Source organism: Aythya marila, assembly GCF_965140915.1.
Source record: "Aythya marila genome assembly, chromosome: 19".
NCBI classification, from domain to species: domain Eukaryota; kingdom Metazoa; phylum Chordata; class Aves; order Anseriformes; family Anatidae; genus Aythya; species Aythya marila.
In genome coordinates this window covers 6,573,564-7,133,909 of record NC_139060.1, presented here as the reverse complement: position 1 = coordinate 7,133,909, position 560,346 = coordinate 6,573,564, and the positions used below count along the sequence as shown (strand labels likewise).

The window sequence follows — 560,346 nt, the reverse complement described above, 5'->3', positions numbered from 1 at the left end:
ACTTCTGGTTAGAAAGAAAGTTCCCACCACCACCATCACAGACTAGATGCCTTGCTCAGAACTCATCTGCTTTGTATTAGCCACAAACTAGAAGGAGAAAAAAGTGAAAGGTTCTGGCACATCAAAATGTTCAGATTGTTTAGGGTGATCAGTGAAGTCCAATTTTATTCAATACAATAGTAGTACTGTGTTCAAATCCTTAAGGGGTACTTAAAAGTGGTGACTTCATATTAACACTAAGAGGAAAGGGTCAATGTCTATATAAAGACACAGTACAATTCATTCCTTTTTAAACATATACCTATTTGAAAAACAAATTAAAATCAACAACAGTATGTGTGCCAGTCATGTTCTGCAAGAGAAAACAGCTGCCTAGAGCAACACAGAAGTATTATACCTAATCAATTGTTCCAGTTTCTCCTTCTGGTTTTGTCTGTCTAACAGAGAAACAGATATTTTTTTTTAAATGAACCATACCCAAGGGCTCTTGTCTGTTTTGGCATTTTTCCTTAAATGCAACGATGATCTTTTTCATGAGTTCATCAACTGCAGCATTGGATGGTGCACAAACTAGAAAACGGTTTGGCTTGATCTTGGAACTTGTTTTTTGAGTTGTTTTCTCATTCCTAGTGTTCTGTAGATTAATTAACAATAAACCAGAATAGTCTCTTTAGATTGTATTCACTCCTATTTTAAAAGCCAGACTCTACACTCATCTTAATCAGCATGCAGGGAATAGGTACTATTGTAACTGAATGGCTCTTAAAGCATACCTGTTGTTATTCAGTGTAAGGCAAGTCAAACACATAAATACTATACGCACAAATTCCTTTCAACAATTATCTACTTGATGAATCCATTGAATGCTAATGTGAAAACAACTAAATTGGACAGGTCAAATAACACTCTTAAAAACACCTTAGTATTTTGATATAATAATGAGTAAATGTTTACTACCAATTTACATGTTCAGCAAGTATGTTTTCTTCTAATTTTACCTTCTAAGTTCCATAAAACAAGCATTTTCCAAAATGTCCAAAAGGTGTTATTTCCACCATTACAGCTTATTCAGTGCTGGTTTTCATTCAGCTTAATGAATTACATCACTAGCAATTACCAGTGTTACACTTCCATTCAGCTATCGCTGACTTCTGTTGGGAAACCAGACACCAGCACGACGACTGCATCATATTCACCTACCCCTCTCAAGACACGAGACAGAAGTCCAACTATGGTTTTTGATTTCCCGGTTCCAGGTGGTCCATGAATGAGGCAGATCTTGGGAAGCCCTGGATGTTGTTTTACCATGGCATACGCTGTCTCAATGGCTCTCTTTTGATCTTCATTGTATTCATTCATATAAAATGCCTGAAGGAACAGACAAGAAAGAAAAATAATGAATTACTTAATCATGACTAAACCCTCCACACTCATTTTATCTATCTTCAGAATGTTCCCCACCCCCTAGCTAAGACTCAAAAACGCAAAGGACAAAGCTTTTGATTCCACATTTCCTCTAGATGTATATCCGATTCTGACTCAAAAGCGGCAATGAAGATTTTGTCTCCTCTACAAGACTTAATTTGCATTACCTTCCCCATACGAAGCCTTATTTCCTGAACAGACACCACTACCTCTAGCAAGGGAGGGGGAAAAAAAAGAGAAAGCTGATTACAGTGCAACAGAAACACCAGAATAAGTTCAGCCTCCTTCTCTATCCAACCAATCAACCGACTCTGAAAACCAGACTGACTCAGTGCTTTTTTAAACTGGACTATTTGTACTTGGTTGTCTCCAAAAATAGCATGCAAAACCAGTTTTGCCGAACTCTCAGAAGCCAAGTGCCCACTTGCCATTTTTAACTACCGCTTCTCCTAGGTCCAGAACTAGAACTTACAGAACTTTCTGGAGCTACAGGCAAGTCTCTTGGACAGAAATCGTTGACTTCTGGCTCTATGATGGGTTTAGCCAAGGGACTCCTGCTCAATAGTAGTAGAGCTTTGAACATCCGTTGTGCAGTCACTAGGGAGCCAACCACTATGCACTTCACTTGTGTATTTATGAAGAACGACAAATTGCCTCGAGTTTGCACAGAAAGATGACAGACAGTATGCTGCTCCTTTTGTCCTATTAAAAGTGGGGAAAAATGACAACACGTTAATTCAACAAATATTCAGAATGTTAACTGGAAGATATTCAAACAGGTTATACAGAGAACCAGGTGCTGCTTTCTATTAGATAGAAACAACTAATTCTTGGGGGGAAAATACTACTCTCTAAAACGGCTCTGATCATATCAGTCATTTCATTAAGCCAGACCATCGCTGTTTTCATCAGGCAGCACTGATCATAATACTTAGGAAACTTGGTAGTTCATAATGCCAGTTAGAGAAGATTGTGAAGGTTTTACACAATTACGTCACAGCAATTCATGGCACTTTGTATCGTACAGTACTGCATTCCTGAAGATGCATGCACAGCACTTACTCATTAGTTTCTGCTGTAAAACAAAGAATGAACATGTGCATTGAAGTCCACACAAAATGCATGAAGACCTGGTCTGCAGCCTCAGTTGCCTTTTTTTTTCTTTTTAAAAAGCTTTTAGTACAAAACAGGCATGCTGCAGTGAAAAAAAAAAAAAAAAAAAACAATCCATTTCCCCCAATTATGTGCTATACTACAAGCCTCTTCAGCCAGATGTAACAAAAAAAAGAATTGTACCATGAAACACTAGCCTGTTTACTTACTAGTTAAACAGCCAGATGCACGGGAAAATCGCGTCACAAGACCAACGTGATTCACTAGATGGTCCTCCATCTCGCCGTCTTCCCCAAAGGCGTCTTTGGTCTTTCGGACCACCAAAAAGATTACGTCATCCTCCTTTGGATGAAGCTGCTTTGCCAAATCACTTTCTCGAAAATGAGCTACCCAAAACACATTTAAAAGTTAGAACAGTGCCCGTTTTCCTTTTAAAACTACTCCTTGACTAGTAAAAAGCTACAATTAACATGATATTATGTAATAATTATGTAATTATTATGTAATACCTACACCTGATAACTTCTAAAAGCTATAGGAAAACCCTTATTAACTTCATCCTGCACTCTTAAAGCTTGAACTGTGTAAAGACAGAGCAAGTCAAAGACTATTTTATTTACTAAAAGAAGTTACATGGTGAGGTGGGTATAAAACCAGGAGATAATATCACCCAGATTCCTACTACAATGCTGCTCCAATTCTATGACTCAAGACACCACTTTCAGAGCTGAAGAACTGTGGCAGCAAACAAAATGTATCAGGTTAGCCAGGTAATGCACCTTAAATTCATCCAGTGAATCTATACCTGTATTTTAAAAAGAAAAATTAAATAGCAGGGCAAAAAAGCTGTCACCCAATCCTCCTAAAATTCTTCCAAATTCACATAAGAAAATTGCAAAAGGCACTCATGCTTATGTCATGTACTTATTTCTACCTACGTGTTCTGGCTCATTAATAGGCACTGTCTACTTGAAAACAAAAACAAGGTCTTAATTAAAATAATAATTAAAAAATAAAGAAAAAGACACTCACCTATAAAATCCGCTGTATTCATGTCCGCAGAGAAGTTCTGTAAGTGGAAGTAGTAACTCCTCTCCCTTGTCTTCTGGTTTTCTACCCACTCTTGTGCCAGCTGCATATTAGAAAGTAAAAGGCCATAAAATATTTAGAAAGGTTTAGCAATTCAGAAGCACAGCTTATCATGACTCCAAGTAAAAATACTAGGAAGAAATAAATTAAAGCTAACATACTGTCAAAGACATAGAAAAGTCTTACTGTTTCTTTTTAGCATATGCATACACATTACATATGAACACATACACAGCAAGAAAAATGATTTTTGTTTTTCCTGTCATTTTGAATATACCTTTCTTACAAATCCCTTCAAAACAAACATGGGTTTTCCCTGCCTTGCATTTTCACCTTAAATACCAGCATCATCCTGATACTGACTTCATTTTTTAACATATTTCTACTGGAAAAGTAATACGATGACTGAGCTTAAGAGCATACAGCTTTTCATTGAAGAAACGGTGCTTTCTATTAAACTATAAAATTAAATTGTTTCGAAAAACAATATTACTTAGATTAACCTACCCTCCCACTTAAGTTCTCAACATGAATCCAAACGTTAAATTCTTACTCTTTTACAGAAGCTGTAATTGAAAAACCTCTGTTTCTAAAACAAAAATTGCTGTTTCAAGCTTTAAATGCTATGAAGAGGAACAACTTTCTTTTCTCCTCCTTTCACACATTACTGTGGATGAGTACAAAAAAAGCCCTTATTATTTGCCCTAAATCATTGCTCTATTCAGATCCGTATCTGAACCGACCAGGTGACATCATTTTCAGAACATTAAGAAATGTTTTACATTCTCTTGTTTATCTCTTTCCAAATTTTACTAGGTTTAATGAAAAGAAATTAAGAACTAGATAACTACTTACTGTTTCAAAGGCATTTAGCATCATCAAGGGGAAAAATGTATTAAAGTAGTCATTGTATCCCTGAAATCTGACAGGAACAGAGGCCACTATGGATTGCACGAGATTACTTGGAGGTCCAAACTGGCTGGAGTTCACAAACATTTCGTAGGTCCACTTCAAGACTTCTGTAACAAAAATACTGTGATCACGCTGCTGAGCGCCAAGAAAGGAAGCACGTTCTTCTCGGACAGACCTTCTAGGTATGTTTGAAGCATTGTTGATAAGCACATTTCGTGACTGGAGAACGTTTCTAGAAACACAGGGTTGAGGAGTATTACTAGAACTTGGAGTTTTGTACGTTTGATTTCCTGTTGGTAGAGTCTTTCCATTTGGTGGTCTTACCACAGGTTTTGCTGTGTTCACTTTGTTTTTTGGTGTTGGTGGCTGTTTTTTAACATCTTCAAGATCCTTACTGAAGGCCGCATTCCGCGAAGAACTTACTGAACTGAAAATTTTGGTAGTGGAAGGCTTTCTTGTTTTAGAAGGTGGCAGGGCAGAAGGCTTGGCAAACAAGTGATCTGATTCCGAATTGGTGGATGAATGTTTACCACAGTACTCTCCTGTTTTTTCCACTTTTTCCATACAGTCTTTGTATTTACATTTCACAATAGTCAAGGGTTCATTTTGATGAAGTTGTTCAGCAGTTTCTACTTCCATTTCCTCTGTATTTTTACTAGCAATAGAAGTATCTTTGAAATCTTCCTCCTGGGAACACAACTCCATATCCACAGGATCTAACTGAGTTAAAAATAAATCATCCTCCTCCTCCTCACTGTTTTCACTTGGTTTACATCCATTTTCATTTGATGTTACCATCTCCAACTCAGGCTGGACAATGCAACCTCTTTCTGAAGAGCTATCTTTATCTCCAACAGCTGCAGCAGAACACAGACTTGAAGCCACAGGTACCAGAGGAACCATCACATTGCTATCCTTTGTTTTTCTGTTTGAGTCTGAAGAACCAGGCATTTTAGAGCCATGCGTGGTTTGCACAGCCTCCTTCTTCCCAGAGACACTTTTGATTTGTTCTTTCTCACTGACAGAGGCACAACAGGTCTGCTCCATTTTTTTCTCTCTTTGCTTGTCAACAGCTCCTTCGATAGATGCCCCATCAAAAAAATTAGCCTTTTGCTTCACAGACTTTGTATCCATTGAGCTAACTTTTTTGCTTTTACTCTCAGAACTTCTGGCAAAATTTTTCACTCTAACACTTTTGTTTGGCCTCGTCTGCCTTAAAAACTGAAGATCTTGGCAGGCCAGCATTTTTTTGTTATTCTTTATAGACAAACTCTGAGGTGCAATTAGTTTAGCCTTCTGTTTCATTGTAATTCCAACTTTCCCCGCAGCTTTACCATAGCTACGCAATTGAGCTAGACTCTCTAAGGAGCGCTGGGATAACTCAAACGCTTTGCGTGGTGCCTTTTTCAGCCCAAGTTTTTCTACAGTTGACGTTGGTGCAGGACACTGACGAACTTTCTTCGGAGGAACCACAGCTGGTGACGTCCTGCCAGGCTGAGCACTTTTTGATGCAATTTGAAGCAGTTTTTTAGTTTGTGCTGCTTTAAGAAACGTTGTTTTAGGACTTCTTTGAATGGTTCTTGCCACCTTAGATTTTGCTGTATTCTTACGTGGGCTCAGAGTATTTTTCTTAAGTGCCAATTTCGAAGCTAAAGTGATGTTAGAAGTAGATGCTCTGGGTTCAGTCGATTCTGCATTCAGACCAAAGCCTTTATCAACAGTGCTTTTGTCTGTAGAATTCTCCAGTTGATCTTTTGCATCTTCTTTACTAGAAGATTCTTGCAATGTTGAATTAGCTACTTCTTCTGTATTATCAGCTTCTTTCTGACAAGAAATATTTATCTGCTTTTCTGTTGAGTCTGCTTTTTCCATATCATCATCACTTACGTAATCTGTATCATAACCCCATTCATTTGTGTGATCCTTCGGTGAGCTATCTGAATGATTATTATTAACCGATGTTGAAGCACAGTCCTGTTTATACTCTTGAGTTTCTTCCATGCTATACGCTTGAGTATCCTGCCAAACTGAAAAGACATCAGCTTCTGTTTCAAACTCGAAGTACTGAGAGTCACAGTCTTCAAGTGGCAAGGGAGAGCTTGGCATCTTTGATTCTAACGTAGTATCTTTAACATCACACTGCACTTCTGATAAAGGCTGTTTTTCAGGACACACATTTTCATTCTTTGTTTCCTCTTGGGCAGTGACACCTTTTTCTTCATCAGAAGAGTCTGAAATTATAATGACTTCATTGTCAAGGCACTCTGCATAGCAGGGAGACTTGTTACTCTGGGCATTGTTGGAAGATCTTACAGCACCTTTCACTTTCCTTTTAATTTCACATACATTGTGATGTATTGAGCTTTCCTGACTTGAATCTAAGGGAAAATTGATACTTTTTGCATATGCAGCTAAAGATAATTTACTAAGATCTGTATCAAGCTGTGAGTCTGTTAAAGTATCCTCAGAAACCATCCTCGCAAAATCCTTCTCTTTCTTCCCCGCTGAATCGCTGTCTCTCTTGAAATATTTTGAAAATACTAACTTGTCACTTGATTCACTCTTTATCGCTAGTGGACTGATTAGAGCAGCGTTGGATACATCCCCCTTATTTTCAGAGCTAGATGGAACATGACCACTTGCTGAATTTTTACCTATACAGCATGTCTTTGAAATTTGACCATTGCAGTCATAGTTAACTAAGTCACCTAAGTTAGCCTGCCCCTGGTCTGAAGCTTGCATGGTAGGGTCTTTCTTAAACACAGATGTCAAAAATGAACTTGATTTTTCTTGAGTGGATACTTTTTGCAGTAATTTGTCCCTAATCCCTGAAAGCAAAGCACTGACACTTTTGTTTTCTTGCAAGCCAGGCTCATTTTTAGAGGAGCTGAGGCAGTCTAATGGCATCTCTTTTGGTTCCTGTTTAACGGGAACCGTTCTGTATTGAAAAGCACTTTTCTCCTGCATACTTCCAAAACTCCTTGAATTATCTGCTGATTTTCCATCTCCATACATGGTATTCACTCCCTGATGTTTAAAACAGTCTTTTCCTGTGCAACATACACGTTGGTCTGCTTCTGCTGCACTTGTTGCTGAACTGCAGCTTTTCAAATCATGTGATGGCTCTGGTGGCGCCTGTCCTGAAGGCCATTCAATTTTCTCTACCTTTATTTTCAAACTCTTGAGTTTATGTGCATCTACTTTAAACTTTGATGAGGAACCAGGAGACACATTTTTCTCCTTTACATCTGAACTGTAAACACATTCCGGAGAACCAAAACTAGTTTGAGCAGACAGATGCATTGGTGTCACAGGTTCTGCTTCACATTTGTTTTCCAATTCTCCACGTCTTCTGAAATCCGAACACTGGGCATCTGGATTAAAACACTGAATATCCATACCACAGTTCCCTGACACAAGATCATTGTTCCTATTTTCCTTAACTTTCCCATACATTTCTGTTGTGAAAGAGTTCTGTTTGCATTCCTGAGGCGCCATGTCACTAGGTTCCTTTTTAATATTCACCGAGAGGCAGTTCACAGATGTCCAAGATCTTGAATTTTTAGGTGCATCTTTACATTCCTCTTCCCATGCACTAGTTCTTCTAGAGAAAGAGTTCTCTTGACAATCTGCATCCCCACCTTCCTTTGCCGTGAAGGCAAATGGTGAACAAAGGCCATCTCTGCCGTGTACACCCATCTTATATCCGTCACTGGGTACAGACTTCTCTTGCTTCACAGAAACAGTAGGCGAAGTTGTAGAGTTTATGTTGTTTTCCACAGGTACAGAGGCATTTAGTGCTCTGCCCTTCATGCTTCTTATAACCTGCTTTAAACACATTTGCAATTCCTGAGTTTCTTGGATGTTCAGCTGCCAACCTAAAGATAGATTTCCTCGCAGAAGGAGATTGAGTTTGTCTAGGTATTTCTTGCAGAGAGCATGCTGACCGATTTGATAGCCTTCTCTAAGAAGGCTGCGTATCAACTGGACGCAAGCGTGCTGCACAGAGTTAGAAGCCTGTAAAGATGGACTTCTCGTGTGGTTTCCAGATGTTTTTTCAGAGCACCGTGTGAATGCTATTGCTGGAAGCTTAGCACATCTCACCACTGCTTCCACCCATTCTTGTGAGCTAATCCACAGCAAATGCAGGCACTTCTTATTTCTGTGCAGTTCAATAATTGACACCAGGATCAAGAGAAAAAATTCAGAGACTTTGTCGCACTGCCGGATTCTTTCATTGAGAATATCTTTGATTTCCGAGCAGAGGTAGTGAATGACCTCTACTATATATGCTACACCCAAGTCCTTGAGATCCATAAGCGACTGCACAAATGGAATGAACCACAGAAACGTGCTGTGATGAACACGCATATCTCTGCCAATATCAGACTGAAGCACGCTAGCCAGTGTTTGCATATCTTCATACATATTAGGGCAGTAGTCCGGACAAATGGCAGTTTTCCATCCAGTATCCTGAAAAAAAAATTTACCATGCATCATTATTCATATCTGCACAGTTTGATCTGCCTTTCTGTTTCCTAACCATGTTACTTTCTCTCAAACATGTTAATTGATAGCAGATCTCATATCATAAATCAAAATTAAATGAAAGACAAGAAAATAAGATGGAACACACACAGATAACAGAAATCAGTTCTTACAGAGTAACCTATGAAGTAAGTGCAGTGTTGGATTTACTTTAAAAATAATTTAAAACCCTCCACAAAATCACACAATAATGATTTAATATTCTTGATTTGCAACATTATGAACATTACCAGTAGAAAGCGAACATTCTCCCTTCTATGTATTATAGATTAAATTGTCAGTGTCATTCAGTGATCAGAGTTAAAAGGAAGGCAATCAGATTTTTAATACCTTTTGAGGCTTTTCTGTGTTATAATTATATACGATCTGACTGCAAGTAACCATTTCATCATCATAGTCCGGCTCCGGTTCAGTTTTTGTCCTAAGAAGAAATACCAAAAAAAAATATAACTATATAATTTCACTGAAAATTCTGGAATTCTCATAATTCTGTCAAGAGTCTCATACATGGCCTCATACATGGCAGTCTTCTTTAAACTCACGTGCAAGTTGGTTATAACATTAAGCACTAAACAGTTAGCAGCCCTCCTGATTCAGGAAAAAATCCTGAAAAGTATACCAGGCATCAAGCAGTCGAAAGGAAGTAAGCGTACTTGTTGAAGTAATCTCAAGAGTTTTATTGGCCCTACCTCAACTTTTCACAGCTTTTAGTTGGCATGACCTGATTTTCCTCCTTGCCACTTCCCTCCCCCCAGCATAAATTAAGGCAGCACCGACAAGGAAACCAAGACCAAGCTGCTATGCTACCCAATATTAAAATCATAAATCAAAATCATAAAATCTGTCCTAGTATCTTAATAAAACTGACCTCTTAAAGCTATTGCGTATATTTTTTATTTCGTTGTTGTAGCTCACACTGTTGATAATGGTTTGAAAGGCTTGGACAGGATCAATAAGCTGACCCCATACTTTAGATCCGAGCTGATCCAAAATAACCATGAAACAATGCAGCGCTGGCCAGAAGGGGTCAGTAGAATCATCTGAAACATACAAATATTGGTAAGAATTGAAATACAAGAGGCCTGCCCATTCTTGGACTAAGCTCAAGGTGAAATTAGTGGTTTTTCATTGGTTAGGCGTGTTTTTTACTAAACACTAATATCTATATAAGTATGGAAGTTACAACTATGCTTTTTAACCCAGAGAAAGAAAAAGGAGGAAAAAAAATCACTTATCCATACAGACACTGGTGCTTACGTCATATTTAATCAACAGGAACCTGGATAGTTTATTAGGATTTCCCTACTCTATAAAACAGATTGTAAAACGGATTGTTCCACACTATTTTTTTGCAGTGTTATTCTAAGAAGTGAATACTACTTACATGCTGTGACGGTTTATGTTTCAAATTTAAGACAGAACCAATTCACTGTCCTTAATCTGTGTTATTCCTTCTTCATATAAGGTGAGATGATATCATACCCTCAGAGATACTAAGCTTTTAAAGACCTACTTATTTTCTCTGAGAGGCAAAGCCACTCTTGAGTTCACGTGCTGTTCTAAAGCTATGCTATGGCACACAGGCTACAAGGACAGCACAAGGGCTACCAGTCTGAATTCTGAAGTCTACATTCCCATCTGTAAAATTGGTTCCCTCAAACTCAGATGCCTATTCAACCTGGGCTTGCAGTAAAGCTCTGGAAGACTCATCATCATCTGCCAACAAACAACTCTCAGAACTTTCCTGACACGTAAGGTACGTGGTAAATGTCTTGCAGTTCTTGTCACTATTAACATTTGCTAGGCAACTTGTAGGATCATCCTCCTTTTGTTACCATCACTAATTATTTCTTAATTTAAAAGGCCTATGTTGCAAAAAAGATTATAAAAAATGCAAAAACAATCACAGCTTGAAATCAAGATATACATACAAAAAATAAAATCTCCAAGTTTCTGAATAAGCTGTTAAAAACAACAAATTTTCAGTTTTTCCATAATACATTGCAAACATTTGGGGAGGGGGACACAACAAAATGGAAGGACGAACAAGATGGACAGAAAAAAGTCAGTTCTTTAAGCCAGTTCAAACAAGTCAAAAGAAGGTGTTTCTCTACTTTAGGGCTCAAAATTTAAACTTCGCACCACAGTGAAATGTTTGCTCCCACACAACCTGTATATTACATGAAAATGACGTGGTAGAAATGATTGATTTGTCCTCTCAAATTACTACCATCCTCTCTCCAACAAGGAGTTTGTTTTGAATGTAGCTTTACAGTATTTTTAAGGATTGTCCAAATATTCCAAAATATTAACCATCTCCCAGAAGAGAAATAAGCCTCATGGCTGAGATTTTTATCACATCAGCACTACACTACTAAAAATGTCCTCAATTAAATGATAAAGATGAAAAATAGACCAGGAACTGCCTTAATCTCAGCAGCCAGAATTAGTTACCATCTGCTTCTTTCTCCATGGTGTGAAGTATTGACTGCATGAAATCATTCTGTTTGTCTGGGCCCAGCAACAAGGAGTCCATAGCTTGTTCTTCCAGCACTGTGAGCAACATACAAATCCCTGAAAAACAAACAAACAAACAACCTATTTCTGAAAATTTGTCCAACTTTCATCAAATCAAAGCACCACTACTTTCCAAACATCACTACCAGCGTAACACTTGATCGAAGAGATCAGCAGCAGTGTGAAACTAAGTATCATCTCACTACTGAAGTTGTGCAATGTTCGGTTTTGCCATTTGACACTCCCCAAAATAAACAGCATCTACTTGAAATAGTAGAGCTCTGAAGTGCTTACCAGATAAGAGCGATTACAGGTATGAGTTCATTTCTGATCAGAAATACTCACCTAGCCAATAGTTCTTGTAGTTGGTAGTATCATATAAATGAGCAGGCAGAAGGATGAGTTTGCCCTTTTCAATCATTGAAGAGCTGTAAATATCTGGACTTTCAAAAAGCCCCAACTCAATGACCTTAAACAAGCAAGCCAACACTTCCTGTAAGTCATAGTAGTCATCCCTGTCAACCTTCCCTAAATTCCTTGCTGTTAGAATGGCCCATCGACGAATCTAAGAATTAAAACAAAAAATATAAATCAAGTACAAATTAAGATCACAATGCTGCACAATTAACAGTCACTGCTACTACAAACAGGACACCATATTTTTTAAACCAATATTTATTATCTGCATAACCATATACTACAACAACAGTCAAGTTGCGCAGTCAGAAGAGGATGCTTGCCACTTCTTGCCTAGGTGGAATCATTCTTTGAGCTGAGAAGCTCTAAGAAAATACTTGCTGAAACTGAAGTACAATATTAATAAATCTTTTACCATTTCTCAGGGCAACCTGAAATTCTCTACTTCACATTGGTGTCCAAGATAATCTTATAAGCAGTACAAGAGTCTTCACTATTTCAGGAAGAGTAACTGCACTCCTACTGAAATCTCATTTTTGTTTATATTCTTAAAAAAAAAAAAAAAAAAAAAAAAGGCAGATCGAGCACTTAACATTCTGAATGCAAACACTTTCTCATCTTTTTGTTAAAAATAAGAATTTGTTCTGATGTTATTTAAAACTAACTTTTAGTGGAACAGAAAACGTAACTTACCACTTCATTCGGGTGTACCAAGAAGAGATAAATTCCTGGATATTTTTCAAAGACCTGAAACGAGTCGTGACTATGTTCCATTCTACAGAGCACTTCTACACACAGCTCACCTAAAAGGAGAAACACAGTTACAGTAAGAACTCATTTATAAGCTCACACAACAAAAAAGAAATTCAACTACTCGATTAAAAAAAAAAAAAAAAAAAAAAAAAAAAAAAAGGTACTTTGATTTAGCCAATATTTGTTATTTTTTATCTCCTACAATACAAACAGCACCATGCCTTTCAACTATATGCTACAAGATACATACTGACTTTCTCATGCAGCAGCAGATACGGGTATTTCAGTATTTCTAGAAGGGGCACTCGCAGGTTATTCTCAAAATCTGGACCTATGTAACCAGACAGCTGTGTCTCTCCATTCTCATCCACTATAAATAACTCATCATCTTCTCCAGCTTCTTCTTCCATGGATTTTCCTATGTGGGCTATGAGACGGGAGGTTTCCAATTCCCACAAAACCTATTCAGAAGGAATAAAAAAAGTGTAAAATTTTCTTTTTTAAGGAAAGCAATTAAGTACATTTATTATTATATGCAGAAACCCTGACTCAATTTTCAAAATGTACAATTTCATTTTGAAAAGTTTCTTTCCAAGCATGCTGTGAAAAAGTTTTGACACAGAATTCAGGTTGCATAAATCACAACATTCTCACGTCAAAAATAAGATTATAAAGTGATTAAAGAAAAAGAGAGTGGCAGTCAAACTTCAAGCTTTTTTGTATCTCTTAAACAGCTTTAATAAATATTTCAGGCCATAGATTACACAAAAAAGTTTTGTTCCATTGGCCAACATGAAGAAGCTCACAGTACAGAAAACAGTCATACTCCAAAACAGAGAAACGATGATTTTAAAATATTGTCTTCTTGTGTATTTTGCAATGTATCAGTGGAAAGGTGTAACCAACACAAGCAGACTGACTGACTTGCTGAATATTTGTACAGGATTCTTCTCGCACAGTATTAGCCATCTAAAGCAAGTGCTCCAATTGGAAATCAAGTTATTTCCTACAATCAATACAAACAAAAAGGCACCATCAGTGGTCCAGTTGCCCCATTTATTTCCAGTCTTTACTCAGGTGGGATTGCCCTTCAGAGATATGCATGATTGTGGACTTCAGAGAAATCTAGCTTAATCTGAAGAGCAATTGTTTAGACACCTGCACTATGATTACTTAGCTATGAGCATTCATTTTACAGACATACATATACACACACCATACATATGAAAATAAGCTTTCCAAAATATGTAACTTAATGCTAATGAACAGCTTATAATAAAATAAGAATTTTGGAACGTTTTTGGTTGCTTTTAAATTAAAGTCTCACATGCTTGTATGATCACAGCTCTGAAATTCATTGTTGTAACCATGAATGAGAAATGAAAACAAAACCAGAAAAGGAACAAATCTGAAACTGAACAGAAACTGAAAGCAGGAAGAAAGAGAACACCTCACAAGTAGAGCAGTTTGTTTGGCAGCTGGTCTCTTCTTTCAGACCTCAAATCACCACACCATGAAGTTCAAACTGTAATGTCTAGTCAGAAACTCGCCAATACTCTTTTAGTTATTGCTAATTTGAATATATGCAAAACAAGCAGGTCTTTTTTTGTACTGTGTTACAAGAGAAGCACGGTTAAAATGCAAGATACCGTATTCCCCCAAACTAGTAAGACAACCCCTGCACAAACCTTCTCCGTACACTAATGCAAGGCCACAGAAGCCCCTCCTAAAATTCTCCTTCACTTCCAAGTTCTCCTTGCTCAGTCAAGTGCAGTAGTGAAAACGCTTAATTACCTCATGCAAGCTTGGCAATTTCTCCCTTGCTTTGTGGTATTCAACCACACACTCCAAGCAGTAACAGAGGTCATCGTTGGATCCTTCAAGATCTTCCGGGGACAGCCGTCCAGAAGCATAGCTCCTCAGGTACTCAGTGGCGTCAGGACCACTCGGCGTACACCATCGACATGTGCTCATTCTTTAGATGAAAAGAAAAAGATCGACAGAAGACTTAAGACCGAGCAGCCAAGCATTTCCTTTCAGTCACAACAGAACCTCATTTCCAAACGTAATGAGTGATGGAGTGATTCATGCAACTCATTAGCTATGCACCTGCTTATGCTCTCAACTGCTTTTATATCACACAAGAAAATGCAATTAAACAAAGAAATAGAGACTAAAGCATTACACAAAAGTTGCCATCCTGCCGCATGGCAAACATTATCAACGCAGCACTGTGAAGAAGTTGCATTACATAACTTTCAAACTACTGAACAGCAACGCATGAAAATTTGCTTTACGTACCAGAAAGCCCTTGCTCAAGCTTGTGCACTTTCAAGAAGCACAACGCTAAATTTCCATCTGTCGCTTTGCTGATACATATGAAACCTAGGTCTAATAAGTACCACATTTAATTGGCTTTTTTCTTAGTCTCCTGCTAAAAATTATAGGTCAACAAATCCCTATTGTCAAAAAGGAAAGGATATTTATGGAGGACTTTCCTATCTTTATTATTATGGTGAGAAAGCATCATAAAATGCTCACAACCTGCATTCTTCAAAAACGAAGTTTCTTCACCAAGAAGCACTACGGAAATCCCAGGTCACACCAGTCTAAAAAACTCAATGGAATACTGTAAAAGTCTGACCGCTTGGAGTGACTGTAAAAACTGAACAGTGGCAACTCACTGGCACTTCACACAACAAGGAATGCAAAAGAGGAATCAAGATAAAGCTGAAAGACGCGTGTCCTCGTGTGGAACACACCCAAAGGAAAATAAAACAGCACAAAAAAGCCACGTGGTTGTTTACCTTTGGAAAATGATGGGACTTGCTGTGCAGGTGTTCTCCGGTCACATGATGGAAAAAAAACTACGCTGCCCTGCAGCTAGTGACGGGGGTTGACGCCTTCGGCCATCCGTGCCCCGGGTAACCGTAACAACTCTACTTCGGAGACCTCGAAGGGAACGGTAACCATCAGAAATCGGCTCAGCTCGTTGTGGTATAGATTTAATAGCTTTATCCTCGCGTTAAACCAACCTTTTGAGGCGCTGAGCGCCCTCCACGCCTCAGCCGCTCCCCCCCCCCCTCCCCGCTTTGTCCCAGCGGACCCGGGAAACAACAACCGCTGGGACACGGCCCGGAGGGGCAGCGGCGGCACCCGCGGGGCCGGGCAGAACCCCCGCCTCACGGACACGCCGTAACGGCCGCCCGCCGCAGCACCCGCCCGGCGCGGCCCTGACAGGAACAGGGGGCGGCCTCCCCCCGGCACGGCGCCGCCCGAAGCCCCTCACAGGCCTCAAGGGGGGTCCCCAGCGAGCGGTGCCTGAGGCCACGCCGGGCCCGGCTGCAGCTCCCCGGGAGCCGAGCGAGGCTCAGAGCCCAGCCCGCGGGGCCACCGAGGCCGGGCCCGGCCGCAGCTCCCCGCCCTCACCTCACCTCCGCTCCCCTCAGCCGCCGCCGCCCCCCGCCATCTGCCGCCCGCCGCCGCCACCCCCCGGCACTTCCGGGCCGCGGCCGGAAGTGGGCGCTGGGAAACCAGGGCGCGCGGAGTAGGAGCGGGCTTCCCGCGAGGCCCCGCCCCCTTTTCCCATAGGCCACGCCCCCTTCTCCCTCAGCCCCCAGCACCAGGGAGGGCCAGGGAAGGAGCTGCAGGGCCCCCAGCAGCTGCTCAGGGGCTATAGGATTTTTTTTCTTCAGCCTCCCCACGCCGCTTCTTTAGGTCTTGGCAGGTGGTTGGGTGAAGGCACGGCTCGCTTTGGTCTTCACCTGCGGCTGTGGTGATGCTTCTCAACGCCGAAATGCAGCTGTGCTGCAGCCACAAGGCTGGTAGCCCAACTGTCTCTATCACCCCCAGCATCAAGATGTTGTTGTTTTTTTTTACCCTACTCAGACCCTTATTACACAAGGAAAACACTGGCAGTGTTTTTAGAATCACCACTGTTTTTAGGGTGCTTTTTTGCAACCCATGGTGTTTTTTTGACTCAAAGGATGGGTCATGCTCCTGTAGCTCTGGGTCCTGGGCTGTTGTATAAGTGTCACTACTATTTTCCTTTTGCAGAGTTTTATTTTCTAAATCTCTCCCTGGAGTTACTCAGTTTTTAGTAATATTCAGATATGCACGTGAAGCCACTCCCTTTCCCTCCTGTACACCCATACTCCTTTGTAAGAGGAACACACACAGAAAAGATACTTCCCTTATGCTCTCACATGCCAGGACCCAGAGAATGTGAAATGACCTAGAAACCCTCTCCTCCTCCAATTGTTTGTCCCTGCACACAATGGTTATGACCAACAAATTACTGAAGACAACAGCGGTACGGAAGCGTTTCCTCTTTTCCCAATGCCCACAGGGAGGATGGACACAAGAGTCACCCCAGTGTGCTGTAGGGAGAGGTCTGGTCTTGTTTTTTCCCCCCAAAGCAGCCAGTGTAGCGAAGACCCCAAGTTTACAGTTTTTGCCCTGGCTTACTCCCTTGTTAAGTGCAGTTGCTATATGAAAGAATGTATCAGCAAAACCCTTCCTTTAGAAGCTTCCCTTTAAAAACACAGGTGACAAAATCAATCTTGTTATGGAGGTAGAAGTTTGTTTCTGTTGAGATCTACTCTGCAAAATCTGCAACTATACAGCATTTTGTGCTTTAACCTGCAGAAAAGTCAGAGGACCTCCAGCTTCCAGGATATTTTTAAAAATAAAGAAAAAAAAAAACTGTTTATATTTAAAAACTCGAGTTCTTCAACTTTTAACCTTCAAATGCGTAAGGCAAGCTTAGCAGGAAAACTTAACTTTATACAAGTGGCTGATCTCATGTGCTTCCTGCCTGTCCCACTCAATCACACCATTTTCTACCTTCAGAGAGACTACAGCCAACCCAGTACACAGAACGTTCTCATACAACATCCTTCGCTACATCACAGTCAAGAAGAACCTCAAACACGGCCTTTATTTCAAAAGCCTTTTGAAATTCTGCGTTTTCAGTAACAGTTACTAATGAAGGAAATTTTTATCAAAATGAACAACAAGAAGTACCGTCAAAACCAACTCTTTTCTATTACTTTCTAATGCAGCATATGTGAAATATAAACAAGCCATACAAATACTTTACACAGTAAGATTATTTTACATTCAAGTCAATTTATAAATAGTAATTTTAGGCAAATTAATAAAACATCATACAAAGACAGAAGTACAACCTCCATCTTACCCCTCTATTTTCATATTAAAATGTAAAAAATTCTCCTTGGCACAATAAAAAAATATTTATGTGCATATATATACAGTCTTTTCTCTCTGTACTCCAAATATTAACAAAAACATTTTAAACACATTGTTCTGGTTTGCATGAAATGATAGTACAACTTATGAATATAATTGAGAAAACTCCCTTTTCTCTGAAAGAGTTAAAAAATCTACAACAAAAATAAAAATTAATTGCTTTTAAGAATACTGGTCAAAAAACCCTCAAGGTTGTACTGCTTCAATCAATGCAGATGTCTGAAGTTTTGTTTATGTTAGTGATTTAACAGTGCATTGAAAGTCTTCTTTTAAGGGATTTAATTTTTAAGTACTGAAAATCAAATTCTCACACGAAGAGTAAACAGCAGTTTCCAACTCCACAGAAACTTAAGCAATGGGAAAAAAAAATAAATATTTTGAAGCTTTTAGAAAAACCTGGTTGCAATAAAAAAAGATTTATAAAATCAAAGCTAAGTTAAGGTAAGAAAAGGTGGCCCAAAAAAAAGTCTTTACCTCAGTCTTCAATATAAAACAGGGGAAGACATGCTTTTCTTTGCTTTTTCCATTATTTCATAGCTCATGTACCTGCAGTTGTTGATCTGCGCCCACTTTCAAACAGATCCCTTTCACAGTTAAATTTGCAGACTCTTAATTGTTTTTAAGGCTGTCATCACTCTCTTCACTGGAATCAAAAACATCACTGAATCGGAAAACCTTTTTCTGTTGATTGTCTGTTGAATCAGCAGAACTGAGCTGTCTTCCTTTTCTACTTTCTAACTTTTCTTCAAATTCAGGAAGCTTCTCTTCAAAAAGATAATCAATAATTTCTTTGAAAAAAAGAAAAAAAAAGTTGTCTTAACTGGACCTGTAGGGGAACTGGATGCCATGAGGAAACAGGATCTCACAGGCAGAAATTATTTCATCAATTCTAACTACAAAGATCTTACTATTCCATGGTAATCATACTGATTGCAGAGTAGACCACACACATAAAAGTACATAAAAAGATACAATGAAAAAGCACAGGCAAAGCTTTTAAAGCCAAGGTACTAAAGAAAAGGGGTTGATAAATATTGTACGAAGATACAATTGAAAGTAAAGTGTTACAAAAAAAAGCACTTAGGAAAATAAGTATAAAAGTATAAATAAGTATATACAAATATATACTTATATACAAAGTATAAAGTATGTATTTTAGGCAATTTACTTAGGGAGAAAAATTAAGAAAGAAAAGAAAACTCCAAAGTAGAATATGTGTCCTCTTAGATTCTAACAAAAACATTAAGGAGTAGATAAAAACAGCTGGAATACTGACCAGAAAACGTCTTTTTTTGCCATAGAGGGACATAGGAGACTTTCAGCTTGTAAAATCTGGCTCGAACATAGTCTTTAGGAACACCTCTGAAAACAGAATTCAAAAGATTAGTGATGCAACAAACTAGTACAGCCTACTTGTAGCTGAGTTACGCATTCCTGAAAATGACGCCAGTCAAACAATACCTTGGTTTCAGGTAGAAAAGACAGATTGTGCAACCTAATTAAAACAGCTTTTTCAACATAGTAATTCCCCTTAAGGTGAGCACCAAAACCATATCATTACATGCATGTATTATACATTTAGTAAAAAAAAAAAAAAAGAAACAGAGCTGAAGAAATGTGGAAAAAGAAAAAAGCATTACACAGAAAGTCTAGAATTGGTAATTTCACATTCAGCACTAACTGCCTGGAAGAAGACTATAATACTGTATCACACATTGCAATAATTATCCCTTCCACTATTCGTTCATTAGCATTTGGAAAAATCCTTTTTTAAAGACTATAGCACAGATTATGTAACAGTTTTAATACATAGACAACTTTGGGAATACAACTAGGGTTGCCTGAAATAGTTAAAATAAAGTTTTAGTGCTGCTAGGCATGGTTTATCATGCCTAGCAGCACCAGGATATACAGTCGTATGATATCACACTAAATAGTGGTTTTTATGGTTGCAGAGACCTAAGAACGCTGATTCCTTTGGGGACTTTAAGACAGTCTGCTTTAACTATCTTTTCTATCCATTTAAAATAAAAAAAGTTTTTACCCAACAATGTCACTGAGTTCTTCCCAGTTTACTTCATCAGCATCCTCCACTTTCATTTCATACAACCTGTGAATGTAACACAGAGGCAGTTTGCAGGCAAAATTCAAGACATAATTTAATAAAGTTCACAGCTTCCCTGGTCAAAAGTTACAGGATTTTTTCTCCAAAAAAATGCGATTGCAAACCTGTTCACAACCAGCACGCTTTTATAAACACAGCTTGGAACAGTAAGAGATACAAAAACATTCCAGCAACTCTGAACTGTACCTTTTAATAAGATTGATCTTGGCCTGTAGTCCTCTGGTCCCCCTATATAACTGCTGCCCTTTGGTTATCTTGTTTGTTACAATCGAAGTCCTTTGAAAACACACAAAAAAGGCTGCTGTCATTTCACGAAATCCCAAGCATCAAAAGGAAGCAACTTCAAGGTGCCTTTGTTACAGCAACGATGCAACAGCTATCAGGCTTCATGATCACAGCATACAGAAAACTCACCACAGCTGGCAAAGAGTTATTTGTTTCAGACATATTTGCAATACCTCTTTTGCAGCCTACAACCTATTACCTATCCTGCCAAACAAACATCAAGTTTGAAATCTGTTGGGGAGAGTACTTAACTATCTCTATTTAGTATAAAACCTTACCATTTCTGTTTACATTGTCTCCAATACCTAGTTCCCACTTTAGCTTCAATTTCATTCCATGGCAATTTCTGGAGAAGTTTCTCACGTTCTATCAAGAAATTTCTACGTGACTTTTCAGATGAAGAAACAGAATTTGCATCTTCCGACTCCATTCCTTTTAGAAACACCTCCTCCACTGCACGCATTAACTTCTGGGTCTCTTCCTTTGACCAGGGACCATAATTAATTGCTAAAATGGAAAAATATTCACAGTTAAGGTAAAATTCATCATAAATTACTAGGAAAAAAAGAAAGCAAAACCACAAATGCTTCACTTTGCCTTATTTTTATTTACAGGATCAGTTTCTTACATGCTCCCCGGAAACTCTTCTGCATACCAGATTTGAAAGGAAAATTCACTCTAATGATAGGAGTTCAGCCTAAATAATAGCACAAGCTCCTAGTTTCTTTCTTAAGACCTAGCTCTCAAATTCCTCTCACTCTCCCCACAAAAGCTTCTCTTTAGACAGCAGAAGTGTCAGTTCCATTTAAAAAAAGAATTGCATTAATCCCATGTCCTGTTCTCTAGACCCCACCCTGCTTTTTTTTTTTTTCCTAGTTGGAGACTGTTCTTATCCTTTGTCTGAAATCACAAACAACAGTTTACAAAAAAGGAACCACCACCACCACCAACCAGTTAAAGAATAAACAAACAAATAAACTCACTCCAGCGATTTTTCAAGAGTTTCTGTAATACACAGACTTAATTGCTTTTCTTAACAATTACGTACGGGACTTAATTTCAGAGTATTTCATAGCAACTGAAAGGTTAGAACGGGACATCATCTCAGAAATCTTCTTCCAATCATTGCCATGGAGAGCATGATACTTCTTTAGTTTTTCTTTTTCTTCTTTGGTATACCTAGTAGAAAAAATAGGCACTGCCTCAGACACAAATTCAAACCCCTGCAATGCCTTAAGAAAGCTGTACTCTTCACAGATGTTTCAATGTTACTCATGACTACAATTTCAATTTATATATCAGAGATTTACAAGAACTAGTCAGAAAAATAAACTGCCAATTAAGTTACAGGAACTAGCACAAACCCAAAAAATTATTTTCATTATTTGAACACTAAATACAGATACAAACACCAGAGAATTATATTAACCTTCTCTTAAACTCCTTCGAATTACTGGCTTACCTCCCTTTATAATTATTCGAGTCAAACATCTTCCTTGCTCGGTAATATATCAGCCGCCAGGCTCGTGGTATGCCCTCAGCTAGAAGGTAAATGATTCAATTTTAAGAGACATTTTTTACACTGGTGAGGCCACTTAAAAAATAATAATTTTTCATAATTGTGTTATAAATGATAAATTCTCTCCATTCAAGATAAAGCACTCTACAACTCAGGAACTGCACAGGAAAGTCTGGATAGGATCTCCTGAAGACTTGCAGAGAGATAATTCCTATGACCACGGTAAGATTGTGAACACTGACAGTTGGTAAATAATTCTGTGTACCTTTGTGCATGAATATCCAAAAGTGAACCTCTGAACTCTGAAGCACAAACCTACTACTCTATAGCTACAGTTTGCATGGACTGGGTGTAGGCTGTTTGTTTGGTGTTGTGTTTGTTTGTTTTTTTTAATAACATTTGGATTAAGTGCAAGTAATGTACCGAATGCTCTCAGCAATAAAGAGACATAAGACAGCCAGCAATTAGGAGGCTGACGACATATTGTGCTCTTGCATGCAGAGTATTTCAGTTAGGAAAAGCACAGAATGGAGGCATCCAGTGAAAAGAAAGCAAAGATCTTGGCTGAAGAAAAGATCCTTGAAGTGGGGGAGTTTCCAGAACAGAAGTGACCTCACCGATGGGAAGGGAACCGTGCAAACGTGACAATGCAAGTGGAATGACTGAGCATGTAAAACTCAAAGAGGATCAAGTCTGCAGCCTCTCTGGACGTTAGTTAAATACGTATCCAAACCCATTACAGGTTGTCATTCACTGTCTTGACTGTAATAACAGTAAAGAACCAACACCAATTGGAGAGCCACTAAGCAGCTTCATTGCAGATGTTACAAGATGAACGTATTTCTTGTATGAAGCAAGGAAGTCTTTTAACCAAGAGAGAAGTCTAACAAGTAAAATGAGGAAGGAGGAAAACTGTACCTCCTGCAAACAGGATCTTAGTAGCTGCAATTTTATTTGCTTCCCTAGCATTTTGGAAAACTTAACTACTTTGGTTCATGACCTAATTCCTTCCAGTTTATGCCATCACTTGGTCTTGAATCTGCCCTCTATGTGCTCGAGGAACAGTTAAAGACAATATTTAATCATGCCTGCCATTAATAAATCACTGAACTTAGTTACAACCTAGCAAATAATGTACCTTAAGCCATAAAATTCAAATGCAAGTATAAGATTTCATCGTGACCAGCAGCACTTACAGGCTTTTTAATCTCTAACATTTTCATGACCTAGAACAAAAAATAACAGTATACTGTAGAGATTATCAACTACATAACCTCAGCAGCATGTTCCTTTTTTCTGCCAGCTTTACCAACATTTGTGCTCTTCAATTAAAAAAGATTTGTGAATATAGTGGTATCAGCAGTTTGTGGAATGTAAGATTCATCTGTCTGAATAAGATTCATCTGTCTGAAACGGGACTTTATGCTTACCAAGTTTTTCACAGAAGAGATGCCGTGCTTTTAGGCGATTGATAGTGTGTTTCTCTTCTGGATACCTTGAAGTAAACAGGAGCTTTTCAGCACTGTCTATTCCAGTCATTGCCATGAACTCTTCAATGTTTTTCCTGATTTGTTCGTTTTCCTTCTGGGAAAATCTACCAAACTTGATAGGAATACCTAAAACATACAGAAAGTATTATTAAAAAATAGTCTTTTATCTTTCACACATTACACTTCAGGTTTACAGAGATGTTTTAGTAAATGTATAATGGAAGATCAACAGATGCAAAAGGTAAAAAGGCAAATGAAGAGAAACTAAACAAGAGCTGGGAGCAGGTAACCTACACATGTACTTTGGACTATAATTTGATGATGAGGTTGTAGATGCTACAAAACAGAAACCACATTAACTGCAATTAAATATATTATGAAAAAAGCCTACTAGAAAAATGCATGTTTTACGTATACAAGCCTGTCACTAAATAAATTCATGTATTGTTGCTGAATTGAAACTAATTGAGCTTGGATGTGACAAGACACAAAAGCAAGCTGTTTCCGCTCTGTCAAAATATTAGCACAGCTCCACACTTCCTCCTCCCTGCAGTATTCTTTGGGGGGTCTCACCTTGTTTTTTAAACTCTTTAAATCTCATTAGATCTCTTCCAGCCATCTTCTTGATTGAATCTTCTGATATTTGCCTCACGTGAGGAATAAACTCCTCCAATTCTCGTTTTGCAGCATCTAAATCGAATAATGAAAATGATACAGAGTCCAGAGACTCATCGCCATCCAGGCTGACATCGCCAGAAGTTACGGTTTCAGTACACGTACTACTCCGGGCCTCCTTTGACACTTTGGGTTTTGGTGTCCTGATTAAAAAATAATTTTAAAAAGTAAACTAAAATACAAAAATAGAGCTTTAAAAACAGGGGTTTTCATCGCATCTCTACATGTTGAGCATCTACATGAACATGTTCGCTAATTAAATAACAAGGAATACTTCCCACATCCATGCACCCCAGCCCAGCATAAGCCTTTAAACACATGTGAAATTTGGGATTTCAATATTCACAGTATTCAAAGTTTCTGAAGTCTAGAAAACCCCAGCTTTCCCAAGAACTCTCACACATGGATATGCAAAGAAACACTGTCCCTCACTACCCCAGTGGCAACACGGAACTTTTCCTTCTTTTTCTTATTAGTGAGAGCTAAAGGACACTTTTAACATCATTTTTTATTTTAACTGTCAGCTTCAGTCCATTAAGCTTGAAAATGGATTAACTTCACATTCTGGCTCTGATCCTACACCATATGATAGCATACCGACTAGTGGAGAGACTCATCTAGTTTTTACGTGGACAGAAACAATGCTTATAACTGAAATACTCAAGCATATTTAAAAAAAAAAAAAAACAACAACAACAACAAAAAAAACTTCTATTACTCACAGTACTTAAAAACGTGGGTTCTAGACACTGTAAAAGTACCAACTGCTATTTACACAAGCATTTGCACAGACCTTTAAATTCTTTAGTTGATCTCTGTGAGGTTTTTTTTGGTAAAAACGCACAATATAAAGACCAAACTTAACAACTGGAATCTATTCCCCCTTCCCTCCCGCCCCCCCCCCCTTTTTTTTTTTTGCACATAATTTATTTCCATACCTACATTTTTTAAACAGAAGGAATTTTATTTATTCTCACTCAATGCTAATAAACTTTCACTGTACATTCATAAAATAACTAAGCACTAAAAGTCGGTCTGTAATATCTTAACATTTAGGATATTTAAGCTGTTTTTAAAAGTACATATAAAACAAACTGAAAAAGGATCTGGGACTCAAATTATGTGATATGAACAGTGGGATAGAAAAAAAATCTAAACTTACATTGCGTCAGAGTCTGAAGAGCTTTCATCTGTGATATAAGCTTTGCTTTTAAACTTTATGGGCCTTGCTGGAGTTCTTGTGGAAGACTGATTAGTCTTTTCAGTAGGTTTTGAAAAATTAGCAGGTGCATTCACAGAAGCTTCACACGCAGCAGGAGAAGCATCACAGTCACCATCTTCATGGCATGGCTTGGACACTGCCACACCCCCCTCTCCTCTGGGCGATGGCAACACCGTGTCCTCCTCTTGCTTATTTTGTTCTGGAGATGGCAAAAGTGACTGGTCAACAGATACAGCTGCGTCCTCTTGTGTATCTTCGGTAATACTGGCTCTTCTTTTCTTCTTCTTTTTCTTCTTCTTCGCTGGTTTTTCATCATCACTCCAATCTTGTGTCTGTGAGGTAGGCTGCTCGCTTACTCCATCCTCTTCTGGATGTTTTTTTTTTCTTTTCTTCTTAGCAGACTTTTTTATATAAACGTAATCAGCTTCATCCTCCTGACAACTGCCAATGCAATGCTGATTTACTGAGATGCAAGTTACATCACTTTGGCCATCTGTGCTATCATCATGTTTATGCTTCTTTTTTTTCTTTTTCTTTTTGGGAACATCAATCACGGCTTCATCACTAACTTCAGGTTCCAGGACTACATGAGAATCATCTAATGAAAGCTGTTCCTCCTCCTCCTCTCTTTCTTTCTTTTTCTTTTTCTTCTTCTTTTTCTTTTTATAGACTTCACTGCTCTGTGCTGCTTCATCTTCAAAAAGCTCTGCATCTTGTATAGTTTCTTTTTCATCATCTTCCTGTCTCGTGTCGCGTTCTTTGCGTTTTTTCTTTTTCTTCTTGAGAGACTCCCGAACTTGAAAATCCTCTGCACTTGCTTCTTCTGTCATATTTTTTCTTACCTTAAAGAAAATATGAGTTTACTCAAGCACCGTAATATAAGTACCTTTATATACTATTGAACAGTAAAAAAAAAAAAGTTACTAGAAAACTACTGTAGAACAATTCAGTATTAACTTAGAAACATATAAAAAAGATACTTGCTTTTCAACACAGCAAATTGTGCGAAGTGACCGGACCAAAACGATGCCCTCTTCATCAAACAGATGTGCATCACAGCTGTATTCAGCTTTAAAAACGCCTTTCTGGAACGACAGAGACACACTTCAATAACTATTAGCATTACGTTGAGCTACAATAACTACACAGTAACAGACTGCAGTATTCAATTCTTCTTCCAGCCTTGAAATAGCGACAAGTTAAAAATAATAAAGCGTTAAACCCAGCAGTGCTGCAACCCAGCTCTGGTGGCAGAATCACAGCACCAGAAGCTTCTGACCGGGCTGTGACCCAGCGCCGGCTCTGCCTGTGCTCGAGCCGCTCCACGCCGAGCCCGCACCGACCCCTTGACGGGAACCAACCCCGAAAACTCCAATTACTCAACGCGGGCAGGCATGTTTTAGCACGTTTTAGGACATTTTTCGCCACCAGCACGCGCAGACCCCCCCACAAGGCCTCCTCCAGCCCCAGCACGGCCCCAGCACCTCCTCACTTCCCCCCCCCCCCCCCGTTCCCTCCTCAGCGGGGCCTCGCCCGGCTCCGCTACAACCCCACCACCGCCCTCAGCCTCCCGGGACGGTGCACCGGGATGGGGAAGACCCCCCAAAAAACACCCCCGAGACCCCCTGAGGACCCCCTCAGAGCCCCCTCAACCCCCCTCAACCCCTTAAATACCCCCGAAGGCCCCCAGGCCCCTCAGCGCCTCCCGCCGGGCCTCAGCGCCCCACGCGGCCCCACCGCGTCCTCCCCTCAGCGGCTCCCCCCCGGCCCCCGCTCCCCGCCCGCTTCGTTCCCGTTGCCGGAAGCGTCCCCGGCCGGAGCCGCCCCGGCGCGGACCGCGGCGGTTGCTAGGAGACGGGGCCGCCGCCGCTCCGGTTCCCCCCCCCCAAAAATCCGCCCCTCCCCGGTACCCGCAGGGCGGGTGGCGGCCTCTTTTTTTATTATTTTTATGACTCTTTTCCCCTTTTTTTGTTGCCTTTGGACGCGCCCTCGGTCCGCGAGAGTCTGGTTGACCGCGAACGGCGGCGGAATTCGTTCTCCGCTATGGCGGGAGGTGGAGGTGGAGGTGGAGGCGGAACGGGGGGGCCCCCGCGGAGGCCGCTGTGCTTGGCTGAGGTGGAGGCGGGCAGCGACAACGAGAGGCTGGGGGTGGCCCGGGACAGCATGCTGCGCAACCCCCGCATCCTCAAGGTGAGCCCCGGGACCCCCCCGCTACGGGCCCGGGCCCCCCAGGGGCTGATCCCGGGCCCGGGCCCTGCCCCCATCTCCTCCCTGCACCGGTACCCCCCCGGTCCCGGTCCTGATCCCGGCTCCCCCCTGCCCTGGTCCTGGTCCCGATCCCTACCCCGATCCGCCCCCCTCCCTGCTACCCCCCCGGTCTCGGCTCCCCTCTGCTCTCCTCCCGGTCCCGGTCCCTGCCCTGATCCCCTCCCTGCACCAGAACCCCCCCCCACTCCCGGTCCTGGTCCCGATCCCACCCCCGCCCTGATCCCGGTCCCGATTCCGCCTCCCCCCTACCCTGGTCCCGGTCCCGATCCCAGTCCCGGTCCCAATCTCTCCCCCCCCACACACTCCCTGCTTCTGGTCCCGATCCCACTCCCCCCGGTCCCAGCCCCGGGGATCGCAGCCCCAAGCCCGGAGCCGCCTCCCCGGGTCAGAGCCGGCTGCAGCTCAGCTCCCGGCCCCTGGGTGGCAGCAGCCGAAAAGCTTCCACCGCTCCCGGCAGCTGCTGCCCCCCCCTCGCCGGGCTGGGGCCGTGTTCTCAGGGCTGGGGGGCTCCGGGGTTGGGGAGGTCTAAGGGGGTCCCGGCCGCTGCCTCTTCTCCTTGGGAGGGCAGCCGCTTCTACTCAAAAACGCCTGGCTTGGGGGGTTTTGGGGGGTAAGAAACCCCCTCGTGGGACAGCGGTGACATTTAAGCTGCTGCTGCCCAGCCTGCGCTCTCTTGAGGTCTTGAGCTCCCATGGTTATCGCACACACACACACCCCCGGTACTGTCAGGCCTGGAAGTCAGCTGTAAAACTGTGGAATAGCACAGAAAACGGGAGTCCTGCAACACTTGCTATCTGCTCTTTCTCATGAAACTTAAGAATTTAATTTGGAAATGATGGTAGGAAGGTAAAGAAAACAAGTGAGTTCTGTGCTGTGACTCAAAAGGAAGCATCATGATTAATCCAAAGCTTCTACGTGGTTTATTCCCTCTGGATCCTGTAAATTTGACCGGGAGTGACTTTAACTTTGGTTAAAGTGAAATTAGGGCAGAATTTCCTCGCCTAGCTACCTGCCCCAGAAGGATGTGGCAGACCCAGGTGTGAGCAGGGCACCCAAACTCATTTTGTGCTTGCGGTGATGTCCCTGGGGATGGAAGCAGCTCCTCTGGTGGCTGGGGAAGGAGAGGAGGCAGCGCAGCACACTCCCAATCACTCCCAACCATCTCTGCCTTTCCTAGAAAAACAGGCTACTAAATACATTTTTAGATAATACATAAATATAAATCAGAAGCGGATATACTTATATGACAATTAAGGTAAGTTAAGGCATAATTGCAAGGGCTGATCCTGCTTGTCACAATGCATTCACATTCCTGAAGTTGAAATATGTATAACCACCAGTCAGCACCACAAAATTCTAGGTCTAAGAATTTATAACCGGGGTGATGCTGCTAAGAGTGACTCTTCTTCTGTAGGGCATATAGGGCAGGTAAATTGTATGCAGTCGTGAAGATTATGTCAGTTTGGGAGAGATTTGTCCACCTGGACTGGAGCACTCAGCCAAGCGCTGCCTGTCCGTAGGGTTCACTGTTGCCTCCTCCCCTTGTTTGCAGCACTTTGCCCAACCCTAGCTCTAGGGCTTGAGTTCTTGTCCTGCACAACTGTTGCAGAGCACCTTGGCAATGAGATTTCTCAGCAGTTATAAACCGTGGGATGTTTTAAAAAGATTCAAACAGGATTTCAGCTATCTAGCCAGGTGAAATTAAAACTGGACCTAGTTTTGAAGAAAAGTTGTAATAAATTTTAGCATTCTGGACAACTTCTCTCAGAGTTTCCTTGCAAGAGAGTTTCCTTCACAGTAAGCCGGCTGGTAAGGATGTACAGAGATCTGCAGGCACCTGATGCAATCCTCCCTCATGCATGAAGTAACTGGGCTGCTAACAGCGACACTCCTACACTTGGAATCTGCAGTAATTCCACATCACAGTAAATTACAAAAAGCGCAGGTAGCAAATTCTGCTGCGATGGGATGGCAGCTGTGGCAGATGCACTGGTGGTACATGCTTACAGCACCAGCCCTCTGCCTCTCCTCTTCGTGCTTCCAGCTGCAGGCCTGGATCCCTTCTTCCTCCAGGAGAGCCCTGCAGACTCAGCATTTTGGAAACAGCTGCCCAAAGGGTTGGCCAGCACGTCCCAACCCTCACGCTGTGTGCTGCCACCTGAAAACCAAAGACACAAAGATGGTGTAAAGGAAGGGACAAAAGCTTTTGAGACAACTGCTGCTTGGATGAGTGCTTCTAATAGCCATGGGAGGGCCCTGAAGAATGCCCAGCCAGCATTGAGGTTCACCAAGCAGCAAATACAGAAGAACCTGAGGCCCAGGAGTCATGGATAGGATGCTTGCTCCCCAGCCTTCTTCCAAATTCAGTCCCTGACATCCTCGGTGCTCCGAGCAGTGAGCACAGGCAGTGGAAATGTGACGGTCCTCCTACTTTGTAGCAGCTAACTACAGGATCCTCATCCTTCTCTCCAATTCTCTCACATATCCTCCAAATGAGGCTCCACGTACCCAAACAGAGGCCGTGGCACATCTGACTGGCCGTGTTTCTGGCTGACCCTCCTGCCCCAGCGCTGCACAGCCCATCCTCCACCAGGACGTGTCCACACACGGCAGCTATCTCAGCACAAACACAGCATCTTTTCACATACAGCCTTCTAAGGAATGGAGACCATATTATCCTCTCGTAGAATATAGAGTAGCTTTTAGTCGGTCAAGGAATTAGTTTAGTTTAGCAACGTGTGTTTTCTTGCAGCATAAAGCTGAGGGAAGTATTTCATCTAGTAGTGCCAGTAAAAATCTGAGCAAAGCACTTTTGGGTTCTTTGTTTTTACCGGTGAAAGCCTTAGCAAAGCACTTTTCTCAGTAAAAACTTACTGAAAACCACTCTGTGGTACAAAAATAATTCAGCTCTGGGCAGGAAACAAGACTTCACCACGCTTAACACCCAGCAGACCATAATTAACCTCGACAGGGCTGCCAAAGTCATTGCATCGCCAGCCTGTAACAGGCCATACCCCCGGTACGTGGAGGTAAATGTGAAATCACAGCTGTGGGACCAGCCATCAAAGCATGCTCTTACCTGCTCAGGTGTGTCCAGGGGGCATGCAGGGAGCAGGGGCTGGGAGCTGAAACAGCTTCAGAGCCGAGCAACACCCAGCTTGCATTCAGAAGCCCAAACTGAGTCTCAGAAGAAGAAAAAGAAGAGCTGCTTCAGAACCAGCAGTTCCAAAGAGGAAGAAAGGAGCTTTGGATGCTAAGAAAGGCTGGCACCTGTGAGAAGGGCCAGGCTGTGGCCAGGAGGGCTCAGTCCCACTCATCCGCGCGGCAAGAGAACCCGATTTAACAAACAGAACAAAATATTTGTTTTAAAAGCTTGTTATTTACATAACAACTGCTGCCAGGCTCATTTTATTTTTCTAAATGCCAGACCATTTAGAGTTCGTTTTCCTAAGCTTTTCTCTTCAGTCCTAAGGGCTGGAAATTGGGTACCAAGTAAAGGCAGAAATCACTCCCCACATTTTACCTTTTCCTTTAATGCCCGTTCAACCTTATCATGAAATATTTGTCAGCCATCAGACTTCTTACAGAGCAAGGCACTGCTGAGAGTTGTTGCAAACTCATTTTGTTTTCTGGAGACATTCATAGAAAGGACAGCTAAGAAAAGGAACTGGTGGCATTTTATCAAACTAAAATTGTGTCACGTCATGAAAAAAAAAAAAACTCTACTGATGTGAGAGACAACCACGGACAGGTGCGGGGTATGAAAAAGGATATTTACTTCAAGTTGCAAACCGCCACTATCAAAAACATCTCTTGCAACAGTAATTATTGAAAGGGCAGGTTTTCCATCACTCTGGAGCTGAAGCTTTTATTAATAGACCTGCATTGTGGCAGTAACAGGGCTTTTATGTGCCTGAATGTTGTGCTCAATCTTTGAGCCTTTAACCTTCACCTTACTCTTTTTTTTTTTTAAGCCTTCTCTCCCAGTCCATGCATCTTCTTAAGCTCTCCCCACACAGACGTACGATGAGGCAAGGTGAACCTGTGCTGCTGCTCCTAACTCATCAAACCCCGATGTGCCACTCACCTCTGTGATCCTCGTCCCCCTTTGCGCAAGGACAGCTAACCTGTGCAGGAAGAGGAGTTGATAAAATGAAGGCTTCCCTAAAAATACACCCACAGCTGGATGCTCAGAGCTGTACGAGCTGGCAGAAACCATGCAGGTGCACTGTCTGCAGGTGGGACTGACAGAAAACAAAATCATTCCCTCTCCCCAGAAACACGGAGATGGCACAGGTCCCCACAACCTCCTCTGTCCCCACGGTGTGCCCCTGCTCTGCCCAGCTGATCCAGGGCTTCAGACAGCAGCAGAGACCCCAAAGCTGCAGCAGGGCTGGTCGAGAGCAGCCAGGGAGAGCCTCAGACGTGGCAAACACTGACAGCATCACCACCCAGCAAAGCAGCTTCTGCAGGCATTCAGAGAACTTCTCTCAGGTGTTGGCTTTGTTGCTTTAAATAACCATTCTCTTTCCTAACGCTCTCAGCTGTTTGGACTCGATGCATCTATTTAAAACTTGGTCAGGAACCAAATTTTAATTTGCCTGTCTCAGGTGAATAACCCCTGCAACACGGAGGAGAGTAGCCACAAGTGCTGGGAGCTGTGTTTGGAATAGGGCTGCCTTTTATTCGCTGTTAATTATACTATTTACCTCAAATCACTACATGTGCTGAGCGTTCTGCCTTCTGTGCTTGCTGCTCAGGGACGCTGAGGATTAATTAGTGTTTATGCAGCATTTTGTGTGCTTATTATTATTATTATACCACTAGTACTATGATATTTCTGCAATCTAAGGCCAGTATTGTGCTTTTAAAATGTATTCTGAAACGTCTACCCAGTACAGCTCAATAATTCATTAGAGAAATAAACTAATGAAGGGCTGGTTAGTCAAATAATCATTAGATTTGGTTCTGAGCTTTGTTTTGCCAATGCTCCGACTTCTAAGGGTTTTCTTCTCAGCATGAACTCATTTAAGATTTTAAATGAATTATTTGGTACACTAAAAATTAAACTCCTCGTGAGCTTTAGTACCCTCCCACATCCTGCACAGAAACCGCTGGAATAAATAAGGCATTTCCAAGAGGCAAGTAAACATTCTGCACGAGTGAAAATAGTGGATTTTTTTTTTGCATGGTTATTTGAAGACAGGATTTAGGCTGCAAAGTGACGGCGGTGATTCAGCGGGCAGAGGGGCGGCAGCAGCAGCACCGGGCGTTCAGAGCTGCTCGCCCCAAAGACAGGCATGCAGGATGCAAAGCAAGCAAAAGGGCATTTTGATCCTTTATGTGAACAAAACAATGCAAATTGGTGAGATTAATAGGCCCCAAAAACATTACAAGGTGAATGCCTTTTATGTTCGTGAAAATCTTCTATGTTTATTTGTCTAATACAATGGAAATAAAGCTTCAAAGGGCCTTTGATTTAAAAGTGCATTATTGAAGTCAGCCAGCACGATAATAACCATTAGACCGAATTGTTCCATTATGACCCTAACAGCAGAGAATATCTGTACGGCCCCTCGTGTGAGTTGTTGGTGATATAAAATCAGAAATCAAGCTAAAGGAGGAAAGAATGTAGGCAGAAAAGGAAAAAAATAAAATGACAAAAAAGGTCACAAATGTGTCCACTCATAAAATGAGGCTGCTTTACTCGCAGAGCACCAAGAGCTGCGTCAGCTGTAATATTTTGTGATGAACCTAGAACTCAGACTTTACTGAGAGATTTAAGAAACTTTGGGGGAGAGCCAATGCCACTTTATGGTGCTGGCCCCAAACCATTAAGCCAAAAGATGATTTTCAGGCCAATTCAAATCCAAGACACCATGCAAAATGTCGGGGACATTTGAGTCCCTGTCAAACAGAGGGGAAACGTTTGTAATAATCCCCAAGGCTCAAACCACACGTATCTCTCCGTTCTTTTCAGAGGTTATTCCATTCTGCCATTTCAACCAAAAACCTGATAACGTGCCCTTCTTCACAAGCTGTACCCCAAAGCACTGAACCCACCGGGCTGAGAACAGCACCGCAGACCCCACTGAAACTTTTAAGAGCACAGGAACATCTCTGCCTTATTTCCTTCCCACCCACAATAAATACCCCTCCTTTTCTGGAAGGGGCACAAGCAAATGTCCCGAGCATACAGCAGAAGCTGGAAGAGGCTCAGTAAGGACCCTGCTGGGCAGGGGGGCATTGGGCAGGCAACTGCCCAAAGGAAAGGCAAAAGCTTCTTCATTTTTAAACCTTTACTAAAATCATTTTCCCCTCTTTTTAAGTGCTGCATAGCAGAACGTAGAGCAAACAAAGCACATTCCCAGTGATCACAGGGACCAAGGTTTTCCGTTCCACATGTTTGCAAGTTTTTAGCCACACTTTCCCCAAGGGCAGATTGCTTTCCACACAAATTCTTAGCAATGCTCTTATGCTTAATTATCGAATTGGAGAAGCCTTTGTCGTCTTGCAGGGATTGTTTTGTTCTTGCTTGTTGCTCACGTTGTGCAATTAGACAGAACCTGAATTTCTAAGGATATTTTCTTTTTTAACCATTTGTACTTAAAATAAATTAGAGTATAACTTTTCAACTTGCCTGCGTTTGAAGTGACACAGACAAGTGAAAGTGGGGCCCTATTACTAGGTTTCCTATAACAGAAAATCTCAGTATCAGGGAAATTGCTGCAGTTTGATTTTTTTTTAAGTAAATCTACGATATGATTTGTGCCTAAAAAACTTACAAGTCAAACCTGATTAAAAATGATAGTGTAATGGCCCAGCTAGGAGAAAAAGAAAAAAAAAAAAGAAAAAGAAAAAAAAAAAAAAGGAAAAGCAAACACAGTGAGCCTTGTACTACTTAGTGAAGAGCAAGCTAGCCAGAGAAATAAAGATCATTTTCATCACAGGCTTCGGGCTGCTTGCCCAGGTAGAGGAGACCCTTTGTGTGCAGCGTGCTTTTTTAACTTCACAACGCCCTTTGCATTTGCTCCCTCAGATCACCTTCGTGTCTGCCGCGTGTCCCCCGTGGTGGTTCCCAGGAGACACCAATCAGCTGGTCGGGAGGCGACTGTAACGACGATAATTACCATGTATTACGGTGTGTTAAAGCACTAATACATGCTGAAACGCAAGTTTTCCTACACACCCACACCGGCACCACCGCATCCATCGCCGGGCTCTGCCCCTCTCCTCTTCCCACTCCGCGCGGTGCCACCGCGAGGGGCTTCCTTGCTCCCTCTGCCTCCATAATCAGGGAGATAAAATTGTTATCAGATTAGCCCCAGCAATGAAAAGCACAGTCCCGGATCACACTCGCAGTTAGTTAGCATTTAGATAGGCTGGGACAGGGGTCCGTACAATAGGCATCAAAGCTGAACTCTTGGTGCAGCAAGAGGGATTAATTTCTTTAACCAACATGCCTGATCTGGCCTATCTCATTACCCTGCCTTGTCAGTGTCGATGTTAGATTTGATTGAAGATTATACCATTTAGGCCTTTCCCCTGTTTTCCACAGAAATCAGGCCTATTGAATTGCACATTCTTCCATGGGCCCCTGTCAATACTCAGTGGCCTGAGCCTCTAATTCTGCTTCATTTAAACTTCATCAACTTTTCCAATCAAGTGGAAGGATCTGAAATAGGCTCCGTAAGCAGAAAGGCCCTTTTTCCTTTTGTCAGATAATTTATTCTGTTTTCTCCTTCTCTCCCCCTCACTTCCCCACCTCTTTCTCTTTTTCTTCTTTTCGCTCCCTTTCCCTGATGCTGAAAATGAGATTACAGTATTTAAATGACTATGATAATCAATCGGGGGACCTTGAGCCGAGATTGAGGTTAATTTTTCTTAGCAGAACAAAGAAGCGTGATGCCATCGGGGATTTGAAGGTGCAATCTGTGTTTCATGCCTGTATTCCTCCCTCCCAGTCCGAAACTGCAGTTTTAGTAGTCTTTTCTTGTTCCTAACTAGGCGGTTGTTGTGATTTTTAACAGAGGCAACCCCTAGGAGAGGAGAAATGTAATTTTGGGCTGATAAATAGCTAACGGCCTTCAATCAACAATTTTAATAGGAAAAAAAAAATTCACTTACATGATGTGACTGCAGATCTAATGAAAGCGCTATCATTGCCTTCTTTATTTTTAAATATACTAGGAATAATTCTCAGCAATGTTAGAAGTAGCCCTCCCAGCCTGCAGAGCGGAGCTGTGAACTTTGCAGCGAACGCCCCTTTCATTCAGCCACCCTTTCTGCTTAGCAGCTCTCTTGGTTGCCTCGAAAAAGTTGAGGCTTTCGTCATGATTTTACTAATCAGAAACGGAATCGCTTATGTTCCTCTTAAAACTTGCATTGAAATGGCTTGTTAAGCCTTTAGACGGTGTATTTTCCCTTGTAGCACAGCAGTATTCACTCACCTGGATCTTTCCCTCACCCTTCTTAGGAAAAGAGAATGAAGAAAATATGTATTTCTTTGCTTCCATCCTAGCTGTCTTGTCAGTGCTGTTTTACATGCTGCCACCCAATGTTATCTTTTATTTGTGTCAGGAGAGAGGATATGACAAGTTCAGTATACAATGTTCATTTGGCAAGGCAAATTTTTCATACCAATTTTGAGTAGAAAATGAAACCATCTTTCAACAGAATGAGCAACATCATTTTTAGACAGACTTATTATGAGAAGAAGAATTGCAAAACTTTATTTCCCTGCATGATCCCCCGAAAAAAAAAGCCTGGAAATGAGACATTTAAACAAAAAAAAAATAAATACATGTATGAATGTTTGAGGCCATCAGTTTGTTTTAGAAATAAAAAATAACCACCAGCTGCTGTCAGGTAGCTGTGGCCTCCTTTTTGTTAATCAGATGCTGCTGAAATTGGTTGCATCATAATGTAGCTTTGTTTCAAATCTCTTAAGCTGTCAGAAGATTGGGAAAGGCAGACCGACTTTAGAAGTTTGTCAGCGTTCACCAAGCAAAACAGTCATTAGTCAACAGCAGCGTAGGCTGAGATTTTCAAAGACACCCAGGGCCGAAGCAGGGTAGGGGGCTACGTCTTGCTGAATTTCAAAGGGAGCTGGGTGCTTCGCCTCCCTCTAGAATCCCCGTTGTAACTTCTGGTCATACTAAAAACTCTGAACAATCCAATTAACGGAAAAAAATCTCATTAGAAATTCAGTTGTCTCCGTTTCCTGCTCTCTCTTGTCTGTGCATCCTGTGTTGCAAGGTACACAGGTACGGCAGCCTCCCTAGGAAGAGGCTCTTCTTTTTTTGTGGTTCTGTTCAGCCCCACCACAATGGGCTCCTGCTCCCTGGCAAGGACTCTCTGGTGCAACTGCACAGCGAGGACCCCCAAAGGTTAATTAAGTATTTATTAAGGAAGGCAATATGTTAAAAAAGGACTGTAAAACCTTCAGTAGGTGGTGGAGTTCATTTTAGCACCCAGGATCCCTGCAAGGTCAGGAGGTGCAGTATAAGCTGTGCAGGGTTGTATGTCTCCCGTGTTCTGCAAGTCCCCAGGAAATCACAGCCCACAATGGGGTCGGGATGCTCTCTCATGCCCCAGCTATGGCCTCCTGTGAATTTTACCAACAGCAAAAGCAGCAGCACCTCCAACGTGCCCGTTCAACCCCACAGACTTCAAGAAGCCATGCGTCTTGGGGCAGCGGTTTGCTGTGAGTCTCTCTTTAAGCAAATGTTGGCTCACCATGGGGAAATTAAAACTCCATTAGATGTTGCCACATTGTAGAGCAGACCCCATTACAGCAGTTGCGTTGCAATTAATTGGTTTCTTCTGATACCACTTAATTCTGGGAAGGCACAGATAGAAGGGAAGGACAAGGCTGATCTAAACAATAATTTCCTAAAAATGATACAATCTAAATAAACTAATGAAGTGATTACATAGTTATTAATCTAAATATAAAGAAAATATTGGGTATATAACAATTTAAAAAATATGATAGACTTAAAACCGCGCTGGTTAAAGTCATCATGAGGCAATCAATGTTTGTGCTTGGAGATGGAGGGTGGTTTAACAGATTAATTACATTTCTTGCAAAAAACTACCAAAGCATCCCATCTTCATCTTTTGTTTGCTCCATTGTTCATGCTGCTTTCTCAACATATAGACAGAAGGGGTTCTGCACGCATGGCACTGCAGGTTTATGGGGTGGGTTTTTAAGGTTACTGTTGGAGTAAGAAATGTAGAGCTAAGCAATCACAGAAAGTGACTCCCTTACGTGTAGACAGAATAATTAAATAATTAGTAATTTGGAGCTATTGTGGCCCAGGAAGGGCCCTCCATGCAGGCAGTCGCTCAGCAGAGAGGAAAAAGGGAACTGCACGCTTGGGCACCCACTGCACCAGCACCTTGGGTGCTGTGGGGCTCCTTAGAGCCATGCGATGTCCCCCGCCTGCTGCCCTGCTTCCATACAGCTCTTCTGTGCAAAGCTCATCTACTCACATTATGAGGGAGAAAAAGTATTTGGCTTCTGGAGAATAAATAACTAGGCCTTATAAGTCATTAAAAATGTATTATAAGAAAAATACAGTGAAGCTATAAATAGGAAACAAAGCAGCTTGTATATAAACTTTTACAAGGACTGTTACTCAGACTATCGTCACTGCCTGGTTTTAAGTGAGTTTAGCATCCGTGATCTCCAGACTGATATCCCTTGGAATTTCGGTTCTCCAGCTCGGGCACTGGCAGCACGTTGGCCTTGAGAAGCCTCCCCCAGTTCTGACAAGGAGCATTCAGTGACAGAAGCTCCGCTCTGCGACCTGCTCAGCCTTTCTCCAGAGCCCACCACAGTGAGCGGAGATGGGTTCAGCGGGGCTGAGCAGCCCCAAACTCAAACTTTTTTTTTTTTTTTTTCATTTTTAAAAGTAGAAAGGTTTTACTTATTTCAGATTCACTTACAAAACTGTATTGGTGACTCGGTGGCAGTCTGGCACATAGCAGTTACTTCCATAAGAGACATCACCTCTCCCTGCAAACCTCCACAGGTACAGATCTTGACTTAACATGAAATGAACTCCATGTAGCAGCACATTGATCATTCAGTGACCCATCAGTAGTCCTTTTCATTACTTAAACACTAGTCGCTGTAGGTAAAGTCAAGTTTACCTAGTCATTTTTAAACCTTTCTTGAGGAGCATGCCTACTTTTACAAACAGCATCTCCACATTCTTCTTAATGCTCCAACTGAAGTCAAGACAACCTTGATTTCAGGAGGAGACAAACTGCACTTTGTGTTTTCAGACTTGAAGGTTGAGAGTTTTTGTCCTTTGGTCTGGCGTACCTTGGCACCCAGCAGCAAAGAGCTCAGAGCAGCAGAAAGCTCAGACTTTCAGATATCTTCAGCTGTCGGCTGTTATAACCAAAAAATAAATAAATACTAGCTGTGGCCCCAACATATGGACATGGAAAACTCCACCGCAGAGTACCTGGAGTGCTTCAACTCCCACAAGTAGCTAATAGGTTGTTCTAAGGGAAAGACTGGGTTGACTTTGCTGAACAGTGATGAACAATTAGGGATCTCAGCACACAGGTGTGCTGAAGTGTCCCTATTTATACATTTAGGTCAGGAAAAGCAGGCCGCAGATCTAGATAGCAAATCCTAATAGTCTTAATTGTGGGGTCTTGGTAAGGAGGAGGTTTTGTGCAATTTATGTTTTAAGAAATGTGATGTTTCCATCACTACTCTGCTGAACACAAAAGAAAAGAAGCTGCTACAGTCTGGTTCGGAGGAAGAATGATTGGTTCGCAAGAGAAAGAAACAGCCAGGGGCTGGAGGGCAGTTTTCAGATCACCCAGAGGGTTGGGGTACTTAGGACCTGGGGTCATGCTGTCCTGGTCGTTTCCATTAATGTGGCCCTCAATACCCTACAAGAGTTTGGGAGATCTCCACTTGCCTATAATTCTCAAAGATGTAGTGACTCAAAGTAGTTTCAAAATCAGCCTCTGTGCTGCCACTGGGGTCATTCTGCCCAACTCCAGCAGCAGGGCACGTGCCGCAGGGCTGTGAGAGAGAGGAAATTTGCTCTTCTGCCCAGGCACGTGTTCTGCTCTACCCTGCCAGGTACGGAAACCCCTGGCTGTAAACTCTGGCTGGTGTGTTCCATTAGGAAAAAAAAAAAATGGGTCTTGCTTCTGCAAAAAACATGAAATTCAGCAAGCAATGGTTGGAAAAAGCAGTTCTCTTTTCATAAAAGATGGGTGCTCATTTTCTTTTTAACCTAAATTCACAGGAACCTCTTTCTAAAATCCTCCACCAGCCTCCTGCGGGAGGGGTCTGGTCCCTCACCTCCCTCCTGCGAGGCTGTCAGCGTGCAGCAGTCCCTTAATTTGAGAATTTAACAACTAATTCCAAATTGGGACATCGGAAAACCTGTGATCCTATCTACCGTGTCTATCCTGTCAGATGCGACTCTGCTTTCATTGCCCTGAAAACAAAGGGGGATAAAGTTGAACACATGGTATCCTCGACTAGAAAGGACCTTGCTGTAAGAGGATATTGAGTTGTTTCATAAAGCCCAATATTACGCTTGAATTATGCCTGAATAAGGAGAAAAGACATTGTTAAAGAGCCTTAAACATTGACCATAGTGGATCTTCTTTCTTCCAAACCTTTCGGTGGTGGTGGTTTGGGCTGTTAATGATTTGGTATTGTATTTATAAGCTGGCAGGGTAATCCAGAGAGCAGCAGGAGGGGCAGTTGTCTTAAATAAAGCTTTACAATGCTGCTAATTAAAATGATCCTTCCTCTCCCTGTGATGACTAATGAGACAGAAAGAAGAACTGGGGAGGGTTAATGAAAATGTTGCCATGAGATTCCCTATTTTTAATTGGTCTTTTTAATGTTTTAATCTCCTTTATGGTGCGGGGGTGGAAATGGAGAAATTCTCTTTCAACCTCTCTTGTACCAAGCCCGATGAGATTGTAATGCATGGCTTTTGAAATGTGCTTTTCTTGATATATTGAGAAGCTAAGTCTGAGCCTGAGTGTGTGAATGTCTTGAGATGGAAGAACCAATTTTGGACTTAACCGAGAACAGAAACAAGAAATGTGAAATCTGTTTTTAAGCTCTGCTTCCAAAACTCCAAGGGAGCATTCGTACCCTGAGGACTGAGGCTAAGATCTATTGTGAGGGATTGGCGCTGATGCTCAATAGTATTTAGAGCTTCGGGTCATGATGCTCTGTTAAATGCAATATTTATCCCATGAGCATGTCACAGTTCACCTCAGATGTCAAGAATTCAATTAATATTCTATTTAATAGAACACACCATGACCTAACCTTTTAATACTCTTAGTGAGTCTGAGCCCTCCTTATTAGTGTCACTCTCTAACTTTCCTTCTCAGCTGATGCATCAAACAACAACTGGGATGGGGAAATTGGGAGCAAAGAGAGAGGGGAAGAGATTTAAATTACTTTTGGACCTCACTGTGAGGATTCAGTAGCTTTATCCCTTGTAAAACTCAGTTCACAGGGGGTGAGCACACCCTGCTTTTCCCATTTTTATGGGGTTGACATCTTATGAGTTTCAACTTGCTATTGATGTAAAAACACAAAAGGCACCGCCAAATTTTTCATGGTTGGAGTTGGTCTGCTTTTTCATTGAAACAGCATTTGTCCTTCCTCACACCACGTTATCCAACTTAGGGTCAGGGGGAAACTGTTCATGTGAGTAACACCTGCAGGATTAAATCTCTGGCTTGAAGCTTCATCTGTTCTGGGGCGGTGGGTTCTCTGTACACAGATTTTGGAACCACCACTGCAGAAATTTCCCTGTATTGCATCTGAAAAGAGTCTCTGAAAGTGGGGTCCCATGAATGCACTGTTTTTTCAGAACAGACTAGAAAATCGTAGGACTCCTTCTGGCCTTAAGTCTATGAATAAACAGAACTGCCCTCTCTCACATGTCACTAGCAGCGATGCCACAGCAGCCCAGCTTGACAATTTTGTGCTGATTCAGATCAGAGATGTAGAACTGAACGTTTTGCCATCTTTTTGTCAGCTCTGAGGGCTATGGAGGACAAAACCACAAAAAAAAAAAAAAAAGCCCAAATTGTGTATTTCAGATCATGTGAAATAGAAGACAAGCTTAGCAAGCTGATGTTTTGTGTATAGCTCTTTTTTAAAGAACAGAAATCCTTTTAAAAAACTCCTAAACTGGATCTGCTTCAGCCCAATGCTCTTTTTGTGCAAGACTTCTGTGACACATCGGAAAGGGAAAGACAAAGCAAATAAGAATTTAAAATTCTTCTGTATCGTGTAGCCTTTACAGTTTGAGAAGCAGCTAAATAACACCGGATTTTTTTTTAAAGCAGCATCTCTGTGACTTCTGTGTGGTTAGAACAGCTGAGAACACCTGCCTGCAGGTGGGAGGGGGCCACAATATTCCCAACAAATCTTCCTGAAGTCACAGGTGTGGTAAGATCAACCAATAAATACAGCCTCTGTACCACAGCTCCTTAGAGTGGGAGGAAGAACAGACATTGTACCAGATATTTTCATGCAACTGTATTCATTACTTATGCAGAAGAAGAGATATTTCAGGGAAACAGAGCTGAACCATGAGTGACAAGGTATCTTTCCAGAGCGCAGGGTGCAGGAAAATTGCACTGAGGTTGACAGGTTTTTAATGTAGAGTCTCTATTTCACTGAATTACTGCATGTTGGCATTTCAAAAGTACAAGATGACCTATTTATTAGCTGTGAATCAAACAGAAATTACATGCTAGAAAATAAAAAAGTTGTATGTTTCTTCCAGCTGGTAAGATGCTTATCCTACGGAAATAACATATACATAAAAGAAAACCTGCAAACAAAGGATCATCAATCACAAGGCACTAAATTTAATGTTGTAGGACCTATATCCATCTTGTAACACTGCAATCATATGTGCTTGTTTCCTTACATGTGATGTACTATTAAATGTATGTATGTCATAATACTTTAAAATTCACTATCCTCGCTCCGCTTAGGCTCCTATCAGCTTCTTCCCTTTTGTAGAGGAAAACAGTGGCTTGGAAACTTGGTTTCAACAGTAATGAGCATCACAGAGCAACACAAAATGGCTTGCTGAGATGAAGCTTCCCTTATTCCTAGCTGACCTCTCCAAGCAAGTCCCCTCTCCGTGTACAGGCTGGGGTCAGACGTCCCCAGTCTGAGGATGCCAGATTGTCCAAGGCAGAGGCACTCCTGTCTCTCGGTACATGCAGCACACCTTTTAACTCTCAGAAATCCTAGCCAAGCTCAAACAAGAGCTGCCCAATATCACTGGTAGTGTGGAACACAGCAAATTAGGAAATAGGAATGTAATTGCTGTGACAAGCAGCAATGAGCTGTTTTATACTCTATGAAGCATCTGCCTTGCTGTAGCCCTTCATCTCCCAAATCCAGTCATCGTGGAAAACACAGCCACGATTCATTGATATAGAGGAGCCCCTACAGCACGTGGAAAAGGCAGGTGAATGTCACCCATCTAATGTCTCTCAGTCAAACATGGATATGATTTTACTGCCCAGGTAAATCTACACAACCCTCCTGGAAATGTAATCAGTTTTCATTTGATGATAATGCCGTATTTCACTATTTCAGCAGAGGTGGCATTATCCCATGGCTTCCAGTCAATCCTGTAGGTCAGCCATGACAAGTGGATCTCAGAGCCCCAGGGCAGCAAGTCTTTCACATTCCACCATCAGGAAAGCAGCTGTTGCTCAGAGAAAAGCGTTTGGTTTGCTGCTGTCTTAAAAATGTAACAGGCACAGCTGGTCCCAGGGCTTGTCTATGATCATGTAAAATAGTTGAAATTTACTCACAGCTTCCGATACAGGGAAACCACAGGTTTCTTTTATGAAAAAGCTGTAAATCAATATACCATAGGCACTAAGCACTGTATATTATGCCCAAGTCTGAGCTTGAAAAGTGGCGTCCTATCTTGGCCCCCCTTTTCCTTCCCACTTACAAGCACATAGTGCCAGAACTTCATGTAGAAGGTAACCGACTACTGAAATAAATGCTAGAAATTGCCCAGGCCACACAGAAGGAGCATTACCATGAGGCAGAGGCAAAAAGAAGAGGAAGAGGTGCCAAAAGAACCTAAGGAGCAACCATGCACTTGGCCAGAGAAGCAAACAGCCGATCTGAAGGAAAACCCTTACAAAGCACAGCTTATCATTTGAAAAGGAGTTCAGGTTTCACTGGGAGCTTCATGCATGATCTGAACAAACACCCGGGGAAAAAAGAAACAAGCTGCAGATCTTTGGATTTGGCAACTAACATTCAAGTGAAGGTGGGATGTGTTCCTGCCTTCTCTTCCCTCGTAGAGTGTTTATGTAAACACTCTAAGGAATAAGTTGCAGGAACATGCGTCCAAGCCCAAACCTGAAGCAATATTAAGTATCACTTTGTGAATGTATTTCTTAGCTCTTTTAGCTCAAAGTAAATAATTCTATTCACTCTATGTATTACAACCTTCAACACAAGAGCTAATCTCTACACAAAGGTGGCCAACACATGGAATATGAAAGGATGGAGAATCATTCGAGACATAGAAACGCATGCAATTACTACAAGTATGCAAGAGTATAGAAGTAACAGTCTGAAGTAGAGATCGGTGCACATCACCAGCTGTCTGTGAAGACAGAAATCTGCAGTGTCACAGCAAGAAAGTGGCCTCATTTCCTTCCTTAGACAATCCCTCTCATTCCCCCACTCTCTGTAGCAGCAGCACAAAGTCTTGGTGTCTGACTGTGTGGCCTGGATGTTGTTTTCCCGATCAGAGCAGCAGGCTTTGCAGGGAAGATGAAATGATTGCTGACTCTTTTCTTCTCATTAAGTTTGTTTATGTTGTGGACCATTGAGGTTTTTCTGGCTTTGTCTCCTGTACTCTTGCTTTGAGAATCCCCAGCATTCATAAAAGCGAAGCCAGCTAAACCTCCACAATTCTTACATTGCTTAGGAAATCCAGTGTGATTTGTTATCACGTATGCATCATTGTCTTTTTAAAAACAAACTGGAAAGCACAAATTGGCTGTGTAGAAAGGAGATTACTGCTAGGTCTCTCCTTAGACCTGGCATTTACCATACCCAAAGCCATTCTGGTCCAGCAGCCTCCTTTCAGCCAGAATCAGGGGTCCAGTACACTTGGCCCAGAGCACCAAACATCCCAACTTTATCATAACCTAATAAGCATTTGACTCCTGTCCTGAGAAGAGCAATGAGCAATAACCTCCCCATACAATTATTGTTTGTTATTCCATCCATCCAAGTAGCAAGGAAGGGGAGGATGCCGTTAAGAACTGCTGGTCCGGCTAAATACCCCAGGAGGAAATGAAGGGAAGGAAAAATATCACAAAATTCCAGCTGGCTTGTCTGAAACCCATTAGCAGAGGCACGTGGAGAACTTCATAACTGTATTTTTGGCTGCACCACTTTGCCCTTCTGGGACTGCAAAACAGCATCTTTCACCAACCTTAAATTCCCTTCAGCCCTGCAATTAACCATCACCACAAGGATAGATGTATTCTATCAATACAATTTTCACACTTGTCACTATAGTAGCTGCTTCCCCAGAATAGCTGGATAAAAAGTATTTAAAATGCACATTGGTTCAAGTATATTTAAAATAGAAGCAGGGCAGTTATTTCACATCTACACATTCATTTGTTCAGAGTTAACGTATAGGATCTTCTGGAAGAAAAAAATTCAATACATTTAAAATATTTAATTGACCACTTGGTATTATTCCAGTCCCTCTGTGTTGAATCCTGAATGGCAAAACTTAACATGATTCTTTTTTCCTTGAATTATCCTCCTGCTCTTGCATATATACAAGCTATGTGCTGTAATGCAAGACTCATACATTCGTCTTTGTAATTTATCTCATTTCCTTTGGAATGGTGTCCCTCAGTGGCTCAGAGAAAGTGGAGCGGTTGTTTTAATAGATTTGAGTTTTATCTGCCTCTCTATTTGCAGCAGGGCATAATAATAATAAATTATGATACTAATAAGTAGGTTGTGCAGAATGGACTACAGTGGTACCACTTCCCTCCCCCTCCAAAAAAGTAATTTATGGGTACATTCTTGTGACTTTAGGGGTGTAATAAATTATCAGGGTTCGTTTTTCCATCCAATTTGAGGCAGTGCAGCTGTGTTTTGCAAGCAATAAACTCTCTTGTTGTATTTCTTAGCTAAGCACTGAAAAACACAGTGTGATTTTTTTTCCCTCCCTTCCCAATTATGGTTGCAACGCCTGGTAGCTTCTCTGTAGTTAAGGGTTTGCCAGTGCTTCTCTATTATAAACCTCTATTTCCAAGAGCCTATAACTTTGCTCTTTTAAATCAGAGTGCTAGAACTTGGTGTACATCTCTGTCAATCTATACGATTTTTTTAACCAAAGAAAAAGAAGACAAGATCTTTAAGGAGCCCATACTGTAGCCATGTACAAAAGTCAGAGGCACACAAATATGAGCGGCTGGTAATGCTTGGATACCTCTTCAGCTCTTGAAAAGCCCATGAGTGCCTCTTATTTTGGACACATCTCAGGGTTGTATTTTTGTCTGTAATCAATTATATTTTTGACTTTGGACAAGAAGGGTAGCACTGCGTGCCACTTTGCTGCTGGAGGTGATCAGCCACTTGCAGAATTTCCCTCCTGAAAGGTGATGCCCTCCACGTGTGCTGACCCATAGGCTCAGCATGCTGAAAATAGGGAAAGTTTAAAGAAACAGCACAGGGGCCCCTTCCCAAGCACCAGCTTGCAGTCTTTGCAAGTAGCCAACCACGTTGACCAAAACACAGTCACAGGGTCTCTGAATTCAGGCAAGGGTTAAGAGCCTTTGTAGACCAGGTTCCCTTTCCCAGTCCCTACCCTGTCTGCATTCAGCCTGATGTGAGCAAGGGTCAAACAATGCAGGGAAAAAAAAAAAATAGTGAGAATATACAACACTAGAACTGCACCATCTCTTTACAGCAACCTTGGAGACCCAGGGCTGGAAAGTAAAGTACACATTCAGCTCTGCCAGAAAATAGGATTTTCATTCCCTTCTACAAAACTTTACTGAACAGAAAATTGATTTTCCAGTAAGACTTTTTAGAGGTACAGTTGCATCCTGTTTGCGTCGTGCAGGCACTGCTCTGCAATAGGGCACCAAATGCCTTCCAGCACAAGTGAGTGAACCAAGACTGGAGTAGATATCTGGAGCAGATATTCTGGGTTTCTAAGGTGCTCTCCAGAGGGCATCACACCAGGAAAAAAGCAGCTTGCAGCCCCTTTGTGCAGCCTGCTGTTCCAGCCTGCCACATCAGGCCTTACCGCACTGCTAGGCTAATGCTTCTGCTAAAGCAGCCTTCTACGTGATCAGCAATTAAGCTGTGAAGTCAGCCCCTTAATATTATGTTAACATAGTTCAGTATATTAAATGTAAAACAAGTCATAATTTTTAAAGGTACCTTGGCTTACTGAGTTTAAATGAAGGCAGCAGTAGGACTATCACAGCCATATGCAAATCATCTGCATTTTAAAGCTAACAATAGATTTTGCTTTATTGTTTTGGCATTTAACGAGTGGGAAAATAATAAATTAAGCCACATGGGGAATCCCTGGTGCTTTTACAAACTGAAGCAGTGCCCATTTGGAGAAAGAAATTTCCCCATTTTTCTCCCTAGCTGCATTTCTCTTAACCCACCACCTTATTAAAGCTTATAGGGCAAAATTCTCCTCTCATATTCCTCTGGCAGCTCTTAGTCCACATTCAGCTCTCCCTACCTTCCTGGCTGTCTTTCATCTTGCGAGCTCTCTCTGCAGACAGGGAACAGAAGAAGAGTAAAGACTGGCTAGGCCATAGGGAGTCAGAAGAAAGATGTTGGCAGAGTTTTAGGATGGTTACAATAGCTGTTAGAGCACGGACAGCTTTTTCTGCCTGTTGTAACTGGGAATGCAGTCTGCAGCTACCAATGCAAGGTCTAGGGAAGATGCAGCTGCATTATAGACTCTGGTCACAGAAAGACAGGATCCAGGCAGTGAAAAAAAGACTTCAGCATCTGCCTGGTGTGCCACTGTGCCAGGCACCAGCTACAACACAAGAATGGGCCTCACAGCTCAGTGAAGCATTTGCTTGCGGCTGCGTAGCCAAAAGGTGGAAGGGAACAAATGTCTTAATAAGATGACCTCTGGTTTGAAATATTTTTGAGGATGGTGTTAAATTGCATCACAGGGGGGTGTGAGCAAAAAAAATCAAGAGCAGTATTTTCATGTTAACTCACTCAGCTTTTACCAATCAGAGCCTTGAGCCAAAAGTCAGTCTCAGCTGTGTGGACGTTGGTCATCTCATGCTGATTTAATGGGCCAGTGCTGAACTTGCAAATAGCAGCATTTAGCTCACTTATCGGTAGTCATGAAGTGTAGCTGAAAGCAGATCACATCATGGATGTTCACTCCTAAACTCCATCCTAGGCATTTCTTTTCCAGGCCATGTTTTTGCAAGTCACTAAAAGGAAAATACACCACCTCATTGCCCGTGCCATTCCTGGGTGAACAAGTGCAGTTTCCCTGTGCAGAGCAGTCACACTAGCACATTTAATACGTGCTTGCTTCCTCTTATCTGAGAGAAGTATCAATTATACATGGCCATGAACTTATCCTTGCAGCTGCTTTCCCCCAGGAACAGTTTTACCAGCACCAAAGGATACAACAGAAATCAGGAACCAAGATAAACCAGCCAGCCTAAAGTTAACACGATGCTGCAGCATTAACTGGCAGCAGAAATTTGCCACAGAAGGTGAAAACAAAACAAACACTAGGAACATAGAGAAAATACTTTGAATGGAAACCTGCAAACCTCCTAAGTTTTGAGCATACCTAAGGACAATTCAGCAGCTTCCATCTCCTGGCTCTGTACAGCCTTTTACAAAAGCCTCTGCAGTCTTACCACACACGTCTGTTTTCCACCAAATCTGGTTTTTGGCTTATTCAGTGCATTTCATCTACTGTGTGTAACGTTTTCACATATACGCATCATGTGCAGAAATTGTAGGTATAAGGTTCGTGCAGCACTTCATATATTAAGTGCTGCACAAATACTAAGGATTATGGTTGTTTTCATAATAATTCTCCACCACTGCCTGTGTCTGAAGTCAGGGATGTCTGGTGGCTGAAGCAGACAAGCAGAACGCACGCAAAAGCCCAATTAGCCTCCTATCTCAAAAGCTCTTACAAACACTAATGCATTAATCATTGTAAAACTAGGATGAGCATGGGTCTGTACTCCTGGCTCAATTCAGACAGGATGCTACTTGACTGATACTGAGAATTACACTTGAAATCTCATCTGTTTATCCCCAGTGCGCAGCAGAGGAAACCAAAACAAAGGCTGAGCACCTTACTGGCTGCCCCAGTCCCAGCCCACGATGTCCCTTTGTAAAACCCAGCTCAGGATCAAGCGCATCCCAGGCTGAGGTCCAGCCAAACATCAATTCCCCAGGCGGTGCTTTCTAACCTCTTAGAAAATCCAGAGACTGATCAAAACATAGAAGGTCTAAAAATGACTAGACATGGAAGGGCTAAACAGCAAGACGTGCTTGGTTCTGTAAGAGACGCACAAATACACAAAAGTAAGCTGGCTCCAGGAAGACCTAGTCAGATTACTTGAATGGCTCTTAAAAAAATGGATTAAAATACAGATTCCCCTATTATTTTTCAATAATAGAAGCGCAGCACAGAACAACTCACTAGTGCCACAAACTAGTTTTTCATTTCTGTTTTTGTTTCATGCCTCAATATCTTCTTCCAGCTGCTCATGTCTCCTTTTCCTTCTCCTCACTTTGATCTATTAGTTTTCCACAGAAATGGGGTTTATAAATCATTGTAATGCAGCCCTGGGAAAGACGGTGCTTAGTGCAGGGAGAAATACATTGCAGCTAACAGCCACGGCAGGGAGGAAAACTCTCACCTCGTAGTGGGGCTTTGGCGACAGGTTACTGATGGCGCTGGGTTATTTTATGTCTGCATTCGTGCCATCAGGGGCAAGGCCGCAGGGAGCGCTGCCTGTACCCCCTCTGCAATATTTCAAGCTTCCTTCTGCAGGCAAAAACAAACTGCTCAGGGGCTCACAAGGGAAGGGGGGGGGGAGGAAAAATTGCCAGCAGAAGGGGAGGGAAGGCAGGACAGGTGGGATGGATCACTTATTTCCTGCTTTTGCACCACTGCATTTTTATTTTTTTTTTAAGACACTAACACTCCGCAAAGATGCAGATTTCATGGAAGTTTCACCTATTGGCAGCAGCAGCAAGATCCATCTCTCCCATGAACATTTCCACCCCTCGGTGCCAAAGCTTTTGTGTTTCCAGTTTGCACTGGACAACTTTGTTGCTGGAGGCCCATGCTCATGGCCAACCCCAGCATCACCATGCATTGAGGACGAGTAACACCACAGGATCCCTTTCTGGTGCTGCCCCAACTTGAACCCCATGAGAACCAGTACCGCCACACCATCTTATGGCAAAGTCATTTTGTATTTGAGCCTTAAGGATTGGGCTTCATTTTCTAGACAGGCTTTTAAATGTTGGCTGTATCAATTAAAAAAAATATATATATATCAAGTATAAAGCTGAGAGCAGTGCAAGGCTGGGCAGCAGGTCATCGAGCAATCTCAAAACAGCCCTACCAGGTCATGTTGGTCGAAGGGCTGCTGTAGTATTTGTGGCACGACACCAAAGCCAGCCTGGGGTGAAAGCCTGAGCATCCCCCCAGCAAGGGGAGGTGCCCTCCCAGGAACAAGCATTAGTCCTAAATGCAGAACATCCAACATTAACTATGGCCAGAGAGACTAACCTCTGCCAGCAGAGATTTAGGTACTTATCTCCTGCCCTGGGGTGCAGGATGGATTACAGGAACCTATTGCCAGCCCTGTTTGATTAGGGAGGAAATCTTCATAACCTCCTAAGAGCAGCACAATCACGCACAAGCTAGGAGCTCTTTTAAGCACTTGCTGTGTTTTTAGGATCACCAGCTCCTAATAAGACCACCCCAGGCAGACACACCATCCTTTAGTTTTGAAAGCACACAAAAGAGACACCATGCTGGAATCTTACCTATATCTTTAACAAAGCATTACCCCCTCCTCACCCTCTTCCCCATAATTGCCTTGTTATTGTCATTGGTGCCATTGTTCATTGGCTCGGCCGTAGAGAGGCCCGAGGGAGCAGTTCTGCCTTAGCTAAACCAATATCTCCTGCAATAACCCCCTGCAGTTTCCCCTTTGCTATCCCATGTTGAATAAATCCTCCATCTCTGTTTGCTGAATGATCATAAAGATATGATTGAAGTTTCAGATTTACGGTTTCCTCCGAATTGAGGAGCAACTCCAATAATGCCAGAGCCTGTTTGCTGACTGCTTCTGACAGGATATACGTAAAAGGAGATTTGTAAGAGCAGAAACACAAATGCAGATATTAAAGCGGGGCATTTTCTAGCCACACAGCAGACTCCTGCAGTCGCACGTGGGGGCTGAATTCTCACACACTTGCAGAGCATCCCCCCATGCAGGGACCTCGCCGCCACTCACAGGCACCCTGCAAGACAGGGTGTGCGCACAATATTTTACTCTAACAGCAAATCTGTCTCCAGTAGCCACTCAAGGGACCCACAAGAATCGGTTGCCTAGTAAAGGAGCATCCTAACTAAACATCTAACACAGTTGTACTGGAAACTACTCTAAAGTTGTTCTCTCCCACCCTTCAGCAACTGTATATTAAGACAGTCCTTACTGACAGCTTTCTAAATATCTCGAGTTCTCTCCTGACTGCGTTAGCACAATCATCTGGATGCTCTTTGGGGAGCACCAAAAAACCCTCTTGCTCCTCTGGGAGAACATCCCAGCCATTTCTTCCAATTAAAGCACCAGCAACCAAAACAGCAGCCAAAGCGACATTCTGCTTTCAGGGAAAGACAACTGCCTAGTGAGGACAGTGCTGTCAGTTACCCTTTTTGGCAAAAGCCTCAAAGAACCAGGGATTCTGGTGCACGGTTGTCAGCCTTGAGGCAGGAATGGTTACTGCCTTCATCTTCTTCAAGGTGCTGTTGCTTTGGCTTAGTGTTGAAACCCTCCTTCTTCCCCACCACCCCTTCCCAGCAGCATTTCATGAGCTCTCTCTGTCACACAGCTGTATGCCAAGAATTGCACATCGTGGGGCACAGCAGTACTCAAATTCAGGTTAGTAGTTGTATTTATGACTAAAACACCACTAAAAAAGAATTGAAGTTTGTGACTTTGGCACAGAAATCTGCACAGACCATCCCAAGTACATTCTCCACGGCCCTGTGGCCATAGCAGATTTTCTTTTCCCTGATTCACAGCCATTTATGCTCATTCTCATTTCAACACAAACCTATAAAGCTTCCAGTGTGACGCAGTCCTAAATTAAATGCATTTTAACATCCCTATATAACAAGGGAGTCTTTGCTCTTTTAAATTAACACGTGTAGCTGGGAAGGGACCTTCCTTAGGAAATTTATTCCACTTTATTTGGAGACAGACAACCCCACCTCATTCCACCTTCTCTGAGAGCAAAGATTATTTTGTGTTATAATGAGGAATTTGTAATAACGAGAGCATTGTGCGTTACACTAGCTACGAAGCTAACAACAGAAAAGAAGAGAAGACTTCTGTGAACGGCAGTGTTTGTGTGATGTATGGTAATATTTTTCCTCAGTGCATTACAAAAGAAAAGCAAGATAAAAATATCTTCCATTTTCTCCCTAATTTGTAGTTTTCTGGTGTTAGCAAGGCTTATAAGACACATGCTCCCAATTAGCTGCTCCTCTTAATTTAAATGCTTCATAAATTATCTCCTGCGCTTGTGGATTATCACTTCATAATGCGAGTTAGCATTTAAATAAATAGCTGCGATGTAGGAAATTAGAGAGGTTTACAGTCTGAGGCAGCAGCATAATGAAGGGAAATACCACAGCAGCTGAACAGGGGTTGGGAGAGATGTGATGAGACAGATTTTTGCCTTTACCTTTTAGCAGCCAAATTTGGACTGCAGCAGTGAAAATATGGGTCAGAACTCCAGCAGAGCAGGATCCTTTTGTAATGGCTGAGTAAGAAGGGAACATAGAGAATTCTTAAGCACATAAAACATCTGATTTAGCAAATACGGTGCAATTATGAAGTGAATTTTCAGAGCCAACTCTTTCTTGCCTCACAAGAGTAGCCCCTTTGAAAGTAATTGGGCTACTTGTGTACATTGCCTGAGCCACATCTGACCCCTTATGTTGCAGCCTTGCAAAAAAGTACGGGATTGAGAACAACAGAGCAGAGCTGAGATCGTGTTGAGAAGCTTTGGCGGGGAAAGCAGTCAAGGAATCAGATATAGAATTAAAGGGAATTTTGTGAAAATCCATATATATATATATACGTATGTATTTCGAAGATGAACACTAATTTGTAAACCAAACAACTCTTGCCACATTTTCAGTGCCATTGATAAGACCAGCCCATGGGCAACAATAACTCCTTAACCAGCAGCAAATTCCCAGTGCTGCCTGCTTCAGCCTAGTTTAACTATTATTGTCATAAATGGAGAAAATTAGGAATCTGGGCAAGAAAAAAAACTCATGACAACTCCTTAGGGCACTAAGGCTCTCACCAGCATTTGCTGGTCTTGCCTTTGGTGTCACTGCTTTTCCTGCCACAAGAGAAAACTCTGGCCAAGATCCTACCAGCAGCCGATCACACTTGACTGCCATTGACTTCATTGGGAGCTGAAGACCTTGAGGCGCTTGTGGGCTCAGGACCCTCTGGTATTCGTCATGCAGAGAGCCCAAGGTTGAACGCTGCAGCTCTTGGGGAAGTTGAGCTATTACAGCTCCCTGCCTGCTCACACGCAAGTCCCAATGTGTCAGAATCACGGGTATTTTTTCAAAAACATATGAAAATCATAGAAGCCTTGACAGCCTTGACCAAAGTCCAGCCTTAGGCAGGAGTAAAGTTATTAGCTACCTTATTTCCCAGAGAAAGAGTCTGACACATTAGAATTTCACAGTAACTGGCTGTAAGTGTAATGGGCAGGGTGTGATTTTGCTCACTAGGTTTTGCGGTTTAATTTCAGCATGTTGAATACATTTTGCTGTAGGACAGAGCAAATGACTTGGGCAGATTCTTGCAGTAGCACAAGACCCTCCGTGCTTAATAGGAGTTCTGTCTAACTGACAGCACAATTTGGGTCTTCATTGTATTTAATATACTTCAAGAGTGGGGGGTCAAATTGTCTCATCATCTACATCCGTACAACCCTGCTAATCCCAGGAGACCCGTGGAGCCGAAGCTCAGGACAACTTGTAACTGACTCAATTTTCTCTGCTTAGCACTTTTAAGCTAATTTTTTTCTAACAATGCGCCCAAAATGCTCTTGGTTACAATTCACATTCTTCCCAAGTCAACAGGACCGAACACGGGGAACTGAAAATTGTTTTAAGGAGATTTGTGCCAGGATCCCAGGGACATACTGGTCGAGTCTGCAGTCACCACTCTGACAAGACACAGTTCGCGCTGCAAAGAGTTTGGGTCAGCAGAACAACATCTGTTTGATCCTCTGATTTTCTATGTGAGCATGCAACGTTTAGAAAGCGAAGGGGCGCATCCCACTCCAACCAAAATCTGAAAGTTTACAGGAGCTCTTCTTGATTTAAAGTTTCCAGGCAATAAAAAGCAACGTGGGCCAAACTGTACCCATGCTCACAACGGCTCTGCCTTTGGGGCATATTTGCTTCTTTATTACCTTCACTGTCTTCTGCACTAAACAGTGGATGGGCACAAGTGCTACTGCTGTGCTTAGAGCCTGATAAGTCCCTATTTTGCTGCAGAACGAGGACACAAACCATCTCTTCACTCCCAGCTGCAAGTGCCTTTCAGGTCTCAGAAAAGCCAAGCAAATGTTTTGGGCACTGTAGACAGGAGATAGGGCTGGAAAAGCCAAGGACTCATCCCTTCAGTGAGATGGTGCCACTTTTTACTGAATCACCTTTTTTTCTAAAAGGCCATTTTAAATAATAAAATTGGAAGCTGCTGCATATATCTTTCCAACTGATCTACTAATCATATTTCTTCAAATTTTATATCCCTGACCCTTGTAAAGGGATTGCAAGGAAGGCGTTTTTTAAGCTGCATTTTAATAAGTCAATATGAAAGCTCAAAATTATTTAAAGCTTCTTAAATAGGATTATATTTGATTTCTTATGGGAATACTGGGGGATAGTCTAGTAAAGACATTCTGTCCTGCTGAGGTTTTATTACATTAAAGAAACAGCATCCTTTTTTTTTAAACAGCAAGAACTTTTACCTATTCTCTAATGAAAATGGAGATTATTCTGTACATGAGGTGACAAGGTGGGAAGTTCCTGCATCTATGATCAGAGATTAGAGTTTCTCCTTCAGTGAAAGCAGATTCCTAAAACCAAGGGTTTGCCCAAATTTTACAAGTTGTCTGTTAGTCTGAAATACTTCAATATTTTGTCCTGGGTGGAACCACAAGTACATTAACTTCAGACAAATTCTGCTGTGAAGTGAAAGGTAGCTCTCAAGGCAGCCAACATCTCATTTGCAGCCAGGGATTAAATTTGGTCCTAAGATCAGATATCTATGCCACAGAGGAACTATGCTGCTATACTTGGAATTTAGCCATGTTTGTTCTGCTACAGAAGGCCCAGAGTCAAACTCTCATTTGCATTCAACTCCTTTAATGTGGATGCTACTCTGGCAGCACTTTGCCTAATATGCTCAATAGAAACCAAAGAAATGCAGGAGAAAAAAAAAATTAAAGCTACCTGTATGGAGTTGAAGGAACAGCTTCACTAAGTTGAGTTGTGCTGGACAAACTCAAACATCTGGCCTTGAGAACATAAAGGGATTTTTTCTCAGAGTAGCAGATGGGGAGGCTTATGGAATAGATATTACTAAGGAGAAAGCAGAGAAAAGGTCGTAACTGATTGAAGGGGAAGGAAAGTTTTCATTTAACATGCCATCCCATCTCTTTAACATTTACAGGATGTTCTCTCAGCCAAATCACCCAAATGCTGTTCTCATCTAAACCCCAGTGCTCCCACTAAAGCCAACAGAACCTGAGCAAAAGCGTTCTCTGCCAGAATTTGATCTCAGTTACCATACAAAGATCTCCAAGGCTGTGGTCCTGCAGGAAGAGACAACCCAGCTACATCCTTTCCATCCACTGTCTGGAGGCCCCACATCTCTCTGGAAAGTCAAATGCAAAGAGGGTAAAATAGGTTAATAAGAAAAAAAAAAAAAAAAAAAAAAAAAAAAAGCTATGTGCCACTCACTGCTCTGCCCACATTCTCCCCAGAGCTCCCAGAACTGCTGCCATGCTGGAGACAAAATTACTCTGCTGGTTTTCCCACCCTGATCCATCTGTACACACCATCTTCATCATCTCAGACTTCTCTCACCATTCAGCTGCTGCAGGGCCAGCCCGTGCCAGGTGACAGAGCAAAACCTTTCCTGCACCAAACCTCTGTGCTGTGCTCCCCACACATGCTCACATCCATCTCAGGCTCATTCCTCCTCATAGAGAGGAGTGGTAGCTGTAGCTCAGGATATCAGGTACAGGTAAGATCTCAATCTAGCAATAACCAGGAGCTGCACCCATCTTCGCTTAGCCCAAATAATGCATCCTTCCTGCCAGCAGCTTTTGTCTTATGACTACAGAGCACGTTGCTTCTTTGGGGCTTGCAAGCAAGCAGAGGCTGATGTGAACTTCACAAGCGGTGACACCCACTGCAGAAACACGTATGCTTCTTTGACCTTCAGCGCTGGCGTGAAACCTTACACAGACACAAATTTGTCTTTAAGTCAGGAGCAGATTTAATAGAGCAGGAGAAGATCGTTTTCAATATTTCCATCTCAATTACAGTCAAACACCTCAGCAAGTCTCAGCCTTTGGGGCTGTACCTGGGCTGCCTGCTCCCAGCGTTGAGACTGTCAGCAGAATCAGCAGAAATAGCACAACTGGGCAAGGTGGCGGTGATTTATCAGTGCTGAAGTAATTCATACTGACACAGACGCACTGAGGAAGAGCTCAGGGTCCAGTAGGTGCCCCCAAAGACCCCAGAATTATATTGTGCCACACACCAAAAGTGGCAGACCTGGGATCTCACTCCCTAGCAAAGAGGATGCTTTTTTTCCAGAACCATTTTCAAGTAGCAGAAAGAAGCAACCCTGTTACAGAGAAAGAAAATTTTAGCATTTTTCATACCCTACTGTTAAAACTATCCCCCTAACAGCACCTTGTATTCTAACTCAAGCAGCGACTAGTGCTCAGAGTCCCAGAATTGGGGGGCAAACAGGATTTTTCAGGGGGAAACCTAGAAGGTGAATACGCCCATGGAGACAAGTGAAAGTATTGTGCACGCAAATACTTTTATATCTGTCTGGCCCTTTAAAACCAAAATGATAGAGTTCATTTGCATTTAGATCTCTTTGGCTCCCTCTTTTCATCTAAAGACAAATCCTCACAAAGGCTGCTTAATTAGACCAAATTAGATTTCCACCTAGTGGCTTGTCATTCATTAGGAAACGCTGTTCTTTTTTTCTATTTTGGTAATTATAGGCTGGTCTCACAGTGTTCACTTCAGGCTCAAAGTATGACTAGCATTCATGATTTTGTGCAGATGAGAGGAAAATTATTCAGTCGCATCAAGTCTGCCCATTTTACAAGTTGGATAAAGATCATCGCCGGAGTCTTTTATGTAATGGGGTATACTCTTCCTTAAGTCTTTAATGATTAATTGTAATAGCACATCTCATGGCAATTTTCAAGACAAAGCAAACTACAAACAGATCACATGTAAAGATACTGTACCAGAGAGCGGGTGTCTTTCCTCAGATCTGTTCTTCTGTATCAGGAACCCTCACGGACAACCCTTAGTTTTTGGTGATTCCACCCCACCGGGCTGGGTCCTGCCCTTGAGCAGGGGAGCAAAAGAAGAGGGGATGGGGCCGGCTGGTGTTGTGTGGGTAAAACCCTGGGGTGGCAGTACCCACTTCAGCCCCTTTGTGCCACTGGTGCCTAACCCAGCATGGGGACACCTGTGTCCCATCCGTCCTCGCAAGCTCCTGCTGCCAGCCTTGGGAAAAACAGTTTCTGGAGGGGAAAATCTTTCACATTTAGACCAGAGACAAGAAGGTTTCTGTCTAATAAGGCTGGTGCTCCCAGTGTGGATCGCTCAGGAGCACAGATTAATGCACACTGCATGTGTAGATGTATTCTGGATTAGCAGCATCTCTACCCTATCTGGAGTACTTGTAGTGAAAGGAGTCTTGATATCAGATCCCTGAGCTTCACCCCCAGATGATTCCAATTAAAGCATTTTGCCCAAGCATTGCCCTTTTCTCTGGAAGGCCCACACACCATTGTGGGAGACTAATAATTTGGTCTCCCCCTCTGAACACAAGGCACCAGCCACAGTCCTGTTCTCCCCAGTCCAAGCTCCATCCCCTCTGCTGTCAGGCATGGGCACATTAATCCCCTGCCTCAGTTTCCCCAGCTACTACGGCAGGATTATTGCTCAGTAGCACATTCTGGAGTTTAATAAATCAGGGCCAGATCTTGTGGTCCTTCATCAATCACAACTTCCTTTGACTTTGACCTTTAATGTTTATGAAAAGCTTCGAAGATAAGTGCCGACTTATTATTAATAATCTTCTTGGGAGTGGAAGTTACAGGCGGTTAGCGGCATGCCACCCAGCAGCCACCAGCCCCTGCTAGGATTTCTTCTGCACTAACAAATGCAGATTTTCACATGTTTTTAATATTCTTATTTTCCCAACCATTTCTGAGAGAGATGGAAAATAAGTTTTTTTTCCCCTCCACCTTTAAAAAACTGATCAAATTTGCCTTTCTCAAAACACTGAACATTCCCTTTCTCATCTACCTAAACCTGATGTTGAGTTACTGTCCCCCAGAGGCTTTCAGTAGCTCAGTTCTGATGTATCCCTGCACTTTGTAGCTCACTGCCTTCTTAGAGTGTAATCAAACATCAAGCTAAGTAGCAAATAAATCTCCCGATCTCATAAGCTGCACAGCAAGATCATGTAAATGCAAATGAAGGGCTTGATTTCAAGCTGTCGCGGGGGGAAGGAGGGAAAAATGCTGGGCCTTGTCACCGCAATCACTTCACTCTGCAAGTGCAGTAAATCTGCAATAATAATAGTAATGGCAGCGTGACGGGAGGCTTTACTGTACAAGGGGGTATAATGAAAAGTGGAACAGAAGGTAGGGAAGGAAGCAAGGCCTGGTGGGTTGAAAATGCACCGGTATAGGGTTTGCAGGCATCCGCAGGACAGAGCCATGGAGGAGGGACAGGGCAGCCCTGGATGAACTGGAGCAGAAGGGATTCATGGATCTGCCCAGCATCCCCTCCCAGCAAAGGGCTGGGTGAGATGCAGGGATTAAAAATCCACGTCTGCATCTCTTGCTGTACCCCTCTGTACGGAGACAGGTGTCTCACCCCTCTCAGAGTCTCAGTCATCTGTAGAAAATTAATGAAGTGTGTTGACGATCATAAATACCAGAGGACAAAACACGAGGCTTGCAACAAAACCTGTAATCCTTAAAATTGTTGTCCTTTGCTGCACCTTTGCAACTCACCTGCCTTTTGCAAAGGGACTCATTTTCAAGCCCTCCTTTTCCTCTGCAGAAATGTTTTCCAATACCATTAAACACTCAAATCTGAGACTGCATTAATCAAAGCCTACACAAGAAGGGCCAGAGAGCTTGATGCACCCAGCACTGCTCTTCAGCCAAGCAGGGCATCCCACTGCCCAAACACCAGCACCGCACTGCAGCCAGGCTGGGAGCAGCACTCTCCAAGCACAAGACACACACCTGGTTCAAAAATGAAAATTACCCGGCTCAAGGGGAAAGGATGCACTAGCTGAGTCCTTAAAGACAGTTTTAGAGAGCAAACAAAGCCTCAGCACACATCTCTTGCAGCCCTGGGAGGTGGCGATCTCTGCAGGATATGCTGGGAATGCTCCAGGAGAAAGCCTGGAGTTGTCTTTTCTGAATGAGCTAGATAAACAGTATTTAAGATGCCTGGTTTTCCTCACTGAGGTCGTAAAGGGAGAAGACTTGCAGAAGGTACCCAGAGAAAATTAGGACCGCCTGGGATGCAGAGAGAGACGGTTTTAATTAGAGCCAAGAGGTGGGAAATAAGGCAGAGAAATGACATCTTAATGAGGTTTAATGAAGTTGTCTGCTGATGGGCACAGCTGTCAGACAGATCTGTATTCCAGCCAAGCAGCTTTGTGACAGTCTAAACCTGAACACAGCAAACAGTGCTGGAGCTGGGGAAGGAAAAAGGACCTTCTGCACCAACTTTGGCTGTCTCCCACCACTGCTCTGTGGCACAGCACACCGACACTGCCTGAGGACAAACAAATGGAACCAGCCTGTGAGGCTGCAGCAGCATTTTGCTAATTTATGAATGAGAGAGTAAGCTTTGATTACACTCAACAAGATTCATTCCTGCTACATCCTTCCCATTCTTTGCCTTTGTAGGTTAAAAAAAAAAAAAATCTTGGCATCATCAGTCCTCTGAGCCTATTGGTTTGCTTCAGTCACAGGTTCCCTCCACATTCAACATATTGGACCAGATTTTTTTCTTCTTTAATTAATTACCCAGCACCTTTGGCATTATTTATTCAGCACCACCCAATCATAAAAAAGAAACAGCATGCCTTAATTTTGCAATGGAGTAAATACCCAACTGTGTTAACTTCAGGTGCTGTGCAAAAGAGAACCTTTAAATGCTGTAATTTCTTCCGTTCTACACAGTTCTACGTTCAAAGGTCTGGAAGCCACTTCCCACAGATTACAAACCTCTCCTTTCCTGCAGTTTCTTAGAGATTTTCTCCCACCCTCAGCATAGTAGCAGATTTCTGGCCTCGCTTAGCTGATCCAGTATCAGAACATGACACCTTGAAACAGCTTTTCCTCGTGCCTCTGAAGAACACTGTACGATTTCTCTGGTACATCAGCGACAACCCACCTAAAAATAGCTCCTGTACAAATGTCTGTAAAAACAGGAGAAATAGATCAACAGTGAAAGCTCCTTTATCATTTTTGGCACCAGTTTATGCATTTTGTGTGAGCTCCCTAACTCACACGCAGCATGCACATATGGTTTAGCGCTGCCGTGTGATATTTCAATTGCAGTAGCACTAAAAGCCCACTCATTCCCATTGTGCTCAGCGCTGGACACATCTGCAAGGGACGGTCCCCTTCCCCTGCTGGAGGTTTGCAGGAGGTAGCCGGGGAGAAGCAACCACTTTATGCAGATTCTTTCAGGTAGCTCATTTGATTGCTTTCAAAAAGCTCATTACTAGTCTCTGCTTACATCAAAAGATCTGTAGGCTCATGCAGGGCAAGGAAGCTGATGGAGTTTAAGTCTATGCAAGTCCAGAAAACTCATTTTCTGGTGAACTTATGCTCCTGAAGTCACAGGGACACCACACCTAGTGGCGTCCCACTGCCTAGTATCACAGGCAGGTGGGTTTAATGGGACCAAGGTGAAGCATCTCCCTCGCAGACCTGGGAAGCAAACACCCAGATTTACCTGAAAGCCCTGGTATATGGCCTTGCAGGCACAGAGGATTTCATCCCAGTGATCTGAAACTGGCAAAGATGAGAGCCAATTTGCCAGGATCTGCAGCAGCAGAGCTGTTGCTGCAGCCTGGACAAGTCCCTGAAGCAGGCACCAGCTCACCCCTGGATACGCTGGTGAGGAGCCCAGTGCCCACAGCACGTTGTCTGCAGCCCCTGTGTGCTTTTAAGTCTTTGTGTAGCTGCACATAGAGGTGGGAGCTGAGAAATACCAAACAGACAACATACAAAAAAATGGCTCCAGGCAAAAAGCTGGAGGAATTATGAGCAACTTCTGGAGACCTCAGCACAAAGCCCTCTGGACAGGTGCCTGTTTGGGCAGGCATTTAGCCCTTGCTATTCAGGCAAAACAAGCTCAGTGAGAGCTTCACCTGAGCTGAGGGTGATGCAGAAAGAGCTCAAGCTGCACTGCAGCATTGTGCACAGCCAGTGAGTGCCCTTTATGGGGCACTGCAAAGGGGCCACCAGGCTGGCAGCAGCCAGGCGAACTGGGGATGGTCCAAGGCCCCAGCCAGGGTTTGTGCAAGGCTGGCTGGAAGCAGAATATAAATTTGGGTTTGGACAAAGTTCCTGTACAAGGAGCTCCAGTAGGCAGCTGCATCCCTTACCAGCTGTTGTCCAGCCTTGGCCTGCCATAGCGACGAGTTTGAAGTGTTTGAAGTGGATAATTTTCAGTTAAAATCTGTCCCTGCAGGAAGCACTGCATTTGATTCAACACCTCCTGATTCAGTGTTCACTCTGGAGCGTAATAACAGTCACTTCAATGCCAGCGTTCAATGATGCACTGGTGTGCAGCACTAGAGTAGTATTTCAACATTTCCATTTTCCCCAAAAGATCTGCCAACCCTGCTTCTGCAACCCTCCATCCTCCCCAACAGGCTTCCCATGGAAAATAACCTGTCCGAAGCACCCACGCCATGCCACAGGGCTGCACAGAGCTTGTCATCTGACCCTGCTGCAGCCTCCCCAGCAGGAACACAGCCCCAAGCTGCCAGGCTCTCACCCCTTCCCTCCTCCACCACCTCCCTTTCAAGCAGCAATAAGGTTTCAAGACACACACATCCTGCAGTGACTTCACCATGGAGATGGGAGGGTAAAGACAAAGGGGTGAAGGGAGGTCAGTTAATCCCACAGACAACACCAGGCTGGGGTACACATGGGCTGGGGAAGAGTTCATTTTAAAACTAAATAGAAATGAGGTTATTGAGCTCAAGTTCTCTTTTCTGTGCTATAAACCCCGGGATCTGCTCCCCCTTCATCTTCCTTATCCCACCCACAATATGCCTTGCGTCTTGATTATTCCCAGGCAGAAGTGGTTGTGTGACTGCATTTGGGGGAGTTTGTGCCAGCTTTCTAAGAAGATGAACAAGTTGGAAATGAAGCAACTTAAAGGAAAGTCAAGTCTAGCTGCAGTTTCCCCCTGTAGACATCACAGCTGGGCACCCAAGCCAAGAGAGAAATCAGCCAAACAAGAAGACTTCAAGTCCATGTATATTAAATCAAGAGCCCTATTTCCAGTAGGGCTAGGTCACTTTCTAACAGTGGTATGAACCTGTGTGAACTTCAGCATCCCTCATGTTTCAGCTGTGGTGAAGCCTCATGGCTGTGAGTCCTCCTTGCACTGTGGCACTCCCTTGTGTCCAGGCAGTGAGATCCCAACCCGTGCCAAGTGGAGCCAGAACCACTGCTGACACTCATGGTCATATTCTGTTACATATTTTTATTTTCAGGAGGTTTAGCTCATCAAACAAGGTCTTTATACTTCTCCTTTAACTTCATTCTTCTGCAGGCAGAACTGGGAAAGCCCCAGAGAAACTGCTATACCCTGCCAGGCTTTGATTTTGCATACGGGCTGTACATCGAAAGGACAGATGGAGGAGTCCCTGAAGGTATGACAACGCCACTAAAACATAGACCTGCAACGATGTCCTAATGCTAATAGGGGCTCTCCTTCCCAGTGCTCCTCATTACTTCTCGCCAAGCTGGAGGTGAAGAAATCCAACATTCACCCACTTTCATTAATATCACAACAAATGCTTGGTGACCACTAACATTTCCCTAGCATCTTGGAAACTTTTATAGGATCACACAGAGCCCAAACAGAAAAGGGTACGGCATCTGCAAAGGGCAATACATGTGGCTACATAACTCAGAAGAGCTCTTACACTCTCAGATTATTTCCCCCATGAAATCAGACTTGCTGAGCAAGTCAGGGTGGAGAGTGAAAAGACAGCTAATTCAGATGGGGTTGGTCCCCAACTGAAAATAATTGGGGCAAGGTGTGTTGAAGGTCACAGCACAGTGAAGCTGTGGCAAAAATGCATACAAGCCACACAAGGCCCTCACGTGCAATGCATAAAGCTTGCATCAGCCTGCTTCCCCAAACAGAAGCTCACCCTAATCTTTTTCTTTGCTTCATGTCTTCTTCCATCTCCAGCAATAGGCCACTGGAACACAATAAAGCCCAGGACTGGTTTAACTCGGAATATGCCCCGGGACTTCATCACCATGAACCGCGGTGCTCTGAAGGCCGGTTATACCACAGCCCGTGAATTTAACTTGTACTACAAGGCCAAGGACATACAGCGCAAAGACGATGAATACAGTCGCTTCAAGAAATCTCCTCCCAAAGTACCTGCAGACATGACTTACGGCATGCCAGCACGGTAAGGGGCAAGAATTGGGGCCCTTCTCAGAACTATCCCTTTCTACTCTCTCATCTGCATCTTCCCCTGGCTCTCAGCCAGTACAGTCCACAAAAGAGAAGTGTCTTGAACCTGGACATGCAGCAAATGAATCATAGCATCACTTCTGTGTTTTGCCACCTGATTCCACCTACATGTCACAAACAGCTACCTGAATCTAGTCTGTATGCCACAGCACATCCGCATTTTACCTCTGGCACCGAGTGCTTGGAACCATTTAAAAATATTTTCAATGCCGGTCCTTTGACTTTAAAGGAGTGCAGAGATCTGCAAGCCAGAATAATTGCCTCCCCAGGTCAGAAAGTGATACTGAGTCAGAGAAAAAAGCATTTCTGTGTGTTCATACTCTGTTGCAATTAAGGATCAGTTCAAGTTCTTTATTCCACTCTCTCCCATGTGTTTGTTCACCACACCCTGCATCATCAGGCAGAAACTTCCAGTAAGTCAGAATGAACACAAAGCAGCTTTTCCCTCCTCTCCCTTCTGCTTCCAGGGGCTTTTTTTAGCACAGCCCAAGGGCTGCTCCCCCAGCAAGCCCTCTAGCAGGGCAGAAGCCTACCCATTCCTGCTTTGCAGCACAGTGGGATGTTTAAAGCTTCACACTGAGTTGGGTTGCAGTGCAGTGTCTTAAAAGATTTTTAAGAAGCACCTAGCATACACGAGCCCCACCTGAGGTTCAAAGAGAGAGTATTTAGAAGTGGTAAAAGTGACCCATTTATCATATCCCTCACATACCAGCTCCCAGCTATCTGCCATGCTGATTTCTCCTGAGTAGTTGTGAACAGGGCAGTCTGCAGGGGAGAACATCAGCACCTTGCTAAGGCTGCCTGCCCGTCCTCTACAGCAGCACAGGGGAGGCTGGAGGGCACATGGTGGTCTGGAAAAGCCAGCATAAGCCCAATGCAAACAAGCACTAAAACCTCTGAAAAGAACTCCAAAGCAGCCCTGATGCTGCTGGAGCACAGTTTTCTTGCTCTGTACAGGTCTGGACTAGACATTAGGTTTCATTTTAAGAGCTGGATAATAATCACTACCAGAAAAATAACAGCTACAAATTCTAGAGAAAAGACATGATGAACGGCACTGTGTATTTTACATGATAGTAAATGGGCTTTGCATATGCAAATTGAATGGATTTTAAAATGGTATTTAATGACAATTTTCGTAGCAGACATTAACATTAATTGCATCAAAATGAAAATGCAGCATTAGCTTGCTGTTAGCTGCAAATGCCCCAGCTATAAAGCTTTATCTTTATCAGTATCAGCCCTCACCAATGTGACAGGGCTGCTCTGTAAATTGCAGGCAAAAGGGCTTTTATGTTGGAAAAGTATCCCCCAACGTAGACCAAAATCAACATCAATTTTGCTTTATTTCTTCATAAACGGAGGTTAAATGGCTGCCTACAAGAAGTCTAGGCACGTTTCAAAAGTTTTAAGGAAAATCTGCAGACCCCACAACAGCAGAAGTAGTGGGAAAGGGCTTTTAATTTAAAGTTATTATTGTACAACTTGTCTTCTCCTTAATAGCTACCTTTTATGCAGACTGATTGTATTTATCCCTTTACTTTAAAAGCACGTTATAGACAAAATCAAATTACTAGGATTACCAAGGAGTTGTTACAGCCATTTGGGTAAAAGTGGGGAATTTAACTCAGTTTTCATGACTGGCAAGTTAAAGACAGCCGCATGGGTGAGTGCTCTCCAGCCCAGGTCTGTTCCTAGTCACAGCGGACCAGTTTTAACACGATGCTCCCTGTTAAAAATGACATGCTTGTCAATGGATTTAAGTTGTTTCTGCTTTTGGACTCTAAGCCCTGCATAACTGGGTTCTTAGTGCTCCTAATTAGGAACGCATTTGCTGTAAGCTAAGTGCTTGTCTGGGGGCAGAAGGGGAGAGAACAGTAGCAGGCAGTCCCTTTCCATGACTCCAAGAACTTACTTGCCTCTAAAAGCATCCACTTTGCTGCAACTGAGATCTTTATCAAAGTTTTTTCTCCGAGAACAGAGCCTGCATGGTGTTCCCCTGCTCAAGGCACAGCACAAATGGTACAGCCAAGGAGCTACAGTGCCTTCCCATTGCACTGAATTCATCTGTACTGATCACTGCAATGCTCTGGGACAATCCCCAGAGCTCTGTGAGCCTCCCAAAGTGCCGATGCAAACCCTCCCCATCTGCACCCAGAGCCTCGGTGCAGCTTCTTTGGGCAGCTGGCATCATTCCTCTGGTCCCTTCCCAGGCCCTAGGCTGCAGTGCTAAAGGCACCTGAAGTGTCCTAAAGACACCAAGGTCAGGAGTTGTCCCCAGGCTCACAAGTACAAGCTCTCCTGGATCATCCCAAATAGAAAAGAACACAGATAAATGCTGGGTTTGCTATTAGTGCCTTATTAATCACATCCTGGCCCTGCTGCTCCCTCTAGCACAGCAGATCACTTATGCCTTCATTTCTCGTTCATGGTGGATGTGTGCTGCACAGGGCATTTCACAAGGCAGCCTCACAGACACTGGTGTGAGTTTTCTGAAGCTCCAGGGCCTTTTTCCTTCCACAATATATTTACTTTCAAAGGTCACCCGTGCCCCCTCTCTATTAATTCCCCGGGGGCATCTTCCAGGGGAGAGAAGCAGCTCTGCTTTTTTGCTGATTCCCCCCATTCTCTCCCTCCCTCTTCCCAGAGAGGTGTTTGCTACGAATCATGTGGCCAGCTTTGTTGTGAGAGTCATAAAAAGGACATTTTTCATCTCTCCTTTTTCCTGCTCTCGCTTCCTCTCTCTCTCAGTATCAGACAAAGATTTATTCCCTCCCTGATGCCTGTGGCATGCGGAGCTGGGAGGGGTCAGGGGAGGCACTGATGGGACGATAATAGATAATACAGTGGTTCCCCAGGGTCTTGTCCAGCTCCGTAACCGATCCATCAGCAGGCAGCACTCGTGCCAAGGTCAACAGTAACGAGGATGTGGTAGGGTCCCAGCCTCCCCCATGGGGCACCCTCTGGTTGGGCTCCTCTGATTCATGCTCCAGCTTCTGATCTCTACAAGAGCTGCCTTGTGCAAGCCACAATTTGCAAGAGTGTGTGCCCACTGGGCCCAGGCACTGCAGTAATGACCACACTGCAGTGCGAGCACACTCAGCTTTACCTGCCTCAGTCCTCATCCCTGCTGCAAACAGGTCTACAGATTTTCTTTCAAGGAAAATACTCAGAGTTTGTAGTACCTCCCCCAGGCGGCCAACCCATCCCATCCCATCCACACAGGCTCTTTGTGCATGGCAAGTTACACAGCTGAAAGAAGCCTGCTATTTAGGGCTGCTGATCTCCGGGACCCAGTTCCTCTCTCCTTCCATTTAAAGTAACCCCACACAGTGCTACATGCAGGTGTGTTCAATCCCCATCCTCCTTGTGTAATGACCTTGTGTACAAAAGGGAGAATGCAAGGCACTGAGGGGCCTGAGTCTTGATGAGACTGGAACTAAGGACACAAAGGATCTGTGAAGACCTCCAGGATCATCGCTGGTGCCAATACAGCTTGGTATTCAGATGCATTTGGAAACTCCCAAAAGAGTCCCAAGCCCATATTTAGCCTCCTAACCACCTTCTGTCATTGAAGTTTACCATGCACTGAAATTAGCAGGTAGTAAATCATCATTCTTGGAACTAGAAACAAGCACAAATATATGGATGCTGTCTACAGCTAGATTTTGATTTACACAAGGTCACACTAGGAGTCTGAAGGCAAAACCCACTAGCACACAGTTGGTAGCCCAAGCACAAGTTTTATCCCCAGGAGCTAAAGACATTACAGCAGCACAGAGTACATCCTCAGTATGATCACAGACTAACATTTCCAGGGCTGATCTTAATGAAAAGTTTTCATTTGCTTCTCTTTCACTAATGCAAGTTTGCTAATTCTGCCTTCTACATCCCTGATCGTGTTCCTGGGCACAAGGACTGCACAGACGTGCCTTTCTCTGCCATCCCACACCTGTACCTCCTTCAAACCCTGCATGGCCATAACCCTGCCTCAGACATGCTGCCATCCACTTGGCAGTTGGCCTGTAGGTTGGGCTGACCTTGGGTGTGCTGGCAGGATTTCCCTGGCACTCTGTCATCCCCACGTCTCCTGCCGGGTCCCCCCTACTGCCTGCCTTCGCTTCAATCGTCCCTTTCCTGAATTTCACGTTCCGTTTTCCTTCTAACTTCATCTCCGCCCATCACTCTACCTCTCATTCTCTAACACTGGTCTTAGTCCTTGAGCAGCTGCTTTCACCATGCTTCTGCAGACTCACCTCTGAAGCATTTGTTCACTGCAGTCTCTCCTCTACAAACTGTTACAACTGGCCAAAGGCTTTGGTTTTCCAGCACCTCCTCTTTTCTTTGTATCGTTTGCAGTTGTCCTAATGCGCTGCTGACAATCGTCTCACTGGCCTTTAACAGCTCAGCTGTTACATTGGCTTCTCCTGCAGCTTCCTGGCTTAACTGATTGCTCTGTCCTTATCTTTCACCTTCCCCAAAAAGGGAGCTTTCAGTGTTCATACTTGTGCTTTGCAAATGGCTTTTCCACCCAAAGCATCCATGATGTTTGCACACAGCCAAAACAAAGTGCAAAAGGCTGCCCAAATGCTGTTTTGATATTTCCAGCAACTCTTTGGCACAGAGAGTGCTTTAGTAAATTTATTTTTGAAACACTTAAAGAACATTTCAGGCCATTAGTATACGGCCCAGGAAGAAGGGAGAAGTAAAAAAAAAAAAAAAAAAGTCCAGCTGTAAAGAAACTATGCTGAAGAGTAGAGGGCGTTCCATGAAAAAAAAAAAAAAGGGAAAGCTGGACAGGCAAGAAAGAAAGATTACAGGAAGCCCACACTTGATCCATGATCATTGGAAGCAGAACAAATGTGTGTAAAGCCACAAGGCCCCCAAAAGACTGGGGCAAACCAAAGTTTGAGAGAAAAAAATCAGACACAAGAGCTATAAAAATATTACATAGAGACTGGAACCACCATGAAGATAAAAACATACAGCCAAGTTAAAAAAAAAATAGGTCTCCCATCAGTTCAGATAATTGCACATCCTATCCAGCTCCACAGCAAAAGACACTTTGTGCCTCTGCCACCATCCTCGTGTTGCTAAGATAAGAATTTCTATTTCAAGAATCGTTCCCTTGTATTGGACACGCAGCAGGCTGGCTGTGTTCACATCGCTGCACGTGTATCGCTACTGCATAGCTCCCAACCATGTCTGCCTGGAGTGCACTGCCTTGTGCCAGGTGGGCAAAGCTCTGTTTGAAGGGGTAACAGGTCCGTACACAATCTCGAGTGCACTGTGAAGATGCTGGTTCTCCATCAGCATAGTTATTTCCTGCATTTGTAGCAGTCTGACTGCTTCAGGCTCTCACGAGAACAGAAAATAGACATGTTTTGGCATAAGGTTCAGGTCCTGAACATCAGCCACAAGATGGGGAAAAAAGGGATGATGATTTAGATCCTTTAGTACCCAATGCATTATACTGAATAGAAAGTGATTTCTGTGGATCAGAGCTGGCTGAAGAATTTCTACCAGAACTATTACCATTTAAAACTACTTCTTGCCACAAGTAGACTTTTCCCCCCTGCAAACTTCTGCTTTTGCAATTTGTACAATGAAAACCTAGTTCGGAGGGAAATAACCACAGAATCTTTTTTTTTTTTTTTTTGTGAAAGCAAAGCTTTCTACCCCTTACTGGCATCTTTTCCTTTTAAATGAAATAATATCCCCACCTAGCCAGAGATTTAAGCATGAACCGGAGGTCAAGGGGAAGACCTGACTCTTTGATTTGTTCTGTTCAGTGTTAGTTTTTTTTTTTTGTTTTTGTTTTTGTGTTTTTTTTTTTTGAGGGGGGAAGGGGGCTTTTCTTCCAAATGAAAGCAGAGCAGCACACTGATCAGGACAGTTTGCATTTGTAGGTGTTGGTGGCTGCAGACTGTGCAGTGTTCAGTCTCAGTCACAGTTTGAGGCTGCCAGGCTAGAATAGCTCTGTCCCCTAACCACATCCCACCTGAGATTCCTGAGTTTCTCAGAGGATAAGAGGATTTCCAGTCAGTAGAAATAAATTTGTTGAAGACAAATTTAAATAACCTTCAACTAAGTAAGCCACATGGCATCTCCAACCCAAAAGACCAGCGTTAACATGCAGATTCCAGCTTGTGAAGCCAGTTATTGAATAGGTAAGAGCTGTCTTGGTATCTTTGCTGCAAGATACGAGTTTCCATGTGTGCATTTAGGATTGTTACAAGTGTACATCTCACTCTTGGCCTGGAAGGGAATAGTAAAGCAAATTGGTGTTCTTGTAACCATGTGTGCTCCTAAGTACAGCTATGAGCATCTGATAAATCTTTTAAAGTACATGTTTACAATGGATTTTATTCTTTTTACTGTTCCATACATACGAGCCCTCTGAGCAAAATAACAGATCCTCTGACACTTAGGAGAAGCCACTGCCTCATTGGCTGCCCACAGTGAAATAACTTATATTGTTATTTCCTCATCCAAATTACAAGGACTGTAAAGAAGCTTCAGAAATTCAGAGTAATCAGTGCTTCGACAGCACAGATCCTGAAGCTGCCACACGGGTGAAAGACCCACTATTTCAACTGGGAGTTTTGCCAGTGGAAAGACTGCAAAAAAAATTGGTCCCCGAGTGTTTTCTACCAATTTTTCTCTTGTTATTTTCTTCAGTGGTTAATGGAAAGTGAGGACAAGTGGAGATCATTTAAAAATGATCTTTCAGGCCTCTCCATGGGTTTATTGCCAGGACCTATTTAGAGGACCATAAAGCTGTAAGGGGCCTATAACTTTGCTGTATAGTCCACAAGCTTCCTAGGAAAGCGAAGAGCCTTTACATCCACGCTCTGCATGTTTTTCCATCTCTCCCTCTTACAAACACATGCACATGTGTGCAGGGACTTCTGGAGCCGCTAATTGAATTCACTTTTGTGAAAGTGTTAACAAATTGTAAGTGACCTTTTATACAAATTTTAAAGTCAAGAATCCGCCGCTAACTGAACATCCCTCTTCTGCCATTCACTGTTATGCAAAACCCACAAACAATTAGAAGAAATAACGAAGAGCCCAGCGGCCCTCTTTCCTAATTAGCTGCAGGAGGCAATGCTGGGGAGGGTGGCTAAGTGCTTCAATTACCTCAGCCCTCCTCACTGCCCTTGTTAGAGCAGACAGGTCCACTGGCCAAAGGGGAACAATTAAGGCAAGGCAGAGCCAGGCAGTTTGCAAGGGGATGCCGGGGCCGTGCCGGCTCTCACACAAGGGCCAGAGCTGTAATCATGCCCCAGATTCCTGCTGGGCTACACAGAGACAAATTAATGGTAGATAGATTGCTAGCTCTAGCCCATCAGTAACAAGGGAGGAAGGGAGACAATATAGCAGTACAAGGGAACTGTAATCAGAGTTTTCCTGTACTATAAACACCCTTTCAGGGCAGAGGGACCACAGCATTAATGCCTCAGTGCTGTGTGCATTGGTGGTACCCCAAGGCCCCAAGCAGAATCACAGACCCCAGCTTGTGCTTTATTTGCTGAAGATAATCTATGCTGGCTGCACCGAGGAGCCCCACACTGGATACCAAACTGGTTCCCAGCAAGAAACTGATCTGTGCTGGTGAGAGTGCCAGCTTGGCCATCCAAGCCCCAGCCACAAGACAGGACAGAGAGCTCTGTATGGACAGTACCACCATGGGATAAATCCTTCACACTACAATGGACATGAGGAAGGGGTACAAAGGCTGTGCCTCTTACAGCTCTGTGGGCTGAAGACCCCAAATGTGGATCCTGGCTGTACACCAAGATGAAATGATCTCAGATTGAAAGACACTAGCAAGGGCTGACTCTAAGAAAATGAAGCCTCATTAACCTTTCAAGAAAGGGTTAAAGTTTCAGGATAGCTGTTGGTGTTGTAACACACCTTTGATATCACAACTGTAAAAATATCAGTGATATGATTTACCTACTGTATAGGCACCCATGCAGTGCCAGAGCCTGCTGCCACTAAGCTGCCCTTGAAATTAGAGGGTCACACGTGGGAGCAGGGCTTTTGGTGCAGCCCCAAAACCACGCAGCCACCAGAGAGTGGATGCCCATGCAAGTGTCCTCTGCTCCCCACCAGAGCCTGTCCTGACCATCAGTGGGCAGAGTAAGGCAGGAGCTGTGCTGCACTGGCTGGAGGGCTACCAGGAAAATCCAAGGGCTGTAGTTTGCGTTAAAATATTTATGAGCTCTTGTGCTTTTGAATAATACAAGAAAAAAAAAGCAATCTCAAGTCAAGTTTTTACCCTTTTACAATACAGCAATAAAATTGATTGCATCTTTTAAGCCAGTATAAAAACCCTTCCTGAGCACAAGTCCTTTGTATCCACTTTTGCCAAGTACCTTTTTTTCCCCCGCTGATGTATAAACCTTTGAAAATAAGTTTGAGGGGAGACTGACAACCTTGAAACCTCAAGAGCAGCATGGCATTGACGGGTGCCGCTCTCAGAGCTGAGCATTATAGATAGATTTTAATTTCATTTTAACAAAATAGCTGTCTCCAGTGGAAGAAGCATCAAGAGCTAAATGAGGACCCGTCTTGAGCTGAATCACGTTGAACAGACCTCGGCACTGTCATTGATTTTCTGGGAAGAAAAAAAATGCCTCTGGCTACTAAACCAAATTAGTAGTCACTGATGACCAATTATTTTGCCCCACTGTGAACGGAGAGGCGTACTAAAATTCCAGTTTGTCAGACCCAAGGCTCTCTTCTCAAACACCTTTCAACAAGCGTGTACCAAAAGTCCCTCAGATGGTTCTGACGCCTTCCTGTTTTTGGCAACTTCTCCTTCTCCAAAGTTTTAATGAGCTGCTGCTCTGAGGATGGCCTGCCAGAAAGGGAGCCCTTCCTGGCTTGGTGGTGCACTATTTGGCACGCCGCACAAATCACAGCTGTCAGAATTTATACACACATACACAAAAAAGTGTCAGCCTAATGTTTGCAAATTATAATTACCATTTCCCTTGCATGTCCCTGGTGCCTTCATTTTAGATAAATCCCAGCTCTGGGGTATCAGCTGCAAAGCACTGAAGGCTCATATTGAATAGAATAGATTTAACTAGTTTGTAGCTCATTTAAGGCCTACACTGTTTTATTTTAATATTGTTAATACTTTATTATACTTTTTAACATTGTTTTCACAGTAAAATAGCCTATTAGAACAGCTGCAGCTTCGTTTCCAGGAGATTTCTGGCAGACTAGCACACCACATTGTATAACCAAGTAAGCAGGCGCTTGTCATTTCAGTTGAAAATAGGTCTATAGCCTCACTCTTGAAAGTAAATTAGAGAGTCTATTAAAGAGACAGGGACTGTTTCAGGGATAATAGTTTTGAATATGTGCATAGATAAATTCTAAAATATTTAGGAAATGTCAACATTAGAAGTGGCTCCAACTATTTGACTATAAAAGGAAGCGGCTGATTATTTTTTCCGACAATTATAAATAATTTGTTACATCCTATCAGAACTTTCTTTCCCTTCCCTTTCTGTGGCAGGATGCTTGTGCCAAAACAAGGAGATCTGAGTTGCTCTGAATGAGACAGGTTTTAATCCACAATAAGCGCTTTCAGCAGATGGCTCTCTGCCTACACCCCCACCCCCAAAAACCAGCAGCCCCAGACAGTAACAGCAAAATCCTCCCAGCTCAGAGCAGCGACATCTGGGCAAGGTGACAGAGGGAAACGGAGCACACAAGCAGTTAATTCCTGTCCTCAAGTAACATTAAGGTGAGAGGACATTTTCCCCTAGGCCAGCTGCACTGAGCCACACCGCCAAACGACACCGATATCAGGGCCAGAACTCCCCGTCCACCCCAACGGTAGCAGCATTTGACCTACAAAGAAAAAGCTGCCTCGCTAAAATTTCTCCAGTAACCTTAGTCAAAGTGTTGCCTGATATCCCCTGCTCCCTGCCCCACTTTCTCAATGTTTCTCTCTAAGGAGGCAGGAAAAGCCAGATCAAGCACTGCATCTTACAGCCCACCAGAACCCGTACATATAACTAAGCACACGAGTCATCCCTACTAATTTCCCAGAGACAGTTCATGCATGTATTATTCCAGGCATGATTCTATACTTTGCTGGATCAGGATTTAAATGCGATTAATCACACGGCAGGGAAGAGTCTCTGAAGAGCATCAACCCAAATGTGTCCTTTCAAGCATTTACTTACAAGCCAGCTGTGGACTAATCAGTCACCAACTGGCTGGTCCACCAGAGATGGTAAAAGTCACCTCCATGGAGAGGTGAAAACACTCAGCCATCACAAAAATCAATAATCAAACACCACACACAAAGGCTCTGTGTTCTCCTGCATCCCTCCCTGCTATTCACACACACCAGGAAAGCTCCTGCCTTGGAAAGCGAAGGGTCAGACCAAGGAAACAAGCCCACAAGGCTCACCACAAGCATGTGCAAGGACTACCGAGTTTACACCATACAATGAGGTGCTCAACCACAGCTATGCCACATCTTTTAATCCTTTGTAGATATTTTAGCCCAGCTGTGATCAGCATGAAATACCAAACCATAAGGGAAGCCGAGGGTAAATGTCAGTGTCCCCTTTGGCACAAGGTGTCCCCAGATGATAGTCTGGAGCAATGCAGCTCTTTTGTAGGCAAAGCCTTGAAAAGCCCTGCAGCATGTGATCTATGAAACGGGCGGTCCGCAGAAGGATGTCTCCTCTGATATGAATGCCCCCTTGGGATGTATATTGCTGGATTGCACATCTAGTATCATTAGAAAACACGACCATAGATTAGGCTGTTTTGAAGCATGTGGTGTGCAATAATTAAGTAATAAAAGTCACCACAGGGGTGAAGGAACAAGAAGCAGAAGAGTTACTATTTGCATATGCCCTGCTGGCGCCTTCCGCTACTGTCAAGGATCCTCCAGACCGCTAAAAGCTGGCTGCTGATGATTTCAGGCCAATTGCTGACAAAAACATTGAAGCACCAGCTCACTTGTGGCCTGGTGCACGAGCTCTCTCCAGAAAGCCACTTTCTGGTGGCCCAGAACCACCCAGCATTTAGCCCAGCTCAGATCCCTGCTCAGGCAGGGAAAGCCCTGCTGCCTTGCTGCTCCAGGAACAGCAGCTGAAGGCACGGCAAGCTACAAGTGTGAGCAAAGCTGGTTGCTCCACAATGTTGTTGGCTGCTGCTGAGATAGAAAAAGTCCCTCCCCAGCAGGGTGTGCAAGGACAAAGACCGATAAAATTTCAGCTGCAGGTCCTCCATCACTTTCTCCCTTGGGATTTCTAATGTTTGCTTCTGGGGGAGAGGAACAGCACCACAACCGCAGTGATAAGCGATATGCTGTCCTCAAGGCAAGAGCCCTGCTGTTGCACTGCTGCCACTGCCAATTCTACCTCCCACGGTGGCTGATGAAGTTAAAGCATCCTCCCTTGGCAAAAGCAAGGCTCAGCAAATCTGGGTCACAGCTTTGCTGCAACTTGGTCAGGTTAATGCCAGCTTAGTGTAGGTAAACTGACCCAAAATAAATTGACTTCTTAATTTTACCATTTATCTAGAGTTGTAGTCATCTGCAGTCCCCCTGCTGCTGCCCCCACTGGCTGGGACACTTGCTGGTGCCCTGTTTCAAGAGGCAAATAAATCTGCTCTGTGCAACTGGGGCACCAGAGGGGCTCAGTCATTCAGCTCCCCTTTGTGCTGCAGACACCTGACAATGTCCCAGTCTGTTTTAATTCCAGACTCAGATTGTCAGTTGTCCTCTCACCCAGTGCATCTGTTTGGGCTTCTTTGTACACCACAGCAGTCACATTTTCACCACTCACATTTTTCAGGAGCAGGGAAGGGAATCAGCACAGGGAGGTAGAGAGAGGCATTAACCCTGGAGATTATATGATTGTACTTTGAACATTTTTTTCAGGCCTTCCACTCCCTTTTTTGACGTCCTCCAACACAAATACAAGGAGCTGTGGATGGAGCAGCAGAGAGCACTGACAGCAGCCCTGCGAGTGGAAAAGAAAAAGGTAATAATACTCCAACAGCTGCTTGCTACCAGCCATGAACTCCCCCTGTCCCATCCCACAGTAGATGGGCTTCTTTCTCCCCATCACAGTGAGCAGTCCCAGCTGAGAAACCATTTTCCCTGACTGCTAGAAGGCTGGCAAAGCCTAATAAAAATCAGCTGCTTCTGAGCAAAGATGGGCCTGGCTCCAGCCAGAGCACATCCTGCAGGGTAATGCTGTGGGAGTGAGCACCAGATGTGAAAATTGCAGTGTGCATGCCTGAAAGTGCACTGGAGACAAAAGGAAAGGTTTATTTTAAAGTATTATTGTATCTGAAGGTATACACAGGAGCTGAGCAAGCTCAGGACAGTGGTGCTTTGGTCAAAGCCTTCCAAAAGGCTTAGGCACCTGTCCCACAGAGACACCATTTTAGCTATCATTAAGCATCTGTCTGCATCAATATGTCCCTGGTCACAGGGTGCCCAGCTAAACTCCTGTTATCAATTAAAATGGAGGCTCTAGCTCTTTTTGCATCACAATACTAAAAGCTCTGCTGCAACAAAGCATTAGGTTTCAAGTTATCTTTGGTATTTAATGCCATCCTCTTGCCAGAAGCCTTGCAGATTGTCCTTGGACAGCATCAGCTCTGCTCAGGTTACCTGCAGCAGTGGACAAAAGGATGGAGCAGCCAAATGTTCGAAGGACCAGCACCAGCCTTGATCCTGGCATGTCACAGTGGATGCACACACCCTGAGCAGTTGTTAGAGCTGTTAAACATAGCAATATTGTAATAACATTTAAAAGCAGCCAATGACTGTTTTATTAGTTAATGACTCAAGGAAGAGTCGAGCTAATATGGTAATGACCAATTTCAATGGGCTTACTGCCATCACAAAGTATGCTTTATAGTGGAAGTGCAATACAGTGTTCTTAATTAGCAGCTATTTTATGAACGCACAAGCCCAGAATGTTGGAAAAATGCATCCCTAACTTATCTAGTAATGACTGATGTTTTAATCACTAAGTTCTCTCCATCAAGTTCCTGAAGCTTGCAGCCCCCAATTACTGGGTTAAGTAACACATACCTACAAACCAGAGCACAAAGCAAACAGACTCCCCAGGCTTTTGTGCAGTTGCACAGAATATTTTTTGCCAAGACATTCACCAGGTACCTGCACTGGCTTGTACTGGGACCATCAGGTACTGTACATTGCAATTAATCACGAGAGAAACATCAGTCAGGAAATCTTCCCTGTGGTTGCAGTGGTGGAAACAACTCTCCCAGCTAGTGATGAGCCAGGGCTGTAGCTCAGGGTTCCTAGCAGGCAGTGGTCACCTCACTGAGATGCCACATAAAGCTCAGAGTTGGCAGTTGCCTACATTTTCCTCAGTGTGCTGTAGATATCAGCATTAGCTGCATGGACACGAAAGACCACCCAGACCAGGAACTAGCAATCATCAGTCCAAAGTGACTTTTAGACTAGTTCATCCCAGCATGATTATGTTTCAAGACACCAACCTGATGTATATAGCTGCGCAGCCATTTCAGCCTGTTCTGGTGTATCTTTGATTCCAGAAAGACAAATTGCGTGAAACTCGTACCACAGTTCTCCGAAAACAGCCAGTACCTGTGAAGGAGGAGTCCTTCTGGCACCTGCCCCACCTGGAGAAGGTATGGAGTACTTGGTTGAACTCAGAGACACTTTCTAAACTTGCCTGTGTTCCCTGGTAATACCCTTATCACGTGAGGGTAGACATGAAGCTCTTACTGCAGAGCTCCCTGAAACTCAGACCCTAAAGTGTTCCCACACTGGATGTGCTTAAACTCCAGCCCCTATCAGACTTCAGGGTAGGATGCTTTCTGCAGACATCAGGCCTGGAAGAGAAGCAGCAGTTGACTAAGAAGGGCTTAATGACTGATTTTCTAAAATGTGTACTCTTCTGTGATCTTTACCAGATTAGAAGCATCTTGCTATACTTCCCCATTAGTGTTGGCATGACCTTTGTTCCCTCCTGGTATTTCTGCAACTGCCCTACCTGAGTGAAACAATCAAACCTACTTTTAGGTAGTCTGACATTTTATCAGCTCTCAGCATAACTAATTCAAGCCACACCAGATTAATGTGTCTCAAGAAGCATTTTCACCCGAAGAATTACAAGTTTCCTGATACCTGCTCTCGATACCTATCTAAACTACCTGATTGACAATATTCACCCTGTGACCAAGCGGAGGGCCTAGCCAGGCTACAGATGTGCATGACACTTCCTTTAATTGATCCAAATAAGAGCCAGGGTGAGGATTTCTTGTTTTAGCAATGGGATCTGAACGTCTCCCTGAACTCATCTCTGCATCTTGCTGTGCTCTGGGGTACTTGTTCAAATTCTGTTAGCTTTGTTTGTGGTGTAAATTACAGGGAAACTTCAAGTGAAGAGCTGGGGGGCATTTTACAAAGGAAGGGAGAAGAACTGGGCAGGGGAAATAGAAAGACACCAGAAAGTCTGAAAGCATCGAAGCCCTGGAGGGAGTTTACATGGCCAAAATCATATCTGGCATTGATAGATACCACTGCAAAGAGTCTCTCAGCCCTCTGCCCTAGCCCTTGTTCTGATAGTTCTGGGATTTTATTTTAATTTATTTTTTTGCTCTGCTGTTGATTTTTAACTGCAGTTTAAAACAATGAAGGAGCCTTGTGACTTCCTGAAGCTAATTTACTTGTACAAGTTGGAGAGTTTCAACCAAGAAATATGTTTTGCACCACCTTGATGTATTCCTTTTACATCCTGTCTAAGACTGTCCGATTAGCATATGTCAGTAATCATTTATCCCAGCTGCCTGTCAGCACAAAGCTGCTGCTGCGGCTAGTGTCAGGGAAAGAACATGACCGATCGCTGTTAAACAGATTGTGTAAGTCACACGAGATACTGGGGCAAGCCTCCTCTTTAGAGCTCCTCTCACCCCAGACCTTTCCATCACTATTCATTTTTCAGCTTCTGTTTTTCTTCATGCTTTCCCTTTTGTTTCATCCAGGACTGCGCTTGGGTTCTTCCCCCAGCCACAGGTCTCAGACACCACTTGAGTCTTTCTCCTCTCTCCTCTTCCTTTTCTTAGGAACAGCATCTAGGGGAGGAGGAGCAACTTGTTTTGCCTGGCATCTACAGATTTGCCTCATTCCTTTCTCATTGCATTAACCTGGATGGTTTACCTTTCCCCAGCTGCAGATCTAACATGCACTATTCATGTTAGAACTTGGATCAGGAAATTCATTGCTCAGTTGAGTTTCAGTACATGGTTTTCTCCATGGAAAAATGATCTCAAGGATCCATAAGAGTTTGCCCAGTTATGAGCAGCAACACCCCAAAGAAAGTTGATGGCTTCAAAAAGCATTTAATAGTCTCTAAACTGTGCCTTAACTATCTCTATCAGGTTTTTTACATGGGTGGTGGTACAATAGCCTTGAAAGACAAGCTGGCCCTTCATCCAAACTGAGCCAAACCCAGGGACTCCAGCAGTCACTCGCTACTATCCCCTCCACTACAGGGATGACAAAAAAGAGCAGTGCTCCAAAGAGGCAAGGAAGTTTGTTCCTATACCAGTTTTATTCTCATTAAATCTTTCTCAGGCCTTAACATGGTGGTGGATAACTAACTTATAGCTTTCCTAGAGCAACTCAGTGACCTGGGGAAGACAGTTGTCAGCATCGGCTACTGTAGGTAATTTACCAAAACACTGTATTTAGTCTACACCACTAAAAATAAACAACTCAATACAGTCAGCACAGGTCTCAGGTGCTCTTCCGTCCTCCAATTTACAGAGGCCAGAGAAGTTTCTGAATAGGGCAAAGTTGTACATGAAATGGCAGAAAGCTCACCACAGGTATTTAAGGCAACTGCTTTGAATTACAAGGCCTCTTAGAGCTGCTCCCCTTTCTCAGACTCCCCACCACCCCTACAAGGCCTCCTCAGGATCACCAAAAGCTGATAGCAATAAAGGCAAGGCTCCCATCTGACCAGGTGTCTTGCTTTCTCTACCAAGAAGCTGCACTGTGAAAGTCACTGATAGCTGAGGAGCTGCAGAACAAGTCAATTCACTGTCCAAGCAAAAACACCTGACTAAAACAGATCTTGTAGTTTTCAGAAGAACTAAGCTGAAGTCAAGCTCATTAGCAGACTCCATCTGCATATTTCCTACTGTCTGTCGGTGAGATTGTCCTGCTCTGGCCATTATACAAGGTGCTCATGGCCTGGGAAGAACTTAACTCTTGGCAAGAACATTGAAAGAATCCCTTGCCCCCATCCCCACAGCCATTATTTATGCTATTTTCCATGTGACCTGAGGCTGGTGCAAAGCACAGGGGTGCAACATGTCCTCAAGCTACTCATCCTTGTGCTCCCTCTAATATTGCCTATCAGCTACAAGATTCCTTTCACAGCCTGGCTTGCTCTGAGCCTGCAGAACAACCTGTTAGCGAGGTGGCTGTAATCCAAAGCAGGGTGCAACAGGAAAATGTTGTTCCTTCTAAACCCATAAAGATCATCAAGGAGGATTTTTCTGCTCCCATCGTCTCCTCTTGCAGATAGCCAAGTGCCTGTTAAGCTGGACTTACCACTAGGTCCACGCAAGACCTGGCACTGTGCTAGAGCTCAGAGCAAGCAGAAGAGAAAACAAAGGAGCTCTGCCCTCCCCGCTAATTGCCTCCGCCTGCTCCCTACATTGCCAGGGCTGCATGGCATTACCCAGCCATTCAGTCGCTAAAGTACAGACAAATTGACTATGTTTTCATTTGGATTTAGGTTTCAGCCCCACTGCTTTAGAATAATGGCCCAGGCTATTAAGCCAACCGTGTGGGTTACAGGCTCTCGCGCACCAGGGGCGCGCGCTCCTGCTCCGCGTCTCGCTCTGGAGGACTGACCTGCCGCCGGGTCTCCTGGGCCCCCAGCTCACTGAGACAAGCAGGTCATGGGGAGCCAGTCACGTCCTGGCGGGCACTTCATTAGGGAAAGGTTTTTTTTAATTTATTACAAATCCCAGCAGAAGTTAACTCCTTATTCACCTCAGCAAGATGTTTCTACTCCCCTTCCTCAGTCACTCCCCAAGGCAAAGGCCTCTGCCTTGCTCTGCCTGCAGTGACCAGATTCCTGGGCTCAGGTTTTGTGATCACAGCTAGAACTGTGCACCAAGACTATTTTTTGTCGATGTAGGACTACATTCTCGGGGGACTATAAGAGCTCAGATACCCATCACAGAGAAAACCTTCTGCCCCCAGCTCATGCCATGTGCCCTGTCCTCACATCACCCGTCGCTAGCATTGTGTTGGTCTGAGCAGAATGGCATCCTCAGCATCAAATTCTGGAAAATATGTTGCTGCCAAAATACAGCATCCCCACAGCCTTGCCGTCTGCAGAGAGGCAGTCCAGGGTGAGCTTCAGCTGCCTCCATCTGAATTTTTAATAGTCATAATCCAAACCAGTGCTCAGCACTGGCCACTCGACAATAGATTTTCAGGGCTCTGTGAAGTCAGCTCAGAAGGGCATTTATTTTGGTAGCAACACCTCACGCAGCAGTGATGTAAAAGGACAGAATCTGCCCGTGTGTCAAAGCAGCTCTGCACACCATGTGTCAGTGACACACATGAGGTTTATTTTTTCTTCGCTCATTAGAGAATTCCAACTTGCACAGACGTTCAAGGTGGCTTTCCAGGGAGAATATTCTTGTTTACTTGACCAGACAGAGGGAGGAAAGAAAAATGCAGCAACTTTGGACAACACTTTTGTCAACACGCATTGCCTTCCCCAGCAGATGAAACGAGCTGCGCTCGATGCGCGATATGAATAAGCGATAAGCAATTGACGAGCAAGTGTTCGGGTACCTTGGCAAAAGACTTAATTTGCAACCTGGCACAAAATCAAAGGCTCTGTCAACGGCTGAGCGGCTCTCCCGCGTATGCCTTGCATTACCTGGGAAAGCTCTGTCAGGTAAATTTCCAGTGAAAGTAATTAGAGGAATCCCCACTGTATAAACTTTGCAGCAAAATTCTGGGCTCCAGAATTTGATTCTCACCAGGGATCCGATATGTGCTCACAGCCTGATCCTTCATCAGGATTAACAGTTGAGGTTTAACACACACACAAAAAAATGTTGTGCATTTTTTTTTAATGCCTTACCTCTATTTTTGTCTGAAGAGCTGAACTGACAAGCACAGCTCATGTAATCCTGCAATTGTTGTCAGAAAAGCCACAGACTGTGCTACACTAACCTGTGCTTGATGCGCACAGCACACACTGGGCTGGCTTTTCCGAGGCACCATTTACCCTCCCAGGCTTGAGGAGGACAACAGGACTTCATGGAGTTGGAGTGTTAGAAAACTTGTCTCCTGTGGCCTTGATAGCACTTGAAGACCAGCGCAATGAGTTCAAGAGCTTGCTGTCACCATGGTACCAGATCAAGCCTCTCTTCAGCTGGGATTTTGGCTGACTAAAAATCAGTGGCACCAGATGGCTGATCAGTGGCCCAAGCGAAATGAATCAGTGGGTCCCAGTCCAACCCAGAGCAGCTCCAAGGGCCTTCAGGGCTGCCCTGCCTGCAACAGGCACAACTCAAATTAAATACAAAACCCTACAAGGTCCCAACTAGGTCGAAACCTTGCTACCCAGGTCCTGATCCCTGCGCTTCTCCACTGGGGCAACAATGTAGGTGTCACCTACCACATTGTGGCCATCTGTAACTAAATGCACACTCCAGGCCCTGATAACCAGCTCTAAATTATCTTGCTTTAAGGAGATTCTTTGGGTTTTCTTGTTTTGCCCAACAGCTAGAACTACAATATAATCACTCAAGTCACAGCAAGGCATTTCTGTTGTCCAGTCTCTGCCACTATCATTTCACACTCAACCACCTCACTGCACCCTGCACTCCCCTCTCCCATGCTCGGTCCTTCCTTCCCCTCACAGATGCAGTAGCCCATCATTCTCTGCTCTCCAACATCTCCTGGTTGGCACCAGTAAACAGAACATAAACAACCACAAAAGCCCTTTAAAAAAAATAAATAAATAAAAGGGGGGGGAGATATTTAGATCTGGCCTCTAACTGAAACCCCACTCCAGAAGCCCCAGGACCACGATGAACCAAGCATCTCCGGCTCTGCAGCACAAGGCACAGCTCACACCACCACTCCCTACACAGCCTTACAGCCTGGGCCACCTCCAGGACAGGCTCCACCTGCATCCAAGCCCCCGTGTCCAAAGGCAGCAACTGCTGGCAACCAGTGCCTGGTGCCAGTAGAGATATTCACTCATGAAGGAACAGATTTGGGGCACTTGCAGCCTCACATGCTGTGTTGTTTTCAGGTAAGCCCCTACCACTGCTACCACTCCATACAGATTCCCAGATTTGCTTTTTAAATGGCCTGGAGGTTTTTGTTCAGGGAATTCTGCCTTCTGTGGAGGCACCATTTGCCAACCAGCAACTTTGCTTGGAGTAAAACTCTTGCCTGGCACAAAAGGGGGCTGAGTTACAAATCTCAAAAACCCGCAGTTGGTGTGAAAGCTGCCTGCTCCACTCCAGCCCTGGGACATCTGCCGAGCAGGCGACACGCCAGGTTCCAGCTCGAGTGCCTGAATTCTCCTTTACTTGCACTATCACCCAGACCGACTGACCAGTGTGGTCCAGCAAACACACATGGCCTCCATTTTCAGGAAGCAGGGAAAAAAAAAAAAAAAGGAAAGTCTCAGTGGGGCATTAAACACAGCAGCCAAAAATTACTGCGCACAGTCTGAATCCTTCCCATTTTTGCTACACAAGGACCATTTAGCCCAGATCCCTTTGTCCTGGATTTCCTCGCTTTCTTGAAATTAGAAAGGTGGAGAGAAGCCATCCAGCCCGTTCATTAAGCAGGTTAGGCACGCTACTGCCAGGAGAAGCCGCGGTATTTGTAACCCTAATAATCCAGCAGCCACCTCCCAGCGCAGCTCAGCTTGGACAGAATAACGTCTGTTTTAAAAATACCTGCCTCTCCCTAACTTGTCATGGCATTTGTTGACAACCCTATTGAAAGCCACTCTCGGTGCAGCTGTGAAGGATCTTTCAGCACCTCTTTCTCTTTCCTAGACAGTTTTTGAAAGGGAGGGGAAAAAAAAGCCATCAATACAGGGGGAAAAAGGCATCAGCAGCCAACATCAGCTGATGAAGCGCCTCACCTGGGCCCCCAGCGCACCGCCTCCAATTAAATCAAAATGGTTTGTTTTTAATGGTCTTTTACACTGACAAGTGGGCTATCATTCCAGGCCTAGAGAGCTGTCAGGGAGCCGAGGCAAATCCTCCGTTGATAATGCCCAATGCTTCCAATTAGGAGCCGAGGCCGCTCCTGGCGCACTAACGATTCCCCAGCCTCCCCCAAGGCCCCTTCGGCGCTGGCTGTTTCGTCTTCCCTCTTCCTCCGCCGCAAATTACTGACACAAAACGGAGGCGCCCCGGTGCCTCCTCACCACGCCGGGCCCCGGCCCTGTTGGATTTAATGAGGCGATGGAAGTTTTTGCGGATCTTTCGCTAAATTCTTTTCTTGTTTGACAGCTGCTTGAGTGTTGACCTTATAAAAGATTTAGTGTTTCTCATTATTTTCTGTCAAGCTTTACAAGTGATAGCTTCACGGAAATCATTTGCATCTCGATGCGCGCGCGCGTTTGTCTGCACGGGGATGCTCGGTGCAGTGCATGTACAGCACCCATCTCCCGTATTGTGTATTTTATTCCCTCCTCCCCACCGAAAAATCTACAAACGTGACGCTGTTGTTTTGTGTTGTTTTGGGAAAAAAACGGGAAAGGACTTAAAAGGCCCGGGATTTGTTAGACTCCTGTAAATGAGGGAGGTTTTGAAAAAGGAAGAGAGATTGGTTTCCTGTAAAGAGAGCTCAAGAAAGTGTTTTGTCACCCACTAAAAGGATTCAATCAAATGGATGATGGAAAAACCAGGCTGAGTCTAGGGGCGGCTTTGTTGTTAAAGTGAAAAATCGTACGAGGCTGGGAGGCTGCCTTTGAGCACGCAGAGCCAGGCAGGTGCCGGGAGAGGAGCGGGTGCTGCCGCACACAGATCCTTCTCCAGCAGGAGGAGAGCCCAGCGCTGCTCCGGTCCTGTCCACGGGCTCCTTCTCAACACCTCCCACAAGTCACCTCAAACCACTTAATCCAGCTATCTCAATTAATCCCCCCAACCCCTTGCAAAGCCCATTTACTCCCCCCCAGAAGCTAACCTGGCCGAGTTCCCAAGGGTGCTCACAGTGCAGAGCTGCTGCCACGCACCCCAGCACCCACCTCAAGGTCCACAGGCCCCACTCCAACAGCACCCAAAAAAAAAAACAGTCTCTGGGGCATGTACTGTGCTGCCTCAGGGGAGTTCTGCCTTCCCTGTACCAGCTGAGCTGCTTTTGTATCTCACCCAGAATTTATTAGCCCTCCTTTAACAGACTGATCTCTGCTTGTAGCATGCAAATGGTCGCACTAATGCTTGGCAAGTGGTCACCTGCAGTCCTCCAATTTAGAACATTAACTGAGAAACCCAAGTGAAAATGGTCCCCCAAACACATATTGAAGTTTTAGGAGGGATAAGTTCATTGTCCCTCTAATTCTTTGAAGCAAGGTGTTACAATATCCTAGCTGCAAGTGCCCTGCATGTTTTAATTTGTCAATAAAATACACAATGAAGGAGCAAAACATTGCTTCTAACGAGCAGAGGAAAACAGTTGCAGCTCTATCATCCTGCAGAGAATGCTGCCAAGCTGGTGCCCACAAACTACATTCCTATTCTTCTACAGCCTATGCTCCAAATCTGTGATTCAGACAAAATCCTGGTGTAGCAGCCCATAACCACATCAGAGTAATGGTAAAGATCATCAGCTGTCTCTAGAGAAAGTACCTTTGGGTTCATCATTTAAAATATGAATTAGAAGAATCAGATATGGGGATTCATCACTGACACTGACTTCTCACACCGGTCTGTCATAATAAGACCTTTGACCCAAGGACACCCTTATCTTGTCCCTAATTATTGGCCTGGGACTAATCCATACTTCTCAGGTATCCCTCATTACGAGGGGGTTTCTCATTTTTTAGAAACACTTGTCCCCTGTCTTACACCTGGTGCTTCCCACTTACTCATGCTGAGGGCAGAAGCTGGCATCACTCAACTTTGTCAAGGACTCTGCTAATTTTAATTACAGTCGGTAGTGGCTCAGCGTGACACTTCTCACCCAGGAGCTTTGTACCAAGACTGGAACAAACCGACTGCTTTTTCCTCCCCCATGGCTTCAACCCAATCCCATGCAGAAATTTCACCCTGCCCCATTCCTGGTGGCACTGGGCAGGGAGCACAGCTGGAAACACAGAGGCACCTTCAAGAGAAGCAGCTCAGCTTGTCCTCGCAGTGGATTTTCCTAACAATCCCAGCTGTCTCCATGCAGGTCAGAGGAAAATCTCCTGCATCTTTAATGGGAGGTTGGACTCAGCCTGGCTGGGGACCGTCCCTGCCAGCTCCGGAGGGCTCCCAGGGGCCACCCGCCCCTTTCAGCAGCCTTGGTTCTGCCTCCCCACCCCGACAGGGGTTATGTCTCCACTGCTACTTGTGGGAAAGCAAGAACATCCAGAGCAACTGTCTGAAGTTAGGCACTCAAATGCATATTTAAGCACCTGAACACCTTCCTCCAGTGAGGGGGAATAGCTAAATATGCTTTGTTTGTCTTGATTAATGAGATCACTAGCAAGCTTTTCAGGGCAGAGACTGCTGTGCATTATTACATATGCAAAACCTGACATCCATCCAGCCTGAGCAGGGTGGGGGAGGCAGGAGGAAGCTCTGCACATCCACACAAGGCAGATATATGGCACAAGGAACTGGGTCAGGGCAGGTGAAGCCCGTGGCCTTGCACAGTAAATCCACCCTGTATACAAAGACACGCTCACATCACAGTAAACCTGGTATCTGCTGCACACAACTGTGTAAACCACACCTCTGGTGCAGCTCAACCAGAAAGGGCCCTGGAACTTTACTCCACCAAGCGTCTTCCCCCTTGTCGTGGTCATTTGTTCACCACATCCCCACCTCAGATGGGATTCCCAGGAGAAAACTGCTCATGTGTTTTGTTGGGCAGGTCACACACAGGTCCCTGACCCCATTGGGAGCTCTGAACCCATCCCACCCCCCCTCAACGAGGCACCTACGCCCTGTGTTACGGAAAATAAGTCGTGCTTATTTCAGAGTCCATCTTAAGTCATCTGACATTTTCAGATGCTGGCATAACTGACAGTGGTAAGACTACAGGATTTTGTTACTGGAGCAGAGTAAAAATATCCTGAAGTTAAATCAGAAAATCAGCCCCCATTTCAAACATGTTAAGTGGTTAACTGCAGCTGAAGCGATGTTTTCCCAAGCAGTCAAAAACCCTTGCACTGATCTGCAGTCTCTTCCCTGCTTGTGCTACACCCTGTTCTCCTCGGCCAGCTGCTCCCTGTAACCAATCCCCTATCTGCTCCTTTCCTTATAGGTTGGGCCTCATCTCAGTACTTTTCCAGACCGTGATGCTCGTGAAAAGGCGTTCAGTGCCGCCCATCGAGAAGTGCCAGCGAGATGCCGTCCCCTTCCCCAGGACGTCCAAGCCGTGAGCTGAAGCCCAGAGCAGAGCCCTGTGCTGGGCACTGCAGCCCCCAGACTCCTGGCCACAATGGCTTTCTCTCAGGTTGTTAGAAGTTAAGATAATGCAGATATAGCCAAATAAACCATTAACATGTAAGGAAAATCCTGTCTCAGCCTGTTCATTGCTTCACATCAGATGCGCAACACTTTGCCCAGTCCGACCACCACCAATCTCATGCTCCAGTCTGCACCAGTACAACCCCACAGAGGAAGCAGAGGGGTCTATACATTAAACTCAACCATATCCTCACCAATATCAAGTCTACAATAGCTCCATAACGCATCCGCCCTTCTCATCAGCCTTTCTCAAGCCAATCAATCTGCCCACAACTGTCCATTTCACAAAGTGCTTGTCTGCCTGCATGAAGGCATCCCAAAACCTGCCTTAAGCCCTCTGCCAAACTGAGGCCTTGCTGCATGAAGGCAGCTTCTGCCAGTCCCACGCTCACACCTGAATGCTGCTGCTGCTCCTCTCCAAGCAGTTGCAGAACAGACCCAAACCTCCCAGCACCAGCACAGCTCCCAAACCCCAGCGTGGGCACCCATAGGCGATGGTAGAGGCCCAGCCCCACACGGCTCAGGCAGGTATTAGCGTGTTTAAAAGTGGTCTGCTCCCAAAAGGTCAGTACATCTTAAGAAAATACCAGCTGATATTAACCACAATTACTTCAAATGTGCATCTCCAAGATGGCTAGAGGAATAATTAGCTATCCCTATGCTTCTCACATCTGTTATCATGTTCCAGATTATACCAGGAGACATTTAAGTCTAACATTAGCTTTCAGCATTTGCATTCAGCACCCTGTTCTCACTCAGAGAGCTCAGCCATGGTCACCCCAGACCAGGCTGAGCACCTCAGGGCCATGCCACAAGGTGAGATCCACTGTCCCAGACCACCCCAAGCACAGCACCAAGCACTGCAGGAGGAGGTGGACGTGACCTTGTGCTGCACACCTCACCCCAGCCTCCTACATGCTCCTACACAGACCCACAGCAGCCAGGGGGGCACAAAAGGCTCCAGAAACTTTCCTGAGCCCAGGGCTCTCCCCACACCCAATCTCCAGCCAAACTTTCAGAGCCAGACCTCAAGGAGCAGAACCCTTCATGACGTTAAATGGTGTTGCTTGAAACACAAGAACAAAGCAAGCTGCAGGAGCAGCTTTTCTTACCTTTCCCAGGACAAGCAGGGCTCCACACCAGCTGCTCAGGCATCCCCAGCACCCTCCTTAGGGCAGTTTGAGGCTCACCCTGCCCTTTTTAAGGGAGAGCAGCTGCAGCAAACTCCTCCCTGCCTGCACCTGAGCTGAGGGAGGACAGAAGTCACCTGCTCCACACAGGGAAACCCTGCTATGTGGTTCCCTCTTTTTAGCACAGGCATCTAAATAAAGCCCGTGTGAAATAACTAGGAGGGTAACAGCAGGGTTTGCCATGCTGGCAGAAGTGGATTATAACAGGAGACCTTTCTGTCCTCCCCAGGGAGAGAGAGACGGGCTTTAAACGCCGTGTCCTGCTAAAAATGGCACTGGTTAGGAGTGGGCGAGCAACCCAGGCACGAGGTCTCCCTTGCTGCCAGCTCAGCACCAGCAGCAGCCGAGCCCTCCTGCGGCAGCCCTGCGGGTCTCTGGGGCTGTGCGCAGGGCAGGGAGCATCGCAGCGAGATGGGCTTTGGTTTTTTTTTTTTTTATTTTTGCCACTTGCGTGGCTGCCAAACGAGCACGCTGCAACCAAGCCCACGCAGAGCTGCTGCTTCTCCAGGACGGGTCCAAAAAAGCAGCAGAGACCACAAAGCCAGACTGCAACAGGGGCTGGCGAGCGGCCTCGCAGCGCCCCAAAACCCGGTGCTGGGGCCCCAGAAGGGCCGAACCTCGCAGCCTCGGGCCTGGGCGGCCTCGGTGAGGGCCGGTCCCGGTCCCTGTCCTCATCCCGGGGCCGCCGGGACTCGGCCCCAGCACGGCCCCGCCGCCCCCGGGTCCGGACGCTGCTTGTCCTGCAGTGACACCCACTGGTAACGGGCTTTTAGCGCTGCTGCAGCCTCCCCGCCGCCCGGCCCCGCTCGCCGCAGCCTCAGGCCGCCGGTCCTCCCCTTTTATGCCCCCTTTTCCCCCCTATCCTCCCCCCGGGGACGCTCACTCGCTCCCCGCAGCATCCCACCGGGGCCGGGCGCTGCCGAGCATCCCTCCCTGCGCCCTCCTTCGCCGTGCGCCCAGGCTGGGCTGGGACGGGAATTCGGAACAGAGCCCAGCACAGCCCCAAAGCATTTTCCTTCCTCCACCAGACCCTCTCAGGGTACTGCTTTGCCCCCCACCAGATATTTCCAGGCTCACCCTTGCCACAGCCAGGGCCGCAGCTCAGCAACTCCTTCCCTCCGACCCCTGGAGGTCCTGGTCCTATTGGGGCTCTGCCTGCACCCTGAGCCCTCAAAATCAAACCCAGGGATGTGTCAGGTGCAGGCAGAGCCTCACCCCACTGCCAGCAGCGCCCCACAAGCTGGGGTGTCCAGCTGACTCCAAAGGCACTAGTGCCCCTGAGTCAACCTGGTGAGATGACCATGGCATCAGGGAGCTCTGCCCTGGTGCCTTCATGTGTTTGTGAACAAAAGCAGTCTAGGACATGGGTTTAAGGGCAGCTACATTTGTTTTGTATCAAAACGAGACGTTGTTGGGGCTGGAAGAGCCAAATCCTGCAAACACACGAGTGGAGCACCACACCTCTGGTTCCCTGCTCCATTTCGGTGGGGTGTGCCCTGCCCACAGCACCAAGGCACCACCGTGGCCAGCAGGCCCCATCCCTCCTGGGATATCCCCCCACAGAACGAGGTGCAGCGGGGCCATGTGTGCAGGGCAGCGTGGAGCCCACCCTGTTCACGCTGCGGGCTCTGTTCCCTCCCAGGAACACGCAGCCCCTCCTCCAGGATGGAGCCGGCTCAGAAACTGGGAAGCCCTCATGGACACGGCTCTGGAGGAGCTGGGGTGGGAGGAAAGGGCTTGGGGTGGAGTGGGAGCAGCAGGCATCACCTGGGGCACACGGCCAGTGGGAGACAGAGGCAGCCTGCCCCAGTGCTCCATCAGCCCAGCTCTTGTGCACAAGGCTGCTCCTAAGTTGGGGCTGCCAGGATGAAGCTGTGTGGTGTAGCACAGGATTTAAGCCCTTCGAGGCCCAACACTTCCTCACGTACCCCAGGGTTTGTGCAGAGTTCAGATGGACCAAGGGAGGAAACGTGCGCCCAGTGTAGACACCAGAACTGTGTGACCAAAGTCACCCAAAGTGACAACCGGAATTAATGAGTTTTGAACTGATAGAGGGGGGCTCTGCATATGGGTAAAATGGGGCATGCTTCTGCCTTGAGGAGTTCAGTTCTAAAATGATTTAATAATAATATTAATAATATTAATTAATAATATTAAGTGATACATTAAAATATTATTAATAATAATATAAAATAATATTTAGAAATCATATTGATTAATGTCATCCACACTAGCATGGGGACAAGAGGTGTGGGTGCCCCTGTAGCTGCTGGGACCCCACACATGGCCCTGCAGTGAGTCCCTGTCCCCAGGGCCTTGGCTAGGGACAGCACAACGCAGGGTCTGCTCAGCGTGAGGATTGGGCCCCTCCCTGCACCCCAAAACCTTGCACAGCATCAGAGTGAGTCTGATCAGTAACATTTCTCGTGATTGCTTGAAGGCAGTTGCATGGTTCAAGGGGAGGAAGCGGAGCAGCAGAGCCACCAGCCCAACCTGGTCCTTCGGCATGGCTCATCCAAATCCTGAATCCAACCCCACTCCCAACTCCATCCTGGTCCCATTCCTGGCCGCAAACCGGTGCCGGTCCTGATCCCAGAGCCGCTCTCCATCCCGTGCTGCTCGGATGGGGTGGGGGGAGCACCAGACCCCGGCAGCCAGCCCAGTCCCACTGCGGAGCTGGGACCCCAGCGGGTCCCTGCCCCATTTCCCACTGGGACCAGTTCCTGCATCTGTTGCTCTGCTCCAGCCCCACCGGGAGAGACGGATGCTGCAAAACCTGCCCGAAACAGCCCCCAGAGCCCCCAGCAGACAGGACAGGGAGGGACGAGCAGCCCCCCCGTGTCCCCCCAGCCCCACCATTCCCCCCCCACACCGGCTGCGCTGCGCCTCCGGGCTGGGGGCAGGCAAGGGCAGGGGCCGAGGCTGATTTTGTCCCGGGGTTTGTCCCCCCGGAGGCTCCTTTTGTTCCCTGCCCCGAGCCCGGAGAGCCCCGAGCCCTTCGGGGCCGAGGTGCTGGGGCCCTGCCTGCGCCGCTGCCCGACAGCTGGCAGCCGGGCGGCCGGGGGGGGCTCTCCCCGCTCCCACCGCCTCCAAGCTGCCGGCCGAGGGCGGCTTTGGAAGGGGGACAAGATGCAGCTGCCTGGCCCGCGAGGGGGGAAAAAAAAAAAAAGAAAGGAAGAAATCGAGGATTTGAGAAAGAACCAGGCACGGCGCGGCCGCACGCCCACGGCTTGGGGACGGGATTTTTTTTTTTTTTTTTTTTTTTCTCTCCCCAGCTCCACGGCGAGGGCTCGGCCCCCAGGAAAAGCCCCCGAGGGAGCCCCGGAGGAGCAGGATCCGGCCCCCCAAGGAGGAAGGTGGGAGCCGGGCGTGAGCCCTCCCCCGGCACCGAAACGCCCCGACGGGGCGGGAGGGGAGGGCAGGGAAAGGAAGGGAATGGAAGGGAGGCTGCGGGGGGAACGGGCCGGCGGCGGGCAGGGCGCGCAGGTCGGCGTTATTTCAAATAAAAATCGGGATCGAGGGCAGGAAAAATCCCCCCCCGAGCTCGGTCCCTTCCCAGCAGATCGCGGAGGCGATGCCCGGGCAGTTTCCCGGTGCTTTCCCCCTGCTTTTTTGCCGAAGGAGCGCTGCAAAAAGCGCTGCGCCCCCCCACCCCACCCCGCAGCCCATTGCCAGAGGATGCAACGAAATTCGCAGCCCCGAGGCTCGGCTCGGGCTCGGAGCCGCCGGCTCGGCGGAGGGTGCCGGTGCTCTGCCTTTTTTCCTTTTCTTTCCCTTCCTTTTTTTTTTTTTTTTTTTTTTTTTTAATTCCCAACGCCCAGCAAAACTTTCCCCACTCGGATCGGCTAATTGGGGGGGGAGGCGAGCAGAGAGCAGCAGCCCCCCCCGCCCCCCCGCGGCTAATCACCCCATTACGAGCCCCATCAGCGGGATGATGACAGCAGAGAGGGGCGGAAACCGCCCGGCAAGCGCGGGGCTGCGGGCGGCAATTAATTCCCGGTAATCAAGCTGCAAGGTGTCGCCGCCGGGGAGTGACATCCCCCAAAACGCCTGGCGGCCAATGGGCGCGTTCACACGGCTGGGGTGCGGGGGGGGGGGGGCCGAGCCGGAGTGGCACAAGTTCTTCTCCCCCCTCCTTTTTTTTTTTTTTTTTAATTTTATTTTGTAATTTCCCCCCCCCCTCGGGGAAGCGCGGGGCTCCCGCCGCTGTCCGAGGTGCTGAAAGCGGCGCCGGCTCCGGAGTGACTCCGGCGCCCGGCAGCTGTTCGAGGTGCTGACTCGCCGGCTCCGGTTTGACTCCGGTTTTCCCCCTCCTCCCGCCGCCACCGTCGCCTCCCCCGGCGTTGTCCGAGGTGCTGGCGGGGAAAGGGGGGCGCCGCGGCGGCCCGACGGCTGCCCACCCCCTCCGCCCTCCCCTCGCCCTCCCCGCTGAGTTGATTTGGGGATCATTAAGCGCTTAGGGCGCTGCGAAGCCTCACTATCGATCGCTGCCTCCCCTCCTCCGGCTGGCAGCCCCCGGGCTGCCCCCAGCCCCGCGGCTCCGCGCAGCGCTGGGGTGGCCGGGCAGGGGCCGGGACCCCCGGCTGAGGTTGGGGTCCGTCCCCCCCTCCACCTCCACCACCCCCTCGGCGGCCAAAGTTTGACTCTGCCTCCCTCTCCCCCTCCTGTCTGTCTGTCTGAGTGCAGCTGGGCGCGATGCTGAAGACGGAGCAGCCCTGGATGTAACGCGCGGCGCCTCGGAGAGCCCGGATCCCAGGCTGAACTTTGCTCTTTTTTTTTTTTTTTTTCCTTTCACCTTTTTATTTTTCCTTTTTTTTTCTTCCTTTTTTTTTTTTTTTTTTTCCCCTTTTGTTGTTGTTGTTGCTCTCACCGTTAATTATCGTTACCAACCCTCTTCCGCCGCGCCCTCCCCGCCGATGCCCGTGTGAGCGCCAGCACCTGCGGGGGCCATGGAGGGCTCCACCGGCTTCGGGATCGACTCCATCCTCTCGCACCGAGCCGGGAGCCCGGCAGGGCCCAAGGGGGACCCTCTGGGGGGCGACGGGAGGTCCCCGCTGGAGCTGAGCCCCCGCTCGGAGGGCAGCAGCGGGTGCCCCTCGCCCCGCTCGCCCGGCCGCGAGTGCCTGGAGGCGGCGGGGCCGCATCTGCAGCCCGGCCAGGGCTCGGCTCCTTCCCAGTCCCGGACCGTCACCTCGTCCTTCCTCATCAGAGACATCCTGGCCGACTGCAAGCCCCTGGCAGCCTGCGCCCCTTACTCCAGTACCAATGGACCTCACGGCGGGCAGGAGCCGGCGGGCAGGATCCCCACCAAACCCGGCGAGGACTTTAGGGAGAAAATGGAAAAAACCACCAGCAGCTCCTCCTCGGATTCCGAGTACAAAGGTAAGAAAGAGCCGCTGGCCCTAGGGGGGGGTGTTTCAGGGCAGCCTGGCCCCGAAACCTCAAAACGCGCCGGGAGCGCCCCGGGGCCGGAGGGGTGGCGGCACCGGTGGCTCCCGAAATGACCGCGGGGTCGGCACCAAGTCGGGAAAACTTTGGAGAGGAAAAGATCGGAGGGGCTGGGTGCGGTGGCAGGGGCCGGGGCGCTTCGTGCTTTCTCCAAAAAAAACGCCCGGGGGATGCTCCGGGTGCTCGCCGCGGGTCCTCCGCGCCTGCCCGCGGGGAAAGCGGAGCCGAGAGCCGGGGGCGGATTTCTGCCTGGGCAAAACACAAGGAAAAAAAAAAATAGAAACGATAATAAAATCAACACGGATTTTACCCGGTATTTCCCCTGCTCCGGTAACAAACGAAAGAGAAAAGTCGGCGGGAATTGATCGGGTTCGTATCAGCGTTATTAGCCCGGTTATTATTTCGGATTATTTCGAGCCCCGGGCTGAAGCCGCGGCGGGGAACGGGGCTGAAAGGGCTGCGGCTCGCCCCGGGCCGGGGCTTCGGCCTCCCCGGCCCCTCGCAGCCTCTGCCCGGCCTCCCCTCGGGCAGCCGGGCCGGGAGGAGGCAGGGGAGCAGCACGGGAGGTTTGGGGTTTGGGGGTCTTCCCCCAGCCCGGAGCAGATTATCCCGGCAGCTTTCGTCCATCCTGCTTTCAACATGCCCGAAAAAAAAAAAAATATAATGATAACTTTCACCCGGGAAAAAATAACAGTTTGCAGGGGAAGACGAGGTTGCTGAGGCTGGGGGAGAAAGGGGAGGCCGTGGGGGGCCGCTGGATTTTGGGGTGCTGGCAGGAACTGGGGAACGGGATAGGGCAAATGTCCCCGTCCCTTCCCCCCCCAGGACCTCTCGGAGCAGCCTCTGAACGGGCTGAAGAGGGAGGAAAACTGCCCCAAAAAAAGCCTCCGCGCCCTGCGGGAGGCCCCGGCCTCTGCGGGAGGATGCGGGGAGAGAACCGCGGGGCTCGGCTCCGCCGTTTGGAAGGGCCGGGATCGAAAACAGCCGCGCTTCCTCTCTATGGGTTTTATTTTCGGTTCCTGAACATCCTCCCCTAATTCTCTCGCCTTTGTCCCCTTCCCAAAACCGCCCGGAGCTGGGAGAAAGGAGGCAGGGACGGAGCGGGAGCGCTCAGCTCAGTTCGGGGCACCGCAGCCAGCGCCGAAATTCCTCCTAAAACGGGAGAAAACGCTGCTTAAAGAGGGGGAAAACATTGCTTAGAGGAGGTAAAAACACCGCTTAAGGGAGGCAAAAAACACCGCCTGAAAGGAGGGAAAAATCACTGCGTAAATAGGGGGAAAAACACAGCCTGAAAAAGGGGGAAAAATCACAGCGCAAACGGGCTTTAAAATCCCCGCGTACCGGGGGGGCAGAAGCGGGTCCCCGCGCCCAGCAGCGCCTTTTTTTTGCTGCTTTGGGAAGAGCCTTTTTGGGGGCGAAATGCCCCCAATTTACACTGCCTGGGGGCTGCGCGGCAGGGCCTAACCGGCGGGATTCGGCCCGAGCCGAAATGCCGAAACCCCGCAATATCGATTTTTGATTTTTGACTTTTTTGTTTGTTTGTTTGTTTGCTTTGTTTTGTTTTCTCGTTTTACGCCAGGACTGGCCGGGGCACAGCTGCGGAGCAGGACGGGGAAGCCGCATCCGCACCGAGCGCAGCCCCGCGGCCACCGGGACCCCTCTGGGGGAGCCGAGGCTGAGCCTCCGGGGGGGGGAGAGAGAGGCCGGAGGAGGGAATTTTCTTCTTCCCGGGGTGCGAAACCCGGCTTTGCCTCTGCCCCGGGAGCAGAAAGCTCCCCAAAACTTTCGGGCATCTCCCGGGGCCGGCCGGACACCCCCCGTCCTCCCAGGCCGGGGTCGCTGCTGCCCCCCCCGGGCGGAGCCGTCCCGGTGCTGGCGGCCTCCCCCCGGCCCCGGCTCTGCCTCCTCGGCCGGAGCTTTCCGGTTGAAGGGTTTCTCTCCCCGGTGGCTCAATTAACCGGATTATTGTCTTCCTACAGAGAGAAATCAGCTCGCGTTCAACGCGGCCCCGGCCCCGCTAACACCCGGCCCCGGGAAATTTAGCATAAAGCCCGCAAAGCCCCAGCGCCGAAAATGGCTCGAGCCGGAGCCTTCCTGCCTCCTCCTCTCCTCCACGAGGGTGGGGAAGGCGAGCACCGCCGGGCTCCTTTTCCTTTTGATTTTTGCGCTTTTGTTTTGGTTTGTTTTGATTTGTTTGGGTTTGTTTTGGGTTGGTTTTTTTTTCATTTTTTTTTTCTATAATTTTCTTTTTTTTTTTCCCTATATTTTTATTTTTAAATATATATACATTTATTTTTCTTTTTTTTTTTTTTTCTATATATTCCTTTTTTTTTTTCCTCCTCTCGGCTCTTTACCCCTCCGATGTTTCGCGGTGTAAATCCCGGTGTCGCTCCGCCGGTGCATGGGTACGGAGGGCGCAGGCAGGCTCCGCACCGCCGCCCCCAGCCTCCGCCGCCGGCTTTGAAGCCCAAACCCGGCCCGGTCGGGGCCGCTTCCCCAGGATTTCGTTGAGAACCTCGGGAGAGGGAGGCTGAGTCCCGGCCCCGGCAGCAGCCCGGGAGGACGGAGACTTTTCCGCACGGGGAAAGAAGAGGCACCAAGCCCGGCGGCTTTCCTCTCCAAAAACTCGGCCTCCCCGTCTTTATTTGGGGTTGGTTTTGTTTTGGGTTTAAAAAATAAAAGAAAAAAAAAAATGAAAAAAAAATAGGGTGGGGGGGAGAAAATAAAAAGAGGGAAAAACAAGTCCTAAACTAAACGAAACGCCCGGGCACCAAGAAAGCTGTGGGGTGTCGGGGGTGCAAAGCCAGGCAGAAGGCTCAGGGAAAGAGCAGGGGGGACGCACAGGGGCCGGATCCTGCCCCCCTGCAGCCGTCGGGGTGAAAAGGGCCGGGTCCGAGCGGGGGTCCCTGCGAGCCCCCCCCGAGTTAAACCACATCGGGGTGCGGAGCAACCGCGCCGTGAATCCGATTTGGTGCCCGTGCCCCTCTCCTCCGGCTTATTGCGGCGGGGGCTCGGCCCCTTTTTGAGCCTTTCCCTTTCCCTGCCTGCCCTGACCTGGCCTCTCTTCCTCCCTGTCGGCCCAGTGAAAGAAGAAGGGGACCGGGAGATCTCCAGCTCCCGGGACAGCCCCCCGGTGCGGCTGAAAAAGCCGCGCAAAGCCCGCACCGCCTTCACCGACCATCAGCTGGCCCAGCTGGAGCGCAGCTTCGAGAGGCAAAAATACCTGAGCGTGCAGGACAGGATGGAGCTGGCGGCCTCCCTCAACCTCACCGACACGCAGGTGAAAACCTGGTACCAGAACAGAAGGTAAAAATTCCCCCTGCCCTCCTGCCCGCAGCGCCCGGTCCCATCCTGTCCCCGCAGCCCCGCTCCGGGCCCCCCCGATCCCCTCCGTTTCCCCCGTTCCCAGCTTCCTGCAGCCCCCCCGGGGCTTTTTTCCCCCATCCCAAATTCCGGGGGGGGGGACACGGGGCCGGGCCAGGGGACGATCGGTGCCCCCCAGCCCCAGCGAGTGAGGGGAGCACGGGGCATCCAGCTAAACACAGCAGCATAACACATCGGGCCATTAATAATAGATACCAATTACTGCGTTGGGCATCAATAATTAACGGCCTTTACAGTAATTACACAATTATTATTATGATGAATAATTTACTGGGGGAAATAGGTTTAGCGCTTCAGCGACAAAACTGCAAAAGGGCCGGAGCCGTTTGGTGGCTTCGATTGATTTAGCCGGGGGTGCCCACAGCCGACCATTGCCCCCCCCTGCGGACCGGGGGCAGCGGATGGCAGCACCCCCCCGGTCCTCTCCTCTCCTTCCCCCCCCGGTTTGAGCCCTCGCCCCCCTCCCCGATTTCCAGCCCCGTTCCCGGGCTGCAAAACCCGGCCGCTCCGCGGGGCGGTTTGGGGGTGGCAGGGGCTCTGTGTGTGTGTGTGCACACAAACAGGTACAGGGAAATATAGACACAGAAATAGATATAAATATAGACACGGAGAAATATAGGTAGAAGTATAGATATAGAGAAATATAGACACGGAGAAATATAGATACAGAGAAATAGAGATAGACAAAAATATATAGAGAGAAATATAGAGAGAAATACAAATACAGAGAAATATAGATACAAGGAAATAGAGATACCAAGGAATATAGATACAGAAGAATATAGATACAGGGAAATACAGATATGGAGTAATATGGATAGAGGGAAATACAGATACAGGGAAATAGAGATAGATACAGAGGAATACGGACACAGACCCCCCCACCCCATAAACCTCAAACGAAAGCCCCCCAGCACTGCCCCCCGCGGCAGCCCCGGTCCGGGAGGGGGTCCCGGAGCAGGACCAGCACGGGCTGGGGGGGGCTGCCCGGCGGAGCTGTGTGTCCGCGAGGGAGCGTTTGGGGTTTGGGGTTTGCAACCTGCAGCTCCCAGCCCGGGAAGGGGCTCGGAAGGTGCCCAAGGGTCGGGCTCCAGTCAGTGGCCGCCGGGCAAACCCAAACCCGGGGCTGCGTGGGGACACCGGGGAGCCAAGTCCTGCTGCCCCGCTAATGGGGGCGACGGCCCTGTCCCATCCCATCCCATCCTACCCCATTCCATCTCATCCCAGTCCATCCCATCCCATCCCATCCCCGAGATCCAGCAGCGCGCACCGGGACTGCGCAAGGGGGACGGGAGGAGGGGGGGCTCACCAAAACCCCGTGCGCGTCCTTTGGAGCATCCCCCACCACCCTCGCCCCCCTGTCTCGGCTTGTCCCCCCCCAGGACCAAGTGGAAAAGGCAGACGGCGGTGGGCCTGGAGCTGCTGGCCGAGGCCGGCAACTACTCAGCCCTGCAGAGGATGTTCCCCTCGCCCTACTTCTACCCGCAGAGCTTGGTCTCCAACCTGGACCCCGGCGCTGCCCTCTACCTGTACCGCGGACCCAGCGCGCCGCCCCCGGCCCTCCAGAGACCCCTGGTGCCCCGCATCCTCATCCACGGACTGCAGGGCGGCAGCGAGCCCCCCCCTCCCCTGCCCCCCCTGCCCGGCGTCCTGCCCCGGGCCGCGCAGCCCCGGTGAGCCCCGGCCTCTCGGGAACCCCCCCCCCCCGCCACAAACCCCGGTCCGGGGGGGGACCGGAGGGGGCCAGCCCACCCCTGGGGCCACGAGCAAGCGACAAATATAAATATATATATATATAAAGGAGACTCCCTCCCTCCCTCCCCCTCGCCCCCCCCCCCCCCACTTTTTTAATACGCGATGAATGCAAGGAGCAGGGCTGGGGGCTGCCAGAGCTGCCCCCGCCCCGCTTTGCCCCCTTGGGCCCCCCCCAAGGGCAGGGGGGGCTCTGCTGTGTGTGTCCCCCCCGACCCGCACCGGGAACACGGGCAGGGGGTGCCCGGGGGGGGCTTCCCGGACTCGGGGGGGGGGGGGCTTTGCCTTTCCCCTGAGCCCCCCCCACCCCGGCTCCGGGGAGCCCCCTCCTCGCCTCCCCCGGCCCCACAGCCGGGAATGGACCCTTGGGCGGGGCGGGGCGGGGTGTGTGGGGGGGGGCAGCGGGTTTTGGGCCGTCCGCACCCGCAAAAAAGCGGCGAACTGTAAATACCGTGCGCAAAATGTATATGAATTATTTATTTGTGAACCCTGAGGGCGTATTTGTGTAAGTGATGCTTGTCAGTCTGTATCCCGGGGCCGGCCCGGCCGGGGTAGGGAGGGGGGGGTCCGGTGGTGGGGTGTGTGGGGGGAGGGGGGGGGGCGGCTCTCGGGCTCCCCGCTCCCCCTTTTTTAAATGTGGAAATAAACTTCTTTACAAACTGAACGCCTCCGCCGGCCCTTTCTTCCCCTCCGAGGGCAGGGGGAGGAGGCGGAGGGGGGGGGGCCCTATGGGGAGACCCCAGGGCTGGGGCTCGGTTCCCCCCCCTACACACACCCCGTACCCCCCCACACTCAGGGCCCCGGCCCCACCGCCGGCATCCGCGGGGCGGGCGGGAGTGGAGGGGGGGGTGTGGGGGGGGAGTCCAGCCGCCGGGCTGGTGAATTATTAACGCTAATCTTAAGTGTATAATTGCCTAAGTGCTTTAAATGAGCGCTTGGCAAAATGGATTGTTCCCCCCCCCCCCCCTCCGGCCTTGAAAAGTGGCGCTGGGGCTCGGCCGAAGCCCGGCAGCTGCTCCCCGGGACAGCCGGGCAGCGGCTCTCCGGCTCGGGGAGCCGACAGATGGGCTGCGGGCTGAGCCCCCGGCCCCCCCCCGTCCCTCCTGGTCCCCCCCGGTCTCCCTCAAGCCTCCCCCCGGCTGCCCAAAGGCCTCCTCCCCTTCCCCCGGCACCCCCGTGCCGCCCAAGGGCCTCCCCCCCCACCCCCAGCTCTCCCCTTCCTTCGGGCCGCCCCCCACTCTCCCCCGGCCCTTTAGACACCCCCAAAAAAATAAAAATGAAATAAAATAAAAAAGGGAGGCTGCGCACCGAAGCCCAGCCCGATGTCCCCAGCCCTGCCCCGATGGCGAGGCCTGGTCGGGGGGGCCCTGCTCCGAGGAGAGCCCCCGGCCTTTGTGGGGCCGCCGCGGGGTCCTTTGCATGTGAATGGGGAATTGGGTAAATCCTCGGTCGGGGCGAGGAGGAGGAGGAGGAGGAGGAAGGGGGGGGGTCGCTCCCAGCTCGGGTTAATGAAGTGGGAAAGGAGTCTTTCAGAGAGGCCTGCAAACAACCCCCCTCCCCGGGCAACAAACCCCGTCCCAAATCCTACATGGATTGACTTAAACCCAGGGGATAAGTGCTTTAATTTAATCTCATTGAATAAGAATGAGGCCAAACAAAACTCTTTAAAATCATATTAAAAATCTATCAAAGGACAACTTGCAGTGGGTGTGCTTTTCATTTCGCGAGCGCCCAGGCAAGGAGCAGACAGCAACCTTCCTCCCATTTACACAGCAGGAACGGGAATCAAAGACATTCTCTAATATTTAATTGTCCTTGTAGCCGTAGCAGATTCCTCCTCTTACATTAATGAAGTACAAGGCTTCGTTACACGTCGGTAATTGCAATATTTAAATTTGCCATTCCACATCTGGCAGAAGCTGGCACTCCGCTCTATGAGCGGGGCCGAGGCAGTGTGGCAATATGGGGCTGGTTTGTCCCCAAAAACACAGGGGGCAGCGGGGTAGGGCCCGAGGAACCCCCCCAGGCCTGCTGCAAGGGGCTGGGAGCAGAGGGGAGAAGAAAACCAGCAGAACGGTTTTGAAGCTCTTTTACCTTTCTGTCTCAACACCACACAAAGTTAGGCCGAATCGGAGAGCTCAGAGCTTCTCCTGTCCTCTCTTATTTTATGGGGAAAATAAACCCACGTGAACAGGGTTGGTTTCTCTCCTGATCGGTTCTCAGTGCAGCTCAGCACCCGGGGCTCTAGGGTTGAGGTGTCGGGTGTGTGACCACGATGCTCTGAAAGGGGGTGCCCAGCTGCGACCATGGTACCAAGGTTACCTCCTTGCTTTTTCCTCCCCTAAAGCCCTAAAAGCACGAGCTCAGAAGTTCCAGCTGGAGGCAGAGAGGGATGCGCAGAGGCTCAGTGTGGCCTTTCAGCCCTTCCCGGCCACCCAAAGGATGCGGGCTCCTCATACAGGGAAGGAGACGGAGCCAGGAGAGAGCAGAGCAAAGAGCAAGAGAAAATACGGGAGAGCCACGACTCCCAGCTTTGAGAACAAGGAGCAGAGGAGCAGCAAAGAAGGCAAACCCGAGCCTGGATGGGAACTTTGTACAGGAGCTCCTTGCAGAGCTGCCTTCAAGCTGCAGGGCAACGATGCCCCCACCACTCACCCCAACCAAAATAAAAAGCCAAACCTGGCCAAAGGCAACACCAGCACAGCAAAACGAGGCTACAGCATCACCCAGCTCCGCAGAGCCCAGCTCTCTGCCCCTCTGAGCTGCTCCCACCCAGCCAGGACCCCCACCCCACAGCGCTCACCACCTACCTTGGGGGAACAAACTCGGGAGCAGCTCAGCACCACATCCACCTGCTCCATGCCAGGGCTGGGCCAGGGGAGCCCACAGCCATGCTAAATACTTGGGTGCCCTGCCTCGTTACAGGGGTGCTTCTAATTGAGACCCAATTAACTCCAAACCTATTAAGTGCTTCCTGAGCCAGGTGAGGAGCAAGGATGAAGCCAGCTCCTAGCCCCTCTAGAGGTGTCAATAAGGGCAGAATTTGCCTCCTGCTGAGCCAGCTACAACTTAAATACCTTTTGCACTTCGAAGTTTATTAAAGAAAACTCTTAGCTTCAGGTGTGTGAGCACTTCCTTTAACACTTTCATTTTCCTGTTTAACCATTTCCTCCTCTCCCTAATCACTCAATGATCTATCTGCTGAAAGATAGCTCTGAAAGTTTTTTTTTGTTTTTTTTAATAATCACATTGTCCACCATAAGGCCTGTAACTTTCCATGCCCAATTAATACAGACAGCAACGAGATTTCCCGATGCCTCGCTGATGTGCCGTTGGCCCTTTATTCCTGTTATTGAGAATTTACCACTAGTCCCTATTAATTCCTATGTGACAGTCAGCCAAGAGAAGGTCAATTTTTTTCCCCTCATGCACAAAATCATTCTTCCAAACTTACCCTCCCTGCATCGCTCTCTCTGAGTCATTTTCATCCTCAGGGGTTTCAATTTTTTTTTTTAAAGTTGACATTTTGCCTTAAACCTGATTGCTCTTCCAAACAGTAATCATCAAATCAGGTGGGCTTTGCTTTTGTTTTTAAATCTTAATCTAATAAATTTTATTAACTCCACTCTCTCTGCAAAAACATGGTTAATTTTATACTGGATCCCTTTAAACTTCTTTCTTTCTGAATCAGTTAAAAAAGTACTGCAGGAAAATCAGCATTCTGCTTGGTAATTGCTTGGGAGGAAAAAAAAAAATCATTTTGGTTCTCAAGAGCTGCATTCACTCGAGAAATTAAATACTTTTGGACTGATTGCTTCCCTCCTACAGCCCTTGGCATGACTCACTACAACCCATTACTCGGTGCCCCCAGTTCTGTACTCACAAAGTGATTTTGTTTTCACCTCCACTTCTTTTTTATTTTTATTTTTTACACTCCACTTTTCCCCCTTCCACCACCTCACGATTCTACGGGATTTGAGCCCTTTCTGCTGTTGTGTTAAGTAACGTGCCCGAGCTGGGCTGCAGGCGGGCTGCTCTTTGTGCCTTCCCTGGAGGAAGACCCAGAGCTTTTCGGGGGCTGGAGGAGGCACGGGGAGGTGGGTGCCCACCTGTAGGTCCTGGGGGGCCCTGTAGGTCACCCACAGGCCTTCAGGGCACCCGCTCTCCCCCCCAGGCTCCACGTGCTGCTAACTCAGCTCTGCCACCGACCCCGCTCGAGTTCAGCTTTCACTTCACGTGCTGGGCAGTGGTGAGCGAGTGCCCAGCTCGGCACACGGGGCATCACGCTGCCTCCTTTTCTCAGCGGTGGAAATTCTCTGATGAGAAGGAAGAAGGGGGAAAAGCACGAAGTGAAAGCCATTAGCTCACGACGTGCTGAAAAAAGCACAGCGCGAGGCCGAGCTAACGCAGGGAGAACCTTGAAAGCCTGGGTGACTACCGGCAAACGGTAGCAAGGCTCTGCAAAGGCTTTAATGTTCAGAGAGGTGAGACATTTCATACATATTCTGCATTTCATAATTAGGTATGACAATACGCTGCGGGCAAGGAGAAGTTTGGAGATTGCTGGATTCCACTCTGGCTCCTTCCCCCAGTGACAACGTTTGTTCCCAAACTCGGAGGAGTTTTGACATGAAGTTTTGTGCCCATGAGCTCTGTCCCAAAGGGACCATGTGTCACTACAGCGAGGAGTTCTCCAGAGCCCTACCGATTTCACGGAAATCAGGGAGACTCCTTACAGCTGGCAACATTTGACTAACAATCAGTGTCCGGGGACAGATCCTGCCCCACCGCACAAAGGACAGGGGAGAGGGTGGCAGCAGCTTGGCTGTTACCTGCAGCAGGAGCAGAAGTGCCTCCCTGAATAGCGACACGGGAAGCAGCAGCCTCCTCTGAAACCTGCACCTGGAACACCTCTGCCACTGCTCTGCTGATTAAAAATAAGTAAGCAAACACAGCGTAGAGTGTTTCTGCAGGTCTTTCAGACAGCAAAGCATCCACGTCTCACTTCAAGGTTACACAGACATAACATTTTTCTGAAAACCGTATTTAACCTCTTTTATTTTTCTTGCAAAATACACTTTAGAAACACAATGCATCGTCAGGAAGCTACATTTAATTGCAGCAGTGCGACAGGACACGCCTGGATTCCGTTCCATTTGGGCGAATGGAGTGAGAGGGAGGAGGCCAGGATCCCCAAGATCCCTCCCATATTTGCCTGATAAATTGAAACGCTCGTCAGTCGGTTTGGCAGGTCACCCTGACCCCCGGCTGAGGCACTCAAGCAGGTTTTGCAGCAAATGAGTGGAAGGTCCCGGCTTATGTTGGAATCTGCTGGTTGCCAGGTTTCCTCTGTTTTTTCTTCCTCTTCTTGACCTTGGATACACCAGTGTCCATCCCACTGGAATATTCAGATCGCAAGATCTCAGCAAGGCGATGTTTGCCGTGGGTCTTCTTGAGAAGGTCAGACCTGGGCAGGGGGAAGAGAACAGGCATTAGATTTCCTCCTCTCTGAACCGCTGCTAGGTGGGTTACTTATTTTACAGCTGCGGAAAGTGACATTTGCGCATTAGCAGGAGAACAGCTTCCTTTTCTTGAGGCTTGATTTGAAATTCTGTCTCATGCAAAATTAGATATTGTTGTGACAGGTTTTCGCAAAGGTGGCAAAATATCATGCCGTTTTTAAAAGCAAGCCTTTGTTCTGTACAAATGCTCTTGCAGAGGTGGTGGGGAGAATGAGGAAAGGTTGTGCGCTGAAGGCTGATGAATTAGGTGACACAGCAGTTTGAAAATTATAATAATAATAGAAAAAAAGCCTAAGAGCCCTAAGACATTGAACAATGGAAACGTTTTATAAACAGAGCTTAAATCCAGACCTTGAAAACACAAAAACCCCAAACAAGCGATCAACAAAAAAATATTTCACGAGCGTAAAACCAGCAGACTCGTTTCTTGCACTGTCCTGCAGACATCCCATGCACCTTGCAGCCCCTCTCCAGAGACCAGGACCAGCTTTTGCAAAGCTGCATTCTGCCCAGCCACGGAACTCCAACATGGATCTCCCTGCAGCCCGAAACTGCCAGCTATAAATACAAAAACCCACTCAGCAGTTTTCCACCCCAGGTTTTGCCACTGTCCTGCTCTGTGACCTTGGGCAAATCTCGTCCTTGTTGCTGCTGTCACCCTCTCTTAACTGCTTGACCTGCAGTCTCCTGAGCGCAGGACCCGTTGTTCCCTACAATGTCCCTGTAGCCCTGGGAGCATCCACAGCTACTGGTGTCTGCACGCCCCACTCACCAGTTTATTGCAAACACCAGTAACAGACATCAAGATTTTCCACAGACGTGACCAGAAATCTATCTGACCCTCTGAATACAATGAAGGAGTCCACCAGAAGCCCCATATCCATTCCAGCATGCAGTTCTGGTAATTTATGGGCCTCGGGAGTCCTAAAGGTTGCAGCCTCACAGCACAGCCTTTCACGGCTCCTTCAGGTGCCCAGGACCATGCTGGGGACCACAGAAGAAAGCACTCTTGGCTGCAGCAACAGATGAAGTCATTCCTTAGGCCAAATGTGCAAAGAAGGAAGGGAAGCAAACTCTTGGCTCCCTGGCATATTTGCTTGCCCCCTTTCCCATAGTTTGCTTTCCATCCCCGTGTAGGTCTCACAGCTGCAGTGGGTTTGGAAGGAAGGCTCAGAAGGATGGGAAGAATGGTGTAATGATCACCTCTGTACGATGGTTTCCCTGGAAGATTAAGCCTTCAAGACAAGCAGAAGAAAACTCTGCTTCCTTTGGTGTGGTCTCCATTCCCTCACTAATTTAGGATCCAGGCTCTTTGTGGTGTAGATCTTCAGCAGTATTCTCTGCTCAGTCCCCTCCATCACTCGGCCAAGTTTCTATTTGACACTTTCCTTGTGTCTCCAAGCATTTACTACAGTAATTCGAGGGTTACCAAGCAACAGATCAGTTTATTAACAACAGGGAAAGGACCCGTAATCCACCCGTAGCTGCCAGGCTGAGCTTGGGCTCAGCAGGGAGGTTGTCCGATGCTTTATTATCAATCAGGTGAAATCATTGCCCAATTAGTAAATCAATACCCCCTGGCGTGGTGATCGGCTGTACGTGGGAAAAGAAGGATGGAGGGAAAGGAGAGGTTTCTCCCTCTAACAAGGGCCACAAAAATCAATGGAGCTGTGCTGCGAAACCTGTGCTGATCACAGCTGTCGAGGCCCTGCTTAACCACGAGGTGCAAGAGCCACAGGCAACAGCGACAGCCTGTAGTGACAGCACGCCAGGTCAGGATCCCTGCCCAGATTCTTCTTGCTGTGCTGCTGTAAAGCTGTAAATTCCCCTCTTTGCTCAACTGGGGAGAGTCTCTAGGGCCCTGCCAGAGGAACCAAGCTAACGATGACAAGGGAAGGCGCCCTGGGGTTATGAGACAAAGCCCAGGAGAGCTGAGACCTCGCTACTCACACTGTGAGCATCCTTGGGCAAAGTGTTTAACCTCTTTGTCCTCCGTGTCCATCCTCCCACCTCCTGACCCCCGATGACTGTATTTCCCTGCTGCCCAAGGCTGCTGCGATGCTAATTGAGGAGAGCTGAGTGGCAATACCAGGTACCGTGGCAAAAACCTTCAGAGGAAGGCTGTAAACATAAGACATCTGCAGCCTAGACAGAACCCATGTTCCCATCAGTGGATAAACACCCGGATTGTCAGCATCTCGTTCTGTGATCTCATGTCTAGGTATCACGCTGCATTGAGCCCTAATGAGAACACATCATGTTGATACCGGGCAGAGAAATCCACAGCCCTTTAAATCCCTCCTTCCAAACACAACAGGCGGCGGTTTGGTGGGGAACTACAAAACACTGCAGCGAAGGGGAACTCGCGGGGAAAAAAAAAAAAGATTCATTAATGATTGACCATCCCGATGTGCTACAGCGCCAAGGCTTCAGCGGGGCCTCAAGGAGAAAGGAAATGTTCAAATGGAGGAGAAAATGGCCAGTTTTATTGGCCAGGGGAAAACGAGACAGGAATAGAGGAATCATAACTCAGAAAATGAAACAGCCCCACTGCACGTCAGGAGGAAGCTGACCCCGAACACAAGTTATTTCACTTCTCTGTGTTACTGGCCAGCACACTGGGCATTTGGAGCTGTCACATACTGGATGCCAGGCAGAGGTACCAATGAATACTCTTTTACACTAGGTATGGGGTACCTGCGCTCCCATAAAAGCCAGGCAGAATTGATAAGCAGTCAGAGGAGCTGACTGAGATGATTTATCGAGTGGGGGACACATCAGCCCTTCATTCGCAAGGCCAATGCTTAGCCCTAGACCCAACTGCTGCTTCGGACTTTCTGCCCCAGGTACAGGATGACAGCAGGTCACCCCAAGGCCTCTCGGATCACCTCATCACCTAGGTAAGAAAGGTGAACTGTACAGTGACAGAGGGAAGGCAGAGCACCCAGCAATTGCTCGGTATGGTCTGAGGAAGCTCCCCTCCTCCTCATGGAGGCACAGGAAGGAAGGAAAGACCCAAGCTTACAGCTGCCTGCGCACACCTGTAATTAAGTCACAACCTCAGAAAAGCTGGTACCGAGAGCCTCAGCACAGAGACACGGAACAAGGAAACAGAGGAACTGTCCTCAGATGACTTTGTTATATCCTCAAAGACTGGGAAAGACCAGCCCAGAGCCAAACTTTCAAAGACGTAAAACCTCTGCCCTTCTCAAAAAAGAAAAGGAATGATTTTATTCACTCTTCCAAGCACAACCAGAAACTCGTCAATTTTGCTAAATACAGCACTGGAAGATGAAAAGGCAGGAGAGAAGCCTCTTGAACAAATAAGGGAGAGAAAAAGTGTCCAGCAAAGGAAAGGAATAACATTGTTTTTCCCTGTTTTATCTGCTTCAGCTTCCTTCTCCCTCCCTCTGCAGAGCCACTCCCAGAGCACCGCTCCCCGTCCCTCCTCCCACGCAGCGATCAGCAGGGGTGCCGGTGCTGCCCAAACCTTCACCTCACAAGGAAACCCAAATGCTTCTGGACTGGTCTTTACTGATCCCTTAACTCCCAACTCACTGCTTTGCTCAAGAATATCATAAAAATCCAGACAATCTTGGTTTGCATCATAAAAAAGAAAAGTGAATGCAATGCAGATGATGAGAGTGAAATCCCCTCTGTTCTTTCCGTATTTGTCTTCTGCTCTGCCACGTGAAACTAACCCACTGCAGAAGCCCCCAGCTCACACACAACGTGCCTTCAACACACGCAGGCTGTGACTTTCGTGCACTTTGGGTGATCGATGGCTTCGCACCATCCGCTGCACCCCACAATCACTAGCAACAAAATGGTGGAGTAATGATAACACAGCCAAAGAAAAACAAGGCAAGTGAACTAAAATAAGACTAGAGGAAGTTCAACATAGAACCTGTGGAAGCTCCACGGCATGAGCAGATGAGGAAGAAAAGCATCCATGAGCTGTTCTGTTTCTATACAGCATCCCAGTCGTCCCCCAAGCATTACTGATAAGATTGTAAGAACGATCACTATCACCAGCTAATTTTCAGACTGATTTCAGACTGAGTTTTGTTACAGTAGGAAGCCGTGACACTGGGCATGAAGACTCTCTCAGGCGTGCAAGGACCAAGTGACAAAGAAAAGGCATGAGTATCTGAAGCCATTTTTAATTTTCATTCCCAAATTCCAGCATGTGTGTCAATGTAACTGTGAGCTGCCCTCCGAGCTCAAAGCTCCTGCATCCCAGAGGAGTGTACACACACGCGTGGTTTCTCAGATGTCATACGATGGCTCAGAAGATCTCTGCTACTCTTTTTCCCTAAACGGTCAGCACGGTTTTTCCTAAAGACTTCTCCTTGGCTGTTCCTTTGTCTTGAGCTGTGTGAAATGCTGCTGCGATGCAGCGCAGCAAGCGTGATAACCTTTAACCAACGTGCAGCAGCTGCAGCAACCAAAGGTTCTCAAATTGCTCCAGCTGCGGAAGGCAGCAGAAAGTTCTGCTGCACGCTCCCAGAACTCACGGTGTGTCTTTGGAGGAGACTGAGGTAGGTTGCTCCATTTATCAGAAAGCATTTCATCATGGATCTCGCTATCAATCTGCCTGACAGCATCTCCAACAGCTTTGAAATTGTGCCAGCACCAGAGCTGGGTTACCTCTGGGCCAAGGCTGCTGCAACACCTGCTTTGTCTACTTACAGCGTCAGATGAACCATCTGCAGCCAACGCAACCCTATTTGGGCTGGTTTTTCCGTTGCTGTTTTTTGTGGAGTGGAGGCAAGAAATTCATCAGCAATCCTATACTTCACTCGACAAGTCAACAGATGGCCTAGGTACTCTTATCAGCTGATGTAAACACTAGTTGAGAAGAACGAGGATAATTATTTCCCAGTCATATTGAGCATCAAGTGCTATTCCAGTAGTCAGAGCAAAGCATTCATGCCAGGACAAGCTAAACAGTAATGCTCATCGTACACCTCCTGAAGTCAGCTGTATTTCAGCTATACAGAGAGACAAAACCCCACAGCCTCACTTCCACTGTAATACTTTGGTCTTCACCCCATGGAATAAGGATCAAAGCACCACTGGGAGCCTCCCAGGACTCTTGCTCAGGCTCTTTCCCAGCCAAAAGGCCAGAATATATTTCACTTAGGGAAAGCTGCTCATTTCTTGGTGTGTACTAAAGGACACTGAGGTTTTCCAGCTCCATGTGTAAGCTCTATTTGCTCACTGTAAGATGGAGCAAAGGCTCCGTGCTGTAGCCGTGGTAGGATAGAACAGTAACAAAGGGCATTGCTGTGTGCAGATAACAATGATGTGGATTTTACAACTATAAAACTTTAACTTCATAAGAGGACTTTCTGTAACATTGGGATGTGTTAAGCAGGACTCAGCAGTGTCCTTGAACTGCCTTCATGCCGAGTGAGGACAAGCTCTCCTTTCGGAGCAGCCTTACTTCTTTCTCTAATTTCTGGTCTGTTTGCATTCCAGTGCAGGAATCCATGCTCTTACCTGAGCTCCAGCCTGGCTTTCCAGAGCAGGCTGCCCAAAACCAAGTGAAATTCCTATTGGGCAGAATTCCAAAACTGTATTTTGACTAATTAAGTGATATTAGGAAAGCTGTAAACAGCACGCAAAAACTGGCAGGCAAACTACTTCTAATGATTAGACAATTGCTGTGCAGGGAGACCCAGCTGCAGCCTTGGTTCACGAGCCCTGTCAGCAGAAGCATCAGTCTTTTCGAGATTGTCAACGCCAGGAAGTTCAGAAATGTCATCAGGCATGTGGGCTAGGGGGACAAAGTGAAGGGCTACTTGCTTTCACCCAAAGCAGGCTGCTGACCCAGCCACACAGAGGATGAGCCTGGTTTACAAGGTAAATTTCTCAGCGACCCGTCTGATTACTAATGCTGAAGAATGCAACAGTACAATAATCTTGCAGCCAAAGCCTTAAAGGCATAATAATATTCATATTCAGAGCAATGCCGGGTTAATAATGATGTAAATCAAGCCCCTCAAACAGAAGCACCCTGTACACCTTACCTTGATCCTGTATCAGTTAAAGTTTGACTTCACCTCTGAAGGCTGAGGGGCTTTTCACCTTAATTTTTATTCCTATTTTTTGCACATGCTGTAGCAGCAAGGACTATATTTGATACCCCTACGTAAACGCCATCTTTCTGAGCCTTCCTGGCTTCAGAGACATCCTGCAGCAATGAGTTCCACAGGATCCACTGAACTTCAGGATTTCTCTCCTTTGTAACAGCATGAGTTCACAAACAAGGAAAATTAAGTTGTGACTCCCCATTACGGTGAAACCCTTCAGGGACACACACCAGCCTTCCAGAGAGATCAATAAGGAAAAACCAGACCATTAGCACCCCACAGAATCCCATAAAACCCTGCTGATCCACAGTGCGAAAGGCTGAGTAGCACGGGGAGGCTGGGTGGAACAGCAATAGGTTTTTGGCGTCTGCATTGTGAAAGAGTCAAAAGAAATGTCTGTCTGGCGTGCCAGCGACTTCCTGGGCATGCTGCTTCTCTGCAGCAACCCAAAGACAGTTAATCCCTCAGTGGAAGTGGGATCAGCTTCCTTACATCTACCCGGCTGTAAAAGCATGAGCCCAGGCACTTACTAAGCTAACGTAGTGTAATTTAATATCCAGGATCTGGTTGATGTGCCCCTGTTATATAAATATGGCATTTCAACTTTCAAGAAAGTCATGAGCAGAGGATTTTGCCATCTTCTGATCGGGTTTTGCAGTAACTGCTACAGCTGGGGGGGCAGTTGGTTTGCACAAAGAGGTTTAAAAAATCCGTGAAAGTTTTACGTGTGCATTCAGGAGAGGGCTGCGTCCACGTCTCAGGGCTCGTCACCACGCACCTGGCTGCTACATCTTCCTGCCTCACCTTCCCCAGGCAGGCTCTCTGAGGAAGCACTAAGCGCAAAAGGAGACTTCAAAAGAAATGAAAAGTTTTCTTTGTCCTCTTAAGGAAACATTTAATGATCACCTTTACCCCTGCTTTCAACCTGGATGGCCTGCTCTTTATTCTCTGGGCAGGTGCTGAGAGATGAGGCTTTAGTGAGCAGCCTGATTAAAAACAAGTATCAGATGTTTGGAGACAATGTGTAATACGACAACCAACACTCATGGTATCACGTGAGAAATATAATTAAAAAGATTGCTCTGTGACTTTGCTCCTATCATTTCAAGCCTCACATTTTACAATTAAAGGCCATTTGTCTTTTAGTAGCAAGCTAAATTCTGCTCTCTGCCTCGTCATTGTGAAATCACGAGCAATTCTCTGTAAATTAACAGCACTATCTTGAATTTATGCTAGCAGATACTGAATTTGAATCTATATTCACTTTTCTCTAAGCTAGCACATGAATACTACTATATCCTCTCTCTCTTTTTTTTTTTTTTAAGCACACGCAGATGAAATAAATTAGAAACAAGTGTCACAGGCAGGAACAATTGTCACAGAACACAACTTTGGCTATTTCTGCTGGGTCTTAACTTTCCAGATGCTCTCGGATTTGAAACCTGGAGCTTGAGCCGTGACAAACCTGTGCAAAGTCTGCCCACTTTCCCTGAGCTGCGACTCTGTGATCCACGTGCAAATGAGCTTTGAAATCGCTCTCTGGCCATTTGTTCTAACACCTCCACATCCCCCAACCCCACGCGTCCTGTGCATAAACGCCCTACTGTATCTTGAGCTTGTCGGTACTATAATAGGATGAAGACTTGGGGAGGAGGAACGCTGTCTAAAAGAGGTGCATAACAAGGGAAAAAGTAGCTCTAACAGAGTAGCAACATCATAGGAACAGAGAGAGGCATTGTTGCAGGCCAAGTAATCCTGTGACACGCTACTGTCAGTCATAGCTTGACACCCTGCTGGGCCAGCAAGACATCAAAGCTCACCCCATACCATCTTACATGCTCTTTATCGGCTAATCAGGCTATTCTTCCTGAAATAAAGCTCCGTTAAATCCCCCGCTCACAGGGGCATTCCCATCCTGTTGCCCATCTGCTGGTGAGGGTCAGCTGAAGCAGGAGGCAGATCAGTGCTCTGTCCCTGGTGGCTTCGCAGAGCAGGACAATGCTGTCTCCAACTTCTTATTTTAAAGCCCCTTCCCCTTGCCTATTTTTTTTTCCCCTCCCCAAATACATACATGTGCAAGAGATGTCACCAGCCTGGAACAATTACGTGGATTAGTGCTTTAATTGCATGGTTAACATTTGCTAATGGAGTTTGCGGCAACAATTACATGGAAAGAATCACAACTGCTACCAGAACAGAAGAAAGATCTTTCCTTCTTTGAATTATTGCAGTGATTTTACAGGCAAGCCAGAAGTTTGTAGTCTGCCGTTGTGCTATAGAAGATATAATCTCAAAAGGGAGGACTATCTGTCTGGTGGAAGCAACTCCAAGCACCTAGGATCAGAGGTACTGAGCATCTTCAGCTCCATTTCAAGCAGAGGAGAGCATTTGGAGCTCTACTCCTCCAGATTTGTCAGGGAATTTCAGTTTCCTGATGCAGGAAAGGAGCACCCAGGAGACTGGAACAGATGTAAGAAAGAGGGGAGAAGAACTGGTATTTGTCAAGGCCCGGAGGGAAGGAAGAAACTACATTGTGAGATAAAATAACAGCCACGGTACCTCGTTCATAATAGGTAGGAATAGGTAGGATGGTCAAATTCAAATTTGAGGAGTGAAAATATTCATTTCTCTTCTATTTTCTTGATGCTTTTATCGCCCCATGCCATAAACCAACAGCAAGCAATTACGCACACAGCCCTATCTGAGAGCCTTTTTCCCCTCAGCGGGGTTGAGGGTGAAGAGTTGCTGCTGCAGTTGTTCCTGAGACAGGGATCACAGTGCTGTGTAGGTCTGTGCAATTGGGAATGGAAAAACCTGGCAGCTTCTACTGTGGAAGTGCTTGGCCACAAGTCTGCTGTTGAAACTCTACAGCAACCAAGACCTGTGCAAGACAGAGAACCACTCCAATATAGAGGAAGTCTCATGCTTCACTCTGGAACACTGCCTGTGCCCTTTTATATCCTTCAAGGTAGCTCTGAAGTACAAATAAATAAGAATTAGGCTGTTTCTGCTTGTAGGAACTGGTGTGTTTCAAGTACACAGAAATTGGTAAAGGTGCAGTAAAACCCAGGCTAGTGTATGTAGGTGCTTCTCCACGCTTAACAGCTTACTTCAAAAACAGAGCATCTTATCAGAAGTCAAACTACAAAGTGAGCTGCTTGTTTCTTCTTTTTCTTCCTTTTTTTTTTTTTTTTTAAACTGAATTCCCACTCAAATCTTCAACCAAGTTGGTTTAATAAATGTAATTTTTAGGCTCTCTAAAGCCGTTCAGGAAAAAAAAGGAAGAATTAAACAACAGCTCAGAGCACAATGCGAACTAAGCCTTACTCAACATGATTTAGGCTCTCAGGAACAATCACACGGAGCAACTACAAGAACACTGGGGAGCAAAGCGTACCACGGATTGACACGTGGCATCCCTTGGCTTGAGAATGTCAAGCTGGCCTACCTTTTTGGTCTCAGTTTGGTTTTCTTCTTTGAGCCAGTGCTTGGAAGAGCAGTCAGGTTCTGGGGGGCGTCCCTCAGGCCAAAGCTCTTGGCCATATGACCCAGGTGGATAGATTTGATGTGGAAGATATGCTTGAGGTTTCTGGGATAGGCAGCATAGGCACAAACGAAAGACTGCAGTGCTGGGAAAAAAAAAAAAAAAAAGAAACAAAAGTGAATTCTGTTTGCTACTGCATCTTTATATATATACACTTAAAGATTCAGCTGTTCCAGCTGAAAGGACATCGGTCTTGTCCTCTGGGACACCTTCTGGTCAGCAGCTGGTGGATAAGGTTGGCATGTTAAAAACCTGTGAAGGTTGTACACTGTACTGGTACAAGTCCGTAAGGAGAAGAAAGGTGGTGGAGAAGGGTTAGGAACTGAAACAATGCTACATGAAGTTGCTTTAGGTCTGCCTCTTGTAAGGATGCCCCTTCTGCCAGAAAGGGTGATGCTTGCAGCACATCTCACGAGAAGAGTTGCTGACATCAAATGGCAGCAAAAAAGGGGAGAGAGGGAATAGCAGGATACAGGGGTGAAGAGAAGGAAATAGAAGCATGGAAGTGGCATAGGAAGGCTCCTCTGATATTACAATCCCAGTAGTCCATGCATTTTTCACCAGTTACTAGATAGTCCCTTATAAATATCTGAGAGCCAGATGGATTTCCTGACTCATCATCACACTGAGAACAGAGCTCACCTTCTCAGAAGGGAAAAATAATAGAATAGCGTGCAAATTTCCTTTCACATCTTTATATTCCTGTAATGCCCTTCCCTCAGGGCTCATTGCTCTAAAGACAATCATCCACTAATACGAACGCTACCACTGCTCCTCCACGCACCCGTCACGTTAACTACACCCAGGTTGTCCTCCCTGCTACAGGGAATAGGGGGGGACTCTCAGCAAGGAAACCTGACAGCTCAGAAAATGCCTCCCTTCAATCCCCCGACTGCTCCTCTGCTCGCTAAACCTCCCGTGCCCCCCCAGCCCTCACTCCAACCACCACCTTCATCTCTCTCTCCCTCTCAGCTCCTGGCAGCAGCAAGCTCTAAACTCTAACCTCTCCTGCCCTTGCCTGTTGAGCCACCGGACCAGCAAGTTTGCCCACAGCTTATGTCTAATCTCTTGGCAGCAGCAGGAGATTGGAGTTTATGAACAGTAATAAAAATGTCATTTTAGCAGATCAGCTCCTGGAAGGACCCAGGGAATCCATCAAAGCTCTGTTTACTGAGTAAAGCGAACTCCTTTTCCCAATCGATGAGAAGAAAAGATTGAGTTTTTTGCACCTTCTTCCCAATTTCACAACGTTACTCTTTTAGAGGCATCTGAACATCAAGAGACCTGTGTTTTCCCAAAAAGAGAATGCTAAATTCCAAACACCTAGTCTCACTGTCTCAGCCGAAGGCCATCCCTCTGAGGGCTTATAAACCAGCTCAAATGCACTCAGCAACCTCCTCCTGTTGCCTGTTTTTTTTGCATAAAGTTATTGGTCAAATTCACCTGCTATGAAAAGGTGTAACTCTTCAAAAGGAACAATATGAACCTGCTCTCGCTCCAAATCTGGTCCCATCGGAGCTAATATAGCTGTCTTTCTTGCAGCATTTGAAATGTTTGATACTAAAGATCCTGTTATTATGAAGGCTGAGCTCACCTCCCACGGTTCTTCAGATAGCAAAGGCTGCTGGAACTAACTCCCCAGATCAGAGTTAGAGAATCAAAGCGTCAGAGGGCCCCCTTCCCAAAGTCCTGACAGAAAGCTGCCAGATCCAGGCCTGAGTCAGAGCTCGCAAAACCAGGGAGAGCTGCAAGAGACTATTCCAAAACTGAGCTAACAGCCCTGCTGTACCAGCAGGTCGAAACCTCAGCTCCTGTAACTGTCTCAACTCTGAGGAGCTCAGAGCTGCTGACGTTCATCACAGCACTCAGGAAATCTAAATTAAGACCTTTGGGGTGGCATTCTTTTTTTTTTTTTAAATCCTTACTCTCAGGTCTTTAGACCTTTCAGTGCTGCCAGCGCCATGTTTTCCAGCTTTTATGTGCAATTAGAGTGGCCAGATATTAAAAGTTCTTTTTTTAAAAATAAAAATTGAAGTTGCCGTCCTCTATAATTTTGTGATCAAAGACATAGAGCTTTAAGAAAACAACTCAAAAAGACTGGTAACAGTGCTGGTTGGGCCAAAGTTCACATGAAGGGACATCACCTTAAAGCCACAAGGGAAGCTGCTTGAGCTGTTCCAGCTTTTGCACACCAACACGAATCTAATCCACGCTGTCCTGGGGAGATTCAAATCTGCACTGATCTAAGAGTGGATTCAGAGCGATCCACTGCCCACATGCAGCCCCACTTTTCTAGGGGAATTGTGGAAAAACAAAGGAAAAAAAGAAAAACAAAAAACAAAGAGATGCATCTGATGAGGGTTAGATATGTTGATTTGGGGGGGACAAAAGGGTACTGAGGTATGAGACAGGTGCCATAACCTGTTCTCCACGCTGGCAGCCAGCTCTCAGTGCAGGTCCCCCAACACAGCCCCAGACGCACGGCCATATAAGCTGCTGGGGGCTTTCTGCCAGCGTTCAGAGCTTGGGGGAATGGCAAGAAGAATGCACCGAAACGCCCCCCAACACAAGCATCCTGCTGCAGCAGTGGGCTCCTGTAACTCTGCTGTCCCTTTCCACACTAGGGGTGAGGCAAATTGCTCAACTACTGGCCATAAGGTAGTGAAACGCAGAGGACAAACACAGGGTTTCTGTAACCACAATGGCACGAAGGATCAGAAGACACCTGCCTGAGCTCCGCGTGTCACTGCAGCTCCAAAACAAGAGTCCTCGTACGCAAACCTTCAGCTGCGAGGGCCTCTGTTTCCCAAAAGGGGCTCCCCTCTTCGTGAGATTTGTCCTTCAGGCAGCAGGGCTCAGCCACAGCCCTCCTCCTCCTCCCACACTCTCTCACCACTGGTCAGTCAATCAAGTTTGAAGGGCAGCACCTTCCCTGAACTATTTGATTGGAGTTTGAAAAATACAGGGCCGAGAGGCAGAAGGGATGAGTGGGCAGAGAGCCACTCGCCTTCTCAAAGCGGGCTGCAATCAAAACATTGCTTATTAACATTGACTAGGTCAGAAAATGGGGAAAAAGAGAAAAAGAGAGAGAAACAAATGCATCGCTGGCACGGTTTCCAATTGATTGTCTGCCATGAAAGCAAAAGCCAGCTGCCATGTTAATTATTCATGATGCCTGGCGCAGAGGGGAGGAAGAGGGGGTTTATGGAAGCCACTCAGCAGTGGAAAATTTGCATATGTAGATAGTGGAATAGGAGAAAGAGGTGGAGTACTCCTGTACAAGATAAATGGGATGCACAAAGTGGCAAATTTCCTGACAAATGTTCTGTACTTCTTGTTTGCAGCTAAAAAAGTTATTGGTGCTGAAGTCAGCAACAAGTGTGTATGGAGCTCGCGTACAGTGAGCTGCATAAAGAGACCACTGAGGTTTTCTGAGTGTGACCCAAGCCATTCAGTTGTTCCTCCTCCCCGTCACAGTCATTTCAGGTTAGAAGTTCGCATGGGGATGAGGAATCGCAGTGGAGTATCAGGAAGGTCATCCATGCAGGAGCAAGGATTTGACCATATTAGGAAGGTGTTTTAAGATCATGGACTTACAAGAGCACCTAGTAAAAGTAATACACCAGTCAAGTAGCACAACGCACCTGAAAATGGGTGCAAGCAAGCTGCTTAAGTGGCAAGTCTCTAACACTTTCATTGTAGGAGAAAAGTATTTCAAAACTCCAATCAACACTGCAACCTTTGTGGGGTGGTGGTGGTAAGAAACAGTGCAGTGACACGTACACAATATACGACAGCAGGATTTGAGACAGATCAAAGTCACAAAAGAGGTGAAAAAGAGAACAATCAGGACAAGAGACACATGACTAGTGGAAACTTGGAAAAAAGGAAAGGCTCTAGTTGTGTATGTTCTGAGCAAGAGTGGTTCAGCCTCTTGCGTGAAGAGTTTGCTTGTTGTGGACTTGTCTCACTATTTAATGAACCAATTCCAACTAATTGTCAAGGATCTTTGGGGCCTGACTTCCAGCACTAGATTTACAACAGCTATTCAGGTAGAGGCACGCCCAGATCAGCCCCACTGGACAGCAGAATCACACTTTGCAGAGGGGTGCCTACACTGCAGCATCACCTAGGTTCCTCTCAGGAGACTGCTTAGTGTTTATTTTCCTACCACATCCCTGTCAAGTTCTCCATCTTTTCCTCAAATCCACCTTTCTGGCTTTTTCCAACTGAGAAGCAGAAGGGAAAAGCTTTTTGACTGCTCAGTGACAATGGCGGCGTGTCCTGCCTGGCAAGGACAGGGACACAGTCCCAGATTTGTTCCTGGGTACAATTATTATTAAATCCATCCTGTTTTTTTTTTTTTCTTCCTGCCTTCCATTTTGAGTAGTTGTGCGCTCTCTCATTTTTCTCCCATCCCACACAACAACCTCCAGCCTAAGAGCCTGGCCTGTTAAGAGCTGCTCCCAGGACGTCCTGCCTCACAGGCTTCAAATTCATCCCTGGCATGAACTGAAAGCAGCCGGTGGGTGTTGCACCAGGACGTGGTTAGGCAGGTCACCCATAACCCTCCCAGAGTAACACGCCATCTATTTGCTCTTGTGATTGGGTCAGAGTCCTTGGATGTGAATCCTACTGAAAGTCGAGATTAAACCTCATTTGCACTTAATATGGGGATGCAAGAAATTAACATTTAATATCATCACAAAGCCTTCTGGGCCCATCTCAACCCCCCTACGGAGCCTGATGTACCCAAAATGTTTCTTCCAGGCATTTTCCCTGAAGCCCTTCCCCTGAAGAAAACAGATTATAAATGAGCCCTTCTGGAATAAGCTGAAAAGAAACGCACTGACCTTTTTTTGCCCACCGGACGGTCACCTCACTGGAGTGAACATAATTTTCAAATTTTGTCTGCAAGACCGTGGCCCGCTCCCGGACTTCCTGAGGGTCCGTACCGCAGGATTTCTACAAGGGCGGTGGGAGGATTAGAGGAAAGAGAGAATTTGAGTCAGGAATAATGAAGCAGTTTACAATAGATTTAATAACAGTAAAATCACACAGTAACCACCCAGGGGCCAACAAAGGTAATCCTCTCAATATTACTAGAGAAAAAAAAAATTATAGATAAAGACGTTAAAGTCAAAGCAGCCAGTAAGCACTCCATGGTGAGGAGAGCAAATCAGTTTTAATTTTGTGTTTTCTAACATCTATCACGTAGCTTTTTCCCCTCACTTTTTTTTTTTTTTTCTCCTCCTCCTCAGATTCAACAGGCCAGATACCAGTGCTTATTTCCACTGCGGTTATTTGGAATTACTCTCCCCAGGCTCTACACGGACTCTGCTGGGCCCAGGTTCTTTATCAGGAGTCAGGCTGATGTTGTAGGTTCCCCTGCGCAGTTCCCCATAGCGCCTGGCCTCTTCTTGGCATTTGTGGGGCAGAAGATCTGCAGGAGATCTCCACACCCCAGAGAATGGGCCAAAAATTCAGCACCTGTGAACAGAGCCAACTGAAATGAACCTCTCAGTACTGGTGTCTACACAAAGTTTGCTCCCTGTCAGTACATCACAGATAACCGTAACTGCCAGTGGCTCCGCCAGAGTAAGACAAGGCCCATGCACCAAAGACACGACAGAAGAAATTTCCTTGAGCTGAAAAAGCAGTTTTGCATGTGCAAAAGCTTTTCCATGCTCAGACTGTAGGATCCAGTGCAGGAAATGGAAGGCAAATGTTACTGGGAGCAAGCTGTTACTGGGAGGAGAAAAGAGGCTGCCTCTCTAAAGTACCAAGGCAGATAGAGGAAATGTGGACAAGAGAACGAGAGATCTGATGGCAAGTTGATAGCAAAGTGCAAAGCCAAGCATCCATGGATATGCAACTCCCCCAAGAAAGGACCACAGAGCTCAAAAGCCATTCAGACATGAACCAGTGCCAGATCCAAGGCAGCAATTTGTTACTGGTCAGCCCCTCGCCTTCCTGCCCAGGGCTGACTGAAAACAAACATCCACCTCCCACTACCCTGTAACTAGGCCTGTGCCACCACAACAGTCCCGTTGTTCCTCCCCGGGAGATTTGCATGCTAATGCTGCACAACCCTCCCTCCCTCAGCCTTCAAGCATCCCCTCTGCCCTGTTGCTGTCCAGGGGAGCCACATCATGTTGACACTGGGAACCCCAGTGAGTGGGGAAGCCAGGCGATGCTGCTGACACCCCCCCCAAAATGTTCTGCTGATCCAGATCTGCCCCTCTGCATCCTAACAGCAAATCCACCGCCAGCACGACCCCAAATGCAGGCCCAGTCCCTGCACAGCGCCCTCTTTGCAACTCAGGAGCCCTCTGCGTAATCCTTCAGCGAAGCAAACGCACGTGGGGACGTGAGGTCCTGCTCACCCGCTGCCTGGACTGTCTGGCTGCACCTCCAGTAAAGCCAACGTTGGTGTTTTAAGGCTACCCGGGGCATCTCCCAGATTGCCGGGCTCTGCTATCCATCTCCCGGCGCGCTCCAGAGACTGACAGCACACCCGTTCCAGAGCTGTCTCTGAGTTTGACTTCATGTGCGCCTATTAATCAGCTGAGACAGGCTCCAGTCGAGGGGCCTCTGTAAAGGTTTAATAAACTACAAGTGGTGCTGCCTCCCTGAAGTGGACACTCGGCGCTGCGACTAACAAGTTTCCATTGACGTGAAACATAAAACTTTCTCCCACCCCGCCCGCTCCTCCTAGTCCCCATCACTTTTCTTTTGTTAAGCCTCCTGGCAGCACAAAGTGTCACCTTCCCAGCGTTTTTTAATATGAATGTGAAATTAGTGAGGTTTGCCCTTTCCCCTGGCGGACAGAATCCTCTGTTATTAAAAAGTAAAGCACTTTAATAATGAAAACTTTTTCTCTTTTTCCTGTGTTTTAACTGTTTAAAATTAATGAGAAGGGCATAACGGTTGTCAAAGCGATATTGAAAGCCGGGTAGCCAGGACCGAATAAGCACGAAAATCCCTCCAGAGTGTTAAATAAACAGTGCTTCAGCCCCCTCTGAATCCCTCTGTTGGTTATTGTATACATTCTGTAACAGCACTCAGAATAGATCTGAGCACCGGGGAGGCAGAAAGGTTTCAGAATTCCAATAAAGGCCTCAAATTAAAGACAGCCTGGTGCGAATTCCAGGAGAAAATTAAAGAGACCTCAAGCTTAAGTGACAGGTGACTTGCTTCTGTGTCACAACTGTCAGGGGATTTAGTGATAATATGGCAATATATTACAAAGGACTTTTCTTATTCCCCCCTTTAGGTTTCAAAATGAGGCATCTCTTCTTCCTGGTGCTGGGGGAAAAAAAAAAAAAAGTAAGACAAAAATGAGGGATAAAAAACTAGGTGCATAATTTCCAAAGTGTGAGGTCAGTCCGAGAGAAATAAATGAAAAAAGCAAATGGCAGGGAACATAATGTACTCAGAAAACAGCTTCTCCCCTCCTCCCATCTCCACCTTGTCTTTTATCCCCTTCAGCCTCTTGAGACAGATCTCATTTTAAAATTGCCCCCTAATGGGCATGAAAAAAAAAAATAAAAATCTGTGTTTGATTCCTGCCTTCCAGGGAGGTTCATCTTTAAAAAATAATAAAATAAAATAAAAAAATAAATTTAAAACTGACTCAGAGCCAAACTGCGAAAACAAAACCAGCACACCATGCAAGTATCTGGGCAGATCAAATACAAGAGTGCTACTGGAAGTGTACTGGAAGCCATCCTGCGTGCTTTACTCACACAAGCCAGCTTTAATCCTGCTCGCATCCTGGTTCAGATGAACAGGACAATTAATTTGAGACCCTTCCACATTTTTCTAAGGCCCAGAAGATAAAAGCCTACTCCAGAGGCTTGCTTGATCTACTCTCCACACAGATGAACGTTGTATCTGTTAGGTAATAAGCATTACTACCATTATGGAGAAGTAGTGGGATAGAAGAGCTTTTTCTACCCTGTATTTGCTTAAAATAAGAGCCAATTCTGGCAGATCCCTAACCACTAGTATCATCTGTAATCAATAACAGTACCAATAACCTAGAAGAAGAGACAGGCCTGGTTGCAACGTGACTTCACTGGTTCAAGACACCAGGGGACCTCCCACCAGCCTCACTAGGAGAAAACATACCTCCCTCGTTCAGAAGAAAGAAACATGGAATTATAAAGACTGCAGCTTTTAGGTTTGAGAGGCTGGGGTAAGTACTGAAAGTCTCTGATTTCATTAAGAGAGTATGTTAATGGGAGAAAGGATAGAGACAGAATAAAGCTAGACTGAGGTAGAGGAGTTCTCTCCTAAAGCAGGAGAAAAAAAAAAAAAGCCAAAAGCACAGGCTGTAACATCTCCTGCTTCCATTATACTTCAAAACAAAATGAAGGATTTTGTTTTAATAACAACTTTTTACTAACCTCCACACACCTTCTCTAGAACTTGCCAAGTCCCCCTGCCCCCCTCCATAAAAGTTGAAAGATCAAATTTATTCTCTTTGTAGGCAGGTGAACATTCACACACCCAGACATAGCCACATATATATTTTATACACCTAAATATAAAATATACATTTTACAGGCACTTCAGCTTGCTCCCTGGCTGCACACAGAAGCCCAAAAAATGCATGTTCCAACGGGGTGCTTATAATGGACTTCAGTTGAGGCAATGAGAACCGAAGAGCATTATAATGAGGTTCCTGTGTGCACCACCATAATATATACATGACTCAACGCACCAAGAGCTGATAAGCAAAGCTAACTCGCTCTCGAACGGCAACATCACAAATGGATCAGGCTCAGCTCCTCGTAACAACAAGTCCTCAATCACTCTCTGTCCTATGCAGTGTCCGTTGCATTCCCAGCTTATTCTACTGGCTTTACAGCAAACTTAGGGAATTTAAGAGAGATTAACCTCCCTTAAAACTCATCAACACGTCCCTGCAGCATCTCAGGAAGCATTACAGACCACTTATAGAGCCTCTGATGGCAATAAAATACAAATCTAACAAATTAAATGAATTCTTGATTGCATTTAATTATTTTTCAAGTAATTCCTGAAGATATCTATTTGATATTGACAGGCCTATGGTAATTTCATCCCCATTATAGAGATTATTATTTTCCAGAAAGAGAAACTCTATTTCTTAGTCTCAATTCTTTAAGATTCTAAGTCACATAAAAATAGGTAATTTTGTATTTCTAAGTCCCTGCAGCAGATTCAGACTATCCTACAGACTGAGTGGATGTACCTCAGCTCCAGTGAAGTCAACAGCAAAATTCCATTCACTTTGAAGGCAGAGGGAATACAGGAGTTCAATCCCACCTTTGACTGCAAGTGAAAGGAACCAGCTCCTTCTGTACTGGTGCTCATGTACAGCAGCTGGCATGGCAGGGCATGCCTAGGCAGCACTACCCAGCAAAAAAAAAGAGAGTAACATAGCTACTTTTCAAATCCGGGTTGTTTTTTGTTTGTCTGTGGGTTTTTGTTGTTGTTTTGAGTAAAGCAAGAAAGGCAGAATACGAGTATTTATATCAAAACATTCTACATTTAAATGTAGAGTATTCTACGATTTGAAAGCGTGGCAGAAATACCAACCTGATCAGTCCTGGTAACAGGTTTGCTAGCTTTATATTGCTGATCCAAAGGCAAGGATACAAAGGCACTGAGACGTTTAGGTGAGAATTTTGGAAATGGATCAATCATTTTGTACCTCCTCAAGTATTGAGCTCTGACATTCAACAACATTCAGCATGCAGTTTGTCCTGCCACTTTCAAAAACCAAACTGTCAATTTCCAGAGAAGAAGAAGAAAAATAAAAATACCAAACCATCTTCTCTATTTTGCTCACTTCCTGTGAAATTACACTTGTCCTTGAGACTGGAACAGGTAACGTTCTGTCCCATGTTAGTAACAAACCTAAAGTGCAGTAACTTCACAGATTTAATTGTTGAAAAACTCTCCAAAGTAAACTCAGTTACCTGCCTATAAGTACATTCAAGAGAAAAGGAAAGTATTTATTCACAAAAAAAGCTATTTTAAATAACTTCTTCATTAAAACAGCATAACTGCGCTTTTACATACTTGCTAAAAAAACTAAGAGGCTGTACTCTAAACAAGTTCCAAACATTTAAAATATAAACATTACAGGCTGATTTCAGTGAAAAATTACGACCTTTATATACAGCTGTACATCACATGAGCTACAGATGCAGCTTTCTGTGAAGCATGCAGGAAAACTGAACGTCTTTAAAAGCATCTTTACATAAACCACCGCAGTACTTAACAGTCATCTGAGAAGGTACTGGGCAGGTTGCAGGCTCATACATGTTAAAACAAAGAACAAGCAGACATAACAACAACCAACCAAAAAAAAACGACCAACCAAAAAAAAAAACAAAACATGCTGCATCATGCTTGACGCGCTCTTGACTTCCATTCAGAGCGAGGGTTCATGGAAGATGTAATTTGCCAGAATGCAGAAACACCAAAGATGTCACCTGCAAATGACTGAATTCTGTGAATTAGCAAACTGATGGCAGACCCAAAATTTGCCAAAGTCAATGAAAAGGTGACTGTCATCACAGAGAGCTTTGTTTCAGGCTCCAAGTAAATACAGATAATAATTAAAAAGCCTACAGAGCACAACACCAAATACATTTTGCTCATTTCTTCAAAAAGTTTTGTGTTATTTGTAATCTCCAACAGTATTTTAATACAGAAAACCCAAGGAGAACAGAAACACCGGGAAAAAAATAAAGAACTTTTGCAGCTAGAAACCTTTGCTGTCTACTAAAAATATTTGCTGAAGAGTTAGAAGGAACTGGTTTTGGGGGGCAGCAGTTTAAATATTGGGCAACTGTGATCTAAGGCGGTTCTATGATTATTTGCATTGCCTGACACGATGGACAGACCAACCATCATACCATAAAGATGGAAGCTAAGGGAGGAATATTTATGATGCTTAACTGGTAAATGAAAATTGCAGCAATTCCAAATCAGCAGAATAACTCACCTTGCTTCTTGGTCTGGGCAACTTGAAGCGATCGTCTTTCATCAGGCTGGATAATACCTTCTCCATCTTTATCTCTGAGACACTGAAGCAACAAAGAAAAAAAAAAGTCAATAATTTCTTCTACTTTTTAAAACATAGCATGTAACAAACTTCAGGCTGATAATGGATTGCAAGAAGACTGAGATTTATATGTTCAACTTAAGCGTTTATCCCTGAAATACATGAGGTCTTAGCGACTCCCCCAGCAACTCCAAAAATGTTATCAATACAAAATCTCAGCCCCAGCTGAACTGCTGCTTTCACTGGAACAGAGACAACATTTTACCAACTATCTTGTCACCACTATTAGGCACCAACACACAATTTGGTACCAACAGGGCTTCAAAATAGCCAAGGGTGGCAAATAAAAACAGTCCACTGAAAGGCTCCTTGGTTCTCAACCAGCATAACTAACCACCAAAATACTCCAGGCCTTTAATTATATTTCTGTTTCCCTAATTTTTCTTTCCTCTCATTGAAAAGCATCAAGACAAACATTAAACATTTAGTTTTCTTTTACTGGTTTTCCAGTAAAAGACTCTCAGTATAGAGTTCAAGCAGCTTGTAACAGTAATGTTTCATGTAGGTTTACTTTATCACAATAAGGTGTAACCTCCACTTTGAACCCAAAGGATGTCACCCATTTCATTGTCCATGAGATGCCATGGGCAGGGAGCAGATGCATTTTGTTGCTTGTGCAAGTGTGAGAAAGAGCCTGACTTGAGACCTGCGCATACAGGCTAGAAAGATGTGCTGCTCTCACTTTGCTGTGTTCTCAGCTCTGCCAGAACAAGTTTACTTTTCTGCTTCTCCTACATCTCATCTCCCCTGATTTAGCTGCTGGATTCTCTTAAAGATCAGAGACATTGCTCAACCCTCATCCAAAGGAACACAGTGTTTTGACGTTTACACACCATATTTTCCACCCACGTTAGTGGCCATGCTCACAAAGCTGAAGACCTAGAACTAAAGCTGTGTAAAGACACAGCTCCTTCCTCTCACACTGACTCAGAGAGAAACAACAGGATCCCAGGGAACTTTTCCTATGAAGCCAAGTCTCACACACCTCTCTCCCACAACATTTTACATCATCCCAACCTCTTGCTACATTGCCTGGGTGAGGGCTCAGAAACACAGTACCTGACAGACATGCTCTCCCACTCATTTATGGCTTCAAAAGCCACCTCTGATGCCAAATAAGTGGTTTGATTTCCTTCCCCATTCTGAGAACTCACCTTCTTTCTCCTCTAAAGTACAAAGCCAAAGCCCTGCCCATTAGGGACCCGACACATTTTATTTATTTATTTATTTTTTAAACTCAGGCGACTCAGTCAGCTGTCCTAGCCAGGTTTCACACTGGGCATTTATTTTCATTCTGTCGACTCACATTCTTCCTGTAGATTCAACCAGATGATTTATTCTCCAGTCCAGCTTGCAGAACGCTGCTGGGTACTGCTATGGCCCAGATACCACTAGCACTTAAGAACCTGATTCATTTTAAAGCATGTGAGTGGTCCCATTTAGAGATGCTTTTACACGAGACTAGGTATTCTTTGTCCTCTTTAACACTGCCTTGTGGGGCACACACACGCCAGGTGACACAGCACAGGAACAGCTGTGCAGCTTCAGGCAATTAATATTACAGCTGCATCCAAACTGGGTCCCATTTCCAAGGGAATTACTCAGAGAATAAAAGCTGAAGTTTGTGAGTCCAAATTTTCAAGTTGCTGCATTTCAGCAACGGGCAAAGGTCATCTCTAGAAAAGAGATGCTTTGCCTTTTTATACCAGAATCAATTATAAATAATGCATGGAAACCGAGGCGTTCATTTGGGTTTACAACAGTTTAAGGAAGAGGTAAATCTTGGGGGCCTACCAGCTCTCATACGGTCAGACAGGTGTACGTGGCTTCTGAAAGGAGGCACTGATGATTTTCTGTGAAGTGTAGGAAGAGATTGTAACAAGGATCTCCCCTTCCTCTTCACTCAGGGATCACAAAACCCCTGTCCAGGAGGAACAGGTGATTCTTTACCACACTCTTCATTACAGGATACTGTGATCCTGGCCTGTTCCCTGTCCCCTCCCAGTTTAAGCAACGAATACCTTTTCTTCCTGCAATCTGCATTTTCAACCTCAGCCAGTTCGTCACAACACAAGGAAAGGAAGAGATGGTCCAGAGAAGCGATCACACAGCCTGGAAGGTAAAGGCTGGCGTGGCCAAGAGATACCCTACGAGGGAGAGAAGCCCCATCCTTGTGCAGCTGGGACTCAACAGAGCAGATTCCTCCACTGAGGCTGCCGAGAAAGGCGGGGGAGCGATGGGGGAGAAAGGGAAACGGAGCAGAAAAAGACAACCGAGGGTCTTTCTGTTTGTGAAAAGTATAACAGCAAATTAAAACATAAACGGCAACCGCTTAAGCGAGCGAAGAAGCGTCCCTCCCCTTCCCCCCTCCCCAAAAGGCTGCCCTGACACGGCGCTGAATGAAAACGTCAACCCCCTGACATTGATTTGTCTGATGTGTCACCCCCTCGCCGATCCTCCCCGCTCCTGGCGCGCCGCCAGCTCGCAGCCGAACAGAGCCGTGAACCTGGTTCGCAGCGGGGAGCATCAGGCGAGGGGAGCGGGCGAAGGCAGGGGGGGAGAGAAGAGCACGGCGCGGCGAGGGGAGAGAAATGACTCGTGCCTTCACGGTGATGGGTTTGCCTTTATAAATTAGTTAGGCCGCCGTTAGGAGATAAAGAAATTATCTGATAGCTGTCGAGGCAGGCGCTGCTAGATTGCAGTTGAAGGAACTGAAAGAGACATAAGCAAAAGGAGGAAAAAAAAAAAGTAAATCTCGCTGACTTTCTACTGCTCCTCGCTTTCTGCCTTTGAAGGAAAATCCGTTAGTTATGCTTAGAGGTGAGACAGAACATTTTGGAGTCTAACCTTTAAAAAAAGGGGGGGGGGGGAAATGCACACTGAACATCAGTGTGCATGTACGTATGCGGTTACAGTTGGGTAGAGGAGCCACAACTTCAAGCCACACAAAGATTGAAAAGAAAGTTACAGAGAGGCACGCAGCTTTCTCGAGACCCATCGGGGATTGCTGATCTCAGCAGAGCCAAAGTGAGATCGCTTTGGCAAAGGTTAATGCTGCTTTTCCACAGTGGAAGCCAAGGAGAGGCTTCAGGTACCGGTGAAAATTAATTGCGAGCGATTTCCAATTTCAAAGGCAGTCATCCCTAATTCCGAAGTGGATTTTCATCCAGGAACAAAGCCACGTCTGCTCTCATTACTTCCAACCCTCAACATTTCTGGACTTACTCCCAAGCATGCTGGGGTGGGTGGAGGGGTTTAAGAAAAAACTCTGGGTCTGATCCTCACCCACCACAAATCAGTGCGGCACTGGAACTACTCATTTACACCAACCAAAGACGGCGAGGACCTGTCTCATGCTTTGTCTTCTTAGAAATACATATTTTATGAAGTATTTACATTTCAATAAACCCAGCAGGAATTTCATTTAAAGAAAAAAAAAAATTAAAGAACAATTCACAACACACTCATCCCCAGTAAGAAACAACAGACTTCAAATTGAAGCGAAGAATTAAAACAAAATGCAAAGTCCAGTAACTCGTGCAGTCCCAATCAAAAGCTACACAGCCTTAGGATAAAGAAACAAAAATTATCAGTGCTTAAGAGGATCGGAGAGCGTCCGACACATGCTGTCTTTCACCACCGCACTGAATTAAATTGTCAGGATTATCAGCGTAATGCTCTGTTTATGAAGGGTAACGGCAATTTGTGCTGATGGCACTTGCTGCCTTTAGCTTCAAGCTGCCTTCCCGCATCTTCTCTGTAATTCATCAGCTCTCTCTCCTGTTCCGCTGCCCCCTTCTCACACCATGTAGGAAGAGCAGAGGACACATGACTGCAACCAGGCCGAATCGCCCACCCATGCCAATTAGCCACTCATTTCCTCCCATCTGAAGCCAGGGGTCAAAGGAGGGGAATTACACTCCTTTTTTGGGAAGTCCCTTCTCTCCAGGGCAGCGCGTTTTATGAAGAATAGAAACCAAACAAACAAGAAAAGACAGTCCCCAGAGTTGTTTGGCTGTAGTGATTTGAGAAGTAGAGGAAAAATATCCACATAAACCTCCCTCCGCACACTGAGCACAGTCTTCTCCAGATGCCTGACGAACAGCGGCTGCTCAACAACAGGTCTCCTTAGCAGATATAATTACCAGCGTGGGTGACTGACACCGCTCCTTAAACTTGTTAAAAAAAAAACAACAAAATTGGATAAAAGCGTTAACATTTAAAATTGGGAAAAAAAAAAAAAAGGAGGGAAATTTCCCTCTCCTTTCTCCAAGCCTTCCCCAAATGCTGTAAAATAGAAAAATAAAACTTTCTAGTTGGAACTAAAAATTCACAATTATGTGGGATTTCACCTTTAAATGTCAGTGCTGTTTGTTACATGAAAAAAAACCCTGTCAGCTTAGCCCTCCATGTCTTGCTGGTGTCTGCTTAATAGATAGTTACCTGGGATGATGGATGGCTCTTTGTTAGACCACTAAATGGCTCACAGCCTAGAATAAGCCTGTATTTACTGCCAACATTTGTTTGTTTCAAGGATGCAAAACCAAATACAGCTCCAAGCAGCTCCACCCGACATAAACACGAGAAATAAAAGGGAACTAATTTGTGCACGAGTTTACAGGGCTCCATCAACACCAGCACAACACTAAAAGGACTCCGCTCGGCTGCTGTTCTGAAAAGCCAAGAGACAGCAAAGCAGGGAGCAAGGGGAGTCACGTATCTCCAGCTGACTGCCGAGGAGGCTTGGGACCTGAGAGTGCTCCTGAATAGCAAATCTGAGGGTTTTTTCCCCCCCACAAAGGGACAACTGTGCGAGCAGAGCTGACTGCACTTTGGGCTGGCCCTTCACCAGCCTGGCTCCTTGCTGCCTATTCCCCTGCCCTAGCTACAGCCGGTGTAAGAGCAGCTTTCTCAGCTAGCCAGGAAACGTACCCCAGTTCTGGTCTGCTGAATCCACTGCCCTCTTTGCCTTCCAGGACCACACTGAGCCCTCACCACTCGCAAAAGCCTCTCCTATTTCTGTCACAAGCCACTTACACAACCTATCTGGGCCAATTACCTGCCAGCTATGACCCACAGCTCCCTAGCTATTTCTCCGCCGGATCTCTCCTGAAGCGAAAGCACAATCTCTGACAATATGGTGCTATGCAGGCAGATGGCCAGTTAGCATTTGACAGGCTCATTTGACTTGTGATCTCCGCATAGCCACGGCTTGAACCCAGGGCCACGGAGATAACAACCGGGTGCAAAGGATCTCCGACTACCATCTCCTCTCTGCCCCTCGCCGCACACACTCGCCTGCACACAATCTGTCAGGCTGATGATTTTTCGCACGCTTTCCCCTTCCTCTCCTTTTGCTAGTCTGGGGCTGGTCCGGGATCACAAGAATTAATAAATTCTTATTAAAACCTGCGCGAGCTACAGTCCCGCTGAAAGTGCCACGGAAGGTTAATTAGCAAGGATGAGCTGAAACTTTTGTTCGCGTTTCTGACTCACTTAATCTTGTGAGAAGCCAGCAAGCTGACATATTCTGCCTCCGAAGGCGCCAGGACAAGCAGGCTGTTCCCGTGACAGCCAATCCGAGCCGTCCTCCCGATCCGGTGGATGTATTCCGCAGGTGAAGCCGGAGCGTTATACTTCAAAAAGGGAACACGAGAAGGGAAAGGAGGAATTAACAGAACACGGCGTGTTAATTATAAACGAGACGCTCAGCCCGCTCACCTGAAACAAAGGGGATCTGGGCAAAACCCACACGCTGTACTTGCCTCGGAATCAGTCTGTTTAGGAAGAGCCCATCGGACTCATCCCTGTAACCATCACTCAACCCCCTCAGCCACAGCAGTTTTTTGACATGTGAATGTGACACATTGGCCAACTTTCAGATAATAGGACAGTTTTCCCCATCTCAGTGTCTCTCTTTGCCTTTTACATTTTATTTCTATACAGGCACGTCAGGAACCTGTTTGCTTCCCTCAAAAAAAAAAAAAAAAAAGAAAAAGAAAAAAAAACACACAAAAACCTCAAACCAAACAACCCTCAGCAATGCCCATACATCCGAAGCAAGAAGCTGCCTGCTTCTGGGAGAAAAGCCATGAAATAAAACATGACAAATTTAAACGTGGAGTTGGGCTAAATTGCTTTGTTTGAATTAAACCAAATCAGAGGTTACTGGATACATTACTGGGTAGAGGAAACCTGAAAGAGATGAGGGAGTACGTCCTTCAGGCAGCAGTTGTCTTTCCACCCATAACTGCGAGGTGCTATTGAAACGTTGCTTAAAGCTCCGTCCCACCCCAAATAGCGGTGCCCCTCGTTTACTTCTCTGGGGATCAAAAATGCCCAGCCACTTGCAAGATCTGATAAAGGGTGACCTATTTCCCTCCCTTTAGCCTTCCCCTATTCTCCCCCTATCCCTCTTTCCTGGAAAAAATGAACATGCACAGAGATACTGCTTAGAAATGAGCCCTCAGCAGTTTAACTGGAAAAAAACCAACAACCAAAGCCCACTCTAGTGTTTATACCTGTGCCCTCTGGCAAAGTTTCTACTGGCTAGAGGTGTGAGTAAGATGCTGTGAGCAATCTAATTGCTCCCTGCAGGTCCTTGCTCTTGGACACAGCTCTCAGGACAGCTGAGATTTCGCCTTCTGGACACACAGAAATCTCCCAGGGCTTGAGGTAATTTGCACTGCGTTCTAACACTGGCAACTGTATCTTTGGTAAATTATATTAATATACAGAGCTGGGAATTAAAGACTTCACTTCCCCAGCCTTCTCTGACTAGCTAGCTGCTACAAAATCTTTCGTCTTTAAAAAAAAAAACACAACACAAAATTAAAATAAAATTTGTTACCTGAAGGGATGAGGTAGAAATTAAAAGGCTGTTTTGTTGAGGCTTTGTGCACTGTTCTTTCTACCCAGGTGTCACTTGATAGAGGAGAATCTCTAGATCAGTTTTGCTGAATTCAACTAACCTTTCTTTTAATTATAAATCTTTTACACAAATGAAATCTGCTTCGTGCCCCCAGCTTCCTATTTGAAATGACAAGCTGCTATTTTTAAGGTTCAATCCATCTCCCTTAGTTTTTTTTCCCTCCCCAAAGAGAGCATTTCTGTCAGCAGCAATGCAGTGTTCGTGGTTTTTTGTTTGTTTGTTTGGTGGTGGTGGTTGTTTTTGTTTTAAAGGGAAAAATCTGAACTATGCAGTTCTACTGAAAGCTGAATGCTTACAGCTACCCAGTCCCAGTCCCAACCCAGCAAAACCTAACCCGAAACATTCAGGTCATTACACAGGCAGGATTGGGCTACTCAATGTTTAACATTAGGACTGCACTTAAAATCCTCGTGGAACTGCCTCCCCACCAATCTCAGAAAATCAGAAACACAGAACTGCAAAAGAAACGGCCAGTGCTTCACAGAATTTAGCTTCCTGTGGGGGGGAAGCAGGAGGTGTTTCCTCCCAGCCAGCAGAACGTTATTACACTGCTGACAATACTCAAGTTATTGAGGAGGAAAACAGACTGTCAGCCTTGACTCCTGGTCCTGTCGTCGGGATCACGCAGGTCTCTCACACCTGTAGGCACCAGCACAAAGGCAAGCAAAACGGCAGAAAGAGGATGTGGACTGGAAGGGGGTTTTCATCTGAGCAAGGCTGAGCTTAATACATACGTACGCATACACAAACACAGCAAACCTACCTGCACGATCCATGTAACTTGAGGCAGGTCCAGCCCACGTGCTGCGACATCCTTTAAAATTAATAAGGAAATTACTGTAAAAATGCTTTGCAGATATCAGCAAATTAAGAACTCTCCTAGGGTAGTGATTATGCTGGGACAACTGGCTACGCAAGTAGGATTTTTATGTGCCTGGTTTGGGGAGAGATGGACTGAGATCAAAAATAAGGGTAGGGGTTTAAAATGCAAGGGAGATTGTTAACAGGCTAATACAATAGAAAGTGTTCCACTGCTACGGGCCAAAGCTTGGAGGATATAAAAACATCAATTTCAGCAAAGTGGTGTTGAATTACGGCAGTCTGCTCCAGTCCCTTTGCATTATATCAGAGAGAGTCACCTTTCGTCACGGCAGTGATACCATTAAGTGATACCACAGTGATACTTTAGTTCTTCAGTTTGTACCACTGCTGAAAGCAGATCTGCTCGTAGCACCTACTGCCCAAACAATGAGAGAGGCAGAATAAAACCCCTGCAAGGCAACATTACTTTTCAGCGTAATTTTCTCTACGGCGAGCCTAAGAACAGCCAGGCTGCTCATGAGGAAAACCGCCACGAAGCAATGACCAAGGACCCTAGGCCTTGAGTAGAATGCCCAAAGACACGCTCATCTCCAACCACTACTGATTAGTTGTTTCCTAGGGGATGGTCTGAAGTTGAGGAGCAGAAGACTTGCAGGTCACCTGGCCCTGTGATAAAAGGCCAACAAACAATTTAGTAGAACCTGCAGGAAGCTGAAGGACAGCTCGAGGGAAGGGGACTTCAGCTATCCCTTAGATTTTCACCAGTCTGGCTTTGATTTGGAGAAACAAAACTCAGCCCTGAAGAAAACAGTCTGAAGCTACTCTCAGGCAAGTTATTTGATGTGCCAGCTGGTGAGAAAATGCATCAACTTGCAGGACTTGAGCGAGACCCTTTAGTTATCCACAGCCAGTGCAGCTCAAAAAATATATATCCTTTCAAAGAGAAAAGAGTTTAAATAGTGTTCAAAATGGAGAGAGTGCGAACGTGGTTCGATCTCCCTTCTTGATTTTCTGTTCATTAGTAATGTCCTCACATACTCCTTGGATTTTACATTCACCACGCACAATAACAGAGCAGGTGTGCAGATTTAACTCTGTTAGGAAATGTTTTGGAACACGTGTATCTTTTAGCTAGTTGCAAAATAGAATATATTAAGAACGTAAGCAGGAGCTTAATGTACTAAAAATGTGTCAGCCACCCACTGAAGTGTTTTCATGCAACTCCCACACACGTTAAAAGACTAGGAAGCTGATGTTTTGGCAGCAAAGGCCTTCTCATAAGCACTAGCCAGGTTGCTTTGTGGCTCCAACTGCAGTAAAAGAGGAGACACTTTCCACAGCGCCCACTCTGAAATAACACACACTTTAGCTCCAGCACGCTCATTAAGAATCGACTTGTTCCCAGAGTCAGATGAACAGATGTACAAAAAGCCATTTAAAGGAGGTTGGAGAAAATAAATCTAGAGAAGTCGGGGAATGTGTACAGCAGTTACCAGGATAACAAGATTATAAACTCTACAGCACAATCAGACAGCAGTGCTGACGCCTGATTCTGCTTTTGCTGGTTCTGTTATGTGCTCCCACGCTGACAAGTCTTTGGTCTTTTCCTACACCGTGCTCTTTCTCATAGCGAGCAGTCTAGGCAGGGCTGTGGCTGATCAGAGGGCTCTGGCCTTGGGGCAGGGTCAGTTTACCCCAAATATGCAGGTAGCTAAGCTGTCCCTGCGGTCCCGAGCAGGCACCTCCAGCAGAGGGAAGTGAAGGAACCATCCCTCACCCATCAGGACTATTTCCCTCCTCTTCTGAGGTAACTTGTCTTAATACCTCTGGCTGTGAAACCACCGCCACAGACAGCATTGTTCACACGTACATTTGCCAAAGGAAGCAGGGAAGTTGAAAGGTTAACCAAAAGCATAACAAAAAGCCAGGGACAACATTTCAGGAGGAGGCTCTCCCATCGCCAGCCCTGTATTCACTTCTGCTTTCACAATGCCACCAACTCCATTCAGCTGTTACTGACATATATCAGCAGCTGTTCTCTTGGGGTTTAGCTTGGCTTTCTTTCAGAAGTATCTTGGGATTTACTGGTAATTGGAGTGTTTTGCAAACTCTCAAAGATTCCTCAGTATCAGTCCACCTGCGTCTCCTGTAGCTCCTTTTCCTCAAAGACCCTGGTAGGCAGCAGCAAGGTAGAATTAGGATAAAAAGTTTGAGCTGATTTGCCTTCCTCTGCTGGCAGAGCCCAAGAGCTTCTTGCTTCTCAGATCTTTAGAAAAATACTTTTGGGTCACCGTGCCAGGAAACAGAACACAGCTCAAGCAACAATTACCCAGTTTTGCTCGCGCTACATTTATTCCCTATGCAGAAGCACTAACCTGCTGCCAACACTCCTTCAGAAAGCCCAACAGATTTCCAATTTACTACCCTCCCTTCTCTTCCTTTGCCCCAGAGAGCATTCCCCCTTCCACACGTGACCCTACACAACCATTCCTCAATAAAAGGGAAATCAAGAATATGACACCTCCGCAGCTCACTGCCAATTCTAGTCAATGGATTGGGGAAAACGAAGATTAAGTGACCATCTCACAGGAGGAAGAAGAAAGAAACCACTGCAGTGCAATTGTAAAGAAAACCCAAATGCCAACCAAACAATAATCTGAAGCCTTAACCACGTTCCTGGCCTGACCCCAAATGCAAGTCACAGAATGGCACAGTATCACAGCCCGATCTACCTGAGGGCTTGCGGAAACACTGAAATCTTTGTTCCTAAAAACTGGTGTCACCATCCTGTCCTCGTGGCCTGGAAGGGGGTGGTGAGGCACAGAGGGGTGGGTGCAAGGGAGCAGAGGGCAAAAACACCATGCCTAAAGCGAGGCATGTTGCTGCAGAACATGAGAGCCAACACAGCCACTAAACTTTTGTAAGGGCCTCGCACACAATCTAATTAGGGCAAAGGAAATTGCTAAAGTTGCTTTTGAAAGACACTCAATGGTGAGGTCTTGAAGGCCCTGAGCTTGACAATTGGCTGCCTACATGAGGCCTAGAAGTACAGATGGAAGGCAGCTTGCTCAGGTGCCAGGCTGTCAGTTGGATTAAAATGACTCATTTATTTACCAAAGAACCTCACAAAGTGCTTTAGCTAACAGGCAGAGAGGGCCTAACGGCTCTCCAAGCTGGGGAAGAAGCTCTCGCGCCTTCCCGGCCTGCCAAAAGTCATTACTGCCGAGTGTGGAAAGCCATCAGCAGGGTAGAGACCCCCGTCGGCAGGGTGACAGATTGGGCTGCGTAATCAGAGGAGGAAGGAGAGAGCACAGAAGCTGTCAGAGGCGAAAGCTCTTGGCTGGGGCCGCCAGAAAACTGGCAAGATGAGTTAGCGTGACTGAGTAAACAGCAAACAATCTCCAAATGATCTTTCCTCTCTCCCTGGAAGAGATGAACTTGTTTAAAAGGCACATCCCAAAGGAAGCCGCAAAGAACTTCAGCGAAGGAGAGAGAAATAAATCTGGATGAGACCCTCTGAGATACACAGCCCTTCTTTATTTTCTTGCCTGCCAGCTTATTTTGCCTGCAAAAATATTTTATACAATATACTAATATACATATGACATGGAGCAAATTAATAAAAGGAACAGCAGGTCCCATTGCTTACTAGAGCAGAAAGATGGGTGGAGAACGTGGCATAAGGGACAAGGAAAGGACGGTAACATTATTTGTGTTGCTCTTTTGTGAGCCAGGTTTCAAAATTTTGTGGGCACTAGTCACTGTTTCGCAGCGAAGGGAACGGAACCATCTTACCGCAGAAGGTTTTTGCTGATATGATACAAAAAAAGCGTCAGAAAAAAGCAATGCCCTCGGAGGCAGGAGGTGGTCACAGTGCCTGGCTGCCCTTTGGACATCTGCGTTGGGGAGGCACCTGTAATGTGGGACTAGTGCAAAGTGTATCTCTATATTAAGGTGTCCATATGGTCCCCATTACTGTGGTAACAGGCCACCTCCTGCTTTCAATGCATTTGTCCTCCCAACATCTCTGTAAGGTAGAGCAGTGCTACTATCCCCATTTTACTGACGGGGAGCTGAAGCACAGAGAGATTTTGGACTTCGACATCCAACTTACTGCGCTTAACATGCTAACCATGCGCCAGCTGAGCCACAGGAACTGTAACTGTCGGGCTTTGCATCCCTGCCTTGCAATAAATGCAAAACAGCTCAGACTGCAATGAAGTCAGATTACAATAAATGCATCGCCTTACACCACTCTCCTCACCGCGAGCACGGCCAGTTCACGTTACCTCCCACTTATAGCAGTTCAGAAGCAAACACACAACTATCACTGCTCAGCTGATGCGACTACTTGCCTTGTCATCACAATTCCACATCCACTCGTACAGAGTCTGTGGCACGGCAGGAAATCACGCCACATCTCCGGTGTCTCAAGAGGGGAATCCCATCCACTGGGATTTCTTTATTTAACTCCTCTTTCTTCCTACCCTGTTGTATTTTTCCTGCTACAGGCTGCATCTCCCCTCCAAATTGTCTCACCCAGGAAGTGGAATCCCAATAAAAGACACAGGAGCAATTGCAATGATTCTGTTTAACTTTGTCTAAAACTGAGTAATTTAATGAGTTTAGAAAGATACTGAGTGAAATTTCAGTAACAAGAGATGTCCCTGAAATTTCTCAGTTATAGACAGAACGTGAATGAAGGATAACAAAGCTTAGCTGTTTAGTATTCAGCATTTATCAGACATTTTTTATCTTCAAAATACTTCATCTGCACCAGTGAATGATTAAGCTTTGCTATTCTCCTTGACTGAGACACTGAAGTATTATCTCCAAATACAGAAAAACCGAATTATAGTTACACTTACGCATTGCAAAGATACATTTTGACCTTGACCAAATCATTGTAAAGACCGTACACACAACCAGGACCACGACAAGAAGGTAAGAAGTGCATTTTTACAGGTGATACAATATGTAAATTGGCAATGCTACCTCAAACACTCCTATTTACATGGCAGTCCTAGTTCATACTGTGGGCATGAAATTGAGATAAAATTCAGCCCCCGGTTTCTGCAAAAAATTGCAACTAGTTTCCTTTAAGAACAATGTGCTGCAAGAACAGGAGTCATTTCAGAGCTAGAGAGGTTTTCTCAGCTCTAATTACTCCCGATCGCTGTAATTTACAAGTTTGCGGTGGGTAGAAATCGCCAAGATTCACACATTTTCAGATCAACAGCTGCCACTATTAGAGAGCAAATCGTGCAGCCTTCTGCACCACTGCAGCAGGCTAGCTGTGGCACCGACAGGTCAGAAACGAGAAGTGGAAGGTGCCACCACAACACAAGGGTGCCAGCAAACTTCAGTAGAGGACAAGAATTTCTCCGTCAGCACCCTTGAAGGAAGCTTGAAGGGCAAAGCATGGAGAGCAGCAGAGCGTGTGCATTTCTAATGACACCGTTCTCTGGTTGGGCTTCCCTTCCAATCCCGCAGGTTTTTGTTTTTAACCTTGGGGTAGTCATTAAGATGGGAAATATTACATTGCATCCAATTTACCTGGCAGTTACGGAGCATGCTACAAATTAGGATTGTTTTCTATTGACTGCGCATAGAGGGCAAGGTTCCAGCTTCAAATGAACAGATTTTTGCAGAAACATAAGGCCATGCAAAACACGTAGAGGCTTTTGTGTATGATACTCACTTTTTCTGCTTGTGGTATCTTACAGCAAGAGATCACACAATAGTTTGCAAAGAGGGCACCAGACCCTATTTAACGTGAAACACAGAAAAAGGAAACGACTTTCCTCAAGGTCAGACAGTGAGCTGGAATTACAGCTCAGTGCCAAGTTCTCTGTTCTACCATTAGATACCAGGCGGGCCCATTATCATGGAGCTGCAGAGGGACTCTAAGTTACTTACAGTGCAAAGCAAGATGCCGGTCTTGGATTTTAGGAACTCCTGGAAGACCTCTGTTCTTTCCTAGAGCAGAAAAATTAAGTGTGTACACACATTACAATCAATCCTAAAGTGAAGTATCTAATGTAACAATTAAACAACTATGCCTCATTCAGGTGGTCCCAAATGGCGATACATTTGTTGTCACACTACACCACCTCTGAGCACCAGCAACCAAAGGCCTCAGTAGCATTTGGTCTGAGCATTCGCCAGTAACACCCAACCACCTACAGACACTCACACTTCCTTGATTTTACTCCGTTTGTTCTTGTCCTTTTCAGAGCTCAGACTATCTGTGGCCTCTGACACATGATCCCGGTCTCATTCCTGGCCCTTTTTCCTCCTCCTGCCAAAATGACCTTGTCTCCATGTTCCAAGCCTTCCTCCTCAGAGTTCTAGCTAGAGGTTAGGTGAACAGGCCACTACATTGATGACACAGAAGCTTGATGTACTTGACTCCCAGCTAGACAAATTGTTCTAGGAAAGAAGGGAAACTTGGGCCTTGCCGACACACTGAACCCTCTGCTGACAAAAATTAAAGAAGAGAGCACGCTGTATCTTGTTGACAATGACAGCAGCCGTGCTCAGCAGTACCATATGGGATCCACAATTTAGCTCCATTAATGCTCTTAATTTGAAGACATCAAGCACTAATTACACACTGGGTACTAAAAAGGCAAAACCCTTCCCCTGGTGCCAGCTACTTAGTGGTGTTCTGTTGCCTTAACAGCTGGTCAGGGTAGAGTTGGGCCAGACCAGGCCTGCTCGCTCACTCAGGCAGGCAGGTTGAGGAAAGGCCAGAATGCAGGGACAGCAAAGCACATGTTTCTGGTCTCCACAGGATGGGAATGAGTGAGAAAAACAATGGCTCTTCACCTCTTGCTTCCTCAGAAGAGATCTATTCATTTACCATGTCTGCTGTGCAGCTCAAGAGTAAAGCAGCAGCTCTCTCCATCACAGACCAAGGGCAGGTTCTGGGGCTGAATTTTCAAGGGAGCTCCCTCAGCTACTGAGAGAAACGCTGCAGTGACAGCTTACTCAACACTGTTCTCCCGGCAGCAGACTCCAAGCTCTCCATCCTATCCCACTCTGCTAAAACCTAGACTTATTTTTTGGGGTAATCACCGTTATATTGCTATTATTCCATCTCAGGGAAAAGAACAGGCTGTCAAGACACCATTCTTTAAAGCCAATAGGGTCAACTTCTCGGGTAGTAACATTTTGGGGCTGGGATGAGGTTTGCCTCTGGCATTAAAAGCCTTTCTTGACTGCATGAGAGAGAACCACGGATACATAAATGGTTTAAGCGTGCCCACTGGGAATACTGAACGGCTGCCTCAGCCTGCTGAAATAACACCTCTTGCCTCTTCAGCTGTGTTTTTCAGATATAGCTACCAAAGTACTTTCCAGAAGTAGGACAATATTCTTATTCTCATTAAGAGATGGAAGAAAGAGGCCCCCAGAGGTGAAATGACTCTGTCCTCTCTTCTGCCCTCCGCCCCAAAATAACCACAAAATAAATCATAGGGAGTAAGGAACAACACTGGGTATCCTGACATTTTGATGGTGCTTACTTCCTGTTCCATGTTGCCGTGCAGTCGCAGAAACTCTAAGTGCACAGAGGAGACAGATGAATGTTTAGGTTGTTCAGACTCTAGCCCTCCTGAAAGGACATTTAGAAGGAGATTGTAGTGGAATTCCACTTGTTCACAGCTGGAGAAAAAGATGATCATCTTATGTCGCTTTTCAAACTGCAAGGAAACCAAAAAAAAAAATTGCATGTGTCCATTTCCCACACAGCTCTCCCAATTCCCTGATCTCATGATACTTCTGTGACTTCTGTTTCTGTAGATAAAATTATCCAGGAATGGGGTATATTAAGAGGTTTGACACCAAATGCTAAGCCCACAGAAGTAGTACAAGAACATGCTGCAGTTATCTCACTGTCAGCATGAAAGATGCAAGAACACCTCAGCTCTCCTGTGGCTCCCTCTACACTAGATGCACTTCAAAGCTTTAGATCTAATCCAGGCTATCCTTGACAGAGTAAGAGATGTAGGAGTGAAAAAGTGCAAAGGGCTACTTAGTAATATAAATGCAAGCAGAGTCTCACCTTGCATTTCTCAAGGATAAAAGCTGCTAACGTGACAAGCCTCAATTTGCCAGGGACCATCATGACATACTGCTTGAGCTGCTCTGGAACAGCAAAGTTTTCCTGGTCCATACAGCTTGATGGACTACTATCTGCTTGTAACGCTGCTTTGAGACTCTTCTGGTTTTCATCTGCTATGGAAATTCTGATGGGATCATTCAAACTGATATCAGCCAGCCGTGTCACACCTAAACCACAGAAAATGAAAAACACATGAGGCCCAATCTGGGGTGCTGCTGGAGGGGGTGGCAATATATTCACATACAGAACAGCTAATGCAATTCCTGTGAAAAACAAGGAATTCATGAGCCATGCTTCAAACACTGAGAGAACTTTTCCACATCTACAGACTTTTCAGGGCTCAGCCAGGCTTAGTTGCTGCAGACTCCACCAAAAGCGTCACAAGCCCTGCTTCAGCCAGTTGTTATTTTACATGATAGAAATGTCTCATCCAGATAGACAGCATTTGGCAGTTCCATTTTTTAATGATGTGTGTGGAAAAACACAACAGATCTCCGCTCTATAAAGAGTCTAAGAGTCACTAGGCCTGGCTCAACTCCTGCCTCAGCAATTGACTTCTTGTATAATACCGAGCAAATCACACAGCAGCTGCCCTGTTCTGCCTTAATTCTGCATCTGTAAGGGAAAAAAAACAAAAAATAAAAAACAAACACCAAACAAAAACAGTGCTTCCCAGGTTCATGGTGACTTTGCTGTGTGTGACATATGTAAGGACTATGTAAGTATATACCCTGACAGAAATTCCATTAATGAAGAAGTGTCATAAGCCCAACAAAAATCAATAGGCATTATTCCACTTCTGCAAAGGGCTTCAGATTGGGACATAATATAATAAATCTCAACAAGCTATTTCACAGTTCCCTGTGAATTTTTCAGCTAAAAGAAACACAACACGTCTATAACCTACCTTCTGTGAGTGTGGCTGAGAGCAGGACATTCTGACGTGTCTCTTTCTCAGCATTTAAAGCATTAAGTATCACAGTCACATCTTTTTCAAAGCCCAGGTCCAGGATCCTACAAAAACAACCGAGATGATGAAAGATGCTCTAAGGAATGAGAAGAAAGTCTTAAGGCAACATAAGCCAATTAAGAACAGCAGAAGTGCTAGAGCTGATCAGATCTTTGGCCCATCTAGCTTTATGTTCTACCTTCAACTTTTGACAGGCTGAGACATGTCAGAATACTCAGCAAATCTCTGCAATTGAATTGTAGAATAATCTGTCCAAAGGGGATATTTCTTCCTAATCTCAGACATCTATCTGCGGCTTAGCTGAGGCCACTAAGTATAAATGGCTGAAGAACTTTTTTTTAATGCGTTATCTAATGTAGATGCAGACAGTATCTTTATTCTTTTCCATATCTGAACACCTGGAAGTTTACCTGTCTGCTTCATCAATGATCAGCCACTGAGTGCGACGGAAATGAATACATTCTGTGGACTTGATGTGATCAACCAGTCGACCAGGAGTTGAAATAAGGATATTTATCCCTTTACGTAATCTGATTAAAAAAAAAAAAAAAGAAAAGAAAACACACATATTACAAGTGACTGTGGAATAGGAAACCAGAATGAAGAGCTGGAACCTACACAGGGAAAAAAAATCACAGACATAGTAAAATTAGCAGGAATAGTACTTTCTCATTGATTAAAACTGTAATTTCTTGCACAGCCAAATTTTACCCTTAATCATCACTGATATTCACAGTGGCATACTCAGCGATACAGACAATGTGGAAAGAAATATTAATAATATTAAAAAAAAAAAAACAACATGCAAGCTCAGTTTTCTATTCTGAGTACTTTTTACTGCATAGACTAAACTTCTTTTTGTGTATGCTTACACACAGACAAATGAAAATTCCATTTTGGTTTACTGGCTTACAATACAATTTTTGAAAAGGGAAAAGAAAGATTTTTAACACCAGGAAATCTCTTCTCCAAAAAGCAATTTCCCCCATAACAAATACTGTAGACAGCACTTGGAGATAAGCAAATACAGGTGTTTGTCAGAAAAGAAAAAATACCGACACGAGAAATCATCATCTCAGAAGGCTCATCAACATTTTAGAAATAGATCCAACTGAGGAAAGTGAATACTTCCTGCTGACCCAGTCACTGTATCTGTGTAAGATCCAGGGGGATCACAGCTTGATCCAAACTCACAATCCTTTCTCCCACCAAGAAAAGTACTCTAAAGAAGAGTAGCAGAGAAAAAGGCTGTAGAGCAGAAGAACCCAAAATACAATTTAAGAAGTTGGTTTCATACCTGGCTTTTTCTGATTTTCTCTTTTCTCCCCCCATTAGCACTCCAGGCACAATCCAGGTAAACGGCTACAGAAAGGAAAAGCAAGACCAACATAGATTCTTCTTAATAAATAGACAGAGCCTAATCCAACAAATGATTTTTCTGGGCAAAAAGAGAAAAGACCAGAGCTGACTGCAGCGCGTGCCTGATTTGATCTAACAGATACAGCCTATATGCCCTTTCTCACCCACAGATAAATATCAATGGCACCTCTGGTTCTAGGCATGTAACTTGCTTCCCACGTTGTCTAGAAAATAGAAATGCAATCACTTTTGCACCGCTTTCACTCACATAATAATATTTCTTTCCCTTCTCCCCATGTAACCTAAATGTTCAAAGACAAGCTACAACGCTATTCCTTCATCTTGCCTTTAAGCAATATCCTCCTGTGGCCAAGAAAGATTAAAAAAAAAAACAAACCCACACCAGACCTATAAAGTTTATTTGTACACACACAGATCTACAGGCACACAGCCACCATGTGCACATTAAATATCAGTCTCATTGATACTGGCAGGAGTTTTTGCCATTTACTTTAATGAGGCCTGACTCTTCACCGAGTCCAATATTGCCCGATATTTACAGGGGAGATAATCAAAGCACAGGACTGTCATCGCCTCACTTGACAAGAAATGCAGGACAGACGCAGAGCACAGCTTGTAAGGATTGCACAAATGCGTGACTGGTAAATAGGCTTAAGTTTGCATGGGTCACCGCTTGCCAAAAATACTCCAACAAAACAGTTTCTAACAAAAAGTGCTCCTTGGACAGGTTTGAAATAAGAAAGATGTCTTAGCAAGATCCATCCAATATAATCTCAGCAGTTCGTATTAGAGTAATTGCATCAAGAAGAGCTCAACTAGCCTTTTTCTCCCTCTGTAATTACACAAGCAAGTTACACTCTCCAGTCAGATTGTGATCCAAATAGTCTCTTTTGGGTAACTGTAACAATTGATGGTTGCCACACATTTACGGGTAACAAAGAGAAAAATTAAAGGGTGTGGAGCAATCCAGATTCATTCTTTGATGACCACCTTCAATTGCTCGAGGTCTTGACAGACTACTATTGCTCAATATTAACAGACTGGAGTTCCAGGTCAAGAGTCGAGAAGACTCAAGTACTTTAAACCTCACCACGACACATTAAAATTTGACATGATAATTCCAGCACTACAAATATTTGGAAGATGCCTTATTATTTCAAAGAACAACAGAAGATGTTGTGGGAAGATGGATCAGACAAACCGTTTAGACACCTTCTAGCTCCATGCTAAGATACCCTGCCTCAGATAAAAGTAATATATTATCATGTAGTGATCTTCAAAAGCCTTTTAATTTCTCCAGCCATTCAAACGGCTAAGTGGCTCACCTAAATTCTAATCCCCATCTGAAATTCATCTGTCTAGTAACAGTTTCAGTAAAATGGTACTTGCCATTGTGAGTTTTCATTCATAACTCAGACTGAAATGATGGCAGCTATTTCTAAAAACAAAGCATGAAGATCACTAGACTTGTTTTTGAAAACTTATGTAACTAAGGTGCCAGAATTAATCAGCTTATTGATCATTTAATAGTTTAAAACATGCCACAGAGAAAATCACACTTAAATGTGTTTAAAGACAGACAGATTTATCTTGCAGGACCATAGATCTTGACAGATGCTGGATTTCCTTAAGCACCCAGTTGAACTCACAGGAACTGAAATTGCTTAGCATCTTACAGGAAGAGGCTCAAAGGAAAAAAAAAAAAAAAAAAAAAGAAAGAAAATTGAACTGAATTCACTGAATTCTTACCTTGAGTAGCTTCTGAATTGTATCAAAACTCTGGATTGCAAGCTGTGGAATTCAACACAAGAAAGTGAGTTCTGAGAAAGCCTACTAACGGACAGCAATCCCCTCTTTGCCTCAAAAATCTGTAAGATGTCTGGATGTCTGTTCCACATATTGTCAGAATCCTAAATATGTCCCTAACTGTTCTTTTACAAGCTGCCTATTATTTTAGTCCCTTAAATAATCCTTCTTTTATTATATTTGGACCTGTTCAAAAACCCCTCTATTGGTTCAACTCCACAAGCCAGCTGTCAGGACAATACAGACTTCTGCAAGCCTCTTTGAATGCCCCAGGGAAAAAAATACGCTGAAACCACAAAAGATTTTGCTCCACTAGAAGAGCAAAAAGGAAAACTGCACAGTTTCTGGAAGAAAAAAACAAAAACAAAAAAACACAACGCAACCAAACAAACAAAACACTATGAAAAGGAAATGCAGCCCAGCAGTTAAAACACTATCTTCTGGCAGTCGGTGCATGCCACATTATCCCCTCACCTGACCCACGGAGTGATCATGCCACTGGACCTTTCTACCTCTCCATTTCCCAGTCAGCAAACCAGAGGTGGGATATACAAAGCTTGCAAAGGTAAATGCCTGGTCAGTAGGAAACATTTAGCTGTTGGGTTTCATGTGCTGTCCAACAGACATTGCTGCTGTGGCAATGAGGAAGACTGAGAGGCAATGGTGCCACCCTGACTCATTCATGGAACACGGGTATGTGACCAGGGCTTAGTTACGGGAATAAAACTATTTTAATTGCTCTGACTACACATTACGTACTATTTGCCAAGCTCTCAAGAAAGCCTATTACCTTCAACAGAAAGAAAAGTAATACCACCTGTAATTACAAGATATCTTGATAAGCGCACTCATTGGCAGCTCTTTAAACAAGCTTATGAACAGTTTCCTACATGCTTAGTATTCACACAGCATCCTAGCAAGGCACTGAGTTTGCTGCTGTAAAAAATTTAAATAGCTTCAGAGCTTTCTCCTTTCATGGAACTGAGCTGAGATATTGTTGCACTGCAGGTTGCATGGAATACTGTGCCCCAAACTAGATACCTGCAATCAGTTCTCTACATTGAAGTTATTATCATTTGACATGCATGAAAAAGGTTGATACCCTCCTCTGAAATTGCTTTTGCAATTGCAAATAACATAAATCAAATAGAGGAGTTCTGTGGAGAAACCAACTCTTGGTAGCCTCATCTTCAGCATTCACTTCTGGATTTGAAAAAAAGGGCTTTATAAGCAAAGTGTTTGTATAAACCTCCGTGCTTGCAAAGCTGATTTCATTCGTTTTCCTTACTCCTGCAGTATGAACTAGGCAAGCTTCTTCCCCCCATGTACTGAACTAGAGAGTTTCTCCAGTCCTCCCAAATTAGGTCTCGCTGCATGAGGAAACCTTAAGAGAAGTCTTCTGACTTATTTTGGTATGGCAGTAAACAAAAACGCCAACATGCATTCAGAGAGCAAACACGATGTCAGGGCAAAAAGATGCTTCCTAGGACAGTCTTCAGTCCCTGGTGGATCCACATCTACTAAAAATCAGTGTTCACACAATCAGTTTCTGACAGAAACAGAAAGAAAAAGGGCCACCTACCTCTCTTGTTGGGACTAATATAAGTGCATACGGCCCATCACTCCGCTGCAAACAGAGAAGAAAAGAGGACTGCTAAGAGAACGTAGAGCTAATACACAGGACACTTCCACTTCTAAGATCTATTAGCTGACAAAGTGAATTCTAAAGGGTTTTACTATAAGCCTGTACATCACAGTTTGGAGCACTCTCCACCCCTTTAAAAAAAAATAAAAAAATCAACAGTCTTTCAAGTATCAACACCACACCACCATCTCTTTTCTGATGTAAAGGGGAATGTATAACATTTTACATATAAGAATATTTGCATGGTTCTTAAATCATCTCAACAGCACAGGAGGATCATGTAAGTCACGTTCACAAATACAGCAAGAGATTGCTTGACCTTTTTAAGGACAGACACCGATGACTACAAGATAACAGCTGAAATTTATTTTTTTATTAATCTTACTATCAAGAGCAAATATATTTAGTTGCACCTACCTTTATTTTGGTCTTCATTCCTTGTAAAGACTGTACAAGTGGAATCCCATAGGCAAGAGTTTTACCTTCATTAAAGAGAGAAAATTGGAAGAGTTTCCATCAAAAAAAAAAAAAAGAAAGAAATGGAAATTGCAGTACTCCTGCAAATTAAAGTACCACTCACCTCACTATTCTTAAACTGAAACCAGAGCCTGGAAATGTTTTAATTAAGTAAGAAGTTTCCAAAAAGGAAGATTGACAGACTATTCTCTGAGGGTTTACACTAAAAAGAAGAGGTGGTGGTATCCCAACTAAGATCCATCTAAAGAAATAGCTCTGTCCACCCAAGAAAATGTAACATCAAGACAGTTTACTGTAGAGCAAGCATGTAAGTTTGTATGATGAGAGCGTGTGCTGCTTAGCTCCACTGGCCTCCTGGCCCTGCATCCCCAGCACGAGCCTTGGAACAGGCCCACGTGCAATGGCTGGCAGCTGCACATCAACATTCAGTCCCAGCACCGGCTTGTCACAGAAGTTTGCACAGCATCTGTCTGTGCCATGGCAGTCCCACGCCAGGGTTCTGAGCCTGTCACTCTTGTGAGCTGAACTGGGAACATGATGTTTTGGTTCTTTAATTTGGAATCCAGTTTAAAATGCTGTAGGAAGGGAAACTGGCAACTAGATACTGACCTGAACCAGTCTGAGATCTCACTAGAGCATCTTTGCCTTGCAGGAGCACAGGGATTGTTTCTTTCTGAACACTGTGTAACAAACAAACAAGTCAGGAAATATACAGAAAAATACAGATGCAACACAGCACGGAAACTTAAGGTTTAAACATACGTTGACTGTTTCAGAACAGTTTACCCCAATTTCCACATGTTCACCTCTGCTGTATAGCTACATCAGTAGAGATGAATTTTAAGGGAAGTCTGCAGATACACATCAGATATGATAGATCAAAAAAAGGTGATTTTATGATTCCAGTACCAAATTAGAAGCTAGGATTCCAAAGTTCCGTCTCCAGCTATGACAATGACTCGCTATGTAACTTATGAGTTATTTTTTTGTCCCAGATTTTGAAAGAAATAAACCTGATGGGAAGTGGGATAGCCTAACAAGTACTGTGGTCTTCACAATCCAATTAAGTATAATAAACAATCATAGATGATTGGCTTTAAAGGTTAATGAAGTGCAAAGTTTTTATACTGATTTACTTACTTGGTCATACTACATATCTTCAGGACAGTGGTTATTGTGGATATCTAGGGAGAGAATTAACAGGAATAAACAGGTTTCATTGTCAAGCTGTCTCTCTTGTTACTTTTAGAGTACAAGATAGAGCAAAAAACAGAAGACTGATATTTATTCTCTACATTACTTGTCCAGGGCAGCCAGATGGAAAAGTTTCGATGTCCTCAAAATACTTCTAAGAGCTTATCAGAATCATAGCATTGCTGGCACATTGTGAAATACCAGATTTATTAAAATACTGCACCCCTAAATAGCATTTTGTGGTTTTGGTATTACAGATGCACACAGTGAAAGGTGCTGAGCCTCTGTGTTTCAGGTTGGGTTAGGATACTGGCCAGCACACTGAGCTAAGAGACTGATACAAAGTACTGGTGAGCCTGTTCAAGGTACCATGAATAAAGGTGCACCTCTCATTCCTCTAAGAAACACCACCCCTTAAACAGCATGTTAAGGCACAGAGCCTTCCTGCCACTCACCAGATGTGGATGGAGGTCCAACTGGCTAAAAGAATCTGTAGTGAAAATACTTTCTTGTACCTGCTGCACTGCTTTTCTGAGTTTGGGGAAACAGAACAAAACAAAGCACATGGTATGGTTACAAATTATACATTAGTAATCTATGTAAACAGCAAGGAAACCAAAAACCTGGCAACTACTATGCCCAAGCAAGGGCTAGAATTCAAGACACTGAATTTCAAGGCATTGATTTTTTTTTTCCCCCCTCTCCTTTGTGTAAAATACCTGTGAATTTTTGGGATATCAGGGTTGTTTCTAAACAAGCTTGATGTCTTAACGAAAGGTTTGCTTTTCTGGCTTTCATTTTGGTTGTCAGTCAACTGCTTCTTAGGAAGAGATTTCTGTGACAAGCTTCCCTTTTCCCTGACGTTGGTTTCTGTAGCACATTTCTTGAAGGCATTTATCGGTGGCTTACGTTTCGAAGGTGGGTTTCCATGCGGTGACTGGAGCTTTCTTTTCAGAGCATTAGACTGCTTTGATGTTAACAAACAAACCAGATAGCAAGAATACATTAATGAATGGGAATTAAGTAAACAATACCATTATTTTGCTCATGGTGAACAGAAACATCAGCCCCAAAACAGAACCATTAGTTTTAGAATCTCCTTGACTGAAGAAGTGAAGTTTGATTTTTGCAGCTAAGCAGTTCCTAGTTTAACAGATTCAACATCATGCCTGAGACCCCTGAATGCTACTAAAATTCAAATAAAAATCTAAAGGCATATATGGTGCTTATCACAAAACGATTTTGTCTAGCTTCTCTAGTAACTGAGCAAAAATGCTTAAAAATATAATAATAATATATCTCTCAAAAGTTTTGCAAGCCTTCTCCTTATATTAAAGCCATCTCTATAGCCTTTTCTTTCTCCGGGCAGCAGATTGGCCTGTCCTTCACTCCAGCCTGTGCTTCTGCCAGCTTTAAGATTTCTAAGCTTTCCACTACTTCTTTTACCAAAACTGGTTTCTTTTACTGATCTTCCAACCACCTGAAGATTTTTTTTTTTGCCTTCCCAGTATCTCTCTGTGAACACTGAAGAAGAAAATTAATTTAGCTTCCTTTGTCCCCAAAGCTCCTTTCTATCCCCCAGCCTTTTCTCAATGAACTTGTTTTCCTTGACACATTTGCAAAACTCCTGAAACACGTGAAATCCCTGCACAATCTCGCTTCACTTTTTTCCCTCTCTTCCCCACTCTTATCTGGGCACTGTAATTTTCTTTGTCCCCCCATGAACCAGATCATTCTCAAGCCTTATTACTTTTTTCACCTGCTTCTTCACATTGTCGGCATTCAAGAACTTCTCAGATGTGATTCTTGGTTGCTGTAAAACCGATTAAGCTCTGCTGAGTTCCAAGAACTCCATCAGCTTACCCAGCCGAGGCCCTGCACCATAGCTGACATCTTTCACGCGTGGCTGGGCAAACTTTGCCAGGTTTGGCAGCAATCTCCCTTCGGCTGTTTTCTTTACCCCTCTGTGCTTTCTCCCCAGCTCCATTTACCCTGCTTGAAACAACCCAGCTTTCTCCAGGCCCTCCCAAAGCACACTTTGGGGAAGTTGGTGGGGGCACTCTCAATAAAATAACATCCTGGCTTACCAAACCCCCCCCCAATTCACCCCAAACCTCCCTCCTGCCTTGCAGCTGGCGGCGGCGCTGCCCTTCCCCGCCCCACCGCTGCCGGCCGCCCGGCGCTTCAAGTCTCGCTTCCCAACTGAAAAACGCCGCTCGGAACCCATTCTCGCTCTTTTTTTTTCCCCAAAACTTGTGGGAGAAGAGCACCTAAAGCGCCTCGCAGCGCTGCGGGGGTTTCTGTAACTCACAAAACCACCTCCGCCACCCCTTCACCATCATCATCATCATCTTCCTCACAGCACCTCACACGTGTCCGAGCGCCTCCGGGGCCAGCAGACGACCCGGGCACAAGCGCCCCTTTCCCACCACCCCAAAACCCATCCCCGACCCCAAAACCCATCCCCGTGCCGGGGAGGACCAACCGGGACACCCCACACGCAGCGAGCTTCTCCCCGGAGCCCCACTTACCCTGCCAGAGCTCAGGTTGAGGAGCAGCGCCCCTCCCGCCGCCATGCCCCGCCGCCTCCACACGGCTCCGGGAACCACCGAGGGAACCCAAACTGCGGCCGGAGCCCGGCTGAAAGGCGAGGAGAGGAGGAAAAGAGGGGAAAACCGAGCTCCCGGTGCCCCCTCAGGCAGCGGCGGGGCAGCCTCAGCCGGCGGCCGCCGAGGGCTTCGGCGGCGGCGCAAGCGCGCAGCGGGCGGAGCGGCCGTGAGGCGGCGGTAAAATGGCGGCAGCGGCGGCCGGGGCGAGCGGGGGCAGCCCGGCAGCAGCAGCAGCAGAGGAGGAGCCGCCGCTGGGCCTCGAGTCGCTGGTGGAGGAGGCGGCGGCGGCGGCGGCGGCGAGCGCCGGGTTTCGGCTGACGGCCGTGAGGAGGGAGCCGGCGGTGAGGCTGCAGCACGGCGTCAGCGGCTTGGAGCCGCTGGCCTGGTCGGAGGATCACCGGGTGTCGGTGAGCACGGCCCGCAGCATCGCCGTACTGGAGCAGCTGAGCGACGTGCAGGGCGGCGGGCAGGAGATGGTGATCCACCGAACCGCCGTGCCCGCGCCCGCCGCCGCCTGTTACCTCAAGGTGAGCTGAGTGAGGGGAAGGTAACGGCCCCCGGGGGGGTGGGGTGGCAGGGAAGGTGTTTTGTGTGGGAAGGAAGCTCAAGGGATTCGAAAAGTTTGCTGTTTTTGCAAGAATCGCTTCAGTTCCGCTCCTCCGGTAACGGTTTCAGGAGGATTTTAGGTAAAGATCGTTCTAGGGTTACTGCTGGAGATGAAGGGTTTCGGCTTTGTGTTTCTGTGGGATGTCTTGATTTCACAGGCCTCAGCACAGGCAGGAATCAAGTCTGGCTGTGTCTTGTTAAATTATAACTCTGTTGCCACAGATCTATTTTTTTTCCCCCAAAGTTGAGAATATGGAGTGACTGGCGTTGAAATACCTAGTGCTTTGCAAGTTGTTAAATGCGTACCTTTACGCACACATTTGAGAACAGAAGTGTTACAGAATGATAAAATAGACTAAGTTGGAAGGGACCTACAAGGATCATCATGTCCAACTCCTGGCACCACACAGGTCAACCCAAAAACTCAGACCATATGACTCAGAGCACAGTCCAAAAGCTTCTTAAACTCTGACAGGCTTGGTGTCATGACTGCGGCCCTGGGGAGCCTGTTCCAGGGCACAAGTATGAAAACATTGTTTGGTTCAGCAAAGATCCAGTAGCAGGAAGTCAAAACTATACAAATTCAGGTCAACAGCGAGGCTTAAATCTTCAAGATTGAGGTTAATTAACAATTAATTTGAACACTGTAACATAGGTTGTGACAGGGTGCTTGATTTCAAGGGAGAATTAAATCCAAGAAACTCTATTTAAAATATCATTCTGAAATGTATTTAAACGTTTTTTTGTTATCTTTTAGGTTGGTCCAAAGAAGGAGGTAGCAGAATGTAGGGAAAAGTTCTCCAGTTCGATGGATCCCACGGTCAGTCAAACGTTTATGCTAGATCGAGTGTTCAATCCTGAGGGGAAGTCGCTGCCGCCAATGCGAGGCTTCAAGTACTCCAGCTGGTCACCGCTGGGCTGTGACGCCAACGGACGATGCCTGCTGGCAGCTTTAACCATGGACAATCGATTGACCATCCACGCAAACCTCAACAGACTGCAGTGGGTGCAGCTGGTGGACCTGACAGAAATCTATGGCGAGCGTTTGTACGAAGCCAATTACAAACTTTCCAAGGCTGACACTCCCAGGGGAGAGCTAGAAGACTTCGCTGAATTTCAGCGGCGGCACAGCATGCAGACCCCAGTACGCATGGAGTGGTCGGGTATCTGTACCACGCAGCAGGTCAAACACAACAACGAGTGCCGGGATGTTGGTAGCGTGCTCTTAGCAGTGCTCTTTGAAAACAGTAACATTGCGGTTTGGCAGTTTCAGCTTCCGTTTCTGGGTAAGGAATCAATTACTTCTTGCAATACCATAGAGTCTGGAATAAGTTCTCCGAGTGTCCTGTCTTGGTGGGAATATGAACATAACAACCGAAAGATGAGTGGACTTATCGTAGGGAGTGCTTTTGGGCCAGTTAAAATTCTTCCTGTCAATCTAAAAGCAGTCAAAGGCTATTTTACGCTAAGACAACCCGTAGTCTTATGGCAAGAAATGGACCAGTTACCAGTGCACAGTATCAAATGTATTCCACTTTACCATCCCTACCAGAAATGTAGCTGTAGCTTAGTGGTGGCCGCAAGAGGATCTTACGTGTTTTGGTGTCTTCTGTTGATATCCAAGGCAGGTCTGAACGTCCATAATTCCCACGTGACAGGGCTTCATTCGTTGCCAATTGTGTCTATGACTGCGGACAAACAGAACGGCACAGTGTATACGTGCTCCAGTGACGGAAAGGTAAGGCAGCTGATTCCTATATTCACAGATGTTGCTTTAAAGTTCGAGCACCAGCTGATTAAGCTCTCAGAAGTGTTTGGCTCTGTGAGGACTCACGGAATAGCTGTTAGCCCCTGTGGTGCGTACTTAGCAGTTATTACGACAGAGGGCATGACTAACGGTCTGCACCCCGTTAACAAAAACTACCAAGTTCAGTTTGTTACTCTTAAGACTTTTGAGGAGGCAGCCGCGCAGCTCCTGGAATCTTCTGTTCAGAACCTTTTCCGGCAAGTGGACTTGACCGATCTCGTACGCTGGAAAATTTTGAAGGAGAAGCATATTCCTCAATTTTTACAGGAAGCGCTGGATAAAAAGATTGAGAGCTGCGGTTCTACTTACTTCTGGCGGTTTAAGCTGTTTCTCCTGAGGATTTTGTACCAGTCAATGCAGAAAGCTCCCTCAGAGGTCATGTGGAGACCTTCACACGAGGACACAAAAATACTGGTATCTGATTCCCCCGGAATGGGCAGCACTGAAGACGATCAAGAGGAAGGAACTTCTAAACGAGCCAGCAAGCAGAGCCTATGTGACACAGGCAAAGGTATGGACATAGATGACACTGCCGATGATTCTCTTCCTCAGTCAAGTGAGATAGGAGGCCACGAGCCAATGGAAGAAAAGCTGCTTGAAGTACAGGCACAGATTGAGGCAGTAGAAATGCACTTGACACGAGAGCACATGAAACGGGTGTTGGGAGAAGTTTATCTACACACATGGATTACAGAAAACACCAGTATTCCCACCAGAGGAGTCTGTGACTTCTTAATGTCCGATGACGGATATGAGGACAGAACAGCACGAGTAAGTGCACCTCTATGCTCTGGGGATTCGGTGTTACTTCTTTCACCCCCCTCCACAGCCTAAAAGGAAAACGCAGCTTTAGGGGTGGGAAGGAGAACTGTAATCGTGTAATCCTTGCTAGACAGCTTCTGTAGAGCACCCATGGTAAGTTTCCCTGCCTTGGAATTGTGGAATAGGAGGGAATGTAAAAACAGACATTGAAATCTGGATCAGGTACAAAAGGAATAAACGTGTCTGAGTTTTTGTGAAACAAGGAAGAGGATCACAGTTTATTCCCTTTTAAGTGGGGTTAGAACATGCACCGAGAGAGAAGAATGCTTTTGCGGCTAGATCTACTTAATTTAGCATCTCTACAAAACTAAACTTAGGTGATTCTTCCTCTAGCAAATTACACCTGAAGTTCTAACTTTCCAGAGTTGCAGTATCACTTCTTAAAGTATTTATTATGCAAAGTACTGTGACTGTTCAGGTGGTACATCTGGTCCTGTCGGTGCTCCACGAACCTTCCATGAAAATAAGTTACAGAGATTCTGAAAGTAACTGCTTTGTGAGTTAAATATACCATGTTTATGGCCTGAACCTTCAGACACGCTTGCATTTATTGCAACGTGTAGGGTAAATGTGGCAGGAAATATGTGATCAGTGAGCCCTGCGCTGGGCAATGAAGTTCTCTGAGTATAGGCAGCAGACAAAGAAAGCATCAGTGGGAACACTGCCATCAGCCTCCAGGCCTTAAGACTTGATGACAAGAGTGTCTCAGATGTGCCTGTACCTCTTTGAGCAGAGAACAATTCTCTTCAGTACCTACATCCTTAAATCACTTGAACTCTAAATATCAACCTTTACATTGCATTCAGAAAGACAGAGGAAGCAAGCACAGTTTCTGTTGCTGATGTAACGTGGTGTTCTCTGCTGGACTTGCAAGGCAGCAGGCCACACAGCGTGGCCTTCATAATTCAGTAGGAAAGTATTCTGGGAGAACTCCTGCGTTCTTCTGGTGCCCAATTACTATGAATTGGAGGCCCAAGACATTGCTTTTCTTACCTTGTAAACAAGATTCTTCATTTTATAGTGATTAAAAGCTGCCTGCCAAACTATTTTATCCAGTTTGCTGTCACATTTTAAAGGTTCTTGGGATGTGGTTTGTATCTACTGAAATGTCAAGGATAAGTTCTATCATGTAAATGTTCTGCTATAAACATTATGTATCCTCTAAGATGACTGCTGTAGACATACATCTCACTAATTTTTGAACAGGATTTTTTTTTAGCACATCTTCTGTGATACATACAAGAAGTGAAAACACTGCTGTAACCATCACTGGCATCCCCTAAGTGGTATGATATCAAATATTCTGCTTCGTTTTACATTTGCAATTAGCTTAACCTAAGACTGATTGCTCTTAAGTTCTGTATCCCTGTGGTATGGGACAGATGAATCCAGGTGATCATATTTCAAGAATAAATTAATACATCCCCGTGACAGCCTTACGTTTATATTTCTTTATATGATTTCGGTGAAGCGGATAGGTCTTTGCATCCTGCAACGCATTCTGAAATCACAGTATCCTGAGAGACTTTTTCTACCTTTCAGTAGGCAGCTGTCTCGCTATAAACGATGCTGACTGCTGTGTATTCCCAGGTGCTGATTGGGCATATCTTAAAGAAAATGAACAAACAGACTTTTCCAGAGCACTGCAGCTTGTGTAAAGAGATCCTGCCATTCACTGATCGCAAACAGGCAGTCTGCTCCAATGGACATATTTGGCTCAGGTAATCTGCTCTTCAGAGTTTTTTGCCCCCTCTGCATAAATTTAACATGTTTAAATAGCTAACTTAAAAATATTTCCTACTGCTGGAGTAGAAAGTCATGAAGCACGTTACCATGCTGCAGTTATCTGCATTTTTTGTGGCTCTTCCCTGAGAAAGAAGGCACTGTAGATTGGACTCGGTTCTCTTACTTACACTGTTTTCAAAATAAAATGCTTTTGGTCATCTATTCTTTTTTCACCAAGCCAGGGGAGGGAGGGAGCAGTGAAAAAGTAGAGAGTAGGGAAAAAAAAATAAAAAAAAATCAAGCACCAGTCATCCTTTTGAACAGCACATGAAAGAGTTTGTTCTAGCTACTTCAGCATTTGAAAACAAAGTAATTTAAGAGGAAATGATTGGAAACAACTACACTGAGAAGTCTGAAACATCTAGAAAAAGAAATTTTTCAACATCAATGTATTGGGATATGATGTTTGTCCCTAGAGACTTAGCCAGTCTGTAGTCTGTCACTTCAGAAAAACTTTTACCACCTAATCCTGTGTGCTATTTTGGTTAAGTAGTCATTACTTTCGTGTAATGATGCTTTGGTTCCTCCCCTGCACAGGAGCTCTTGACCTCTTCTACTGTGTGCTAAAGTTCTTTGGCCAACGATGAAACCTTTTCCATAGTATTTTGGGTTTTGGCCTTTTCATTTATGCGTACACTTGGGAAGTTTCACTTAGCTGCATGAATAAACCATTAATTTTTGTTCGATGTGGCTCACAGCTGCCCCTACTCAGAAAGTAAGGTCTTTTGGGAGCAGAACCCAGCCTCCAGTCAGGACACAGGAGCAGGTCACAAAACAGTAAAACCCCGAGCCTTGTGATAAAACGACTTGTCCTTTCACAGGTGCTTTCTAACCTACCAGTCCTGTCAGAGCTTGGTGTACAGGAGGTGTTTGCTTCATGACAGCATTGCACGGCATCCAACCCCAGAAGGTAAACTGCTCCTGTAAGGGCAGGATTATGTATTCTTATCAGCGTAATGACTTGAATTTGTTTCATTAATTTTTCCCCTTGTAGGCAGCTATGTGAAGGTACCAGTGTCATGCATTTCGTGGTCTCTTGCTGCTGTCCATGCATTAATGGCATATGTTAACTACAAAATAGCAACTACAGAAATTATCTTGTAAATACTGTGTTTTATGACAGCTGGTAAACATGCAACCTGTGCTGGAGAGCTACAGCTGTTAGTTTATATTCAAGTTAAAGCAATGAGTTAGCTTCCAGGTCTGCAAATGCTGAACATTTTTGACGTCCGATTTCAGAGCTGTATTGCTCCAGCACAGGTTAAGAAAAAATTGGCACCTTGCTGACTTAGGCTCCAAACCTGTTGTAAGAACATCATCCGGGCAGGCTGCGGGGGCCAGTCAGCCTTTGGGCTCTGTGTTTTCACAGCTAGAGGACGGACAAGCTGTGCCAGAAAATGGTTTTCTTCTTAACTGCTGCATTTGAAGAAATAAATCATGGAGTAGTCTAACAGTTTGTCTTAAAGTGTAGGTGATGGCAGAATACTAAGAGCCACCAAGAGATGAACAATTAATAGCTGTGTTCTCTGGGAAGACATTATCTCATCTGCTGTTGCCAGAACGTACATATGTCAGCAAAAACTGATGCAGTTCTGAGGGGGAGGGAATCCTATTGATACTTTTTCACTGCCCCTGAGGTATTCCATTCATCGCTAAGGATCAACTGCAGAACTTAAGGTTCTGTACAGAGAGGCTGATTAACTCTCAGTTAATCCTGCATGGTGAATATACACAGACCTTGAGGTTTACTATTTAGTTTGTCCATTTCAGCACCATTTCTGTGTTCATCTCTGCCTCCAGCTCTAAACAACTTTTCTTATTTGCAGATCCTGAGTGGATCAAGAGGTTACTGCAAGGACCTTGCACGTTCTGTGATTCTCCTGTCTTCTAGAGAAGAGCTATGTAAAGACTGAAAATACTTTCACTACTACATAAGCCCCCTTCAGTCTAGAAGGATAGAGGGCACAGAAATAAACACTTTACAGAAAGGGAAGACAATGTCTGTGACCCTGTAAATAGAACACTGGAGGTTCTAGAAACTCCTTAGGTCCAGAGGCCATTCCATGCTCCAGAACCAGGAGTACACCTGGAAGATTGAGTTCATAAAGCAATTTGGAAACACACCCCATTGAAGTATCAGCAGCTGGACACACTTCCTTTTACTGAACAGAAGCTGAAGTCTTAAGGTTGCAGCGTGAACTGTCCTTTCTGCCTGGACACTGTGTGATTTCTCAAAAGCTAGGACGGGAACAGCGGATCTGCCTCTTGAATAGTCTTGGTGGGTAGAGAAGGCTTCAGCTTGTAGTGCTTGTTTGCTTTTTAACAAGTACTGGCACTTGCTGCAGAACATTAAACTATCAAAATAATTTGTGGCTCTAATTTCTTGCAGAGTGAAGCAAATGCCAGTTACAGCCATACGAAAGAAATTGGCCATTACATTAGTTTCACTTGCATGGTCTGTCCTGAAAGTAGGAGGACTGGCTTTTTCCTGGGCGAATGAGAGGCGGTCTGCGCGCGCAGGATCAGTGGAGGGGGATATTGGGAGCGCTGGGAAAAATCGGCAGTCGGCTGTTGGCCGTTGAAGAGAGCAGGTCCCTTGTACTGTGAACACCTGTCAAAATGCCTCGTCACGGAGAATCATGGAGCGTTTACTGGAGCAGCGATACGCGATCAGATTTTGTGTAAAGCTTGGTAAAATGGGCAAAGAGACTCACGACATGACTAAGGAGGCTTACGGTGATGCTGCCATGGGTAGATCAGGTGTTTTTGAGTGGCACAAGCTGTTCCAAGAAGGTAGGGAAAGAGTGGAAGATGACGACCGCTCCGAACGCCCTTCGACCAGCAAGACCAATGAAAATGTGTCGCAAGTGAAAAATTTACTGAACCGTGATTGCTGGATGAGTATCAGAATGATTGCTGATGACTTGAGCATTCCTCACACCCAAGTTTTTGAGATGGTGAAAGAAAACTTAGCCATGAGGAAAGTGTGCGCGAAGTTTGTGCCGCAAGTGTTGTCAGAGGAGCAAAAAGGCCAACCGGAAAGCAATCTGCCAGGATCTTCTTCATCATGTCATCATGTGAATGAGGAGCCCGACTTTTTGGATAATGTAGTGACCGGTGACAAGACGTGGGTGTTTGAATACGACCCGGAGAGTAAGCGGCAGAGCACAGAATGGCACACCCCTGCTTCCCCACGCCCCAAGAAAGTACGAATGAGCAAATCCAAGCAAAAGTCCATGCTCATTTGCTTTTTTGATTGACATGGAGACATCCAAAAAGAGTTTGTACCACCTGGACAAACAGTTAATGCAGTTTTTTACGTGTAAGTCCTCACAAGACTGTAAAAACGCATTGCTCGTGTCCACCCAGCCATCATCAACAATTGGCGGCTGCACCATGACAACGCGCCGAGCCACACAGCGTTCCATGTAGTGGAGAATCTTGCCCAGCACAAGGTGGCAACGCTGCCTCAGCCCCCCAACAGCCCTGACTTGGCCCCGCCAGACTTTTCTCTATTCCCGAGAATAAAATCGACGCTCAAGGGGAAGCATCACGCATCAGTAGAGGCGCTTCAAAAGCCCGTGACGAAGGAGCTAAACAGCATTCAGGTCCAGGCATTCCTGGAGGCGTACGAAAACTGGAAAACTCATTGGCAGCAGTGTGTAGATGCGGAAGGGTGCTACTTTGAAAAATTCTAATCATTTGTTCTATTCTCATGAATAAACTTTTTTTTTTTTTTTTAAATGAGTCCTACTACTTTCAGAACAGACCATGTAAAGTCTAGAAGACTTAACTGCCTTTCAACTATTGTAACAGTATTGCAGTCAGAAGGGTCAAATTGGCTGCCTGTGTCAAATACGGATCAGTAATAATTTTTAATGTAATAATTATTAAACTATTAGCAATTCGATTAAACACTAATATATATATATAACTTCCAATGCTCACGTCTGTTGCCCCACTTTCTTTTTCCAAACTAAGCTCTAACCACTTCCTAGCTTTTGCCAGTACGCCTTCTGTTTCACTTAACCCTCTACCACCAAGAATCTTTTCCAGTGCAACTCGGTACCACAACCATTGCCCATCTACTGTACTTGCAATTGAACTGAGTCTCCCTGATATGTTGCTTTACAGAAATGGGACACACAATTAATCACTCCCAGCGGGCAGTTTCTCGTTTCATAATAATGCAGTAAAAGCAAACCAAAACAAAAACCCCAACATGGCTAACATGTTAGAGGCAAAGTTTCCACAGCTGGTCTTGGAGCCTGGTAAAGCTTCTCGTGTATAACCCTGACTTTTTCTCAAGAGATTCATAAATATGCCAATGATGTAGCATGGCTGAGCCCAGAAATTTATTCTGCTTTCTAACCGTCCTGTCAGAAAAAGATTCTTTCTGTCTTTGGCATCTAGTTCATATGGGGAGCAGGAGAATCCTTTTCAACTTCCTATGCAGCGTTAGAGGAATAATACCTCTAAAATATGTATGGTTATATGGTACAGTTGTCTTGTTAACTTAAAAAACATGTCAAGTAATATAAAATTCATGTATTTACATTCCTCAGAATATGAATTTGGACACTCCAATGTGCTGCCCTGTTTGTGATTCATGACACTTCTGTGTGTGACGTCCTCTGTAGCTATTTGAGGAAAAATCAAGGAATTGTCCCGACAGTATCAGTCTCCAGCAACGCATGTGTGGATTGGTGCCTACGTTTCCTTGATTTGATGACTATGCATATTTTCTCAGTGTTCCTTAACCTTTAGCAGGAGCAATTTTTTTTTTCAGCTAACATTAAAACACGTCAGCTGTCCTTACTACCCAGTGTTTCATGCATTAAGCATGATAGTGCTTTACTCAGAATAATATTAATATGGTAGACTAGAGCAGCATAAGCACATTCATCTGTAAAATAATCAGTCTTGTTTGTAAATAACCTTGGAAGTGATACCATAACTGTATTAAAGAAATGTTTAGTTTTTTATTGCCATGCACTGAAAATTGTGTGTCCGGGTGGAAGGAAAATGTGGATTGTGATAGTATCTAGTAAAACAAAGTCACAGTAACCTTGGTACCTAATTTGTGCGCAGTCTGAGGCAGGCACTGTACCTGAGACAGCATTTCTGTTCTCCTTCCCAGTGTTAATGAGGCTTGGGGGAAACAAAACATCTATTTTTCAGCACGAGCTGAACAGAAGGGTTAATTTGTGGTGGTAGGGGAACCATTCTGAGTAGAAGCTCCAAGACCTCATCCAGACAGTCCTGACCAGTTCTCTCAGTGAGTAAATGTTCCAATTTAGAGATTCACCTGATTCTGGAGGCAAGAGAACTTTCCAGAGCCATGTATAAAAGTTTTTTTTTTTTTTTTAAAAAAAAAAGTCAAATATAATTTTTTTGATACTGGTTTAGAGACCATAACAACATCTTGGTCTGCTGAAACATCTAGCTGACCAAAAGGCTCAGTACACTTATCACTAGATGACATCCTGGTGCTCACTTCTAGCAGTTCTTTTGATTTTCCCTAGAGATGTAATGCTTTAGCCACATAGAAGCTAGTACACCTAGCACTAATATTTCAGCATTAATGTTTATTTCCCTTGTCTTGCAAGGCAGTAGATACTCAGTATACCATTGCCCGTTTATTTAACCTGATTTATGACTGCTGGGAGAATGGAATTTTAAAGCCAGTGATGTCGGCTTTGTCTGCATGCCAATGGAGATCCTTTAGCACAAAGCTTTCACTTCTCACCCTGACCCATTCACAACGGGTAAAGAGGTATTGTGATTTATTTTTTTAGAACAATCATTGGTCCCTAAGAGTATTTTTAACCAGTGTAGACTTGAATAGAGCAGCACACCTCAGAACAGGAACATTCAGCTTCTGATGTTGGGCTTACTGGAATTTTCTGCCCAGCTACCAGCCGAGACTTCCTTGGAGAAACCTGTAATTTGTCTTGGACTCCTGCCTTCAGTTCTAGGGTTTAGTGGGGTTTAGACCCATTCCTCTTAGAGTTCAGTAGCAGCCTGCAGAGCTACAGCAGCACCCTGCTGCGTTACCCCTTCTGCTTTCCCTAACCAAAACCTTTGCTTTCATGCTGTGTATGGGGAAAGCAAGTGGATGAGGGTGGTACGAGCACCTGCTGCCAGGTCCTTGCACTATTTTGCCCTGAACAGAGCTGCCTTCCCAACTAGTACACAGTGGAGCTGTCCCATGTTATGGCCCAGTCTGGTCTGAGACACAAAGTGAAGTATTTGAAGAATAAGCCCCACAAAACCAATTTACTCACTAGGTCTTTGCCCTAAGCTTTGCAAGATAAACGAGTGAATAGTTAAAAGCTCTCAATTGCCTGACCATTTGGTAGCAAACACAAGAGTTTCTTGTGCTGACAACAAGCCTGTCACTCTTCCCCTAGTATGAAGAAATCCAAACTGTTCAACTGATTAGCAGGACAGCTCTGGGCTGGTTTTGGACAGCTGTTTTGTGCCTTGCTGCTACAAATGCCATTGTCTGAACTAAGGTGGAAGTTTGAGGTCATTATGACAGTGTCCTGAGTGTCCATACTGTATATTTCTAGAGAGGAAATACTGTGGTTGCTAGTAGATACACACAGGCAAATAAATATTTCCCTGATTTTCTTAAGTTTACTAGGTTTGATTATGCAGCATAACACCATTTATTCTAGCCTCATTGAGGGATTCTCAACATGAAAGAGCTGAACGCAAACATTTATAGTCCTAGTTAAGGGTTAATAAACCCTACTTGTGCTGTTATACCCTAAACTAACATTAACAGGAGACCTGTTTTTACAAGTTTTTCTCAAATATGAAGCCTTATTGCTTACCCAGGCTGTGAAACAGCGGGCAGCTGTGCAGGCACAATTACTGGAGCCTCAGTTGCCACCTCTGGGTATGGCATCAGAGGAGAGAACAAGGAGAAGAACCCATCCCACTCCTCAGAGCCCTCACCACAGAGCAGGCTGGGGGTAGTCACTTAAGCTGTTGCTCAATTTGACATCTTTGGGTGCAAAACACACAAGGTCAGTATAGTAGCAATATAGGAAACGTCAAAATCTGGTGCCACAGAGCACTAGCTTGTCTTATTTTTGCAGCCAGCCTCAGAGCACTGGTGGTCATGGCAAAAGTCAGATTTACAGTGAATACCAAAATTAACCAGAAGAAAAAGCTTAGAGGATCTCAGCTAATAAAGGTGAAATGCTCAAAGTAGTTATCAGTGCTATCTGTTCTCATCCCCCTTTTTGCGTTCCCTTTTGGAGCTTTCTCTATCAGGCCTGTAAACGCACAAACTACGCTTGCATTTTAGACATACACTGATGAGGGCAGGGGTTTGGCCTTTAACCAGAGCCGGTACCATCTTCTGTGTGGAGATGCCTGCTAGTTTACTGCTCCACTGGCAAAGCTGCTTCCTCTCTCCGTGTGGGTAAACAAAGACAACTTGAGCTTCAAGTGCACCTAGATTCCTGCCCTACCTACTGAAGTTGGAGGAATCATGACAAGACAGATTTTTGCCTTCTCTTGGAAGTCTCAGTCCAGGATGATTTTTCAGTTTGTAGAGGCTAGTGTGTACGTACAGCAATGTCTACAGAGCTTTTGTTTCCACTTCTCACGGAGGGCCTTGTGCACATACTGTCACTTAAATTAGTCTGTGCAATACTCCGCTCTAACTCACACAAGGTATGCATTAATACTTCACACTGGAGGTGTTCCCAGGCCCTTGGTGTCAGCTGGAACATTTTATTCCACCGCTAAATTTTATTAGTGCTGATTCAGTTTTTAGCTCTCTTTATTTGCAAGACCTAGAACTCCTGCTGGTCTGTCATCTGCGTGCATGATCTGGGTAGTGACCTCAGGAGTGTCACAGCTGCCTCTGCACGACCAGCCAGGACTGCTTTCATTGTCGCAACGCAGCAGGTACCCAGGGCACTTATTAGCATTAACTACACTACAGTTCAGAGCAGAAAGTGGAGTGATTCCCTGTGCTGTCTTAGGCTGCAGCTGAATCAATCCAAATGTGAATATCTGAGTTGGAGCATCTTCATCGCAGGAGGACTCACGCACTGCTGAGAGCCTACAGCAGGAGTTACAGGGCCATGCCAGCTCGGCAGCATTCTTATTTAATGCTAAAATTAGGAAGCCAGTCCTGAAAAGGGAAGAGTCAAGAGCCATCCAAATGGAACTGTTCAGAGAAAAGTTTGATTTAATTGCTCTGCTAATCTAATTGATCTCTTCATGCTACTTCAATTCCATTCCAGGGTGCGAGTGTTGTAGCTGGCAGACCGTGTGGTCACCAGGCTGAATGAGAAGCAAAGCTGAGTTTTAATCTTTACTTCCTGGATTCTTCCTTCGAGACTTAGTTCATGGAGGGTCTGACAAAGCTGCTGTGAATATTGATGCTGTGTATATGGCACATTTTGTACATGTGAAGCAAACCTGGATGAATGTTTTGTATACTGCGACAGTAGCATTGTAATCCTGCTCATTTTTTATTCTAAATAAATAAAGTTCGCTTTTGTAACATCTGTATTTTAAGGGACTGAATTCCTGGGAGGGACATGCAGAGTCAAGAGCTGAGACCGGCAAGAAAGAACAGGACTCAGTCCTTCATGCTTAAAATTAATAATAAAAATCTCACTTCCAGAAGGACTACACGGAACAGCAAAGTAGACCCTACGCCTTGTGAAAGTCAGACTTCTCAGCTACGGTATCTGAAAGACTTCAAGCAGGAGCTGTGGGAAAGGCCCCCACAAGGCCGGGGCCGGGTGCTGTTTGTTTCAAGGGAGTTGCACGCTGCAGGCGGACAGCTCCTTGGAGACTGTGGTAGCCCTGGGCCTCATTTGTAGACTAGAAGCATAAATGATTTTTAGCCTAAGCTGACCAAAGGCAGATTAAAGATTAGCTCTTGATTTTAATCTTTCCAGATATGAGAAGAGTTTAGACAGTTTTAGCTGTTCTGCAGATTTAATAAAGTGCTTTTCTAGATAAGTGAGATGAATGTGCCTCATTTCATTAATTCTGAGTTATTTGCAATGGAAACTGCTTGGTTAAAGCAAGTAATGAGTACTGGGCACTGCCTGTAAGCATCCAAGTAGCTGGGGCAGGGGAATAAGTACTAGTTACCTGTGCAGCTATGCATGGAGGAAGGGCGAAGCAGGAGGTCTGTAACCACGCTTTCGAGCCCGTTTTCATAGACCTTGGCAGTGACTTCCCAGTTGCAGCACTGGCAGGTTTGACTCCTAGGTGCCAAACTGGCTTGCTCCATCCTTATCTCATAGGGCAAGCAGCACAGCCAGCTGTCACCAATGCTGCAGGAGACCTTCCCGCTGCAGCACAGCTCTTAGTGGAGCTGACAATCATCTTTCCTTTTCTTCCACAGGATCAAACAGTTCTTGTTGCAGAAAGAGGGAAGTAACCCAGGAGAGCCTGCTCGTGGAGGGGCACAGATGCTTTTCTGTGCGGATTAGGAACAAGGCAAAGTCACCTTTAAGGTTCTGATTTGGACGTGGGCAGTTAGAGGGTCATAACCACAGTTTGCACCTCTGAGAAGTAGACCCTGAGGCACAGGAACCTGCTAAGCTCATCTTTGAGCTAAAACAAACCTTCAGGAACTGTGAGAACACCTCCCTGTCCCTTCCCTCCCTGCAGTCACAGCTCCTACAACACCTCATGAAGAAAGGACTGTAAAACCAGTTCCATTTAAGGCTTCTGTGCTGGCATCATCACCCAAGATGCATCTAAGCCTTAAGAGGAAAGGTGAGAAATCAGAAGGAGGCAGGGGAAAGGTCTCAAGAGCTCCAGGGCTGCCCTGCAGAGATGGTGCTGGAGGACTGGGATTCCTGCCTGGGGGCGTTCCAGCATCCTTCCACCACAGCGCACGAAGGATCCATTGTCTGGAGCAGGTGGACGTGAAAGTTTGTGGAAGAGCTGAAGGCGTTCATCTTGGTGCTGAACTGCGTAATTAACAGCGTAACATATTGCGTGTAGCACAACCTCCAAACAGCCCTCTCGGCAAAGTGTCTTCGAAAAACAGTGATAAAAGATGTCCATTTCAGCACTGGGCAGGCTGTACAATCAGTAACGTCTGCTTCCCGCTGCGTTCTCACCACCTCCTCTTTACCTTGTTTTTCTCATTGCTTAACATTTGTTTTGCCAGAATAAGATGCTAATAAAATCAAGCATAGTTACCAAATTGGTTTTTAAAGTGTTGCATTCCAATTATAAAAGCCTAATTCCTCCTCCCATCCGCTGAACCTTTTTGGTATTAACAGGCTTTACTATGCAAAGTGATGCAGGGGCTGTTTCGTTTACAGTAATTAAATGAATGTCAATTGTTTTAGTTGTTTCCGAGGGAGAGTTCTACATGAGTATTAGCATGTTCTGCTAACCCTTACGTTCTGCACTTCAGGCCTGCTGCAAACCCTTGGGGGTTGACCATTGACCTGAGACTCCGTACCCAGACATGCCAAGCGCATCTCAATGAGACGAGCTCTTTTTCTCAGTTTCTATGGAACCAGCAGAGCGGAACTAATATAGCGTCCGCATATAGATGAAAGAATGAAGAGGAAAAAGGGCTTTACAGCTAAATTAATTAAGCAGATGTACCTGTCTAATTAAAGATGCACTGTCCCTTTTGTACCCTAGCTGCAGTACAAACAGTATTTAAATACACTCTCTATCCATTTCATCTATCAAAATATTTAGTTGGAACATTCAGATGAAGGTGATATTAGCAAGATGAGCTTCCCATGTATTATTAATAGAAGGGCTCCCAATTATGCGTGAATGCTACAGCAAATCTTTATAGCAATAGCATAAAAAACAGCTGCCCGAGTAGGTTACCAAACAGCGCATTTGTAACAGGTGAAACCCTTACAAATGCCCCGGCCCAGCTTTACACCAGGGTGTGCGCTTGGGTCCTGTGCGGAGGGAGCAGCCACGGCCTCAGCCTGGTGTTTCTGAGTACAAGAGGCCCAGAGGATTCAACTTGTGCTGGCAGTGCCAGGGGAGTTGGTTTTCCTAGGTTTTAAAGATATTTGTTCTGAGATTTTTAAGGCTATCCTCAAGTCTGGAAAGTCCAATTCCCATTCATCAAACCTCCCAAAGGTTTTGAAAACCTTGACCTTAAACTCTCATTATCCAACCCCAAAATAAAACTACATCCCCTGAGCCACCTGGATAACTAGGGCCTTCCCTCCTGAATTTACTCTACAGGTGCGAGGAAGGATTTGGGCATGTACATCCTTACAGTACTCCGTGTAGACCTAGACACACATGATAAAAGATAGGAACAGAAAAGTTGTACAAAACCAAAAGGCTCCTGGAGGCCTGTACTGTCCAAAAGGAGGAGGTATGTGATTTCCACGTGTTTCCCACATCTTCCCAGATAAGAAGGCTTTAAGAAGAAAGTTGTGGCACCTCCCCATCTACAGGTCAAAAGGAATTCATTCACACTCACGTACAGAAAGAAGAAATAAAGGGAGACATAACAGAGGCATCAAACTCAGCACTGCTACAAGTCACAACAAACAACGCCCCTCCCTGAGGAAGCATTAAAAACACACATTTCCATAGCTAGTCTAAGCAAGCTAACAGCGCAGTACTTTTCATCAAGGATTTTCCATTTAAGAAAGACTTACCTGCATATTTAGGGCAACCAGTTCCAGCCAGAGCAAAAGAACGCGAGCACCAACTTCCCCAGCCACAGCTCAGCTACACCAGCCACAGCTGCAGTCAGCAGGAAATAAGAGGGGGGGGGGGGGTGCGTGGCTGCTGCAGAAAAGCCTCCAGCACAGGCTAAGAGCCTCCCTCCATGAGGAAAACAGAATTTAGTTAACTATCTGCTCCTGCAGCTCGTTATGGCCTTAATTGGGCTCTGAAAGTGATGAACCTGCAACTAGTTTCCTATAGCTCTAGATGTTATTTTCAGGTGCTCTGCGTCTTTCTGCCTGGTGGGGGAACTGCAGAACAGGGTGGTGGGGAAGGCTGGTGCACCCACAGCGTGACCGTCCTGCTGTTCTGTCAGAACTTTTCAAGCAAGTTGAGTTAAGACGGCATCCTGGCCTCAAAACACTGCAGCTCTATTTGGGAAAAGTGCACTGCAGAGCTGCAAGCTTCATTTTTCTATTTGCTGTTGTGTTTGGTTGCAGCAGACTGTCAGAGACAGACAGGCGGGCCCACGTAGTTCTGGTGGAGACCACGGAGTGCAGTAAGACAGAAACACATCTAATAGCTTTAATGATCCAAGTTGGCTGCATGGTATTACACAGTTAAGACAAAACTACTATTCGCTCCATCACAGATTCAGAAAAGGATGTTTTAATTAACGCAGGAATTTTTCCAGCTGCAGTGCTTCATACCTTAGAGCACAAAACAAAACTCCATACTTCATCTAACCTTGGGAAGCTTCAAATTTAACACAGCTTGACTGAGTTCCTGCTCCCCTGTGAACCTGCCACATCAGTGACTGGACTGCAAACATTACAGGGAAAGATTTAAAACCAGCTATCGAAGAAATAATTACAAGCATTTAAACTTCTTGCATGGAAGGGGCTTAATGATACAGCTTTCTATAAACTCGAAGATAACATGAGGATCTTGGTCAGCATTGACATAAAAGGCATCTTCATAAAACTCCTCCAGCTCCTTGACATTCCTGTAGTAGGTCTCCACACGCTTCTCTGTATTTTCTTCCTTGTCCTTAGGGTGCTGCCTGAGACGGGCTTGGATCGCCGGTGTGGGTGCTGGCCTGAATGTCGTGTGGTATCTGGAGATGAGACACAAATGTCACCGCTTCAGCTCAGTCTGAGGGCACAGCAGCCAATGCCTGAGATATTCCATGGGTTTTGCCTATCCCAGTTCCTTGGAAGCGCCTCCTTCTGCTCTAGGTTGGGGTTTCAAAACTATGACTGGAAATTGCAGGGTGAGTTATTTGGCATTCCTGCTCCCTGGAATGCTGGATGCTCAGGAGCCAAGAGTTTCTCTCGAGGTGATACAGACTGTGGGTGGTGTTTAAATACTTCACATCAGGTGCGGAGAAATCCCTATCATGCCCCATGAAGCATTCGTGGATCTGTTCCAGATCCAATCCCAATGTATCATGTTTTACTTGTAATCTTTAATTCTTACCTAAAAATAGCATCTAAAATCCCCTGACTTAAGTCTTAAAAATCTGTTAAAAATCTTAGCTGTGCACCATTATGCTGACACTGGACATTAATTAGAAAAAAAAATCTGCTGAACTTTAAGTGCTTTCTCTGCACTGAAGCAGAGTCCAAACGTAGCCCTGCATCCAGGCACTGCTGAGGGACCTGCACTTAAAATGTGTGTAAGGGTCTCAGACACTGGGGACTTTCTTGGTAAGATTCAGAAGTGCAAGAACAGGGCTGGTGTCGCCCAAACTACACTTTACAAGTATTTCCTCTTAGCAGAGATGTGGCTGAGCATTTCCAGCAAATGGCAGAAGGGCAGCTGAAGCACAGCCCTCACATGACAGCCTCCAAATCACCACTGGTATGAGTGTGAAAGACAGGTCTGCTGTAGTGTGAAAGAGAGACCTGTTTTCTCTTGATAAGCCACTGGCCAGTAGGGTTAATGCTGTCAGCACAGGTCACTGGAGAAAGTTAAGAAGACACACGTACCCTACCTCCGTCTCTGTTTCTGGGAGGATACCAGGTAGAATGTAACTCTTAGCACTTTTTTATAGTAGCTGCAGATAAAAAGAGGCTAACTCAATCCAAGATAGGTTTTAGTTACTCCCGATTCCCAAGATGCCAGAATTCGGCTTCCCTGAATCCCCAGTTGTGGGTTCATTCATTTAGTCAGCAATCTTTAGCAAGTCAGAGGATTTTCATCACCAGAGTCCTGCAGCATTGCTGCAGTCCAGCTCAGTCTGCCCAGACAGCACACACCAAAAAGTATTTTGACAATGCTTCTGTACTGCCAGAGGCTTTCAGCAATTGCTAAAAGCTCTTTTGCAAACACATATTTAAATTTCCTGCTGTAGTAATTCTATTTCTGACTGAATGTCTTCTGTGCCCTTTGTGTCTGATGACACAAGACCAGTTTATCCCTTGCCCTGTAAAGCCAATACATGCAAAAACAAGGAGAGAAGCAGATTCTCCATGTCTCTGCAGAGAGCTGCATTACAGCCCCAGCTGGTACTATGATGTGGACACAGAGTTCATTCCACATCAGGATTATTTAGAGCACAGCTGAAGGCCACCCTCTTCACTGCACTGTAGCCAGTGGTGCAGGTTTAATATAATGCCGAGGATTAGATACAGCATCTAAAACAATTCAATTCACAATGAATTTGGAAGGAATAAAACCCAGACTTTGGAAGAAGAAAGCGTGTTAACTGGAGCAGATACTGAACAGGCTAATCCTAATGATAAGAAATGCAAAGATGTGTGAATGATTTGCTTCGTACTGTTCATTTCTTCTGAACAACTGCATCACTTATTACTAAAACAAAGGGAACACTTACAGCAAATCACTGCTGCTGTCACCAGTTAATGTCACACCTAGAGTGAGATGTCTGAATAATCATGTATCACTTTGGCACAAATCCAGTATTTATGGACCTAATCTTGGAGAGCTCAGTATTTGTCTTTGATTCAACAGGATACATTTAAACATTAAGAAAATAAAATTGTGCTTTACAGTGTAAGCGTGGGGTAATTTCCATTCAAGATGTTAATCATAAAAAGAGAGGACAGGTGAAAGTTGGAATTCCTGCTCCAAGTCCAGCAGGTATTTCGGATGGTATTTCAGTGTTACTGGCTCCCCCCAAAACACGGGTGGGGACAACAGTAAACCTGAAGGTCACTGGTGAAATAAGGCAATGGGACTGCCAGTAAGACAAACTGCCACATCTGAGAACCAAATTTTACACTAACTCTGTGACTCAAACAAGTTTGCTCTACTGAGAAAGAGATGTGTTAATATCTCACAGTAGACAGAAGCAACACAGGAGGTGGGGGAAGTAAAATGCAGCAAGATTTCCATCTTCTCCAGCTGGGGAACCATCAAAATTCCCATGGGAATGTCTGAAAACCATCTGCATTTAGGCTAGGTTTCAGACATCTTCCCTCAGCATTATTTTTACCAGCCAATTTAGTTACCATTACAATGTTAAGAGCTGAGCTACTTGCTACTGCAGATTTCAGTCTCTGGGATTTTCAAATGCCCTATTCTGAGAGCAGGAGCTTGCTGCAGTCGGTAGGTGGGTTGGTACTTGAGTAGCTATGAAATTTTTAACTTTTCTCTTAAGGAATCCCTTAACATGAGTACGATATTCCTGACTTTTCTTAGATTTCTATGAAGTCTACCTGGTGCTTTCATCTTGCTGGCAGTCTTAAAAAATGTTATACATGAGACATCAGTGCTAACCTTTCCCCAGTGACTGGATCGACCCTCCGTTGAGACAGTCGTTCCATGATGGATTCATAGGGAAGATTGAAGAAAAATACCCTGTGGAGAACACAATGAGTAAGAGCATTAACATCCTGAGAACAGCACTTGTGACCTTTGGAGTATGAGCTCCTCCTTATCCTAAAGGAACACAGAAACATGGAAGTGTCCATCAGGCCTTAGTGAATCAGAAGGTAACACATGCATGGGACCTCTGTTCTCTGGCTCTTCTCCCACCTTGTTTAGTCTTCAAACCAGGAGAGCAGTTATTGTGTTTTAAAGGCAGGAGCTCCTTGATATGTGACATGAGCGGTTCTGTGAGTGGCAGGGCTTACCAGACAGGCTGGACGCCAGTGACTGAATTGCAGTCGGAGCCAATATCAGAGTCTGTCCTGGACCACTCACAATCCAGCAGCTACCTCTGATCTTTCTCTGAATCCAGCTACTCAATGCAACTGAAAATACAATCACAATCACATTCTGCATCAGGTTAATAAAATATTGCTACTGTTCCTGTATAGGACAGAAAAAGCGCCGGTGTGCCAGTGTTATGGGTCCTTCCCTAATAACAGCACAACACAACTCGGTGCCAATGAATGTTTTCCCTCTTGCTCGTTTAGCCCACTTTCACTTCTTTCACCCTTTACTCCCCACACAGCCCCACAGTGTGAGTCCTCCTGCCTCACACTCCTATCATTCATCCTTTAAAGCAGAATGAGTAATAATATTTAATACGTGTCACATTATGGTGCTGACAATCCTGTGTCCTTTCTGTTAGCGTTGATCTACAGCAAACAGCGCTGGGGCATGGAAGGCCCAGGGTGGTATAACCCACTTGACAATCAGCCTTGCTGTTGAGACTGCTAGAACAACAGTTCTGTTAATTTTATATTCTAGTTCAACAATTTGTCAGCAGAAAATTCTCAGCAAACTGCTGAGGATGAGAGGACGTGAGCCCCTGGGCTAGAGAGAGTCCCACAGCCACTGGAAGACAGCACTGCAATAGAGCAGCTCAGGACAAAGATCACATTTAATGATTCATTTGCAGCAAAACTCAAAACAAGGCTTCCTTTGAAAACTCATGAAAACAAACTCTCACCAACTGCACAAATCCTGAAGGCTGTAAGTATATCTTCCTTTATAATACACCTTCTCCTGCTGCTGCCTTCAAGGCCAGACTTCCTACTTTTGTTTTTGTCTGCCTCTCACAAAAGATACTGTATGCTTTAGACATTCACCAAAGGAACATTTTACACTGACTGGGTGGGATCAGACCAGATGAAAGGCTGAGCTTTACCTTGGCATGCACATAGCAGATTACTAGAATCCTTTGTAGGATTTAAAGTTATGAAAATCATCTCTCTTTTCAAATGTTTACAGATAATGACTTCTATTCACACTGTGGTAACAAATAACAGCCAGGAATAAAACATTCAAGATCTCGGAGATTCCAAAGACAGGAAAAGAACAACAGTTTCAACACTCTTTTATCCCTTACACTCTTAACATTTTGTTTTTCTTTGTTTCTGTTGCCCAACAATGGCACAAAAACGTGATTGTCAGAACAGGTAACATCTGATGATGTAGCTCAAGATGAATATTCTAGTAGAGAGGAACAACATTTATACAGTCATGATAATTGATACGGCTCCCTATTATATTCTGAAATAAACAAAACCACTAAAGGATTATAACCTGGCATATCAAGAGAGGTTGTCGTAATTCATAGTTACTAACTCAGAAAGTATTACGGTGTTTGAAACAGAAGAGCCTAAAAAACTCCACTTAAAAAGCTGCCAACAAAATGAACTCTGAAAGCCTTGTCTGAGCTTCCCTTCTCTTTTATATGAGACGCTTCTTATTATCCAGTCTGGTGTCACCATTAAAGAAAAGTGTAGGGGGAAGATGTGGGAGAGTATAGACATCCCTGCTAATATGGATTTTTTTCCCCTGGATGGGTTGTAAGAAGGCACGCACGATATACAGCACAAACTCCTCGTCTTACTGTCCTTCCAGCTGGAGGTGGGACGCCTCACCCCGCCGCACCGCATATCCCCAGAGATGAGAGAAAACATCGCGCCCCGGGGCTGTCAGTGTAAAATTGTTCAGAAGCATGAAAAAGATGAAGGGGGAAAACACAGACAGAACCATCAGGTAGATTTAAAGTACTTCCAATTAGAAAGCTTTATGATCATTTTGAAGGAGCCACGTAACACACACAGTCTATTATGCAGCCCCAGGAGGCTTACTTACATGAGTAAATCCACTTACATGCATGCACTCCGTGAGGTGCCAGCCTTCTGCTATTTCTGGTAGCTTCAAGGCATTTCTGAGCAACATTTCCTGTGCCCACCTGTCAGCTGCCGTGATTCTGATCACATAAACCAGCCCCTCAAACTGTCCAGGTAACACCTTTGCTGGATTTCTCTTGGAAATCCTCTAAGAAAGAGAACTGCATCCACAACCTTGATCCAGTATTTAGCGCAGTAACTGGAACAACTCCCTGCAAGTACTGGATTCAAACAGAGGTTGGCCCCTTTCACAGACAGAATGTAATTTTTTTTTTTCCCCACATAAATGCATCATCTGTGAAGCTCGCTTTAGGAATCAGCCAGGCTTTGTATGTTGTAATGTGTCACAACTTCTATCAAGGAGAAATATGAAACAGATGTCATCAGAATTGGTAGACAGGGAGGCAAGGAAACACAGCTTCATATCAAAGGATACCACATTATGCTGCTAGATTAGCATCTAGCAGCTTCTCTTTCAGAGTTGGCAAGCCGATTGTTCGGCTCTGCAACAGGTGAGTGGTGTCAGTCAGCAGCACCGAGAGGTGCTCACTGGAGAGGCTGGGCAGAGATGTACCAAGAATCCTCACCCCCAAATCACGGGCTCAGCTCCTACCTCGTGCCAACCAAAAATCACTGGAATCCAGTTCCAATTTAGTGTTTTCCGTGGGGTGCAACTTGGTAGAGCCTCTCAGCCCAGGTCTCTGGGGACAAATGTCCCCCAGGCCACCACTGAGCAGCAACATCGCTGCTAGATGCAGGAGTGAAGCCAAGCGACTCACAAGCAAAGCCCTGTCCTCTCTCCTTTGTTCACCTTCCCAGGAGAGGGATGGGAAGGTCCAGCCCGCCAGCTAGCTTTCACAGGTAATAAAGCTGTGAACACAAATATTGAAGGGAAAAAAATCATATGTCAGAATCCTGCCTCTTTCCCACTGTACTTGATATCACTTATCTAATCTATTACAGCTTTCAGATACATTACAGAGATTCAATTTAAACAAGTTAATAATTTTGATGACACCTTCACTGTGTACCTAGTCAAAGGCCCTGTTATGAGAACTAGCCTGCCTTTGGAGGACGATGAAATACGTAGGGTGTCTAAAAGCTGGAATATAACACTGCTTTCCTACCAGCCTCCTAATGTTCCAAAAGAGCATTCCCGTTGCTTCTGGCTTTGGACTAGTCAGTGTTGTCCAACATCTTGGAGGTCACCAGGGCACTGTGGTGGCTTCCCTTTGCAAATGGAGAGAGGAGAAGGTAAAAGTAAGTTTTATTTCAAGCATGATCATGAGACATTTTTGGAAAAATGTGTCACAGCCCTACAGCAAGTGAAGGAAGCTTACTGACCTCCACAGCAGCACTCCTCTAATCCTGAGCACCGCATTTGTTCCAGATGGCAAACAACCTAGTTAATCCAAGTTATTAACAACTGTCAGTGCTGAGAGTTGTCCTCCGGAGAATTTTTTGGAGGTGGTTTTCCTGTTTTGCGGATATAATGTCACTGACTCAAAGCACCTATAATGGAAAAAATGTGTTGCCATGAAGAAAAAGAAGTGTTGTGTCACTGAGCTAGGGATTAAGGCACGCTTCCCTCCCCAGACAGGTACCGAGTCACCTTCCAGGATGGCTCCGCTGCCTTGCCAGCTGCCTTCACATCTCAAGAGATCCAAACTCTGCCTGCAGGCCGTGGCCTTTCACAGGTTTTGGTCCTGTAATTTAAACATCGCCGCTTTATGAGCCTGACCTAGATGAACGATCCAGGTGTTGACTGTTCTAGACCTGAGCTATTTACTTAGGTCGGATTCTCATCCTTGGCATTTCCTATTACCTGGAACTATTTGGGATTGACATTAGTGGAAGGGAGCCCAAAGCCAAGCTGTTTTTGTAAAATTGTTGTCTGTGAAATTTGACCAAAAACGTTAAATCTAATTGAATTCATACCTTGTTTTCATTTAAGGATGAAAAGAGAACGTGGCATAATATCTGAGGCAGGATCTTGACTCCCCAGCTGGCTTTTAAAACACAGAGATTCCTGGCTTGCTTGTGGCTCCACTAGGGCCAGATCAAGCCTTGCAGTAAAGTTTGGATGCTTGAATTAAAAAAATAAAAATCCAACAAAAATGCAAACAACAACAAAAAACAGCACTGGGCCACTTTTAATGTAGCATTTAAACTTTTTTGAGTTGAAACTGCAACTTTAAAAATAGTAAGCTATTAATCTTTCCCTTATTTTCTTGACTCCTATATATCTTCCCCCTCGTAGGCAGGTACCAGCTGCCATATTCCCATTCTTCACGCTCCACGCTCTGCAAAAAAAGAGGCCCCTGCTGGCCAATTCTTGTTTAAAATTGTGCATAATTGATAGTGGCAAATCTACCCCAGCTGTGTCTAAAGCCTCTCCAGGGGCAAGAAAAACACTCTCTGTGACTGTCATTAACTACTAAATTAGCAAGTGCTCCTGGCAGTTTACAACATACCACATCAGCCTGCTTTAAGAAAAAAAAAATGGATCAGATGCCTGTGTGATCTCAAAGTTACGGCAAACTTTGCTGGCAGAACTTTGACAGAACCGCCCGTAAATGTGAGCAAAAGAGAATGGAAAGAGAGAGGGAGAGGGAGAGTAAAAGAGGGAGAGGAAGGAGAGGGAAGAAGCCAAAGTTTACTCTCTTTTCTAGGCAGACAAGTAGAAAATGTCAAGTTCAAGGCTAGAAAATGGAGTCTTTGATAGGGCACAACACATCTTAGACAGCAGGGTGGTATCAATACAGGGTTATCTGATGCTGTGGTTCCCTCTGGAGAGTAACTCTCCTGGAGGACTTAGCTCTGGCAATGCAGCGGTTACAATTTTTGTAATTGAGCTATAAAGCTGAAAAAGAAATGAGGTTGTTGAAGTGCATGGATGCAGTAGCTCTCTGAAGGGCTACCACAGGTAAAATCCTTGTGTGACCACTGGCACGAATGCAAGCTCCTCCTTTTGGCTCATAAAACAGAGCCAAAGCAGGCAGAGAAGGAAACAAGACAGTTCTCACAAAAGGATAAAAAGCCTTGGGGGGCATTATGGACTGAACTGGCAGGGAGACGAGCAGCATCTCTCACAACTTTCCTGAATTCGTCTAAACTATAAGACCCCCTGTTAAAATTGACCACATTTTTTTGGTCTTAAAGATTTCCAAAAATGCGTAAAACTACAAACCTTTCTATCACAGAAGAACAGCAAGCCAACTACAGGTAAGATGGCAGGCCTGGCAAGGATCTTTTTCCTGAGAGCCACTGAGTTATCACAGCGATATGGCAAAGCAACAAGGTACTGGTTCAAGGTGACAGGTAGAAGGAAGCACTGAATCCAAGTGACTGTTCCCAGCTAAAACCCAGGTCATCTTGTCTGTATTGACTATTTAGGCAGTCACCTGATTCAGATCAAGCAGTTCCACTAATGAATGTTCCCTTTCTTGTAGTATAGACACATCTTGGACCTGAAACCTTGGCTAAGTCTCTTCTCAAGAATGAGGGGCCCAGCCACAGGATTCGGCGCACCTTGTATCTCCATAATTACATTCTGCACCCCCAAATTCCCTCTTAAAAATTAAACTGGTTACACAGATCCCATCTACCTTTCCCCCAGTCTCGTTCAGCTGTCTTTCAGTGTAGCTATAAACCCAGTATTTTGCCCATGGGTACCCAGAGTACAAATGATCTTCTAAGGCTGCACAACCGACTGAACACGGATCTTAGTTTACTTCCTACCCTAAATGCTGCTTCTGCATCTCTCTGTGATGGATGAAATGATCCTTATCTCTTATTTATGGAAGGAGCTGTTGGGAGGTTTATTCACCAATGTCTTTCAAGTTCTGGGATATCTTCTGAGGAAAGATGCTTGCTTCTATTTTGGGAAGTAATTTCACCCTCTAGGTTTCGACCGTAAGGGAAAATACGTTGCATAAAGACTAAAACAGGTTAATCGGCACGAGCGCTTTGCTCGCTGAGTTCCTATAAGGACTCATTTAATGACAAGCAATTTGTGGGCATGGGATCTTACTTTTCAAAGGGCTGCGTTTCTGTCGAGTGACGACAAAAGGCAGTTAAGTGGGGCGCTATTCCCAGGACGTGGCTTTTGGCTAGGGGAGGATGAACAGCATCCTTTTTAGCTGCAGCCGTTCCGGTGCAGAATCCTGACTCTCTTAGACGTTTCTCACCCACAGGTTAGATGTGGTTAGATGTGATCAGATGTGGTTAGATGTGCTTGGGCTCTGCAGCCAGGGGACAGGGTCCATCCCATAGCCCACCCCAGTAGCATCGCAGCGGGTGCCGCGGTGGCTCACACGCAGGGACCAGGCGCAGGCTGGTGGGGTAGCGCTGCCTGCCTGCTTTACAGAACAAGGGGCTGGGTCTGGAGCTGGGGTAAAGCAAAGTAGCTCCACTGGCATCACGCAGGCTCACAGCAGTGAAGAACCCCAGGCCTTTTGGCAGCGAGAGCCCTTCCATGCGACGGCAGTCGGGAGAGCTACCGGCTGTGTAAATGTTACATAAGCGCGGCGAGAAGCACACGTATGCAGAGCAAATGTTCCCATGCTAGGGGCTTCGGTGCATTTTTAAATCTTCTTTTGAATCGCTTCTTTAAGGCAATATTAACTCTTTCTCTGCGTAATAAGTGGCTTGGATGCAGTACTACCTCCATGCAAAACTGCTTTACATTTCTCCCCTCATTTCTATTCTTTGCCTCCTTGTTACTCTCAGCTGTTATTCTAGCATCTTTGCATTCCCCCTGGAGTTCATTCCAGCGGTGCTTTATGAATCACAGAATAAGATGGCAGCCAGCACTGCTTTAGAGTAATGTGGCTGGCACGATTTCCACAATCTGGAAGGTTAATCAAACTCGGTCTCAGATAATCGAAAGCCTCTGCAGCCCCAGAGGCCTGAGGTCAGGAACCTGAATCTGCTCCCCCAAATGCAGACGTGTTTCCTCAGATGCTCGCAACCCTCCCCTGCATTAATGAGATTCTGCAGAGCAAATTTTGAGTGGAGCAAGAACTCCAGGGTTAAGCACTAGCAAACTCATATCAGAACGGATGCCTTTGCTATCTGTCTGCAGCTTTTCTCTAGTACCTCCCATTTCCAACAAGGAAACCTATGCTTTTCTTCCTTTTAAATAAATGGAATCAAATTTATAGTAAATGATGCTTAAACTTAAGTGTTCCTGTAAAATGCTACATTAAAGTCCCCCCACTCCCTGCATTTAAACACTAACTTTTGTTGTTGGTAGGATATTTGGTATATAAGATAAATTAAAGACCTGACACCAGAAAGTGTATGATTTGGGGGCAAGGGGAGGGAATAAAAGAATGGATTATAACGTGTCATTTTATATATGTGTCAAAGGAAACCAATTTCATAATAGGGAATAAAAATTCCCTGTTTAAATACTGTCAAATAAATCCTCAAATGTAATAGGGTTCACTTCTGGGGAAAAGAAAACTAAATCTGATTAAATATTAATGTGGCGTAGTATTAATTAAGAGAGAAAAAAGTCCATCAAGAGAACCCCAATATGTTTACTGTGTCCCCAGGAAGCTGGAAAATTTCACAATCAAGTGTGTAAATGTTCTAAAAAAGGGTCCTGAATATTTTATGAATATTTGTCATAAAACAGAAATAATAACCACTGTGCAGAGCTATTAGAATTAATATTTATGCTGCCCGCCATGAAATATTCATGGGGACAGAGAAAGGGGGGCCCGTAAGACAAGAATTAATTTACATTGGGCTTGGTTTACCCGCTGGCTTGATGTTTAAAGACGGGTTGACAAGCCTCCATATGAATCCGTCAGTCACTTGCAGCAGTAGGTGGGGTGAAGGCAGGGGGAGGCGGGGGGAAGCGGGTCCAAGCTGCTGACAGCTCACAGATTGAGTTTCTGACAGCCCTTAAAAAACCTAAACGGCCCCCCACCTTTTTTTCCTTCTTCCATTGCCCAAGGCGCTCTGTACTGCCACCGTTCATCCGATCTCCCCTTCCATCTGCTGAAATTAAGGAATTAATGAGCGCTATACACTTTACAGCGGGCCCCAGGAATGTTTACTGGTGATTAAATTATAATGCAGCCAAGCTGTATAATTCATGAACCAATTAAAGGAAGTGTTAGTTGATTTGATGGGATGAGGACGTACAAAAAGCATTTAACTAATAGGGAACCGTGGGCTGCCGGTCGCTTTGGCTTTCTCGGATTACGCGGCTAATTGCTCTGCTTTATAGGGCTGTCACAGATAGCCATACATATTTCATTGTTCTCAAATACTTCAATTGTTTGCTTTCGTGTTGCTGCTGTAATATGTAGAAGCCCAGCCAAACTTCAGTGTAGTTAAAGCACTACTCTGCAAAAGCAGGTTGCTTCGAGAGGAGGGAGGAATGCGAAGGGCAGAAGGAGAAGGCTGGCTGACAAAGGAGTAACTTAAAGCCTCAGAGTTAAATGTCACTCAGCAATTACATGATTAAAAGGTGCAACATATGATAGTCTTTTGTTTTACAACTTTTTGGACACTAATATTCTATGCTGACTTCAGCACAGAGAAAATATTGGTAAACTAAGCTGCAGGGTTTTTTTTTTAATACCGAGGAGCAGCAGAAATAGGTGGGGAGAGAGAAATGTATTTAAAAAAATCCAGCAGGAAGGAGCTAGATTGCTGTGGTTATCGAGAATAATGCATCATGTTTTAACTTACATGGTTCGATATTCTAAAATACATGAGAGATGAAGGGGGCTGATTTCCCATCTGGGAAAACACTCGGTGTCTAATTCGGAGAGCTGCTGAGTTGTACCAGCTATTCATACCAACAACTTCAGTTTATTACACAAAGAATGGAGGGATTTACCATTTCTGCTGTTTTACAAAGCAGTCTCCCCCAGCTGACAGGCCACAGGATTTGATGAAACGGATTCTCTGGATTTGAAGAGGCCTATCAGTCAAGGTACTCCTGTCCTCACTCAGAAACAGACACATTCTTCTAGCAGTGAAATTCCCAACCCATACACAGAAGCACATCTAGTGCTGACGAAATTAGGTGCAGATGAATGTCACAAATAGATGCACTAAATTGTGGTGAGACGTCGAAATCTACTGAATAAAGAACAAGCTGGGTTCGTGTACTATTTCTGTAGGTCGATGATGAAGACAGTGAACTTCTGTGGGTCCCCAGCCAGGCATATTGCCACCCACCTGAGGAACACCGTGGTAATTCTTGATCTCCTCTCTAATTTAGAGCTTTACATTTCAAAGTGTTGTACAAATACCAACTAAACGACTTTCAAAATATCCCATTATGTAAAGCTTATAATCTGGTTCATCCCCTCCCTCACATCCATTCCCTCCAGGAGAGGGCTGTGGCAAGCAGCCCCTGCGGAGCGTCCTCCCTGCTGCCTCCTCTGTCGGTCCCTGAGCCCAGGTACCTGCTCACCTCCTCCTCATGTGCTCCACCCTACAGCACACGACATGAAATCCCCTCTCCGAATCTGCCCGTCCCAGAGAATCCAAGAGGACGTGCCAGAAGCAAAACTCTGTGCAAAAACACACCAGTTTTAAGAGAGGTTTTGTTAGCTAGAGACAGCCAACAGCTGGTTCTCAGGGTAACTCTTTAAAATGTGCCAGCTTCTCTTTGACGTTCCAGTTATGAACTATCTCCCAGCCAAATGCCACAATATTAAACTAATAAAATCCATCTCTGTCCTCTTCTGCTGGAAACGTTCTGTTTTGTGTAAAGAATTACAGCAAACCAGAAAAGCAGAGAACCTCTGCAGTCCAATGCAGGTGTTCACCAGGGAGGCAAGAGACTTACACTCAGTGAATACATTTTTCTACAAAGCAGGATAACCCTTAAAAGTCCCTGAAAGAAGGTTTTTTTTTGGTCTCACTTCCTAGGACAGCACTCACAATAGCAGGGTAGGGGTTGTCAAGGTGGAAAAACGGGTGGGGGAAAAAATTTTGCACTACTAAAGAAAAAATATTTTTCATATAGTTTGACCCTCATGTTAGAAAGGCATTACACCAAAAAAAAAAAAAAAAAAAAAAAAAAAAGAGATAATTTTAGATTACCTCCTTTACTCAGAAGTGTTATATACTGATAGTTTGTTCCTAGCTTTTGGATTAACAAATGAAAAACTTTGGCTCATGATATTGGTTTAATAGGCGCTCTCTGAAATAAGGGATAATGATACCAGTTACACAGCAGGAAAACCTACCATTAACTAACCCATTGTGTGGTTGAGTAATGTTGAAATTGGATTGCCTGTTCTAGAAAACAGAAAGGTTGAATTGCTTTGGAGATAAAGTTGATCCTAAACTCACCTAAGCAGGCAGCGCCTAGGATCTGAGATCTGATCAGCCAGGTCCATATCTGGACAGTTATACACACAGCTGAAAGCCAGTATGTGATATTGGTAGACTTTGAATTAAACACCTCTGAAATTTCATTAAGTCTATTGAATGTATTTGTCAGAGCACCTGGGATAATAACTTGTTCATGTGCCCGTGCAGACAAATACAATCTCGCACCCTGGGCCCAGAACCAGTGAACTGCATCAGTGTGGGCCTTACGTGGGGGGAAAGCAGAGGTGAGACAGAAGCCCAGAAATCACTTTCTACCAATGACTGCTACCAGGAACCGTCAAAACCTGGCAATGTCAAGAAATCAGAGGCACTGCAGAAAAGTATTTTCTTTGTTGCTTTTGAAGTGCCCTGGATACAATCAATCATACAGCAAAAACTTCTATATTTTGGTTCAATGTGGAAAGGGCTATTTGCATTTCAATATGCTCAACTTATCCTGCCAATAAAAAACACGGAATCATGAAGAAGAGATCAGGCCACTGGAGTGAAAAACAAGAGATGACATCCTGCAGACCTTTCAGATAAAACAGCTCCTTGCTTGTAACATTTCTGTTGATGTCCCAATATTTCTGAATGATTGGGTTTTCAAATGAGATCAGTCGGCATGCAAATGAGCAAACAGGATCAAGACATCTCCCATATCTGATTGGATAGAGAAATTATCAAAAGCCCCTTTTTTCATATCAAATTTCCATCACAAAAGGTCAAACTTTCAACTCCCATTACTTTTGCTAACTGCATTTCACTGTGCCTGCCAGCTCATTGCTACTGCTGTTTTCAGAGGAAAAAAAAAGAGAAGTAACAAATGATAACATTTTCTCCCACATCTGTCATCCAGGATGGACAAATATTTTCTAATCTTACTCTATTTTTCTCTACAGCACTCAAAAATCCTTGCAGCCAAAACATCACTTCTAACCTGATTAGCTATTCCTAGGTTGTTTTTATTTTTCTTTCTGGTTCTCATATTTTTGAGCCTACAGACTGACAAGAGCACCAGCTGCGTTGCCAGAATGTTTGTTCTAAAATGTGGTCATTTAAAACACTTTTTGATGTGTGATTTTTTAAAATATATTTCCTTGTATTGTCTGGCTGGACCAGTGCCTAAATACTCAAGTAATGAATGTTCCAGAAAAACAAAAGACAGAGACTCGGAGCATCATTTCCTCTGAAATCCTCAGGCAATTACATTTTCCCTTGCAGCCCATCCCTGACAACAAATGCTGCCTGTCCTTCTGCAAAATCTGTGGGTTGTGTGCTTGGATCAAAACCTACTACTTACTCCTCCTCCTCATGTTATTGTACAATGAACTGATTTATGGGAATCTGGTTTTGCCCAACTTTTTTTTTTTTTTTTTTTTTTTTTTTATCATGAGAAGTAGTCATACAGCAGAAGATCTACTCAAATGCACTCAGATTACCTTGTCTTTTCCACTAATTCCACTACTTCCCTTCCTGACTGGGAACATCAGGCACTCAGTCATACAAGTAACAGAGTGCCTGAGGACACAGCAAGTATTCTCTTCTAGTGCTGTTGTGTTGCCTGGAGAAGTTACTGCCTCTGGTCCACACCCAGCTTTCTCCGGGTTGTCCCCTGGTAGAAGCTGCCACCAGGTCTGCCAGAAGAACAGTGGGTCCCTCCATGTCCCTCCGACAGATGTTTTTGTCCCAACAGCAGAGCTGACAAGTGAGTTTGTGCGAGTCTGAGGTTCCAAGGCTTTGCTCTGCCTGCTCAAAGCATTCAGCTCCTGCAAATTCAGAGAACTTACATGGCACGTTCAAAGACAGCAGTAGCTCGGAGCTCCTATGTCTCATCCACATAGGTTTAAAGCTGAATTTCGGAGCAGCTGAGATGGTCAGTTGGGCAAGCACAAAAAGATGAAGACATTAGTAGAAAGCACAGGACTCAATGTATTTTGCTGCTACTCAAAAATTCTTTCTCAACATTATCATCATTGTAGCATATATAACCCATCAGATTAGTACCTAGAGAGTTCTGCTCCTCTGATTTGCTCTGTTCCTCTTATTACTCAACAACTAAATGTTTCACAAAGCCATTTCCTACAGAAATATTTATGTTCCCAAATGTTTATTGGCCTCTCTGTCATGATCAAGCTTTTATGAGCACTCTATACAGAACTCTGAATTAAATACATAATTCCTTATCTATTGTATCTAGGCTCAGTGCCGTGTTTGTCTATTTTATACAGCGAGGCATTGCAGTGAACTACACAACACCTCACAGAAAAAACTAATTTATACAGTAAAGATATTTCTATCCACCACTGACTGTATGGGTTAGTGATTACAGACAGCTAATGAGAACCAGAAGGATGTAGGGTTTCAATTCCCACACAGACACTTATTTATCGTGCTAGGTTTCCTGAGCAACCTTTTTAGGTAATTTTGACACGTGTGCTGGAAGATGCTTCTTGTAAATGCTACACAGACACTTCTCCCTGACTTACTTCACATCACACAAGTGTCCGCAGCTACACAGTCACTCTCCCTCAATCAGCGTTAACAGCTGGACTCTTTATCCTTGCTGGCAGCTGCTGGTCTTACGCAGTAAACAGATCAGACTGCTAGCCAGCTTCATGAGCTATTCTCCCAAATTACTTCTTTCATTTTTGATTTTCCATTCTTCTTCTCCTCTCCTTATGACTAAAAGTGCTTGTGGTGATTTGCAAATGTTTGCACGTATCTAGTAAACTCCATCAGATCAAGGCAATGTTCTCAGCTTCTTTTGTACCCAGCAAATGCCAGCCCCAGAATGCAGCGAGACTTTATGAATGTAAGATCAGCAAAATATTGGTAATTGTATTTTATCCACCAACCTTTACTCTTCACAAATCTATTACTATCGAAACACTAATCATCATGCCATCTAAATGGATACAAGGTCATCCTCCGTAACGTTAAAATTTGTAGTGTTCTCTTTTTTTACCTGGAACACGTCTGGTCAAAGGTAGTTGGGGATGAACTGGGTATCTTAGTCAGTAGGTGAGGTCTGGAGTTCACATGATTTAATAATGGGCTCTTCAACATAGCAGAAAAAGTCTAAAAAGATCCGCTGACAGGAAGCTGTATTTGACATTCCAGTATGCTCAGAACTACGTCGTGGTTTTCTAACAAAGAGCACCCATGTCGCAAACTTCTCAGCCTTCTGCTGGACTGATTAGTGCAGGCAACTTTTAAACAGAGCAGCGTTTTTTCATCTCCACAATGTTCAAACAAGACTGACTGTATCTGTTGTGAATTACAATGTGTTTGGATTTAACCAGGCAGAAGCTGACATCTAATCAAACAGGACAAGATAGATTTTTATTCTTTTTAATGGTTTTAAATAATAATTTTTAAAAAAAGATTCTTAAAAGGCCCAAAAACTTTGCCTAACTGTTTGTACCTGGTAATAAAGTGAAGGTAAGGGCACTCACTTTCACTTGCAGAGCATACATAGCTGGAAAGCCTGAAATACTAAGGGGTTATAGTTATTTTCTTCCTAATACAGCAGAGAATCCCTCCTAAAACCATAATGAATAAAACGCTTCTATAAAAATCAAACCATCCAGTTCTTCCAAGGGCAAAACCGAAAGGTTATATAACTATTAGGGATTTCATACAACCACACAAATTCACTGGCACAGCCCTGCTGAGTGCACTAGGTAAGAATTAGATGTATTTAAAACCATCAGACATTCCCAGGGCATTTTTGTAAGGGTGTGGGGGCTGGACCCAGAACAGGCTTACGTGTAGGCTTCCAGTAAAGAGCGTCGCTGCCATTACCATAAATCACCCCTAGAATCAGTGATACAGAATCTTTCATTAAAAAAAAATAAAATACTGCAGCTTCTTTCAGAAGGACCGCCACTTGCCATTTCTTTTAGGTAATCAGATAGCTGTTAATTAATAAACCTGTCAGGTGAATCGTCCTGCTCCGGTCATCATTATCCATTCTGTAACAGAATCCTGCTATCATCACCGCTATCCACCCCATAGCTTCCAGCTCAATTAACTTAATGCTATGCAAATGAGCGGCTCTCCTCATCATTAGCTTATAGCCCACAAATGTTAATAACATAATTGGGCCTTCAACAGGGTAATTAGACACGATTTCTTCCATTAGTCTTACAAGGCTAATTATTGTTGATAGGAAAGAGGGGATGAGTCCCAGTGCTGCATGCAAAGAGGGGCATCTGGTTAAAGCAAATATAGACAAAACATCAACAAGGTAAAACAACAGTTGAGATCTATAGCAGGGTCAGGTAGGGGTGGGGGAGAGGAAGACAGCACACTTAGAAACTTAGGAACCACTGGAGAAATTCTCTGCAAGTCAGGAAATAAAAACAAATATCCAGCCTGAATATTGAGCTCTCTATGCTTAGCAGGAAAACAAGATGATCAGAAGAAGCTCCTGTCAGGTTTATGTAGACAGGACAACTTGGTAGCTGTACTGATTGAACTGCCTATGCTTGTAAGGCAAATGGAAAGAAGGACATCGGTGAGACCTTAAGCACTGAATCCGGTCCTAGATCTCCCTCGTTATGTCCAAGCTTCTCTTCTGCCATCACTAGTTTGCTGTATGATTTTATGGGATGATTTTTTTCTGAGTAATAGCTACTTACTGGAAGAATCCCAGAACTGGAATACGTGGAATTCCTTAGTAACCACCGAACAAAACGCATTTCAGCAATTGTTCGCTGAAAGTTAATAAAACCTTGGGTTCAGTATTAATGGACTGGCAATAACTTTTTTAACAACAACAACAAGCAGCAAGTTTTCAGGCTGCAATTACACTTCAAATGGTGGTATGAAAGCCAATGAAAGTTCTTATTCTAGTAATATCTACGTGCTCTCATACATGGCAGTTAGAAATGTACAACTGGAGACAGCATTCCATGAGGAATCTGCATTTTTCAAAGGAGAAAGTAATTTTTTAAACAAATGCAGCAAGTTTGCCATACCCATGACTTAGCTTTGATAGCTCAGTGTTTTACTGGAAACACAGCTAAGAAAATTATATGTCAATCTGAAAAGTCTGAAGGCTCAAGGGGTTGAGAAGACATGATTTCTCTATTTCGTTTCTGTTCTCTTCAACTTTGGGGCCAATGCAAGGCCAGTACAAATCCTCTGATTTCACTGAATACATGAGGAAGAACTCTTCCTATATACTTGGTCTGAAAATCAGTTTTAAACCATGTTCACAAATGTAGCAGCATTTCCTGGAGGTTAAACGAAACGCTCATTTCTTAACCTGCTATAGCACAATCTTTGGATAGCATAGTTTTACCAAAAAATCAGATTTCTCTCTGGATCAATGCAGTGCATATCAGTGGGATATTAATCAGCATTTGTATCAGAACAGTCTTAGATGACAAATACATATATATTTAAATTTTGATCATATGCAAAGCATGATACGGGTGTTTCTAAGCTCAGAAATACAGTACCTGTTAGAAAAGGACAAGATGAAAATCTCTGTGGGAGAGAGGAAAGCCTTACCCAAAATGTATTTCAAGCCTCACAAAGGACACAGTTTTGTAATACACAGTTTTATGAACATAACGCATTTAGGGACAGAAATTATAATCCTTACGCAGCACAAAAACACTGGGTCACCACTTACACCTGAGCGAAAGGACGCCAACATAAGTGATAGTGATTAATACATTTATGTGACTGCAGGTGATCCAGACCAAGGGAATTAGATCCAGTGCACCTATCAGACATAGGGGATCATTCCAACATCTTTCCTGCAGAATAAATTATGACAGTATTCAGCTCCACTCTCTTAAATTGCCCTGCACTTGCTAAATTTACTTACTAGAAAATTCTGAGCAAATATCTTGTTCCAAGGCAAACAGCAGTAAATCCACTGATGTTTTAATGAAGATTACACTTTCTAATCCTCATGGTAATGACAAACTAGTCTCCATTCAATATGCAATATTACTTGACAGTTTTAATCACCCAAGCCGTATTATATTTGCTACAGACTGATGCACTTGTCTTCCCAGATCTTCAGCATGGAGAATCTAAGCAAAAGAAGCATAATGCCTGTTCTGCCTGTGGTTTTCAGCATGGGCCAATTTTGCCAGCCACACTAGCTCTGAGTAACGGCTTACTTTGGGATTAGTCTCAGATCCAAAGAGACTTCTAAATCAGAGTGCGGCTGGCACAATCTTGTCCTAAGTTTTTAATTAAAAAATCCTGAATTTTAGGAATCAGAGAGTTCAAAGGTAAGGCACATTTCTAACATATTTCAAAGTGTCTGCCCTGGTGAAAAATCAGACAGCAAATGCAGTAATGGATTTTCATAAACTAACCTTTAACATGTACAGATATAACAGTGACCTTTCTAAATTTACTGAGAATATTCAGCCAGCTTTTGCTATCACACCACTGAAGTAAATGGCAAGTGATCAACCACCTGAGATGCTTGACAGCACTGGCCAACCCTCCTTTTCCTATTGTGCTTTCTCAGATACTGTCTCTATCCACTGTTCTCAAACATTCAAAACACCCATCTGTTTTATCAGTATGCATTCTTTTACCCAGTGTGCATTAAAATGTTGCCACACCACTATAATTGAAGTTTTCCTCCCCCAGGTTTATTTTTCAAGTTCTGATTCCAGTTGGTTCTTGAAATAAGTGTTTCCCTTACAAAAAGCTCCTTAATCTCAAAAAATAAGACTCATGTGTATATGGTTCTCTTTGTGTGTGAACTACTGATGAAATTAAGGTAAAATTTTGAAAAACGACTGCTTTAGTCCATGAAGAAATATTTAGAACTGACAACAGGTCTGTGAGTTTGGTAAGCTCTCAGGGATGCTGTTAGGATTTTTATTCACAGGTTTGGGTCACCAAAGCAAAGAGAATTCAGAGGGGAAAAGCATAGGTTAGATGATCTGACTGCTATTTAAATGGTAACACTTTGATTTCCCATGACTATTTCATTCTTTGAACAAAAGTTGTCTCAGGTGAATGCCCTGAACTGTCTTTGTTGATTTTAGAGATCAGATCCATGAAAGTTGTCATTGTGAATTAGGGTTTTAAAAGTCTGGTTCTTCTTTCAGGCAGTTCTCAGATCAACATACTCTCCCCTCACAAGATGGAAACGCGCAAGTTACTAATGTACCAACCACAGGACACCCCTGCTCTCAGGTTCCTGAAAAATATTGGAAGAGATTTTTCAGTGCAAACACGGCAGAACTTGGCTACCAAGTTCAGTAATCTTCAGTTTCTTGTAGGAAATCTCTGTCTCTTTCTCTTTCTAATTAGGTGTTAAGTTCAGAAAGGCAACCTTTATGCACGTGGCTTCTTTACAGAAAAATGGTTTCAACATAAGGGAAAACAGGACAGATGTCTTCAGGTTTCCTAATGTCTCTTCTTTTTTAAGGGTAGCAACTGCAGAAAAATATCCCTTCTTTCAGCAGCAAAAGGAATGAAAGGATTCTGCATGTGGTTTTGTGTCCTTAAAAAAAAAATAATAAAAAAATCTTGGCTTAGAAGTAGAAGCTTTTCTTCTTTCTCTTCCTGGAGACTTAGGAAGCTTGCTGAGATCAGAGATCTCCTTAATTGCTATATACAGGATTTCACCAAACAAACTCCAGCCATCAAAAGGAGCTTGTATGAGGTGACTTCTAAAAATAATACCTGCCTCCCATAACTGAAGCCAAATATACCTCCTATTCTTGCTGGAGCAGAGTAAGAAACGAAGTAATGTTTGCGGTAGCAAATGCAGCATCCCACAGAAAGTCCATAGAAGGATTCTGCTATTCAGATGAGTGTTATTTTAGGAGCAAAGAGAGCACAATCTACTACGGAAGAAAAGGAAAACGGAGAATAAGGATTCTCCATTGACGACCAAACCTTAGGAATCTGTTTAAGGAGCTGCTTCTGTCAGTTTTGTGCTGGGCTAAAGGCTGTGTGTGTGCTGCTTTTTGCACTACATGTGAAGAATTAGTTGACACTATAAAGTAACCTGTGGGCATGACTGCTTGATAGAGCCTTGATGCCAGAGCAAATGTATGCCTTTTTATGCTGTTACGCAAAAGGTTAATGGGATAGTATGCTTCCCTGAAATATTTTGCCTATTATGCAATGTTCAGTGACACCTCTTGCAGTAGAGGTGGATCAGGAAAACAAAGGTAACTGCCTTCATTAAGACCTGTCGATGAACAAGGTAAGCCTGTAAAGACTTGCACCAAGAGACCACACAATGGCTGAATTATTGTAGCTCAGAAAAGGCTACAGGGGTAGCAACCGTGGATTAAAAGGATCCCACTCACTCAGTGGGAGCAACCAAGCAGACGAGTCAATCACCAGTCCAGGTGAGAGGAAGACCTGTTCATTTTGTCTGATAAGCACAATCTATACTGGATTTTGGTGGGGAAAAACCCTTGTATTTGTCTCTAGGCCAGGGTGTTCTGCTCCCCCAGAGCATAGCTACACAGTTAATGTATAGTCAGCATAGCTAAGAGGGTGAGCACATCATTTTCCAAATGATGTTTCTATTTCATAAGCATACCATTGATCTGTGGAAGATCCTCTGTCCTGCCCCCTTTAGCTCCCAGTGACTCTCCCATTAGATTTTACCAGACCAGTCTGCTTGGCATTGAAGATTTGAAGGAGGAGGATGTGCGTACCTACGGTGGGAGCATTGATGTGCAAAGTGATAATAAAAAGGAAAACAATTAGCATTAGTGAAGACAACAGACAGTAAAGAAAATGTCTCTAGTAAGAAGGAAGTGTTTCTAATCAGAAGAGACAAAAATAAAGAACAATTGAAATGGAAATTGATCTATTATTTTTTACTACTTTCTTTAAAAAATAAGCCATAGGTCATTTGGATTTACCTGTTTCTTCCTGTCCCTTGTGTAGGCAAAATGTATTGTACTGATTTAGTACCTTGATTACCAAGTCATTTTTCTGCATTTTTCCCTTTATAAAATTTCTTCTTTGTTACTCATCATTTTTTTAATGCCATCAATTAAAAATACCTCTATTATAAATACACAATAGCTATCATTTAAATTAGGCCAAAGTTTTAAAAATGCCCTGTAAGATTTTTTGTGTCAGAATAATTCAATCACTATTATGTTTCCTTGATGCAACTATTTTGGGACTTAGCTTGTTCCTTGATAGGATTTTAATTAAGTCATTTACATTTAATTTCCAAATATGTAGCTGTTACAGAAGCCAGGAAGGAAAGGGGAGAAAAAAAAGAAACCTGAAGACAGCCTATCTTTAACAAAAATATTTCTGATATAAAAAATGAATCTGAGGAATACATATTCAGTGATAAGTATTCCAGTCCATGTCTGGTAAACTCTCAGATAATGGCAGCATGGTAGGGTCACTGGGGTTCTATTAGCTCAATTAATGAGGAGTAAGATAAGGCTAACACCTAGCTCTTCAAACGGCTAAAAAATAGAGCTGGTAGTAATGGAGTTATTAACCTTCACCAGCCATTGAATTTTGCTGCTGATTCAAACTCCATTTCCTAGTTCAGGCCTCCATTAATAGGCTGTTTATTATCCCTAATCCACACTGGGATCAGCTGCAGAAATATGAAAGCCCCATGTAAAGACCAAATAGTTAAAAAAATATAAATCTTTTTTTTCCATTATGATTTTTCCCTTTTGTTCTCAGCATATTCACAGATTCTGTCTCAGAAATTATGAACTTCATTATTCTAAACTGTTTGAATACCAGTTCTTAGTAGTGTGATGAAAAAGAAGTGTTAAAAATATGTAAAAAGATCGCTTAACTGGGGATACAGCCACATCCTTTTGAAGACCAAATAAAACAGAGCTGGAAACTTGTATTGGAGAAGCTACTGCTGTTTATTTTCTCTACTGGGAAAGAAAAAGCTTTAGCATTGGCAAAATGGGTATTTGAAATATATTATACACTTCTTTTGTTGTACCAGTAGGTCAACCCTTAAGCTCATCCATCCCCTCCTGAATTTTGTCCATTTAGTGTGTTGTTGGCCATATTTCTTTTGTGTTTGCTGAGATGGGGACTGACAGCGTTATTTGCCTAACACAGGGAGACTGTTTGAAGTTTGTAGGTACTATTGTAATACAATTAATCAATACCGAGATATAACAATCGACCCTGGATTCAGAACAGATGGAAAAAACAATGCAAGTGATGTAGCAGAGGCACTGGGAATCCCAGAACACCCTTAGCAGTAGACCCCACTGGAACAGATGGAAGGAGTGGTTTTATCAGCTTGTAGAGAACTAACACAAACTGCGCTATAATTTTAACTACAAAGATCTTGAGTTAGAAGATCCTTAGGCTCTTTCTCACTGAGTTTTCCAATATCATTTCAATGAAAGGGACTCTGTGTAGTCACCGTTGTCTACACACGCAAGACGTTCCTCCAAAATTTACCACAGAACCATTTTATAACAGCAGATGTTAATGGAGATCCAAATAAAGATATAAATAAAATAAAAACATTTGTGCTACTATACATACATCCAGCATGCAGTGCTACCCTGAAAACTGAGTGAAGTTCTGGTTGTCACATCGTAGAAAAGAAACAGCTAGAATAACTAGAAAAGCTACAGAACAGCAAGACAGCATAATCAGATGAGTGAAATGACTTCCAAGAAAGGAAAGGATAAACACATCAAGATTCTTTGCATAGGAAAGAGACGGCTGAATCAGAATATACAACAGGATATAAAATCAGGAGTGTTACGAGAGGATGAACAGGGAAGGCTTATAAATGTTTCTCATAACAGAAGAAAGGAACCCCCCAAAACCACAGTTGTCATACGACACCCAATTAAAAAGTAAAACTCCTTTCTATATGATTTGATTGAGGCCAAAAGTATAACACGTGGAAAAGGGACTATAAAGTCAAGGAAAATGGGCTATTAGACATAGTTGTCCAGATGACCCTCTGGCTCAGGGAATCTGTAAACTGCTGATTGCCTTAAACTGGCCTGGAACCAGCAGACAGCTGGTCATGAACCAGCTGAAGCTAATGACGAGAGATATACAACAGATGACACTGTTGCTGCTAAATCTGATTTTAACTATGTTTGGGAGAGAATAAGAGACAAGAAAGATTTTGCAAAATACTAAGAGTTTTCTGCATATTAGACCTACCCAGCGCTATGCTATATATTTCTTGTTATATATATATAATGCTTAAACATTAACAATGAAAAAAAAGCTAAAATATCTATTTACACTCATTTGGATGAGGAACTGAATTCAGTCCTTTGCAAGTTCTGAGCTTCAGATGCCAACCTGTAATTGTATTTGGATTCCCACTTACCGTAGGCACTAAGTGGTTAATGACGTTCTTTCAGTAGATAGCTGAGAGACCACTAATAGATTCAGCTTCATATTTGCCCTAAAGGCTGCCACAGTTCAATACGATTAGGATCCTGTCCACTTAAGCGATAACTGCTTCATGGGGAGGAACATAGAAAGCAATACATGGCTCTCCTCTCAGTATAGGAAGAGTAGTTCTTTGGGAGACAGGTTTTGTCTGATACAAGGCAGGTTTTCCTGCACCAGTCTGTAAGCAAGCCTTTGCTCTTCTGCAAATTCTAATTTAACGAAAACCTTATACCTTACTTTTTCACTGGAAAATGAATTATTTTCCTTTTTGTTCCTGGGCAGTTCTTTGGATGCAGTGGCTGATGCTGTATGAGTTTTTTTTATTATTACATTTTAACAAACTTTATAGCCCATTTTGTTTGTTTTCAAATAACTTTATTTTCTTTCTTTTCTGTCATCAATTACTAGGTTTGTTTTTCTTTTCATAAGATGGAGGAGTCAGGAGACTGATCCTGCTCAATGCTGTATAATTTAGTATTATGTGTACTAGCTTTATGAGGTGGGAGTCAGATAAAACATAGTATTTGAACACTAACCATTTATTAGCTCTAAGGAATAGATTTATGACTTGACAACCAGACAATAACTCTGTGTTCTGATCAGCCAAAGAGGTCTACTTTGAGTTCAAAACACAGAGTAACATACTCTTTCACAAATAATTTTGTTTACTGATGTGACTAGATTTTAATAATAAACTTGATATATATGTAAATTTATTTTAATCTAATTTCATCAACAGAGTCCTCCTAAAAATGAGACTTTGTAGATTGTTCTATGTCTGATTTATAGATTTCTGCATCCTATTCCCAGATTGATTTCAAGGCTATAATTCTATCAGGGTTTTCTCCTGATGTCAGAAACACTACCTCTGCAGATAGTGTTTTATAACTAGCATCACAACTGCAACTGAATTACTGCCCTGCTATCCTATGCTGCAATATGTCCTTTTGTTTATAATCACCCTCTCTCCCTTATACACCTACTACTTCAGCTGCATGGAAAATAACAGCTCCAAAATCAATCAGGTAGTATGATGTCTGTTTTTGTCCCCTACTTCAACCCCTATGTAAAACAGAGGGGACCAAATTCTTAACTCAGATATGAATGTGCATAGCTCTTTAAAGAAAATGGAAGCTGAGCAAATGGATGAGTGCAAAATTTCTACACGGAGGATCTTATAACAAGTTGTTCTTCCTCACTTGATGAGGTCTCGATCCTGCAAAGGAGCACACGAGTATTCACAGTGATCTCATGTACTCAGATACTTGTTTAGGGACTCAGCACCTTCTTTTTAAGTGCATATGAAGAATAATCCATGGGAAATGTTATTTAACTGAATCTAGCATAACTATCAAAATTCCTTCTCTTTTTTTCATGAGGTAGACTCTTATTTAGGATGTACTTTAAATTACTGTCAATAAAAGGCTACTGCCATTTTCACATAATTTAATTTTCAAGGCTTGAAATAGGAACTGCTAGCTCCTTCCCTTTTCACTCTCTTCCTTTCTCTTTACAACTCAAACTTACACTTTCACATCTTTCCACTGTAAACTGTACCCTGTATAGGCAGCGTGAGGGTGCGGAGGGCAGGCTGAAGGCAGCTGTAGAGAAGACACAGGAAGAGTACCTTTGCCAACTTAAACCCTTTTAAGGACAAGCATTTGGAAAGCATAAAGACCATAAAGTTCCAATGCACAGTTTTGGAGTGGATGTTATGTCAGCCAGTGGTATGGACTAAACCAAGAACTCCTGTAGGGGAATGAAAAAGCCTCTCAATTTTGATGAGTAGGCCAACACTTCAAATGCTCGCAACTTTTGGACTAGCTGTGAAGAGTAACCCCATTTTATTTGCCTGGATGTCATAACAGCTCTCTTTTGATGCTCATTTCTCTTATATTACATTTCTGAACACTTCATTATAGCTCAAATAAAATATAATTCTCATGTTGTTTTTAATTATTTCACAAAACCCAAAAGTCTCATAATGAGCTCCTTGCAGTGCTAATATATTTCCATGATATTATGCCAATGCTAAAGTAAGAAGATGTAGATCCCCTTCCTGCTGCAAATAAAATACACCTTCCTGACATAATCCATACTTTAATCCATTTCTTATGGATTGCCTTTAGAGGTAACTGAGACAAACAACCAGAAGAACAAATTCTCTCTTTCACAATTTGGTCACCTGGTGGATTTGTAAGGCCAGTGCTCTATTTCCCACTCTCCAGGGATAAGAGCCCTTTTCTAGATGTGTAAGGAATAAACAAATAAGATGCAGCGGCCTATATAATGTCAGCAAAGATCTGTGTCTTTCCACAGACTTGTCATATATGTAACATGCTAAATATGTACTTTACCTGTTTGGAATAATACGTGCTTTTTGCAGCTCTTCTCCCTGTTCTATGTCTCTTGGGAAGCCACGAAGCACCCAACCGTTGGTCATGCAGTCTAGGGCATTTAGGCGATCTGCCAGGGTCTTCATAACAATGTTGTCTGGGACTGCAAAGGATTAGAAAGATGATGTTTATTTTGTATGCTGAGACTGAAATTAAGGAGGTTACACGCTACCTTTTTCTGGTGAGACTGCTACATGAACTAAAAGACAAAAAAAATACAAACGTTTACACGTGACAGATTTTGGAAAGAGGAACTACTGCTGACCGTGCCTGTTTACTGTGTTATCACTGAAACCCCAAAATCATAAGGAACTGTAGGACTACAGCAAACTATTTGGTAAAAGCAGATGCTCCCATAGCTTTGCAATGTACTTTTTCTCTTAGCCATCCTCAGCTGATGTCACATTGAAGCGTGTGACATAATCTTATAAAAATGCAAAAATAATGACCTGAGTTGTGTAAAAGAAATCCTAAAACAGGGAAAAAAAATGTCTGTAGCACTCTGTATTTAACTTAGGAGATCATAATGGTTCTGCCATAGCAGGCTAGAAGTGATATTTCTCTATTTTGCCCAAAGGCTTGAAGATTTTATAACTGAAAACAAATTTCTAAAATGTATTTCAACTACTGTAATTACTACACCGATGACTCCATAATTGTAGAGATAAAAGTTCTCTTTCCTCTATTATTATTTATCTTTAGGACAAGAGAGTAACAACAGCAAGATTCTGATCAGGTTTGCAATTACTCTACAGCTTTTAAAATTGTATTTATTCAGACACAGTAGTGAGGAGGTATCCTGCATATTTTCCACTATAGTCTTCATAAGTAAAAATATTTTTACCAAGATACTTAAATTTACATCTCTTTTTTTTTTTTTTTTTTTTTTTAATAGGAGAATTCATCTCGTTCAACAAGAGTGCCTATAAATTTTCCAAAGATCTTGCAATGTATTGGGTTTCATGTCAAATAACTGAAGAAAGGTCAGCAAAATCACCTCAAGCTACTTCCCAAAGAAGAAGCCAAAACAATTTGCAAGAAGCAATGAGAGCCCCTTCTCTTTATTTGTACAGTATGTCTAATACACTGTTGCCTCTCCTGGAAACAAGCAGTAAAAAATGCTACATAAATCCACATCACGGGATGTTGATGTTTTGATACTCACCCTGCCATTGCATCTGCATACAAAAATACAACAAGTTCTTGTAGGAGAGTGTATGCGTCAGACTCCTAACAATGCAATTCGCTTTAGGACTAGCTGACAGGAACACGCCTGTATTTTAGTAGAGTATATTATTGTCAGTGCACATTTATACCCTGGATACAAGCAGGTTTTAAACCACAATAATAGAATCCATTTGCTTCCTGAAATTTAACATTTCCTCAAGACTTATGCCTCTATCGTGAAATTCATTACCTCACCTTCAAGTAATCAAATTACTGAGTTTACAGAATTGCACTCAGAACTCAGTGTACCAGCAAAAACAGAGGAAAACCACAGGGAATTAATTAGAAGACAGATTAGTGTATTAATTGAGGGTACCTGCTTCACATTATTAAAAAATAATAATCAAACCCAAGTTAAGGAAAGCACTGTTCTCCATCTGCTAAAAGAAAAAAAAAAAATGGAATTGAATAAAATCATTACCAGTCACTTGACAGAGAGTAAAATGGCAATGCAAAACTAGGCATTCCATTAAAAATAGGATTCATAAAATTAGCAGCAGGCAGAAACATTATTAGACAGATGTTGCCTATCTGGCTATATGAGACCTGAGCTGCAGGCAGGCATGCTGGGGATAAGAGGAGAATTAACTGAGCTCTTTACAGGTCAGTTCTTCTCCCCAACCTCCACGTTACAAGAACTAATACTAAACCAAGACATGCCAGTAGGAAAAAAATAAAAAATCCCTCTTGCTCTTTCCCCAAAATGTATTCCATACAAAGACTGGTTGGAATTTTCCTGGTACTCATGAATTTCTGGCTGTAACACTAAACTTGCTATCTTGATGTGTGGTGTTTTATCACGATTCCTGTTGGAATCATTAGCATGGATTGACAAAGATGCCAAATGATGGGATTTTTTAAACATTTTCAGAATGCTTACAGACATCTCTGCAAGGGAGATGAATGAGACCTACAAACCCATGCATAAAATTGCACTGAAGCAGGATTTTGCCAGAGCTGATGTTCCCTGTCAGATGAACAGGGAATCGGGGCAAGTACTTAAGCCCCAGGAACGGCAGAGAAAAATAAGTGGATACAGCACGCTCTCCATCTTTGGAGGTTCTCCAGTTCAGGAGTCAAATTGCTTCCAATCTGCATATGGCAAGGAGAAATATCTACAAGAAATTAAAAGGTAATTGAGATGGAAAGCAGGAAACATCTCTCCATCTGATCACTTCCCATCAGTCTTCTGTGAAGCCTGAGAATCAAAATCCTCCAGTTTGGTGACTGTTTCTAAAAAAAAAAAAAAACAAAAAAAAAAAAACAGAAGCAACTGCATTGGTTTTTTGTGTTTTTTTTTTGTTTGTTTGTTTGTTTGTTTGTTTGTTTTTCCTCCAAAAGAGGAAAAAAAATCTAGCAAGATGATGTAACAATTAATCAACAATTTAGCTAACACCACATCAGGTTGTTGGTTCTTTTGAGCAGTACTGGGGATACGTGGTAACCCTGATACCTTGCTAATTTCAGTGATGACTGACTAGAAGGTATCAGCAGTGCACTTCAGATTGTTTGTACACTCATGTACATATATACATCACTGAATAATATAGATGCTTACATATTTTCTGTGCCTCCCTCTAAAGCTTGATGGTGAGAAATAAAACATAAACAAGTCAGACAGCAAGCTCTGCTCTCCTCTTGATTAGCAAACATACCTATCACTTCAACACAATAGGGGAACATAGCTTGTTGGCTGTTCAATGGCATTACAAAGTACATCAGCTGCCCTTGAACAGGAACAGTCATACTTAAAACAGCTGCATTAAAACTGTAAAACATCTTCCACAGACCAGAAAAAAAATAAGAGGGAAAAGGAAAGAAAGAAATCAGTATTATTTGTATTTGCTGTGGTATAGACAGAGTAGGTAATGAAGAACTGTGCAGTATGGTATTCCTTCTCACTCATGTGGAACTGTCTCTGGAATGCAAGGGAAATTAATAACCTATAATTGGAGTGGCACACAATCTGTAAGTAACTAGCCATAGGTCTCCTGGCCTTTAGCACATGACCCAAAGGGCTATATAGCAAAGCAAAATTTACAGCTTTTCTGATGAGACAGTCAATCTACACGTTTTAAGTAGATTATGAAGCACAAGAGCTTTGAATAATCAATTCCTTTTCAACATAAGCTTCTGTGAGTTTCCAACTCTGAAAGTTGGGGAAATGAAGCTCTAGAGAGGTTTTACTTTATCATTAGAGAGGTCCAAAGATAAGTTTCTTGTAAAAATTACAGTTTGCTACAAAGAGATAGCCAGACTCGGAAATGTGGCGGCACATCTCTATTAAGGAGCAAAATCCAGGTACAGGAGTAAAATCTACCCTCAGAAGTAATTCCGCAGAGCAGCTGAGCTACAACAATACCCAACGCTGAGAGCCATGTACGTAGCTGTGGACCAAGTTCATGGTGAGCCTCAGAAACAGCATACATGGCAGAACAGGGCCACAACCAACTTCATATAGAAAGGCAATTCATTCATGCATACGTTCTTGCCTAATGTCAGTACCATACGACATATTTCCTTTATTTTCCAGCCTGTCTCGGACACATTAATAGGCTAGACTACACAGTTGAATTAGCAGCTGTGGACCTACATAGTGATCTAATCAATTCAAGGGTAAGATCAGGCAGGACACTGGGAACAGAAGCTTAAAGTACTGCTGCTTGTGCTGGAACTGCTGCGTAGACACCTAGAAATTTTCTGTCTCCATGACTGTCAATCAGCACCTTCCAGCAGACCATTTAAAAATAAATTTACTTCCTAGAGCTTCAAAGCTTTTCACAAGTAAAAGGTACTTCTCATTGAAAAGTACTTCCTCATGAACTCATGGGAGTGTGGCCTATTAGCTCTTGCCCAACCCATAGATCTGCACGACTAATAGAAAACCCTATCAGGCAATCAGTTGACAAAATCATACCATCTGCTCAAGACAAAAGTAACAGAACATTAAAGGCACAGTCTGAAAGGCAAAAACAGTACTTGAGAGATTACACAGCACTGTTCTCCAATAGCTTCAATGCTGTCAGTGCTCCAAGCTATACAATTATCATATTTAAATTGATTCCTCCTCCATACACTTCCCTTTAAAACGGACTTTTGATGGGTATTGACTCACTTCTCCGATGTTATAAACCCTTGATTCAAAGTACAGCATAAATGCATTTGCAGGTATAAATTGTCAGCTTCATGCTATAAAAAGTTTAAGGTCCTTTAGACAATATTGTCCGTTCGCTCTTTATACTTCTCTTGCAGATTTTTTTTTTTAGCTAGGTCTGAAGACTTTCAGTGCTAATTCAGATGCCTGAGGCTTGATCCCAGTACTTGACAGTTAACATCTTGCCCTGAGTATAAGCTACTGCCAAAGGCTACTTTCCTGGGTTGTCCTGTCAATCCTAAAATTAGCAAAGCATGCGATTTGGTTATTTTATTGCTCTACGAACTCAGCTTTATTCACATTGGCTCATTTTATTTGGGTCTTTCAGAGAAGCATTCTGTTTCCTTGCCTACGTTACAGTCCTCAGATTACCTCAATTTATTTCTAACGCGTTCGAAAATGATTTCGCAGCGATTCACCACCGTGTAAATCTGACCAATAGTTTAACTAAATCCTGCCAGTGCACCAGATACCTGAAAGCGGGCTTTTTATTATTTTTTATTTGTTTATTTCAGAGCAAATCCCGACTCCTACACATAACAAGAACCACAAAACCCCTCCAGAGTGAGGTGGGGTTGGCGGCGAGAGGCCGCGCTTCGCCCCGGGGCAGCGCCTGGGCCTGGCCGGGGGAGAAGCGCCTGGGCCCGGCCCGGCGGCGAGGGCCCGGCCCGGGGGGAAGCGTCCGGGCTCGGCCGGGGGGGAATCGCCTGAGCTCGGCCGGCTGGGCCCGGCCTCTCGCTGGTTGTGTGCCGCCACCTGCCGGGCACGATGGCACCGGCATGGCCAGGCCGGGCAAGCAGCTTCCAAGCGGCCCCGGTCTGGGCTATTCGCGAAAATCGCGGGCGCCGAGCTCCCGGCCGCCGCCGCCGCCGCCTCTCTTCTTCTCTCGGGGCCGGCACATAAAGAGGGGCTGGAACAAATAAAAACCGGCGTGGCATGTGCAAAGCAGTGCAACGCGTGTTTAATAATCTCGTCAGATGGAAACCGTGCACGGAAATAGTTGCTGCTTGCTCATTTTATACCTACAGCACTGCTGACTTCCCCTAAGAACTGGAATGATTATTTTAATGCAGCAAAATAACGATGATAAAATGTCTGATGTACACATTTTAGATATTTCTGTCTCTTCTAATATACTAAAGACTTTACCCTCCTCCCTCCCCCCAACGTTTGTTGTCATTTAAAATAAAAATTATCTGTACTAAGGAGAAATGCCAACAATGTTTCTAAAGCAGATATACGTGATCCCAAAGCATCAATCAAAAAATCTGTGATAAATTAAGACTTTCAGACATGGATGTTGAAGTGATAGGAGCACATCATTCTTTCTCACAGTTATCAAAGCAGAGATTCAGGAATCTACGTCTGTTCCCCTTCAGTGACGAGGTAAGAATCCAGCCCCCTGCACTGCTTTACCTGTTAGTGGCATCTTCAGTTCAGCAATGGAAATTCAGTCCAAACTCGGTACTTGGTATTAAAAGAAAAAAAAAAAAAGAAAAAAGAAAAAAAGAAAGAAAAGGCATTTTTCCCTCTAAAAATAGTCCTTGCAAGGTTTTCAGCGTCTGTGTATTTGCCTAATAACCCCGGCTATCCAGGAGGCACAGGATGATCTAGTGGGCTGACACTAGGGTCAGGATCCACACACCTGGGTTCCCATCCACGCTCGTTCACTGATTGCAGGAAGGCTTGACCTGAATTAGGTTTTCTGCCTCAGTTTACCCACCTGCAAAACAAAAGCTACTCTGAATTACCTCACAGGTATGTTTCTAACTTGAAAGTTTCTAGAAGTAGCAGCATAGCATATATTTTCACTACTAGCTTTTAGTCCTTCCGCTTCTGCAGAGAGAATAGAGCTGAACACCAGACAGCAAGCACAGTTCTAACCCAGGTAATGCATCATTTCCAGGATAATCAAAGATCCCTATTTCTTCCTTATTTTTAAACTAGTTCAGCTCAACTGAAGAGCACAGGGCTTGTGACAGGACAGAATTTGGCCTATAAATACCCTTTTTACATTGATAATATTCAAAAAAAGAAGAAATTTAGTCTGAAAACGTTGGTGAAAAAAAAACTTGGCTTTCTATACCAGATACTGACTCACCATGTGATGAGAAGAGAGGACATTACAGGGTTTGTTGTCCTTTATCAGTGATGCCTGGTGCCAGCAGGCACTCCAGATCTGTCACAGTCCTGCATCTCCCCTTGCTGCTCCCCCCAGTGCCTACCATCCACATTAAAGGGACATTCAGCCCTCTAACCCAAACAAATTAGCAGGGCACAGTAAACCTAGCGTCACCCTGGCTCACTTTACAGTTACGTAGAGAACGGTGAATGAATGCAATGTTTCCAAAATATAAAGTGATATACAAGAGCCGTTAAATGTTCTGCTTGTCATAAAAAAACATTTCATACAGGAGCCTGATTCTGTATGGATGGCTCCCAGTGAATTAGAGCCAAAGCCAGAATTTGATATTAAACTCTGAAGACCATAAAAAGGGATGCTTCCAATGTATTTTCCCTTCCAGTTATCTCGTAAAAACTCATGTGATTTCCTCATCCCAAACTGCAAACAAAAACAACAAAAAACCACAAACAGAATCAAAGCCTTTTGCCCAGGAGCTAGTGCTGCAAGAAAAGTAGCAGGGAAGGAAATAAAACATTTCCAAGTTTTTTTTTTTTTCCAAATGACTGTCTGCAATAGAGATCAAAATAAATAAAAGGGCCGCAGCTTCACTCAAATCCATGAGGGCTTTTTGGCTCTTTGGTGGTGCACCATGCTCCCCCATGACAAAAACCGGGGACCATGGGCATGGTACTTTGTAACCTACAAAATGTTTTACTCCCTCTTGCAAACCCAGACTCCAGCATCACTACCCCTGTGAATTAAATGCCTAATACCAGCCTATTGATACTCCAGTGACAGTAAGAATAGTGAACAATGCTGCGAAACCAGAAGACTGGCAAAATTTACCTAGGCACAACCATAGCATCCACTGAGTGATCCTCAAAATTGCTCAAAAACAAAAAACACCTCACTAGCCTCGTAAAATCACACACACTGTATAGATATTTTCTGATCTGGATTCAAGGTGTTTTGTGTGTGTGTGTGTGTTTTAATCATAAATGGGATGGTCTTTAAAGGTACCTTTGCAGACCGAGTCTCCCCAGTTTCACTGCAGCCCTGAATACCTGGCAACCAGAAGTGACAATTTGATTGTTTGCATGTTGTGCAGAGTAAAGAAAAGATATTCCAGAATTTCAAATAAAGGAAATGGGGGGCTCTAATTTATCATATTGTAGTGATTCAACACATTAGAAAAAGAAGTAAAATTTGGGAAAGATGACAACTTACTGTCTACCTTCCTTCATGTAAAACTTTCTATTCTACAACCTTGCATCTTTTATTAAAATGTGGACACCTAAAACAGAAAAAAACATATATATTTAAATTTTATTTTGTTCTCTTGACCACCAATTTTCTCCTAGTAGGAAAAAAGTCTGCTACCTATTTTCCATAAAAAAAACCTTTGTAGCAGTCCCAGAGGAAAAGTCAAAAGTTTGACTTGAAAAACGGAGCTACTTCAAAAGCATTGTCAAACAGAGGTGAAGGTTTCTTAAAAATGCATAAATTAAAGTATGGTATATTCATAAATATGTCTGTAACTTTACATAGTATATTTGTGATTGAGGTGCATATATAGATGAAAATTTGCTATCATTATAAAACTAACTTAAAGTAGAAAATCAATTTGTTTATTAGCTACTGTTTGGACTCTGTGTGCATACGTACGTGTGTGTGTGCATGTGTGTGAAAAATGAAAGAAAAATGGAGAGTTTTTTTCAATAATAAAAAGGGAGTTGCACTGCAGGGCCCCTAAAGCTTGTGAAAAATTAAACTCGACGGATTCAAACTGTCCTATTTCCACTTCAAAAGAGAAGAGGCACTGAGCTCTTCCCAACTTATCTTCAAACGCCCAGCACCCTAGAAAGTTTCTTTAAAAAAAATAAAGTCTCTAGTTCCCCCAAGCACTGTACCCGTTACTGTAGCTGCTGTCTCTCCCTCTTCTAATTATACCCATGTGAGTCTATTAATCAACTTGTAAATTATTTAGAGAGCCATGCGCTGTCTTCAGCTAGTACAAACACACTGCATGCAAAGACTTGCTGAAAACCAATGGAGCTCCCAAAGGGTCTCTCTCCAATGTTCAGACAGCTTGCAGCTCGCCAGTACAGCGCTGTTAAAAACAAGAAATAACACTAAGCTTACCTCCTCAGATATAAAGATTTACTCAGCCTTTCAACTCTGAAACTCTTTGCAAGTTTTTAAACAAAGAGGAAGCTGCTCTATTGTCAAATCTTTACTTCACACTTAGTGATGAGAATATTAATTTGATGTCAAAAAAAAAAACAACCCACAAGTGCTTTCAGTGAGACTGTGATCACAATCACCAGGGGACCCCAACTTTCAGAGGCTACACCAAAAAGCACCCCTTTAAAACCATTCCCATTTAAAATAGGTGGGAAAATCCACATTTGTACAGTAATAGTTTTTATTAGAAAATAGTAGAAATTATGGAATTCCAGATTTTACCCCCCACATGAAGACTGCCATTGGGGACAGCTTCAGATATTACTACTTAAAAAATAGAAAAAGGAAGGGGAAAAACAACACAGATTGTGTGTGTTCAGCTCTAACAGGCTGCAAACAGTGCAACGTTATCTGTCTTCCATGAATCAGCTCTCTTTACTACCTGAATGTTCATTTTGGTGGGAAAAAAAAACATTACCCAAACTAATAGCAGTTTTCCCAGCTGAAAAGCAGAATCTTACTGTTTCAGGATTGTTTTTTTTTTTTTTTTTTTTTTTCTTCCTGTACTTCATGCTGTTGTCCTGTCATTTCATTTTTTCTTGGCTTCATTTATTGCAGCCTTGCAAACATATATTAATTAGCAGTGATCACTCCATGCTATTTCACCACAAAGACATGTAAAATTGAACAGATAGAATGGTATGCAAATTTCTTTTCAACTGACCAACACCAAAATGCTTTTGCTTCTATTTTCATTAATAAAATGCAAGCATCTCAAGGGGTAAGCACCAGGGACATTTTAAAAACAAACAAGCAAACAAACAAAAAAGATACGCTTTCTGCATTTTTTTTTTTGGTCTTCTCAGGTATCAAATTCTGGCAGACATCTTTAACAAGGTGAATGTAGACACTGCAGATAGAACATTAAATTAATACGTGCCCATGTTCTAGATGAGATCAGTCCAGAATGCAGGCTAGCCTTCCTCAGAATTACAGCAATCTAGATACACAAATTCTGCATAGAGGTCCTCATCAAGCCAGTGGGGCCTGTGTCTGGGCTATGTACGCATGCAGCATTTGTCCTGAATTACTCGAAGGGGAGGACCAGTCTGCAAAACAGTCTTTTCACTGCATTTCAGTAGGAATCAGACTGAGTGAATTAATTTATGTGAGTTGTCTTGCTGCCTGCAGAAGGGTCATTGCCTGGGAAAGGTCGCTGAGGTCGCCTCTTACTCCAAACGTTAGTCTTCCTGGGCTGCCCAAGCAAACGGTGTGTGCTAAATTCAGCTTTATTGACCGAGATTTAAACTAACTGCAGTTAGGGACCAGAAAACTGGTATCAGATTCCAGGGCTGGTAATTTTCTGCCCAGAGTATATTTAGCAATAATTGCCCACTATTCAGTGAAAAACACAATATATTAAAGGAAAGTCAGTGCATTTCAGATCAGTTGTCCAAGGAAGAAATCTGTGTTTATGACAGACAGAAAGCAGTCGGCTTGCTGAACTTTTAACTGGGAACACATTTTAAAATATCTAGTGTGCACCAACTGTAGGCTAGGATGTTCTGGGAATTAAAAATTTAATGGGCTCAAAAACGTCTGTGCTACCTTCATTAAGCAAAATAAATCACCATACTAAAAATGGGAAATTTTGTAAAGCAAGAGCTAAGGTCTTCATGAGAAAACGAACACTAGAAAATACAGAAAATGGGAATGCACTGAGTTGCCTTCTGGGGTGAATAATAGAATTGTCTGGGCTGTTCTTGAAATACATGTACTATACATGAAGCAGCAGTACAGGAAGAAAACAATACACAGAATGTTTGTGAATCCCAAAAACAAGAAAAGATCTGAGTTAGTCAACCAGAACTAGAACAGAATAGTCTGTGCACAGCCTCAGTAACTCAGTAATGAGTTAGATCTGAATAAGCTAGTTTTTGAGCCTTTTTATGACACCATGACGTGCCCTGTTGGCATATCTTGAATGACTAATTGTACGCAATCAGTTGTGTCCACAGGAAAGGAAACCACACTGAAATCAGTCCCCAGAGCAAGCATTTTAAGAATATATGAGGCATGCCTCTAGATTTTATGGCACTAGTTTGATTTTGACTAGCAATGATTTAAGCGCCACATTTCTTGTGGTCTATCTTTGTTTCAAGGGTATTCCGCGATGCTACCGCTGCCATGATTCCTTGCCCAAAGGAAGTATTAAGGTTACTTGGCACATAACTAGAAAAGCAACTAAAATTTTGAAGTTCTAATTGCTTTCACAGTTATAACACTGCAAAAGTCTGTATTTGTCCTGAATTACTGTTATTGGCTAAACTGATTAATAAAATGTGATTTTTTTGAATGTAGTCAGTAATACCGCAAGAATCTTGCCTCTGTATTAACCTGGCTGTGACTCTACAGTAAGGATTCTTTGCCCATCTTTCCTTCTCAGTACACTGTTCTTTCATTTTCTCCAAGGCTCTTGTGAGGGTATTAGTGAATTCTTGTTAGTGTTTACTATTGTAAATTCATTCTTTGTTATTCCTGGGAGAAGAGGATTAGCAAAATGACAGAACTTATTATTTCTGGCATTGTTACAGAATATTTATTTTTATTTATCCATTAATTTTGTAGTATGTCTCACCAAATAAAATATATGTGCATAGAACAAAAACAATGAGACTTTTTTTTAGCACAATGCACAGAAATATAGTTATGACTCCCATTAACATGCAGAAGCACTATACAGATTTATCCTTGCGTGTTATATTAAAAAATTCATCTAAATCTGAGATAATTTCTAATTTGGAGGAAGAAAGGAATTACAACTTCAATTTCATTTTCCTGAAACAAAAGCAGCTGCTTTGGACTGAGGATGTGCATATTTTTAGGACTAGCTAAACATTACCATCTGTACAATTATTTTACTCTACTGGGAATGCTTTTGATATCTCCTTCAAGGAACTTCAGTGGTTAAGATGAACTTCATAAAATACATACAGAGCATTTTAGCAAAGAAAGCTCTTAAAAGACTCATCTTTGAATATGCAGATCATCCAAACTCCCATTTCGACCATAACTGAAATCTAGAGAGGGAGATATTTACAGTGGCAGTCCTCTACTCCATAGGGATGAGAATAAAGTGAAATTACACTGTACACATAAGATTCTGAAATTAATGGATACCATCAAAAAGGCACGGGTCCAGAGCTTAAGATGCTCTCTATATGCGAGTTTGACTGCATACAAAAGTAGCCACATTCAGATCCGTTGGACTACACACATACAGAAGATATTTCCATGCCTGGGACACATCGCAATTAACAAAGGCTAAGATTGCTTGACTTTGAGCTCAATGGGCATTCTGGTTAGTTGAGCTGGTTAGTAGATTTCTAAATCTGAAATTCTCACCTAGAAAGGGCAGCCATGAGCCATTAATTCATGAGCAAAAGAAACTGGCAGTTGCTCACAGCCCATTACCCATTGATGTCTCTGCCTATGTTACAGAGGACCCAGGTCCTCTGTTTTAGGCTGCAGAGATTCATGATTTCCATTCCCACAGTCCCCACATCAGTTCCTAGTCTTGCAATATGGTGGCTGCCACAAAATATTAACGCATTGAACTAGCTGTATTACTGTATTAAGAATAAGTGCAATCATTCTCTAGAGATTAAGTTTAGAGATAAAATGTATTACCTTGTGGTTTGATGGAGGGATAGAATACCCAAAGCTGCAGGCTGCCAAAGGTCTTTTTGAAATGCTTAGAAAAGTACTGAATCTCTTGGTATGGTATCAAGGGAACCTCAGTTAATTTTATAGGCTCATGGTTCAGATCTGTGTAATTCAGTTGCAGAATTAAGCTATCATGAAAAAAAAAAAAAAAAAAAAGGACTTTCGAGCTTTCCATCTCACCAAATGGCTTTTCTCGCCAAAAATAAAGACAATGAAGACTTCTCTTTGTCCAGCGCATTTGCTCAAAATTCCATTAATATGGAAGCTTAACTGAGATTTCTCAATTTTCAGCAAGATCGTCTCCCTGTATTAGTTTCGTCAGTGGCCTATTGCCAGAAATAGGACTAAAAGTTCCTATTCCAGGCCATTGTAATATGGCAAAATAAACATGCTTGAACCCTACTGAAATATGACCTATCCTTTAGAACTATAGCTCTTTTTTAATTTTGAATATCCACCATAGAGAACTATCTTTGTGCAAAACAAGTAACAAACACATAAGTTTAAGTTGTTGTCCTAAGGTGCTTACAGTAGTTATGATTTATCTGAAGTCACATGCAGAGCCATCCAAAACCAAAATATACTTAGATATTCTTTGTGGTACTCCCCTCCTACAACCAAAAAGGCTGATAAAAATGAATTACACAAAACTTTATTTTTGAGTTAAAAATACTTGTGTGAAACTGGATGAATCTGCAGTAGCATTCTGCAAGTCAAAATCTCTATACAAAAGTATGTAGTCTTTATTACAGAGCTCTTGGAATTGAAATAAAAATGAAACATAATACTGTGCTTCAAAAAGCAGCTTAAACATTTTTAAATCATACGTCTATATCAGAATTCTGGTTTTGATTTAGAGATAAAAACCATGGAATTGAAATTTTGGGATGTGTACAAAAACACTGAATTTAACTGGAACGGTGAACTATTTGAAGATATTGAAGAGATTAAAAATCTAACTTATGTTACATAGTGCAAATAAGTCACATCTAATTGAAGGAATTAAACAACTTCCAGATAAATCTGATGCAATTCAGATTACAATCTGTGCAAGAAAAATTCACTCACGATGTATCTTTTCCCACAAATTTGTAACCACAGTTTAATGAGACAACAACGTGCCCTACCTGGGTATCCATTGTCAATATAAGGCTTAACGAGTTCTCCAAGTTTTGTCTTGTCTGCAACAGCTTCCTTTAGCAGTAGCCCACAGCAAACTAAGAAGAAGGAAGAACAAAAAGACACGAGGTTAAATTTTAAAAAGGAAGCAACAAAGAAAAAGAAAAAAAATACAGAAGCTGCATACTGGAATAAGGTCACTGAATAAAATAAAAGTTGTAGGTTTTTGGGGGTTGTTGTTAGGATTTTTTTTTTTTTTTTGGCCAAGCAGAGCAAAAAGCAAAGACTGAGCAGGGGAGAATACTGAATAAAAAAGAATACATTTGGCAAAGATCATATTAAAAACAGAGATAGAAAGAAAGATACTAATGAAATATGTTACTGAAATAGTAACTCAAGGGATTGCTGGTGTTTTTTCACTTTTTATAAAGTTATAATTACTGAATAAAGTTACACCTGCTGAACAGCATCTGAACTGCACTGCTGGAGGTGCAGGATAATACGCAGTTCAAGGAAGTGACTCACCGGATCATTTAATGATCATGCAAGAATTATATTTAAAAAACTGTGCTAATGCAATATTATCATTGACATCAAATACACAGAACACCAGGAGATGCAGATTTAAAGTTCTAGTCAGGACTGGAGAACAGGAAATACTGCTCCTTGGGGATTGTATAACACTTTTTGACCAAAGTTAATGAGTCTTGCTGCCCCCTGTGAGTTCACGTTACCTCATTTTACAGGGAGGAAACTAAGGCATGCTGAAGTTGCATGACATCACAGCATGTCCTAACTCCAGCTCATTTTTAGTTAATATTAGATAATAGTCACCATATATTATTACCTGACCTTTCAAATAACAATCCTAAATCAATTCTGCCCTTTCTGAAATCAATACCACCACCGTCAATGGCACCGCAGACTTAATGGCAAAAAGCAAGCCTTTTTATCTGTTTTATCACCGTTAAGGACACTGTTTGGCAAACATGAATAAGAATACAGGGACGTTTTTGTACAAAGTTCATTAAATTTATGTTTAAGTGACAAGAAATGAACACAAACTTTAACAGTTACCAGTTGTCCTGGAGAAGCAAATTGATATGCACAGCATAATGTGTAAAAAAGTAACAGAAATTCAGTGCACAGACTACAGTTTAAGACAACAGATACATATATGCTTAAATTCAATCCAATTTATGAGAATATTTAAACACAGGATTAAATTTTTAAGCCTGTGCTTTAGTCCCAGTGGCCTAATTGGGAATTAAGTGTGTGCTAAGTACTCTTCTGAAAACTCATGGTCTTCTGACTTTGTTTTAAATAAGTAATTTTTATATTTGGTTTACAGTGTACTTACAATAAAATTCAACAGATGGGTGAAGCAGTAGTAATGGTATTTAGTAAAAAGAACTGCAACTCTCTTATATAGCAGCTATTTAAAAAATGCAAATTTTGACCTAGTTGAAAACACTGAATCAAACTTGCAGCTTTAGAAATAAAGTTCAGAAAATAGTATTCGGAAACAAAAGAACAGTAATTTTTCAATGCACTGAGACAGGTTTTATTTTAATTACGCCAACTACATAATTATTAAAAATACAGCTTCAAATAAATCTAATATTCTATTTTTAATATGTAATGATAAGATACAACAGTAAAATACCTGATAGTGATAATAAAATAACTGATACGCATTTTATCAGTTTTATTTGTACTTCTCAATATTTTAGTATAGATTTTAAAATCAAGTAAATTTACCTTTTTCAAGTTCACTGGATAGCCATGTAGTCATATTTATGTGTGGTTTTTGTTTTTTTTTTTTGAAACTTTAAAATAGCCATAGTGATTTAAAATACCAAAATACTAAACCTAGACTAAACCTGCCAACCAATAGGCTGACAGTTTCATAGCTCTTTCCATGTGTTTAGTGGAAACACACATATCTACAATCTAGCCACCAGCTGGAATGACAATATGGAAAGCCCATGGCATTTTCTGAAGGTTCAGGTTTGAACCTGAAGAAATTTCTTTCTTTTTTTGAGGATATCTACAAAACTGGTAGTTGAGACCATTACAGCTCTGATCTTGAAGTTATTATTTACACTGAAAGCCAAATCCAAGGTCACTGAAATCTTTTGTTTGACTTCACCAGGTGCTCAAGGAAGACACCAGCAAACTGGCACATCTCTATGGACAACTGAGTTCCACTAATTAAAGAATGCCTCCAACATGAAAACCTACTACCTACCTAATTCTGTTTTGTTGCTTGTTTTTTTTTTTTTTTTTTTTTTCTCCCCTTCCTCATTTGGCATATGCTGAAATAATACTAATGAGACAAACAAACTTGCATTCACTTAACAAAGAGGATATGACTAAACAGCGAATTTTAGACACGTCAGACATTTGTTTAAAATGATTTATGGCTACTCCAGTATTAGATGATGTTATAGAACATGGACACATATTGCATTAATCCTGTCATCTAGCTATGTATTTGTATCACAGTACATTTTAATACTAGCAAGTTAACCATGAACTAGCCTCAAATGCAATTTTCTGAAAGAAAGAGAGCGTACTTCTCGATAATTGCTTCCTTTTCTAATATATTACTTCATATGCACAGAACCTGCATCTTCATCAAAGTTCAGAGCAAATTCTATTTTAAAACAAGTGCCCCAATTTTGGTCACACAGCTGCAACTACAGTGATATTACTCATGATCCACTGATCCACTGAAGAATTCATGACACTACAAGAACCTAACACACAAAAAATACTGAGGTAAAGGGTATAAAAAATGATGACTAAAAAAATGTTAGAGCTGGTTTGTCACAGAATGTATGCTCTATTGGTTTATATTTCTTCATTGAAGTATTTTTCAGTTCCCTCAAAAATTTGACATCCATAACAATGGGCAGAGAAATTTTATGAGCGAGTAGGAAAGACAGACAGCAAAAGATAAATGATCAAAAAGAGAGAAAGGGGGAATTGAGCAAAGTACATATTTACTGAGAACTTACTGTTGACAACACCGTATTTCTGAGCTATTAGTGCTGCCTGCAGGCTCTTCCCACTGCCTGGGGGTCCACAAAAGAGAATACGTGGTGTAAAGGGAGCGGCTGATCGGTGCCGTGTTTGGACATAGGTAAGAGCTAGAACATGACAGAAAGGCAAGAAATACAGTTTATATCCCATTTCTTTTTAAAAAATAATATAAACATTGAACAACTTTTCTCTCATTTTATAAGGTCATAATTATTATCATCATTTATTTTACAAATAAAACATCTAGAGAATCCAACCAAAACCAGGACTGATAAAACTGTCATGTCAGCAACTTACACTGAGGCACTTGAGAAATCTTACTATCATTATGCTCCCATACGTTCTTTCATCAGTAGATGTCAAATCATTTTAAAGAGCGAATTCAATTAATAATTGCTCTTTTACCATGTTGTTTTTAGCAGAAGTCATTTTTGCTTGTTAGGTACAATTTGACCATGCAAATTATAGAGGAATATAATTACATTTAATATTTTCTGCAGTTTCTGAACAAATATTTAGCTGTAAAAACTCAGGATGTTAACTTAATATGACATTTATCCAGCATTGTTTGTGATTAAGACTCCTGATTACATTATTATAGACCAGTAGCATATCATGTCACAACACTATATGGCATTGACAACACATTATTGAACATGATTTTATTTGTTTGTCCATCACTCTTGCATAACATGTAAAGGCTATTTGAGCTCTGATTCGAGTATGTTCGCTGGACATTATTCTTTCTTCTGCGTATAAAATATTACATTAATCAATCTAGAGACTGCAAGAGCCTTGGAAAGACCACAGGATATGTAAAGTACAATCATTATTGCTTCATTATAGAGACCTGAACTTTGTTGCAGTCTGAAAACAGAATGTGATAGACACCAAGTAGCTACAGGACACTGTGGACAAATTAGAATTGTATTTGGACACAGCAAGATTTACTCCCCATGTCCTTTTTCTGGCTAAAAATACCAGTAAAAAGAGCAGCTCAAGCTTTCCACGGACCATAGTTTCAAATGTAAAGGCTAAGCTCCCTGCCACTATGTCTTGACTGCCATTTCTACCCATGTTTAAAAGCAGCATGGGCACACCTACACATACCTTAATTTCCTCTGTAATTGCAGCGGATACAGCTAAGTGTTAGCCCAGACATCTTCAATTCAAATAAAAGAGTCTATAGACTAAAGAGTACGTGTAATAAAATGGTATTTTAGTCTAACAAATAGGATGGTCTTAGACATTAATGTTTGCATTAATCATATTCCTATATTAACAAAAAAAAAAAAAAAAGGATTGATGAAGAACATCATAAGTATTTTAACTACCGTGGTTAATGTATTGCTGCATACCACCTATTTTTTCTAAGGACCCTCTGCTACACTTCCGTATCATCATAATATCATCATAAAATCTTTCTTTAATAAAGCAGCAGCTCCAGGAAACTCCAGCTTCACTATTTCTAGATAGAGAATCTAGGGTATTGAGAAACTGACTCAAACTGCAAGCATATAGGATCATACACATCTCTTTCTCCTGCACCACAAGCTGTACCTGGGTAATGAATCTGATGTCACATATCCTAGCATACATTAGGAGTAAATCCATTAAAATTTAGTTTACAAAATTTTATAGCTGCATGAAATAATCCATTAAAATCCCAATACTGCTGAGAACTGATTTTTAAATCTTTGTCTGTAGTAAAAAAATATTTTAAAAGCCTGGAAAATCATAACAGAAAATAGTGCATTTGCTGCATAACGTATGAATAAAAACAAGTATCAGCTAACCAAGGAGTGCTCTAGATATTCTGAACATTTTCCATAACCCTGCGTATTGAAAAGCAGAAACATTACAGGCAAAGCACCCTGCTTACAAATGATGCTTAATTTGCAGTAAATAACCAAGTTAATTAGGAGTAATGATCCCCTAGACAGTCTCCACATCTAATTATTCTTAAAAAAAAAATCTGGCTGCTTGATGCACTACAGAAAAAAAGATCTAGAGAGGATTTTTTCATTCCAATTTTCAATTTATCTCACTACATTATTAATTAATAATAATTAATATTCAGGCACTCACATTTTTATTTACAATTCAAGGCATGAATTCTTTATGAATGATGATATGAACTTTTAAATTTAATTAAGTAATTTAGAGGTAATTAATGTGTAAATTCATAATATAAACTTCCTACTTGTTTATTTTAAAAGTGCAGCACTTGTCAGTAAAAAAAAGACCTTTTTGAGATGCAAAATTACTGGGATATAACAGATCATCTACAGACTGACAGCTACAAAGTACATTATCAATTGGTCTTTCTGGCAGTTTCCTTATTTTCTTCTTGAAGAATCAACATTAGAAGTCAGACTGCATTAAAGTCAAGCACAGGCAAACAAGAATTGTTGAACAGAAAAGCTATGAGTGCAAGCAGCTTTTAAATAATGAAATGTTACCAGCTTTGAACTACTCCTATTTCTTATCAGACTTGTGGGAGGTACTAGTCCTTTGGGGGATTAGCAGTTGAGCCACAATGCAACCTTCAAGAAATGACTCTCACAAAAGTAACCGTGACATTTTCTCTATCGAGTCAGCTGTTCCTTGGAAGGACAGTGGAACTAAGACTTTCCAGTTATCTGCTCTTACTCTAGTCCTGTAAAAATAATTATAAGAAACAGCCCAAACTATGTATTAAAGAGAACAAAACTTAGCTGGGAGCCATCTGTGTTGGCTAAACGTAATCCTAATCCGATGAACTGCCTCTAACAGCTAGGAGCTACCTTTCAGATATGAGTTTATCAACTACCATTTACCATAAATATACAAATTTACCTTGTGATATGACATCCATGCAAGGCTGATCTGCATTGACTGATTTCAAAACTTTTTGATAGATCTGGAACACCCCAGGGAAGTTTCTGTGATATTCCAGCAGTTTCTTTGACATCTCCTGCTCAGAAAGATCTTCTGGTTTCACCAAACGTTGTTGTATCACTGGATCACTTGGCCAGTCAAAGGTCGTATGGTACACCTCTAGAAGAGAGAGGGTGATTAGGATCTACGAGGATGATTTAATAGGTCTTGCTCAGCTCCAGCAGGTTTCCTATACAAAATCAAGGTCTGTGTTTAAGCTTCAGATTGTGGCACAAGTGATAATCTGTGCACTACCCTTGTTGAGGCTATAGCCTGCTGTTTACAGACTCAATAGCGAGCTTTAACTTTTCGCATATTTTATTGGTACAGAAAATAATGCAATGTCAACATATTTTTTTTTTCCAAAACTGTTTATACTTAGAATTATAAATTCCTACTTGTTTTTAAAATAATGGTATTATAATGCTGGTATTATAATGCTTCTGGGACCAAGCAACACTCCAGTTTCTAGTGGAGAACAGGAAGAAACAAATACTGCACCTTCTGTGAAGGGATCAAGCCTCTTCCCACTGTTCCGCTCAATCAGCACAGTGTCTGCAGCATAGAGCACAACTAGACCCCCCCCCCCAAAAAAAAAAAAAAGAAGAAAAGAAAGAAAACAAAAAAGCATAGCTCGTTAGTTGTTATATTTCTTGTAGCTATTTTAATGTATCCTAGTTTTAAAGATGAATGGATGCATTTCAAACACGCTTGTCTCCATTTGTCTCATTATTCTCCTTTACCAATATTCTACTTGCAAATACTTAATTCCACTTTTAATCAGAGTTTTTCCTCTGTCTCCTAAACAGAACAGTGGGAAAAAATACACATTAATAATACCCCAGTACCCATGACTGCTGGATGTCCCAGACATCCATATCAATTAACAAGGCTCTCCCTCACTTACATTGTATCTGGAACCAAGGACAGAAGCACCGGTAGATCACTTGGTACTGATTCTCTTCTATACCACAAGCAATCACTTTTCACCCAGCTACTTTGGTAATGAAACTGGTGAAACTTATTTTTGGATAACCTCCCAGAAAAGTGTTCAAACTTGATTAGAAAGCATCAAAAGATGGAGAATCTGTCAGTTCCCTGGGTTGCTTTTGGCTAATCATCCTCACAGTTAAATGCTGTAATTTAATTACTGTTTTCAGTGCATTTTATTACAGATTTCAAACCAGTTCTTCTTATGACTTTCTGCACTGTATCAAATATCACTTTCAGACACTTTTCTCCCTATTAAGGTACTCATACACAGTAAATCTCATCTCCTCTCAATCTTCTTTTTGATTAACTAGACAGACTGAGCTTTAAGATTCTCATTCAGGTCTTGGTTGCACAGATATAATTGTGAGCAAAACTTGACTTCAAATGTTATTAGCTATATTAAAAATACATGCAAGTACTAGACATTAAACATTTTTGCCTAGCTCTATTGCAGTGATTCTGAATTCTTCATTAACAGTCAAATCTCATCCAAATCAAATCCAAAGTGACAATTCATCAAGTTCGCTAACATTCTGGCAAGTTCACTACCCACTGGCAAGCTCTACATTTCTCACTTCACCCTGTAGTCCACATAATTATCATCATTTCTTACATTCTGAGTAGGTTCTCTATATTAATTTGGGACAACTGCCTGTTCTAGGTGGCAAGGGCAGCTGTCAAGGTCTTATCTACCAGTGCTTTGCCAGTAAAGAAATGCTCCTCACAAATCAAGTTATAATCCATCCACACTAAAAGGTCAAGTTTAAAATCATGACTGCTCCACTTTGCAGTTTGCTAAGTTTGTACTCTATAATTCAACAAAAGAATGATTTTTATTTAGGGGATGTGGAAATGGTTTTGGTCTGAGAATCACTAAGGAGATTTAGAGATTGATTTAGAGATCTAGAGATTGAAGTCGGAAAAAATGTGGACCCACATCTCGTACAGAAGCAAAGCTACAATCAGCTGCTTGAAGATACTTGCTGGAGTTGTCCTGAATTTACAGAACTCGATTGTGTAGGAATACAGAGGTTTATGCATAAAAGACAGGATTTAAAATCTTTCAGGTTACCTCAAGGTTTTCAGTGAATCTGAACCATATAGAAATATAATTCTGCTGTCTCATGACTCTGTCTTCAATATAGGTATTGAATTTATTGAGAATGTTTGGGGAAAAACACTTCCAGGCTTTCACCTTCTGGTCACAATCACACATAAACCTTGCACTGCTTACCAACATGCCTAGGAATGATGCCAGATGATTGCAGCATCCACGCCTGTTCCTGATTTTCAGGGAAGCCTTCCAAAATCCAACCCTGTTGAACAAAAACATTAAAATATTATCGGTGCTGATAGAGAAAATACAAAACGTAGCACTAAATACTGGTACTATTTGCACAAAAAACGCCTCGTTCTGATCTCACAATGTGACGATGTTTGTTATGGGTGCTTGCGATAGAAGAAAGAAAACATGGAGCACTGATGTTTTTATGAAGTGGCATGCAGTAACACCACTGCCACAGTGCAATGGGCATTTATGTATTGTAACAATGATTTATTTTTGCGTGTTTCAGTCTTAAAAAAGAAACTTCTCTTTTGAATAAAAACAATTCAAAACAATTTCTACAGTTTTGAAATATTCAAAAGGATACCAGCCCACACTGTGTATAAAAAAGAGGCTAAACAAATTTAAAGACAGATTTAATGCCAAGAACGCTGAGGAAAATATGCACGCTTTCATTATTTTCTTAAATTATACAGGAAAACTCACAGTAATGGAACCAGCGTTCCCAAAGCTAATGAAGCAACAGAGCAAAAGAAAGGAAAAAGAAAAAAGAGCCTTTTGCTCCCTTAAGTCCTTGTTATAGCCAGCTAAGTGTTGGATTGAGCATCTTTAAAAAAACATTTACAGATCTGTGAAATACTGTAGAAGAGCTGCAGCCTCACTCAGTTTCTGCATGATGCAGTGTTTGAGATCTAATCCACTTCCCAGTCTCAAGTCTGAATCTTCTAAACTTTCTCTAATTTTTCTATTATTCACTTAACTACACGTGTCCTTGTCACTACCTCATCTTTCCCTAATAATTCTGTGATACTACAATAAATCTGAAAACTATCTTTGTCCTGAAATAAATAAGATACTTTAATATTGCATTAGCTAGCAATCATTATCATCTCCCACATATTTCTGAAGCTCTGTCAGTATGGGGTCCAAAGGTTTTCGAAGTATTTCCGCATATCTCCATGTCTTCTGTGGGAGGAAATTGGGACCTTCCAATTATATAAGAAAATAGAGTAGACTACTTAAAATTCTTTAATTAGCCTGGTTTCGGGAACATGTCATCCTGCTGATATCTGTAGAATACAAGAGACTTAAGAAACTGCAAGCCATTTTTGCCACTCCCAGTGTTTGCTCTATCGAATTAGAATGAACTGCTGTCTAAGGTCACGCAGGTGCTAAGAAATCAATTTATCCCTTGGGACTTGCAGGAGGCAAGGGTGCACAATATTTTTAGCAGTATGCTAGGAACTTCAGCGCTAGTTCTGAATATATTGTGTTTGTACAACATATATATAGGCCCACATCCTTTTCTAGGGAGAAATGGCATCAGAGGTTGGAAGCCAATAAATCTATGCCTATTTACACAGACTACAAATCTGACTCATTTTCTTCACTCCAAGTGCAATACTTTTGGAAACTAAACAAAAGAAAAAAATCACAAAACCACCACACCACAAAGCCATTCCTTCTGATGTCACTACAGCTTATTGCTCAAAATCAAATACTGAGCAACAGGCAGTAAATACAGATTCTTTTTAACAACGTCAGCTTCAAGATGCTCATACACAAATTTCAAAGGTCCTTAATGCAGGCAATAAGGAATTTTATAAAGAAAAGTTTTTGCAGTATAATAAAGCATAGCTCAATAAATAGCTTCCTGCCTGCATTTCAATGCATTAAGCAAATGCATAATAAACACACGCTACAAAAATAGTTAGCATTTTGGATCTTATTTCCAAAGGTCTCTGAGTTCCAGGGTATCAGTCAGTCCCTAATTAGAATACATTATCCATCTACTTGACACTTCAGTGAAATGTCTATTCCACCACAGAGCTGCAGCTTTGTTCAGAACAGGTTTATTGATATTCTGCTGCATTCCCTCTCCATACCCCCAGTGGCTTGGTTCTGTTTTATCACACATCAAAAAGGCCGTATGCTCAGGGCACCCCATGCACAGCTCAGAGCTGGAGGTCTGAACAGCTGCAAGTAGTATGGTATCACAGGAGGGACAAGCTCCAAGCAGATGTCACAGATAAAAAAAAAAAAAAAAAAAAAAAAAAAAAAAGTAAAAAGGAGTGTGGCTTGGGAACTAGCAAGAGGAAGCAACACACAGCAGAGCAAGACCTGACTTAAAATATGCCTATCATGCTTTATGCAAACACTGGTCTTTTTTTGCCCTCCTGACTATCATTAAAGTGTAATTAGTAACTTCACATAGTAAATTTGTTTCTTTAAGAAGTCATTTATTTTTTGTTCTTGACAGCGGTAACCTTACATCCAAGCACGGATTGCACCTTACCACATCAAGGGTGGAACAAAAGCTAAAAGTGAGGATTTCCATGGTGCCGTACTCTGTGGTCACTGTTCCCTCTCTTTCAGCTGGAGACCACAAGCCTTTTCGACGTGCAGACTGCTGTAAATACTGCATTGTGCTGGTGCCTTAATGCCAGGTGAAGTGCTCCTGGGAGACCCATGCCACACAGATATCAGCAACTAGGAACTGCATTCAAAGCCATCACTTTCCTCTCCAGATTTGAGGAATCTGGAGAAAGGAACACCTCGAGGTCATTCTGAAACGTAAATCTCATTCCTTCGCTGGCACACTGCTCTCTGCTGTAAGTACATACCAAGCCCATGCACTTTCACACTTTCCACCCCAAAAATGATGACTTAGATATTCAGTTCTCTTGTTATCTGACCAGCACAGCCTCAATTTTTTTTATTTATTTATTTTTACAAAATACAAAACTGACACTGCCTTAGAATTGCAAAAACAGCAAAGGGCTAGCACCAAGAAGTAATGCTGAATAACATGGCATGTCCAAAAGAAATCTCAGCCACAAGCATGGAGCTCAAAGATCACAAATAGCTCTGCATTTAGCAAAACAGGTCATCACAATAGTGTTTCCACACCATTCAGTATCTTTGAAAAAATACTACATGTCTTTCTCTGCTAAAATCAGTAATAGCTAATAGCTTTGTGAGCATGGATCCAAAACTGACATTTTCAGATAACAGCAGACTGAGTGCGGGACAAATATTGCCAACCCAGCTCCTGCAGTCTGTCAACATTAGCAGTACAGATGATGGAGAAGCTCCAACTCTACCAAATTTTCCACTAGAAAGAAACCTCTTATTCCCACATACAAAGTATTTGTAGCTTCAGTAAGCTACAAAGCTAAAAAATAAAAAATAAAAATGATGGTGAATAGGCCTATTTTCTCCCCAGATGAATCTATGTAACATCACTGTCTTTGTATGGAGTTTCACAGAGACAAGATGATAATCTTTATCTGTCATGGTAAAATCAAAAGAACCGATAGCCATTGCTCTCTTTTCCTTCCCTTTCTTCCCTTTCAATGACAGCCACCACTCTTCTGAAGTGTTTAATACTAACCAGAAATAATTCTGCCTCTATTCATGTGAATCATTGGCCTAAACTTAGTTTCTAAATGGTTGTAAGGCAGGATTAAGGTTGCTCAGCTCACTCGCTCAGAAATTCATCATGTAGCAATCTCTTCGCTAGCCTTGCCCAGTCCTGTGCATTCCCTCCTCAACACCAGCAGCACTGGGAGTTAGGCAACAGCCAGAGGTGCTATAACCAACACGTACTAACCCTGAAAGATGAAAAGTCTTCCTATCAACTTCACAAGTCCCAGGATCTAACATAATGCTCGCAATAAGTTTTCTGTGTGTGCTGGAAGACCTACCCGTCTGATCCCTCACAGTCCTAACTACATTTGTATTAGAAGAACACACAACAGAGTCTCAGCAGAGCCGTTGATCAATAAAAATGTTCTCCTTGGAGAATGCCCGTGACATCTATAAACCTGTGAGTGTCAAAACAATGGCACAAAAAATTCTGTATTTCTACTGTCAGTGGGATGAAAGCTGTGCAATTAATGCCAACCCAATGACACCACAAGGAGAAATAAAACAAACAGCTGGTGGTACTGTGGTCCAACATGCAGCTCCTAGTCTATTAACATTTTCAGCAAAAAAACGCTGACTCATGCTTTGAGAGAGCTGGCATAAATCTGCTCAATGAAGAACAAAATCCATAGCATTAACTTCATTTCCAATCATACAGGGAAAACACGGCAATTGTTAAACTATTATTATTAGCACAACCAGAGTAGCTGTTAATGTTAAGCCAAGGCACTGTGTTTGGGGACTGAAACCAGCCTAAAGCCTGGCAGACAGTGATCAGAAAAGGCGGTTTCTCTCTTGGGTTTATCATCTTTCTAACTTACCTTTAAGGTGTAAAGATATTTTAAACACACACACTACAGAGGAAGTTTCAGTAGAGAAAGATGTTGCCACAAAGAGACAAAGCAGTAAATCTTAGTATCACCTGACTTGCTCTATATCCATGCTATCTCACTGTGTTGCTTCCATACAAAATGTTGACATTCACAGTCTTTTGCTGCCCATCTGATCATATATCCCGAGCTGACAATATTGGTTTCTCAACGATGTTCCTCACCTACGCTGCAATTCAAAAGGCTGCAAAAATGAACAAGATGGTGTAGCATATATGCATGCTTTTAAACATGTCCTTCTGCCAAGTAAAATAGTCTAGTCTAAATTTAGTACAGATAATCAAATACATTAAATACTACCAGATGTTTGGTTTGGAGGGCTAAGTAACAATTATGAGTCAAAATGAAATAAAATAGCACAGCTAAAAAGATCTTCACAAGAAACTAGGCAGACCCAAATAATTCTAGCAGAGTGACTTGCAATGCAAAAGTTAAATTCTCGTTTGCAAATTCAAAATGGATAGATCAGATGTGGAGTGAGGTGTACAGTATTTTCTACAGAAAAACTGACAATCCTTTTCTAAACATACAGGTTTTCTGCCAATCTCTACTCCTTTTATTACATTTCATAACATAAATACCAACAGGTAGTATCTTAACTTCAATTCCCATGCAAACAGTGGAATATCTGATGGGATGGGTCAAAGTTTAGCTACTGCTAGTTTTAACCTATTGCTTAAGAAGAGCAGCATACCAGCTATTTGCTGTTTGCAACAGAAATATGACACAGACATGTCCTCTGGCAAACCTACCAGGCAGGAACCATTTAAGAGATTACACCTCCAGCTATTCATTACCATCCTGATCAAGTTATCTTTTCCACAGTTCATACACTGTCATTGACCATCGGATCTAGTTTACACAAGGCAGGTTCACTGAAAGACACTTCCATCTTTGAAAGATGAAAGACACTTAAGCTAAAATAGCTGGCTTTGCACTGAAGCATGAGACAACCTCTTTGGCAACTGTTTATGTTACCTGAGCTGTAAAATCAGAAAACCTTCAATCAGGGGCATAAAACAACGTTTTGAATTCTTCTTGCTAGTTTTGTTATTGTTTTAACACACCTATAGACATCTCTGTGCTACAAAATTGCTGTTCTAAGAGCTACAAGGCAATGACCTAGCCCCCTAGATCATTTTGTTTGACATGGATAGAAGGATCCAGACTGCAGACCATTTCAGACTACAGCAAAAATCAGAGACAGAGAGAAGCAAAGGAGATAAAGCTTTTAGCATGTCCAATTTCTTCCAGTGGCTGATGCTGACACAGCTTTAAGAAGCAATTTTCACACTTCAATGAAACATTAATTACTGGCCCCACTTTATTCAATCAATAAAGCAGATGATGATATCAAGTTGCAGCATATTTTAATAAAACTGTGAGCCTTGCAACATCTCTCTGAGGTCAGAAAGTATCAGTTCTCCTCTGACTAGCAGGTGAATAGACAGAGTACCTGTTCTGAGAACTTGTACTGTTTATTTGGAAAAGTTGTTCAGTCCTTCATGGATGCAACACCTGCTTTGCACTATGGACTTCTTCCTTTCAAGATTACATCAAATAATGTATGTTCTGTATTTTGGCACAGATTCTTTAGGAAGAGGTTTTTATCATTACAAACTTGTCTCTTACAAATAATTCTTTATAATGGTCTGATTGAGGACTCGATAAGTGATAGGACCTGAGATTTTAAAGGAAACGTGTAAAAGAGATTGTTTTCCTTGAGTCCAGACATTAATTTCAACCAATATTAATCTACTTGAGACCTCTTTTGGTTCTATGTTAAAAGTCTTTATTTATATTAAAACTAATCACACTGGGGAGTAGGGAGGGGAGAAGGAAAGCCATACACTTGTGGATACAGCCAAACCTATCCAGTTGCCTATTTGTGTAAGCTAACAGTGAAGATATTAATTATTACCTAGAATATATTCAAATGCAGTGTTTACTCAGGAAGAAAAAGAAGACAATAAGAAAGCAAGAAAATTGAAATGAGTAACATTAGACTCTTTCCCCCCTTTCCTCAATAAGAGTTAAAATCTTAACATATTGATTTTTATATATTTTCTGTTTATCTGTTTTGTCCACTTCAACTCTGCCAGTTGCCCCAGGCAATCAACAAAGCTATGCTTGTTCAGCCTTTGATCATCTCAGTGCTAGAAGATTAGCATATGCATACTCTCATTCTCCCCTTCATCCTGTTAATAAAGCTCCAAACTCCCTCTGCTGATGTTCAAGAAAGCAATCCGCTCCAGAGCCCCCAATGATTTGCCCCCATTCCCTCCTCTGCTCAGGACTCAGAATGCTAACTACTATGCACGAGTTGTGTAAGTGCTTATCCACCAGTCCTCTGAGGAGCAATTCTTACTTGTTTGATGCAGTCCACGTTTGACAGACGTTCCTGGATCAGATTGGCCCAAAGCGCGTTGGGAATTTGCTAAAGAAAGAACAAAAAAAAAAAAGGCTGCATATTCACAATTGAGTTCAAAAGGAATTTTATCATGCAGGCACATTCCGGTTAAAGGTGAACTGAGATGTCTTCCTGAAATAAATAAATAAATCAAACTGTATCAGTCCCAAGTCATTAACATAATATATCAGAGTGTTAATAAGGGCACAAGAATCAGTGTTAAAGGTAAGCTGAACACATTTCTACTTGCCAAAGCCTACATCCATGTTTTTTCCACACCAGCATGGAAGCAGCGCCAAGTTTTGCAGGCTAACTACCACACCGGACATCAGACTGACAAAGGCTTCCATAAGAACATCGCATCCACAAGCAGTGCCTTTACCACAAGTACCTGACCCACTACTTCATACCACTACTGCTGTATGCACTGACATACTACCAGCTGTCACATGTGAGAAGCACAATCTCCAACGCAGCGCAGATTAACACAGCATAATTTTCAGGAAGAGGAAGTTATTTTCATAGTTTCTGGTAACTCTCACTCTCTCATCATCTATAAAGTTTATTTAAAATACATTTTAATGTTAAAGCTCATTGTAATGTTAATTTAAATGACGGAGACTGTGAAATGGAATTGACATTGTATGTATCGAGATGTTCAGAAGTGCTGGTTCTTTCTGTGACTTTTACTTCGCCCATATCTACAAATGTTATTTGCTATTGGACAGAAGAACAGATCGTTTACAGATCTATAATTTTTCCACCTCTAATATTTAGTCCGTTATTACCTCAGATTTCCTGATAAAAAATTTAAAATAACCTTTTTTCCTTCTTGTAAGAAATTTTCTTCACTGTCTTGTTAACTTGGGCCTTCATTCAATGCTGAACTCCATTGAACAAACTGCTAATGTAACGTGATAAAGTTTAAACCTTTGGTGATGCCAGTCAGAGAAGATGTTCAGTCAGAACACCTTGTCTTCGTCTCATTTATTTTGCCATTACTCATAAAAAAAAATCAGCAGTCAGATTCTCTACCTCCTGATGCATACAATTATCTCACCTAATGATGTCAACTTGACTCTTTCTTCCCAGCAGTTTCATATATTGTGGGCTTCCAAAAGAAGAGTATTTCTGTAGGGTTACATTATACTAAAGGATGTAGATAGATGTAGCAGAAATGTGGCTGTCTATGCTGAAAGATTTCATAACTCTCCTTCACTAGATCACGAAACAATTTCACCAGGAGCAGTGGGAACGCTACCACACAAGTCACTACTTTAAAGTAAAGTGGAAAAAGCTCTCCAGAATACACAAAAGGAAACAGTCCAAAGCTGGCTGTGGAATGGTCAAGGTGGCCCAGTCCTATGGTGGGGTTTCTTGTTTTGTTTATCTCAACTGTCCCCTGTTCTCAGTGCCTGTCCTAATATCAGCCATTCATAAGGCAACATTCAAGCAGGTAAAAGAGAAAAAGGGAAAGAAATTGCTGTGTTTCTTGAAAGTCAGCAGGTCCCATAGGGTGGTGCGTCAAAGCCTCCTGCAGCCTCTCACTGCTGGAGCCTGGGTCTGTGGCTTTGAGTCTGTCACCTTCCAAAGGTGCATCACGCTGCTATCAGAAACAGCTAGCGTCTTCCTTCCTTCTTTGATGTGTCATGTCAAGACAGGCTAGCAACTGCCGGGGGTCCACTCTGCTAAGCCCTGCCAAACCAATTTAAACCAAAAGTGTACTACCTTCTTTCAGTGCAGTGGTATGCTTAGCCCTCTTTTGAGCAGGTTTTATTGCACGAGAACAATCAAGGACATGCATGTGGGTATTTCTGTGCTTTAGTTACTTCTGCTCTCTGGGGCTCAATTCCAGCCTCATTTCCTGGTCAGTTTTCCTCCTGCTGAGCAATGGCCTACAAAATCACTTTCAGTAGGTTGCTTGCAGACTGCCTATTTATTCAGCTAGAAACCATTCAATCTGTTTTATCATATACTATGTTTACATTTTTTTCTCATAAACACATTAATATATCATGATAGGTGGGATTTCTCCTCCCAGAAATCTGTAAGAGTGGACAATGATACATGTGCATTTGGTATAGTATTCTAGAATTGTATCTTATCTAAGGCACACTGAGACTGTCCCAGTATCCAGTTTGGTTAATGAAAGACCTTCTGCTTGAAATATCAAACTTTCCAAAAGCTATGGGATTTTGCTTATGTCCATACCACTTTTTAAAACATACTAGTTTGATCAACTGTTTCCATACTGCCAAAAAGCAGTACTTGTTCCTGATTAATTTTAAATGTTCCATGTTGTTTCAGGGACATCACATTCCATCTTACATTACTGTAAGTAGACAAGATGTGTTATAGAAATCTTTTCATAAAACTGCTACACTTTTTGTTTAGTGTGAGAAGGGAAAGCACTTTCCCTAAACGTTTCCATAGGAAATTTTGGATATGTTTATTCTGAAAATCACAAATGTTTACACTTAGCTTGTTTAGATGAATACACACAGAAGGCTGATCTTTAAAAAGAAAAGTATACACAAGACTGGAACAGTTCCTATTTGTTTGTTCATAGTGACTTCTTGAATAGAACACTGAACATAGATAGATAAGGATGCCTTGGGTTTTCCTCTCTTCTGTTTCTTCTTAAAAATCATGGGGGTATGATGCAATTGTAGTGCACTTTTAAATCATGAAGTAGTACACAAACACCCTAACTGCAATTTAATATAGCAGTAAAAGCAAACTCATCCTGCAAAGCCCAAGTTACTTCAACTTCTTATTTTATCCATCTAACATGCGAAGTGAAACATGCAACAGCTTATCATTAGACTTCTCTATAGGAAAAACCTGAAGGTGCTTTCTATTAACATTATAATAACTAGAGATGAGGGAATAATTTGCAATGATTTATCAAAAAATGTAGCCTCTTTTTCTGTTCATGGAATATTTATTAGTAGCTCATGGTTTCTGAAATTTATTGAATATTCAAAAATATTTTACTTAGTTTTGGAATATTTTTACATGTAGAATGTTCACAATTTGCTTTGAACAGTTCAATTCACTACTTCAGCTGTGCTCATTAGTAAGTGGCCAGGTGAGTTAGTGGATGACTGCAAGTCCAAATTTAAAAATTGAGCTTCAGAGAATAATAATGTATTTTAAATACTTTTTCCATCAATTCTTGTGCCAGTAAAACTCAAATGTTCTACTCTTCACTAGAAGTAAAAAGAGCTGAAAGCATGGCTAAAGAGATGTAAGTAAAATACGAGAACAAATATTTGCAGACCTTTTTGTAGCATTTGCCCAAATCTAGTAACAGTGGCCTACTGACCTAAAAATGAATGACCTTTGGCATCAGGGTTAATTTAGCCACAGTAACCTTATACCCATGAAACATTCCTCTAACAACATTAAATTGTGTTATGTGATCTTCACACCAGACTTCCAAAACCACAGTCTTAATTCATGCTTTTCCTCTTTCCATTTATTAAATTGCTTTGGCCAGGACTGCAACTTTTTAATGCCTTGCTTGTATCAAAGGCTGTATAAACAGCTATTGTTCTGTACCTGAATAGACATTCAAAACCTATTAGTGCTGATGGATGTTATATACACTAGAGGAGTCAAGTTTACCACTTTTTTCAGCAGAAGCTGGGGTCAGTTACAGCAAAAGCAGATTTAGCCAGCAGACATGAATCAGCAAGAGAAAATACAGCTCTTGAGATGATACTTTGCCTACATTTTAAGTCACTGTAAAGCTTCTATTGATTTAGAGGAAGCACGGATTTCCCTCCTAGTTTTAGGAGCTACATATGAAGAATCAAACTCATGTAAAAGAACAAAAGAAATGATTTAGTGAAGACATTCTTCTGGCATTTAACATCTCAAAAACAAAGGCGTAGTACTGCACAGTACTAAAACACCAACAAATTCTGCTCTTCAGGCACTCCTTATTACCTGATTAGCCTTGACATTCTTGACTTTCATCTTCCACACCATCCATCTTTTTAAATCAAATAAGCCCAAAAGGACACCCATGAAAGTACATCTGTATAGTCTGAAATATGTTAATAATTAGAGTAATTAAACCAAAGGGAATTTTTGTTTTAAATTCTCCCCCTTCTAGGTTGAAATTTATGAATATAGTAAAACGATCTTTAATAATTAGAACTAAGATTTCAAAGTACATATTCTCAGTAAGAATCATTTTCTACCATCCCAGCCAAAAGCAAACCTTTTTGCCAGTAAGTTCAGTAAGTTCAATGAACTCTCAGATCTTTAAATATATCACTTGAGCTATCTCCAAACTTCACTCATTAAGTCAGTGTAATAAACACTATTCTGTTTTCAGCCTAGTTTTCGAAAGAAACAAATTATGAAATTACACTATCTACCATCTCAGCAAATTCCAAATCTGGCCAATTTAAATCAAGTTTAGCAGAGTGTAGAATTCTTACAGATATGAAATTCTTTCAATTTTTATGAAAGTAGGTCATGAAGTAGAATAAATCAACTCTAACTAGTAGACTTGTTAGGGATGGTCACAGAAAACCAAACTCCTTCCATTCTGTTACCCATGGAACACCCTGACATCTGGAGAAATTAATCAGCTAAATGGGCAGGAATCAGAAGCAAAGATGCTTCTGATTCTACCCAGGTGCTGAGTGATCTCAGTCTGCTGCTACTGCCTCAGCTTGAAAGCTTATACAGTTTTCAATAACTGACTGGATTGTCGATTAGTTTTGAGTTAATGCACAAAGTTATTTGTGTCATGCTACAGAGAAATCAAATATGCACAACTAAGTAGCCCTGACAAATCCAAAAATGTTCTTTGTGTACATATTTTCCATAGCATTTTGTACTGAAAAAAGACTCAGAGATTAATGCTTATTTTATTGAGATTACCAAATATGTGGAAAACAGCAGATGCTTTGTTTAATGATATAATGAAACATTCTTTAAATGGCATTGTGCATTCCTGGACTTTCCTCAATTTCACCACTCGTCTGCAAGGTTACTCTTTGTTTTCTTTCTTTCCAGGCCCTAATTCTATGCCTGGACACATTTTTATCTTTGTTCATATCCTCTTATCTAGCAGAGGTTACCCTTCTCTGAAGGACCCTGCACCTACATAGACATAAACCAATGTACAAACCACTATAGATACAGGAATATTTACTCTGATCTGCTCAACTCATAGCAGTGGAAATCATGGGAATGCCATATAATTCTTCTTCAGTGGCATGAGAACTACCATTATTATACCCTCTTACACACCTGTTTCCTTTCTTTATATTCCTTTACTTCCTTTGTCAGTGCTAATGTTTCCTCGAGTAACAAAGTCTCCTGAGAGATACGTGTGGCATCCAAATGTTTACGAAGCCGCATTGCCTGAGGGAAGAAAAAAAATAATACAGGATGAAATATTTGAAAAGAAAATAAAGCAGTTTTTTTCAGGATACTACAGAAAGACAGAGTGTTTAAACAGACAGACTATATGTGTAACTTTAAACAGTTTCATACAAAGATGTTCAAGAGTCTACAGCTTTGAGTGAGGCTTTTTTCATCTACTGTAGTATAACATGGATTTTAAAGAAGAAAGGAGTCTTCCTAGCATGTGCACGCCACCACCATCTGTGAAATTTCTGTTGTTAGCTTTCTCTGTGGTTCAAATACAACTTCAAGATTTTCAATTAAGTTGTGCCAAGTGGACAGGAGAGACAACTGGCCATGCAAACAAAGCAATCAGCAATATAGGACCTCCACAAACACGTACTTATGGTACTCCTCCCAGGTTAATTAATCCTTCTAAAAAGCTGGATAAACAAAGCACGTGGAGTTCCATTGCATTACAGCAGCATCACTACCACTACCTGGGCAAGTTCTTGCATAGCTCACTTGAAACATTTCCATTTAACTTGTACTGCAAAATACAGGCATATCCCTACGAACGCCGTCCTTCAACTTGCCTTCTATCACTTCACCAATTCTGAAAACCATTTTCTCAGAATAAAACTTTCACAAGTGCTGAGCTCAGTAGAAAGTAAAAAGGTAAGTGGACAGTATTGTAACACTGGAAGAGCATACTTACAATTGTAGTTTTCCCAGAAGCAGGTGGACCGAGTATACAAATTCTTGGAGCTATGAAATGAGAATATGTGAATGCTAGGATGTAGAACAGCAAAAATCCAATCACTTTCCCACTATCCCATTGCACAATATAAATGAAATCACAATGAAACAAGAATTTCAGTTGGAAATCTGCCTGAATGGAAACTTCATGATTGGGCTCCACCAAGGAGAAAAAAAAAGGCAAACACTAAGTCAGTGCCAGCTGGGTCATACTCTAATCTCCATGGTTAATGAGATTGATACCCTGACTAAACATATCATTTAAGCATATATCTGTATTTGTCTACCAATTCAAACAGATAGTTTACTGGGTGAACCATAAGATATAGATATGAATAAGAAATATTCATAAGATATTAATATTTTCTTATCTCAGTTTGGCTTTTACTCCTAAAAGATTAATTCAGACCAGATATATATAGTGAAAAAAAAATAGCTTGCACATGCAGGACAAGACTATTTGAAAGTGACAATTATCATAATCATAGAGTGGTTGAGGTTGGATGGGACTATCACCTAATTTCTTCTCTCATTCTCCTTACTCAGTACAGTAGTAAACATACTTTTTGGCAAAGCTTTTGGCTCCCCTCACAAAAAAAAAAAGGAACCACAAAACTTTATGTTTTAATTTCAACTAAATAGGCTGTGTCAGGGTTCAGAGAAAATTTAGACACTGCAAAAATTAAGCACTCTTTCTCTACCCTTTGACAGCTACCTTCATGTTCTCAAGTCATCATTAAAAGTCATTTTCATCCTCCCTTTATGCTGTGTCCTAATGCATGTCTCTCTCTCTTCCCTTCCCCAAGGCAGCAAGGTGGGGAAAAATGCATCCCAGTTCTGAGAAATTCTTAATCTTACCATTGTAAGATGGCAATGAATAAGATGGAATTTGTAAGATGGGAATGAATAAGAGGCAAGATAAAACAAGGGAAAATGGAGTAACTCCTACAAAAATATTTGGGACTTTTTGCATGAACACACCTTGAGTTGCAATTCCTTGAGCTCTCATTTAATATTAATACCTTTGATGTTTTACCATTATACTTGGGGAAAAAAAAACAAACCCACAAAATAGAACAGACTATATACAGAGGGGACTGATGATTATTTACTGGGAGTAACATAGGTCAAAACAAAGGAGGGATCTACTAGCTTCTCTTCAGCTCTTGATAACCAAGAGAGATACAGTGTCTGACGACAGCAGACAGGGAAGGATGTGAAATGTATTTTTATAAGGCTTTCCTTGCACTTAACAGTTATTGGGCAGGTGCAATTTTTAAACATACATGAAACCCAAATTACAGATTCATCTTTACAAAGTTATCTGACTTGGAAGGTTTAAGAAAAACTCCCCCTTATTGGTTCTTGCAAGTGCAACAGAACTAGTACACAATGTAGAAAAATACTTTAAAAGGATACATCAGCTGTTTTTATCACCTAATTTCTTTCAAATGTAATGTGATTAAATCCTAGTTTTTTTTTTTCTAATCTAACACCTTGAAACTCCAGCCCGATACTTAGGAATTATTTATAAACAGCGTCATAAAAGAGTGCTCGGGTGCCAACACTAATCAACTTCTTCAAACCACTTCAAAGAAAATCAAAAAACCTTTCCATCCACAGATCCTTTTGAGGTTTAACTAGGAGCATGATTTAAAATTCACAAGAAAACCCTTAGGTATTGAAGCTTTAATACACAGCTTTCTTGGACAAACGTTTGATAAAAAACGAAACATACCATTATATACACCATATCATGCTTTAATATTGCCCAGGGCTACTGTAAATGCTCACTTTGTACTAAATCTGGTTTTCTCTCTGCTTAGTGGCTTGCAGCAGATGGGGCAGTGTAATTCACTGATTTTCTCATTTGCACACTTGTAAGACTCTTCTAAAGCATTCTCCCTAAACATATGACACAAGGGCACAACCAGGACACCACTGTATGTAATGTTTAACCCCCTCCAATCAGCAAACGGTCAGTCTTTAATACCGGAGGTCTGGACCAGCAGCTAAATGAAGTGAGGAAAATCTGCAAAATTACTTCTTCATTAACAAATCATATTCCATTCCACGCTTAGACTTGACAATATGTTACAGAATTTTCTTTTCCAAGCATTCTTAAGTTTTAACATTCAAGGATGCTTTCAGTAATAATAATAATAAAAATAATCCTGGGATAATGTAAAATAACAGCTGGACTCACTGAGTTCCATTTTAGTCCAAAAGGGTCTATGATTAATATTAATGTAAAAAAAAATGTTTAAGTTGTGAGTAAAATCCTTTGTCAAAGAGGAAAACTTCATAGCACATCATGAACATTCTTGCAGAACTTTGTTACATTTCTTCAGAGGTATAAGAGTAAAGCAAGAACTCACAGAAATGTCACTTGGATCTGGAAAGCGCTCTTTGCTAACACAAACCAAGATAAAATGTAGAAAACTAGCATCTTTGTATATTAAAGAATTATCAATCTTCATAGGCTTTTTAAGGTTTTCAGAAGGATCACATGAAAGAACAATAGCACAGAGCACTGAGTACAAACACTCAGGCACACTTTTGACCTAGGAGCTTTTCAAGACAGTTGTAAGCTATAATCATCATAAGAGTTGTTTATATTTTTAAGAGTACATTAGATCCTATTATTAATTAAAAAGGTTTTCTAACTTCACACCTGGGATAGATACTTCTTTTCCACACATCTCTGTTTGAAATTTTCTCTAGGGCTAAAGCTGTCTAGCAAGGCAAGATCATGAAAATTCATTGCTTTACTGATGGCTCTAATAAGGGTTTTTTTCTTCTAAATAGTCAGCACCTTCTGCCATGATCAAAAAGTAAAATCAACTCAGTTACAGATTTCTGTTACATTATTTTCCATATAATTTATTTCTAAAACAACATTTAGGCTCTAATTTTAATTGGAGTGCCTTCCCTTTCTTAATAGATTTTTTTTCCAGACCAAAAGCAGACAACATTTTTCTCTTGACAAACAGCTGCTGTAGTTCTATCTTTAGCCTCCAAGTACTGAAGTCACGAAATCAAAACCTGCCTAATTCTGTGCAAATGATACTGTGGGGCTTAAGGACAAATGTTAGATTAATGTGAAGAAATTTTATCTGCATTCTACCAAACTGAAATTCTTCTGCAAATTTTCCATGGGTCTATAAAATAGATTGATTCCACACGCTGCCCACATCAGAAAGGGATGGACATAATTTGCAGAATTTGATTTTTTTTTTTTTTTGGATACTTAGCAGCACTTCAATCTACATCCATCTGATCAGTACCGCTATGTATAAAGAGCTCACAGCACCTCCAGTGATAATGATTTCATTGATGCTGCAGCAGAACTTTCATAATGGTTTACTATGGTTTTAAAGAAACATCAAAGCAACATGACACCAGCTGTTCCTGACAGCTCATGCAGAACAAAAATTATAGTTCAGTTGTGCATATCCAAATATAATCTGCCTAAGGGTGAACAGTTTGTAAATCAAATAATTTGATTGAGCCTACATGCTTTTATTGTGCAGAATAGAGACTTCCTATTCAATTTACCAGGTTTTGTTATACATGTGTGCAGGCACACTCACTGTTCCTTCATCTAGGATGCCACTGAGCAGTGGAACTCATTAACAACAGCTAGTAACTAACTAATCAAAAAACAGAGAATCTGCCAGCCCAGGTAGGATGGGAAACCAAATTTACACCTGACAAAAGGAGTAATTAGTGAGCTTAAAGACAACAGGAAATATCAGATGGGGCACAGAATGCATTAATAATTGATACACTAGAACTCTTTGTTATTCCCTTAGAGGGTTTCATTGTTATAACTGTTAAAGTGCATTTTTTATTAGATTACCCACTAAAAAAAAAAAAGGAAATTAAAAAGCATCTTATTTATAACTATCCCAAAATGCTCACTTTTTTTTTTTTTTTCTCAAGACGTGGTCTGAAAAGTTGTATCCATCATTTGCCAACTGAAGTGCAGTTTCTAAGCAGCTGTTTACAAATACGAGTTGAAGTGTCTGTGGTCTCTCTGTTTTCACTTACCATCATCATTATTTTGCTTTAAATGGTCTATCATAAACTGAATGGGATCATCTGGCTTATGAATCAAGAGTTCTTCAACCATGTTCTGAAAATAAATGGGTAATGTTAGAGGAAAATTTAACATAGCTATGTGTCACGATAGTCATGATAATATTGCAATTTAAGACAATGTAATTATGAGGATCTTAAAGAGTTTATAAATGCTAATTCATTTTCTTAAGTCCCTTTCAATAAACAGAATAGAGAACATGAAACCTTTAGTAGAGGTTGAAAAAAATAAGTAAAACAGTTTAAAAATGCCAAGAAAAAACAAACAAACAAACAAAAAAACTATTTTCTTTAGCTTAATTATGATACATACAGACACCAGAAAGGTTTGGCTTGGGCAGTCTGGTGTAGGTAAGGGTTGAGTCAGCACTGACAAAAACCATACAAGCAGTTTCAAAACCAGCCAGCTTAAACCAGCATCTCTTCGGGACAAGTTAAACCTCTTTCTCAAGCACATTCCCACAAGTTTCCAACCAGCCTGGAGGACCGCAGGATAGATGAGACTTGCAGAAAACACACAAAGCCCACAACCAATCGAAACCACAAAAGCAGCACATCTCACTTCTTTAACCCTGCTGGTCTTCCTCCTGCATGAAAACTGGGGGGGGGGGGAAGAAGGGTTTAAAGCCTTTCTCTGAACGACTGCTTTGGATTCAATTTTCTTATTAAATGTTTGAGGTTATACGGGGCCTTGCTTAGCTCTCACTGATACCAGCAGAGATCCTGCTGCTGATTTCAGCAATGACTGCAGCTTTACAGGCAGGGAAAGGAATAACACTAAGAAACACTAACTCCATTGATTTTCTTATAAAACATTTCAGCACAGCCAAGGATTCTGTAATTAAAACTAAACATCAAACAGCAGCTAACGTTCTCACTTAGATTATCTACAGAACTGCTTACACTGGAATAGGATTTTTTTCCTAAAAATCAGTCATAACACTTTTATATTTGAAAGTAAATTCTACAAAGTCTGTGTACTCCATGAAATGTTATACTCTAGCCAACTGATCGCCTTTTATTGGTCTAATTTCCTTTTCTGCTTCATTCACTTCATAATAATTAAACCACTCTATTTTGTTTATGAACTGTTTCACATGCAAATTCTGATGCTTCCAAGACTGAGTAGCAAATAGCCTAAAGTATAAAATTTATATTTCTATTGAAAGTTCATTTTAAAATGATTACTTTCCAGCATTGTTGATTTAAACTAAGAAATCTGAACTTGGCACTACAATTATCAGTGGCTTTAAAAATAACAAAGCTAGAAAATTTGGTCTTATCACAATGCCAAATTGTTCAGGCTGACCATGATTGATACTCTGACTATTCCATGCCCATGTCCCACCACCACTTACACACCCGCTTAATTTTATTCACTTCTGCTAAGCCTGGTTTAAATTTTACACGAGCAATTCCATTAATCTCTGGGGGAGGTTCACATCTTGGGTCTCGTGTTTTTGGTTTTGCATTTTGAGTTTTGTCAATGTTTAAGTGTAGGACAATAATTTCAAGCTCTGTTTGTACTGTTATATTGCCACAACACAGCTGAGGCATGAAGGGAAAAGAACACTCCTCGTAAATCCCATAAGAATTTTACACAGCATGAGGTCCTGCAGCTGCTTCCAGTGCCTCACAACGTGAAAAATACATGAAAAATAAAATAAAATAAAATAAAATAAAATAAAATAAAATAAAATAAAATAAAATAAAATAAAATAAAATAAAATAAAATAAAATAAAATAAAATGAAGCCATGGTGCTCATAGCAAATGGCCTTGGAATTACATGGGGAAAAAAGAGAGGAAGAGTAGGGAGGAGGAGAAGGAAGGGAAAATAAGCTTCCAGGGAGATTTGAAGAAGGCCTCGCAAAGCCCGAGCTGGAAGGGCGAGGGGTCAGCACCAGTCCCCACAGGGGCTGACCCCCCTCGGCTTCATCCCGGAGCAGCCCCAGCCCGTGCCCTCGACCAAAGTGCGCTGTCCAGACCCGCGGCACACAGCTCGGATTCCTCTGGGGCCGGGACTCTCCTTGCAGATCCCGGAGGCTGCTTTTGGCCCTACAGACAGGCCCCGGCCCCCCCTCAATGCTCTCCCCGGTGCCTTTTGCGGCCGGAGTGGGGCAGGAGGCCACCGGGACACCCTGCCCCCGGCCTCCTCACACGAGCCCGATGCCCCTCACCCGGGGGCCCGGCGCCGTTCACCTGCAGGAGCCGCCACAGCCCCCGCTGCTCCGCGTAGGCTCCCGCCGACGGCAGCCACGGCGGGCCGGGGGCGTCCATGGCCTCCCTTAGCAACCGGCGCCGCGTTGCTAGGGAGCGACGTCATCACCCTGCGACGCGCGCGGGAGGTCGTGACGTCATCGAACGGCGACGGCGGTTGCTAGGGAGACGGCGGTGGCGGTTGCCGAGGAGACGGCGGCGCCGCCGAGCTCGGGGGGAGCGGATCCAGGCCCGGCCCCGGCCCGGTCCCGGTCCCGGCCCCGGCCCCGCGGGGCTGCCTCGGCCGGTAGGGAGCCGGGGAGAGGGGAGAGGCCCCCCCCGGTCCGCTGAGGGGTCCCTGGGGGGCTCGGGGGGCTCCCCCGAGGGCTCGGGGCCGGCGGAGGCCGGGGGGTGCCGGGGTCCGGGGGATTCCCTGAGGGAAGCCAAGCGGTGAGGGCCCGGCCGGGGGCGCCGGGGTGTCCATCCCCGAGTTCTTAGCGCCCGGTGGTAGCTTCGGATGGGGTAAGGGAGGTGTTTCCCACCCCCCGGGCCTCTCAGCGCGCTGTGGTTATGTTTAGAGCAGAGCTGCCAGGGTTTTGTGGCGTCTGACTGCCAGGGGCCCTCTGGGCTCTCTGCCTCTTTTTGCAGCATCGTTACTGCCTCACTGACTGGCTGGCAGGGCTTTGGCACGACATATTTTACCTTTTCCTGCGTTTTTTTTTTATTTTAATAAACTTTTCTACTTAGCTCCACAATTCCAACTGAAGTGAAAGATAGAATTACACACTTAAAATCGCACAATTGCTACAAAGTAGCTCCCTGTCTCTCCTTCTCTGCCAGAATCCAGGTGGGGGAAACATGAACGAGGTAAAGGAGGCTCTAAGAACCATAGAACAGCACTACAAGCTCTTCCTGCAGCAGCAGTTCACGTTTATCGCGGCGCTGCAACACACCCGAGAGAACGCACACGACGTGATCAGACCCGTGGCGAGCATTGACCAGGTACAGAGCACTCGGCACAAAGTTCTCTGCTGGTGGGCACAGAGAACAAGGCAGTGCTGCCAGACGCTTGGGTCTAGTTCGGCGATGAATAAATGTTTTTACTAAGGGAAGATGCAACACAACTTGCTTCTGACATCTGTGTGTAGCTCTGCAAACCCATGGCAAAAGATTAAGTAGGGGAGAGAAATGACTACGTGAGACTTTCCTGGTTACAGAGAAGGAATTACATCGTTCAGCATCACTTTAGGGTTGAGTTTAATACTGTCATTTCAGTTCCATGGCGTAGCCAGAAATGCAGGGTACAAGACACAATCAAACCAAGCCTCCTTCCCCAGCCACACACGGACTCTGTAATCCTTAACTCGCAGTAAGCAGCATGCTCGCCTCTTCCCCCCGGTATTGGTGCTGCTGTATCTTTCTATAGTGCTTATTAAAAATAATGGCTGTGTTACCGACATAGGATGATGGATCGAGGGCTGAAACTCCCAGGTGGGCTAGGTGTTTTCTGGGCTGGTAAGTGAATTGTCTTGGAATTTTTATAACACAGGATGTTTTAAGTAGTGCAAAGAACTAATACCACTGGAAGACAAAGGGGGAAGAAATATCAGGATAAAATGAGAATTGTGGATGTAAGAAAGCGGAACCCAGGCTCAGAACCCAGATGCGTGCCCAAGTCAGAGTGAAAGCCAAGCTCTGATTAGGATGAAGAAACAGAAGTGAGCTGCTTGTCTTTTCTAAGGGCTGACTCAATTCTAACATACGGGCTTCATTCATAACATTGAAGAGGATCTGGACAGACATAAAACGGTTCCATTTTCTTCCAAAAATAGGCACTGAGGTTTCATATTGCATTATTATGTCTCAAACGTGCTGATACTTCAGAAGGATGGAGCAGGCTTGGACTCTCTTTCTTGGCAGGGATGGAAGGCCTGCTTTTTGTGGGGGGAGAGACCTCATGGGTAACTACTTCTGCAATTAACTGATCCACAGCATCCTCTGTGACGTGGTAACGTGAGCTTAGTGGTGCCAAACCATACTGCACGGAGAGCCCTAAGGGTATAACCTTGCTGCCTTAGGGGGAGGGTGGAAAAAGGAAAAGAGCAAGGTACTGGGGAGAAGGAGGAAGAACTGGTGCAGCACACACTGCTGATCCCTTGTGCAGGAACCGAACCACTCCCAGAGAAATTTCACCGGGGATGCAACCAGACAGGAAATAGCAACAGCTCCTTAAAGACTTCTGCAGGGGATAGGGTACGAAGGCAAATCCCCGGTGGTTTTGTGAGACAAATTCCTCAGTCACTTGCTTCATCTGCAGACTCAGATGACCCAGCAGGTCCCTGTGCTGCAGAGCATGGCTGTGCTCGGGGCATTTGTCCAGTGTAGGAGCTCTCCCTGAATCCCCTGGGCTGCAGCTCAGGAGCCAGCAAGCGGCTAATGCAGACCTGTGTGATCCTTGCCAGCCATTGCTCACGTTGTCCTGGTCCCCATCCTGGGTATGCAGGTGCATTAACTCCCTTCTGGTGGTACTGACAGAAAGGAGTCCTGTAATCCTATCGCTGAACAACCAGGCTAAAATGCTATTCTCTTTAGGACTATTTCTGCACACAGCAACAATAAAAAAATCCTGCCACTCACACGGACACAACGCACCGTGAGCAGAGCAGGAGGAGAAATCTGTAGTGGAAATGGACCCGTAGGGGCCTCTTTTATTTTTCTTACAAACCTGCTGAGAATTTGCCCAAGTGCATTGCATGGCTTTTCTGTATGCACAGGCTGTTCCAGTGCTGGAACTGTTCCTCTGTTCTTATCCTGAAATCTTACAGAAAGCACTAAAGGTGTTCGAGTCCAGGCAGGACTGCCAACCAGCCGCGCCGTGCTTTGTATTCCGACCACTCACGCCTGAAGTGGCTGCAATGCCTTTGGAGAAGGGACTTAATCTCTTGGCATAACGTCTCGTCATACAATGCCATTCACTCTGGGTAACAAAAACAACAAAAACATTCCAGGGAAATAGAGAATATCATTGCTATAACTGGTTGGTAAGGACAATTTAAGTTAAATGGTTTTAATTTTGCATTCACATCTAGTGGTACCAAATAAAGAGCCACGGAGAACGCGCACGTATGCGAGCACATCCACGCTATTACTCCAAACCACTTGCAGCTTGGCCACTGCCCCCACCTCCCACCCCACTCGATGCAAGCAGCTGTGGCAGAGGAGACAAAACTCTGCTGACATCCAACCTCTCTCTGCAACGCTCGGAGAAGAGCTGTGCTTTTGGCTGCAGCAGTCCCACATTTCTTCAAAGAGGGACTCCCTCAGAGTCACAAGAGAAAGCAGCTTCTCGTCACTAACCTGAGCAACTTTGCAGCACATCAAAATGTAATTTAATGTGCATGACCCTGTCTTTCCCTATGTACTCCACAGGTACAGTCCTACATGGACCATTACTGTAACAATTCCACGGACAGGCGTATCCTTAACATGTTCCTGAGCATCTGTAACGACCTAAGCAAGCTCTGCCACAAGCTGGAGGCCGTGCATCCTGGTAACAGCACCACCAACGGCATTTTGGAAAGATGCAAGCTGCTCCTTAGCCACAGCAACGATCTGAGCACCATCCGAGCTAAGTAGGTCTTGCCATCAGCTTGGTGTCCTTGAGGCGATTGAGGGAACAAGAACATTCCTACTTGGTTTCTCTGTTGGTTTCTCTTGTAACACCTCTCTGGCTTTAGCGAGGATAAAAGGCGCTACCCAGTTTACAGATCCAGCTGTTGTGAAAACATTGCCAACCTCCACTCACACAAAGGAATTTATCTGTGTATTTGTTCATTTTACTGGGGCCTGGAAGGTCATACACAGGCAGGTCAGTACCCTGAGGTCACGTGCATTGATGAGGCAGTTTGATCCTTCCGGATCCCTTCCAACCGGGGATATCCTACAATCTCTTCCTCCCTCCTGTTCCTGCTCTGTGTAGGGTTAATTTCCGTGGGGCAAGTGTTTGTACATGCTCTTGAACACCAGGGTTGTGCTGCTTTTGGGCTGCTCTGCTGATTGTGTCCTTCTGTGCCGCAGATATCCCCACGATGTTGTGAACCACCTGAGCTGTGATGAGGCCAAGAACCATTACGGAGGTGTGGTGAGCCTCATCCCCATCGTTCTAGACTGCATGAAGGAGTGGCTGTACCACACTGAGAAGCTGCCGCGGCACATGCTGCATAATGTGAGTGGTAGAAGTGCTCTCTCTGAGAAGAGGGCACCCGAGGACGAACCAGCTAGGGCAGCCATTTCCCAAAACCCACCTTCCGTCCACCCTGAAGCTCAGACCTCAATTAGTAACAAAGAGTGTGTACAAGTGCAGGGGAGTAAGCATGTCAGAAAGAAGCACCTGAATGACACAGAAAATCACAATGGGAAACTGAAAAGTCCCTGGAAACCACCTGGTAGACATGCCTTTTAAGGGATGGAAGTTCATGCTTCTCCTGCTTTCTGCCTTTAATCAGGTGGCTGATTAAAATCAGTGAAATGAATACTAGAGATCCAAGTTCTGAAGAGTTAGTCCTGTCAGATAGCCTTTGACACTCCGCTCTCCCTTGCTGTTATTTCCTCTCTCCTCCTAAAAGTCATATCCAGCAGCAGGAGCTGTACCACACATGGTTGCTTTCACGGGCATTGTGGTGAGAGCAGGGAATAATCAGGAGTAATCAGGTTCTAATCACAGATACAAATCTCAGGCAAGCTACCCAAAACAGGATTTTACAGACTTTCTCAGACTTCTTTCTGAGAAATAGCCACTGAGTCCCCAAAGCTGGAGGTGTGAATAACCAGCATGTTTGAAGGACATGATGCAGAGCAGCAAAAGGCTCTCAGTAAGGACTCAGAAGCGTGTCTGACATTCACACTGGGCTTATCACTAAAGTTCCCTCACGCCAGCTGATCCCATTGAAATTGCCTGGTCTGTGCACCAAAGAATCAGTGTTTGCAGGACCCTCATGGTGTCTCCCTTGCACATCACAGGCTACAGAAACAGTCATTCATCGTGCCTTAGCTACACTGAGCGGGCTCTGCTGGATTCTTGCAGGTTCTCTCACCATCACCAACCAGTACACACCACACAGAACAGTTTCCTTTATGCCTGTTTTGACTCCTTAGCTGTTTGCAGATAGAGATATAAAGGAGGACAACCTTCATTTTGCACCTAGTTTGGTGTATTGACAATATCCCAACTTGAATAAACGCCCCCTTCCTCCCCAGACCTCTGCAAAGCTAACAGGAAGTCATTTCCATTAAATGCTATTCAGGGAACCTAGGGGGAGCAGAGAGATTGAGCTGTGGCCATTTTCAGATGGTTCCCTTTTAAACTGCAAACTAAAATGTCTTTCCCCTCTTTCCAGAAAAGAATCTAGCTTTTTTTTTCAAGGGTGTGATGATGCCTAATTAATTAAAATTGAAAGACATTTGAAATAGTCTCGTGCTGCTTTTATAACAGCACTTTGCAATTCCAGCACGATGACTTTATACCAGTGCTGAGCACAGCTTGCTTTCCAGCCTGCTTAGCGAGGGCCAGCAGTATTGCAGGCCCTCCCCCATTCCCCACAGCCAATATGCATCTTTTGTGGTGCTTTTCTTCAAGCACAGTTAACTACAAACTTAGGATCTCAATAACGCAATGTCTTCCCTGTATCTGACTGCTCTTTTCCCCTCCCACAGGCAAATTAGCACCTGTTCTTTGCTTCCTGCTGGAAGACACTTCTGAATAAACAAGTTCCCTTTGCATATCTCTCTCAGTTTGCTAAAATTGTGGAAAGCTTTTTCCTTAAGATGACCAGATTTTGGCAACACAGGCAAAGAAAAGAAGGGGATTAAAAAGAAAGAAGGGAATTAATATAGAGGAGGGAGCACAAGAAGGAATGATAGCTCAGATGAAATAGGAAGTACTTTCAGGAACATTTTTTCTCCTCACACAACCTCCTGTTCCTTTGCACTTTCTTTCCTTCCCCTAACTCCATATGCCACTATATAATACATCAATCCACTCTGGAGAAGGGGCCTGTATTTGGGAGACATCACATCCCAGCTGAATCAAAATGTGGTGAACTTAAAAATGATAATGAAGCCTGCTGAGGTCACACAGATTCTCAGGCACTAAGGGGGTCACAGACAGCACAATGTGCCTGTTGCCATCTCGGGCTTTATTTGGGAGCTCTGCTGCAGAGGTAGCATTATAAAGAAAAATCCAAGTTGCTCACAGCTGCCCTTTAGTGCTTCATGTTGCAAAGACAAGCATCTGCTAACACTGTTTTGGAAAGTTTTCCAAACCAAGTAGGTGCCACGTTGACTGAAGGATGACAAGTGTTGGGACATGAAGGAAATTTCCTCAGATATTGTTCCTGGCCTTCCTAACCCTAGCTATCATAGCATTTAAATTTGACTACGCAGGCTCTGATCAGACCAAAATTATGCTCCGCTTTGTAGTTCCTTTTCAGCTTCCACAGTTCAAGACAGCACAAAGTGCCTGTCCGAACAGTCCTGTCAAACCTCAGCTACCTTCCAGACCTGCTGTTCAATGTTCGTTCACACCTGACAGAGGTTGTGACACACACAATCCACAAATTTTAATAATTATTTCTAACCCAGCCCCGTCCTTTCAGTCGGTTTTATGCAGACAAAATTTTAAGACAGCAGCAGGAAAATGACGGCGTGAAACTCAGGGTCTGAGGTTTGGCAATGACTCGACCAGAATCTGTTGGAAGACTGCAAAGTTAAACCTCACAAAAACATCCAGACAAATTACTTAATTTCCATACAAGTTCTCCTCTTCCAGAGGGGATGGACACTTCAAAAGACAAAAAGATACAGCGAGAATTGTTTTTCTCTATTACAAATCAAGCTGTTTGAAGAATTTACATAAACAGGATGTTAAACGCCGAGCAGAAGCGTAGAAGTTTTACTTTAGCCTCTGAGAGCACAACACCGCAGGAGACACTGGGAACCCAGGCAGGGCACCGGAGTGACTTACCCCGGGGTCTGTCAGCCAGCACAGGAAATAAATGCTGCTTTGCTTTCAAACACGGCAGCGGGGACACGGGCTGGTAGGAAACGATCCCAAAAAATCCCGGTGTTTGTAGGCTCTGCGATCCCCTTGAGCTGCAGGAGGGTCAAACCCGGCTTTTACCAAGGCACAACCGATTAAACCCCAGATTAAACATCCAGGCCCTGCTCGGCCCCCGGGAGGTCACCACAGCCTCGGGAGCCTCCCGGGGGCACGGGGGGAGCTCCCCAGGGAGAGCCGGGTCCCGGCGGCCCCCTGAGGGGAGCGGGGCCGCTGCCCAGGGCAGCCGCGGGCCTCGGGGGGCCTCTAGCGGCCGCCTCAGGGAAGGCGGCCCCGGCCCCCGCAGAGCCCTGCTGAGGCACCCGGGTCTCGGGGCCTCCGTGAAAGCCTCCTAAAGGCCCTTTGTATCCTAAAAGCCGTTTGTAAGGCGCTCAGCCAGCCCCACAGCCTCAAAAGGGCTTCGCCACGTTAGCTGCACGCCACCAGAATGGTTGCTTGCCCAGGCGCCAGCCCCTCCTGGCTGCTTCCACAGGCTCTTGGCTGTGCCCCGTCCTGCTCCATCACCTCGCTGGCTTACGAACACCTCGTAGCCCACAGCAGCTTTGTTTCTGTCAAAGTTCTGAATTCAGCTGGGGGTGGGCACAGCAACCACCAAGACCCAGCTCCTGGTCACAGACGGCCAGCCCAGAGCCCTGGCATAACCATGAGTTCACCCAGCGAGGCATAATTAGAGGAGGTCCTCGGCTTCAGGTAAAAAGTTTCACCAAGTAAAGATCGCAGATGCCAAAATCATGAAAACCACCAGACAAAATTATTTGGAGTTAAGCTTTGAATGAAAAGTAAAGCCGAGCTCCACCTGCCAAGCTGGCACTTGCACAAATGAAGTAACTCAGCTCCTGTTGCTTCTCTGAACTACTCTGTAACCACTTTTCAAATTCAGGCCACTGCACCTGTAGCTAGATAGTTCCAATAAATCAAGATGAACCAGCAAAGATGCTTAAAAATTTGGAAATAAAGTTATTTCCTTCACTAGTGTCCACTGCGTGCTTATTATTTACAGCTGGGTTTATGAGCTACCAAGCACAGCACTCCACATCCGTGAGTACCCAAGATACTTTATTTATTTTGTACCCTGGTGGACATACTTCTGTGGGTAATATTATCTAATTATTTTTACACTGGTAAGTAGTTTTTCCCCTTTAAGCTTGTTAAGGGATATGCAAACTGTATTTAAAATGAGGCAAGATCAACTTTCTGCTTTGTTTTCCTTTCATTTACACCATACTGTAAAACGTACCCCATTGCAGAAGGATGAAGGCCAGCTTTCCCTATCGCCTAGCCCCAAAATAAGGCTCAGGGTAACTTTTATATAAAATTTTCTATTAAGTGCTGTTGTTCAGCCAATGTGTTTTCACAGACTGTACATCACTTGTGCCATGCCCTTGTGTGGGTTGTTCAAATTTAAGAATTATACTTAATTCCGTAATTGCAATGCTGAGGTTCAATGTATGAATTTCTAAATTGCTTTGAGCAACCTTTCAACTATTTTTATTTCTTTGAGGGAAAAAAATACAGTAAGAAACGCTAGTTAGGGAGGCTAGGAGGAGAGACAGGCGAAACGAAAACAACCTTAACCTAATATGTCAAGCTTACAGTGAAATCACCTCCCAAATCCCCCTTGGTTTGAAGAACTGCCCTGCGTACAGTGACTCTTGAGCAGGTTACAGAAGAGGGAAGCACGTATGCAGGGACAGAGCAAGCCACCCAGCTCTGCAACCAGCAGTCTGACATTTTCATCTGTTAATTTCCCTTAACTGTAACCTCTAGACCATATAAACAATCCCCTACAAAGCTAATATGCAGATGTGCCGTGCCGAAGCGTCTGTGGTTATTTTGTGGATTATACCGTCACGTCATTGTTGAGGTTGTTTTTCCACAGAAGATAAAAAGCCATTAGCTCCACACAGAAAAGGGAGCTTCTAGCAAAGAACCCCATGCCAGAAGGGGCAGACCCCCTTATCTGCTCGGTACTACTCAGCATGCAGATCGTGGAAGATGCTTCAATGCAGAGTTTGTTTCTCCACGTTTTGTCTCAGCACACCTTGGCCCCAAAGAGAGTGGCTCGCAGGGAATTTAACACAGTAGTGCAAAACAATACATTTTATTTGTTCACAGTTAAACACAAGCAACTGCCTTGACATTTTAGAACATTCTAATACGGACAGCAAAACCTCCTTTTGGTTTAAGTTCTCTTTAGCTTAGGATTGTACCATTTCCTTGTATTTCATATTTATGGCATTTAATGTAGATTGTTTAACATGCTTACAAAGAGCGAGGCAGGGAACAGATTAAATTGACGAAGACAGCAATTTTAGATTTAACTAAAAGCAGTCAGTTTAAAAAAAAAAATCTGTTTCCACTTCACTGATGGGACCCCTTCAAACAAACTGCAAGTTAACTACATACAGCAGATACATGATTTTTTGACTTACAAAAAAATTGCAAAATTTGTTCCTCCGTAATCTTTGTGGTCCATAAACAAACCTAAAGTGGTTTCCGTTACTATCCTGGTGCTAAAATCCTTTTTTAAAAGAAGAAAAAAGCCACCTCATCAATGAGCTTGCATTACCACCAGGGCATTTTTGTAACCCACAACAAAAACCGCCTCTCCTCAGAACAAGTGAGGTCATCCCAGAAGCAAGACACTCTTCTGGGGCTCGGCGAAGCAGGATGGTCGAAAACTCCTGCAACACAACTCCACCCAGCAGCTGAGGCAGCCCTTCAAGGGCCATGTGCAAACCGTTCAACTCCCGGTGCTGAGATCCGGTGGGGGTGAGAGGCAGGAAACCTCCAAATCTTACCAAAACATACGCTACCACGTTTGCTACCACTAAGTCTTAGAAAACCTACAGACATGTCGACAAAACCAGTCTGTCACTTACAACCAACTCTCTATTTTCTATTCCATGCAGATTCAAGCTTTGACAAAACCACTGAAGTTCACTTTTACTTTCAGAGTTAGGACTGACCAACCGAAAGGACACTGAGAATAATTTAGACAGGCAGAAATGTATTTAGACCCTAGGTGTTAAGTAAAAATTGGAAATGGGAGGCAAAGTAGTGTCCAGCACACGTTCACATGCCACCAGCCCCTGTGACAGACTCCTTTTGCTGTTCAGCTTACGAAGGGAAGTGAACTACAAGTGCAAGTGTACTTGGCTTTGATTTGTATTTGAGACAATTCTTCAACAGCAGCTGCCACCCACAGAATGTTAAAGAAAAGAGACGTGATGCAGGATACCTGTGAAGCCTGATATGTCGAAGTACGCCTGGACCCAGACATACCCAAGGTTTAAAATAAGCACACTGCCTTCCTAACTGCAGGCTCTGTTCTGTCACAAAGGAGACTGAGTCTGACCACTGACAAGCCCTGATCCTGCCATCCTCCTTCACAGAAGGCTCATCATTGACTTAAACATGATTAACACGGAAAGGCTTCACGACAGAATTCAGGTTCTCGTTTCGAGCAGGCTGCTTCTTCAGTCTTGTCCTTTAAGGAGATGGGGGTGAAGGGGACATACCTAGAGCCAAACTGACATTGCTGAGCTGAAAAGTGTGCTGCAGGCAGAGCAGAACAGCACTCAAAGGAAACCGTATTCTGTAAGTCAAGCCTGAAAACATACTCCCAAGGAGTGAGAGGCCTAGTTCTCAGCCTTGCAACACTGCGGTCTTGCTCAGACCAGGAACAAAGACCAGAATTCTGAAGGACATCAGCCAGGACAAGTATTTCCCTGATTAAAGAAACAAATGCTCTTTGCACATCTTTGTGAGCTGCAAATCGTCATTCTACATCCATGTTCTGCATGCTCTCCCTACTCAAATAAAGCTTCCTCTTCCTTCTCCCACCCCAATAGCTTTCCCAAATGAACCAGTTTGAGGTCAGTACCAGTCTGTCAGGCAAACACTTAAGATACCACCACGATCAGAAGCTAGTGTTTTAACAAGTCTTCAGCATATATGGTCTCTGCATTACAAGCTCCAGTTCCTTACCAAGTGTCTGTTCAAAAGAAACCTTCCAAGAAATGTTAAGGACAATATAAACAATGATTATGAATTACGGCGAATGAATCGTTTTGCAGAGGTACACCGTTCCTTAAACATTTAGGTATTCAGAGTCCAACTGCGTGAAGACTGGGCTCTGAGGGATGTGGGACAGTGGACAGGCAAAACAGAGACCCTTGGGTGAACGCACTAGAAATTCTAGTGCTGCTCCTTTCCAGGATGAAAACAACCGAAGTCACCCAGACAGGCAGCACAATGAACTGCTCTAAATTGGAAGCTTGCAAGGAAATACAAAGCATTCGTAGTAGACTCACAAATGTTAATTTGGCCTCATATTGCACTCAAGTTCATAAATGCAGCCACTCACTGGGGACAGGGAGAAAGGGGGAAAAAAAATACTTGCAAATGCTAAGTTGTCCCTTCAAATTAGTACACGCTGCTAAAGACTGATTTTGAGAAAGAAGCAAGAGTTAGGCTGGGCATTTCAATTCCAGACCCCAAAATCCACTTTGCATTCGTTCAGCAGCCTTCTTCCGTTACTGGACATCGATCCTATTCCGCTGCATGAGCTAGCTGCTCAGACCAAAGAAACAAAAAAGCTTTTAGTTAAACTTGCATTCACGCCTCCTGTTCTATGCCAAGAATATGAAAATAACACTGATTGACTATCTTCTTTTTTAACTGTGGTCATGATGAGTTTCATTGTAGTCCATGATATGAAGCTGTCCAACACTGCTTTCGGGGATCTTAGGTGAGAGGCTGTTATTGGGGCTCGGAGGGGCCTTCGTCTCCATGTTGGGATCTTTACATAGTTCAGTCTTTAGAGTATCAGAAAGGCTGTTGATGGTTCCACCCTGCTCATCGCACTGGCTCTCACTCTTGTTACGAAATAATTCTCGGGACTTCATTCCAAGGAAGCTCTGGGAGCTGGGGAGTGAACCTACAGTCAGTGGGACAGTAGTTGAGGGCTCCAGCAACATGGACGTCTCCCAGCGATTGATGAATCTCTGGTTCTGGTTTTTCTCTGGGGTGGAGAGCTCACTGTTGCTGCCACCCTTACTGCTACTACTACCTCGAGTGCTGGGAGGTTTGGTTTCTCCATTTCTACCAATTGTTTCTTCGCTGTATCCTGCCACAGCATCTGCACAACCTTCGTTACCACAATCCAACCTGGTTTGGAACAAGAGAGGATACAGTGTCAAGGAAATGGTAGAAACTTTACAATGGAAATGGAAATGCTAGGGAGCACAGGCCTTACTTTCCATTTCTGCAACTGCATATATACTTCAGCAGGCCTACACCAGCTTTCCTTCCGCAGTTTTGTAGTGAAGCAGAAGCCACAGAGAGCAACCATGCAGGTGTCACACTGAGCCTTGCAACATCCCATGTTTAAAGCCCAAAGCTGCCAATAATCCCGAAGCGGAACAGAGCTGTCTCCTGACCCATTAGGGAAAAGGAAGGTATCTATACATTGTCCTGGAAGATATCTATACATTGGCCTTTGGTTGTAGATCCTTCTTTTAGCCATCACAAAATAAGCTGTTACCTACAAATCTGCTTGCAGTGCAAGAAATTATCCTCGTGCAGTAGAAGAATGTGGTGCAGAAAAAAAAAGGGATGATCTGAGTGAAAGTACAACACTACTCGGGCATTTTAGGAAGACGTATGTAAAGTAACTACTTAAAGGCATAACAATTTATAGGCTAAAGAGACCAATCTATGAGACAAACTGGATATTTGCCTCCAAGTGTGAATAATGTTCAGCTATCTGAGAAGTATTTCCTAAACACTGCCAATTTGGACAGTGATTCTCAGTAACCCTGGAAGAGTCCTGAACCAGATTCAGTCTGTAACTGGGAGATAACAGAAATACTTTGAGCTGATGCATCCAAGTGCTAGGAATTCCCCAGTGATAAATTCTTAAAAACTGGTCGCAAGCCCAGCATATATCGCTGCCCTTACCTTTCTTCTGCTGCTTCAGCTGCTTCTGTTTTTTCATCTTCAAGTTTTTTCAATAAGCTGCTCTTCTCCAGCCGGCCAAACAGATCCAAGATCTCCAGCTCAAATGCCTGGGTGATTCTTTTCTGGGCCTTGTATCTACTTTCTACTGCTTGCAGCTGACCTCTGAATGAGAAGATAAACAAAAGCCCATCAGTTCCAGTTTCTTCAGATTCTGCCTCAAATGTAACACTGCACCTTACAGCCAGTAAATCCCTACCTTGCTTTGATTTTGACATCTTCCAGGTATTTCTTTTGCTCCACGAAGAGATGGTCCTTTTTAGAAAGCTGAGATTCCAGTTCAGCTATCCGTTTCTGGGAAGCCTCGAGCCTTTGGCTTTGCTGTTGAACACACAATTTTGCTTTCTCCAGATCTTTCCGATAAGCAGCGTGCAACATTTCAACCTCCTCAAAGGAAAGAACACAGTGTTAAAGTATAATTTGATTGTGTGTTGTTTTTATTAATATTTAGACATGGTTCTGATGCTATAAATAGGCACAGTTTAAGCAGGATGGAATAAAAGCTTTTCTAAAAACAGATATGGAAAGCTGCATACTCTGAGGATGCACACTACGTTACTGTGAAAACAATTTTACATCATTGGAATTTATTAGCACATTAATGTTCCTTATTAAAAAAAAAAAATTCAGCCAAGTAAACTTGCCAGTTCTGCACCAGATTAGACAACCTTCATTTTAAGACAGTTTTTGCAACATGACCTTCATTAAATACCAGTAAAAGATTTTTTGTTTGGCTTACTATTCACCTTCTTCAATTACTTGCTCTCACGCAGAAACAGTTCAATTGTTGTGTTAGCTACTTGCTTCTAATTAAAAAAAGGTCTCTTTGAAGTCAGGAAGTAAAACCATATGAACCACAGAAGTTTTAGTAAAGTTGGTACCAACTCTTAATAAGAAAGCAATTGAGTGAGAAGAGGAATACTGCGTGTTTTAGAACAGCATCTCACAGACACTGGTAAAACCCCGGTTAAGAACCTTCTACAAATTTCAGCAATACTACTCTACGTTACACAATTTCACATATAGAAGAGCCCAACACCACTTTACCTCCAACAGTCTGCTGTCAATTACAGCAAGAACACAGCAACCTACTCAGTTTACAGCAGTGGCATGAAGAAATTAAGAAGAATTTATATCAAGTGGCTAAAACTGACTTCAGGTGTACCCTAACGTACCCTTCCAAGCTTTCAAAAACAGCGCACTGGAGAGATTCCATAACCACACAGTGCACAGAAAATATCTGAACAAAAGGCTAACAAAACATGTTATGAAGCATTTCCTTTATTCTGACCACAAGGCTGAGAAGAGCTTGATGATGACTTCAAGCCAAGTATTCCCAAAAGGCCCTGTCTGCAATTGTACCTTTGTAGTGTCTGTGTGCTTGTGCTGCAACTGCTCCAGGTACAACTCATTGACCTCTCCAAGAACCAGAAGCTGTCTGTTCAAGAACTCCATCTGCTGTTGCACTGATTCACTGTTGGAAAGCTTTAAAGAGAAATTAAAGAGATTCAAGCACTGAAATGAGTAGTTCAGCAGGAAAGTCACAGTTGACTGGCACTGTGTTCACAGGGTATTTTTATAAAAAAAGGGAGACAAATACAAGAATGTGATGCACCACAGATCTTAAGTGGTGAAGAAATGAATTTTCATAAAGCTGGTGACAGTCTATACAGAATTTCACCATACAGACATTGCTTCCCTCAAGACAACCAAGTTTCCACTTACATGAGAAGTCCATTTAACTTCCAACATAAACGCGATTTCTGTGATGCCAAGATTTAGCAGAGCTTTAACACAAGTTCATATTGCTCAATCTGGGAATTCCTACTGTGCAAAGATCAGCCAAAACGAGAAGTTTCAGAAGCCTTTGATCTGAGTTTAGAATTTCTTCACCACAACACATTTCTGTGTGTTGTTTTTGCGCAATGAATATCAGATTCTATGGAACTAAGCGCAGGCTTTCAGAACAAGAAAAAGCACCTGATAACAATCAACAGAGAAAATAAACAGAAAGACTCAAAGGGACTCTGGGAACAGTGACTTCTCTTACCTTTTGAGAAACCTGGCTAAGCAGCAGTTCTGTGTGACACACCTTGTTGTTAGCTTTCTTTAATTCTAACCTCAGATCTGCAATCATGTTCCGGCAGTCTTCCAGCTTGGTCTGTTCAAACAAAAAACTCACTCAGGGTTCTGAAACTTTAGTAAGGAGTAGCAATTGCATATGGCTGGAGGGCCATAACCACCAGGACCGTAAATCAAGTTATACCGAGCACTTGTGAAAGTCCCAAAGCCAGCTAAGAAACCACATTTTCCTATTTCCAAATCAAAATGGAACAAAACAGACCTATAAAAGGACAATGACTGTCCAGATAGGCATTTCCAATTATGCACTGTCTTACTCTGAATTAGGACAGTATCTCTAATGGAGATATGTAGCTTTCTCTTCAGATATTCCATGCCACGTCAGCAGGAAGATTATTTTTAACCTCTCAGTAAGGAGACAACACAATTTTGTTCAGTGTTCTGTCTGCTTCATACCTGCAATTCCTGGCTCTGGTTGTAGAATTCCTCCCGGTCATGTTGCAGCTGCCTGATTTGGCTGTGAAGCTGAGCCACTATATTTTCATGTTCCTCCTGAAACTGGTGGTACCTGGCCTGTTCTTTCTGCAGACTCAGTTTCAAGGCCTGGATTTCTTTTTCCTGTAGTTTCAGCTGGTCTTTCTGTTAAGAAATGCATATGAAGCATCAGGCAAGACATCTTCTTTATTGGTTAGAACATCTACCCTATGCCACTAGCTAAGTAAAGCACTAACATCAGTTAAACAGCATGCAGGCTCAACACTTCTCTGTAAACAGAACATCCTATATCCATGTAGAGCACATTCTTAATGGTTTTGTGGGGTTTCTTTGGCTGAAAGAAAGTTTAAATGGTGCCAGAGTGGACAGGCTGGTAACTCCAAGTCACATCCAAAAGCACAGTGAGAAATAGCACGTTCTTCCCCAGCACCTCATGCTTTTGTCAGGGACATGGGCTTCACACCTGAAATCATGGTTCATTTTATAAAACAAACCTGGAAAGCTACTTTTGATTGTTCTACCAATTTCTTAAAAGGTGAAATTGTAAATGGAAGTAGCTATAACATGGAGGTACAGAATGAAACATGCCTAAATCCGTACTGAGACATTCTTCAATGCACTTATAACTTCGAGTTTTATCACAGTAAATAACTCAAAAAGAACATTGGAATTTACCAAGTTTTTGCTTTTCCACTGCTCAGTTGAGGAGCAGCGAGTAACTTCACTAACTGTGAAACCTTTACCCAAGGGTAACTGGCAGCAGGAGTTAAGCATGGAGGCATCCATGGATTCAGTCCCCTACAGTTAAATGGAAACTGCTGGTTTTAATGATCATGGTACATGCAACTCATCCATAGGTCATTCCACAAACACTGACTTGAAAAAGGTGAGAAACGAGGTTTGTTTTTCAATCAAGTGGTACAGAAAGATGCTGGCCAAGACAGGCTGACCCTTGTTAGCACACCAGCGTGTTTAAATGACTGCTAGATTTGTATCCCTGCTCACCATGGCAGCATTATGTTCCTCCAGCGCTGTTGCTTTAATCACTTTTCGCAAGAGCCGCCGGTTCCGAAGGGCATGTTGCTGTCTTTTGAAGCGCTCATACAGTAACTGGTTGTGCAGCAAAAGCAATTGGTTACGCAGGGTGTGAATCTCATCTGAAGGAGGAGAACCTGGATTGGAGTCAGAAGACCGAGAGGTTACTGAAATGTACCGTCCACGCTCCACACCTGGGAACTATTTTCTGAAGTACACGGATTAGATTTCTTTGAAATGACAGAGTGAAAATTTGTCTGTTCCATTTGAATTAAAACACAAACTTAATTTTTTAAACATTTTTTTCCCCAAAGAAACCAGAAAAATAATGTTTAACCACAAGTCTGCTTCAAACAAGTGGCAGATGACTACAGTTTTAACAGGCAAGTTTCTAATCCTGTGTTTATTCCCCCATATTACACAAACCTCACAGGAAAAAATGCTTTCAGAAGACATTGAAAACAAAGCTGTTTTTGTCTCCTGAACATATACATGCTCCAGATAGACTGCTCCTTCTATTACAAAAAAAACAAACCAAACAAGCTTGGCATCACTCAGAAGGCTAGCAGATCTTAAATGGTCAGAAGGGGAAACCTGTAAAATTGTGGGGAAGGCAGTATTCACTTTTCAAAGCGGAGAAAAAATCCCACACCAAAAATCTTGTCACACTGGAACACGGACGCTCATCTGCTAAGCAGATAAGCCATGATTTAATGGAAAGAAGGCACCGTCCTTCTGCAGTATTAGCGAAGAAAAAAAAAAGCACATGACAGTAGCAGGTCATTGTTTAAGCAAATCTAATAATAGAAGAACAGATTGCCAAAACACAAGAAACATCCTCACCTCCAAAATGAGTCCAGTCAGCAGATTTACTTGGCAGAGACAATCTGAAAAATTAAAATGCATTAACCACTAAGTTTAAATACACAAACACTGTGCAAGTCACTTTAAAATGGAAACCCCACCTGAAAGGAGCTTACAGCCTAATAAAAGTACAATTATGGTCAATTGGTATGAAGAGAACTGGGAGGAATTGTGCAAGAAGCAGGTTGCAAGGGCAGATGGTAAAGGAGGACAGAATTTCTTGGAAATCAGCAAGAAAAATTATCTCAGGTACAGAAAATAGCATAAGGACAAAGTGGAGTACAGGGGAATGAGAGAAAAAGGAGGAATGCAGCAGATGCACCTAGCCTTTAAATCTGGTTCTCCAGTTCTTCGCATTATCTGCATTAGAAAGTGTCAATCTCCCCTGGGACTCTACAGTTGCTTCTGGTCATCTAGTGGGGCACTTTAACCTGATAAAGTCAGCAAATCTCTCCAGCAGTGGTGTGGTAACACACCCAGCAGCCCTACTTCTTCACCCCAAGCTCTGTTACTAAAGGCAGAAAGGGTTCAAAGGGCACAGACCCATTTTTATAGTAAACTAGTTACCAACAGAAATATAGAAATTCTCCACCCAAACCTAACAGTAATGTTTCAAGGAATACATTTTTCATTTAGGTTTCCTAACCCACCTGTTTTCCAGACACAGCTATTAAAATAAAGCCAACACAGGAGCCTTAACAAGAAAGTTTGCAAAGTAAGACTTGCAGTCACCTACTTGTTCAGCTCCTTAGTGTGTGCGTCCGCCCCTTGCTGTATCAGCCTGTCCAGTACTTCCACAGGAGAAGTAGAGGCCATGCAGTCTTCATCCTGGGTTCCCTTGACTTTCTTTAGCAGCTCCTCAGTCTTCTTGCCAACAAAGAGGTAGGCAGTCTTTGGTAACGCAACCTCAAAAAGGTGCTCGTACAGGGGAGGCTGCCCACCCCCAAACACCACTCTTCTTTGTGCTGGTACTTTGCAAGGGCTGGGAGTGAGAATACTCGTCTCCCCAGAGGTTCCTTCCCTGTTACCAGCAGGGCTTTCACCAGAGCCTCCGCAGGGCTTGTCTATGGGAGTAAATGTTTGTTTGGGTGTTTCCCGCGCACTCTCAGGCCCAGGCTTGTCCAGAGAAGATGTTAAAGGCTCAGAGGTCTGACCGTGTCCCTGAACACCAGAGACTGCTGATTGGGTCTTCTTCTGAGAGCCCGACAGACTTTCGTTTGTGCGGTAAAACGGAGAGTCAAATCCTCCTCTAGGCACCATGTGTTCAGCATCAGTTGTGATCTCGGAGATCTCTTTAGATATTGCATCTGAGAGGGATCAAGGGGACACCCAATTAGTTTAGTCAGCTTAACACACAGTTTCTGGACAGTGTATTTTTTTGCTGTACCCTAACCAGTTCTCATAGTGCCCTTAGGCATCCATTTACCTTACACATGCTTGAATGTCTCAATGTAGCTACGGAAAAAGCCCTGCAAGGTGTCCTGAAGTAAAATTAGAACCAGACCATACTTCAGAACCGAGGAGTACAAACTAACTCATGGTTCTATGACAGAAGAGCGATTCACTTGCTTTAAGTAGCTCTAGTTCTTAAATTGGTCAACTTGAAACATTTCCCAAAAAATAACTAAAATCCCAGTGTTAACAATGTAAGTGCACCTTAAAAAAATAAAAAATAAAAATATTACCTTGAAGGTTACGATAGAATTACAGCAGCTAAAGTATCTGCTTCTAGAGTTCACTTTTTACTATTCTTTTATGTCAGGACCATACTCGCTTCAGTAGTCTTCTGAAGAAGATTAAGTTTACTGTTTTACTTTACTGTTTTGACTGTTTATGAAAAACACTTGCATTTGAAAAGATGGTATTATTTAAAGACACTGAAGACCTATTCTAAACATGGAAAAAAGTAAATAATTGTGCCCAATTTCTGTAAGACAAATCAATGACGTCCTGAAAAAAAATTAAGAGCTTAAGAACAAATGCACAAGTATCTCACTGAAGCTCTCAAAACAGGATTTTTAATTTTTAAAAAAGCGTTTTGTAGGGATTCTTTACATAGGACTGAAGTTGCCTTATAGTGAGAACAAATGTTATTACACTACCTAATCACCACAGATTTACTCATTCTCCTATAGATTTGTTTGTTCCTAAAATAAATATCAGCATTACTAAGTTCTGTCATTTCAGTCAGCTGCTCTCTAATAAAAAAATATTTACTTCAGCAAACAAGTCTGAGTTCTAGGTACTAGTCTTCAGCATTGGGCAACTTTTCAAAGGAATAAAGCAGGTTGCAACAAGAATTCCCATATCGTAGACCCAGAAATGACACGTTTAAAATTAATTAATGGCAAAGCTCACAGCGAAGGTATTTAAGCATATGAAAGTTACCCTAGAGAATACTGAGAACAGCAGCGATACAAGGCAAAACAATCAAGCACAAGCCAAGAATCTTACATTTCAACATTAAAAACATTTCCTTAGCTAAGATGTTTATAAAGATAACAGAAATTACCTTCCTCTCTGTCCTTTTCAGCACTATCTTCAAAAGACAAACCACCTAAAAACTCCGGAAGATCACTTAAGGTTACTGAACTTTTACTACCAGGTGTGTCTGAAAAAAAGAAAAAAAGTTATTTGTATAGATGCTGTTTTGTCCAGCCTTATTACAGCACAAAACAAGCCTTATATTGCTGTAAGGGATAAGATTAAATGTGTCCCTCTTTCCTCTTTTGAGGAAGCATCTGTTCCTGTGGAAACCAGTTCCGAGATTAGTCACATGTTTGTCCCAATCCAGAAGTGTAGTTTTGTAAACTTAACATTTGCTACTGCACAACAAGTGTAGGTGGCCTCCTCTACAAGTAAGGATGTGTTGTCTGCAATTGAACCCATTAAATAAATAAAAAAGCAGCCAATATGTAGTGCGACAACTGTACTTCTACATTAGCTTTAAACTCCCTCTTGGCTTCTGATTTGACTACTCGAGGACATACCCCCCAAACACCCCAAAAAGGAGGTGTAGTAAGCTGATATAATACAAACTTGACCGTATGTGACTGCTGATCAGAACTGTGAGCCAGCTGCCAGGGATAAACACACAAAGGCATGCAGGATAGAAACCTCATGCTCACAGCTCAGGAACAGATTAGGAACCCACTGAAAAAGCTAGCCTGCTCTTGTGATTCAGGAAGTTCAGATTCCAGTGTTGCTATAACACTTCAGCAGGGAAAACCAGCTTAAGTTTCACTATCATCTCCACCTTGAGGATACTAAAGATGCACATTATAGAGGTTTCAAACAGTGCCCAAATCCCCTTCTAGAGCTGTCACAGGTGTAGATGACAGAGAATGGAAAGGATTCTAGATTTACCTATTAGAAGTTGAGTTCCTCAACCATCCACTGTTGCTTTCAATATTCCACAGGACTTTAAGAAACAGTTCAAGTACAGAAATACAATTGTGGATAGCAAACAAAGTTTTTCCAAAAGTCTTTAAAGGAAGCGTATCTATCCTCATATCTGGATCAAATTGTAAGGCTGCACATGTGACATAATTTGTTCAGTAAAAACTTAAAGTAAAACTTGTTGCTTCTAAAAAAATTCACCCTCAAAGCATCAGCTTTAAAAAAAATCCTTTTCCAAACTTCAGTGTTGATCTGCATATTTAAATTTAAATATGCATGAGGGGGCAAATAGGCCAGTTAATAAAAAACAAAAAACAAATATGCAGGCTACTTCTGAAGGTGAATAGTTAAAATGAAATCAAAAGCATCATGGAAAGGTTTGAATCACAGTTTAAGGCAGGATTCTGGAACTATGAAGAACTCAGGGAAAAAAACAAACAGAAAAACCTTTGGAAAAGCATTTGGCAGTTGGAACACATAAATAAAAACAGGATTTGTTTAAAGTAAGTTATTGAAAATAGGGAGAGGAAAGTGGAGTTTACCCAATGACTTATCACTGTTTGTGACATTTTGTTGTCGGTACAATAAAGGCCTCCCAGAATCTGATTTGTCCTCCTGGAAAAAAAAAAAGACAACATACATATTCTTTGCATCAGACGTCTATTGGAAACAAACCTCTTGGATAGTTTCATAGAAAGAAAATTTCTGCAGATATCTGCACGTTTACACCATCACACAAAAACTGTGTAACTAGAAATGGTAAAAGTAGTCAAAAGCAGTCTAACCTTAGAAGAAAATGAGGTTTTACAATAGAATGCAACACTAAGTCTGTTACTTTGATTTTCCTCAGTTACAGTCATTGCATGCACAGCCAGTCAATAACAAGTCAGATTTATTTGGCAGAAGAATTTTGTTGTACCTTTTTAGGTGGTGTGGCAGCAGCTGAAGGAAGTGAAACATGCACAAAGTCATCTGAAGTGCTGGGTGGAGGAGATGTGGCTGGCGTTCCCAAAGGTGTTCCTTTACCCCCTGCTGAAAAGGGGGAGCAAAAGTTTCCTCAGCAAGGATCCCCATTCCTCCTTTCAGTTGAGAATTATATGTGAAGAACTGTATGTTTAAACAGTATCTCAGCCATTTACTTCTTACATCTCTTTCCACTATCTACCAAGATAAAGACACACAGTTTCCAATGGGGCTGTTTCAGACTTTGGCACTGAATTAATTGCAATTTGTCTCACTGTTTGCATTAGTACTACTCTGGATGACCAGGTACTCCATTCACAGAAGTAATGACTTAAACCTATCAAACAGCAGAGTGCTGCAACCCCGTTTAAGAAGCTGAGAGCAAAAATTTCAGCCAGAATTTCTATTTTAATAAATCTTTAAGGCCTAATCCAAAAAATGCAGCACGTACCAGATGTGCCAAAAGCTTTGCTGTAAGGTTGCGATGAAGACTGGGATGATTCTGATGGGACAATTCCAGGGGAGGTTGGTGGAGTGGTCATACCACAAACTGCAGAAGGACTCCAGATGGTAACCTATGCAAAACCAATACACGACGAACACAAATCGGCAAAGCTCAGAAAAAGAATGTGTGCACTGTCAAACATGCACATCTACACTCTGATATAGGAAACCAGATGGGAATAAATCTGAAATACACACTAAGTTCTGAAGAATTCAGTGCTTCTCCGAAATGTGATTTTGGGGTTTTGTCAATGGAAACTACAAGCAAAGTGCAAGGCATTAAATGCATGCTGCATACAACCTTCTGCTTTACCTGCTGTGGCTCAGTTGACAGCTGTATTGACTGTGGGCTCAGAATCTGAGGTAGCTGCCCTGGCATTTGTGATAGTGTTAGCCGAGGAGTGGAATATGGGGTAGAAGTCCCTGAAAGTTTAAGAAACATAAATTAGAAGTATACTACATATCAAATGTAAATCAATGATTCTTTTGGCTAGTAGTAAAGGCTTTTAAGCAAGACATTTCAAGTCTGTTCAACATACACAACGTACACAGCCATAGCGAGCAAACAAGAAACTTTTCCTCCAACACCAGAAGATATCTATTGCATATATTACATACTACAGCTTTTGGTTTTGTTTGGTTTGGTTGTTTTGAGGGGCAGGCAGAGGCACTGAAAAGGCAACTTTGTCAACATTCTGAATGTCTGCATGATCAGAGCATGCACGCCTATGTAAATATACATATGTGTTTTAAATGAAAGTTTGTTTTCCAGTGCCCAAGAACTGGACTTCAAGTGAGATAATAAGATGCCTCTTTGCTCTAAGGCCCATTTTCTTCCAGGAAATGGGTATTCATTAGCCATCAGGCAGATCTTACCATAGCTGCTCTGTGTGTCAATGTAATGGCTGGCACTGGGGTCAGTTTGATGATGTTTTAAGTTTGTACAGGGTTTCCGAGATGCAGAGTAATAGCCATCTTCATACGAGGCTTCTGCAGGGTCCAGGGAGATTTTGGCACATTCTATCACAACATCATGAGTTTCTAGTCTTTTCCACCTGCAGACAGTTTTTGGATCCAAAAGAGTAAGTTAGTCAATTATTGTTACAAACAAGGGTTCCTGGAGATATCAGGAATTGGCTTATAGGATGGCTCATTTGTTCCAGACAGCCCTGCATACTCCCAGCCAGAACTGGAACAAGGCAGCATACAGAAATTGCAACCAGATGACTTATAAAATGGGGTCTCAAATAGGAGACAAACAGCTTTGACACAGAGATCCATAAAGGTCTGCCATGGAGCACTCTGGAAAGGAGGAATAGCATATGAAGACTTGGTTGATCCTGAGCTTCAGCAACTGTAGAAATCAGCTCAGCTAGACTCAGATGTTGGTCAAAATTTAGAAATGCCAGCAATGAGGGAATTATATTATTTAAGCAATCACCATCCGCAATGCCAGTTTCAGGTTTGTGTTTTTCCTCCTAAGCTTTGGGAACGTCCTTTATTATTACTACTTCCTTCATTCTGATTTTTTTTCCTCACTAAAGTTAGCAGCCATATTAGATCTGTCCAATATTTCAGGGGATGGAAGTTCACTGTAAAGAAGAGAAAACACAGAAGGCTGTCTATTAAAGGCTGAGTCACTTCTGAATGTAAGATATGTGAATGATACCAGATCAGAAGGCTTCAACAGTTAGTTTTGTGCCAATTGAACTCCTTAGTGGCGCCACCCTCCCTCCGTACCCATTCTCCCTGTCTGAGAGAAGCCTGCAAAACTGAGCATTGTGATATTCAATAGGTTCCCATTTAGTAGTGTTTTCCTAGTGGCTCTGAAAAGCAGGGCAAGAGCACTACTGTGCAGCAACAAGAGTCAATTTCTCCTCTTCAGTGGCTGGGCCTGTGGAGACAAGAGAAAAGCAGCAAGTGGTGCTGCTGCAGGCAAATGAGCCTATTTCTAAAGAAAACTAATACAACTGATGTTAAAACATACCTGTTAAAAGAATTGATCTGTTAACTGAACCAATATCTAGGTACCAAAACAAGACACACTGAAGTCGTTTTCAACACAAATCCCACCAAGTACTTCAACAAACCAAAGACGTGACCCAAACCTTAAGCCAATGAAGCAGGTCAACACCAGTAGTTTCTCTTTACTTACTATAAGCAAAGTTTTTTAGAATTTTATGAGAACGTTTCATTGTTACGTCATAAAATTAAGAAAGTAAACTTAAGTAAAAGACAGATTCTATCTCAGATACCAAATGAATTTAGAACCCCAACATCATTGTTCATGGCCCTTCACAAAAGATGATTCTTATTCATCCATCTGTAAGCTTGGATGAAGAAATTCTATGCATTTACCTGGTGTACCTATGAAAATGGATGGTGAAACACCACTGGCACACGCTGTTGTTGATAGAAAAGTTTTTACTGTAAGCCTTCTGAAATAACTCAGCTAAAATCCGGTCACTTATAGACTTCCTTAATAGCAGAGAGAATGTGTATATACCTTCGTGGGTCCAGTTCATGGTCCTTAGATCCAGTCACTAATTCCGGATGAATTCGCACATGTTCCATCATTGGCTGGATGAGCAAGAGAAAAAAAAAAAAAACTACATTTTTCTGATTGCACTAAAATACACAAAACTGATGAGCAACCTGCTGATCTCAATAGGTCAGAATTTTCATTTAACAGATGTTTAAAGTTAGCACATAACATCACAGACTCAAGAGACGATCTTGTTCCCAAATGAGATTTCAGTCCTTTAATAGCCTGTCTGTACAGTTGAGCAGGTCTCAGTTAAACCAAAGTCTGTGTTATAACTTAACACACAACTGCCTTTACACAGCTATGAATTTTTTGTCTCAGACAATACAGTGATGAGCAGCATTTTACCTTCACTACCTCTTCAAAGGTCTCCAAGTTTTCCTTCATACTGTAGTGAGAACGCAGAAAGGAGACAAAATTGCAAGGATACATTCCGTAAAGACGATGAAAAAGAGCATAAACACTGGCATGAAGATGGACAAGATAAATCTCTGCCACGTGACCTGGAAAAAATAGTTAGAATCTTTTTCACTACACTGAAGAACAAGATTTCTAAGAATGCAAGCAAACTGTTTTTACATTTGAAATGCTAAATGGAACAAGTCTTCTGAAACACTAATAGTCCCTAAAAGCCACGAAGTCTTCTTAGAGAACAGACAACCCATTCTCATCAGCTCACAGCAAAACCAAAAATTAGATATGGACCATTAAGAATGACAGGATACTCATTAGAATTAGTCTTTACAGCACAGTATTTTCTACTCAAATAAAAAACCTGAAGCCACTCTAAACACTCTAAATACGGAGTTTGCATGATGGCCTGAACGATTAAAGAAAATTAAGGCATGCTTCACTTCAAAAGTAAAAACTAGAAGTTTGTCTTTCACAGAAAACACGTTCACAACAGACTTGACTCTTACTAGCCGTATTTCTTTTCTGTAAATTCCAACCTTGCCCGTTGTCACGGGCAATGTTACATTGCTTTGTAAATAGTATCTTTATGTGCTTAACACAACATTTGTTCATATATCCGTAAGACATACATAAGTAGCTACAGTGTTGGATCTCAGATAGCTTACAAAAAATTCAGCAAAACCAGTGTTGTGACTGAGAAGACTAGGTTTGCCAACACTTTCATGATAATTGTAACTGTCATTGATAATTGTATATTGAAAGGAATTCTTACATGTTGCTTCTTCCCCCTCCCCACTCACACCTGGGAAACTCAAATTCCCAAATATCTGCTTCAAATGTTAGCGGTTTTTCCTTTTTCTACCCATTAACATCAATCTCTGCTTTTTCACTGCCATCAAAGTAGCATTTCTGTCCCGTAAAACTTCAGATAACAGCAGCACCACACTAGAGAATCTAAGAGTTTGCTAACTTTTGAGCAAAGCAGCACTGCCCAATATTATCAAAGAACAGAATAGTCTGTAATCTTAATACACAATCTTCTGCATTTAAATAATCTCAGACCTTTAAGAGTCTCACAAAAGAATGTGCTCATCAGCTGCATAAGAGTCTCAAGAATACTGCTACACCATAACTGCACGTAACAAAGTTGAAATCTCACCTGGATTCTGCAAGCACCAGGCTGAGAGACGCCCAAAGATACCAAAGAAATCATGAAGGTACTGTTTGCCAGACTGAGGAATCATTGGCAACATGGTTATTAGCACTAGGACACCTGTGGTGAGTACTACTACATCTGTGTCAGTCTGCAAGAAGGGAAAAAACTTGCATTAGTCAGTTAAGAGAGTTTAACTTAATTTTTCCAAGGATGAAGTAAGCACTGGAATCATCATCATGGAAAAAGTTCTCTACTTTGAATTGGTCTGAAACCTACCATATCTTAATGGACCAAAGTTACTGTCTCTTTCATCCAGAATAAATCTAAGAAAAAGATTTGAGATTCTTGCTCCTGTCCTGTCATTTGCCTCCTGCTTTTCTGTAAAAAAGACTTGACTTAAAAAGGGAACATCACCACAGTTCCATCAATTAAGTAGGAAAAAAAATATTACTGGTATGTGAAGCATCTTACGTACTGCATTTCCTACTCCACAGAGCCAAGCACATGGTGTTCAGAGCATACGAAACTGCAAATCTGATCAGGATATTCAAGGATGTTGGTCAATTACCAACACAAAGGTCAGAAGTTTTTCTATGAAACCTGTATTCACGCAAACTTACCTTTGTGCATCTTGCGAACAAATTACCTGCCACATCAAGTTTTCAGGATGATTAACATGACAAGTTATATAAATTTGGTGTTTTAAATCTTCACTAAATTAAAAGCTAGCTTTTCTCAGCTTCAGAGGCTTCAAATGTGAACCAAAAAAAAACCCTTAGTACTGTTAAAACACTGAGACTTGAGGGAGCCATTGCTGTATGGCATGCAAGTGTAAACAATGCCTGGTTGATGACTCCAGCTGCTAAATATTTCATAAAGCAGTAACTCAAACAACCAGAACCCCCTGGCTTACACTGAGAGAAAGGGGTATGGTAGCAAAAATCTTTAGCTAGATGAAACAGTAATAAAGACCAAATTTTAGGACATGACACAGGCTATGTTTAAACTCTTTCCCAGTACAGTCCCTGCTTGCCTCCCCAATTCAACGTATGTTTTCCTCAGTAGTTCCTCTGCTTTGCCAGGAGAGGGGCATGAATGGCACAGGTAAGCCTGTGGCCAGATGCTGCTAAGCTGTTCTTGGTATATCCCAAGAGCCCTTCCAGGCTGATGGGACATAGTAAATGTTACGGATCTTTCTTCTTCTGCCTCCTCTATTCTCTTTATACTCCAGATAGACACCTCTTTACACGCCAGCATGTCTGCAGCTAAGATGGGAAATTCTACTAATTCAAAGGGAATTTCACCATGGAATAGTCTGCTGTATGGCTCAGCTGCACTGCAGATGGAGCAGAGTATATCACCATCAGCTTCACCAATGGCTCTTCGTCTTTGACTTCTTTTTAAAAGTTGTAGTGAACTTTAAATAACCCTAACTCAAAATTATATAGTGCCAGATGCTGTCAGAGACAGGATTGTCAGTAATAAGAGGAGCAGCACAGAGTATTCAGTTACAATTTTTCCAGTGTGCCTCTGTATTTTCTCTCTACTCACAGAGTAACTAAATGACATCAAAACAGAAAATAAATGCCTTTCATTACAAGTATGTATGCTTACTTCAAGTGTACAAGTGTTTTAATAGACAACAGTAACACAGTTCTTACCTTGAGACATTTAAGTAAAGAAAGTAGGAGAGGTGCTTGAGAAAGCTTATGTTTCCAAGATGGTTGTCGTCTTATCACATGTCCCAGTAGAGAGAGAATGGGTAAACGGGTAGCAGCTTTGCCCATATATTCATTAATTTTGTCCAGAAGGTGCTGAGAGAGGATTTTAGAGTGGTAGAAAAAGGGAAGTTTTGTTTGATGAAAAAGAATATACATCAGTTAAATATATATATTCAAAAAAAAATAAATCTATATTCACCAGTTTGCTATTGTCAGTTGTAGAAACTAAGGGCATTTTACAAATATACAGGAACCAAATGCTAAAAATCTGGTCAACCAAAATAAAAATTTCTAGTGCCACTCTCTCAATCTATTTAAAGATGGTTACCTGCTCCAAAAAATACTCCGATTGTTTCAGGCTAATAAATCTAACATTCAACAAGCAGCAGCATTGATGCAAAGAACAAACATTCTTCAAAATAGTCAAATTTTAGAGGTTCTTTGGTAAATCGTGCCAGTTTAAGCAACCCATGAAATGGAACATTTTAAAGATTGAAAAAAAACACCCTACTTTTGATAAAGAGATACTACATGTCTACAACAAGGTAATTACGTATCAGAATGTAAAAACAGAATACAAGCAGATACTATTTAAATGCTTCTTTAATTACCAAACTAAAATTTGCCATAATTAACAGCAGTAGTTTTTTGTTTATTTTTTTTTTACCTTGTCATGAGGCTCTTGTAGTGTGGACAGTATATGCAGTGCCTGCTGAGAATTGGTTTCCAAGTAATAGTCTACCAGGTTGTTCACAAGCATAGGTCCACGGTCTATCAGTTTGTTTGCAACAAGACAAAAAAAAAAGTACATTCTCAATATACAAGATATGAAGCATTTATTACAGGAATGTTGCCCAACTTTGTGACAACTATTGCACAATTTATAACAAACTAGTACCTACTGTCTCAGACCTTTCAGAAAATGAGACCTCTCAGCTATGTTCACTAGTTCATGACCATTCAAGCAATTATATTGCGTTCAGTAGGAAAGTAACCAGTGTATTTTGATTTGTTTTGTTGTTTAAATGAAGAACAATTACTGAGGCACTGCCTAACCTTAAAAACCTAGATGAAGCTAACTGCAAGAGTGTTTTACCCAGCAGGGGCAAAGAGTTCAGGAGCAATTTTATATTCTCTCCCTTCAGCATAAAGAACAACCTCAGGGATAAGGAGATTAACAATGCTCTCGTTCTCTGAAAAGGCACCATCAACATAAGAGATGCCTTAGTAGCAGAGAGCATTTTTTAAATAAAGTCTGCGTCTGAAGTTTTGTTTAGGGTCAGGTTTTTACTTGTTTGTTCTGAACAAGCAAAATCCCACTAGTTCCCATAATGGGCATGACACCCAATTCTTTTTACACTTGACAAAGAAAGCGTCATCAGCCCACAACTTGAGGTTATGCCCCAGAAAAAAACAATCATTTTATAACAGCATTTTAACAATTATTTAACAAACCTTCCAAGAGACATGCCATTAAGCAAAACAGACTGAAGAGAACCTTCAACCCTTCAAGCAATTTAAGTCCCAAATACTAAGAGTTTCCTTCAAGTCACATTTGCAAAAGAGTGTATTTGATAGAGAACACCATCACATTATTCTACCTTTGTTGGTGTAAAAGCAAATCCCTACCTCCAACAACTTTTAAGGATACATACCACAAATGAGATTATCTTTGAACGCAGCTGTTATGTCTTCCAGGACACCCAGACTTGGAGAATCCAGCATTGAGAGGAGCTCACCAACATTTCCTTGTTGTGCCATGATGCATGTACTAACGTGAACGTGGAGGTTAAAATTTCAGGAAGTTCCTCATTGGTGCCTCTACCAGACTAGGAGCAAAAAGAAAACAGATAAATGAGCTTTCCTTTTTCCCTTTCTATCTTAGATTTCTTGTTTCTCTATTTCTTTTCTGCAGTATTGCCCATTTAACAGTTTTACACTGAAAAGATTGCTAGAACTTACACACCTGCAATAAAAGCTGTAAGAGAAAATGTTTGTTTGTTTTTAAGACATTAATCTATCATATGGAATACCTTGGATAGTGTACACAGACTGGGGACTGTCAAACCGTTCTGTTTCAGGAGGTTTTTTTTTTTTTTTTTTTTTATTTGCTCTCCAGGTAAGTCAACTAAAACTGAAGTTTTGAATAAAATGCAAATAGCTCCCTGGAATCACTCCATTATCACTTTCTTACAGCAATTCCTCCTCAACCAGCCTTTCAAGCACTCCGCACAGTAGTCTACACTCTGGAAGAAATATGCAGCTCGAGATCCTTTTCCACTCCTGTGGCTAGATGAGAAATTCACTGCCCTCGGCTTTCCATTATTGCATACTAATAGATCTGTGCTTTAACACTTGCAATATGGCCAGGTTGCAGCTGTTCAGAAACTCAGTTAGGGTTACTACAGCTGCCGTTGCTTGGCCATCCGTGCATACTAAATTACAAGCTTCGCAGCACAACATACCTCATTTTCACATGTAGAATCCGTGCATTATATATTAAAAACCCCAGAGTGCACAAGCTGTATAGATTACTACAAACAATACTGTGCAGATTAAATGGCTCTGGTCACCTTCACAGTACTAAGGAAGAGTAAATCTAAACTGGGGCTTTTTAGGTGGCTTCCTTCCATGTAGCAGTGAGGGAAGGACATAGTTATCACACCTAACACAAAATGGACTAAGTTATCATCCACCCGTAAGAACCCTACGCTGAACCTTTCCAAGTGGCAGAAAGAATCTGGCTTCACATCACACCAATTTTGTCAGCAAGGGTTTCTTCTCTCCCCTCCTTCCAGCTAGCATATATTTTTCATTTCCTATATGGACTGACACATGACCAAGTTTACATGCAAGATTTTTTTTTACTGCAACTGTATATACTGCACCTGTTCTGTGGATGCGTTGAGCTTCTGTCTGCAGTGCTGTCAACCACACACCTTTCATGATCACTAATAAAGACAAAAAGCAGGAACAGATTAACAAAAGGTACAAATTATCTCTTCCTTACCAAACTGCGTATATTCAGGACAATGCTAAATTCTTTACCAGGAACAGCAGAGCTAGGTATAAGTCAGCCCTCTCTTTGAAAAACCCCAAGAAGTGTTGCACAGTTGTCCTTCCTGCAATTGCCCATAGGTTAGGCTGTGCAATGGCCTCAAACTAGATGGCCTTCACAACAGGATTATAGCTTTGCACTGTGAACCTTAAGAAGCTGCTGAAGAGTTTTATTTATGGTAAGTAAAATCTTACACACGCACACGTCTTCTCTTATCACACCAATTTCTGACTCCAGAATAATTACTCTAACTGCCTAAGTCTCCAGTCAAAACACTGTTACACATTAGCTAAGGACCATATATCAGTGTTCTATTTTAGGAGATAATGCTCTAATTACTTATATATGCATTATTTTCTTGAAAACGCGTGGTTGACAGAGTTACTGGATGGCAGGAGTTAACCCGTCTACCGGCAAACTTCGTCATTTGCAACATATCACTTCCTAGTTGCAAAGCTGCCCAAGGTCACTTTTATTAGGGACACAAGCCATCAGCTTACTTAATTTGGCACTGATTGCAAATTCAAAGGTGATAACATAGCACCACACACACCACAGGCATTTCTATAGCAACAAACTTTCTTAAAGGCTTTCAGTAATCGCAGTGCCAGAACACAAAAACACCCTCGATTTTCGACGATCAGAGCTGAGCAGTCCAAGTAAGATTTCTGTTCCTCTCCCAGCAGCCAGCAGTCTGCTAATGCAAGAGCTGAATGCCATCTCTTTTTGCATCCCGTGCTGGCAAGACCTTAAAAACTGCAGATTTAAAAACCGGCTGGTACTATAAGCAAGACTTTCAACTAAAGATAATAAAATGGAAACTTGGGGGTGGGGAGAAGAGTCACTTTTTACTGAAATGCATAACAGATTCCGGTCTGCTTTCCAAAAAGATTCGGGGTGGGATTTGCTGGTTTTGTGGGTTATTTTTTTTGACTCTATATTGTGCAGACTTCCAAGCTTCAACTTCTTCCTCAAGGAGCTTGCTGTTGAGAGGGGAAACAACGTTCAAAGAGCAAAACCATCCATTCCAAAAAGTTTTAAGTCACTCATCCGTGCACCCTAAGGGGTCAACCTCCTCCTTTGTTACTCATTTTCAGGAGTCAAGGCTTTGTTAGTTTGCACGAACCACACTAATAGTAAATTTGTTAAATTCCTGATGTATTCAGATACCCTGAACACACACAGCCCCAGAACACCAGTGCAGAGCCCTACGGGGATATGGTTCCCTCCCAGGAATCTGTTCTTTTCTGAGAACTCTGCCTTTGAGTCCGACAGGGCTTGCTAACAAAGGTGCCTCAGTTTCCATCAGGTTACAGCCTCAGCTATGGTTAAGCAAGAGATTCACCGAGCAACCTGAATTATTGTCTAAAGCCTTGTTAACAAAAGAGATACACGACCACACCCCCAGATCAGCTGCAAGCAAAACCTGTTTTAAGAATTAAAGCAGCACAAACATCAGTCTCTGGTTTTTGTTGTTTTACCCCATCAAGACCTTGTCAACACTATTGCCTTTGTTCCCCCACCCCACTGCCAAAGCAACTGCACGCACAGAATCACGGACTCCTCACCACAACCAACGCCTTTATTCCTTATTTTTATTTTTTATTTTTATTCCTATGCTTTCAGTCAGATGTGGAAAATTCAGGTTTCAGTGCTCAGCAGGTCAAAGGATTCCAGACTTCTCACTATTGGCTTGATGGCCCACACGAACACCACGATCAGATAAAAGCGAGGCTGACAACACAACCTTAGTTCGTGGTAACTCCACGTGGAGGTAACTAAGAGCTTCCCAAGCTCCCTAATTCAACCTGGCAGCTCCAGTGACCTCGTGCCAATAAATGCAGCGTAATCTAAATGAACTCGTCTATCAGTCGATTGTGTGCTCAATGTGCTTCATGTGGAGTGAAGCAATCTCCACTCCAGAAGGCAGCATTCAAAATATTAAAAGTATTCTGACCTAGGTCAGAACATGGGACAGTATTACAGAGTCATTTCATTTAACGCAATGTTTATCTGCTGAAATCACATAAAAACGGTGCAATGTTGTCACCCCTCTACACACAAGCAGTCACATTTTTAAAAGGCAAATCAGTTTTCTTGATCCAAGATCTCCTTTGAAATTGTCATTTGTGAGGAACGGATTTGAAGTCCTGGCTCCTCTAACCTAGTACTGGGACCACGGTGCCCAACACAAATGAACAAAGCAGGGAATTCCAGCAATGGTGTTGAACTGTCACACGTTTTCTTTTCTTTTTCTTTTTTTTTTTTTTTTATTTTTAGGCAAAGACAGCTGAATAAGTAGTTTACATGCAACAGGCATTGTACTTAAACATGAAAGCACCACGCTCCGGAAGATGGAAGCGCAATTCCCAGGAGCTGTGGTACCTGTGATTTACGAATAATCCCATCAGTAATTTGGGATGGGATTTTCAAATCCCGTAGATAAGGAACCCAGGACAGGCCAAGTCAGGGAACTTCCACTGTCTTGTAAAGCAGTGAGATCACCACCGAAAGCCATGGTATTTTGCATCTGGGATTGCTGTAACATCCGTGGTGAACTGGATCACCCTGAAACCTTTATAGCATCACATCACGGCCACGTCTTTCTTCTCAAACACACGGTATACAAAATGAACCTCTAATTCTTCCATCCCAGGCTCTTGCAATCATTCCCCTATTAGAAGAATTTCCACATCCATGCAGCCATGCTTTAAACTGCCAGGATTAAAACAAAGTTAAGTAACTTTTCCACGCAGTTTGAGGCACTGACTCTTCGCTAACATTTTTATTAGTTTTATATGAAATATCCGAGGGACTAAGTAGTAAAGACTGAAAAAAACACAAACATTTAATTACCTTTTAAAATGCAACATTTTGGTCTCACTGGAAGACACAAACATCAATAGCAAGCTTCTCATTCCTATACTCAAGGCCTTTTATAAAGACAAATTTAAAGTACGAACTTTAAGTACCATCACTTAAAGACTTCAGAACCAGCTTAAAGGAATTGAAGGAGAAACCAAGAAGCAAATAACCAATTTGTTGTTTTTTTAAAAACAGATTTTCAGAAGCTAATTTAACGACAACACAATATAGTTAAGCTGCAAACTCAAGAAAAAGGGGAAGACTGCATAAATATTCATTGGAACTGGCTAAACTGAGCATGAGATAACGGAGTATTTCAAAAGATTATGACTTCTCTAAGTATTTCTGTCAAGAGATGTTCTTCAGTTCAGTGTATTTTTATCTCAAGCCAAATGAAAAAGCAGCTGGTAGTGCCAGTTATGCTTCGGTGAGGGGTGGGGAGGAGGGGGCACACTCAGCACACACACTTATTCCTCCACAACGTCCTCAGCACTCAGTATAACCCCAAAAACATTTGGTGGGGGGAGAGCAGCGTGCATGGGGTCAGCACCAGCAGCTATTTCATCCCTCTTTGTTAACCACATGTTAAATTTGGGATGTGCAAGGAAATGGTTATTTACCCCCACCAACGAGGGAAGAGGGGGATTTTAACAACTTAAGACCACTGCTGTCAGCACTGAAGTGAAGCCAGACCTCGAGACTTATTTTTTTCCATCTGATTTCCCCTGCAGGCAATTCAAGGCCCACAGGTATTGCTTTGGCAGAGGCCGTGAATGAGGAGAGAAGTGTTTTACACTGACCATTATTTTTTTTTTTTTTAAAGCAAAATTCAATGAGAAAGCAGCCCCTCACGTTCAAAACTTTGAAATGCTCTGCAGTCATAAAAGGATAAGCCTCCCTCCCTCCCATCTGACACACCAGAATTCGAGCCTGTTTTAGGTTTCCTAGAAATATCTGATTTTGTAATTTCTTCACAACTAAACGCTACTGCCACAGAAGTGACAGTGCCTGCGGAAAACAAGCAGTGAGTGAGAACCGACAGCAGGGACGAAAAGCCATGGTGGCAATAGGGCAGTAAGCAGCTGATCACACCCCTGCTCACCCCCTAAAAATAACAGCCCTGATCAATTCAAGCCTCGGATCTGATGGATCATTACAGCTGGCAATACAATACATTTAATTTATTTATAATAATCCGAGTGTCTGCCTTCTTCTAGTAGTCTGCATTTTGCTGGTTATTTTAAGATCTGATACAAGATCCCACTCCTAAACTCAGTAATTATTTTATAAGATAATTCATTAGCACATTCACCCTCATGTATTTTGTTACAGGTGCTTAACTGAAGCAGGAAGATCACAAAAAAAACCCCAACACCCTCAAATAAAAAGAGAGAATCACATTCAGCATTTTTAAAGATTCTTTTGAAACTCTGCTGTGCCAATACATTACGCTAATTGCTACCCATCAAACTTCTGTCAGAGGGAAGATTATTTAAAAGCAATGCATGCTGAAAAAAAGCCCAAACACAGCAGAGCTTAACGCTTAACCCTTTGGCAGAAGCCATGCTAACAAGTCAGTTACTAACCTGAAAGGGAATTGTTTCAGTTCCTTATATCCAACCATATATATTAATGGCAAATAAATAAGAGAAAGCACTCTTTTCCAATGCCTATTTAATTAACTGCACACGAGGAAAATAGATTGAATGAAGGAATCTTTTTAAAGCCATGAACAGGTGAATGGAGAGCTCTAGATTTCACAGCAACACAATGGCTGAAGCTCCTAAATCTCTGCAGCACTGTTTTTTTTTTTTTTGTTTGTTTGTTTTTGGTTTTTTTTTTGCCACCAAAAGAATCCTTTAAACAAATTCCGAGCATTATGCTGCAATTCAATAAACCTTGAAACCCTGCAAACTAACAAGTGTACTCAGTCAAGGCATTTTAACTACCCCCAGAATTACAGCAGGCATTACACACAACACAGAACCAAATGATGTCACTTTCTTAAATTAAAACCAAAAAAGAGTAATACCCAGGGAAGTGATGGCAGCTCACTGATTTAAGAAGTTTGCTCGGTATCTTAATGTGATACCCAAAAACATGTCTATGCTACCAAGGCAGGCATTATTACTTGTCTTCAGGACAACTATTCAACTATGTAAAAACACAGCAGCTACATGCTATACCAACATCCTAAGTTGCAATATTCTCGCAAAAAAACACATACCTGGCTACAACATGCCATAGAAATCTGGTATCTCTGCCTTGCTTCCACCACTGAAGAGTGCATTGACTATTTATTTGACTCGTTTATCATGGAAGATATCTTTTCCAAAGAGCTATGTATGTGTGTGACTACATCTTGCAGGCTATTAAAGTCAGTCTCTGTAAGAATGCAATAATCACATCAGCAGCTTGCTTCCGATGTGACAAGGTATCAGACAGCTGTAAGAGTATCAGGGGTTGGTACAAGTCAGTGTCCCAGCAACCCAGCTCTAAGTGGGGCCAGCATTAAATGAGAAAGTTACTGAAGGTAACTTGTTTGTTTCAAACACCAGCACATCTGCAATCCGGCAGTACATCCCACCTGAGAACCTTTTAATAAGGCTGCTTTTTATTAGTCACCGTAAGAGTAAACTCTCAGGTAACAGAGTCAAGGAGCCGAGATTGAAAAACAGCCAAAGATAAAATCATTTTAATTAAAGCCTATCTCATGACACATTAGATATTCTGACTGTATTTTCATCTGACTAAGTCGGTATCACCCCACATAAATACAATTTAACCTTCTGGTGATGAGGCTGGTAACTAAAAAACAGAAGAGGTGGGGTGTTTTTCTTGTTGTTTGTCTGCTTTTTGTTTTGTTTGTTTAAACAGAGTAAGGGATTTTAAATCCTCGGTTATAAGCTTAAACATAACTTAGCTCATTCTGATAAGCAAGCAGATCTGGTGCCTTACTGCTGCTTAGCAAAGTAAAATCAACTCTGGACAGACGTATTCCTGATGCCTGCACTGATTATTAGGACTCTGGGTTTTCAAATATTCGGTTGCCAGTTCCCTGCTGTTCATACACATAAACTGAGGAGGGTCTGACGAGTCCCCTACCTGATGGGATCGCTTAAGTAGTGCTTCAGGTATGATGGATTCCTAACAACTTGCCAGGAAGGCAGCACTGGGACGCTACACGAGCAGAGCAGACAAAGAACGAAAACCTTCTGCGTTACCGTCCCCTGGAAGGGTCTGTGCAAAAAGCAGCTCTGGAAAACAGTTCTGCAGACAAAGGCTGATCCCCGTGTCTGTGGGTTTTGAATCACATACTCCTTTAAGGCATGTGTTTTTCGCTGACTGCCTTGTAAAAGCCTCATTAGAAGAAAAGGGAGGAGGGGGGGGAGAGAGAGAGAGAAGCAGGGACTAACAGGCAGCACCCCGACCGCCCGCCTGCCTGCCACAGAGCGCAAACTTCCCCGCTGCCCCCTTCCAACTTCTCCCTGACAAAAGGTCTCCGTGCACACGTAAACAACCCCCCGGCTTCCCGCTGAGCCCGCAACAAGCCAGAAAAAAAAAAACGAGGAGCCCCGGCGGGCAGCGGGAGGCCCGGGGGGCTGCCAGCACGGGCAGGGGCATCCCGGGGCCGCCTCAGCACCCGCAGCCCCCTCAGTAGGGCTGGGGGGGGGAAGGGGGGAGAGCCCGGAGCCCGCTCCTCAGCGCCCAGAGCCCACGGCTGAGGGGGTGAGGGCGGGAAGAGACAGCGGGACGTGACGGGGACAGACGGACAGGGGGACAGCGGGCACTGGGGGGGGACAGGGAGGACACCGCGCCCCCTGCCCAGCCTCCCTCCCCTCGTCTCCCACCCCCCCCAAGCCCCGTTAAGTCTCCCCTCGCTCCCCCGCCCTCCGTGCCCGTGCCCCCCGCCGCCGCCGCCCCGCCGCGGGGGCAGGAGGCGGCCGGGCGCTCACCTCAGCCCCTGCCGCCCGCCGCCGCTCCCCCCCTCAGGCCTCCTCCGGCCCGCAGGGCGCCGCCATCTTGGCCCTGCCTCCCCCTCCCCCCCTCCCAACCAGTCAGCGAGCGGCTGGCGGTTCGGATCCCTCCGCGGAGCGAAATAGTCCCGCGCCGCCCCCGCTGCTCCTCTCCAGGATCCCCCGCCGGCCCCTCGCCGCCCCGCTCGGGGTGTTCGCCCTCAAAGGGGTTTCCCCCCACGGGGTGCGGCGGGGAGGGGAAGGGAGAGAGAGCTGAAAAGGTCCCCGCGGCGGAAGGATCCGGGAGCGATGCGGCTCGGCGGAGGGGGGTCGCGTGATTCTGGGGGCGGGGCCGTGGAGGGGCGGTCACGTGGGGCGAGGGGGCGGGGCCGGGCGGCGGCCGGTAAACAAGGCCGGGGGGGCGGGGAGGGGAGGGGGGCGCCGCCATTGGGGCCGGGTCCTGTCAGCGCCCCGCGCCCCTCAGCGCCCCAAAACCGCCCCCTTTTGCCCCACTTCCCCGTTGTCCCCCAGGCAGCCGGCCCCGGGGCCGAGTCCTCACGCAAAGCACGGACAAGGATTTTGGTTTTATCCCGAAATCCAGCTCCATGGCACACCGAGTCCCTCATTCTTCTCCCTTCAGATCTTTGTCCATCCCTGTAGACATAAACAGGGTTCAGGAGAAATTAAATTACCTCAGGGAAGGCTCTGCAGCCTTCATTCCTCAAAGCCACTCAACTTTCAGCTCCGTCTCAGCCCTCAGACCGGTGGGGTCTCAGCACTCCTTGTCCCCCACATAGGGGAGGTTGGTGGGGACACCCTGGCAGCCCCCTGAAGCGTTGGGGCCAATTCCTTAATCCCTCAGAACCATCCTCTGCTGCCCGTGGGAATTACAGGCACTGGATTTGCAGAGCAAAAAACTAGCTCTAAGAAGACACAGATTAGAACCCTATCACAGAAGTTACCGGTTGAATTTTAACTTTAGATGTGCTCTTCCCCCGCTGTCATCCCTGCAGGAGCGAGATAGTTCCTTTGTGTTGCACCTGTAAGGGGTCATCCCGCCTCTGGAGGAGATAGCATGTTTTTAATCTTGTCCTGCCTTGTGCATTGCAGTTGGTATTTATTGCAGTCTGGACTGAGAGATGGTATTTTTTTTTCCCTGCTGTGCAGACAACATGTTTATTTAATCTGCCACAGAAAAGAGTGGAAATTAGGATGAGTTTCAGAAAGGAACCGAAAGCAATTAGTTGTGTTATTTTAGTGTGACTTAATTACTATAGCATTAAAATTGACATAGAAAACATGGATGCTGCAGAAGGGGATGGCTGCTAGATTTTAAAGGGAAGACAACAGCATTAGAATGGGCTTGATGTGTTATAATTAACCTGTTTATTAAATGCATAACTCAGTAAGAATAATCTATTTACTTAGGATGCACTAGAGCATAGGACATGTAATAAAAACTCACAGCAATACACAAAATTAAATTGTCCTCAGTGGCAAGCTGAACTAGCTGTATATCCACCATGGCCCATGTGGGTCAGGAACAGCACAAGGTTCCAGTGTCCAAAGAACCTCTTTGTCTGCCAACACTGAAACAAGAAGAAAGAACAATAAAAATTATATCAATACAAATACAAAATATGACTGACCACATGGGGCCTGCCTAAAGGTCCTTCAAGCTTAAATGCATTCCCAACACACTTTGATTTTTCCCTCCAGTTTGTATAAATCACCTTTTGCCATTGATTTAATTGAAGAGCAGAGGTGTTAAGTTTAACAGGAGCCACAAACAGAAATTTAGGCAAGAGTAAGATCACAACACACCAAGGTGGCAGCTTTCCCGACTGTGTTCCCATCCTGCAACTATTTGGTGCGTAGGAACTCCTGAAATAAAACAAAGGAGAGAGGATGAATGATTGCTGAACCAGTTATAACAGTGTGCCCATCTCTCTTCAGGCATTCTAGTGTAGTGATAATAGTACTAGTCATGGAGTATCTGTGCCCATTACCTCAGGGATCAATTTGTATGAAACAGATATGGTACAGTTTGTTTGTTTTCAGTTGTTTCTATGGATAGATTACTGAAACTAGGAGATGTGGCCATCCTCCTTCTCCAAATGATTGTGCCCAGTGCTCTTTGGAGCACCTCTGAAGTCAGCTAACTGGTGAAGTTTTACTGAACAAGCTATTAGATATTTTTTGTGTGTGTAGAACTAGCCTTTTGTAGGATTTTTTGGTGGCTGACTTGGTTTTACCATCTCTTGTTTAAGAGACACTTTCTGCAGCCAATTGCACTTTATGTCAATGGGAAGTCTGTGCTCAAGGTGCTGGCAGAAGCCAGCTCCAATGTTTCATAAAAAAACATAGTCCTTTCAGCAGCTTGTCATTTTCCTGTTTTGTTTAATTCCTGTAACTGTCTTCACATGAAACCCTGAAGCTGCAATGTACATCTTGGTTTTCTGTTACAATGCTTGTCTTTTGTAGCGGGAAATGTAATCCTTCAAATGCCTGTGTTTAAGAGGATGCAAATCAGCTTGCTAGCACAATGCTTTGGGAACGTTTCTTTCATGCAAAGCAGCTAGATAAATAAGGAGGGGAAGAGGGAAAGGAAAAAGGGATTGTTTGCTTCCATAAACAGCAAGAATTAATTATGCTCAGTAAATGACAGATGGGCAAAGATTAAAATCTGAATCTTTCTCAATTTGGGTGAAATCTACGCTCTTATCTTCGAGTTGCATCAAAACCCATTGCACAGCCTGTCCGGTGCCGTGGGGCAATGCGGTGTCCGCGCAAGGCACGACGACAAGAACTGTGACTTGTGGCAGTCCCAGCAGAGAGCGCTAAGGCCCCCGCTGCCTGCTCACAGCCAGACACCAAATACCTCTGCAATGAATCCCAACTGGCTCTGGACCGCATCTGCTCCACCAGGGGATCACCACCCTGCAGCCGATCCTGTTGCATGGCAGAAAAAAAAAGTTATTGTTTCCTGGTGCTCTCACCACGCTGTGCTACAGCAGGAAAAGCGACCACACAGAATCCTAGTGTAGTGCAACCAACTGTAGAAAACAGCGACATGCATCTGAAGGCATACAATGAGCAGAAAAACCCCATGACATAAAGGCAATTGTCTGACAGCAAAGTCCAAGCACTTGGCAGCTGGGTGTGTGCTTGTATATATAAACCTCTCAGAAGGCATCTTTGCTGTTCAACCCATGCACAGACTGGGCTGTCAGTGCAGGAGGGGATAAGCAAGGGCACACACAGCATGTCAGCATGCACTTGCACAGTTGGGAAATTGGTGAAAAATCAGAAAGCAGGTGAAATCGAGGAATTACCTTTTTTCCCCCCAAGCCTTTGGGAAGACCAGCTCTCCTTGTTTGTCTCCAAACAGGAGTTGTGTCCAAGGATTCTCCAAAGAAAATCACTGCTCCTCACCTCCTGTTCTAACCTTTACTGGAGAATCACCAGGTGACATGAGAAAAGTCACTGCCTCTGCTCTGCTCTCCTTTTTTCACCCTACCTTTGTAGAGAGGTTTGGCAGTCAGTTATTTCATACTTGCAAACCCATTTTCAATCCCTTTCTGAAAGCAAGTGATAGAAGAACAAATTCTTATTATTGCTCTTGAATTGAAGAGCTTTTTGCAAAGATCCTTGTTAACGAGCTTTCTTAAGTCTATAATTATATCCTATATACAGCTGTATATATAGAGAGCAGTGCTTAAAAAATGTATGAATTGCACACACGTATAGGAAAATGAAGGGTGATTAACACACATCTTTTTCAGTTCTTACTGTGAAAGCTCTTATTCCTTTTTCCTCGGAAATTGAAGAGATAAAAGATCCTTTCTAGTATATAATAATTTTGTGCATATGTGCTATATGGTTTTGTTTATGAGACTGAAGTGAGTGTGTGTATGCGAGACAGATGGTGTGTCTGTTTGTGAAAGATATGATGTGTGGATAAATGTGTAAAAATATAGATTTCTTTAAAGCTTTTTTTTTTTTTTTTTTTTTTTTTAAAAAAAAAAGAACAAATGCTTGCTTGATACTTAATTTCCCTGTGTCATGCTCATTGTCAATATGACAGAAGAGTGTTCCTGCAGAAAGCAAAGCTGCCTCAGAAAGTTAAGGGTGCTGCCCCTAGGGTTTAGAGCTGGGCATCGTGAATTCTCTTCAAGTTTTCAAAGTCCTGGAAAGTTTTGATAAGCAAATACTTTCTGGGCTCTGCTTCTCTATTGGCTGTTTCTTCACCGCCAGATTTTGACACAAATAATCTGATTGAAAAATCAGGGAGGGGAACAGGGGCAAAAAAACAGAGAGAAAAAAGGAGAAGTATCTATTTCAGCAGACAGCAACTAAGTGAAAAAGTGGAAGAAGGACTCCAGCGAGAAGACATTTCACTGGGGGCTTGCCTGGGGAGATTGAGGCGAATCCAGTAAAGCAAAGTTCCCTAAACAGGTGATTTATTTATTCTTTTAAACACTTCAAATTTCAGTGTTTAACTCCTTTCTCTGATGTGTTTTATACTCTTTTTCTTACTCTTTTATTCTGTTTGCAAATATGTAACATGTTTCCCTGTGCAAGTCACTTGTACTGAGCATTTATGGTAATGGTTTATGTATATCAAACAGGTCAAACTTTTAAAAATTATATGCCATCTACTTGCTTTATCTTCCCACATGGGAAAATGATAATAGAATAAAATAGATGTGTCAATGGTCTCAGACACCTGCATCCCAGCAAGCTACATACAGCAGGGCAGTTTCCAGATGTAAACTTTTGTACCTGAGCATTGAGGATGTGCTGTATTTTTCCTTTTAATTGCTATTCTATGGAGCCAGACCTATAAATTCAGAAAACAGCACATCTCTGCTGCCATCAATTAATTTATGCCAATTTTCCTAGATGAGAATTCAGTCTCTCCTGGTTAGGATTTTTGCTTCAAACCTATCTTTTATTTATGTTCTCTCTCCATCCTTTCTAAGTATATGCTGATTAGTGTAACAAATTTTTTAGCATATGCAATTAGATATTTATAGGCATACCTCCTATACTACCAGGCTGGTTCAATACATTAAGCGGGAAAACAAATGGTTTACAAGTTCACAAAGTAAGCGCATGTATATATTAAAGGGAAATAGGATTTGTTAGATTGTGCTCTACCAGTCTTTTTATCCAGGGAAGCTTAAGGCAGTTTGCTAAAGCTAGCGGCATTCCCAACATCACCGGCAGCTAAAGGAAGTTTCTAAAGAACAAATGCTGCAATTTTGTATTCTAAACATTTTTTTCTAGGCAATAAAGGTGCACAAGCATTTCCATTGCACTTATTCAACAAAAATTTCACCGTAACTTCCAAGCTTTGGCATGATGTCCATTTGCCCAGTCTTACCACAAGAATGAATAACATTCTGTGCATTTTTCCACTAAAAAGCCACATTCAAATTACTTGCCCCAAGTAAATTAAATTTTACAAGCATGGACTAGTGGAGGCATGATTAATTTTGTTGTAAAGAACTGGAATTCTTTATGAATATGATTTAAATTTAAAGAGTAAGGAGTCCACTAAATCTCTTATTTGGGCTCTTAAAAATTTCAAACATGGGTTATGTTTTGTTTTGTGCTTTTTACAAAAATATAGTCTTCTGACAGACCCGCTATTCTTTATTTTTGGTAGCTTCATTTTTGCCAGAAAGAGCAGAAAAAACAATACTAAAAATTAAAAATAAATTAAGCAGGAGGGAAATAAGCCTCTTTTAGTCTAAAACTCTGTACACTTATCAGCTTACCTGAAGCCATGTATCAACTTTAATTTAAAAATCAAGTATTTCCTCCAAGTGCAGTGGGGAAAAGGGTTTCATCTCTACAATTAACCTTGTCAATTTGAAAACAGGAATACTCGAATTTAGAAGGGCTTAAAGAAAAATGAGTCAGTTTTAGAATGGAACTTGTGTTGCAAATTGGGTTCCTGATTCAGCATGGCACAATCCTGTTCCCAAATACAATATTTTGGATTATGAATTGTCTCACTGAAGGAACCGCTGACAGAATGGCCCCGTAATGTAATATAGAGAGAATACTGATTTCTTCTAAATTGTATCAAAGGGCCCGATCCTGTGTTTTTGGGTACTGCAAGCTGCCATGGTCTGATACTGGATTCCGGGCTTCAGGAGGAACATAGGACATTAGGATCCTGAAGACAGAAAACACCCCATTAAAAACAAATAATAGACACTTTTGATTTGGATGCTCACCAGAGAGCATCACTGGGGATGAAGGAACTTTGAATTTGAACACAGAAGGGGAATACACAGGTGCTGGGTACATTTTCAAATCTGGCTTGTGCATCTGTAGCTGGTAAAAACAAGCTCTTCGCAGATGCTTCAAGTTAGGTACCCAAAATAATGAAGCTTTTTTTTTTTTTTTTTCTTCCCCTGGGTTGTTTTGGCTATCTCTTCCTCAGAGCAGATTACTACAACATTATTATACAGCTACAGGAATGGCAAACAAATAAGAGTGTCAATTCCAGCTGGCTATTGATGCTATATTCTGTACTGAATCCACAAAATGCTGTGCTTGTGTGTTTTGGGATGACATTCTTGCCCAGGCAATGAACTCCATTGTGTGGCTGCCAGACCAAGTGCTGCAAGGGCTGGCAAGAACAGACTCCGTTAAAAAAAGAAAAAAAAAGTGCAACTTTTAGCAAAAGGTTGAAGCTAAATTCTGTTGGAAGCTTCAGTGATTGTTTAAGCCATAGCAGGGGCTGCTGTCCATAGCACTACTGTCCCTATGAAATACAGTTAGCTGCTGGTAGCAGTTGATCACTTGTGACTGATAATGCTGAGTTTCAAGGACACAGTATTTTTTTCTCTCCCAATCTGTGCTTCTAGCTTTCCTCTAACTCGGTTGTGTGAATCAAAGAGTCCAATGCAGTTGTTAATTAACTATGCTTTGGGCACCCAGTTCCTGTTTTCTCTGTGAAATGGGGTGGGGGAAAGTAACTTCCTTTTGCAACGTTCAGTAGTGCATTAAAGATCATGTTGCTCTGTAGAGGCCCTTATCAGCAGTCAAGATACTGGCCCAAATTTGTCTTTTACATATGCTGGAGAAAACACATCCAGAAAAATCCCATTGATTCTTATGCAGCTACGTCCAACCAGCATGAGAAGAGAAACCGTGTTTAGCACCTTCATGTACTTAGTCCATGGGCACTACAGTAAAACACTGCAACATTACTCATGCCACCCACCTCCAGTCCTCAAATTTATCTGGTGAATGCCTCAGGGTCCTCCGGCTGGCGGGCAGGGACAGCAGCTCTTCCAGGAGGCAGTGCAGCGTGCGTGCTTTCCTCGTGCATTCAGTTACCTGCTGCCAGAGCCTCTTCCTCTGCTGTGTAGGAAGCCCAGGGAAGTTAACTGGTTAATTCAGGCAGACAAATCAGATGTCTAAAGCTTGGTGGTATGAATACTCTCCATTGTGGGCACAGTCCTGCCCACCAGGTGGGAAAATCCCTCTGACATGAGTGGAAATCCCATGTAGAAAGGGCTTGTGGCAGGACTTTAATCTGGGGCATGTCTACGCTGCCAAGTGCGGCTCCACACACAGCTGTCCCACCTGGTGCCGAGCCCCTCCTGCCGTGCCCTCTGAGCTGAGCACTTCTGCTAGGATGGGAGGCTACCGGCTGGGCAGGGCACGTTGCTGCAAGGGCTACGGCCATCACCGAACACTTCTGTGTTTGTACTGAGCCGAGCGCTTCTGTGTGCGCAGGATGGGCAGAGATGCACTTTATGATACTTAGAAGGAACCCTGTGAGAGTTACAGCCAAGTAAATACAGCGTTGGACTTCAGCGTCCCTTCTCTCTAGTGCATGCTCATGGTTCCTTCTCAGTACTTTGCCCTCTTGCTAAAATTAAATTAACACATCCACTCTTGGCTTCTGTTTTCTCAGATTCATTTCAAGCCACACGTACATTTCTTGGAAATAGATAAAAACAGGTGAGTCATTGCAGGAGAGAAAATGGCTGAAGTCACATACGAAAGTGGGAATCCTGGACCAGATTTATAAGGCCAGCTACAGCTGTAATGGGATTTCTGAAGGTGCTGGGGCTGGTGAGCACCTGGCTCCCACCAACAGCAATGGGCTTGGCAACCTACCTGTCCACAGCAGGCTTTGCTGTGTGAATTCCCCTCCTGTACACGTACCTGTAGCCGCAGGCACCATCATAAATCTGGCCCTCAAAGCCTGAAGTGAAGCACCACTGAGCTATGTAATTATATTTAGCATACAGGGGTAAGGGCAGGTACTTCTGAACCCGAAGGAGCAGCCAGAGCAGACTTTTTCCATCGCTGGCTGTTTGGGATTTCAGGAGCCCACGCTGCTCTGTCCTGACTTACATAGACACCTCACATCATTCCTACTCAACAGGACCAAACGTTGTTCTTTTTTAGTAAATAAGTGCACCACATTTCAACTGCTCCCAGGAAAAAATAAAAAAAAAAAAAAAAAAACAAGCAAAAAATAACAATGCACTTGCCCACTAGTAGAGAGCAAAGACTTGCTGCTAACTTTTCATATGAAATATAGCAAGATTTGCTTTTAGTGCTACTATCTCGAACAATTACAAGGGAAAATGCAAATGCATATGCAAATAGTGCACCAGCTGATATTGCCACGCACAGCATCGAGCCTGTTGTCGTACTGTCTGCACGAGAACAGTTACTAGCCACGGGGAGCGGGCACAGGGCGGGCTGGGTTCTGGGCAGTGAAGATAACAGATACATTGCAAGAGAATTTGGGATGATTAAATTTCAGCATTTTATGCTTGTCATTCCAACGGTCTATGATATTTGAGTCAGATCCAAAAGGTAACCTCTCGCACCCAGCACTTCTGCTCTGCCTCTGCTTGACCGGTGTTTGCCAGCCACAACACAAAACATTCAAGCTATGGCCAACGAGAAGGAAACCCACCGCACGTTAAGGCTGTGGGGATTTTCCATTGCATCCTTCCCATTCTTGATGGTTTTACTGTGATTATTATTTGGACGGCAATTTCACAGAGGAGCCAATGCCACAGGTGGGACTGCACTGCTCTGGGTGCAAAACCCCTTTCTGAAACGGGAGCTCTCCAACCAGCAGTCCCTACTGTTCCCCATGAGAGGACAATCTCATAGAAGCAGAGCAGAGAACTGCATGAGAGAGATTCTGGATTCTCATCTATCCCTGCCACAGAAACATTTTTGGTCTGTAACACCACACTCTTTAAGCATGCCACCATTTCTTCACCTCTGTCTTCACAGACAGCAGTAATCCTTTGCCTCAACCTAGGGGTGGATTGTGAGGAATATTTTTTTTTTTTTTTTTTTTTTTTTTAAACGGAGCATAATATGATCTGCAATCCCACCTTCAATCTGCAGTCCCATCTCTACCTGAGCAGCAGAAAATATCTGGCAGTAAGTTATTCTGCTCAGCCCCTCCACAGCTAGGTGTTTTCCCCAAAGTTAAGACCCAGCAAGCGCCTAAGCCCAAGCAACCACTCCCCTCTCTTCAGCTGGGTGGGGGGACCTTGGAGATGACCTATCTGGCTCCCCAGCAGAAGGGTTTTTAATTCTCATCACTGCTGCATACACAACTGACGTGCTGTGGGAGCAAGCAAGAAACTACCCCACAAACCAGAGATTTACCTGCTGTCATTTCGTGTTTCTGCCCAGGCAGTGAATGGAAAATGCCACGTTCCTTTTTGGTGAAGAGCAAAAAGGCTCATACCTACCACCAACACCGCTTTGTGGAAGATGATCTGCCTGTATTCACGTGGGATCCAATCTCCTCTGCCTTCACTGGTGAGTCAATACAGCCACTGGGCTTGTAAGAATACACCGGGGCAAATAAATTATGGATTAAGCAAGCCAAGGGAGTAGGATGAATGAGCTACAGAATAACTAAGGGTTTACATACAGGGATGGCAGTCTAAATACTAGGTTATCCCGCACCGCGTGCCCTCTTTCTTTAGGACAAATCCATACTGTTGCACTGAAAATAAATTTAGATCCTCCCTTTTTTTCTTGCCGGGCTGCTGCTTTTGTGATTTCAGAGACAGTGCAATGAGAATCCTCCACACTTTTATGCTTTGGGCAGACACAAGCGTTGGAAACCCTAAAGGATCACAAGGTTTCTGATGGCCAGTTCTCCACCTGTGTGGAAGTTACACTGAGAATCCTGCCTTTTTCTCTGTTCTTGCTCCAGTTGTTGATTCCTACCTCCCCTGGGGGGAGATTTGAGATACCAGATTGCTGCGAGGAGTTGGTCACATTTGGAAGGATGTCCAACCTCGGGCAATTAGCGGTTGGGAAAAGAACTTCTGCTTGGCTGGCATTCTACAAACTGGCAGCTCTGCCACCTCGATCTCTAACCCACTGTGTTCAATGTCCACATCTTCTATCTACATTTTCTCTACCTCAGTGTGTTACCACCTCCTCCTTGTGACCTGCAAGGAAGGTTACAGCTAGAGCGAGAAGATACTGCTGATAACCTAACACTGTGAAAGGAGTCCTACACCTTGCACTTGAAAGGCTGGCTGCTACGTACCAGATCAATACAAACCAACAGTGTTTCTGCCTATGCCTGCTGTCCTCCCCCTGTCTGTTCATGCTCCCCCAGAGACATCCATGCAATAGCATGGCTAGGACAATTATTTTCTTCCTTCAGGCAGCATTCAAATTTTCTTTATTCAAATCTAGGATCAACTTACCCTTTGTTCTGGCCCTGGCTGTGGAACTAGAGTCCAGCCCTATGACAAGTTTGATTGCAGAAAAGAGGTGACAGTCCAATCTCAATTCCTGCCATTAGTGTTTATCTGCAGCACAAGAGGGCTTAGACAAACAGAGGGATGCTGCTCTTCAGCAGCCCAGTCCCACCTTCAGCAGAAAGGCAGCACACGTATCGGACCTCTCTTTTAAATCTTACTATAAAGTCTACTTCTAACAAGTGCTGGTTGGTCTCTTAAGGGCTGGGACAGGCATGGAGAAACGTGAGTGTGGGCAGGAGACTGGGCTCTGTGGGCACCTCCCCTCTCTGCTTCCCTGCTCAGCTGTCCATAAATTCAGGTTAACAATACTCAGCTCTGTTGGGGGGGGTTGGGGAGGTTAATAAGTTAGTGATTGTTAGTTACCCTCATAAATGAGGATGGTTTTAAATAAGGAAATTATTCTTACAATGTGGCCTTCTAGGGTTAATTTGCTCTAGTTATATAGGGCATCAAGTGCTCTATTATTTCTTCCTGTCTTCCTCTGCCTTGCCTCTCTCATGCTGCTTGGAATTTCCCTTTGTCAGCAGTGGGCAGACCTTGATTGCCACACTGATTGCACCGCTCTGCACTGATTCGGGGAACTGAGCGTGGACTCACGTATCTGAGCTTGAGTTCACAGATAAGTACACAGACCACCTAACGAGGTGGTTTTCTTACAGGGTTTATGGGGTGGAATAAACTAACCGTGACACTACTGTAATTGCAGCCATAGGAGACAAGGCATCAGAAGATGGCAAGAAACAGGACCTAGAATGCGTGGTTCCAAAACAAGAAAAGGACCCTTCTGAACCGAAAGAAGAAAGTGTCCCCATCCAGCACCCAAGCAGGATGCTGCCAGGACCTTCAGCTCAAGGTCTGCTCCCCAGGGCCAGAATTGCCAAAAAGGTCAGGGCTAGGCTGGTTGGCTTATGAGGCCCCTGTGACTGGGTCCAGATTTTCAGTAAATGGCAGCTCTTATTTTGACCCCATTGGTTAAATTTGTCCCAGGCAGAGCTCATCAAGAGTTTTCTGTATTTCCCCTTACACTTCTGGCTTAGATCAGCATCTCCCTGAAGTACAAGGCTATCATTCCCAGCGAGCGAGCCTCTACATCTCAAGGACTGGTGTAGCTGTGTGATATGGTCAAGGCTGGTGTCCATATGATGCTTGTTCAGATGCTAGTAAGGGGGTTAATACTGCCTTAGCATCTCCTTCCCCCTAAAACTTCCTCAGACTGAAATCAAAGTCTAAATATGAAATTTGTACAGGGATCAGGGTTTGAGTCAAAGAACAAGAAGTTTGCAACTCCCAGGGTCATTAAACAGGCAAGGTATCTGGGGAGGTTTTTTTTTTATTATTATTTTACTGGTATCCAGCTGCAGGCATTGACATGACACTCCCTTCTCCCTCTGCTTTACCAACTCAGAGATGACCATCCCAGGTCTGCAGATCAAAGACTGCACTACCCCGACCAGCACCCCTACCTTCTACAAAACTGGCTTTTCTTGGGACACTTTCCACTTGCCATACGGCTACCGACAGATGTCTTCCACCATGCAGTCAGCCCTCCTGGAGCACCCCGTCAGCCTGTACAGCAGCCACCTCCTGCCAAGCCCCGAGCCCCCTCTGGATTACAGCATGCATTACTCCTCCGATATGGAGACCTACCACTGTGTGAAGTGCAACAAGGTGCGTCACGGAGGAGAGAACCTCGGGGACGAGGAGGGTTGGGAGCAGCTTTCATCAAATACATCAGTGTTTCAGTGGCTCACCTCAAGGTGCAATGCATGTGGCTTGAAATAGGTGCCCATTCGTTCTCCTGGCTGAGGACGAGGGTGCTAGGAATCACGCAGTTTACACGGCCTACGAAAGGAAAGAATCAAAGAGAAGGAATTGAAATCAAAGATATAGACAAAGCTGCCTCCTGGAAAAATCACTGACATTTTGTTTTTCAGGTATTCTCCACTCCCCATGGCCTGGAGGTCCACGTACGAAGATCTCATAGTGGGACCCGGCCTTTTGCTTGTGAAGTATGTGGCAAAACCTTCGGGCATGCTGTAAGCCTGGAGCAGCACACCCATATTCATTCCCAGGTGGGTAGCATGGTTCCAGAGAATCAGCTCTCCAGAGCTGATGAGTGCTGGGACCTTAGCTGTTGCTTCGTTATCTGGGAAGTGACTTTCCTAGGTTACAAGCAGGATGGCTTTCCTTCAGCACCCAGTGGCAATGCTAGGAGCTCTGAAAACCACAGATCATAGCTCTCTTATCTCTCAAGTCTCAGACTGTCCTTAAAATGTCTCAGATTGGGAGGGGAGGATGGTTGCTACTGCTTCTCAGGTGCCTCACCTTCTCTAAAGGGTGCAGGAATCTGGATCACAAGATGCAAGCCATTTCCATAAGTAACAATCCTTTCATCCTCTTCATATTAGCACATCAGCCCGTGAGCTGGGGAGATTTGCTTATCAAATCTACTATAGTCAATGATTTAACAGTCCTCAAGCTCTGTCACATGTTCTGCAGCTACCAACTGACACCCCATGATTTTCTTCCTTACCAGGAAAGAAGTTTTGAATGCAAGATGTGTGGGAAGACATTCAAGCGTTCCTCTACCCTCTCCACGCACCTGCTGATCCATTCAGACACACGGCCCTACCCCTGCCAGTACTGTGGCAAGCGCTTCCACCAGAAGTCCGACATGAAGAAACACACTTACATCCACACTGGTGAGAAACAAAACGTTCCCAATAAGCAAATAAAAACTGGAGTCCACCAGGTCCATGTACACACAGATCCCAGACATGGAGAAGCTGTGCTGGCAATGTGTCCAGAGGCACTAATAAGTCAATCTTCGCTGTCAGCTGAAGCTCATAGCATCCCTAAGATGCGTGTCTTCTGGGTGACAAGGAGGTGGCTATTGTCTAGCCTCTGGTTCTTCTCACCCTCTGCTGCTGGAGGAGAGTGCAGACACATCAGCAGGACAGCCGGGCTGACAACACTGGTGCCTAAGCACAGCCAGTCAGGCCTGAGTCTGCTGAAAGCTAATTTATTTCCACCATCTGCTAATATCTTTCTTACCATCTTCTCTGCCCTGCAGGGGAGAAGCCCCACAAATGCCAGGTATGTGGCAAAGCCTTCAGCCAGAGCTCCAACCTCATCACTCACAGCCGCAAGCACACTGGCTTCAAGCCCTTCAGCTGTGAGCTCTGTGCCAAGGGCTTCCAACGCAAGGTGGACCTACGGAGGCACCGGGAGACCCAGCACAGTCTCAAGTGAGGGACAACTCCAGGTCTCTGCTGGAGATCCTGCTGCCAGTGCCTGTTCCATGGAAGAAGACCCTCCCCAGCACCTCCATCCAGCATGGGGCTGCCCACCTCATTAAGCTTGTACAGATTCCTGCATCACTCTGGAGACTAATGAAGTCAAGGTTTTGGTGTCCTGGCACCCCAGGGCCTTGTACATCCTGATACGTGACAAAGGAACTCGTGGGAGCTCTCACTTTTTAGTTACAGCAGGTAATAGGCCAGAGCTGACATCACCTGCCCAAGTGTAAATCCAGAGGAATTCTTTAAAGGTGGCTGTTACTCTGGATTTACACTGTGAGCAGAAGTCAGTTGGGACCAGCAGCGAGGTGGGAATTCCTGGATTAGGGGCAGCAACAATCTGTGCCAGGCTGGTGCCGTAACCATGTTCTGCTCTGATGGTTAGCAAGATAAGGCTGGGGCATGCAAATAGACTGCATTCGCTGAGCCGTGCTCAACCTGGACAGGGCTTCTGCAGAGACTTGCCCAGGTCATAAATTCTGGCAACAAACACCTAAAATCACTTTCTTTCAGCAGAGCATTTACTGTGATCAAGTGACAAATGAACTGTGTTGTATTTTTAACTTGGAGTGGGAGGAAAATAATGAAAAAAACCTGTTCCTATCCCTAGCTAATAACAGGGGACTCTGAATGTATTCTACATCCACACCTTACAGCAAAGATCCAGGGGTTAGAGGCAACCAGGAGAGCTCCAGGAAGAGCCAGGCCCCAGCACTAGGCATGAACTAATAAGCCCTGCGTCTCACTACCACACAAGAGAGACTGGCTACTCTCAGAATCCAGGCTGGTGTGTCCCACAGCGTTTCACTGTATGCAGGACTTACTGAATTAGATTTTTCCTGGGCAATCCTGTGTCACTGCATGGTTGGAAATGACCCATGGGTACTGGTGTCAAGGAGCAGAGGGGTATGCTTTCTGCCCCTCTTAAAGGAGGAAGTAGCCTAGCCTGTATGCATTGGCATAATCTGAATACCTTACAAGTGTTACACAAACAGCAGCGGCGCTTCCTTCTTCATCCAGGTCTAGAGGTTGAAGTAAAGCACTGGAACAGGTAAAGAGCTAGCTCCCCTCTAACCTCTGCTACGTTCTCAGTATGTAATTTAGGGCAAGTCACTGCACTGCTCTGACTTACTTCTCCACCCCTCTTGGTGATGGAGTCATTCACTCAGGTTTGTAAAGTCCCTTGAGTTCTTGAGAGGAAGGACAAAGTATTATTACAGCATTAAAAAGAAGTGCTTTCAGTTACGTGGGGCATTGTAGCAGCACACAGACCACCCCATAACGACATCCCTGAACACATGGCATTGTGCAATGACACCTGGGGGAAATGGCCTGGAGAAATACCTATTTCACTGCAAATGCTTATTTAAGAATGCTGCCATCATGGGCAAAAAACAGTCCAAGTGGAAAATTCATTTATTGGTAAGAGAAAAAAGGCCTCATCCTGCCCTCAGTTACACAGCTATAAATCCAAAGCCATTCTCCTAAGATCCACAACGTACTCACCCCTGTTTTTTGCTGTGCCTAAGCTGTTCGTCATTAATATGCATGCTGGAAACTCAAAACAGAGTCTGTGCTCCTGGCTTGTCCTTGCACACTGTAAATATATATTTATACTTAATGTATATTTTTATTGCAATACACCAGACAGTTACAACATGTACAGGCCTGCTGGGATTTATCTGATAAATCTGTTCCTTCTCAGTAACTGCATTAACACGGGGTATTCTGTGTTAAAAACATTCATTTCAATAAAGTTTTGTACTCAGGGAAGTTTTGTACTGGGGATGCCAGCAGTGGGGTAGAGTGGAATAGAAGGGGGACAGCACAGCACTGCCCTCGTGGTCAGTTCCTGCCCCAGGGCTCTGACACAAGAGGAAATCAGGATGGAAACCCACATGCAGAACAGCTCAAAGCCCAGGAGCAAAGGACATCGCCTCAGAGGTGGATACGTGCAGAGCCCCACACAGGCAAAGAGGCAGCTCTGCAGTGACAGGGAGCTGCCACAGCCACACCAGGTGACAGGGGACAGCATTACCAGAGCCCCTCTGTTGAAGCTGAGCTGTCCTGTACGGGGTTGTGCCAGAACCTGGCCAGGGCACGGACCCCAAGGGAGGAACCAGTCTCAGGTCCTGACTCTGACACCAGACACACAAACACTCACGCATGTACATATGCACAAGCCTGGGACAAGGTAAAGGCATTTCAGCTTATTAAAACTGCTGCCAAAAATACAAGCCACGTTTATTATTTCCCTTATCCTCCTCGAATCTGCAAATAGAAATATTTAAAGAGCATGTCAGCATCTGAGCTGCTGGGTAGCTAATACCCTCCAGCCCCAAAACACGTAGGCACGTGGGCACATACTTCCCTGTCTGTGTCCTGGGGACAGCAGGTGTTCCTGACTCACTGGAAGCTCCTCAGGTTTGGAGGAAAGCGCTGGCACAAACCGATCGGCACCATGGCAAGCTTGCCTGTTACACCACTCATAAAAACAAATCAGACAGCTGCTTCCTCCGAGCCTGCTGAGCAGGGGTTACTCTGTCCATTGGATTTCCATCCCTATCTTTGATTTCCATGAGACAGAGGAGTCGCAGCCTTGACCTGGTGGCTGGGGTATTATATCCTAAGGTTGTGCTTCCACAGCTGGCTTCTCCCTCCTGACAAAGAGCAGCTCACCCCGGCCCTGTCGCTCATTTCCCCAGGCTCTGGGGCAGGCAGGGAAGGCAGCTGCTTTCGCTGCTCTCCTGGGTACTGAGCCCAAAGATTACCGAGGGGTGCTCAGAGCAGAAGAGGCAGTGCCAGCCTTCCCCTTACACATCCCCAGGAGACATAAAGGTTGCTTTAGGTGGACAGGCAGCGAGTAAAGAAGCACACGGGTGACCACAGGCAGGGTGCTGCTGCACAGCCACACTCAGGGAAACGCGGCCGAGGCTGGCAGAGGCGGCCAGGCTGGCCCACTCCCTCCGGCTCTGCGAGTGTATCTCCAGAAACACGGGCTGTGGAAAGAGGCCAGCTGGCAAAGGCACTCGCGAGACAAAAAAACAAGAGCCAGAAGGTGACTTGAGAAGGGAGAAAGAGAAGAGGGAATTAATTTGGAGTTTTGCAATGCAAGTTTCTTCCCGGAGAGTAACAAGGTGCCACACTGAGGCCAACAGCTAACACCGCCTGCCTCCCTTCTCCCCAAGAGCCATGTGTTGAAAGGAACAACGGGTGCCAATGGCCCAGAGGAGAACCCTCAGAGCCCCTGGTTTGCCTGCAGTCCCCGACCAGGGAGAGCCACTGGATGAGGACGAGGCCAGAGGGAACCCAGCCTGGGTTTTCCCTGCGCGCTGCTCTTTGCAAAGAGCCCGTCCCAACCTGCCCAGCGGTGGGAGATCAGGAAAATGCGGGTGAGAGACCCCAAGGAACAGCCCCAGTGAAGCCAGCACTACAAGCACAGCAGTGTACCCCAACAGCCTGATCACACCAGGGTTCCCAACCTGTTGCCCAGTGCTTGGGACCCCATTCCTGGGTGGGGAGGAAGGCCCCAGGCCTGCTCTGGACCCAGCAGCTGCGCTCTGCACGGCTCCCCAGGCTTTTATCTGAGCTGTTAGAAGCTCTGGAAGTGCATGTGAAGGAGAAAGGAAGCAGATCTGGCCTTACTCAAGCCATACCACAGCAGAGTGGGGTCAGCCCAGAGCTCAACACCACAGCCAGCCCCAGGGCTGGGCTGCTGCTGGCATAGGGTGCTGCAAAAGGCCTCGCTTTGCCTCAGACCTCATTTGACCCTTGGAGGTACTGAATCCACACAACAGGCACACTCTGAGGATTCTCAGCACTGGTCAGGATCAGGCCATTGTTGTCACTGACTCCAAACACAGCTGGCTTTGTTCTCCAAACATGCAAATCCTCCCCGGTTCTGAAAATAACCCCTTTCCCACCATCTTGCCTTGCATCGAAAAAACATTCGGGCCAGTCAATGAAGGAAACAGATAACAAAAAGCAAAATCTCAACTAATCTTTGGGACTGGATAAAGAGCTGATTGTTTTTGCCTCTCTCTGAGCCTGCCCTAGACCCTGCACTTCCCTCGTCCTCTTCACACCTTCACTCCTTTATTGCCAGGGAAAGAAAATCCTGGTCTCTGGGCTGTTTTGTTTAGCAAATGAAGGACATGCAAAGCAATCTCCCCGGGCAGCTGTCAGAAAGAGAGGTGTGCCTCTGTCTTCCAGACAGCCTTCAGGCTGTGAGCAGCAGCCTAGAAGCACTGTGATCAAGGGTGGATTGAGATCTGGACACAAGATGCATCTTTTCCTGATGAAGACAGCCACAGGACACCTGCAGGAAGTGAAGGTGCGCTCCTAGCTAGCACTACATCATACCAGAGTTTATCTGCACACTGTATAAACCTACACAGAGTGCAGTCCTAGAGAGGGTAAAACTCTGAAGTTTTCACGTATTGGCAATGCTTAGAAGGTCTAAAAGGAACTGAGGGGAAGGACAGAAGAATTTAGCTCCAATTGGGTATAGGTTGCAATGGATAAGAAATTATTTGCTGAGCCTGCTTGTGTCTTGTCCTAGACTTCATGAGGAAGTGTTTTCAGTGGAAAAAGAAACAAGCAGAGCCCTTACTCCTCACAGCAGGCCATTCCCCATTGCTGCAGGGAATGGTGCAGGTGAAAGGGGGACATGGCGGGTGCTCCCAGCTGCCGGCAGGTTTGTGCTAACCCATAAACACGGCACACAAGTGGAAACCTGAAAGCATCAGCCAGTGTCCCAGGAGGAGCTGCGTAAGCACGTCTCTTCACACAGGACAAACATTCCTGCCTGCAGTTTGAGGGCCTGGCCTGGGAAGGGATAGAGAACTTGACCTGTGAAGCTGCTACAGGAAAACAGAAAAATACTCAAACTTTCTTTTTAGATCATTTCTGCTTGTAAAGCAGAAATATTTTCCCACTTTCCCCCTAGAGTAGCATGTCCATACAGGGGAAACAACTGAAAACAGCCACAGCAGAAATGCAAGGATAGGTAAATCAGCCAGTTGCCTCTGTGGTAGAAAACACAGATCTGTGCAGCAGCTCCTGAACTGGCACGTTTCACATAACAGTCACCACAGACACACTGAGCTTTTGGTTACAACCCTGAACTGAGACTCGAGATCTGCCCCACATTTCCTGCATGACCTCGGGCAAGACATTAGCTCTGGATTTGTGAAGTTGCTCAGCACTCTATGAAGCTCGCAGAAGACTTCACCCCATCTGTAAAAGCAGGATAATTCCTCCTCTCCCTTTTATTTCACTTGTTTATTTCAACGGTAAGATAGTGAGGGACAGAGCTGCCCCTCCTTATCTTTTACATACAGTGCCTTGCACAATGGAGCCTTGATCTCAGCTGCAACCTACTAAGTGCTACTGTGATACCAATAACGAATGATAGAAACTTAATTCGGCAAAGCAACCCAATTCTGTAACTAGCTTAGAAAGAAAACACCCAAGCATGCACAGCAAGAACCCCAAAATTAAAACCACTAAAACTCCAAATGAGCAGAGAAACAGGGCGAGCAAAAACACAGAAAGGATAAATCAGATGCAAGTAGCATTTCTACCAGTGAATAATATCCCAAGGGGAGAGACAAAGCTGGATTTTGATGCTACAAACATCCTACATGACGCCCACATTTTAACACCACCACCTAAGTACAAGCCTTTTTCAATCTGGCCTTTGGCTGATTGCGACCTGGTGGCCCGAGGGTGATCTTTGGTCACCTCACCAGACAGCACAGCAGGCAGAGAGCAAAGAGTCCCCAGAAATGGGGAAATCTGAGGCAGGGGAGGAGTTGAGCATGCACCGGGCTCAGCTTTGGTCTGATAAGTTTATCAAGCACTGCCGGCTGCTAACTGTCAGCCGGCGAAGTGGGCCTGTTAGGGAGGAGGAACAGCTCCCAGGGCAAGATAGGACAGCCCAGGCCTTATCAGAGAGCCTGAGCCAAAGAGGGAACTGGAGAGCGAGCACTTTCCAACCACTTCATCTGAACAGCAGACAGATTGGCAGGAAAGGCCTGTCAGCCCCTCGCTCCTGCTGCCCCGACAAGCCCCAGCCCATGCGAATAACCGGTAAGTGCAGCATGGAAATTGCCGACGTGAACACAGAGGCCTGAGGGAATGGGCAGGGGAAGGTTTTCCTAGAAACATTGCCCGAAGGGGAAAGTCAGATTTGCAGCCAACAATTCAGATGCTTGCTGAACAAACTGCTCCTCCGGACAGCATCTCCCCAGCAGGCTGCCTTCCTGAGCTTCGGCAGGACGACTCCAGCACTTCAGACCAACGCCACGCCAAGTTTTGGTGTACAGACAATCATTTTGTTTACCCTTTATTGTTCCATGAAAAATAGTTTGAAAAGCATTAAGTGAATAGAAGAAAAATCTGGCCATCCCTTTCCATGTGTTAGAAGTATGGGCCAGCAAGTTCCCCCTTCACTCTTACTCCACGGAAGCAACAACCAAATCTACGCAGCCAAAGATCACAGCAGGGGCTCCCCCATGTTTGGAGGAGCTCCCTGGGACAAGCCCAGCCTGTGCAAGCCCCCTGTGTGCACCCCTCAGCCACGACAGGGAGGGTGAAAGAAGATTCCTGCACAGCACAGCCTCTGCTTAGTTTCCTGCTACAGATGTGCCGTGGAGGATGAAAATGGTGTAAGACCATCAGCTTCGACACACTGCACTCCTCCAGTCTGCCCAACTGTACTGCAGTGAGGTCGCTGCTCCCGTAGCACAGACCCCACAACAGCAGCCATCCCCTATCAGGCTCAAGTGCAAACTCTGGTCCTGCAGGATGGGGTCACACTTGGCTGCCTGCAACAAGTGCAGTCCCAAGCTCTCCATGATAGACAAGGAAGGAAATGTTCTGCAGCAGCAGCATAGGCCAGGACATCCCCTATGCAATGCCCCTATGCAAGGTAGTTTACTCAAAGGCTCCCTTTCTGGCAAGTAAGATCTACTGGGGGGTGATTTGTCTCAGTCCTAGAACATGCATCTAAAATAGGAGAAATCATGTCTTTAATGCACCTACTTCTCCCACTGATCAGAAAGGGAACCTAGCCTATGTAGACATCTAAAGTTACATGAGATGAGTCACACCCCTGTGGTTTCTGCACCACTCTCGGGCCACATTTCTCACAGCTTTCTGCTCCAGCCCATAACCTGCTGTTCTCCAAGCCATCAGCCACCTCTAAACCATTTCAACTCCGCTGCACATCACAGGCTTCCAAGTAAGCTCTAAGCACAACATCCACACTCAGCAGCGGCCAACACACTTCTCAGGTTCAAGGCTTTCTCATCAAGAACCATGAGTTAAAAAAAGACACAAAACCACCTACCATTGATTCTGCTTTCTCTTTGAATAATTTTAAAGCAATTGGACTTTATCTTACATCCCAGGCTCTTCTATATTAGGAACTTTGGTGGGATTTTCAGCAGTGGCTAAGTCCGCTGGTTTTTCTCTTTATAAAATAGAAGTTACCGCTCGCTTCAGTTGGGGAAGGGGAAGTCAGATGATGGAGCATTCCTGTTCTTAAGAAGACCCCATCCTGAGATTGTGGACATGGTGAACCCATGTGTCACTCAGACATCCCTGCCCAGTGCCTTATTTAGATCCAGCCTGTACTTGACTGTAAATCAGTCTGGCTCAATGGACACCCAGGGCCAGAACACCTGGAAAAGAGGTCAGAAACTGGAAGCGCATTTTTTTTTTTTTTGCTATTGTAGCATCAATACACAATACAAGCAAGGTCCTTGTATTGTGATCATCCTTAAAAATATTTGCCCAAATTTGAGTAGTATATATGATGCAGAACTGATGAAATGGAATTTAGGTCAGCTGGACTTCCAGTCTTGCTTCATAGAAGTTATACGTCAATTATGCTACATAATGTCATAACAGTGTTGTTATGAGACTCAAATACTTATGGTACTTCACACTTAAATGGCACATTCTTCCTAAAGATTTCAAAATGGAAACCATTTGGAAAGAATTCAAAGATGGAAACATCTTATCCTCATTTTACAGACAAGGAAACCAAGAGCTAGGGAGAGATAAAGCGACTAACCCAAAGCCATACAGAGAGTGAGCGAAAGAGCTAAGAAATAAACCAAGACATTTCAGCTCCAGCTCTTATTTTATTGTCTGTGGGCAAAATTCAGACCTGTTGTGATGTAAACAGCTGCATAATTCACATCACCAGTTATACTGGTGGAATTTTGGTACAGTTTGGTACATTCTCTATGAATAATCAGGTATATGAACATCCTGGAGCCCTGGGACATCTTCGCTCACACTACACCACCCAAGTCTGGAAGCAGCCACTAAATATCATGACCTATTTTAAGCCCCATCCCTGTGTTTCTTTGTTTTTAACACATTACAAAAGTGTTCCCACTGAAGAGGGCACAACATACAACTGTTGGCAGGGTTTAGCCCCCTAGTCTGCAAGCTTTCCTCACAACATCATTAGAAGTTTCTTCACGGGAGATGCAGCACAGCCACTGTGGTTGTCAGAATCAATTTATTTTGTGTCCTAAAAATAAGTTATTGGTACCACCTCCCTGTCCCCACTTCCTCGGACCTGAAGTCCCCGGCAATCTTAGCTCGTAAGGGAATGTGACTCAGGCCTTCAACTGAAGGGTTGTCATCTGCAAGCCATTAAGACTGGATGTGGCCGTGGTTTTATCACTGGCCACCAGCTGCCTCTACAACTCTTGCCTCCTCCCCAATGATTCAGCAAATCTTCTCTGAGGAGAAAAACAAGCATACAAGCGAACAAATCACAATGTCAGATTACAAAGATGAGCGGGGAAAAGCTGCGGCTCAAAGGAGGGAGATAAAAGCCGGTGAAGCTGCACGACACAAGGACTGAAGGGCCTCGCAAAGACTTTTTCTGGAGGGTGGCAATAAAAGTTTGAAAAATACGATTGTAATTTGGAGTCTTTACACCTTAAAACATTGCTGACTAAAGAGTACATAATGTGGAAGGAAATGAAGCATAGTCTCCCCTCTGTTATCTGGGCATTGCACAGGGCTGATATGGATTTTTACTGGTACAACTAAGCTGAGAAGTCCATTCTGGTTTATACTGGAACAAAGTTCCACCAAGCAAACTATTTTCAGAAGGAGTTTCTGCTCACTATAACCAACATTTTCAATGGCTCAGAAGCCCATTAGCAAGAACTTTAAACATTAGTGTTCCTGGAAGAAAAGAAGCTCTGAGTTATGTCGTATGGTATCTAAGGCACAAGAGAGGGCAATTAGCAATAACCTTTAAACTTCTGACAGTTTTGGCCAACATATTTTATAGCTACAGCTCTTCTCCACAAATATTTTATTTTCTGATAGAAGCATATTTGTGAGGTGGAACACAGTATCAACTTAACAGCTCATGGTACAGAGTACGTACAATTGAAAGTAAAGAAGAAATTTCAGCTGGACGGTAGATAGATGTGATATCTCCTGAAATGGCATTCTGCCCAGACACTCCAGTCAAAGTCCATCATTCCAAAAATGCCATGAAATCCTAATGGAAACAGAAGTGTTTGCAATTTACAGCGCACTCATGTCACATTTTGGGAATGTTTCAACCCACTTGGACCTCCAGTACCCATACAAGAGATGCATCCTTTCACAAGAGTAAATCCAACAATAAGTACAGAAGGAAAGAGGAGCTCAAGAACCACACATAGGTGTACTGTGGATGGATAAACTTGGGTTTCAATTGCTTTCATACTCTTCCTGAACTAGCACCTTAGAACAGCACAGAGATCAACATTTCAATACTGAAATATAACTAAGGAGGACTGCCTTATACATGAATACATAAGCCCATAGTAAGGTGCTTATACATTCACCTCACTGTTAAGTTACAGCTCACAGAGCCTTCTGAAACCACACATGACCCTACAACCTTCAAAAATACATCATTTGTAGCAGATACATACTACTTCAGGGGGTTGTACCATGGCTCACCAGGGCAACAGCTGGCAAGGTAAGGACCAAAACAAAGCCTGAGGGAAAGTAAAAGTGAAGAACTGGAGTGCCTCAGACCCAGTCACCTACCCAGGGCTGCCAACCCTTCCCACGGGACTTGAAGAGGTAGGTGGAAGAGCACAGAGTAGGAGTGAAAGCAGAACAAAGCACTCCTTGCCCCTTTTCCAAGGGCTGCTAGAGGGAACAGGGTGTTAGTGTAGGTACTTACAGCGCCCAGCTGCTCTTGCCTGTGAAAGATGAAGGAAGCACTCACAGCATGAAACAGAAAAATTAGTGAAAATTAGAAGGCTGAATGGGTAGCAGACCTCAGGCCAGGAAGCTTCTGCAGATACCAAGATACATGAGGAAAAAATAATTGCTATAGCAATCCCAAAGTATTTAATTCCTGGTGGACAGCACTTCCTTTCTCAATTTATCCAGTGTTTCAGGCTCTATAAACATTGACTGCCTCCAAACCTCACACAAAGAATTAACACCACCAAAGCCACACACACACAAATGACACTATGGGGGTCCCCTTTTAAAGCATTTCCCTTTGCAGTGCTGCCACCTGCTCTCACAGGTTTAGGGGTTTTCCTCTCAAGCCTAACAATAATCAGGTGTATTCCTTAAAGCTTGACTGTCAGAGTCAAGGGAATTAGATGTTTAGTAAGCCTGATGACTGCAGAGAACTGAAAATGTGGTGCCACTGCACCCTGCAGGCTGAAAACAGAGCATCATTATTTATTTAATTATTTAATTGTTTTTTTTTCTTTTTGATCACAGTTTCTAAGCCAGGCCATCACTTTTGGGAGGGAGCCTGGCTAAGGACACCGGGGCATTTGGGTCTAGCAGCTCTGCTTCTGCCCCATACCAGAGCAACAAACAATTCTATCACCTACCCTGCTGGAATGAGCAGGAAAACCAGCAGCAGCTGGAGCACAAACACACACACACACACCAAAAATGCCCCAGCTGGAGCTGCCCCACACACTGTGGCTGCTGTTTGTGGGGTACCTGGCGATGGGGAGCACGGTGAAACAGGGGGAGGTTTGGGTCTGTGGGGCCAGGAGCGCAGCCCTGGCCCTGGGGAGGGGTTGGTGGCTGTACTGCCCCTGATGTGCTGCTGGTGTTGGATGGTGCCCATGGTGTGATGCTGTCTGGCACCAAAGTCCAGGGGAGACGTGCTGCGTGGGCCCAGTGCTAAAGGAGACCTTCACCTGCTGAAGCTGCTGCCTTGTTCTGCTTTAGCCCTCTTGATCTGGAACAACAGAAACGGGCATGCTTGGGGAGGGGATTGCAAGACAGGGATCTGATGAGCTAGGGAAGATACGACATAACCATGGACACTACATGCGGTGTAGGATGCATGAGGGTGGCTTTCTGCCTGCTTCCAGGGGGCTGGAGCTGAGTGCAGTGTATGGAGAGTCAGTGCCGTGCGTCCTGTGACTACGTTCATTGGACCTGTGCCCTGCTGGCCCCAGGTTACTTTTGCCAGGAGAACAATCTGCAAGGTCTCCCACAAGAAACATCTTTCGTTTTCTCACTGCAGTCCTTCATTAACACTTAGCAAAGCAAACTTATCTTAATACCTGTGTTTCCATTTTACTTTGTCAACGTACTCTACTGATATCCACTAACTCCAGTAGAGCAGAGGCAGAGCATGAAGCCTGTTGTGCAACAAATACACTTTCATACAAATTTGTAATTCACTGCCTGAAGGGTTTCTCTCACATAGGATGGGAGATCTTCTAAAAACAGGCAACTAGAGGTAGTTTGGCCGCTTGTTTTTAAAACTTCACAGTCCTTTACAGTTACCAGTGTGCTCCTGGGGAGCCGGGGATAAAATAAGACCCACTCCTTACACGACTACATCCATTCTCATCAAAAATCTGGAAAACAACTTCATTTTCATGTGTTCCCAAGAAAGCCGCATGTCTGTGCATGCCACAGGCAGAAAGCAAACAGTCCTTTGCCTTGTTTCTTAGGGATGGGTACAACCCCCAGGTGTTGTTGGGATCACAACTACTTGCCGGCTTCTCTGAAGGTTTTCTGATTGTGACGTGAAATTTCCTGTTTAACCTTGCTCAAAAATGAGATAGGGGCCTGTCCAATTACACCAGGATTCTGAAGCCAGGTTTTCAGGTTCAATTCCCATTGGACACCAGCTGTCCTTTGTGACCGTAACCAAATACGCATTTGCTTTTTCTGTTCTCTAATCTATCAGACAAGAGGAGTGCTGGCATATTCTGATAGGAATACCAGAATATTTGGTGTCCTGAACAGCTGCAGTTCGTAAATGGCGGATATGATAAATATTTGTCAAGGCATGACAATGTCATGTCAGGAAAGTGAGCGAGGGGCACATACCTGAAGTGATGATGTATTATTTTAGCTCTTTGAAGTCCGCCCAGTCTGGTCCCGGAATGCAGTAAAAGCCAATGTCAACATCCACCCAGACAAGCTGAAACTGCTGTTGCCGTACCTGGCCTATTACATGGTAAGTCTGGGCATCTGCCCGTGGTCCTGGCCGAGGCTGCTAGGAGGTGGCGCAGGGGTGGATCACCTGGATGCTCCTGGCTCTCTGCAGGTTCTGAGGTCCCACCAGTAAGTACCCGAGCTTCATGTAAAGAGAAAAAGGGAAGGCAAACTTTGCTGTTGAACAGAAGCTACAGCCATGGATGGTTCAGTAACTGTTAGCTCCATTGGTGCCAGTCTGCTTTGCAGCTCGGTCAAACACGCAGTAGAGACCAGAATCAAAATCAGCTGGAAACACACCTGAAAATAGGCAAAATTGCATTCTCAAATCTTTCCATCCTTGAGAAGTACACCCTGTCTGCGTTGACGGACATGTGGAAAACAGACAAGGTGCCCTTTTCCTTATCCCACATGAATTAAAATTCTGTGCAATGACTTCAGCATCAAGCCTAGCCCGTGATCCTGGAAATAAAGCCAGCAGGACAAAAACACTTCCTGGCAGTGAATTATTCCCTTCTGTTGGATGTAGCGTATGTTGTCCTTAATAGCTAACACGCTTCTCCATTCCATTTTGACTTCGCCAGAATTAACAAAGACTGCAAGAAGAAGGCAATGTGGCAGAGCTTCAGGTTCGTAGAGGTTGTCCGCTCTGGCCATTAGTCTGCTATCGCTGGCTGGATTGTTACCGTGCAGTCACAGAAATTAAAGATCTGATGGCATTGTCTGGGTCTTGGTCATTCCCCAGAGTGTTACAAGTGGAAGGTTTATCAGTAGTGGTTGGTAATATGCTCTAGTGCACGGTTTAATATAATTTCAATCTCCTGCACTTGTGTGAGGATTCTCAAGGCTTCAGCATTACGTTCCCTGTTTTTTGTTAGATTGATATATTTCCTTACATTTGGCCTTCATCCCAGAAAGGCAACATCTGCAGGGCTCTCACACAGTGACGCCAGTCTACCTCAGCCATGGTTTGGCTTCAGCCTACTGAAGGACAAGTTTGCTGGGGCTCCTGCAACGCAACTTAGAGTAAAAACCGGGTCAAGGCATTGACACATAGCCGCACTCCTAGCTATATATACATACGTAAACCTCTGGTGGGGACTCGCTCCTTGGGTGCAGGCACCATGGCTCGCTGGGGGATCCTGTGTCTTGCCTTGTGCTGCTACCTTGGGGTAGCATGGGCTGCAACGGTAAGTACAGAGGCATTTCTGATAACTTGGAAAACTTTTTGCCTGTTCCCACCTGAATGGCAGCAGCAGCAACCTGTGGGCCTTCCATGAGGAACCAAAGGGATGGTTGGTGAAGGGAGGCTGCGAGTCAGCCCATGTGTGGGGACCCTCCAGCCAGGGTACGCTGTGGTTGCTGGCATCATGAGGAGCCTGAGCCACGAAGGACTGCAATGGATTCACTTTTCCCTCTTCTCAACGGTGCCACATTTAGCTGGGTGTGGTGCACACCGAGGGAGGTTTCGTGGAAGGCGAGAATAAACGGCTGGGACTCTTCGGGGACTACATCGACATCTTCAGAGGGATCCCCTTTGCTGCCCCCCCAAAGACTCTGGAAGATCCCCAACCTCATCCTGGATGGGATGGTAAGATCCAGCCTTTGGATGCCTTTGGGTTTGTTTTGTTTCCAACTTTTGTCTCCTTAGTCCATTAGAGTTAGGTAGAAGGTACTGCACTAACAGTGCCCTATGCAATGCCAAGACAAAGCTGAGTCTCGGGGCAGGTATGAGAGTCTGCATCTAAGTGCTCCTAAGTGACCACCTGAAGTAACAAATCTGAAGCACAGCATCTGAATCTCTCCTTCTCATGCCCTGGCTGTCCAGAGCTAGTTCACACAGGAAAGGGCACCCCGTTGTCACTCCCTTGGGCCAGTCACGGTGGCTGGGGAGGTTTTGCTGCCTCTGTGCTGGACTTAGGGAGGTGAGGAAGGATGGATGGATGGACAGCTTGCAGCCAAAAGACAGAGCTGACAGCTCTATCTAGGACCTGGTGTATTCTCTTTCTCTTCTTAGGAACGCTGAAGGCAAAAGACTTCAAAAACCGCTGCATGCAGATGACACTGATGCAAAATGATGTCCGAGGGAAAGAAGACTGCCTCTACCTGAATATCTGGATCCCTCAAGGGAAGAAACAAGGTATGTGCTTGGCAGAGACCTGGGGAGGAGATTCTCAGTTGCTTTCTGCGGACAAACGGTTTTGGAGCATCTCTCAGCAGCTATGTTCCTATGGTGGGCAGCTGCAGAAGCAGTGGGAAGGGTAGGAGCAGTGTCAGGCAGTGTTCCTCAGCTGCAGCAGGCTGGGAGTTTCAGTCACTTCTACAGAGCAGAGATGTTTTTGGCCATAGCATATTGCAAAGTATCACGCCCTTGAAGGGAAGACATCCCTTTCTGGACAAATGTGTGTCCTACGACCCTAGGAATGATACAAAAGTCCTTTTCTGGTCAAGGAAGGAAAGGAATTTGTTTGGGATGATCTTTCAGAAAGAGAGGGCTTTGTTTGGGATGATCTTTCTCCCAGTTTGCATCTCTGTCCCAGCTTTGTCAGCCCATAGGAAAGGTCCACACATATTTACTGTCCTGGGAACACTTTGCCTGTGGTTAGGGTGAGGTGACAAGGAAGGCAGGGGAATTTGCACCAGCCCCAGGAGGTCTGTAATGCCCAAGTGGGCATTAGGGTTGGCTCTGGCTATGTCGTGGTTCACACTGCTTGTCCTCCTCCTCTCCCAGTCTCAACCAACTTGCCAGTGATGGTGTGGATCTACGGCGGCGCCTTCCTTGTCGGAGGTGGGCAAGGAGCCAATTTCCTCGACAATTACCTCTACGATGGCGAGGAGATCGCCGTGAGGGGCAACGTGATCGTGGTGACCCTGAACTACCGCGTGGGGCCCCTGGGCTTCCTGAGCACTGGAGACTCAAACATGCCAGGTACCCGAGCTGCTCTCTTTTAGGGGATCCTGCCACAGGACCCCACCTTATCGGCTTTGGCTGTGCCCCGACCCAACGGCGGGTGCCCTCTGTTGCTCAGGGAACTACGGGCTGAAGGACCAGCACATGGCTATTGCCTGGGTGAAGAGGAATATCAAGGCCTTTGGGGGTGACCCTGACAACATCACCATCTTCGGAGAGTCAGCCGGTGCCACCAGTGTCTCCCTGCAGGTCTGTTGTCCTTGTCAGCCTCCACTGCAGCCACTTTTCTTTCCTGTGAATGGGACAGTCAGTCCCTTTGGCACTCTGCAGCTTTCCTTCACCTGATCAGCATCCTCTGCTGCTCGGGGACAGCAAGGCTCAGCCTCTTTGTTGTGTAGCTACTCCTTTTTCACCCTAATCAGCTGCCCCACTGCAGGCACATGTCCTCACTTTGGGGATCTCTGGTGAAACGTCCCCCTGCTCCTCTTCCCCCCTTTTCCCCATATCACCTTTTAACTACTGAGCCTGTTCAGTGTCACAAGAGCTGGCAGCTTCCCTGGCCTTGTGCACAAGCTGTGTGGGGGATCAGCCAGCCCTGGCAGGCAATCGTCCCTTCAGGAATTCATTACTGAAATCGACTGATTCTATTTCGTGCTGCAGATACTGTCCCCGAAGAATGCGGGCCTGTTCAAGAGAGCCATCAGCCAGAGCGGTGTCAGCCTGTGCAGCTGGGCCATCCAGAAGGACCCACTCTACTGGGCTAAAAAGGTAACGTGCGGGTTGGGACCCAGCTGGCACACGGGACAGTTGGGGACCCCACACACCTACCTGGGCTGGCTGGATCACTGCTGTGCCACCCTGGGCAGCAATCCTGAAGCTGAAGTCTTGCTTGAGGGAACAAACAAAAATGGCATTTCATAAAGAGCATAACAAGCAAGGGACCCGGGGGAGCCACGCAGCCAAACATGAATTCTTTGAGATAACACCAACCTCTTCTCTATGGAGCTGGGGATGAAGCCTGACTTCTGAGGGTAATGCCATGAGCTTCTTCTCTCTCTCCTTCTGCAGGTTGGACAAGAAGTGGGCTGCCCCATAAGTAACACCACAGACTTGGCCAACTGCCTGCGTGTCAGCGACCCCAAAGCCGTGACGCTGGCCTACCACCTGCAGCTCGTCAACCTGAACAGTAAGTCCTGCAGCCCGTGCTGGGTCCTCCGCTTCTGGTCTGCACTTTCTGTTTTGTGAAAGCAGAAATTCCAGAACACAGCTTAAAAACAAACAAACAAAAAAATTGACCACACACCCTCCTACCTTCCCTGGAGCCACTGGGTGCCATGTAGGATCTGCTGGGCTCACGGCAGGTGGAGAACGTCTGTACTTCTGCTGCCTGTGGTGGTTTCCTTCCCAAGAAATTCCCTCCGCTTGCTGGGGGCTATTACTTGTGGTCCTAGCAAGCAGCCCCAGCACTCAGCCCTGCTCAGAGCACACAGTGGCCAAACCGCTGCTGTGCTGCTGCATGGGTGTGAGCCAGACCAGCCAGATGGGCTGGGGAGGAGAAGTTCTGCTCTTCCCAAACTTTGGCTGGGCTTTTGGGGAGCAGACTGGGGGAAGATGGAAAGGAATTGTTGATGTTGCAGGCCAACACCTGGCAGGCAAATCTCTTGCTTTTCACCTCCACCTCCAGGAAGAGGTTTACTGAACAAGATCCTGCGGTCACCCTGCCCCTTGGTGACATCCTACCCATGCTGAAGTCACCCCCCAAGCTCTCATTCCTCCCAGCCTGTTCTTTCTACAATTCCTCAAGCAATGGCATATGACAGGCCATACATCTGCCTTGTTGTGCTCCTAACACATTCTGGTTTTGTCTCCTGCTGCAGGTCCCCTGGTTCATACACTTGCCATCACGCCTGTCGTCGATGGAGACTTCCTCCCAGACATACCAGAGAAACTCTTTGCCAACGCTGCTGACATCGACTACATCGCTGGGGTCAACAACATGGATGGACACTTCTTTGCTGGCATCGATATACCTGCTATCAACCGCCCGCTGGTGAAAATCACTGCGTAAGAAAAGGACTTTCTTAAAACCCTTACCGAAAGGAACTTTATCTTTAATTATCCCCTCCCACACACCGAGGACTTAGACCTCACTGGAGAAGGCACTACCTTCAAAACAGGCTGTCACTCCAAGCTGGGGTGTCTAACAGATATGTTGCCAAGTCCAGAGTCTCCAAGAGAAAGGACTGTTAGTGGGGAAGCCTCCTCAGATATCTCTAAGGTGCTCCTGAACTCAGTGGTAGTGAGCGATAGGCTTGGCAGCCCTGCTGTTCTTCTGTGCAGAGCAGGTACAAAAAAAAATGCTGGGTGCCTACCCTCTAAGACTCCTTTTTCAGGACTAAAGGAACTTGTGTCCCATTTGGCCTCAAGCTGCTCTGCTGAGAAAGTTGTGGAGCACATGCCCTACCTGTAAGAGCTGGGCTGAAATCCCTGGCTTTTATTCCTCCAAACAGCTGCTGACCGCAGGGTTGGATGTGAACATCAAAGGGAGCTGGGATCAGTTCCCATGCCCCGCCTCAAGCTGCTGGTCCATAATTGGTGGAAATCTTGTCTTTCTAGGAGCGACGTCTATGAACTGGTCAAAGGACTCACTGCGGACAGGGGGGAAAGAGGAGCCAACCTCACGTACAATATCTACACCGAGCTGTGGGGCGACAAGCCAGATCAGGAAGTGATGAAGAGGACAGTGGTGGACCTGGCTACTGACTACATTTTCCTGATTCCCACGCAGTGGGCACTGAATCTGCACCTGCAGAATGCCCGGTGAGCAGCCCAGGGATGGCAGCAGCCCAAAGACTGAGGTGGGGGGCCTGAAATGCTGCACTCCCAGCACAGGGGGCTGAGGAGCTGTTGAAGAGGGCTGAAATTGAAGGAGCCACCTACATGTGGCTTGTACAAACATTACTTCACTAATGCTATAAAGGAATCATGATGAGAAACAGTTTTAAATTGCCATTAAAACAAGTTTTTGCATCTCAAAAACACCCAGCTTCATCCTGGCACTGTTCAAATCCATGAGACACATCAGCTGGATGATATGAGGGTTAGAGTGACCATCAGAAGTGGAACTTAGAAATTACCAGATAGAAGAATATTATCTCCTGAAAGCAATTCTTAGACAATTCCAAGCACATGAGCATCTTAGAAGGCTGAATGTCTGGCTGATGTTTGAAGCATAGCTGCACCCCCTTTTCAGCTCTCATCAAGTCTATTTTATTTCCCCAGGAGTGGCAAGACATACAGCTATGTGTTCTCCCAGCCATCTCGGATGCCCGTCTACCCAAGCTGGGTAGGAGCAGACCACGCTGATGACCTGCAGTACGTGTTTGGGAAACCCTTCGCCACCCCTCTAGGCTACCTGCCAAAGCACAGGACTGTCTCAGCTGCCATGATTGCTTATTGGACCAACTTTGCCAGGACAGGGTAAGTGGTTCTGGTTCCACACGCGGGGCTTGCTACAGCACTCCAACCTGCTGCTGTTGCCTACCAACTTTTCAGAAGCAGTTCTCAAAAGCAGGGTGCCCGCTGTCTATGTTTCCATTACAAGCCTGGTTCTATGTCTCCCAGTGGTGGAGTTTGCTCTGGGCCCTCCTCATCCAGAGAACACCCAGGGACAGCAAAAGCATTTTCAGAACCTGTGCTCTCTGCTTAAACTTAATGTTGAAGCTTGTTTCTGAACTCTGGAGTTCAGGCAGTAGTTAAACTGCTGCGTGCAGCCAGGACAGATGCTGGGGGGACCAAAGCAGGAGAATATACATCAGCAAGTTGCTCCTAGGTTGTAGAATTACTATCACTTGTCTCAATGTCAAACTCTTTCCTTGCACTCTCTTAAAGCCTCACGTGAGTACAGGCAGGATCCCCAGACAACATAAACATTGCTACATCCACAAGCTGCCCTCATAAAACAGAACTTCTCTCTCTTTTTTCCCAGTGATCCCAACACAGGGTATTCAGAGGTGCCCATTACCTGGCTGCCCTACACCACGGAGGGCGGTTACTACCTGGATATCAACAACAACTTAAACTACGATTCTGTGAAGCAGAACCTGAGAGCCCCATTCGTGAACTACTGGAACGCCGTCTATCTGAAACTGCCACAGGTTGCCACCACCCCGTAGACTGTGGAGCTGCTGAGAAACTAAGGAGAACCACCTTGTAAAGACAGACTTAGTTCATTAAAGGCTTGCTTGTAACTGAGTGATTTCGTTTTTTCCATGTCTTTGTCATGACATGATTTTGTCTCTAGCATTACAGTCAGGCAGGGAGCAACATCCAGCCCCTGGGCAAAGCATTTTCCCCTGACACAGCAATAGCTCGGTTAAGCTGCTGATGCATCAGTGCCATAGCTTGGTCTGCTCTGCCAGCTTTTTGGCTCAGGAATTGTTTTTCCTTGTTGTCTGCGTGATCTGTAGCAGGACGGACCCAATCCTGATCTGTGCGTTTGGATGCTGCCACCTTACAATCGTCCACGGTAATAGCAAACAACTCGTAGATAACTGCAGCTGTAATGTATGCAACACAAACCTCTTAGTGAATCATTGCCGAGTTCACTATTAAAAAACAGAAAATAAACACAGGGGAAGTTATTCTGCATGGGTTTATGGCCACGAGTCTGCTTGGCATAGGAACTAAAGCTCAGGAAGGAAGAAGAGGGTCAGGATTTGTCACCCAGGATTTGTGCCTGGCATGATTCCCGACTTGACACCACTGCGGGTGTTGATCAGTCTTGGAAAAGGAGACCCCAGAGCTCGGTGCAAAGCAGGGGAAGGAGAATTGCTCCCAGTCCTCTGCCTGCCTGGCTTGGAGCTGTTGCAGCGCGAGCAGTGCCAGGGCAGCCAGGGAATGGAGGCACAGGGGCAGCGCTGGATATGGGATGCACAGGGTGTATACATTGAATATAGGATGCCCAGGAGGCAGAGCTGGATGTAGGCTGCCTCCCCTTCCCCAGACCAAACACCCCCAGCTCCCTCAGCCGCCCCTCACAGACTTGTTTCCAGACCCCTCACCCGCTTCACATCCCTGCTCTGGACACACCACAGCACCTCCACATCCTTGTCGTGAGGGACCCAAAACTGAACCCAGCACTCGAGGTGCTGCCTCAGCAGAGCAGGGCAGAGGGGGAAACACCTCCCTGGCCCTGCTGGGAACCTTGGAGGCGCGGAACCATCGCGCTGAGGCCGCGGGGAGGCGCCGGGCGGCTGCCGGGCGGGCCGGGGAGATGGCGGCGGGCGGGAGGTGCTGGGGGGAGAGGGGCTCGGCTGTGGTGCAGGTGCCCCGCACGCCGCGCATGGTGTCCGTGGAGTACCCGGGGCTGGTGCGGGATGTCGGAGCCGTGCTGCGGACCCTGGGAGGAGAGGAAGGGGTGTCGAGGGTGAGGGGTTGCTGGGGAGCGCGGTCCGAGGCTTTGGGTAGGGTGGGGGTGAACGGGGGGCTGGCGTTGGGATCCCCTCGTTGGGGTCCCCCTGTTGGGATCACCTCATCTGTGGGCTGCTGGGGTTTAGGGGTGGCTTGTCGCGAGGTTTCGGGGTGATGCGGCTCGCCTGGGCCGCAGCCGTGTGAGGGAGGTGGGACGGGAGGTGTCAAATGGGGTGGGAGCACCCTTGGGTGCTGCAGGGAGCCGCCAGCCCTGGTGCTGCTAACAGAGACTGGCCCTGTCCTCCCCGACACAGATCTACGCCGACCCTGCCAAAAGGCTGGAGCTGTGTTTCCGCCCCAAGGACCCTTACTGCCACCCCGTGTGTGCCAACCGCTTCCCCACCTCCACCATGCTGCTGAAGGTGAGGAGGAGGACCACGAGGAGGAAGACACAGGCAGACACAGAAGAGCCAGCCCAGCCAGAAGTCCACTTTGAAATGGAAATCATTGGGATTGTCACCACCGTTTACAAATTTCAAGGTAATACCTGTGTTTGGGTCCGCAGGGCGTAAAGGTTGATGAGAAGGGCTGATGGGAAAGGGAAATGTTTCCCCTGAGGAATTTACGACTGCAAAGAAAAGCAAGTCGTCTGTTGTTACAGCCTCCTTTCTGTATAAACCTTCACGTGGACTTATCAGACAACTGCTCCTGAAAGCTGAGTGTTGTGAGAAGTGTTATCTTCACAATGATTTCACGGTGTTTTAATGTTTCCTTCTCACAGGAATGTCTGATTTCCAGTACCTGGCAATGCACTCTGGTCCTGATGGCAAACAAACCTCCATGTATGACAAAGTCCTAATGCTCAAACCAGAGAAGGAAGAGTTTTTCAATAGAGATTTACCTCTCTACATCCCTCCACCAATTTTCTCACGTCTAGACACTCCTGTTGACTATTTTTATCGGCCAGATACCCAACACCGGTTAGTGCCTTTTCTCCTGATAAATAGTCCATGTTGGTTCTTGAAAAGAAAGGAATATGAAACATTTTGTTGGATTGATATACACTTAAAACAGGTTTTAAAGTTCAAGTTTCATTTTTCATCACACAAGATGCATCCAATGCATTCAGCGTTAAATATATTCTTCATGTATTTCATCAGTATCAGCTGCTGAATGCTTCAATAGAAGATCACTGCTCCACGCAGGACATGACATGCAGTGTAGGATGCATGAGGGTGGCTTTCTGCCTGCTTCCAGGGGGCTGGAGCTGAGTGCAGAGTATGGAGAGGCAATGCCGTGTGTCGTGTGACTACGCTCACTGCACCTGTGCCCTGCTGGCCCCAGGTTACTTTTGCCAGGAGAACAATCTGCAAGGTCTCCCACAAGAAACATCTTTCGTTTTCTCACTGCAGTCCTTCATTAACACTTAGCAAAGCAAACTTATCTTAATACCTGTGTTTCCATTTCACTTTGTCAACGTACTCTACTGATATCCACTAACTCCAGTAGAGCAGAATGTGAAGCCTATTGTGCAGCAAATATATTTTGTGCAAATTAGTTATCAACTGTCTGAATGGTTTCTATCAGATAGTGCAGGGCATCTCCTTCAACAGGCAACTAGAGGTAGTTTGTCCGCTTGCTTTTAAAACTTGAAATCACCTTTCCTCAGTGGTGAGTCCTTTACAGTTACCAGAGTGCTCCCTGGGGAGCTGGGGATAAAATAAGACCCACTCCTTACAGGGCTATATCCCTTCACATCAAAAATCAAAAAAACATGCTACATTTTTGTGTGTTCCTAGGAAAGCCACATGTCTGCGCATGCCACAGGCAGAAAGCAAACACAGTCCTTTGCCTTGTTTCCTAGGGATGGGTACAACAACCCCCAGGTGTCTGGTGAGAACCTCATTGGCCTCAGCAGGGCCCGTCGCCCACACAATGCTATCTTTTTGAACTTTGACGAGGAAGAAGTCCCAACAAAACCCCTGGATGCTGCTGTACAGACCTGGAAGAAAGTGTGCACCAATGCTGTGGATAGAAAGGTGGAGGAAGAGCTGAGGAAGGTACATGCTGCATCTCTGAGTTTGGCTGAGCACTCTACAGTTTCATGCTGTGTCTGCAAAGACTGCATGCAGCCATTTTCTCTGACTTCCCAGAAAACTGTTGGGATCTCAACTACTTGGTGGCTTCTCTTATGGTTTTCTCATTGTGACGTGAAATTTCCTGTTTAACCTTGTTCAAGATAAGGGCCCATTCAGAAGCCAGGCTTCTGAAGCCAGGCTTTCAGATTCAGTTCCCATTGGACACCAGCTGTCCTTTGTGACCGTAGCCAAATATGCATTTGCTTTTTCTGTTCTCTAATCTATCAGAGAACAAGGGTGCTGGAATATTCTGATAGGGATACCAGAATATTTGGCGTCCTGAACAGCTGTGGTTCCCCTTGTAAATGTCAGATATGATAAATATTTGTTAAGGCATGACAATGTCATGTCAGGAAAGTGAGCGAGGGGCACATACCTGAAATGATGATGTATTATTTTAGCTCTTTGAAGTCCGCCCAGTCTGGTCCCGGAATGCCGTTAAAGCCAATGTCAACATCCACCCAGACAAGCTGAAACTGCTGTTGCCGTACCTGGCCTATTACATGGTAAGTCTGGGCATCTGCCCGTGGTCCTGGCTGAGGCTGCTAGGAGGTGGCGCAGGGGTGGATCACCTGGATGCTCCTGGCTCTCTGCAGGTTCTGAGGTCCCACCACTAAGTACCCGAGCTTCATGTAAAGAGGAAAAGGGAAGGCAATTTGGTCACACATTCAAACTGATTGTCCACCTGGCAGTGGTATCAGATTTTTTCCAAACAGATTTTCTTGTGATCTTGCAAGTTGATTTTTAAAGGCACACAAATATTTGGCCTTCAGTGCATAGATTGCCCATGTTTCAGTATGTAAATACTGGTTGTGAAAAGCAAGGAAGGAGTTAGTAAAAGAAATATTTGGACAATGCAGGAAATTACTAGAATTGTCTAAGAGCCTCTGCAGCACAACTATTTGTTGTAACCATCTACCCCTGTATGTTTACACAGCTAACGGGTCCCTGGAGGAGCTTATGGGTTAGGTTTGGGTATGACCCCAGAAAACACCCTGAAGCAAAGATTTATCAAGTACTGGATTTCCGAATTCGCTGTGGAATGAAATACGGTAAAAGGGCCCAACCCACAGGCACCCTCTTTGCTTTCTGGTTAATCCTTGTAGTTCTTTTCATTTGTTTTCAAACTTTTTTGCTATATCTGCTTTGATGAAAAGGACATCTTTTATAAACTCCTTTAAAACCTTATTTTATACCATGCGGTATTTCTACCCTCATTTGGCACATCCCAAACCCCAGGAACAGCTGGCTGACTTTCCATAGAAAATAATATGGAATTTTCTGGAATTCTATGGAATTTTATGGAAAATTCTATTCTATTTCCGTAGATTCTGTTGCTTCCATGGTAGCTTTCCCTCGGTGAACTCAACGTTTGTGCAGGGCACCAGGTCTGAGGCTTTAGGACAAAGGTTCCCTTGCACTGTGACTTTGTAGAGGGAAAGTTGAGGGAAAGGACCTTCTGGGTCATGTAATATGTCCACAAGAGAGCTGACATCCAGTCATGATCAGATCTTATAGATCCCTCTTTCCAACCAAAAGGGTTTTTGTTTATGTGACACCTCTCCTCTCCCCATCTCGCAAATTCAGCATATCCCAAAGATCATTTCACACGCTAGTCCAGCACCTCTATTACGGAGCTAGTGCTACTCTGCAGAATGCTTACCTTCAGTTCATTATTGGTTTTCTTTTTTCACCTCTAGGTTATGCACCTAACGATATGCCAGTGAAAGCAAAACGCAGCACGTATAACTACAGCCTGCCCATCACTGTCAAAAAGCCAGGTATGCTGTGCCAGCAGATGGGATGTCTGGCTCTGCTCTTTCTTTGGGTTACTCCATCTTAGTCTCAGGTGGTGAAAAGTCTTCCTGCATTCCAGCTGAGCCAAAATTGGCACTCCCTCCCTATTTGTAGTATTATGCTGTTGTTAAAACCAACAAGAGAGTCTCCTGGACAGTGTTTGGAGAAGCTTTGATACATGTCTGGCTGAGCCAGACAGAAGAGAGATCCATAAGCAACATTGTGAGAACTCAACATGCACTTGTGTTTGGTGATAGTGCAGCACAGATTAGGTGGGGAGGGTTTTTTGTTTGTTTTGGTTTGTTTCTTTGCCAAAGGAAAGTAGAAAAGATTAAAAGTATCAACAAAGCTGCTGTGGAAGGAACACAGCCAAATTCACCACCTTTCTGGAGACTGATCTGCTCTGCAGAAACATCTCTGAAGAATGAGCAGTTCATTTGCTGGGTTGCTGTTTTTTGCTGATCAGTAAAGTTGCAACATAGAGAAGCGACAGTACAATGCTACAGTGAAATATGTCCCTAATTGTGCCTCTGTTGCCTTTCAGTAAGTCATACAGTCAGCGTGCATGATCTGAAGCAGGGACTTGGTACTTCTGGTTCATCCAGTGCAAAAAAGTCTGCCTCCAGCAGGTATAAGCTGAAGGTAAGCGTTACTCTCTTTTACCAGAATCTTGAAATAGTATCGTAAAAAGGAAACGTTTCCTATTTTATAAGTCATTAGGGGCACAGATTTCTCTTTGAGACCTGAATGAGTTGATGGGTAAAAGCTTACCTGGGAAGCTGCTAGCTGAACGTGTCACTCCAGAACTTCATCTGCTGTTCACTGAATATATTTCTTACACGCTGCAAGATGGAAATTGTAGTCTTACCCCTAGTCTTAAACATGATGAGCGTTTTGTTTCAGTTTATAAAGTTGGAGAACTTTATGGGCAGCAAAGTGCAAAACATTGCCGTGTGTTTATCATCTTGCAGAATCCAGCAAGGCAAAATAAATATTTAAACAGGAGTCTATTTTTTTCCTCCTTTTTGCTAGAACAAAACTTCTGATCCGCTGTTACGTAGTAACAAGCTACAGCTAGAGCTGCAGCTTGGATATTGCCTTGGAACAGAATTTTGTAGGAAATGCTTTGTGCCAGGGTTGCCCCATTACACCACAAAACATGCATTAAATCCTTGCTATCTTTGCTCTTCTTAGGAATCCATCTACATTTTCCGAGAAGGAGCCTTACCCCCTTACCGGCAGATGTTCTACCAACTCTGTGACTTGAACGTGGAAAGGTATGGCACCCTTTCAGCTGAGTCATGTTAGAACTAGATTTCAAAGCCTGTTGTTTATATCCAGTCCATTACACTTGCTCTCCTTGACCAGCAACAAAAGAGGTGTTTAGTTTCTTAATAAAAATAGAACAGACTTTTATTCCTTTCTCATACAACAGCTAGGTGAATAACCAAATATGCTAGTCCAGCTCAACGAAACTGAAGTAAGCCACAGTCTGTCTTACTTGAAGCCTGCATCTGACTGTAGAAGACTAATATTTCACCCCCTTTTTACTCCTTTTTAGCTTACAGAAAATCATCCATCGGAATGATGGTGCAGAGACAGAATGCACAGAGCGGGATGGGTGGTGCCTTCCGAAGACGAGCGATGATCTGCGCGATAGCATGTCCCTGATGATAAAGCAGATCATCAGATCCACTAGACCTGGTAAGGATGTTTCTGAACCTCAGAGTACTGAGCAGTGTAGTACTACCTACCTGATGACATTGAGATGTTGTGTACTGAATCAGGATATTGCCATCAATGCTGGGGAAGCAGCGTTGCTTTATTTGCAGCCTCTGTGCAGAATTAAGTGCTCTTTAACACCTGGTGCTCCCTGGGCTTTAGTGCATCACAGTGTACAAGCTGCAGCTGTTGTCCTGCACGTGAATGTGGGTTGGAGGAATAGCTAGGAGTAAAGAATTTCTTTTTAATCTTTCCTGTATTGTAGCTTTCAAGTTTTAAATGTCTTTGCCCAGCGATAGCGAAGCTATCATCCTTACTGATGTATCTCTTGGTGACATTAAGATTTTTTTTTCCTTTTTATTGATGGCATATATCTTACAAACAAGAAGCGAGGAAATTATTTTTGCTGGGCCAAATCAATATCCCAGTGAATTAGCTCAGAATCAGATAGGAGATGAAACATGACACTGCAGATCTGCTGCTGTTCTAAGAGCATTCCAGGGGTGTGAAAACATTGCTTTTTTCCTTTTTAAAAAATTCTATTAAGATGTGCAACCTTAGCTGTGATCTTCAGATTTTTTCTGCCTTTCTCTTTTTGTTTTACGAACTCTGCTGTATATTCTCCCATGTTGCACTGAGATGCATCAGAATGTCTTCCTCTCTTTCTTCCCAATGAAGCTCTTTTCTCAAGTACAACAAGCAATGAAGATGGCAAAGAGCAGCTGGCATATGAGTCTGGAGAGGATGAGGATGATGAAGAGGAGGAGGAAGAGGACTTCAAGCCTTCTGACGGGAGTGAAAATGAAATGGAAACAGAAATTCTGGACTATGTGTGAATTTGGTGAGTAGTCTTGCTGCTGTTGGACAGAATATTCTTGGCTCTTGTTCCTTGAGTGCTGAGGGCTCAGCAACCATACACAGGATGTGGGAAACCAGAACTTGCACTAAGTTGCCAGCTACCTACCTGTACTGACTGTGGTACCTGCTGATGGCTGTCATTTTGGATGTTCAGGAGGCATTGCCCACATTTCCATAATTGCTGGATAATAAGCCCTCAAGACATTGACAGGGGATATAGATTTCTTGCTGGCCTCCAAATGGCATTTAATGTAGCATCTCAACAGGCTGCCAAGAAGAGAGACCAGAGTCCAAACCATCTGGAAATTACACCTGAAAACAGAAGTTGCAGTCCCGTATCTCTCCGTCTATGAGAAGTACACCTTGTCTGGGTTGATGGCCATGTGGAAAATAGAAAAACTGCCCAAGGAGGTGCTGAGGGAAAGCACCCCGATGTTACTCGAGTCCATAAAGGCAGGGTGCTGCTCTTTCCTTTGACTAAGGTGACTTAAAATTCTGTGCAATGACTTCAGCATCAAGCCTAGCCCGTGATCCTGGAAATAAAGCCAGCAGGACAAAAACACTTCCTGGCAGTGAATTATTCCCTTCTGTTGGATGTAGCGTATGTTGTCCTTACTAGCTAACACGCTTCTCCATTCCATTTTGATTTTACCAGTAGTTAACAAAGACTGCAAGAAGAAGGCAATATAGCAGAGCTTCAGGCTCACAGAGGTTGCCCACTCTGGCCATTAGTCTGCTATTGCTGGCTGGATTGGTACCGTGCAGTCACGGAAATTAAAGATCTGCTGGCATTTCCTGGGTCTTTTTCATTCCCCAGAGTGTCACAAGTGGAAGGTTTATCAGTAGTGGTTGATAATATGCTCTACTGCATATATATTCTAATATCAGATATATGAGGACTGGCTCCTTATGGGTGCACACCCTATAGCTCACTGGGAAATCCTGTGCTTTGCCTTGTGCTGCTACCTCAGGGTAGCATGGGCTGCAACAATAAGTACAGAGGCATTTGTTACAGCTTTATGATTTTGTAAGCAGGGCTGTGTATTACTCTGGGGAGAACCAGCCAAGGTAAAGTGTAGGTGCTGGTAATGTGCAAGGCCAGAGGCACAAGTGGTTGTGCAGCAGATTTACCTTTCTCAATACAATGTAAGCAGGGAACTAGGAAAAAAGGAGAGATGCTGTGGGCACTCTACTTCCAGGTAAGAATACCTACCTGTGCTCAGGTGTGAGCAGGCACCAAGAATAAAATGCCAGGAAAAATACCTGAAGCCCAGCTTTCTATCAACAACAGGCCAGAGTTTACGTATTTTCCAGCTGTTTCTGAAATTCCTCTGTCTGGGAAGACTGCAGTTACATGGATGCTTAATTCTGCCTTAGTAGGTAATGACATTAGCAGCACTACCTACACAATACAATCCTTTAGTTTTCAAAAACTCAGCTTTAAAGTAATCTATGTAACAAGACAAAGAAATTCTGTGCCTCAGGGCTGTATCTATAATACCCACACTCAGAGCCGTTACACCACCCAACCAATCTCCACTGCAGTCTGTGCAATTATAAAATAGAAAATAAACATGCTGGCCATGCTAGGAAAGGAACCCTTGAACTCCAAAGGAACGATGCCTCAAACCAAAACAGACCACTATCCATAACATAAGGACCAACCCTTGCAGTTGCTCTTAAAACCATTGCTAATATGAAAAGGAGTAAAACCGGTAAATTAGAGGTCACATTTATACTATTGGAAAATGTTCCAGGCCCAACAACTCAGACTCAAACGACCAGGGTTAGTTGAAAGCAGGAATCAGATCTGCAAACAAAAAAGCCTTGTTTCTTCATTTAAGCCCAAAACAAAGCTCAACTCACGTACCGCACGGTACAACCCCAGGCTCAGTCCTTACCTCATCCACGGTCAGATCCATTTCCTTTCTCCAGGAACGGGCCAGCATTTTGGGAAGGAAGATAGGACACCCCCTGCCTTGGGGCAGGGACGTTTGAGCATTGATATTTTATTGCAAAGACTAATTACATTGCTGTGTACAAGTCACACTGGGCAGTGTGCTCCTTCATTGAAGTGGTACAAAATACATATGGTACAGCCAGTCCCTCCGGTGATGCTGAGCTGCCGAGGGAAAAAGGCAGGAGGGGAAAAGGAAGGGGACGGTGACAGCGGGGTGGGCAGGAGCTGGCAGGCACAGAGCGGTGCGGGGCCGAGGGGAGGCCCCGGGGTGCTGGTACCAGGCTCCAGGCAGGGAGGGGGGAAAACAGGAGGCAGGCTCTGCGTCAGGGTGCCAGGGGCTCCCATCATGTGCAGCGTGGGCACAGTGGGCCAGGCTGTGCCACCCTAAGGGGACATGGGGCTGGCAGAGCTGGTGCCAGCCCCGTTGGTCAAGAAGCAAGCGGCCTCTCCCTGCCTGGTGCCACGGGTCCCCACGGGTCCCACCACCTCCTGCCACCAGCCCTGGTCCCCCCAGCGTGAGATCGCAGCATTGCTGCAGCCCAGGCCCCTCTCCTGGAGCCGGGGAACGCGTGGCCCCTGCCCGGCAGCACGGACAGACAAGGAGGAGAGGGTGGGGTGGGAGGAAGTGCTTAAATGAGATGGCCCAGCAGGTCCAGGAGCAAAGAAAACATAAAAAAAAAATTAATAATTAAAAAAAAGTTTTAAAAAGGAAAAAAAATCCCCCCTTTGGTTAGTGTTTCCTACAGTCAATAAAAGAAGCATCTCTGCCCCTGCTCCATCAACTAGTGGGAAAGAAACAAGGGAGAGAGGGAGGCCAGAGCGGTCTGTGCCTCAGAGCGTGGCAGCGCAAGGCTACTGCTTCCAGCAGCTGAAAACAGCAGGGGGGAGAGGAGAGGGACTGGGCTGCAGGGCAGGGGGAGGCTGGGTTAGTAAAATGTACAAGTTCATCTCTTCTATTTACAACCAATAAATATTGAAAAAAAAAAAAAAAAAAAGTAAACATTTTCGTTTTATACAAAAGAAGTCTCATTGCTGCTTCTCCCATGGTCAGTGTTTGAAAAAGTCTGGTTAAAGCCCAAGGTGAGTGGCACTTTCTGGGGGGCAGGCGGCGGCACTGGGGTACTCAGAGCACCCCAAGCTCTGTCTCGCCTCCTCGCCCACCTGCGCAGACCCAGGGTCTCTATTTACACAGATTTGGACAGAAATTCACTCTCCTCTTCCTCGCTAGGCTGGCAGCTCTGGGGGCACGGGGAGGCGCGCAAAGCTTCCCCCGCCTGCAGAAGAGACACTGGCGTTTGATCTTTGGTGCAGGTTTGAACGCGGGCTGGCGAAGTCCAGCTGCATCGGGGAGAGGAGCGAGACCACGCGAAGGCTTCCAGTCATCGAGAGCACGAGGCGCCCGCTCCATCGCAGCACGCACGCAGCCCTTCCCGGGGCTCCCAGCTCCGGCACGGGGCTGAATCCTTTCCAGCGTGCCTCCTCGTCCACGGCTTCTCCCAGGATAAGGACGTGGAGGTAAAACCAACGCTGGGAAGCTCCCGGAGCAGCTTCCTTGCAAACGGCCCCTCTGCAGGCCTCCGCTCCCCGGCTCGCGCGGACACAAGGCACCTACGGCAGAGAGGCGGGCTCCTGCTCTGGGCAGGCCGGCGGCTGGACGAGTGGCGCACCGTGGAAGGTTTGAAAAATAAAAATAATAAAACAGAGAGATTTCCCCCCGCTGCCTTCCTGTGTAGAGGAAAAAAAAAAAAAAAAAAAAAAAAAAAAGACCTGATTGAAACAGGAGCTTGTGCAGAGAGAGGCGGAGGCCACCGGTTGCCAAAGCGCCCTGGCTCTCGGTGCGGGCGAGGGTCGCTCCTCGCCGTGCCGGTGGCACGGGGACCAGCCACAGCCGGGCCCGGAGCAGCCTGCCCCCAAGGCCCCGTCGGTGAGGGGTGGCAGTGGGGCTGAGGCTAGAAGATGCCTTTGGCGATCTTCAGGCCTTTCTGCTTCATCCTGGGCAGGGTGGAGCTGGAGCCGTGCTTGATCTTCACCCCCTTGGAGAAACCCCGCTTCTTCAGCACGAAGTCGTAGTTGGCAGCTGAGTTCATGGCGTAGAAGACGTTGGCGTTGTCGGGGATTTTCAGCTCTAGAAGTGTCCAAGGACAGGGGTCAGATGGGCACCCCGAAAGGGGCTGCGAGGAGTCCCTGGGGGCTGGCACCCCCCTGCTGCCACCTCCCAGCCCTGCTCCCCCCTGTGCTCCCCAGGCTGAGGTGTGGTCAGCTGGGGAGACAGCCAGGGCCTGGAAAGCCTCCCGCACCCCGGTACGCACCTCTCTCCTCCGAGATGATCTGAACGAGCTCGTAGTCTTCAGGCCGGTCCCCGTCCAAGTTGTGTTTGGCCATGGCCTTGCGAATAACCACCGGGGTCTTATCCTGGCTCGTCACCTGCAGGCACAGAGCATTATTAACCGAAGAGGGGACAAAACGCTGCAAAACCTCCCGCCTCCGTCTCCTCCCGGTGTGGGACATGCCCGCGTCCAAGCGCGGCGAGCTCCCCCCCCGCCCAAATTCCCCGCTGCTCACCAGGATGCTCTTGTACATGTTGCCGTTGTCCACGGCCAGGCTGACGCGGATGATGCAGCAGTCGTCGACTTGCTGGTTGTAGAGGGGCAGCGAGAGGGACGAGTAGCTGGAGATGCCGGAGACCGAGCGCTTGTGGGTGCGGGAGGCCGTCACCGGCGTGGAGGAGACGGAGGAGGACGAGGCACTGCTGGAGCCCGAGCCGATGCCCGACGTGTCCAGGGAGGAGAGGGAGGTGGATTCCCAGAACTGGAGGGCAGGGAGGAGAGGGGATGCGGAGGACACAGTGGTTTTAGCTTCTCCATCAGCCACAGACGGGGTGTACGAGTGCTGGGGAAGGGAGGCCAGAGGGATCTCACTGCCCTGCGCCAGCAGGGGACGTACAGCCACCGGAGGCGTGAGACCCCGCCACGCCGAGGCCCCCAGCCCCAAAGCAGGCTGAGGGCTGTCCCCACGTGAAGGGCACGCCTGCCTCCCCACGAGCTGCCCCGTACCTTCTTCTCCTGGCAGTCGGGGGACTCGGGGATGAAGCTGATGTTGATCTCCTCCACGTCCGAGCTGCTGGAGCCGGCAGAGGTGACGCTGACCGAGTCGGTGGCGTCCCCGCTGCACAGGTACTGCCCGCACTTGAGCTGGTCGAAGGACTTGGAGTGGGAGCTGCCGCTGGCACAGGGCTCGCTGCTCGGCGGCTGCCGGCTGCCGGGAGGGACAGGGGCAGGGTGAGAAGGGAGCGGGATGAGGAAAGGATGGCCCAGCACCACTGCGGCCACCATGGGGACGGCCTTGGCACCCGCCTCCACCCCGCATCCCGCCGGGACGAGCGGACTCACTCGCTCCATCGCTTGATGATGCCCGTGTTCTTCTTGGCCTTCAGCGTGTTGCTGGCTGACTCCGACAGCGGCTCAATCTCACACGACAGCCCGTAGCTGGGGGGAGAGGAGAGGAAGGTTGCAGCTCGCCGGGGCAAGGCGAGGGCTGCAGAGCTGGAGGCGATGAGCCGGGGGCTTCCCTGTGCAGCAGCAGCAGCTCGGCCCCGCTCGTGCTCACCTCTCGGCCTCGCTGAGCCGCTCCAGGCTGTGGAACCAGTCCACGAAGTGGTCCTCCTGCGTGAAGCTGTAGTTGTTGCAGGCCGACTGAAGCAGCTTGATCTGAGCGATGACTTCAAACTCCTGCAGCCAACGGAGGCAGTCAGAACGGATGTTTGCCAGCCTCAGCGCGCCCACACGCCCCTAAAAAGCTCAGCCCTGTGCACAGAGATCTCCCTCCCCAAAATGAAGAACACCACAGCAAAGAAAAAGAGAGATCGACCCCAAAGAGACCGGCAGAGCCTGGGCTTGCACAAAGCCAGCCTCCTCCCTCCACCCAGCTGTGCCCATGCCACGGTGAAGCTCTCACCTTCCTTCTCTTCTCAAAGTTGATCAGCCCTCCCTGGAAAAGAAGGAACAGAGGTCAGTGGGAAGCAGGGGAAGGAGAATTGCTCCCAGCCCTCTCTGCCTGCCCAGCTTGGAGCCGCTGCAGTGCGGGCTGTGCCCGCCAAGGGGCAGTGCGAGAACGGCCAGGGAATGAAGGCACAGGGGCAGCGCTGGATATAGGACACAGAGGGGGAAGCGTTGGATATAGGACACACAGTGGGGCAGAGTGAGATGTACGGGGAACCGCCCCCATTTTCCACTCCAGGCTGTGGGGATGCCCGGGTGGAGGAAGGAGAGGGGTTGGAGGATAGAGACGGAGGTACGTACGTCCAGGAAATCCTTCATGGCGGTGTCGAGCATCACCAGGTCTGTGAGGAAGGTGCCGAGGTAAGGAATGGTGCCCTGCATCACGCCCTGGGGGACAGCAAGGGACAGCCGGGGTCAGCGAAGAGCTGAGCCCAGCCCACAGAGCCACCAGGAAGGGGACACGGGAAGGGCCGTGCCCCACTCACCATCTCTCGCTGCTGCTGCTGCCGCTTCTGAGCCCTCTTGGGGTTGATCTCCAAGGTGGCGAATTTGGACGTGCCCTCCTGGGTGGTGGGGAGAAGTGGGGATCAGCGTGGGTGGGAAACCATTACAAGAGAGGAGCTAAAGTTCACACCCCCTTTTACTGGTGGAATTTGCTCATGGAGGTTAAGAGGAATGAGGGGAAAAGGAGGAAATCAAGGCTGAGCTTTTCCATGGCAAACAGGGAGGAGAGCCTCAGTGAATAGGAAAGGCTGCTCCCATTTCCAGCCCTCTGTATAAACAGCTCCTCAATGGGATGTTTTGTTCCCTTTTGTGTTTTGTGTGATCTCAGCCCCGTTCTGCAGCGAGGCTGGAAAGCTGCGGGAAGGACGCTGGGGCTGCAGCCTTTCACAGACCCCACAGCCCAACCTTAAACCAAGAGGCCTCCCGAGAGCTCTGCCCTTTGCACCAGGCTGCTCAAACGCAGCTGCCTCTGGGGAGCAGCCGTCATCTGGTGCACAGGATCATATCCCACTGCTTATCTCTGCTGGCTAAATTGCTCTGAGCGCTTCAGGCAATGACGACTTTTGGGTGGAGAAGCAGAAAGCCCAGCCTGCTCCAAACCCCCTGCCTGCAGCCCCAGCAGCTCCGCCAGGGCTGGCAGCTGGAGCAACGTGGAGATTTCTGCCAGCATCAGCCTAAGCTCCGTGTCAGACGTACAGCGATGTGGGTGCCCGCTTCCCCGTACCTTAATGAGAAGCTCCCGGCTCAGGGAGTGGTTGTTCTCGTCAGAGAAGATCTCCGAGAGCTCGTGGAAGGTGCGGAAGCTCTCCCTGCTCGGGGGAAACACAGGGGGAAGTCAGCAACGGTGCGACGCTTCCTCGGGCTCTCTTCTGCTCACCCAAATGACCCCAGCAAAGCTCGCAGCTCCAGCAAGCCTTGCTGTCTGAGGTTATCCCAGGGTGTTTCGGATGGAAAGGAGAAGCAGGCAATGCTGCTTTTATTTCCTCCTTAGATCCCTGGGTTCTGGGCAAAGCCAGAGCTGCAGTGATCCCCTCCATGCATTAAAGAGCCACAACAGCAGCACAACCTCCCCTGAGACCTCCCAGCAGGACCCCAGCAACTGCTGCTCACCGCAGGACCTCGTCCCACGTTTTCTTCAGCCGGTGAACAGCGTTGCACTGCAGAGCCGAGAGGATGGCTCGGAGGGAGGAGAAGTTCTTCAGGAGGCGGCACTCCTGGGGACAGACAAAGGGACCCCGTGTTAAAAAAAACAAAGCCAAGGGACCTGCTGCAATGCCCAGACTGCCAAACCCCAGCTCCGGGCAGGGGCAGGAGGCGAGCAGGATGGTGCTGTCCTACCCGAGCCACTTCGATCCACCGCTCCACCACTTTAGCCCTCTGCTGCGGCTTCAGGGACCGGTCTCCGAGACACGTGGCGATGACGCAGTTGGCCACGCTGTTGAACTGCGAGACCGTGGCACGGATGGTGGGTGCCAGGTGCTCTTTGCCTTTCTTGTCTCGCTGCGACCAGATGCAGCCCAGGCAGTGGTAAGGCACCACTTTCTTAAACAGCTCCTGGAAGATAAGGGGATGGAGACGTGGGTTTTTTTTGGGAAAAGAGGCAGCCAGGAGCAAGGGAGCAGGCAGGCTTGTGCCCGGAGCAGCAGGTGGGCAGAGCACCTTCTGAGTGAGTACTCACAGCATCCATCAGCGTGAACTGTTCCGCCACCATCTCTGGGGAGAAGGAGAGGAAATCCAACTTCCCGTCCCCGACCCCGTTCTCCTCCACCAGCTGGAACGTGCAGCCGCCGTGCTCCACAGCTGTGAGAAACGGCATGAAGCTGAGCACCACAGGGCGGCCACGAGCTCAGCACCACACCACACATCCCATGCCAGCCCCTGCAGACACCCACAGCCCACCTCAGAGCTCCTAATCTCCGTCTGCTCAAATAAACTAGGCCCAGGTAGAAGGACGGGCATTTTCACCTGGATACCAACGTCCACGAAGGATTAAAGGCAGATTAGCTAATCCCCTAAGAAATACCACCTCTAGTTCAGCTGGATTAGCTTCCCGGTGTGTCTCCATGTAAACGCAGGCAGTATTTACAGGGGTTTTAGCCACGTGGTGGCCAAAGGCTCCAGAGCAAAGGCTCTGGAGATCCTCAGTGCTAACCAGTACTGCTCTCCCTGCAGCCCCAAACACCCCGGTGAGCAGGGAACCTCCATCCCACCTTCTGCTTCGGTCTCGCTCTGCTCCTGCTGCTGGAACTGGGCCAGCAGGATGCGGGCTCGGCGCTCGAGGTCCGAGCCGGGGATGTTGTGGCGCACGTAGGAGATGAGCTGCTTGAGGCAGGCGAAGTCTGGGGGCTTGCGGAAGTCCTCCGAGTACTGGTCCAGCCAGGCGCCCAGGATGGAGGAGATGGTGCTGCGAGGAGAGGAACGCGGGCAGGCCCGTGTGAGAATCGGGTGCCACGAGGTACCCGTGTGCACCCACGGGCCCGTGGGACATCGCATGCCTCCACGCATGAGCCACAGGGCCATCAGCAGAGCCCCCTGTCTCTGGGTGACCCGCAGCGTGGTCAGACTTACTTCTTCAGCTCCATCCTCTCATCCACAACGTGCCTGGCGTGGTCCCCGTTCGCCTGCGCGTGGAGCTTGCCATACCTGGCAGGGCACAGCGAGGAGACAGTGAGGGTCCTGCACTCAGCTCTGCCTCTTCTCCCTCCACATCTCCCCCGGGGACCAGGATGAGCATTTCCTCCTCAACCCACCCCAAAACCTTCGTGCTGATGGGGCTGGGAGAAGCCCATCAGACCTCCACCGCGTGGCAGAAGATGCTGGAGCTCTCCTGGCCGAAGGGGCTCGGGCATCAGCCACCCCCAGCTGCATTTTGGGGCACGGGGCAGCCTCACCTGTTGAGCAGCAGGTCCAGCACTTGCTTGGTGGTGGCGAAGGCCCGGTACGTGCACAGGAAGATGGTGACGTAGGTGGAGTCATTGCCCTTGAAGGCCGAGACCAGGTACTCCACCAGCTTCTCCAAAGTCCCAGCCTTTATCGTCCGCACCTTACACGTCTCGTAGAGGTTTAAGGCCGACTCGTTCTCAAACTGCCAGGACAAGGAGCACGAGTCAGTGGGCTGGACGAAGCAGACACATGCAAACACGACGTGGTCCCATCAGCTCAGCAAGAGCTGTTCGGGTCTCAGCTGGGGCAGGGACCCCTGCAGTGCCTGGGACTCCCTGATGGGGTTTGGGGACAGGGAAGCCCCAGGGTTGCTGAAATCCAGCTGCAAATCAGGGTTGCCCCATTTTGCAAAACGAGGCTTCAGATTGTTTCCCTCAATCCTTTTTCCCATGGGGCAGAGGACAGCGGTGCTCCCAGCCCCCCTCTCCCAGATTAAATACCTCATTTAGGGATAAGGCTTGGAAGGAGCTCCCAGACCAGGAGCATCCAGGGGCACAAGAAGAGGGCAGGACGCGGGCTGGTATGGACCCTGCTGAGCCCCCAGATCAGATCACCCTGTCTGGCAGGGAAACATCACAAAACACCCCACGGAGCGATGCTGGCCGAGCCCCAGCTTACCCCCAGCCACCGCTGCCCTTTGTTGGCCGTGTGATGGAGCTGCACCTTCCGGAGCGATATGCTGTAGATCACACCATCCTCCAGCTCTTCTCCGATCTCCTGTGTGGAGCTCTGCGTGAGACAACACGATACACCATGAGATAAGGAGGGTAACAGGTGGCAGAGGTGCTCTCATGAGCCCGTACGGGGCGTCCTGGCAAGACAAAGGGATTTTGCTCCCCAAACCCAAAGCCGGCAGCACCAGCCCTTTGGGGCAGCTGGACCCAGAGCCCGCACCCAGGCAGAGCCAAGCCTCTGTGTCCCGGCTGTCCCCCTCCCTGTGGCCTTACGGGCAGTAAGGTGACATTGCTGCTGGCTCTGGATATAATCTTGGTAATCTGCCCCAAGCACCTCAAGCACTTGCAAGCCATTTTGCACCATGGATAGCAAATAATGGCCGTGAAACCAAACTGCCCATCAGCTCCAGGCAGTGTTGGCCACGCACACTGGGCAGAAACTCAAGAGGGAAGCTCAAATCTGGGGGAAAACCCCAGTGAGCAGCAGTGGGGTGGCCTCAGGGACAAACAGACAGGTTGCTGTACCCCCGGGGCACATCCTGACCCAGCCACGAGGCTCTCCTTTCTGCTCTGGGGATGTGGAGACCCCCCCAGATTTGGCCCAGCCCTCTCCCCACCATGCTCTGCTGAATCAGCACCTCCCTGAGAGGATTTCTGCAGATCCCTCAGCGGGGATCTCCCTCCCTCCTGAGCAGGGGGAGGTGACCACACTCAGGGGGGCACAGCACGCTGCCAGCCCACGGCTTTCCCTGCAGCCTGCAGGGCACAAAACCCCCCGTCCCAAACCGCCCCCCATGGACACGAGGACCACGGCTCCAGTCGATGCCGCACATCTCAGGAGATGCTGAGCAGAAAGCACCAAGCACAACCTGAGCAGACAGATCCAAGCCTGCTCTAACCTGCTCCTCATCACCGTCCTTTATCATCACAGCAGCGATCGCCGTGTTATTACCGCCCCGTGCTCACGTCAAACGCTTGTTATTAGCGAGGAATTAAGGCAGAGAATCACAACCAGCTCAGAGAGCAAGGGGAAAACTTTAAAGAGCCTCTTACTCACAGCTGTAATGAATGAGGACAGAGAATCCCTCAGGACAGGGTTATTGGACTTCTTCCTCACTTGCTACTGAACCTGCTCTTCTCACTTCGTGCCAAGGCGTTTGGCTTGCTGAAGCTCAGAGGTGCCATGAGGCTCCTAACTGCAGCTGTGAACACCCGAACCCATCCAACCGACCCTGGCAGCACCCACGCAGAGACAGACAGAAATCCTGGACGCCTGCATCCATCTTCCTCTGTGCTCTGGGATAAGTTACAGCAGAAATGTGCTTTCAGGTATAGACAGGCCTGAATTTCCAGAGCGAAACGCGCTCACCCACCAGCAAGGTGTGCCCTGAGCCTTCCTGCACATCTCCCTCTTGTCCCAGCAAGACTCTGGGCTGCTGAGAGCCCTGCCAGAGTGGCCACCCATGCCATCGGACATGAAAGTGAGAGCAGTGAGGTGCTCCTGGGCCAGGTGAGCTGCTCCTGACCCCACAAGCTGCTTCGCCTTAGCAGGGAACCAGGGGGACCGGCACGACCCCAAAAGAGCTCTGTCGACACCACTGCAGCCCCACGTCCACACCAGGCACTTGGAGCGATCCCATGCCAACCCAACTTGATCCTATGCCAACCAGGATGTCTGTCTTCCCCCTGTGGAAGCTGTTTCTAACACATAGAAGGAAAAGCTTTGGAAACTTCCCAGTTTGGGATGGAGGAAAGCTCCAGCAGGACCAGACCCCCACACAGCCTAACTCCAAAAAGATATTTGGCTAGGCAGTTATAAACCCCAGACACAAAGAGCCATCCAAAACCAGATGCTTGTTAAGATGCAATTAAATTAATAAAGAAATCAAATTGTAGGAGAGGACAAAATGTCCCAGGATCAATGCATGAATCATTGGCAGCTGCTGTGCAACTCCAGTGGAAACTCTTGCCACAAACGCAAGGGTTTCCACTCTTGTATTTCATGTCACGTGCAGAGGGTGCACCTAATTTTAATGCGCGTAGAAGCAAATTTCGTTTCCTTCCTATATTTGAGACCGTCGGATTCATTCATTTTCTGTCTTGCTGACTCGTGCGATGTCCCCTGAAGTTCCCCCTTTGCAAACCACACGCACAGAACGCAGCTTCCGAGCGGTTTCCAGCTAGGCTCATGCCAAGAGCCGGGCGAGTTGCTACACTGGTACATTTTAAAATTTGGTTATTTATATTCTGCGTGAGCTTCCTCTTTCCTCCTGCTCTTTCTCCGAGATGCTGATTGCGCATTCGGCACATGCTCGTTAAAAACTAACGGAGCAAAAAGCAGCAGCAGGACACAGCCGGGGCAGCCCCACCTCGGCACCTGCTCCTAACCCACAGCTCTCCCTTTGCACGTGGGGAGATGAGGGACCAGAGGCAGGGCTGGCAGAGCTCAGAACCCCCAGCCATGGCTTATAGTTATGGGATGAGCACCGACAGCTCTGAAATCCTGCCTGCCACTCGCACCAGCTCCCTGTAGGACTTCCAGCAAGTCAACCAAAGAGAAACGTCCCCAGAACGGTCTCAAAAGAGCTCTGACAGACAAGCACGGGTAGATATTGCTGCTGCAGCAGGTATTTGTTGTCTGCTGGACTTTTCCAGCTTGGAAAGCAGAAGGGAACGTGAGTGAGACCTCAGTGGCACAACCACAGCCTGGCACCCACAACCAAAGCCTCCCTCACCAGCACCTTAACCTAAATAGCCGAGCAGAGGTGTGGGTGAGCAGCCCCTTCCACTCACTGCACTGACTTGGTAGCAGAGCTGTGGCCAGCAGGCCCAGGCAGCACTTCAAATGGTTGCAGCAAAATTCAGCAAAGCTTTTCCGTGACAGCGCTAACTCTGAGTACATCGATGGTTATGGCATTTGTACCCTCCACCAAACTCGTATTTAGGAACTCAGCGTCCCAGAAAACGGGATAGAAAGCATTTCAAGAAAACGGGCATCAAAAAAAGGGAAGACATCAAACCCAACCACGTGCCCCCAGTTTCTCCCTCTTGGCACGCAGCCCTGCTCCTGCTCGGGTGGGGGCACGGGAGAACCCTTCGTGTGTTGAACGGGGGGGGAATGGGACAAAATTCTGCGAGAGCTGGAAGCTTTTGCAAAAAAGCAGCCGTAAGTGAACTCGGCAGGAGTTCATCCCCTGAAATATGAAACTGGAGGCCGCGCCAGATGGCTTGCCTGGTTTCAGAGACCGCCTCTTGGAGCCGCGGATAGCCCTGGGCTGCGGGAGCAGTGGGGAGCTCCGGACCTGACTTCAAAGCCTTGGTGACTACACCAGGGAGGAATTCCTGCTCCGTGCAATCAACTCTTCCACTCCCGGGCGCATGTTCTGGTACACAGCACGGCGCTGAACCCCACGTCTTCACACGGAGGTTTAATAACGAGCTCTAGGATTTAGCCAAGCAAGCCTGGAAGAAGGGCTGCAGTGTCAGGGACAAGGCACAGGGCAGCAGGGAACCTGCCTTTGCCCCTTCTCATCAGCTGAAGGGGAGAAAAATGCAAAATCCCAACAGCAAGGAACATATTGGCTAGGAAACTGCATTCTAGAAAGCATTGAGATAAATCACAAAGGTGGGTTTAGTAAGACAGGAGCCCAGCGCAGGATTAACTGTGACAACATTCCTGCACATCACGCACAATTAGCCAACAATTACCAGGTCTTCACAGCACTGGTCCCACGTGCCATGGCTTAGTGCATTGGCCTCCAAAGGCACAGAGTAATGAACTGTTAGTGGGAAAAGGTATTAATTTCAGCACACACGGATGAGACAAGACTGCTTAAAGTGCTTTTACTGATGCTCCCTGAACAACAGCTGGTTTAAAGATCAAGATGTTCGTGTTACTCTGCTCCCTTTCAGCTGGGCAACGCAAAATGTGTGTTCTGCAGGCGGTACAACGGGTTTGGACTTTGCAGTCTCCAGTCCCTTCTCACAGTAATGCCTTCCCACCAGCAATGGGAAATTGGCACTTCCAGAAACGAAAGAAACCCAGGACCACGTCCTCCACAGTTTACACAAGCCCCAAGTTCACTTTTGTTTCACCCTGGGGAGCAGATCCTGAACCCATGCAATGCACGGCGGTAACTCTGGGGCCTCTTATGTAAACGAAAATGCACAGCGTTATGTAAAAGGAAATTAGAAAAAAAATAAATCCACCTTCATCTAGTGAAAGGAAAACAACTTGAGTTCCGTGAACCACAGATACAGACCGCAGAAGCAGAAGTGCCCTCTGTCCTGCTCGCCCAAAATAAGCGCACGCAGCACAACACCCTACAACACTCTGCCTGGTGGGGACTTCCAGGCAAAACCCCCCCCAGGGCTGATGTTCCCCCCAGGGCTCTGCCGGTCAGGGTCAGCCCTTCTGCTCCTCGGTTTCCTTTCCCCAGCTTTCCTTTCCCCAGCCGTGCTCGGGAAGGCTGCAGAGACCACCCAGAGGCACTGCTGAACCTCCCTGTGCTTGGGGAAAGGAAATACGCCCGGTGCTGATGGTCACCCCCAGCACGTGCTTTGGATCAGCAGCCCCATGGAGGCCAGGAGCTCCCAAACACCCACCCAGCAGTGACCAAGCTTTGCTGGGTGTCACGGCTGTCTCCAGCCAGCACTCCAGCTCGATCCCAGGCCGTTCCTCTTCCCCTGTGCTGTATCACATCGCTGCTGATGGAGCTCGAATCCCGGCCCCTGCCCCGCACGGAGCTGCAGCGCTGGGGTGCTCAGCAGATGGATGTGTTTTCTTCTTCGGGTTTTCGACACTCTCCGCCTTCCTTCCTGCCTCCTCTGAGCCACTTCAGACCAGGAACGCTTCCAACAGCCCATGAAAAAATAATGACAGAGGGGGGAAACAGGAAAAGAATAGAAAAAGGGCCAGAAGCTAAACTTAAACCCGCTGTGAAAAGGGGGTGTTTTTGCCAGGATACCAGGACAGTGGCAACAGCTGAGGGCCTGTTCTCACCCATCAGCTGCTTGGCTCTGCAGCCGAGGCTCCCTGACAGGCTCAGCTCTGCTTCTGCTCTGCTTCAGGTGTTTAAGCAGGGGCAGCTGCAGCCAGCAACCACGGGGAGCAGCCAGGGGCCATAAATCCCCCCCTGGCACCCCCAGGCAGGGATGGGTGGCGGTGGGGACGTGTCACCCCCATCTGCCTCGCAGGAGGCTTTGGCACCTCCTCCATCAGGGCCTGCCCGAGGGCACTGTTTGAGACAGGGCAGGCCTGATCCTGCTGGCGGTGCCTGCGTCCATAACCCAGCGTGCTTGGGGAGGATATTCAAAGGCAGCCGTCTCCGCCCGTGTGGCTTAGGGAGAAGAGAAAGCAGCGGCTGGAGGATCTGGTACAAAGGCGTCTTGTGACTCGCACGCAGTGAGTCAGTGGCTGGAGCGAGGATTAGGAGCTCAGCGCTTGGGTCCAGAAACGAGACAGAGCAGATACACTGGATTCCTCCCCCGTTCGCGTTTGTTTTGCTTTCAGAGAAAACCCCGAGCCTTCCCACACATCGAAACTTTTTCGCTCTTTTTATGGTCTGGAAGTCGAGAATGGGACCTGCAAAAATGCTGCGTGCCCACTGCATCCCTGCCGACCTCTGAGGGCTGCAGGAGATCGGCCTTGCTCTGGGGACTCCCCTGGGAAAAGCAAGCCACGTCTGCTGCTGGCAGTGCCAGAGACACCACAAGTGGCTGGCGGTGTCACTCCAGACCCTGTGTTCCTTACACCCTGGGGCACACAAAGACCACCAACACCTCCAGGCAGCTGCATCCTAAGCGAAAGCCCAGCCTAGGCTGCCCCTAGAGCAGGACTCCCCTCACGCCTCCCACCCAGGGACGTGCCAGGAAGGGCTCCCTTCGCAGGCTGCTGAAGCGGAGCAGAAAACTGAGAGCAGCAGGTTTTGCTTCCTCTCTAAGTTCATGGAAAAAGGATCCGGCTGACGCAGCAGTTCCAGCTCTTGCTCCACATTGCTTCGCTTTGCGTTCGTGATCACTTTGGTGTGCGTTTCTGCAGCATCCCCGCTCAGCGCCAACGCCTACCCGGCCAGCCTTGCTTACGAGGGACGCAGCTGGCCTGTGCCTGCAGAGCCACCGCTCCGCTACGGACTCACCCGGAGGGCAATTACTGGAAGTGAAACCAGAACCACGTGGCTGGTGACAACTGGTGTATAAAAAATTAATGCCTATTGCTCTGTAAGAGTAAATAAAGATCAAGTGGTTCACAGTAAGTCATTTTGGCTCGGAACAAAAGGTCTGTATTTCACCGAGGTGGAACGGAGAAATCTGCAAGGAACGTCACAGAAACGAGCTCCAAAACTGAAATGCATTTTTTTGTCTACAGTAGCACCTGTAGGTCTCATGCAACATGATAGCCCCGTAATGCCTCGTTCAAATGTGAAGAGAACAGGGTGTGTGTGTCCCAAAGAGAAGACAGTTAAGCCTACCTGTCTTTGTAGTACCCTGTTGATTCCAATGCTGGAACGGGGCCCTTTGCACCAAGCGTGCTACCTCTGCGTCAGCAAGAACCGCGGCGTGGCAGCCAAGGGGAAGCGCCTGGGTCGGCGTTGGAGCTGACAGACCTTGCAACTCACTGGGATGCTCACTGCTGAGCTTTCAATTATGCCTTCACACACGTTTACCAGTATATTTCTGACTTCAGGACCAGCACAGGACACACAGATCTGTTTGTCGTTGCATTTCCAGGGAAACACTTTGTCCCTTGCATGTATCAGCATTTTCAAGCTAGCGAGTTCCCTAAAGTCTTTACATTCCCAGAAACACAAAGCCTTCAATAAACATTCTCCTGCTCTCAGCTTGCAGCCTATGTGCCAGTCTAGCCAGCCAAAAATTTAATTTTAAACAGCATCAATTGCCCTAAAAACAGCTTCTTTGGCCAAACCTCCCCTTGCCCCCACCAAGTGGATGACCTGCACGAAGGAAGTGCACAGCTGGGGCTGGAGTTTTGCCCACGCTGTTCCCGAGCAGCCTGGATAACCTGTATATAGCTGCCTGTGCACTCACTTACTGGCTGTGGCTTACAATGGGGGAAAAAAAAAAAAAGAAAAAAAAAAGTAGTCTTATCTTTCTGTCATCTCAAAGATGCACAGATTGGGGTGGACAAACTGGAGGCTGCCCAAAACCCACAGCTGTCTGGCTGCCGTCTGGCTTGCGGTAACTGCGCTGCAACCCCTCGCTTTAATTTGAGCAAGATTCATTTCGATTCAGCTCAGACACCTCCTTAGCGTAGATAAACTGCACCAAAATAAGCCCTCGTGAAGTGAATGTGTCCACCCATGTGTTTACATTGGCCTACGTCGACTTATGTTCACTCCACCGAAGCTGGTGCGATCGAAGCGTGGGCAGGATCGCCCAGAACGACAAGCCCAGACCCCCCCCCCGGCCCCGAAATCCTGGAGGAGGATGCCTGGGAGGTGGGGGGAGGCTCCCAATGCCCCCAGCCCCACAGCAGGGCAGGCTCGGGAGCTCTCCCAGCCCGGCTCAATGCCATCACTGTGCTCCCGGGGCCACAGAGGGGCTCGCGGTGCTGGTGGCACGGGGATGGCCTCGGCGGATGGCTCGCTCTTTGTGCGTGCGTCCGCAGCGGGGTGACCCAGTAAACAGCTGAAGCAGAGAAAACGCACGAACAATCCAGGGCAGGGAGGCAGCAGCGAGGGGCTGCTGGTGAAAGGAATAAAAGCGAGCCTTTGTTCGCCGGCCGTGCCCCTCGCACCCAACTCCCACCCCGGCCGGCGTGACGTCGGGTGCCTCCATTTGCTGCGGAGCCGCGGGCTGACCCTGGCTGGTCCCAGCCTCCTCCTGCCACCCGCAGCCCCCTCCACATCCCAGCTGTGGGCTTCTGGCCACCCCTTTGCTCCAGATAGGGCTGCCATGGGGCTGAGCGGGGGACATTTTGCCCTTGGATGGCTCCCTGCCACCTCTTCCCCTCCCTGCGGCTGCTTTGCTGCCTGTGGGAAGCTGGAAGGGAGAAGAGCAAGCGCTTTTGCCTTGTAATCAAGAAAATCTCAGCTTCAGAGCATTACTTAACTAGGTGTCAACGAGGCAGTAGGTGCTATATAAGCAGGTACAGAGGCAGGAGTCAACAAGCCGACACCTGGGGGGCCTGCAGTCAGGATGCTAAGTCAACTAAGTTGGTCTGATTTCCACAGCTGAAGCAACTGAGAGTTTAATTTTAATTGGCACCTTTGGAGAGAAAACAACTGGAAAGAAAAAAAAAACTAGCTGGTGTCAAGTGCCTGAACATGCACTCCGGGAGCCCAAGCAGCGAGGCTTGGACCCGAGCCCTGCCCCGGGAGCTGGGTGTGCCGGATCCTTCACATCCAGAGAGGCTGTGGCAGGAGAAAGACGGGTGTCTGGGGTGGGATGTGTCCCCCCCAGCCCCAATTCCCTCCCTAGTTACTAGGACCCATATCCCTATGCCTGTAAATGCGGCTCCTGCAGCTGACCCTGTCTGAGCATCAGCCAGAGAGGGACCTGCAGCAGCAAACCCTCTGCCAGCATTACCCAAAATGTAGGGGGTGCCTGGGAGAGAGCGGGCAGCTTCAAGCGGGGTTATTCCACTTTCCCATCTACCCTCCCCTTACAGGTAGTCATTCCCTCACATCACAAAGCTTTTTTTTGTGACAAAACTACACCAAAGCCTCGCTGTGCTGCATGCAGCACTGGGTGAACCAGCATGGGCCTCGCTGGGCTCATCTGCTGTCCTGGGCTAGATGGATGCCTGGTACTAGGGCTGAGCATCCCCATGGCTTGCCCTCTGCTTCAAAATGTTTCAAAATGAGTTTTTGGGACAAATCCAACCAAAAAGTTGACTCACAAAATGACAGTGGGACAGCGTCAGTGCAAAGTGGGAGGCAGCACCCACATTCCTGCCCCGGCTCCTTTCACGTGACATTGCCCGGACCAAGCTGGGTCATCAAGCCTCGAGCATTCCCCTCCTCTTAGGGGCAACTTTTGCAGAGGAATGTGCTGAAATCTGTGGAAATGAGGACTGGGAGAGAGGGGTTTTGTGGGGTGCCACCCCAACGAAGCAGCCGAGGGAAGGAGCACTTTGTGTGACGCCCACAGCGCACCATGGCTGTGCTCTGAGTCACCACCAAGCACGAGCTGCGAGGGAGCCCAGCCCCGGCTGTCCCAGTGCCAGCTCCCACTGCAGCTCTGGGATGGGATCTCGCAGCCTGTACCATCCAGAAAATCAGAAATCCCAGCGAGATGGCCACCAGCAGCCTTGGGCTGCGTACTGTGCCCTGCCCAGTGTGGCTGCTGGATGGTTTCCTGAGCCGAGGCCAGACCTAGAGCAACCCGAGCCCAGCACACATCATTTCACGACCAAAACACCAACCTCAGAGGTGAGGGCTCTCAGCTTTTGTGTCACCATGGAGACACGACCACTGCAAAGGGCAGGGAAACACTGTGGTTTTGCTCCCTGACATGAAGAGCAGCTCTGGTAAGACGGGTAGCAAGCCCTTCAAAACCAGGTCTCCACACAGGCCCTCGGCTCAGCTGCTGTTTGTTAAAGTGTGGTTAGCAGAAAGAAAAGCCACACTAAAAATAATGCCTCAGCATTCCAGATTAAGTTGCCTCTGATGACTTTCCTCTCCAATCTGTGCTGTTTGCAAGTCAAAACAACTTTTTATTATTTTTTTTTCCCCTCTGCTGCCAGCTCTGAGGACGTGGCCTGCTGTCTGGCAACTGGAGCCACCTCCATCCTGCCTCCACAGTGCCTGGGGTCCTGGCGTGCAGGGCCAGGGGACACCTTGCCCCATCCCATAGCAGGGCTCGTTGACATACCGTTGGTGGAACAAAAGCAAACTCAGTGCCGCTGAGCTATGCAAGATAAACAGGCCACGTGTATGCCTCTGTGGTGCTTCATCCCCACCAGTGTTTCACTGTCACATAACTACCGGCCATCAGGTGTGCTAAACTCTCGCTGGTTACCTAATAAAAACGTGGTGCCCTGTAGGAACCTGTACGAACGCAGCCCTAGCTGTCGGCTTTAGGGATTGTTTGCATATCATAAACACGAACCAAACCAAAGGCAGGGAGAGGAGCGGCAGTGCTGGGCGCTGCAGCCACCACTTCATCGCACTGAGGCAGATCGGCATGAGCTCGCTGCCAAGATTTGGGAAGGACTTCTGCCTCTGGGAGAGCTGCTGCCAGGTGTTACGGGAACAAAAGGCCACTCCACAAGAGCCCTTCTGCAAACACAGCATTACACGCGTGAGCACAGCCACTTCAGTGTTGGCCAGCCGCAGCACCCCGAGCCGGCTCGTCAGGCAGCGCCTGCTTCCTGCCCCTCGCTTATCAGGCCCCAGCCGATCCCCGGGGAGCGGCTGGGATCACTCGTGCCGGAGCTGAGGGCTCCCTAACAGCTCAGGAGCAAAGTCCAGGCACATCGGTATTGCAGAGGGTGCTGTGCGAGCTGGATGGGCTCTGGGGGTCAGGGCTGCACCGTGTGGTCAGTCCCAGTGGTGGTACAGGAACGAGAAACTCTGGCAATTTAAGGAGCCAAACTACTCGGTTCTTCTTCCACCACCCACAGCTCTTTCAGGCTTGTACAGAGGCTGCGATATGGTTTCGGCGTGATGCTCAGCCAGTTTCTCTCAAGCACCAAGCACCTCCTCATACGAGCATTCACGCCAGGCTCATCTTTCAGCGCACAGATGCAGAGTGACGGTCCCGCAGGCCTTTGACGAACAACACACGTTTTGGGTAGGCCAAGGATGCTGCCCTTGTGTCTAACCCGGCACTGTGCACAGGAAGAGCACGGGATAAACAAAGCAATGTATGGAAGGCCTCCCCCCAGCTGCAGCGTGCTCCCTCGCCCGCCACAACCAGCCTTGTGTCCAAATCCTGCTCCTTGGCTACAGCTTTCTCCTCCCCCCTTGCTGGGTCCATGGGAGATAGAGAAATATTTGAGAACTGAAACAGCCCTGCTGCAAGCATGCATCCAAATAAAAGGAACACAACTGCTTGAAAAACAGTCACTCAGTCAGCTCTGGAGATAAGAGTGCTAGAGAAAGTACAAGCAGGGGGTGCCCAGCCTTTACATGTGGTCTGCAGTGACCTAAATAAGCTCTCTGCTCCTTCAATTACATGTCCCTCGGGGGATGCAGCGGCCGGCAATTAGAGAGGCAGAAAGGGTGATGGAGAAGCCACTCATGGTGAAGTCAGACCTATGGCCAGAACAACTCGCACGGCCCTGAAAACAGGCTGTGCTCTGGCCTGAAATGTAGGATGGCTGCTGCCAACCACCCAGCACCACAGCAGAGGAGCTGAGCGAGTGAGACATCCCTGCAGCTCAGCAGTCCTTTTGCTCTTTTCCTGAAAATTCCATCCTTTTGCTCTTTTCCTGCAAAATCTGAGCTCATTCCACCCCCAAACCTGGGCATGGGGAAGTGTAGAAACTCTCCAAGCTTGCATTTAGTTGTCCCAATCCCACACCCACAGCTGGGACATAAAGGGCCGTAGCAGAATGACAGAGTGATCTGGAGGGGCTCTGGAGGGCCAAGTGAGGACCCTGGGGACCGAACAAGATTTCTGCCAGGGCTGCCAATCCAGCACTGAAGCCTCAGTGAGATCCCTACCCCTATGGAAACAGGGCACGGCGGCCCCTGAGTAACACGATCCTTATACAAGCACATTTTGGAACCTCTCCCCAGCTTCTAACGATATCAAATAATAATCAAAAATCCCTCCCGCCTCTGTTCTTCCCCTCCTGCAGCAGCCACCAACAATCAGCATCTCAGCTTGCTCCCAGCCTCGCCGCCGCCTCCAAACCCTTCTGGAAGGGAGCCACAAGGCAGGTCCTCAACCGAGGAGTACCAGCAGATGATGTTCATCTCGCAAATTGCTCGGGGCATATCAGGTTGTGCCTCAGGGAGGGGAAGAGGCTGGGAGAAAAGGATCTTCTTCCACAGGCACCACTGGAAGCTAAAAGAAAATGGCTTTTAAGAGAGATCTTCACCCCTCCTTCCCGGCTATAAAGCAAAAGCACTGACCTCCAAGGCATCTGGGCTGAGCAATTCAAGTTTTCGAGGATGTGTTTAGCAACTGAAAGTCTCCTAATTGTTCAGAAAACAAATAGAGCCAAAATAGCAACAATACAAGCTTTTTCAATATGCGTCAGCCCTCGCCATTTGTCTGGAGATTCAGTGATGCCAGTCTCATGAAAGTTTCAGTCTGTGTCATCTGCAGTTGTGCTTACAGCACGCATCTCCAGCAAGGAGCAGGAGGAGAACCACCAAATAAATTCGCACTAGGACACTCACCGCTGATTTGAGTTGGATTAGAACCGAAAAGGACAAAGCAAAAGGTGTGCAAAGCAGCTTGGCCAGCTAGAGAGGCTCCGTATAAACTTTCAGTTTCCCATGGTTAACATCAGCAGGAGAACGCTTGGCAGCACGTGGCCGCGAGCCCTCAAACAGCCACCTCGGTGCGGTGCCTGGCAGATCGATAGTGTTGCTTTGGATACAGGCAAAGGGCCCTGCCACTGACAGCCACCCGCAGGGGCTCAGCAGAAAACAGGATCCATGTTCCCCACCACCTGTTGAGCAGCTTTCCAGGGATCCTCTCTATTCCCCTGGGACCAGGCATGGTCCCCAGCAGCTGGCACGGCCCCGAGCCCAGCTCTGTGCCAGTGCAGGGCCGAGGGGGGATCACAGCCCTTAGTTTCCAACACAGGGACAAAGTGGAGCTCGGCAAAACAGCGATGGTCTACAGGGGGCATTCAAATAATCCGCCTTCTCCTCCCAGGGTGTATCTCGCAGAGAAACCTTACCCGGGGATTACAACCACACCAGGCTGCTGCCAGCACAGTTGTCGCAGCAACTCTGCTTTCTCTGCCTTTTGGCATGCTTTCCCCGGTTGTGCAGTGTAACGACAGCGAGCAAAACCCGCTCCACACGACCCAGAGAACACCATGAAGCCCTCAGCCAGGAGCATGAGGAGGTCAGAGGCTCTCAAAGAGCCTCCGAGCTGCTCGAGAGGCAGTGGGTCACCAAACCCCGCTCCAGGCTGTGCCTTTCCTCGCCTCCGCTCGCGAACGGATGGCACGGAGGAAGGAAGAATTTGTCAGCAAGTTCCTCGGGGCCGGGAGGAAAACCCAGGCGCTGGGATGCAGCACGTTAAGCAGCACGGAGCCACGTTACGGCCCAGAGGGGAAACCTGGGCAGCGAGGACAGCAGAGGAGGGCTGGAGGACGCTCGCCTCTCTCTGCTATGCCGAGGCCACGCAAAGCCACTCTCAGCCCCCAAAACTTCGCTTTCGCAGCCTCCACTCCTCGTGCTACAGCAAAACCCCTCCCGAGGTGCAAGGCCTCATCCCCTGGGGTGCATGGGACAGCTTCCCGGGGGGGGGGGAGAAGCACGACGAGCCTCATCGCCCCTCTTCTGCCCCCTCCCCGCTCCTCTCGCTCCCCCTGCCAAAAGCGCGGCCCTGCAGCCTCCCGGAGCGCGGCGGGCCGGAGAGGCTGGACTTCCTGCCAGACATAACACGAACCAGATGATGTGCGCCGAACAATGTCAGCACGCCCACCCCCAGGAGAGAGGAGCGGAGTGGAGGGGGGGGAAGCAAGCTGGATGATGATTTTGTGAACTCTCGGCAGAGCTGACCACCAGGCCGGAGGAGAGCTGGTACGGCCGGAGCCTGAGCTAATCCCATCCCCGGCCGAGCAGGACTTTGTAGTGCAGGTTATGGGATGGATCCTTTGGAGCAGGGAGAAGGAGCCACCGCTGCTGAAATGCTGGCTCTCCTCGCCGGATATCTGCACAGTAACGTGGAGGTTTCAGCGATGATCCCCCTCCAGCCGCCCCCCTCCAGCGGGAAGCAGCCAGAGCCACCAAGCACATCTGCAGCTGGCTCTAAATCCCAGCAAAGCCAGGCTCCTGCCCCGCGCTGATTTAACCCCTGTGCCACCAGCCTTCCTCTGAACCAGCTCTGAACACCAAAACCCTCCTCCAGCTGAGCTGCTCCTAACACGCCGCTTACTCAGAATCAATGACATTCCTGGCGCGCAGGAGACGATCATCCATTACGAAGAAAAAAGGCAGAGCTCTGACTCAGATGGTTCTGGGTGCCTCTGCCTCCACCTCCACGCACAGCTGCCATCAACAAACCCGTCGGGCTGAGACCTCCAGGGGACCGGCTCTGAGGCGCCCAGGGTCGAATCGAGAGCAGCACAAATATTTTGCATCCTCCAGCAAAGCCCTCCCGGTGCCCATAACCTTCCCAGGGGACGCTTATGGGGCTTGGATGAGCCTGAAGCCCTCACGGGCAGCTCAGATCCGAACAGTTTCCTGCCTCCAGCAGCCAGGGAGCTTAAACGAGTTATTAGGGCCCCCGTTTTTAGCAATCTGCCCCCTTGCCCTGGTTGCTCTGAGGGAGGAGAGCCCCTTAGCTTCCCCCAGCAGAGCCCAGTCCGCCAGCCCCTCGATGGCCCAGGGAGGGAGCGCAGAGCCAAGCAGGGGCACCCGGTTATTTAATAAATGGAAAGAAATAATAAACAGCCTGCCCCCAGCTGTCCCCATGCTTAACCCTGCTTTCTCCCATCCTGCAAACCAGCCCCAAACCACAAAGGGGCGAGCACCAGAGCTCCTCTCCCAGCGGGCTGCGCCCCCCGTACCCTCTCCAAAACTCACCGCATCCCCCCCCAAAAACAAAACAAAACAACAAAAAAAACACCAGTCTCCTCGCTCACCTCCAGCGGGGGCAGGTCGGGGTCGAGCTGGGTGAAGCTGTGCAGCACCACGGGGCTGCTCTCGCCGGCCACCTCCAGCCTCACGCCGCCCCAAAGGCTCCGCGCCCGCCGGCAGCCCTCGAACATCTTCTCGGGGGCGGGCGCGGCGGCGGCATGGTGCCGGCGGCTCACCATGGGCACCGCATCCCCGGCCAGCCCCGGGATAAAGCGGGGAGGGGCAGGGCCCCCCCAACCCTAAACCTAACCCCTTAACCCCCTAACCCTAAGCCTAGAGGGCTGGGGGGGCGCGGGGAGGCGGCGGAGCAGCCCCGATGGCAGCGCGGAGCCGAGCGCTGGTTTCCTCCCCCAAAAGCCTCCGCCCGCCCCGGGGGCTGGCCCGGCACGGCTCGGCTCGGCCCCCCGGGGGACGGAGCAGGGAAAGGAAGGAGGAGGGGGGAGTTTCCAAAGGGGGCTGCCCCCCCAGCACAGCACGGAGCTGGGGAAAAACGGGGAAAAAGGGGAAAAAAGGGGGCGCAGGGGGGCGAGGCGTGGAGGTGCCCCTGGGGGGACGTGGTGCTGAGAGGGGGGATTCACGCCCCCAGGTTGGGAGCACCGGGGTCCTGAGAGCACCGCACCCAAAACCCAGCGTGAAATGTGACCCTACTAAATCTGGGTCCGCGTGGGGATTGACGGCACGCGGTAATGCTCAGCCAGGTTGCATCTCAGCACGGGGGCTCAGCCCCCACGGTGCTGTCTGTGCCCAAAGCACTGCCCAGCCCCAGCTGGACTTTATGGGGTGGTGGCCCCATGGAGATGAAGGGACATTTGTGGGGCCCCATTGCAAGCCAGTGCCAGGAGAAGCGTCTGATCCCGTCCCCGTGTCAGCTCCCAGTGCACAGGGTCCTGGGCACCTGCGTACGGCCCAGCAGGGACACAGGGAAAGGGAAACTGGGCTGGGGGACATTAGGGTTATGAATCCCATTTTAGAGCAGCTCTGAGCCCCCAAGCCCCTGCTGAAACCACACCACATAACTTTGCTTTGAGAGGCAAAGAAAAACAGGCAGACCTGCTCCTCATTCATCACCCCTCCGTGCTCTCACCCTCCCCTGCCTCTTCCCCTTCCCTCCTCACGCCCTGCTGATAAACTGCATCGCAGTTGCTGCTGACACCACCAAAACCCAGACTTTTACGCCTCAGCTCTCTCTGCACAGCTGAAATAACATCAGCCTCCCAGGCTGGCCAGCCCCACGGCTTTATTTCCAAGGAGAAGAACATGGAGCCACACTGCGCAGCCAGCTCTGCCCAGGGCACCACCGCCTGCACCTCCTGCCCGGGCAGGAAAGGATTAACAAAGCTGCCAGGGCTGCAACACTCTTCAAACTTGAAAATTTACCAGGCAGGAGGATGAGCGAGGACAATGCGGGCTATTGTCCTGCTTATCTGGAGCCGCAGAGGGTCAAGGGGACCTCCAGGGACACCCTGGGAAAGGGGACACAGCCCTGAGCAAGGGGCTTTGCACCGCCCGAGGCAGCTCCATGACTTTGGGGTGCTCCCCTGGGGGCGATGCTGATTTTACCGCTGCCGTGTCGTGTGGAGCCCGCGTGATACAGCGAGATGTGCTATAAAATGTGATGGTCACACGCATCGTTTAGTTGGGTGCGTGCAGGAATCAGGCAGCGCCCGGATGGGAAAGCTGATGCCACCCCTCTGGGCTGTGGGGTCTGGTCTCTGGGAGAGGAGACCCAGCTTTCCTTGGGTACTCTGCTCTCGGGGTGGTGAAACTGCAGCCCACAACGGGAATCACTTGACTCTGCCCACGTGCACATCACAGATAATAGCAGCACTCATCTGCAGCTGGCAAAACCCTGCACAGCCCTCCAGCTCCGCCTGACCTCTATGGAAAGTTGCAGCTCTGTTTGATGGGCAATTTTCACCGGTCCCTCGGCTGACCACTAAAGACAGTTTCAGGGGAGAAACACTTTTGATAATGGATAATAAATAATATAAAGCAGGAAGGCAACTGAGAGGGTTTAAAAATAGCCAGCCAGTTTCCTTTCTCCTCTCCTGGGAACCTTCTGGGCCTGAAAAGCAAAACACTCAAAGCGGGGTCAGGAGCCCAAGTTCAGGATGTTTGCTCAGCGCAGCTAACCCCAAACACTCAGCCTTCAGGGGCCAAGCTCTTGAGAACCGTGAGACTTGAAACAAATAACTTTTCGGGGCTCCGTCTTTGCCTCTAAGCGTGGAGCTGAAAGGCACCACTTGGATCACACCCTCAAGCTTCTTCTCCCTTACACCCTTGAAGGTCGAGAAATTTTTGAAAGTTACCGTGATTTTATACGTGGGTGACTCTTGGAGCAGGGCATTTAAGGAAACCATCGATGATTGAGTGACTCATTAAAAAAAAATAATAATCATTTTACATTTGGCAAACTCAGCAAAAGCTTTTCACAACACACCGAGCACTTTGCATTGACGTCAGCCGTAAATGTCCCGACGACTTCAGCAGGCGCAGGAGCAGAGACGGGTGCAGGAACCGGGTGCTGCGGGAAATCCCTCACTCGGTTTCTTTCCATCACCCTGCAATGAGCTTTTGACTGAATAAACACAAACCCTTGCACTTCCAAATCACAAACCTGCCCTCATCTGCCACAGCCTCCAGCCTTCAGGCTTCCCCACGCGGCTAACGATGCGGAACGGGTAACGACCAGGGGCTTCTGCAAACGCTACGCCAGTTCCCAACAGCTTTGGGGCAGCACCTGCAGGCTCAGACCTTGGCTTCTCTCTCAATACCAGGGCTCAGCACACACCCCGAGTTGTCTCCCCAGCACATTTGAGCCCCGAGCTCATCCCACAGCCCCTGAGCATCCCCCAGCTCCCCCAGCCCTGCCGACGGCTGCCCTCCTTCACTTTCTTCCACTGCTCCAACGCAGCACGCTTCCTGCATGACTCGTGCTGACCCTGTTCCCATACTCCACATCACCGGGGCTTTTCCCCATCAGTCAGGAGTCTGGGAACACAAAGTTTGGGAATGGGAGTCGTCACATTATCGTGGCTGGCACCAGCTCAACAAAACACATCGGGTCAGTCCCCGCAGCACTCCGTACCCTCCTCGTGTCATAGGGGCTGGGGAAGCCCTTTGCGTCCCTGTTTGTAAGGCACCTGGGAGGAAAGGTGCTGTCGATAGAAAAGAATTATTAACTGGAAGTGGGGCTGTCTGTTACCGCTTGCTTTGAGTCCTGAACCAAAACTTTCTGGGTGTTCAGATTTTCATTGGAAACTTTCACTTCCACTGCCCCCACTTCTCCAAGGCCCAGGCTTCTACTGGAAAATTACTATTATTATTATGAGCGTTTCTTATAAAACAAAGAACCAGCACCACTTCCTCTTCTCCTCCGGGGAAAAAACCTCACAGCTTCTGCAAGACGGGGCAGTGGTATCAGTGCTCTCAGTATCCCCTGCACGCCAATGGGAGGTTAGAGCAGCAGCTCCCAGAGTTTATTTCGGGACCGATGGATCCCACCCAGCCCCATCTCTCACAGCCCCAGTTCTCACTCATGATCACGATCCATGCCAGTTTTTAACCAGATTTTAGGGGCGAGCCAGACACCGCTGGCCAGGGTGTTTTAGGAATCCCTCAGCTCAGCTGTTCAGACCCAGGTTTGGGGCATTTCTTGGGCCCTTTCCCTCCACACGAGCTCTTTGTGCTGGCAGGGGAAGGCTGAACCTCTCCATCCCGCTCTGCTGGGCTTGCTTTCCTGCAGCCCCCGCGTGCAGCTGGGCGGCAGCACCTCCTGCGGAGCCTCCTGCGGAGCCTGAAGCTCGGCGGTGGCAGCGTAATTATGCCACCAGCCTGGAAAACTAACGAGCTTGCAGGAATTATTTCCACTCCATCCTAACGCTCACACCATCCGCTTTGCCATAATATTTGAGCGTCTTGCCTTAGGGCAGCAGGTGATAACGTAAGCCTCGGGTTTTCAGACCTGCTGACCTCTAGAATTCGGCAGAACAAGGCCGGCACGGGGCGCACAGGGAAATCAAAGCCACTTTCTGCGAAACAACTGACCACAGCACACCTCGTGTGGACGCTTCTGGGGAAAGGCGCATGGGGACGTTGCCACAAGAAGTCACGCAGCCACGTACGGCGAAAAGAAAATACCCAGAAAAAAAAAAAAAAAAGAGGCAAAACACGACTGCTAACATTGAAACACACCCAGAAGGCCAAAGACAACAAGCTCCATCTTGGGAACAGCACCAAGAGACCTCACGGCGCTTCGCAGGGCGGCCAGCAGCAGGGGGATGCAGTGAAACAACCAGAGCGGCTTGCCCAGGGCTGGTTGGTTTTTTGGGGAGGATCACTGGATCCCCAAGAGCTTTTAGCACCAGGCATCCCCAAGTCAAGCAGGAGCTGCTGCCTCTCCCCTTCAGTTGAACTTTGGGCTCCCAGAGCCGAGGTCAGCAGGCACGGGGCTGCTGCAGCCGGACACACCGCAGACAGGGAGACGTCTTTCTTGAGCCATTTGTCTTTAAAGGCGGCTTTTATCTCCCTATCACCTTTCTGCCGGAATGTTTCAGTCAGCTCTTTTAACAAATACCACCTAAGGTGCTCGTAACCAAAAGAAAAACAGGAAAAACATTTTTCTGCGTTGCTTAGCAATCAGCATATGGCCAGCTCGGGGCTCCCAGGTGCTCTGAATTACTGCAGCTTTCACCCTTGCTTGCACTCCTCTGCCGGATAGCAGCGAAAAGGCAAACCACTGGTAGGAAAGAGAAAGGTTACGAAGCCACAGGAATTGGCAGGGAAAGACAGGAATGGGTGTAACCCCTGAAGATATGATAATTTCCTTTCCGAAATCAAAACGGGCCCTCTCATCCACCAGGAAAATAAGACGGCGCGGTGAGATTTCATAATGTGTGCCAGAAATACGGAGCTGTTGGTTGCTGACATGGGGCAAGGAGTTGGCAAAGCACCCCTGGGCCTTGCAGGGTCCCTGCTGTGCTGCTTCCCAAAGGGAACTCAACCCATAACGGGATTCCCTGGGCATTATTGAGTGTTTCCTTCTCCCCCATGCCCCCTTCCAGCCTGGTGCAGCTCCCTACAAATCACCCGGATGGCAAAAAGGGCTCCCCACGGCCAGGTGGGGTGCCTGGACTGACACAGAGCAGGGCTCGGGCTCTGCTCACCTTTCAAGGTACCTTCAAGGGCAGTGAGCACATTTTTCCAGCGCCGGTAAGGAGCCGAATTGACACGTTCAGCTGAATCTCGTAAAAGGAGCCTCTCGGAAACACGAGGACCTGGCAGCGGACCAACAGAGAAATCCCGACGGATAACAAAGAAACCTTGCTCATCGCCAGCTCCTTACCCTGGCGCATTTTCCAGCACCGTGAGCATCCCCGGTGCTGAAACATGTCTGGGCACACGTAGGGGAGGGAACGGGGCCATGGAGCTGCTAAGAGGCCCAAGAGAAGAGCACAAAGGCAGGGGAGCAGCGCATGGAGCTGATGCATCGTGCAGGTCTGTGTCCAGAGCTAAACGTGGGACCCACGCAGGCTGCAGAGCCACGCTGAGCAGAACTACAGGCAGCAAAGACCAAACGGACTCAGAGCAGCCTGGGTTTAACGCAGAGTTAGCCCAAAATAGGAGTGAGGTGGAACAGATTGAAATGCCAGATCCTGGAAATATGCGAAGCAGCAGCAAGGTGCACCGCACGCAGAGCGCTAATGCCACAAGTAAATATCTGAGGTTACTTGAAACAAAGAAATCCAGCTAAACAGGAACAGAGCCCTTTAACGGGGGATATGGAAAAGGATGTTCCAACAATGGCCCTGCACCTCCTCCAGCCGCACAAGCGTCAGGGAAAGCATACATCAAAACCCGGGCACGTCGGGAAGCTGCGGTGCAAGCCGCAGGGAAGCTGGCTTGGTTTGGAGCGAGGGGAGAAGCCTGGAGGCAGCCGCAGAGCGTGGTGACAGCGTGGCTGGTGGTGAGAAGCCAGGGCCAGGAGCAGGGCAGGGCCACGGGACAGGAGAGCATCCAGGTGCTCGCCGACACCGACAGCACCTGGGCCAAATCCCCTTGGTCGGGGCAGAGCGCGGTGAATGGAGATGGAAGTATCCCACTTTAACACTTTCTGGTGTCCCCACGAGAGGCAGGAAAGGAGCCTGGCAAGAGCTGGAAAGGGAAAATCTGACTGTCCAGAGCCCGAGCTGGGTCTCGCCCCGATGAGACACACGGCCACATGGCTGAAAAGTCAATGAAGAACTGCAAGTGTCTTTCGCCCTTCCCAGGTATTGTCAGACCCTCAGAGGATGTTTAAAAAAGCCAAATCGTTTTCCCCTTGGTAAGAGCCACTTGAAAAGGTTTCCTCTCTGCATTGTTTCAGCAGGGGGAAGTTATTCCGGCGCGTCCCCCCGACGGCCAGCACGGCGCTTTTTGTCGGGCTTGCTTGGCACGGCGGAGCAGCGCTCTTCCCAGCAATGCCATCCGCCGGGGGCACGGGGCCAGCTTCATCTCTCGGTTTCGGTGGCACAAACAGCGGCAGCGCTGAGTCACAGCACAGCACCGGGTCCGGCCACGGCACTGCTGGCCCTCCAGGTCGTGATTTATGCTCTTCTTCCTCGGAGTCTTGGCTCCAAGGATCGCGGCGAGCGCCGAAGAATTTCGGTTTTCATTAAAATAACAAGGTCATCCTGCGAGCGCTGGAACTGCTCGGGTCTCATTTCCTACGGTTTTGTGTCTCGAGGCCGCCCTCGGTGCCTAAAAATGTACGAACCGAGACTGAAAATGTTTTTGTGGTTACAGCGTTTGTAAGCGGCGTCTCCCACGTGGATTTTCTGGTGTCTAATAATACACGAGCTCACGCTACAGCTGTTTCGGGGGCATTTACAAGATTCCTTTCCTCCACTCAGCTACCTCCTCTCATCGTTTTTGCATAGATCTAATGATCTGCGAGCCCTCCGCCAGATTTGCATGAAGCGGGCCAGCAGGTTGAGAAGTCACCCGGGGCGGGAGGCCACAGACAGGCAGACAGCAGCTCGCCGTTAACCTCATTTCGGGAGGAAAAAAGAGTTTTCCACCCCCTTGTTGCAGGGAAGAAGGTTAGGAAATGTGACCCGGGTGTTTTTGTCCCAGCTTCAGCGGGACTTTTGGCAAGACATCGCAGCACCCGGCTGCATCCTACCCCCACGAGCATCTCCCTCCATCAGCTCTCACGGCCCCGACGGGTTGGGCTGATTAACCCACTGCCGAGCAGCCCGCGTGTTGATTTTTTTTCATCTCAGCAGCCAAGATCATTACGTATTGACAGTTAATTACCCCGTTGCTGTTTGCGACACGCTGCTGCGGGGCTGTGTCAGGGTTTCCATGACACGCAGCCGTGCAACGTGGCAGCACGCAGGTACATCACCGGGCTGGCATGTGCCGAGGCACCTCCCTGCCAAAGCCAGAGCCCCGTGGAGCTTCCCTTCGGAGCCTCCCTTCCCTTCGGAGCCTTCCTTTCCCTTCCCGACATCCACATCCACTTGCAAAGCTCTTTTCTGGAGCAGCCTCGTGGCGAGGGGGCCCCTGGAATTTGCGGTTTGTCGGAGGTCTCGGATGGGGTCGGCTGCCAGGATGCAGCCTTGTGCTGACCCCAAAACAACCAGGGATGGAGGCCCACGGGTGCAGGGCGTCGAGCCCCGTGCAGTGGGAAATGGTGGAGCTGTGCCCCGCAGCCCGGCTGCCTCCCGCTTCCCTCTGCCAAACGGGAAGGGAAATCCGGGATTTTCACAATTTCTTTTGATCCCTCTCACTCGCACCCAGCAGGCGGGCAGGGATTAATCCCTGTTTCCCAGCTCCAGCAGCTCGGGGGCTGCTCAGGCAGGAGGAATCCCCCCGAGCTGCCAGACCCTGGGGGGACTCCATCCTCCCATCCCTGTGGCCCCAGAGGTGCCCCCGGCTGCTGGGGTCAGTCAGCCCGGAGGCTGCTGCTAAAAATGACGTTTCCCCTCCGACCTCTCTGTTCACAGTTCTTGGTTTGTGCTCGGTTTCCAGGATGGGAAGTAGAAGGGCTGGGGGGAGAGGGGGTTGCTCTGATGAAAGACAAAAAGGAAACAGTCTCTCAGACCAAGGCACACAGAAGCCTAAAGGGAGAATAAAAGGAAAAGTAGAAGGGGTTATTTTTAGGGTTTTTTTTTTTTTTGGATGCTATTTCCCAGCAGACTGAGAGCAAGCAGTGCCCCAGCATCACTGGGGGTGTTGCTCTGCATTTGCTGCCCTGTTGCCAGCATCACGGCCACGGCCAGACGCTACGAGCCCACTGCATGGCTCACCTCAAACAGCTCCTCGATGTGCCCTAGCCAAGGGCCTGATCCTGCCCGCTGCCCTCAGGAGCCGTCAACAGGAGCAGGTCAGGGATTGTCAGCTCGTAGGATGCCCCCAGAGCCAGGGCACCCTGAACCAGCGGGAGCTGGGAGGGAAGCAAGGAGCTGGGATGAGGAGACGCCTGCATGAGGCTGCACAGCAGAGGACGCCAGTAAAATCAGCAAGTCAGCCTGCAGATATTAACAGCCTTCGTGGTTCATAACTTTGGGTCTTCACTTTAAGAGAGAGAAAGTTCCTCACCGTGTAGGCACAGGGGAAGGCAAGCACCGGGGATGCTGCTCTCGGCCAGCCCCGGCATCGAGGGGACACCTGAAAGCCTCGGCCGTGGACTGCAGCTCCCCGCAGCAGCAGACAGCCTGCGTGCCCCACACACACGGCCCCAGGAGTTAAAAACACCAAATATCACGAGTTCTGCCCAAAGTGAGCCACCAGCCCGCCTGCACGTTGCAGCACGGTCAGAGGGAACCGCTGCCCTGCCAGGTGGCATCCCCCGCGAGCCATCTCCTCGGGGTGGGACGGAGCCGACCCTCGCTGCAATACCAAAATGTTTCAGGGACACCGAGCGCTGTGAGAGAGGAGCTGGTGTCAGCAAGAAGCACCCCTGTGCCCCTGCCAAGCCGCAGGTGGGCTCTGCAAGGCTCCTTCCCACAGCCCCAAACCAGCCCCTGAACCCGATGTGGCTCAGCAGAGCGGCGCCGGCACGCTCACGGCACGGTGTCACGGCAGCTGTGCCCGCAGCCCTGCTCCGAGCCCCGGGGTGAAGGGACAGGGGACAACGTGCTGTCCCAGAGGGACCTTGTGGCACCCAGCTGCCAGGGGGCAGCTGCAGCCAGGGTGCTGGGACGGAGCCAGTGACCGCCAGAAGCACGCGGGCGCTGGGAGCTGTGTGAGGCGCTCCACCGAGCTCGACGGCCCTCGTGGTGTCATCGGGATGGGAAATGAGAGCAGGGAGAGAGAAAACGGGGAGAAGAGAGCCCATCTCACCTGAGAGAGCACAGGAGGCTGAGGCAACGCCTCTAGGAAGCACAAGTCTAGAGGAAAAGCTGCAAGGGGCAAGCTCTTACACTACCCCCAGATTTTGGGCAGCAACTGGGGCTAAACGATGGGGAGGAGGAAGAGCACAGCGACAGGGCAACGCTCCAGGACATCTCTCTGAACATTAAATCACATTCCCAGTGACATTTAGGGGTAACGCCACCCAAACCAGTGGTTTTGCCTTGACTTGTACCAGCAGAGGATGCAGCACGAGGTATTTTACCAATTTTTCTTTGCAATTTCTACTCCGCAGCTACGGGCACGCACAGACCCAGCCAATCTCTCATAAAAACGCTGACCGCAGATCAGTCCGACAGCGACTGGAAGCATCAGCTCCTCCTGCACTTGCAGCACAGGGAGCATTAGCATTGCTTTGATCCCACCAGTAACCCCCAGTCTGCACGTGGGGCCCCCCCCCCAGGCCACCGGCTGGGGCTGCGATGACGAGAGGCCGGGCAGGACGAGTCCCGGGCACTGGGGCAGGCTCTGCTCGAGGCTCCAGAGGTCTGGGCTCTCATTTTGGTTTGGCAACCCTCGTCTGCCCGGCTGCATCACTGCGGTCCTGCTGACTGCTTATTAAAGTGGCACCAGCCCAGCACGCCCACGGCTCCACTCCCCTCGTGGATTCGGTCGAGGAGCTCGCAGGAACGTGGAGGTGAAGCCTCCAGCGGTGTTAGCACCCAGGAACCAAACACAGCAGCAGCCATCGGTGACCCTCTCCCCCGTCCCTATAGCCCAGGGTGAAAGCTCAGCCCAGGAACCACCACTGCCCCCAAAGCTCCCAGGATGGCCATTTGCACAGGCACCACGAGCAAGAAGCACACCCGTGTCGCCTCAAAAACACTTCCATGCTCTGAACCCATGGGGCAGCCTCGCCAGGGGGGTGAATCCCAGCCCCCAGGGAGGCAGGGATGCAGTGGGGGGGGTTCTGCTGCTTCCCACAAGTCCTGGGATTTTACAGCGCTCTCCTGGAATTCTGCTCTCGCGGATGAGCACTCAGCCGGGGTGACTTTTTCCGTAGTTTTGCAGTTTTCCTCTAAAACGCCAAGTGATGATTCACCCGAGGGGAAAGGAGAGTTTGGCCAAAAGACAGAGGATGGAGGGATTTGTTGTTTTTGTCTGTAATTGTGGTCAGGAAACAGTCCCAGCGCTCATTTTCAGCTCCTCCCTCCTGATAACATCTACCATGCACAGGCAGTGGAAAAGAAGCAGCCTTTGATATAAACACGACAAAGCGTTTGATTCATTGCAGGGCTGTTTTCAGCGACTGCTTCACCCCTGCGCCTGGGACCGACCCGTGACCCCTGCAGGCTCCAGCTCCTCGTCCCCACGGGTGGAAGCCCACCCGACCCCCGGTGGGCAAAGCCACCCCAGGGAAGGATGCTGCAGGGGGCTGTGGGTGCTGAGTCTCTGGGCAGGGCTCAGTCACCAGCAAGGGTTCACCAGCAGGACAAAAGGTTTGCACACCGTGCGTCCCCACACTCACCAGCTCATCCCATCACCCCAAAAACACCCGCTGCATCCATGGGAGGGAGCTGAGCCTTGGTGGCTCAGGATGGGGAGAGCGTCTGCCTCCCTTCCAGAGGCACTCATCCTCCCAAGTGTGGTGAGGAAGGCTGATTTCCAGCCCCTGCACAACCAGCTCCATCAGCCCTGGCGCAGGGCAGGTCGTGGAGGAGCAGACTGAGCCCCCAGGGCAGCCCCGGGCAGGATTCATCCCCTGCCATCTATCAGCGCTCCGTGCTCCTGAGGAATGGAGCTGGAAATCAGTAACTCATTAGTGCTGATCCTCAAGTTTTTTTTCTTCTACGTGCCAGGAGATGCCATTACACCCAAGGTACCCGGGCTGCAGTCAGCTAAAAGACGAAAAGCCCAAGCGAACGAGATCCCTGAGCGCAGCAGGGAATAAACCTGGGCTACGGCAAACCTGGGGACCGACCGCTCGCTCCCATCTCCAGCTCCTCCGGGCCTGGCTCTAAGGTCAAACCAAGCTTTTATCTCCTCCTGCACATCAGTACATTGGGAAAAAAAAATAATATTAGAGGAATAAATTAGCATGCGAAATGTAATTTAACTAATTAGCCCACTGGAGTGGAAAATATTTGCTAACTGCTTTGAAGTCAAACCTGCTGCGCTCACGAGGGCGTCACCAGGGAGCAAGGACAAGGAGGGGCTGAGCAGGGTGCTGGTGCCTTCCCCCGACAGCTTCCCAAAGCTCGGGGCATGGAATGGACCCCCTGGGATGTGCCCAGGCAGTGGCACCGTTGTCCCTGTCCCCAGATATTGCCAAGGAAGCTGACAAAGCAGCTCCACGCAGCTCCACCCTACGAGGGAAGGGCCGAGGTGCCCCATAAGCCGTTACATGGCTTGTGACAGCCCGCTCGTTGATTTCCCCATTTCCCAGAGACAGAAACCGTTACTCTTTTATTAGCCAAGGTTTGGAAATCCCTCCCCATCGTAGCACGAGAAGCGCCCTGAGAAATTTTGCAACCGCTTGGGTGGGTTTTGAAAGGGAGGGACTGGCAGCCCCAGCGACAGCCAGCGAGGGGACGGAAACGAGAGCCACCTCTGCCCCGGTGCCAGCCCCTGGATGTGGCCACTGGGTGCCCACGTCCCTTCCTCCCTCCTTTAGCTGCAAAGGGCAAACAAGTGGGGAGAGGCAGGGGGCACCCCGAAGAGCAGCGGGGCACGGTGACACAGCTGGGATGCTGCTCTGGCTCCCTCCCCGTGATGCAGATTTGTTTTCTCCGCTCCCATCCCTGCCTCCTGTGGACCTGCCCGGGTGCTCCCTCGCTCGCAGCAGGTTGGGGTCAGTGCTGCTGGGTGGCGTTCGGCCACTCGTTAGTGCGGCCCCTGGACCCCGTCCACTTATTAGAGCTCTGCTCAAATTCATGCATCTGAAGTCCCCACGTAACAGCCCCTAATCTTCTCCCAAATTCCCTGCACCACCTCCAAGGGGAGAGGCAATCCGCGAGCCTGCAGGTGCTGAAGCAGAGCGGGAGGTGCCACCCGGAGAGGTGACAGCGTGGGGACAGCCCCGGGTGGACACGAGGCACCGATCCCTGTGGCTGGGGGAGCTCCTTGGCTGCCAGCGAGGACTTTCCCCATCGCTCCTCGCCCGGGGTTTCCCCGCTGCGGGGGCTCCAAGCACGGAGAGGTGCCGGCGCTGCGGGGGTGCAGCCGCCTCGCCCCCGCTTTCTGGGAGAAGGGAAGGCAGCGAGCAGCCCCGGTTTCCTTCACGCAAACACACGAGGCACTCAGGCGGAGCCCCAGGTCGAGTGGAAACGGGGATGCTGGAGAACGTGCTCCCAGCGGTTGGGGTTTCCATCCCCTTCCATCCTGCACAACGGAGGAAACGCCCCGGCGGTGACAGAGGGCTGGGGACACCAAGCAGAAAAAAATCCCTCCAACGGGGCACAACCCCCTTAATTATTATTATTTTTTCCATTCTGCAATGGAACCACGGATACAATCAGCAAACGGAGCTCATTTTGAGCAACCCAGGGCAGGGCATCCCCACGCCCCATCCCAGCCACTGCCCGGGCGGGCTCCGATCTCCAGCGCTGGTGAATCCTGAGGATCCCACAGCACACCGCGGGGAAACCCAGCCCCAGGTATGGCTACGGCGAGCTGTGAGCTGCTGACAAATCAAGCTCGATGAGAATAAAGCACCCAGCTGCGAGGTCAGCGCCTTCCTCCCGCGCTCCAGCACCCCGCAGGCTGCCTTCGCCTCCCTCCTTCCCTCCCTGCCACGCTTTCGGGGTGCGTTCCCAGCCCCGGCACGCCCTGCTGGCTCTGCAGTGACCGTCACAGGTATCCTCATTAGCACAGCGGCACCCACGGTGCTGGCAAAACCCCCTGGGGTGTTTCTAAATATAGGAGCTCCCTGCGAGCCCATCCCTGCAGAGGAGCTGGGCTGGGCTGGGGCTGCCCACCCCTGCCAGGATCCGGCATGGTGCCCGCAGGGGAGCCCTCCCTCCTCCGAGGGCTCCTCTCGGTGTCATTTTCTCCCTTTAAGCACGCAGGTGATGCAGAAGAGAAGGTAACGTTCACCACCATATCCTAACTGCTCTCCACCAGGAAAAAAAATGCAGATTTAAGGCCCCTGTGGTGAGGACGAACGCTGAGCACGCACGGCGAGAGCAGGGGCTTCCCCTGCTCCCCAGGCAGAGGCAGCTCTGCCCCGAATGCTGGCGGCACCTGGAGCGCATCCCAAATCCTCGCGGAGCTGGGATGCCGCCTGCTTGCCCACCACGAGCTGGGGGAAGCACTGCCCCTACGTTGGGGTCCCCAGCAGCTTTGGGGCAGGGCTCTCTCCTGCACAATCGGGTTCCCGGTGCGTTCCTGCGAGGGGCAGAGTTAAGGTGATGATGGGCACCGCGAGCCACGCTTTGGGAAATCTGCCCTGGTGCTGCAGCCAGCGCCACTTTGTGCATCCAAGCCCTGCCCTTTGCTGCAGCCGAGCGGGCAGGAGCGGTGCCCACGCTGCCAGCGGGATCAGACAAGGCAGCCCTGAGCTCTGCCACCACCTCCAAGCCGTCCCCAGTCAGGACGCCCGCAAGAAACCTGCCCTCCTGCACCGAGCGCCACCGCGAGTCTCCCACCCAGCGGGGAGCTTCCCCTGCCTCCCCGACTCCTCCTTTCATCTTGGATTTTGCAAGAGACAAGGCGCAGGCTGGCTCCAAACGCAGCTCTTGGGGAGGAAAAGGCTGCGCCGGGAGGCGGTGCCACCTTCTTGGCACCTTCAACTTTGCCACAAGTCCACCAGCCCCGGCCAAGTGCCGGGGTGGGGTCACGGCTCCTCTCTGCCCCCTGCACGCCCACCCCGGCCCCGGAGCCCCCGCGGGGGCTGGCGGCCGCCTCGCCTGCCACTTACATCGTCATCCTGCACGCTCAGGGGGATATCCAACATGCACATCTGCACGGGCTGCACCAGAGCCTTCTGCACGTTGAACAAAGGTTTCGCCTCCATCTTCCCAGGCGCGGAGGGGCTGCTCATTCTCCTCTCTCTCTCTGCCGCCGCTCCTCTTGCAGGAGGGGCTCCAGGCCAGGCAGGGAAGCAGACCGGAGATCTCTCCCTGCTCGATTTTTCTCAGCGCATCTTGCCAACAGCCTCCGCCGCCGCCGTTGCTGCTGCTGCTGCTCCGAGCGCCCTTATTTCCTTCCTCGCAAATCAAAGGGCTGCCAGGAGCCGCACCGCGAGGCTGTGTGCGCGCGTGTGTGAGCGAGCGCGCCCGTGTGCGTGTGCGTGTGTGCAGCGGGCGATGCTCCCGTGGCCGGAGGAGCAGCCCTTTGGGAGCAGCAGCCCTTTGGGAGCATGCCTCGGCACGCTGCCTCGCCAGCCGCTCCTTGCTTGCTCTCCCGGCGATGCCGGTGCCGGCTCCCACCTCGCTGCAAGCCTCATCTGCATGCGCGGCACTCGCGGATCCCGCGCATTGTCCCCGAGACACAACAGGTCCTGCCTGCCGTGGATTCCTGCCTGCGATCAGGCTGGGTCCGCAGAGGCTACAGTTTTTCCCTCCGGCTGTTGTGGCAGGCAAACAGGCAGAGCTGGAAGGATGAGAGGGTGTGAGGCAGGGAGCATGCCTGATCCGGGCGGGAGCCTCCCCTTTTCTTGCCTTCTCCTCTTCCATCCCCGCTTCCCATTGTCGGAGGCAGGTTCAGATCAACACCTTCCTGCACTCCCAGGACCACAGCGAGGCTGAAATAATTCACACCCAGAGAGAGGCTGGGAGCCCGATGGCACTGGAAGCGCAGCGCGGCACCGAACAAAGGCAGCGGGCACTGGAGATTTGGGGTCAGTCCCGCGTGGGAAGTTTCGCCCAGGCGAGCACAGATCCTGCTGCCTTCTGCACCCCAGGGAGCCCACAGCTCCAAAAAGGAGTTCAGCTGGGGGCAGAGCGGCACACTGGGGTGTTTTAGCTACGAAGAGCATCTTCCTACACCTTCCTGCAGTATTTGCACCAATCCCTTCATGGGGTGTGAGAGAGGCACTGACACTCGCACCAGGGGCGCAGACAAGGCGAATGGGGGCAGCAGCAGGCCCTGATTTGGGGTTCCCCTTGCTGCGCACAGGGCAGAGGCACAGGATGGTGCAGCCCAGTCCCTGCTTTCCCAAAGCCCGCAGCAGGGCTATGGGTTTTGGGGCTGCACTGGGGAATCCAGCTCAGCCCCACTCTGCACAGGGCAGGCACCATCTCCGGGGTCATCTCCCAGCCTGGTGATATTATGGGAACTGCCCGACCCTTTTTGTACTGCCAAGGCAGCGCCACAGCCCAGGGAACACCCCGGCACGGAGTCACCGTCTCGCTATGTCCCGGTGCCTCATTGCTGCCATCACCGGCCACGCAACCTGCCCCAGGCACGGGCGGCGCCCGCAGCCCAGCTCCCAGGAAAGGTGACTCAGAGCTGCACCGAGCCCCCGCGCGGGTTCCTCGCCGCCCCACGACAGCTCAGCAGAGCAGGGCTTTCCAGTAACAACCTTCCAGTAACAAACTGGGCTTGGCCGGCCGGGATTGCACCTTCTGATGGGGCTGAGCGACTGCAGCACCATCCCGAGAAGCGCTCGCCACCGGGACGTCTGCAGCAGAAGCGGACGGGAAAAGTTCCCCCAGCACCAAACCAGCCCGGACAGGACGATCCCATCCCACTCCACCTCCACCCTGGGTGAGCTACGATCCCAAACCCTCTGTCAGCAGCAGCCCCAAAGCCCTGTGCCCATCCCAGTGGGGTAACAGATCCCCAGCACGGGACGGAGCCCACGGAGTGGGGAGGGCTGGAGGAGAAACTTTCCCCTGGCTCCCCTCACCCCTGCGTCGGGCAGCAGCTCCATCCCAGCCCCTGGTGCTTCCCCGTTTCATTTTGCATTGGGGTTTTGTTGTTTCCTGCACATTCAGCAGGAACGGGACCTCGCTGCTTCGCTGCTCTAACTGGGAAAATGCCCTTTTCCAGTAAGAGCCTCGGCAGGAGCAGAGAAATGGTGACACCTCCACCAGCTGCAGCCTGCTCCCGGCTGCTCTGCTGCTGCCCCAGAGACACCAGCTCCTGGCTGGGGCCACGCATCCGTCCCTCACAGCCTCTGCTACCCAAAACGCATCATTTGGGCTCATCGGGATGGACCGTGACCGAGTCACCCTGTAGGTGGATGCAGGTTTTGGGGACAAACTCGTGCACAGGAGGGTGTCAGTGCCCAGCACACGGTGCAGGCACTCAGACTGCTCCAAAAGCAGCGCCCGACCTCTCCCAGCCCATCAGCCGCTCCCACCACCGAGCGACTCGCTCCTGAGGACGAAGCCCCCGTCCGAGGAAGGCTGACCCTGGCGCTTTATGGAGTCGAGCATCAAAGGCTTCCACGAAACGAAAGGAATCCCACGGCAGGAACAATGGCAGGTTTGTTTTGCCAAGGAAATTGCGACTCCACGAATTGTCCCCGAGCCCAACCAGCGCAGCGCCCCGCGGGTGCAGGAGAACGCACGGCTTCGGGGAAATGATGCAAAGCCCACGGGTTTATTTTCACTGGGTAAGGGCGACAGAAAGGCAAAGGGGAAACAGAGCAGCACGAGAAGGGGAAAGCGAGTGGAAAATCCCAGCCGCTCTTCCCCTTCGATACCGATTGGTAATAGGAAGAGGAAACCTGCTTTTGAAAGCACAGAAATCCCAGCGCGGTGGCATCCCTCTGCAGAAACCGGGCGGTTACGGGAAGCCCACGGGCACACCTCGAGGGGCAGAGCAGGCTCGGACGTGTGGGTGGGTGTCCTGTAGGTGGGTGTCCCGTGGGTGGGTGTCCCACAGGGCTTCCAAGGGACCTGAGCAGGCAGGACATCAAGTCCCCAGCAAAAACCAAGGGCAGCTCGTGGTGTATAACCCCACTCAAAACCCGCCTTGTCCCAAGCGAGTTCAGAGAACAAACCCCACTCATTTTTAACCGCACCCTCGGTTTTAGGCATTTGCTTCAAGGAGCCGCCCTTGCACCCTCCAAGTTCCGCTCCTGACAGCGGCCCCAGCCTGAATAAATGCCCGAGCTCCCCAGAAGGGACACGTATGCAAAATTAATCCTCAATCGAGCCCGCGTGAGGCACGAGCTGGCCGTTTAATGGGTGTGGAGCAGCAATTACCACCGCAAAGCGAAAGCCAGCAAGCGTTGAGGGGGGGGAAGCAATTAGTTTCCTTGGGATTCCTCCACACATTTGTCACTTGAGGGATTTCCATGTCCACGCTCCCCCGGGGGTGGGAAGGTGCCCCAGGAGCCTCCAGGTCCCACGGGGAGGGGACGGGGACGCGTCCCCATCGCCCCCCACCGCGGTGCCTGGATGTGGCCGCTCGGAACCAGTCACCATGGAGACGGTCACTGCAGCAACGCGCGGGGATGCGAGGACCAAGGGGGGGATGTGGGGACCAGAGGGGGATGCCAACGAGGCCGAGGACCACTTTCCCCCTAGAAAAGGGCCAGGAGGTGCCCACAAGCCCCCTTTCTGCTTCCGAGGCCGTTTCCCTGCATCAGGAGCACAACCGGGCTCTGCCGCTCGTGCTCCAGCTGCCGCGTCCCGTGCCGAGAGCGCTTTATCCTGTCGGAATGGGTCCCACGGGAGCTGCTAATACCGAGCTGTCACGGAGGGAGCTGCTGGAGGCTGCCATGGTAACGCTGGGATGGGGTTTCCATCACGACCTCCCCTCGGGGATGGAGCCCAGGATGGGGGCACCCACGCCGCAGCCCCCGGGTGCAGGTGGCTGGGCGCAGGGCAGGCAGAGGCGCTCCAGGAGGGTGCCTGGGTGCAGCTCTCGGGGAGGGAAATCCCCGGCACACAGCCTGTACGTGCTTTGGGCACAAATAGCCGGGATGATTGCGTTCGTGTAGGGGCATCCACCTCCCCGTGCTGGGCTCAGATGGCAGGTGTGGAAGCTGGGGGCTGCAGAGGTGCCACGAGCTGCCACGTGCACACCGCAGCTCCAAACCTAAGGAAAACCCCCAGCATCTCCCCAAACACCCACCCATCACACCACCCACCTCGTTGGGATGGGGGTGGGCAGCACACTGGGCACAGCAGGGCTCGCCTGGTCCCTCGCTGGGCAACCCAGCCCGACCAGGAGCTCCTTGCTGTCAGCAGCATCCCTACTGCACGACAGCGCGGTGCCGCGGGGCACGGAGGGCTGAGGGCACGGGCAAGCCGCGACAGCCCCTGCTGTCACCAATTATCCTTTCCCGGCGAGGGTTTATTCCACCTGGCAGCCAGGCTGGAGCAGCAGCCAGCTGCCGAGGGCTGGCAGCAAGGCTGGGGCATCTCTGCGGGCATACGTCCACAGCCATCGAGACCTGCGGGCAAACGGGGCACGGGGACGTGCTGCACGGCGCCTGGAGCACTCGCCGGGGATGCTGCACCCCCTGAGTCACCAACCAAAACTCAAACACGCCCCAGGGGATGGGGGTCCTGTCCCCCAGCCCTGCAGCCCACCGTGCTGCTGAGCCTGCAGCTCCCCGGGCACTCTTTACACGATGTGTAAAGCCAGGAGGTTATCTGCGGAGCCACATCGCTGCCCCGTATCGCCTGTCAGGCAGGGAACGGGCTCGGAGATAACAGACACAACTGGAGCAGCTCAGAGGTTTCCAGCCCCAGGCACAAAGCCAAGGCTCTCCCAGTCCTCCCTCTTTGCTTTATGGCCGAGGGGCTTGGAAGAAGCCTCCACCACGTGGAGTCCCCTCCTCACCAGCCTGTGCTAGCCAAGGGGATGGGAACACTTGTTGCAGGGGTGGGTTCCTGGAGCAGGTTGATTTTCCTGGAGGTTTCCTTCAGGGCTCCGGTTCAGGTGCTGCCCAGCCTCCCAGCAGCAAGGTGAGGGGTCTGGCACTGCTTCCTCAGCCATGCAGGAGCCAACAGCCTTCATGGACCTCTCCTGAGCCCTGGCTCACAGCAGGAGGGGTGTTTCAGCCTGGACACCGGTGCACAGTTTGCTCCCCTTGCAGGTGAACAAGGACACGGCAGGGGACCAAACCCAAACGCTGTCAGGTTCGGTGGGCCAGAGAGCGCGGAGACCCTTCCCCGAAGCACCGGCTGCAGGCAGAGCCCAGCTCCCCAAACCCCTGCAGCAGGACAAAACCTGGCTGGTGCTGACAGCCGAGAGCATCCTCCGGGAGCGGGGCACGGCACAGGAGGTGGCACGTCCCCCTCCTGCCCCACACCCGTCACCGCCATCGAGCGACCGCGCTGCAAATCGGATGAGGCTCAGCCCTGGAGGCCCTCCATTGATTTCCGTTGCCTAACGACAGGAAAGCTTTATAATCCTATTAACTAAACACCCTTTCAAGCAGCAGTGGGAGCAGCACGAAGGGGAGTTGTATAAGCACCCGGAGCCACCCAGCGCAGCGCCCGGCTCCATGGGTGCTGGGTGAGGCCCCCAGAATTGGGGCTGTGGCACCCATGGGTGCAGGGCTGGTCCCCATGAAGGCCTCCTGGGTTCACCCCACAAGCTCTGGCTGCACATCACCGGCTCCTACAAAGGAGCTGGGAGGTCTCAAGTAGGAAAATGGTGCCCAGGCACACAGAGCGCAGGGCCTGGCCCCAGAATATTGCACTATTGCTGCATTTCAGTCGCAAGAAAGGAGCCACTGCGAGCCCCTTAATGGGCAGCCATTCACAGAGGTGGGTTTTGGGGCAGCAGGAGATGCAGGTGCCTGCCTGGTGCCTCATCCAAACAAAAGCCCCCCGGGTCCAGCTCCCCTCCTGATGGCACAACCAAGACTTCTGCAGCACTCACCTCCAAGAAGGTCTGGGCTGCAGCAGCAGAGAGAAAAATGCCTTCCCCCCAGCAGAAACACACCTTCCCCAGGCAGTGGGGGCATTTATCAGCCCTCTCCCCGCCCCTTCTCCCCCGTTATCCCCACAGCACTGCCCTAATATTTCCCAGCACGGGTTTTAACGCAGAGGCGCAGGACGGGCTCTTTGCTGGGGGACACAAGGCTGCGGGCGTCCCCGTCCGTGTCACAGGCACCCTAAACAAAACCCTTCCCTGTTTCAGTGCTTACCCCATGAGGCACAGGATAACCTGTCCCCCCACGAGCCCTGGGGCTCCCATGCCCGATGTCCCCGTGCTGGGGGGCTCCAAACCCACCCCGCGGAGAGGCGGCATCGCTGCGGTGCCCCGGGGACAGCACAGAAGCGCCCGCCTGTCACCATGGAAATGCTGAAGGGAGGGCTGGAGCCCGTGGGGACTTTCATCCTCTGCCAAGCAAAACAGGGCCCTCAAACAACCACCAGCACCCGGAGGAGGAGGAGGAGGAGGAGGAGGAGGAGGAGGAGGAACGGACTCGTGCTCCCCGTGGCCGGCCAGGCACGAGGCAGCCAACGTGGGGCTCCTGGGAAAGGAAAGGACACCCCGGCACGGGCTGAGCTCGGCCCCATACCTCAGCAACCCCTCCCTGGGACCAGCCGTGTCCCCCCCATGCACCCACCCAGGCTTTTTTTCACGCCAGAGGTGAAGAGTTGGGACAGGCAGGAAGCAGGCGGGGAAATCCGCTGTGGGATGGAGGCAGCGGGGCCGGGGGGAGGCTTCAAAGGGCCCCGAGCTGCGTGCGGAGCCAGGAGGCCGAGGCCTCTGTGGGGTCTGCTTCCCACAGGGTTTGTGTCCCAAGCACCGGACATCCTACAAAACCTACACGGGGACATCCCTAATTCTCCGAGCTGTGGTGCTCGCCTACAGCCCGATTTCCCAGGGGGTGAGCTTGCAGCCCCAGGGGAGCAGGAGCCCTGTCCTGGAGGCCTGCAGGCCCCTGACATGCCACCGCCAGGCTGCCTTTGACGTCAGCTCCCATCTACAAGTGTTGCCTTTGACCCACGGCCAAAAATGACAATGCAAGGGGGGGAAAAAAAATAAAAATTGGTAAGGAAAACAAATATCCGGCAACCCGCAGGGAGCCCCAGGCACGCTGGGGTGGCCTGGGAGCCAAAAGGCCCTGGAAATTCATGTAGCTCGGCACCTCTGCCGGCCCCCTGACGGGGAGGACACGGCGCCGGGCACAAGGAAACGCTGGGGAACAGGGAAACAGTTTGGCTGCTGGTAGTGGGAACAGGCACAAAAGGGAGCTCTGGATCAGGGCTTTCATTTCTCAGGGGGGAGGGACAGTGACTGACGTGGCCTCGCCGAGGTCTCACGGCAGGTCCCGGGTGCTTTGGGTCGGCCTTTGGGTCTCGGTGGATGGAGCTGCCTCATGTTCTCCACACCCCCCTCTGTGAGCGAGGTGCAAACCCCGAGCTCCTGAGCAGCTCTGCCCCCTCTTTGTCACCGCTGACCCTTCCCAGCACTGACGAAGGCAAAACCCAAGCCAATAATTCATAGGGAAAACAAGAGTGCCATCTGCTGCACAGCACCGCTCTCCTGCCCGGCCCCACTCAGGGCACGCACAGGGCCCCCAAAACGCGTCCCCAGCCAGCCCCCAGCAGCAGCAGCCACCTCAGAATGGGGAAGGCAGCCCCAAAGCCACCCCGATGGCCACCCGCAGCTGCGTGGCAGGGAACAGCCTCTGGTTTGTGTGGAAAAGCAAAGGACAGAGGGATGGGGGAGAAGACCACAGTGTCCCTGAGCCCATTCGGTGAGAAATGCGCCAGGAGATGGAGCAGGGAGCGAGGTCACTTGGGGGAAGCAGGCAAACAACCCCCTCATCCCATTAGGGTGCTGCAGGTGAGGCTCACCTGGCAGCCAGGAGGGTAAAACCCAAACAGCCCCCAACACCCAGCCGGCCTGGGGAGCTCGCTGGCACCATCCTGAGCTCCTCTGGAGAGAAACCCCAAATCCTGGCACTGGGTACCGTGCCCTCCTGCCCCTGCTTTGTCATCCTGCTGTCCCAGGGAGATTTGGGAGGGGTGGGAAGAGCAGGGTCAGCCTAAGCGAGCTGGCATCAGCTTCCCTGTGCCTCCGGCCCCAGCAGCTGCAGGCTGGTATCTGTCAGCCCCCCCTGCTCCTGAGTGGTTGCAGTTTGGGGGCAGGTGAAGCAGTTTCTCTGCGGCTGCTGCCTGGAAAGCTTGCCGGCATCCTCCGCGAGGCGCACGTTGCTATAGCAATGGGAAGGTATCAAGCGAAGCCGGCCCTGATGGATAGGGCAGGTTGCTTTGAAATCCCCAGGCAAGCTCAGGACCCCTGGTTCCCCAGGGGCAGCAGGCAGGCAGCGTACAGGGGGTGGCACGGCAAAAACACCGCAAGAAACTGAGAAACAGAATCCCAAAATATGCCTGGAATAAACAGTCCTGAACCCCTCCTCCCCTGCTCACGTGAACAGCCCTTGCAAAGCGAACTGACCCCAAAGACGACAAACTGCACCGAGCTGCAGGGTGTAGGATCAGGCCCTGGAGCATCCCAGCCCAGGGGGTTCTGCTGGAGCCTGCAGCAGTCACTGCACACCCCGCTCCTTGTGCTACCCGGCCCTGTCTGCAGGCACAAACACACACACGTGAGTGGGAGCTCCAGATGGAGCCATGGATCTCCACTGCGGAGGAACTCAGCATCTCCCTTCCTGCACCCCCCTGGACCCCGCTGCCAGCAGGACCCCCGCTCGCTGTCACCAGTTGCCAGCTCGCCCTCCTGCCCGCAGCAAAGCACGGCCGTCGGCGAGCTCCTGGCTGTCAGACGTGGCTGTGCACAGCTCCCTGCCAGGCCTCGGGTCAGATGAACGAGGGCGGCACCGAAGCCAGTTCAGCCCCAGCTCAGGCTCCGCGTCCCACAGAGGCTCGGCCAGCCCCGGCCCTATTCACGTGCCGTCTGCTCCCTTCCCCAACCCAAGCAGGCAGCAAGGGAGCGCAGGGACAAGCCTGCAGCTCCAGGAGCCTGGCCCAGGATGGCAGCCACCTTCTGACCCCGCTCACGTGCGGGTTTTGGCGTTAAAGGCTGAAATTCCCCCCTGCACACCAACCTTTGCTTTCCCGCGTCACGATGCCCCGAGCGCACCTGCAGCAATTAGAGCAGAGGCGGAAACCCCTCCCTGTTTGCTCAGCTTATTTACTTTGCAGCAGCGACTTTTCCCCGCTGTTTGTGTGGGTCTTTCCCTTGGCAACCCTGCAGAGAAACGTTTACGAGGCCCGAGCAATGCGGCCGTGCAGCCAGAGGAGCTCCGGGGTGCGGCCGCAGCTGGAAATTCCTCCTCACCGGTAGTCATAAAAAGGACGGGGCTTGGGTGATCTGCACCCCTTCCGCAGCAAAAGGGCTCGTCCTCCTCGAGCAGGGCATGCAATGGGAGCCAGGACAGCTCAGCTGTGCCCCACACCTTTCCACCCCCTCCTTATAGGATTTCAGGCTGGGGATAAAACCTCCGCGTGCCTCAGTTTCCCCCGATGTAGAACGGGGTAAATACCAACAGCGAAGGGAAGGCTGAAGCCCAGGCTTCGTGCAATGCGCTCTGTAGGAATGCAGCCTGCCTTCCGCAGCACGAGCAGGGGACTGAGCTATCCACGTCTCTTTCTAGATGACTTTACACCTGTAATTTTCTGGCTCTCGCAGCAGAATTAGCCCCTCCAGCCCACAGCCACGGTGACAGCGCTCTTGTTCTTGACCCCCGGCAGGGTCAGGATGCAAACCCCGGTATTTGGGCTGCCAGCCCCCTTTGCCAGAGGTGCACTACACGTGCCGGTGCCAGCCCCTGCCTCACACGCTGCCCCCCAACAGCCCTGGTTCATTTTTTGTCCCCAGCGCTGGGTCAATGCAGACGAGGCCCAGACCAAACAGACCCGCTTGCTACGCACATTTTTCCAGTCAAAAAACAGATCCCAACCACTTCCCCATCGCAGCATCAGCCTTCCCCTTCCCCACTCCAGGGCTGCCGGTGCCCACCTCCTCCCCACCGCCCCCGCGGGCACCGACCCCATCCCTCACCAGGGCCGGGGAGCTCGGGACGTGAGAAGGGCACCAGGCAGGATAAAGTCAAGATCCCCAAATATTCCTCCTTTGCTTCATCCTCCCCTGCCCCAAAAGCACCAGGAGGGGTTGCGAGCACGGACCTTGCGCCCCTCCGGGCCCAATTTAGCTTCGTTTAATCCCATAAATGCTCCGGGCAGGGTCAAGGGTCCTCCTGGTGCCACCTGCCAGAGAGAGCAGCAGCCCCAGCTGGTGGGCACAGCCTGCAGCACCCCACAGCACCCCACAACATCCCTCAGCACCCCATAACATCGCTCCAGCAGCCGGACCCATCCCAGCCAGGCTGCATCCTCCAGCCCCACTCCTCCAGGCTCCCCCAGAACAGGAGAAACCAGGAGGGACCCCCCCAGGCTGCTGCTGCTCCTCCGTGGGGTGCCGGAGGGCTGCCACCGGGGCAGTCACCTGCACCTGCAGCCCCCCCGCGCTCCGTCTCACCCCAAACCCCCCTCCAGGAGCGCTCAGAAGGAGACAGACCCCCTAGAAAGGGGGGTAAAAAAAACCCTAAAGGAGCGCAGCGCGCCGCTCACCTGGCTGTCGATCATCATCGTGCCCCGCACACCATAGCCTCCGCGGAGCCGCGCTGGAAAAGCCGCCGGCCCCCGCTGCGGGACCCCTCGGGGCCGGGGGTCCCCCCCCCCCACCTTGGGGGGCTCGTTGGGGCCGGGAGCTCAGCGCCCCCCCGAGCTGCCCGGCGGCCGGGGCCGCGCCGCGCCGGCCATGGGGGCTCCCCCCGCCCCGGGAGCCGCCGTCGCCGGGAGCGCGCAGCGCGGGGGCGGGCGCGGGGAACGGGGATAGGGGAGGGGGGGGGGAATGGGGGGGCGGGGGCCGAGCTCGGCTCCGCCCGGCAGCGCGCAAAGGGACCGGCTGGGCGCGCCCCCGCGGCCCCAAAGCAGCGGGGCGCGCAGCGTGGAGCTGCGCCCCGCGGAGCGCACGGGAAGGGGGACCCCAAAGGAGCCCCGCTTGTGTCGTCTCCTCCCCCGGGGAGCCCAGATTTTTTTTAGGGTGGGGGGTGCTGCAAGGGGGTTTTGGGGCTCTGCGGGGAGCGAGGGGAGGGTTGTAGGGTTGGGGCAGCGCTGCTGTGTGATTATAAATAGGAGAGCTGTAGGGCAGGGAAGGGGGCACTCGGTGCAACCCGCTGCCAGGCTCTTCCCAGCCCTGGCCCCCCCTAGCACCCTGCTGGGACCACCAGGCCGGAGCACAACCAACGGCCACCCCCGGCTGCTGCGTCTCTGCTCGGCCCAGCGCCCGAAATGGGGCCCGGAGGAACCCAAGGAAAAAGGTGCTGGAAAGCTCCATGCGCAGCCGGGGTGCTGGAGCATGAGCTGGTGAGCCGGCGAGGCTGAGCGGAGTTGCCCTGGAAACAGAGAGCTGCGTTCGAGAGGCTCCAGTGCTCGTGGTTTGTATTTATGAGGCCGATGACATGTGGCACGGCCGGGTGATGTCAGGAGAAGCAGCGGCGGTGGAAGCTGCGCCACTCGCCACGGCCAAGCGCACACGGAGGTGACACGGGGCCAGGCGTCGCTCCTGGCTTGGGGACGCAGAGCCGGCCACCCCCTCCTGGGGACCCGCTGGGTGCCACCACCTCCAGGAGCCCCCTGGAGCCACCAAACAGGGGGCAGCAGCACTGCCAGGGGCACGGCAGGGGCTGGGGACACGGCACAGCCCATCGCCGCCTCGCTCCTCCGTGGCTTCGTGCCAGCAGAGCCGGCCTCTGGGCCAGGAGCGCGGCCAGGAAAGGAGAAGGTGCTGCGAGGGCCCTCTCCCTGGCACTAGATGCTGCTACAGAGCAACATCACTCTAATTATAGTAACAGTGTCAGCGCCGAACGGAGGGGAAAATGCATATTTCAAAAGGCCTATAACTGTAATTTGCTGCAGGCAAAACTCAAAAAAAAAAAAAAAAAAAAAAAAGCCCTTTTAGAAAGTCATTTGTACTCATCTGGCTTACTCTACGTTGGCCCAAGGTTCAGCGAAGGGACAAGGTGGGCAGACACGCAGAGATTTCTGGTCCGAACTGCCTTTCTACTCGTATGGCTATATACCAGCTTTACTTGAAACAGCAACATTTGGTGGATCTATGCTTCATCTAAATATAGCCGAGAAAAGTCAAGCGAGTACAGCAGCACGCTTGCATGTAGATAAAGGAGGGAGCTGGGTGGGTAGGCAGACCTTTAAAAGTCACTCCGATGAATTTTGCTAGTGATGTTTTCCTAAATTATGTGGCGGTGTGGATCAGAACCTCAGGGCTGGGGATTTAACGTGAGCAGGGTGCAACCCACTCACAGATTCTGCTCCAGTTTCTGCTGTTCCCGAGGGTGCCCGTCACCATCCCTGTCACTCCGCCTGCAGGGCAGCCGTTGCTCTCTGCGTGCTGGGGATCCCACGGGGAATCACTGGGGCAGTGAGGTGGAGCAGAGCAAGGGGAATACGAGTGAGAAAATAACAACCCCGGTGCCTGGAACTACCCCGGGAGGTCAGAGCAAATCCTCGCAGGGAAGGAAACTCGCTTGGTGTCTCATTCACTAATGAGGGACCCTGTGTGGACACGGACAAGGGACAGACAGTACCTTCCTGGAAAAGCCACGAGCAGAACAGGTAAAACACGGGGTAGCAGAGTAAAACCAGGCACTGTCGCAGAGCTTGCAGCCTTCCAGCTCCTTTCCACCGCCGTGCTGCTGTTGCTGCATCAAGCTCGCTGGGTGCATCTGCTGTTTTTCTGCTGGTTTTGTGCAGGGGATGTGCCTGCTGTTCTTTGCCTTCCTCGTCCCTGCCTGCCAAAGATCATCTCCGTCCCTGTTCCCCAGCCAGAGGAGGTTTGCCCAGATCTGTCCTTTTTTGACTGCCTATCAAAGTGGGCATTTCTGCTCAGCGCTGCCAGGTCACACCACCTGTGGGACAGGGAAAGAAAACCCAAGTCTGAGTTCAGTGCGAATGATTCTTGTTCTGCTAGGGGGGAGAGCAAGATGTCTGACCCCACCTCAGATCATTTTCTGGAAGTTTCTGTTTCTTGCCCCCCCCCCAGAGCAGTTTTTCCCTTGTGGATGATGAATGCACCATGCAAGTCATCGGCTAGGGCAAGGAAAGAAAAAGCCTGTCAGATGGGTTCCTAAATTAGATGGACAATGAATGATGAGTCTGTTCCAGCCAAACAGAAAGGGACCGACGGAACAAGGGGCCCTGGGGAAAGCAATGAGCTTCTGATGGGAGACTTGGTTACAGACAAACAGGGCCTGAGTCAGAAGTACCTTGAAAGCATGACCAGGTTCCTGGGCAGCATAAATCAGCTGGTGATTTATTTACACGTGCCCATTCGTTTCCGTGCAATACGGGCTGTGTTTCCCTAAGTCCAAATTCTGGCATGGGGATGTGTGGGGTGGCATTGTCCCCTGCGGTGAGTGCAGGCAGATCCCCCCCCCCAGCACCAGTCTGCTCGTTGCTCCTGCGTGCCTCAGTTTCCCCACAGAGCAGCGGAGGTTGGTGGGAAACTCGGACCAGAGCTCAGATCCCTGCATGTGTCACAGGTCTCAGGCTGCACAACCCAACTGAGAGAAGGAAAGCTTGCTGCCGGTGCTGGGGGGAAGGGGATTAATCAGCAGGAGATGATGACAGAAGTCCAGATTTTCATTAATTAGAGGAGGACATGAGCTGATTCAGGAAGCATCCCCCACGCTGCACTGGGGAGCGTGTTCCTGCTGTCACATTCTTCTGCTCCCCGGGGACAGAGGCACTCTCTAGGTAGCGCTCCAAATCGCAGCCCTGTCGAGCAGAACTGTGTCATGCGACAGAAGACCTTCCCCAGGGGAGAAGCTGTGAGCCTGCCAAGAAGATGAACGTGTTTGGCACCGCACAGATGAGTCCACTGCTCTGCCAGCAACAGGGGGAAGGTCTGGGTGTTAAATCCAGCCAAAAGGACACATAGGAAGCAGAGCAGGAGACCAAGCCTTTCACTAAAGATTTTTCAGAACACTTACTCCATTAAACAGCCTCTATCGCACATTTTTCTTGCTGGGGAATTTCCTCTCATGGTGGATTTGGTTTAGACTATGAATATCTGTACAGGAATCCGAATCATCCAGCATGGCAGAAGGAAGTTCAGTGGCTGAAAACACAGACCGATTTAGAACAGAATTAAGGCACAGGAGGAATTAACCATCGGCACAGCTGATCTACGGATTTGTGGTTTCTGTATCACTTGAAGGTTTTATTGGGTCTGAATGCTTTTCTAAGAGATCTAGCACAGCTCAGCTACATATCATAAGCTTGATATTGACATCAGGAGATAAAATTATCTGGCCTGGCCTGTGCAGGAGATCGGACCAGACAGTTCCTTCTGGCTTGAAAAGGAATCCATACACATATATATAGTAACTGGCATAATGAAACCCTAGTTTCAGTCATGGGCCTTGGACACTATTGTTTTACAAACAGAAAATATTCAGTATTAATCCTGGGTTTGGCAGGAATACATCTTTTTGGAAAGCTTAGGATAAGGATCTTTCTTCACCCTTTTGGCCTGGATGAGGTTCCGTGGTTACAAACACTGACATCTTCGCAGCAGAATCCCTTCTGTGTTGGTTATGTCAGTGGGGTGTCTCCTCCAGCACCACAGCACCCAGAAAACAAGGCAGGGCAGACCCTCTGATGGAGAAAGCGTGAAGCAACAGACCAGGCTGCCTCTAGGGACTAGAGGTGCTTTGTGTACCTTATCCCTATTATGAGCACTGTGAAAGGTTTTCTAATGAGCCTCCTGCAAGAGGAAATGCCTGCAGCGACACGGGCCATTCTCCGCCTGCTCACATAGGGCTGAAATGGGTAGTTCAGTCATCTGCAATCAACGGTGGGGCCCTAAAGCTTTCAATAGGTGATGTACAGCCACACAACAACTTTCTCATGTGAAGAGAGGCAAGTACAGTCAGGCACCTCTTCCCCATTTTCTCTCTCTGCCAAATGAGTCTTTTTTTTTTTTCTCCTCTTTTCTTAAACTGTTCCCTTAGAAACAGCCAGCCTAACCCTTTCACCCCTGCTTCTCCTCCCTGCACCGTGTAGCATGGCAGCAACACCCAGCTCTGCCCCTCTCGGCTGCTCCCTGCTCGCATTAAATGACCACAGCACGGCCATGCACCACCCGTCGGTAGCATGCCTAGGAGCTAATAGGGGAGATATTTACAGGCAATGCACTGCGGCAGGGGAGGCAGCACGCAAACCTCCATGCCGTGACCTCAGCTGATAATCAGTTATGCAGCTGTTGGTGGCCGTTCCCCGTGTTTAGTCATCACCCATGCCTGTCCACCTGAGTGAGCTCTCAGGCTTTTTAGGCTGCAAACCACCTGGTTCGGCTTCTCATCTTATTCATGCAAAGGAAATGTTAACCCCAGCCTACTTCCAGCTCTAGGCTGAACCCACGGTTTAACTAGCTCATTTCATTATGAAATGAAATCACCCTGCTTGCTGGAAATGCACCAGCTGTTACTGTTGGCTCCAACGACTCCAAGCCAATTTATTTCACAGAGCTTAGAAAAGTTGGAAAGGACTGAAGCAACGGATAAGAACACAGACCTCCCATACCAGATTCTCTGTGTTGGAAAAGATTGCATAATCCCCAGAGACATGCGAACCAGGGAAAAGGTTCAGAGCACATCTGTGATTGGAACAAACCCAAAGAAGTTCAGTCTGGGTCTGAACTGTGCCAGTTCTGTCTAAATTCAGGTCTCCAAAACACAGACTGGAATTTGGAAGATGGCTGCTACGTGAATCCACACGATTTGTCCTGTCAGGCCAGGATTCTTCCTGGCAATGGCTGGCACCGGCCCACTGCTAAGAAGGCCCAAGAAACCCTGCTGCACACTAATTAGGTGTAACCTGCTCTGAGAGCAAGTTTCTTCCTGATCCTGACAAACATTGTGAGTTTAAACCACGGTACATCGAAATTTATTACCCTGCACGTTTTGTTATTATTTTATTAAGTGGAAAGTTCTTTACGTAACTTTCTTCCTCCACGGAGATGTAAAACACTGTTTTGATCCCGCCTAAGTTTCTGTAAGGAAAACACTCAGTCAATGACATCTGCAGGCCTGCTATAAGGACAGCCTTACATCTGATGGCTGGCCTTTTGGATACCTTTTTGTGTGCTGCGGCCTCAGCTGGAACACCTGTATTTACAAAGATTAGGAACCCAGAAACCTTTCCGTTCTCATCTCCACTTTGGCTGCTGCTTCTGAAATGCTTTAAGACTCCCAGTCTCCAGAGAAAATATCCACACGTTCCTTTCTCAGTTTGTTCACAGTGCGACCAAATATTCACAGTGGGGCCTATTCTCTGGGAGCTAATACTCAGTGGGTTTGATCATATGGAGAACGTCTGTGAAAGGACTTCATATCTCTTTGTAGTTCTTATCCACTGTGGAGAAGCGTATGAGGTGAATTTCAGGGGGCTTTGGCTTCCTGTCATCCCATAAATACTCTGGAGAGAGTACTTTGGAGGGTTTGTGGGAGAGAAAGTGTCTGTTGAGGTGGCTTTCTTCCTTCCAGGCCGCCATGATTCCATTGGCTTTGTCTGTCAGGATCGTCATGTGGCAAGTCTTGGTGAACTCATAGACCTTCCTGACCAGCCCTCCAAACACAGCTCCTCCGTAGTAGAAGTCCCCTTCTCCATCAGGGATGTAGGCTGCTGAAGAGCTCCTCCTCTCGTATGGGAACTTACTTCGAGGGACGTTGAAATAGCCAGGGTGTATGGCTGCTACCATGTCACCCAGGGTCTCAGGCCCCCAGGCGTTGCAGAACACCATGTCAATGTGGAGGCAGAAGAGGTAGTCCACCTCCTGATGGCTCGTCTCTGCTATGTGCTTGTTTATGGCCTCCATCCTGCGCATGGAGAGCTCCTGCCAGCTGGGGTACTTCTTGACAGGGACAATGACAAATCTTCGGCCAGGTTGTAGCTGGACGTTGGGGATTGTCTCAGGGTTGTCAGTGAAGATGTAATAGTTCACCCGGTAGCCTTTCATGAAATGTTTCTCTGCTGACTCCAAGAAGCGGCCCACAAATCTTGTGTATCTGTACAGACACATAGGAAGAGCACAGCAGAGACATGGGGCTGCATGGTGGGTTATGAGGGGTACTTTAATGAGTGAAGACAGATGAAGAGTGTTAACTAGCTATTACTGCAAGGATCCGTATGCTACACATGCAGTAAAATACAGTGGATGACAAGGAACAAGTGGATTATCCCCGCTTTGACCAACCACCCACCCATCAATATATCTCTAATTCCCAAGGCACCTGCCAGTTCTTTAAAAATCTTGACCACACTTCAGGTATTTTGGGTGCTGAATCGTCTTATAGGCTTGTATGATTGTGGCCACAACACACAGGCGTTAAAATTTACTACAGATTCGAACAGACTTCAGCTCTGCTGAGGACAAGTAAAGCCAAAACAAGCTTTCCACAGAGGAAGAACAACCCCAGAGCCGTGTCCCCTGAATGGTTCACTTACTTCCCAACAGCAAAGGCTGCTACCCCTATGGTGAGATTCAGTGGCAGGTAGGCACTGTCCAGGATCTCAGGACTGAAGGTACCGTCCCAAATGATGGGGGCCAGCCATGGTGTGACTGTTAGCACATCCTGACGCCTGAAAGAAAAGAAAGGGAATATTATTGACATGTAGCCATTCCCTTTGGTTTCAAGCCCAGTCAATGGGAAAGAAGCACCGAACAGTGTATTAGCATTAACTTCATATGGATGGTATTATGTTCAGGTCTTTTCCTGCACTCTCATTTAATTTCATAGAGCATAGACATTTCAGTTCCTGGGATGAAATTCAGCACTGTTTACAGAATTGGCAAAAGAAAAAAAAAAAAAAAAAGTGATTGTACACTAAAATCTCATTTAAGCTTATAGGACTTCTCTGCTGAAGAAAGTTTAATGATCACTGAACACACAAAATGGGAAGCTACACGTTTGCTATCACTGATGCAGACAGCTACTTATGAATTAATACGGAAGTAATAATATAAAAATTACTATAGAAGTATACCCCATTGTCATTGTATTATTAAAACACAGCTTGTGGCATGACAGTCTATTTTTCCAGTATTTATATATAGCTTTAATGCATTCAGATATAATTTAAAATTCTGTGTGTGAGCCATCATTCAAATGTGTAACACTTATAGAAAATCCTTAATATTCTTTGTGTGTGGGTGGTGGAAATATTGAATATACATGCAGCAGAGTCTGACTATGCCCAATTACAGTTATGCAATGCTATTTTGGCTTTCTTTCTTGCTTCCAGAGTTTCCTACCTTTTCGATTTTTTAAACAGGATGTCATTTACAGTGTCCATTTTACCTTAGCCTATTCACATATACCCTAGACCATGATCTGTATCACCCTACTAATGAAATTTGTCATGGCCATGTGGTAGAGGACCACACTCAGAGGCCAAAGCAGCCTCCCCCCCAAGATGCTCCCAGTAACAGCGCAGGGACATGTGCAGAGCAGTTTGATGCCTGAGGTAGCGGTACGCCTTCGACCCACATCTAATACTTTAATTCCGAGAGAATATGAGAATAACAAGTTCACTCCCTCCTATAGTAATGCATACGATTAGAAGATGAGATCACATGAGAAGAATTTGGTTTGCATAAAATGTATTAACTCAGCTGTTCTCCTTTTGGGTTAATTGTTGGGGGGGTGAGGACACGGCACAGAGAGAGAAAAGAGAGGGGGAAGAAGGAAATCTATGTTGTTTTTTTCTCTAAATAGGGCTCTTTTTTCATCGGATCTTACAGAGCTGCCCTGGGTTTCCCAATGACTCATTTCCATGGTATGCACCCACTCAGTGCACACGAGTCAACTCCCTTCAGAAAACACAGCACTAACAGCTACATGATACTCTCCTCATTTGCTTCAGTCCCTACACGAGCTGATTTTGCACATTAATTTATTCCAGCATGGGGGAGAGAAATATTCGGGCCTCGCACATCCCATCAAAACAACAAGGTAAAGACCTTGCTACAGGGAGTGTTTATTAATGTGTGTCAGCATGGTGGCTGCTGAAGGGGAGCTGCTAGAGGTAAGAGTCGGGTCACATGAGCTGGCCCAAAGGAGGCTGCTAACAAACATGAGCTGACAAGGAACATTTGCCTAAGTCACATCTTGGCTGCTGCTGCCTGAAGCCTTCCATGTCTGTTTAAAATCACTGGTTTGACTGCCTCTCAGACAGACTGGCCTGTATGAGTGCCTGTAATTTGTTCCAGGGTAAGATCCAGCAGGTTAGCCGAAACCATTGCTGAAGGTCATACAAGGCACTTGCTTGATTTTGCCCTGAAATGGATTCAAAGCTCACCCATAGCTGGCTAAAGCTATAGAACAGTTCCAAAAGTTATTTCTTACTGTCTTCCAGCTACTACATCTCCAATCTCAGAAAGAGTCCTTGGCAGCAGCTGTGTAGGCAGGCTGAATGTGTGCTAATGTGTTAACTGGGAATTTATGGTAGGTATGGCAGCAAGTATATGGTGACTGTGCTCTATCTTAGAGCAACATGGACAGCTGTAAACATACACATGCAGTTAGGCTTCTCATGGAACAAGGTACTGTTCAGTGTGTATCAGAACTCTGAAATTTTGAGTGCTACAGAGCACCCAAAGCAAAGTCAGCAGCTCTCTAACTTGCAGGAGTAAGAAACAAACAGCAAAGTTCAAACAAAGAAACTTACTTTGGGGCCAGTACTCTTGGCTGCTGATAAAGTAATCTGCAAAAAGGAAGAAATATCCACTGAATTATACATGAATATGCCTGGGAGAAAGGAACAGCAGTTTAAAGGTCAGGGAATCAAAAGCCATCACTTACTGGGGGAAAAGCTGGATTGGCTTCTCTTCCGTGTATTGGAGTTTCATGGAGCTGCATGATGGGGTGGGAAAAGAAGGAGATTGTAATGTGTGTTGTTTTTTTTTTTCTTTAAACGGGAATCAGGTTTAGCTTCAGGATCTGCTGGTGAACTGACATCTGACCAAGTTCTCACTCCAGCTGCTGTGCGCTGCTCTGCCTGGTGCAGAGTTAGGCATTGCCTGCACACACTTTAAAGGGCTGCCAGACAAGTAACAGCTTTGATGCAGAACCAAAGAGTGATAGGGAGATGCTGGCGGCTCTCCAAGTCTGTGAGTAAATCAGAGTTTAGGGGTCAAAAGCCACATGCTTGCTGGGGACTTCCAGTGACGGTCATGTATGCATTTCATTCCTCACACCTTTTCCTGTTCACCTGGATGGCTGAACTATCTGAAATACATCACACTTTGAACAGAATTCAGAGAAATAACCATCTTACAAGACTCCGCATTTTTAATGGCTTGGAATAATTTAAATGCCTCTATAAAAGATCATATTTTCTATTTGCATATCTCTGTTGTGTTTACAAGGTCAATAGGTCCTTATAAAGGATAGGTAAACCTGCTGAATGCCGTGTTACGGCTATGGTCCAATATGGCAGTGAAGGCACTTAGCCTAGATATCTTGCTCCTTCACAGTCCAAATTCCTTTTATGCAGTTTTGAGATAGCTGTTAGGATCCATGCTAGGTCAGTTAACTTTAAATCAGTTTGCATCATGCAGTGAAACTGACTCCTTAGAGTTTTCTGGATAAGCAGCCACCCTTTCATTTTCTTCTCCACATATTCTCAACTGCTGCCACAACACAAATAAATTCTTAAACTTAATAGAAAGCACAGATCATACACTAAAGAACATGGTTAGGAGACTAATGGGTTACTCCTAACTCTGCCAGAACTCCTTATGGCCTTATGGCATCTTTCGCTTCATCTCTTACTTAAGTTTCTCAATCCAGCAAGCTGAGAGACTTAATCCACATCTCAAAGCACACTGAGATCCTGCGTGTACACGTGTACGTGTGTGATTACACCCTGATAATGAACCCAACATTAACCTGTTAGTCACAGTCTGTGACACACAACAAACAAGACCTCATGCAAGCTGTACAAATAGAGCTGTACTGAAGGGGAAGCAGACTAAAGCAAAAGAAGTTGAATTTTCACCATTTTATTTGAAGAAAGTGACTAATTAGAGATTCATCTTTGCATAAAATAAAGAATAAGTGACTGCTTGGTAATAACTGTCAGAGAAGTACGGCTCTTGTAACAATGATCTATATTACTCGTTACATACAAAATGGGAGACTTACAAGATTTCAGGGCAAGGAAGGTAGTAGGGGAGGTAGTGCACTTTCCCATTCCCAACTGTAATCCTGTAAGTGATAGCAAAAAAAAAAAAAAATTTTAAGACAGGCAGCACTGAAATATATCTTTCTGGTATTCTCCAAAATACTTTCAGAATCTGGCATAGATTTTGAGAAGTAACTCTAGTTAACTGCTTGCCTTCTTTAAAGAAAAAGGTTAAAAGGAATCCAGAAGCATCCAGCTTGAAATGTCAGGACTAAATATTACTATTTACATCAAGTGGTCTACAAAATGTAAAACTATATGTTTTCAAAAATTGTATGCAAATGGAGATTCACAAGGCAAATTTCAAAATGCATAAGTGTGCAATATACACTGATGCAACATATAGACACTTTCTGAAACTGTTAATTGCTGTCTTAATTTACATAACAGATGAATAGGTTACATAGGCTTTTTTCTACTTTCAGTTTTGATCACAACCTTTATGGCTTCTTATATTCACTTAGCTAATAATGAAATACAACTGCCCACAATGTGAAATAACGAAATACAACTGCCCACAATGTGAAATAACAACAAATTGCAACATCAGAAACACAGTATCATTAAGAATAATTTAATTTGATTTTTTTTCAGGAGAACTTACAAAGCATACTCAGGAGTCAATATTCTCCATGTTGCAAATCCTCAATGTTTGAAAGGTACAAGCTATCCCTAGTTACCTTGGATTGAGTTTAGACCTTTTGAAGAGACAGATCTTAAGGTCTGAAATGAAAAGTAACTGGAATATTCTGTACTTGAACAGTTGTTTGTTAGTCAGACACGGTGTTAGCTGCCTCATTTGGACAAAATTAGTATTTTCCTCTCTCCCTTCAGAGGCTTACCCCCCTACTACTGTTGCTTTATCTGTTATACTAATGATTGCTCTTTCTTACAAGCTGTAAGAGGCACTTCCCTTAAAATGCACAGCCTGTATTTGTTATTCTGCTGTTATGCTTTTTACTATGGTATAGGTATAGCCAGGAAGCTCATGATTTAAACATGTTAAAGCTTGTTAGCAAATGCTTACCAAATGAGTGTGATAACAACAGATAGACAGACAAGAGATCCCACTACTTTCCTGGAAACCATCTCTTCTAGAGTAGAAGGAAAGGCAACTTCTTACTTCCAGCAGCTTTCAACCTGCAAAGAACAAAACAACAAGGGAAAATCAGCTACAAATACCTCAAAATGAGAGAAATGTTGATTTTTGTTGTTGTTGTTGTAGGAGCATAAGGTTCTTCAAACAGCTTCAAATTAATTCAATCTTTCTGAAATCAGATAGCTGAAATGAGCTAGACAGCCAGAGCCATGCTGCTTAGTCACTGAGGTGGATGATGTAAAATGCTTGGGAAGTCTCTAATTTCAGTGAGAAACGATCACAGTTATAACTGGAGTAGGAACGTTTCTGATCTGATTCTGTTTTCTTGTTATTAATACATGATCTCCATGTATTCATCTAACTCACACACCTTTGTGATTTAAATTCACCTGACTGAATCATATCAGGTGATATGCAGATAATACAGCTGTCATTTTAGTTGATAAACTCCATCTTTCACCACCAGAGACAGGTTCTACGGAAGCTGTGTGTAGGAGGAAGGTAAACTGAGGTCTGGTAACCAGCAAAAAAACTTTAGGTGACAATAACACATATTAGGTAATGATATTTACTTACTAAAAAAATAAATTAATTACTCATCTGTTTTCAGCAGCCATAAAAATCAACTTCCCCCAGCTCAGCTGTCTAACCTTAAAAGCTCAGTTTAATCCCTTTCCTGCTGACAAGTCTGCAGAGCAGAGTTCAAACAGCTGTTTTTCAATTTGACATTAAGAGCTGGCAGGACACAGGATGGATATGCAATCTATGCCAGCACTTTACTGCACTTCCCATCAGGCTTCTTAACATCTTCCTATTCAGGATCTCCCTTGCTGCATTTTGGGTCTTTTTTTTCTTTTTTTAATGACAATGATCATGCACCTGGGGACTTCTTTTACTTAGCTGAAGACTGATGTTTCTTTCCCTCTTTTCTCCCTTGAATCAGTATGTTCTCATAAAACGTGAGAGGATTCCTGCAGAGGCCTCACCAGTACTGAGTAAAGCAGGAGTACCTCCCTTAACTGAAATACTGTGACAGTTCATCCATCCCTCTACACTTGCCTCCTTTGCCAGAGCACAGCACTGGTGGTGATGTTCAGCCCGTATCCAAATGCAGTCCACACATCTTTTCTGTGGAACCTCTCCTAGCCAGGTTTATGACGTATAAAGCCTTGTAATAGCCTGAAAATGGAGCATAATTCCATGTAGTCCATTTGTTTTTCTAAAGCATCAAGCCATGAATTAATTCTTCTTTCCATGGTGCTTGCAGCCCCTCCCAGCTGGATATCACTTAACAAATTCCATAAACATCTCAAGTTTTCTTCCAAAGCATAAATGAAAATATAAACCAGAAACACTTTGCAGATAGGCGCAGGAAATGAGAATACCCAAGAGGCTGACCATCCTCCCGCACTCATTGTGTACAGGCTGAGAGCAGAGAACTGGGGTAATGGCGAAGGACAGACAGAAGAAAGGAAAACAAAAATTATCCTCAAACCGATTAACACAGAATAATAATTAAAAAAAAAAAAAAAAGTGCATTCTGATTATTTTCATGTGATTTCAGCTATTTTTAAAAGGCTTTGTGTATGTCCATATGCCTTTGCAGAGTAGACATCTAATTGCTGAGGAAATGCAGTACATATACTTTGAAATATTGCATCATTAGGAGTGTAGCTGATGCATTCTCCTTTTGCTTCATTTTCTCTGCTGCAAATCTTCAGGAACACCGGAGCCAGATGTGTTCAGAAGATTTCCTTGCATCTAAAACCATCTGTGACATATTATCCTAAACTGATCTACAGTTCTAGGATTCATAATGAACAGAAACAAAAATGAAATACACAGGGTTGCAGTTAATAACAGGATTTCCTAAGAGAAAAATTGCTAAACGTTTTTTAAATAGTTACTCAGGTTTCTCAAAGTTGTTCAAAGAGTTTTTAGAAGAAATACAGTTGAAAGTTACCATATTATGCATAAATGAACTTGCTTGACCTCCCAGAACAAAGCAGTACATTATTTTCAAGCCCTGCTACAGAAAGCACTGAAGATTGCAGATAAATACCTCATTTGTAGACCGTTCCATGGAAAATTTTCCTTGCAGATCAACTCAAGTTTCTAAACCTGTACTTCAGATTTCTAGAAATGAAGTAAGGAGCTCTGAGGACAGAATGTGAAAAACTGTGCCATTCAGAACGTGGAGAAAAGACATCCGCAGAAAGGCCATCTCCTGTGCTGAAGAAAGTTTCCTTGCTGGATTCCATCTGTACACAGGCTGCCTTCAACAATTATAACCTTAGGCTGTGCCATGACAGACCCAATCAACCTTGCCTGAGCCTTGAACGTGAATGTCAGTCCAAATGCACTGCTGGGCTTCTAGCTGTTCAGGTTCTCACATTTCAGCTAGCACCACAATGAGTTAACCTCACTCCGACTGAGATCCAACTGTACAGAGTCTAGGTTTCATTTACAGCACATTCGTCAGTTTTTATTTCAGGAGGGAAAAAAAAAAATAAAAAGATCCTTTCACCACTGCAGTTGCTCAGCACAACAGAAATAACAAAAATACAAAATTCTGTTGAACCGTATCTGTAACATCACTGATGTTAGAACAAACTTGTCTGTTTACACCAACAATGAATTTAAACATAAGCGTACAATGCCAGAAACACTGTTGCAGGACTGCAGTAAAAAGCAGCTGTAAGTACATACACTCTGATCTGCTTAGAGCAGGGTTTTTCAGTAACAGAAAATAAGTAAACAGAAAGCAAGTTGAAAAGAGAACAGGGAGAGCTTGAATAAGGCTAATAATGTAATTCAACATTCAGAAAGCAACTTACATTCCTCAGTTACTCCAGTAAAGATACAGTATGATAACTTTCTCTCTGTTAAAGAGTACATTTATTTGTCGAATAAGAACATTAACAAGATTTGACTGATCACGTATAGAGTTGCTTAATCTTCTGGATGGACTGTTTCCACCAATTTTCCCAGTGCTGAACTGTCACCAGCTGAGATGTACTTTCTTTCTTGATCTGGGCAAACTGCTGCTCAAGGTTATACATGTATTTCTGTAGAAATAACGACAACAAAGTACAAAATTAGTAGCAATAAGACAAAATTTTACTTTGCCTAATTTCAAGTCCTATTCAGTATCAGATGATTGCATGCAGGAAACTTACTTTCTGCCTTAAACAATAGAAATATATGAACAATGAATTATTCATTGCCTTCTGCTGTGTTCATTTTAAATACTTCTGAAATTCCATTATCTACAATATTTAAATTTTTATAAAAATGCAAGATCTTCATCTCCCTTCCATTAGTTCCTAGGATTAAAGAGCTACCTTCTCTAAAGAAGAGAGAGGAAGATGCGTGCACCTCAGAAAGAACGTACTCTGACTCTTCCTAGGACTTTCTAAGTCATCATTATGAACTGAATTATTACAAAGCTGATAAAAATGTACTATACCTAAACAAAAGCTTGTGAACTACCGTAAAAAACTCAAAATTTCTTTATTACTGAGTCTGCACTACACATTCAAGAAAACATTACTGTGGCATGTATTTACTAGATGCACACAGTCAGTACTCTACCTTTACTTCAGAAGTTTACTGGAACCCATAACTATATACATAAAAAACTCATACAAATGTGTAGTTTTAATGGTGTTTGCCTGTTGACTGTGTATTTTATGCTTCCCTATTAAAAATATGTGTTTTAAAAGTGAATTCTGTTCACTAGGAATAAGATTAATTCCAGGACAGATGTGTAAACACCAGTAATTTATTCCAACATGATTTATCATAAGAATATTCCCCTAATTGCTGAACACTATTGTTTCACAAGCTATGGCCAGTGCAAGTAAGAGTCTCAGCTGTATTGAAATGGCATTGTGTAGATATGGTGACCTTAACTACTTTTTGAATTGTGACGCTGAAATGCATTTAATTTCTGACACCATCCATGCTTCTCTGATAAAACAATTCCTCATTGTAATGTATCTGAACGAGAGGGTTCCCTGAAAAACCAGCTGTCTGCTTTTTGTCATCACAAAGAAATGGACAACAGAGTGGATTTCTACACCTGGTGAATATGGCTTTAATGTCTGAAATTGCTGTGTGTATTAAAAACATACCTAGCTATAATTTTAATCTTAAAACAAACAAACCCATAACAGTAACAGCCTCCCCTCTACCCTAAGCTCCATAACAGTCCTTTCACACAGACCAACCTTATATACAGCATCTCTTGTTTCTACTGCTGCTACGTGGCCCAGTGTAGTCTTTGCTGTTGTAACTGATGCAGTTTCTTTGCAGATAATGTAGTCTGAATTGTCTGTAAGAGTGGTCATGGGTATTCCTGGCCAAGTCCTTAAAAAAAACACAGATCAAACCAAAATAAAAAGCCATGATAGAGAACGTTAGAATAAAAGAGAGAAGATCATATTAGTTCATACAGCATATTTTAAATGTAAGAGATTTTTTTTTTTAACTCTTCACTAGAAACTACCTTATTTAGTACAACTTTTTCTTTAAAACCTCCAATGCTCTCCACAGTAAATAGAATCCAAGTCTCCTGAGTGAAAATACACAGTATAACAGTATATTCCACAAGTTTGAAAATGGTCAAGTGGTAAATAGTGGTAAGCAAAGTGACACAGCAATAAAATTCAAATGATATTGCTTTACAATATAATACATAATTCACATTAATCTGGATCGATTGCTATTCTTTCTTTAAAATCATTACCCATCCGACCTGCCCCATTACTGGCTAAATGACCTCTCTAATGACAAGCACATTATTCAGCAGTTTTAACAAGTGGAGCAAAAGACCTACAAGGACAGTGTCTGATGTCAGTTCAGGGAAGAAAAATTGAATACAACAGTGTTCAGCATCTTCAAATATTACCTGCTCCCACGTTCAATTAACTGTTCAACTTTGCAGATTTCTAGAGGAAGTCCAGCTTCTTTACGACGGATTAACACTGATGTCTTTTCCCTTGGTATTTCACTATCTGAGAGATAATATATGATACACTCAGTGGCAACAAAACACTGGCAGTCATAATATTGTTTTGAAGTAATTATATGCAGTTAGATGTTCTTTACTTTTAAGAAATAGCTTTGCATTTGCATTCATGCAAATTTTTCCATTGAACTATAGAATACAAATGTCTCCTCTTTCTAGGGAAAGTCTGCTGCAGTCTTTGGGAATGGAGTAGTACTTTCAACACACAATTTCATCTTTACTTACTCGGTACTTGTATGTCATCAATCGTGATACTTTCATCCAATTCCAGAAGCAGCTTTTCTGTGAAGGCAGCCAGTGCAGAAACAAAGTTCTGAGCACACTCAATAGCACAGTCCTGTTGGGACATTGGATACAAGTGAGAGGAATTCCTTTGATAATTTGATCTCCTCTCCTTTTAGTTTAGCTCCAAAAGAACTACACAACTCTCCAACCGTGATGTTTTTCAACAGCTGCAGATCACAGACATAAGGCTCTAAATCATACATAAAAGGATCTAAAAAAGTGTTTTTCTGTAGTGCTCTCAACAGTACTTGATTACCTAAAATAATGTATAAAAAGTTACAGAGTTCTGGGTATAGCTGCCCTGTAATTGTATATTTGGGTTGAGCATTTAAACCTGATAAAAACAGCAATCTGTAAATGCATCCTTCTGCCTGAGCAAAGGCTGTTTTGGAATTCAGGTACTTTGAGCCGGAGTGCTTTCATCAGATACTACTCTGAAAAAGGGTTTATGTGTTTCTATGTTGTGTGTATGCAGAGCTAAGAGGAGGAGATATTATTTAGGAATTAAAAAATATAGGGAGTCTACAGACAGTATAGAATTTTCAGTAAGTGGCCTGAGAGGAATAAAACTGATGGAAAACTGACTTTCAATAACCCTAGACGATGGAGCAGGAAACGTGTGTGGAGCAGGAGTGTTTTGATTCTTGAGTGTCTCCTGTGAAGTTCTGTTTGTTCAAGTTCTTAATCTTATATGGAAAAATGCCAATTACTTGTGCTAATGAAACACACACAGTAAAAACACCTTCCAGGCATTTGCCTTCTGCAAGTAAAATAACTAACCAGAGGATGTCACTGTTACTCTAAATGTAGACTTATATCCAACAACTCTACCAGTAAAAGAGAAGTCATCACTTTCTCAGTATGTTCTATGAGTGATACAAAAGATCAGTTAGATCTCTAACAAATCTATGTGCTTGTACATTCACGTGCATTTATGCATACATTAAACTGTTCAATATATATGTGCTGCTGACACATAACTTAAAGATACTGTGTGAACACTAAAATTGAAAACATTTTTCAGTTTACTTTTGATGCAGAGGAAAAAACCTATCCAAAATCTGTTCTTTCCAAATGCAACATCTATCAAGCTCATATTAAGCCATGGCTTTATAGTTACCCTAAGCATCAATGTGTTGAGATGAATACCATCAGCTTGGTCTTTTTGCCTTTTTGATTCCTCTTGGCACAAAGCTTCCAGCTGAAGCAAGTTGTCTGGATGCCCCAGGGAGGGACATAATTGATTCTTGTGCACCACCTTTAAGTAAACACATAAGAATGCTTTTTATAATGAACGTGCAATTGAGTCATAATGAAAAAGTAGTAAAATCAAGCATTTTATGTCACAACATTCAGAAAGAAAGAAAATTTGGTTTATTCCTAGGCTGACTAAATAAACCTTGCAGTACAGTATATACCAAATTGTCTATCCATTGAAGAACAGGGCCTGAGCTCACCTTGTTTATAATTTTCAAGTCATCACAATTAGTAATCCCTTTACCAAGAGGTGAACATGAAATTTTTATAACTTGATATCTGTTTTTTTTTTTTTAGCAGTGAGAGAAAGGACTGAGTTACTAGAAATACAAAGTTTACAGTAGAACTGCAGACTAACTGCAAACACAGAAATAAAATCAGCGATGAGGTCAGCAGTGAGTGATTAAGCAAACAGTGAGAGTAATAAAATGAAATTTTATAATTCTGATGAGTTTAGCATTGTTTACACTGGAAGCTTTCCAATATGTCCAGGATATGTACCTTCATGCTCTCCCAGTCTTCTAGCTGTTTATTGAAGAGGTGCCGAACGTTACCAGTAGAATTGCTGAGCTTCTGCTCATGTTCTTTTAAAAGACTACCAACCGCCAACTGAGAGACATAAGGGAGTTCCTCTTCAAACAACTTCAACTGATCCTGAAATTCTTTTTGGAAAAGATAGGGATGTTTATGTAACACAGAAGCAGTCATTGTAAGGAAAGAAAACCCAGCCAAGTTGAATGTACACTGCCAGGATCAAACAAGTTGGAATTTTCTCCTTCTGTCCCTAATAGCACTTTTTCTACATCCCACGATTACAGAAACACACTTGCCAAAAGATGTTAACCTATACAGATCTTTCAACTTACTCCAGGACTCTTTTGCCATTCTCCTTGTAGTCAGTAATATATTAAAGAGGTTATTGGCCCAATTTCCAGTATTTTACTGGTATTTAACAGGAGTTTTTCCACTGGGCTACGTAATTCTTGATTCATTGCAATTTTCAGTGAAATTAAGTCTTAACTGAATTAATTTACCTTTAAGACAGGAGTTGTAGTAATCGTCTGTCTGACTTTGGTATGACAATAGATTCTGTCTGAACATTTCCACACAGTGTTCAAATGTCTCTGGAATATCTTCAGGCATTGGCATTTGATGCTTTTCTTTTTGGTAGAACTCCTTTCAGGAGGTAAAGATAAAACAGAAAAAGGGTTGATAACACATTCAAACAAGTCACACCTACACATATAACAGTAGCAGGGATATATAAGGCTGTCAACCACCTTCTTGAGACCAGTTGTCTTCCTCTGCCTGCACTGTATCAGGAGCTTTAATTCATTGCCTATCTGCTCTCTTTGAATGGGTAGGGTTTTTGAGACTACAGTGCAGCTTAATTGCCAATTCTGAAAAGATATTATCAGTCCTCTCACTGCTGTACTGCTCTTAACTTGGGTATATGTATTCAAATATTAGTTATTAAGATGGCATTATAGTGTAGCAAGTCCTAATAAGGAATGTTCTGATTATAGATACTTTTACTGATGCTTCAGTATACTTATGACAATTTGGAAAACCTTTTGAAAGGTGGGTATGTGTCACAACTTCATGCTGCTTCAGTCTGATATTTTCTTTTGATGCTGTTAGAATGAATAATGTTGAAATTGCCTCGCCTTTGCAGTTGTTCTGCTATACAACTAGATATGAATGTTTGTGCTTGTCCCCATGTATTACACTGCCTCAGATTCTGGAATGCTTAGTTGATATTTATAAAGAACACTTAAATTAAAAATACTGTGTGTCAAACACTATTTCAAAATTAAATGCACTGGTGAAGAAAGTAAAGCTTTTGGACAGCCATGCAAACATCAAAATATAAGTTATTTAGCAGACACAGAAGATATACAACAGCAAAAGTAACTGAAGAACATAGTTTTTTTTCTTACCTCAGCAAGACAGAGCAAGTTGTTACTACCTGTCCAGAGAATATTCATAATAATCCCCTTAAAAGTACTGAAAATAAAAAAAAGTAATAATAAAAAAGACAATCATACTGTAGAAAGATCACATTGGTGATATTTACTGTTTTTCAAATCTTTTGTTCAGGTGCATTTTAAAACATTTTTTGGGGCATATGCAAACAAATACTCTGAATCATAACATGATTTGGGTTGGAAGGAACCTTAAAGATCCTCTAGTACCATCCCCTTCCCTGTCAAGGGCAGAGATAGATAGGGTTGGTTAGTTCCCCCCTCTCCCCAGCACAAGTGATGAATTTCTGACTGTAGATATACTTGACTTACTCAGATTCAGGAGGCTTCTCTCCAAATATTTGGTATCTCTTATCATTGAGAACAGGTCTAGTGTGTTTCTGTATGCTAAGAAGGCAAAAAATTAATTTGAAACTATCCACATGTCCTTTGCTTCTCTGTCCAATTTTTTGAGCCAGTCGTGTGATGGATATAAAATAGAAGAAAAGTTTGAGAAAATGTAACTCCAGAACTAGTATTACATGAAAATATTTTATGATGAAAGAAAAACATTCTCTTCTCAGCGGTTTTTCAAAAGATTTCTGTTGTTTTCACTAATACATTGGCTCATTTCATCAATCTGTGGACCAAGCTAAAGATATACTATTCAGACACTGGACCCCCAAATTAAGACATTTTCATTTAAAAGTCTATATTCTAACAAAGTCACAATACAAATCGACAGCCAATGAAACAGGAGAAAAACGTTTTTCCATCCAAAGTCTCAAATAAAATGCAGAGCTGATCACGAGGACATAAGTAGGGAAGAGATTCCAAATGATAATCACAGGTGGAAAGAAGGCTAATACAAATAAGCATTAAGGATTTCTGAAAGAACAGGCAGCGTACAAAGTTTAGGTAAATTTCTGCACAGGAGTAATTTTAAGTGGGATTTCTTTTCACATCTTACCTTCCTCTTGGCATCTTTTTGCTAATAGATGACTTCTTGGGGACACGAGCTGCATACTTGTAAGCAGCAGAGTTCTGAGGACCTCCATCAGATACATTTAAGTGAGAATTCTTCGGTGTGGGAAGAATTGCTTTATATTTAATAAGAAAAAATGAAGAACATTGTATAAATGACAACTGAAGTCTTTCTTATATAGTTATGCAATTTACATTCTTATTTAAAATGCTTCCTCACAACATTAAGAGGACAACTGTAGGAACAATCATTTCTTACAGATAAAACTGAAGTAGCCTAGCAGCTGTGATAGTGATAAAGACTGTTCTTTGAGGCATGAGCAATATGACTATGATATAAAATATAAGATAGGTAGGATGGGACTTAAAACAAGATTAATTCAAGAAATAAGAAGGAAAACGAATGGGCTACGTCCATAGTCTTGGTGTGAGGGCAACTTTGGAATGCAGAAGGGAAGCTATTTTTGGAAGTAGTTGGTGAAATCAAGCTCTGGAGAAGAAAGATAAGGCAACATGAACATTAGGACAGGAGCAATTTGGATAACCACTGCACCCACCTTTGAGTCAATGATAATATACAGCAGAAAGGAATCCTGATCCCCTACATATTTTCATGACATCTAATTATTTTCTTTATGCCTTTTTGCTTTTTCTGTAACAAATATGGGTACTTTTCTACTTCATTAAAAACAAAACCACAATACTATCTCATTCTGAAGCTTTCACTGGTTAAGATCCAAAAATCATCATCTTATTGCAAAGAAAAAACAGCCAACACGAAAGGATGCACAATCCTCCCACAGCTAGCACGTAAACCAGTGGCCTGGAACAAGCCAGACCTGCTCAATAACATGTTAGAAAATACAGTTTAGATGAATGTAAATAAATTAAAGGAACTGCCAGCATACCTGGTCCTAATGAATGTGAGAAAACATTTCTGTCCGGATTTCGGTCTGAAGATTTTTTCCAGGATGACTTAATTCTGAAACTAAATGAAGAGCTATGTTGCTTTTGAATACCCTGCTACAAGTTCTCTACTCCTACCAGGTGCTAAGTGCAGCTAAATTTCAGAGATAATATTCAAGTGCTAGGATTACATTTACAACCAACAGTGCAAATGTAGTTACCCCATGAAGGTACTTAATTGGTTAACTGGAATTATGGAAAATATATTTAAGCAAACAAACACTCACTCCAGTAAATTTTGGATAACGCTTACTGCTAAATCATCAACTGCAGACTTTCCCATTCTGCTTGGATTTAACAGAGGAAACTTGACAGGATCCAGCCCCATCATCGTCAATATTTTCTCATCTCTGAGACACTCCGTTCGAAGGGCAAGAGCAATTGGACCTTGTAACGTAACCTCTGCTGCAGGAGGTATAAAGTGCTCCTGAAATGGGCAAAAAATGAAAGCCTGTTGATTGTAGTAGGCAAGTAGTAGTAGCAGTACGTGTAGTTGCTGGTTACAAAAGCAGATCGAGCAAACAGACAGTTTTGCTCAACCGGCCAAATCATTTTAGGAGAAATGTTGTTACAGCTACGCAACTCTGTGACATTTAGAAGCAAAAATATTCGATACAGAAATATGCTATTCCATCAAACATTTTAGGACACATTTGGATTTTTTCTTTCGGACCTGTGAAACATGTAGCTATGAACAGTGCTATGCCTTGAAGATAAAAGCTTGCAAAGGGCTGACCAACTCTTTGTGATGCTGCTTTGACATTTAGTAATCTCAGTGATGACCAATCTAATCAGTTCTGTAGAAGAGCTGACCTAAAGTTACTCTGTCTTCATACACTTTTCTTCATTTGAAAATTCAATACACAGATTCTGAAAAGCCTTTAAAACGTATACAGATTAAAAATCAAAAATTAACTCAAAATTAAATAAAATGTAGACAACTTAAAATACTATCCTACATTATCATACAGCCTTCTTGTATCGACTAGCAGGCAATCGAGATACTGGCTTCTCTTTTTCAGTTCCTTCAACAGTACTTTGGTAAAGTTGTACAACTCTTCAGAAGTCAAAGCCTGAAAGATATGTTAATACAGGCGGTATTTACTAAATCCGAGATCTGAGATATGCTGACACAGTTGCATACAAGTTCATTTGAATCTGTTCTGTCACCAATTTGTTTATGCATATGTGGAAGCAATGAGAGTGTATAGAAACTGAGGCTTTTGTTTTGCAAGCAGGAAAGTTAGTAGAAGACCTCCCATAGCAAAAAATCTATGACAAAGTACTCTTCTCCTCCCAGGCCCCACAATGTGTATAGACATAAGTCTGCCTCAGAAATATAGTTGCTTATTTAAAGTATGATATATAAAGACTGCCATATATAAAAATGCATGGTGAATCAAATGAATACAATCTCATGCTGTTTAGAACTTACTTCTTTATCTGCAGTAGAGTGAGCACAAGTATCTATCTTCTGATGGAGTTTCTCCAGGTAGGATTTTAATGTCACTGCCTGTAAGTTGGAATTTGCTACCTAAAACCAGAAACATATATTGGTGAAGTAAAATCCCATTTTGGGGAATTTCAGAGACTCCACTTTGAAACCACTAGACTTGTTAGTAAAAACACTCAGTCACTAGTACCCAGAGGAGGAGCTGAAAACAGTAATTCACAAAAACAACACTTCATGTCCTTTACTGCACCATGCAAAAATGCCCGTCTATTCAATTATACATGCTCAATGTGCTGCAAGACCAAAAAGTGCTAGTATAGCTGCAGCTGTAGTAAAGCCATGGTTTAGGATGAGAAAGCCAGATAGTGGATTTGAATTGACACAAAAAGTTACATAAATCCACTCTGAACTCAGCCAAAAATCTCTTAGATGTAATAAAAGATGAACAATTAAAATTCATTTAAACAAAGCTGCGATGTTTCAGTTTGTACCTCTGATTTGATTTGCAGCTGTAAATTTGTCAGAAGCTGCCGGATCTTCTCCATAAAGACTCGATTCATAAAGAGATAACGGAACTTCGTTTCAGCCTGGTTGATAAGTTCAGTAGCCTTTAAAAATGTCAGAAACAAGAGACACGATAATTTGTTTTCACTTTTTTCAACTTAAGTAATAGAACTTACCATTTCTACTTATTTTTTCCATCATGTAGTTGTCAAAGAATTAACTAGAACAGTATTTATAGTTCCAGTCTGAGAGCAGGCTGATTATAAATCACATTAAATATGCCAATATAATACATAACTTGAAAGAGTGAAGCTCTGCACACACCTGCTCCAAACAGCTCGATTCCATTTTCTCCATATCAGCCATGATTAACTTTTCAAATGAGTCAATACGCTCACTTTCTTTCTGAAGATGCTTGCTGAAAGACTGTACCTCCTCAGAAGAAAAATTGCCTCCTTCACTAAATAATCTGAAAGCAACCAGCAAAGTGAAAAAAATTGACTGAGTCTTCCTTTACTTAAAGAGTATTTTGGATGAGCAGTACATAGATATCAAAACAAATGTGATGAAAACAGTCTAATCATTGTGGCTTAACAATTATTATTATTTTTTTTATACAAACATATAGCAAAACAGATGAGTAACAAAAACATTCATTTTACTGTTCTGCCTATATAACAAATGCTAATACCCAGAAATAGATGACTATTTATAAACATTCCTTCAGTGAAATCTTTATACCTGCAAGCTTTGAGAAAATCCACATTTGAATCTCTTAATTTTCCTACAGCTTCCTCCAAATAGTTCCGATAACTCCTCAGGGAAACCTGGATGACTTCCAGATGATTAAGGAGCTCTGAGTGCAGACTGTTGCTGAAAGAAACCAACCTAGCAGCAAATAATAAAACACAGGGAAAATGCATTGAAAGAGGAGTGCATGTTATGGTTCAGAGGCTGCTGGTTAAAAGACATCAATCAAATCTGAGAACTCGGGAATGTTTAAGTATTCTGCAAACGACTCACTGAACACTGAATGTTTTGATGAACACGCAGACAACAACAGCAAGCAGTTGAAGACTACCCTTCAAAACCAATTAGTCAATTACTATTACTGTACAAGTTCAATAAAACTGATAAAATCTAAATAGATGAAACGGTTTTCTACTCTGAGACCACCATCACCATGAAAATATTTGAAAATTGTCATATATTCAGCAGCAATTTTAGTTTAGTAGAAAGAAAACAAATTATTTTCATTTTTTTTAGAAGTTTCATCAGGCATTCTTCACTGAAGAGTCACACAGATAAAAGAGACTTAGAACACAAGCCAGGAACTGGGAACATCCCAGAAAGCAATCAGGAGCGTTTAAGTCTGGAATTTCACAACCAGTATGACCTGAGGCACACTTACTTCTCAGTCATAGGAGCACTGAGGAAGACTGATTCTATGTCATGGATCTGAGAATTTAAGATTTTGATGATGTCATTTTGCTGATCGCAAAATTTGAGGAATTCAGCTCTCTCCTTGTTCAGAGCTTCCACCACACCTGCACAGTGGCACTCGAGACGCTTTTCATGAAGTAATAGTTCCGCTGATAAGGAAAGAAATTTTACAGTATGGTCATTATTCCCTGTTTACTATGGAGTACCACAACCACTATCATCAGAAGCAGCAGTAAAATAAAATGAACCAGATCTCAGAGCAGCTTAAAAATATTAGTAAAATAGACACGATCCCGTTTCTTTGACTTTTTTCCTGTTTTTGACTTATGTCACTGACAGCTCCTAATTAATTCGATTCAAATCCCAAATGCCTTTTGTTTGCCCTAATCTCTTTTCTTTTTCCTTTACTTTTGGTCACTGCTGACATCTTCTTTGTCTTTCCATTTTCAGTCTTGTAAAAGTAAAGGTAAAGGTAAAGTGTGGTTTGTTTGTTTTTAATGGAAATTGCTGTTCTTGCTATTTTTGTGGAAAAAAAAAAATCACTTTTGGTCTCCCTTCTGGAAAAATATTTGGGTAAACCAAGAGTGAGCCAATCAACCTCAAAAAAAAAAAAAAAAAAAAAGGCCAGGATTTTTCATAGTTAATATGCTAAAGACCAACAAACCTGCCTTAAATTAAGTCTCCCTCCAGATCCTCATACAAGACAGATTTCTCAGTGGCCAATCTGTGCCTGCTCAGCAATATTTCACACAGGTAATTCTTTCCTCTCCTGTATTCAGAAGCCCAACCTCAGCATTTCATTTGTTTTCTATAACACTTTTTTTTTTTGTACAGTGCAAACACTTGCTAAATGAAACGAATGAGCAGTCACAAGCATTGACAATGTAAACAATGTTCTACAGCTACAATCAATTCATTGATTAGGGTAACTGCTGAAGGTATTGCTGAATATTCCCATAACATAGCACAAATAGGCATGAGCTATTGATAAGAAACATCTTTTTAAAAAAATATGAGTAACATTGTACTGAGAATTAGTACAGACTCAGTTGTTTCCTATAGTCATCTACTACAGAGACACCTAACACTGAAACGGATTTTGGTCCACTTATGATCATCTCTGAATGAAGGCAGGTAGTGCTCAGAGTAAAAAAGTAGGTACCAGCTCTAACATTGTAGATATTTGTCTCTATATTCTCCTGCCTTTGCTGATGCAAGAGAAGATGCTGCTGAAGTTCTGAATTCAGCTCCTCCTCCTTGGCAGCTACAGTAGCCCAGGAATTGGATAAGGACTCTGCAAACCATTTCTCCAAGTGTTCAAAAAAGCAGAGGCGAATCCTATGATTAAATAATTATATTACAGGGAAGAACAGTGAGTAATAAACAAAAATGCATTAAATATATTGACTCTAAGAATTTAACTTCCAGCTACAGGAAGATACGGTTTCATGACTATTTGCACAATACTGGTACTACTCATTTTGTCAACAGAAACTATAAATAATATTAATATGACTGAGTCAGAAATCTTGTAATGTTTTTTGAAGTTCTGTTCCTATTCTACATTAATGAATACATTTCTGTACAATAGGAATGCCCTGTAAGAGGCTTGTACAGTACATCTAAGAGCAATGTATAAAGAGCATTGTCAAAAGTGTCTTTTATTTTTAATCAATTAATAAAAGAAATGCATCAAAATATTTAAATATTTTTTGCATGTTTAGTCTAACATTTCTTCCAAACACTGACGTTTTTTTACTACCTAAAGGGAAAGAAAGAACATACACAAGTTTTATACTAACCGTTTCTTCAGCTCTACAAATACGTTTTCTTTGATAAGTACATGTTCCAGGTACACAGGAAGTGATTCTTTTTCCTCATACTTCGTAAAATAACTCTCTGGGATGTCAGTCTTTTCTGCCTCTTCAGCTCCAAGAACTGTGTAAATGTTTCCACTCGAAGTGGAAAAAGTCTCAGTAGCAATTTCAGAGATTTTCACCTCGCTGCTCTTGAACACATCCTAAGAAACAACTGGGAATCATCAACTGCTACCTCTAAAACAACTATTTTAAAGTAAGTGCATAATGACAGTGTTCAAGCTAATGTAAGATTCCTAAAGACACTGGAAACAATGCTGTTTCCGAATTTGGACAAACTCATACAGAGAATATTTTTGCAAGTCTCAATAGGCAGAATCATCAGTATTTTGAAAGGTTTCTGTTATGGTAATAACTTGTATTCATGTAACTAGAGACCTGAAGAGCTAATACTTAGATACAAAGATAGACGCATATACTAAAGCTGCTGAAGGTGTGGTTTGTTTATTTATTTTAAGGGATAAAAGTGGTGTATAAGGAATGTTTGTGAACTGTTTTATAGACCCATTAGTAGGATCTAAAATCCTGATGGTCCAGAAATAAATGAATACAATAAAGACTAATGTGTGCTCTGTGTACAAACAAAACCTACTCTATTTTTTTCCCCTCAGCAAGTAGACAACTTCCTACTTGCCATGATGTTGTGCAAAACTTCCATCGCTTTCAAAAGTTCTTGTTCCCATACCTGTGAAAAGCTTACCGCCTGTTCTATATCATCAGTTTCATCACTCTCTTGAAAAATTCTCTCCCCATCTTCTTGTTTCTCTATTTCTTCAGTTTCCCACGCAAAGATCTCCTCATTCTCAGCTATGTTTGTTTCTTCATTTTGTTGTTGAGAGCTATCCATCTTCTGATTTTCTTCATTTTCTTGCACAACACTCTCAGCTTGTTGCTCCACCAGACTTTCAGCTTCCAGAACCTCAACTAATTATTTCCAGTTAAAGCAAAGTTTTACTAGTCATAATACAAAGAAGCACAGATTAAAAACAAGCAAAAAAAAAGAGTTATTTGTATCATTGAGGAATTACCTTGACCTTGAAATGCGGAGTCTATTTTTCCTTCCAAGTTCTAAAAGCAACAAGAGCAATAAAAAATAAAAATAAGGATTTGCTTGCTTGTAAGGAATTCAGATTCCTACTCAAAATATATCTATTTCATTGATATAAAAGCAGTTTGGTCCTATGGCCAAAGCAATGTTTCAGTTTATGTAATACAAATTTTAAAGCTGATGTAAAATTTCCCCAAAGTGAAAAATTAATACACCTGGAAGATTTTAAAACAAAAGGAGTTTGTCTTCTTTTTACCTGTTTGAAGATTTCTTTTACATTAAAATATTTGCTGATAGATACACTGTAAGAAATCAATTCCTGCAAAATAGCTTCTGGGTATGGTGTTACTTTATCCACCAGAACTTTGTTGAATGTCTCATACCTGTCAAATTTAAAGTCGTTGTTTAATAGACTCTAGCATGTATAGAAATATTAAATCCAAGTTTAACTTTTTAATTCATATAATCAATCCTTCAGGCTAGAATCAACTGTTCTACTGTATTTGTTCAGCCTGAACACAACCACAACCTGGCTTGTTGGTAAAGATTAGTTCATTATAAATACATAAGTGAGCAAAAATTAAGAAATATTTACAATAAAGTCTTTCAGAACTTTCATTTTGGATGGGAAACAATTCAAGAAACATAACAAAGATTGCCAAAAGACTTTGGCTATCTGAGAGTTATTAGTAACTTCTATTCCTTACCCTTCTGAAATAGATCAAATCTGTGAGCCCAAAGCACAGCTGATGGCACAGATCAACTTTGTGATCCCCACGATTCAAGAATCTGAACTAAGGCTTCTGAATGAATAACGATTGCATTGGCACGAATAACTACATAACAGTACTGATCCAGCATATTTTTAAAACAGTATCAGTATTTGTTGGGTTTTCCTTACTCCTGCTTCTGAAGTGTAGGTATTGTTTGCCTTAACCTTGTTCAATATGGAAATTATTTTATTTTACATCCTTACAGGAAGTAAGGAGAAGTGTTTTCCTTCACATTAGTGCATGAATATGACCTAAATACAACCAAATTAGAATGCACTTTACTTACTAAGTTTGCACTACAAAATTCATACCTAGCTCTAATGTCATCCAAAGAAGAAAGGGCATTCTCCAAAGATTTCTTCAGCTTTTTTTCAGAGCTCGCTGTTCTCATTTTATGCAGAATTATATCCAGATTATTTTCCATCATCTAAGACCACATAAAAAGAACTCAGTAAAAAAGATTTAGTAATTATTAAAAAGCTTCATAAGTATTTAGGATTCAAATAATTAATTACAAGCATGTATCCAAAAATGTGCTGGACAGAATTAAACTAACATGTAGAAAATCCAGCATAAATGTTAATGCTTATGCTTTTATACCAGGTATTTTGAATTCCAAAGGCTTCTCTGCATTAAGAAATCCTTTCCTTAAGTCATACTACATTCTTATTTTATGTTTATACCTGTATTAATTTATTCTGTTTGTGTCTGCATTCATCTAGTTTCTTCTGAAGTTCACCTTCCTGCTTGGACAGTTCGATTAGATGGACATCCCAGAGACTACTGGCCTCTTGAAAATATCTGTACAGGTCTCTACAGTTCTGCTCATTCTGTTTAGCCAGCTCCTCAAAGTCTCTCTTAAAAAAAATAATAAATAAATAAATCAGATTTAAGTGAACTGGATACTACTGAACTATTTGCTGGAAGTTGCACTTACGGACTCTCCTTCCTGAACCATGTAAAACTTGTTTTACATATGGTATAGGTATTCAATCACACTACAGACCTCTGTCTAGTATGACATCAATAGCCTAAGATGCACATAGCATTTCAGGCAGTAGCGCATGAAGAACAGAATATTCCCAAAGAACAATAAAAGTAGATGTAATAAACATACATCCATATTCTTCAGTTCTTCTTCAAACTGACTTTGTAGTTTCTCAGTCCACTGAAGGAAGTCAGAATTCACAGTTTCTTCAGCCTCCTTTTGTGTGCAAACATTCAGATTCAACAGTTTATTCTGAACGAAAAGAAGGTTAAGCTTTTGACATGCATAATCTAACATAAAATATTGTGTGGCTTTTAGAGAGTATGGTTAAACTTAGTATTTCTTAATTTCTTGTGAATAGATAGCTCCAGAAATAGCATCCAATAATGTTACTTTAAGTTGAACCTATACTATTCGTGTGTAATCTGAGGAGCTGCTACATTCATCTTATGTTAGCAGGTTGATGGTCCCATATTGTACTTTATTAACAGTACATCAGCTTTAGAAAATGAATGCGTACTAAAATTGTTTGTACTTCATGTAGCTTCATTAACCAGGTTTCTCACAACATTTCACAGAAAGGATTCAACCCTCATATCATATTCTGGTAGTAAGCGGTACAATTTTATTTGAACAAAGATAAACTGAGCAGAGATGAGAAATTTCTTCCAAGATAAGACAGATTCAGGAAAAGGGTTAGGGTTCTGACCCTGAGTCCTCTAAATGAAGGACAGCACTTCTTTCATTACTGGCAGTTGTTATTGCTTTTACACATTTCCAGTACAAATACCACAAGGTACTGTGAAACAAAATGGACAGTAGGTTTTCTAGAGGGTAGAACTAATTTAACTTAACATTTGCTGGATCCCCAAGCCCATAGTATTGCAACAACGCATTGTATACTATTACCAAGAATCTTTCCAAGAATTCACACAGCTATGATACTGACCTTGTATAACTGCACTTCTGCCAAACATTTTTGCTGGACTGTCTCATGCTGGGTACGAATTTTCATCATACACTGCCTATTGTGGGCATCTGAAAGATATGGAAAAGAAACCACTGTAAAAAATGTCATTATTTCTCAATGCAGTGTGAAATGGAAACATGAAGGAGGACCTGTGCTGAGCCTTAGCACAGCCAGTGTGCCCCTGTAGTGTCTTCAGACCTGTTTGATATTATCAGTCAGTAAAATGAGACATTTTTACACAAATCTTTTTATCATTATGCTTAAAAGCAGTGAGTTATTTATAGCCACTACCAACATCTTTGCTACAATACAGGCTACAAACATTAAGAGGGCACGTGCTCTGGTGAAGCAGAAGGTAGACACAGAGGGAAGGCATACTACAAGACAAAGGAATAATCTCATATACCTCACCTTTTATTCTACAAGAGATAAGAAGTATTTTTCTGTGACTGAGTACTGATCTGGACTAAAATAACCTCATTTTTTTCCACAGATTGATTCTAACCAAGTCAATTCCTGCAAAACCTTGCTAAGCAAACATGCTTGTGGCGGCAGAAGGGAGGCAATGCAACAGAAATCTTACTGGAGCCATATTGCTAGCTCAAAGCAATTTAGGTACATGGGAAAACAGGGAACAAAGAATATTCCAAAGATACGTTCAAACCACCAGTCTGACTCATTCCTGTTAGGAAAAAAGAAGGAAGGAACTGCTTGAAATCCAGACATTTTTGTGACATGTGATTTCCCAACTTACCCATACTTTGGTTTAAATTCTCCAAAGATTTGTACCATTCATTAACTTCATCTTGCGTACACGCTGGAGGCAACAAATCACTATTGAAATAGGAAACAAGAATCAGATACTTTCAAATATAATCCAGTCAGTTAAAACTATGAATCAGTCAAAACTATGTTAAAACTATGAACCAGACTACTCTGCTTTATCTCATTTGCAGCCAAATCAGCAATGAAAATAAAACAAAATGGCTGCTGTTTTCCAAGACCACTGTTTACTGACAATGAACTGGATGTACCTAGTTGCTACATACATTATAACAGAAAAAATGTTTGAAAATTGTAATACCGTAATGCAATATTGTAATATTTTTGTCAGAATAGATAGAATTGAAAAGTAGCAGTATGAGCTTTCTTTCAATGCTCCTTTCTTCATAATTATCCAAGTTAAACTCTCATTGAGAAATGCTGTGACAAGACCACCAATTTTTATGTATCCACCCACTCTTCTTTGCCACTTTCTACTATGTTTCAAGTGTCAGTAAGGTTTACTTGTGTTTCTGCATTTCAAGCCTTTGATAGCCCTCTAGCTTTGGAAACAAAACACACATTTTTTTTCCATTAAAAAGAGCTTTACAGAAGACGTTTAAACCCTGCCTTACTGCAGTGTTGTACAATTGTGCACTGAAATGGAGAAAAGTTAATTCTGTAGTGGATGGAGCTCCTTTATTAACTCTACCAAGAACTCTACTTTTCTTTGTTACTGTACTCTCTTCTGTCGTACACAAGGTGCTGCAGAATTTCCAGTCTCTTATCATTAAGTAAAATCTGTCCATTTATCATAGTTTCCATTTCTGTTTTCACCGCTGGGGGATTCTGTATTTCTTCATTTACCATAAATTCTCTGTACGGTGGAAGAAGAACACAGTTAAGTAAATTATCTGTTTGGAAAAATTAAAAAAGAAAAAAGCTAAATTATTTTTATTTGTTTTTTATAAGAGAAAAATAGCAACATACTACTTTTTATAGAAAACACAAATCACAAATGAACACTAGCCATTTTGTGCTGTTCATACTACAAAATATAATCTGTTGTAAAATTTCGTACCTGAAACTCTGAACTATATAGTTCTTTTGTGTGAGCTTCCAGTTCTTGACTCTGTCTTTCCATTTTAATCGAAGTGATAATTCCCTTTTCATCTCTGATTTCATTAGATTAAAGAATAGCTTGGAAATTGCCCTCTGGTTAGCCAACAGTGCTCTGTTAATCAGCTGTGTATTAAAATATATATATAACAGCGGCATGTGACAGGAAAAAAATTGCTAGCTCTATGTCAGACTAAGGAAAAAAATACAAATGACAAAATACTGTGCAAAATAGAAACACTCTCCTATAAGGCAGTAATTGATTGGTAGAAATGATGAATTTCAGTTTGAAAATGAGGAAATAAAAGAACTCTCAGGTATATTTCAGCTTGCTGTCTTCTTACAGTAAAACTGACTCTCGGTATAAAAAGACTTACCATAGCCTCATTGTTTATGAACCTATAAATATCAGCTGGTAAGAAGAAGGAAATTTCCTCCAGCATCACAGTGTACTTCCTTAGGACATCTGTTATCTACACAATAAAAAAATAAAGAACACACACACACACACAGTTTGTAATTGTTTACCTTAGGGTACTGACATTTCAATTATACCAGTGATTTTTTTTTTTTCCTGAGAATACCTTCAATTGGCTGATATTTTGAGAAGTGAATATTAACATATTGATTTTAATTTATTAGACACTGATTCATAAGAATATTTTTTTTAAAATACGTTTTTTTTTTTTTTAATTATTATTATTACTTGACTGATTTCTCTCTATTATCTCTTATTCTTGAGAGCTCTGCAGATAGGCTGCAAACTGAATTTGAAACAAATAAAACAACTTCCCTTCTGACATCTGTAGTGAATTCACCAATGCTTGTTTTAAGCAGACAATAAATTTATGAAACCTGATCATCTCCGGTATTTTTCACAACTACTCAAACACAAAAGCTACTGTTGGACCTATTCGACCTATCTACATCACAGGAGAGGACAAACTGACACAGGTAGAGCAGACAACTTTTGTTTGCCTACAAGGACAAAGCAGTAAGGACTTTCTTATGGACTAGCCATTAATGTATCCAGATGCACTGTAATGTTCAGTTACTTTTATTGCTCACCTTTAGAATAGAATCCTAGCAAAATAACATTAAGCCTGACCACAGTTCAACCTAAATAACCCTGCAAAAGCACAAAAGCAACTCAGACATTCCTTGCAACATTACTGCAGGTATTTGCAGAAGAAAACACTTTGTAACTGGAAAAGAATTATCTTTTCCTGAATATTGAGAGAATGACATGTTGTTAAAAAGGCAGTAATCGCCTATACATCAGAACCTGGCGGGCATCCTTGACTCCTGTGGAAATAAGCTACTCTTTGCTCTGTGTCCAGTATTATAAACAAATAATCTTATGCTTACTTAACAGCTATTAAAACTACAACTCACTTTGTCAGTTCGACTCCATTCAACCTTTTTTAGGGTTTCATCCAATTCCCTTACGCACTTCTTTCTGGCCAAGGATTCCTGCTGAATGATAGTCCACAGTTCTTCCAAACCCTGCAAGAAGGATTTACTCTCAATCTCACTGAAAAACTAAATATGAAAAAAAAAAATGCTTTCTTATCTTAAAACTACAGCAAGACAACGGGAGGTATATCACACTGACCAAGTAGACAGCAGACAACACGTACAAATAACTGGAGATAAGATAATGGCAAGAGCTGCCTTACTTCAATTGGGAAGCCTTCCACAGTAGCATCAGTCTTTGTAAACAGAATTTCAATTTTTCTATCAGATTCCATCAGTTTTGTCAAAAACAATTTTCCGGGCTCCAAAATCAAGGGTTCTATTTCCTAAAAAAGGATGGAAGTCAGTCTTATCCTTTGAACGTTAACCCTGGACTTTAGTATAGTATTCTAGACAGTCTAGATTGCAAAATCTTGTCTTACCCTGGCAATGCAAGCAAGCTCATGATACATTAAGGTTACTGCTTCTTCATGACGGCCTTGCCTGCGTTCTGACAGGAGTTCCAAGATATTGCTCCTGACAGTTTCCTCGGGAACTGTCAAGAAAGAAATTATGAAGATGAAGTTGAAAGCTGTTGCTGCAAAAAACACAATGCATACACAATAAATCACTAAATCAACACTTTGACCTCTACAGTTTGTGCAGCAATTACCATGTTTGAAAGCTCTTCATAGGAAGGGAAATCTATGCAAATCTAGGTTAAAAGTAATATGGCATATTCCTAAGTTTCCTTTGACTTTATTGATTTGTGGGTTTCAGAAAGATAAAAGCATGGAAGCTATGAACTAAGTTCAGGTATAATGCAGAAAACTGCAATTTCCAAGAAATAAATCTGCTTATATCATAACTACAATTTACCTTCTAAACAATAATTGTGATTGATTGATAATTTCACTTATTTTTTTTCTTCTGTGAGTAGACTCTTTGTCTTCAAAATTACATACAAATAATTGAAAAGATGTCAGGTCATTTCTGAGCTTGGTTTTTTACCTTATTCAGCTCAAACCACTATATGTATAGTGGCTCCTAAAAATGCAAATTAAATATCCGACATTAAGGAAAATAAATTTTACCAACAAAATCAGGTAGGGCTCTGACTTCCTCAGCTGCAGTTATATCTTCACTTTTCCAAGCCTTTTGAAGTGTCGTAGCTTCCCTGAAACAGAGAATAAAACTTGGAGATGTACTAAGTAAGTGTACAGATTTGCAATTCGTATAATATTCTATTCAATTATCTTAATCTAACATTTCTAAATGCTCCATTCAAACTTCAAAGAACACGGTGCGAAGAATTAATGTTGCTGCTTCTCGAATGATTTAGACCAAGTAATCATTAGGCCTCAGTTCATCACAATAGCAGATCTCACACATTGGCATAAAAGCAATAAACGATAGATTTAATACATGTAAACTACAGAGACATATATGTTATCTCTAACAGGTATCAAATCTATGTAAGAAACAGCAAGAAATGTAGAAACAGACTTTATCTGTCCACTGATCTTCCTATCAGTTAGGGCACTGCGCTTCTTGACAGAAGTGGGAATAAAGGTGTCATTATTCAGCAGAACAGTTAGGGTGAAAAGGATGGAGGCACTAATTTATTTTTTTGCTTGTAAATGCAGCTCAGAGCAGAGCATTATTAAATGGCAGTAGGAATTCCATTAAAATGAGATTCAGGCCAACTAAATTTAGGAAAACTATTCAAACATACAGGAAAACAATCTACTTAACAGTAAGAATATTATTACATAATCTTAAAAATATAGTTCAATAACATATAATTGGCTGTATCAGATATACAGCTTAAAATAATACAATAACAAAATAATAATAAAATGGCTTTTAAGAAGAAAAGCCATACAATATATAGGCCAATAGAAATATTAGCGTGCTAATTTAAATTTTAACAGGCACCAACTCAGAAAATACATTGTACAACTGGCAGAAAGGAGACAAGATACTACAAGCAGTTAGTGCTACGACCAAGAATTAGGAAGCATCTAGTTCCCAGGGCGAATCTTAAAACTTCATGCTCACAATCATGAACACACGATCAGGTATTTCTGCTTCTGTTCTATACCTGCATGGTGGTGGCTGTTCTGGGAAGTCTTCGTAGGGCACTCCTCCAGCCCCTTTCTGCTGGTTACACGGTAACAGCTCTGCCTCAGACGAAGTTTCTGAATCCCTAACCAGAGAGACCCTTCTGCTCTTTATAGAAGCCCTAGACTTCCTCCTTGCTTCATCCAAAGAGCGTACTAATTGAACCTTCAAAAAACCATAATCAAAAGTTAGAATTCTTTCCAAAGCTACCAAACAGAGAATAAGAAAATTATTGATAAAAACAGTGGGGTAAAGGTGGCAGAAGAGAATGATAAAATAATAAATTCTATTTAGCACATGCACGAAGATTTTCATCCAATACTATTTTCAAAATGAGAAAAAAGAAAATAACTGTCCCCTCTCAGGGGAAAATTGGAGCAAACTGAATTGTGTGGCTGGGGAATGGTTAATAGGAAAGTCAATGACAGAGACAGAAAACCCATCTGGCTTACTAGGCCTTGTCTTATAATGTTGTGTTATGATTCTGCATTTAATATGTCCTGGTATCCAGTGAAGACACACAAACACTCAGATGCACCAGGAAGGACACGCTGAAGATAACTATTTTCTGCTAAAACAAACAAAACCAGCACGGCTGACATTCACCTCTGCTTCCCCACCACCACTTTAGAAGCCAACAAACTGAGCAGCACAACTAACTCAGCTTTTCCCTGCCTCTTCCTTTTGCTGTTCTTTACCTCATCTTCAAAGATCTGCGTGTAGACATCACCATGGGGAACGACACACGCAGCCCCCACCGGCTGCATGGGGCCGGTGCTTGGATTTACGGGGAGGAGAGCGACCCTCGGGGCCTCAATGCTCCCAGCAGCGGATCTACACGCTGGTCCCACAGTTTCAGCCCCTGCTCATGGAGCCGCCCGGGAGCTCCTTGCTCCTTCCCCAGCCGCAGAAGGGAAGGAGCGGAGTGTCAGGCCCCGTTGCCATGGCACCACTGCGACATGGCCGCCAGCCCAGCCAGGAGCAGGCCGCAGCCCCTCACAGGGCGCCTCTCCTGAGAGGGAAGGGAGGCAGTGACGTGTGTCTTTAGGAAAATGATGAAATGGAACCCAATCTGAAAGTGTCTCTGCAGGACAGGACAGCTAATTAACGCACACACACAAGTTCGTTTGTTTGTTTTTATTTGACTTGGGTGGCCACAGCCCTGACGGGCACACAGGCGGGTTCCTCAGACACCGCCTCCTCCAGCCCCCAGGTCTGATGTGGGCACCCGCAGCCCAACCAGTGTCAGGCAGATGCACCGAAACCATTTTGTAAAAGTTCATTAAGAAAACCCCACAAGCAGCCCTTCACCACAACTCCCGTGGCCAGGCTGCAAGCGCTAGCTGCCTCTCGCCCACTACAGGCCGGCTTTTTTCAAGTCCTCTGGCAGAACACGGCCCTTCTTCCGGGCCTTGGCTTTTTTGTGCTCTATCTTCTCTTTCTTCTTCTTCTGAATGTTCTTGCGACGCTTTTCCTGCCTCTGCTGCATCCTTTCTACCACTTTTTCTGTCCGCTTCTCCCACTGCTTTTGGCGTTGTTCTTTACGCTTCTCCTTACGCTTCAGAGCTTCCTTCAGACGCTCCTCGTCGTCACGAATCTTGACACCTTCCGCCTTATAGAGAAGGTTTGTCCATTTTATCTTGTTCTCTAGCTCCTGAGCTTTCTTCTGGTCCTTATCCTTGAGCTCCTCCAACTTATTCTTCCTAGCCTCCAGCCTGCTCAGCAGCTGCTTGTAGTTTCTGCCCGTCAGGGGAGTGATTTTACCTTTCACTCCTTTCCTCTTCTCTTTCTTCTTCTGGACCTTATTCAAATCGTTCTCTTCATGGACTTCAACCCTGTTGAAGACAATCTCAGCTGTACTCTCTTCCTTTTTGCTCTGTGGCTCTACAGGTACATCCTCAGTTTCCTTCTTCTCCATTTTTGCCTTCATCTTCAACTCCTTTCTTCGGCGCTTCTTTCTCTCCTTCTCATACTTTCTTCGCCGCCTCTTCTCCAGAACTGAAGGGGATAGTTCTTTGTCATCATCCTAAGAAGAAGGATGGACATGAATCAGGAGCCTTACAGGGATAATACAAAGCTAAAAGTGGGATGTATTTCAAATCTCTTGTTAGAAAAGCAGTATGTAAGAAGCTGTGGGCTCAGCTTTTAGAGATAATAAACATAGTAAATGCATTTCAAAGCTTTTGTTCCCTCTGAGCATCCTGTAGCTATGTTCCTTGCAGACTGTGCCTTTTCTTTCTCAAATACCACCACAGGCATGTGCTGCTCCCAGCTAAGTGCTACCTTTTCATGTGTTTTTCTGGACCCCAGAATATAAGCAGGACTCCCGGCACTACCTACAGGCACTTCCTTAAGGAATGAAATTATCTCAAAGCCTAAACCTCACCCCCATGTGCCATGGTAGCCCAGGGAGAATTCATACTGCCCACACACATAAGGGTACACATTAGACAGAGTTCTCATACTCGTCCTGAAGCTTCTTTAATCTTCTCATGTAGCCTCTGACGCAAGAGATTTATTGCAGAAAAAGAAGTGGAATTGAGTTCACTTTTGCCACCTGAAAACAAGAGACAGAAGATAAAAATACTTGAAATACGGCAGAAGCTAAACAAAGCAATTTTCTATGGCTATGGGAAAAAGCTATGAGAGCTCTCTGAATTTTTTCTTCCATTCATAGAATCCAATGAAAACAGGAGTGTCCACCTTATTGGTTTCTTTAAAATTCCCCTTTTTCTATCCACATCATCACTCAACACTGACCAGCCTGAGTAGCTTGTCAGGCCCTGTAGTTCCCAAACAAGAAGGGATAAAAATACCGAGTTAATGGAAACAAAGATGCCAATTGCATCTCTCCATTCATCTGTTTCAGGTTCCTAATGGAAAGCAGGCATAGGAAGATACAGACTGTATCCATGTGATAATGCCCAAAAGCTATCAAATATATAAAACCCCTGCAATTCCTAGGAAGTGCTCGTAATTCTAGAGAGCCACCCAGTGGCCACATTACAAGTTTATATTCACAGATTAAGCTAAAAAGCTTTCAATACAGCTGGATTTCTTACGTGCTTTCCAAACTATACACATATGAAACAACTGAAACGCAGCCACCTCGGCTCAGGTATCTTTAACCTGACCACAGACAGCTCTGCTATTCTTACCTGTATCTGAACTCTTATTTTTGTTCTGTGTAACACCCGGCAGAGCTGATTTGTTGGCTTGAGGGGCTGCTTTCTGTTCTGGAGCAAGCTTATTGGCATTAGAGGCTGCCTGTTTAGCTGGAGGCGCATTTGTTCTCTCATCTTGCTTCTTGGACCTCCTTCTCTTTTTTTGGGGCGGTCTGCTACCATTCCCTGCCTGACCTGGCTTAGATACTAGACGGCAAAGAAAAAAAAAGAAAGAAAAGATCAATAGTTAGAGCAGACGATCTTGAAGGTCTTTTCCAGCCTTAATGATTCTATGATTAAGAAAGGTTGTAGTTGCACTCCCAGCGTGCAGCATTGTAGTGGTGAATCTCAATCATGAAAAACGGCGTATTTTAGGATTTATTTACACAGAGCTACCCTTGTTGACCACTTTAGGCGTGACCCCGTGTTCCCACACCCAGTCACCACGTGTAAGGCTGAACGCAGACCAACGACTCGCAGAGCAGCGCGCACCGCCCGAGCTCACAACTCGGTCCACCACATCGGCCCTGCGCAGGGACCAGCCCCAAGCCAGCTCCCCTGGCTCCTCTCAACCCGCCCCGAGGCGCCTCCACGTCCCTCCCAAACCCCCCCTTCCCTCACCCGGCTTCCTCTTCCGCGGCTGGGGGCGCTCAGGGCTGTGCCGCACCCCAGCCCTCCTGGCCAGCCCCTGCAGGTAGCAGTCCTGCGCGGCCAGGCTGGCCATGCCGCCTTCCGCAGCCTGCCCCTTCCTCTGCCGCCCCGCCGGAAGTGACGCCGCCACGCACAGCAGGAAGTGCCGCCTTAAGGTGTTGCCATGGCAACGGTGGTGGCACTTCCGGGTTGTGGCGGCCCTCGGGGCCTACCCGCAGCGCCCACCCCCCCCACCCCTCAGATCCCTTCAGGCTCAGGGCTGGAGCGCCCCACACGGAGCTTGGGGGGTTGGGACACGGGGGGGCACCGCTGGGGGCGTTTTGGGGCCGTGTTTCGGCAGACACAAAGCGGGGCGCCCGCAGAAAGCTGCCCCTCCATGAGCTCGCACGGTTTGGGGTGCTTCTGGCAGGGTCGGGGCTGCAGCTGGAGGGGTTTGCTTGCAGTAACACTCGTCCGAATGCATGCTTGCACGCAGCGGTGTCATGGTTTCACAGTTGTGGCTGAAAACACACGCTTAAAAAAAAAAATTATACAAAGGAGTTATTTTATTAAACCACCTAGTTACAAAAAAAACAAAGAAATGGAATGGAAGAAAGAGAAGAGGAAGTAAACCAAAACTCACGCCCGAAGAAACAAGACGGTACAGCGGGATGCTGGGGAAGCTCTGCTCTGCTGTTCTGAACGCAGCAGCCCTGTGGCCATCACGGCTCCCCCCCCCCCTTGGGCTGCACGCTTGGAGCCAGCTCACAACCACAGAGGGCACGAGTGCCCAGCTGCCCAACAAAGCACCAAAATTGCTTCTTTGGAAGGAAACTGTAACAGAGTCACCCTCCCTGCTCCACACACCTCAGTTGGCTGAAGGATTAATTAAAGAAACGATCACCAACATGAATGCTAGCTGTACGCTAGCTCACGCTACGTTGATTGAAAGCTGCTGTGTAAATAGTGGAACAAGGAATCAGACTAACAGGAGTGTGCTCCTGCTTCTATCTATAGCCGTAAACGAGTCCCAGCATGTAATACCTGTCTGATTCTCAGTTTGCCCTTTTCTTTCCAAAAGGCAGAATACTGCTTGTCAACACAGGCCTCCCAGAGAGCCTCCTCCCAAAGGGTTCCCAGCAAAAAGTTCAAGTTTGTGAAGCATTTCGACAGTGAAGAATGCTGAGTAAAAATACTATAAGATTCTTAGGATTCTGTTCTAAGTAGAACAGAAGTTGTCTGATGGCATCCTGAGAAAGCTTTAAAGCAGCCAGAATGTCAGGAACCATGGGAATAGCGTAAAGCTCCCAAAGCACTCACCACTCCCAGATTTGGCTCGAGTTTCTTAGCCCTAAGAAGTTCAGCTCCCAGCACTCTACCATGTACTTACTGTGAGATTCACATGGAAATAAATTCTGGATTTCTAACGAACTCTACACGTAACTGTCACGGAAAAGCAAACCTAACTCTAATTTGTTAGAACAATCAGCTTGGAATTTACTTAGCACTTCTCTTAAGCACGAGGAACACCCGTGGCAGTGTCCCAGGCACGGAGAAAGCACTGTGGCTGTCCAGCAAGCAGAATCCTGCAGACACAGCCCCAGTGCATTCTCCTGACAGCAGGAGATGCTCGCTCAGTACAGCAGGTTGAAGACTTCCAGCAGCTCAGCGCCACCAGGAAGAACGTGGTCAGCAGCAGAGAATCCTCTTCAGGAGTGCTCCGTCGGGCCCGCCCCATGCCCGTTCACATGAGGGTGCGATGGGGTCGAGCTCTGAGAGGTAGCAACGCTCTGCTCTGCTGTGGCAGTTGTCAGAGGCATGGAGAGGCTTTCAGGGGACAGCGTGGCAAAATCTTGTCTCCAGTAGGCTTCGCACAGCGGCAGGTCATTGCTGTCACACAGACTGTAGCTTTCCAGAACAAACAACCCCCGTAAGGAGAGGCAGCAGGTGCAATAAGAAAGGAGGGGAGGGAGGAAAAGCAAGACAGAAGCAAAGCATTAAGAAAATGGCAAAAAAATGTTCATGGATGTAAGGTCTGCATTCACACATTCATCACAAGTCTTGTGGCACTGGCCTTTTTCCTAAGACACCCCTCAGGGGCTGGTGTTGAATCCCACGGGCCTGGGAAGGATTGGGGAAATTCCAGAGACAAAGCTGTTGCTACAAACTGAAGCAGAGGCTCAGTTCTAACCCAGACACTACGAGTCCCTAGAAAGATCTGGGCTGAGGTTCTGATACCGCACAGTTGGGAGTTCTTGAGTGAGGCAAAGACCTCATCCGTACTGTTTTCTCATGGGAGTTTGATTACAACCTACGTGAGAGTAAAAATTTGACTATGCTCTAAATTTAGTGTCTATTTGCCTCCTTTCCCCTTCAGTAAAGTGCTCCACAGAAGGTCTGCATCTTCTTTTGAAGCTTCCCAACCTATAAAGTGCTGTCAGCTTCTACAGGTTTCAGCAGTACCGGAGGTAACAGTTTTTACAAAGCAACTTGCTGGATTTAACCACTAGGCTACAGAGTCAGATCAATCAGCAGCATGGGAGAATAAGCAACCAGCTAATTCTTGCCTGTGCTACAAGGAAAACACAACGTGGAAGGGCAAAACTAAAAAATAAAGTGATGGAAGAAACTGGAACAAAAACAAGAAAAATTCCAAAGAGAGGAAGGAGCTGCACACACAAGAGACACCCAAGACAAAGTGAGTGCTGGAGCAAAAAGCAGCTTGCGATCAGAGTAAAACAAACCCAGTGGGTCCAGTGATTTTGTCGTTGTAGCTTTATTTACATTTTTAATGTATGGACTTGAATAGATGCTTTGGGAAATAGTTTAAGTGCAGAAATACGAGACACTTCAAATTGCACAAACATGAAACATGTTGAGGTCTAAGTCCACACTCAAGACAGCTCCTGTGATCTCAGAGGAGGGAGCAATGGAACATAAACACAAGTTTTGGGTTTAGGATGGCAGAAGGCAAGCTGGACTTGGAGTTACTGCTTTGAAGAATAAGCACACAAAGCACTAGTTGCAAGCACCTAACATTTGAGCTTTTTTCTGGCAGCATCACCCAGCTGCAGTAGAAGTGGGGAGGGAGTGGATACAGGTTTTATACCCAGGGTCTTTGTTAAACCCCTCGAAAGATTCCTATTGCTGGAGCAGGCTCCCCCTGCCCTCGAGTCCCCAGCACAAAGCAGCTCTGGGTTCACTCAGTGAAAACCCCTGGGACTGACCCAGAGCTCCATTCCCTTTTCTGTCAGTCTTAAACCTCAAGCCGTGGTTTCCAAGGAGAACCCAGCCACGGCATCCACCACACCTGTCCTGGCAGGTCAGTTACTAAGAATATTTTAGCTGCATCCGTGTGTAGCTGCTTCTGCTGCCCCAGTCCGAACAGCTCCAAAAACCTAACCTCTCACATCCCACTCCTTGAAAGGCGAGTGGAAGAGCAGCAGCTGCACGGCCTGCAGCAGCACCACCCAAAGTCCTATCCTGGCCTTTGGCTGAAGGTTTCTTAGTGTTTGAAAGAGACTTCACTGTTCTCCCTGGGGCACACAGCCAGGTCTGTGCACAAAGGAACAGCTCCAGGGACTGAAAGCAGAGCCCCCCTCAGAGCTCTCTTCTCAGCTTCAATCTCATCGACCTGCTTGCAGGTCCCCTCCCCAAATCCCCCGTGTGCACAGGAAAAGCTTCACAAGGAAGCCCAACCCTACAGCCCAGGCACATCCTGCTGGGTACTGGCTGTGGTGCAGGGGGCTGCCTCCCAGCGCTATTAGCATAAAACAAAGGCAGTGACAATCGCTGGGCAGGACATGCTCCCTCTAACAGGCCTTTCACAGCTGTTAGGAAACTCACTTTTCCACAGCCTTCCCTGGAGGGACAACCTAAAATAAACTCACCGCTGAACTTCAGGGTAACCGGGGCACTGGAGAACAGTTTGGCAGGACAGCTGCATGGAACCCACGTCCTGCCCTCAGAGGGCTGTGCACCTCTTTACACATCCTGTGGGATCAAGCCCCAGGAGAAAGTAACGGAGTACAGACGGGAAACCCCAGCCGGGCTCCCAGGTCAGCACAGAAAAATGTCCTGTTGGTGGGCAGGCCAGCTTTTACATTCACAGCCATTCCAACATGATTAGAACACCCTACGGCTACGTGACATAACAAAAATGCTTTCCCACATCAGGCAATAAAATGTCATTAAAAATATCTTAATATTATAATTATAAAAGGTCTTTGAATAAATCACTGTTTCTGTATTTACACACACAATTTCTTTGGTGCAGAAAAAGGCAGGAAAGAGCACAAGAAGGGAGTTAAGTGCTAAAAGCAATGATTAAGTGCTATATGATATGAGGTTTCAGTGGAGGGATCATAGCTCTGTACACTAGCCAAGCTTCCTCACCTCACAACCACTCTTACAAGAAAGAACGTGAAGGCAGATCCATTTAGTGTACCGGGAAAGAAAACCATTTGTGTTTAGATGTTAGCTCCGTTACAAAGGGTTGCTTTACACGGCACCTTGTGCCAGGCAGGTAAGAGACCACGCCAGCATGGTCAGAACCCCCTAGCCCAAGAAGGAAAACTGACACACACTGGTGACAGTGAAGGAGAAGCTCCTCTGGCACACATGAGGCACTGCCACCCCACACTGGGTCACCCTGGTGCAGCCCACGCTGTGCTGTGTGCAGTCTGTGTAGTGGATACGTCCCTGACCCATTAGGGCCAGGAGTAGTGCTTAGGGTTGTGATCATCGCTCTTCCTTTCCGAGACGTTTCTAGGACCCCTCGCCACCTCTCCCAAAAACTGAGTAAAGTTTGAAAACCAACTCTAAACTTTACCTCGAGTTTTCTTAAAGCGTTGTAGCAGTTTCTAAACTATGTTGTATCATTTTACTGTTAAAATATTTATATTACCCATAAACAATGGCCTAACTTCCAAAGGTACTGAGCAATTATGGTTTTAGTTAACTTATCTGGGGTTATAGACACTCAGAATTTTTAGAAAGAGGGGAGAGACAAAAATGGAAAACCTGGTCATGAAAATTTTGTGTAAGATTTAGAAAAGTTTTTGTTTAGAATTCACACCACTATTGCACTGATTTCACTTAGTTTGGGCAGTGCAGCCAACATAATCAGGTCCTCATTTGTTTTCTCCTGCTTTCATTTACAAGTGCTGGAGTGCATGACAAAAAAAATTAAAAAAATAAAGTGCCTAAATTCTCTAAAATCTGTTTTCTAAGTAAAAGTGTTTTTAAAATCTTAAAAATTCCAGAAACAAACGAGTTATAAATCTTTCCTAAAAAAATCCTATCACAATACTTCATAATTCAATGAAACTGAGCATGTCTTTTTTGCTCATTTCCTCAACAGGACTCCAGGCAACTGGAGCAGCGGACTACAAGAGAAAAGGCACACTGTGTTACCAGGTCACTTGTGAAAGAACTCACCACAAGGATGGGGGATGTACTAATCTCATCTAACATTAGGACCCAGCTCAGCAAGCTAGGCTCTCTAGGGAGATAAAAGTTCCTACAGAGAGAGACAGAAGTTCCTACAGAGGGATATTGAGACAGAAGCCTATGTCCCCCAAGGAAATTCATCTCCATTTACAATGATTGCAAAGGATCCTATGCAAATTATCTGTCAAATCTAGCCAACTGAAGTAGGCACCTAGATGCTGTGAATATCTCCTTCATCAAGACATTTATACCCTGTAGGATATCTGCAAGGAAGTGGCAGTTGTTTTGAGCTGCTGAGAATCTGACTGAATTATAAATAGGAATAAAATTTTGTTGGGAACATTCTCAAGACTTATATGCTAAGGACTATTTGTTTGTCTGGACAAACTCCCCCAGAAGGGGTGGAGTCACTAAGGAGAAGTCCACTGCCCTATTTGTACCTGGAAGAGTAATATTCTTCTTCTAGCTCGTACAGGTCAATGGAGATCTCATCCCGTAGTGCAATCAACTTCTTGTCACATTCCTCCTGCAAGCTCCTCAGCTGCTGGTTGCGCTGGTTGATAGCTTCATTCACAGAGGGGAAATCATTGAGGATCAAGAACTGCTTCAGGTCAGACACAAGTTTCATCAGGGACTCACCAGCTCGGACCTCATAGCAGGGAGAGAAACCGTGTAGCATTAGTGTATTAAAGCAGTGCTTCATTCCAATTTTAAAACAAGGTCTCCCGAGTTACTCTGGCAGCTCAAGCCCCGATTAAGATGAAGCTTCCACATCAAGTGAGGATTCTGACAGAAGCCTGTTGCTGACAACCCAGGCTACCAAGCTTTATCCCTAGGGAAAGACTTTACCCCATAGACACCCCAAATATCAAGTTACTCTTTCAGCAGCAGTCCTCGTGAGTGCTATGAAGGCTGCTCTGAATGCGATAATGAACCAAATCGCTCCTGAAGGATGCGCTGCCCAATTATTTGAGTATGAGAGCGCTACTTACAATGTTTGCAGCTCTGACGTGCATCTCGTAGTTATCTTGCTCACCCTGCGTTGCTCGAGAGACTTGAGTTTCGTCCTCAATCTAAGCAAAAAAAAAAAAAAAACACACAATTCCACCTTCACACACCAAAACCCTGACACAACTCCCACACTGGAAGGGATTTGTTTCAGCCCAGTTCAGCCTCCACCCGCAACCCCTGGGGGGCTGCCTTTGGGTCGCCCACCGCCCACCTCAGCCAGCCCACCCCGTCCCCTCAGGGGCTCCCCTCACTCTGCAGCCCCTCTGGGCTGCTTCAGGGGCAGGAGGGGGAACTGAGAGACACCCACCCTGAGAGGGGACCCTGCTCCCTCAGGGGGAAAGGGGCTCTTAGGGGGGAAAAGGGGCTTTCAGAGGGGGAAAGGGGACCCTCGGGGGGGGAAAAGGGGACTCCCCGGGCTCTCCTCTCCCACCTTAGCGGTCTTGATGATCTCGGTGAAGTTGTCCATGATGGATTTGACATCGTCCTTGAGGCGCTTGTTGTAGGACTGCAGCAGGGTCTCCTTGCTCTGCGGCAGCACCCGCTGCTGCGCCATGACGGAAAACCGCCCCCCCCACACACCTCCTCCCGCCCTCACCCACACCCCCCCATCCTCTCGCGAGACTTCGCAGCGCGCAGAAATCCCGCGGCGCGCCCCGCCCCCTCCTCTCCTCCTGCTTCCAAGATGGTGAGCGGCGGCCGGCGCGGGGGTGGCGGGGGGGGGGCCGCTGGGATCCGCCGCCATCCGCCCGCTGAGGAGGCGCTGCGGGTGCTCGGCAGCGCCGGGGGGATGTGGAAGGGGCTCGGGATGGGTTTGTGGTGGCGGATGGCGGGCGGCGGGGCCGAGGAGGCGAGCGGCGGAGCGGGGAGGCCCGGGTAGGCCGCAGCGGTTCTATGGCCGGAGGAGGCCGCTCCCGGCTGGGGGGAGCCTCGTTAAGGTTTTTAAACTCCCAGAGTGTTTGGGCCTGTGAGGAGTGAGGCTTCTTGCCTGGCTGGCTGACCGGAAATAGGTATTTTTGAGGTGGGCTGTAAGCTGTTAAAATGCACCAAGTAGCTCAGGCAAAAAAAGGATAATGTGTTTATTTTCTATTTGCAGCCGAAGGGAAAGAAGGCCAAGGGTAAGAAGGTGGCACCGGCCCCTGCTGTAGTCAAGAAGCAGGAGGCCAAGAAGGTCGTCAATCCTCTCTTTGAGAAGAGGCCCAAGAACTTTGGCATCGGTGAGTAAGGGGAGACTTTTTGGCTACTCCAAAATTTTATTTTTTTTTTTAAACTTATAAACAAGCATGTAAATAATACAGAATTATAATAAAACTGTAGAGTTTTACAGGCAGTTGTTTTACCACCATCAGTAGTGGTATTTTAGTAGTAGTGCTTCGCTAGATATTTTGAGGTGTCTGTGGATAACTTGCTAGATTTTCCGTGCTGCAAAGATGTGTTACATCTTCCTGCTGTGGTGCGTCTTACCCATTTACATGAGATGCAGTCATCAAAGTCAGGTTTACGTGGTACCATTTTTATACTGTGTGCAGATGATGTAAAAAAAAAATGTTACCTGAATGGTTGTGCTGACATACATAACCACCAAGATCGCTGATGCACTCCTGCCTGTTCCATGCTGCTGCTGTGTGGTGTGGGAATGGCTGCGAGTGAAGTCTGTATTTCTAGGACAGGATATCCAGCCTAAGCGTGATCTCACACGCTTTGTGAAATGGCCCCGCTACATCAGACTCCAGCGCCAGAGGTCCATTCTGTACAAGCGCTTGAAGGTGCCTCCTGCAATTAACCAGTTCACTCAGGCTTTGGACCGCCAAACAGGTAAGGGTGTGCCCCACAAAATTCTCTTGACTTAGGTCTTCAGTGGGTTGCATGTCAGGAAAGAAACCAAAATAAGACTTAAAGGTAAGCTGCAGCATTGCTGGAAGCACTTCAGGGAGGCTTTAATAATGACTGTGATAATGGGAACAACAAGCTGCCTTATGAATTTGCTGACCAAAATTTTGTGGCTGCTAAGTGCTTTGAAAAGGGGGTAGAAAATACCAGAGCTCCTGCTTAAGGATGCAAACCCAGAATTGTTTTAACTGTGTTTCCATTGGAGACCATTCTTCTAGCTTGATGTAGAACATGTAGGGTTCTTTGACTGTGTCAGATAAGTTGAGAAATCGTTCTCATTGCAGGCTTTGGAGGGAAAGCTAACATCCTGCAGGCTGATTTGATACATAACGGGGGGGGGAAGGTACTTCAGGGGCTTCTGTGCATGAGTGAATAGTCTTTTAGGTGATGGTGTCAATGCAACAAACTATAAAACTAAAAACCCTTGTAGACGTTGCCAACAAGTGGCTTTTAGAGGAAGGTGTACCAGCTTTAACTGTAGTTACTGTGAGTTGCAGGCTCTTTCTCAGCCAAGCAGTAAAGGAGCTCTCATTGCCCCTGTAAAGGTGCCCAGAGGTAAATCCAGGCTCCGGAGGCACTCTGCTAGCTCTGCCCCGCATTGTGCAGATGATGCTAACTTGCTATCTAAATACACTTGATGACAACCACCAAGATCGCTGATGCACTTGAGTCCTTTGAATGTAACACAGAAATGTTCAGGTTACACAGCTAACTAGTGCGTGTTCTCTTCCAGCTACGCAGCTTCTGAAGCTGGCGCACAAATACAGGCCAGAAACTAAGCAAGAGAAGAAGCAGAGGCTGCTGGCTCGTGCTGAGCAGAAAGCTGCAGGAAAGGGAGATACTCCAACTAAGAGGCCACCAGTTCTCCGGGCAGGTAAGTGTACATGAACTTGCCTATTTGCATATGTGGGAATGGGGGTGACTTCTGCTCCAGCCGTACAGAATTGGACATGCTATGGCAATGATGTGTGAATTTCTTCACCTGAACTCAAAGTGAAGAGCAAAATAGACGAGCTTTTTAACCCTGAGCTTTAGCAAATTGTCCAAGGAACAGCTTCTCTGTGTTACTGAAAGGATGTGGAAGTGTTCACAATTTTCACAGTGGTGTGCTATGGAAACAGCAGGTTGTATGAAGCTTATATGAAAGCCCTGACAAAAGACTGACCTAAAACAAACATTTCTGACTTGTTTTTCAGGTGTTAACACTGTCACAACTCTGGTAGAGAACAAGAAGGCGCAGCTTGTAGTGATTGCCCATGATGTGGACCCCATTGAGGTAAGCATCCCCAGTAGTACAAGGTAGAGCCTGTACTGTGTAATTTAAGCTGAGGTCAGAACTGGATTTGGGGTGAGAGTGTATTTTGGGACAAACAGATTTTGTGTTAAACACAGCAAAACTTGTTTACCACTAGTGGAGTGCTTAGGCATGTTCTTAGTTGTCATGTTATTAAGCTGAGGCTTGGCCCTTGCGATGATGTATGAATTTCTTCACCTGAATCAATGCTGAAGAGTAAAAACGAGCTTTTTAACACTGAGCAATTGCCACAGCCCAGGCCAACTGAGAGGATAAAAAGCTGTTCTCCCTCAGTGATAAAGCACTCTGTCTCTTTCCAGCTGGTGGTCTTCCTGCCGGCTCTGTGCCGCAAGATGGGAGTGCCATACTGCATAATCAAGAGCAAGGCCAGACTGGGGCGACTGGTCCACAGGAAAACTTGTACCTGTGTTGCTTTCACCCAAGTTAACCCGTAAGTATTCTGTGTGCTGACTTGATGCTCTGCAGTGGAGAAAAGAAACTGCCCATAAGCACGGACTACAGGGCAGACAGATACCAGACTTATGTTTCTCTAGTTAAAAGAAGGAAAACTGAAAAAACAGCTTGCATAACTATCTCTCCAATACCTAACGTAGAGGACATTTTGTATGTAGCAGTCTGTCAGATGCTGAAGCTATACATTACTTTGGTTTACTAAAGTTGATGGCTTACTCTTAACTGAGATCTGTAAATAGAATTACAACCTAAGCATTGAGAGTTCTTACAGCTTTGATGGCTTGAGCGATTAACCTTTTGTAAATGATGCTATGCTTAACCTGAAAAACGTTGGTATTACAAGCTGTTTAATTCTGAGACAAAAGACTTGGAGAAGACATTAAATTGATGCTGCATAGGAATTTAACCTGTCACCAACAGGGAGGATAAGGGAGCCCTTGCAAAGCTGGTTGAAGCTGTCAAGACCAACTACAATGACAGATACGATGAGGTAAGATTCTCTGTTACCAGCCTTGTCTTTCAGTTCATAACTGTTAACATCCCCAACAGCTTCCCAGGGAAATGCAAATGACTGCTTCCGAGGGAGATCAGTGTAGAGCCTGTTGGGTGTGTTGTATCTAGATTTTTTAAATGATGTATCCAGATTCTTTCTTGAGGGTGGGGTAGAAGGTGAACACTGTCACCAAGTTAAAAGCAAATGCAACTAACACAGGGTGAGGAGTATCAAGAGGTCAACAATTCCAGCTAGACTTGATTCCATTCCTGAAGTCCAGAAATTATGTGATGGTGGGGAAAGATTTTTTAACAAGTCTTTGTGTTGCCCCCATGGTGTAATTCACTGCCTTAAATTTGTAAGAGTTCCTAATCATGGGAGCTCTTCCCCTTGTGCATGAAGGAGTGGAATCGAGCAAGTCATTTGAGTGATGAAGTATGAGATTGTATGAGGTATCTTAACTTGTTCTCACTTCTTTGCAGATCCGTCGTCACTGGGGTGGTAACGTCTTGGGGCCAAAGTCAGTGGCTCGCATTGCCAAGCTTGAAAAAGCAAAGGCCAAAGAGCTGGCTACTAAGCTGGGCTGAAGATGTACTGGACTGCTACCATGGTTTCTGTACATAAAAAGAATAAACCCCCAGATGAAGTTTCAGTGGTTTCTATTAATGAGAGAGAGGGTTTGAGACAGTGGGTTGCATGTGATCACTGCCTGACTTCTCCATTTGCCTGCAAGCAGATGATTGAATAGCACTGCACAGAGTGGCATGGAGCAGGTTATTTGCTTAGAGCACTGCTGTGATGATCAGAAAAATTAAATGGGCTGGGCTACTTCTGGCTTAAGCCTAATTATGTAAACATCTGAGTTGGAAATAGATCTAGATTGTCAATACTGCCTGGACTCGGTTACTGTATGGATTTGGTAAAGACATGTTTATGCTGGGAGTTACAGCACTTTACCAGGCCAAGCAGATTATTAAGACCTCTTTAGGAGGTCTGTAATGTCTCTTGCAGTGCAACACTGGTCAGTGAAGGCGTGCCGAAGTGGTGGGACAAGCATCTGAACAAACTTGTCTTTCTGTGCTTTCCTGACTAACCTGGTCCTGTGGTTTTCTGGGAGGCTAACAAGCTTGGCAAGGCTCCAGCCCAATATGAGGGAATTTCTTTATTTCTGCTAGCTCTTAGGTCCTTGTTGCTGTTAAGATACAAGATACACATTGCAAGTCAAAAACACCTGTAGGCCCTTTTATTTATACTGATGCAGCTGCAGTGCATCAGTCCTCACTTCACTAATGACTAGTCAGTGCAAAGGAAGCATAAGTTACAAACAAAGAAATTAGAAAATCCATCACCATCATTTGTTTGCACTGAACATTACAAATACGGCAGTGGAGAAGTTGTGTAGCTTGTGACCAACCACTGCCCAACCCCAATAGAAAAATAAATACTTGAGATTCCTAGAAAGCTGATTCAAGCAGGAGGCTTAACTGCCACTTCCAAGTCTGAAGTTCAGCGCTTCTGATCTGCAGCAGAAATCACTCTGGTAGGAGCACAGAACTTGTATCAGCTGCTTAAAGGCTAGTTGCAGCTTGCTAGCTGCACAAACTTAACACGGTGTCCTGAGATTGGCTTCTTCAGGACTGACCAGGCTGCAGTCTTCTGTGAAAGTCTGGTTTTGACTGGTACAGGGGAGTAGCAGTTCGCCCTTCCCCTCACAGAGGTATCTTTTGTATAAATTTTCTGTACCACAAGAATGAAGTTGCAGCACATAAACCATACCTGTGACAGAAAATAAAAAACATTTTCAAGATTGGTGATCCCTACCTAAAAGTCAGCTGCAACTCGAGGAAGAGCATTTACTTCAAACCGCCTCACAAATATTACTTAGGTTAAAACTAGGTTTGCAGCTGAAGGGCTCACCCAGTTTCACTGATGCAGAAGCAAGAACACCAAGCAAAAACAGCTCCCTTGCTTCCAGCAGAAAGCAGTTGAAACCTTTACATGAAAACAAGGTCAAACTGCTGGCTGAGTTACTTACCAAGTAACAATGTACTGCATGTGCTCATTTCTTAGGCTCACTCTTGTCTGGCCTCCAATGGGTCCCCCTGGGACTGTGCTTTCTGTAGGTGGAACAGTGCAGAGTCAGATCTTTAGTCTGCATGGTGTAGAGCATAGAAAGGTGCAATTGCTCTGGAAATGTCTCAGCGAAATATCTACCTGAACCGAAAAGGGGGAGACTGGTGGAAATTGGACACAGGGTTGGGTTTTTCTGTGACTTACTAAAATCTGCATCAATAAAGATGGGCTCAGCGCCGGTCACTTTTGCCATAGCCTGCAGGTCACGGTAGTGCCAGCGGTTCTTCTCTATGTTATTTTCAGGCACAAAAGGTTTCCGGGTTTCTGATAACCTCACTACCCCAGTGAGATCAATTTCATCTTCAATCTGAAGAGAAGTGCAGAGGAGAAAAAATGAATCTTTCAAGATTTATTTCACGTTTCAGCATGCTAGGTCCTGGTAGAAAAGTCACTTTCCTGGTGACTGGGGTCTGGTCATAAATCAGCAGGTTGTGCTATACAGTGGGGAGTGGAAGGTATCACGCAAGACTTCCCTGTATCCCTCTTACCTGTCCCTTCAGCCTGGTCTCTGGCTTCAGCTTCTTTTTGGGCACAAATCCTCGGTTGACTAAGATTGTGACCCTAGAGTTACACAGACAGGACAAACATACCTCATAAAGCAAATTCATTCTTGCTGCTGTCTACAACTAAGCACAAAAGAAACATCTGAGTGCATATTCTAAGGGAATTTAAATACAGTTTGGAATCGAGCATCAAGCACCTAAGAGACTGAGAGACATGCCTTTTAGGGGAGAGGGAGAACTTTATATAAATCCAATCACCATCATCAGTCTCTGCAACTACGTGAAAGGACATTGCAGCGAGGAGGGTGTCAGTCTCTTTTGTCAGGTGCCAAGTGATAAGACACAAGAAAACAGTCTCAAATTGCACCAGGGGAAGTTTAGAGTGGATATTGGGAAGAATTTCTTCATGGAGAGGGTAATTGAGCATTGGAACAGGCTGCTCAGGGGAGTGATGGAGTCCCCACCCTTGGAGGTATTTAAGAAAGGTGATGATTCTACGATTCAGCTTTTCAAAACAGAAATGAGTTGTTCATAAGAGCCATCACTTAACTTACCCTAGTTCTGTGCAGTAGAAAGGAGTAATGACATTTGCTCCATTTTCTGGGTGGGATGTCAGCTGCCTGGCTTCTCTGGCTTCTCGCTCAGGGTCCACAAGTGATCGTGGCAAAATATAAAGCTCCTTGGAGTGGTCAAAATGCCCTCGGACCTTTACAGGCCTGTACTCTAATTCCTTCAACTCCATAGGGCTGCACCGAATAAGATAAAAACAAAATCAGAGCTGTGATAGGCAAAGCACATTTGGGGGATTTTACCCCTAGGACCAGCTGCCAATTAGAAACAGAAGACAGATGCCTTGTGGAATAAGCAGCTGACTATTTTATTACTATCACTGCGAATCAAAACAGGATGATCATGAGTATCCAAAAAGCAGTTATTTTCCATGGGATCTGTAACCCAATACAACTTCAAAGACACACACAGCAGGTGAATGCACTGCATGCACATAAAACCAACAGGGAGAGCTTCTTTCCCATCCAAGGCCATGAAATTGAACAACTGAACTACTTTGACTGTTTTGCCATATGGCCAAGTGACCCCAAAATTCTCTCATGTCTAACATAACTGCTCTACCCGTGGGGAAGGGCCTGCTATTGATCTAAGAATCCTTCCTGTAGGATTAATCCCCGTTCTGGGACATCACAGGCACCAGCTACCAAGCCCTCCTTCTTCAGCCTGAATTACATATCACATTCTCCCAGTGGTTCAACCTTTTAACATGGCTTTAGAGTATGCCTTAAGGAAGAGTTCACTTACTCCGCTAACTAAAATAAGAGAATTTTAACATGTTGCCTGTCTTTCTCATTTGCTTGCACATCCCGATTCCCACTGCATTCCTTTGTTTTCATGCAGTTTAGCATGAACACATCAGTGCAGAGACCTTATCTGATATCCCCAGCATGCTGTCAGTGCTTGGTAGATAATAAACTATCTTGGCTTCCTTACTCTAATGTCAGAGGGATGGGCTCTGATGAAATTCTTGATGCCAGCTGAGCAATCAAATCTAATTTCCATTTTCGCCGCTGAACCTGAAAGTACACAAATACAAAAGTAACTATTGGCAGTACAGAGCAATGTAATGACCCCAGCAAGCTTTCATATCTGTTTCTTTGTCATAAGTCTCCCCTCAGACCTGACCTGAAACAGGATAATTTGAGATATGAAGATGGAGGCTACTGTTTTCATTTGGGGGAAATATTTATACTGTAAGTGTGAAAAACATGAATCTCTCTTTAAAAGACTTGCATTAACCTCACTAGTAAACACTCAGAAAACGGAAAAGTAAAATATCAGCAAATCTTTACCCTGTCTATGGTTTGAACTGGATTAAACAGTCAAAGACGGAAAATCCTGACACCCCTAAAGTGCTTAATTCTTGAAAAAAAAATGAAACGTTTATTTGTACCTGCCATGTGCCAAGACAGAACGTAGTCAGAGGCACAAGGAGAAGGCCCCATTTGAGTATGACGTCCTCTCCAGACGCATCAGCAGCTGTTGTAGAGCTACGTGGCCTGGTGAACCTCAAGCAAACATCTGAAGAAAAACAGAGTGCGGAATTAGACATGTACAGGAGAAAAAACACTGAATTCCTGAGGAAATGTCACCTTTTGGTATAAGGCTAAAAGATGACAGAGTCCCAAACAAATTCCTCCTTACCTTTAGTTTGCCGAATCCGACCGGAACCTGCTTTATTTAGAGGATATCCAAAAAATGTTCTTCTGATCAAGCAGTTAGATACCTACATGAAATAAAAAAGATCCATTGTAGCATTTCTACTTTGTAAAAGTTATATCTAGATGATACCAGTTGTCCCAATGACAGCACGGGATTTGGCTTGCTATTTGAGCAACAGCTGGTGAAACACTAAAGGCTGGGCTACAAATTAAAAAGAAAAAAAGAATGAATATTTCAGTAACAGAGCGAAATAAATGATGGTTCCCCTTCCATCTGTGCCATGAGCAAACGTACACAGCACTGTGGTTTGTTTCACATACATGCTGCCGGGCTCGAGTGGCGCAAGGCCAGCCGCACACCCAGCGTTTTGCAGCCGATTCCAGCCTTTTACCCCACTTCTCCCCGTGCTGCAGAGCCCGTCCCCACCCCGGGGGTCGCACCCGGGGCCACCCACCCACCGACCACCAGAAGGGCGGTGGGGGCCGAGCCTCGATTTGCCCCGTGCGAGTCCTCTCTGCGCTCCCGGGCTCCCCTCAGAGACCCCCCTGGGCTCTCCCTGTTCCTCTCAGCGCCCCCTCAGTTCACCTCAGAGACCCCCCGGCTCCCCTCAGTACTCCCCTAGGTCCTCAGTGCCCCCCCGGACCCTCCCTGATCCCCTCAGCGCCCCCCCGGCTCTCCTCAACGACCCTCTCGGGCCCTCCCCGTTCCCCTCAGCGCCCCCCCAGGCTCCCCTCAGAGCCCCCCCGGTTCCCCTCAGCACCCCCGAGACCCTCCCCGTTCCCCTCAGCGCCCCCCCGGTTCCCCTCAGCTCCCCCCCCAAGCTCCCCTCATTCCTCCCCCAAGCCCTCAGGGCTCCCCTCAGCACCCCCCATTCCCCTCAGCACCCCCCCAGCCGCCCACCGCTGCCCGCCGCTCCCCCAGCAGCCGCCTCCCGGCTCTCAGCAGCCCCGCTCCCGCCGTCATGGCGGCGCCGCCGCCTCCAGCCCGCTTCCTCCTCGTCTCCCCTCCTCCCTCCACTAATGGCGCCGCCTTCTTCTCCGCCTCAGCCGGCCCCGGAAGAGAGGCGGGCTCCCGTGTGGCAGCGAGGCCATGGCGGAGGTGCCGGAGGAGGTGCGGCTGTTCCTCAGGCAGCACCCGCTGCTCGGCGTGGCCGAGCCGGGCAAGGTGAGCCGGGCAGGACCCCGAGGGGCTTGGGGAGGAGGAGAAGGGTTCGTGAGGGGGCAGCAGGGCGGGTGAGGAGCTCGGAGCCTGGCTGAGGCCTCAGGGGTTTGTGTCAGGGGGTGAGGACCGGCAGGAGATGGAGTTTTCTCCATCCCTGAGCAGCCCCTGCTTTCCGCCAGGTGAGGTGCAGGCTGACCGGCCACGAGCTGCCGTGCCGGCTGCCGGAGCTGCAGGCATACACCGCCGGCAAGAGGTACCAGCGGCTGGCCAGGAGCGCCCAGGAGTTCGCCTATGAGAAGTTTGAGCCCCACATAGTGCCCAGCACGAAGAACCTGTGCGTATTCTTCTTCTTGCACCTTGTGCGTCGCGCTTGGTTCAGTCTCAGACCAAGTGGTTGAGCTTTAAGGAGTTCTCAAGCGCTTACAGTTTTTGGGAAGCTTGGGAAGGTCTTTTCTAAAGTATTCTGTCCTTCTTGCCTTGCTTCTTTCTCTCAGACATCAGCTGTTCTGCAAGCTCACCCTCAGACACATCAACAAGTTTCCAGAGCACGTGCTCCGTCACGTCCAAGGGAAACGCTACCAGAAGGCCCTGAAAGCATGTAAGTTGGCTGACTCCATCCTCAGAAAAGCTACTTGTGTCCTTGAGCTGGTAAGATTCCAGTAGTTCTCTATGAAGAGAGGGTGTAAATTTTCTCTAGATTGATGGTAATTTACTGCAGACGCTCCTCAGCTGGGAAGATCCTAGCTGTAGGGAGCAGTTGGCCTCTTTACCAAATACTTTGGAACATCTTTACTTGAAAGAAATGGTTCTAAAGATTCCCCTGGAGCTGGGGAGCATGTGTCCAGCACAGACTCTGTGTTAACATCTTTCCCATCTTTAATGCTCCATGGTGTCACTGTCGAACATATGAATGTGTCTTAGAGCTGGAGCTTAACATACTTTTGAGTTGCTTTTAATATAAAGTGGAGCTGGAAATAAACAGGATGCCGGTGACTGGGTAGCCTCGCTAAATGCTGCTCAATCCCTCGCACCATTAGATGAGGAATGCCAGAAGAAAGGGGTGGAATATGTCCCTGCCTGCTTGCGACAGAAGCAGCAACGGAGGCAGCACCCTGACGACCAAATGAACGGGAGCAGGCAGCCTCAGAGAGAGGAAGAATTCTGGGAGCCAAAGTCTCCCAGGACAGATGAGGACGGGGAGGAGACGGATGACAGTATGAGTGATCTGTACCCACGTGAGTAAGAACATCGGTACCACCTATGTCCTAAAGGGAGCTTGCCAGCTCATCTTCTCACACCTTTGTTCTGCTCCTGTCTGCTCGCACGCTGGAGACATGACTTTGATCCAGTCTGGGGGTCTTGGAGTTGGGAAAAGCTTGCCACCACTGGACATGAGTGGTTCTCACCAAGTAATACCAGTGTTGGGTCACATACGGTGTGAGGGGAGGGATACGAGATCTGCTGGGCTTTGCTTTAGGTCTCTGTGCTTGCCGTGTTTCTCAGCAAGTCTCCTGCAGCCTGGCAGGAGTTGGCAAGGCTGTCCCACCAACTCACAGCTGGAAGATGCTGCCGTGCCATAGGAGAGTGGAGCTGTAAGACCCCCAAAACTGCCTGTGTGGCCCAGTTTCAAGAACTGGGCTAGTGCGAGCCCTAAGCTCATTCCTAATAAAATGCCAGTGTGTTTATTTCTAAAGTATTTCGGTAGTGACACATAAATGACAGGGGCTGGAATCACCTTGTCAAATCGCCTTTAAGAGGTGCTGAAAGTAAAGCTAGGAGTAGGCAGAGCCTACAAGCACAAAGAACTGATCCCAAGCTATATCTTTGTATTTAGCTGAGCTCTTCCCTGAAAAAAGCCCAGCAGCTCCACAAAACACAGAGGCCAGCAATGACTTCGCAATAGACAGTGAAGAAGATGAGGCCAAGCTGAATGGGGAGAACGGTGTTGTGAAGGGTGAGGATGGTGGAAGAACGGACGTGAACAGAGCAGCTGGCAAGAGGGGAAAGGTGGGAGTCGCTTTGCCGTGTGCTGCAGATGGGGAGCATGAACAGGCCTTCTGTCCTGTAGGTGTCTGTCTGAGCTATTCCTGTCTAAGAACCAGCAGAAGGTGTAAAGCTATCTGGGAGAATACATTCCCCGAGTGCCAGCCTCTGGCTTGTGTTCTGAGGTGTGAATTACTGGCAGGAAGTGTTTATCCTGTCTGCTCTGAGTAGGGATGTTACTGCCTGCATAAATATCTCATCTGTGATTGAATTCTGCTGCACAGTCGTAACAGGGAGACTGAAGCAGGATTTGTAATCTTCCTCCCCCCCACACGCTATCTGAACGCTTCTGAAATCTCAGGGTCCACATTTTGGAACTTTCTCTGCCTCCATTGAGGAGCTGGCCACCTTTTGCCTTTGGGTGTGCTTACAGGAGGGCATACAGGAGGGATCCTTCAGCATGGGAGGCAGAAAGAAGCCTCATACTAAAGATGGATAAAGGCTCTAAGGGAACCCCTGAGAGAGGTGCTGGAGCCCTTGTAATGGTATCAAGCTGGGAGAAGGATAGGCTCCTTTCTGTGGGGAGGCTAGCACTTTATTTAAGGGAGGCATTTGCCTGTCAGGGATGCTAACTTGTAGAATATGGCCAGAAACCATCCTGGCTGGCCCTGTGTTCACAGTGACTTAGAATATGCTTGTTCAAGGAGCATGGTTTATTTCTCTTTAAGCTATTTCATGGAGGTCTGGGTTTAATGTTTAGAAGTGTTTAGATTAATTTCTTCTCTCTACAGAAACAGTCAGGCCCTCCAAGGAAAAAATTCAAGCGGTGTCATCAGAAACCCAAGAACTTCAGGAAAGCAACCAACGGCAAATAAACTTTAATGATAAAAAACCATGGCTTGAAGCCTCTTGTGTAACAATTACAGAGCAGAAGAGTGAAGTGCTCGCCCTTAAACCTTGCTGCCCATTCCAGTTAACTGATACAGCAGGGGGAAACAGTGGGGTGGAATCAAGTTATATTCTAACAGTCTCTAGCCATCCCCTTCTACCAAACACCAAGAATTATTACCAAAGTACAAGCAGCCCAGTGCTTGGATCTCTTTACAAGGAGACAACTTCCATTAGGTGGGAGAAAAGCATGCAAGGCCACTAACCAGCATTTTCAGATAGCTTAAGTGTCACCAGTCATACACGCTAAGTGGATACAAAGATGCCATTGTTTTTATTTTGATTGTTTCAAAAAAATCAAAACATTTTCAAACACAACTAAGGTACAAAATACAGCATAAAATGAGAATTTATACTTTTTTTTTCCACATAGAAAGCAAAAATATATTCAGAATTAATTCCAGAACACTTTACAGAGCCAATTGATAGCTGACATCCTGTTTCTCAGCTACTGGGGGAGGTCACTGTATTTCTGGGAGATGCACAAATACAGCAGTGTATGCAAGAAACCAGAATCTTCTGCATCAGGACTCAAAGTCCAGGTATTGCGCTGCTTAGAAATACCTTATAATGCCCTCCACCTAACTGTGCCCCCTTTAGTACTAAAATATTTCTGCTGCAAGGGGCAGTATCAATTCCCTTCTCTGGGGTCTTTTGTTGGAAAGTTAAACTCTTTATTTTCACAGAACAGAGGAAACTGGTTAATATTTCAGATAGTCTGTCATCCAGCTCCTTAGTTAGACGGGACACAAAGAACAAGCTGAGGAAGCTAACTAAGGGCTACGTACAGAAATTGTTTCTACCATTCAATTTATAAATACTATGAACATCAACAGCAGTTAAGATATCTGAGAATGGCTGCCTTGATGTCTAAGACAGTTACAGGACCTGCAGTGAAGTTGAGCAAGAACATCCTGTGCTGAACATCAGGAATTGAAAGGAACAGTTTGGTTTGCTATGAAGAGACAGGCACAATTAACACTTGAGAGGCAAAAACCTCTCCTGCAAAATCTGTTTAGAAGAAAGCCTTCAAAGTGACCAGAACTTAAATGCTGGCTTCCTCTCATCTACCCCGCATACTGATCAGTTTTCTTCAGCAGCAGCGCATCTATTACATGGGCTACTTTTCCCTTGAAGATGAAATCACTAGTTTAACATGAAGCAGTGCTCTTCTATTTGCTATCAGTTCTTGGCCTAGTTTTCTCACCTAAAAAGCAACCATTTAACAGAACTGTCCAGGCTAGTGTCCTTGCCAAGAAAACCTGGTAAATAGTTCCTGCTGGAGAAGTTCAGCTGCATTACTTTCTGAACAAATAGCTGAGCAGCCTTCTCAAGGGAGACAACTGCAAGAAATCCATGTAATGTTAGCAAGTTGGTAGGGCTCATGCTTGCTAGGAGTCTAGAATGCTCTCAAGATCTCGTGAAACAGGTTCACCTACTTCACCAGCAGAGGACAAAATGCCTCCTCTGAGCAGCACTAACTAAACATGTTCATGGCACAGAGGCTGTGGCACTGAGAGGTGAAAACAGGACCTTCCTCTCTCCTCGCTATTAAGCTGAGGAGTTCCTTCCTCTGAATATGCAAGTTACATCCCTGGCTGCTTTTTCACTGCACAGGCTTTGCGCTTGCATTCTTCAGCTATAACTGTTTTGTAATACAGCATTGAGAACTGGGACTGTACGCAGCACACAGCTGCCTTCCACACTCCTTCCCTGCACATCTCAAGTGTGGGCCAAGATGTCAGAGAGGAAGGTTTTACTCACTTCAACATCCCAGCTCTTCCACTGTTCAGTCAACTTGGGCTTTTGCAACTGAGACTGACAGAAGTGAATCTAGGAAGCAAAGACTATAGTTTAGAAGATTGACTGCTCTCATTCTGCATGTACTGAGTACAGGGAAAAGGGGAATTTCCATGATTCTAGAGACACTTTCACCAGTAACCTGCAATTCAAATATGAGTTTGGAGCATGTATGGATGGAAGCTGGTTTAATAGCAGAAAGGAGCTTTTATTATGGAACCTGCAGCATAGCTTAGCTCCTTTTCTTGGAAATTCAGGAAGGGGCAACTCTGGGGAAAGAATGCTGAATTAAGAAGTTCTTTTGGCACAGAATTTTATCAGAATCTAGCATTTGCTCTCTTTGGGAATACCTTGCCCCTTCCTTCTTGAAATAGCATAAGCAATACAGAATTTCACCTCATTCCCCTCAAGAACAGAACCGTTACAAGTTAGAAAACCCTCTCCCTTTTCTTACCTAGGAGAGGATATAGCTACTTTCAGTGTTTTCTTTTTGCCATCTATTTGGGTGCAGGAAAGACCTCCCCCCCACCCTTTTTTTTTTTTTTTTAAATAAAAGAAGAGTTACAGGCCCCCTGAGCAGCAAAATAACAGTGAGTTCTTTTGATGCTGCTTTCCACCTTGATAAGCAATGCTATAACCAGCAGTGGAACTCCTTATACACAAGATAGAGTTCTGATGAGGGTGAGAAAGGGGATCCACTTTTTCAGTTATAGCTAAAACCCAACAGCACACCAAATGATACAGCTGTATCTGCTCACAGTACTTCGAATTTTAAAACACTGCTGACATTGAAGACAGCAACCGTTCTATTGCAACTCACTGAAGCCTCAGCAAAATGCAGGTTCATTGGGTTAGTTCCAAATCTATCAAGTTAGAACAATAAGCCTAGGCAACATTCCTTGAAGAAATAAGGTTTTATCTATTGTATTACTGGTGCCACTGTAAATCAAATTCAAAACATCTGTGCCTTTAATAGGAAGGGGACATGTATGTGTAAAATGCTGGCAGTTTTTGTTGAATCCATACTTTGAATCCGTATTTTGAGAATCAGTTCTGGACTTAATATGCTATGTCCCAAAAGTGTTGCTACTCCTGTTACCACTCTTTCTTTTTCTCATCCATGGAGACTCCGCCAGGACCCAGTGCAACCACGAGGAGGAGCCCTCCAATTACAGACATGGTCTGGAAGAAATCGTATTTGAGGAAGTCATGCATGGGCTTGTAGGCTGGAATGGTCCAGAAGGCATTGAAGTAGATGTTTATGCCAAACAGCCAGATGACTAGAGTCAAGGCAGCCAGCTTAGTCTTGAAGCCAATTGCCACCAAGATAATCAGGGCTGTGCCCACGATGTTCTGCAGAATCTGCAGGGAGGAAGAAAAGAGTGAAAACAAACCAACAAAACACCAAAAATCAGAACAACCCACCAACAAACCAAACAAGCTTACATGTGGTTCTTAAATGGATACACAGACAACAGAATAGGGCACCAGTAAACAGTTCAGTTCATCAGAACCAGTTGTCAGATGATCTAACAACTTTTTAAAATATTAAATTAATTTAAAAAAGTGACAAATGAGCAGCAATGAGTAAGCCCTACAGCCAACCTACAAGCTGATACTGCATTTCAGTTCCTTAACCCATGCTTTTCTGCTCAAGATACTTACAGAGAAGAAGTTCATATCAAAATGCAGCAGTGTCATGAACATGAGGACCAGCAACACACGGCCCCCGAGCTGCATGTATTGTTTAGGAGAGCTTTCCCGCATGGTGGGGACACCAGCGAACATGCTCTTCCCCTCTGAGCGTGACTCAGCCAGAAGCAGCAGCAAGCCTCCCCCAAGGGCAAGGTTCCTATAGGAAAGACAGAAATAGAATAATTTTTTTTAAACTATCATTTGCACTGAACTACAGTTAGTCCTACCTGACAATCTCAGCTCAGTAAGAGTCTGCATGTTAGCGAGGAGTGACCTCCTCTGTACCCTGCACTGTCTGCATTAGAATTCACAGCCGAAACGGCAGCATTGTACACAACGCTGGTTTACACAAGTCTGTGTAGACACATGCAGCCCGCCAGAGAAGTCTGGCACCCGCAGCTCAGACAGTTGCTTAGCATCTGTTACATCATGAATTTTGCTGTACTGAAGTTATTCTGTACCTCTGATTTAGCCGTATGTGCCAAAGTAGTCCAGAGGTTGCTTTGAGAAAACAGACCAGCAGTACTGCTAGAAGTTACACATTTACAGGGTTGTAGTAAGCCCAGAGTACAGATCTTGCGCTGCCCCCTGCCCTCCCCTCAGAGGAGGGGTAAAAAGGTAACAGCCATCACTTGGGATTTGACAAGGAAGTTCATTTTCAATAACCCCATCTTCTACTTCAGAAAGGTGATATGGATTTAAATCCCAGAAACCTTTCCAATATCTAAATGTTTCAGTTTCCTCAGAAAATGGTTTCAGTCACACATAAGCACAGTTGCTATTTTAACCATTTAGGAAATAGCAACTCACTGATCCAATCCAGACAGCTGCACCTGAGCTCTCAAAGAGGTAGGTAGCAGAAGCACTTAGATTTTAGTTGGTTAGGATTAGTCTTTTCCTTCTACAGTACTGAACCTGCTATCTGTGGTTTAACTCACTGTACCTTTTGTACTTTTTTTTTTAAGGTGCTCTGATATTTAATACAAGTGTATAATTGGTAAAATCTTTCTAGTAAATGCTCTGTACAAAGATAATTTCCCTCTGTAAAGGAGTGGCTATGACAGACAAAAGCTTTCATTCTATTTTGAAAGAACTATGTAGGCATACCTCATCAAGAACTTCAGGTCCCATAGAATGCTATATGCAATAGTCTAGGCAAAGAACAAGAGAAGTTAATTAACACCATGCAAGTTGTAATGAAGTTCAGAACATTATGATCTCAAACCTCACTATCCATAGCAGAAGTCAATTACAAGTACATTGTACTGAAAGAAACGAGCTAAGTTACACCAGCATGGTCCTATGAGTCAGCGTAAAACAGGGAATAGAATCCAGAATTTCCCTTGTTTCAGCCCCCACAAAAACGCATCTGTTTTAGACAGGAAGTATTCTATTTAGTCAGGCTTCTTTGTGATGGGGACAGGAAGAGGCTTTCAGAAGAGTTCCCAGGCCTTGGCCTTCAGCATGCAGCTATAAGCCCCGCATTTGGTATGTTACTGACATATAGGTAAATTGCAAGTTACTTCTCCTAAATTTGTCAAGGTCAAATAGCAAATCAACATCTCCAGCTGACTAACTGCAGTTAGATCCAAGGATCTATCGGGCACATCAAAAGAACAGGAAAAAATAGTTCAATGTCACTGAGGACTGGCATTAGGCCAGGGCAGAAAGAAATTCTGGGTATTTAAATATGCTGGTCATATTGGGGCTAAGAGAAAAGATTTGAAAGACATGGTTTAGAAGGTCTGAAGACTTAAGCCTCCTACCTGTAATGCTATAATTCCAAACAGTCCAAAGCAGGCATATTGCACAAAGTTCCTACTCAGCACCAGGATGCAGCCGCCTGAGTTGGGGAAATTGAACACAGTTACACTTCTGGCTTGCACAGGAAAAGATGCTGCAGGAATTCTAACATGTTTTGAACTGAGCAGAATCAGGTTTCTTTCAACTGTGCTACAGAGAGTCAGGCAGGAACTTTTAATGGCACACTGGCACAAGTCAGTTTGGGAACTGAGAAGTTCTAGTGCATGTTTGAGAAAATTTGTAATTCCAGAAGTATCTTTTATTTCACAAAGAGTAAACATACACTGAATGTAGTCCCTAGCACACAGCACCCATAGAGTAGCTATCAGCATTAAAGTATTAAAAATAGTTACAAAGAAACTCAACTAATCATGGGGGGATTTTTTTTTTTAAATATATTTTATTAGTGATAAACTGCTAGGACAAACATGCTGTACTCTTGCTGGGCTAAACGCAGCCACAAGGCATGAAGTTCAGAGCAATTAAGAACAATAAATTTGGGACTTAAAATAATTTTACCTCTCCATTTTTGATACTCTTATTTCACTTAGCACTTACACTGGGATTATTTTGATTCCTGGGCTTTGACTCTCTGAAACAGACACCTCTCTTGTGGCTGCAGCATACCAATTGCAGGGTAAAACACTGCCACTGAAATTAATCCCCATAAAAACAGGAGGCTGAGAAAGTCTTAGCTCTGCCCCATTTCAGAAATGGAGTATTTTATTCAGAAAACTTAGGGGTTGTGGGTGTGTTTATATATGTATGTACAGAACTGAAAACAGACTGCCCTAATGGACTCCTGGTATCTCTGACTCATGGTGTCACCAGAAGTTCTCAAAGACTATTTCCAAGAAAGACTGAGGCAGGTCAATTAGGAATCCTTTTCATTCAGCCCACATAGTACTATCAGTTCAAAGCTATCAATGGCTATTGAGAAATCAGTGAAGCATCCCATGCTTACATGATTCACAGTGCTTACATGAGCCAGGGGTGGCAGACACACTGGAGTGCTCTGGCATCCACCTTAACAGCCTTAGAGCCACTTACTCAGCTGTCCGAAGAGATTTATGAACACAAAGATGGAGGCCAGGAAATAGCCACAGTTCCACGTTCCATCAATGTAATCCCTCTGTTCACTCCACTGGAACCACATGCGGATGCCATCCTCCAGGAAGGTGCTGATCAGGCACAGGCGGGCCACGTGGGGGAGGTACTGCTTCGTCACCCTCAGGAACTACGGGGACAGACAGCACAGTTAGCAGGAAAAGGCAGGACAGAGGGCAAGGGGGAACTCAAGGCACAGGAGATCATTGGAGATCCATGCACTCCCCAGACTCCGAGGTCACCAGCTCTCATGCACACAGGATCAACAACATCTACAGAGGAACAAGGATTTAATAAAGTTTTCCTTCACTCCAGTTTCAGAACACGTGGGAGAGGTGGGGGAAGCCGGTTTTCATGCGCTACCTGAAGAGCTTTTTGGACAAGGACTTGGAAAGCAGAATCCTGCAGCACCTTTCTGTGCAACAGGAACTGTGTTTTGATGGAGCTCTTACTAGATGAAGGCTGACCTTGGTTTTAGTTTGCCTCAGTTTCATGTTACAGCTCAACTGATCCATCAGATAGCCGGGAGCTGAAAGGGCAATCCTACTCCCACCCACATGCTCAGGCACTCAACACCCTGTAACAAACTGATTCAGGGAGTGAGGCTGACAGAAGGTTAACTCTAGAAAGATTAAAAAACTTTAATAAGCTTTCTGACAAGCTAGTTCCCTCTAGCAGCTCTTAAAAGCACCAGTGCAAAGCATGTGTCTGTGTGCAGAACCTCACTTTTGAGCAACAGCTATTAGTTCAGCACAGCTGGTACACAAAATTGCACCTTGTGCATACACAGTTCCTACTTTCATTAAAAACAGCCTCCTGTGCAGAAATAAATTAGGCATTTACGTATTCTATTTAGTAGTTAGAAATAAATTATACTGTAGAACAAATGCCGAGCCTTAGTTCTTGGGAATGCAAGTCGCATCTGGTTCCCCCAGATTCTGAAGAACAAATACATCACGGCCAAATAGCGCCCAGACTAGCACACCCTGTAGGACCAAGGGGTGCACAGGAAGACATGCTGCATCTGGAGTATAACAAGTGCTCAATCCTGCCAGTTTCCTGAATGGCACTGGTTATTATTTCATGACAACTCCCTCTAGGACTTGCATTGCCACAGAGTGGCCCACCACACACGCTGGTTTGGCTTAGCCACATCACCAGAAAGCCACATTGGGAGCCAGTGGGGGTTGCCGTGTAGGCAAGTGCAATCTACTAAGTAACAAATTTAATCTAAAACTAGCTTTAGAAGATTAAACAGCAGGGTTCTACCTTCAAACAACAGCAGCAGTTTAGGCAGGCTGGCACTTGTAGAAGTGAATGCCCACATTACACTGTTTCATACAGTTTTTGTGATATTAGATACTTAAGCATGAAAAGGAGGTGGGAAAAGCCACATGAGCACAGGCATTTGCCAGACAAGGCTGAACACCACCAAAACAAATCAGAAACACCACAATCTTTCCTTCATAACTCTGTATTTCTGTCCTTTGGGTTGACAGCACAGCTAATAAGCTTATTTCTGGGCACCTTTTTTTTTTGTGGCTCTGGAAGTGTTCACTATATATAGGAGTATAGGGAAGGGACACTAAAGCCATTTCTGGAAGTGTTTTCTTGTCACGGTAATCAGTAAGTACTAAAGGCTGTTTCAAATCCTATGCAAATGAAAAGCTTTGCTTACTGTGTAACCTAAGATTATCACAAGAAAAAAAAAAAGCAGCAAACACGCTTAACAGTTAATAGCAGAACAAACTACACCAGTTGCACTGCATGCAGACAGAGTCTAAGGGTCAAGATTCAAGTCAATCAAGTGCATATTAAGTGCAGCTGTACTCTGACTCAGGGCTGCCACTTCAGGCTTTTTAAAACCATATTAATAGTTGGATGAATGACTCAGAAGAAAATTTGTGATCTTTGTCACTGGAGGAGATACGCATCTTGTTTTACAGCTTTTTCTCCTTCATTTCACTGTGTTTGAACAGCTTGAGGCAAGGAATGCTACAGATAGTTTGGAAATAGTACAAAAAAGTGAAGAGGTAATAGCATGCCCTTGCCAAGATGGGGAACAGGCAACTTTAGTCTAGACAGGTGAAGGAGAGAAAGGAAATGCAAGAGGACAGGGGCTGAGCATCTGTAGGAAAAGGTTAAACAAAGACACTGCTGCAGAAAGCCAGAAAAAAAAAAAAAGCAGTAAGCATTATAGATGGTATCTACTTCCAAACCTCATCTCTGTGGCTTTTGAAGATGAGATCAGCTTACATGACCCACTTCCCTTTCCCTGAAAGGAAGGGGCTGCCAACAGCCTAGGTGAGGAGCCAAAAAAGGCATTTAACATTTACCTGTTCTCATGGCTTACAGAGGGAATGTAATGCCATCTATTAAACGTGTGTGAGCATCCAATCAGCTGGCGACAAGTCAGAAGGACCGAGGCCTACAGCAGCTGCAGTGCTCAGCAACCTTATCAGGACACAGACCTTCTCTGGACATCCATAACTCACGTAGCTGCCTTTGTTTAGCTACACACAAGCCAAAACCTTTAAGCCTCAGCAAGCATAAAGCAAGTTAGTTTCAGAAACAGACTGCATGAAGGAGAAAAGACCAAAAGAGACTGGTCAGAGATCAGAAAGAAAGGAAGCCAACAGTTACACAATAACAAGAACATAACAGACACCAAACGATTTTTGAGGTTAATGAATTTAGGCACTGAATCACCCAAATAATTCAGGCTTAGGCCAGAGCAACCAAAAAGAAACAGGAGGTCCCTGGAAGTGGGACTGAACTGATAGGATCAGAACTGCTGGTTCAGTCCCTACACATCATCAGCGACATGTGGCTCAAAACATTGCACTTTGAGCCTACTTCCTACACCTATGATTCGCGGGGTAAAAGCAGCACATGTGAAACTTTGCAGCAGGTAGCTGCAGCTGGTAAACACATCCAGCTAATCCACAGGACTCTAAGTGCACACTCTGCTACACGCAGTGTGCTTCAGCCAAAATGAAGTGTGGAGACAGACGGAGGTGACCGTGTTTAAACTCATGATGTGAAGTAATCGGGTGGCTTACTCTGTTCTGGGCTCTGCATCAATTCTTGGCACACACTGCCTCCTCGCAAGAGAAAAGGTAACAAAATACCAAAGCAAAACTATCTGAAAGAAGAACAGCTGGTTCGGCACTGGCGGTCAGGTCATTAACATGCACCAGAGGGGCTTTGTGTTGCCACTTCCCCTCTAATGGGATTAGGAGGGCAAAGATAGATTTAAATGCTCCTCTTAGTTTAATAAGCAAAGATGCACAAGAGGATCCACGGAAACCTAAATAGCCTCTGCTCAAGATCTTTTTTGAAAAGCTGTCTTGAAATATTCAAACCTAGAAAAGAAGTCCACCCAAAGAGACAGGATGAAATGATCCTGTTTCGACTCTTACAGTTTCTAAAATATCCCACCTACTACAGTCCCAAATTTGTAAGGGACTCAAGCCCATTTTGATGGAAGTGGGCATCATAACGCAGCATACACTGCCCAAGTTGGGATATTTCACTGTCACGCAGGTGTATTCCATAAAGGAAATGAACTCATACACTGGGGAGGTAGGGCTCCACGCAAAAAACTCCCTTTCCTCCAGATTTTATTTATGATTGTGATTTTACCAAACCTAGAAGTACTCTGAAGATCAGAATCACAGAATGCTTTGGGTTGGAAGGGACCTTATAAATTATTTAATCCCAACCCCCTGCCATGGGCAAGGCCACCTCCCACTAAAGCAGGTTGCCCAAAGCCCCATCCAACCTGGCTTTAAACATTCCCAGGCGTGGGGCATCCACAGCTTCTCTAGTTGTTAAGACTGGGCCAAAGTCCAAACAGAGAAGCCTTTTTCCTCATGTGTGTATGTTCCTGAATCAGTGAAATGATCATAGTAATGAACAGCTGTCTGCTAAAATACACAGAAAACTCTTCTACAGAACTCTGTGTGTTTAGAGCCTCTGATAAGGTTCTGTTTGAAGTACCTAGCTTTTATTTGGTTAAGGGATTGCTTTGCTCTTGGAAAAGCAGAGAGCTCTAGCAGATACCAGTTACTCTCCGGAGCAGGATGCTCAAATCCTCTGGCTGAGAACGAATTTTTCCTTTTGCTGGCCTGCATATATCCACCTAATGACTGCAAGGACAGCAGCACCCATCATACTGGGCTAAATGATGTCTGCAAGTTGTCTTTGTAGCCTCAGTATTGAGAACACGGCTCTCATGATTATTTCAAAAAGAAAAAAAAGAGAGCTCTGACCCCCCAGAACATTTCTGGGATCCCAATCAGGCTTTTAATTGTGATAAGATTTCTCACAAGAACGCTTTTCACTTCTAAGTGATATTTTATAACAATTCCCTTTTCCAAAAGGCTATTCAATCAAATCTTTAGAATGGGATTTCTTAGTCACATATTGCATTTTGCTATCGCTCTTCATGGTAAGAGTCTTTCCCAGCCTTAGAGGAATAAGCTGTATTGGTTTAATAATGATACAGGACCAGTGTATTGACATGACTTTAAGCTAGAGTTTCCAAATTCGGTTCCTTAATACTAAATGCAAAGGTCAGGCTAGAAATGAAATGTTTTCTTCTCCCTTCTGTTATCTGCAAAATAGGATACGGAGATGTTAGAATTGGCTTAACAACATGCACCAGAATTTATGTTGGAAAAAATAAATAAAACCCCCAGAGTCTGTTTTCTCCCCCCCTTACAATCCTCTCACTGCAGTACAATGACTCAATGTCTCATTGCATTTTTGTCCATTTTTTTTTTAGAATGGCAGAAATACCAGGCACCCACATTCCTGAAGTGTATTACAGACATTAGAAAAGTTGCTTGAGATTTGCTCCGTCTTACAGGGATTACAGAAGAGAGGCAGCCAGTTCTCTAACTTAAACAATCACTACAGCTATTTGCAGTACAATAGTGTCAGCAGTATACCATGACTGCACTGAAGAGCTTAACATGGAATATTTTAGCAAGGATCACTAAATAACATGCCTAACCTCGAGGTATAGAAGCTATTTAATTGATAATACTCGGCTGGTATTACAAGGGAGTGTTTAAAAACAAATAACACATGCAGTGGGGGCATCATTCTGATGCAAGATCGTTATCTCCTTGCACTGTACATCAATCCCACTTTAAAAGATTTTAGCACCTTTTTCCACCCCTTTTAATACATAATAAGCTGCCTCCTCACAGACCTGCAAGACCACCCCACAACATCCTTTGCGGCAATCCTCAGGAACTGCCAACAGCAGCTCAGAGAGCAGAGCAGCTCCCCAGCCCTACTGTGCACCTGCAAGCTACAAACAGATGCTAGAGCCCAGCTAAATTACTGACTAGTTTTCATCACAAGCAATCTCACCACCTTGGTGTCACCCCCAGTCCTGTACTCCAACCACTCCATTTCACCAGAGCTGGTGCCCGTTTGACCTACACAATGATAGAAGTGAACCAACAGCAAATTAACCTTCACATTCTCTCAACCAGTTCAGCTTCCCAGTCTGATAGGTGAGTGCTTGTGTGAGAGAAGGAAAGTGGAACGTAGCCTTGGGAAAAGTAGAACAACCCCTGTCAGGGACAGCCAGCTGTCAGGCACGCTTAGCAGCTGTGTAAGGCCAGGTCCTGGTGCACTACTCCACTCGGCTGGATAATTCACCTGTGGATTAGTAGCCACTTGTTACTACCTCATGGGAGACTTAATATGTTTCCCCATAGGGCTTTGATGTTACAGAAAGCAAGGTGACCAATGAGAACACATTCAGGTCACACAACAGCAGTTGTCCAGCTTCACTATCTCCAACTTCATCAAGGGGAGTTCCAGTTCAACTTCAATCCAGATGTTTTAAGTATTTATCTGATATGAACTAAGTTTTCATAACGCTAAGCATTAACTTTGCAATATATACACCAAGGGTAATGAGTTGGTAAGTCCCTTTACTCCTACAGTGGTGCGATACGGAGTTTTAGCAACAGACAGAACTGAAAGCAGCTGATTGAGCAAGGAGGCAGCCATTTGGAGCCAGACTTATCTGAGGAATATCTTAGTTACTTGAAGAGCCATGGAAGTTGTTTTGCAATCTGATGAATAAGTGCATGCAAATACCCCAAATTCTGTGACTAAGGTGAAGACGCATCTTTAAATAGTATGTGGCCAAGCACAAATAAACCTGTGCCACTTAAAACTCATCTCATGAGGAAGCAAACTGTGTTTTTGCTAGACAAAAGAGCTTTCACTACTATGGAAAAAAATGGGGTTTTAGAGACATCTAGAAATAGTCACACAGGAATAAATAGAGGGGTGTTATAAAAAGGTCAGGACAAACAGTGCAATTTTTGGCAAGTGACTTGAACACTAGTTCAAGTCAAGATAGCTTAGTTTCTCATTTAAAATGAGAGAGGACAAGGTAAATAGAGGCTGACAAAAATGATCAGGACACTCCTTGAACTGATTTCTACCACATGCCACAAGAAGCTCCGGCTCTAAAATGAGGCACCCATCTGGGAGCAGGCAGGGAGCACCAAACAGGTTTTCCCAGGGAGATTTGCGGTGGCAGCAGCACAGCCCCCTCAGAGGGGAGTGTTGCTCTGCTTCAGCAGTTGAAATGGCAAAACCAGGCAGAATAAGGTTTTTTTCCAAAGAACTTGATAAAGTATGATTAGATGTTACCTCTGGTTTTCAACGATATGAATCACCATGACGATGAAGATCTTCCTACCACCACCAGATTAACTACTTACGCTCACAATACCCCTGCTTTGATATGCGATGATAACGCATTATAAACCTTCATTTCACAGCAAAACCCACAACCACCTCTATAAAAATGACCACACAGAGGGGGTAAAACGATCCCAGCTTGCCTGCTCTCCTTCCACCCCAATTTTAAGCACACCCCCTCGGTGCTGGCGGGCCTCTCCCACCTCATTTCTGGGCTCCCCACAGGAAGGGCCGGGCCCTTTTCCCCCCCTCAACCCCCACCCAGACCCCTTTAACCCCCCACCCTTTACAACACCCCCCTTCACCCAGGGGGCGAGGAAACGAGCAGAACTCACCCTTTTTTCCCCCTTTTCCCCTCACCACGAACCCCCAACCCCTCAGCACTTCCCCCCCAACCCCCAACCGCGCCTCAGAAGCGCGGGTGCCCCCGGGGCCCCCCCCAGCCGCCATCTCCAGGCCCAGCCTCACCCTGAGGGCACACACACACACAAAGAGCCCCCCCTACCTGGTCCGCGAAGTCCTCAGCGGTGCTCATGATGTCGTTCTGGCCCATGGCGGCGGCGAAGCAAGGCGGGCAGGGGCCGGTTGCTACGCGCCTGAGGGGAACGGGGGGGGGCCCGGCCTGACGGAGGGGGGGGGGGAAGCTGAGGGCCGGGCCCGGCCGCACCGCGCCGCTCGGCTGCTGCTGCTGCCACGTAGGCCAGCTCTTAAAGGAGCCGCGCGGGCGGCAGCGCCGGCGCAAGCCGGGCGAATGGGAGAGGGCGGCCCGAGGGGCCCCGCCCTTCCCGCGCCGCGCGGCCTTAAAGGGGCCGCGCCTCGGGGCTCTCGGCGTTGGGTTTTGGGGTGGGAATTGGGGTTTTTTGGGGTTGTAAAGCACCGATGGGGCTGGGTTGTGCCTGCCCGCGCCTCTAAATTGTGTGCCCCGCCGGTAGTGAGGCCGTACTGAGTCCCGTCACCCCCCACCCCCCCACAGTGGTGCCCTTGTTGCTGCTTCCCTGTCACCGATTTTTTTTTTCCCTCATTTTTAGGCTTTTTTTCCTCTGTTTGAACCGAAATCCCCCACCCAGGAAACGCTGGGGGCGGTGCGGTGCGGCCCTGCTGCCCTCCATAAGCACTGACGAAGCTTCCTGCCAGCCCCGCGGGCTCGGCGCCCGGCCCCCAAATCCCCTGAGGGGAACCGGGGCCAACGGCTGCCCCCGGGGGCTGGGGGGGCCCGGCCCGGTCCCTCAGGGGCTGATGGAGGGATACGAGGTGGTCCTGGGGGGACCCTGCCCCTCAGGGGAGGCTGTGGTGGCTCAGGGGGGAAATAGGGGGCGGCTTGGTCCTGTAGGGGGTGGGTGGTGGGGGTGTAAGCGGCCCCCTTGGGGAAGGGAAGGGGAAGGAGGTGCTGGGGTGTAGTGAAACATCGAGTGTAAAATATAAAGCACGTAACAGAGTAAGATGAAGGGATTATGAGGCCCTGGGGAGGTGGGGGTGATGCCTTCTGCAGCAGGAGGAAGGGGGAAAATTTGAGGGAGAGGAGGCCTTGGGGGTGCGTGTTGGCCTGCTGTGGGGAGTAGGAGGAGTGCTCTGTGTGGAGGGTCTCGGTGAGAGGGGGGCTTGAAAGGGGGTCTCTGCCTTGGTCGTGTCACCTCCTGGAGCAAGATGCGTTAATACCTCTCCTATGCCCAGCAGGTACTGGAGCAGCTGCAGCCCGGGGCGCTGGGCACAATGCTGGTGGTTGAATCTGAAGGAAAAGGGAGTGAGAAAAAGAAATATGTAATAAAGCAGGTGAGAAGGTGGTTGCTAGGAAAACAAGACTTCGACAACTCTGTGGGCCCTTTTGATAGTAAAAGAGGCAAACATGGTCAGTAGCTTGGTTGTTGGGTAAGAGTAGGTTTGCATCTTACATTGTGCTGCTCTTTTGGACATCTGAGGAGTTGGATCAGTTTACCAGAATATTGAGGTAGAACTGGGGAAGGGGGAACGCCCTATTTAGGTCCATCCAGTGTGCTTTCACCAAAGCTTTCTGCTGCTTTGACAGTGCAGGAGTGACTAGTCACCTAAAGCTTTCTGTTCATCTCCCAAAATCAAGACTGTTCCAAGCATTACAGATCAGAGCTATCATTTAAAATTTATGCCAGTTCATAGACAATTGCCAGTTCTAATCCTCTTGGCAAGTTTGTACTTCCTTAAAAAATTGGCTGTTTCTATATTACAGTCTCATCTTTGTCTTCTGTTTGTTTGGTACAGGTTGAATGCATTGACGAAATGCAAGCAAACACGGCCTTGAAGGAGGTATCAGTGCAGGTTTTCTTTACAAGCTTCACTTACAGAGACCAGAGACTGTAACAGAACAAAGTCTTTATCTACAAAGATTGGCTGTGCAAATAGCCAACATGCAGATTGGGTAGGACTATCTGAAGGGTGTTATCCCTGCCCTCTGCTTGAGCTGAGGCCAGGATTTTTTATTAGTTCTTCCTAGATTTGAATATGTAGATTCAAGTGGACAGCTGTTCTCAGAAGATAGTTCCATTTTTCTGAGCTTGTATTTGATTTGTGGTGAGGACAAAGAGCAAAGCTCATCATTTTGGCCTTTAAGCTGAAGGAGAACATAGCCTGTTTATATTTTTATTTATTATTATTAACTTAATTTCTGTCAAACATGTTTCATTACATGTTCGTTTCTCAGAGTTGGGTATTTCATGATGTGAATAATTTGACTAGTTTTCTTCCTTTGTTTTACCTTTTTTTTGTTGCAAACTTTTTTCAATGCCACGCATAAGAAGGAACATCAGAAATACTGTTAAAATACCAAAATTTGTTTAAACAAAATATGTGAAATAATATCAGATGAATTAGTCTCACAGTGTCCAGTATACATGATATCTGCAGTGGAAAATGAGGGAGAATATACATGTATATCTGTAAAAATGTTTCATCCTATTCAAGATAAGTGACCTCTTTATATACTGAGACTGTATTTCCTGATACAGTTTGATTCAAATTGTCTGCTGATGCGTCTGTTGAAATAAACATAGCCGTGCAAGCTGGAAGCGTGGCTCTTTTTTTTTTTTTTTTTTGTCTGCACAGCCAAAAACAAAACTAGGACAGTGAGCTGAATTCCTGTTATTTTTTTTTCAGTTAAAGTAACTGATAATTGTTCCTTACACTGAAACCAACGTAAAGGAGATAAACATCTCACTAGTGCCATCATATTTTTTGTGGTTTGAGCTTGCATAGTGTTATTTGAAATAACGCCTACGCTAGAAAAATCATCTTGACTTTCACATCCTAAGATATGTTGTCAAGTTCAGACGTTAGGAACTGGGGAAGGGGATTATTTACATAGCATGTCTCTTAGGATCTGTTTGTACCTTGAGTCTCCCAATGCTGTTACAGCATTACACGGAGCAGAGTCTTACTGAAGTATTTTCCTACACTTGTACATGCAAATATACATGTATAACGGAGCTTACACACAGAAAGGATTTGAACAGACACATGACATGAACACATCAGGAACTGGCTTATGATATTATTTAAGGTCATTTTCAGTGGGAAGGAGTATGTACCTCTAGACTGCTTTCTCTCGTTTTTTTTTTTGTTTTTTTTTTTTTTTCTATGCAGGCAATGGATTTGCTAAAACTTCGTCATTCAAACATCTGTACTTACAAGGAGTTGTTTGTGACTTGGAATAATGAGGTGAGAATTAACTAGGATTGGTTGTGTAAAATGTATCATTTTAAGCTGCTTTTGTTCTGTCTTCAGCATGCCTGCATTTAAACAAACAGAACTTTCATAGCAGGCTATAGGAAACCAAAAGTCCTGTCTTGTTTATTTTCAGTTTTGATTCAGCACTCACGTGAAATTCATGTTGGTTTTTATGGGTGTATGTTCTACTTGAATTGTCCCACATGGCTTTGTATAAGAGATGCGGGGGTAATGTTTTTGAAAAAAAAATCACACAGGTGCTCTATTTTTAATATAAGAAAGTAAATATTGTATGCTCTGTGAGAGATCAAACATCTCAGAACACCTGCGTATTGGTGAACATCATACCCAGCAGTTTGGCCAAGTCCTTGTTTTTATCTATCTTTCTGGATATGTTATTACCTGCAAACAATCTTGGTGTAATGTTTTATTACAGATATCATCTCTGTTCCTTTGTCTGGTAATGCAGCACTCAGGCCAAGAAGATCTTTCATCTCTGATCAAGACAAAAAGGCAGAAGTCAGAGAAAATAGCAGACATGGTAAAATGTACAGAAGAGGCATTCAGTTGAACTGACTGAGTCTTGCTGCTTTTATATTTCTTCCTCTGTATTCACTCTTTCTCAAAGTTTTCCTCAAAGTCTTCAAAGCACAGTGTTTTGTTTGGAAGTTATCTACTTCTTTGCCCTAAATCACTATGAAATTTCTGTATTGACAATTAACTCTTTGTGTATCTTGCTCTCAAGCAATTAAATCTTCCCCTGCTTTACTTTTTTTATCCATGGAAATTATGGATAATAGCAATTGTCTAATACACACAGAGATTAGCATATTTTTCTGTTTGGGGAAAACAGTATTTCCTTCCACTCTGGGCCTTACTTCAATTACAGGCATTCTCTCTTGTTAAATGTTTAATTTCTCTGTCGTTATTGTATTTGTGTTACATTGTCACGTACGTACCTGTCAACAGGTGATGGTGAAGTTCCTGGGACAGATGGTGGATGCTTTGTTTTATATACACAAACAAAACATTTTGCATAGGTGAGTAGAAATCCTGTTCTCATTGGCTGATAGGTCATTGCTCTTTGCAGTGACTTTTGGTTCAGTGCATCTCTTCATTTAATAATCAGTGAATTTTACTAGTAAAAAGGGGGGACTAGGAGGTAGAAATTCTGGGTTTCATGTATAGATTAATTTTCTGTGACTTTTGAACTCATCTGTTTCTTGAATTTTGTCTTGAATTAGCCATTTGAAAGAGGTGTTCTCTGTTGTTTTGAATGTGAGGTATGATTGTTAATATAAACATTAGAATATTGCCTGTCAACAATGCTTACATTCTGGTGGATGTGACAGACAAGGTATACTTGTGTGACTAAAGTAAAGTAAGCCATTGCACTCCATGTTTGGATAAATTTCGTTGTAATTGCAATTTTCAAAGCATTTCACAGTAAAGGAGGAAAATAATTTTTAGTTGATTACCACTTGTATATCAAAACAAAACAAAAAAAAGCAAACCCCAAACTTTCTAATATGTAGAGATGCTGGGAACCTGTAGTTACATAGCACTAGATTCTGATTTCACATGCTGACAGAAAATATTTGTGTTGCAGAAATCTCAAGCCGTCAAACATTCTTGTGACTGGTGAAGAATCCTTCATGCTTTGTGACTTCAGTACAGAAACACTTATGACTGATGAAGCGAAATGGAAAATAAGAGTGGAAGAAAGTAGATAATTTCTGTTATTTTTACTATATTTATAAGAGATTAATTTGTGGTGGATATTTTGCAATCTCCAGAGAAAAATCAGACAAAGAGAGAAATGTTATTCCCCCCCCCTTCTCTGCATTATCCTTCTAAAATATGAATAGCATATTCACAGAGAGTTGCCTGGAGCATTAATTGTGTTCATAATTGAAAGCTGTCTATAAGTCTCAGAACTTCTATGAAACAAATACAGTTGGAATTCTTTTTAGCTTGATATATATGCAGTTACATCTTGAAAAACGATTTATTAGTTGTAGTGTTTCTCACTCTTTTGTAGCATATTGTCAGTAAAAAACAAAACAAAACAAAAAAACCACTAATCTCTGCTGAATATCTCTATTTTTAGACATAAAACTATTGCCTGCAGTTCATGCCTATGCAAGCAACACTGTGTATAATACAGTGTCAGCAATGTTACCATGGGATTCTTATTTCAACAGATAGCAAGGCTTGGATGGCTCCGGAAACATTCAATTTTTGTTTCAGTGAGAAATCAGACATCTGGTCTCTAGGCTGTATTCTACTTGACATGATCACCTGCTTTATTCTGAATGTATGTAATAATGTTTCATTATAGATTTAAAATGTCATGAGCCCACCAGGATATCTGTAAATTTGTATGTGTAAACTCTACTGTTACTATACTCTTTACAGACAGAAGAGATCACTTCATTGCTGCAGGATCTCAGACACAATACCAGCCGTCTTGAGGGAGTTCTGCCACTGATGCAACATGGAGATAACAGCTCTTTGCCTTTATTCCCAATTCTATTTATGATGCTACAGATTCAGCCCAGCATGAGACCCACAGCAAAGTGAGTTCTAGATGTTTTGCCTTTATTGTTATTTCTTGACCTAAACCCCACATACCTTCAAAAGATAGGGAACATTAGCTACTGCTTGAAAGGGATTGAGTCAAGGTTGTTGATCTTACCGCCTTGACTAATTGAGTTACTACAAAAAGACTTGTTTTTCTTTAAGAAACAGGCATTCTGATTTGTGTAGTTGACCTTTTTTGAAGAGTTACATTATAAAATCATGTTGCACACAATTTTTTGCCTCTTGAGAATGCTTCAGGATGCAATGTAATATTTTGGTGTTGTATCTATTTTACAAACAATTAAATTGAAGCCTAAGTCTGGCTTGTTTACAGTAAGCTTTTTCATCAGCAGTTTTGAAGTAAACTGTGTAAGTTTTGTCAAAAATAATCTAGTCTCCAAATAGCATTGTTTAATTTTTTATATCAAAATGAAATGAAGCCTGTAGAAATATTTCTGAAACTTACCAGTTCTAATTTATTGGTACTACTTTTGTCTCTCATAATTTTAGGGATCTGACTGATGTTCCATTTGTTGGGGAATGCCTGATTGTTGCTGGTTCCTTTTTAATAAAACAGAAAAAGTCTTTGTCTCCCTGTATAATAGATGTGCTCCTTGAGGGAGGAATCGAAAATGTTCTAGGTAATAAGGAAAACAAGATGAATTTGATGAATAATGGTGATTTTTGTAGAAGACAAACCAGTGTGTTTTCCAGTCTACTTGAAAAATAATTGTTGTGTTCCCATTTTATTTGAAATAGAATAGGATATTCTTTGAAGCAAAAATCACTGCATAGCCTTTTCTAGAACCTCGTAAGTTTACCAGTCATACCTAGTGTGCCATGGGGTCAGAGATCATTCCTCTGAAAATCTTGGAACCACACTTATTTTGTCTGCATTCTAACATGTTTGCAATGTATGCCAAGAAAAGATCTACTCTGCCATTTTTCTTGTAAATAAGGATGAGGTTCTCTTAATTTGAAAAGGCTGTCTGAATAACGCATTTAAAGCCCCCAGCCCTGCTTTGATTCAATATTCCAACAGTTCCAGAAAATATGTGTGACATACAAAGATCATAGAGGTGAATCATAATACTCTAATGATCGATGCTTAGGGAGAAAGGGTTTCTCTTTCAGCAGTCACAAATTCATTATTTTCATTTATGTAAATTCACATCTTGCACAAAAATAGATAAAATGTGAGTGCTTTTTGTAAATGTTTTGTATCAAATGATTATATATATATTTTTATATAGAATTCATGCAGGCTTTCTGGGATGTAGAAGAAGCACAGGCTAGAGCCATGCAGCACCTTGCCAGCTTTGTAGGAGATGAAAGTGGTAAGGTACTGCTTTATTCATTTATTTATTCTGCTCTTTCCTTACCTTTTGAGATAGTGGGAAGAGGAAAAAAAGTCTCCTAACAATGAGAACGAAATTGCTGTCTTCCTATTTTTGATTTTTGGAACATACTGAAATAGATTGCTAGTTTATATGATTGTGTTGATACTTGTTTGTAAATGCTTTTGCTGAACAGCAGCGTGTTTTACTGGACAAGAAAAATGGGTACTGGAAAAAACTTGGTGACGTTGGCAACCAAGAGGAATGGGCAAACTGACATTTGTTGAGGAAGGTAATTCATATCAGCATGAGGATAAATTGTGGGTAATGCCTAGGGCTGTGAGACAGATAGAGCAAAAGCTAGCTACGTGTGTCTAGTTTCTGTGTGTCTAGTAAAGTTGTGTGAGTGAACACTATTTTCTCCCACTATCTGCACATTTTTTCAGATCTTTCAGATCAAAATTATTTTTTTTTTAAAGCACCGGGTTAACTCAGTTTATCCAACAGCACTGCATTTTTGTGACAGCATTTTAAAACTGGCATTACCACATACTGTTAATACACAGGGATGTTCAATATCTGTAATCAATAAGGAAAGAGTAATTTCTTTTTCGTTAGAGTTGCCAACCTCTTCAGCACTGTTATTGAAGAAAACTTTACTGTTCTTGCATTCAGGAATGTTGTTTTACTGTATTCCATCCTTCACAGGGACTCAAATTCATTTGAAACCAGAACTCTGGTGTTTTTGAAGCATAAACATCTGCTGAGCAATCGACTGCATAACTGAATGTTGTTTCAAATCATTTCTCTTCCCCACAGCCTTGCCCTATCTGCCAAAATTCACAGAACTGATCACTTTTGCAATGAAGGCCCATGTAGATTCCCTCAAGTTACAAGTAGATGGTTGCAGTTTATTGCTTGAAATTCTTACTCAAGGTACAGTTACGACATTTCCAACTAATGCTGGGTAATACAGCCTGTATCTTGTAATGTTAGATGTAGCAGGTAAGGTTTGAAATAGTTTCAGTAATAATTTTAGGTGATAAATGTAAGGTAATAGAGGAATTTAGCCAGCTTTAATAAGAGCCTAGATTCTTGGGGGCTTTCTTTAAGACTGGCATATGTGTATTCTGTGTTAAAGTGTAAATTTTAAATCCAGGCTACTGGTCTTAGTCTACCAAGTTTGTTTTCATGTTACAAATAAGAGATTTTCAGTGCTCTGACATTTGACTTTAAAAGCATAAAAATACAGAAGACATTTTGCTCTCTTGTGTTGTCCTTTCTGTCAAGTTTCTTGGCATTTTATTCCAATAGCACCTGATAGTGGTACAGGATTGAAAGTAATAAGAAATGTATTTTGGAAGAAAGAAAATTTGAAATAATTTTGGAGTTGTTATGTGAATAAATAGTTGAATAGCTGTTAGTTGAATGTTTGGCTTATGTAGAGAGCAGGAGGTTCAAACTGCATTCAAAGCCACTGAAATTTTTGTTGTTCTAATGTTTGCTTTTGACAGCTTTAGAACAGGATGTGGTGATGACCCTGGATGAGAATGTGACCATTTCTCTATTAGAGATAGTGAGAAAACACTCTGAAAATGAAGAGCTTCTTTCATTGATCTGCACATTACTGATGATGATTTCAGCCAGTGGTGGGTCACTTTGTTCATTTTTGGAGGAATATTCTTATTTTTCCACTTCAATAATCTAATCCAAGATACAATGCAGAACTCATGACTTCACTGAGATATGGGTGCCTGTAGATATTAGTTTGATAGGGATAATAGTGGTAAGATTTCTTGTACTTTCAGGTATGTTATGAATAAGTTGCACTGTTGAGGCTTCAGGCACTTACTGAATTGTATGTATTACAGAGCTGCGCTGTATTTGTCTGTTTTAGAAACAAATAGAAACTGTGCAAATAGTAGTGCTTGGGAAAATGAGGGCATAGAACCTGGATTCTATTTCTGGCTGTGCTGTGGTGAACAGCACATTTCTACATTCTGCCTCAATTTTTTTTTTTTTCTCCTGAGATTCTATTTGCTAAATATTGATAGTATTTTTTGTTTGCAGTGTCAATTCAGCAGTCATCATAAGACTGTTTGGAAAATGGTCACAGAGTTTTGCAACAAGGGGATAATCTAAAAAGACTAGTTTGTACAAAGTGTTATGAAATGTCTACATTTATACAAATAAAGTTACTACCTCAGACCAAATTTTATACATTATTTCGTAACTGAATCCAATCTTTTTATTTCTTTTGTCCTGCTCATGGTATTACGTTACCTGTTTGGTATCACTGTTTAAATATGGTTGGTAGTGCAGTTTGTTGCAAGGACAGTGAGAGGGGCACAAATGCCAGGTTATATACGCTATCTTTTTCTGTGCTCTTCAGAAACTGCAGCAGAGAATCTAAGGAAAGCTGGATTAATTTCAGACCTTCTGTGGATTTTAAAAAATTTTCTTCATAATGAACAGATCTGCCTCTCTAGCTGTGCAGTTCTCTGGAGCTTGGCTGTGAGTGGTAAGTAGAACCCAGCAAGTATTGTGCCTAGCCTCATGTAACTGAAATGCAGCAGGTATTGTGCCTAATTGAGTTCAGACATTTGTGTTGCTGTGACTGGGTTTTTCTTACTTTTTTTTTTCTCGCATTGTGTAGTGATGTCTCCACAGCACTGCTAGAATAACTTTAAATGATCAAGAGCCGACCCCTTTTTATGGGACCACACTGGGAGTTTATGGAGATCCGTTTCTCCAGTGTTCTTTTATAGGTGTTGTATTCTAATCATCAAGGAAGGCTGAAAGCACAGAGTGTGCACAATTGCACTTGGTGTGTTTTGTTTTCTTTGTGTGACAATCTACCTATTTGATTTATGTGACCAGCTAAATACCCATCCTGTGAAAGATTTTCATACCAAAATATTTTTTTGCTTGCTTTCCTGCTGTGATGCCCAAGTGTAATTTAAAAGGCAGAGGAAACTAGTTCCCAGAGTTTAGCTTTCTGTAATAAAAACTACTATTTAGTAGTTCTGTAAAATCTGATTTGCATGTTTGGGATTTCTTCCCTCACTGTTGACCATATTAAAATAATGTGGCTTTACTCCAGTGCCATTACCCATTAATGTTTTACTGATATAATTTGACTTATAATGAGCTTGTGATGTTGTTACTTGATTAAATAACCCTGCCTGATGCGTTTCCTTTTTGTTGTGGTAATTCAGAGAATAACACGGACCAAGCGTTGCTGAAAAGTGCTGTCCCCATTACCACTGCGGTCATTCAAGAGCACGTCCAGAATGGAGCAGTTACGGAGTCAGCTTGCTCGGCGCTGTGGGCATTGTCACTCCAAGGTGTGTGTTCCCAAGGTGTTTATCTTGCCCCTCGTGCATGGAAAAGGCTAGCACATCAAACACCACTGTCAGTAGATTCATGAAATACAGGCTGCTTGGCCTTAGCAGGCTCTGCAGATGGCAGCAGAGTTAGAAACTTGCATCCTCTTAATAAACCCTCCCTGTATTTGCTCTCTAACACTAATGAAGCTATTTTTGATGATCCATATTGATTATGTAACTAGATACTGCTGATGGATACAGCTCACGATAAGGCTTTACTGGGTCTCTGTTACTATAATACAGGTTTTCACATTCTTTCTTTGTAACATTTGCTGCATAATTAAAAAAACCCTTCAGAAACAGAAGTTGAGATGCAGGTATGTATTTTAAATGTTTTTTTTTTTTTTTTTTTTTTTTTAAATTTTATTATTATTATTTTCTTTTAAAGGTTGCTTAACTGAAAATGACTATGAGCCTACAACAGTGCTTTTGCTGGATGCACTTAGGATGAACCTGAAAAGAGCTGTGCTAGTGAAGAACGCCTGCCTGGCATTAGCAAGCCTTCTAAGGCTATCTGGTAACATTCAGTAATTAATTTTTGTTAATTGCAAATCACCTCAGAGGTGCTTCTGCGTAGTTCAGGAGTTCATATTGGGACAGAGATTGTCTTCTGCTCTCCTGAGTTAATCTTTTCTTGCAGAACTGGAAGAAATAGTGAAACTGTAAGTGCAGATTTTTTCTTCCCATGGAGCTGGCATGCATGTCTGAGTAGTAGTAGATGGCACCATCTCATTTGTTAGTAACTTGAGAGTGTTTTCATTTTTTTATACAATGTAAAAGGGTGGAGCTCAAAGAAACAATAAATATTACGTCTGCCATGCATGACATCTGCTGCATATATGGTTTTCTACTTGGCCAAATATGCTTCAGAATAGCTTTTAGGAAGGCTGAAAAGAATGGATATGATTGCCTGGAAAAATACTACATGTGCTAACAAGGGTGGGGGACTGGAAAGCAAATAATGCAGTCTGCAACAACCGATCAGCCCAGATGCATTTGTCTCCCTTTCAGAATTATCAGCTTTCAGCTTTATAACGGATTCAAAAGGCAGTGGAATAAACCTGATCAAAGAGGCCTACCACTTTCACTGTGATGACCCAGAAGTGGTGGAGAATATCTGTATGCTGATTAATGAGATGGTTCAGTATGGTAAGATGGTGGTGGTCTTCATCCAGTCTCTTCTTCTCCCCCACCCCTAAAGACAGTAAAGAAAAAGCAGCTGCTCAGGCAAATGGAAGTTATTCTCAGGAAGGACTCACTATATATCTAAGAAAGGAGGAGGAATTGGAATTGTATTTTCATCTGGTACTTTCTTGTCCTTGAGTAATTATAAAAAGGCCCTGCAATTTTATTAATTTTTTAACTTCATCTTACCTTGGCTTCTGTTTGCATAGATCCATCCCCTTTCTAATTTTCTTTAGCCCCTGCTAAAACCACTGGAAATTGTACCAGTAACCATAAATTATCCTGTTCATTTACATTATAGATGACATTGTGCTGGATATGGTGTCCCAGAAAATGGAAGAACTGCTGTCTGAAATAAAAAGCCGTTTTCCATCTAGCATGGTATGTAGAAAATTCTGGGACAATAAAGGGTGTGTGCTTAATATATTACACTATTTCTGGTTATGGATTTTAAATTTTTAGGTGGAATTACAGAGTATAGAAATTTACAGAAGAATTATGTGTATATGATGTGAAGAGTGAGTTGTAAGAATATATGTTGAAAACAACTATTTGGAAGACTTTCTTTATGCTCTGTGCTGTAATTTTTAAGACAATGTTTTGGTCTCTTGCAACGTTGCACTGCATTAACTTACTACAGTTTTCATACTAAACAGGCTAAAGTTTAAAGAAATAAGACAAGTATGTAGCATCCAGGTACCTTCTAAGAGACAATCTTGAAAACAAAAACAAAAACAAACAAACAAAAAACAAAAAAACACTGATAGTTTGCTTGAAGGGTTAACTTAAGTTATATTCCAACAGTTATATTGAAAAAAAAAAGATAACTATTGAAATACCAGAAGCGGGAAAGTTATTCAGGCTATTTAATGTTCTATGGTAGTATTTCCTTTGCAACAGCTTACTGTGAAGTAAGCAGCAATAAAGTTTTTTTTTCAGCAAGCCAGTATAACTGGTTAGTCTTATAACCTTGCTCTTCTTAGTTATGCATTTAGTCCGCTTATGTAATTCCTCTCAGAGAGAGGCCTGGCCTACAAACTTGCTCTCTGGTGTCTCTGCACCATTTTAATGAACAGTGCATCTATAAAGTAGTGCACATTAAAAAAAAAAAAATCACAAATGAGAAGAAAGCTCCCTCTTCTGTTGTAAATGCGATTTGTTGTTCCCCGCGCCACCTATTGACAGACAGTATCAGAACTCTCTCATTCTGGTAATAGCATGTGGCATGCCACTGCTGAATCTCTGAAACCTATTCCTTGCTACTTTCCACTATCCATTTAGATTATTTAAATCACAACATTGGTGTTCAGTCTGATAATTACAATTACTTTGGATTTTGCAGAATCAGACCTTATGTATGCTTAAAACATCAGTCGTTCTAAAGGCCTAAGTTAAACACAATGCTCTTTATTAATTTAGAAGTATAAAAATAACTGAAGCAACAAGGTACTTATTTGACAATTCTCATATTTCTCTCCAGGAGATAATGACCCTTGTGGATACAGCACTTGTGAAACTGCAAAAGTAAAGTAAACGTTTTTTGTATATAAGAACAAATCTTGTAGGCTTCTGGTTCAGATATAAAAGCCTGGATCCTTCTGAAATATGTTGAGAGGCTTTTCTCACCAGAAGGATTAATATTGGGCCATTAATAATACATAAACTTGTTTATGTTCCATTGGTTTAGTTACAACTGTGAGACTAACAGCAGTAATTAAGAACTTGCCTTACTTTGTAGACTTTAGAAATATCTGAAATAGACATTTTAGCCTCAGGAATTTCAGTAAAGCAATAACAGTTTTTTCCTACATTTAATCATAATTTAAAAACACTGTTTTTTTTTTAAACTCAGTGTATATTTCCTTCGCAGAAATGAACTGATGAAATAATTAAGTGCAGCCATTTGTTACAAGTGTTGTTGAAACACAGTAGTAGGCATTAGGCATACATCCTTTCCAGAAAGGGGATACTTCAGCAGTATTCTTGTATGGCAGCATTCATGTACCGTGTTGGAAGTGTTGTCTGCCGTTTTTTTGTTTGCTTTTGTATTATTTCATGAAATAGCTGCCGTTGGTTCCAAGTTGCTCTCTCTAAATTTGCCCAGAATCTGACAAGAAAACAGCAAATGCTGCAGATAAAAAACACAGCATAGAATCATTCATGTTTTACTGTTTGTCTTTAGATTTGTTCTTAATATCAGCTTCCCATTGCTTTTTCTCTAAGGTGTACAGTCTCATAGCTGCTTGCGCATCCTGAACCTGAAAGAAAACAGAACATACAGGAGGCTTAACAAAACATGGCTGATATAGTTGAAGAATATTTATTATTAATAAACAGCTACATCTCCCATCATCTTAATTAATAAATCCTTTCAAGTAACACTTCATAATCTTCTTCCAGATTTAGAAGCTCTAGTGTGACTAGTGGAGGGGAATTAACATGTACAGCCCACCACGAGGCTATGCACTTCTTTCTCTCACCATGACTTGGAAAGCCATTATGAAAAAAATGACATAGTTTCTTAGAGGTAACTTCAAAATTTGCTTTGCTTTTTCAATTCCTCTGTTGTACTTCCATTTTCTCAGTGTATAATAGAATATTATAGAAGTAAGAAGTTGATACTTGGGATTTTACTTTTTTTTTTTTTTTTTTTTTTTTTACTAAGGATCTTAAAATAGCAAGAATTAGCATTTAAACAAAATACAGTTGACTTATACAAAAGAAGTTTATTAAAGTAAGGAAATAATCCAAATGGTATGAGGCATGTAACAGTACGCAAGCTTAGGTGGCAGTCTTACTACATGATGGTGTCCAAGCAGAGCTTGCAAACTTTCATTGAGAGGACAGAATGAAGCTGCAGGATTCTCAGCTGAATCCTGATCCTAGAGCTAATGTGTACTATCTTACTGATCTACCCCAAAATGTACATTCTGATGAGATACATACCGAGCTGTGCTCTGATGTCTGCACTTGAACGTTTAGCAGTCTTTCACAGAGCAGCTTCAATGATGGCCGTGCGGACTGGAAATAAAGAAGACTGAATCATGCTGTCTCACACTGCTTGAAATATATAGATGTGTGTACATACACAGCTTCTGTTGGTGAACTAGCAAGGAGAATTTACAAATCACAAGGATTATGCACATTTGCATACACTACTAAGACGGTTTTCTATGTATTACTATAACCCTAAGATTTACGTTTGGGGTGCTTTATTGTGAGAAACAAACTAAGTATATAGTTAGGAAACTTAAAACATTGCCCTACAATCTGAACCTTTACTCCTGCAGTGTAAGTAGAAATTTGAAACCATCAGGATTTTTTTAATACCCTTGTACAAATTATATTACTAAGAAGGATCACATAAGCTTTACTGTAATTAGAACCGTACCATCTTATATTGCTATCTAGAGAAGTGTTATGAAGACCATGCAAGTGGTAAAGAATGGGAGAGCCACTGAGTTTTGTTTACAGGTATTACTGGTAATGTTTGTAATGAACTAAGTAACACTGCCATATTTCAAACACTAAGTAAGCATTCAGTTTGACTTGTTTCAGGTAGTAAAAAGAAACAGAAACAAGTGGGACAAGCTAGAAGCTGGGATTCAGCAGCCCAGCAGTCAGTTAATCAAGTTGTTCCTTCACATCAGACTCTTACCTTGACTCTCTGTCTGAAAGGTTTGTATTTTTGTGTGTCGCGCGTTTTCTTCTTAGGATGATCAAGAAATAGGACCTGAAAGAAATTGTATTTCTGGTCTAAAGAGTGCTGTTACACAGAAAGTAACCAAACTGTTGAGCTTTGGAGGCTAAGCAAAGCATACAAAGGTTTCTTTCATTATGCTGTTTCTTCTGTGGCTCTTTAGTACCCAAATCAGTATTATTAAGTCAGTGTGGAAGTTGAAGTCAATTGTGCAAGTGAATAGGGCTATACTTGGTGCAGTGTATAAGGACATGAAATTAAGAGAACAATTATAAAGCTGTTGTTTCTAGGAGTTCAGAGAGTTCATCTGACTAATCCAGGAAGATATATTAGAAAGTTAATTGATTTTCAATGTTTGGAACCTTGTCTTCAAAGTAACAAATTTGCAGCCACATACCTTTAGGTCATTGTGTAAAGCATGCCCAACTAAAATCCTTCCATTCAAGATATCCGCAACCTCCTTCTGAACTGTTTTAAAATCTTCACCTAAAAACACCACACAATTAAACCACCTTCCGTTAGACACCTAAGATACTCTAAGCAAGCTACAGTTAAAACACTGCATCTTTTTTGTGAAGGCAATTGTACCTTTGGGACTATATAAATTATAAAACTTATAATAAGTTTTATAAATTTGTATTTGACACTGAATCTTCTTGCCATGAAGAGCACAACACTAAAAGAAAATCAACTTACACATTATTCCCACACCATAATTAACAAGTGAATTTCATCTGGGATATCAGTGACCATTCTGTAAAAAAGTACTTCTTCCCACATTTTTCCTAGCATTCAGACTAGATTTTATTTTCAATTTTTTTAATGTAAGTCTAAAACTTTTTCAAGCTTAACCAATGAGGCTTTTGTGGTAGCCTATTAAAATTGCCTTCCTTGAAGAACATGTTTGGGAAAAAACTCCTACCTGTCTTTATGTTCTCGGGACGTATACCACTAACAGCAGTTCTGTAATCTGTCACCTCTTCTGTAGGCTTGACATACTTATCATAAATGCACTTCCCAAACTGGTTCACAATGGACACTCGAGCCACAATACTGTCTTCACCATTTGGTCCCACTCCCACCATCTCGCAGTCCATGGCTACTGTTCTTGTCAGACTGAAACGAAAAAAGGACAACTTGGTGACACACCTGTTACAAGGACTGCACAGTGAAATTCACAAAGTGCACACATTTGGGAGAACTCAGCAGTGTGACTGTCAGCAGACCCAGGGGGATGTCAGCTTACATACTGCATCCACAAATCAGAATTATCAGAAGAATCTTGATGCTTCTGCTGTCATGCTTCCCACTGGAATGCCACTCACCCATCAGAAGACTTTTCTTTAACCAGCACCCGCTCCACAGACTGTTCGGATCGGCCTGTTGGAAGTCCCAGTTTTCTTCTAGCAACTTCTGCTGCTTCAGGTCCTATTGCTGCTTCAATATCTTGTGGATCAACGTCATCAAACCAGATGTCAGCCCTGGTAAGTACAAATTTAATTATATTAAATAGTTTTAAAGTGATTTTGCATCTTTATACTGTAGGAAAAGCACTTTTTTTTTTTTTTTAATTAAGAAATCAGCTCTGAAAAGTAGTCTAGTACTGTCATCTATGCAAGTTTGTTGCCTTATCTGAGGAGGAGCACTGGTCATCTTTTTTCTCCCAAAATACAGTCTGTAAGTGTGCAGCTATTTCAAATGTAGTACTCTGTACTCCTTATGTACACCTCCTAAAATAAACATTCAAATACATGCATAATGCCTGAAGTACTCACTCTTTGGGCTGCTGCTCCACATCTTCAGCTTTCCTCTTCTTGTGTTTTACATCACCCTTCTCCTTTTCAATATTGCCATTCTTCCTTTTTTCCTTGCAGTTTTTTCCATTGCTTTTGGTGCCATTTAAATTCTTGTCTGTTGCAACCTTCTTGGATGTTGGCTTCGCCAAAGGAGCACTGTCTTTAGCAGAACTGTTGTCCTTTTTATTTGTGGATTTGGGCTTTAAATTCTTGTCTGCTGCAACCGCCTTGGATTTTTTCTTATCCAAAGGAGGACTGTCTTTCGCAGGACCATTTTCCTTTTTGTTTGCGGATTTGGGCTTTACCACGTTCTCATTCCCATTGCTAGCTGGAGCTTGTTGGCTGTTCCCTTCTTTGAGGGGATGCTTCTTTTTGGTGTGTGTTTGACACGCAGAGGGGGGCTCATCCGACTTATTTGCCTTTTGTTTCAGTAGCTAAAATGACCAAAAGAAAAAAAAAAAAAAAGGACAGAAAATGAGATTATATCTCTTCAATTCTATCCTGCTGTCATTTGTCAGAGTACTCCACGCAGTGCCTCAGGGTGAATCCAGGGCTCTCTACCTGGCTGAAGGGGCATTACTGCAACGGCACCTCCCAGTCCCCTGCGGGTTATTTTAACACAAATACATATTTTTTCATTACTATACGCGCTGGGGAACTGCACTAGCAAGGAAAACGACAGCATCCCCGGCCCGGCAGCTTGCCCTCACCTCCTGCAGCGCCTTCCAGTTGGCGGAGAACTCCTGAGGGCTGCGGGGCGGGCCCGCCGCCATCTTAGGGCCCTGAGGCGCGGCCGGCTTCGGGGGGCGCCGCCGGAATTTCTTCTTCTTTTTGCCCTTCGCGGCGCTCGGCCCCGCCGCCCCGGGCTCCGCGGGGCCCCGTTTTGCCATGAGGGGACGGAGAACGGGAATCGAAGGGGGTGGCGGCCTCCGTTTCCTCAGCGCCTCGCAGCAGCGGCCCGGCGGGGAACGCGGCCCCGCGCTGCGGTTCCGGGCGCCGGGGCCGGGTCTGCGCTGGCGGCCCCTGGCGGCTGCGGGAGCGCCCGGCGCTGGGCCGCCCGTGGGGCGAGCCCTGAGGAGAGGGAAGCCTGGGGATGGGGTTTGAATAAAGCTGGGGCTTCGATAAAGCTGGGGTTTCAATAATGCTGAGGTTTCAATAAAGCTGGGGATTTCACGAGGGTGTTGTCTGCGTGCTTGGGGGGCAGGACCCGCGGGCTGGTGGCTCCCTGAGAGACTGTCCCTCTCTGCAGAAAATCAACTCTCCTGTTTGTTTAAACTGTGTATTCTTCGCTTCTGTTCCACGATTGTATGCACCCTGTGTGGCCACCATCAGGAAAGCATGAAACCTGGCTCATATTTTCGAGGTGCTGGGTCTTGCCGTGCTTCGCGGTATGTCTGAGGCCACCTGTGAGGCTCCAGCAGGGTCGAGGTGCAGGGAGCAGCAATGCACAGGTTGAACAAATTGGAGCCCAGTTCCCTGCAAATTGTGCCTTGTTTATTTGGCTGCTAAAACTGCCCCAAACTCCTCTTATGGCTGTGCTCTCTGGCTGTGATAAAGCTGCAAACGTTGCGCAAAAGCTCTGCCCCTACAGCTGTTCCTGTAAAGCTTCCCGCAGCAGTTCAATTCCCCCTCGACTGTCCCTCTCTGCAGAAAATCAACTCTCCTGTTTGTTTAAACTGTGTATTCTTCGCTTCCGTTCCACGTGATGCCTCGGGCTAAGCATTTTAATCACCCCTGGGCCAGAGTTTACTCTGCAGCACTGGTTGCAATTCTTCCAGCATGATCATCATCAGCTTGATGATCCGAGCTCTCATGATGTTCCCTCCGGGATTTTGTTGGCCATCCATTCTCCAAGAGGTAAGTTTGACCTCCAGAAAATGCAGTTTCCAGGAAGCCTTTTTTATTTCTAGGAAAAAAAGAGGAGAGAAAATGCAATATGTTCTAAGCCAAAATGTATCAAACCTCACTAATCAAGAAGATAAAGTTATTTCCTCTGGGTGGCCATTGTGCAGCATATGTTTAGTGCAAAATAAAACCATTAGAACTTGGCATTGATACTTGTTGAATTGTTTGCTGATGTTCCTTCTAGGTTAGGTTCAGTTAAATAATAGTCTTGCATCCATTTGTTTTTCTTTAAAAAAAAATTAATAATAAAGTAAAGCCATTCTTCTTCTTGCAGAAATTTCTCAGAGCGTTGGATCCGGAAGATATTTTCTCTTACTTTGGAACCAGCTCAGTGTCTGATGGTATGCAGAGCTCCTTCCTTCTTGATGTTGGAACACATTTGTCAGTTTACTTCTAATCCCGTACATTTGATAATGCTAAGAACACTTATTAACTAACTCTGTTCTGACAAGCATTTAGCATTTCTGAGTTGCATTACTCTGTGAGGTAATCCATGTCTCAGTGTGTTGAAGAACTGGGTCAGTCTTTAAAATCTCCTAAAGGAGATATGATAAATCTTTTTATGCGTTTCTGCTACAGTCCTCATTCTCTGTATTGGTATTTTTCTACAAGATTAACGCATCCAAGTCATCTGAATGGGAAGCTATAAACTAAGAATAGCTTTAAATGCACTTGTTATTTTTTAAAAATAAACAGATGGAGAGACTAGCACTCTAGGTCTGGATTGGTGGCAGTTCAGAATAAAGATACATTTTGAACTCCCAAATTCTTGAAGCAAGGATGCTGTTGACCTGTGAGTTCATCTAGTGCACTTTCTAGTGTCTCTGTTTGGGTTATGACTATTCTCACTTGGTAATGCTTAACATCTGAGGAAGTAAAACTGTCTCAGCCTTTGTCAAATGAACCATTCTCCTTAACAAGGCAGCAGAAGCACAGATAAGTCAGGAGCTAGTTTCAGAGCTGTTGTCTGTTCCCAGTCAGAGTACACCGCTTTGGAATAGCTGAAAGCACAGAAGTTCTTTGACTACTGGCAAAATGACCTCAAAAGGCACAGATGTCAGCTGGAGAATAATTTTTTACAAAGATACAAATTCTTATATTTGTTTTCCATGTATCATAATTTCTTATAACTGTTCCCCTTGTTCTGGTTTTGTTTCATTTCTTTCAGTACCCGAGTTTGTGGTTGCTCAGCCGACTTGCCCTTGTAAAGAAGAGCACATTGAGCTGACATGTCAAATTCAACATTGCTCCATTAAGGCCTGGGGAGAAGTCTATGCCTTTGAATTTCTAGAGGACCATGCCCTCGTTTCTTCTTCCTTTGTGATCAATCAAGTGGTGAACTCTTCCTTTAGCTTACTGAAGCAATTCTCAGGCAACTGCTTTGCAGGTGGCAAACCATCACTACCTCCTGGGGCTGAGTGTAGAGTCACTTACTGTGAAGGGCAGCTGGTGAGTATGCACTGAACTTATCAGCTTTTCTTACACGTATTTACAGCCTTTGCAGGTTTGTAGCTTGATGCCCCACACATATGTGAACTGTCCATTTAATAAATCTGAGCATTACAAAAGAGAAGGAGGAAGGATATGATATAGTCCTCCATGGTAGCAAATGTCTGGAATAACTCAGAGATGGAATTTAATTTCCTTTAGCAAGGAGTCGTCATTACAGATGAAGAAAAGATTCATATCAGGCCTGTCAGAAGCAAAGATATGGCCCTACTGAAGGATCTTGGCTTCTCCAGTCCCCATATTCTCTTCAGAAGTGCCAAAGTAGGATCAAATACAGCAAGAGGTAACATATTTGGAGAGGAAGCCCTGGTTGTTCTGCTCTGAAAAATTGTCTTCTGGTAGTAGGGCTGTTTGTTTGAATGAGCTGAGGGGAAAGATTTGTATCTGCAAGTATATGATTATACCTGATATATGACTCTCACTTCATTGAGATGTAAGTAATGTTTTTCATTTAGGTATTTGTTATTTGGATAATATAAATATGTTACCAAGGGTGCAGACAGGTGAAGAAAACCAACAAAAGTGTGAAACTTGGGCAAGTGACTGTGAAAGTAGTTGTCTACCAGTATTTTAGTCTTTCAGGAAGAGGGAGTGGATCTGTAGGATGTTCTATGCTGTCTTGCATTTTAAACTCCCTGTGTCCCTTTTTGCTGCCCAGCAGGGCGGTTTCCTTCTCGCCTGCAGAAGAGGGCTGAGGGAGCTGTCAAACATCTGGAGCTGATGGTCATAGCAGGTCCCGACGTTTACTTGCACCACAAAGAGGACACAGAGCGATATATTCTTGCAAACCTGAACATTGTGAGTAGTTTTCTGTCTGGATTGTTGTTCCAGTGTGAGGGCTCACAGTGTTGCAGGTAGATTTATTTCTGTGGATGCACTTTCAGAGGTGTTTGTGGTTACCTGCTCTTATTACAGAGCACTGCTTACGTGCAGGGTGTTCCTTTGTGTTTCATTGGGACTGCACATCAAGCTTACCCTCGTTGAAAGAGCTGCACAAGCAAAAGTGAATGTTAAAGCTCTTCATTTCATTGCTAATCTAATTACACAGATAATGTAAGATACAGTAGCAAGAGTTTTATCGCCAGAGACTTGATTCAGTCCCTCTTGATTTCAGTGAGATTAAGCCAGATCTACTGAATTTACTTTCCTACCCTATGAAATTTGTTTTCTGTGCAGATTTTTCTCTCTGTTTCAGAGTAGCTGATGAGTCTAACAAGTTATCGTCAATTGACAGATTTTTATTTATTTTTTTTTTACATTTATGTTGCTTACTTTAATGTACTTCCTGGTGATTTTATATTTGCCCTTATAGTTACCAGGTGTGTTAGCTTTGTAATGAGTGCCCCCCTGTAATTTGGAACAGATACTGGAAGTCACCGAGATGACTTCTTTATTGAAACTTTTCCATTTCTTAACAGGGGGCAGAGCTGCTACGAGATGCCTCGCTGGGTGGTCATTTCAGGGTTCATTTGATGCAAATGCTTGTTTTGAGAGAACCAGAGGTAAGCAGGGAGGGCTCTGTTCAAATGATGTCTGGGGCTTTGCTAAAGGCTGTATGAAATGTGCAAATGTATGATCTTATTTCAGGTGGATGTAAACATCACAACAAATATCACCTCTTCGCTAATCAGTGTTTGTGAGTGGAGCAAGAAGGTCAACCCCCAGAATGACTCTGATCCTCGGCACGCTGACATTGTACTGTATGTGACCAGGTACTGAAGCTCCCCTGTCCTGGCAGGAGACTGGAAATCAGTCCGTTGATGTCCAGCTACCAGCACAGTGACACTGATTTGCCCAGAACCTTTGAAGATGGGTTGATTCTCCTGCTCTTGGTGTGGTTTCAGAGGTGCTGTTTCATCATTTTCTGGAAGAGACTGGAATATTTCCCAAACACTGACCAGGCAGACTTAGTGAACATTGTGTACTTCCAGTGCAGCACAGTCAAATCCACTGCAGCTTTTTATGGGAAGAAATGTTGAACGATAGCTGGAAAGGAAAACCCACAGGTGTTTACAGAAGTTTTCTAGTGCTACAGAGATTTTCTCAGAATCAGACATTTTGTCTGACTTTCAGGCTCCTTGTTCTAAATTGCCTTGACCAAACGTGCTGAAGGCAAGCTTTTCTTGAATGTCATGGCTTTGGTTTGGTGCTCTTTCTTCAAAAAGAGGATGATTCTGCTCTGTCTTTGGCAAATAGACGTGGTTGTTTCATTCTGTTCTGCTTGTCTGGGGATATGAGGATTTTTTAAATGTAGAATCACCATGAATTTTGAACAATAGAGATTTGTGGGACCCTTCTACTACCCTTGTGCCCTGTGGAGCTTCATATGATAAAAGAAATGTTAGCGAGCTGTCTAAGTTAGACCAGGAAGGTGCAAATAAATTTGTATGAATGTCTAGTCCTGACGTTCTTAGTTGCAGTGGTTCTTTGCTCATTCCTCTGGATCTGTCTCCCTTACTTTAGGTTTGATCTGGAGTTGCCTGATGGGAATAAGGAGCTACGTGGAGTGACTCAGTTAGGGGGAGTCTGCTCCTCCTCCTGGAGTTGCATTATCACTCAGGACACCGGCTTTGACCTGGGAGTCACCATAGCCCATGAGATTGGGCACAGGTCAGTGAAGAAAGTCAGGGAGCAGCACAGTCAGGGGGAAACACTCCCTGGTTTAAAGGATTCAGTAGAAAATAAAGGATTTCTTGTCATAACAGTGGGTTTCCTATAGACTATTCAAAACTTTTGGAAAGAGTTCTTTGCATTTCTTGCATTCCTGCAAGTTCTGCAACACTTAAAAGCTGCAGAGAGAAAACTTTTGTGACAAGTGTAGGAAGAAAGGCTGCAGAGGGAGCTCAGCCCTTGCTTGGAGATACAGAGGTGCTAAGGGAATGAAACCTCTGAGTTTCTTCTCATGGCTTGGTGCTTTTTCTTTTACAGCCTTGGAATCCCCCATGATGGTGAGGGGAATCAGTGCAGCAGCAATGGTTACATCATGGGTTCAGCAGGAAACCACAGTGGCATTGACCTTGCTTGGTCCCAGTGTAGCCGAGAAGAATTCCTGGCCTTCGTCAGGTAAGGGAGTGGTTGAGTTTTGTGTGCATGTCTGGGAGCACAGCCCTGTGGGGGAGAGACAAGGAATAAATTAGGACTTAGAAAATGAGGAACTGTGATGTATGTAGGGTTTGTTTATTTCTTATCGCTTGAGTCTGTTGCTGAGGTTAAACCCAGTCTTCACTTCAAGTAGCTGGAAATTGCTTTGGTTAGTGACTAACGTGCCTGGGCTGTGTTAGACTCCTCAGACACTAGCTCACCCTGGAAATTTTATTTAAAATGTCAGAGCGCCTAGGTCTAAACATACATTGTGGGCTGTGAACTGGCTGGGTGAGGAACGGGCTTGGGTTTTTGTTTTAACCTCAGCAGTGGAGAACTGTGAGTGTCTCTAGGCAGCTGCTGCAGCTAAATTCATCACAGCCCACAGTAAGCATGTGCTGTCTGGGAAAGCAACAGCCAACTCTCCGAATGAAACTCAGCAGAAGTTTGCAAACATGTCATTGTCCTTACTACCCACAGCTGGGAAAGTGATATTTCTTATGTCTGTATCAGCACAGGCCAAACAAACTGCTTAAATGACCTGCCGGACATGGATGGCAGCATCCCTGGATGGAAGCCTGGCTTATACTATGGAGCAGATGAACAATGTAAAATAGCCTTTGGGAGCGCTGCAACCGCGTGCACCTTTGCTGACAGCAATGTTGTAGGTAGAAAGTTTCTGTCTTGTTGGGGACAACGGGGAAATGTTCTGGAGCTAAGATGCAAGGAAAGGGAGCTAGAGACTTTGTTATTGCAAAGGGACTGAAGGCACTTTTCTGCCTCAGATTTCTTGGCAAAGAGCAAACCTTAAAAGGTTTTTAAAATGCTTTTATTCTTTCCATCACTGGCCTTCATCCTTGTTGGGTAGCTGTGGGGACATCTGGGACATGTACCATTTAAACTGAGCAGTTTTTGTGATGGTGTTGAGTGTTGATCAGCCTGAGTGACTAATTGAATTCCTTGTTTTTCTTGGCACACCAGGACATATGTAAAGTCCTCTCATGCCATGTACAACCAGGAGACAAATCCAGCTGTACTCGGCTTCGTGTTCCCCTCTTGGATGGTACTGAGTGTGGAATCAATAAGGTAAGGAGGCTGCCGATGCTTGGGTGATGAGAAATGAGTGGGTGCTATGGAGCTTGTTAGTGCCACTGTCTGTGGCTGGACGTTACATGGGACTTACCTTGTCTCGGACAAGGAACTAAGGCCACACACTCACGTCACAAACTGGTACAAGCTGATCTTGGTGTTCTATGTTGTCTTTATCTCTGGAATTGCTTTGCAGTCCTATAGCCTGTATCTGAGCTGTTCTACAAGGCTTTGCTTTCTACTTGAAATGGCATCAGCTCTTTATATTTAAATCTCTATCTCATGTTATTCTATAATTAGGAAGGGGATTTTTCTAACCTCTTGTGAGGTGCTTTGTTCATCTCGGGATTCTCTGTGACAGTCTAGCTTGCCAAAAGAGGGATTTATTGTCACCTTTGTAGAAACTAGCTCTGCTGGGTTCACTGTGGTGCTGTTGCCAATTTTGTGTATTCTTGGTCTCAGTGGTGCTTCAAGGGACGGTGCAGCTCTCTGGAAGAACTGAACCCCATGGCTGTAGTCCATGGACAGTGGTCCAGCTGGAGCCCCTTTTCCTCCTGCTCCCGCAGCTGCGGAGGTGGAGTTGTGATGAGACAGAGGTTCTGTAACAACCCCAGGTAAGAGGTGTGGGTCCAGGGAGTTTGCAAGGTCTCTTGGCCTTTTCAGGGCCAAGGTGTCGGCGTTTTGTTTTTTGCTTGGGATGAACCTGCCTCTGTAGAGGAGCTATTTTCCTGTCATTTTCAGGCCTGCTTTTGGGGGACAGGAGTGCCAGGGCAGCAGCATCCAAATGGAGATGTGCAGTACTCAGGTAATGCAGCTGATTGCATCTTAGGAGCTTTTTTTCTTAATTCTGTTTAACCCATTGAAAGCTGTGTGGTTTGGAACTTCTCAAAGCTGATTGCTGTGGGAAGAGGAACTAAAGATCTGGCATACTGTCTCCGTCTGTTTGACAACAGGTGAGGTGTTTGTTCCACTGTGTCTGAAGACAACAGTGGTATTTATTAGCATTGTTCATATGTAATGAAATATTTTCTTTACACCTTTATAGAAGGACAGACACCAAGAAAATAGTGACTCATGTAATGATAGTTTTCTTCAGAGGGACGTTCTTATATTGTTCCTATTTTAATTATCACCTCTCCCCTGTTTTTTTTTTTTGTGTATAAACAATAAAGATCAGCTTCTGAACACAATTCTCTCCTGTAGTCTCACTTTGAAGTGGTATTCTTTACTTGTAGTTGTTCCGGTGTTTTACTTAACCAGCCACTGTTTTCTGCCTGTAGCTAGTGAGTGAAATGCTGCTTGGGATTCTGCGCTCAATAACTTCTTTTCATTACCTGTACAATTCTCTTGGGGATGCAGGCCTGTTTGACGACCCAGCAGGACTTTATGGCTGAGCAGTGTGCAGCAACAAACTTAAAGCCGCTGTATCTCAGCAAAGAAACGCCATCCTTTTATACTTGGACTTCTGCTGTTGGCTTTGCCAAAGGTAAGGAAAGGCTGAGAAACCATGGTTTCTCTGTGAATGGGAGTTCTGATGGTCTTAACTCGACTTCCAAATCTAAAGGCCATTTCACTTATGGTTGCTGGGTGCTGTTTCTATCAGATTCTTTTGACTTCCTATTGTTTGATGGTCAGTTGTGTGTTTTTCTGAAAGAGTAACTCCTTGCTCCTCCTGTCTGCCTCCTCCAGGGGACATGCAGTGCAAGCACATGTGCAGGGCCGTTGAAAACGAATTCATGGTAAGCCGTGAAGACAGTTTCATAGATGGAACCAGGTGTGAGCAGGATAACCCTGAACACCATGGAGCTTTCAGTCTGTGTGTAATGGGAAGCTGCAGAGTAAGTGACGAGAATCCAGGTGAACCTCTCTCTGACATGGTTCTGTGCAAAGTCACTTGAGTAGGAACCAGGGGAAGAAACAGTCTGTCCCAAACAACAGAGGGAGTCCTTCTCAAAAGAAGAGAGTTTTGTTGTAAGCTTATTGGATGTATTCCAACTAATCTAGTGTTGTTTGTGCATTCCCTGCCCTCTAGATAAGACATTTTGCTAATTATGCATTAATTAGATAAGGCTATTCATCCCTAATCTATGCAGCAATTGGTTTATGCCCTCTTTGAAGAGACGTTGTTAGTTGTTCAGTTTACATAGTATAAAGAGCCCTAGAAAATGCTGACTCTGGAGAGAAGTTACATGATTTGAACATATCTGGTCAGTGGAAAAGTAAGGAGGAAAACCTAGGAATCATAACTCTACAAATTGATTGTTGCAACAGCAGTAATTAAAATTGAAGTATAACTTTTTTTTTCTTCTGGCTTGTAAGTGAGAAAGGCATTCTGTCTCCCCCTCAGTGTGTGGATGTTAGTAACCGTGCCTACTGCTGACCCTGTTGTTTTGTTGTCTGTTGTTTCTTTCGGTTTCAAATATATACTTTTTAAATTTTATGTTTTTCTGATTCTCCTGGTGTTCAAATGCTTTGTAATGCATTTCCAGCTAGTGAACAGCAGAGGGCATAGGCATAACCTATTCTGATTTCTGCTGTTCTGTTGGTAATAGTGATAAATATGTGTGTTACAGCAGCAATCAAAGCCTGGTATCAGTGCCTCTAGCATAAATTCAGCAGTTGCACATGTTTTTGCTGCTAAGCCTGCTGAGATCCTCCTGTAGCTTTGTGTAAATTTGTCTTGCTCATAGGAATGAGGATAGAATCTCTGTTCTGAGCTCCATGGGATTGAGGGACAGGCTGAAAGATGTGAGCTGGGTGTGTATTTGAGGAGCTGAAGGTTCCTTTAGAACCTGAAGTTCATGTTTAATGTTTTCCTGGGTGCTTTTTTTTTTTTTTCCCCTCCAGAAAAAGACCATAGAAGAGAGAGTAAAGAGCTTTAGATTTAGGTCACAGGAGAGATCTTTCTGGTCTGCTTTTTATGGGAAAAACTGAATTCACACAATTAATGCAACTTTGTGCTCTCAGCTAAGACTTGCCAATCCCTAGCTTTGTAAGCTGCTGCACAGTGGTAGGCCTAGGTATAAATACGCCTTTGCCTGTTTGTCTTCTTAAATTCAAGTTACATATGAAAAAGGCAGTTTGGGGAATTCAGGCAGTGCTGCTTTCATTTGCTTGTTTTCTTCACAGAATAGGCCAATCTTGACAGCCTCTCCTCTTTGCTCAGGCATTCGGGTGCGATGGCCGGATGGATTCCAAGAAGATGATGGACTCTTGCAAGGTCTGTGGGGGTGATAACTCCACTTGCACCAAAGTGAGCGGATCTTACACAGAAGGGAAAGCTAAAGGTGTGTAGTCCTCAGCCTCAACATTATGGTACTATTTGTAGGAGATGCACAGCATATTAAGTGTTCTTAATTTTCTTTATGTGACTTCTTGATTCTGCTTCCCCGTATTCTTTTTTTATGGAGGATAAGTTTTTGGAGTATGGGTAGTTGAGAGAAGAGAGCTAAGATCTTTGGCTGTTGTATGGGCACAGTGACTTCTTTTCACAGTTCTTCTCTGGACATGGGTGAGAAATGTAGCCATTTGGGAATTTGTGCAAATTCATGGGGTCTGAGAGCTGTGTCAGATGCCGCCTGAGATGTTAAACATCCATTTGGAAACTGATCTGGTTCTTGCAGTATCACACACAGTTATTAGCAGATAATGTAAAAAGAGCAAACAAAAAATGAGAACAGAACACAGAATTCAGTTGTTTTGTTGTCTGTATTCATCGTTACTATGTTCAAGCCAAGCTGACAGAGCTAAGGTCAGTGTGAATTTAAGCCTGCTGGCCATCACTGGTGTATCTTTATTTTTTTAGTACTAGCTATATAACCTCCGTCTGCAATAAGTTCTGTTGCTGCCTGCAAGGCTCGTCCTGCAATGGATATTGAGCTAATAAGGTGAAGTGGGGTTGTAATCCCTTGACTCCTTAAAACAGGTACAGTGGGGGAAGGTGACCTTATATTCTTTTTTTTCCATCCTTTCAGAGTATGTTACATTTTTGTCCCTGCCTTATAACACCACCTTGGTCCATATTATCAATCAGAGGCCACTCTTCACACATTTGGGTGAGTTGAATGAAAACGAGAGGAGGGAATACAGGCAGGGTTCAAACAAGCTTGTAAAAATAAACAACACAATCTGGGAAGAAAGTTCTTGGTGATGCACTTTTTGTGGGATGCTCTCTGGTGGGAAGTGGTAGAAGCCATGCCCTTTGACATGTCTGATTTGGATCAAACTGGTTTCTAACAAACGGGCAGTGTGTAGCTGCCAGCACCAGGGGATTCTGTGTCTGCATCGTATCACTTAACCTCACTGCTACGTTTGCTCCTCTAGCTGTGAAGGTTAAAGGTGAGTACGTGGTTGCTGGAAAGGGAAAAATTTCATTGAATGTCACCTATCCGTCGGTTCTGGAGGACAGACAGATCAAATACAAAGTGTTTCTCACTGAGAACAACCTGCCAAGCCTGGAGGAAGTCCATGTGGACGGGCCAACCCAAGAAGAAATTGAAATACAGGTAAATAAACATAGAGTTGGAAAGGGGCCAGTCAGAACTGACCAGGCTGAATTTGTGTGGCTCTGCTGCAGTGCAGAGGCCAGGTGTGTTAGGCTTTGTGCCCAAAGCTGCTGCAACTGGAGTTCTGGAAGCGTGATGGCCTTCCTCTTTTTGGGAAGGGCTGAGGGTGTAATGCCTACAGGCTTTCTGCAGGCCTGAGGGATGGGTGTGTGGGGAAAAGGCATACTGAATTAAACCTTTTGCTTGGCTTAATCGTGTTTGTTTGTTTGTTTGTTTTTCTTTTTTTTTTTCTTCTTTTTTTCTTCTGTGCACAGAACTCACAGTTTAAGTACTCTGACTGCATCTGGCAAGAACTGATTGTCATAGTTTTAAGGCTCAGGACTGGATGTAAAGGGGGACAATATTCTCTTGTCTGAATTGATCTACACATTGACCACAACCTTTTCTTTCATTAGGTTTATAGAAGGTATGGGAAAGAATACGGCAATGCCACCAACCCAGACATCACCTACAGCTACTTTGTGCCAAAAGAGAATCAGACGTATATGTGGATTCCTCAACAGGGGTCATGTTCAGTGACTTGTGGGGAAGGTGAGGCAGGAGTACTTAGTCCCTACTTCTTATGGAGGTCTGGACAGACTTAATTTGGCTGGCTGATATTCACCCAGATCTTCAGAAATAAATGTGACTTATCAATGATGGATACTTGGTTAGAAGTTATTAAACAACTGAAATTAATTTAAAAGTAAATTGCTGGAAGTGAGCTACAGTTGCCAGTGCTAAGCTGAACCAAGGAAAAGAGCAGTACAGCTTTTGAATTAAATTAGCAAATCAATGAATGAGCTGAATCACCAAAATGATATTGAAAATGTTTTATCCTGAAGAGGATGTTTAAATTTGTTTTATCCTACCTTCTGGCTTTAAGACTCAATTTCCTCCGATTTTTCGAAGTTATTGAAGACTGTAATTTGAAGTTGGTTAAACATCAAAAATCTGAGACCAAAGTATCCAGTGTCTAGCTAAAGCCTTGGAGCTAATTATAAAGATTCCTTCTTAGAATTCTATTCCTGTGTTGTGGCTAATCCTTCCTGTCTCCCTGTAGAAATCATAATGCAGATTGTAACAGAATGCTCTGGTAGATGGCTTGACATTTTGTTTACCAGATAGTACAGATGACTGGCAAGCTTTTTGAGATTTCTACGACAAAGATTTAGTAAATACATTACAAGTCAATCTTTAGGACTAGTTGTGTCTGGAGAGCTTTTCTCAGGTAGATTCTGTAGGTGAACTGATTGCTGAAACCCTGAAGTAGAGAGCTCAAAATGCTGTAAAGCTTCCCAGCTAATACAGTCACTAACAGAAAATTGAGAAAGCCAGTCCTTAAAATAACAGGGAAGGCTGAGAATCCAAGATGAAATCGTGTCTTGAGAGCTGAAAATTGTGGTCAGCTCCCCCTTATCAACAAATGTTATTTGAAAACAAGATGGGTAGTGAAAAGGTAACGTTGCTGACTTATTCTTGACATTTTGCTTCTCGGGGTCATGCTCTTTGGGATGCAGGAATGCCTTGTTGGTAACTCATTCACTGCAAAGGAGGCTCTCTACAACTTTGCTCATAACTTTTTTGAGTTTGGATCTTCACCCAGCTTACCTGTTGAGCTCCTTTCTGTAATGTCTTTCCACAAATCTGGAGCAAGTTTATTTTGAACTGCTCACCTTGTTAGGTCCAGTAATGTTAAAAATCTAGTTTATAGCTGTAATTTATGAATATTCCATGTCTTGCATGGCATACGAACTGCAAGTCTGCAATTTCTCTCCCACTATCCCTAATCTGATTCTGAATATCAATGATCACTCTGAGGACATTGGCACGGTATTGTCTGGGTACAGGTGCTGTGTGATGGTATTACCTGATAAGTTCTACAGGAAGTCAAATGGCTGACAGTTAGGGCTTATTTTCAGCAACCTGTCTCATCAGTCAGACATCAAGATCGTTCGAAGTAATTTGGACCAAATTATGATTGATAGCCTTGCTCTTGCAAGGCCAGTTTAGAGCGATCTTTCCATTTTTACAGTGGATTATCCATCAATTTTTTCATTTTCTGCGGTGTTCATCTTGGAAAGTCACCTTAAAACTCTTGAGGAAAAGTTACATCAGAAATATGGATTTTTTTTTTTATGTTTTCAGAAGGTCTGCATTCCCAAATATACCACTTTTTCCTACAGAGATAATTTAGATAAAGCAAAATTACAGGATCTTCCAAAAATCATAGAGGTGAACTGCTCACTTTGATTATAACTTCCTTTCCTTTTCCTTTTGTATCCCAGGGACACGAACAGTGAATCATGTGTGTTTTGACCAGACAAAGAATGAAACAACAGAGGATCAGTTGTGCCTGGAATTCCCACAACCCCTTTCAAGGCATGAACCCTGTGCCATGGAACAATGCCTGTACAGGTTGGTGTTTCTGGAAGCTAATCTGAATTCTCACTTTGCTTGTCCTTTCTCCGCAAGCTAACCCAGTCTCTGCAGTTTCTTTTGCATTGCACAAGGTGAAAAAAAGGAGAGGTGTTGAGGGAGTTTCTTCTTAATTGTAAAGACATAGCTGATTCCAAACCATGTTCTGTTTTTCCTGGTCCCATAAGGTAACTGAGATGCCAGTTGAAGGAATGGAAAATAGCCCTTCCATTTTTTATTTATTTTTTACAGTAAGTCCACAAGTAAAAATAAAGCTCTTGTACTTTGGGGGCATGGCCAGTGGAAGATGTCTGATCACATCCTTTCCAAGACTGTGCAAACAAAGATTTGATCGTATTGTGGAGTACATCCTTGTGTTAATTAGACTCAGAAGAGAATTGCCCAGACATTGATCTCATGGACATTTGAATGTTTAATAAAGGGGGATTACACTGTGAACTCTAGTTCTTTACATTAGGTGCTTTTAGCCCTAGAGAGGTGTCTGTGCAAGGACTTACATTTCTGGCAGTCATTCTCTCAATCATATCCAGAATAGGCCCTTGAAATAGAGAAGCTGAATACTTTGTACGACCCATTTCTGCAATCAGTGGCATGAGTAATAAACCTCTATGATTCAGATGAGAAATAGGGTGATACGATTACTTCCCATTTAGGTGGAAGATATCTCAGACAGATGAATGCTCTGCTGTCTGTGGAACCGGCATTGCACAGCAGAATCTGACCTGTGTTCAGCTTCATAAGGGGATGGAGACTGTTGTGGATGACAGCTTATGTCCAGCAGAAGAAAAACCCCTCTCCGTTGTGCCGTGTGTGGTTAAGGTCTGCCCTTTGGGCTGGGACAAAGTGAGTTTATTGGCTTGGCTTTCAGGAGTCTTACTGAGACATTGAGGCTTGTAACCTGCAGGAGGCTACCAGTTGGAAAGCACCGCATTACTACAAAATAGGCTGGGATGGTGGTTTATAGCAAGGATGTCCATCCAATTAAAGGTTCGACTTCTGTCTTTAGAAAGCTCTGTCCCTTTTAATTTATGCTGCTGGATTCACCAGTTATTAGTGGTGGTTTGTTTATGGTGGCTGTTAACTTGGTTCCTTCTTTATTTCTCCTCAGAGTCCAAAAAAAACAGAAACAGAAATAACCGTTGTTGCTCTGGTAAACACTTCACAGTCAAACAGAGAGGTTCTGACATGGGAGGGAAGAATACTAACAGGGAAGAGGACTTCTCAGCACTGGACCCCTGGTCCAAGCCCATACCGGAGAGCCACTGCCAGGTTTATGTTTACCAGTGAGGAAGAGACTGCTTTAGGCATCTCTGTTCAGCCACATGTAGTGTTAATTAGGATGTCTCTTGGCTGTTGGAAGTCTTTATTTCTGGGGCTTAAACTTGTATGCTCTTCAAAAATAGAAAAACTGCTTAAATGTGCCTCTGAATATGTTGTGGGTTTGATCTGGAGGTATCCCCTGGCTTCATTAGATCAGGACCTGTGGGAAAGCAGGTGCCAGTGTTGGTTTGGTTCTTTTTGCTCTGTTCTGAGGAGGAAGACACACGCTTGCTTCAGACTCCAGAGTCACTTGGACATATCCAACTGGAAAATCAGACTGTGTATGTCTGGAGCCCTCTAGCTGGAGAGTGTTCAGTGTCCTGTGGTGGAGGTGAGATCTTTCTGTGCTGCAGAAAAATGTTACTTGCCTGTATGTGTCAACTCAGACCTAGGAACCTCAGGGACCTGGTCATTTCCCCTTTACAGATCAAAGTGCATGTGTAGTTGTGGTCACAAATTTTTTGAGTCTGGAAGAGAAAAGGGGGTCTGGCGCAAGACATGGAATAGTTTAGAGGGCTGTCTGGCTGTTGCTGTGTTCCAGAGTTGGGAAAATGAGTGGAATGAGCATGCCTGGGGCTTGAGCAGTTTGCTTGTTTTGTACACACAGACGTGGTTGGCACAGCTTTTGTTACTCTGTGCTTATTTTCAAACCTTGCATGCATGCCATGGAGTAAACTCGGTTCCTTTTCTAGGTGAGACTCAGATACAGTACGTATGTGTAGCTTTTGACACCAAAGAAAAAATCCAAGAAGAAAATTGTCATCCAGTGCCAAAGCCAGAGAGCAGGGTGGAAGTCTGCAATCTCAGTCCCTGCCCACCAAGGTAAAGAAGTTACTGAGGGACAATGAGCCAGTTAGAGGTTATTCCTTCCTATGTGTATGCCCAGTGACATGACAAATAAGGGTTGAGCTACTCTGGAGATGTTATCTTCCTCTCCTCAGCTTTGAAAGCAAGAGAATGCCCTGGCCAGCCAGCTGCAAAAACAGTAGCAGCGGTCTGTTCTCACCAAACTAACAGAGTCTTCCCTGGGCTGGTATATTCTCAAGCAGAACAAAGTGAAGTCGTTGGAGTTTAAGTTCAGGGGAAAACTGAAAACCTCTGAGGAAGTGGGAACAAATAATCCATGACTGCAAAATGTGGTGACATGTTTGCCAGCCACGTGGCATCAAAGAGCGTAGCTACTATTAAATGCTCTACAAATTTGGGATAGCTGCTCTGAGAACTAGAGGAAATTGATTGCACTTTCTTAGGATTTATAGCATTTCAAGCTGCGCTCAGTGAGGTGACTGGTGATCTCTCAAATATCAGTAAGTGTGCATGTGTGCATTAACAGAATTCCAGGTGTACTTCCATAGACTGGCCGGGTTTAAAATCCAGGGAGGATGGGTAAGAGCCGGGGATACTCACTGATGGCTGCGTTGTTCCCAGGTGGCATTACAAAATGGGCTCATGCAGTGCAAGCTGTGGAGGAGGTGTGATGCACAAGGTCCTCTACTGTGCGAGGGAAACCGGGGAGAAGGCAGAAGAGATTGTGGCAGACACCCAGTGTGATGGTTTGCCTCGCCCAAAGGAGCAGGAGCCATGTAATTTGGAGCCATGTCCCCCAAGGTCGAAATGTTCACATGGACCACACGAGTGGTTGTTTGGAAATGTGTGTGGTGTGATCTAGGGTATGGCTTAGGGTTGAGAAACGGGGCAGAGCTTGCCTTGGCCTGTTTGCTGTGTGACTGGACTGTACTGGGATCTGAACTTTTTTTACGTGCTACAGGATGCCACTCCCAGGACCAAATAACCCTGGGTTGGTTTTTAATCTGACTGTTCAGAGCAGTGTGCATTTTGGAGGGAGATAACAATTGTTTTTGTTGTTAAGCCTCTTTATGTCACCCTGAGGAGAACTGTAATGGACACAGAGCAAGACTCAATGTATATTTGGAGTCTGTGTGCTTCCTGTAAAATGTGGATGCCCTTCCTTTGGGTACAACACCAAATCTGTTCTGGAATACCTATCCTTGGTTCAGAGGCTGCTGTAAGCACTGCGTGCAGCAAAGTGTGTGAGCTGGAGGGGTGAAGGAAGCTGCTGAGAAGCAGAAAGGGGAAAGGATGAGGGAGCTGTATTACAGTCTCTATGGTGAGAAATAAGAGAAGGTAGGAATTCATTTCTAACTTTCTAATTTTTCTCCTTGTCCTTTGTCAGATGGAAAACAATCCCAGCTGGCCCGTGTTCCTCCAGCTGTGGGCTTGGCTTAGCTGTTCAGCTGGTCACCTGTGTGCAGATTCACCAAGGCAAAGAGATTTTGCTGGAGGAACATTTGTGTCCTGTGTCAGAGAAACCCCTTACCAGCATCCCCTGTGTCATCCGAAGGTGCTCTTACGAATGGAGCTTCAGTGAATGGACAGAGGTATCAGCTCCTGTTCGGATGCAGTCCTTGGTTTCTCAGTGCAGCAGTTTTATAGCCATTCACTTTCATAAAGGAAATGGGAGAGAAATACCACTTCTGCCTTGTGTATTTACTTCCCACAGAAATGCTAAACTGTTTCTGTTTTTTTTTTTTTTTTTTTCTTTTTTGTGTTTCCCAACCATTCCACTGTCCTTTATTTAGCAGCTGTAGGTGTGCTTCTTGCATTTTTTCAGCTCAGGTTTTGGCTGCTGTTTAATAACGATCTTTGGCATGCATTCTTCTGGAATGCAGATCTTCTTGGATCTCTTGAGGAAGTGGTTCTGTAGTACAAAGATACGGTTTAGAGGATCCCCTGGGAGGTGGGCCAGCTTTGCTATTCCCATCTTACAGCTGGTGAAACTAGAGAACTAAAAGGCCATGTGGCAGAATCAGTGAACAGATCAGAGCTTTAGATCGTGCCTGAGCAAATAAATGTATTTATTTCTGAATACCAATCGAAATGTGTGTGTAAAGGCCTGTGGGTTTCTTCCTCTGCAGTGTTCAACTTCATGTGGGAATGGTGTTCAGACACGGCAGGATTTCTGCCTCAACCTGCTAACCCGTAAGCACGTGAACCCCATCTTCTGCAGGCACTTCCCCAAGGCCATCGTGCTACGTGGCTGCTTCGCAGGGCCCTGTCCTGAGCAGGTGGTGGGGACTGGGTCCCATGGAGCAGAACTGCAGACAGTGACACCAGCCATGCATCCTACGACAGCTGAAACTGCTGAAAGGGCAAGGTATAAGGACCTGGATCTTCCTCCTTCTGCTGTGCCAGCTGTCCCTCAGGAGCAGACAGAGAGCAGTGGAGGTGAGGAGGGCATAACCAAACGGTAGAGATAGCTACTTACTGTGTGTGGCTGTTCCTGTACACAGACAGGAGCATGGGAGGGAATGGCTTAGGGACAGTATGCCATGAGCCATCCATGCTGTCTGAGCCAGGAACAATTACTTCCTTCCCTCGACTTCCCAAAGCTCTTCTGAGTTGAGACTCTTTGGGGCAGCAACTGACTCTTCCTGTGCTTTACCCAGAAGGTGAGCACACTGTTGGTGCTTGTCTGTTTACTGTGCTGTGAAAGGACTGAGTGCTGTTAGCAGCAGCTGGATGTGTTTCTTATCTGTCTCTGTTCCACAGGTGTTTGTGGAAAGCTCTTTCTTAATGCCACTGGGGTCATCAACATGACAGGTGTAGAGAGAAGTGACTGCACTGTGGCCATTGGACGTCCTCTAGGGGAAGAGATAACACTCAGTGTTCTGGAGAGCTCCCTCAACTGCAGTGCAGGTACTGCCCAGGGCTAACTGGGAACTAGCCTGGCCCTTTGGGAAATCTGTACACCATTTGCCTGCATGCTTTGGTGTCCTGAATGATTTTTGCTGCCTTGGAGCCTGTGTAATCTCTGAAAACATTTTATAAGTTTTCCTGTTCCACCAACTCTTTGCTAGATGAGACTAAACTAATATGATGCCTTTCCTCTCCCTACACAATGATTTCTCTCTCTTTTTTTTTTTTATTTTATTTTTTTATTATAGATATGGGATTAAAGGAATTTATGGGGTTAAAGAATCTTCCTACTTTGGCCTGTTAAAAACTATGTAATGTACCCTCTTGTTGGAATCAGTATGGTTAGATTAGTTAACTGGACTGTTTCAGGAAAGATTTCAATAAGATAGGGGCAAGAAGCAGAAATTACTCGCTTTCCGACCTATGTAATATAGGAAGCTGAACTGCATTCAGACCTATCTCACATGAAGTAAAAGTGTTTCTAGTCCCTGTGCTCATTCATTCCAGGTGAAGTCGTGTTGTTTTCTGGGCGAATGATGTGGCGGACGGGCTGCAGGAAGCTCCCTTTGTCACTGATAGATTCCAGAACAAATACATTGATTGTGAAACAGCGTGTTTTGCTGCCAGGAAATGGTGTTGTTCTCCAGTACAACAGCAGAAATGCAACTAAAAAATATTACCAAGGTACTTCACTGAAAGCTTCGCTATTGCTTTAAGTTTGGGGACCCATGGCAAGGCCTGCAGAGTTCCACAGGTCGTGGCTGTCTATGGGAATCTATGGAAACCTTGCTCCATCTCCAAGAGCTAATAAGCCCCTTTTCAAGGAGTGTCAGAATGGATATTATTTGTGGACTGCCCCTCTGTTTTAAAGGCAAGCCCCCTGCAGGTGTTTGCTTATGCTTGGAGGTTCCCAGATGAAAATCCTCAGAGAAACTTTTCTGTCTGTATTTAATTTAAACCATTTTTGTTCTTGGAGATACCAGACACATCTCTAAATCATTTTCTCTTCTGCTCCCCTTCCCCCCTCTCAGACTGTGACAAGCAGCTGTTTGGTCCCCGAGGTGAAATAGTGAATCCTGTGCAGTCACCTGGTCAAAGGCATGAAGGAGTGTGTCGGACCTTCATTAACGTGGCTCCTCAGCACCGCATAGCTATCCGAGCTCTGTATATTGACCTGGGCAGTGAGAACAACCAAACTCATTTTAATTACATCCTGGTGAGTCAGAAGCCCAGAGGGGGTGGTTTAGATGGGCAAGGACCCATCTGCTCATTAGAGATTTACATCCAGATGCAAAGCTCAATCAAGACCTGAGAGGTCAGACTGTTATGTAAATGTAGATGTGAGTGAGCACTACTTACCTCTATCATATTTCTTCTAACATTTATATAGGATAGCTTTTCCCCTGAGCGATCATTTGGCAAGACCCCAGTATTTTGTGGGTGCTTGACTTGTAGGCTGCTATAATATAATGGTTTGGTCTTTCTTTATTCAGATCCGTGACGTAAGCACCATGAAGACGATGGTGTTTCATGGGAGACAGCAATTCTTCTGGCAATCAACAGGAAGCCAAGCTGAAATTGAATTTCATGAAAATGTTAAGGAACACCGAACCAGTTTCTGGGCTGAATATCATGCTGCTGAACCCAAATAAAAGGGGAAGAAAGGCTGTGCTTGAGTTAGTCACTCCTGCCTGCTCACTGCTCGAGGTCACACAAGTCATTTAGCCTTTTTGCAATTGCTTCCCCATCTACTGAGCACGAACAGTAATATCTACTGACTCTGCTGGGATCCCAGCTAACACATGCAGAGTTTATGCAAACGACATGTAACTACCAAATATTTAGCAAATAGTCCTCACACAGACCTATCTGTGTTTATTGGTATTAATGCAGCGTCTGCAATTAGCTTCTTGGACATTGAGGTCTCAGGGTCCTGCTTCTGTTACATGCTGTGACCTTTTAGGATGATCATTTTGTTTCTCAGTGTCCCCTTAGAAACCTCTGTATAGCACAAGTAGCTAAGATTATGGTTTAACAATTAAATTCACTCCCCTGCAGTGGAAAAGCCTGTTAAAATGAGGCCCATTGAAATTCTGGGAAATTATAAAGAAAGCAAAGATGTGTAAGGCAACGGGCTGAAAGAACAAGAGGGCTAGACAAACGTATGAGGGCAAGATGGTTTCCTGGCCCAGAAGGGTAGGGCAACACCAGGGCAGGTCAGGTGCAATGCTGATGGAATTGCCATACTCAAATGTCTTCAGGACCTTGCTAGACCAATATGTGGTGCTTGGTCAAGCACCAGTGACAGTTGGTTTTGTAGGGAGGAATAAATGACTTCCTGAGGTCCCTCCCCAGCCAGCACAGCTGCGGTTCTGCTACTTGCATGTCTGACGGTGATACCAGTACTTCTTCTCTATGGGAAAAATAAAAGAATTCTGTCTCTTAACGATGGGTTTGGTGCCAAGGGATATTTACTCAGATAACAGTAGCTGTGCTAATAATCTGCTTGTATCTACATCTCAGAGGAACTGTGCACTGAGAGATTGTTGAGACTGCGTGATACAAGTTGTAGCAGGAAGAGGTATTTTAGAACAGTGACAAATATTCACTCAAGTTTGACCTAAATATATTTCTAAAGCTGTTGTGTGTTTTGTTTGTTTGTTTTATTTAATGTCTTGAACATTTTGAAGGGTTCTCCTACTTCGGTACAAGTCCTCATCAAAATCTCAGTGTTCTGTTGAAGGGATCTTTTCCAGACCTGAAGCCTGGCTGGACACGGCTGCCCCTACCCTTCACGCTGGATACAATAAATGGTTCTGCCTGGGCAGTTTTAATCCTACCTCTGCTTTCTTTCAGCTGAATTCCCTGACATCTTTTTGCAACCACAAAACCTTATTTTCTTCAGTCTTCTTAGTAATGGTTTTTGCTGGTTCCGCCTGGATTTTTTTGCTTGCCAGCCTTCAGATTTACGTTCCGTTCCTGGAAAAGCTAGAAAGTAGATTCTTGAAGCAAGATCCTTGAGGAACTGAATATATCAGCTGTCCCACTGCAGTGCGTGGGTGATACAGGCACTGGGCCTTCATTTCCTGTCTAACAGGAGAAGTAACAGTAATGAAAAAAAATAATCCTTTTCTTAATTCTTTTTTGTAGCCTTTTAGCAGATGGGATCTGTCTTCCCACTCAGCTCTGGATCCCAAGTCTCACTGCTATATTTTGTTCCAGATCAGCTATGCTGAGTCTCTGGTCTGCAGAGATGGGCTCTGATTACTGACTGTGTGCTCCACATTCATTTGCAAAATGTGCAGCTGCTGCCTTTATAATTTAAGGGAATTACAGGTATTTCACTGTACCAGTTGTTCGGATACCAACAGGTTGCCAGCTGGGACATCTCTGATATGCAAAGTCCTACTTCAACTCCCATTTTCTAAAAACCTAATTCCATTCAGATTAAGGGGAGTGGTTTGCTTTTCCTTGAGGGCACAATTTTTGTAACAATTTCCACATTCAACTCACATCCATTCAAAAATTCACGTTTCTCTTTCCTCTTAGCACACACGGGAATAACAGCAGCTAGTGGTTAGGGGAAGCAGGACCCAGGGCTCCTGCTTTACCTCTGACTTTTCTGCATAACATTAGACAAATCGCTTCACCTTCTGCTGAAGCAAAAGCTCAGTCCTCAGAGAGGTAAAGGGAGTGAAGATGGAGGTAAGAGCAGAGTGCAGCCTGCTGTGCACTTGTGTTGTTGGTACAACTGAGGCACGGGGGCTACGGACACGGATGGCTTTAAGAGCTGAGGCACCCACAACGCCTCCCCCTGCGATTTGAGGCAAGAAGCTGTGTTATCAGCCCGGCCAAAACTTCCGAACGTTGAGGTTTGCGCAGCCACAGCTCAGCTGGGAGGAGAGGCTGGGGCTCAGTCCCAGTCCCCGTGAGATGATGGGTGCCTTTCAGGGCAGATGCTTGCCCTTGCCCCGAGCTGAGCCAACCGCCCTGTGCACCCTTGGGCCCGCCATGGGCCGCGCGCCTCCCTGCCTGCTGCTGGCTATGAATATGCACACAGGGCTCTGCCCACTGGCTTTTTAATGAGTGTGACATCAAAGCCCTCCCTGCTGGAGGAGGGGACCCACAATGCAATAGGCAGGGAGACGTGGAGGCTGCTCCCCCCCGGCTGCTGGCATCGCCGCTGCAGGCAGAGCCCCTCCATTGTCAGCCCTGGGGGGCCCGGCCGTGCATGGGGGTGCGGGGAGAGGCCCACCAGCAGCAGGGCTGGGTTTAGGGGCTGTCAGCCTGCCTGGCCTTGCTGGAATAGGTGGGGGGAGTGTCACCTGGAGGGGCATCCCGCACTGCTGGGGCGCAGGTGGGGAGCGGGGAGCTGCCCCCTGACCCCCCGGGAGCTGGGGGGGCCATGAGTTCTCAGGATGACCAGTTCCAAGCAGCAGCCCCTGAGCCAGCGGCTCCCTCCGCCGATGATGGCATGACCTGGTGGTACAGGTGGCTCTGCAGGATTGCCGGGGTCATCGGGGGCGTGTGTAAGTATCCCCTCCCTCGCAGCCAAGGGTTCCCCACCGGCTCTGCTTGTGCATGCAAAAGCACGGGGCAGGGGTCGTGCCTGCCCGTCCCTGGGCCGTGTTTGTGTACGGGGAGGCGGGCCGTGGGACAATAGTTTGGGGTTGCAGGTTTGCGTCTCTTCCACACGTGTAGTTGGCTGCGTTTTGGGCAGGAGGATGAGACAAGATGAGCCTGAAGCGGGGTGATGTCAGCTTGCACGTGAGAGGCGCACTGCGTGGTTGTTGAACTCGCTGAACTTTGGTACCTGGGAGAAGGGATGTGTCGGGGGGGATCTGCAAATCCTCGAGTTTCTTCTTGGATAAAGCTCATCTCCCATCTCTGGGAGTGGTGGGAGCAGCCAAGCCCTCGGTCCTGCAGGAGGGCCGTGGGCAGATAAACGAGACAATGGTTTTATTGCAAGCACCGGGCTCAGGGCGCTCAGCGGGGTCAGGTGCAGGGTGTGAACGGGGACCCTGGGGTTTGCTTCTTCCATCCCATCTGACCGTCAGGTGTTTGTGTTCCTGCAACTTTCCTGTTCTGGACGTCACAGCATGTTTCCTCTTACTCCTGCCGTTTATCACGGAGGGCCTGGCTGTGTTTTCTGGAGGCGAGTAACGACCTTGGTTAGTGGTGTGTGTTTTTTAAGGGGTTTAGTCTTGGATGCGCAGAAGATGGGAGACAGCATACAGCGAAGTGAGTTGGCTGCGCTGTGAATTACCTGCTGCCGAAAAAAATTTTCCCAGGGAAAGAGTCTTTGCACCTTTGCCAGAAATCAGCTTGTCCCGTAGTGCTGTTTTGCTACATTCTGTGGGGAGATTAATAGCTCTTAAAAGCAGGAGGGACTGTTATGACCGCTTAGTCTGATCTCCTGCAGAGCACAGGATGGAGAATTCCTTCTGCTTCAGGTCCATGACTTCTAGTAAAACAAGAGCGTTTCTCAGCCAGTACAGTCAGCCCTGATTTATTCCCTCTGCTGTAGTGTTTTGTCTGATCCCTCTCTCTTCCTGCCCCTTTTCCATGCCTGTTCCTGCCTCAGGACTCGACTGTACAAGGCTGTGGTGTTTTTGCAGCCCACCTTGTGCGCTGTGGCATCACTGGGCAGCCCCTTTAAAGCCCTTTTTGGCTATGCTGATAAAACATAACGCTTCTCTTGCTTTTACATCTTAGTTGCTGAAATTCCAGAGGTGTGAAAAGATTCCACAAGGCTGCTCCTATGGGGCAGCACCTACCGGAGGCCTCTGGTGGGGGCAGGAGGCCTGGAGGCCGGCCGGGCCATGTCCCCTGGTAGCTCCCATGAGGGGGCCATGGGGTGATGTTGGTCCCACAAGCTGTGGCCTCGGCACCCTTCATGTGGCTTTGGCCCACACATGGCTTGGGGGATGTAGATGGAGGGTACAGAGTTGGAGATGGCTCTGAGCAGCTCGCCGTGTGCCAGAGCAGCTCGCGAGGGGCTTGAAAGCAGCGCGAGTCTTTGAAAGCAGATTTTTCCCCTCTATCTTTAGCTTTCAAAGCAGCCGAGTTGTACTTGGATTCTTTTCTCAAGCTTTTCTTCACAGCTTGGAGAACTCAGGACTTGTTTTTAAAGGAAAGCTGAGAGTTTTATGTGTTTGGGCGAATCTGGGAGAAGAAATAGGCAGGAGGATTGCCGATGATTTGGGGAGTCAGCCAGTTTGCTCTGTGGCCTGGCAGTCTCAATTTTTTGGGTCTGTGGGGCAGAGACCATGGCAGCCGGGGTCACAGGCTGCTGTTAGGAGCAGGGACATGGGAGGCCATGGAAGGAGGCAATCGTCCGTGCTGGTGACAGGCCTCCTCAAAACGCCCCTTGTTCAGCATCACCTCGTTGTAGGCGGCCTGTTAGGACAAGGGCTGACTGATAACTAGGCAAGGGTGGAGCGTGCCTCTGATTTCAGAGCTCTTTGTGAAGGAACAGAACTCGTTTATAAGGTTTTTGGGCATCTGGGTTGTGGCTGCTATGGGGCTGGGTTACTTTGTGCAGGAGGAAAAATTCCCTGTAGGATGGATGAGAAACTTTGTCAGTGGAGGTGAGGCTGGGAGGTGACACCTACTGTGTGCCAACACCTGTAACCAGCAAGATCGAGTCAGAAGGGCTGGGAGGTGGAGCATGAACGAGACAAACAAGGCTCGGGATCTGTTTCTGGCTCCTGCACAGCCTGGCTTGGTGACCTCGGCCGAGTCCCCTCTCCCCCTCGTGTTCCTATTTGTAAAAGGACGATGGGAGTCTGAGGCTTTTGTAAAATGCTCTAGGGGCAAAAATAGGGTTGCATTGAGGACAGTGACCAGCTGCTTGGAATGAATAGAGGCTTTGTGGGGGGTGGTGTTTTTTTCTTTTTTTACTTCCTTGTTTTAGCTCCCAGTTATTTGTGCTTCCCCAGGGCCTCAGGACGGGACAGCAGTTAAACAAATGGCAGGACTGTCTTCCATAGCTTACGTGCCATTGAGCATTATCTGAATTTGAAGCCTCTTGTGAGGCTTTGTTGTGCAAAAAGAAGTCTCTGGGTTGGCTCCGTGTCCCTTTTGGCTACAGAGGCAGGAGCCAATCCTGCCCCGGCGGGACCAGTGTGTGCCAGGCTGCCGCAGGATGCATTGCACTGGAAAGGAGACCGAAGGTCACCAAATCGTTATCTGTGGCTGTTGGCAACCACCACTGAGTGCAGTGCTCCTGCGACTGTAAACCTTTGACTCCTTTCCTGCTGGTTGGTGCTCGTGCTGACGTAGGGACTCGCTCAGCTCAGGCCGGCTGGGTCATTAGTCCGCTGGCAACCGGGGCGATTGCTTCGCTGAGGTGCCTGTGAGGACGTTTAGTGCTCAAGGGTTGTTTGGGGATGAAAACAAAACTCGAAAAACTGAACCAGAGCCCTGACAAAGCGAAACCCTGATTGACTAGAGTAAAAAGAAATTAAAAAATAGTAGGGCCAAAGTCCTGCTTGGGAAATAACATTCTGCCTCCCTAGGTTTGCTCCGTGGTTGAGGCTGATTTTGTAGCTCTCTGAACCTCATGCCCTGCTCTGCTCCACTGTGCTGTTAACAGGGCTCTGCCCTGGCCCTTTCAGTGGTAGTCAAAATGCTGCTGGGTTTTGCTGTTTGCTAATAATAAAATGCTTGAAAGTCATTTAAGGTTATTTTCAGAAGTGTGCTTTTCTGTGAAGACAAAGTGTTACAAGTCCACGGTGCGGACTTGTCACAAGTGTCACAAGTCCCCTGAGCTCCTCTTCCGTGAGCATCCAAGGGTTTGTTGGTCACAGAGTTAGAAACCTCCCTGCCTGCTGCTCCTTGCAATCCTGCTCACTGGTGCTTTGCCAGCTCTCCGTCTGTTTGCATGTCTGCATCATCCCACCCCGGTGCCTCAGTTTCCCCCTACAGTGCAGGGACACTGATCCCTTTGTGATGGGAGGATGAGAATTGCCCTCGGAGTGTGGCTGGTAGCGTGTCCTCTGGCATTTCTGCTCTGTTGGGATCTTGTTCTTGCAGGAATCTCCAGGAGATTTTGGGTCCTATGGGACAGTCCCAGGAAGCGTCTAAAAATAAACTTGTTTGGTTGTTTTCTAAAATCAGGGGGCCGCTTGCTCGTGGGGTGACCTTAGCCTGGTCCTATCATAGGCCTGCAGCTCTGTTTCCCACTCTGGTAAATAAGGGTAAATAAATATTCTTGAGGAAACCTTGAGGATTCAGCAGTGGATGCCTGAAGGAAACCTTGCAAGCGCGTGCCAAGCTTTTGAAGGTCAGGACTGCTCACAGCAGCCCTGCTCAGGGATTCCCTTAGCAAAACATGAGCAGACTTCAGAAATACCTAGACGCAGGCTGGTCTTCTCAGATTCACACTGCTCTCTTCATTATGCAGCAGCACATCCCAGGCCAGCCTTTCAGGGCTGTATAATTTCAGCTGCAGTTTTGCACCGTGTTTGTGCATTAAACAAGTGGGGACGCAGCCCCTGCCTCACCGCTCTCCCCCCTGTGGGCTCGGGTTCCCAGGTGAGCAGCAGCTTCTCGGTGTCAGTGGGGGGAAAGGGGCCGTATTGAGTGCAGGGAGCGCTTTGCAAGTTTAATGAGGCAGGAGGTGGGTGCCTGCAGCCTGGCTGCTGGCTGCTTCCTCTCCTGGCATTACGAATTCAGGAGAGCAGGAGCTATTCTGGGCCTTGCTTTAGCCAGCATCCACTTCCATTTGTATTAGCAGAGACCCCAAACTGGCTCTTTTCTGCCCCTCTCTAAAAGTTGCACAGAACCAGCAGTGTGTGACCGGGTTCACCTCTCCTTTATTTTCAGCCTGAAAGGGCTGCAAGTAATTTTTTTTGCTGAACTTTTCCGCGTGCTGCTCTGAGATGGGTGCCTGCAGGTGCCCGGAGGTGCCAGCCAAGGCAAGGACCCTTCTGTGCAGCTCCAGCGATGTCTCCAGACGCATGAGCCAAAGCACGGGAAGGCACAGCCCTGCTGATGTGGCTGCAGGGCAGGCTGGAGCTGGGAGAAGCCAGCCTTCGGCCCCACTGTCCCGTGGGTCGTTGTGGTCACCGAAAGCCTCTTCTTGCCTTCCAGCCTGTGCCTTTGCTGGTCTGTGGAACTGCGTCACCATCAACCCCCTGAACATAGCAGCTGGCGTGTGGATGATGTGAGTGGAGTTTCTGTTCTTTTTTTTTTTTTTTTTTCTGCTGGGATGGAGATGTGATCCTTGGGGGTCCCTTCCAGCTCCGGGTACCCTGTGATTCTGTCCATTTGGCACCACGGAGCGAGGGGCAGAGCTGGGAATTGCCAGCTCTTGCTCAGTCAGACAGGTGGAGACACGGGCTTTATCCTATTTATATCCCCCTTTATATTCCTCTTCTCTCCTTACCCCCTTTTCCACCCGTTTTTAGGTAAATACTGCAGTAACCTTACCCCAAATAAATCTGGGGCCAGGGATTGGGAATTACCAAGAAGGGGGGAGAGGGAAGCGGGGTCCAGCCCCGCTGCGTGCTGCTGCTTTGGTGTGGCCGGGGCTGCCCCTCGCTGTGGGGCAGGGTTAACTCTCGTGTGCTCTGCCTGGAGGCTCAACGCCTTCGTCCTGTTCCTGTGCGAAGCCCCCTTCTGCTGCCAGTTCATCGAGTTCGCCAACGCCGTGTCTGCGAGGGCGGACAAGCTGCGGCCCTGGCAGAAAGCTGCTTTCTACTGCGGGTGAGGATGCTCCCGGGGCCGGGCGCTGGGCGTTTCGGGTGCTGCGTTCCCCAACCCAGCACGGGGCTGCCTCTCTCTCTTTCAGGATGGCGGTGTTCCCCGTCATGCTCAGCCTGACGCTGACCACGCTTTTTGGAAATGCCATCGCGTTTGCAACCGGAGTGCTTTACGGCCTGTCAGCGCTCGGCAAGAAGTAAGAGATCTGCCTGCTGGGGGAGGGGAGGGGAAGGTGGATCTCCACCCCGTCCTGCACCCCGTCTGTTCCCAGCTCACATCCCCTCGCTGTCCCTTCTCTTTGCAGGGGAGATGCCATTTCCTACGCCCGCATCCACCAGCAGCAGAAGCAGATGGATGAAGAGAAGCTCACGGGGTCCCTGGAAGGACAGGCCCTCTGAAGCCCCTGAGCTCAGGGGAACCTCACACAGACACTGAGGTGTTGGTGAAGATACGGAAACCCACTCTGCCCTTCCCTCTGCCTGCTCCCTTCTCTGTTACTCCGCTGTTTCCCCGGACACTGCAGCAACTGGAAATCTCAGGGGCTGGGGCGGGCTGTGCCCTCCTCCCACACCAGCAGCCAGACCTCAGCGCGTTGGCGGCTCTCTTCTCACCCTCTCAGAGGTTTAACACTGAACCAAATATCTCACAGTCCCCTCCTTTTTTTTTTTCCTTCTTTTTTGTTATTTTCTTTTTTCCCTGCAGAGGTGCTGGCCCTTTGAGTGCTGCTGTACAAGCCTAAACACGTAGCCTTTCTCTCTTTTGATGCCTGGTTAATGAGCCTGCCCTGTTTTGCTGGGGACTGAGTGTGGGCAACACACTCACTGGGAACTGTTCTTGGAGCTGCCTGGCTCCACTGGTCATGTTACATGTTTTAAAGTAACGCGCTCTGGTGTGGCACTTCCCAGGCACAAAATACTAAGCCAGAATTTAACAGGACCTGGTGATGCTCATGCTTGGTTTAGTATGGGTCCAGTTAGGCTGGGCATCAGACATCACTGCGCAGTAAAGGGCTTCCAGCAAAAATCCCAAATGAAGACAATGACCACGCTGCAGAGAAGCTGCGAGAGACGCTGGGGCAGATCCGGGGAACTGTAAAGTACAGTCTCCCCTTCCTCTGGTTACAGCTTCAGGCAGTTTCTACAATTTACTTGAATTATACACATTAATTACTTAGTCTGAACAAGGGTACTTGTCAAGCTTCACCTTTTTACTGGGGAGGAGGGGAAGGGAGGTTTGCTTTACCTCAGCTGAAAGAAGATAGTATTGCTTGAGCCAACGGTTCTTTTCTTTTATTTTTTTTCCTGGTGTAATAGTTGCTGATGTGCGTGAGCATCCTTCTCTCGTGAGCCCGGGACTGTGCTCTGCTATCTCTCCCTTCCCGTGTGTGCTCCTGCAGCCTGTTCTGCGTGTGGGACCTGCTTTTTGCTTATCTGGTACAGTCATTCTCATTGGGCTCATGCTTTTTTGCATCAGTCCTGGGCTGGTTTTGTATGGGGAGGTGGCATATCCTGCCTTTGCAAGCAGAGAGAAATCTGTACCAGTTCGGTGGGGATAGCAGGTTATTGTCCTGGGTGTTTTGCTGCTTTATTCCAAGCTCTGTCATATTCTGTTTGTGTCGTGTCAGGCAGAACAGAACTGCTCACTAGGTCCAGGTCTCACGCTTCTCATCACAGTTTCTTCTGGGGGGGTTAATTTATTTGTTTTTACACAATTGCTTTTTGTTTTAATTAGGAAAAGGGAGAATAACTTATTTCTACATATTTATGTGTTCTGATGGGCCTCGTTTTCTCTGGATGTAGGAGAAAGGAGCGCTCTGTTCCCTGTCATTTGAAGGAAAGCATTGTCTTGTTTTGGGGGTCTCTCTCTGGACCCAGGGAGAACCCTGGTTGCTGTAACTGGGATACTGGAAAATCCTATTTCAGCCTTCATCGTGTTTCTCAGACTTTTGGAAAGTGTGCTGCCCTTCGATCCCTTTGTCTTACGGATGCTGATGTGACCGGATTTGCTTTTTCCTGCTGGGATGCAGGGTTTGTGCTTGGTGAAGGCAGGGGGCAGCTCTGGCGAGCAGAGGCAGCCTCTTATCACCGTCCTGCGCTGGGAGCTGGGCTCCTGCTGCCTCCTGACTCTTTGTGGTCCCATTTGAATTACCAGGGTGCCAGAGGGGTCGTGCAGCTGGTGGCTGGGTGCTGTTCGTCATCAGAAGCTGCAGGAGAGGGTGGCCAGGTACTGGTGCACGTGGGCGCTGCAGCAGGAGCAACGCAGCCCCTGGGGGCCGGGGGGCTAAGCTGCCAGCTAATGGCATTTCTTGTTTCTTCCGTGGCGTTCAGGGAGGTGTGAAGATTTGCACCAGGCAGGAATGCGGCCTGGCTTTATTTGCACACACAGCCCCTCGCAGCTGGATGCTGGGCAGCCGCTTCGTGCTAAGCCCCTTTTCCCCCGGGGCCTCTGAGCTGTAATTGCTCTGACACCAGCTTGTCTGGGGCGCCGAATAGGCACCGCCAGCCCAGATGCAGCTTGTTTCAATCAAGCCTCTGCCGTTTTGCAGCCCCCAGCTCCGGGCTGGTCCTGTGGCTGCGTGCAATATGTGGGACATTGGCTTTCCTTGTGTGTGCGTGCGCAGGGACCCCAGCCCGCGGCAGTGGGGTGGCACAGGGGGATGCACCCCAGGACACCTCTGAGTGAAGCCTCGGTGATTGTAGCCTCTCTGCACCTCCTGTCCCTATTACCTTCATGGGGTGGCTGCGTTGCAGAGGCCTGCCTGGCAAGCAGGACATCCAAGTAGATTTCGAGGGGTTGGGGAGTTAAGTAGTGTTTAGTAGAGGACTGACCCATGTAGCGATGCGCATGTCTTTGGTAGCGACTGCTTTGCTCTGCGAGTAGTTCCGCAGGTGGAAGGCAAAGCAGAGGCGATAGATAACCCTTGCAGTCTGATCTACACCCACAGGGACGAACCAGGAGGATGGCAGGACTCTTGCTGGCTTTATCTGCCTCCTGGCTCACCTCTGCACGTCAGCTCCAGCAGCAGAAGTCCCTGGGGTGCCAGCAGTGCCATCACGCTGAGTATTGCAGCCACCAGCTTGGACCAGGCAAGCTAATAACTTGCATTGCTCTGCCACCATTAGCAGGATGCAAAGCCCAGCTCCGAGCTGTGGGTGTGCTTTTGTTGGAAATGAGCCTCAGGGACTCTTCTGCAAGAGCTGAGCTGGATCCTGTGGCGACGGCGCTTATCGCCTCTGGTTCTGCTCAGTGTCTCCGTGCCTGCCTGAACAGGAGGCGTCTGGGATCCGTGCTCGGAGAGCGCTGACTCTACAGATGCAGCAATATCGGGATGAGCACGTCTGGAGAGGGTGCTGTGGGGAATAGTGGCTGGCTGTGATGTAGCAGGACCCAAGCCAGATGCGGCTGCTGCTGGTCCGGTGAAGTCTGCGTGCGGGGCCTGCAGCACCCATGGCTTTCGGGGTGGTGCTGAGTTAGTGGCTGGTCTCACCTCGGTGTGAGGCTATTTTTGTGGAGATAGAAAAGACCTTTAGAGTAGTAGTATCACAGTAGTTAAGGTGCCCATTCACAGTGCATGGTGGTTATTAGTTGTGTTTAGAGGCAGGGGGCTAGGAGCTGTGCAAGAATAATGAAGTTAAAGTCCTGCTCTAGCGATTTTACAGGATCAGCCCAGTGCCAGCTGGCAGTGTGCAGGCTGGAGGGCTGATCTAAGGGGTCTCCATGGAGGAGGTTCTGGAGGCCTCCTGGGAGAGAAGGGGGCAGAAATTTTGTTATGTGAGACCTCAGTAGCGGGTGGTGCATTGACTACAGCGAGTATGGAAAGACGGCTGGGAACCAGCAGTAAGTGTGCACTTGGGAGCAGGGTGTTACACCACTCACTGTCTGAGCTGTGCACTTCTCTTACCCAAGTGCATTTATACAACATGCAACCCCTCCGTGTCCCATTCAGTCCCAGAAATTACTGCACTTGTGCGTATAAGCTCCCCGTTCCCCTGGGGTTCTCCCCTGAGCACGCAGAGAAGGGCAGAAGCTCCCTTTCTGCTGCGTACCCAGACCTTGCTGCTCTGAACAGGAGCTGGTTTTGTAACACCAATTAATTTTCTGTGTGTGCAGTGAATAAAAAGACCATTCTACCTCTGGAAAAAGCCCCCGTGATTTCTCAGACTCTAAATGTTGTAGCAAAAACCCTCACGCTTTCTTTGTGGAATAAAGGAGATCACTCAGAAAATACTTCTCTAGTGTGGTTCGGGCATTTGCTCCTTAGGCCAAGCCCTGGGAAGCTTAATTCATCTTTGTCATTTTTTTTTTTCTCAGGAAAAAAACATCCACTGTCTGCAGGGAAGGGTTTCACTGAAGTGAAGATATCAAGACCTGGTACATAGCCATGTGAGAAAGAGAATGCTCTAGGACAGGGCTGCCAGAGATCCTGATCTTCTGAAGGTCAGTGGAAAGCAGAGGCTCTTGAGAGCTCTTGTAATCTGGCCATGCTTCGAAACAGTCATATTCCAGCCAGGGCTGGACATCTTTCTGGAAACAGGTCTCGGCTGCAGAGGTTTGGTCTAATACTGACATTTCTCTGTGGTTTTGATTTTGGCCCATCTCTCTTCCTCTGTCCTAGGCTGCTTTAAATTAATCCTCTGATAAAGCACATCTTCTCCGTGGTGAGGTGCACCTTCTGCTGCAGGGGATCTAAATAGCACTTAGTGTTTCCTGAGATTCAGGTCAAATATGCTCTGTTGCCCCCCAGTTCCTTGTCACAGCAGGCTGAAGTGTATCAGGAACGGGAGGACACAAGCGTAGCCACAGGCCCTCAGGTTGCCAAGTGCATTTCAGCGGGCTGGCAAATGCTCAGGCAAATGATCTCCAAGCCCAGCCTGTGCTGTTCTGCCCCTTTGGGAAGAGTTAGGTTGGATGCAATACTCAGCAAGGCCTTCATTCCTCACAGCCATAACCACCTCCTGCAGCTGTGCTTTACCCAGGGTTGTGTTCTTAAAAAAAAAATCATAAATAAAGACCTTAATCTTGCAAGACATCAGGAAAGGGCTGAGAGCAATTTGCTACTAACTATGCAGCTGAAATCTCAGTGATGGAGGTGGAGGCTCTACACCCAGCTGTGATGGGGCACAGCCACCTTCCTTTGACATGGATGAGTAAAACCCTGGGGTGGGAAGGACCTGCCCCACTACAATGTAGTCTGTACCTGTTGTGTCTTTCCTCCAGGGAATCACTTGCACTACAGCCGAATGTCTGTCTGTTCCCATGCTGTGTGTTGTGTCTTGAATTTTCTTTGTGAACTGTAGTTGGTCTTGTTCGTTAGGCTCCTAGTGTAACGTGTGTTTTTAGAGCAATAAAATGTGGCAGCTTTTTTATAAAAAAAAAATAAAAAAATATCTGGCTCTGCCTTTTTTTGAAGTCTTTAAGTACACGAGACCCACATGGGAGGCTGCAGGGTGCTGTGATCCCCCAGCCACAGCCCCTGCCTTCCTCTCCCCTCCCATCCCCCTGCAGCTTTCCTCTCTGCAAACCAAGGCAACGTCGTGCACTTGGAGGCAAAACTGCTTTATTCTTGCACCTACATGCTGAAAGGGTGCCAGCACAGCTACAGCTGTTAACTCTGCTCCAGCCAGAGCCTGGGGGCTCTGGGGCTGCTTGGGTGGCTGCTGCGCTAAGGACGTGCGAGGTTTCTTGTCCACAGCCACACATTTTAGTTTCCAGGATGCTTTTAGTCCCAGCCTGGCAATGGTTACACAGTCCCATGCCTTGGGCTGACGTGGTGCCCCGAGAGCACCGGGTAGTGCTGAGTGATTTGGGAAGAGAAGGTAGAGTTTGGGCTGGCAATATCCATGTCCAAAGCAATACAGTCACTGCTGCCTGTTCCTCTTCCCTGGGCGGGGGGGGAAGCACCATCTTCGGAGACCTCCAGCTTCCACCTCCAGCTCCTACCTCATGAACGACCTTCTCCCTGTCCTGAAGAAGGCCTCGATCTGTTCCAGGGACCTGCCTTTGGTTTCTGGGACGCAGCAGCCCGTAAATAAGACGTTCCCAGCGCAAATGACCGCAAAGAACAGGAACGGCACCTCGAGGCCAAAGGCTTCCTGAGAAGTGGGGCAGAAAGCAAATGTGAGCCAGCTTGGGGGGCTCTGAGGAAGAGCTCTCAGACACCCCCCGGGACAGTACCCACCACGACCCGGAGGAAGAACTGGGTGAGGGTGAAGGCTGTCAGCCAGCTCACGACCACGCAGAGGCCCGAGGCCACCCCCCGGGCTTTCAGAGGGAGGATCTCCGACATCAGCAGCCAGGTGATGGGGCCCCAGCCCATGGCATAGCCTGCAGGGGAGAAGAGGGTGAGGTGAGGCTGCTGAGGCTTCAGAGCCCCTTAGGGGAGCACAGGAAAGCCCTACACAATCCTGCCCTGCTCCCCTGTCCATCGGTCATTATTTTTTCCCCATGTACACTCTCAGTCCTGAAAAGCGACTTCAAATGCCATTTTTCTCAGCCTCCCGATCCCAATCCCAAACTCCTCACCCCATATCACCCTGCCTCGGAGGAGAAATATCCCCCAGGCTGGTTTCCTGCTCCGTGCTGTGGTCCTGGGCTCTCGCCCCCTGCACCTACCCATTATGAAGAACATGGTAGCCAGGAGGGGGATGAGGGTGATGTAGTTGATGGACTCCGTAGGAGGGCTGGCAGAGCTCGCCAGGGTCCTGTTGGTGATGGTGCCGTTCTGAGAAGAGGGCACGAAGTGGATGTAGAGCCCCATGGTCAGGTTGGAGGCCAGCATGACACCGGCTGTGGACAGATGCAACAGCACCATGGGACTGATGAGAGGTGAGCGATCCCTTCTGTGCCTTTGTCCAAGCGCCTGGAGTCACCTCTGCTCAGGAGCTGAGCCACCACCAGAGACCCCTCCTGAGCCCCGTGTGGTTAAATTCCCACTCCTGCACATTTGCAGAGCTGCTGGAAAGAGTTAAAGAACAATTCCCCTTGCACATCGTGGCAGAGAGACTTACCCGACACAAAGAGGAGAATCTTCCTGCCAGCTTTATCCATCGACACAGCAGCAATCGCCACCGAGAACAGACGCACCAGGCCGACAAGAGCCGCATCGTACTCTGGCTTCTGCAACAGCAAGAGCCGTGGGGAAGCTGAGAGGGGAGACCCAGGACAGGGCAGACATCCCCGATGACAGGGAACCCGAGCTCACCAGGATGACAGCCGTTTTCTTGAATATCGGCTGCAGGTACACGAGGACACAGGTGACCCCAGAGAGCTGCTGCAGGAACCTCATGACCACGGCAATCAGGATGGGCTTGTAGATGAAGGGGTCCTTGATCTCAGCACAGGAAACCCGCCGGCTCTGGAGGGGGACAAAGTCAGAAAGACAAGATATTAGTCCCTTGGGCACAACCACAGCACCCAGGAAGCAGCTCAGGAGATGCCCAGAGGATGCTGGACTTGACCATTTTCATATCACATCTCCCACGTGCTGGAGGTGAGCCTCGTCCTCTCCTCACCTGCTTCCTCACGCTGTCCTTAATCTGCTCGTACTCCCGGGCATAGTCCGTGTCCTTGCCCCGCAGCCAGCACAGTGACTGCAGGGCCTCGTCCTCCTTCCCCCGGGAGAGCAGGAACCGGGGAGAGTTGGGCATGAAGCAGAGCAGGAGGATCATGGCCAGCACCGGCACCTCCCCTGCCACGGCCAGCCAGCGCCAGTCCAGGAGCAGCCCTGCGGGAGGCAGCCAGGTTAGGAAGGAAAAGCACGGGGAGAAGCCTCCCGGCCTTGCTTCGGTGTGGGCACCCCAACAACAGAGATTTAACAAAGCCAGAGAGGGGAAAACCAGAACAAGAGTTCGTGGTGTGCTGCTCTTCAGCCCTGACAAAGTCTCGGCAGAGCCCCTTGCACGCCCGTGGTGGTGGCTGCGAGGGAAACGGATCCATCAGCCTGCTAGGAAAGTTGTTTAAAATAAACCTGCCTTCCCTAGGGGCTTTCCTGCCCGCCAAACACCGAGATACTTGCCCAGTGCGTAGAGGATGAGGGAGCCCAGCACTGCCATGATCTGAGGACAAGCGCCCAGCATGCCTCGGACACCGGGGTGGGAGATCTCCGAGATGTAGACCTGCAGCAGGACAGCGCGCACAGCGGAGCTGCAGCATGCAGCCAGCACCAACAAAACCCATCCTGCCGTGCCTCACAGCCAGGGAAAACCCAAAGTGCTGGGAAACCTGTCCTTTGGGAGAGGAAATCTGCAGGAGCCGGTCCTGCAGCAGGGCAGGAGAGCCTTGTGGCACCCATCCCTCCCGCACCCATCCTCGCCTGGTGTGGGAGAAGCGCACGCCCAGACTCCAGTTACTGTAAAGACGTGCCCGAGGGTTGCTCAATCCTCCCCTTCCTCTGTTTTGTTTGATAAATGGAGGAAACTAGCGCCGGGGAGGAACAGGGCAGGGAACAAGGAGCTGCCTTCCACTTTCTGTGGACAGAAAAAACCCAGCAGCATGGGATCAGCTCAGGCTGGCCGTGCGGGGAGCCACTAACCTGGTGCATCCTCCCTATCCCCTATATCCAGCCACAGCCCTGAAGCTCTGCTGATGCCTCCAAAGAAGCAGAAGACCCCGGGCTCAACTCCTGCACCCCCCTTACCTCCCCTCCTTCCACCCCCTTTGGCAAACTCCCTCCTGGGGCATATTACCGGGATGGAGGCGGACGTCACGCCGCCGGCGTAGCCCGTCAGCACGCGGCCCAGCAGCAGCATCTCGATGCCCTGGGCGCCGGCCAGCAGCGCGTACCCCACGGCGGAGGGCACTGCCGAGAACATGATGCTCAGCTTGCGGCCCAGGCGGTCGTTGAGGAGCATGGCGCTGAGCCCCCCCGCCGCCGCCCCCAGCGTGAACACCGACTGCGGGGACACACAGAGAGAGAGAGGGGAGGCTTCGGTGGGTCCTCGTTGTCCCTGCCTGCACCCTCCCAGTAGGGACAAGCCTGCTCCTCACCCCGAACCAGGACGCTTTGTGCCGGTCCAGCCTCAGCGCGGGGTTGGGGTGAGCCTCCAGGGCAGGGATCACGGGTGAGGTGTAAACCAGGGCGAAGCCAAAGCTGAAATTCCCGAGGACGGCGGCGAACACGGCCAGGTAGAGCCGCTTGTTGTGGAGGCTTCTGAAGGGGACAGAGCGAGGAGGATGCGTCGGACACCACCACGGCACATGATGGGAAGTTTATCTCACCCTTTTTTGTGGCTTTTCCCCCGTGCAGCCCAGCCCTGCCCTTTGCCGAGGCTCCCGGCAAGCCACGGAGGGGTTTTCCTGGGGAAAGGCCCTGGCTGGTGGGGTTTTTCTGAGCCGAGCAGCAGCCGCTTCTGCCGTGCTGTGTCTGCCCATCGTGTCAGGGCTGTATGGCCCCCAGGATGGGTGACGGTGCCACCGATGCTTTCCGGGTGGCTGTGTGGTTGTCAGCCAAGAAACAAATTGAGAAAAGCAGAAGCTCACAGCAGAGCGATGGGGGCTTCTCTCAGGGCCCCCTATCCCACAGCAGGACCCCATGTCCTACAAGTGTCAGACACCCCAAAGCCCACCCACTGCTCTCCCAGGCAGGCACACACAACACCATAAACCCCAGGCAGGATGAGACACCTCAAAACACACTCAGGGAGCAGCAGCGGTGGGCAGCAGCTCTCCCACCCACTCCCCAGCCCCAAAACGGGGCACACGGCCACCCCACAGCCCCGGCCCTCACCGCAGGTACTCCTTGTCCAGTCTCTTGCTGACGCCCTCGGGGAAGGTTCGGTACGAGGAGCTCGGCTTCCTCACCAGGGGCTCCCGTGCGCTCGGCTCCATGGTGGGGGCACGGCCGGTGCCGGATGCTTGAGGCAGGTTCTGGGGCCTGAGAGGAAGAGGCAGCTGAAAATGAAAGGGGAGAGGCCGCCCGGCGTTGCTTAATCGGAGAAATCTGCGCCTTGTGGGCTCACACACGGCCAGCTTCTGGGGAGGAAACTGGAGGGGGGGCGGAAAGTCAGCAGATGGGGAGCCACGGGGGGATGAGGGTGCTCCGCAGGCCCTCCCCACGCACCCGGCCAGCCCTGCTGTACCCCACAGCACCACCACAGCAGCACTTATGGGGCTGATCCTCACCGAAACCCTCCTACCCCAGCAGGAAAGTCCTTTAGCTAAGGTCACGCCTCGTCCCTTGGGGAACCAGAAGCAGCTAGGCTGAAAAAGGGCTGTTTTTTTTTTTTTGTTTTGTTTTTTCTACTGGGGTGAATTACATTGTTGTGGCCCACCGCAAGGAAGGTTTTTCAATGCAGAGCAGAGGAAGGGAAGGAAACGAGAGAGGGGCGAGCACAGAGGGGGCACGAGGGAGCAGGTGCGGGCAATGACGAGCACTGATGAGGATGGATGAGGAGAGGATGGCATTGCAGCCACGTTGGGAGCTGCTGGGGGCTGGCTTTGCCCTCACCCCACCAGCAGCATTGTGCTGGGCATCTGCAGCTCCTGGGGGCTGCATGGTCCCAGTTTGCTCTGTAGGAAAGAGAGGGGACTGCTGGCTTTGCATTCGGATTCAATTAGCAAAAGGTGTCTTTCCCTAATTCACTCGTTTCCATGATTCACCTCAATCCGTGGTGCTTTTGGGGACCTCCTGGGTGGTTTCTGCACCCTGAGTCTGTGTGTGCTTCGGTGCTGCTGTGGCTCACGGCGCCTTCCCTCCGTGCCGAGCCTCGAGCAGCCTGCTTCCCCTTCCGCAGCTCCACGTTCACAGCCTGATCGATGCTGGGGATTTACACATTTACAGCTGACTCAGCCGCTCAGGGCTGGGATTTCTCTGCGGGAAGAAAGGTCACGGAGCAAGGGGATGTCAGGGCAGCGGCAGGCCAGCTCATCAAAAAAATTCCCAGAGCTGTGTTGGGCCGTGTAGGGGTGTCACCGCAGCCTCCAGGGATTTGCTGCCTCCCCTGGAGCTGGTACCTGCACCCTGGGTGTCCCCCCTGTTTGCAGACACCACGGGTCACCTCCTTGGTGTGCCCTTTGTGCCGTGTGTCAGGGCCCGTGGTGGCACTGCCCTGTGCCAGGTCGTGGTTCCGCATGGGGTGCTGGTGGCCGGGAGGTGTTGGTGCTGGGTGCATCTTGCAGGCTGTGGAAAATCTGCAAGGACAGCCGATACAGAGGGAATTTGAGGAGGAAGGATGCTGCGAATTCACTGGTGTGTGAATTTGTAGCATCCTTCCTCTTCAAATCCCCTGAGGCCGCTCTTGGAGACAACTACTCTTTGTCCCCTCTGCCCCTCCAGCCTTTTCCCCAAATCAGTAATACCGGGTCTCTGCAATGCAATATTTACCAAGTTCCGCCCCAAAGCAGCTGTCTGTCAGCCCTGTGAGGGGTAAAATCCCCTCCACGAGCCTTTCTGGATGAAGATTGCCTGCAGGTGCTGAGCCCAGGGGTGGTTGCTGCAAGGCCTCTGTAGGCTGAGGCTGATACAAGGTAAGGCTTTTCTCTTTCTATTTTCCTCCTGATCCTTGTGTTTGCTATGAAGATCCCAGCTGTGGGCTGAATTAACTATTTTTGACTTTTTCCATGGTTGTCTCGTTGCTGGAGGAGCTGCTCGGTGGCAAATCTTTGGGGCTGAGCGTGCAGCCCCGTGCGGGGTCACCCCAGCTCTGTGCTCCCAGGGGGTTTCTGTGCCTGGCTGTGGACCCTACTGGCACCAGTGCTGCTTACACCAAGGGTGCAAATCATGCATTACTTGTCCGTGGTGTGCTTGGGGATGGTTGGAAGAAAGGCTTTTGTGCTGCGTTCATGGGTTTGCTGCTCTGTTGTCTGTGCATTGGTTGCCCTTGGGTGTCTCCCAGGGGCTGGGAGCTTTCCCTTGCACAGGCAGAAGTTGAAGCAGGAGCAGATGATGGGTCCTGATGGTGTGCGGGGCGCTGCTGGCGGTGCTGGCCACTGTGGACTGTGGCCACTGCTGGCCGCAGTTGTGGCATTTGGATGGGGAGAGGATGGCTTTGAGCAAGCCACCACAAAACGGCCGTCTGCATGCAACATCACCTCTTGCTTTGGGACCCCTGGGGCGGTGCAGGGCAGTAGGGGCTGGAAACACTGGTGGGATGGAGATGGGACCCCCACCGGGCTGGGTGTGCCTCCTGGGCATGTGGCTGCTGCACGAGCTTGCTGCAGACCTTGTGGGTGGATGCAGCATCCGTCCTAAATGTAAAACTAAGGAGCTTTAGGCTAAGGAAAAAGGAAAAGGATAAGGAAAGAGAGGAGTGCTTAACCCAACCTCTTCCCCTTCTGTTTGGGGCAAAGCGGTGTGTTGGAGAGGAGCCCTGAGCAGTCGGCTCTCTGAAACACGAGGCCTTCTCCAGTTTCTGCGCAGATTTGTCAACTGCTTCGGGCAGGAAATTGCTGCGTGTCTTGAAAACCCTCCAAGCACCTGTAACGCTGGGAGCGCGGGGGAGCCGTGTCTGCGGGTCTGAGCTTGGCGAGCCAGGGCTGAACCACCAGGCAGGTCCCATCCCACGTCCCTAGAGCCACCACCCTGCCTCCCTGCAGCTCTCCGTGACTTTCTGTAGGTCCTACCAAAATATACAAGGGGTGAAAGAAGATGCTTTGTATCTGCGCTGGGCCATGGGCATGGGATGGGGCTTCTGCCTGCTCCTGTGGTATGGGACAGGGCTCCAGGCCCCCGTGGGTGACATAGGGGGGACGAGGCCCCTGTGTCGTGCAGGCAGCAGCCTGGAGGATGGGCAGCCTGGTCCCGCTGCGAGCCGCTGGCTGCCAAGGCCGGTGTGGAGCATCGCTCCGGGCTCTTTCTCCCCCTCCAACAGCTGTGCAATCACTCACCAGCACACACAAAAAACAAAACAAAAAAAAAAACAAAAAAAAAAACAAAAAACAAAACCCAAAGAGCATCGAAGCCGCTTGGCAACCTGACTCACCCAATTCATAAATTAATTGCTTTCCCCCTTGAAAGGGAGAGATCGTTCACTCCTCAAGGCCATTTGTCTCCATCTGGCCGCATCCCTTCATCAATCCTCCCCATGTGTCTGACCCGCTGATGGCTGCGGCGAGACGCACGGACGCTTGGTGCCTGCCCCACGGGTGCTGTGCCCTGGGCTGGGGCACGGTTGATGGTCTGCATCCCCCTCACCCTGTGTGGCCACAGCAAATTTGGTATTTCACACCTGCAGCTGCTCTGTGGGTGATTTTGGGGAGCTCGAAGTCCCTGCCAGGAGCCATCGGTGCGATGTGGGGCTCTGCTGGTGAGCAGGGCCCTTGGAAAATGGGGGCTAATGGTGAGTGTGGGCTCAGGGCAGTGCTGAGGGCATGGAGAGAGGCTTGCAGAGGTGGGGGTCAACGCAGAGCTCTGTCTCTCTGCTCCCACCCAGCCCTCTGAGGCTTGAGGGCTTTGCAGAATGGGGTCTGGGTGCCTTGCTCCAAAGGGGCACTGGTGCCTGCAGCCCCAGCTTGGCTTTTCCAAACAGCCAGGAGGAGGTCAGCTCTTTGCTGCATCCCTCGCCACGCTCCCCACCCCTCCAGAAAAAAAATCACCACCTCTTCAGGCTGCCATCTGTTTCTTCTGTTGGCCTCGGAACTTGCTGAAATGTATTTCGATGGATGGAGGGAGGCAGAGTGGAAGAACAGAGCCTGGCAGGCTGCATGGTGAGTGGAAAATCGTTTTTTTGGGGGAACTTCTCTGGAGTTCGAAGCCTTGATGATGGATTTGCGTGCGAGAGATGGTAATGGCTTTGTAAGTATCCAAACACAGAGCAAAGGAACAACTCCTCCGAATAGACTGAGAAATGTTTGTCGGCAGAGAGAGAGCTGCGGGGCTGGATGATGGAGTGCTGCGGGGCTCAGGAGCAGGGCCCTGCATTTAATGCCTTGGAAAAAACGGTACCAGGAGTTCTGAAAAAACATCAGATACTCGCTATGAATGTGTCAGAAAAGCCTGAATCTTGCCTCAAAGCGGGGCTCGAGGAGGCGGGTGGCGTTTGCAGGGCTGTGCCGTGACCCCGCCGGGCAGGGCTGCGTGTCCCTGCGCCGCCTCCTCCCGTCCCGTGGCCGTTCTGCTGCCGGCGTCCAGACCTACTGACAACAGGGACGGGTTTATGTGGAAATTTTGTGGGGATAAATATTTGCCTGTCAGCAGGGCCGGGCCGAAGCATGATTTCTCATGTGCGATTTGGAAATGACATTTCCAAACAAAATTAGAGTTTCCTATTGAATGTTCTTGTTTGTTTGCGTGTGAAGTCCCAAAAGTGTGGAGTTTGAGGGTTTTCTTGGTTGATATACAAAGGAAAAACTTGCTAGCACCTCTGCTTCCCCCCCCCCCACCTTTTTTTTTAAAAAAAAAAAAAGTTTTTTTTTTTTGGTGTCCCATTTTCATCCTGGTTAAAGCAGGGCTGTGCTGGAAGATGTGGGTGATCTTCAGCTGCCTGTGGGATCTACCTCTTGTCCAAACTCTTACCAAAAGCTGGATTTTTTTTTTTTCCTGCTTGCCAGGCTTTTTTTCAGGGTGCAGGAAGCCTCAAGTCCCAGCACAACTTCCAGTGCCCCCGGATGGGTGGAGGTGAGCCTGGAGAATTGTGGAGCAAAAGGGGATGCGGGAGGATGGCAGTTTATTGTCTGTCCTGTGCCATGGTCATTCTTTACATCTCCTGCTGTAGCTTTTTGGCTGGCTGCTGGCCTGGGATGGGGTGTGAGCAGTGCTGAGGTGCCACACATCCCAGACTGAGCTTCCCTGGGACCATGGTGGCTCTAGGACAGCAGGGACCGGAGGGAGGGATGCACCCAGCAGTGCTCCCACCGTGTCCCCACAGTCCCTGCACCACACAGATCCATGTCTGGCCTTTCTTGGGCAAAGCTCATGTTTGAGCTTCGTGCAGGTACAACTGTGTGGCAACAGCATGAAAGCAAGGGCTGAGCATCCCCGAGGATGCTGCGGTGTGGCTACAAAATGTCACCTTCCCCTGTGCCTCTGCCCTCGGCAGTGCTGGCAGAAGGAGACGTGTGCGTGGTGGTGGTCCTGGTGCGTAGCGCAGGCAGGGCATGCGGTCCTGGTGCCCTAAACCTAGCGGGCCCCGTGGCTTGCAGTGGTACTGAGCACACACACAATGTCCTGGATGCGTCTCTTCAGGCAGGTCCTGTGCTTTTGGATGGCCATGACTCCCACTCGGTGTTGTGGGAACCCCGATGAGCACAGGGCTGTGCCCTACAGCATTGTGCTTGGGGACAAAGCAGAGCCTCACTGGGCTGCAGGTGTGTCCTGGGGCAGGTTGTAGGGGCTGGGCCTTTCCCCTCCCCAGACCTGGTGGCTTAGGTTATCTGCAGCCTCGGCAGGATGTTCTGCCTTCGTTCAGCTCGGCTCACGTTCATGGGGGCTGAAATATGGGTAAAAAAGAACAAGAACAGGGAAGTTTCTTTCTGAATCCAAGAGCCTTAACATGGCTCTGGATATGTAGGTTAAAGTTTTTGATTCCTCGTGTTGGTAAAGAGCTAATAAATAAGATAAATATAAAAATAAAGAAATATTTAAGAAGAATTTTGTTTAAACATAAATATATTTAACTTAATATAGCTTAACTTTCTGAGCCACGCTGTTGGGCTTTGAAGTTGTTGGCCTCTGTTGTGGGGCCACTGTCTGGGGTTTTTGGAGACCCCTTCCCTTGCCCATGGGCATCTGTGCAGAGTATTTTGAAACAAGGCTGCTTTTTTTTTTTTTTTTCCTTGATGGCAAGGGCTGGATTTCTTTATTCCTTGGGACACAAATCTCCCCCTAAATTCCTGAGAGCTGCTGCCTGCTCCTTCCTTGGCCACGCGCATTTTTTTCCTGTTTAATATGACCATTTTTTTCTTTTTTTTGTTTAAAAAAAAAAAAGGGGGGGGGGGGGACAAAACAAAACATAGCGTTTCCTTGATTTAATGCGAGCCAATTACGGCTCCCAGGCTGTTAACTTCATCACTGCTTCTTCCAAGAAAGACCTTGGTAAAATAAACCAGCGCGGCGGTGGAGTGGAGCTGGCAGCCGGGACCTGCCGCCGGGCTCCGCGTGCGCCCGGCAAAGCCTCGGCCCCGCGGGTGGAAAAAAGCTAAAGCCTCCTCCGCCGCGCACATGCCCTCTGAAATATCCGACCACTTGTTGTACATCTGCTGACGGATACCAACTGGAAAGGAGATTAGCGCTCAGACTCCTGCGCTGGGCTGTCTGCCCCTCCTAACGAGGAGCAGATGGCAGCCCTCGCGAGCGTGGCGCTGCGCCTCCGGCACGGCAAATGGCGAAATCAGGAGGGCTGGGGCCGAGGGACTGTGGGTGCCAGGGCGCGTGCCAGCGGCCTCGAGCTGTGCCAGCATCCAGGTGTGGCTGATGAAGGGGTGCTGGGGTCTGTGGTGGGGTTTTGGGGGATGCGGGCATCTGGGTTGATGCGATGAGGGCTGGTGCGGGGTGTTGGGGATGCTCCAAGGAGTGCTGGATGCTCGGCTCCACTCATGGGGTCCTCAGTGCTCTGTTGCCCTGCCCATCACACCCAGATCACTCTGTGGGCAGGATCAGACCCCTTGGACCCAGGCAACACCAATGTGGGTACCTGAAGCCCGATGGCATCCACCCAGGGAGAAACCCCACATGGGACACGTCACCTCTGGCGTGGCATTTCCCACCCCAGGCACCTTAGGATGAAAAATCTCCTGATGGCACTCAAAGCAGCCGGGGGCTGGGCCCACGGGCATGGTGCCTGGGGTCATCTTGCACCCGAGGCCATTGCCATTTGCTCGGGGGCTTTGCAGGCACTGGCAGCACCGAGCCCGTGGCTGCGCGGCCGTCTCCTGAAGTGCTCTGTCTCTTGGCCGGGGGCCAGCTCAGGAATGTTAACATATTTTTATTTTTTTTTTTCTGCAGCTAATTCGGGGCCGTGGGCAGGCCCCGGCGGCTGGCGCTTGTTTTTATTTTATGTTTCTTTTTCAGCGGCGGTTGAATTGAAAATTAAGATGTGCTGGGACCTAATCCCAAATAAAAACGCCAGCGCGCTCCCTGCGGGGCCCTTGGGTTAACCTCCGAGGCGGGCAGCGTGCGGCCCTGCGTGTGCCTCGGCCCCTGGGACGCCGTCCCCGTGGCGGGGCCGAGGAAAAGGAGCTCCCTGAGCTGCCAGAGCGCTTTCCACCTGTGTCAGGGTGGGGATTGCACATAAGCGATTTGCCAGGCAGGCACCTTGGCCCTGAGGTTTCCTTATTTCCTACTTTTTTTTTTTTTTTCTTTTCTTTATTTTTTTTTTTGACTCTCCTGGGTTTGGGACTTTGGGGATTTTCCTATGGGCTGATGTGGCACGGGGAATTGCTGTCCTTCGTTTGGCTGCCAGCAGCCCATCCTGGGGGTCCTGGGACTGTGCACCATGGCAGTCGAAGGGATTCCTATGTACAGGGGACAGGGGATGGCTGTGCCCTCGAAGCAGGGGAATAAAGAGCTTTTTATAAGCCTGTTTTTGCAGGAACCTTTTAACCCATTTATCCTTCAGTCAGAAAATCTTGTTGATGAAATCTGGAGTGAAAGCAGAGATCTGAAGACACGTTTCTGCTCTGCTGGCCGTCTGTTACCAGGATAATCTCGTTACGGCCACCTGCTTGGCCTTGAGTGGATCTTGAATATTCCTGGGCAGATATTCACTCATTTTATTGGCATAACGGCACCCTGCCCAGTAATCCTGGCGTGCCCTCCAGTGCCCTGAGGATGCTTTATCATTCAAGGTCATTGGAATTGGCACAAATGTCTTTCAACAAAAGTAGCTTTGAGTTTTTGATGACCGAGATGCGTCAGAATTTTATTCAGGGCCTTTGGGCCAAGCCCCGTGTGCACTGAAACATCTTCACCTCCGAGGCTTGGGGAGGTCAGTGGGTAGGGGTGGCTCGGGGGCTCCCGAAATTCATTTCCTGTGGGAAAGCCTCCTAAGACACCTACACGCCCTGAATGCGTGCCACGCAAGCCAGGCCTTGCAAGAGACAGAGAAATTTGGGCAAGAGAGGGAGCAGGGTCCGTACAGGAGAGGGCTGGGAGGTGCAGCCCTGCCGCTGGGGCCGTGCATTTTGGGGAGCCCTCGGTGCCCTGCCCGCCCCGCAGGAGCTCATGTGAAACGCATTAAAAGTGTAAGGAAAGGGAGCACGACGGTTGGGAATCATTTTGTTTGGGTTTCTGAAACATGCGCATGAAAACACTGTGTGGTTTTCTGACAAATTTGAAACAGTGCTATTCAATTCACTCCAGCATTGCTACTGTTGATCTAGCAGACTGTAAAGCATTTATTGGAGTTGCTTGAGGCGAACTTAAGCATCTGTGGAATAACAAGTCCAGGAAGTAATTGCATCCACAAGGAAAATATTTTTATGTATAATTCAGTGACCCATTTTATAAACATTGCGGTTCCACCTTGGACTTTTTTTTTCTTTTTTTTTTTTCTTTTTTTTTTTTCTTTTCACCCGCAGCCTCTGCTATCCAAGTGTCTGAGGTTAGGGAAGTATGCGGGATCGGGTTTGGTGGCTCGCCTTTTGGGGCGGAGGCAGGAGGAAAACCCCGGGGTGCCCGGCCGTGCTGCGGGGCAGTGGGGGCGCAGCGCTGACTGCTCCCGCGGAGCTTGGCAGGCGAGGGGGAATTGTTTCGGGGTGAGGGCTCTGCTTTATTCCTTAAAGCCGGCTCGAGGGGAAACTGAGTCACTTACAGCCTGTGTGGCATCGCGCTTGGGTGGTGATGGGGGTCACTCGTGCCCAGGACGGGGGTTGTGCCCCACGCACCCGTGTCTCCAGCACTGATGGTGAGGCCATCGCGCATGGCTTGGCTCTGATGGGAAATGGGGATTTTAGGAAGGGCTGGACCTGCCCTGCGGGGCTGTCTGCTGGAGGATGAGCCAAGCCCCGCTGCGGTGGCTGATGAAAGCGTTATATTGATGCTTTCCTTTGAATTATTTTTCTTTGGGTGAGGGGAAGTGGGCTAAAAACAAAAAGGCGACCAACCGCACCTCTGAGGAGCCGGGTTCCTCCTAGAAATGCTTTTAGCAGCTGAAAAACGTGTAAGATTTTCTCAATCTCACAATGTCCGTTTTGGGGGGCTTCATTTCTTCATTTCCATGCGATGTGGAGGCTTCTCCCCATGCCCTCTCCTCAAAGCAGGGGCTGTTTTGCTTGCATGAAGCCTTGGTTATCTGGTGGTCCCCCCCTCTGTGCCACCAAACCCCCAGTGCTGGGATGGACCCTATGTACCCAGCAGGGTCCAGGATGGACCCACCATACCCAGCTCTAACCTCTCTAAGCCAGGCAGCCCCTAAAACCGAGGGGCAAAGCCTGAGCTCTGGGTGCCAGGCGGGGGCTCTCCTCCTTTTCCCCGGTGTTTTTGTCCCCCTGCCACGCTCCCTGTGCCGTCCCCTGCCCCGCAGCCTGGCCCTGTTCCAGGGCGGGAGGACAAAACAAAACAAAGCCGGCCTGGGAGTAAATATTATCTGGATATAAAGGAACGCTATGTTTCTTTGTATGGGTCTAGAATTTCTGCCTTTTAACAGCTAACCTTGACTCAGCCAATATCCACAACATGCAGCCCTGGCCAAAATATGCTGGGCCTTAAAGTACCACAACAGCTGTTTTTCTTGCTAAAATATGACATTAAATTTTTTGGACGGCTGGATGCTTCCTTGATGAAAGTGGAATAAGGGGCTATTTTTCCTCCCTCTCCTCCTCTTTCTCCCCCCGTCCCATCATTCCTCTTCCTCCTCCCGTGCCCTGGTGGGGCTGGAGCCCCCCAAAAGCCCCAACCCTGGCTGCGAGGTGAGGGTGGGAGACTGCTGGTTTTTAATGCCCCCCCCCTTGCTCTTGGATCCCTCCCAACGCCCGGCAGGGCCCCGGCCAGCAGCGGCTGCAGCCCTGACATCTTGTTTTGCTGGTGGCTCGTGGGATTTCGGAAATGTTCCGCCCTCAAAACGGGGGCACCAGCGGGAGGCCGGGGCTGCGGCGATGCTCCCGGCACTTTCCCAAGGGTACCATGTGGTGTCCCTGGTCTCAGCGGTTCCCCCGGTGGCTTTTGTGCTTTGGACACCCCATCTGTGCAAATGAGGAGGTTTTGGGGTTTTTTCAAGAGCTGGGATGTGGTGTGGGAGCCCTGGGGCTGCATCCAGCCCTGTGAACTGGCGGAGGTCCCTCTCCCCAGCCCAACCCCAGTTTGGAGAAATCTCAGCCAGCTTTGGGCAGGATTTGGCCCCTCTTCACCCTGCGCTGCCCACAAGGAGCTCAGCCTCGGGCTGGGTTTCCTGGCGGTGGCACCACCTCGGTGGCATCCAGCGGGATGGCAGCTGCTGGGGGTGGATGCGGTGTGTTGGGGGCAGGACAGGCGCCTTTCTGGGCAGCGTGCTTCTCCACAAGGGCTTTTCTTGGATAAAACGTGGCGGGCAGAGGGTGCTGCTTGGTGCTAGGGTGAAGGAGCCACTGCTGTGGGTCTGGAAACACGAGAACAGCTGCAGCAGGAGCAGGGGCGATGCTGCAGTGGCTGAGCAGCGTTGGTCCATGGCACCCGGGTGTGGGGGCAGTCGTGGAGGGGGAAATATCAGTTCCTTTGTCCAGCCTCTCCCTGTCTGCAACACTCCTCATGCGAGCTGTGGGCTTTGCCATTTGGAAAACCAAAGTCCCTTCCCTCCACCCCTCTTTCTCCCCCCTGCTTTTTTTTCCCCTTTTTGTTAGAGATCAGCTTGATTTTTAATGGGAGACAGAAGAATTTTTAAAAGGGGGGAGATGGGAACCAAACCAGGACTGGGTTTTCATTGCCCAGAGCCTCCCGGGCGTGTTTATTTTGACTGGGGCCTGACATTTCGTGGGCCGAAAAACCAGGAGTGACGGAGAGGTGCCGCACGGCTGCGGGCAGCGATAGCATCGCAGCTGGGGGGCTCCAGCACTCCAGGTCTGGATCCCCAGCACCGTGCCACCCTTACCCACCACTCCCAGTCCCTCATTTTCACTCCAACACCTCTTTACACCTATTTTACCTGCTGAGCTGCCGGGGACGGACCCCCTGAGCATCTCCCGTGTGCAGGCGACGGGGACGCGGCGCGGGTGTGCGTGACCGCGTGCGCCCGGCGCAGACACAGCGATATTTCTGTGTGTGTAATGTATGTGTTCCCCTTTCCCCGGACAGCTACCATGTGTTTGGAATTAGCGCCGCGGTTGCAGGGGGAGAAGGCAGCTGGGTTTCTCCGGAGCATTTCAGTGCTTAATCTCTGAAGAATGCAGAATGTCTGTCTGGATGCCCCGGCCAAGATCAACTCCGCGGCACGGGGAGGCCAATATAAACGTTCATGTTTTGTGTCACCGAGATTTCATTAGATGTTTTTTATGTAATTGCATAAGTCGAACTACTGTGATGAAAATGCCACAGCGAACAAATGAGATGAATTGTGAAACCTCTCCTTCGAGGAGACGCTGGCCTCCGCCGGACCGCGGGGATCCAGCTCCAGTCTCTTCCAAGGCGCGGGTGACCTTTTGGGATAAAGAGGAGGCTGTTTGCCTGTCCTCCCCCCTTGCCCCTGATGTCAGGGCAGGCTCAGGCCGTGGCTGAGCAGGAGGTGTCCCTGTGCTAGACTTGGGTCTTGGGGGGCTGCTGGTGCATCTCCTGCGGGCGCTCATCCCTCCTTTTCCCAACCTGGGGGGAGGCAGAAAAAGCTCCCCCATTTCTTGGCTGTCCTATGTCCGAGCACCCTGCAGCCTCTGAATGATATCACCGGGCTCTTTGTGTCTGGCCTTAAACCTCCTCGAGAGGAAGGGAGAGCGAGCTGCTGGGCTCGGGGCTGCCTCTGAGCTGAGCCCAAATTTGCAGCGCCGCCGTGCGTGAGCCCTGCCGCTGTCCCCCCGCTGCCAACCAGAAGGACTTGGGTAACGTGCCTCTTCGAGGCCTGGCACATTTCCCCGATTATCCAGATTAATGCAAATTTAATGAGGCCTTAATCACTGCCTGCTGGGTTCAGACACAGACAGGCTGCCGGGGCCGGGAGCTCGGTGGGGCGGTGGGTGCCGGGACAGGACGGTGCCGCTCCTCCCCGGGGGCACGGTGACACCAGGGGACCCGGTGGCTCCCCGTCCAGCCTGGACCTTGGTGGTGGCCTGGTGGCTCCGAGGGACACGAGGCCGGACCTGCAGTGACAGGCAGCAGCTTCTGCGAGACGGGCTGGAACGGTCGCCCTCGCCGCAGACACATCTGCTGGGCGGGAGGGCCTGGAATTTGGGATATTGTTTTTCTGGCGGGGAGCGGTGGGTGCCAAAAGCCTGATAAATTAATCACCTCGGACATGGGTCAGTCCAGCTTCTGGCGTGCGCAGGCTGGGCCCCCCGAGCCACTGAGCGGAGCCGGGGCCGCTGCGCTGCGGGAGCTCATTGCGAGGCGCTGGGGGCGGCGAGGCACGGGGAGGGGGCTTCGGCTGTGCCCCCACCTGCCCCTGCTGTGGCTGTTTGCAGAGCAGGGCCCTTCGGACACCATCCTGGGGCAGCTCCCTGCGGCTGGGCTCCATCGTTCCCTGCCCAGGCTGCTGCGTGCCTTTGGCCCGTGGGAGATGGGGCCGTGTTTGGGATCTGTGCAACTCCTGGAGGATGGAGATGTGGGATGGAGATGTGCAGGGTGCAGCTTCTGGAGGCCGTGGGGAGCTCCTTGTGGTCGTTCAGCCCTATCCCTGTGATCAGGGGCTTGGGGCTGGGTGTCCCAGCTCTGTGTGTGTTGGAGAGCGCAGAGCTGGGCTGGTGGGGTGATGCTGGTGCAGCCCAAGGTGGGAGCTGTGCTTTCCCCCACCACAACGGGCGGCATTGCGGACCCACCACGGTGGTGTTGGTTTGTAGGGATCTGTTCTGGCCGCTTTCCTTGCTCAAGGCTCTCCTTGCTCAAGGTCTGCACCTCTCCAGACTCCTATTTCCCTTGGGGAGAGGCTGGGTGCTGCAGGTTGGTGCCTGTGTTGCGTATCCCATCCCTGCAGGGTGGCATCCTCGACCCCTCTGGGGCTCAGAAGAGTCTCTGCTGCTCCTGGTGCTACCCAGAGGGGAGCAGAGCATCATTCACCCACTGCTGGGGTTTCTGCACCAACGGGGGACAAAGGGAATTTCTCTGCTTTTAACGAATCCACTGCCATGGATTCATGAAAACATTTTGATGAATTTACCTCCTCTGTGGTTTATTTACTCTCCCTTCTCATTTGCTGCTTCCATTGCCACAAAGCACCAGCATCCATCCCCTGCCAGCAGCAGCACTTGCGTTACCTTTCCCAGCCTTTCTTGTGATGAAGCGGGGAGTAAAGCCTGGAGGAAAGATCCTGCTGGAGCCTTCAACACAGTTCGGGCTCTGCATGTGTCTCGTGAAGGCGTTTACAGGAGCTGCGTGGGGCTGGGGCGCGCCGCTCAGGACACCAGGAGCTGCTCGGGGCAGGAGGTGTTAAGACACAAGCCATGCACCATAATCTGTGTTTGGGATCTGAGCAGATCTTATCAGGATGATGCAAAAGCCTCCCTCCGTCCCTCCTGCCTTCTCGCCTTCCTCTCCTTCTCTCTCCTTTTTTCTTTCTTTTTTTTTTTTTTTTCTTTTGGTCCAGACATAATTAATGTAAACCAAATGCTTTGTGCACAGCTGCTGGCATCCTGAAACCATTTTGTGTGTGGTCTTTCCTTTAGCCTGGACAGAGATGGAGCAAAACTCTGAGCACTATCCCAGACTTGCCTAGGTAGAGAGCTTCGTCTCTTGCACAGGAGGCACCTTCGGTTCCTGCGTTTCCCCGGTGGGTTTAGGTTGTGCGATGGCTGGTTGGGCTGGCTCAAATAAAACCACGGAGCTGCCCAGAAACTTCATCTCCCAGATCCAGCCAAACCTAAGCTGAACTTTTCTCGCTGGTTGGAGGAAATTTGCTTAACTGAAACCCCAAATGTCTGTCTTATTTTCGTGGCAGCCTCTGCGTGCCTTGGTTCCACTGGGGCGGGATGCGAACGTGCCAGCGCTGCTGCAGGGCGGATTTCCTCGTGCTGCCTCTGGCACCTCTGCACCCCTGCAGCAGGGAGACCTTGTGATGTATTTTATTTTTATTTTTTTTCCAGCCAAAGGGCCAATTTCTGATCACTGCTCTCACTTGGTGTTTCCACTGGATCTTTAAGGCTTGAGGTGTGAGGGAAAGAAGCAGCCTTTGGCCCTACCTGGTACGGTCCCAAAGGCTCTGGCTGGCTGTGCTGTGGCTGCACCCCTGGGCTTCTCTCTGCTGTGCCTCCAGAGCTGAGGCTCCCCAGCCTTGTGCCTTGCTGCCAGCTCTGCCTGATGCCTCCAGCCCCATCCAGCCCCCCTCAGGTGCTGCTTTTCCCCTCCGTTTTTCCAATTGCATGAACTGAAGCGTGGCATCGGGGCCGTTCGGCACAAGAAATCATCTTTGAGGTCCCATCCTGTTCACTCACTGGTAGCACTTTGGGTGTGCTGAGAGGTGCAAAGTACCACAAAGGAGGGATGCTGTGCTTTGGCAGAAATCCCCTTTTGGTGCCAGATGCCTTGCTGAGGCGATCCCCCCACCGCCAGTGCCGCCTCGCCCAGGGCCCTGCTCTGAGTCAGTGGCTGAGCATCTTGAAAACGTGTGAGCTAAATGGGAAGCATCTGAGGGCTGTGCCGTGGACGTGCTTTGGATTCCAGGGTGATTGGGATGCTGCAGATGCCTCTCAAGAAGGTGGGCTGGGTGGTGCTTAGAGGAACATGAGCTGCTGCATGCAAGCTGCTCAGGTGCTGGAGGCAGGGAATAGGTCACCAGCGATCCCTCCCGCATTTCTGCTCCCAAATGCTCCCGGTGCTGGGGCTGGGACGTGAGGGGTGACAGCTCTTGAATATCTCTGTGCAGAGGCTGGGGCACACCTTGAGGTGGCTCCTCCTGGGACAGCGCTGAGCCCAGGGCTGAGCAGTGAGCCCATGTGCAGCGGGGCACTCACGTTTGGGGGCAATGTTTGTGATTTCCAGTTCCTTTCTTCAAACAAGGACACCAGTCAGGACAAAGCAGAAGGGTTTGCATTGAGGTGTTGGGCATTTCAACAAACAAACAAACAAACAAACAAACAAAAAAAAACAATAAACAAACACAAAGCAAGCTTGGAGAGCACATGCATGTGTCCACACAATAGCTTGGTTAAAAAAAAAAAGCTTTCTGTGGAGGAACAGTTTCCGTGGAAAACTTTCAACCAGCCCATGGTGGGTGCCTGCAGGGGCTCAGGTATCCAGGAGGGGTGATTTCTGCTCTCCGTGTGTGATGGGGTGATGCTCACAGGAGAGAGGAAGACCCCAAATATGCAGAGAAATGTCCCCCCAGCCCTCAGCACCCAGCCCCGTCTCTGCACAAGCAGGCTCGGGGCCGTGCGCCTGGGGAGCCCCAGTGAAACAATTCCCTCTGCAGGCTGCCCTGGGGCTCCCGAGTGATGACAATTTTAAATGAGTGAGAGGCTGAAAAATAGTGAGTGAGATTTTTTAGAAGGTCACCTTGGCCAAGGAGGCAAAAATTCTTCCTCGTGTGAGTGAGATGCTTTAGGAACTGCCTTAAAATTAATCCAAAACATGAGCCCGGCTCCAAATGAGTGGGACTTGGCAAGACAGCTGGACACATTATCTTTAAATATAGGCAGGCATCCCGGAGGGTTTCTGGTGGTTTTTCTGGTCACTTCTTATTCTTCCGTCTCCCCCTCCGCTCCCCCCTCCTTGCATAATTCTGTCTATTTTAATGCTTGGTTCCACATTTCGGGCAGTCATCTGTTTATGGCTGCGAAGCCTCCCCAAACCGGGCAGGGTTGCGACACCGCGGGCGCTGTCGCCTTGGGGTGGGTTTGCTTGCAGCGGCTTTTTTCTGCGGGAAGAAGAAACCCCCCCCTTACCACCAAAGCAGGGAGGCAGCAGCCAAGCTGTTGGACACGTCTGGACGTATAAAGACACATCTGTCTTTAATACTTCCCTCTGAAGGCCAGGTCCGGCCAGAGCCACGACAAGCCCGCGCTCTGTGCGTGTGCACGCGCTCGGGAAGGGCCTTGGCAGTGCGGCGGTGCTAGAACGGTTAGAGCCACATGTTCTAGCAAGCGCAGCTTCCTATTGACTTGTTAAACATTTGCTATTTATCAGATTTTGCTTTTAAACTGTCTGTAACAGTCTGGGAGAACTTGTGTCAAAATCCCTTCCAGATGTGGAGGTGCTACCCGATACTGTGGTTATAACCTGGGCCCTCGCTCCCGCTCAGTTCCGATTAGCTCCACTACTGTGAAAATGAAAATGCAAATAAAGGCACGGACCGAGAGGGAGAAGAGGCGCGTGTAAAGCTTCCCCCAGACCTTCCCTTTTGTGGGCAGAACGGACCCTTCCTTCATAATGAGATCATGAGTTTTATCACTTAACATTTGCTTTGCTGGAAAAACGCAGGTAACCAGGGGAAAGCAGCCACCCAGCCCTGCCTGTGCACGAGGCTGTTTTTAAGGCAGCATCGACTTTTTTTTTTCTTTTTCTTTTTTTTTTTTTTTTTTTTTTCCCCCGTTTAAATAATGCTTCTCCGGGTCTGGGGCTTCCAGACACATCAGCTCTTTTTATGAGCATCAGATGATGTGTACAGTTGGAAACCCGGCCGGTTCCCTCGCGTTTGGAGCACATGGATCAGATAAAGACGATCAGTTAAGAGCTTATTGAAAGGCTGTTGCGAGCCCGGGCCCTTTTTTTAGCAGCACATGCTCCGCAGACATGCTGCCCTGTCAGTCTGCAGGAGAAGCTCTGGGGCCACGAGATATTCCCAGATTAAAACAGCTCCTCTCGCTCCTTGGTATCTGTCAGATCGTATAAGGCCCGAGCCAGCTCCCATTGTAGCGAGGGAGGGTTTTTCCACTGACTTTAAGAGGCGCTGGACCGGGGCCATCCTCTCTGTAATGCGGATCCGGGAGTGTGCGTGATGCTCTGCATGATGACAGAATTTCTGGGAGATTGGCCTAAACCAAAACCTTGGACCGCCGCTCCCTGGGACCGCTCTGCCGCAGGAGCAGGGAGGCTCAAGGCACCGGACCTGGGTTTGGAGCGAGCTTCTTGCAGCTGCGAGAGCGTCGTGGCAGGAGCCAGGCGAGCCCTGCTGCTCCCTGCCTGCCCGTCCAAGGGCCGAGGGGCTTGGATTTGGGATTTGGGGCTGTGCCCCCAGCCCACGTCCATCCCCAGCTCTGCTCAGTGGGCCGGACACCTGCGGGTGTGCGAGGGGCTCGTGGCCAGGGTCTTTCCTTCCAGGATGTCAAATTTCGAGGTGGGGTGTGCTGGGACTGGCACCCCCTCGCTGAGCCGCATGTTACATCTGCTCTAACTCCATCGTGTGCTGCTGCAGAGAGGGGTTATTCCTGCAGAGCCATAGTGAATCCCACCCTGCTCCTCCTGGGTGTACCCTGAGGCTCCTGCAGCACAGCAGACCTGCTTTGTGCTCCGCAAGGAAATGTTCATTGGGGCTGGGATGGCTGGGAGATACCGAGTGGGTCTGGGTGGGGGCTGTGGTTGCTCCATCTCCCTTTTTTCCAGGCTGATGGATGGGCCTGGTCTCATATAGTGCATCTGCACCGTGTCCCAGGGCCACGGAGCCCTGGTGCTGTGTAGGACATTGGTGGTGGCTCCCCTTTGCCCCTGCAGACCTGGTTTACCTCTGAGTTGTGCCCTGGTCCAGGGTGCAAACATCTCCTGGATGTCAGAACTGTTTGGGGGAGCCCAGGGTAAGAACTCTCATGGGCTCCCCACAGTGCTCCTGGCTCTACCTGCACAAAAAACTCAAGCTCTCAACCTCCCAGGGAAATCAGATTCCTCTGTCCCTCCCCTGGATGGGGCAAGACTTCTCTGGAGGTCCTGGTGGATACCTCTCCTGGGGCTTTCCATCACCGCCACCAGGAGCTGCGTGCGCTCAGGCTGGAGCCACGCTGCTTCTGGAGAGGAGCAGCATCACCGTGGCCCAGCAATGACTATGAAGCTAGATGGCTGTTAGCATGGCTAGAAGATGGAGCCAGGACCCCGTTAACCCAGCAGGTCTGGGTGGGGTGGCTCACAACGGGAACGTGCACGGAGAAGCGGCAGGGAGAGGGTGAGCGGCGCGTGGAAAAAGCCGAAAGCCGTCCTGCAAAATCACATGGTGATAAGGCGTTTTCTGGAGTGCCCCATGCAGCTGGCAGCAGAACCCAAGCTTTTATGTTTCGGTCTGGCCAGTTTTTCACTTTATGCAGCCAAAGGGATCTGGATAAGGTTTGCCTGGAAGATTAGCTGGCACTGAGCCCCACTAGACATCTCTGGAAGCCTCCCCTCGAGCAGCAGCGGGTCCTAACTCCCCTCTCGCCCCAGCCCCGTGGCAGGCGAGCTCAGGGCAGCGGGTGTCACCTGGAGGGGACAGGGACACTTCAACCATAGGTGCTGAAAGGGGCTTCAAGGGGCCAGCCCCAAACCCTCTTGCAGGTTGGTGCCCACCTCTCCCTTGCGGGAAGGCGCTCTGCCTCGGCGCTGGTAGCAGATGCCGCTGCTCTGGAGCGGAAAGCCCAGTCCCTCCCTTCTCATTCCTTTTTTTTTTTTTTTTTCCCTTTTTTCCTTTCTTTCCTCCTCCCCCCCTTCATGCCGATGCTAAAAAAGCCCGGGCGGTTTCGGCTCCGTGAAACCCAAATGCCTTTTGCAGCATCAAGCTCGGATCCCATAAGTAATATCCCAGTGTTCGAGAATAAGACAGTATATGAAGTAGACGGGGAGCTATAAAGACGCTTTAAAAGGGGCAATAAAAGTTTTGGGTTTCATATCGTCTTACCAAAGAAGAGAATAACAGAGAAGCAGGAAATTTCAGTAGCAGACATGACAAAGGTCACAGCACTCAGACTGCACCTTAGACGAAAACACCTACTCTTATGAAAACAGCAAGAATTTTTGGCAGGGGCTCAAGAGCTCTTACAGGCAAAGCTCTCGGCAGCGCTAAAAGGTTACAAGAGACTGTTTTGTCTACGTTGCTGTAAATGTTTATAATATTTCCCTGCATTTGTACTGCATGGGATATCCTGCCCGGGAGATAGCGAGCTCAGCCCCTGCAGCCACCTCCCGGGTGCAGGGTGCCCGCTCCCACCTGGCTGCACCCATGGGTGCTGCCCTGGGGCTGATCCCACGGCAGGGCCGGCTGCGATTCTGCTCCTAGGATGGGTGCTGGTCCTGTCCCGGGTATGGAGGGATGGGTGCTTTGCAGAGTGGGAGCAGAGCCCGGGGGCAGCACCAGGGAGAGGGGGGAAAAGAAATGCTGTTCTTTTTTTTTTTGCGTGCAATACCCCAATACCGTTTTGGGGTATTATTTTATTTTATTTTATTTTATTTTATTTTATTTTATTTTATTTTATTTTATTTTATTTTATTTTGGAGTAACACCTGAATATGCGGCAGGTGGGAGCAGGAGCTTTCATTTACTCAGCTGGACCTCAGCAACGTGCCCTCCTGGTTTGCGTGGGTTTGCCAGCCTTGTTTCAGCTCACGTTCAGGCCCTGTAACACGTTGCATTTACGCAGCGCTGAGCACTGGGCAGGCGTGAGCCTCTCCTGTGCCCATGAAAGCTGGCACAGCTGGGCTTGCCGTGGGGAATACTCATATCACCACCACCCTGGAGGGACCAAACTCACAAAATGAGTCGGGGAGGCCGGGTGCCTCTGGTCTGTGGCTGCAGCAAGTGGTAAAGGGCATGCACAGGCAGCCAGGTGAGGATTTGAATGGGGGGTAGCGCACCCCAGCCTGGTGTGCTCAGGGACGCAGAGACTTGCTCAGCAAGCAATGTGGAAAGCGTTCCCTTCATTCCCTTGCAGCACCTTGCAAATTTTCCTAGGGGCTGGCTGCTCACACACACCGGGGCTGGGTTGGTTTTGGTGCTTGGTGAGCCCCCTGGGACCCCCTCGCTAGCGCTGCCCCCGTGCGCAGCCGTGCTGGCCGTGCCACCGCAGCGCCAGCTCGCCAGTGACTCCTGGATGCTCGGGGCTTCGTGATTCATTTGTATTTTTGTTGGAAACCCCTTCGGCTTTGGTTGTTGCCCCGTCGCAGGAAGTGGCTCTGATGAATGACTGGGGTGGATTTCTCTTCCAGAGGAGCCCAGGCTTAATGTGGGCTTTCTGTGGACATCACTGTATATCAATACCGCTCTAATTGTCCATGACATATAGTCCTGGCGTTTTTCCCAGACAGTCTAAATAAATCATACACTTCTGCTATAGTAAATAGTCTGTTATAGGAGATGTTAGAGGCTTACAGCCCTCCCCCACCAGCTCCAAGAGCTTCGTTGCTGTGCCTCTCGTTTTCCACGTGCTTTCCGGACTAACGCGGCTCGCTGCGAGCACACCTGCTGCCTGCGCCACCCCAGCAGGTTGGCGGGGACAAAGTGACCGATGCTGCAGCCACCTCCGGGCCAGGGAAGGTGGTGGCTGTGCTCTGGGGCTGGTGTCTGCCCTTGCCTCAGCTGGGACAAGCAGCAGTAGAGCTGGAAAGGTTTTTGCGCCACTTAGGGAAAGCTGGTATTGCACGCATGCAAAGAGTCTTTGCTGATAAGTATTATTTACATCGAGAGAGTGCATAAATAAAATAGGAAATATCTCACAAAAATACAGGCTCTGGTCCCCGGGCGTTACAAACAGAGCCTTGTGCGCTCAGGCTGGGCAAACCTGCATTAGGGGACGTCTTGGGTCCTCCTAGGCCAGCACAGGGGACAGGAGGTGATGTGGCCGAGAGCACACGGAGGGACACCAAGGTCCCCAGCACCTGCTGCTGGGCCACAGGACAGAAGCACATCCCTGACAAGGGCTCCTCCAGGGAGAAGTACAGGAATTTAGCAAACTGGAAACACATAAGGTGTTGTGACGGTGGAAAGATGAAGCCCAGGGTGTGCGTAGAGCTGGTGGGAGAAGGTCCCCAGGAGAGCACAGCAGGCAGCACCTTGCTCGTGGTTGCAGCCCTCCAGTGCCCAGGCGCAGGGGCAGGTGCCGTGGGCTCAGACGCAGCAGCAGAGCGTGGAGCAGTCCAGCCTGGCAGGGGTGCCAGCACCCCCAGCCTTTTTGTTCTCCTTGGGCAGCAGCAGCACGAAGGCCATGGCCAGGGCGCAGTGGTAGAAGCTGTGCACGTAGGTGTAGTCCCACTCCTGCAAAGGGAGAGCGTTAGTGGGAGCTGCTGGGCTTGGTGGTGGGTGCAAGACACGGGGGTTCTGCAAGTAGGCAAAGGGAAAGGAATAAAAAAATATATATTCCTGAGCCTTCTGCCTCCTTTTGCTGTCAGAGAAGAAAGGATTTCCAGCCTTCGAAAAAAGGCAAAGTGGATTTAACACATTCCAATTTGCACGTTTCCCAATTCATGAATGAAGTGTTTCATTACCCTGCAAAGGATGAGGCTGGGAGGCTGGGAGGGGACGACAGGGCGCGGTGGGGGGGATGGACTTTCTGCTAAGTGACATTTTTATGTTCTGCTAGAATTTGCAATTACTAAATGCTTTGAAAAATAATCCTTGGGGACGACGGCGAGGTTGTATCTCATGGCTCCCAATGCAGCCGTAACGGTGGGGCTGAGCGCAGGCGGGACCAGCAGCTGTGGCAGGGGGGTCACCGCCTTCCCCCCCTCTCCAGGACAGACAGACCCCCTTATGCAGGACAGGAGGACTGGCCAGTGACAAGAGCAAAAGGTTAAATGTGGGATTGAGTGCCCTGGGGGGCCCACGGAGTCTTTTCCTTGGCGTGAGCAAGGTTTGGATCCGGCCATGCCTGGGTTGTATCCAGTCCCTGTGGTGGTTACGCGAGATGTCCTCAAGTCACCCGTGCCCCAGGTCCAAAAGTGGCCACTCCCGCTCGACAAAAGCACTTCAAGGACCACATATGGCTGAAGGAAAAGTGGCTGGTGTCCTTATAACCCACTTACAGGGAAAAAGAGGAAAAAAAACCACTGCTCTATCCAGACCACAGTGCCTGGAGCATGGTCTGGGGTGGGCAGAAGGATCGAGGGGTCCTGCAGAGCCCCACACACAAACCCGAGCTGATGTTTGTCTGGGGCTGGATGCAGACCTGGGGCTCAAGGGGGGACCTCCTGGCTTGGTAATGGCCACTGCACCTTGCAAAGTCAGTGGGATTTAGCGTGCAAACAATTACCTCAAAGAAGAACCTCAGCATCAGCGCTAGCGCCCCAAAGCAGAAGCCAGGACCGATTTGCTGGGTGTAGACGCTCTTGTCTGGATACAGCCCCTTCTTCTCCTTCATCTTTTGTAGCTGGAGGCACAGACAGAACACACCAAAGAGCTTCAGCTGGCTGCTCTACACCCAGATCCCATGAATAAAACCCTGTGAAGCCTGCAGCCCGCTCCCAGGGCTGTCTGGGGCGAGCCCTCTGCCTGCCTGCTGCTTTGGCTTCTCCTGCATCACTTCACAGTGCTGGTTTCTTGACACTCAACACAAAAACCAGCTAAGGACATGCATTCCCTTGCAAACCCAGTCTCTGCTTCAGCACTGGAAGAGCAGAGCCCTGTTTAATTCCCTTGCTGGAGGAGCTGGACCTCGGGAAGAAACCTCTTGAAGGCAGGGAAAGCACCAGCATCCCGCAGAGCCCCCCTGTGCCCTTCCTGACATACCCACTTCACAGTGATCGCCAGAACAGCGGTCCCGATGGGTCCCGAGTAGACGCCGTAGCCCCAGCGGTCGTGGTAGATCCTCACGGCGATGGTGAGCACGCCGAACATAACGAAGGTCGATCTCTTCGGCTCGTCGAACTCAGCCAGGGCTGCGGGGCACAGAGCACAGGAGCCTGGGCTCACCCATCTCCGCTCCTCCTGTTGTGGGGCGAGCAGCTCGGGGCACTGCTGCACCCCCAGACCTCACTGGGGTCTGCCCCGGGGTCCCCAGGGATGGATCCGGGCTCGATTTTCCCTTCTCACATCTCTCAGCTGGGGAAACTGAGGCAGGTAGGGGGCAAAGTGAGCCGGCCCTGGGTATCTGAGTGGTGTCTCCAGGAGCTGATTTTAGAAATATGCTCAGTGTTGTGGCAGAGTGTGACAGGGCTTGGGGGTGGCAGCTGGGGACACCTGGGGACATCTGGGGACACTGAGTGGCTCTGGGCTAAGCAGAGCCTGCTCTCTGGAACCGGCACCCTGAAGCTGGCTGCACGAGGGAGACGTCGAGGCCGTGTTTGGAGGAGCTGAACCTCTGGGGGCTGCTCAGAGCAGAGCCCACCCCCAGTCACAGCTGCTGCCGGTGGGAGAGGCGCATCCAGCTCTGCCCAAATCGCTCCCCAAACCTTCGGGGCTGACCTCCAGCAGAGCCTGCTGCCTCCTCGACTGAAAATTCAGGGCCAAACACAAGGGTGCTTGCAGCCGTGCTCAGCTCCTGGGCTCGTTCCTGCTTCCCCAGCCCTCCCAAATTTGCCGGCTGCGGTGGGGACGGGGCTCCGGGCTGACGGGCGACGCCGGCACCTGCCTGGGCTTTGCAAGCTGGAAGTCGCCAGTGCAAGTGAATTATTAGAGGCTTTTGTTTAGCACAGAATGGGGTAATAACTGATAAAAGTTATGGATCCCAGTGGGCTCCATGCTTTTCCAGCTCGCACAGCTGTGTTATGGCTGTCCTGGATTTGCATTCCGGGAAGCGTGCCCGAGGGTCTGCGTCCGCACATGTGCGCTCGGGCTTTACAAGCCACAGCGAGAGGCTTCCCTGGGCTTCAGTCACCACACCTTCCATGTCCTTGGATCGTGTTTTTATAGGGAGTTTGGCTAAGGGATAATGTCCGCATTTTAATCTCTGTTGTTTCCCTGCGGGTCAATATTTTAAACATCTTAGTCCAGGGTTTTTATTTTTTTGGTGAGGTTTTGAATGCAGTAATGAAGCAATCAAGTCGAATTTCGCTGCAAGGAGCCAGAGCGTCTGGACTGGCTCTGACCTACCCTGACACGGCCGTTATCTGCTTAAGAATGACCTCTGGGGATGGTTCCTGTCCTTGCCCTTTCTGACCGAGCACAGAGGTGCTGTGGGTGATGTGGTGATGCCATGGGGACACTGCTACGTCCCCAGGGCCTGGAGGGGACGGGGAGGTCCTGGTTGCTTTTGGTGGCCTCGGTTTGTTGAGGAAAGCAAGGAGGCTCATCCTCCCCTTTGCCTACTCTGTCAGAAATGCTCCTGTCCTTTCCTCAAGTTTGCTGACAAGATTGGGAAATAACAGGTTTGAAGGCTTCATCCTTCTCCAGTTCTTTCATTTTGTTCATCTCTGTTACATTTTGTCTCAGTGGCAAATGAGGACCAAAAGGGGAAAAACGGAGAACGGGACAAGGGAAACTGAATCATGTCAGAGTCAGGATCTTTCATGAAAGCAAGTGAAATATCTTTCTGCCTTTTCTAATCAGATCTAATATTTCCTGTCAGCCCAGACCTGATAAACCGGGGAGATATGTTTGTTTTGGCTAAATCACCCGGATTTGCTTGCTACTGAGGGAAGTGGCAGGCCCTGCACTTCTTAATGCCCCCCGTCGGGATGGGATGTCCCTCGGGAAGCAGGCCTTCAGCAGACAAACTGATGGGCCTGGCATGGGGAAAATGAGGAGAAACGGGTGATTTTCTGACCCACGACACCCAGCACCCACTGGCGATGCCCTCAGCCCCCCCCCCTGCAGATGCCGGGCGCTGCAGGGACCCCTGCTTACCCATCAGGGACACCCAGATGGACAGAGCTGTCCCGTAGATGCTGAAATACTCCAGGATATCATAGCGCATGAAGCACAGCACTGATAAGCCGGGGCCATCACATGCGTGGTAAATCTATAAAAAAATAGAAGGCGTTAGAAAGCTAAATGCTTGCCCACAGATCAGGAAGATAAAATAAAACACGTCTGCTCTTATCGGTTGGTTTGAAACGGTCCTCGTGTGGCTGCTAAAATGATGGCACTGAGCAGTCTCAAATCCACCAGGGTCACCGACATGCAGTAATGAATCTATGTGAGAGATATTGTCCTTCTCCATCACAAATTACCTGAGAATCAGCTTTCTTCTGTCCTATTACAAGTTACCTGTGCCAGAATTTGGGGTTTGCAGACCGTGCTGCTCTGCCCAAGACCCAGACCATGCAGGACAGTCCTTCCTCCAGCAGCAGGAGGGGAGCTGAGGGTTTTCGTTCAAATTGCGAAAGATTCTTGTAAAAGACTTCCAAATGAGTTTCCCGATGAAATGTGTCTGGATGCCAAGGTCACCGTCCGGGCTAATTGGGGTTTATGTGGCCGGAGTCTGAACAACGGGGAATTCATGGGGTGCATCCCCTGCAAACCCACCGGTCCCTGGCCGTTAGATGCTGCTGCCCGATGGCTCTTCGATGGGGATACTTGCAAAAAGACATTGTCATGCAACACAGATGCAGACCAAGCCAAGAGAAATTTTCCAGTGCGATCAAAGGAATGCTCCTGCCTGGCGCTCGCCTTTTCCTCCCAGCTCCCGGCCCCGCTCGTTTCCTACTGGTAGCACCAGCCCTGCTCTTTCTGAAGAAGTCCCTGCACCGCTTGGCAAGGTGCCCCTGGCGCAATCCCCACTGTCATGCCCCGCTGGGGATGCTGATCTTATTTATAATGGGAATGACTGCAAGTCCTTTGGCTCGCCGTGGTCTCTAGAAACAATTGCACTGGGGCCATCGCTCTGCTCTCTGCTCGAGGTTGGGTTCGGGGAGCCTGGAGACGGGGGAGAAAGGCTGGAGGACAAAGAGCGTGTTTCTGGCCGGCGTCACAGCACTTGTCGGGGGTGGACGCGTGCTTCCCCTGCAACTCGGGGAGGGGGATGCTGTAAAAAGGGTGACAGCAGCAGCTGCAGCCCCCCTGTCCCCCGGCCGGGCAGCAGCTGCCTCCCCTTCCCCAGGCGCAGAGATTTCGCCTCCTCAGGCTCCTCGTTGAGGACCTGTCCCGCCTCCCCTCGCCCTGCTGCCAACTTTCCGATTGACTTCTCGGGGAGGTGGAGCAGACGCGAGCCCAGCGCAAAATGAAATCGTAGCTGTCTGGCTTCCCTGGGGAGCTGGGAGGAGGGGGGGGGCGGCGAGGAGGGGGCTCGGCCGGGACGGTTTTATTAACTACTGTAGTTTTTATGGAACTGGCAGAAATTTTCCCCCTGCATTGTGCTTTAGGTGGAGGCGTAAAGAGTGGATCCTCAGGAATAGTGGTTCAGAGCGTGGCTGCTGTGGAGGAGCTTTTGCCTGTCTGCTCCCTGCCTCAGTTTCTCCGTGTTCGGGCAAGGGACGCGATGAGCCTCCTGAAATGCCTTGAGAGCAGTGCTGGGCAGAGGCGAATGCGATGCTAATTGTCCTGCTGGGCTATTTTCCTTCCTGTTCTTTAACAGATTGCTGCCGTGGTGGCAATCAGGGACCTCCTGCAGCAGAGATGCTGCTTTGGGTGCTCAGCCCGTGTGAGTACGAGGCACTTAGCAGCACCATGAAGTGCCCTGCTGCTGGGAGCAGAGCAGGAATTGCTCCATGTGCTTACAGCCGTGGGACTTTCTCCACTTGTAATTCCCTTGATGAGGGAGGCAGGTGGGATCTGGGTCTTTCCGGCACTTTCAAACCTTTCTGCCAGGTCAGAGGGTTAAATTTTTTTTATATTCTTTTTAAATTATTATTATTTTTTTTTTCTGGATAGCTCAGCAGCAAGTTTTTAGCCTTGCCTGTCCTAGTGCAGAAAATCCCCGGCTCCAGCATTGCTCACACCATTTAGCAATTGCAAAACCAAGACTCTGACTACGTGCTTTCAGCTAAAAATGACAGAACCGTAGCAAGATACTCTGCATTCAATTTAAATCCCAAATCCATCATGGGCATTTACCAGCTGTACAACACAGAAAACCAGTTCCAGAACACCGCGATGAACCCAGACCCTCTGCTAACCTCACCACCACGAACACCACGAACCCTGCACGAGGACACCCTCAGCACACCCCAACTGGGGAACGCCCCGCTCAGCACCACGCAGGGTGGGAGATAACCAACAGTGGATGTCCCAGGGGTCACCCCATGCCTCTAGGAGACCCCTCAACCCTTCCCAGCAGGGTCCTGATGCGGGGGGAAGGAAACCCGCGGTCCCTTACCGCCACGAAGAACATGGTGAAGAAGTAGACCATGGCTTCCATGTGGAAGCGCCGCTTGGCCGCGATGCTGATGGTGGGGAGGAAGACCAAGGTGCTGATGGTGGGCAGGAGGAGCTTGGCCACCAGCGAGCCCATGGGTGCCTCGGGGACCAGCAGCTCCCGGGGACGGGGTCTGTGCGAGCCGGTGGAGACGGAGGAGAAAACAGCCGTGGGGAGAGTGCTTTAAAATTTAAATGCCCTGCGTGGCCAGGAGGGCTGCGGGCAGGGAACAGCTGCGGGTGCAGGAGCCCCACGTGTTCCCTTCACCCCCAAACAACGAAATTCTTGGCACAGCTGGTGGTCCCATGCAGCAAATGCTCCGTGCCCAGCATCGCCCCGGCTGTTTGTGCAGGGGAATGTGTCCTTGCACGCCTTGTGCTGGCTGCGACCAGTGTGTGCCTTCACTGCTTGGGGGCTGTAACGTGGCTGTGGTTGTTTTGCAAGCACCCACTGAGCTCCGAAGCTGGAGGGGAGGCTTTGGGGAGCTCGTTTGACCCAGTGTGAAATGCCAGCTATGTGTGTGTGTGTCCTCTGGGTGCTTGGGATGCGTGAAACACAGCCCCATGCTGCAGGGGGACTCCCCCAGGGGAGACTCGTCTGAAATTTGGGAGCTGAGCTTCCCTTTGCGGGGAGGAATCAGCACAGACTGCCAGGCAGGGCAAGAGAGCTGGAGGAAAGGAGACCAAATGCTAAGCAAGGTTTGGGCTGCTAATCCACTCAGTGGCTTCTCTCTTTTATAAAACCTTTTTATTATAGCACCGCTGCTCCCCTCCCGGGTTAATATCTTTTCCTTGGAGCCTCGCAGGGATTCTCGGCGTCTTTTCGGCACAGCTGTTCCCGCGGAGCAGGGAGCAGGAACGCCGCGTTGAGCCTTTGTGCTCCGGGTTTGGGAGGAGGCTGCGGGCTGCCATAGGAGCCACCGAGGATTTCTGAGGCTGACAGGATGGGCTTGACCCTGCCGGGGGAGAGGGTGCAAGGGAAAGGCAGGCATGCGTGGAGAAAAAGGCACTTTGAGACCCTCCAGCCAAGTGGGAAAAGACACAGGGAGGAGCAGTGTGTGGGCGCTGGGTGCGGTGAGCGTGGCCCAGCAGCATCAAAGCGCTGGCCCAGGAGGGTTTGCTGGCAGCCTTCCTCCGGGCACAGCTGAGATGAGCAGGGCAGGGCTCCCATTTTATCCGATATCTCAGGAACTGGCCACGTCTGTCACAGGCCAGCATCCCTTTATAGAGCGGGAGGGCTCCACGCTGCCCACACCGCATCTTCAGCCACCCTGGACAAGCCATCAGCTTACCACAAATCCTTGTAAAGCTGTAAATAAATAGCAAAAAGCTCTAACATCCCTTTTTACCGTGAAAATAAATCACTCCAAGACAGCACAGAAATACCCTGCTTCTCCCCAGGCATCCAGCCCCGAGTGGCAACCAGAGCAAAGTGCCAGTGTGCTCTGAAATACCCTGCTCCTTTTGGGTGGTTGTTCCTTTTGGGTGGTTGTTCCTTTTGGGTGGTTGTTCCTTTTTGGTGTTCGTTCCTTTTTTGGTGATTCTGAGCTGTTCCTGCATGAGTTGTGGGGCCGAGGTTGGTGCTGGGGGCCGCTGGGGACCTTGCCTCCAGGGGGGTCTGGAGCAGGGTTAGGGTTAGCACAAAACGCTCCGGATCCCTGGATGAGCAACCCACGTCCTTCCTGCTTTTGTGGCTGGGACACTGGTGTCAGAGCGGTGAAAACACAGCTCAGAACTCGCTGGTGGGGACAAAAATACACATCTGGGGGCAAGGCAGCCCTCTCGGGACCGTTTACAAGGCAGTCATACAGCAGGCCAAATGGCATCACTTTAAAATAAGACCAAACCTTTATCAAATGCAGCCCTTTTGCTCCTTTGCTCCAGCTGGAGCCCAGAGGAAGGGAAACCCAGCTGGCTGCTGGACGCAGCGAGTGCCAGCCGTGGCACTGAGCAGTAAATGCCGGAGCTCCCAGGGGCAAGAAAACATTCCCCAGGTGCATGGGCTTCGCCTCTCCCAGCTGCACGCCCTGGGCTGGCGTTTGGTTTGCAGCCAGCGCTGTAGGCATGGGGGGGAAAAACCCACCCCAGCCTGCACACGTGTTGCAGCTCTTATAGAAAAAGAGAGCCCAAAGCAAAGCGCGAGGCAAGGGGCAGGTGGCGAGCTCACCTCGGGAGCTGCTGCCTGAAAAGTCCCGGTTCAGGGTACAAACAGCAGACCCAGAGCGCCAGGCAGGGGCTTTGCACATCTTCCCGGGAAGGAGCCCAAGTGACAAAGGGCCAGAATTTCGTTCCTACTCTCTTAAACAGGTAGGAAATCTAGAAAGAGCAAATTTTAGCTCCTGCGCTTGAGTGCTTCTGGAAAGCAAATTTCGAATTCACATTCCTTAGGGCTAATTTTGTGTGGACCCGAGCTCACGCAGGAACGGTGATATATATGGCTGAAAAGTGGTTCCCAGATGCCAAAACCAGGTTCTGGTATGCCGTCCTGGATCCTTGCAGGGTAACACTAACCATGGCTTTCTGTAAGCACTTCTACTGTTTCAGCTCAGACGCTGCAGAGGAGGAAAGAGACACAGAGAGTTTTGTGTTCCTTTTCATACGAGAGTGATAGTTTGGAAGTAGAATATACTGAAACAGATTGATGCTAATTTAGGATATTTAGAATATATTCTCCTCGGGATGATCTTTTGTCTGTGGTGAAGGTTGTATCAGGACTGAAACGGATTGTTGTGCATCCTGGCGAGTGCCAGGACTGAAATAATGGTGCTAACAGCTCTAAAATGGAGAATTGCTTGCAGCTTCTGCATGCGCTCGTGATTTGCAGTGTAGCAGCCTGCAAGAGCAGTGTGAGCAGGAGGAAGGGCTGTGCAAACGTGGTGCTGACTGCTAGGTGATATTCGCCACCTCCAGTGCTTCAGAGCTGGGTTCCTCCTCTCCGCAGCGCCTCGACGTGCGCAGTCTGGGCTCTGGGATGTGACCAAGAAACATCCTGGCATGACGGGCCTGGTGCTGGGCAGCCCACCCTTGAGGCAGGAGGGTTCCTGGCAGCACCCATGGGGTATTTTTGCTCCTTCCCTAAGCTGCTGGAGCAAGGACGAATGGAGTATCTGGGTAAAATCCCTCTCGTCACCTACTGCTCCCTGCGGTCAGAGCCACTGCACGAACACCCTGTGTGGGCAGAGCTTTTGGTATAGCCACAACCCAGAGGTGGGGGAGAAGACCCCAGTAAATGTGGAACCCCCCAGGGGTGTCACAGCCCCAGTACGCTCCTGGCTGTGGGGCTGGTGCTGCTCGTCCTCGGCTCTCACCCGCGCACAGCCCTGCCAGAGCACCTGCAGCCTTCGCCTTTTATTAGAGGAATAAATTGCCACTTAAAATCTCCATTCTCCCTGAATCCCGGCCCCACTTAGCTGAATGCCTGCCCTTAAGAAAATTCCTGCTTCCTGCCTCCCCTGAATAACCTATTGTGCATGGCCCCAGAGGTGCCCTCGCTTCTTTTTTCCCTTGGGTTTTTCACCCTGCCCCGCTCCTCCGCCTGGTCGCTGCCCCCCACAAGGCCACCGGGAGTGCTGGGGACATCTCCTTTGTTGTCACCAGCCTTACATTGCTCGTACCCTGGCTGTCTGGGCTCATCGGGTGGTCTGCTTGGGTGCCAGAGGTGAAAATATAGGGGCTGTAAGGGGGCTGGTGGTGGTGTGGGGGCTGTCCGAGCCCAGGAGTTTATTGCTGGGGTTGTGGGATTTAATGGTTGTGTTACGGTCACAGCTGCTGGAGCCCAGTAACGGTGTCAGGGTCTCAGCCCTGTTGGCCAAAATTCTCATTTTCTGAAGAGAAAAGCTCCAAGCTGGGACGTTTAAAGGCTCAAAAGCCAGAAGGGAATGAAACCAATCTTCGGATTTGGGGGAGTCTGACTCACGGCTGTTGAATGCCTGTGGTTGGCAATGCTGCATAGCTTATGTCCCTCAACACAATGCTACACAACCTCCGTGCAAGACTCATTTCATTAAAAGAAAAGGCTTTGTACTTCTTGGTTTTTAATCTTTGCATAGCTTAAATTCCCAACCAAGCGTGACCGGTCTGGACGCTCCTCCAGGTTCCTGCAGGAACCTCCGCTCTTCAGGGGCAGGTAAAATTAAACGGATATAAATCTGCAGGCATAAAAAAGAACTAGCTTTTAATACCATTAAAACTCCACAGCCGTGACCGTACCTGGGGACACTGTGGTCACTTGTGGCTTGCAGACTCCCCAGAGGCATTTTAATCGGAATCTGATGGCAGCTTGGTGGCTTTGGCCTGTTCGGTTTGACTCGCCGTCCTGCGAATAGCCAGGGCTGAAACCCTCACGCTAGCATGATATAAATCATGTTCCACGCTTCATGCAAGCACGCAGAGATTAAGTGCCTTGCCTAATACTGTGCCGTGGGTCACTCTGCAAGGGACTGGGAGTGTCTCGGAAGGGCGCTCGTTTGGTCTCCTCTTGCTGTAGTTGCACAGTGGTAGGCCATAGCCACAGCTCTGGAGAAGAAGGTAGGGCTGGCTGCCAGGACCCTGTTTTTTGGGGTTTTGCCACATTTTGCTCCCTTTGGCAATGTCCTGGACATGCAGGGACCTCACCCACTCCACGGCTGCCTTAGATCTGCTCACGCCGCGCCAGGCTTACCCGAAAACACTGCGTGGATCTGTGCAGGACTGTTGGACAAACGGGCCACTTCTGCAGGAAACCTTAAAAAAAAAGGGAAGAAAATCTGTTAGTCATCTCCCCCTGAGTGAACATGAAGCCACTGGGGGGTCCTGGACCAGCAGACTCCAGACCATCCTCCTCCAGCCTGGCTCTCCTGGACGTGGGCAGAGGTTGTGGAGGGGCTGGGTATGGCAGAGCTCATCCATCCACTGCACCCGCACTGGGGCCAGGACAAAAAAGAGTGAATTTTGCCTGGAAAGTGGTGCTGGATCGCTGCAGCTCATGGCAGGGAGGTGGCTCGAGCTCACCAGGAGCAGGTCCTGCCCTGTGCTCATGCAGCCCTGCATGGAGACTTGCTTGGGGCTGCCCCTGGCAAAGCAAACCCCAAGAAAGGGCCCGATCCTGCCGAGCGCAGAGTGCCTCCGTGCCGTGGCGGCTCCTGTGGAGCAGAGACACTGCTCTGTCCAAAACTTCACTGAACTAATTTCAGTGGAGGAAACTCCTTTCCTCTGCAGGCACTTCTGCGGCCAAACAAGCAGTCAGCCGCCGGCGGCTCTCCCCGGGCTGGAGGGAGGATATTTTGGAGGGCCTGTCGCTCCTTTTATTTGGGCTGTGAATTAGGCAGGGCACCGGTTCGGGGTGGAAAAGCTGGCAGCTGCCCAGTGCAGGGGTGAGAGTCTCAGGGACAGTGGGGTGCAGCAGCACGGGATGCTCGGCCGGCTGGCTGGGTCCCCAGGGAGGGGAGGATCCCCTGGGAATGAGCCAAATCGGGGAGTTTGGGTTAGATTTGAAGTAAGCCCTGGTTCCTGGCCGAGGCAGCTCAGAGCACTGACCCTGAACGTCTCAGCTTCAGGGAGTGAGTGTGCTCTGCCTGCTAGGGCTGAGGCTGTTTTCCTGCCGTGCTCCCTTTTTGGGTGGCTTTGCCAAGCTGCTGGCACACAGAGGGGCTGCACAGGATGCCCCAACCAGCAGCAGCGAGGGCAGCAGAGCTGAACTCATTGTTTTGGGGCAGATCCGGGCCATTTGTACCATTTCAGCCTCATGCAGGCTGAGATTTTGCCCCTTGTTCATTGTGCTGCGGGATATACACTGGATGGTGCCGAATGGGGCTGGTGCAGGGGCTGCAGCACCCACTCCATCTCCCTCCCCACGGCTCAGCCCCTGCTCGAGTCCCAAATTTCCCTGGGAAAGTCCTGCATGAGCACGCTGCGACCGTCCCCGGGTGGGGAGGGCTTTCTCCCCGTCCACGCAGGTGCATCTTGTCTCGATTTACTCTGAGCCCAAAACGCAGTAAATAACATCTGCAAATCATTTCTAGCGCTCATGCCAAAAAAAAAAAAAAAAAAAAAAAAAAAAAAGGAGATAAAAAACCCTGTCGTCTGAGACCGGCTGCCCGTGATTAATGCCGGACCTGCCGGCAGCCTCAGCAGCAGCAGCACCCACAGCCGAGGGATTTGGGGTGGGGGGCGCGGGGTCTTCAGGGTGGGGACCGCGGAGGTTTGGTCCCTGGTGGTGAAGCAGGAGGGAGGCTGGAGCTTTGGGTCTGCTCTGCGGAGCGTTTTTGCTTTCGGGGCTGTTTTTAAGCTCCCACCACCGCGATGGCATCGCTCCTGCTGATTTCACGCGGAGGGGCCGGGGCTGCGTAAGCCGCGCTGCCGCGGCCAGGGATAACACGGCGTGATTTATGGCAGCAATCAGTTGCCACTAGGAGCTGGTTAGGAATTTTCCGATGAAACGGGGATTGCGTCAGAAACCGCTGAGTCATCTCAACTGTTTCATAAAAAAAAAAAAAGAAACAAAAAAGAAAAAAAAACTCCCTTGGCTTTGATGGACTTTTGGTGAGGCACAGAGAGACTGAACGCGTCTCGCCTGCTGCTGGCTCCCCCAGTGCTTGCCTGGGGACTGCTGTCCCCAACCCCTGGCTTTCCTCCCCAGTGCCCCCCAGCCCTGGGTGTCCCTGCGGGGTGTGGGGTCACCCAGGGATGGGATCCCACGGGGTGCAGCCTCCTGCCAACCCTGGGGCAGGCTGGGGGATGAGGGGGCTCACACGGCCCTGGGCTGCTCTGGCGTTTTCAGTGTGAAATAGCTTGATGCTTTTAAAATCTCTCGTGTTCAGACTTTTCCCTCCTGGTTGTTCCGAAACGGAAAGGGCTTTCTCCTGCATGTCTCGGGCTGGGATATTTTGAAACACAGGAGTTGGGTGAACTCGAGTGCTAAATTTTCCCAGTGTCCTGGTCACAGCCAACCGATGGAAAATTAAAAGTTGCAAATCAACCTAGCTGGATAAATTAAAACAGGCTGGCAGACGTTTAGCCAAACAGAAAAGGAGACTTCATTTCCCATGTAAATTTTTTTGGGACAGATTCTCTGCTCAGCTCCTCACTGCCATCCCCGGGGTCCAAATTCTCCAGGACCCAGAGATGCAGCAGCCCCAGGAGCTGTATGGGGTTGGTGTCCCATGGCTGCTGGAGACACGCACGGAGGCTGGGTGGGTGTCTGGGTGGCAAATGGTCGTGGTGGGGCTGAGTGCTGCCACTGAGGGCCAGGCACTGCTTTGTCCCCAAGTACCGTGGTGTCCCCAGGCACTGCCGTGTCCCCGTCCTCGCAGCCCTGGCACCGCTGCTCCATGATAACCGTGGTACCAGCTGTCCTTGCCCAGACAGAGCATCCCTGCAGTGCTGAAGCTGGGAGATGGAGGCCACCATGCAGGTGGCCTTGGAGGAGCTCTGGGACACCCCCGCTGAGTGTGCAAGGCTGCGCTGTGATGCGCACAGAGATGCGGCACCGTGCAGGTGATCCATGTCATCGACTGCATGAAGCCCACGGGGAAGGGACCTCGTGGGACACCTGTGGGTTGCACACGCGGTGTCATCGTGTCCTGCTTGCCACCACGGGCTTGTCCCTGCCACACGCCATGGCCGTAGGTGACATGTGAGCAGCTGCCCCCAAGCCAGGGGCACTGCGGCCACCCCAGGGGGCAACTTGTGTGCACCAAGCCCCATTCCCCCCACCTTCCTTTTCTTCCTGCGTGGCCGAAAACCGTGATGCCGAGCCTTACCAAACGGCACCAGCACCCCAGAATTACAGGAATTCCCTTTTTTCCCCCCCCTTTTTTTTGCAGGATGCCGGGAGGTGGGGGGCGGGGGGGCAGGCAGCAGGTAGGGCAGCTGCCACCTCGGGGGGCACCTCGGCATCCCCATCCCCTTGCCCAGCTCGGGGGGGGGTGGGGAGTGAAAAAACGTCCACGGGGGGGGGGGAAAAATCGAAAAATCACGGGCGGGCAGTGGCGGGGACGCATGCGTGCCGCCTCCCCCCGCCGGTGCCCCCCCGGCTTCGCCGCAGGAAACCGGCTGGCGGCCGCGGATCGGCGCCGGGGGAGGCGAGGGGTTAAGCGGGGTGGGGGCATCCCGGGCCGAGAGGTGTGAATTCCGCCTGCTTTTTTCCCCCCCCCCTTTTCCTAGTCTCCCCCCCCAGCGCTATAAGAGCGGCTGCGAGGGCTGGGGGGAGCCACTGCGGCGGCTCCTCCTCGCTGCGAGCCCGGCGCTGGTGGCTGCGCTTTGAAGTCGGGGAGGAGGAGGAGGAAGAAGAAGAGGAAGAGGAGGGAGCGGCTGGGGCTGCCGCTGCTCCCCGGCACCCGCAGCATCGCCAGGTACAGGGAAAGGGCTGAGGGTAAGGGGGGGGGGGGGGGGGGGGGGGCGAGAGGCGACGCCGTGGTACCCGGTGGGTGCAGCCCCGGGGGCTCCATCCTTTGCCGGCTCCAAATTCTCCGAAATGCCCTTTTTTAAGCTTTTTTTTTTTTTTTTTTTTTTTTCCTTCTTCCCCCTTTTTCTTTTTTTCCTCCCCCTTTTATTTATGCATGCAAACTCTTCGCCGAATCTCGGGTATTTAAGCATGAAACTCCTCGCTGAGTCTCTCGGATAAACTCTGAGCAAGCCAGTTTATTGGCTTGCAATCAGAAGTGTCTGGGAGCCTTAATGAAAACCAAGTGTAAGGCAAAGCGCAGCCACCTGTCCCCGGCATCCCCGGCCAAGAGCTCCGGGCTTCAATTAATCAACGGAGCCGCGATTTGGAAAGTGTCTCCCGCGAGCTGCACCTCGGTGCAGGGCTGATAGCAAAACCGAGCTGGGACCCGGAGCCCCTCTGGGGATTGCTGCGAGCCAGCCACCAAAAGCTGGGCAGGCGCTGCCAGCACGTCTGCGTTTCCCAAACTGCTGCAAAAGCCTCTGTGAAAAGAAAAAAGGAGGAGGAAAAAAACACTCTTTATGTTGCAGCCCTGCGGTCGTGCCCTGTCTCCCCAAGGAGCAGCCTCTCTCCCACCTCCCCGCTTCCCCAAAATCCTGTCTAGTTACTCCTCAAAGGGAATTAGCCTGGAGGAGACTGTCTGCATCTCTCTTACAGACGTGCGCTGCTTTGATTGCCTGGAAGCACGATTTCCTGAAACCTGCCTGCTCCTGGCTCTCGCAGCGAGGCTCACAATAAAACGTATTGTGGTTTTGAGCTGGGTTTTATTTAAGAAAATGCCATTCTGGGTTATTCTCTTTCATGAGACAAATGGAGAAGCAGATGGAAGGCTGACACTTGGGATACTTCACTTTGGCGCTTTAATTGCGCATGGTTTCTTTTCTATAAGAACAGGCTTCTCTGGGAATTAGTGTAGAATAAATGAAAAGAGGGAAAAATAGCGGCTGCTAATTGCGTATTGTTTTGTCTGCTTATGAAGCCTGTAAGTGGGAATATTGAAATGCATTGCTTTTCTGAAAGCCAGTGACACTTCTTGTCACTCGCTGCCTCCTATGCTGTGCCTGCTTTGGTGTCAGCCCTGCTCCTTCCCCAGGCAGGCTCGGAGCCCAGCTCACGCTGCTGTTATCAGGTGTAGCCCCTGGGAACCAGCACAGAGGTGGGATTTGGAAGATGGCAACTGAGATGGGATAGAACCTGTCTGTGTTAGTGTGGCCTCTAATTAAATAGAGGCTCTGGATCAAGTCCTTGGAGTCACTGGTGGCACTCAGCTGACCAGGAATGCTGAATGAGATGTGCACTGGGTATCCCGGGCTGCAGAGCAGCCTCCTCACCCCCTGGTCTGGATGGGGTCTCGCTCAGTGAGGTGTGTGGTTGCTTTCTAGAATGAAGATCCTCAGGTGGAGGTGGAGCAGCATCTCCTGCAGCGCCCAGGCCCAGCTGAAAGGTGCCCTGGCCCTTCTCTTCATGGGCAACGTTGCCTTTGTGATAGCTCAGGTAAGCAGGTCACCTCGCTGGGGGTCTCTGGGCTTCAACGTGGTGCAGCACACAGCAGGCGGTGGTGATGCTGCCAGCAGAGCAGCTCCATTGCCCCTGACACTGGGGTCACACCAGTGGCAGCAGTGGGGGGTGTCAAGGACCCTCCTGAAGTGACAGCCCTGGTGGCACATGTATGGGGAACATGTGGGCTCCTCCAGCCTGCCATGGGCATCCTGTGCCACCACGGAGCAGATCTGCAAGGGTTTGCTTCAGGTTCTGGCTGCCACCAGCTCTTCGGCTCCCTGAGTTCACTGTGGAGCGAGAGCAGACGTGGGGAGGGGGGTGAGGGTTGTCTGGGAGCTTGGTTTTGCCGACTGAGCTGAACAATGAACGCTTCCCTTCCCAAGGAATCCTAAATATTGCGATTTCATTCCAACTCGTAATGAAAGCACAATTGAAAAAGCAGAATTTCTTGCAAGAAGGGAGTCTCAGGCTTGACCTCAGCTGTGAAGGGAATGCCTCTTAGCCCTGGGGTGGCACAGTATGGGCTGTGAAGGGACGGGTGGCTGGGCAGGCAACGTGGGGTGAGCACCCAAAGCTTTTTCTCTCCCCAACCCGTCTGTACGTGAGCAGGACGTGCCACAGACCTCCAACAGCCTGGAGGAGGGTGCGGATGTGACCGCCTACTGGTGGGGCGAGTGGACCAAGTGGACGGCGTGCACGAGGACCTGTGGTGGGGGTGTCAAGTCCCAGGAGAGGCACTGCCTGCGGCAGAGGTACTGCGCTGCGCTTCGTGGTGGGGACAGGGGGGGCAAAACCTCCAGTTCGTGTGCTGGTGGGTCTGGCCCAGGTCATTGCTCTGTAGATAAGCGTTGGTGAAGAGTTGTTGGCTGGCAAACCCCACTGGAGCAGAAGGTAAGAGTGCCTGGAGCATCTCGTTACTAGGAGGCTGTGTCCTGGCTGTCCCCTTTGGGCTGTCCCTGAGGTTTCTCCTGCAGGATCGGCGCAGATGGGCAGCGGGTGCAGCACCGTGCTGCTCTCAGGGCTCCTGGCACAGCACCGTGGTGTGGGGCTGGATGGGGGCTGCTGGTGCCAGCTGCTTGTGCAGGGCTCTGCCCTGTTGGGGTGGCTTCCCCAAGGCCCCCAGTCCCTGAGGGATGTTGTGACAAGCAGCTCATGGTACAGGTGGCAAAGCCAGCGAGACCTTTGCCTTCTACTTCAGTGAGACCACGGTTTCACCGTGTGGCTCTGCTACATGGAGACAGGTCTCCCAGAAGCAGGGGACAAATGTTCTTTTTAAAGGGTGAAAGGAAAGGTCTCTGACCCCTGTCTAACCGTTGTTTCTTTATTCAGAAGAAAGTCAGTGAGTGGGCTGGCTAATAAAACTTGCACTGGAACATCCAAAAGATACCAGCTCTGCAAAGTACAAGTAAGGATATCCTTTTTCTCATTGGTGAAGTTTGATTTTTTTTTTTTCTTTAAAGAAAAAAAGAGAAGTCTTGCTTGCTTCATATGGCATTTCTGTGTCCCTTGGAGTGGGGACACCACTTGTCCTGTAGCTGTCACCCCACCGCCTCTGCAAGCAGCTGGAGCTCCATTCTCTGGCCCTTGTCACCGCTGTGCTGGGGGCTTTGGGTCCCTTTGTGTGTGCTGGGGCCATAAAACCCAGCAGGCTGCTCTTTGCCATCTCCCCAGGGGGTTTCCCCAGCTGTCCTTGCACTGGGTGGAGGAGGAGGAAGATGTGGTTCCGCACAGGGCAGGCAATGGAAAAGCTCCTTGCAGCCGGTCGAGATGTGCCAGAACCCTTTCCTACAGTCTGTTTTCATCAGGATGTTAATGTATCCCGTTCTAGGAGTGCCCTGCAAACGGAAGGAGCTTTCGAGAGGAGCAGTGTTCATCCTTTAACTCCCATGTGTATAATGGAAGAACGTATCAATGGAAACCTTTATATCCTGGTAACAAGACATTCTTTGTGTGTTTCATAATGCCTAGCCAAAATATTTTGATAGTTATGATGCTATAGACTGCAGGAAGGCTCCTCCTCTGCTGTTTTAAAGTGATTTTTCAGAGACACAATCAGCTGTCTCCCAAGTTCAAAGGAGGCTTTTGCAGCTGCAGGGTTACTTAAAAAATGAAATAACAAATATATTCATGGCTGAATCCTTCAGTCTGTTTTGGTCATCGCTCCCAAGGACCGGAGCTGAAAGGCTGGAGGAGGATGAGAGCACGGGGTGATGCCCTGTACGGGCAGGGAGGGTCCAGCTTCCCCAGACAAGTGTCCTTTGAGCTGGGGCCACTGCCTCCCGGTGACGCCTGCTGCCTCCCCCGCAGCTCCTGAGCTTTGCCAAACGTCACCGAGATGAGGTTAGGCAGCTCGGTCATCTGGGGTGAGCGACACAGAGCTGCAGGAATAATTTAGGAGTCAGACTGAGGTTTGTTTTTTCACTTATTTATTTTTAGGCACCTCATGCCCATTGGATTCAGGCTTTTTTTTTTTTTTTTTTTTTTTTTTTTCCTCTGGGACCTCAGGCAGTGGCATGTAGGTGTCTAAAAATAGAGACAGGAAGTTTTCTTATTTCAGGTGTCTCTGTACATACCCAAGAACAATTAATTTTGCTTCATGAAGTTACTTGTTGCCTCCTTTCAAGTGAACCAAGCCCCTGTCTCGCCAGCCTCTTGGCAGGGGTGGCAGGGCTTGGCTGCTTGGCTCTGACTGCTTGGCTGGCTCTGTCCCCTTTCTATGGCAAGGCAACAACTTCTTTAAACGTAATTCACTACTCGAGATGATTCACCGGAACAGTTACAGTGAATTGTTTTGTTTTTTAGCAGGCGTTCACGTGGCTCCCGGGGGATTTGCAGGATAATGTTTTGCCATTGATGCTGCCTTGCTTGGGTGCGCAGGCCAGTGGGTATATCGCTGCTCCCTCCTTGGCGGAGTGTTAATGCTTGGCGCTGGATTGCTGGTGCAAACGTGAATTTGTCGCTTGCTTCCTGTGGGTATTATAAAGTGTCTGTTGGGCGCGGGTCTGCTGTGCCAGTGGGTGCAGCCAGCCAGCTGTCTGCAGAAAGCAAGGGGCAAATGGAGTCCAGCTGGGGTGAATGATTATGAAAAAGCTCTTACGTTTTAAGCTGCTATGGCTTGAATATAGCCTTGTATATCTATTTAAAACAATGAATGTCTATGCTAATGTAACTTAAGTATTAAATATTGATGTGTGAACATGCATATGTTGTTGTGTAATGTATGTATCGCTACTGCAAGCCCTTGCACAGAGTAGTGGCATCCTCAAGCGGGTGCTGGCGATGCCGCTAGCATCAGCAGCTGCATCTGTTGCTGGCAAAGTCAAAAGCCAAAGCCTGGCTGTGCAAAGGCTTGCAGCAGCAGGCTGTCACGCTCTCAGAAGCACAATCTCCTGTCCAGCCTGCAAGCACAGGAGGTTGTAGCTCTTGAAGCGCTGGCTGCCGTGCAGTTGTGTTGTTGCTGCCATTGTTTAGCTTGGCAGCGATTCTTTGACATTGGTTGGATGAAAGTTATTGTTTCTGCTGTTTTTGAATGTGTCTTTATATCCTTTCCCCTTAGATGACTATGTTCACATTTCTAGCAAGCCCTGTGACCTCCATTGCACCACTGTGGATGGTCAGAGACAGTTAATGGTTCAGGCTCGGGATGGAACATCCTGCAAATACACTGATTTCCGAGGGGTTTGCGTGTCTGGAAAATGTGAGGTTGTTAAACATTATAGCAAAAATATTGTTAGTAGCATTCAGAGAGTTACAAGGGGTGCAATATTTGCCTGACCCTCAGTACTCTGTGCCTTTTCTAGCCAATTGGCTGCGATGGCATTCTGTTTTCCACCCACACCTTGGATAAATGTGGAGTTTGCCAAGGAGATGGGAGCAGCTGCACTCATGTGACTGGGAGTTACCGGAAAGGAAACTCTCATCTTGGTAAGGCTCTAAAGGTTCCTTTGCTTTGGGGCAGAGGGCTTTTTTAATTGCATTTGTGTTTTTGGTTAACTGCTTTCACTTTTACTAAGTGCACTGCCTCAGCTTTTTCCTCTGCATGTTCTTCTTGTGTTGATGCCACTTTTAGATTTGCGCAGGGAAGCCCTTCTGTAAAAGCGGTAATTTCTCATGACATTTCTCAGAAATACAAAATCTGTGAATGGTGCAACAGGGTTATGCAAGAGGCTGCTGTCTCTGATTTAGTTTGATTTCCCATGACCCAGTAAAACCAGAAATAAATGCCTTGTAACAACAGGAAGCTAGGGTGTTTTGAAAGACCGGGATTTCTGAAATTAGCGTGAGGTAAAGCAACAGAACCTAGTCGTCCTAAATATAGCGGTCTGATTTGGGAATAATGATTAATGCTCACTGGGGACCAGTTAACACAGAGCAAGCTGAAGTAATTGCAGTGGTGTTAGTAGGATTTGTCCCATCACTTACCTAGCACTAGGCAAAGGGGAACTGGGGGAGAAGCAGGCTGTAATCTTGCACTTGGTGGGTCTTGTAGACCAACTAGCATAGGGTGTCCTACCCCAGGACTGCTTCTCTAGCTAGCAAAGTCTTCAGACATGTTCTTTCACCAGTTTATTTAAACTTCATATTTGTGCATATAAGGATTGCATCCTTTCCATCTCTTGACTGCATTAACCCATCATAAAGCAAGATTTGTTGCGTACGCTCTTTTATTTTCTATTACCAGTAAGCTCCTACTTGCAGCCTAACAGTTAACATTAATCTCCATTAAAATCTGTAACTCCTGTAAGTCTCTGGAACAGAGCCAGTCTGCTTGCAATATTGCAGTGCTGACTACTGAGCATTTTGTTCAGATAACTCGTTAAAAAGTTCTCCTTTCATTAATCTGTAGTTTCCCGTAGGCTATTCTTTGGTAACGCACATTCCTGCTGGAGCAAGGGATATCCAGATAGTAGAACGGAAAAAATCTGCAGATGTTCTGGGTGTGTATAACCTCTTGGTACTTCCCTAGAATGCATGTGTATGCTAGCTAATACTTTTTTCCAACGTGGATATGAATGTAGCTTTATTGTGGACATGAGCTCAATCCACAGTCAGTGTAAATGACCATGTCGTATGAGCCAGTGCGTTTCTCTTCACCTGGGCTGTGTATTTTGGCATTAAAATGATCAAAATGCAGAGCTGTTGGTCAATATTATTGAAACAATTAACAAAATATGCTAGTGCTGGGTCATAGCCTGGTGACTTCACCTCTCTTGTGATCCCCGTGATCCTTCCTAGCTTGGGGAATGCGCAATGCTCCATGACGGCACTACCCAGGAGATGTCTATGGGCTGCCTCATCAAGTGCTGGTGGCATGAGGCTGATCTCTGATGGAGGTGGCAGAGCTGCTCAGGAAGGGTGTGGACAAACCTGGCCTTGCCCAACAGAGGCTCATGTTTGCTGCCGTCATGCTCTGGTGCTGCCTCAGAGGCTCATGGCCATGTGTAGGAAGGCTTGGATAAAAAGGGCTGCATTTAGTACAGGTCCTGGGCTTGCTCTGGCAGAACTGCCTTGGGCCAGTGCTGGGCTTGGTGTAAGTAGTTCAGGGCTCCCAGAGAAGCAGCTTCTGCTGCCAGCCCCCGGCAGTCTGCTTATTGTCTGCGGATCTGTTCTTATTTAATGGTTGTGCTGAGCCGGGGCCTTGGGCCAACACGCCCAACAGCTTGCAGTGTAAGGAAAGCGTGGCCCAGAGCTCTGGGCAAGGACTGGCACAATAAATGTTAGAAATATATTGTGATGTATCTGCCACAAAAAGCAGGAAAAATGTATTTTGTTACTCTGACGCTCCAATAACTTTATACCCTGAATAAATAGTGGCAGTATTGTATATCTCTCATCACAGTTGATGGAAACAATTCTTATTCTTTCTCACATTTTAAGCTGTGGCTGATGAAGCTGGCTACTATTTCTTCAATGGGAACTACAAAGTTGACAGTCCGAAGAACTTCAACATTGCAGGCACGGTGTTCAAGTACCGCAGGCCCATGGATGTCTATGAGACTGGCATAGAGTATATCGTTGCCCAAGGACCGACAAATCAAGGACTGAACATAATGGTGTGCATTGGCTGTTTTTGGGGGGAGTGATGGGAAAAGCTGCATTGGATCCTGGGGGGTGGCTTCACAGCTCCCCTGGGAGCATTCCTTGCATGAACCTGTTTTATTTGCATTGTTAAATAAAAGCCCAGGCAGGGCTGTGAATAATGAACGTGGGCTTGGTAGCCCCTCTCTGCAGGGAGAAGTTGCCTGAGGCACTGTGGGGGATTTCTCTTCTTGGTGTGTTTCATCAGAATTACCTGCTGCAAAAAGTGAAAATAAGAAATTGGGCCAGCTAGCTTAGATAAGTGCACAAACTTTAAAACTCTTTTTTTGGAAGCAAACCATCTAAAACTAGGCAGATAGAGAAAAGTAATTTAATTGGCTTCTGGGCAGCCAGCCAGAGCCCCACTCCTGCCATCTTCTGTGTAGCCACGGGCTTCCCTGAGGGGGAAGGGGTGGTGGCTTGGGTGCTCAGAAAGCATGAAGTCAGTTAAGGGGTGGCAGTGCCTGAGCTGAGTCCCATACAGGGGATGTAGTAGCAGAAGGGGTATGTCCCCCTTGTTCACTGTAATGCCACAAAAAGGGGGTTGTGCATATGATGATGGTAACTTGTGATAGGTCTTGGTGATTGCTCAGAGGCAGGGGAAGGAGTTCTGCCTGGGGCTCCCAGCCCCAAGCTGGGTCTGATCCTGGTGTGGTGATGCAGAAAAAAAAAAAAAAAAAAAAAAAAAAAAACACAAAACAACAACAAAAAAACCTTGAATAACTGTGCTATGCTCCAGCTGTATGAAGCTGGCAATCCAAGGGAAAGCAGTTTGGAAACAGCAAGGTGGATGCTCACCAACTGTCAAGTCCAAGATGAATCACGAACTTTGTGTGCCAGTATTCACTGCATCCGTTAACAATGTCATGTTTGCTAGGTCTGGAATCAAAATGGCAAGAATCCATCCATCACGTTTGAATACACTCTCCTGAGGAAGCCACACTCAAAAAATCTCCAGCCCATCTACTACACCTTCTCTGAGTCAGATAGTGAAGAAAGCAGAGAGTTTGATGGAGACGTGCCATTGGGCTTTATCCAACACAACGCAACCTATTTTGGGAAAATCTCCAGGGAAAGGATAGACTTGGAGAACCAGGTGTTTGGAAGACAGGACACGGAGGAAGATTTAAACTTGAGCAAAGGTCAGGAAACCAATGAGGTCTATGAAAGAGCAGAAACAATTGACTGTGAGCCAAAACTGAAGGGCAAACAACCCAAAGGTAAGGAGGAGACTTGGGCCTCACCGTTCTGCTCTCAGAGCTCTTGTTGAGAAATGCTCTGTTTCTGACTCTAGTGATCCTGCTGGTTCGTTTTTTGGAAACCTTGGAAAGTTCTTTAAAACGTGTCTGCTCATAAATCCTCTTTGCCCTTCAGGTTCTGGTTTCTGGCGGGTGGGGGGTGGCCATGGGTAAGGTCTCCCCACCGGTGCCCTGCGGTGCTTTGCCTGGTCCCAAGGAGGGGAGGGAGCCCTGGGTGTGCAAATCTCCCCCTCATGGCCTCCTGTCACCTCCCTCTTATCCACAGCCCCAGCAACCTCCTTCCCACCCCAGTCCCTCAGGCATCCCATCACCAAACTGCCCCGGGGGCCTTCCCTGCATGGCTGTGTGGGCTCGGGAGCTGGGGGCAACTTCTTTCCTACCTCTGCTACTGCTTGGGGCAGTGCTGCCAGGAGCCAGGCTCCTCCTTGCGCCTCACAGTAGCAAGGTGAGGCCTGAGGAGAGCTGTGGACTCTTCCCAAGTGGGTGCAACTCCATGAGGTCCCCCAAATCCCCTGCTCCTGCCTCTAGCCTCTGACAGAGCTCAGGCTCTGGTGTGTCCCTGCTGCTCTGGGCTGCTTTCGCCTCCCAGCCTGAATGCATTTTGTGGTTGTCATCGTTGTTTCCCCTGTTGGCTCCAATCTAGATTCAAACGTAACCAGGTCTACTTACCAGACAGACCATGATGACAGAGACTTCGACCCCAGGCTCACCTCCAGAGAATTCCTTTCGGAGAATGCCATCACAGACAAGCTGCTGGACAAGTCCTCTGACTCGAAGGAGCTGGTGCTCAACATGACCATGAACAGCATCTTCGCCCAGGGAGACCCGCTCAACTCTGTGGGGTCGCACATTGACAGCCTTTATGTTGACTATGAGGACACGGATGGCCTGGTGACCTACACCATCAATGGCACCTACATGGAGCTGAGCAATGGCAAAGCCGTCAACACATCTGCAGAGACGCCCTTCTCAAACACCACTGTCACCATGACCAGCCCTCAAGGGAACAGAACCCACAAAGCAAGGTAGGAGACACGTCTTTCTACTCGATCCTATTTATTGTTTGTTCTCAACTCTTAATAGCACTGTACTCAATGCAGACCCCATTGCATGGTTTCTACCTGCTTTGGAAGCCAGAAGGTAAGTGGGAGTAGGATGCCATAAAAGCTTTCCACCAGGGGTTAATCTGGAAGGAAAGGTTTGGGAGCAGAAAGTTGAGAGATCTGCTAAGCAATAAGAAAACTCACTGCCCTCCTTAGTGGGGGGTGTCAGCTATTCATGCTGCTGACTGTCAGCACGCTTTTGGCTCTTGGCCTGCTGTAACGTGTTATTAGAGCCATGGCCATAATGAAGCTTCTCTTCCTTTCTTCTCTTGATGTCCTGCTCTGACTTCCCCAGGCCCCCTCCTAGTTCTAAAGCAGCAGAAGTTGGTCTGGCCCCTTTCTGTGCCCCCTGTTGACTGCCTCCCACGGTCTTCCTCACTCGAGTTGGCAGGAACGTGCCCACAGCAGACCCTGAGGCTAGACCTGCTGCTTACTTGTCGGCTGGAGAGGCACAGCAGAGCTAGAGCTTTGTGTAGGGCCTGCAAAAATAGTCTGGGTTTGTCGGCTTAATGGAGGAAGATACAGTGCAATTAGTCATTGCTTTGATAAGGATATCAAAAGCTCTCTGGCAGCTTCAAGTGGTTAATAATAGACTGGCACTTCACATCTCTTTGATGGCTGGTTAGAAGTGGTAGAGTTACAAAGATGCAATGGGAAGGTTTTAAAAAAAAAACACAGCAAAAAAAACACAACATAATCTGTCGTCAGCAGCATAATTCATCTGGGCTGGGAAGTCTCAGGATAGTGCTTGTCCTCATGTCTGAGTGCCTCCTGAGTTGCCCTGGGGCTCACAGCAGCACGTTCCCAGCGTGGGCTTGCAGGGACAGACCAGCTTCTTGGGAGCCATCAGGTCCCAGATCCACAGCCGTGGATTCAGGTCCCTCCTGTTTGTTTTGGGGTCCCCAGCACCCAGGTCTCCTCCTAGCTGTGCTGCCCCAACCCCTCTGTCCCCCAGCTCCCCACAGGGAAGCTGTGGGTTGTGTTGCTGAACTGCAGAAGATGTAAAACTCTGAACAAACCCTCTCTGGCTCTAGTTAGCTGTATTTACTTAGAACTATGCTAGCTTATGCTAAAGAAGCTTATGCTAAAGAAAATGTCCATGCAGCCAAACATATCCACAGACTTCTTAATGATAAGAACACTTAAACGCTGCCAAGGGCTTGTCTATCATCTCTCCTCGTGGCTTGGCTTGGAAAGCCTGCCTTCAGCTGCCAAAGCAAGCATTTCATTAGCACTCTGACAAGCGAGGGCAGCGCTGTCAGCTCCCTTCCTTGTGCTGTGGGGCGAGGAGGGAGCCTGCCCTGCAGCTGAGGTCCTGCCTGGTCCCAGCACCCTCCCTGTGTGGCCTTGCTCAGCACCCTGTAACTCACAGTCTCTGTTTCGGTAGCAGTTAAATGGGGCTGATGCTTTTCTGCCTCCTGGGAATGCAGGGAACTGTACGTGCTTTGAAATTCAGAGCAGCTTGGCTATTGCAGGATAAAACAAAAAAGACTGTTAGTGCCTTGAGTGCAGTTCCCTGTGACGCTTAACAAAAAACCCAAACCAAATAATAAGAAAAAACAAACAAACCAAAAAGCAAACCCTCCTTCCGATATCCCCAACCACCCCTCTATCAAAGGCACAGCTCAGGGATTTAAACCCATTCAGGATGGGTACCAAGCATTGCAGAACAAAGCCAAGGGAGGAATGGGAAGAAAATTGCAATGTTCCTTCTTCCCACCAGTCTTGGGAATAAAATAAGGATTTTTTTTCAGATCTAAACAGTAATAGCTGAAAAAGACCTTTTGGCTTTGGAGTTTTGCAGTAGCCAAAGGCTGCACCCAGGGCAAGCAGGAGCTGTGCATGTGGAAATATGACGTGATAGCAGGGTATGGGGTCTGGCTTGCCCCCTCTTGCCCCCTCATCCCACCAACCACCAGCACGGTGCTGGAGCAGGAGGTATGCGAGGAGCAGTGGAGGCCCTAGGCTTGTTCCTCCAGGAGGAGGGATGGTAATGCAGAGCCAGGCTGGAGGCACCACCCGGGGGGGACACTGTTGGGGCACCAGGGAAACCTCTGCTCTGAGGATCTACCCTTGGAGAGGGGCAAAACTAGGCAGGGCAAGGCCCTGTGTGCCCCATCTCATCCTGAGCTCAGCCTAGTTTTGGGAAGGAGCTTGGACCTGACACGTCCCAAACCCATCCCTCCCAGACCAGGGATGGAAAGTTGGATTTTTGCTGGCTTCCACTTCCTTAAGTGAAGGTGCTGGAGAGGGTCACCTGCTTGCGGGCTGTAAGCAGCCAGCTGTAGCTGTGCACACAAGACAGGAGACCCACCTCTAAGCAACTTTTTTCTTGAACACAGCCTTTAGTGCCTGTGCCATCCTGCCCCGTTACATCCCTGGAGCCAGCCCCATGGGGCCGGGCTGTTGCGCCCTGGCAGCATCACCACTGGGGCTTGTCCTGCACTGGGGTCATTTCCTGGTCCCATGCACTCATTTTTATTTCTTTCTCCTGTTATGAGGGCTGTTTAGGGAAGATGGGCAGCCAAAACAGCAGCTGCTGCCAGAAAGGGCTGTCTGTTTCCACTGCCCCAGAAAGGAATTTCATTAGAAAGCAGCAACAAGGGCTGTCGGGCACTTGGCACAAGAGCCCCGTGCTTGCTTTTGGTGCTGTTGTCCACATGAAAAATGTAGACGAAGTGCAGGCAGGGAAGAGAACACTTGACATTATAATAATGCTTGTAAATACATTACAAAAAGAGGGGAAAAAAATAAAGCCTACTTTGTTTGTAGGGCAATGTGCTGCTGTTTGTATTTAGGGATAAAAAAATGTTATTTGGTGCAGCTTGAAAGGGTAAGAGCTGAACGGTGCCATATGACCAAACGTCTGACCTGCCCAGAAAGAGCTTGTCCCTGTGACCTCATTACATATAGGAGAAGCTCTTCAGGGTCTCATACATTAAAGGGATGAAGCTGAAGGGGGGATGAAGCTGAAGGGTTTTCCATCCTCAGATGTGAAATGAAGCTTATTTTGAAGACGACTTTCAGCTGATAATGTGGTGTTTACTTTGGTGCCTCAGAGAGCAGGGTGCAGGGCAGAGGAGCTAGGTCACAGCCCCTTTTCCAGGCAAACTGAAATAATGAAAATATAAAAGCCAGATGTTGACTGCATGTGAAGGGCTCTTTCTGAAAGCTGTCCTGGGGGCAGCAGCCAGCACAGGCGGCACCAGGGCTGCTGGTGGCAGTGGCTGGTGCGGCTCTGGCGGAGCTGTTTTGGCAAGATAAAGCACTACTTATGGCAAGCCGAGGTGGTTGTTTTTTGTGCAAAAATAGCCACATTCGTTTCAGTTCCATTTCAAACACAGGAAGCGAGCGTTTGCCAAAATGACAGGCAGAATCAACAGGGAGAAGGAGAATTGTTTGTAATCCTCCTGGAGGATCATTGGAAGGAGGGTGGGTGTGGAAGGAAATGCCTGGATTCTCACCAGTGTCCTCTTAAAGGTGGATCTGATAGGCTGGACCTGAACTTTCTCTTATGATCACCTAAATAAGGCAATTCCAGAGCTTCTGCTGCCTAGAAATCATATAAGCTACATATCTTGCCAGGCCAGAGACAGCTGGATGTCAGGATACAACCTTGTCCGCTCTTCCATCAGGGTAGAGACTTGCAGGCTTTGAGCGAAGGTCTGAGAACTTTGTTGTAAAGGTGCAGTATCCCTGATGTGTTACAACATTTCAGGACGTACGCCGCACTGACCCGGGAGAAGCTGCTGTTCTTGGTTTGACAGATGCTTTTTCACATACCAGGCTGAATCTGTTATCCCCTTCCCACTGGGCATTACGCGTTTGAACGTAGCGTGAACACGAGAGATGCAAATCAGGCATCCAAACCAAAACAATCCAGCGAGAGTGGCCCAAGCAACAGGTAGGCGGCCGGCGGGGCCTTTGTGTGCCAAAATCCCACGCCACGTGTAGGCTCGAGGCTGCCCAGCTCGGAGCAGCCGAAAATCCGCCTGCGCTGAGCAGCGCGCGGCGGCGTGCCGGGTCGGCCCCGGAGGCGCAGGGGAGGAGATACTGCACCTTTAGCCGCCGTTACGCCGAGGGCCAGGTGTATTTGAGCAGAACAAATGCAAACTTTTTTGTTTAAATTCTGAACTGTTTCTACTTGTGGGTATTTTTATCCCATTCTCTCTATTTCTAGACAGTGGAAGCTCTGCCTCTAACCGGGCTGGGGATTCTACTTGGGGCTCAGGACAGGTATGTTGTGAAATGAAACGGAACAATTCAAACAAACAAACCCCAAAATCAGAACAACCAAACCCAACCGACAAACAAAGCCAATCCCCTCCCAAACCCAACCTGCTCGCAGATGTCTCTCTCTGACGTGGCGTGTCACGGCTCTCCTTGTAAATGCTATTTTTTATTTTTTTTTTTTTTTTGCTTATCGCTAGAAACAGATTGAAGTTGTTAAGAAAGGGCCAAGGTGTGAGTGCTGCTGACATGTACAGGTGGAAGCTTTCCTCCCATGAACCCTGCAGCTCTACATGTACCACAGGTAGTTATAAGACGCAGCCAAACGCAGCCTCTGCACAGCCGCCGAAACCACCCGGTGTGTGAGTCGCTTTTACGTCTCGTAGGGATGGGAAGGACCTGGTGATGTGCAGGGGATCTCTCCATCACTAGATCTGGTGTAGCACGACCCCACGTCCCCCAGTGTAGTCTTGCAAAGCCGGGGGGGTCACAGCTCAGCCCCCCGAGCTCTGCGGAGCCACTGGTTCGTGCTGCTGGGGAGGAGAGGAAAGCCCCCAGGGTCTCACCCCGTGGGCGTTTTGTGCAAAGCGTTTGTGAGCTGCAAAAAGCTCCCTGCCCGCCTGCATTTACCAGCCCGGTGGGGTCCTAACACTTCTTGCTGGGTTTGAGCACGTCGGCTCCTTGAACCAGGGCAGACGTGACAGCGAGGGGATTGAAATCTGTGCAGCCAGGCTCCTGCTTTTCATGGCTTTTTATTTCCTGTTCCCTTTTGAACATTCAGGGGGTTATGAAAAGCTCAGCTTCTTTCCGACAGAGTGAAATTTTGAAGATTGTTCAGCTCTGGCAGGAAACAAAGCAGCACTTGGCTTTTTGATTTAGTTTTGTTTCTCCCACCCCTCCTGCTGCTGAGCCTGGTCTCAGCTGCAATGGTGTCAACCTGGAACAGCAACACATCTGCCAAAGCCTGGCCTCTGTTCTTTTTTTCCTGAATTCCCCCTTTTTTTTGCCCTGCAAAAGCTCTGAGCCCCCTCTCCTTTGCTCCTTCATTGGGGGGGGGGGGGGGGAAGTTGGCGGTGTCCCTGGTCCCCTGCACTACTGGGCATGAGCCCTCTGCTTGCTGATGCAGTCCCTGAAATAATCCAGATGCTGTGGGGCTCCTACAGTTACAAGGACAAAGGGCAAAAGAGGAGACCACAGTCTAGGGGATGCCTTTTAGAAAAGCAAATACAATGATTTTATTTATTTTTTTAAGGGTGCCAGGCACCTGCACACAGTGTGCAGGTAGCAGGAGCTTTGCAAGCCATCCTCCTCCCCAGAATCCCATCAGCCGCACGTTCTGGGTCATTTTTGGCTTTTTTGATCCCCTCTGATCAAATCTTCCCCTTGACTGGGACAGGCTGCTCTGCCCAATTTGCAGTCAGCAGGGAGAGGCTCTGCTTAAATTTCTCCTTTCTCATTACCTTTTCCTAATGACACCTCACAGAGAAGCCATACGATGTCAGGAGCTGGAGACCTCTCTTTTTTTTTGTTTGTTTGTTTTTGTTTTGTTTGTTTGTTTTCATGTAAACCACGGGAGCTGCCTCACAGACCCGTTGCCCTAAGCATTTCCTATGAAAACACGTTGCTTGTATGTTATTGGTGGTGAGCCCTGCACATGGTGGCTGTACCCACTTCTGGAGACCTTGCCAGTGTTGCCTTTGGTGGCTGCTGTCACCCTCCCTGCTGGGCAGCATCCTCCCCGTGGGCAGAAAGTCAGGTTTGCTGCTTTCCCGCAGGAGGAAATTTTGGAAAACACGGGGGAGGAGGGGAAAGAAAAAAGGAAAAAAAAAAAAAAAAAAACCAAAAAAAAAAACAAAAAACAAATTTGGATATCAAAAGTCACCAAGCGTCCTCTGTGTGTGTGTATTCTCTTTGAAACCAGGAGTGATGTCCACGTATGCTATGTGTGTGCGCTATGACGGGATCGAAGTGGACGATACGTACTGTGATGCCATGACCCGCCCCGAGCCCGTCCATGAGTTCTGTGCTGGGAGAGAGTGCCAGCCAAGGTACCGCCTCGCAGGGCGCTTCCTCTGCCGGGGATGCATCGAGGGGGGGGCAGCACGGTGTGGGGGGCAGCAGGGATATGGGGCGTGTGCCCCTAGCACCCCAGCCCTCCTGCCCCGCTTGCCTGGGCTGCCCTGGGGCACAGCGAGGCTTCCCCTCGAGGGTTGTGGTTTCGGCTGATGGGTTGAAAGCTCCCCAACCTCCTGGTGGTTTGCAGCTTGTAAACTGCACCCGTCCGGACCTGTGCCTTCTTTGGCATCCTAAATGTTACTGGGGTTTGCTTGCAGTCAGAGCAAAGTGTGGGATAGTGGTGCGGACAGGAACCTGTTTTCCTTCTGTCGTGGCTTTTTATCCAAAAAGCGTGCTTTGGGTTGCGGTCCTGAGCCAAACCGTGCAGCTTGGGTGCATCTCTGCTGCTGGTTTGTAACACGGGATGTGCGTGTTGGAACAGCAGTCACCCATGACTGTCGGAGTGAGGACTTGATGAGGTCAGACTGGGGCAGTGCAAAGGGATAAGGGAAGGTCTGGGGCATGCCCTGAAATGGTCTCATTCAGCAGCAGCACAAAGTGAGGCCAGGGTGGCAGCAGGGACCAGGCACAGCCCTACAAAAACACAGAGCGGTTGTTTTCAGCTTGGGTAACTGTGAAGGACAGCTGGTCGTGCTGGAGAGGGTGAGGGGATGGAAAGCACGTGCCTGTCGTGCTGGTGGCATCTCGCCGGACTCTGCACATTGAGGCTGAAAGCCAGAGCAGCTCATGGTGTGAGTGAGGAGAGCACAGGGAGGGGAATGGTGCTGCCGGGAGCAGCCTGGTCCTGAGGGCACCACGAGGACTTTATTTGCACTAGCTTGGTGTTTTCCTAGCATGAGTGTCGGGATGTCCCACTGGTCTCTTATGAAGCCAGCTCCTCCTTGGGTTTGTGCTGCTCCGGTTCCCTGGGCTTTAGCATGGTGAGTGGGGTAGCTGTGAATGCAGCAGGAGAGCAGGTGGATGAAGGAGCTGCTGGGGGCCCAGATGGGGCAGCCTGATGCCACGGAGATTCTCCTGTAGCTAAAGCCAAAAGAAATTCTTGATTTGCCTGAGAGCTGTCTGATCTGGGTGGGAAAGACCTTGGTTTCCTCTCCTTTCTGCGCTCAGGTGGCACCTTGAAATGTGACAGCCTGCTGTGGCTGCAGGGTGTGAGGCTGGTGTGCAGGGGGGACATTGTCCACATATCCCCAGGGCAGCCTTGTGACCTGATTTGTTTAGATTTTTAGGTTTTTTATTTCTTTAAATGTTATTCTTTATATCAGAGCTCTTAAAATGCTGCTGTACTACAGAAGGCTTGAGCATAGGAGGCTTTTCCCTTGGTTTAGGAGTCGCTCCCTCTCACAGTGGCAGGGGCAGGCATCATCTCAGAGCAGGTCCTACCTTTTCCATCCTGTCACACAAAGTTTGAGCTAGGCTGACCATGGTGCATGAACCTTTGGGGATCTGCAGGGCCGTGGGGTGAGCCCAGTCCTCCCGTGTCCCTTTGGTAGCATTCCCAGCCCGTAGGCATTACAACACGGATGTCCTGCAGTCGTTTGGGTTGTCCCCACTTCCAAACATGCCAGCCTGCGTCCCTCCTTGGGGACTGACTGCGGCACCCCAAAAGGCACCAGCACCCCTCTTCCTTCCTGCTGCCTGCGTCCTGCTCCTCGTCGCCTGTGCTGGCTGTGATAGATGCATCTGTCCCCTCTGTCCTTCAGCTGGTCAGGCAAAAAAAAAAAAACAAACAACAAAGAAAGGTTGAGCGTGAGCAAACAGAGAAACGTGGTGGGTTGGGGAGGGACATCAAATCCCCTGTGGCACGTACTGGCTCTGGGGTTGGGGGGCCGCATGGAGGTGGCGTGGGGTTGTTTTCTCTCTTTTTGAGCAAAGTGATGGTGGTGTGGGTGGTGTGGGGACAGGTGGTCTGGTTTCCCTTGCACAACGCCTCTCTCTCGTCCCGCAGGTGGGAGACGAGCAGCTGGAGCGAGTGCTCCCGCACGTGCGGCGAGGGCTACCAGTTCCGCATCGTGCGCTGCTGGAAGATGATCTCCCCGGGCTTCGACAGCTCCGTCTACAGCGACCTCTGCGAGTCGGCCGACATCACCAGGCCGGACGAGCGCAAGGTCTGCAAAAACCCAGCCTGCGGGCCCCAGTGGGAGATGTCGGAGTGGTCGGAGGTGAGTTTTGGGGAGTTTTGCCTCACCTGTGGCCTTCAGAGACTCAGCACGCGGGGACCTCCTAGGGCACTGGCCCCGATGGCTGCACGTGTTGGTTTGTGCCATCAGAGATGGGATGCTTCCCCTCCTGGGAGCTCCCAAAACGCTTCTTGGTCGTGATTTAAACATCTCCTTCCCTCCTCAGGCTGGGGAGAGCCATTCCCATCGCGCTGCCGATGGAAGGGCTGGTGCCTTCTCTGATTTCGCAGGATGTTTTGACTTTCCTAGTCTGGTAGAGAAAAGCTCCCTGTGCACGTGCTAGCACGATATTTTGACTGGCGTAGCGAGCTGGAGTGGCTTATTTTACCCAAACCCATATATTCCTCCAGCATGTGTCAGGGACAGATTGCTTGAGACACTCCTGGAGTCGTTCGCTCTTAGCCAGCAGCAAAGCTAATCTAATTTGGATCACATCTGAAGCCGGGTGCCAAGTTGGCTTGGGAAATAGGCATAAAAAAAGAGCACGTTTCAGAGATCTGAGGATTAACATATCAGCGCGGTGCGTCTGAGCGCTGTGCTGTTGACACTTTTCCCTGCTTAACGTTATGCATGGAGCAAACGTGTGTATGGGAGACTGCAGTAACTCAAATCCAGTTCTAAATAATGTCACTGCGCTGCGCGGTGCCAAATTTATCCACAGGATAAAAATCTCAGTTCTGTGGTTTGGGGAAAACATTCTCGAAGGACACGAAAAGCAGCTGGCTGTTCCTGCGAAGGAAGTGAGGGAGATCTCACTCCTGGCCTTAAGCGGCAGCTACAACCTTTCAGCTCCGATATTGGGCAGTTTTGGTGCCTTGGTTTTTTGTTTTGTTTTGTTTTGTTTTGTTTTTTCACCCTCTGGCTTCTGTGGGTCTGGGGGGGTTTGCTCAAGCAGGGCTGGAAGCAGATACATTCAGAGGCTGAGCCAGGCTCTGACCCAGCTCCATGCCCGAAAAATGCCACGAAGGCTCAGGTGGCCCCCCCAGAGCGTGGCTGCTGGGCTCTCACAGCACCCAGGCAGGATGCAGCCCCTCCTGCACTGCTGAACCTGATTGCTGAGGCTGTTTGGGGCTGCTGTTTTTTTTTTTTTTTTTTTTTTTCCAGGAGAGGGGCAGCTTTGCTCCCTCTAATTTTACAGCTGCATTTAAATGCATTTTCAGTATGCATTTTTAGAGAGTTTTAGGTTAAAAACATTAAAATAAATAAAAACCAGCTCCCAGCTTCCATCACCTTTAACCAGACCGTGCTGGGGCTGGGGCCATGCTGTGCCGGGTGGGTGCCCTGCTCACGCTGTCCCCTCTGTCCCCAGTGCTCAGCGCGGTGCGGCGAGCGCAGCGTGGTGACCCGGGACATCCGCTGCTCGGAGGAGGAGAAGCTGTGCGATGCCAGCGCCCGGCCCCTGGCTGAAAAGAACTGCACGGGGCCACCCTGCGACCGCCAGTGGACTGTCTCTGACTGGGGACCGGTGAGACCCTGGGCAGGGGACGGGTGGCACCTCCGGGCTCGCCCTGACCACCCGTCCACTCCGCGCTGCATTTCCTGGGGTTTAGGTTTAGTGGGGCTTGTGAGCACCAAACCCTGCCCTGCAGAAGGCTCCTTGCCCATGGCAGGGATGAGCCTGTGCTCCATCCCCATGGGTCAGGGGGGATAGTGGAACCCTGTGCCACCCTGAGAGCCTGGCCAGCTCCTGCTGTTGTCACCCAGCAGGTGCCAAAAGCACCCTGTCTGCTGCTGAGCTTGGCAACGCTGATGCTCCATGCCTAGAAAATGAACCTTTAGCCTTTTTCTCCCCTTTTCCCTTCCTGCACACTTCTGCTACAGAGACCCTCTCCATCCCAAGCTATTTTTACGCAGGGTTTTTTTATTCCCTGGCTAAAAATAAGCAGTTTCCATGGCAGCAGCGGGGCTGCAAAACGCCGTGCGTATCAGCAAGAGCGGCCGCAGGAGAGCCAGGGAGCATCCGCTGCACCCCCCGAGGCTCAGGGCATGGCTTAAGCAGTGAAGGGGGGACACTGGCAGCCACTCGCTTGGCCCCATTTATCTTGGTCTCTGAAAGCCGCCCCATGTTCCCCTGTTTGTGGCACTTCTCCTCCTGCCCGTGCCAAGGAGGTGCCGAGTTTTGCTCGGTGCCAGCGGGATGCGACCGCAGGGCACGTTGGCTGCGGGGGTTCCCCGGGGAAGGATGCGCCCAACTTCCCCGCAGCAAGCATGTGCTGCTTTTTTAATCCAAACCCTGAGGATCCCTTGACAAGGTGGGGCTGGGGAAGAGCTGAGCCCCAAGCAGGCGTCTTGGTCCCCAACCTGGGTCATCCATGGGGCTGGGATTGTGCTGCTTCCCCCGCCGCTGACCGCCTGCTGTGCTCGGTGTGGTTTCAGTGCAGCGGCGGCTGCGGGCAGGGCAGGATGATCCGGCACGTGTACTGCAAAACCAGCGACGGGCGCGTGGTGCCAGAGTCGCAGTGCAACCTGGAGACGAAGCCGCTGGCCATCCACCCCTGCGGGGACAAGAACTGCCCGTCGCACTGGCTGGCGCAGGACTGGGAGCGGGTAAGGTTTGGGGAAGGGGCAGTGCTCATCAGTCCCCTCGGGGGGCAATAGAGGAGGACGCTCTTGGTGCTGGGCAGGGATGGGGGTGCACGGCTCTCAGCCCCGCTTGCATCCCCGCAGTGCAACACCACGTGCGGCCGGGGGGTGAAGAAAAGGATCGTGCTCTGCCTCGAGATCGTCAACGGCAAGATCAAGACCCGCAACCCTGCTGACTGCGACGTGGCCAAGAAGCCCGTGGAGGAGACGACGTGCTTCGAGCGGCCGTGCTTCAAGTGGTACACGACCCCCTGGTCGGAGGTAGGCAGGGAGGGGGCTGGGAGCAGCTCAGGGGACCTACTGTGGGGGGAAATTCCCTTCCTACACCACCTGCAAAAAGCCCCGAGGAGCTGGGTGAAGCTTTGCAAGGTGCAGCCCACAAGGGAGCACATGGAGGAGCCCCTTTGCTTTGCTAGCAGCTCAGGAGAGCCTGCCCTGGCACAACACAGGCAGGACTTGCTGTGAACAGGACCAAGAGATATTTTGGGTTAGCTTTAACATTTTTTTTTTTTTTCCCCTATTATTCTTTTTCACCCCTTTTTCCCTGCACCAGCTTGTAGGAGTGTGGCTGGGGCTGTGCACGGAGCCTGCGCTGCAGCTGCCCCACAGATGGGCAGGGAGCAAAGCTGGGGCCCAGCAAGGTGTGGGGTGATGCTGGGGGCAGGCTGGGCTGTCCCAGTCCTGTGCGGGGCTCCTCTGTGCCGCGAGCAGGGAGACGACGAGCAGCGAAGGGCTGTTCCCAGCTCCCTAACGCAGGCCTTCTCGTCTGCCTGGAGCTCGTTTTGTTTAGTCTTAAAACCCATCCTTGCAGCCTATAATTAGCCCAAGAAACCCTGCTGTAATCCCCGTGCGCCGAGGCATCCAAAGGGCAGCAGGCTGCGAGCGCAGCCCAGGAGCAGCTCTGCGCACCCCAGACACGTTGCACAGACCCCAGCCCTACAGCCCCAATCCGGGGGGGGGTCACGGCCACCCTGGTGCCACCGAGCAGCTCTGAGCCAGGTGGTTTCAGAGAGAGGAGGGAGTTTTGCAGCCCCAGGGGTGGGAGCGTGTCCATGGATCGCTGTCAGCCTGCTGCAGACGTCTGAGTGCTGGCAGTGAGGATGGAGCGAGGGGCCAGCAGTGCGACCAGGGGTGCAGAGCTCAGCCCCCTGCCTCGACGGCTCCAGCGAGGGGGGTTTTTTAGCAGGTCCTGGCTCGGCGCAGACCCCCACGGAGCGGGGTTTCTCGCCTCAGCCCTGAATCTCTGTTCTCCAGTGCACAAAAACCTGCGGCATCGGCGTGAGGATGCGGGATGTGAAGTGCTACCAGGGGAAGGACATCGTCCGTGGCTGTGACCCGCTGGTGAAGCCAGTTGGCAAGCAGACCTGCGACCTGCAGCCCTGCCCCACAGAGCCCCCAGGTGAGCCCCCCCTGGTGTTTTATTTTCCATAGCCCCCCCAGCTTGCTGCTCACCCCAGGGAGGACATAAGAGGGCCCCAGGGACATGGTGCCATGCTTTATCTCTATGTAACCCCATTAAATAAAGGGGAGATTTTAAAAGCAGCGTGCTCTAACCAAAAGATAAAAGGGAGCTGTGGAGAGCTGACCCGGGTGGTGCTTCTGTGTGATTCCAGCTCATGTCTAGGAAGTTTTGTCTGTGCCATTATTTTAATGATTTTTGGTCTCCGAATGTCCCGTGGGATTTGTAACTATCTCATTATCTGACTCGTCTGCTGGCTCAAAGCCCCTGTGATCTTTAGCGAACACGCGGTTCTAATTCTTTAATAGGATTTGGGAATAAGGCTGATGTGGGAGAAGAGCATGGGGGCGGGAGACAGGTTTGGGGCCGGCTCCGGGCCTGGCTGCGGACCTGGGGTGCCCCTGGCTACCAGCTCAGCTTCCCAATGGGTCAGGGGTGCACTGCAGTGCGTTTGGGGTGCCTCAGTGGCTCTGGCAGTCCCTGAGCAGCTCCCCCAGTGAAGAGCCCAAGCTGTGGGGCTGGGACCACGTGCGGCTCCCCCGGGGAAGGTGTGATGAAACGTGTGAACCTTGTACCTCTGCCTGGGCTGATGATGATATTCATGGGGAAACCGCTCGGCTTTTCCAGGGGATGCTCTGCCAGGGAGCACGGACGTGACCGTGGCAGCCGGGGCGGTTTTCTTTTTGCCCAGCCCACGGTATTTAGGGCAGGCTGTGTATGGGACAAAAGGAACTCATGAACTTGCAATGTTGTTTTTTTTTGTTGTTTTTTTTTTTTTTCTTTCTATATCAATGACTTTTTCCTTTTTTCTTCTCTCCCCTCACCAACCTGCCTGCCCCGCAGATGACAGCTGCCAGGACCAGGCGGGAACCAACTGCGCTCTGGCCATCAAGGTGAACCTGTGCAGCCACTGGTACTACAGCAAAGCCTGCTGCCGCTCCTGCCGCGCTCCCCACTCCTAGTGTGGGGCCGGGGGGGCCCGGCCAGGCTTCTCCCCCCACCCACAGGGCCCCAGGCACCGTGCAGGGCGAGCTGCCGGACCCTAAGGGCGCTTCCAACCATCCTTCCCCTGCCGGCGCAGAGCTGCTCCCCTCCCCTCCCTGGTCATCAGAGCTGTACATAGGTCCTGTATATTTGATTTCCCCCGCCGGCAGCCGTTCACCTCTTTTTCCAAGGTCTTGTCCTTTGGTTTCTTTCTGCCTGTGCACGTTTGGGGTTGGCAATAGGGTGGCGTGAGCCTGTTGGAGGGAGAGCACCAGCACCTTTCCCTTGCAGGGGGTGCCTCCTCCCCGATTTATCCCCAAAATCTGAGCTCTCGTTAGCATTTAACACGGTGGGGAGCTGATCTTTGCTAAATGAACTCGAGCCCAGGCCCTTTTTTTTGTAATATGTAGGTGTATACTTTTTCAGAGGATTTTATCTTATAATCAAATGGTAGTTCCATAGTCCTTACAAAAAAAAAAAAAAAGGTAATGCTGACGTATTGTATATAATATGGAAACATAACTGCACTTTATATCACAAAAAAGACGTGCTCTTTTTTAATATATTTGTTTACATACAGTGAACTTTATCCACATAATCATTAATTTGTACTCATATGTATATTTTAATAAAATTGTCATATTTATGGTGGTATCTTGTTTTATTCTCCAGTTTGTGGTGGGTGTTTGCCCCTAGGTGCTGGAGATGTTGGTGGCAGGGCTACCAGTCTGTGTGCTGGGTCTCTTCCTGGGGGAAGAAGAGCAGCTCTCAGCCCATGAAGGGGAAATGCAGCTGCTCTGATAGCCAGGCAGGGAAAAGTCCCTGAATTTGGGGCCTTTCTGGGCCACTGCTCTGGGGTTTGGGATTCTCTGGGAGTTGGGTCCTGGGTTTACGAACTGCCTGATTTCTTCAGGAGCCTGCAGGCAAAAAGAGGTTTGATACGGTACCAACAAAAAAAGGGCTCCCAAAGGAGGTGGTTTTGTTCAGTGTTTCCTTGGGCAGGGGGCTCACCAAGCATCCCCGGTGTTGGTGCCTGTGCCCTAAGCCCAGGTGCTCTCCCCTGTGCTGCACTGGGATCTCACAGGGGGAGTTCCTGCACCTTTGTGATGTTTCTGCAAACAGCACCCTGCCTTTGAAGGTGCTGGTACACAAAGATGGGCCTCAAAGTCCATGGCAAAGTAGTTTATTTCTTTTCTTTTTTTTTTTTTTGCTTTTATTTTTTTCTTTGATGCCTGAAGTCCTGTACAATAGTTCACCAGGTGAAGGTTAGAGAAGGTCAATCATTTGCTTAGTTTCCAAGCGACACTGGAAGGAAAAAAAATTAAAAATAAAAGGAAGAAAAAGAAAAGGAAATAAAGGAAGGCCGGAAAGATAAGTACATTCACAAGAAATGCAAAGGATCTGAAGTCTAAATGCGTTTAACCAAACTGCAGTGAGCACTGTACAACCTGGCTGTGCCACCCGGAGCAGGGAGCTGCTCCCTGGAGCACAGCCCGGGCAGGACCAAACACTGGATATTAAACGTGTACAAAACCAAGCCCAGACCCACCCCCCCCACCCCCCAAGAGAAACCCCAAAAAGTCAAAGATACTCTGCAAAGACCGACTTGTACCTCAAAAGGTTTGGTGGGGAATTAAAAGCCCTCACAGCTAAAATGTCCGGATGGGCTGCAGAAAATATGGGTACACCGATGGCTGTGGAGTGCCAGCTTTTTTCTTCTCATCCCATCTTTAAAATCGATGCCTGACCCAGAGCACAGCGCTGAGGCCATCAGAGTCCATTTGCAGCCCCTGCACCCTCTGCTGCAGCAGGGCGAGCTGTCCCCCGAGTCCAAGGTGATGCTTTTAACCTGAAAACCGCACAGTCCGGGAGCAAGAGGGTACTTGTAAGACAAACCGTACGCGTGGAGGGAGGAATTGAGCCAGGAAGGGGAAAGCAGGGCCTGTGAGCACCCCATGGATGCACCAATGCAAGGTGCAGATCCTGCTACCACAGCTGGAGTGATAACCAAACTGCTCCCTCACTGCTTGGCCAGCACCCAGCACCAGCTCCGTGCCCATGCAGCCCTGGCCGGATCCAGCGCGGAGCTGGGGCAGAGCTGGTGCCACGGTCCTGGCCAGGGGAAACAGCACAGGAAGAAACACAGAGGTGGCTCTGCCTGAATGTGAAGTGTTCTGACACATCCCTGGGAGGGGAGAAAGTTTCGTGGGTGTTTTTGTATTTTTTTAATATATATATATATATTTAATTAAATTTATTTTTAACTTTTTTTTTTTTAATAATAAAAAAGCATGTAAAAATGTGCACGCAGGGGCGTACGCACACATACGCGGCCACTCTCTTGCTCTCCCAGCGCTCGGCTCCCTAGATTAGAAGTAGCATATGGCGTTATTTGTTGGGGGCAGGCTGGTTATTTGGGGAGGGCAGCTCTGGGTCGTCCCTCCATCTGGAAGCGTTCTGTGCATTGCTCCCACCCGGCAGCGCAGCCGCGTGTCTGTGCGCTTGCAAACCCACCCAGCCCTGCTCCATTGGGCTCAGACAAGCTCTGCACCCGCTGTCCCCAGCCCCTGAGGGTCTCACGGCTGCAATCTGGGGAGAAATGGCCAAGGGGGGCAGCGAGAGGGTGCAGGCACCGGGACAGGATGGGTGCGCACGTGTGCATGGCTGCAGCACGGAGTGGTGCAGGATGGGGTGGTGGAGGGGTGGGCAACAGGAGCCCTGCTTTGCCAGGGGACCATGGGGTGTGTGTGCACGCGTGTGTTTGCACACTAGAGCCAGGACCCCATGGGTGCTGGGTGTCCCCGGGGAGCAGCAGTGGGTGCCCCCCGGCTCGCAGCACGAGGCATTTTGCAGCCACCCCTGCGCCCGTCGCCTGCCCGACACTCAGTGCTCCCGTCTGACGTGGAGGAGGGGCATTTACTCTGTATAAAAGGCTGCACAATATCAAAATCCTCTTTATAAAAGAAAAACAAAAATGCAAAGCAGCACTAGAAAACCTCGTGTCCCCGCTGCAACCGTCCTCACCCTCGCTCACCCCCCTTTTTGGTAAATGTTGCAATTTACCACGTCTCTGCCTACAGAACGCAGCAATACATTCAAAATCCCCCCAACCCTATTTATTTTTTTTTCTTTAAAACTATTCTGTGGGTTTTAAAAAGTCCTTGGGATGCTGCCTCACACGTCGGTGCTGATGCTGCGGCTGCGGGAGAAGGCTTCCCGCATGGCCGAGAGCCGGTTGGGGTTGAGCGCCTGCAGGTTGCCCACGCTCACCGGCAGCTCCAGGTCTTCCTGGCTGACGGTTTGGTAGCTGACCCGGTCCCCCCCGTTGTGCAGCTCCTCGGGGGGCTCCTGCAGGAAGAAGGTGGGGGGCTCATACTGCCCGCAGCCGGGGCAGCCGCTCCGGCTCGGCGTCGCCTTCTTGCTGAAGGGCGAGGAGGCGTAGAGGGACGGGCCGTTGGTCAGCACTACGTTGCGGTTGCAGTGGAGCGGAGGGATGTGGGAGTGCACGGCGAAGTCGGGCTCCTCCTCGTCCTCCTCGGACTCATCCTTCTTGCAGCAGTAGTACTGGAACGGGACGGGGCTCAGCCGGGGTCCCGGTGCCACCACTGCGTCGCCACGCGCTAGGGAGGTGGGATCGGGCACGGGGACCCCCCTGTCCTGCCCCGTCCCTATCATGCTGCCCTGCCCCATCCCTGTTTTGGTTTCCTGCCCCATCCCCATCACAGTGCCCTGCCCCATCCCCATTTTGGTGTCCTGCCCCGTCCCCATCACGGTGCCCTACCCCGTCTCCATCCCTGTGCCCTGCCCCGTCCCCGTGATGCCACATCCCCAGCCTTACCTGGAGCCTACAGTAGCAGAGGACAGCGATGATACAAAGTAAAATGACAGTCGCTAATATTCCACCTGTGATGACCACGGTCCCGGCTGTCATTCGCCCTCTTCTCCATTAACAGCCTGCAACACAGAGCACACGGGGTGCTGGGGTGCGGTGCTGCCAGCCTGGGGGGGGGCTGTGCCTTTGTAGAGGGGTGAGGGCAGGATCAGGCCGGGTGCCAGCACTGGGAAAGCCATCAGGGGAGCCCTCGGCCCCTCTAAATGCCACCTGGCAGGTGGGAGAGGATGGAAAAAGCCTGGTGCAGTGAGGGGAGAGATTTACTGAGTGTTAGTGCACCCCGCAGGTGTGCCGAATAATTGAGCT

General features: G+C 46.4%; 31 protein-coding genes across 69 annotated transcripts in view; 14 read left to right on the top strand and 17 right to left on the bottom strand.

The window, feature by feature from the left end:
* SETX (senataxin) overlaps positions 1-16,257 on the bottom strand; it is a 27,209-nt gene extending 10,952 nt beyond the window's left edge. Inside the window, exons 1-15 of the mRNA XM_082775542.1 lie at positions 16,209-16,257; positions 15,582-15,726; positions 14,569-14,749; positions 13,025-13,235; positions 12,715-12,824; positions 11,950-12,169; positions 11,542-11,661; positions 9,956-10,127; positions 9,418-9,508; positions 4,483-9,012; positions 3,571-3,670; positions 2,748-2,924; positions 1,898-2,127; positions 1,201-1,368; positions 478-634 (exon numbers count right to left, since the gene is read on the bottom strand). Of these exons, the coding sequence (XP_082631668.1) occupies positions 478-634; positions 1,201-1,368; positions 1,898-2,127; positions 2,748-2,924; positions 3,571-3,670; positions 4,483-9,012; positions 9,418-9,508; positions 9,956-10,127; positions 11,542-11,661; positions 11,950-12,169; positions 12,715-12,824; positions 13,025-13,235; positions 14,569-14,748 (6,466 nt within the window). The 5' untranslated portion in view covers position 14,749; positions 15,582-15,726; positions 16,209-16,257. The remainder of the gene's footprint in view (positions 1-477; positions 635-1,200; positions 1,369-1,897; positions 2,128-2,747; positions 2,925-3,570; positions 3,671-4,482; positions 9,013-9,417; positions 9,509-9,955; positions 10,128-11,541; positions 11,662-11,949; positions 12,170-12,714; positions 12,825-13,024; positions 13,236-14,568; positions 14,750-15,581; positions 15,727-16,208) is intronic.
* A 1,396-nt stretch (positions 16,258-17,653) lies between these two features.
* Positions 17,654-27,102, bottom strand: TTF1 (transcription termination factor 1). 3 transcript variants are annotated; one of them, XM_082775949.1, is made up of 12 exons: positions 27,036-27,102; positions 26,346-26,446; positions 25,302-26,203; positions 24,038-24,282; positions 23,405-23,590; positions 21,918-21,996; positions 21,504-21,634; positions 20,734-20,962; positions 20,357-20,446; positions 20,090-20,155; positions 19,322-19,407; positions 17,660-18,833 (listed from the first exon to the last, which is right to left on the bottom strand). In XM_082775949.1, the coding sequence occupies exons 3-12, from the start codon at positions 26,189-26,191 to the stop codon at positions 18,655-18,657; spliced, it is 2,181 nt and encodes a 726-aa protein (XP_082632075.1). In that variant the 5' UTR covers positions 26,192-26,203; positions 26,346-26,446; positions 27,036-27,102; the 3' UTR covers positions 17,660-18,654. The 3 variants fall into 3 exon arrangements, with proteins under 3 accessions (XP_082632076.1, XP_082632075.1, XP_082632074.1); XM_082775948.1 differs by lacking the exon at positions 27,036-27,102 and having other exon boundaries at positions 26,346-26,620; XM_082775950.1 differs by lacking the exons at positions 26,346-26,446; positions 27,036-27,102 and having other exon boundaries at positions 17,654-18,833; positions 24,038-24,154; positions 25,302-25,475.
* A 240-nt stretch (positions 27,103-27,342) lies between these two features.
* CFAP77 (cilia and flagella associated protein 77) lies at positions 27,343-87,800 on the top strand. Its single transcript, XM_082775928.1, has 6 exons — positions 27,343-27,551; positions 63,140-63,239; positions 63,788-64,016; positions 76,011-76,113; positions 77,669-77,764; positions 87,621-87,800. The coding sequence occupies exons 1-6, from the start codon at positions 27,405-27,407 to the stop codon at positions 87,741-87,743; spliced, it is 798 nt and encodes a 265-aa protein (XP_082632054.1). The 5' UTR covers positions 27,343-27,404; the 3' UTR covers positions 87,744-87,800.
* Positions 87,801-93,965: 6,165 nt separating this feature from the next.
* On the top strand, positions 93,966-99,525 carry BARHL1 (BarH like homeobox 1; the record flags this gene model as incomplete). Its single annotated transcript, XM_082775460.1, has 3 exons — positions 93,966-94,398; positions 97,548-97,770; positions 99,231-99,525. The coding sequence occupies 3 exons, from the start codon at positions 93,966-93,968 to the stop codon at positions 99,523-99,525; spliced, it is 951 nt and encodes a 316-aa protein (XP_082631586.1).
* A 5,116-nt stretch (positions 99,526-104,641) lies between these two features.
* DDX31 (DEAD-box helicase 31) lies at positions 104,642-151,960 on the bottom strand. Its single transcript, XM_082775437.1, has 20 exons — positions 151,774-151,960; positions 149,962-150,209; positions 149,698-149,773; positions 149,189-149,232; positions 148,658-148,728; positions 147,989-148,053; positions 147,509-147,553; positions 145,870-145,911; positions 144,038-144,102; positions 143,151-143,270; positions 142,678-142,784; positions 141,711-141,937; positions 141,172-141,348; positions 139,562-139,621; positions 133,584-133,634; positions 131,386-131,525; positions 125,770-125,851; positions 119,618-119,729; positions 114,669-114,849; positions 104,642-105,067 (listed from the first exon to the last, which is right to left on the bottom strand). The coding sequence occupies exons 1-20, from the start codon at positions 151,816-151,818 to the stop codon at positions 104,917-104,919; spliced, it is 2,109 nt and encodes a 702-aa protein (XP_082631563.1). The 5' UTR covers positions 151,819-151,960; the 3' UTR covers positions 104,642-104,916.
* GTF3C4 (general transcription factor IIIC subunit 4) lies at positions 151,929-160,619 on the top strand. 4 transcript variants are annotated; one of them, XR_014318804.1, is made up of 6 exons: positions 151,929-152,378; positions 153,215-155,035; positions 156,677-156,807; positions 157,693-157,781; positions 158,698-159,149; positions 159,261-160,619. XR_014318804.1 is itself a non-coding variant. In XM_082775435.1 (5 exons), the coding sequence occupies exons 1-5, from the start codon at positions 152,034-152,036 to the stop codon at positions 158,760-158,762; spliced, it is 2,451 nt and encodes an 816-aa protein (XP_082631561.1). In that variant the 5' UTR covers positions 151,929-152,033; the 3' UTR covers positions 158,763-160,619. The 4 variants fall into 4 exon arrangements, 2 of the variants coding, with proteins under 2 accessions (XP_082631561.1, XP_082631562.1); XM_082775435.1 differs by having other exon boundaries at positions 158,698-160,619; XR_014318805.1 differs by lacking the exons at positions 157,693-157,781; positions 158,698-159,149; positions 159,261-160,619 and adding an exon at positions 156,293-156,372 and having other exon boundaries at positions 156,677-156,808.
* On the top strand, positions 159,589-160,569 carry LOC309885686 (histone-lysine N-methyltransferase SETMAR-like; the record flags this gene model as incomplete). The annotated part of the gene is made up of 2 exons (XM_082775908.1): positions 159,589-160,024; positions 160,241-160,569. The coding sequence occupies 2 exons, from the start codon at positions 159,589-159,591 to the stop codon at positions 160,567-160,569; spliced, it is 765 nt and encodes a 254-aa protein (XP_082632034.1).
* An 8,513-nt stretch (positions 160,620-169,132) lies between the features above and the next one.
* AK8 (adenylate kinase 8) lies at positions 169,133-244,827 on the bottom strand. 4 transcript variants are annotated; one of them, XM_082775925.1, is made up of 13 exons: positions 244,686-244,827; positions 235,419-235,503; positions 231,325-231,374; positions 230,511-230,624; positions 225,195-225,263; positions 218,457-218,538; positions 216,731-216,802; positions 216,149-216,349; positions 213,286-213,417; positions 210,271-210,360; positions 196,689-196,830; positions 172,277-172,357; positions 169,133-169,649 (listed from the first exon to the last, which is right to left on the bottom strand). In XM_082775925.1, exons 2-13 carry the CDS (start codon positions 235,498-235,500, stop codon positions 169,403-169,405), a joined length of 1,362 nt encoding a protein of 453 aa, XP_082632051.1. In that variant the 5' UTR covers positions 235,501-235,503; positions 244,686-244,827; the 3' UTR covers positions 169,133-169,402. The 4 variants fall into 4 exon arrangements, with proteins under 4 accessions (XP_082632051.1, XP_082632050.1, XP_082632053.1 ...); XM_082775924.1 differs by lacking the exon at positions 244,686-244,827 and adding an exon at positions 237,668-237,759; XM_082775927.1 differs by lacking the exon at positions 235,419-235,503.
* On the top strand, positions 238,523-242,346 carry SPACA9 (sperm acrosome associated 9; the record flags this gene model as incomplete). Its single annotated transcript, XM_082775878.1, has 3 exons — positions 238,523-238,666; positions 241,094-241,296; positions 241,742-242,346. The coding sequence occupies 3 exons, from the start codon at positions 238,523-238,525 to the stop codon at positions 242,124-242,126; spliced, it is 732 nt and encodes a 243-aa protein (XP_082632004.1). The 3' UTR covers positions 242,127-242,346.
* Positions 244,828-246,863: 2,036 nt separating the features above from the next.
* Positions 246,864-275,929, bottom strand: TSC1 (TSC complex subunit 1). 7 transcript variants are annotated; one of them, XM_082775428.1, is made up of 23 exons: positions 275,857-275,929; positions 268,866-268,928; positions 267,633-267,806; positions 266,645-266,748; positions 265,918-266,070; positions 264,260-264,404; positions 263,035-263,189; positions 262,648-262,721; positions 261,018-261,196; positions 260,455-260,564; positions 260,089-260,212; positions 259,594-259,706; positions 259,217-259,289; positions 257,788-257,886; positions 256,012-256,582; positions 255,255-255,298; positions 254,382-254,548; positions 253,338-253,520; positions 252,850-252,960; positions 252,162-252,284; positions 250,999-251,186; positions 250,743-250,904; positions 246,864-249,950 (listed from the first exon to the last, which is right to left on the bottom strand). In XM_082775428.1, the coding sequence occupies exons 3-23, from the start codon at positions 267,736-267,738 to the stop codon at positions 249,458-249,460; spliced, it is 3,477 nt and encodes a 1,158-aa protein (XP_082631554.1). In that variant the 5' UTR covers positions 267,739-267,806; positions 268,866-268,928; positions 275,857-275,929; the 3' UTR covers positions 246,864-249,457. The 7 variants fall into 7 exon arrangements, with proteins under 7 accessions (XP_082631554.1, XP_082631557.1, XP_082631558.1 ...); XM_082775431.1 differs by having other exon boundaries at positions 250,999-251,183; XM_082775432.1 differs by having other exon boundaries at positions 259,594-259,703.
* Positions 275,930-276,248: 319 nt separating this feature from the next.
* LOC309885565 (uncharacterized protein) lies at positions 276,249-313,316 on the bottom strand. 9 transcript variants are annotated; one of them, XR_014318815.1, is made up of 8 exons: positions 313,263-313,316; positions 288,407-288,497; positions 283,103-283,242; positions 278,738-278,808; positions 277,681-277,740; positions 277,322-277,445; positions 276,819-277,041; positions 276,249-276,510 (listed from the first exon to the last, which is right to left on the bottom strand). XR_014318815.1 is itself a non-coding variant. In XM_082775639.1 (6 exons), exons 2-6 carry the CDS (start codon positions 288,443-288,445, stop codon positions 277,363-277,365), a joined length of 393 nt encoding a protein of 130 aa, XP_082631765.1. In that variant the 5' UTR covers positions 288,446-288,497; positions 292,322-292,356; the 3' UTR covers positions 277,235-277,362. The 9 variants fall into 9 exon arrangements, 1 of the variants encoding a protein (XP_082631765.1); XR_014318816.1 differs by lacking the exon at positions 313,263-313,316 and adding an exon at positions 302,318-302,418; XR_014318817.1 differs by lacking the exon at positions 313,263-313,316 and adding an exon at positions 302,318-302,418 and having other exon boundaries at positions 283,103-283,239.
* GFI1B (growth factor independent 1B transcriptional repressor) lies at positions 279,688-292,325 on the top strand. 2 transcript variants are annotated; one of them, XM_082775637.1, is made up of 7 exons: positions 279,688-280,314; positions 285,562-285,690; positions 287,362-287,508; positions 288,061-288,323; positions 288,590-288,727; positions 289,192-289,357; positions 289,729-292,325. In XM_082775637.1, exons 2-7 carry the CDS (start codon positions 285,576-285,578, stop codon positions 289,905-289,907), a joined length of 1,008 nt encoding a protein of 335 aa, XP_082631763.1. In that variant the 5' UTR covers positions 279,688-280,314; positions 285,562-285,575; the 3' UTR covers positions 289,908-292,325. The 2 variants fall into 2 exon arrangements, with proteins under 2 accessions (XP_082631763.1, XP_082631764.1); XM_082775638.1 differs by having other exon boundaries at positions 280,253-280,314; positions 285,566-285,690.
* On the top strand, positions 303,458-309,590 carry CEL (carboxyl ester lipase). The gene is made up of 11 exons (XM_082775636.1): positions 303,458-303,615; positions 303,866-304,016; positions 304,443-304,565; positions 305,157-305,354; positions 305,455-305,585; positions 305,997-306,104; positions 306,405-306,522; positions 307,214-307,400; positions 307,953-308,156; positions 308,619-308,816; positions 309,325-309,590. The coding sequence occupies exons 1-11, from the start codon at positions 303,550-303,552 to the stop codon at positions 309,509-309,511; spliced, it is 1,671 nt and encodes a 556-aa protein (XP_082631762.1). The 5' UTR covers positions 303,458-303,549; the 3' UTR covers positions 309,512-309,590.
* GTF3C5 (general transcription factor IIIC subunit 5) lies at positions 310,612-320,667 on the top strand (the record flags this gene model as incomplete). Its single annotated transcript, XM_082775635.1, has 12 exons — positions 310,612-310,764; positions 311,063-311,288; positions 311,530-311,728; positions 312,613-312,808; positions 313,288-313,392; positions 313,824-313,938; positions 314,587-314,667; positions 315,228-315,325; positions 315,878-315,960; positions 316,245-316,387; positions 317,084-317,246; positions 320,535-320,667. The coding sequence occupies 11 exons, from the start codon at positions 310,612-310,614 to the stop codon at positions 317,239-317,241; spliced, it is 1,557 nt and encodes a 518-aa protein (XP_082631761.1). The 3' UTR covers positions 317,242-317,246; positions 320,535-320,667.
* Positions 320,668-321,164: 497 nt separating this feature from the next.
* On the bottom strand, positions 321,165-367,075 carry RALGDS (ral guanine nucleotide dissociation stimulator). Of its 3 annotated transcripts, none has more exons than XM_082775634.1 (18): positions 366,875-367,075; positions 327,287-327,397; positions 326,617-326,810; positions 326,294-326,368; positions 325,936-326,129; positions 325,404-325,525; positions 325,064-325,279; positions 324,836-324,939; positions 324,450-324,534; positions 323,707-323,784; positions 323,522-323,608; positions 323,178-323,210; positions 322,830-322,951; positions 322,613-322,708; positions 322,277-322,478; positions 321,786-322,112; positions 321,533-321,647; positions 321,165-321,348 (listed from the first exon to the last, which is right to left on the bottom strand). In XM_082775634.1, the coding sequence occupies exons 1-18, from the start codon at positions 366,890-366,892 to the stop codon at positions 321,173-321,175; spliced, it is 2,355 nt and encodes a 784-aa protein (XP_082631760.1). In that variant the 5' UTR covers positions 366,893-367,075; the 3' UTR covers positions 321,165-321,172. The 3 variants fall into 3 exon arrangements, with proteins under 3 accessions (XP_082631760.1, XP_082631758.1, XP_082631759.1); XM_082775632.1 differs by lacking the exon at positions 366,875-367,075 and adding an exon at positions 342,083-342,404; XM_082775633.1 differs by lacking the exon at positions 366,875-367,075 and adding an exon at positions 342,083-342,404 and having other exon boundaries at positions 321,786-322,031.
* Positions 367,076-372,090: 5,015 nt separating this feature from the next.
* On the bottom strand, positions 372,091-381,508 carry GBGT1 (globoside alpha-1,3-N-acetylgalactosaminyltransferase 1 (FORS blood group)). Its single transcript, XM_082775923.1, has 7 exons — positions 380,737-381,508; positions 378,603-378,715; positions 377,536-377,598; positions 376,192-376,242; positions 376,058-376,093; positions 373,835-373,969; positions 372,091-373,395 (listed from the first exon to the last, which is right to left on the bottom strand). Exons 2-7 carry the CDS (start codon positions 378,662-378,664, stop codon positions 372,717-372,719), a joined length of 1,026 nt encoding a protein of 341 aa, XP_082632049.1. The 5' UTR covers positions 378,665-378,715; positions 380,737-381,508; the 3' UTR covers positions 372,091-372,716.
* Positions 381,509-381,610: 102 nt separating this feature from the next.
* CCDC180 (coiled-coil domain containing 180) lies at positions 381,611-404,445 on the bottom strand (the record flags this gene model as incomplete). Its single annotated transcript, XM_082775906.1, has 37 exons — positions 381,611-381,742; positions 382,907-383,045; positions 383,587-383,692; positions 383,932-384,043; positions 385,112-385,249; positions 385,750-385,910; positions 386,283-386,424; positions 387,189-387,255; positions 387,546-387,620; positions 388,183-388,312; positions 389,105-389,178; positions 389,390-389,589; positions 390,122-390,235; positions 390,598-390,696; positions 391,107-391,223; positions 391,444-391,588; positions 391,861-392,007; positions 392,531-392,711; positions 393,725-393,900; positions 394,365-394,582; positions 395,125-395,363; positions 395,468-395,507; positions 395,744-395,870; positions 396,572-396,687; positions 396,944-397,117; positions 397,378-397,500; positions 398,198-398,286; positions 398,973-399,052; positions 399,738-399,857; positions 400,062-400,225; positions 400,477-400,572; positions 401,495-401,605; positions 401,779-401,901; positions 401,998-402,110; positions 402,649-402,731; positions 403,659-403,714; positions 404,377-404,445. The coding sequence occupies 37 exons, from the start codon at positions 404,443-404,445 to the stop codon at positions 381,611-381,613; spliced, it is 4,596 nt and encodes a 1,531-aa protein (XP_082632032.1).
* Positions 404,446-404,806: 361 nt separating this feature from the next.
* On the bottom strand, positions 404,807-407,596 carry SURF6 (surfeit 6). The gene is made up of 4 exons (XM_082775978.1): positions 407,464-407,596; positions 406,837-407,049; positions 406,144-406,235; positions 404,807-405,704 (listed from the first exon to the last, which is right to left on the bottom strand). The coding sequence occupies exons 1-4, from the start codon at positions 407,564-407,566 to the stop codon at positions 405,036-405,038; spliced, it is 1,077 nt and encodes a 358-aa protein (XP_082632104.1). The 5' UTR covers positions 407,567-407,596; the 3' UTR covers positions 404,807-405,035.
* A 415-nt stretch (positions 407,597-408,011) lies between these two features.
* MED22 (mediator complex subunit 22) lies at positions 408,012-414,515 on the bottom strand. 2 transcript variants are annotated; one of them, XM_082775979.1, is made up of 4 exons: positions 414,365-414,515; positions 413,916-413,996; positions 413,364-413,572; positions 408,012-409,380 (listed from the first exon to the last, which is right to left on the bottom strand). In XM_082775979.1, the coding sequence occupies exons 1-4, from the start codon at positions 414,485-414,487 to the stop codon at positions 409,182-409,184; spliced, it is 612 nt and encodes a 203-aa protein (XP_082632105.1). In that variant the 5' UTR covers positions 414,488-414,515; the 3' UTR covers positions 408,012-409,181. The 2 variants fall into 2 exon arrangements, with proteins under 2 accessions (XP_082632105.1, XP_082632106.1); XM_082775980.1 differs by having other exon boundaries at positions 408,012-409,374.
* A 41-nt stretch (positions 414,516-414,556) lies between these two features.
* On the top strand, positions 414,557-418,734 carry RPL7A (ribosomal protein L7a). Its single transcript, XM_082775836.1, has 8 exons — positions 414,557-414,619; positions 415,028-415,148; positions 415,597-415,746; positions 416,555-416,695; positions 417,018-417,097; positions 417,436-417,566; positions 418,010-418,079; positions 418,565-418,734. Exons 1-8 carry the CDS (start codon positions 414,617-414,619, stop codon positions 418,667-418,669), a joined length of 801 nt encoding a protein of 266 aa, XP_082631962.1. The 5' UTR covers positions 414,557-414,616; the 3' UTR covers positions 418,670-418,734.
* Positions 418,735-419,303: 569 nt separating this feature from the next.
* SURF1 (SURF1 cytochrome c oxidase assembly factor) lies at positions 419,304-423,942 on the bottom strand. The gene is made up of 9 exons (XM_082775835.1): positions 423,851-423,942; positions 422,933-423,014; positions 422,682-422,809; positions 422,222-422,304; positions 421,273-421,464; positions 420,704-420,776; positions 420,360-420,522; positions 420,118-420,199; positions 419,304-419,858 (listed from the first exon to the last, which is right to left on the bottom strand). The coding sequence occupies exons 1-9, from the start codon at positions 423,911-423,913 to the stop codon at positions 419,792-419,794; spliced, it is 933 nt and encodes a 310-aa protein (XP_082631961.1). The 5' UTR covers positions 423,914-423,942; the 3' UTR covers positions 419,304-419,791.
* A 94-nt stretch (positions 423,943-424,036) lies between these two features.
* Positions 424,037-426,999, top strand: SURF2 (surfeit 2). Its single transcript, XM_082775802.1, has 6 exons — positions 424,037-424,114; positions 424,291-424,445; positions 424,606-424,709; positions 425,149-425,346; positions 425,946-426,118; positions 426,886-426,999. Exons 1-6 carry the CDS (start codon positions 424,040-424,042, stop codon positions 426,967-426,969), a joined length of 789 nt encoding a protein of 262 aa, XP_082631928.1. The 5' UTR covers positions 424,037-424,039; the 3' UTR covers positions 426,970-426,999.
* A 184-nt stretch (positions 427,000-427,183) lies between these two features.
* Positions 427,184-440,847, bottom strand: SURF4 (surfeit 4). Its single transcript, XM_082775801.1, has 6 exons — positions 440,694-440,847; positions 433,391-433,577; positions 432,304-432,380; positions 431,645-431,688; positions 430,508-430,694; positions 427,184-430,204 (listed from the first exon to the last, which is right to left on the bottom strand). The coding sequence occupies exons 1-6, from the start codon at positions 440,739-440,741 to the stop codon at positions 429,938-429,940; spliced, it is 810 nt and encodes a 269-aa protein (XP_082631927.1). The 5' UTR covers positions 440,742-440,847; the 3' UTR covers positions 427,184-429,937.
* Positions 440,848-441,339: 492 nt separating this feature from the next.
* STKLD1 (serine/threonine kinase like domain containing 1) lies at positions 441,340-455,009 on the top strand. Of its 2 annotated transcripts, none has more exons than XM_082775518.1 (20): positions 441,340-441,439; positions 441,863-441,958; positions 442,421-442,465; positions 443,798-443,872; positions 444,318-444,422; positions 444,851-444,921; positions 445,491-445,606; positions 446,086-446,198; positions 446,300-446,460; positions 446,975-447,105; positions 447,718-447,801; positions 448,621-448,737; positions 449,316-449,450; positions 450,194-450,322; positions 451,020-451,148; positions 451,579-451,707; positions 452,202-452,339; positions 452,677-452,756; positions 453,856-453,899; positions 454,776-455,009. In XM_082775518.1, exons 1-20 carry the CDS (start codon positions 441,425-441,427, stop codon positions 454,858-454,860), a joined length of 1,998 nt encoding a protein of 665 aa, XP_082631644.1. In that variant the 5' UTR covers positions 441,340-441,424; the 3' UTR covers positions 454,861-455,009. The 2 variants fall into 2 exon arrangements, with proteins under 2 accessions (XP_082631644.1, XP_082631645.1); XM_082775519.1 differs by lacking the exon at positions 454,776-455,009 and adding an exon at positions 454,599-454,723.
* On the bottom strand, positions 452,810-458,845 carry REXO4 (REX4 homolog, 3'-5' exonuclease). Of its 2 annotated transcripts, XM_082775520.1 has the most exons (8): positions 458,582-458,845; positions 457,851-458,305; positions 457,401-457,556; positions 456,998-457,191; positions 456,473-456,561; positions 456,034-456,108; positions 455,322-455,396; positions 452,810-454,633 (listed from the first exon to the last, which is right to left on the bottom strand). In XM_082775520.1, the coding sequence occupies exons 1-8, from the start codon at positions 458,759-458,761 to the stop codon at positions 454,541-454,543; spliced, it is 1,317 nt and encodes a 438-aa protein (XP_082631646.1). In that variant the 5' UTR covers positions 458,762-458,845; the 3' UTR covers positions 452,810-454,540. The 2 variants fall into 2 exon arrangements, with proteins under 2 accessions (XP_082631646.1, XP_082631647.1); XM_082775521.1 differs by lacking the exon at positions 452,810-454,633 and having other exon boundaries at positions 455,386-455,481.
* A 778-nt stretch (positions 458,846-459,623) lies between these two features.
* On the top strand, positions 459,624-480,095 carry ADAMTS13 (ADAM metallopeptidase with thrombospondin type 1 motif 13). Of its 3 annotated transcripts, none has more exons than XM_082775921.1 (30): positions 459,624-459,728; positions 460,051-460,117; positions 460,945-461,225; positions 461,427-461,568; positions 461,947-462,083; positions 462,704-462,787; positions 462,873-462,997; positions 463,749-463,895; positions 464,214-464,348; positions 464,880-465,030; positions 465,348-465,452; positions 465,918-466,069; positions 466,197-466,260; positions 466,815-466,941; positions 467,145-467,293; positions 468,622-468,742; positions 469,430-469,510; positions 469,779-469,960; positions 470,416-470,551; positions 472,288-472,417; positions 473,092-473,281; positions 473,972-474,089; positions 474,451-474,580; positions 475,187-475,366; positions 475,953-476,157; positions 476,695-477,004; positions 477,329-477,475; positions 477,983-478,159; positions 478,507-478,691; positions 478,969-480,095. In XM_082775921.1, the coding sequence occupies exons 1-30, from the start codon at positions 459,651-459,653 to the stop codon at positions 479,125-479,127; spliced, it is 4,395 nt and encodes a 1,464-aa protein (XP_082632047.1). In that variant the 5' UTR covers positions 459,624-459,650; the 3' UTR covers positions 479,128-480,095. The 3 variants fall into 3 exon arrangements, with proteins under 3 accessions (XP_082632047.1, XP_082632048.1, XP_082632046.1); XM_082775922.1 differs by having other exon boundaries at positions 461,944-462,083; positions 473,975-474,089; XM_082775920.1 differs by having other exon boundaries at positions 461,944-462,083.
* Positions 480,096-481,646: 1,551 nt separating this feature from the next.
* On the top strand, positions 481,647-492,528 carry CACFD1 (calcium channel flower domain containing 1). 3 transcript variants are annotated; one of them, XR_014318798.1, is made up of 6 exons: positions 481,647-482,004; positions 486,572-486,644; positions 487,061-487,186; positions 487,272-487,379; positions 487,488-488,616; positions 488,983-492,528. XR_014318798.1 is itself a non-coding variant. In XM_082775338.1 (5 exons), the coding sequence occupies exons 1-5, from the start codon at positions 481,881-481,883 to the stop codon at positions 487,539-487,541; spliced, it is 453 nt and encodes a 150-aa protein (XP_082631464.1). In that variant the 5' UTR covers positions 481,647-481,880; the 3' UTR covers positions 487,542-492,528. The 3 variants fall into 3 exon arrangements, 2 of the variants coding, with proteins under 2 accessions (XP_082631464.1, XP_082631463.1); XM_082775338.1 differs by having other exon boundaries at positions 487,093-487,186; positions 487,488-492,528; XM_082775337.1 differs by having other exon boundaries at positions 487,488-492,528.
* Positions 492,529-492,738: 210 nt separating this feature from the next.
* Positions 492,739-497,198, bottom strand: SLC2A6 (solute carrier family 2 member 6). The gene is made up of 10 exons (XM_082775395.1): positions 496,908-497,198; positions 496,169-496,331; positions 495,868-496,074; positions 495,198-495,297; positions 494,695-494,906; positions 494,385-494,537; positions 494,191-494,299; positions 493,796-493,969; positions 493,362-493,507; positions 492,739-493,275 (listed from the first exon to the last, which is right to left on the bottom strand). The coding sequence occupies exons 1-10, from the start codon at positions 497,006-497,008 to the stop codon at positions 493,120-493,122; spliced, it is 1,521 nt and encodes a 506-aa protein (XP_082631521.1). The 5' UTR covers positions 497,009-497,198; the 3' UTR covers positions 492,739-493,119.
* Positions 497,199-518,157: 20,959 nt separating this feature from the next.
* On the bottom strand, positions 518,158-524,374 carry MYMK (myomaker, myoblast fusion factor; the record flags this gene model as incomplete). Its single annotated transcript, XM_082775882.1, has 5 exons — positions 518,158-518,304; positions 519,299-519,415; positions 519,775-519,923; positions 521,830-521,944; positions 524,240-524,374. The coding sequence occupies 5 exons, from the start codon at positions 524,372-524,374 to the stop codon at positions 518,158-518,160; spliced, it is 663 nt and encodes a 220-aa protein (XP_082632008.1).
* An 8,036-nt stretch (positions 524,375-532,410) lies between these two features.
* On the top strand, positions 532,411-556,789 carry ADAMTSL2 (ADAMTS like 2). 7 transcript variants are annotated; one of them, XM_082775967.1, is made up of 19 exons: positions 532,411-532,607; positions 534,082-534,193; positions 534,809-534,951; positions 535,532-535,604; positions 536,028-536,130; positions 537,756-537,901; positions 538,000-538,123; positions 539,056-539,136; positions 540,077-540,252; positions 541,155-541,497; positions 542,180-542,561; positions 547,070-547,227; positions 548,791-548,917; positions 550,891-551,104; positions 552,432-552,587; positions 553,499-553,669; positions 553,790-553,966; positions 554,960-555,104; positions 556,008-556,789. In XM_082775967.1, exons 2-19 carry the CDS (start codon positions 534,083-534,085, stop codon positions 556,124-556,126), a joined length of 2,949 nt encoding a protein of 982 aa, XP_082632093.1. In that variant the 5' UTR covers positions 532,411-532,607; position 534,082; the 3' UTR covers positions 556,127-556,789. The 7 variants fall into 7 exon arrangements, with proteins under 7 accessions (XP_082632093.1, XP_082632096.1, XP_082632095.1 ...); XM_082775970.1 differs by having other exon boundaries at positions 535,529-535,604; positions 541,155-541,419; positions 542,213-542,561; XM_082775969.1 differs by having other exon boundaries at positions 535,529-535,604; positions 541,155-541,419.
* Positions 556,790-559,322: 2,533 nt separating this feature from the next.
* On the bottom strand, positions 559,323-560,104 carry FAM163B (family with sequence similarity 163 member B; the record flags this gene model as incomplete). Its single annotated transcript, XM_082775282.1, has 2 exons — positions 559,987-560,104; positions 559,323-559,712 (listed from the first exon to the last, which is right to left on the bottom strand). The coding sequence occupies exons 1-2, from the start codon at positions 560,077-560,079 to the stop codon at positions 559,323-559,325; spliced, it is 483 nt and encodes a 160-aa protein (XP_082631408.1). The 5' UTR covers positions 560,080-560,104.
* Between the last annotated feature and the right edge of the window lie 242 nt (positions 560,105-560,346).

Bases quoted from the DNA above. Each gene is read 5' to 3' on its own strand.
- MED22 (XM_082775979.1), bottom strand. From the start codon at position 414,487: ATGGCGCAGCAGCGGGTGCTGCCGCAGAGCAAGGAGACCCTGCTGCAG. The intron at 413,997-414,364 runs GTGGGAGAGGAG...TTTTTTGCTTAG, and splicing joins AGATCATCAAGACCGCTAAG to ATTGAGGACGAAACTCAAGT. The intron at 413,573-413,915 runs GTAAGTAGCGCT...CCCTGCTATGAG, and splicing joins ACGTCAGAGCTGCAAACATT to GTCCGAGCTGGTGAGTCCCT.
- SURF4 (XM_082775801.1), bottom strand. From the start codon at position 440,741: ATGGGCCAGAACGACATCATGAGCACCGCTGAGGACTTCGCGGACCAG. The intron at 431,689-432,303 runs GTAGGAGGCTTA...TTCTTTGCCTAG, and splicing joins TTGGAATTATAGCATTACAG to ACTATTGCATATAGCATTCT. The intron at 430,205-430,507 runs GTAAGTATCTTG...TCCTCCCTGCAG, and splicing joins TTGATATGAACTTCTTCTCT to ATTCTGCAGAACATCGTGGG.
- SURF1 (XM_082775835.1), bottom strand. From the start codon at position 423,913: ATGACGGCGGGAGCGGGGCTGCTGAGAGCCGGGAGGCGGCTGCTGGGG. The intron at 422,810-422,932 runs GTAAGGAGGAAT...GTTTTTCTTCAG, and splicing joins TCGGATTCGGCAAACTAAAG to ATGTTTGCTTGAGGTTCACC. The intron at 421,465-422,221 runs GTAAGGAAGCCA...TATTCGGTGCAG, and splicing joins CCCATCCCTCTGACATTAGA to CCCTATGGAGTTGAAGGAAT.
- STKLD1 (XM_082775518.1), top strand. The intron at 445,607-446,085 runs GTAGATAATTTC...TTATTTCAACAG, and splicing joins GAAAATAAGAGTGGAAGAAA to ATAGCAAGGCTTGGATGGCT. The intron at 451,708-452,201 runs GTAACATTCAGT...TCTCCCTTTCAG, and splicing joins AAGCCTTCTAAGGCTATCTG to AATTATCAGCTTTCAGCTTT.
- ADAMTSL2 (XM_082775966.1), top strand. From the start codon at position 534,083: ATGAAGATCCTCAGGTGGAGGTGGAGCAGCATCTCCTGCAGCGCCCAG. The intron at 547,228-548,790 runs GTGTGTGAGTCG...CTTTGAAACCAG, and splicing joins ACAGCCGCCGAAACCACCCG to GAGTGATGTCCACGTATGCT. The intron at 553,670-553,789 runs GTAAGGTTTGGG...GCATCCCCGCAG, and splicing joins TGGCGCAGGACTGGGAGCGG to TGCAACACCACGTGCGGCCG.
- GBGT1 (XM_082775923.1), bottom strand. From the start codon at position 378,664: ATGGTTTCCAGGAAAGTAGTGGGATCTCTTGTCTGTCTATCTGTTGTT. The intron at 373,970-376,057 runs GTAAGTTTCTTT...CTTTTCTTTCAG, and splicing joins CCAAGAGTACTGGCCCCAAA to GCGTCAGGATGTGCTAACAG. The intron at 373,396-373,834 runs GTAAGTGAACCA...GTGTCTGTACAG, and splicing joins GCAGCCTTTGCTGTTGGGAA to ATACACAAGATTTGTGGGCC.
- REXO4 (XM_082775520.1), bottom strand. From the start codon at position 458,761: ATGGCAAAACGGGGCCCCGCGGAGCCCGGGGCGGCGGGGCCGAGCGCC. The intron at 457,557-457,850 runs GTGAGTACTTCA...TGTACTTACCAG, and splicing joins GTGGAGCAGCAGCCCAAAGA to GGCTGACATCTGGTTTGATG. The intron at 454,634-455,321 runs GTATGTATCTCA...GTTTTCTTTCAG, and splicing joins AGACATCAGAGCACAGCTCG to GTTCAGGATGCGCAAGCAGC.
- TTF1 (XM_082775949.1), bottom strand. From the start codon at position 26,191: ATGACAGAAGAAGCAAGTGCAGAGGATTTTCAAGTTCGGGAGTCTCTC. The intron at 24,283-25,301 runs GTAAGTTTAGAT...TTTTTTAATCAG, and splicing joins TCTTCAGACTCTGACGCAAT to GACACCAAAACCCAAAGTGT. The intron at 18,834-19,321 runs GTCAGTATTCCA...TTTTTTTCAAAG, and splicing joins GCAAAAAAAGACGTTTTCTG to AAATTATTGATTATCTTTTT.
- SURF2 (XM_082775802.1), top strand. From the start codon at position 424,040: ATGGCGGAGGTGCCGGAGGAGGTGCGGCTGTTCCTCAGGCAGCACCCG. The intron at 424,710-425,148 runs GTAAGTTGGCTG...TCGCACCATTAG, and splicing joins CCAGAAGGCCCTGAAAGCAT to ATGAGGAATGCCAGAAGAAA. The intron at 426,119-426,885 runs GTGGGAGTCGCT...TTCTCTCTACAG, and splicing joins CAGCTGGCAAGAGGGGAAAG to AAACAGTCAGGCCCTCCAAG.
- RPL7A (XM_082775836.1), top strand. The intron at 416,696-417,017 runs GTAAGTGTACAT...CTTGTTTTTCAG, and splicing joins GCCACCAGTTCTCCGGGCAG to GTGTTAACACTGTCACAACT. The intron at 417,098-417,435 runs GTAAGCATCCCC...GTCTCTTTCCAG, and splicing joins ATGATGTGGACCCCATTGAG to CTGGTGGTCTTCCTGCCGGC.
- RALGDS (XM_082775632.1), bottom strand. From the start codon at position 342,256: ATGGTGAGCCGCCGGCACCATGCCGCCGCCGCGCCCGCCCCCGAGAAG. The intron at 321,648-321,785 runs GTGAGCAGCGGG...CTGTGCCTGCAG, and splicing joins ACATGTACAAGAGCATCCTG to GTGACGAGCCAGGATAAGAC. The intron at 321,349-321,532 runs GTGCGTACCGGG...GGACACTTCTAG, and splicing joins GATCATCTCGGAGGAGAGAG to AGCTGAAAATCCCCGACAAC.
- GFI1B (XM_082775637.1), top strand. From the start codon at position 285,576: ATGCCACGTTCCTTTTTGGTGAAGAGCAAAAAGGCTCATACCTACCAC. The intron at 285,691-287,361 runs GTGAGTCAATAC...CTGTAATTGCAG, and splicing joins AATCTCCTCTGCCTTCACTG to CCATAGGAGACAAGGCATCA. The intron at 289,358-289,728 runs GTGAGAAACAAA...TCTGCCCTGCAG, and splicing joins ACACACTTACATCCACACTG to GGGAGAAGCCCCACAAATGC.
- TSC1 (XM_082775428.1), bottom strand. From the start codon at position 267,738: ATGGCACAACAAGGAAATGTTGGTGAGCTCCTCTCAATGCTGGATTCT. The intron at 257,887-259,216 runs GTAAACTCCACT...TCTTTTTTTCAG, and splicing joins AAACAGTGATAAGTCATTGG to ACACACCTGGTAGTAAAAGT. The intron at 254,549-255,254 runs GTGAGGATGTTT...ACTCCAATCCAG, and splicing joins TGACTGGACTCATTTTGGAG to GTTCTCCTCCTTCAGATGAG.
- SLC2A6 (XM_082775395.1), bottom strand. From the start codon at position 497,008: ATGGAGCCGAGCGCACGGGAGCCCCTGGTGAGGAAGCCGAGCTCCTCG. The intron at 493,970-494,190 runs GTAAGTCTCTCT...ATCTGTCCACAG, and splicing joins GATTCTCCTCTTTGTGTCGG to CCGGTGTCATGCTGGCCTCC. The intron at 493,276-493,361 runs GTGGGTACTGTC...CCCACTTCTCAG, and splicing joins AGTTCTTCCTCCGGGTCGTG to GAAGCCTTTGGCCTCGAGGT.
- LOC309885565 (XM_082775639.1), bottom strand. From the start codon at position 288,445: ATGGGCACCTATTTCAAGCCACATGCATTGCACCTTGAG. The intron at 283,243-288,406 runs GTGAGCCACTGA...CTTCCTACACAG, and splicing joins CACATGCATTGCACCTTGAG to CAGAGGAAGAGGCTCTGGCA. The intron at 278,809-283,102 runs GTGGGTGGCATG...GCCATGCAACAG, and splicing joins GATAAATTTGAGGACTGGAG to GATCGGCTGCAGGGTGGTGA.
- SURF6 (XM_082775978.1), bottom strand. From the start codon at position 407,566: ATGGCCAGCCTGGCCGCGCAGGACTGCTACCTGCAGGGGCTGGCCAGG. The intron at 407,050-407,463 runs GTGAGGGAAGGG...TTTGCCGTCTAG, and splicing joins GCCGCGGAAGAGGAAGCCGG to TATCTAAGCCAGGTCAGGCA. The intron at 405,705-406,143 runs GTATGAGAACTC...CCTTCTTCTTAG, and splicing joins TTAAAGAAGCTTCAGGACGA to GATGATGACAAAGAACTATC.
- AK8 (XM_082775924.1), bottom strand. From the start codon at position 237,745: ATGGACGCCCCCGGCCCGCCGTGGCTGCCGTCGGCGGGAGCCTACGCG. The intron at 210,361-213,285 runs GTAAGTTCTCAG...CCTTCTTCTTAG, and splicing joins GAAATACGGTGTTGTCAACA to TTTGCTGTGGGCTACTGCTA. The intron at 169,650-172,276 runs GTTAGCACTGAT...TCTCATCTCCAG, and splicing joins GATCCAGTCACTGGGGAAAG to ATACCACACGACATTCAGGC.
- DDX31 (XM_082775437.1), bottom strand. From the start codon at position 151,818: ATGGCGGCGGGAGGGGCGCTGCTCCTCAACCTGAGCTCTGGCAGG. The intron at 150,210-151,773 runs GTAAGTGGGGCT...TTAACATCAAAG, and splicing joins TCAACCTGAGCTCTGGCAGG to CAGTCTAATGCTCTGAAAAG. The intron at 141,349-141,710 runs GTGAGACTCTGC...GTTTCCTTGCAG, and splicing joins TTATCCTTGAGAAATGCAAG to TTTGAAAAGCGACATAAGAT.
- GTF3C4 (XM_082775435.1), top strand. From the start codon at position 152,034: ATGGCGGCAGCGGCGGCCGGGGCGAGCGGGGGCAGCCCGGCAGCAGCA. The intron at 152,379-153,214 runs GTGAGCTGAGTG...GTTATCTTTTAG, and splicing joins CCGCCGCCTGTTACCTCAAG to GTTGGTCCAAAGAAGGAGGT. The intron at 157,782-158,697 runs GTAAACTGCTCC...TCTTATTTGCAG, and splicing joins ACGGCATCCAACCCCAGAAG to ATCCTGAGTGGATCAAGAGG.
- CACFD1 (XM_082775337.1), top strand. From the start codon at position 481,881: ATGAGTTCTCAGGATGACCAGTTCCAAGCAGCAGCCCCTGAGCCAGCG. The intron at 482,005-486,571 runs GTAAGTATCCCC...CTTGCCTTCCAG, and splicing joins CGGGGTCATCGGGGGCGTGT to CCTGTGCCTTTGCTGGTCTG. The intron at 487,380-487,487 runs GTAAGAGATCTG...TTCTCTTTGCAG, and splicing joins CTGTCAGCGCTCGGCAAGAA to GGGAGATGCCATTTCCTACG.
- CFAP77 (XM_082775928.1), top strand. From the start codon at position 27,405: ATGGCGGGAGGTGGAGGTGGAGGTGGAGGCGGAACGGGGGGGCCCCCG. The intron at 76,114-77,668 runs GTAATAATACTC...CTTTGATTCCAG, and splicing joins TGCGAGTGGAAAAGAAAAAG to AAAGACAAATTGCGTGAAAC. The intron at 77,765-87,620 runs GTATGGAGTACT...CTTTCCTTATAG, and splicing joins ACCTGCCCCACCTGGAGAAG to GTTGGGCCTCATCTCAGTAC.
- ADAMTS13 (XM_082775920.1), top strand. From the start codon at position 459,651: ATGATCATCATCAGCTTGATGATCCGAGCTCTCATGATGTTCCCTCCG. The intron at 461,226-461,426 runs GTGAGTATGCAC...AATTTCCTTTAG, and splicing joins CTTACTGTGAAGGGCAGCTG to CAAGGAGTCGTCATTACAGA. The intron at 461,569-461,943 runs GTAACATATTTG...TTTGCTGCCCAG, and splicing joins AGGATCAAATACAGCAAGAG to CAGGGCGGTTTCCTTCTCGC.
- CEL (XM_082775636.1), top strand. From the start codon at position 303,550: ATGGCTCGCTGGGGGATCCTGTGTCTTGCCTTGTGCTGCTACCTTGGG. The intron at 304,017-304,442 runs GTAAGATCCAGC...TTCTCTTCTTAG, and splicing joins ACCTCATCCTGGATGGGATG to GAACGCTGAAGGCAAAAGAC. The intron at 306,523-307,213 runs GTAAGTCCTGCA...CTCCTGCTGCAG, and splicing joins GCAGCTCGTCAACCTGAACA to GTCCCCTGGTTCATACACTT.